A 559,250-nucleotide genomic window follows, 5' to 3' on the forward strand; every position below is an offset into this window, starting at 1 on the left:
CTCGTCTTATAACGACCCACACTCAGAGACAGACCCCCCAAGCAGTATGGTCCAACTAGCTCATACATAGACATTACCCTGAAGACGGCCGATGGACGCGCCATATATCGACAGTCGATGAAACACAGTTTTTAGGACTTCTGTTTGAAAACAAAGGGACAAGTGGTGAGACAATCCCCAAATTAGAAGCGAAGGTTCAGCAACAGATGCGACTCAGTTAAAAAAATAACTAGCAAACATCAGGGCACGAAGGAATGTAGTATTCCCCGTCTTATTCAGTCGTTCGTGCTCAGCCACATTACTTATGTCGCTGCCTACCACCGACGACTCACGGTGGAAAAAACGAAACTCAGAGGGCTCATCAGACGAGTTTATAAGCGAGTGATAGGGCTTTGGCAGAGTACCATAGTGGAACTTTTTCTTAAACTAGGGCTTCATAACACGCTTGAAGAAATAATTGAAACGCAACAGATCTCACAGCACGAGCGCTTGAGCAATACGAAAGCAGGTCGCCAAATTCTCAACAGGCTTGGCATTTCTTACCACGCACAGCATCGTATCAAACGCAAAATACAACGCGACATCCGCACTAAACTCATTATACCAACATTGCCAAAGAACTTGCATCCTGAGCACAACAAAAGTAGAAGAATTAGTAGAGCCAAAATTATGCTCCGAACGTTTGCACGCAACGAGTTAGCAATTTTTGTGAATGCAGCTCGCTATCAAAATTATCGCCCTTTTTTCGCTGCGGTTGTAGACAATACGCGCAACTGCATAGCCAGCGCTTCAATTAACACATATCACGTCGATAAGGCCGAGTAGGTTGCTATCGTGCTCGCCATAGCTCACATCAATGCCCTTCAGTCACTCACTAACAGCAGTCCGAAGTTTTGCAAATGGTAGGATCTCAACACTGGCATTGGAGGTCTTTATTAAAGGCAAAACCAGCTCTGTAGACCCGAATGCATGCATCCTCTGGTTTCCCACCCACACATGTTGTTGTTGTTGTTGTTGTTGTTGTTGTTGTTGTTGTTGTTGTTGTTGTTGTTGTTGTTGTTGTTGTTGTTGTTGTTGTTGTTGTTGTTGTTGTTGTTTTACTGGCAAGTATTACTGGCGTATAGTAGGCACTAAACGGCTATATTGAATGTGGACTACGTTGGTCAAAACTGTTAATTTGTGTGCTGTGGTGGAGCAGTGCTTATTTTGCTCAGCTGCTCATTCGAAGGTCGCAAGTTAGATCGCGGCAGCGGCAGCCACGTTTCGGTGGAGGTGAAATAGTATAAACCTATGCACTGTGCGCTGTCAGCGCGTGTTATAAAACAACAGAACGTGCAAGTTTTTCGGAGTCCTCCGCTATGCCGTTTCTCATGATCATACCTTGGTTGCGCAACGTAAAAACTCAGGTATTGTTATAAGGTTACCAAATACGTAGATGTGGCATAAATATTTGAGCAAACTGAATAAATAACGGACGACGTATCAGACAGGTGCAAGCCTGAAATGCTGTCAGGATCATCACTTAAAATCATGTTGATATATGTTCGAAGAGTCCTCGATGCAATCTATACTTATCTCAGCAGCGCCGCTACTTTGCTGGGAAAGTAATCAATCGTACGAATGCCCCCCTATTCGAGTCAATGCATGCGGTACCTTGTTACCACATGAAAATGCTTGTTTTTGTAGTTATCCGAAAAGAACTTTACGGCCAACTAATTTTGCTGTGCGCAATGCAGCATGACTATTCGTCTACTTAAAATGCTGCTTCGAAAACTCTAAGCTGCAGAGCAAGATAAGTGTTATTTAAAACAAGGAAGGGATAGGAATAAATATTACTGAAAACAAGCAATTTCAGGAACGCAGCCAAAGCCTCCCACGCGAGGCCACCGAGGTTTCACCTCTTCGTCGCCTCGCGGGCTCAATGTTGTGTACGGCGTAGCTTCGGGATTTCTTTTAGTGCAGCTATTATTTTGGCTGTTTATGAACGATCTTACCAGCAATATCAATGTAAGTATTAGGCTATATACAGACACTTGAGGAACGTATAAGGAGGCTCGACTATTACCAGTTTATTACTTAATAAAGATCAAAATTTTTAACCCACACTGTTCACATAGTTCGGTTCTTCTACAATGTACAATTGGCCTGTATATTAGGTTCTCAATGACCGTGCACTTACATACTAATCACGTTAAACCACAAATGGAAACAATTGCACATCTTGAGATTGTCGGGAATAAAAACAAACTTTCTTCATCATCTTTAAACATTGACTCTATAGCAGTGAGGATGAATATACTCGGCAACTTTCCTTGGATATTTATAAAGTTTCATTGATTATAGTTTCTCTTTTCGTCCTTTTATTGGTTTCGGCATCTTCTGACTTCTAAGAAACAGTTTTTTGAAATATAATGTTATGTGAAAAAAAAAATTATGTACAGGGCCGGGCAAAAGTTTGCAGGTCTTGGGGGCATTGGAATACGTGGCTTAGTTGACTGAGAACTTCACACGGCCTCTGTACGTTGCGCTTAAGCATTGTTACAGAGCCGGAGAGGGTTGTAGCTGAATGGCTAAAACACAATGGCTTGTCAGATGCTTGGTCTTCAAAGCTATGCCAATGTCGTTAAAAGCTGATGCAATGTCACCTTTTATCAACAGGTGTTCGCCATGTTCGCCATGATTTGCTTCGTGGTGTCATCCTATTTCTCGTACAAGTTCTTCCAAGAGAAACGGCTACCGGCCCTGCCACCGCCTGGTCTACACTCGGTTACCATCACGCAAAATCCACTAACCCGCGGACCACCTAGAACTTCAAAGGGATCTAGACGAAGTAACAGCTTGGTGCAAACTATGGCAAATGCCACTTAACACAGATAAGTGCAAGTTAATCACATTCCGCCGCAAAAAGAACAACTTCTCCTTCAGGGGGCACGACACCATGTCGACAATGGAGCGCTTACCATTCTTACGGTTCCAGGTTGCCCTTCTGGTTGGCTTCTCGCTACCTTCGTCGGCAACGGACCAGGTCTTCCACTGTCCTCTACAAAATACTGGCCAACCCATGGATAGGACGCATCAGCGGTACCAACGGGATCAACTGAGTGCAAACCAGTTCTTCGGCTGGCAACTGCGGTGATTCACCACCACCGATACCGCTATCAGCACCGACCATACGGAATATAAACTGCCGCCCATATACGCTCCTCTGGGGCACGACACCACGTCGACAATGGAGCGCTTGCCATTCGTACTGTTCCAGGTCAGTTACCTTGATTGTTGCACATGCCTAAAAAGCAAGAATCGCTGTCTTCTTTTGCTGCCGTGCCCCAGAGAGTGGTTATTTGTTATAGAAACATGTCAAGGAAGTATTCAACGTTACTTAAGAAGCCTGCTTCTAATGCTTTCTGAGGACGTGGAAATTAATCCCGAACCCCATTCGAACGATGTACTTAAAAAAGTGCTGAAAACCATAGAAATGACCGAATCAGGCCAAGACAGCATTCGAAGCGATTTGCTGGAGTTGAAGCAATGGCAACCATCTGTACACATTTAACTAAAGCAACTGTCTACTAGGATTCGTGCTGACGAAGTCGATGTTACCGACTTGAGAAGCTGCCACGCTTCATCGTCAACTGATTCTGCTGGTATGGATTCCAGCGGTTTCTTTGTTCCGCTCACAACAATTGCATCGCGTTTTAACGATACGGAAAACCGGCTGAGACGCTGTAAGTTAGTGTTTCTCGGCATTCATGATAATGTTTCTGAGACTTGGTCAAGTGCTGAAACAAATGTCATCGAATTCTGCAAAGATAAGTTAGACATTACTATTGATTCATCTAAAATTTAACGGGCACACGGGATCGGGAAATACGACTCCACAAAATGCAGGCCAGTGATAGCTAAATTCGCATTTTTTTAATTACAAACAACAGATCATAAAAAATGGTTCCAAGCTCAAAGAAACCGATTTTGCGATTCGCGAAGATTACTCATTCCAGACGAGAATAGCCAGGATGAAGCTGATAGAATTTGCAAAATCAAAAAATGTGCCGTGCAAGCTCAGTATTGATAAGCTAAGAATAAAAGACAAAGTTTACGTGTCTGACGCTACCAGGGACGTTGTAAAGCTATCTTCAACATGGAAGAGGTCTAACACTGCACCACGTGTTGTCAGAAATTATTTGATGCCTTGTCGTAAAAACACCGCACACACCGAGCTCTCTGTATGTTTCTCTAATATACGCAGCTTACTTTTTGAACACACCGAACTATGCTCGCACCTTGATAATCAGGAATCTGACATTTTAGTCTTGACCGAAACGTGGCTGCATGATAAGATTATAAATGATGAAGTACCGCCTGATCTCAATAATTACGCCATCTATTGAAACGATACGAAAGAAAGAAGAGGGGGAGGAGTACTGATCGCCGTGAAAAAGCAGATAACTTCCTTTCAGGTAGACATTCACAGTGATCTAGAGATTATGTGGATTTGTATCACTTCATCGTCTTCGAAGAATCTTTTTGGCGTCTGTTGCAGACCACCAGATAGTCCACAATCTTTCGTCTCCAGTTTGCATGACAGCCTAGCCAAAGTAAAAGCCAAGTTTTCAAAAACAAGCATCTGCCTACTCGGCGACTTCAACTATGCCGATATTGACTGGCATGAATTATGTTCAAAACGCGTGAAGGAGCTGTTTCCTTCAGTTGACCCTCGATTACTCCTTGGTACAACTAGTCCACCAGCCTACTCGAGAAAACAGCACGCTGGACCTCGTATTTGCATCAGACCCTGATTGCATTGGCGCTATTTCTTTTCGGAGGGCTTTAGCGACCATCGATAACTTAATTTTGAGATTATCGTTTCCTCATGCACGCGTGAAATAATAAATAAACGTATCTTTGATTATATCTGTGCAGACTACAACGCTATTAACCACGGCTTGCATGGTTTTTGTGACTCGTTCTTTCAGACTTTTTGTCAGCGTTCGGTGAGTGACAACTGGCTCCTGTTTAAAGATACTTTAAACAAACTAATGCAAACCCACATACCATTACGTTCATTGTGCATGAACCTATCTAAACCTTGGTTTAACAAGGCTTTGCACACACTAAAAACAAGAAAAAGCAACTTTTCGAAGTGGCAAAACGCCTTGCTACATCAGCTTCAATTCAGAAACACAAAAAATCTGATCAAATATATTGTAATGGCATCCGTAAAGCCAAGTAAAAGTATTATTGTCATGGTCTTCAATCGCTTATGACGCGCAACCCTAAAAAATTCTGGAAAGCTATGTCACCTGCTAACTCGCCGGCTTACATTTCCTTGTTAGATAACAGTGGTGTGGTACTCCAATAAAGAAAGAAGAATGCTCACTCATCTTTAATAACTTCTGTTCTTCAGTGTTCACACGAGAAGACCATTCTAATATTCCATCATTAGCAGATGTCGACTACCCATACATGAGCCCCATTATTGCCGCATGCATAAACAATCTTGAGAAATCAACATCTACCGGTGTAGATACTATAAATACGAAAATTCGAAAGAACACTGTTAGTCATTCAAGCACTATTTTTCATCACATTTTTCGTCAGTCACTCACAACAGGAAAAATTCTTGCAGAATGGAAAATTGGCAAAATCATCCTCATTTTCAAGAGAGAGACGCTCTAGGTGCCGACCAGTGCGGACGTGCGAAGATCGGCTCCTGCTTTCAAGAATGCTTTCCTGTGGTATTCACGAATTTGTCGCCGAGTTTTAAGTCCCATCGTGTGCCTAAGTTCTCAAGAACTCAGCAGATACCACCTTTGTGCTGGTGAGTGGACTTTTAAACCGTTTTGGGGGCATTTTTACACGGCAACGCCACCGGAGGATTTAAGCCTAACAACCAAGGAGGCGATTGTCGCTGATGCGCCGACCCGGCGCCAACGTGACGCAACGCTCTGCGCGTTCCAGAACCTGCAGCTGAGAATGGAATACTAAGTAGATGGAGAGGACATCTCTCCAGAGGATTGCAAGGAAGACATGGGTTGGAAGGAAGCCGAAACGAGACGTTCAAGGAATAAGCAAGCCACGGTTAGCGTTCCTGCTGCCAAGGGTTTGACCAAGGCTGGCGTTGCGGGAGACGCTCGAACCAGTCGTAGTAGGTATGATACCAAGCATACAATCGTGCGAGCTGGACGCATGCCACCACTACCCATGCACTTCAGCAAAATTGTGCTACGACTACGTGGAGGATTAAATATCTCGAGAATTGGCACTGGAGCCGTGGCAGACGCGATAGTACTGGCGGCCGGCATCAAAGAGGAGGAGGCCATGCAGGACATCATCTGTTCCAACTTGCAGCAGAACATTATGGTGGCGAGCACTCCGGACCAAGAGAGAGCTTCAAGATACCTCAAGGTCAAGCAAATTGACATTGGAGGCAAAGTTTTCGAGGTTAGCGCGTACGCCACGGCACCCCACGATACTTGTAAAGGAGTGATTTGCGGTATCCCCGTAAGCGATACTCAGGACATTTTGACCCGAAAGATTGTGAACGCGAACAACCCGCTCGCGCTGCAGGCCAAGAGAATCAAGGACACCGGGACAATCATCATAGCGTTCGAAGGACACAAGGTGCCCAGATTCATGAGATATGGACCTTCACTTTTGCCGTGCTCCCTTTACCGCAAGAACATCGATATTTGTTACATCTGTGGAAAGCTGGAACATCGGTATGACGTCTGTCCGAACCCAGCTGAAACCATCTGCAGAGGCTGCGAGATCAAGAACCCAGATAGCCTGCACCAGTGCAATCCAAGATGCAGGCTGTGTGATGGTCACCATCCCACGGCAGACAAAGAGTGCAAGAACAGGTTCTTAGTGCCATACGTCGTCAGACGCCGACGTTGGGAAAGATCGCGAGCAGCTGCAGAAGCCCGGGACGCATCAATCACATCGAGTCCAGACATCAACGACAAGCAGCTTATTCCAGCCTAAGGGACCCAGAGCATCCAGACTACTCAAGAACAGCAAAGGCGGCCCCACTCCAGGGGGAGGTCGCGTTCCAGAAGAGGTTCTAGACCCAGGGCCCGCTCCCAATCACGGGGGCGCTCGAGTTCTCAAGGTCACCATTAAGGTCGGGATCAGCCTGGGCGGCACCCGAATGGCCAGCTGCCTGGCGTTCAGTTCGAGATCACGGCTTCAGACCCGGGGAGGACGCGTACAGCTGCATCGAAAGACAGCTGGGCTGAGCGAGTGCGCAACGGCGCGGCAGAGGTGATGGCAGGTAAGCTGCCAGAGCATGATAGAATTGCACAGCTAGAGCAAGAAAACGCGAGACTTACAAAATTGAATGAGAGGCTATCAGCTGAGTTAAAGGAAATAAAAATTCTTCCCACTAAGCTAACCAGCGCGCAGTCTTCACAGCCAATGCCTCAGCCAGTCGATGTCCCTGTGGCTGGAAACGTGGGGGACTCGAAAACCACAAAAAAGAGGGCAGTCGTGGCAGAACACGTGGAAGCCAACCAAACGAGCATGTCAGATATGAAAGAGGTCCTTGACACGCTCAGCAAAGTAGTAGCCAATCTTAGCGAGCAGATGGGTAGGCTACAGTCAAGCGTGGCGGCACTGAAAGAGCATATGACTGCGAATTACAAAGGTCGAAGTATATCTGCACAATACAGCAAGGCCTCCTCACGCACCAAACTCACCCCTTCGGCCACTAATACTAGTGGTACCAAACCTGTCGACAGGTGCAGCATCAGGCTCTGGCCGCCCATGTAATAGCCATGATGGCAGCGCTACGTGAAGCATTTCGTATCTGGCAATGGAACTGTAGAGGTTACCTTAAAAAGAAGGCAGCCCTACAGCAGTATATCAGGAGCAGCCAAGAAAAGCCTCATATTATATTATTACAAGAAACCCTTTCACCGCAAGCAACGTTGCCTGGATTCCGGCCTGTAACAGGGGATACTGAAGGGAGGGGAGTCTGCACCTTCGTATGCAACAAACTAACGCACGTAATCCATGACCTCAAGATAGAAGCAGGCCGGTTGGAACACGTCATGGTAGAGATCGTGCCAGGTACCAGCAACCGTCAGAGCATTTTCATTCTTAATATATACAGCAGTCCAAAGGAACAAAAGCAAGGGTTCAAGACGGTTCTAAAGAAAGCTGTTAATATCGCCGGGGAATGTCCACTCGTCATAGCAGGTGATTTCAACGCCCCTCATCATACATGGGGTTACAAGTACAACACTGGGAAAGGAAATCGACTTTGGCAAAGTGCCAGTGAACTTGATCTCACCCTAATCACAGACCCCAGCCTACCAACAAGGCTTGGTACATCTTGCTGCAGGGATTCCACCCCGGACCTTACATTTGTAAGGAACATCAAGAAGGCCCAGTGGATGAACCTTGCTGTAGACCTAGGGTGTGACCACTGCATTCTTGCCACTACCTTCTCCGTGGAGCGTAAAAAGCAGAGAGAATTCCCCTTCACAGACTGGGATAAGTTCAGGAAGATAAGGATGGAAAGGGAACAAGATGGCCACAGACAAGGCTTGGAGCAGTGGGTCAAACAGATTAAAGATGACATCAAATCCGTCTCCTCCACCATTACCACAGATTTTTCCGTTGAAAGAATGGATAACCGGCTCGCTCATCTTCTTGAGGCAAAGCAAGCACTACTGAACTGTTGGAAGGGTCAGCGCCTGAACCGAAGACTGAGGAAGAAGATAGCAGAGGTAAACAGATCAGTCGAGGAACATTGTCGCGCACTATCCAGGCAACAATGGGACGAAATCTGCAACTCTGTCGATGGTCAGATGCGCAATGGCAAGACATGGAATATGTTAAAGCATCTCCTCAACGAAAACACCACCAAAACAAATCAAAAGCATGTTATCGCTCGAATTTTGCACAAAGAGATAGGGCGCACTACAGAACAGCAAGTTGTGCAGCGGCTCGTGCACAAGTACCTCCCAATCAAAAGAGGATTGGTACCACCAAGTAGGCAGTACCAGGGCAGGCCCAATCCAGGTCTTGAGGGCGACTTTAACATCGAGGATATCAGAAGAGCCTTGCATGATCTCAACGGCAGGTTGGCCCCTGGCCCGGACGGTATATCAAACAAGGCCCTTTGTAACCTTGATGATGATTCAATTGAAACCCTGAAGGATATGATCAATGCAGCATGGAAAGAAGGCAGGATGCCAGAGCAGTGGAAGCTGGCCAGGACGATCCTTGCTCCTAAGCCAGGAAAGCCCCCTAACTTGCACAACATGAGGTCAATATCCTTGACATCATGTATCGGCAAGATTGCAGAACATGCCATACTGCACAGGATAAACAAGTACTTGGAAGATAACGGCATATATACACAAAATATGGTTGGATTCAGGGCAGGGCTATCCACACAAGATGCATTGAAGCTTATCAAACACCAGGCCATCGACAACGAAACGAGAGACGTGAGAGCCATTCTTTGCTTAGATCTAGAAAATAGAAAAAGCGTTTGACAACATCCACCACTCATTCATACTCGAAGCAATTTCTAAGCTTGGTCTGGGGAAAGCCTTCTATGACTACGTATGGTCCTTTCTTACCGATCGGAAAGCCGTGATGAAGATTGCAGATATCGAGACCGCAGCAATCGAACTAGAAGCAAGGGGCACGCCGCAAGGGGCAGTGATTTCACCAATGCTGTTCAACATTGCCATGATTGGACTGTCAAAGAAATTATCGAGCATTGAAGGATTGAAGCACAGTATCTACGCAGATGACATTATCATCTGGTGCACAGGTGGAAGCGAGGGGCAGATTGAGAGCGCCCTGCAAGAGGCAATTGACACCGTAGAAGAGTACCTTCGTCCTTCTGGGCTCAAGTGCTCCTCGAGTAAGTCAGAACTTTTACTGTATAGGCCTGCACACCGGGGACCGAAACCCAGGGGATGGAAGCCGTTAAACCAGATAGACATCCACCTCCGTACAAATCAAGGGGATTCCAGCCAGAGGGTCGACTCCATCAAAGATCTGGGCATGCTGATAGAGTCTACCGGCGCCAACAGCAAATCTATAGCCAAGTTAACTTGGAAAACAGACAGTGCGGTGCACCTCATACGCAGAGTGGCCAACAAAAGAAATGGTATCAAGGAAGACAACCTCATCAGGTTGATGCATGCGTTTGTTCTAAGCCACTTCACGTACGAGGCAGCAATGCACAACTGGTCAAGAGCAGAGTCCGAGACACTGAATGTGCTCCTCAGGAAAGTTATCAAGAAGGTCCTGGGCCTACCCATACATACCAGCACCGAGCGTCTGCTTGAGCTTGGCATTCACAACACGCTCGAACAAATAGCAGAAGCCCAAGAGAGAGCACAGTTTGCAAGGTTATCTACAACAAGGTCGGGGAGAATGATCCTACAGGAGCTGGGCCAACACCCAATGGCAATCAGGCACAATTACAATGATATCCCCGACAACATCAGGGAAAATATCACGGTGTCTCCTATACCAAGAAACATGCACCCAGAACACAACGTCGGAAGAAGAGTAGCGAGGGCCAGGACTATACTTCGTCAAGTCTCAAACGAGGAGCGAGGGGTCGTATTTGTTAACGCGGCTTCCTACGCCAATGGGAAAGCGTTTGTGGCAGTGGCGGTCGATGGGGCTGGCCATGTTGTCAACTCAGCGACGGTCAAGACGAAAGACCCAATCATTGCGGAACAGGTGGCCATCGTCTTAGCACTCAAAATGGATAACATTGAAGTCGTCTACAGTGATTCCATGGCAGCACTACGGGCGTTCGCCAAGGGGACGGTCTCTGAACAAACGCTGAGAATACTGCAAGGCAAGAACATAACGCATCATCTTCTGAGTTGGTTCCCAGCTCACCTTGGGCAAATCAACAATTCCCCTCCCAATCTCAATGAAGCAGCACACGAGGCGGCGCGAGAACTCTCCAACCGCGCCTCCCCGGGGATGCGTTCTACCGGTGAAGGGGATAACCGGGAAATTCTTACAACATATAACGAGCTCACTAAACATTTCTACCTCTCTAGAAGGATTTTCCCTCCACCTCACAAAAATCTAACCCGGCCCCAAGCACTTACATTAAGGCTTTTGCAAACGCGGATGTACCCTACTTTGAAAATGTTACACATCATATACCCTGACCTATACCCAAGTAATCTTTGTCCACATTGTGGGGAAATAGCTTCATTAGAACACATGCTCTGGCAGTGCACCAAATTCGCTCATATATCGAACATCACCTCTGCCAGATGGGAGGCGGCAATCCGCAGCTCATCCTTGGCAGATCAGCTCTGGGCTGTCCACCAAGCCCGCGAGGCGGCTGAGGAGCTTAGCATCTCAGTCCCAACGTGGGAGCTGCCCGCAACACAGTGATCTGTGTTTTGGAGGACCAAATAAAAGTTTATCCAATCCAATCCTCATTTTCAAATCATGCGACAAAACTGACACACGCAATTATCGACCCATATTATTGAAATCAGTGCCATGCATGATCCTCGAACACAGAATCGCGTCAAACTTTGCACAGCATTTCGACAATCACAAGTTCTTTTTCAAAAACCAGCATGGTTTTAGGAAATGTTTCTCATGCAAAACACAATTACTGGAATTTACTAACGATCTGCTGCAGAATATGAACGAAAACATTTTGACAGATTGCGTGTTTGTAGACTTTTCAAAAGCATTTGACCACGTCGCTAATGCACGTTTAATAGCTAAAATCATTTCACTTAATCTAGATGCAATAACAACATCATGGTTAAGAAATTTTTGTCATGTCGCAAACAATTCACAGTTGCTCGTCTCCATTAAGCAATGTATTATCTGGCATACTACAAGGATGCGTCCTGGGCTCCTTGTTGTTCCTCATTTACATTATTGACCTGTCATCTAACATTTCATGAAACATTAGACTGTTTGCAGATGACTGCATCATCTACCCCAAAATCGGCTAACCCGCAGACGACCTAGAAATTCAAAGGAATGTAGTCGAATTAACCGCTTGGTGCAAACTATGGCAAATGTCACTTAACACAGATAAGTGCAAGTTAATCACAATCAGCCGCGAAAAGACCAACTCCTCCTTCAATTACTCTATGAATAACACTTCAGTATCCCCTGCCTATTCGTACAAATACCTCGGTGTTCATTTCTTCAACAATCTCTGCTGGTTCACTCAAATACAGACAGTAACAGCTAAAGCATCCCGCAGGTTAGGTTATCTTAAACGGAATCTCCATGGAACTCCCGCAACTACACGCTAACTCGCATATCAAACATTCCTTTGTCTACAGTTAGAGTGCGCATCACCTATTTGGTCACCCCGTCAGGCTTACTTAATTATTTCCCTTGAAGCTATTCGAAATCGCGCCGCACGTTTCACTTCCGGGAACTACAACCATCACTCCAGCGTAGCAAGCATTAAATCATCACTCTTTTTCTTGCTACCTTGCAATCACGCACACTAATTTCATTCCTTTGCTTATTTCATAAGATCGTCTATAATGCCCATCAGTCATCACTGTCTCTCGTAAAACCTTTCCGCACCTCACGTCGTGTGAATAACCACTTAAGTTACCAACGCAATTCAGGTAGAACCCTCGTATTTAATTCGTCCGCCTTGCCACAAGCAATTATTCATTGGAATGGTCTTCCGGAGCACGTCGATAACATTCGATATGCAACGTTTTTTAGGGCTGAGGTAACGGAAATATTTTCTAATTGATGTGTTATTTACCTATCTTGTAGGGACGTTTTCTGTTCTTATTTTTTTTCTTTATTTCAGTGTTCTGTACTACGTCATTAAGCATTCTATAAAGTTCACATGCTCCAGTTATTGTTACCCCTACTTATGTAATCCCCCCTCACACAATACTCCGATGTAGAAGAAGCCTGTGAGATGATTTCAAGGTGAGGTGATGATTGTGATAGATCAAGTGCACGCTTGTACATCTTCGTGAGAATCACCTCAACGGCATTCTCTTCGAACTTGCACAGGTGGAAATAAGGAGCCGAGTAAAGAACTCGGCTAATTACAAATTCATGCGCCATTCGCAAGGCGTTTCTGCAACGTAACCCCCCGCGCTTGTCGGGAACCCGGCCGACCATACGGCCCACATGGTCCCCAACCTTACGCAGTTTTGTCAATGTTGTGTGGACTCGGCGATGCTGGTGAATAAACAGACCCAGTACTCTGATCTCATCGTGTTCTGGCATGAGTCCGCTTTGCAAAGACAGTTCAATTTTGGTAGGGCACTTTGGTGAGGAGCGAATTTCCACAAATTCCAATTTGGTCGGGGAGCATCAAAGGCCGCAGCGGTGGGCGTAGGCGTCCATGATCTCCACCGCTTGCTGCAGGTTGGCTTCTATGTCTCCTACCGATCCGTGTTTAGCCCTTATGGTAATGTCGACGGAATATAGTGCGTATTGTATGCTTTTAACATTCTCCAACTGAGCCAGTATAGGTTCATCACAGTAGGGGTGACAGAACCGCGAATTGTGGGGTACCTCTCGTTTCTAATTAGTAGGGCCGTGTTCTTCATTTTGTATTTTGATATACATGACTGTCTGTCAGAGAGGAACTGTCTAATGTATCAAAACGTGTTGTGTCCACAGTTGGTTTGGGAAAGGTGCGTCAGAATGTAGTCATGTGTGACGTTGTCGAAAAGTCCCTTCAAGTCGAGGGTGAGTACTGCCTTGTCATGAAGCGGGTAGTCGATGGGATTTAGAATTTCGCGGTCTCACTGAAGCAAGGCATCACGTGTAGACTGGTGTGAACGGAACGCGAACATGGTGTCAGCAAATACATTTTTGGTTCTCCGAAAACTAGGATAGCCGATTTCCCACCATAGTCTCTATCAGCTTTTCTGCAAAAGACGTGAGAAAGATGGGGCGAAGGTTATCCGTGTTTATGGCTTTGCCGGTTTTTGGAATGAAAGTGATTAGGGCAGTCATCCATTTGATTAGAAGGGGTGTCCCTCCGAGCCAAACAGTGTTTATGTACGTGAGAAGTGCATTGTACGCCGGGTCGGGAAGGTTGACAAGTAATTTCAATGTTACTTTGTCTGTCCCCGGTGCCATTCCCCGCTTCATTTTAGTCATGACCACCTTCACGTCATGTAGCCGGAATGGTTGATCCAGCTCCGCGTTCTTGGAACCTACATACGAGTACGCTGGCCCTTGAATGTCACGTCGGACACAGAGGTTATGATCACGGTGTTTGCATGCTAATTTTGATAGATAGATAAGTGGGGTTTAACATCCCAAAACTACCCTATGCTTATCAAAGACGCCATAGTGGAGGGCTCAGGAAATTTCGCCCACCTGAGGTTCTTTAACGTGAACCCAAATCTGAGCACACAGACCTACAGCTTTTTAGCCTCTATCGAAAATTGCATGCTGATTTTGAAGTATCTCCATCGAAGGCATAACCCGTTGGAGACGTTTTTGTGTCTCTGCTCTGGATCGGGTCGAATCAATCACGGCACGAAAGATGCCAAGTGTTCCGGCTAGACATTTGTCGAGCAGCCGTGTTGCATCGTTCCATCCAATTCGAATAGGCGAGCTGGGCCGCGTACAAAGCCACTTGTTGGGTGAGCTCGGCAGTGCGAATTTTGAGCTTCGGACTGTGTTTTTGGCGGTGCTCTCTACGGACGAGGCTGTGCCGCGCCTCCCAGAGGTGAAGGAGGTAGTTGTCCACCCCTGGCGTAGCCTCTGAGACTTGAACTTGAGTTTCTGTCGAACGAAGATGAGCAACCAATTCTTGTGACCACGCGTGATAACCTGTTTCGTGAATCAGGGCCATATTAGAGTGGCTTTCCCGGAACCTCGTCCAGTCGGGTAGGCGGGCTTGGCCATGGCGTCTTGCCAAAGATGTGGTTCTGGCGGTTGAGTTGGGTATGCAGTGGCCACTGCTTACGGTTTCCTTGGTGTGTGCCCCGTCTGCGTGTCTGGTGTTTTTGTGAAGGTAAAGTCCGGACACGTGTCCCGAGTCACAGAGTTACCCACTCGCGTTGAATTTGCAGGGTCAGTATAAAGATTGAGGCCTGACGTGGACGCAAGTTCCGCTAGCTTGCACCCACGTTTCTCATCACGCACGTACTCACAGATAGTGCTGTGAGCATTGAAATCGCCCATGATCACAAAAGGGGCCACTGCCCACAGCCTTCAGGGCTCAACTGAAAAGTGTTGCGAATGAAACATTTTTAAGTTTTGGAGAGCAGTAGATGTTGAGTATGTGTAATCGTGTGTCTCGTTTCTTAGGCGGAAGGAGGGTGACCATGGCACACAAATATTCAGTCTTAGGTTCCAAATCTACTTGGTTTGCTGTATAATTTTTGTGCACGAATACACACGAAGAGGGGTCCTGCTGGAACGTAAAATAGTTTGGAAGGCTAGCGCCCCTCCCTGGCTCCTGGAGGGCAATCACTGCTGGAAGTGGTTCGACAGAAGAGGACGGGATTCAACAGGAAAAGCCAGTGGTGGGCTCTCTTTGCACGGGAACGGAGTCCCCGTCAGTTCCATGGAGTAATTTGAATGGGGGTGGCCGCATTGTAACATAAAAGCGTCTAACTTGAGGGTTGCCCACCGCGGTCATTGAAGTAAAAAAGAGGTCGTATGGACGCAGCTGCGGAGCCAGCACTCGCGGCTAGGATGGCGTCCCCAATTTATGTGAGCGTGATGCTGTCATCGTAATCTACATCATTTTCTATGGTGCTACGCGAGGCTTTAGGATAGTGGCCAGACACGTCTTTGATCAGACCGCCGGATCGTTGGGCGCTACGCGACGACTGTGCCAAGGGCTGGCCGATGAATGTGGGGATCGTTTAGGTCATTTGGCGATAGCAAAGGTAATTCCCGTAGAAATTATATTTTCTAAGTCATTAATACGGGCACCCATGCGGGCCTCTAGAAGAGCCTCAAGTGCAGCTTCCGTGCTTGGTGTTGCCGTCAGGGCTGTTGGCTCACTCTCCATAGCCTCAGTTGCGGGTGAAGAGGGATTGATTAACTCCTTCGATTTCAATTCTAGGAGCTCTAATTTTTGAGCAACATCTTAATTTCGTCCTCAAGAGCTGCTATCTTGGTTTGCTCGGCACTGCGTGCCACAGAAGGGGGGGAGGGGGGCCAGCCCTGCTTGTACCACTCACTTGCGTTCCGTGTTTTGCAATGTTGTCCCAGGTTCTGGCCTTGCCGCGTGGTGACGTCGTCGACAAGTTCCCACTGTCGCCTTGTGGTGGTGACTGCGCCGGCGGCCCGTTGCTGTCGTTGCCAGCAGATGATGCCGGCTTCAGAGTGTTGTCGTCTCAGCTCGGTGCCCCACCATGGAGGCCAAAATAGCGGCTCCACTTCTTGGCTGCCGACTTCTTTTTCGTCCCATCATGGCGATCACCTTGTGAGTACGGAATTTTGCTGTACACTCTCGCTAATTTGTTGCTTGTTCACCACCACATACAGAGCACGCGGAATACACCAGTGAGAGTCCCGCACCCCCTCCACAAGAGGAGCTTCTTGTCCGCAGAGCCTGCACGTGTTGGGCTGCATTTTCGGACATGCATCCGCTCGATGACCGACGGACCCACACAGGCTGCTGGCTGGAATAGTCCGGTAGCATTTTGCACCGGAATAAGCATATTCTCGTAATGCGCAAAACGCGCTTTCATCTTCCCGGTGTAGGTGACTCGAGCCTTGTTAGAGGATACAAATTTTATGACCTCGACGATGATGCCTGCTTTCCATTGCACCTGGCCTCAAAGCAATTCAGTGGTGTCTGAGGTGCCGACAACGATGACGCCGTGGCAAACATCGCCGCTGTCTTGTCGGAAGTATCCATGGAGCGGGATCACCCGTCGCTCAGTGTAGACCGAAAATTCCCCGAGAATCTCATCTGCTGCCTATGGGTTCGGGGTGTGGATCAACACGATGTTTTGCTCAGAAGGCGTCACAACCGTGATTGACTTTGCCAACTCGGGTCTAAGGTAGGCCATAAATGCGGCTCTGTAGCGGTTCTCCGAGAAAGCTTGATGCAGCGAGACATGTTCGCGTGGCTTAAGCATGACCACGAAGTCGGCCGGGTCCGGTTATGGAAATGGGTGAGGCCTCCAGTTTGTAATAGCCTAGCATTTGCCTCCTTCAGCGCGCGATACTGCAGGCTGCATTTTGCCGGCTGGTATTCTGGAGGCCGAAATGGCGTTAAACGCCGCTGTCCTTGCTTAAACTGACGAGCGACATGTGAGCACTCTGTTCAGGGATTGGTGCCAAAAACTCTAAACAGCGGAGTTGTCGTCTTGACAGAATGGAACCGCGGTCTAGCTAGCCACGCCTTCGGGATCGTAACACCGCATTTGAAACGCGGTGGCTGCCATGTTAGCTCGGGTAGTCGATGTGACGCCGTCAGCGTTCCCCGCCACCAGGTACCGGCGTTGCCGTTAGGCGTAGCGGCGTCACCCACGTGGCCAGGGGAACTTCAGCCGTAAAGGCTTGAAAAGAGAGCCCGCTGGGTCACACTTGATTATAACGGGATCCAGATGACTTGCTGCGTCGATGTACGTCGGGCTTGGTGGAGTTCAGATGATTGAGCTATGGCTCCAGCCTAAAATCTATGGAGCCGATACGCCGCACGTCATGCTTCCTCGGACGCTCGCAGTACCTCGACACGAGAGCGCGCGTTTATTCCTTACTTCGCGTCTTTCGTGCATTTTTTCTCTCGGAGTAAACAACCAGGCAGAGTTCAGCAAAAAATGAATCCTTGATTCTGAGGCTACTTTAGACGACGTTCAACAAATTACATAATTTTACTGATTGGACCAAGAATAAAAAGATTGCCCATTAAATCAATTAGCGCTCAGTTACGTAAAGCATATAGGTCGTATGCACGCTCAACCATTGGTTGGCGAACTGACTCATGATTCGACTCACTCTGACTCCCTCATACTCTAATAGAGGCATGAGTCTTTTAGTTCGAGTGAGTTTGGATTGGGAAAATTTTGGTGAATATACGTCCGAGTGAGTCCAAAGTTAAGGATATATTTTTTTGAGTGAGTCTGAGTGTGTTCCCTGTTATTTTACCCGACTATGACTCATATCTACTCATCTCCAGTATTACTATCAGCCTAACCTGGAATCAAAATTCTACTCACTTCTACTCAGGCATGTTCAAGAGCAGTGTCTTTCATACACCATTTCAATATTTATTGATCAGAGGCGCAAATTACGCAGGGGAGTGCCTTGATTCTCCACCATAGCCAACTTTTCCAAAAAAAGTTCTTGATAAATACATCTTATGTTATCATCTGTTTCAAAAAGCAAACTGACCTTACTGATTTACCAGCGCTCTTAACTCGTATTCGAAGGTACTACATCAAAATACGCCAAGAAGAGCACTGGTTACGTGAGATATTGGTGTTATAGAACACTAAAACGATGTTCCAAAAATATAATTCTAGGCTAACGAACTCATGAGTCGACTCACCCGAAGACACTCGAACTCGCATAAAGCCATGTGTCTGAGTCTGAGAGGGTCCGGTTGAGTAATGTTTTGGTGAGTCAGAAACGGATTGAGCTCGAAGCGCGAAATATTTTCATGAGTGAGTCTGAATGCGTTCCACAAGTTTTACCGACCTATGCACACAACTACCACTAGTATACAACAGGTGGGACTTTCCAAAATACCAGGTTTTATTTTGTTATTTTTTAATTTTGGTCCCACTTAATGTTGGGCATCCTGTATATGTATACACAACATGCGCACACACGCATATAACATACATCCACGCAGAAAAACAATTGTTTTGTTATGTTTCAAGGTATTTTGTCCCCTGCAACAACATTAAAACTCATCATTCTTTTTTGTTGAGCAGTTCCCTCTTACACCAAACTGCTTTGATTGATGTGTGGGGTTTAACGTCCTAAAACTACCATATGATAATGAGAGACGCCGTAGTGGAGGGATCCGGAGATTTTGACCACCTGGGGTTTTTTTGACGTGTGCCCACATCTGAGCACACGGGCCTACAGCATTTCCACCTCCATTGGAAATGCAGCCGCCACAGCCGGGATTCAATCCCGCGACCTGCGGGTCAGCAGGCGAGTACATTAGCCACTAGACCACTGCGACACCAAACTGTTTTGGCCGTGCCACCAAGCCAACACAACTCGGGCTTTTGTTGCAATCCAGGCAAGTATGGTGCAACGATGTGACACTGCGACAACTGCAGACGTCTTGTAATACATGTACACTTATACACTCGCTCTGCTTGAACCGTCCTTCAATCATTTATTATTACTCCGACGAGAGCGAGTGGACGACCTCGACACCTCTTCCTGTAAGTCCCCTTCGAAGCATGTGCATGTCGTTAATGCCAGTCCTGCACTCAATTATTGTAATCGAGGCTTAATTTATTGATCTTTAGGAATAGCAAAAAAAACACATACCCACAAAGGAAACAGGCATGCTCAGATATAAGTGACATATATGACATAAGCCTAACGTTGAATTTGAGTACATTGACGTCCAACTCAGTGCTTTCACCACGAGCAAGTACTCGCACTCATGTGGTCCGATAATAACATGTCTCTATCGACACGTATTCCTCGTGCCTGGTCACACTTCCTAGTTGTAGTTCATTATGATAACCTGAGGCTCAAAAATACTGCACAATGAAAGAGTGGGACACAAACAAGCTCAGGTATATTTTACAGATTCCCTTGTTTGTGTCCTGCTCTTTCTTTGTCCCGTTTTTCGCGCTGCATAGTTGTAAGTAAATCTATACCAAATAACCTGCCTATCAACTCTTCCCAGTTCTAATTTGCAAGAGTGACTGCCAAAAAACATCCATATTTGTGAGATGTAAAGCGAGTATAAATTTTTTTATGTTTATTTTTTTCCTACAAGGGTAACTGAATGAAAGAAGTGAGTGAAACGATTTTATTAGGTTCACAATAGACGTAAGTTAACTCAGCGTCACCTGGCTAGTCCCACTCGAAGACGTGCATGTTAAACCTGACCGTCCTTCCACGGGCCCCACAGGAAATCCTCGAAGTCCACGTAAACACCACACAATGCACAATCTGGGTTTGAGAACCATTCACGGTATATTGTGTGCATTGCTGCAGGGCTTGGGTAAGTTCTTATTTGGAGCAGTGTGAGATTAACGGCTTGGGCCCTGCACAATGAGGAGTGTGGCAGGGGTAGCACTCTTCCTAGAAAATAATTGTGCTTGCATATCTCGTTGTACATGCAGAGAGGCTCGGATCACCCAGGAGATGACGCGTCACCCGGCACCCAGTCACTCAAACCTCGTTCAGCTGCGTGTGCCTCCTCGTTCGCGAAAATTTAATTGCGTATGCGCCATCCTTTAAAACTTGGAATATATAGTATAGTGCATGGCTTGCATAACAAAGCGATTTAGAGCCCGAACCGTCTGTTTGCGAGGGATAGTGCTGAAGTTCAACAGATTTATTTGTGAATATCTATTTACTACCCAGTCCAGTATTTTATTAGAGTATTTTTCTCTTGTTCCTGTGGAGAACATCTCGCTTGCGCCGAGAACCCAACTCGCTTACACGAATGCTCGGTTGTGCATAAGATATAAACATTTGCAGCAACCCATGCGCATGATCGAGAAGGAAGCCGTTGCGGAGCGCTGTCGCAACAGTTGAAGGCAGCGTAGCACACGAGGTGAATTCTGCTGCACTCCGGATTTTGTGAAGCAGACGAGCCCACGTATGATTACATTGACAAGAAAACAAAACATGCAATTGATCTCATATGAACGCCAGTAAAGCTATACAGTCGTTTAATCAAGCTAGTGCGAATTAGAATGAACGGGAAGAATCTCGGTACAATTTAGCCTGAGAGCTTATAATTAATGACTGAGCACATTTACTGGAAATGTTACCCGCAGTGGCATAGCCAGAAGGTGGCATACCAGGCACGTGCCCCCCCCCCCCCCAAATGTTTTCCGCCATGGCATAGAGAGCGAGAAACAGCAATTTCAATGGGGTGACCCTCCCGAAATCAAGCCCCCCACTTTCCACGAAACATTTTCTGGCTACGCGTCTCGTAACCCGTTGTGCAGTCGGTAATTGAATATTAAAGGTACTTCAATTGGGCGGAGAAAGCAAACATCCTTGGAAAGTAAGAGGACAAAGCACGCAATATAAGTCACAGCGTGTCAGATATAATGTGACAGGAGCGTATTTAAGAGTAAATTAACTTGGTGGATACGCTGAAATACAAAAAAAATCTACGTTGGTAACATCTACAATGTAAGCTTGTGATGATTGGTGACTCACTATCGAAATGTGTATACAGCGCCCGTGCAGAGTACTCTCCCCTATATTTGTTCATTTCCATGGTTATCATATAGTTCACCGAATGTGCCTCTCACGAACTTCTTTATTTAACACCTTCACCCATCCCTGCACTGCTTTCAGCCTCTGGAACGCATACTTTCAGCCTCGGCACACACAATTAACCAGTTATAGTTCTTTCAGTTTTCTGTGTTGTTTCCACGGAGTTCTTTCTTGGCTTTTCTTTTTTCCCTTACTTTTGCATTGCTCTTTTTTGTCACATGGTTTTTGTCCCATGGTTTACTGTCTCCTTTATATGTTTTCGCGCTCTGTACAATAAACTTCGTTAGAACTTAGCGCTCGTCTTCTCCTTGTCCTTTTGTCGTCGTTCTGAGCTCGCGCTATAACACTCGTCATGTCATACCAACTAGCCCTAACCACCACGCTTATAAGCATACAGAAGGGCGACAAAAAAAAAAGACTGATAGATTGCGAGGCACTACTACAACACTGCACTCGGTGGTTTCGACTAACGAAAAACGAATTGCATTTTTCTATGTTTGACTCATCCACGACTTTGCGTGTTATTCCGTTGAACGTAACCAGACATTTCAAGAGCGGACCTGTATAAGCCAGCTTTACAGTTTACAGGTTCCCCTTACACCATCCTGCTCTGGCAGAGCCCGGAAGAAAGACAATGATGAAAAAAAAAACCCGCATGCATCATTTATTACATTCTATTTAAAGTTATGCGTGGAAAACACCGCAGTTTACGCAATGTTATCACCGGCTATCCTATCCGTGCACATGAACGTAGTAATAAGGAAAGAAACAAGAACAAGTGAAAATAAGAAGAATAATGAAATATGGAATAACGTAACAAAAAATATTGAGTACAAATATTAGCATATACGAAGTCCAACGTGTAAATATTTCCAAGAGCAAAAAGGCACTGTCCAATACATACAAAGTGTTCACATATTTGTCCACGTAAGCACTCGCTCTCGTTGTGGCTGCCTTTCATCCACGCTTCTTTACAAATTTGAGCGACTTCTCATTCGAAACAGAACAACGCCGGAGCTGCTCACAGAATAAACTGAAAACACTACCAACCGATTAGTAAACAGACATGCATGCTCGGATAACAGATCACAGTTGAACTTAACACATTTGAAAATTTCATTTAAGAATCTACACGAGTGCTTCTCATCTACTATGTTCGTCTTTTCTCCTCACATTGTGCAAAATCCGCACCCTACTACAACATAAGAGTCTTATCAAAAAAGAGAACATTCAATTGCTTACGGTAGCCGATAGCCATGTGACTTAGCTATTTGCAACGGTGGCATATATACCACTGAGTTTCCAGCCTTAAACGCATATTGTTTCTCTCAATATTTTGAGTACATGTGTCATCGCGGTTGTGGTCGAAGAAGTTGTGGTCTTTCGTGTTTTTTTAATTGGAGAGTGCTCTCTCGTTATTAGGCTTACTTGTTTCCTAATAAATTGCTAAAGCCAATCGTCTTTTCTCATTTATCCTGTCTACGTAAGCCCATCTTTTGTTGTTTTAAACTTGCTACCAGTTTTCCTCAATTTCATCATTCTCCGCATCTCCTTCCTCAATTGCCCTAATCAGCTGCCACTCTGTCTCTCATCTCTCCCCACCTTAATTTCCAGCTCTTCACAAAGTAGTAAGATGTCTGGTCTCTCTAGCTTTTTTACCAACTCCATGGTCTTCGCAAGTGAGGACTTTCTTACCCACCGTGACGTTATGTAGCAAAGCCTACACGCAGGGTAAAAATTACTGCCGGTTTTAGAATATGAAAGCTAAAATTTGCTGAATAGCTGTGACGTATGATAGCGGTACAACGAAGCCTATACGCCAAAAAGATTACGCATAGTTTTCGGAACTTCGAAAGCTAAACACCTGACAAACGCAAATAAAATTGAGCACTAACCCCAGCTGATGTCCGAGTCAAGCATGGGTCATCCCATCGCTTCCAACCAGCGCTGCTGCAAGCTGATGTAATCAGGGGTATGCCCATAGGACCAGAGCTAGCCGAAGTATCAGGAGATGTCGAGGAGAGTAGCCGGAGCTGTTAACAGGAAGTTTTAATTACAATATTTTTATTTTAATGGTAGCATAATTACATGGAAGCTCTCGAAGGAGGCTTGTTGGGAGATGGTCGGGAGCGTTTCGGCGCTCGCATTTTATGCACTGGTCTTCCCAGGATTCCCTTCAGGGAAAAACAGTGAAAGCCAGGACAGTTCAATAAAGATGCCGTTTTCACTTCCACCCAGAAATCGAAAAGGAGAACCACCGCCTCCTTCCCAACCCGGGAAAGAGGGAAGGGGCACGCCCAGTACGTCCCATAGCGAGGGAGAAAACACTACACGAAACAGCACTGGCAAACTCGTTGGGGCGTACGTGCAGAGCAACTGGTTGGTCCGTTGCAGTGATGAGTATGCGGCGCCGTCAGGCCATGGTTCGCGGAAAACGTTAGCATGAAGGCACCACAAAAAACGTGGAAAATGCACCCGAACACGGGTCCCGGACGCCTGGCATATTGTCCAGTGTCGCCCCTTTTGGCGCATCTCTGGGAGCGCTGACCCGGAATAAGTCAGGATACGCTGAGCTGCAACGTCTCATGCACCCAAGCGGCGCCAAGGCAGGCAGGCTGACCATAACAGTGCGCACACAGAATGAGATATATTTCATTTTTAGTTTCGCCATTAGGACTTCAACTTGTTCACTTATACGGTTAGCCCGTTTCCTGAAGAAGGTATTCAAGATCCGTAAATTATTACGTTCTGCGAACTCTACTATTAGCTCCCCTCTGGCATTTCTACATCCGATGCTATATTCCCCCACATCATGGTTTCCAGCCTGTTTCCAGCCTACTTTGGCATTAAAATCGCCCATCAGCAGAGTATACTGTGTCTTTACTTCATTGAGGGCTCTACGTCACCATAGCAGCATTCAACCAAATATTCATCATGGCTCGATGTAGGCGCGTAGGCCCGTACCACCTTCATTTTGTACCTTTTGTTAAACTTAATTGTGATTCTTGCCACTCTCTTACTGGTAGTATAGTATCCCTCTACGTTGCCAGTGATATTCTCGAGTATAAGCAACCCCACTCCTAGTTCTTTTTTTTTCAACTAATCGATGGTAGCAAAGGAAGTCTTCGTTCTTTAGCACTGCATAAGCCTGGGGTGTTCTCCTAAGTTCGCTGGGCCATATTATATCTCTTTTAACACCGTCTACTTCCTCGAATATCAGAGCTAGACAAGCCTCACTAGGTAATGTTCTTGCGTTAAACGTAGCCATGTTCAGATTCCAAGGGCGGACGTGTTCATTCTTCAGCACTGCATAAGCCTGGGGTGTTCTCCTAAGTTCGCTGGGCCATATTATATCTCTTTTAACACCGTCTACTTCCTCGAATATCAGAGCTAGACAAGCCTCACTAGGTAATGTTCTTGCGTTAAACGTAGCCATGTTCAGATTCCAAGGGCGGACGTGTTCATTCTTCAGCACTGCATAAGCCTGGGGTGTTCTTCTAATTTCGCTGGGCCGTATTATATCTCATTTAACACCCTCTACTTCCTCGAATATCAGAGCTAGACTAGCCTCACTAGGTAACGTTCTTGCGTTAAACATAGCCATGTTCAGATTCTAATGGCGGCTTGTCCAAACCGAGAGATTACCCTCCGCTGCGTCGCAGGCTTGATTGCCTTCTTAGACAGTTGCTTCGTTGCCGCTGTAGACTGAGGGCCAAAGGTTAAATAATACGTTCAAAAGGGCCAAATACTGCACCAGGGTGGCCAACCCTGCCCTGGTGAGTGCATTACGAGCAGGTGGTCGCCAGTGTGGCTGCACCTCAGACTTCTTTCTTTTTTTTACGATTTCTTCATCGCGCGGTTTAAGTAAATATAGGATTGGGAATGATCCGGCATCTGCATTTGAACCAAATTTCGTGCTTTTTCTGTATCTCTTTTGTATCTTCTCTTCTGTATCTGCAGCACAACGTTACCCACCGGTACTGTTGCATCGTGCATCAGTATTGACTGCAATCTGGGCTCTTCAAGGACTGTGCTGCTTTGCCGACCGGTGGGTTCTGCTGGTTTTTATAACAGAGCAGTGAAAGTAGCGCCCTCTATAACCAAATCGACTGCTCCTGCTCTCTCGTCGTGGTAGACGTCATGGATGGGCTATAAAGACAGTTCATCGAAAGAAAGCCGGTATTCGTTCGGAGCAGTCCACGCAGCCGCTGGTTCACGCAGAAACTAATCGTCTCTTCTGTCAGGTGCGTACAAGTTGCGTTTGTTCGTTCCTAGAACATAAGGATTCAATTATAGCTTGGGTTTTTCGTCCCAAAACCACCATATGATTATGAGAGACGCCGTAGTGAATGGCCCTGGAAGTTTTGACCACTTAATGTTCCTTAACGTCCACCCAGAACATAAGAAATAATGTGCCTGGACTGCTCCGCGAGTGCTTTGATTGTGCTGCGAGAGATATGAGTTGTAAAGCTCCCACGACCATCAAGAAACTTGACTTAGAATTAGCGGAGTTGAGCGCTCAACTTGATGCTAAAAATGACCACATGAAGAAAGATTTCGGGACAATAATTGAAGCAGAAATACAACCAATAAGGCAGTTGATTGAGCATCAGCATGCCGCACTAAAGAAGAGCTGCCAAAACTATTTGCAAAAGAACTCAAACCCCTCAAAGAAGCAATGAAGTTCATGAACAAGCATTTTGAGGAATTTAAATCAGGAATTGGCCACTTGAAAAATGAAATTCCAATTGTCAGAACGAAAAACAAGGTAATCAAGAACGATTTCAGCAGGCACGCAGCTGAGCTAAGCGAAACAAAAAAGAGCTAACAGAGCTACTACAGTACAGCTGCCGTAACAATGTGGAAATTAAAAGTGTCCCCGTGCAAGACAAAGAGAACCTTGCAGCAGTGATCAAGACCATATCAACCCATCTTAAAGTGGATATAAATTAATCTGATCTCGAGGTGGTACATTGTGTACCAACCAGGGAAAAGTCGAAATCAAACATCATCGCCAAGTTCACCTCACGCATCAGTAGAGATAAGTTCATAAACGCCACGAAGAAATATAGACTGACCACTTCAATCCTAGGCTTCAAAGTTTCTACCCTACTCTATATTAATGACCACCTATGTCCAGCTAATATAATGCTGCTCAGCAAGGCATTAATGGCGAAGCGCAGATATAATTGGAAGTTCACTTTGGTAACCGGCGGAAAAGTTCTCATTGGAAGAGGGAGAAGTAAACATTTATTTTGAAACGGTGTCCCGAGTAATGCCCGGTGTCACCCTGAGGTGGAAGGGCTCCTTAGCCCAGAAACCCTTTGGCTTCTACTGCCCTCTTGGACCTGGCGACGAGTTGTTGTTGGTCTTCCAGGTTCTCGGGGGCGAGCTTCGCCTCCCACATTTCTGTTAGGTCTTCGTTCGTCCATCCTACTTCATTATCAGTCGAGTGTTGTTGCAGATTACGTCTGGCAATACACTGGCATACAAGAAGCAAGTGTGCCAGGATGTGCGGCACGTTGCCGAGCACATAGAGCTATATCTCGTTGGGTAGAGACGGTGCCTTAGGGCCCCATTCGTGTATGTGCTGTTTTGCAGGCGTCCCTGTATCATGCTTTCCTCTTTTGTCAGTCTTGAGTGTGGTGGAGGTAATACTCGTCGCTCCAGCCTGTAATACTGGAGTAATGACGAGTCGGTGTTTTGAAGAACTTCCGTCTCTTCAACGACGGGTCGGATGTTCCGTGGGCAGGGGACAGCCCAGCTGACGTGCTCGTGGGCAGCGACGTGGGCCGCTTCATTTCCCTGCAGACCCTCGTGTCCTGGCACCCATCTCATGGGAAAGACAGAAAATCCCTGTGTATTGCACATAACGTGCGCAGAAGATCTATCAATTATCTGAGCAATGCTGTTTATTTTTCAAGAATTGACCAAGCTTGGCATGAGTACCATAACTTATCTGTTGTTCATTGCAACATTCGATGTGCGCAAAAAAACTTTAAACTAATTTTGCATTCATTCGTCGCGTCACTCATTTACGTACGACGTTATTGCTCTTATCAAAACGTAGTTGAAAGAATGAGCATCTGCACCTATTGAAGGATACACATCATTATCGCAACCTAGGAAGAGCACTTCACGTGGTGGTCGCATTGATTTGTTCGTTTGAGAAAAAATCATCGATTACCAGTGCATGCCCAATCACTGTACAAGCCAACCAGAATGTGAAGCGATGTTTGTTCATTTGCAATGTGGCGTAATACTCGGAGCTATTTATCCCCTACACAGCTCGTCTGTAGCAACCTTTATTTCAGCTATGGAAACTGTTTTAGACGCTTTGTTAGCCTACAACCTCCCACTGCTTATATGTAGGGACTTTAATATCATTCTTCTCAAAATGAACATCCTGATTACGTACTGCTGCTCCAGTCCTATAATCTAATAAATGTAATAAACGCCCCTACACGAAGAAGTGACAACTGTTCATCACTTTTAGATCATATATATTGTGGAACTGATATGAATGTTTTTGCCGGAGTGTATGACGTCACTATTGCTCACCACTGCCCCACTTTCTTGCCTATGCGTAATACTAATCTGGGACCTTCGTGTCATAATTACCCAGAACGAGTTTGGCGGGCAAACTACGCTTTAATACGCAAATTATTTGAGTGTACCAATTTCAAAGTCTTGTATCCTACCAATGTTCATATTGAGTGCGAAAAGTGTGTGTCATATAATGGATGTAATTAGCCAATCAACACGAGAATACACAGGCCGCAGACACAAGGAAGCAATATGTCTTTGGGTGACGCGGACATTCTCAAAGTTATAAAGAAAAAAATTGCATACTTCACTAGATGGAAATAAAACAATACACATGAATACTTTAAAACGCGTTTAAATATTTCAGAAACAAATCAGTCGGAATACTATCGAAAGCCAAAAAGCAATATTACAGTGCAAAATTAGTACAACAGAGTGGTGATGTCAGCAGGTCTGGAAGCTACTGCGTGAAGTCACGGGAATAGGCATGATAAAGCACATTGCTCCTGATAATGCTACAACAAGTACCACTGATAACTTCAATAATTTTTTACCAGTGTTGGTAAAATCTATTCATCTCAGTCTCAAGCAGCTTTTCTACCTTCTTGTGATAAGAAAGTATTTGGTGAATACTTCGAGCTCCATAGCGTAACCACTGAGGAAATTCAGTCAGAAATCCTCAATCTTCCTTGCAATAAACCCATTGAGCATGATGGCATCATTGCAAAGGTGCTGAGAGAAAACGGAGACCTTCTTTCGGAGCATCTTTTTCACATCATGAATAACTGCCTTCAAAATGGAACATGCCCAAATACCTAAAGATTGCGAGGGTATTACTTTTCTACGAATCCGGAATCGAGAAAATCTGAGCAGTTATCGTCCCATCTCGGAGCTCTGCATCGTAAACACGCTTTTTGAAAAAATAAGTAAGTCCCATCTCTGCCACCTTCGTTTGAATGAATGAATGAATGAATGAATGAATGAATGAATGAATGAATGAATGAATGAATGAATGAATGAATGAAACGATTGTATTTCTGGAAAGATACAGAAAACGAAGCGACGCTAAAGGTCATTTGGCCTCACCTGGCTTCGCTACCTGAAATGATAAAACGTTCAGCAAACAGTGCTACATTGAATATAACTATCGAAATACAAGAAGCAGCAAAATAACAGAACACAATGGCATAAATGCAAAACTAGGCTACATAGACATACAGAATCAGACTACGAAGCTCTTTTCGTTACATATTAATAAATCCCAAAGACACACACTTACAGTATTGCATTACATATTAATACATTCATATAGTGCACTCATATATTCATACATACTTCTGCACATACATATGTGTACATTACTCTGTATATACGCGCGTTTTGTACTTAAAGGTTACAGTATAACATATGTGGAACCTAGTGAGAAATTTATGGAAAACATGTTTACTTTACCTAATTAATGAGGAGATATTTTATGTGATATTTGAATTGCGTTATTGAGAGGTTCTAAGCTGCATTGATCTAATCTGCACGGAACAACATGGTTTCATCACAAATAGGTCAATGAACACAGCTGTTTTTACTCTAGCACATTTCGTCAACTCAGTACTTCATGATCATAAAATTGCCGTCAACATTTTCCCGGTTATCAAAAAATCATTCGCAACGGATTCCTATTCCATACTACTGAAAAAATTGGAATTTCATTATTGCTTTACCGACAAGACACTTCAGTTTTTTTCTAGTTAGGTAGAAAACAATGTCTTGTGTTTGATCACATATCCTCAGACTTTAGAAAAATAACATGTGAAATACTCCAGGGATCCGTGCTAGGCCCTTTGTTATTTTCGTTACACATAAATGACCTACCGTCTGTTCTTTCATAAAAAATCATAATGTACGCTGAAGACAACTCATTACTTTTTCGAGGTAACTCACTTCGTTCGCTAAATGAACAAGTAATGACAGAGTTATCACATATTTCCACATGGTTCGCCCGCAACAAGCTTGCAATAAATATAGCAAAAAATAAGTACGTTATATTTTATTCTAACAAAAAAATCTAGATTATAGTCATCTGCACTTGGAAGTTAACAACGCGCCCGTTGAGCGACTTTCCACGTTCAAATATTTGGTAATTCAAATGGACGAAAACATGAATGGGAAAGATGAAGTTAAATACATATTTAAAAAGCTCACGTTCGCATGCTTCAAGATTATTAAAGCCGCATGTTGCTTTCCATATAACGTGCTTCTATCATTAGACTTCTCTACAATTTATTACCTCTCAAATCAGTTATTGTATCGAGATATGGGGCTTTACTTATCCAACGCACATCGAACCGATCGTACGGTTACAAAAAGGTGCCCTACGAATCATTACGTCTTCTTGTACCGCAAGCTCGAATCTGTTTTCCTCTACTCAGATACTGCCTTTCACGTCCCAGCGAAATTATAAAACCGCGGTATTGATTAATTCAATCATTAACACCAACCATCCACTACATGTGGGTACGTCTTCTGCACCTACCCGCCACACAAGGTATGCAGGCAATGGCAACTTTAACCTTCTCAATTGTAGGAATGTATATGGGGGACGGTTAATTGAGTCCGCAGGTGCTAAAATCTGGAACACAATTCCAATTGAAGTTAAACTGCCCGCAAATTTAATTAGAATTGCAAGGATGTACTTCTATGCTCTTCTTGTTCCATCTTTTCAGCGCTGTTGTTGTTGAAAAACTGTTGTAGACTTTTGAGTGTTTTAAGAGTGATTGCCTCACCATTCGAAAACTATTCGAATAGTATGCCACTATTCGTGCTTGATTCGGTGTCATTACTAATCAATTCCGTTCCAGAATTCACTATTGGCACACGCCTTCTGGACGGGGAGGTTCAACCGCACACAGGGTGACATGATAAAATTGTGCATCGCATCAGATCAGAGTAACTGAGACGCTTTTTCACCTTTCGTCACTTATGCCTACAATATTGCCACGCAAGCCACCATTGGCTTTTTGACGCGTTTTTCCTGTTGTACGGACGAAAACACTCTTGTACCATGTACAAACTGCTTCCATACCGACCCGACGTTTGCGAATGCCCGCCACCGTCCGAAAGGCGCGAAATGCTCACTCGTTAACTTACAACTTCCACCGTCATAGTCGCGAAAAGCTGCGACATGACAATGACGCGTCTTCCCCAGACTTCCTGACTGGTTCTCTCGTTTGGGTGTAGATTCCGTTTCACAGCCACGAACAAGCTTTTGGAGCGCTATGATGGCGCCTATATCGCATCAAAAGACTCACGTTTTCTGTCCGACATGGCGGTCGTGCATGGATCATGGCGACAAAATTAAAGCGTGTCATGACCCTTTGATACCGCTTATGCCTTAAGATGCCACAATATCTCACCTCTCAAGGGGGAAATTCTTGTGAAGGGGAGAAAGCTGGCTCTATAGTTACTGAAACGGTAACGACGAAATAGGCAAGGGGACACTTTACAATAATTAGGGGGTGGGCTTTGCTGATTCGAACGAGGATGGGTTGTCATAGTATGCATAGTTATAAATCGAATATTAGTGAACAGGAGAGATGCACATGCGCGGAGGCAGGTAAGAAACGACGGAACATGCTTAATCAAATGAGAAGGCTTTATTCCGGGTGCGTGTTAGGGCACTAACCTTGGACATGTACACAGGTCGGTGATAGGAATGGGTGAAAGATGACTGGGGTATTTGTGGCGGAATGTCAGGCAAATAGAAAAAGGAAAGAACAGAGCCAAAGTAAGGTTTTTCTGCGCTAAGACTCCGAAGGCTCGGCGGCGAAATTCTTCTTTTCATGGGTGATATCTTTCATTCATAGAACAAGACTATGTCATAAAAACAACAAAAAAAATTTGAGCTTGGTGAAGTACAGGGTGCCATCGCGTCACAGAGGGAACACTTTTTATTCCATTCATTCACGGTCATCGAAAAAAACTAGTACGTCTCCCAATTCGCTCACCTGAGGTCGCTCGAAGGCGAACACTGTCTTCTTTTTCATCTTCTAATTGACTGCAGATATCGTCCCGCCCTAGAAAAACTGACGTATTATCTCTTCCGTCTGCCCTATGCTGCTCACATCTAAATTGAGATTGTTCCACTATTATTCAAAAAAATATTTACTTTTCCCATAATATAAGTAAGAATAACAGCCTCGGCGCGGTCGCGTCGATCGTACACATCCTTCACTTATCCAACAAGAGTGAAGACTGGAAGTTACCCTACACCGGAGAAGAAAATCGTATTACCGCCCTACTTCACCATCCCCAATCCCGAAATTTCAAAAGTACCCTACAAGTATAGTATTTTTCGTATGTTTAACAGCTTCAGCGTGGTTGTCTATTGGCTAAGGAACTTCGCTGCTGACCCCCATGTCGCGGGATCGAATCCCGGCTGCTTCAGCTGCATTCTCTATGGAGGTGAAAATGCTGCAGGCCGTGTACTCAGGTTTGGGTGCGCGTTAACGAACCCCGGGTGGTCGAAAGTTTCGGAGCCCTTTACAACAGCGTGTCTCAAAATAATATGCTGGTTCTGGGATGCTAAACCCAACATATCAACAAACCATACGGTTGAATATCCGTCTCCACGACAAGTTTTCAGGATAGAATAACTTGCCCCACCTCACCTCATCGTGCACTACAGTGTCAAGATTATTCCAGTAACTATAAATCTGTTCAAAAAACGTACGCGCCGTGTTGATGTCTGTGGCAATAGGTTATCGACCACGTTTCGTTCCAACTTTGCGCCCGATATGAAATGACCTTCGCACGTGTTTGAAACCATAACGATGACGATAAAGAAGCAACACCAGCGCGTGCGTGGAAAGCTTCATTTGCTGAATGCGATCGAGCGACGTCGTCCTACGAGAAGTTGCTTTCTGTCAAGGAAGAGGCGACCTGAGTATCTGCCAAGGCGTCATGGAGCCAGTACGTGGAATCGCGAGCCGTACGCCTCGGTTTTCACAGCGACACGCCCTTCAGCAGTGCGGCTACAGGCGAGATTCCAATCCGACTCGTGTTACTGAACGTTCCAGACAACTGAAGCCGAAAAAGCTCTACTGCATTTTCTACAAACTGCGCCGGCTGCAAGAGACTCCACAGTGCGGTTCACATCAAGGAAAGCTGCAGCAGCTGCTCTCCTCACCACGAACTCGAGGACGACGACCTTCGAGCGGCTGCGCCAACGTCTTACGCAAAGTACACCTGAACGAGCACAGCGACGGCGGCGACTCGGCTGGTGAAAGCGAATGCAGCCAGAGGAAAATCACGGCTTTCAAGTCACGCGACTTCCCAGTAAACTCTGTCGGCGTCGTCAGCGTGGTGAGTCAGGCCTGCCATTCCACCAGGGCTGGCTCCAACGTTCACTACCCCCGTTATATGTTGAGATACCGGAGCGGCTGCAATGCCCAGCAGCCTGCAGGACGATGATTCCGTGGCGATGCCTTCCCGTCAGCTCGCTCAAGTACCGGCGTGTGTGCAGGCGCAAGGAATCGGTGTGGTGGAAAAACAGGTGTTTTCGGGGTGTAGGTGCTCCTGGCCACCAGCCCCAGCGCAACACGCCTGAGTCATTTAACTTTCAACTAATTATTTGTTAATCCACTTTTAGTCATTTACGTACTGCTCAATTTCACTGATTGTATGAGATAAATACAGCGCTTAGTTGCGTCGAATGATTGTGTAATTCATTGTAAATCATTTGGTATGTTAAACTAAAGTTGCAGCAAGTATATGGCCCGGGCAACAGGCCGCACATTATGCAGGTTAGATCTTTCCTGAAAACCCACGAGCACTTCTAAACTGAAACATTCACAATATGATTGTTGCGCCACTGCGGTGGTCTGGTGGCTAAGGTACTCGGCGGCTGACCCCCAGGTCGCGGGATCGAATTTCGGCTGCGGCGGCTGCATTTCCGATAGAGGCGGGAATGTTGTAAGACCGTGTGGTAAGATTTGGGTGCACGTTAAAGAACCCCAGGTGGTCTAAATTTCTTGAGCCCTCCCCTACGGCATCTCTCATATTAATATGGTTGTTTTAGGACATTAAACCCCACATATCAATCAAATCAATCAATATGATTGTGAGGGGTTTTACATCCCGAAACGATGGTATAAGAGATTAACGCTGCTCTGGAGGGTTCCGGCAATGTCACTCACCTATGGGGTTACGTAACGTGCGTCTAATCTTGATTACCGGAATAAAATTTTATGTGGCTCTAGCTTTTCTTCTGTGTCGAATTTGGTCCACCGTGGGCGCGTTACCTTCCCGCATGAGGCTACCAACCGGACCGTACGTTCTGGACGGTTCCGTCTTTTATTACAGCGTCCCAAGTCTCGCGCTGTCCCTGTCGGGGGAGCCCCATGTCCCGGGTTTGTGACATACCACAAAGCATATTTATGTTAGAATGCGCATTCTCTACAAGGCGCGTCACGCTATACAAAACACGAGGTTTGCACAACTTGAACGCACGAAGCAATGCTACGGTGACTGCGAGGAGCCACTTTATAGCGTGTAAAGCGTTGCAATCCAAAGATATTCTTCTGAGAATAATTCGGCGTGTGGCGTGCAAGGCTTAATTTCTGGGTAGATCTCTAGCCGCACACTGATGGCGAGGTTTGCCAGTGTGCGCCAGGATATTTGCCCTTTGATGTTGGCTTTTCGTAAAGGTGTTGCGGCTCGGCAAGCATTCCTACGGCCTTTCGCCCGTGATCGTGCGCCTGTGGACGACGACATTGCCCTTCTACGCGAATTTCCGGCCGCATATATTACAAGTGGGGCATTTTACATCTGCGCGTGTATACGATTAAGTGTTCGCGCAAGCGCGAACTTGTTTTGAACCGTTTATTTTTTGGCCCAAACGACATTTCCATGTCAAATGTTGGCCGTCTTGTTTCTGGATTGGCGAGCTCGAAGTCCTTATGGCAACTATCATCATTATCATGCGCCTGCCTACGCCCACTGCAGGGCAGAGGCCTCTTCTATGATCCTCCAATCTACCCAGTCTTTAGCTTTCCGTTGCCATGTTATCCTTGCGATTTTTTTTATTTTCATCGGCCCACCAAAGTTTCTGTCTCTCCTTTATGCGTTTGTTTTCTCTGGAATTTCATTCGGTTACCTTTTGAGACTAGCGGTTATCTTGGCTACATGGTACTCATGCTCGGCCCATTTTTAATTCTCCTTCTTGATTTCAACTATCAGACGAGGTTTTGAATTCGCGAATTTATTGTGAATTCGGTATCCGTGACACCTAACAACAATTCTGCAGGATATTTGTTTTTCTTTTTTGCGAGGTTTGATTAAACAACGGTGCTATGAGTGAGCAAACTTTGACCGAGGAACCCCCTCCCCCCCCCCCCCGACACGCGCTCGTGCAGGGGCGGAGCACGGGAAAGAAACACACGTGGGCAAGTGACGTCACCGTCAGGGTCAAGCCGCCGCCCGGTAGGCAACATTGCGCCGTACCGCCTGCGTCGCGCACTTCAACTCAGCTTGTACTTCACGTTTGTGCCTTGTTTCTGCCGTGATCTGCTGCCTCGCAATTATCAGTTCTGCCAGTTCATAGAAATTTTTGCCATTTCACCGTTCCTTTCTTCCGATTAGGGATTTTCGCCATCTGAAAATCACTAGTTTTGTGCAAGGTTAAGTGGACTCGCGATGCCGAGTTACTGCACGACATATGGTTGCCGTAGCACTTGCGTTTGCCATGAAGTCCCTTTTCAAAATTTTTCTAGGGATCAGAAGACGACTGCAAAATGAACCACTGCACTAACAAAAAAAAATAGTCCAAACCTACGAGATGAAGCGCGCTGGGGTGGTCACGAATCTTCCGAATTTTGAGGCAGCAGCAGCACACTTCATCTTTTCCTATTTGCAGGCAGTGCGTTCATGAGCCCCTATGCCGTAAACCCATGAAAAAAAAAATATCAGTACGCATAAAGGAAAAGTCATAACAGTTTCACGCGCGCAGTTACGTAGAATATTTTTGGGTCATTAGGCAGACTCATTTTTCAGATGAGCACTCTCAGGCACTCTAGCTTCGATAATGAATACAAAAAGCCACTGTAAGGTTTATCTTAACGTCAAAAGAAGTGTCGGCTCAATACTGCTGTCGAGCCGTCGATGTGTGAATTTCTCGAGCCCGCGAACGTTCAGCGACATTCAACTGACACGGACAGAATGCATACAGCGTAACGACTTTTTTCCGCGTGTCTGTGTCGCATCAGACGATATTGGTGAAGCTGCCTCTAGAAATGGCTTGTTGAACTCGCATGAGAGTACTGTGCTTCGCTCTTCAAGTGACGTGTTCCAAGACTCGTATGAGAGTGTCGTGCTTGGGCCTATTGCATCAGACACAAAGAAACGACTGGTGTCTGTTTTTTTTTTTATTTTCAGATTGACCTTTCCTCATTATTGCTGTGTTGCTGCCTAGTTGCCATTTTTATGCATGATTGTAAGCCAGAGCTTCAATGTTTGCGCTGCCAAACAATATGAGTGCATGTTACATATTTACTCTGATGTGATATTTATATGGTAAAGTACAATAGAGGTTGTCCGTAAGTTTTTTTTTTTTCTCGTGGTAAAACGGCATAAACAAGAAGCTTGTCAGGGAAGACAAGAGGAATGGTTCGCACAGAAATACTTTGTGTGAATTGTCCACCGTGCACTCCCAGGTAACGGCTGGTCTGCACTTTTCAAACTGTTACTTGCACACTTGCTTAAAAAAGTAGCTAGTACTTGGGCTGAAATCATGCTCGTATTTATTTTAAAACTACGCCTGTGTGTATATTCGAATGTGTTAAAATACTTCCCTGTTCGAAGTCACAGTTATTTTTCGTTGTGCATCTGGTCATTATAGTAAAAATCTAAGCATCATCATGAAACTAGTAGGGTTGAGAGCTGGGCTAGTTGGTGAGACATCATTTAACCATATGGTGTAGTAGCGCAAATTGACTGGGACGAAGAGGACAATAAAACACGACACTCGCTACACTCGCAACTAATTTTTATTTCAGAAGCAGCACTTCATATATAACCCATAACCCTAGCGACACAGAAAAGAACTACAAACACTTATTTAGCAAAAATGGACAAGGCAATAGATTTAAACCTTAAAGGGCTTGCACTAAAAGTGTTTCGGTTTGTAGATAACTTTTTGGTTTTTATTAAATCAGATGGTCGGGATGATATGATCGCAGAAGTTTTGAAAGTAGAAAAAAAAAGAAAGAAAAGAAAAAAAGAAAGAAAAATAGTAGAGGGCTTGAATTTACTCATGAATTACCAGTCAATGACAAACTGCAGTTTTTTGGATATTGCGTTAGATGCCACAGCAGAACATGTATGCTGGTCATACAATCCGCGAACGGAAAAACCCTTACTTAGCTACCGATCGGCACATTCTAAAATTGTAAAGAGTGGCATAGCCTTTTCATGTTTGAGAGCAGCCTTAACAAAGTCATGTCCAGAAAAGATTAGCGAAAGCTTCAACCAACAAATTATCAGGCTACAAAATGCTGGGTACGAAAAACACGTGTTGTGTAGATAAGCTAACAAGCTTATTAGTCACGTACGCAACAACTTTCATAAAAAAATGACAAATAATGAAAACAGGAAGAAGGTAGTGTTAGTTCCATATGCGCACAAGATTGCCCATAACTTGAAAAACGTAGGTAATCGCTATGGCCTAGAATTAGTTTTTTCGGCACCCAACAAGCTTAGTAAAATATGTTCCAAACTAGACCGTAAAGTTTCCATAGCAGTAAACACTATTGCTGGTAGTTGTACGGTAAATCACACAACAAAGTTTGTTAAGTGTAGCCTATCAGTCGTATATTGCTTGCCGCTAACGTGTGGAAAGGTATACATCGGCCAGACGGGTCGTTGTTTGAACACCCGACTTTTAGAACACAGGCGATCATTAGGAACTGACATTCATTCTCACATAAAGAGACACTGTTCCCAGTGTGGCTGCTCACCACTGTACAGTGACACAACCGTAGTCTTCCATCATGGAAACCAACTAACCAGAGAAATTGTCGAAGCCTTTCACATTAAAAAAAGAAAAGAAGGATGCATTAGTCAGTCATCGGTTTCGTTAAGTAACCGATTAGCCAGCTACCTCGAAGGACTTAATTGAGATCAGTGTTTGCATATGTCATACTCTCCTTTTGGTCGTTTCAAAAATTTTGTTTCAAACACGTGTGAATTCCCGCAAAAAATTTTGTTAGTTTTTGGTTTTTTTGATTTGATGTTACCCAGGGCTGTTTTTAGTTATGTCATCTAAAAGTGTCTAACCTTAACTGCCATGTACTTTCGCTTGAGTCTGCGCAAAAGCTTCTGTTGGCAATGATTCAGTGTTTGTAGTTCTTTTCTGTGTCGCTAGGGTTATGGGTTATTGTCACACCTGTCCCGTTAATTAGGGAGGCGATCGCCGGGCTAATTCCAAGGGCCGAAGTATCGGCCCCCCGAACCGCACCACGAAAGCGTGGACAATTTAGAAGTGGTCCTTTTTGGCGCGCCAGCGGACGCCGGCTGTGGCCCAAAGAACAAGTCAGAGCCAAGAGTTGATAAACAAACAAATTACATTCTCAATAATGGCAGATCGAAAACAATACACAAAAATGCACACTCCACAATAGTTGCATACAATATGTCACCAATCAAACCAATCAATCAACGTACTACACAATACACTCAGCCACACTTGAAACAACGGACACGGACAACAATACGCACTACAATGCAGTCGCATGCATTGAACAACCAAGACACTTAAAGACTAAAGAGATAGAAAACCTATTCAGTCCAAAGTTCTTGGAACCAAAGTCTGAATGATACTCTTCCGAGAATCACTCACTCAAAGTCCAGCGTTGTTGTCATTCCGCGCCCTCGAAGTTTCTCTTCCAGGGAACCTCCCGTCTTCAATAGGCCACTCTTCCAACTTCAACTTCTTCGCCGGAACACGTCGGCTTCACACCCGCAGCTGTTGCCACGGGTCTTCGCTCGATAGCGGTAAACACACGCTCTTGCCTGTAGCTCGAGTCGTCACCCCTCAGGTGGAAATCCTCTTCACCTCCGGCCTCGTCCCTACGGACCAAAAACTTCGCCGACTACACGGCGGAATCCCTACGCGCTCTGGCGCTCACTTCCGTCTCCTCCTGATCTCTCATCTCGGCTGCTCGGTTAAATACCTTGCGCGCGACATTCCAGACGGTTCTCCTCATTTCGTCGGCGCGATACGCAGCGAAAGCTGGGGAGAGGTGCGAGACGGTTCGACTGCCCTCCCCGGAGGATGATTCAACTCGGTATGACCCCGCCCCGTTCGTTCTAGAAAAATCGCGGGCTTGCTGGGCCGCCGATGCGGGGTGAGGAGGTTCGTCTGCGACGCCACGCTTCCGCGGGGAGAGCGCTCGCCCGGGGAGCCTTGGACGTTTACTTTTTTTTTTTTTTTGACCTCGCGGCGTTTCTCCCGCCCGTTGTCGCAAGAATTTGGCGGCGCGCTCTTTTTTAGCGCTCGTTCTGTGACAGTTATATATGAAGTGCTGCTTCTGAAATAAAAATTAGTTGCAAGTGTAGCGAGTGTCGTGTTTTCTTGTCCTCTTCGTCCCAGTCAATTTGCGCTACTACACCATATGGTTAAATCATGAAACTAATGATCCCAAGATTCTTTAAGGTAGAAACAAATAACAATTTAGGACAATTGTGTACATTTTGTACACTTGCCTTTTCTTTTGTGCAGTTTATTTCACAACTGCTTTTTAGCATAGCACATGGAGTCCACTGCAACACCAGCTCCTAACAGCTCAAGTCCGGAGGCGTATTGGTGAAAAAACTGCATTTTTAGGGCTCCGGGCATAGTCAGATTCATCCTTGCTGTCACACATTAAAAAGAATTTTGTGCAATATACCTTTCTTCTGTTTTAATAACAAAACCTTTTTTGCAAAGCATTAAGTAATGACTGCATATGAGCATGTCTACCTGTTCAGTTACATGAAAGTAAATTACCAAATGTATCAATTGTGTGATTTATTACCATCTCAACAGAAGCTTTCATGTAGATCTCTGTGAGGGTTGGGGAGGTAGAAAAGTACATTGCTGAATTTTTCGCTCACCAGCATGACGAGTGACACAGAAAACAAATAACACTGGAGTATCTTCTTGAATAGTATTTCTTCAACTTTATGTGACAGTCATCAGGCTACTAACCCAAGATATTATAATGGTTTACTCGAAAACTTTCGGGCATAAAAAATTTTGACAGGAACACCGACGCACACCAATAAAACTGCAAAACAAGCCAATATAACATGTCGGAAAGGTGTTTTCTTGAGCTTGTTCGTTTTCTGTATACTCGTTAACTGTGGCGCGTCAAAGACGTAGACAGGAACAGCGAGAGGAGTTTCTGTGCTTTGGTCTGCATCTTTCACGTGCAACAGTTTACATGTTACTTCGCATTAACGAGTTCTTGTGTTCACCTTGTAATAACAGATGTTGGCAAACACGACTGCATTCAGCTTTATGAATAACAGTAGAAGCAAGTGTTGAGCTTCCATAATTTGCTCTGGCAAATATACAGCATGATGATGATGATGAAGAAGAAGAAGAAGAAGAAGAAGAAGAAGCCAACTGCCTCCTTTTTCATGTTCTAATAGACTGCAGAAGAAGAAGAAGAAGAAGAAGAAGCCAACTGCCTCCTTTTTCATGTTCTAATAGACTGCAGATATCGTCCCGCCATAGAAAGATTGGTCCCGCCATAGAAAGATTATCTCTTGCGTCTGCCCTATGCTGTTCACATCGGCATTGAGATTCTCCCACTCTTATTCAAAAAAATATTTACTTTTCCCATAATATAAGTAAGAATAACAGCCTCGGCGCTGTCCCGTCGATCGTACACATCCTTCGCTTATCGAACAAGAGTGAAGACTGGAAGTTACCCTACACCAGAGAAGAAAATCGTATTAACGCCCTACTATACCACCCGCCATCCCGAAATTTCAAAAGTACCCTACAAGTATAGTATTTTTCGTATGTTTAACAGCTTCACTGTGGTTGTCTAGTGGCAAATGTACTCGGCTGCTGACCCCCGTGTCGAGGGATTGAATCCCGGCTGCTTCAGCTGCATTTTCTTTGGAGGCAAAAATGCTGCAAGCCCGTGTGCTCAGATTTGGGTGCGCATCAATGAACCCCGGATGGTATGAAGAAGAATGGCGATTTGGGCTAGTTGGTTTGAATTCATAGTAATAAGGGCTGCAGCGCGAGCACGAATGTGCTAGAAGAAACAGACAAAGTCGAGGTACGGAAGGCAAAAGAGGACAACACGAGCGCTGACTACCAACTGAATTTTATTCGCAGCACACATGATAATATATACAACAGGAAACCTTTTTAACAGCACACGTGAGCAACGTGACATATTCTGGGGCATGTTCTGATAAAAAGAAGGTACTAAAACTAGCTAACCTTTATCTAAAAGTGCGAACTCTTTTTCATGCAAGGCCACTGAAGGTTGGCTTACGCATCCGTCACCATTTTTTCTAATAAAAAACGCTTCAGCTATTTCCCGAGTTAACTTGTCCATGTGGCGTGCCAGCACACTCACGCCCGGAAAACGAGGCTGGCACCCGCAGCTTTTGCAGTGCAAAACAAGGTTTGAACTGATACCTTTGCATATGTCATTCATATGTTCTCCTAACCTTTTATTAATGCACCGCCCAGTTTGGCCTATATAACAACGACCGCACGTTAAAGGAAGCATGTAAACAACACCAACGCATTCTTCAAATTTATTTATGTGTTTTACGGCGCATGTCCAACTTTTTTTAGTGATTCCACTAAGTCGCTCATCCGTCATTCTGCAGATCTGCAGTACTTTGCACGGAGCTGATAAAACTACATCCACACCATATCTCGAGCCTACCTTCTTCAAACCATGAGATATATTGTGGAAGTATGGGATGACTGCAACTCTTTTTTGCTCTTTATTTCCTCCTGCATTTTCTTGTTTTTGTTTGATTTTTTGCAACAAGGCTTCGCACACTGAAGAAATTACAGATTTTGGAAATCCTGCTGACACAAGTCTGGTAATTTGCATTGTTACACTATCAGTCATCTTGTGTGGGCATGACTTGGATAAGCCAGCACTTACAGCCGACGAAGCAGTAGCTCTCTTGACCAGTTTTGTGTGGCAGGAGGCATAGTTTAACAAGGGATCAACACTTCGCAGCTGGTATTCCCAGCTTCTTTTTATCAGAGCATGCCCCAGAATATGTCACGTTGCTCACGTGTGCTGTTCAAAAGGTTTCCTGTGGTATATATTATCATGTGTGCTGCGAATAAAATTCAGTTGGTAGTCAGCGCTCGTGTTGTCCTCTTTTGCCTTCCGCACCTCGACTTTGTCTGTTTCTTCTAGCACATTCGTGCTCGCGCTGCAGCCCTTATTACTATGGATGGTAGGAAGTTCCGGAGCTCCTCACAATAGCGTGTCTCAAAATATTCTGCTGCTTATGCGGTGGTAAAGCCCACATATCAATATATCAACAAACCATACGGTTGAATATCCGTCTCCACGACAAGTTTTCAGGATAGAATAACTTGCCCCACCTCACCTCATCGTGCACTATAGTGTCAAGATTATTCCAGTAACTATAAATCTGTTCAAAAAACGTACGCGCCGTGTTGATGTCTGTGGCAATAGGTTATCGACCACGTTTCGTTCCAACTTTGCGCCCGATATGAAATGACCTTCGCACGTGTTTGAAACCATAACGATGACGATAAAGAAGCAACACCAGCGCGTGCGTGGAAAGCTTCATTTGCTGAATGCGATCGAGCGACGTCGTCCTACGAGAAGTTGCTTTCTGTCAAGGAAGAGGCGACCTGAGTATCTGCCAAGGCGTCATGGAGCCAGTACGTGGAATCGCGAGCCGTACGCCTCGGTTTTCACAGCGACACGCCCTTCAGCATTGCCGCTACAGGCGAGATTCCAATCTGACTCGTGTTACTGAACGTTCCATACAACTGAAGCTGAAGAAGCGTTACTGCATTTTCTACAAACTTCGCCAGCTGCAAGGGACTCCACAGCGCGGTTCACATCGAGGAGAGCTGCAGCAGCTGCTCTCCTGCAGACTCGAGGACGACGACCTTCGAGCGGCTGCACCCACGTCTTCAGCAAAGTACACCTGCACGAGCACAACGGCGGCGGCGACTGGGCTGGTGAAAGCGAATGCAGCCAGAGGAAAATCACGGCTTTCAAGCCACGCGACTTCCCAGTAAACTCTGTCGGCGTCGTCAGCGCGGTGAGTCAGGCCTGCCATTCCACCAGGGTTGCCTCCAACGTTCACGGCCCGCGTTGATGTGTTCAGATGCCGAATTTGCTGCAATGCTCAGCAGCCTGCAGGACAAGGATTCCGGGGTGATGCCTTTATATCAGCTCGCTCAAGGACCGGAGTTTGTGCGGGCGCAAGGTCTTGGAAGGTGGGAAAAGAGGGGTTCTTGGGGTGTTGGTGCTGCCAGCCAGCAGCGCCAGCACAACTAGCCTCGAACGTTTATACTTAGAATGATGCATTTGTAATGCACTTTTCCTCTGTTATGTACTTCTCGATATGACTTGATGTCTGAGACAAATGCAATCCCTAATTGTGTCGAATGATTGTGTAATTTATTGAAAACCCTTTGGGGAGTTAAACTGAAGTTGCTGCAAGTATATGGTTCGAGCAATAGGCCACACACTATGCACGTTAGATTTTTCCTGAAAACCAACGAGCACATTTTAACTGATACATTCACATTATGATTGTAAGGGGTTTCACATCCCAAAACGATGGTATCAGGGATTTACGCTGCACTGGAGGGTCCGGCAATGTCAAGTCACCTATATGGTGTTACGTAACGTGCGTCTAAATTTGATTAACGGAACAAAATTTCATGGGCCTCTAGCTTTTCTCCTGCGTCGAAATTCGTCCACCGTGGGCAGGCTCCCTTCCCGCATGAGGTTATCAACCGGACCGTACGTTGCTGGACGGTCCCTTCTTTTAATACAGCGTCCAGAGTCCCACGCTGTCTCTCTCTCGGGGGAGCTCCATGTCCCGGGTTCGTGACATACCACACAATCATATTTATGTTAGCTTGCGCATTTTCTACGAGGCGCGTCACGCTATACGAAACACGATGCTCGCTCTAATCGAACGCACGAAGCAATGCCACGGTTACTGCGAGGAGCCACTTTAGCTTGGAAGGTATTGCAATCCAGACATATCATTCCAAGAATGAGTCCGCTTGTCGCGTGCAAGGCTTGATTTCTGGGTAGATTTCTCTCCGCACAATATTGGCGTCAATTGCCAGTCTGCACCAGGATATGTGCCTTTAAATGTTGACTCTTCGTGAAGGTGTTGGGGCCGGGCAAGCATTCGTACGGCCTTTCGCCCGTGATCGTGCGCCTGTGGACGACGACATTGCCTCTCTACTTTCTGCCGCATATATTACAAGTGGGACGTTTTACATCTGCGCGTGTATACGATCAAGTGTTCGCGCAGGCACAAACTTGTTTTTAACTGCTTTTTGACCCAAACGACACTACCATGTCAATGTCAAGTATTTGCCGTCTTTTTTCTGGATGGTTGAGCTCGACCTTGTCATGGCCATCATCACCATCATCATCATCATCATCATGTGCCTGTCTACGCCCACTGCAGGGCAAAGGCCTCTCCCATAATACGCCACTCAACCCGGTGTTCTGCTTTTCGTTGCCACGTTATCTCTGAGATATTTTTTAAATTTCTTCAGCCAACCTAACTTTCTGTCTCCCATTCATGCATTCGCCTTCTCAGGTAGTCAGTTCAGTTACTCTTAGGGACTACCGGTTATCTTGCCTACGTGCTAGGCTTGCCCGACCCATGTCCATTTCTTCTTCTTGATAAAGAGGTTTCAAAATCGCGAATTTATTGTTAATTCAGTATCCGCGTGCCCCGCCGCGGTCGTCTAGTGGCTAAGGTACTCGGCTGCTGACCCGCAGGGCGCGGGTTCGAATCCCGGCTGCGGCAGCTGCATTTCCGATGGAGGCGAAAATGTAAGCCCGTGTGCTCAGATTTGGGTGCACGTTAGAGAATCCCAGGTGGTTTAAATTTCCGGAGCCCTCCACTACGGCGTCTCTCATAATCATGTGGTGGTTTTGGGACGGTAAACCCCACATATCAATCGATCAATTCAGTATCCGCGACCTCTTGCAACATGTCAAGCCCCCCCCCCCCCCCCCCTCATCGTCACGCGCGCGCGCAGGGCCGGAGCACGGGAGAGATAGACACGTGACGAGGTTACATCACCGTTAGGGTCAAGCTGCCACCTGGCGGGAACTTTGCGCCGGGCCACCTGCGTCGCTCAGTCAGCTCAGCTTGTTTGTTTCATGGTTGTGCCTTGTTTCTGCTGCGTTCTTATGCCAGGCGAAGCATCAGTTTTGCCAGGTCGTAAAAATTTCTTGCCTTTGCACCATTCTCTTCCTCCGATTAGAGATTTTCGCCATCCGAAATTCACTATAGTTGTTTCGTGTAAGGTTGAAGTGGACTCGCGATGCCGAATTACCGCGCGACATATGGCTGCCACAGCACTTACGGTCGCCATGAGATGCTTTTCACAAGTCTCCTCGTGATCATAACATGACTGCAAAGTGAACCCAAGAAAATACTTCGAAGCTACGAGATGAAGGGTTCTGTGGCGGTCGCGAATCTGCCGAATTTAGAGGCAGCAGCAGCACTCTTTCTCATTCCTCATTTGCGAAAACACATGTACAATATATATCAGTACGCATATTCTAGATCAGATATTCTGCACAGTGGTCGCATGTTTCTAGTGCAGCTTATATACCGTTTGCATATTAACACATCGTCACTGTAGTACTGGGCAAAATTTAGAAGTTTCGGTATTAAAAATAAAATACACAACTGCAATATATGAGCCAAACTATATTTACGCAATTTGCAGCGCAGTTCACAGCAAATGTCACCACTGTGGCAAGAGCGGCACTCGTCTGTCTCTTGTTTTTTTTTGCGTGGTAGCAAACTGACTGATTGAATGCGCCTTGACTACTGTGAAGTACAATACTGACTGCATCAACAACGCTGCACTCTGACCTGTGAAACCCACGAACAGCTGATGTTTCTGCACGCTGCTCATGCCCATAGCGCGGACCGTGCCAATACGCGGCTAAAAGCGAGTGCCGATGTTCCTATTGCTTATCTAATTTGATATTCACTGACAAGCGTAACATTCGTAGTGAAATTAGGCACTGGTACACATATTATACGTGCCAGTCGATGTTTCCGACGCAGGTGAAGGTGGCTGGTTGGTACTCGCATTTCTGTGCCGCTTCAGTCGTTGCCCTAAAGTGGCGACTGGCTCGAACATGTACGGACGTACAGCTAATTAGGTCCGACTTTCCAGTTCGTCATACTTACAGCAACTACCCGATTTCCACAGATAAACACGGCATTGACTGCCGGCAAGCGCCGTCAGCTCTCCTCACCTTCCTGAGCGTGACGTCATGGAGCATCGACCAATCACAGCGACGGCGAGACTCACAATGGCGGCCGCGGCGCCTTTTGCTTGTTTTCGGCAAAATAAAGTTATTTGCGTTGGTTTATGCAAAATGTTGACTTGATTTTTTAGTTTGCCACATCAAATTCATGACGCAAAAATCATGACGCAAAAATCTCGTTTTTTTTTCAGTGTTTTGGTGTCCCTTTAACCCCAGTTGTCCCTGACTCACTCTTTCTTGCTTTGCGCCCTGCTTTGCGGAAACCCGAAAGAATTGTTGAGAGACGCTCGAGGTGAGTTTTGAAAGTTGGCGGGAAAACAATGACGTCATCAAGGTAGCATAAGCAGATTGACCCCTTGAAACCGTGAAGAAGAGCGTCCATCATTCGTTCGAATGTAGCCGGGGCACTGCATAACCCGAACGGCATTACTTTTAACTGATATAGCCCGTCGGGAGTTAGAAATGCTGTCTTTTCACGGTCCAGATCGTCAAGTGATATCTGCCAGTACCCGGAACGAAGGTCGATGGAAAAGAAATAATTTGCTCCACTAAGGCAGTCAAGAGCGTCATCTATCCGTGGCAGAGGATACACGTCTTTTTTTTTTTTGTAACTTTGTTAAGATTTCTGTAGTCGACACAGAAGCGCCAGCTGTTTTCCTTCTTTCTCGCGAGCACAACGGACGAAGCCCACTTGAAGAAGGTTCAATGATGTCTCGGGCAAGCATCTTGTCGACTTCTTGCTGGATCACATGGCGCTCGGTGGAGGAAATCCGATAGGGTCACCGTTGTACTGGATTTGCATCGCCGGTGTTGATCCGATGCTTTACGACGGTCGTTTGACCTAGGGGTTGGTCGTGGAGATCAAAGACATTTTAATACGACGCAAGAAGGCCACGAAGCGCAGGCACATGCTCGGCCGGGAGATCAGAGACAATCATTTTAGTTATGCAGTCTAGTGTACTGCCCGACTGAATACTGGCAGATGACGGTGTATCCACTGTTAAGGCGGATATGTGGTAGTCGCCGGCCGGGGCAAGGGTTGCAAGGGATATCCCTCGTGGTTAGAAAACCAAACGTTAACTGTGTCATCAAGGTAGAAAACAATGTTGGCCAACATGAGCGTTGGATCCCAATTGTACAGGGCGCTCACCCGTTCGTACAACTGAAGCCATTCCTCTACGTCAGTACCGTCACTGCCCGAAAAGGTGCCTGGGTAACGCAGTTGGGTCAGGACGACGGTACGGTTAGTAGCGGCTGAATGCGGTACTGTTGGTTACTGCGTAGTTGGACGAAGCACGGCTGGGGTAGTCTTAGAAGAATCCTCGTTCTGGTCTTGATCAGGCATCGCACAGGCAGCCAAGGAACGTCCGCTGCGTAGAATCGTCGTGGTTGTTGACTGAAGGAAGACCCGCAACCTCCACCAAAATGGTACGGGGAGAGGGCGTCTGAAAAATACCTTTATATTACGTAAACAGGCAGGCATACAATATGGAGCCCAGTCTCCACGAGCTCGCCCTAAACATCGTCTTCTTTCCTATAACGTTCATTTGTGGCACGGGGTGCACACGGGGTGCACACGCCAGCTATCTTTAAACTGAGTTTAGACACATGCCAACGCACTCAGTGACACCACGGACAAATGTATGTTGTGGACTATTGCCTGGAGTACACCAGATTTTTATGTATTAAGGGCAATTGTCTAATTAGGTCACTTTAATAAATGCACTTTCGAAACAATGAAGTTGGGTAAGAAGAACCTAGTGACAAGGCTGGAGATCGATTCGTAAAACGCCTGAATAAGTTGCTAATGTTCTATCTACTTCAGGTGCCAGCGTGCGATGCCCGTTACAGGTGCACTCGTGACGTACAGAACTATAGGTATTCACGTGGCATGCCCGCTACAGATGCTCTCGTGACGGGCAGGTGCTCGCTTGACGTTGCCCGCTACAGTTGCCCTCGTGACGTACAGGTACTACAGGTACCTGCATGACATGCCTGCTACAGGTTCCCTCGTGACGGGCAGGTACTACAGGTGCCCGTGTGACATGCCCGCTGAAGGTGCCCTCGTGACGTGCAGGTACTACCGGTACCCGCGTGACATACCCGCTACGGGTGCCTTCGTGACGTGCAGGTACTACAGGTACCCGTGTGACATGCCCTCTACAGGTGCCCTCGTGACGTGCAGATACTACAGGTGCCCGTGTGACATGTCCGTTACAGGTGCCCTCGTGACGTACAGGTACTACAGGTGCCCGCGTGACAAGCACACTTACACGTCAGTGCGTGCGATGATTCTAGTGCACTATAACGTTCCGCAAACAAACGACCACAGTATTGGCACGGTTCGGCTCATTCGACAGAGAAGCGACAATGGAGGTGGATGTGCGACTATAAAGTTCTCTAAAATTAACCGGAGAGAATAATGCCGCTGTGATCTTTCAGCGACCATGGGAATTGTGGGTAGTACATGGAATCGCCTAGTCTTCATGCTTGCGGGATTCGAACGCATTTGTTTCTTTGCTGTGTTTGGTTTTGTTCACAATAAAACATCAAAATTTTGCCAAAAGGTCGAAGCAATGAATTCGATAACTAAATATTCGAATGTTTTACGAAGGAAGGCTGGCAATTTCGGCGCAATAATATTTGTAGAAACATGCGCTTGCTAAGTAACCAAGTTTTCTGTGGCACGGCCACAGTACATGACTACAACAAGGCTCGTGCGTAGTGACGGCGTTGATGAGAAGCGTCTCCTCCTGGGGGCAGCGCATGCTGGTACTAAGGGCTATACGTAGTGTGTCGCCGCTGGTAAGGGTTCGTTAAGTGTAGAGCGAATTTATATGTGGACGACCGCTCCATTTAACATTTTGCACCGTGTTTTCGTGTTGAGACAACGCCACCCTAGACTATATTGTTGAGCGCGCAGCTCGTAGAAGTTCCTGCTTGCAGTGGTTGCAAGAGCCGTGCGCAGGTCGTTGCCGCGATTGGCTGCGAGATCGAACAGAGTAGTCACCTGGCGGATACTGCATGGCCAAAGAGGCAAAGTGTGAATTCCTCCATGCGTCGTCTTCTAGCCACGTCGTGTTTCCATGTGCGCGTACGTCATGCACGTTCTCAAAGTGTGGTTTGTTCGGTCATGTCAGTGCGAGTGTAAGTGTTTCTACGTACGCCTGAAACGACGGGCGAAAGCATTTGGTCTTGCTAGGCTGCTAATCATTGTAATAGGATCGGCGAGTGACACTTTCCAGAGGGCTGCTTATTTTCGCCGTATACCCTCCATTCACGAGAACAATTTCTGAGTGGGTGCCGCTTTCTTATTCAAGCACATAGCGAAATGCACTTGGCATCCCCCCAAACATGAGGACTAATAAATGACATTTGAATGCAGCGTTTTATAACGACTCAGTTGCAAAAAAAGAACTGGCTCTAGGTAATGCACTCTCGCGCTGTTGGTAGGTGTACAGCTACGGCACTGTAGTTTATTGATCATGTGAGGAGCTTTTCTTTTGTTTATCTTGCCGTGGTACCACTACACAGAAATATTACTTTCACATAAACAGGGACACATCGGTACTTAAACTGTACTTAAAGCAGAGTTACCATGCGCAACCGTGTTCTAAGATTTGAGAACGCTTTAAAGAGATTAGACATTGAAAATCAATTTATACGGCATGTTTTATATATAATGTCGTATAATTGCTCTGAAAATTTCATCATTTTTACGTTGTCTTCAGCGTTTGTGTGGCATTGTTAGTGACCAACGGATGGCAGTGGCCATTTTTGTCCGACAAAAAAAGCATGCTTCTCCCATTAACCAAGCTTTTGTAGCACCTTCATACATGTAATCCATCGACGAAAACCTTCTGCTTAACCCTTCGATAATATTTTATATTATACTGGTACAAGAACATGTGCACACACGTGGTAAACGCAGTGTAGCACAAGCGCCATCAGCCACTACGCTTTCCGTTTTCCTGACTAGAATTATCGACTGTCACACATTTCATGGTCAACAGAATGAGAGAGAAAAAATCTTAAGGGTATCAGGTGCGAACGGGTGTACTGAATTATCGCACAGACATGCAGGCTTTCTACGATCCTTCTTTCTCTCTTTTTTTATAATGCAGATGACAAACATGTAAATAAGCAGTTCAGTCACGCTGCAGCAGTGCGGAGAAGGCAAAACACAAGTCAACCACGTACCGCTTTTCATTCAATAAAGATATGATGTTCTGAGCGGACGAGCGAAGGCGATACTAATATGCATAATACTCGGACGAAACGAAACCTCGTCGTCCTAACTGCTTAGCGTGTACGTGCCTACGTATAATTATACGCACCTTGTGTGGTTGCTGCTCAGTGAAACGAAGAAAATTCTTGACTTCGAACGCACATGAAAACGTGCTGAATAACTCTCGCCGCGTACCTTTACTGTGCAAGTTCTCCATGTCTGATACCTTTTCGACCAGCGGACTTTCACAGAAAGATAACTATGGTAAAGCTGACATTCGGGCAATTTAGTGTGTACTCATGACTATGAAGTCGTCGTGACGGAACAGATGAAAACACTGCAGCTTCGCTTTTTTTTTTGTAGCCTTTCCGTCACACCGTTTTCATAAAAGCGCAAATATTATTAAAAATATTGGGCCAAATTTGAAGCTCGTCGAAGGTACTCAGGATGCCCATTAGCCACTAAAAAGAACTGCCAATCAAGCAATGCTGATTGCAAATATGTGAGTTTAGAAATTCACCACCTAGCTACCCGAAGGCGGGAAGTACAAAAGAAGGTGCTAATGACTTCCACTTGATAAGTACTGTTGACTGGGTGAGTTAGTGCATGATAAAATGACACTGCTTTAGCACAGTTCAGTTCGAGCCTGAGGATGCTATACGGTCAAGAAGGGGAAAGAACAGACGATAGTGTAAGCGCTAACTTCCAACGTTTGTTTACTGCGTTACTTTACAGCACATAGCTCACCCCATGCCAGACACATAAGAAAACCGTAAACGTGTGGTGCAGCACACGTTACCAAAAAAACCTAGTTGTCATCTGATCTCAAATTCCCAATCATATATCAACACTTCACAGAACACGTTCCAGCTCCGCCGCGGTGGTCTAGTGGCTAAGGTACTCGGCTGCTGACCCGCAGGTCGCGGGTTCGAATCCCGGCTGCGGCGGCTGCATTTCCGATGGAGGCGGAAATGTTGTAGGCCCGTGTGCTCAGATTTGGGTGCACGTTAAAGAACCCCAGGTGGTCAAAATTTCCGGAGCCCTCCACTACGGCGTCTCTCATAATCATATGGTGGTTTTGGGACGTTAAACCCTACAAATCAATCAGAACACGTTCCAGAAAATTGAGTTCTTTTTCAGATAAGGCCACAGATGGCGTATTCGCACACACATTTGCACACTTTGCGATAGCAATCACTTAAATAATTTCTCGCGTCAACTAGTTACGACTGCGGCTCGAGATGACGCACTGGTCAAAGAATTGAGCGCATGCACACGTCTTGCCACGCATAGCCAGGAAACCACCAAAATAAATCTTTTTTACAATGTAACAGTGCTCGTCAAATGGTCATTAACACACCTACCAGTTCGTCTTATGTAAACCGCGTCACACGACAGGGGCAACATCTAGTGACGCCAATTACACATGGGAAGCGCTTGTGCACAGTCACAACGCCCCGACGTCTACTTCTTCGTCCGCACCGTTTTTCCCAGTGTCGCCCCCCAGAGACTCACTGGTTCCCGATGGTCCCTTCAAGTTGACAACCTGGACTTGCAAACGAGACACTTTACGGATTGTGTTTTATGTCTTTTTCATGTACCTTAAAATCGCGCAAAGCGCTAAAGGGGGAGCCCTGTAGTGCTGTCACCCCCATTTTTTGACCACCGCGCCACGCTTCTTGCACAGCTGATCCTAGCTTAGCAGCGTGTGTGTGAGTGAATGTTTAGCGTTCTGTTTCAACCCGGCTGCTTGCGTCCATCAAAACAATGTCTGCGCAACTGGGTGGGCTTAGAATCGGCTCCAGCGTCGACATTCAACGCACGGACGTGTGCATACATTCAGCCAAACTGGAGAGCATGGACCAGGACAAACAGGTCATCATGGCGGAGTGGAGCGAGAAGGGGAAGACCAAGGGCAAGGAGCTCGACTTCAGCACAGTGGTCGCGCTGAGCCAGGGACTTCAGGACGTCAACCGTAATCAGTCAAAAAGCTTCCAAAGCGTACGCAAGTGCCCCTGTCGTCGGCGAAGTCCGTTACAAATTAAGACCACCGGAGCCTTGCTAGGCCGGCACTGCACAAGCAGAACGGTCACGACCGCGCCATGGGGCCCCCACCCGCACCACTTCCCACAACCAAGACTAGGAATATAATTTCCTCGCTGGCCGAGAAGGACATGCCAATGAACTCGGTCTCGACGCGGCAGTCCCAGCAGCAGAAAGCTTCTCGGGCCCTGGTTACGCCTGGCGGCCGCGCGTCGGACCAGAGTGCGGTCAGCAGGCGCCGCGCTAATGTGGTCAAGAAAGTGGAACGAATAAAGAAACAGTGAGAAGAGCGGAGGGCAAGACAGCTCAGCCAGATCGATGAGAAGCGCGAGCGTATGAACGTCAACCCAAGAAATCTCAACTGAGAGTTTTTTTCTTGATAAGAGAGTACAGGTTGACACTAGACTTCAAAGCCTCTATCATTGAGCGACCCATCTGGGGTGCACCAGGTTTGCATGGCTGTACGCAAGAGGGCACCTAATAAAAAAGAGGTAAATCGAAAGGAGGTGAATGTCTTCACTGTGCCTAACAGGGATCTGATAGTAGTCCACAAACCAAAGCTAAAGGCTGACCTGACAAAGTTCCTAGAAAATTCGACATTTTGATTCGATTACGCCTTCGACGAGACGGCGAACATTCAGCTCGTTTACAAGTACACCGCAAGGCCCCTCGTACAGACCATATTTGACGAAAGAATGGCAACATGCTTCGCCTACCTACAGACGAGCAGCGGCAAAACACATACAATGGGCGGAGGTTTCTGTGGGAAGACACAAGACTGTTCTAAAGGCACCTATGCGCTAGCAACCAAGGACAGGTTCAATCCGCTGAAGTCTCTGAAATACAAGAACGAAGATTTAGTTGTGCCCTCAAGCTTCTTTAAAATATACAGCCGGAAGGTGTTTCACCTGCTCAATGTCAAGGCGATACTTCGTGTACTGGAAGATTCCAGGCAGCAGGTACAGGTTATCGGCTTTGTGGAGAGGGAGGTGGACTCCGTTTACGAGGTCCTCAAGCTCATTTAGCATGGCAACAGTGTGAGAACATCCGGGCCGACATCGGCCAACCAGAACTCCTCGCAATCCCATGCAGTGTTCCAGATCATCTTGAGGCAATGGAAGTCTGGCCGGCTGTACGGCTAATTCTCCCTCATTTACCTGGCCCGGTAACGAATGGGGTGCGGACACGTCGAGCGCCAACTGGCAGACAACGGTGAAGGGAGCCGATATAAACAAGAGCCGGCTTGCCCTGAAGGAATGCAGCAAGGCATTGAGTCGTCGGGGTGCCCATCTTCCGTTTCGGGCCAACAAGCTATTACAGGTCCTCAGGTATTTCTTCATCGGAGAGAACTCTCGGACCTGCATGATCGCCACCCTCTCTCCCGGCTTGACTTCTTGTAAGCATTCTCTCACCACACTGCGCTATGAAGACAGGGTGAAGGATCTTGGCCTCGAGCACAGCCCAGCCCCGCCACGGTGGTCTAATGGCTAAGGTACTCGGCTGCTGACCCGCAAGTCGCAGGTTCGAATCCTGGCTGCAGCGGCTACATTTCTGATGGAGGCGGAAATGTTGTAGGCCCGTGTGCTCAGATTTGGGTGCACGTTAAAGAACCCCAGGAGGTAGAAATTTCCGGAGCCCTCCACTACGGCGTCTCTCATAATCATATGGTGGTTTTGGGACGTTAAACCCCACATATCCATCAATCGAGCACAGCCCAGAGCTGAAGCCTGCCTCAAACGAGGATGAGAAGCTGGCAGTGGAGAGTGAAGAAGACCACCTGGCTCTTATGAGGACGTCTAATGATGGGGAGATGTCCGCTGATATGTACACAGTCAACGAAACAGTCTCCCACATCCAAGATATGGAAGAAGATATCCTAGACCTACACAAAACGGTTGTTGAGGCCAGCCAGCAATGGGTGCACCAAGACTTGGATCTTCTTACTATGTATGACCAATGAAGTTGACTACGATCTTGACTTGTACGTGCAAAAGCTCAAGGATCTGCTTGCTGAGAAAATGGTGGCCCTGTCGAAGTTCAATGAAAAGATAACAAGTTTCCAACAGCAATTCGCTGAGGAAAAAAAGAACATGAACATCAAGCGTCCCATGAAATAAACCTCTCAGCCGCCTCGACTCTCCTGATTCTCTTTCTTTTTTTCTCGTTCATGAGCACGTATGTTGCATTAACATTGTGCACATTTTATTCGACCACTTATATAGAATATATATGTAATCAAGTTTTAACGTTTAAAAGCATGCGAACCCCCTTCCCCTTAAAAGCAAAATATAAAAGGCTCTAACGCTGGAGCCCCATAAAAAGGCGCTGAGCCTGAGTCCCGTGCTCCGGCCTCGAAGACGTCAGACACTGCCCACCCAGGTGGCTCTGCGGGGAAAAAAACGCCAGGTTTGCGCGGAAGGCACAGCACAACTAGTCACAGCGAAAGCTAGAAGAGCGGCCTTTCAGAGCCTTTTCAAAACACTCATTGGGTAACTACTCCACGCACGCTTGCTTGGTGTTCACTAGGGCATTAATAATAAACTTTTCGGTAGTAGGCTGGCACTCGCTATGATATTTTTCGTCATTCTTTGATAAGCGTGCTATCCGCTATACACTTGTCAAGAATTCCGGGCCGATTGTTCATGCAGTGGCTGAAGACGACGAGGAATTGTGGCTGAAGTGATTAATAAATAAATAATTATAAATATTTATTTATTATTTGATTTATATGTGGGGTATGCGCCACAGTTGATAGGGGAACAAGAACAAGCTTTTGTAATGGGTTGGAGCATTGGATGGCCCACTCGTTAAGGTATTCGCATTGTGCGACGACAGGTTGTTCTTTCGCTGTTTAAAACGCTTTATAAGTTGTATTAACGCGATTGCTTTCCCGACCTCAAGCCTGCCTACGGCAAGTTTGCAAATGAGCTACAAGCACCGGCATAGCTCAGTGGTAAAATACCGGGCTAGCACCCAGCGGACCCGTCTCGAGCCCTACTGTGTTTTTGGTGCTATGTTTGCCAACAAGTCACAAGAACCGGCGCAGCTCAGTGGTAGAATACTGTGGTAAAATACCCAGCAGACCCTGGTTTCAAGCCCAACACTGGCTGCGGCAGCGGCAGACAACTGCGCGTGACCCGAGTTGTGATCTCATAACCGCTTTCGCTGTAAATATTGGAGCTCACTTAGACTAACTGAAGAAATATATGCTCTGAGGACTCACTCAGACTAACTAAACTTTTTTTTTCCGCCGAACTCACCCAGACTCACACTAACGACTTGGTCTGAGTCTGAATGATAATGCACTCTAAGCCTAAGTCGGGAAAGGCGAAAAAGGTGCTGCGGCTCGTCCTTGTTGGGGGTAACGGCAATGCCACAAGCATTACTCCTCAAAGTATAACGATTCGTCTTTTTGGGAATGACTGTCAGGGGACGCACTGTTAGTCCTCAGTAGTTTTGAGGGACAAAATGTCAAGGAGTAAAAGTTACCTCTTTATGGGAGGAAGTGACTGCGTATAGAGACGAACTGTTACTTCTGATGGGACCAACAGTCGCGGCTTCTAGAAAAAAAATCAATTTCTTACGATTTTTGGTTGAATTAACGAGAATTTGTAGTTTGACGACTCATTTAAGTACATGTACGATTAATACGCAAGAAGTAAATTCGAAAGTGTACTACAGAAAATGCGAGACAGATACACGGGATTTGAACCTGTGACCATTGAATCAGGAGTCGCGTATGCTTACCGCTATACCACACCCCAGTTCTTTTTTTCTTTATTCACAGGTAAATACATTATGTGCACAAATTAATACAAACACTTTCGCAAAAAGTACACAAAAGCATTAAAAGCACTAAACACACTGTGTTCGGCGTAGTATGATTAAAAGCGTTTAAGTGTAACAAGTTCATTCAATACAGGCAGCCACTCTGGCTGCTTTTCGCCTGCATTGTATACATCTCTTATAATTGATGACTGATATGTGCGGTTTAACGTCCCAAAACCATCATAGATTATGAGAGACACCATAGTGGAGGGCTCCGGAAATTTCGACCACCTGGGGTTCTTCAACGTTCACCCAAATTTGAGCACACGGGCCTACAGCATTTCCGCCTCCATCGGATATACATCTCTTATATAGGCTATGCTTGGCTTTCAATAAAGTATTCTCTGGCAGAGCGTGCATTAACATCAAGATGCCGAAATGCCATGCATGCTTTCTAGATAGCGTGCATACTTAACAACATAAACATATCATAGCGTATGCCAGTGTCACTCTAAACAGGTAGAAAACAGATTCCATAAAGTGTTAAGGGAAGTTCTTTTTTTAATGTTCGTTGCAGAATGTCCCAATGAAATGTAGCGTCCAAACAATCTAAAAATAGGTGATCAATGCTCTCTGACTAGTGACATAAAAGACAATTAACAGACCATGGAACAAATCAACCCCTTTCTTGTGACAAGGGTTTTACCGGGAGTGTGCCGGTGTGTAGTTGAAAGAAAAAAAGTCTTTGCTGATGGTCGTACCCTCATTATTTTACCCTTTTTAGGACGTTTTTCCCTGGGCCCCGGGCGCATAGGCGTTCATGGTTATCTGCACGAAGTCGATCCTGCTTTCAATGTACGAAAAGTACGTTTTTCTTTACACTATCTAAGTGCGGTCACAAAAAGACAACTATATAAGGATCATCTAGACGTAATGCTACCTTTCCCGATGTACCGTACGATGTACTATACCACACCCCAGTACACAGCAGAGCGGAAATGACCGGAGCGTAAGTAGGCATCTTCTAGACGCTGCGCGTTCAGCCAACATCCCCTAGTTGGTCCAGCCATGTTGCTCAAGCTAGGATGATTCCTCATATTACACATTAACATTGAGGGCATGGCAAGCAACCATTCAGTTATGACGTTTGTGAAAATATAAAATATGTTCAAAATCGTAATCCTGTGCACGTGCTTCGAGCGCATTTGCGTACTTGATGAGTGTATGGATATATGAATGTCCCCTATATGCTGCCGTCGCTGTATCAAGGTTCCTCGCTTCTGCATTGTACAAACCACGGTTTATTATATCACTCACCAAGAATGTCTGTTTAATGACAAAGACAGAACGATTAAAGAAACGACCAAGTTTATTCAGAGACTCGTGCCAATTCTGCACCATCGTGCGCGCACATCAATTCAGCAACTTTTATGGGTACAAAAGACAAGATGGCTTCCCTGGACTCCAGGCGAGACAATAAAGATGCACTGTTTTATTGGGATGGGTGCTGTCCAGCCACCTTCCGGAAGTGCACCCGCGCCATCGACAGCTGCTGAAAGCGTGTTCGTATAGCTGCAAGATGTTGACTTTCCTCGGAAGGCGCAGCGCCCTTAGTCATCGATCTACTCAAAAAGCAATCGCAGAAGCATTTGTTATCCCCGACATAATTGTTCGTGCTATCGCGCTAGTTGGAAAGCCGCATGCATAAAAATTAGAGCCAAACTGATTTTTCACATAACCCATTCATAATGCAAATGAACATTGTGGACGTGTTATGAAGTTCAAGAATTAAGCCCGTTTTCGAGTTTAGCACTTGAAGGTTTCAGTGGAATAAGCTTGTGGACCCACATATTTATTGAAGAAGCTTGCACTTTATTGTAGAAATGTAAAATTATAACATACGTAGCATCGCTGCAAACGAGCCAACTCACCGGCGTGGTCACCGACTGCCTCTGTTGACGGTGCCAAGGTGAGCTAGACATGCAATGTTAACAAGCAAACTTTCTAAATTACTTGTTTACGTTGCAAAAAAATGACATTGTGCAGAGTATAAGTGAATTTTATTTTTAAAAGCCGCGAAAATTCATAATGAGTCATACTTATTTGTGCTCTATTGAAAAAAAAATGGACCCGTATCTTCATGTTTCACTGCAAATGTCGTCGAAAGACAATATTCTTGCATCTGAAGTCAAGGAACAAAACGCTTATTTGATTATCTGTGCGACAAAATCGGTCAATTGTATTCTGGAGGCGCTGCGTTAGAGTGTCTCGATCCGTGCAGCGAAGGCGAACGAGCGCATTGAGGCACGTTAGACACAAGCGCTATCTGCCAGTTGTCTTCGAAAACGAAGGAAGGCGTGCGCGCCTGTCTCGGAGGCGATAAGGTGTAGAACGCTAAGCGACGCGTAGGTGCCACCACCGTGTCGTCTTAGCAAAGCGTTCGAAACACTTGCCTTTTATTGCGATAGCAGTTATATGGACTCTCGGCTGTGTTTCGCCGCCTGCTTCGGGGTCATGCACCGTATATGTATACGTAACTATACATATAAAAATGCAAAAAAGAAAAAAAATTCCAGAAAAAAGGACTCCGGTGCCCAGAATCGAACGTGGTATTGCAGCATCATGAATGCGAGGTGTTAACCACCGAGCCACCGATTTTTTTTTTCTTTATTGCCTTCTTGACTACAGGTCAAGCTAATGTGACAATCACTATCACACGATGGGTACCATCTTCAACGTTCAAACGGCAAGCTGCAACGTACAGCTGTTGGCAGGCATCTCGGAAGAGGAGGGGGGGGAGGAGGGAAGAACTATTAGTAAGATGGCATCAGTAATATGGCGCGATAAGCGCATGTAGTAAGAATTATCAGTAAGATGGCGCGATGAGCGCGCGGAGCCTCTCATCTCTCACGCCTATTTTGGCCTTTGGAGAGAAGGGAAGTGGACAATCTCTCGCGCGCCCTTATCTCCCGCTGGGGAGAATCATATGTCTTGGCTGGCGTTGGGCTTGCACTGCAACGATTCTTTTGTAGTTACGGGGCGCACAAAGGTCACTGCAATCGTTGCACAGTCTACGTTTGCAAAAAAAAAAAGTGCGCTTTTCAGACACAGCGAAGTAACTGAAACGCTTATTCGCGTTCATCTTTACCTAGGAGTACGTTTCGTGCGTCATTTGTGCGTGAGAAACGCGGGGCACGTTTCGATCTGCTTGCCATTCTGTGCATGACCTTCCAATTTGTTGCTATCGCGTTCATTGCTTCGTCTTTGAGGCAAAGCTGTGACTTTTTTTAGCATAACATTGCACTGTGAGTACTGCGTGATAAATGTTACGGTCCTTAGAATTCCTTATGTATGCCTTCCCTAGTATAAAGACACACATACAGAATATTGACGTGTTACTGTGGTGCCTCAGATATGTGCTATAATTGTTTTTAATTGACAATCAGACAACTGTGAACGCTTGAATTTGAGCAATATTGGTGGGTGATGCTGCAGATGGGGTTTTCCGTTTGGGGTATCGTTCGGAGGCATTTGGGGTATTGTTACGGTGGACAAAAAGACAAATGCATAGACAGACAGACAGACAGACAGACAGACAGACAGACAGACAGACAGACAGACAGACAGACAGGCAGGCAGACAGACAGACAGACAGACAGACAGACAGACAGACAGACAGACAGACAGACAGACAGACAGACAGACAGACAGACAGACAGACAGACAGACAGACCAAAATTGTTGCGCCGAATTACCCCAAGAAAGACTGTCGTCTTTAAAAAAAAATATTTTTGAACAGCTAATGTTGAGCCCTCCTTGAGGCTGCCACGTTTCGATGGCCCAGCCATCAATCACGCTTGTAATTCTATAGTAGACGGGGCAGCACTCGCAACGCCATGTAGCGCGAGCTTATCAACCATGCGTATTTTGTTCGCGAAGAACGTGAGTGTTAAACAAGCGGTGATCGTTACGTATCAACATCATACAGGTAAAATCTCCAGGAGTGATGGCAGCCTTGTTTACACTCACTTCTCAGGGGATAAACCAGTCGGCGCGTAGCATATTGATAGCGTTGCACCTCATTCCAGTAGCGGATTAAGTTTACCACAGTGGAAAGATAATTCAGTGCGCAACCACGTAACAATGACACATCGACAACACACCGCTACACCAAAGAGCTTAGCTTGCCGAAAACACCACGCTGCGCATTGACACAGCTTAATTTGGCGCGAGCATTTCTTCTTGGAGGAGAAGGAGGGGGGGGGGGGCTTACACATTTGCTTATTTTTATGCTACATAAACAACATGACTTTGCTTCATACGTAGTTGCCGTAGATGTCACGACTATTTACACTAAATTCAACTGTTAGTAGCTGACTTCCCGAGAGAACTACATGCTCACGCACATACAGACCATTCCTTCGAGGTCGCCACTGCGCAGGAACACTCCATGGTAGTAAAAGTTGCTTCGTATGGTCTAACAGTTCCTCCCTCAGTTTGCACGTGGCACCCTCGTCTTGCAGTTAATCTCTCTGTGGACTAACTGTTGGTTGCAGGGACGAAATGCAGCACTTACTCCCATTTTGCTCCCACATATCCAGCTTTCAGGGACACCTATATAGAGTCACCGATTTTTTTTTTCTGTGGTGACTCTAGGGGCACCTAGAGTCCCTGGAAACTGAATATTAAGGGACTTTATATGCACCTAGAGTCGCCGGATATTTTTTAGGAAAGTACCGCCATTTTTTTAAGCAAGCCACCACGCCACGCACACTCTTCTCCCGCTTCTCGCCTCTCGGGCCACCACGTACATCGCGCTTGTTATCAGCGTGGCATAGCATTCTTGATTTGAAAGGGGCACGATCCGGGTTACGGGGCCGGCGCCCGCACGGTGGCCATTTCGGAGAAAATATGGTGGTGGTGGTAGTGGTTTGAAGAAGAGAAATGCACCTTATATGTGCAGCCTTGTCGGGAGCACGGCGCAGTGCCTGACAATATAAATAGGGTTGCTAAAATGAAAAGGTGTGGGGAGCGCCGCGGGTTTCCCTGGCCAGAGAGGGTCCCTCTGCGCGCCGATGCCACTAGGGGCGCTGCTGCACGGGGCGCTGTTAGAGGGCTAGGTGACGTGAGCCACCACCCGATCTAAAGGGCACAGCCAGATACATCCATCTATTCATCCATTCTGTATGGAACAGACACCGCCTTCGCTAATTACCCGAAGGAAGCCTAGCGCTCGACAGCGTGGCATCAACACCCCCCCCCCTTTTTTTTTTTCGGTGTTCACGTGGTTTTTATTGCATGTAGATGATACATTTTTAAGAGTGAGGAAGGAGAACGCCCCTGCTATAACGCCTTCGGGTGCTGCGCGGTATCTGATGAATAAAGAATAAATAAAAAATAAAACGGCGAAGATAGCTTAACGTTCTTGTTTCACTCCTGGCTGCGACTTTGGGTGATGGTAGGTGTTCTTAAAAGTTATAAAAGCTCGAATAACGAATCGAATGGAGTTCTGCTCAATTTATTTCTCGTGAATTGAATGACACATATTCGAAATGTCGAATATTTTTTTCGAATATCGAGCACCGGTGAAAAAATTCCTGAGGAGGTACGCATATAAGAACGAGACGGAAGTTATTTGTTTTAAATGGTTAATTATCAAGATACATGCATGCAGAGCAATCTTTTAAGGAACTATTCATTCCACGCTGATCACAAATGACGGTACTTATATTTAAAACTTGATGGTCGCCAAGCGATAATGTCAATCGGCCATGCATCAATTTCATTATGTTGATTCATCAAACATATTGTTGATTTTCATGCCTCACTATTATTTAAACAGTTGCGACAAAATACCCCCCTGAGCTCTAAATTAACTGCTGTATTTCAGCGAACACTTACAAATTTTTCATTGGCTGTCACTGCCTATATGCATTTTTTAATATACGCATAATAATTCCATTTTAATTGTTAAAATTAGTCGTAACGATTGTTTTGTTAATGCTGCTGACTGTTAATTGCACAACAAATTTTGTTGACGCAACTGTTCTGAAAATTGTTCTTTTACAATTTCAATAATATGCACCTCATATTCGATTCTTTGTCATTATGCTATTTCATTCGTATTTATTCTGGTTCCAAAATGTCCTATTCGCGAAGCCCTACAGGTACAGCACGTCGACAGAAAAGGCGTCTGCTGTGAGCACTGGCATATAATACCGAGAGTTGACACTGAACAAGTGGTGCCCACTTTGTCACGGTGTGCGCTATATGTGACAGCGGAGCGTTTTTTTTTTTTTTCATTAACTGGGAACTATGCAAACTGGTTTGTCTCAGCATCAAAGAAAATGACACCCCCATTCTGCCGGCGGGGGCCCAGTGGGTCTTCTCCTTTACCTTGCCACTTGAGTCCACTTATTTGCCACTTAATTCAGTCACTTGAGAAAAAGCTGACCCTTTTTAAATGCGAAGCATTGCTTAGTGGCACGATGTCGCGGATCCGGTGTCGGCGGCGCCGTCCACAACCCACTGTCCATGCTCGCGTATCGTGCCAGCCCAGGAAGACACCTGCAAAACTGTCGCTTCCTTCCACCACGACCGTTCACAGGCCACCCCGCATGTGTAGGCACTGTATCGTGCATACAGAATTCAGTCAAGGGCCTCTTGGCTTTCGCTTGACTTGACGCTTTGCTTGACTCGAGTAGATGCGATGGAAGCAACATTACCGTCAGCCAGTATTGGGGGACGATCCAACATCAGCGTCCCACCACTCGTTGAAGGCAGCGCTTCTCCTTCCTTCAATAAATAAGAATAGTAAAGGCGAAATTACAATTAGGCATTCCATACAATTACGCAACATTCACGCGATACCCCCACCACTCTGTGACGCATTTACTCGGAGTCCACCTCACCCCCCCCCCCTTGGGAAGGCCCGTGTGGATTTTTTTTTAACTGCTTGCGTACACGCAGCCTGTTGCACACATGTATAAATGTTGGGAAAATGTTACAGGTCGATTTCTTTGAGCATGTGATTAGGTTGACGCGATCCCTTGGACGCTTGTATTGCTTGACTCGCTGCATTGATTTATAAACGAGGCCAACCAAAAGGAGCAAAAAAAATAAAGCCACGTGGGCTAAGCCATGTGTTCTGTAGACTGATTCTTATTGCACATATCAAAGTAACTTGCTTCGCAAATGAATGCGTTTTCTTTTCCACTAATGCCGACAAAACGTGCCCGCAGCCAGAAAATGGGAGAAGGTTCAAAAGAGCAGACAAGTTTAGAAGAATGTGAGTAGGCGTTGAATATGAATTTATTAATTTTCAGTGATGCATAATTGGAATTAGAAAAATGGCAAGACAGAAGGAAAAAAAATAATAACCACGGTGCTTAAATTTGGCGACATGCCTGAAATGCCTCGAGCGATATTGCTAGCGCGCAGTGCTATACTCCGTATGCTGATGCATATGAACGCTATTTTTCAAAGAAGGACATTAACTCGATTTTTTAATAATGCACACGCTGAGAAAAAGTGAATAGCGTTAGAAATTGCGGTACACAAAAAAATAGTGTGAGCCCTGCTCCTCGAGCACAAGCAAAACTGCAGTGTACGTTGTCTGCTCAACGCCACGATGGATGGATGGATGGATATGGCTTTACCCTTTAGATCGGGCGGTGGCTAGCATCACGAAGCCGTAATACTTAATGAACCAAAAACTAGATTTAGTTTTTCCCCTTAAATAGTGAGGTTGAGGATTCGTACATTGCAGCGAAGGGTTCAATTTTCACGCGCCGCTGCGTACAGCGCCCCTAGTGGCATTGGTGCACTTCGGAAGCCGGTTTCCGTACACCCTAATATAGATAAGGTTTGGACACTTGGGAGAGGACATGGAGAAGTATGTCACTATACTTTCTCTATAATAAGGAACTTTTGTATGGATGGACTGAAATGGCTGTACCCTTTAGATCGGGTGGTGGCTAGCGCCACCAAGCCGTAATACTTAGTGTACCGAAAACTAGATTTATCTTTTGTATTCCTTTAAATAGTGAGGTTGAGGACGGGTACTTTGTAGAGTGAAGGGCTTAATTTTCACCCGTGCCTTGACTTTAGCCACCAATCAGATAACCTCCTTCTAGTTAATTCTACCCGCTCAAAGTCTACTTTGCCCTCCCTGTCCCTAAACCCCCGTGCTTTGAAAAACTCTGCGCCATCATCCCGAACTATAGGGTGAAGCCCTTTACAGAACATTATCAAGTGTTCGGCAGTTTCTTCTTCCTCTCCACACGCACTGCATACTGTGTCCACCCCTTCGTATTTGGCCCGATATGTCTTGGTTCGCATAACTCCCGTCCAAGCCTCAAACAGTAAAGAACTACCCCGAGTATTATCATTGATCCTTTCCTTGGCAATTTCCTGCTTAAAAGTTTGATAGATCTCTAGTGCGGACTTCTTAATCATGCCAATTCTCCACATGTCAGTCTCTGTTTCCTTCACTTTCTTCTTAACTGATAGTTCTTTTTGGTTTGGCCACCTGCTGTTTTCCAAGTATTTACCAGTCAATTTCTTGGTTCGCTTTCTTTATTTTGTATCGACATTCTTCACGTACAAGTAGCTGAAAACCTTCCTAGCCCAACGCTCCTCCCCCATTTCTCTCAATCACTTCTCAAATTTTATCTTGCTGCTAGCTTCCCTGCCCTCAAATGATGTCCATTCCATATCACCTTGTACTCCCTGATTTGGTGCGTTCCCGTGGGCTCCTAAAGCAAGCCTACCTATTCCACGTTGCTTAATTTCTAATCTTGCTTGAACTTCTGATCTCATGCACAAGACCGCATTGCTGAACGTCAGCCCAGGAACCATGACCACTTTGCATATTCCTCTCACGACATGATACCTATTGTAATTCCACAGTGCCCTATTTTTCATCACTGCTGCATTCCTGTTACCTTTAGTCGTCACGTATATTTCGTGTTCCCTTAAGTACTCGGTCCCATTGCTTATCCATACGCCCAGTTATTTGTATTTATCTGTTATCTATAGCGTGACCTCCTGTATTCTAAGCTCACAACCTTCGTTATCACTAAAAATCATGACTGCTGATTTTTCCTTACTGAATTTAAAATCTAACCTATTTCCCTCATTATCGCAGATGTCCATCAATCTCTGCAAATCTTCCTTGTTGTCGGCCATTAGCACTATATCATCTGCGTACCTTAATGCTGGTAGTGCCGGATCGATAGGTTTTCCTTGTTTGACTAAAGAGAGGTTGAAGCCAAGTTCACTTCCTTCTAATTTGGCCGCTTATCCTTGTAGATACATCATGAATAACAAGGGTGACAGTGGACACCCCTGCCTAAGTCCCCGTTTCACCTCTGTGGGCTTGGATGCCTGTTTTTTCCACTTTATAACTACCTTGTTACTTTTATAGATTTCCTTTAAAAGATTAGTGACTCCATCTTCGCCACCTAGTGTGTCCAGTATTCCCCACAAGTCCTCTTGAACCACGCTCTCGTACGCTCCCTTTATATCCAAAAATACCAGCCACAGGAGCCTGAGTTCCTTTACTGCTATTTCGATGCACTGCGTCAGTGAGAACAGATTGTCTTCCAACCTCCTGTGTTTCCGAAACCCATTCTGCAGTTCCCCCAGTACCCCCTCATCCTCTATCCATGCCTGCAGTCTTTCCTTTATAATCTTCATCTCCAGCCTGTAGACCACTGATGTTACTGTTATAGGACGGTAGTTGTTTATGTCAGCTTTGTCCCCCTTTCCTTTATAGATCATGCTTATCCTGCTAAGTTTCCATCCATCGGGAACTTCGCCATCGATTATTATTGTACTCACTGCCTCTCTCAAAGCCTGCTTAGACTTCGGACCTAATGTTTTTATCAGCCTAATTGGAATGCCATCTGGGCCTGTTGATGTACTACTAGGAACCCTTTTCTCAGCCCTTTCCCACTCTTGTTGTGAAAATGGAGCCATTGCACCACTTGATTCGTCTTTGTCTATTGTGGTGCATAAGGCATTTCTTTGTTGAAATTTTTCGGTCACCCTTGTTCTTATATATTTAACAGCTTCGTCCCCTTCTAGCCTAGCACCATGAGCTGTAGTTATAAACCTCTGCTCTAGGTTTGTTTCATTTCTTAGGGAGTTTAGATGGTTCCGAAATTTCGCAGCTGCCTTTCTGTCCTTTTTATGTACTTCTGCCAGCCACTGAGCACCCTTTCTGCTAATCTTTTCATTGATCAGGAGGGATGCTTCCCTTTTAGAGCTTAGAAAGATTTCCCATTTTCTTTCAACATCATCTGTCGGTTCACCCCGTTGCTTAGCATGTCTGTGTTCCCTAAAGGCTTCCTGACGTTTTGCAATGGCTCTCTTAACTTCCTCATCCCACCAACTCTTGGGCTTGTGTCTTATTTTCCGGGGTGACTTGTCACGTGCCTTAGCAAGCTCTAGCCCAAACAGTCTAGTTAGATTTGTGTATGTCCACGCAGTTTTATTATCCTCAGTGATTACTTTCTCAATTTCTTTAGTGTCTATTTCAATTTGCCTTTCTGAATAAAAATTTTCCTGTGGTTGCTCATCTTGCCTCCTTCCCACTTTCACTGCTCTTGTAAAACTTAGCTTGATACGTTTGTGATCGCTACCCAGACTTCTGGAGCCACCTTCATCGATGTGCATTCCCCTGAGCCTATCATACGTCGTATGTGACATCAGTGCGTAATCTATCGTTTACTGCAGCCTTCCTACCTCCCATGTTATTTGCCCTTCACACTTCTCGGTACTGTTGCCAATGATAAAATCATGCCTTTCACACATATCCAAGATCATTTTGCCTGTTGAGTCAGTATACCCATCTACATCTTCTATTTGCGCATTCATATCTCCTAGTATATTTATCTCATTTTGCCTGTTGAGTCAGTATACCCATCTATATCTTCTATTTGCAGATTCATATCTCCTATTATATTTATCTCGCACTCTCCTCCTAACTCCTGAATGTCATTTGATATACACTCTACCCAGGGCCACCGACTGATCAGTGCCCGTAGAGGCCACGGCTGGAACCTCTCACGTTTTCAATTGGAAGAGGTCATTTTTTGACAACAAAAAATCGTAGAGACGGACATTTCAAAACTTCTTCAAGGGCCAAGTTCTAGGAGCTGTACTGCACTTCACGAGTGCAGCATCGTTGATGTCGTGGCTTGCAATTCTGTTCCCACGAGCAATAAAGTTTACACAATGGGACCCTATGGAAGCTAACGAAATCACTGCGTGTTTTTCGGGACAAAAAATGGGAGCCTGAAAAATTGGCAGATATATAGTGGGAATCAATGATATGCGAAGCACGAACGAGGAAGGTTGCTATGTCACTTTCAGCAGAACGTTAAAAGGCGGAGGTAAATTATGCCGTGCATGACTTCCATGTCATGTTTATCATGTTTTTACGTGTCATTTACCTTTGTCGTCCATTCGCGTCACGTAATATACCAAATTTGGTACATCTGAAGCTAGCGAAACGGCCGTGGGCACACCGTCAGTGTGGTATGTTGTGATGTTCTTTTATTACATGCGTGTCATGGTTATCACGTTTACGCCAGTCTATACTTTATTCATTCGATAATTGACGCCACATAACACCAAAATTGGTATATGTGAAGCTAACGAAACGACCGCAAGCGCATTACGAGCGTAGCATATGTAGTCATGTTTTACCGACAAGCATGTCCATCATGATTATCATGCTTCGACGTTTCATTTAACTTCGTCGTCCGACGTTTGCGTCATGTAATACCGAATTCGGTACATTTGAAGCTTACAAAATGGCCGCGAGTGCATCATGAGTGTGGCATGTAATCATATTATTACATGACACGCATGTCATGATTATCATGTTTGGGTGTGTCATTCACCTTCGTCGTGCGTTCGCGTCACGTAATACCAAATTTGGTACATGTGAATCTAGCGAAATGGCCCCGAGCGCATCAGGAGCGTGGCACGTAGTCATAATGTTACATGACGCGCATCTCATGATTATCATATTTGCACTGGTCACATACCATCGTCATCCATTCACGTGACGCAATACCAAATTTGGTATATGTGAAGCTAGCGAAACAGCCGCGAGCGCATCATGAGTGTGGCATGTAGTCATGTTACATGACACGTATGTCATGACTATCATATTTGGACGTGTCATTTACCTTTGTCGTTCATTCGCGTGACGTAATACCAAGCATGATACATGTGAAGCTAGTGAAACGGCCGCAAGCGCATCATGAGCGTGGCATATAGTCATGTTGTTACATGACACGCGTCTCATGATTATCATGTTTGCAGCAGTCTCATACCTTGGTCATTCATTCACGTCTCGTAATACCAAGTTTGCTATATGCGAACTTTGCGAAACGGCCGTGAGCGCATCATGAGTGATTCATGTATGTCACGGTTTCCATGTTAGAGTTTGGCGCTTGTGTTTGCCATGCAGTCATGTCATACCATACAAGTTTTGCAACATGTCATGTGAACGAAACCGCCGCAAGAGCAGCAAGACCATGAAATGTGAGTCATGTTGCGACCGGGGTTTGCAGGTGCACCGGAGGTTCGGGATGAAGTTGCCGAGGCAGGAGGAAGAGAAGGCTTGAAGAGGGTTTATTTACATTATATACAAGGTGAGCTCTCGTACATTACGAGCTCTTTCTTACATGGCGAGCTTTCGAATCTGGTGTTCCTCTACATGGCCCTCTACGAATGAGCCGGCTGGCTCATTATAAAGGGTATGTTCTCCCCAGATCCCTAGATCAGAAAACACGTGCAGATGGTACTGTCCAATCACAGATCACACACAGCAGGCGAGGGGGACAAGCATGCACGGCCCACGTGAACGTCCAAATTTGAGTCGTGATCACTGCACTGCAAGGTGGCGCCAGCGGGGCTCTTCCTCGTCGTGTGTGTGCCGCTGATCGAGGGGTCCCAAGCTTATGACAGCATACATCAAATGGTCCTCCGATCTGTTCGCTCAATAGACCTCTCCCTGTTTGTAAACAGTATGATGTCACTGCAGGCACCCCGCCCCTCATACCCTCTCTCGGAGCAGCTGCTTGTTGGCAAGAAAGTTCCTCCAGCGGCATCTTTCTGCATAGCAGAGCTGCGTGTCTGCATTCCTTCGACAGAAATTTCTGCATTGCTATGTTCTAAAGTCACAGCTTCAAAAAGAAGGGGGCTGCCAAAGCGACACTACTGATAGTGTGGAAATTCGCTCGTCCTAGTTGGGTGGATGGACAAACTTTGTTTTGAGTACTGAGAGACGCGACTAGCACGCAGTGGGCTTCATCCGCGTAGGTGACAGCCGTAAAAAAAATCTTATCTTTTTCGAACGTGAACGTTTTGAATGTACGCGGTTACTGGCACTTTGAGAAATATTTGCATGGCATGGATGTAAACTTATTCAATTTCCATCGTGGCATGTGTATTGAAGTTTCAAACAAGTTACAGCATTGGCAGCAGCATGGTTGTGAGCTGCTGTGCACGACGTCAAGAATATAATTCTCACTCATTGCCTATAAGTCTGATCGGAAAGGAATAATAAAAAAAACACCTCTTGCCGTGCATAAGGCTGAGGTTCACATATCCTCGTGAAAATCAAAGTAACATTATGCCGCCGCATTTTTTAATAACCCAGTGAAAATTCATGTGGTGTAAAACCCGACATCTTAATAATATATATTATCATCTGGAACGCTTGCCTTGCTGCATTTAACACCTATAACGTGCTTTCGTAGATACGTATTGCTCCTTGAGGCCTGATACACACGTCTAATGTGCATTGTCGCTTCATAAGGATCGAGCCGTAAAAGTACAGAGTAGATAAGAAATGAAAATCTCAGCTGTTTTATTAACACGTATCAGGTATTCAATAATACGAGTTATAGCCGTGGTGACGCATATATGCAGATTCGGCAACGCTACAACATGCTTATAGCTCATGCGTAGTCGTATATATCACCCGGAGATCATGAACTTTTATCTTTCTGCACGCCGCGCATAAGCTGAGATGTACCCAATCGCAGATGATCGCGTCAACTGTATTTTCATCTTGACTACAATATCAGATCGTAAAGTTCCATCGTCAACCGGCTACCGAAACCGGCCCACAACGAATACCAGTGTTTTCGCAAACAGGACGCATCGCGTTATTCACACTGCCCACACCACGCACAACATTCCCAGTTTCAACGTCCGTGAAGGTGAACCAATATTATCGATGCCTTTCAACGCACACTACACGCCACAGTCAATACTACACATTTTCGAAGGCGATATCGCTGTTCCTCGCACAAGCCGCCACGTGTGTTCCCTTCTCCGAGATAAACAGCTAGCCAGCGTGGCGAATATTTCATCACGCATTTTATCACACACCATGATTTTCTCTGACGCATACCACAGCTAACGTTGCCACTGTGAGATGAAGATTAAGCTTTCAAAAAGAAAAAGAAAATTGCCCCAAGCACCGAGCGACTGCACCCCACTCAGCCACGGGCGGGAATGTTTTCCAACCACCGCCTTGCACGTGCACCGGCGACGTCACGCTGTGACGTAGGAAGATGCTCTATTTGGTTTCCTCTCTCGAACGGCTTACGGCGTCGTGGCGACACGACGCCTCACCCTCCGGCTAGCAGGGACAATACCTGGCAGGCATAGGCAGTTGGCCGGTCGGCTGCTTGTTTGAGGATTAAAAGAGCGCTGCTCCCTCGTCAGCTCTGGCGTCGGTCACAACAGTCATGACATTCATGACATAAGTTTTTCATGTTATGACTAGTCGCTTATGCTCGTCATACAGTCATGGTATGTCATACCAATTTGCTATCGATACCATTATCTAAGAGCTAGAAGCCGTAGGCGCATAGATAGATAGATAGATAGATAGATAGATAGATAGATAGATAGATAGATAGATAGATAGATAGATAGATAGATAGATAGATAGATAGATAGATAGATAGATAGATAGATAGATAGATAGATAGATAGATAGATAGATAGATAGATAGATAGATAGATAGATAGATAGATAGATAGATAGATAGATAGATAGATAGATAGATAGATAGATAGATAGATAGATAGATAGATAGATAGATAGATAGATAGATAGATAGATAGATAGATAGATAGATAGATAGATAGATAGATAGATAGATAGATACGATCAAAGTCACCGAAGTTCGCTAAGCAATGCTTCTCATTTAAAAAACCTAGACGGAAACCTGCCAATTTCTCGGAGATTTAGGTAGTACAAAGACTAAGCTTTGATTTGTGCCCGCAGTCATGTTTCTGCGAGACGAAAAAATGCGTTCCAAAACAATTTTCTACAACACAGTCGTGTCTTCGATTCGCGTCTTATACCAATCTTATTGTCGCGTGTCTGGCTGACCCGCAAGAATGTACTTCCGAGAGTACATGTCGGACTTTGTGGAACGTCAGAAAACACGGGACTCTGTTCCTGAGTGGTTGTCGAGTCTGGAACCGTTGTCGGCTCTCAAGGAGTTTTAAAATTGGTGACCACTCAGTAGGACTGGCACTACTTGTTGTCGGGATCTTTACGACATTGTTTATGTACATATTGTCTGGGAACAGGCAATAAAGCAGAAAAAAAGCATTATGGCCAATTTGGCTGAGCGACCGAGCTGGTAGCGCCGGCGCGGTGTGTTTGGCGCGGCGGGGGTTAGAATGCGAGGAAAAATTTTCTACCTATTTTTTTTCTTTTTTACTTAATTTTTGTCGGTCAGGGTCGTAGCCACGAGGTCGCACATCTAGCACGTGCACCCCCCCCCCTCTGAATTTCTTTCGCCATGGCCTAGACAGCGAAAAATGACCATTTTAAGGGGGTGCCCCTCCCGAAATCAAAGTGCCCCCCCCCCCCCCACCAAAAAAAACTTCTGCCTACGCGCCTGCTGTCGGTGGTAACGGTGCTCAGCTACCGATTCGAAGAAAGCGGTTTGGATTGCGACCGTGGCTCGAGCATTTCGACGTAGGCGAGAATCCTAGAGTACTTAAATTTAGATGCGTGCAGTGGCGTACCAAATCTTTCGTGAGGGGGGGGGGGTGCAAACCTACCTCACTCGTCTGCCGGGATATATATATATATATATATATATATATATATATATATATATATATATATATATATATATATATATATATATATATATATATATATATATATATATATATATGTGTGTGTGTGTGTGTGTGTGTGTGTGTGTGTGTGTGTGTGTGTGTGTGTGTGTGTGTGTGTGTGTGTGTGTGTGTGTGTGTATGTGTGTGTGTGTGTGTGTGTGTGTGTGCGCCGACTCGGGCAAATAATCCCTCGGAGACGGACGAATCGCCCGCCTCTAGTTCTTCATGGGAACACCGAACACCACCGTCGTCGTCACCCAATAGTCACGACACGACGTGGGAGGAAACTGGCGCCCCCAGCTTCCGCTTGTGTGTGTGTGTGTGTGTGTGTGTGTGTGTGTGTGTGTGTGTGTGTGTGTGTGTGTGTGTGTGTGTGTGTGTGTGTGTGTGTGTGTGTGTGTGTGTGTGTGTGACGAACCACACCAGAACGGTGTGGTGGAATGGTAGAGAAGGAGGAAGACGAAGAAAAATAAATGGTTCATCGTACAGCCATCACGTCTCCTGCGTCACACTAGTCGACAGGATCTACCGTGCCCTTCATCATGGCCACATCCACGAAAGTCATCAACATCGCGAAGTACTCGGGAGCATCTACGGACGTCCCCTTTGACAAGTGGCTCCGGCTCTTTGAGGTGAGGACTTCGGCCGCAGCATGGACGGAGCGAGACAAGCTGTGCTACTTCTCCGATTACCTTGAAGGTGAGGCTTTCCGATGGTTTCTCACCGAGGTTTTCGACACAGACGCGTCTTGGGAGAGCTTATGTGAACGCATGAAGGAACACTTTACGAGCGGCGTCGCGGATCCTTTTCGCCAATTCATTCATTGCCGGTTGCGAACAGGCCAGAGCTTGAAGGAGTACTATAATGAAAAAATGTCTCTCGCACGCCTCACCGACCTTAAGGACACGCACCTTATATCAGGGCTCATCGACGACCTTCCTGCGCATATGAAGATGGCACATGCTGGGCTTACCTCGTCTACACCAGAGGCATGGCTTACAGCTGCACTTCCTGTAGAGTCAACCATGCAGAGAGTGAAGTTACATCGCTTTCCACCAGCTCGGAATACACAGAATAACGTAACAAGTGACAGAACTAGTCAGCGTCCCTGGGGGGTCCCTCGCGAGTTTTTCTCCGGGACGGTCGCAAATTTTTCGCTCCTCCCGTAGGGTATGTTCGACGCCCGCTTCACGCCTTCGGGCGCACAGCCCTTCTGAGGGCTACCCCTAATCATGGGCCCGCCTGTACTTCGGTACCGGGCTCGGGCCAACCGGAACCTTAAGGCTGACTTCCACCCGAAACAGCAAAAGCTTCAGGGTGCGTCTACCACACCGACGCTTCGCGACCAACGACCATGGCCGTCGGCAGCAACACCGCAAAGCTCGCCCTCGGGCGCGCGCGAGGAAGAGCGCTCCATCGAAGCCGCGCCGACTCGGGCAAATCCCTCGGAGACGGACGAATCGTCCGCCTCTAGTTCTTCATGGGAACACCGAACACCACCGTCGTCGTCACCCAATAGTCACGACACGACGTGGGAGGAAACTTGCGCCCCCAGCTTCCGCTTCAGCACTCCGACTCGCCCCCCAGCTCAACTGGACACCGACCCAGCTTCTGAGCCCGTCACACAGCCCCCGGCCTTTCCTGCAGCAGTGGGAGCGCACGGCGGCACAATGCTTTACCGCCCAGTTGGCAAGAAGGTGTTACGACCGGCCCTAGGGATCCAAGCAGGGAGAGTTTGGGGGAGAACCGGTTCTTGACCTGACGGTGTCGTCCACCCCCACCTCCCCATTCGGGTTCCTCCTCGCCGGGAGAGCTACGGGGTCTGCTGTGCGTTCGTGACCATATTTGGTAACATTTTGGGGCGCCGGGACCATATATGGACCTCGTGTTGGGTTGTGCCACTCCTTGTGTTGTGAGAGGTGTTTTCCCCTCCCTCGTGGCCGAGGTGCCGGCGACACCGTATTGGCTGACGATGCGGACAAGGCGCCCAGTGTCAACGGCGCGGCGCTATAAAATGCCGAAGACGTTTTGTATCGCACGCACTCTTCTCTCTTTGGGTCAGTTGACCACTTCTCCACATGTAAATAAATCTCTGTTGTTCGTTCGGGCGCTTCTTCTCGCTGAATTGTTGGACGATGGATCCTGCGACGGGGCCAGCTACCGAAAACGAGACCGGCAGGACCCGGAGTCACAACAACTGGATGGCAGCGGCGGGATGCTGATAACCCCGAAAGCGACCACTGGACGGAGTGAGCCCGAAGTTCAACAACAGGACGACAGGAGAAGGATTACACGAGCTCATCGACTTCCAAAGGGAATCGAACGGCACTTCTGAGAGGCACGACGCCGGAGACATGACTGCGAACTGGGTGAGTGCCGGCTTTCTCTGTTAAATTTTACCAGGCATTTACTCTGTGTGTTAAGTAAAAGCTGGTAGAGAGGGGCTGTCTTGGTCATTGGGTTAACAGGTAACTTGCGTCAGGCAGAAATTGTGTGATAGCTTGGTTAAGCTCTTTCTGTCAGTGGCGTCAAGGTTAACAGTGGCAGGGCAGGATTCCGTATAAGAGCTTTTGAAGCTTTATTTGAAGACTAAGTTAACGGAAAACTTGAGGCAAGGCAGGTATCTAGAGCTGTCGTTGCCGTCAAGGTTAATTAGTTGCAGGACAGGAATCTTTGTGGAACAGAGACAGCGGTACTGGAGGCAGCCATGAATCTGAAATCCCTGCGAAAGTCCATGTTGTTGCTTCTTGCAAGGGAGTTGAATCTGGAGGTGTCGGACTCTCAAAGAAAGCCAGAGCTGATAGAGGCGATTCTCGCATTGGGGGCGGAGGATGACGAGCTGTCAGAATGTGTCGAGGAGATTCAGGAGAGGCAAGCGGCAGAGGCCGAAAGAAAAGCGGCCGCGGCCGAGGCCGAAAGAAAGGCGGCCGAGGCCGAAAGGAAAGCGGCAGAAGCCGAGGCAGATAAGATGCGAAAGCACGAGCTTGAAATGAAGCGCCTCGAGCTAGAGATTAGCCATAATAGTAGAACAGGAGGCAGCGAGGCATCCGGTACAGCAGAGCGGGTCAGGTTCAAAATGACGGACCTAATGATATCGTACAAGCTAGGGGAGGACATTGGGCTGTTCCTCGTCAACTTTGAGAGAACTTGTGAAAGGCAAGGTTTCAGCCAGGATACATGGTCTCAACGCTTGTTGTCCCTGCTTCCGGGGGAGGCTTCAGAAGTGATCGCGCGCCTCACGAAAGAGGAGGCTGACGAGTACAGTCAGGTAAAGTCGAGTCTTTTCAAGAAATACAGGTTGTCAGCGGAAGGTTTCAGACAAAAATTTCGCAACGCCGTAAAAGAGAACAATGATTCATACCCGGAGTTTGCTTACAAGTTAATGGCCAACATGGGGGAGTGGCTCAAAGAGGCAAAGGCGTATGGTAATCATGACAAGGTGCTCGAGTGTATCGGTCTGGAACAATTCTATCAAAGGTTACCAGAAAAGGTGAGGTTCTGGGTGCAGGATAGACCGGACGTGAACACAGTAACGAAAGCCGCAGAGCTCGCTGAAGAATTCGTTACGCGCCGCGCCCTCGGGGCAAACAGCGAGCCTAAAAGGGAAAAATTCCTACGGCCGAATAAGGCGCCGTTAAGAAAACAACCGACAAGTCTCGCACAAAAGGGTGAGGAAAACAATTCATCTAACCATGGGGCGTCGGCAGAGGCAAGCAAAAGGAAATTTGAGGCGAGAAAACCGGCTGCTTGTTTCAATTGCCACGAAACAGGGCACTTCGCGAAAGACTGCCCGAAAGAAAAGGTGGCCTTTTTATCTATAAATGAAGCCGACGAGAACATGAAGTTGTTAGAGCCCTATATGTACGACCTTACCGTGAACGGCAAGCAGTGTCGGGTTCTTAGAGACTCCGCAGCCACTATGGACGTAGTTCATCCGTCTTTTGTTCAGTCCGGACAGTATTCAGGAGACTGTGCCTGGATTAGACAAGCCGTAGAAGCAAACAGTCAGTGCCTTCCCGTAGCTAAAGTTGTCCTTAAAGGCGCATTTGGAACATTGGAAACAGAAGCCGCGGTATCGCCATATCTACCCCCTCAGTATCCCTACTTATTTTCAAATAAGTCAGATCAAATGCTGAAGGAGAAAGGTCTAACGTTGGGAGAAGGCATAGTGCAGGCACTGACTAGATCAAAGGCACGTGCGCTGGCTGCGAGAGCAACATTCACTGAGGCAAACAAGCCTCAAATCGACAACGGGCCTGGTTGCGAGTTGGACACCACGGAAACAAATCGACTTGTGCTAGAACAGGCTGCAGAAGCCGTAGTCGCGGAGGCAACCATTCCTAAAGGCGACGTTGAACCTCCTCCCGAATTGGAAGGGGTCAATTACGCCTCGTTGACCGAGCAAATAGAGAATGCCATTGCTCCCAAGCCGATTCCCGGTAGTACAGAGGATAGCACAGAGGGCGACACATTCCAGGTACTAGGAACTACAAAGGAGTTGTGTGTCATGCCAACTTCTGATAATTTCAGTCGGCTGCTGCAGGTTAGCCCCGCTTCATTAATAACCGAACAAAAGGGTGACCCAACGCTTAAGCAATTCCAGGACAGTTCGAAAGAGGGAATCGCCAAACGAAATGTGAGATTCCAAGAGAGGAGCGGCATACTCTATCGAAAATATCTAGATAGGCGAGGAGTAGAATTTGACCAGGTAGTCGTACCTCAGGCGTATCGTCAGGATTTGCTTAGTTTGGTGCATGGAGAATCATGGTCAGGCCACTTAGGCGTAAAGAAGACGAAAAATCGTCTCTTACAGGAATACTACTGGCCTGGATGCTTTAAAGATGTAGAGAGGCTTGTAAAATCTTGCGATGTGTGTCAGCGAGTGGGTAAGCCGGGAGATAAGGCGAAATTTCCAATGAAGCTGGTACCCGTAATCACAGAACCCTTTCGTCGGTTGGTAATTGACACAGTAGGTCCTTTGCCCAAAACAACTTCAGGCTACCGTCACATCCTGACCTTAATCTGCCCAGCTACTAAATTTCCAGAGGCGGTCCCGCTAAAAGAGCTAAGTTCCGTGGAAGTAGTGAACGCACTTCTGTCCGTGTTTGCCCGGGTAGGCTTTCCTGCCGAGATACAATCAGACCAGGGCACCATTTTCACGAGTGCCTTAACGACAACCTTTCTAGAGCGGTGTGGCGTGAAATTATTGCATAGTTCCGTCTACCATCCGCAGTCTAACTCGATAGAAAAGCTTCACTCCGTGATGGAGCGAGTGTTAAGAGCCAACCTGTGCTTAGTTCACCGGACTACTCGAGGCCTTTCATAGTCCAATGCGACGCTAGTGATAGAGGCATGGGGGCAGTTCTTAGTCAAAGGGATGAGGGGGATCAAGAGCATCCCGTCCTCTATGTTGGCCGGAAACTCACCCTTCGCGAGCAGGTTTACAGCGCTAGCGAAAAGGAATGTGCGTGCTTGGTTTGGGCAGTCCAGAAACTGGCTTGTTATATTGCCGGAAGCAAGTTCATTGTGGAAGTGGACCACTGTCCTCTCACCTGGCTACAGACCATGTCCTCTAAGAACGGCCGCCTGCTGCGTTGGAGCCTCGTTTTGCAACAATATACGTTTGAAATACGCTACAAAAAGGGTGTACTCCATGGCAACGCTGATGGCTTAAGTCGATGCCCCTGACGCGAGAGGATGTCTCGAGAACTCTGGCATTTTTTTTCCTGACCTAGACAAGAGCTAGTGATTGTTTTTTTTACTCTTTTAGGTGTACTTGTTTGAAAACGTTGAAGACACGGCTATCCAGGGTTTCGGGTTCGGTGTGCTTCCAGTGTTGTTGTTTTGTGTCACCTTAAAGTGTGAGTAACATTTTGAATAAATTGTGTATTTCCTTAATTATCTGTTAAAGGGGAAAATTGCCTGGTGGAGTTTGGCGGAATTGTCCGGCGCTCACCGGTTGAGTAGTTGTGTTTTCATGTGCGTATGTGACGTCTGTTGAGCCCTCAATGAAGCAGGTGTTGCCCTCTACTTCATCAAAGACGGTCGTCACCAAACCGACTGCCGGCGCTGATCTCTCCGGACAGTGGCTGCAAACCTCAGCCCATCGAGATCTTCATCCCCCCGCGCGAGAGACTGTTACGACCGGCCCTGGGGAGCCAAGCAGGGAGAGTTTGGGGGAGAACCGGTTCTTGACCTGACGGTGTCGTCCACCCCCACCTCCCCATTCGGGTTCCTCCTCGCCGGGAGAGCTACGGGGTCTGCTGTGCGTTCGTGACCATATTTGGTAACATTTTGGGGCGCCGGGACCATATATGGACCTCGTGTTGGGTTGTGCCACTCCTTGTGTTGTGAGAGGTGTTTTCCCCTCCCTCGTGGCCGAGGTGCCGGCGACACCGTATTGGCTGACTATGCGGACAAGGCGCCCAGTGTCAACGGCGCGGCGCTATAAAATGCCGAAGACGTTTTGTATCGCACGCACTCTTCTCTCTTTGGGTCAGTTGACCACTTCTCCACATGTAAATAAATCTCTGTTGTTCGTTCGGGCGCTTCTTCTCGCTGAATTGTTGGACGATGGATCCTGCGACGGGGCCAGCTACCGAAAACGAGACCGGCAGGACCCGGAGTCACAACAAAGGCCAACTACCTCGCCACGACCCGCGAAGCCATCGGAGCCTTCCTCTCCGGCTTCTCGGCCACTCGACGCGTCCGTGTCAATTTTCGGCGCAACGTCGTCTCTGTGGATATCCAGCCCTTCGCGGATCCCACACCCCTGCTCCAGGTGAGCCGGATCTGTGACACCCACGTCAGGGGGAAGCTACTCATGGTAAACAGCTGCGTTGGAACCGTCTATGGCGTCGATGCAACTCTTGACTTGGAGGAAATCGTGGCCAGCCTCGACTCAGCTGTCCCGGTCATCCTGCGTCCGACGAGGCAGGTGCCTCACGATCACCTTTGAAGGCACCACGGTCCCGCCGGTTGTGGCCCTTTTCAAGCTCCGCCGGCCTGTCCGCCCTCGACTGCCTCGGCCCCTCCAGTGCGCCCGCTGCGGCCGTTTCGGCCACGCCACCGCGACCTGTTCGCGGGACCAACGCTGCCTCCGCTGCGGGGGAAGCCACGCCAAAGCGCCCTGTCCTGCGGAGCGCCCTCGCTGCATTAACTGCAGTGGCACGCATGCGGCTAACGAACCGCGCTGCCCTTCCTGGCAAATTCAGCGCAAGGCCGCCGTCGTCATCGCCTCCTCGGATGGCCCCGTGACGCGCCGCCAAGCGCTGGAGAAAGCCAGAACCGCTGTCAACACCATCGACAAGCGAGGCAGCGCAGAAGTCGTTCATGGCCGCTCCTTTCGGGACGCTGTCGCTTCTGGTCTTCCATCGGTGTCAGTGCCCGCTCCTCGCCCTCCTACCAGTGCGCCTGCTGCAACCACAAGTGCCCCTTCACCCCCTCCTCTGGATTGCCCCGACTCCGGGGCGGACCCGAGGAACGCGGTGATCTCCGCACTTGTAGCAGCAATCCGCGCAGTGATGGTGCTCCTGCCCCCTGATTCTCCGGTTCGTGGCCTGTGCGTGGCGGCTATCGCTGCACACGAGGCAATCGTCCCGGTGAACTAGAGCGACGGGATTCACTTATCTAGTTCCTAGGAACTCTCACCTGTGTGTTCGGTTAAACATTATTCTTTTTTTTCTTCGGTTAAACATTATTCTTTTTTTCTTTCCCTCTTTTCTTTTGGCCGAACTGAACCTTTTTTTTTCCTTCTCTTTCGTGTGCGGGCTATCTGCCCTTGCAGTGTTCTGTGCCCCACTGGATTATTTCAGCAAGGTCAACAGCACACTAATCTGTAAGTTCAACAGTTTTATTTTTTTCTCCTTTCCTTATCGTTGAACTGGAACAATGTTTCTTTTTTTTGTTCCCCTCTTTCGTCCCTGTGCTGTGTGCCCACGCGCGTTCTCCCACGAGCGAGTTCAACTTTTTTTCTCTCTCTCCCTCGTTGAACTGAAAACACTCGGCTTTTTTCTTCTCTCTCGTGCTTCCACTTTGTGGTCACGCGAGTGTGTTCGATCATCATTTCATGCGCCTCTTAGGCTCATTCTATTCTTCGGTGAATTAATTCTCCGGCCTTCCCGGCGGCTTTTTCTGATGGTTGCGGATCATCGCAGCGATTTCGGACGCACGCTATGTGATGCGGTGCGAATGCTTTTCACCTCTCTACTGTTACCTCTTCTCTTCTGTCTCTTTCATTCCCATCTCCCCTTCCCTGCGCTTAACTGTGGAGGTGCCCTCGTTTAAGAGAGGCAGTAACGGGACAGCGCTTTTCTCTTCCTTTTCCTCTTTCAAAGCCACTTGGTTAGTCAGCGTCCACGTGATTCCCCGGTACGAACACCCGTGCGTGAGTGCAAACACTGCGCGATGGATGGCTTACCCCGACAGATGCACTGGCATAATGAATGCCCACGATGCGCAAGCATTTCCGCCCTCTCCACCAACCAGGGAAACGAGGAGGGCGACCCAGAGTTCATGTAATTCAGTTTGATGCCCTCATTAACGGGTACCCTGTCAGCGCTACTCTTGAACCGGAGCTACGATTACCTGTATCAGCGAAGCAGTGCTGAAGGCACTTCACCTGCAAATAATGAAGAATTCATGCATCTCAGTTCTGCAAGTCACATCATATACCAAAACTTTGGGTCGCGTTAATCTAAAGGTACAGATAGGAAAAGTGACAAGAGAAATTCAGGCTCATGTTCTACAAGGCATGAAGAGCAACTTACTTCCTGGCTTGGATAGTGCTTGCCTCTTTAACTTGTCGCTGGACCTTGACACCATGACTTTACGCCAAGAGAAAGACATCTTCCATTCTCGTACACAAAACCACACCACGGCTAACATGGGCGCGTCATTGCAAGGTGTTGAAGTTTGCGATGTACTACATCTAAATAAAACTCAACAGTTGGCATTGAAGCAGCTTATCCACAAGTACGATGACATTTTTTTCCAAGTCACAGACAGACATTGGTTGCATCAACGGCGAAACGCATTGCATTCATCTCACCAACAATGTTCCCATTCGTAGAGCTCCCTATCGATGCTCAGAAACTGACAGCGTTGAAATGGACAGACAGATCAACGAGCTTTTCAAGCGAGGTGTCATACGGCTATCTACCTCCCCATACGCTGCGCCAGCACTTCTGGCAAAGAAAAAAGGGGAAGGACGCACGCGCTTCTGCATCGACTACCGCAAGCTGAACGAATTTACGGTGCCTGATTATCAGCTCATCCTTCGCATCGATGACGTCCTCGATTTTCTGGGGAAATCTACGTACTTCTCGACATTAGACATAACGTCAGGTTACTGGCACGTGAAGATTCACCCTAATGACATTCCGAAAATGGCGTTTGTCACACGTACCGGTCACTACGAGTGGCTCGTCATGCCTTTTGGCCTACGGAATGCTCCGCCCACCTTCGAACGGGCTGTCAAATTCATATTAGCAAAACACCGTTTGCAGAACGTCACGAATTACTTCGATGACATTGTTGTCTACTCTGACACGTTTCCAGACCATCTGAGGCATCTGGAGGGCGTTTTGAAAGCTTTCGAAAGCGAAGGCGTCAAGCTGAAATTAAAGAAATGACAATTCGCTTGAAGCTGCATTGAGTACCTGGGACACAAGGTTTCACATGGCACCGTCACTCCCAAGCAAAGCAACGTGGACGCAATCCTACGGTTTCCGACACCATCACGCCCTAAAGAGTTGCAGCGTTTTCTCGGCACTGTCAATGTTTACCGGCGATACATCGACCACTTCAGTCAAATCGCTCACCCACTGGCGCACCTGCTCAGCAAAGACGCCACCTGGAACTGGGATGTGGAGTGTGAACTGGCTTTCACTCAGCTCAAGAAATACGTGACAGAAGAGCCAATCTTTAACATCTACGATGCCACTAAGCCTTGTGCGCTATACTGCGATGCATCCAACAGAGGTATCGGCGCCGTCTTGAAGCAGGCTGATGGTGAAGGTAGAGAACACCCAATTGCATACCATTCACGGAAGTTACTAAAACACGAAATTAATTACGCTATCACAGAACTCGAATGTTTGCCAATTATTGACGCCATCCATAAATGGCACTGCTATCTACACGGGAAACCTTTCACTGTGATCACAGATCACGCAGCGTTGCAATGGCTTAAAAGCATCAAGAATCCCCGAGGCCGACTTTTCCGGTGGTCCTTGAAACTCTCCATGTACGACGTGAACATCAAACACCAAAAGGGCATTGACAACATTGAAGCTGATGCACTACCTCGAAACCCGGTAGTTCAACTTCTATCTGCTGAGCAACTGCGAGAGCATCACAACGACAAATCACCCGGAAAGCATACCATTGAGAACGGACTGAGTATAGTGACACGCAGAGGAATACGAAAAATCTATGTGCCTTTTGCCCTCCGGTCTTCTCTTCTCCAAAAGATCATGACGCTTTCGGTCATGTCGGGGTAAAGAAGACGTTGCGACTTCTCTCTCCACAGTACTATTGGCCCGACATCATCACCGACGTGAGCGAGTACATACGCCACTGTGATACTTGCCAGCGCTGCACGAAACCAAAGAACAAACAATTTGGTTCCTTGGAGTCTTTGCCACCAGCGGAACAACCATTTGATCTTCTGGCCATGGACACTATCGGAGGTTTCGGCAACTACGGCTCATCTAAAAGATTCATTCACTTAGCCGTTGATCATGCCACCCGTTATGTCTGGGCTTTCGCACACAAGAATGAGACTTGTGACGCGTACATCTCTTGCCTGAAGGGTATCTTCGCTGCTGGAAAGCCGCGGAAGTTCCTTTCCGACCGCGGCACAGGATTCAGTGCCGGCAAATTTAAGCAGTTCCTCAAGCACAACAATATTCATCAGTTTTTAACAAGCTCACAACGCCCGCAGTGTAATGGCCTAAACGAGCGCACTAATCAGACGATCGTTACTCGCCTCCGATGCAAGATCAACGACGAACCCCGAAAACCGTGGCCGCGTCTCCTCTCGGACGTTGTCGTCGAGTACAATAGAACACCTCACGAAGTCACAGGCTACCCACCCTGCTTTCTTATGTATGGCACACCATCGTATCCCTATCTTCTTTCAGGCGTTACCGAAAATCTACTGGAAGCTCGCACAAACGCAGTCCGCAATTCAGTAGCATATCACGAGAAAAACAAGATCATATATGACAAGAAGTTCCTTCCATTAGAGCTTCAAGTGGGAGACTTTGTTCTATATGAAACACCCTGGCACCCGAACCGCGGCAAATTCAGCGCAATCATGGAAGGACCCTATACGATCATACGCAAGATTTCGGCAGTTCACTACGAGATCGACTGCAGCGTGGCTCCACTTGGTCGCCAGACTGACATCGTTCATGTCGGGAGACTTAAACGATATCATCCGCCCCTGCATCTACGTCTCTCTCGAGGGAGGGGGGAAGCGTGTGACGAACCACACGAGAACGGTGTGGTGGAATGGTAGAGAAGTAGGAAGACGAAGAAAAATAAATGGTTCATCGTACAGCCATCACATCTCCTGCGTCATTATATATATATATATATATATATATATATATATATATATATATATATATATATATATATATATATATATATATATATATATATATATATATATATATATATATATATATATATATATATATATATATATATATATATATATATATATATATATATATATATATATATATATATATATATATATATATATATATATATATATATATATATATATATATATATATATATATATATATATATATTTGATTCAATTTATCCAGCTAAAATCAAACTTGTTGCTCGTGAGTTATTTTCTGTGCTCTCAGAGCTTATTAACACCGCATTTCGTTCAGGCATTTTTCCTACAATCCTCAAACAAGAAAAAGTAATACCTGTATTCAAAAGGGGAGACCGAAAAGTTTTTTCTAATTATCGCCCTATAACAATCCTCCCATTCTTTTGTAAGGTAATTGAGAAGCTCATTGTGAATCACCTATTGGACTACCTAACAACATTTAGGCTTTTTTTACATAAGCAGCTTGGTTTTCATGCTAAGTTTTCTACCGAATTAGCACTGATTAAACTAACAGATAGCATAAAACAGTCCATCGATAAGGGGCTCTGGGCAGGGGCGTCATTTATAGATTTAACTAAAGCCTTCGACTCTATAAACCACTCTATTTTGTATGCTAAACTTAATTCCTTGGGAATCTGTGGGCCTACTTTAGCCCTTTTACAAAGCTACCTCGCTAACAGAACCCAGGTTGTCAATTATGGCGGTGTTTTATCCTCACCAATAATACCTAACCAAGGAGTCCCACAAGGCTCAATTCTGGGACCTCTCATGTTTCTTATCTTCATTAACGACTTACCATCATCACTTAACTCATCTGACTGCATCCTTTATGCTGACGATACCACGATATTTTCTAGTGACCAGGATCTTAACAATCTACTAGCAAAATTAAACACTGATGTCACAAAACTTGTTTCACGGTGCAAAAATAACTTATTGAAAATCAACCCTGTTAAAACAACTTTTATGTTATTTCACTCGTCCCAAAAAAGCGTTACGATTTCACCCAAAATATACACTGATAACTGCGTCATCACCCTATCAAAGTTCACTACTTTTCTAGGTGACACATTAGACCCTCAATTCAAATATAACATTCACGTGAATTCTGTCATGAAGAAGACTGCTTTTTGCATCCGCATACTCATTCGCACAAGGCATTGTTTTGAGCAACACATTCTAAGATCACTTTACTATGCTTTCATTAACAGTCACCAAACCTACTGCATTTCATCCTGGGTCAATACCTACGCCACACACCTAACATCTCTCATTCACCTTCAGAAAAGAGCAGTCCGAATTATCACACATAGTTCTTACACAGCATCAGCAGCACCCCTCTTTAGCACTCTCGAAATTCTACCGTTAATTTCCAGCTTTCAACTCAAACTTGGAATTTTATTATTCAGAAGTAGAGTCGGTGACATTCCCACTGACATACTTCCCCTCACACATCTCCACAATACTAATGACACATGGCTTTCTGAAAATATTAACCTTCTGCTTCCAAAAGTAAGCACTAACTACGGCAAAATGACAGCCTTGTTTTCTGCAATTTCTTTCTGGAACTCACTACCATCAATTATTAAATCAAGCCCCTCATTACATTGTTTTCGGCGGCATCTAAAACAGTTCTTATTAAACACATGCGACACCTGAATATATATGTATGTGTATATATGTGTGTGTTTAATTACGGCTATATGCATTTATGTGATCGTGTATAGGTTATGAAGTGACACTGTATTAGGTAGTGATATGTATGTGTTATGTTATAGTCATTAAATCCAATTAGTTATCTCCTGTTTTATCAAATACATGTAAATATTTTGAACTACCATAAGTTTTAATAATACTTTTCATTACGTTCATTTTGTTTTATTCGCTTGCTGTTTTTCCTTAGTTGCCAATCTTTGTTAAATATTTTTATAAATGAATTCACAGGAGGTCCCCCTGACAGTTTTTACTTTGGGACCTTCTTCTGTATTATATCAACTTTTTACTTGCACTGTATATATATATATATATATCCACTTTTCTTTCTTCTTATTTACATTCCATTAATGTTAATAACTTCCCCTGTACATTCCTTGGCATTACTGTCTGTTATATCTCATTATTATTGTGTTAAAAACACGGAAAAACGAGCCCTTAGGTATACACTTCTTTCCCTTATATATATATATATATATATATATATATATATATATATATATATATATATATATATATATATATATATATATATATATATATATATATATATATATATATATATATATATATATATATATTGTGAAGAAGAAGATGTGCCTACAGCAAGCAGCATCGACAACGCCCGGCTCTCTCGGCTCGTGCTGCGCAACAGGAACAGCTTGGGCAACCTCTTCCGAAATAGCAGTGCGAAGCGAGGCAGGTAGACGGGTGGTGGTCTCGTGAGTGAAGGGCACTAGGGAAAGTTGGCGGGTGACTTCCTCACGGACGAAGGCTCGAACTTGCTGAAGCAACGGTGAAGCAACGGTGAAGCAACGGTGAAGCAACGGTGAAGCAACGGCTGAAGCAACGGTGCTGAAGCAACGGTGAAGCAACGGTGCTGAAGCAACGGTGAAGGCAGGGTGTCGAAACTGGACAGTGACTCACCACCATGCTGAGGCTGCCGAGTCAGAGTGCGTTGCTTCTTCAACTCGTCGTAGCTCTGACACAAGCTGACGACTTCGGAAACTGTGCTCGAATTTCTTGCCAAGAGCATTTGAAATGCGCCGTCGTCGATGCCCTTCAGGATAGGTTTGACCTTGTCAGATTCGGGCATGGTGTCATTCGCACGTCGACAAAGGTCGACGACGTCCTCAATATAGCTGGTAAAGGTCTCGCCAGTCTGCTGAGAGCGGACGCGCAAGCGCTGTTCTGCCCGCTGCTTGCGGACAGCCGGCCGACCGAACACTTCAGCACATGACGTCTTGAAGACGCTTCATGTGGGGATGTTGTGTTTGTGGTTATTAAACCACAATTCGGCGACGCCAGTGAGATAAAATATCTCGTGGCCCAGCTTGTCGGCTTCATCCCACTTATTGTTGGCGCTCACCAGTTCGTAGTGCTCGAGCCAGTCTTCGACGTCGGTCCCATCCGCACCGCTGAAGACCTTCGGGTCCTGTAGCCTGGGATGGCCAGGGCAGTTGAACTGGGGTGAAGGCGTCGATGTAGTGGCGTTGTCAGTCATGACAGGCGGTAGCGTGCGGCTTCGCAGCTCCAGGGTGTAGCAACGGGGATTAACAGCACCTTCCACCAAATGTGAACCTTCCCTAACGTATGCAGCGCAGCCTGTGGCTCCTCCTGTCGCCTGTTCGCAAGTGATGCAGCCTGTAGCAGCGCCATTCACATATGCAGACGCTGTGCGTAGGCTTCCGCAACCACCCTACACCTCGCCCTCACAGCCCGCACACCCGGTTGCTTATTCTGCACCTTGGGCGGCACCACCAGCCGCCAATTCTTGGGGGACGCCCGATAACCGACCGATATGCTACGCCTGCTTTACTCCCGGACACGTTGCCCGCTACTGCCGCCGTCGAGCTCAGACGTTCGGTGACTATGTCCGATCGTCGCAACCCGGCAGCCAACCCTTCGCGCAATACGGGCTGGTCTCGTCACCTCGCTATGCCCCTCCCAACGACCCCGACTTCGTGACGCCGCGCGCGCCCTCTCCTCGTCGGCGATCACCCTCCCCCATGCGTCGCCGGCCCAGACCTTCTGACCAGGAAAACTAAGCACCGCAGTTCAAGAGGCAAGAACTGCGCCATTTTCGAACTGTCTGAGCCCTCGCCCCTCTCCTGCTAACGTGGTCGCAGTAACTGTTGAAGGTTATTCTACTTTCGCCCTTGTATACACCGGCGCCGCTGTATCTGTTATTGCCGCTAATGTCTGCCGTGTATTACGTAAAGTCACGACGCCGCTTTCGGGACTGTCACTCCACACCGCAAGTGCACAGCAAGTAACGCCTCTCGCAGCCTTCACTGCAAGAGTGTCCATCGAAGGCATTGTTTACATTGTGGAGTTTATTGTCCTCGCTGTCTGTTCGCATGATGTCATCCTCGAATGGGACTTCCTATCCCGCCATAATGCCGTCGTCGACTGCGCACGCGCTGAAGTTGAGTTTTCACCCTTTTGTGATGTCCCATTACTTGACGCTCTTCATCAGCCGCCGAAGTTGTTCGTGCATGAAGATACCGATATTCCACCTGAACATTTCGCACTTGTTCCAGTTTCATGCAACGCCTACACTGACGCTACAGTCTTCTTTATGCCTTCCGATATCTTCACGAGTCGTCGAGCTCTGCCGCTGCCTTTCGCAACGATTGACCTTGCCGCCAGAAGAAGCAATATGTTCATACTCAACCCACTTTCCACACCTGTCACTTTGCTTGCGGGGGAATGTCTCGGCCGCGTGCAGCATCTCGACCCTTCGTCTTTGGTTGATGTCCCGGATGACTACTGCGACCACCCAAAATCACTGTCGGCCCTCGAGGAGTCGTCCAAGGATACGTTTTCCAGCGCTATCGCCGATACCCCGCACCTCCGCCAAATGTGAGGAGGTTTATTAGCCGTTAAAGACGGCGACGAGACAGCGTGAAGAACCGTCCAGTGATCAGCACAGCAACGAACCGAAGCACGAGCCGAGAGAGCCGGGCGTTGTCGATGCTGCTTGCTGCCGGCACATCTCCTTCTTCACAATATATATATATTATATATATATATATATATATATATATATATATATATATATATATATATATATATATATATATATATATATATATATATATATATATATATATATATATATATAAACTCTGATGAAGGCCGTGCCACGGCCGAAACGTTAGTAAAGACAATTTCCTTTTCAAATGTGCTCTCTGCAAGTTCATTCAATATAGAAAATACCCGGACCTGTCGTGCCTTCCCTTCAATTTCTTATATATATATATATATATATATATATATATATATATATATATATATATATATATATATATATATATATATATATAGAGAGAGAGAGAGAGAGAGAGAGAGAGAGAGAGAGAGAAACTTCATTGATGCGCTTGCACTTTAATATGAATTACGAATTTGCATACACAGAGGTGACACGACTCGCTTTCTTAGGTACCACGAAGTTCAATCAAATTTTAACTGAGAAATGGCGTCCTTGGCCCGATTTCCACGTCCAAAACGATTCGTAACACTGATCGGCTCGCAACAGTTTCGACAGAGCAGCGGTGACGATATATCCTTTTCAAAAAAAATTATTTTCCGGAAGCAGCAAATGCTTTGACGGTCTTTAAAAAAGCTTGCTCGTTCCCATCCGTAACTTCATCAACAAGTCACAGCAGAATAAAAGCTTGAACAAGTGGAGTAATATCATAGGGCCCCTGTTCAGCGCTTGCCTGCTCTGCAATACTACAGCACAAGACGCAAAGGCGTCGCATAGGTGACGCGCACCTCAAAGAGCCCACAAGAAAAATTATCACAGAGGAAATGTTGGCGAAATTTCGCTATGTTGTAACATTGCCTCGTAAAATTTTCATTCTCCTGTAAGAACATAATTGAGTGATTACTGTTGTCACGGAAAACTTCACCTTACTTGTTAGGTTCCCCAGCGTGCAGCAAAAGTGACACCTATCAAAAAAAAAAAAAACAGAGGGGGGGGGGGGGGGCTCAGCCCTCTCAACTTTTCTCAGTGGGGGGCTAGCATCCCCTTGCCCCCCCCCCCGGCTGATACGCCTATGGATGCGTGTATACGTAGGTATAAATTCACGTGAAATAGCCCCACATGACTGAAATTTCAGGCTCCCTCCTCTGCCGCAGCAGAGAATGGGAGACGTCCGCTACGCGATAAGCGCGTGCTGTAGATAAGGCATAGTTTTTCCAGTCCAGTCCTCCTCCACGGCACGCCTCATTAACATATCGTAGTTTGGGTGCGTAATGCTCCAGAAATTATTATTATTACGTGTGCATAATTGCTGAATATTTCAAGGCTTGTTTTTTCAGACGCATACAAACATTTCATAACAAAAGTTTCACATCACTCTTCTGGTCTTCCTCCTTTTTGAGTTTCGTGTGCCCCATGTATGGAATAAAACCGTGGTTGTAAGTGAGCACTTTGTCCGTCTCTGTCACTGTCCTGTGTTACGCGCTGTTTTTTTTTTGTTCACTTCCCTGATCAGTGTACCAACCGGCCCAAATAAACACTTTACATGTTTTTGCCGAGACTGTTGCACATTACATTAGTTTTGTGCATATTAATTTTCAGACCTACTTTTCTGCTTTCAGTGTCCAGTTCAGTAATCTTGATGATGATGATGATGATGATGATGATGATATGTGGGGTTTAACGTCCCAAAACTACCATATGACTATGAGAGACGCCGTAGTGGAGGGCTCCGGAAATTTCGACCACCCGGGGTTCTTTAACGTGCACCCAAATCTGAGTACACGGGCCTACAACATTTCCGCCTCCATCGGAAATGCAGCCGCCGCAGCCGGGATTTGATCCCGCGACCTGCTGGTCAGCAGTTCAGTAATCATAAGCTGCAATTCATCCTCTGGGTTACTAATCAAGGCAATGTCATCAGTGAATTGCATGGTACTAAGGTACTCTCAATCAACTCCTATCCCAAACTCCTCCCACTTTAGGGTCCTTAAAACCTCCTGTATACACGCGTCTCCAGCTCCCTGCCTTACACTCTTCTTTATTTGGATTATGTCACTTTTTTATGGAGAACTTTCCGAAAGAGGCGCACCGGAAGTCTTCCTGATCAGAGAAAAATCTAGGAACTTCTGGCCACCTGTCGGCTGCTCGCCATTGAAGTGTGTCACGAAAGTCACGACCCGATCCGAAAGCTATCATTATCATCATGAACGAGTACGTGCCACAGAATTTGGGCAGATTCTTACCACCAAATAAAGAAAAAAAGAAACAGACAGACATTCTTGCCGAAAGACAATCTTCGCCGAGATCTTCTTGGCGGCAAAACAAAACAAATTCTTCCCGGGTTGTATAGCTGGGTGGGATTCGAACCTGCGCACGCCGCGCATCCTTTTATTGAGCGTTCAAATCGTAGCAGTTTTTTTAGTCAAAAATTGAAAAATTGTTATGACAATCAAAGATATACGTATACTAAAAGCGTCGAAAATTTGTCATATAAAAGTGCTTTTACTTTTTTTTTTTTTTTCGTGTCCATCTTTATTTTCACGGCTTCCGTTAAAATAGTTCGCTACCTTGATTGGCGTTGCGTTGTGAGCTTTGCGCCGTGAGCGGTGTGTAGCTGAAGTTTGGAGTGCGAAGCACTCGGTCCCTCGGTCCGGTACATGTGATTTTTGACAGCTGTGTTGTTTGTATCGCCTCGCTGTTCGAAAAACGGTCACTGGAGTCGTAAGTACACGGACGTAGTATGAGCTACTCCGATGATACGGCATCGGAGATCAAGTCGGCAACGTCAAGCCGACTGGACTCGAGTGCAGTGTCAACTTCGTCTCCTCACGACCGCCTGTCACATTTCATCGACGACTCTTGTCTAAAGACCATTGCTCTTGAAGATGATGCTAGCACAGCTGAGGAAACAAGAGCGCTTCGTAGCAATTCACCAGCAAATATGGACACTGCACAGGATGAAGCACTGCACAAAACTGTCGTGCTTCATTTTGACAAGTCGTATCCCTTCACCATCGTAGGCGCACTAAGGATCGCAATTCTGGTTAGACTTTTCATGAATTCTCTTTGACACATATATTGCTATGTTACCGCACCTGCTTTTGTCAGAGCCTTTGCGTGTATTTTGTTTTCTAGCTCGTACTCGTTGCAATAATGTTTTCAGTCAATCTGCTTACTTGCATGCATCGTTCGTTCAAAACATACTTTTCTTCATTGTCTACCGCGCGTCTGCGTGAGCGTTAAGCGACGTTGATTCTCTCCATATTCGCCTCCTTAGTTAGTCATAAATCAAGAAATATTTTGCTCAACTATGTTATTACGAACTGTGGGAGATGAGCAATCTCTGATGGAAATTTTTCCATGGGGTAACGTCATTCAAATGGGAAACAAATACCTATTTATTCATTTGTACACAAATTTGAATAATAGCATTCAATCAGGTGCAAGAACGATTTTCATTCTGAAGTGCAGTGAAAGTGAAAACTTAATTGATTGAAACAGTGCATCGAGAAAGAGACATGATGAAGACTACATGTAGTTCTGGCGAATGCAAATTTATAGCGAGGAACAAACATTTGGTTAGCCTTCATTATATTGTTTTCACCACTGCGTAGTGTGTTGCGCACTCCTTTTGACATCTTGCCATCATGCTGTTTCACTGAGCTAAGCTGCAATGATTGTTCTTTGATCATGTATTTTTCATGTGTTCTCTGTTGCCGCATCATTGTCACAGGTATGTGTGAACCAATGAGAAACATGCAAAGCTGCTTAATGTGCAGTTTCTGTCCCTGCTGAGCCTCATATGCATAGCAAGTGCGGGAACCAAGGATTATGACATCCTGCAGCTACCACGGTCGGAGCGTGTTCGCCTACACCTGTTTGTGTGTGTGCTGGCATTTCTTCTAACAGCTGCTCTGATGGTAGTGGACAATTCCTCCATTGTCCACATCCTGCCCCTAAATTGGGCCCTCATCGTGAGTTCTCTTTGACCACAAAGTGGCATTTCATAGAACTACTTAAGCTGCTATTCTCATAGTAAGAGTCCAGCAATACTTAAAAAAAGTAATCTGAGAATATATTCTAATGAATATATTTCTAAACTATTTTGTGTTTATAAGCTAAGAAAAAAACCACAATAAATGCATGAACACTTATGTACTTAAAACTATGTGCTTGTTAAAGTACTCTACTTAGACTGAATTAAAGGAGTACTGGGACAAAATTTTATAAACAAGATAACTGTGTGGAGATGCATGTCATCTACAAAATATTCAGGCAAATATGGCTAAACACATTTAAACTCAATATTGTATACTGTGCAACTGAGCACACAACTTTGCACTTTATTTTAATGTAAACAATCATCTATCACTTATGCTGCAAGTTTCTGTTGGCTGCCACTTGTGTGTGCTTTCTACCACTGTTGTCCACGTAGCATTCACGTGCACTTGTGGCAGTGCCTGTCTCTGATCCTGAAGTCACATGACTAGATGTGCTCACAAAAAACTTTCAATACCTTTTCTCTCTTGTTGTTGCCAAGCGTCTTTCCTCATATCTGTCCACTATACCTTTGACTCCTTTGGCATATGCTGTCATGTTCTGAATGTATTGCACTTTGTGAGCAATCCCCAATGCACTCAAACTAGGAATATTAGCATCTAAGATATTGAAAAGAGTATTGCCACTCCAGAAAAGCGCATCAGCTCTTGTGCTGCTTCGTCAAAAGCTCGAAAGTCCAGAACAGAAGGAATGAGGTAATGAACCATCTTGCGCCCACATAAAAAAGTTTTGACAATACTTCACAGGGAAGAAAAATGCAAGGACACCCTCGTTCTCTCTCTCTCTCTTTTTTTTCGGTTAGCTTGATGGACTTTGGATGGTCCAATCCTGACCAATCAGGCGCCAGATGCATATGCCAAGAGAGCAGGAGAAACGCTCGTAACCTCATTAATAGATCTTTTGCAACTGTGCATCACAAACAAAAAAGTGCACTCTCGTGCTTTCATGATAAGCAAGAGGTGTGAACAAAACAAAATGTTGTACAGAATGTATAAGAAAACCCACCACAGGGAGGGATACGATCAATAGGGTATGATAAGACATCTACTAATAAAAAAGAGAATACAAACAGGAAGTGTGCCAAATGCTACAATCGAAGTATATGCAAAAAAAAAAAGAATAAGCAGTGGTAATGAAAACATACTAATAAATTTGATAGAAAAGTTGGACTGATCTTAAGGCACTGAGAGAGCCAGAGTGCAAATCGTGAGCTTATACGTAACTGTACTAGGTTCCTTGCTGCTCTGGTTGCATTCAAAGATAATGGCTGCACTTTGGTATTCAAGCCAAAGACACCTCGTGAGAAAGCTTTTTGCTTGCTGGCCTTCTGCTTGGACTACTCTCGAGTCAAGCCTCTTCACTTTGACAACAGAACAAACTCTGCCGTTTGCTTTGTGCCGACAATTGCCTCAGGAACTATTTAGGCAGCTTACAAGACAAAGGGAGGCTTCTGTCCTTTACCTTAGCTGCACGAGTGGAAAACTTAAAAACAGGTGCACACTTTACTACCAAGGAGTAACTGCTTGTGATCATGACAAAGTGCAGCATATTAAATAAGCACAGACATGCCTTACGATGCCTTACTTAACGATACAGCCATGATGCGTCTGTAGAAGGCAGATGATGGAAAGCACGATGTTAATACGCTGCATCATTGGAATGGTAAAACTCACCTCACTTTTTTGGTAGAAATGGCACATAAAGCTGCCAGCTCAGGCTCGCTCGAGAGTGTTGCTGCATAGTGCAGCTCAGATTAGGCATACTAGTTCAAGGGCCACTGTTACAGGTAACACGGCATGCGTCACCACACTCCTAGAACCACCAAGCGGGCACCGCGGGAAGTATTGTAGCGCGAGTGCAATCAACACCAGATTCGAAGTTCGCTGCGAGTCATTTGGCATGGTTCTTTCCACTTCACCGCAAGCTCTGTGGCAAAGTGTGCGTGCAATGTAGGTTTCACCACCTGCGGCGGTGTGGGAGAAACCGTTGCAGGCTATGCGCCGCTAACTCCGCCTCGGACACTGATAGCACGTGGGCTGCAATACTTTGCGCAGCGCTGACTTGGTAGTCCATAGGGCGCGGCCAAACTCTCCGTGTTACCTCTAACAGTGGTCTGTATATAGCGTGCCAGCAGTCGGTTTTAGCTCTGCGGGGCAAAACTTTGAGGCAATTTCGAGCTCTGACATGGTGTGTCGGAAGCACGTGCAGCCTAGTTGTCAGGCTCATCAGAGCTAGAAATTGCCTCAAGGTGTTTCCCATGCTGAGCGAAAACCGGCTGGTCGCGCTCTCTACACAGATGTGGCCATGGCTGTACATCTTCCTTTGTCTTTTGTCCCTGTTGAGGCTTCTTTTATTCTTTTCTTTTTTCCCTGTGCACTTGATGATGCAGCTAAAAGGGCTTTTAAAGTACATCTGACATTTTAGACACATTCTATTTGGGTATGTGCATTGCACGAGTAACCCTCACTATTGGTAAGCATTGTAGTGCACTTGGTCATGAGGGGAAAAAACAATAAATAATAATAACCATGTGCCCTTCTTTGGGCTTTTCCTAGCCCTTCTTTACTTATTTGGTGTGTTCAGTGTTGTACATGTGGTACTATCAAAGTCAGAGCCGTTCATATAAATTATTTTTCTTTTTTTAAGCATGTCCTTATGCGTCTTATAATCTATTTACTAGCCTGTCGTTACCATAGTTTCAAACACTTTTTTTTGCCATCTCTGTTGCCTTTCATGTGTCCAGAATTGGCTCTGCCTCATGCAGCATGCTTCGCACAGCATGTGGAATGGTAACAGTGCATAGAGAGAAGCCAGAGTCATGGTGACTGGAATTAGATAGCATTTTTCAACAATTATAGAGCACCATTGGGATGGATGTTCTGACATTATCCCTGTGTTCCACAGATATGGGAGTTTGTTTAAGGCACACATTAAACCGCTTTCTTACCATTAAGCTTGTAGTAATTTGAAGGTGCTTTGTGAAATTCAGGATTTTATAGTTGTTACACCTGTGCCACAAGCCTGTGTGGATGACATTTTTTTCGGCCAAGCTGCCACAAGTCTAAATTTAATGAAATTTGACGTGATGTCAATATCAGTTACTTTTGAAGCGAGCAATATTAAGGTAATAATGAAATATAAGTGCACATTTGAACAACTGTACTTTGTATTCTCGAGTAGTGAAATATATAAATAAGCATATTATTGTGCAATTAGGTTTAGTTTTTTCCAGTTTTTTAGAACATCGCAACTGGCCGCATTAACTGTGGCCATTGCATGCTGAATCCGACATGGCGTTCGGAATTCAACAAAACGCCTGTCTTATCAAAGCCGTTGCAATTCAAAAGTAAATTTTGGTATAGTGGAACTGGGAAATAACATGCTGTGTTAAAACTCGTGCGTAAGATATTTTTTCACAATGGATTCCATTTCAAATGCGTTTTGTTTACTGCACTGAGCAAGCTTTGGTGTCTAGATGCATTTATCAGCTGTGTAGGTTTTTGTGAAGGCATCAGGGGACAAATGGCATTCATTCTTAAGGCATTAGAAAGTTAATGGCATTTTCGATGCCCGTGTGGCACAGGTGTAAATGACACACAGTCTATGTTTTTTCAACGCTGAAAAGGCAAAAAAACTTTAGACATAATTCAAGGAAATACGTAACTTGTATTATTTCCTAATGTGCATAACACTTGTACTTGTGCATTGTAGAGACTTGATGCTATCTATGCCTTTAGAAGTTTTTGTACACTGTTACAAGGGCCCTTCAACACTTTTTGAGCGTAGTCAGAAAGTGCTGTCATCAGTAATCAAGGCACCTAAGAACACGTGAGCCAAATATTATAGCGCAGCACATGGCCTGAAATTCACAATAAATTGTCAAAGTCAAATGGAAATTGTGTTCTCTTCTCTCAGAAAATGATGCTGCAAGCTCAAAAATTACTCGTCACAGGCATTGTATCAGTCAGTGGCTGATTTGAGTATGGCGTGCTCCTGTGACTTGTTTCTGCGTGTGCGCAACCGTACTGAAAAGACACATATTCAGGGGGGGTAGAGAGAGAAAAAGTGCTCAAGGTTACAAGACGTGTGTGACATATTTTCTTCCCCATTCCATCCCTCCCTGCTTAGCTTCTAGCGCTTTCATTGGGACGAGAGAATGCAGTTGCAGCATTTGACAAATCTTTGGTACTTCGCTCAAACTGTACGGATTCCAAAATTTTTTGCAGCAGTGAATTCGTGAGGCAATAAGCACTTATATTGAATCCATTCTATGACTACTTGAGAAGTGTTTCAGGGTCCCTTTAGGCTGAAAACAATGGTTGCCACTGATTTTCAAGTGAAATAATCAAAACAACGAGCGGAAAGTCGCCAAAAGTCGCCACATTGCATAAGTGTGGCGTGCCTTCAAATAAAGATTGCTAATTATGTATAGTCCCATTGAGTACAGTATCATTCATAGCCTTTAAATCATATTGACCTTTTTTGATGCCAGTCACATCACCCGCTTCACCATGGGACCACTGATAAAGGGTGTGCATGCAGCAGCAGCGTCCCTGAATGCTAGCGGCTCATCAGAAAAATTTGTGATGGTTTCAGTTTTAGTGAATACAAAGAAAACAGTCGCTTTAACGAGAGAGGGACTGCTTGCGTGGCCTTCCTTCAAATTTAGAGAACTTCATTGCAGTAGCATCATGTGTTTGAAAATCGAAAAACGTAATCACACAACGGTAATAAATTCGAAAGTACTGCATAACGGTCGCAATGCCTGCACCTCGTTTTTTGTCTGGTCATGCTTGCACTACGCAATCACCTCAGCGCAGTTTCTGAAGGCTGTCTGAAGAAGCTGGTTTCTTGGGCGGCCTGAAAAGAATGTTAACAAATTTAAACTCTACTTACCAAATTAGGGACCAATACAGCAGTGAAGAAGTCGACAAACTATTCAGGACAGTTGGAGCTGTGTTCAGAACACGCAGTGTAATCACCACCTTGCCACATCATAAGTCAAACTTTAAAGAAACCTAAAACTCTTAAGGCACCTAATAAACTTGGTACACACCACCACTTTGTGGCATGCGAAGAAGTCCGCTGACCTAAATTATATGCTGGTAGATTGCTGGTGGATTGCACTAGTGCGCCAGTGCCTCTAGGATGTTGGTGAACTGGGGAGATACACATGTGAGACAAGACAGACACACTGAATTGCAAGTAAAGTACGCCTCCTATGGGTTTGTCTAACTCTACAAAAATCTAAAAAATCTTGTCGCTCATTCGTTTTGAAGACGATGAGTTTAAAATGCATAGCTAAATTGAGACCTAAGCCAAAAATCACCCAAAATTCACCATGTCGCGATTGATAATTTTAGGTCGCCACGAGCCTCTTGGGGACTAATTGCAACTCATGATTACGGAGTTAGACAAGAAGAGCAGAAAGGTGGGTCTTAAAATTAATCTGCAAAAAACGAAAGTAATGTACAACAACCTCGGAAAGGAGCAGCGCTTCGAGATAAGTAATAGTGCACTTGAAGTTGTAAAAGACTATGTTTACTTAGGGCAGATAATAACCGCAGAGCCTAACCACGAGATTGAACTAACTAGAAGAATAAGAATGGGGTGGAGCACATTCGGCAAGCACTCTCAAATTATGACAGGTAGATTGCCACTATCCCTCAAGAGGAAGGTATATAACAGCTGTATCTTGCCGGTACTTAGCTACGGAGCAGAAACCTGGAGACTTACAAAGAGGGTTCAGCTTAAATTGAGGACGACGCAGCGAGCAATGGAAAGAAAAATGGTAAGTGTAACCTTAAGAGACAAGAAGAGAGCAGAGTGGATTAGGGGACAAACGGGGGTTAAGGATATCATAGTTGAAATAAAGAAGAGGAAATGGACATGGGCCGGGCATGTAGCGCGTAGACAGGATAACCGCTGGTCATTAAGGGTAACTAACTGGATTCCCAGAGAAGGGAAGCGTGTTAGGGGGAGACAGAAGGTTAGGTGGGCAGATGAGATTAAGAAGTTTGCGGGTATAAATTGGCAGCAGCAAGCACAGGACCGGGTTAACTGGCGGAACATGGGAGAGGCCTTTGTCCTGCAGTGGACGTAGTCAGGCTGATGATGATGATGATGAGCCTCTTGAATTCGCCATTTTGGCGAAAAGTAGCCACCGGTGGCAACTCTGCTGAAAACGAAAGTACGACTTAAATTATGCTTCCCATGCATACATGAACTGTCTCCTTTCATGCAAACTTATTTGTCAAACATTAAAAAAAAAATTTTTATAGTACCCATATTGTTTCCTGATTGTATCTGGGCTACGTGACAGTGCTCAATTTGGTACATTTTCTGGTGCTGTGGAATTTACATCTTGGTTTTTTTACAGGACACAGTGCTATGGGGAGTATTGGCCCTTCTGTTTCTGGTCTCATCCTCGCTACTGATACATAACAAGATGCTTTACCAACGGGCTTATTTTGCAATTGTTGACTGGACCTGCAGCCTTTTCCTTGTCTCTGGGGTTAGTACCATTGCATTATCTCCTGTTTAGATATATATAAATGTTGTATTACAATTAATCTTATGTAAATGAATTCATTTAGCCAGCAACATTAACCTATAAATTTAATTTCCATCATTCATGAGGACCATTATCATTACATCATCAGCAGCCTGTCTTATGTCTCCACTCCCAGTGATGTCTGACCAACATGTCTTGTGCAAGCTGATTTCAACTTATGTCTCCAAATTTCTTGATTTTGTAGCTTGAGTTAATCTTTAGATGTCCCCATCGATGCCCATCTCGGGGTATCCTTTTTGATGGTATACCTGGCCGCCTGTTGTCTGGCATTCTCATAACGTGGCCTGCCCAGGCCTATTTCTTCCTTTTAATATCTTCTGCGATATTGGCTATCTTTGTTTGTTCACTAAGGCACTTCGCTGTCTTCCCAACTCTTTCACACCTATCAGTTTTCGTTTCACAGCACACTGTGCGGTCTATAGTTTCTTTTTGAGTTTCTGGTTATTCTTCAGGCTTCTTCGCCTTATGGAAAGACTGGCAAAATGCATTGGTTGTATACTTTCTACTGCATTGTGTATTCTTGTAAGAAAAATGCAACTTTGCAAAACTTTAGTAGGAGTATGTCTCCATTTGATATGTTTGAATCCTGTTATGTTGTTCTGAACATAACCTCCATTGGTAAAAGAAAGTGCCACTTCTTATTTGACTCCTATGCTTTCTTTGATAATAAGTGACAATGTACTAGAATCGCTCTGTTCACAAAATCCCTCTATTTATCACGATTTATAGTGACAGTGCTATACGAGTGTGGAGCTTAAACCCGCATTATTTTAGCATTGTGGCATACAGGGTCTCCCCAATATTTCCCAAGATATTATTTGAAGTGGCCAAGCACTTTGGTGGCTACATGCTCCGCATTTTAGGCATTGTTTGCTGATGTACTGTGCTCGCTGCGATCAGTGAATAAATTTGAAATGTGTTTTTTCGGAAGGCTTACTATCTCACCTTTCCAATGACACTTGGTGTTGTTGCCTGGTCCTAAGGATTAAATAATAGCAATGAATATAGTGTGGGCAACAAAAAGCATTTCTCTTGTTCAACTCTTCGTTGTACTGCGAGTACGGCAACACTGTTCAACATAACAAAGCAAAAATAACTGCCTTTAAATGAAGTGCTATTCAAGGTTTCTATGAAGAGATATTGGTTATAAATAATTAGTCTTTTATTTATCTTTTAATAAAAATGGGCAACAAATGATTTTGTGTGTTTTTCTTTCTTTTCAATGCTGAACAATAATATTTAGTGGTTCTGTAGAGTACATTCAATTACTTTCGAGGTGAAGTTTCCTTGTCCTCTGACGAAAACTTGATGCCACTTCTTTGGGCCCCTATCAAAACGCCAGCCCCTACCAAAAGTGAGCGATGTCACTCGCGTGACATCGCTCACTTGCTAGTTCGTCCATCCGTAGGTCATTCTTCCGTCCATCCATCCGTGGTTCATTGTCTATTTATCCATTTGTGGTTCGTCCGTCTGTTTTTCCGTGGCTCACGCTACGTATATTCCGGCATAGAATAAGCAAAAGCACGCGAAACACACACACAAAAAAAAAAAGATGAGCTCGCGCAACGCTACTCAAGGCAGTGATACAACCGCTGCGTCAAAAAGAAGGTTAGCAGCCATGCCAATGCACTCAAACACATCAAAGCTTTTTTTTGATTGATGTTATGTTCAATCATTACTTCATAAAGATGAATGAGTGAGCGAAAAAGAGTGTGTGCGCATGCATTAACACTTGAGCAAAACAACACCGATTTCAGTCTGCCGACTGTCGCCGGGGCATCTTTCGTCGTACAGCTGGCCAATTGTAGGTAAAAGACGCCATCCGCATTTCTGCTCCTAGCCTTTCATTGGCCGATTTCAGTCGCCTCGCACCATATGCAAGAGACGCACAAGGCGACACTAACCGCACTTGCTCACACAATTTTCTCCCTTTTTACAAACATGTATGAGTGGCGTTAGCTGATGTCTGTTTGAGAACTATTGGCAAGATGGCAGTAGAAAAACCGCTACCTTAAAGGCACTTATTCAATATCAGTTTGCAGTCTTTTCAGAACTTTTTGAAGTATTCTCTTCCTGCTTCAATGCACCGTTGCCTTATACTTGAAAGCCTGGAAGCCGTTTGCAGGAACTTTCTTCAGGGTGATCGTCAAAGCTGCTTTTACTGTCTCCAGTTTTTGATGCGGGGGTCCCATTAGGGCTCTTTTGATCTGTGGGAGCAAAAAGAAGTCTAGTGTTGCCAGAGTGAAGCTGTGCAACCACTGTGGCAGTTTTACGCTATCCATTTTGGTCAGCAGTTTAGAGATAGTGAATGCGGTGTGGTTTGGCAGATCATTGTAAAAGTTTCAATTGTCACAACTTTCTTTTTGGATATGTAGAACCCTATTGTGCAACTGTTTAAGCACTTTGCACTAAAACTTCTTGTTGACGGTTTGTCCCTGTGGCACAAATTCACTGTGAACCACATCTTTTCTGTAAAAAAAAAACACAGTGAACATTGTCTGTATTCGTAATGTACTTATCTTGGCTGTTTCCAGGCAAGGATATTTTGCGGCATGCCAATTGCTGCTCGGACACTCTGATGCGGTATCATATTAAAAACGGTGTGGCTAGGGTTACAGACTAACTGTAAGCACCGCAATCGTTACGTCCAGCCATGACTATAGCCAACGTAGCGCTTCGTCTAGACATAACTATAGCCACAGCTTGCGTCACGTCCACGGTACCCATCATAGTACTACAGTGACAATTGCATCTGCTACGATAACGTTTGGCACTGCTGCTCGCGAAACTAAACGGTCAGACGTAACTTTAGCCAGCACTATTGTTACGTCCAGCCGTAACTAGAGCCAACGATAACGCTGCGTCTAAACATTACCATAGCCACTGCTTGTGTTACGTCCACGGTACCACAGTGACGTTCGTATCTGCCGGAGTTTCATGGAACTTCAACTAATTACAGAGGAATGCTTCTTTTTATTTTTTTGTGGCCGCTAAGCAAGAAGTGAATACTTGATTGTTTCAGTTGCCCAATACCATTTAGATATTGTGAAGGTTGAGGACGTTCGTCACTATGCTTGTCGATAGCGGACGAGAACGGATTAACATGAACAATTTATTTGATGGCACGGGTGGAACGGCTGACGGCGCACGGATACGCTACCGTGTGCAGCGCCGTTGAGTCGGACGTCGCAGCCAACGCAGCAGTCAGGGTCGCAACTCCGGAGGTCCAGGATCAGGCCACGGCTCACGAGGACCACACCCGGTAGGCCTCGCCCACGAACCTGCTCCCGGCCACTGCACCCATGCAGGAGCCGTTCTGCAGGCCCCGTCCTTGGACCTTGTACAGGCCGACGGACTCGACCTCGAACAGACACACCGGGGCTCGACCTGGCCGACACGTACGGGTCCCACGTCCGGCTCAGGAACGCTGCCAGGAACTCGTCCTCTCGAGCGGCGCACCGCTTCGTCTGCCTTCGTGGCCTCAACCCTCGAGCTCTTTTTCCCACGTTCCTTTTTCTTGGCCAGGGCACCGCCAGGTACCCTCGGGTGCACCCTGCAGCTCATGAGCTCGCGGCTCACATCCGAGTCTGGCGCGTCGCTCGGTACGGCTCGGCACCGCTCGGCGATCCTCGATTCAGCCAGAACTCCCCTGGCACCTGGATCCTCGGCCACCCTGAACCTCGCCCGGCTCCGTGGTCCTCCGTACACACGCCCGCGTCTCGCCCGGCAGAATGTCTTGCTCGTCCCTTGCCGATGTGCGACGCTCTGGTGACACCAGCGCTTGATGGCATGGGTGCGGCTACGGAGCAGTCAACCCGCATCGGAGACGCGATGCTCCATGGGTGTAAATGGCCAGCCCATCCAGCGAAGAGCTTGCGTCGAGACGCGATGCTCGGCGCAACCGTGACCATTAGCCAGGCCACGTACGTTGCTGTGCCCAACGGCTGACCGTGGAGACGCCTCGCCGAGATCCGCGATGCCCTCAGCAAGGAAGAGAACAGCAGGCCAGGCCGCGCCTTGAGATGCAGTACTCGTGCCGGCAATGCCGCCCCAGCTGGTGGTTGGACGGCAGCAGCGTGGACGGCCGCGTTCCCTGGCCGGGACCTGGATCGCCTGCGTCCGACGCTTAGGCCTTCCGTCTGCCGCTGCTTCGGCTCGTCTCCAGCCACAAAGCTTACTACCACGTAATGGTCACACATGGCCCAATCGTGGCACGCCACCTCTATGGGCCACCACAGGTCATCAGCTGATTCGCTGACACTCACGCGCACATTACACGCGCCTTGCCCCGCACTTCCGTCGTTGTCGTTTTCTTCACTCATCACAACATACAACGAAAACAAGCACAGATACAACAAAAATGATAGCGCACAGCGAGAAATATTTGTCACCGATGACCAGTACCTGTTTGATTGGCAGACGGCACTTCTCACTCGCGTAATAGGAACCTTAAGCCGGCTTCGTACATTAATGCCAATCAACGGGGTACTGGCCTTCGGTGATAGTAGTGTTTCTCACTGTGTGCGATCGTTTTTGTTGTACCTGTGCAATTTAGGTTGTATGTAAATGGTGTTGCATGACTGAAACAATCAAGTACCGTAATTACTCGAACCTAACGTGCACCTTTTTTCCGGTTAAGCGAGTTCATAAATCGCATGCGCGTTAGAATCGAGTGCGAAAAAAAAATGAATACGGTCATTCTATTGCCATCGGCATTTCCAAAATGGCTGCCCCCTACGTGCGTCGGCATGGCGCGTCGGCCATTTCTGCCTATGTGTTTCCCATGTGCAGCACTTTGTACGTGTGCTGAGGAGTTCGTCATCTTGTAGTGCATTAGCATCGACGGCATGGAAGGGCTGACTTCAAAAACTCGAGTGCACCACGATGCCGCTTTTAAAAGAAAAGTCATCGCGTGTGCAGAAACAGACGGAAATCGGGCCGCATCGCGGTCGTTCGGAGTTCCTGAAATGTGTGTGCGGGAATAGCGGAAACAAAAGCAAAAGACAGCAAAGCTTCACGCAAAGGTTTCAGTGGACCACAGCAGGGTCGGTTTCCGCAAATTGAAGAGCTGCTCGGCGAGTATGTGCTTGAGCAGCGAGCGGCACAGCGATTCGTGACGACAGAACTGCTCCAAATGCGGGCTATGCAATTAGCCTTAGAAAAGGTCTAATGCAAAGCCAGTTTAAAGTGAGCAGGTTCTGGCTAACTAATTTTATGAAGAGGAAAGGCTTTTCCCTCCAAAGGGGAACGGGGTTCAAATCCCGGCTGCGGCGGCTGCATTTCCGATGGAGGCGGAAATGTCGTAGGCCCGTGTGCTCAGATTTGGGTGCACGTTAAAGAACCCCAGGTGGTCAAAATTTCCGGAGTCCTCCACTACGGCGTCTCTCATAATCATATGGTGGTTTTGGGACGTTAAACCCCACAAATCAATCAATTGGCTTAATACAGCAGAGAACCACCCCAAGAATTATCGTTAATCTTGCTTGAACCTCTGATCTCATGCACAAGACTGCATAGCCAAGCATCAGACCAGGAACCATGACCCCTTTCCAAATCCCTCTCACAACATTGTACTTATAGTGATTCCACAGTGCCTATATTTCATTACAGCTGCGAACCAGAAATTTTCTACTGGTTAACCTCCCTGCCCTTCACTTGACCTTTCTCTCTCTCTCTCTCACACACACACACACACACATATATATATATATATATATATTTAATGCTCCCATGGGTACCCAGCCACATTGCTTATCTATTTACCAAAATATTTGTATTTATCCACTATGTCCAGCGAGACTCGTGTATTCTATGCCTTTCTTACGCTAAAATCATGACCACCAATTTTTCCTCATCGAACTTCAAATCTAACCTATTTCACGCTCATTACCACAGATGGCTATCGATCCCTGCAAATCTTCCTTGTTGTCCTTCATTAATACTAGATCATCTGCATGCATTAATACTGGTAATGACTCTTTAATGCATTTTCCTTACTTGAAAAAAAGAGACGCTGAAGCCAAGCTTACCCCCTCTAATTCGGCCTCTGTTTCATGTCCAGCCGTAAAGATGATCAGCTGGTAAAGTTACGTCCATCGTGTGGTTCGCAATATGCATTTGAGTTTGATGATCATTTGGCAGTCTCGAAGGTATGCTCGTGTGTCACTGGGATTTGTGGTGCGCTTTCGTCGCTAGCACTCACTATTTTGCTATAGCAAAACTGTACGGCGCTGTAGCAGTGCAATTTTGCGCATTTGCCGCGGCCACGAAGGCTATTTTCTTTAAGATAAAAATTATAAGCGGTGCCCTTGGAACAATAATGCTGCAATGTTTTTAAGAATACTTGTGCAAAAGAAAAGAAAAAGATTGCAGAGGGGCTCGAGCCAACAACCCCACCATCCTGTATGTGCTGCCTTAGCCTACTGCGCCACAACTGCCAATCGGTCTAGAGGGTCTAACTAGCCCGTTTTGTATAGTTGTCAGGCTGGACGTAACTTTAACGTTTCTTATTTTTACGTCTGGACGTAACTTGAACAGCTTCTATCAATACGTCTAGACGTAACGCTAGACACTCGTATTCAAAAATCAATGTCACATCTCCTGCTATCGCTGTGTCCAAAAATTATGGGTCAGTTTTGTAGTTCTCATGCAGTTCCTGGCACTTCACCAAACAATCTTCCTTTATCTCGCTTGTCAGAAATTTTGGTACCATTTTTGTGCAGGCTTTCCATGTTTGATCAACCTCCGTTAAAATTCGCTGATGTAGTGTTTTGGGTATTCTATACTCTGCAATCATCCAAAGGCCTAATTGCTGGTCTTTGTCCATACTGACCCCTGACCCAGAGCCTCCTGTGCCGCATAAAAGTTTGGCCTTGCTTCATGGCGTCATCACTTAAGGCTTTTTGAAAGATTTCAGTTATCTCAACTCTATTTTTACCCAATTTCACTCAAAAATAGATTGCATAACACTGCTCCAATAAGTGGTCCTTTTTTTTTTCTCTCCTTTAGGGTGTATTGGGTACCTCTGCGCAAACTGTGACCTGCCTCAACAACCACTCGCAGGCAACTAACACTACTCTCGTTTCTATATTTATATGCCCTACTTACTTTTTCAACCGAAGCCCTTCCCCACCAGGTGGCATTGCAGACTACACTAAAAATTTTATGATCTTTTGGGACAGACCCTATACTATATAACGATGGTTTGGCAATGATTGCATTTAGAAGCAGGTTTCAGGAAGGGGGTCTGTAGGATTAGATGTATGGTCACTCTTTTGAAAAGTTATTTTACTACAGACTACTATGTCACTTCAATATAGTTCAAGGTGCTTAGTTCTTTACTCCACCACTAAGGCACCACTTTTGTGAGACAGCCAGTCAGGGTAGCACTCCTGTAGTGGTGTTTGGATGCTTTGTTGCAGTGTAGCTTCACATTTGTGTTTTGAAAGCATGAAAGCTGTGCTCTGTAGCTTTAAGCATAAGTGAGATATCAATACTGCATGTAAACGAACCAAAGCATCCTGCAGGCTGGGGTTCATCCACTTACATGCCCACATAGACCTGAACTCTAAGCTCTCAATAGCTCTAAGCACTCAAGGTCATTCAATGGACGCTTTGGGGGCCTATTTTATGGGGCAGAACTGTATCACATCAACCATATTTTCGTACAGTAATTCATATTGCCCATCCACTAACACCAGATAGTTTCCCTATTTGTAACAAGTACCTGTGTAAAAATTCAGCAGTGACTTGTAAAAAGACCTTACTTGTTGCACTCGTTATGAACCTACAGATTTTCAACAAAAGGTTGAATACTGGCTCTATTTCGTAGTCTTGTTTATGGGCATTCATACTCAGCCACTTTCAGAACAGTCCCCTTGCACAACCTCATTATTTCACTATTTGTGCACCTCTGCTTTATGTACCTTCTTTTCTTCAAAGTCGGCTCACTCAAGCCCCATTATGAATTTCACTTAGGCATCTTAAATTGAGTATTTTGCTTCAGTATTTTTTATATTCATTCATGATTGGAGGTGTTTGAAAAAATGGAAGTTTCCTGTTACCATAACCTTTCGAGGCCAGCATCAATGTTTGTAGATATTCTCCCCTTTTGCCTTAGCTGGCATTCACAAGCTGCGTTTTTTTTTTCTTTTTTGCATTCTCTTATGTACCAGAGTCAAGGCATCGTGCCCAATTCATGTGATAAGGTGAAGGACCCCACCTCGTTTTTTTTTCCTGTATAATTTCCTGGTACATTTTCAGTAGAAGCATTGTGCATTCTACACTTGATGAATACTTAAGATGATGTGCCATGGTCAGAGGCATGTAGAGAGCGATGTATAACGCATTTGTACACCATGTGACCTTGGCGCTCGCTTGAAATGTGGCTTTCATAGCATGAAGCCATTTCACACTTGATCATCATTTCATGCTTGTCATCATGTGGTGTACACACTGCTCTTGTTGGTTTGCATTGTCCAAGCTTAATTAGGGATTCTTTAGTCATACCAGAGGCAGTATTCTTCAGCAATAGCTGTTAGGATATCATCACAATGAGATGGTTTTATGCCTCAGCGCCAGGCACATCAATACGCACTGGGGAATTCTCGACATTGTTGGCCATGTATTCTGGCCTGTCCAGTTCCAAGTCCACCAAGTTCTTTTGAAGGTGATCGTGCCCTCAAAAGCAATCACTGTGGGCACGCTTGTGCCCCCTATTAAGTCGTTTTCACCACACGGCGCATGCACTAACACAGTCATAGATTACCGATACATTAGTAATCTCAGTTCTAAAGGCACGCCACGATATCTTCTAAGGTTACATTTATCCAGTCATTGGCTTGCAGCCATCCTCCGTTATTTCCACCCTCAAAAGCGCGGGCGTGCGCCACTACATGCTGATGCTGTCGGCAGCGATGTAGTGATTTCTTGTCACGATTAAAATACCGAATCTTTTGATATTTAAATTCTTTTAGTAAAGGTTGGGTGTTCTTTTTTTTTTAAAGCTGAAGTTGGGCTTAATGGTGCTATTTTGTAAAGTCAGCAGCCTACTTAGATGAGACAGTATGAACTTCTGGAATATAATTCATAGCCTGCATATTGCTTCTTTTTTTTTTTTTTCAACAGATATTTGGTCTGGGCTGTGTATGTTCCTGCTTTGCTCTGGGAGTTCTACGTTTGTGTCGACACAAGGCCCCTCTTCGTCTGTCCTCAGGTGTTGCCAATCAGGACATTATGATGTCACCCATAACCATCAGTTGATGCCACAGCAAGGTCACATTCATTGTGCAGTTTTGCATTTTCTTTGTGGGTGTGGGTCGGCTCCATACTTGAGTTTACCCTTGCTGTTCATGTCTTTATGGGTTCCTTGTGAATGTAGTTATTTCAGTTAACTTTTACTTTTCCCATTGTAAAGAATGTGTGTTTAAAACAAAGTGCTATTAATAATAACTTTGACATCTTTGTATGAAATTTCATTTGGCTGCAGTGTCATTAACTAGTAAGCTTCAACAAAAAAATGAAAAAAGTAGCTTCCTGTCCTCCCACCACCAACAAAGAGGGAACTTGTGTTGGTGCATGCAAATATCTAAAACAAAGTTTTTATTTATTTTATAGTCATGTTGTAGTGTCTTTCCTTAAACCGTGATGTATGGAGTATCATGAATTACAGCATGCCAATGCAGCTGAGGTGCACTGCAACAAAGACCACCTTTCCTCCTTTGACAGTTATAGTATAAAACAAAGTATATTGTGTGTTTTAACTCCCTCCTTAGCTTTAGGTGTCTGTTATGTGAAAAAAAAAATTGAGGGGGTAGTGGTGGCTTATTATATGTTAATGTATCTTCAGTTGTTTTTAAGTGTCACTGGTGATTCTAGTTGACACCATGAGTGTGGGAATACTAGTCAGACCTATTTGCTACAAATTTTCCAAGTTTGTCTGGCTATTTCCCAGTAGCCTCCAGAGTACCATACTAACAATCTGTGCATTCTCTGTCTCATTTTCTCTAATATGTATTATTTCACAGTAGTTATAACTCAGATGAAACATATTGGTTGAGCATGCATGACTTCTTTTAGGGGTTGGTTCTCATTCCTACATTTGCCAAAGGAGTTGCATGTCTGCTCCTATTGACAGCGAGCTAATACTCCGTTGCATTTCGCTCCTTCATATCTAAAGAGCATCTTTAAAGTTCCTACATTGATCGTTGTGACCTAAGTTTAAAATATTTTTTGTTAGCTTGTTGAAGGAAAACTACAGAAAATTATCGAGTTGTGGTACATATTCAAAGATTTGGAACACTTGATGAGTGTCTTTGAAAGTGAACTTCTGTGAACCTTTCTGGCTCTTTATGGCTGCAGGTGCTGCTATCTCGCCAAATAGGCAACGCTTTGAAATAAACTGCACCTTGGTGGCCGATTGAGGACTCGAACTACTGTGCTCCAGCATAGCAGCCCAGTGCTGTGATGGAGGACAGAGGTTGCCCTCTACATGTACTTATTTTGTGCCAAACATTAGCTATTCGCTTTTCTGGGCTTTTTATTATAGTGATTTGGGTGTAGCACTACCTAGGAGAAGTGTAGTGAACTACTGTGTCACGAGTGCTAGCGATTACTAACCCTTAACGCTGCGGTAGTCAAGAAATCAAGTTTAAATTCACCACGGTCATACTGCATTGTGCACACAGAGCATTAGATGAAAGATGTAAATAAGAAACTTGTATATGTTGGTAAATTCTAACAGGGTGCATTGCATCTGCTCTGGTTCAGTCTTTTAAGAGGAGAACCTTAGCATGTCCGATAACAGCCTAAATTGATTATGTGCATGTTGAAAGCCAGCACCATGTTTAAATTTTCACTCCTGGACACTTAGTCATCCGTGTCTGTTTGCTGTACACAAAAGAAACTACATAAATGGGACTAGCCGGGTAGCTTGGGGTCTCCCCTCCGTATCCTCTGGACCAAAATAGTTTTCATCATCATCATAAATTTTAACTTTGTGCATCGAAAACTTCAGTGGTAAAAAATAGCATAAAACATGTAACATCGCACTGATTTATTAGCTATGTACCAATTTGGAAATGTTGATTTGGCTTATACTCCTCTTTTTTTCTTTCTTTTGAGGGGGAGGGGAGAGGGGTTAAGCTTTCCTCAAGGCACTGCATAACTTCAGAAATTTCACCCTAATATTGCTGGATACATGATGACTACATGTAATGAAAATCTAAATGTCAGGTCAAGTTGCAACCATTAACCTAGTCAAAGCCAAAACACGTGAAGCATTATATTTAGTCAAGATTTTGATGAAAGTTCATCAGGTCAAGTAACATGGGAAGGTATCAGTCATTAATCAATTCAGGGTAAAAAATATGCAGGGTATGATGTGTAGTGCAGAGTTAGATGATTTGCTCGGTCAGCTGACATGAGAAAAAAAGTAGAGGTCACTGACCAAGTAAACATGCGAAACATGCAGTATGCATGTTTTTTTGTAATGTTCATAATGTTTACTCATGTGTGACAGGGTGAATGTAAAGTTATTAACCCTTCACGATAGCCTCATCTCTTTTGATGTCATTCATCCCAGTGGCCCTATTCATTGTCTTGTGGATCAAAGCAAGGGCCCAAGCCAACATTCCTCAATGCTAGCATTGCAATCTCTCCTAGCAGAAGTTTGCTAGCTTATCAGAAGAATAAAATCCATGCAATATTGAGAGTAAAAAGAACACTGAAGGCTAATCTGTAAAATTTCTGCATTTTGAAAATTTTCAAAGAAGTTTTGATTAAGAGACATTTCTTTTGGGTTAATTCATAGTGGCAGTAATTGCTGGTTTGGGGTATGCTGAAAGTGTTTACTAACATATGAAGCATTGCACCTATAGCACAATCTGTGCTGCCTGCAGAAAGTTTATGGATTTGCATAATATGGTTTGCTGTAAACAATGTTATAACCTGGGATAAGAATGTATTTACTCGTGTCTAGGCGAACCCCAATTCTAAGCTGACCCCCAAAAGTCCGAAGCCCGTATAATAAAAGAATTACCTCGAATGTAGGCCAGACGAAAGAGTATAGACAGCGTTCACAAATAGGAAACATTTATTGAACATGAGGCGGAATGTGTAAGTAAGCGCAAACAGGCAAGGACCTAAAAAAGTACTGACACGTTCTTGTCTGTTTGCGCTTACTCACTCTTCATGGATGCAAACCAACTAGCCCACCAACATGTTTTAGCAATGAGGAGGAAACAAAGCTGTTTATTCATGATCCAAATAGCTTGAAAAATATACAGCCGCTAGTCCAGTTGTGCGAGCTTCTTTGCCGTCATTTTTCTCTTTTTTTGCGCTGCTTGAAACATAAAGATGCCTCACTTGCTGATGCCACGCTCATTTCGAGTCGTCATGGCTGATTCCCTCGTCGCTGTTTTCACACAGTGCACAATCCTCGGTGCCATCAAGTGTATTGGATGTGCCGCACTTCTTAAATGTACTATCAAAGTTCCTGGGATGTCATCCCACGCTGCAGCCTCCTCCGGTAACCCACTTTTTTTTTTTGCGCCCACTCTAAAGTTTCGCTCGCCTTGAACATTTAACAACGATTCCACGGCTAGGACACTTTTTTTTTATAAGGGGCACTATAATGACACCGCTTATTTGACGCCATTGAGCTACGTCACACACGGATCACTTATAGAGCGACTCAAAATGACAAACAGCTTGCTTCAACACTCGCTGTAAAGATCAAAATGGCGGCCTCGCGTGTGTGCTTAGGTCAGGTGTTGGCTCAGCTAAAAACAGCTACAACACCATATAGGTGGCGCTAGTTGTGCACCACTTTTCTCTATGAAAAAATGGCATGTTTTTCAAAATTCTCGGATCTAAATCCATCCAGGAGTTTGATACAAAGAAAATTGAAAAAAACTATCTGGCTAGATTATAATACGGTAAATAATGTGCAAAAGTGAACTTTAGCTTTCCTTCATAGCATTTGCATTTTTACTTCACTAGCAGTACTGTTTCTTTTTAATTTTCACACTGTGAAAAATATCAGTGTTTTATGTTTGAAAGAAGTTTTTATGAATGATGCCTGGCATGATGAAAGCTCAGAGAGAAAAGAAGATATAATTTTCCTGAATAAGCTGGACATTCAAAAAAATATACTTAATGTGAACATGTTAAAACAAGTGTTTTTTCTCCTCCCCTGCCTCTTTTTCTTTTCTGTGCATGCAAACGTTCAAATTATGGTTGATAAACATTTTAACTTTTGCTTGAAGATTTGATTTAAAAAACTGCTATCACTGCCAGTATTGTTCCAGCTGCCTCAGAAATGCACACCGAAGTTCTAATCAATGCACATGGTGATACTGGCTGCTGAAATACACAAAACCATTTGACCGTGAGTTTGCATCGACATAGGAAGAACATTTTGAATTTTATGCGGAACTTGCGAGTTGTCCAAATTTTATTCTAGCACCATCAATTTGCTACACAAAATGCCACTTTTGCTGAAAGAAAATGAACTTTGTCGAGCAGGCCGCTTAGGATGCTAGAGGGTGTAAATATTGCCTTGAAATTTTTTTTTCTTATCTATAATACGGTATTTCAAAAATGTCTGCTGATGCTGTCAGTGGCAAGCTTCCTTGTAATTATCTCTCATTACTCTGAGACATTCACAATGCTTGCTCATGTGCAGCATGCAACATTGTGTATATAAAGTCGCTAACCAGATTTATTAAACAGGAGGTTTATGTTGTACTATTTATTATTGGCTTAATAAGTATCCACATAATATATTTATTTATTATTTTTTATGTCACAATGTTCGCCTAAAAAAACTAAACTGCATCTAAATTTCTTGCTTTAATTAGACTCTAGTGTATGGTAAGGAGCAGATTGTGCGAGTCATTTTTCAGTGAAGCTTATAGGCGTCTGGTCGCTTTTATTAGTTAAAATATTTTAGATAAGTATTACAGATAAGTGCAAGTTTTGCACGGTTCTCGGTTTTTTTTTTTTTTTTTTTTTTTTGCACAGTTATTTCGTTGATGCCACTCGACAGAAGAAAGTTCAGATGCTTCTTGTGTTACAACCTCCACTTTCATTTAGATCAGCAATAGTGTGACTGTTAAATTCTTTATAGAATGTTTAAAAGCAGTACGTAGTAGACTGTGAGCAACAATGGAAGTGCACTATCAGATGATGTGTGCGTTGAACAAAAAATTGGTATATGCTGAATATTGCTTTGCTTGCATATCCTAGAGTATGATCTCTTATGGATGTGGGCTGTGAATATGGCAGGAGAGATGACTTCATTTGCGGCATAATAAAGGTGGGTGGATAGCAAATTTAGGTGTTTAGCTATTTATGTGTTTAGCTATGTACAAAAATTACTATTTGAAAGCAGCTGTGGTTGCACAGAAAATGCTCCGTTCTGATGAAAAGGGATACTTTTGAAAAAACTTTACTGAAAGATTTAGTTTCCAACGAAGTGGACGAAAACGAAGCTGCTGCATAATCATTGTAAAGATTCTCTTATGCCGGCCATTCGAACCCCTTTTTCTCGCACGCCTTGATTTTCCCTCTTTTTTTACTCTCAGTGGAGATCTCAAAGTTTGCCTTTCATATCCTGTTGTGGTCCATTTTGTTTAGCACAGCCTGGTAATGGTTCCCAATCAATTTGCGTTCATTGCACAAGTTTAGTGTAAACCGAGGCATTTTTACATTTGCAGTGCATTTGAATAACATTCCACAGCTAGAAGCCCTTTAAAAAAAGAAAGAGTTGCGGTACACCAAGCAGAATACGGTTACAAATGCAGGTATGTAACTGTGGTACAGAGGACTAAGTAGGGACTGGTCTAGAATTGACCACAAAACGCACACTTTTTGAATATTTATAAAAATATATTATTTATAGTGTATGGCATAGGTAATAAGAAAAATGTACAATTTCATTTAACGAGTTCATGACAATGATATCACAAAACAAAGAAAAAAAAAAGCAAGAAAGTTTGGCTTTTATCTTTATTACCACAGCATGTCTTATCCATAATGTACCTTTTCTTTTATCGGCACACTGTAGGGTGTATTGACACCTCCACACTGGGCTATCTGATAGGCTTCAGTAACTTTTCATGTTTGCTAATTCAAAGAAGGCAAAGCTAACAGGCACTTGTGGCTCCACCATTTGATGTTACCTACACTTCAGCATGGAAAGATATTATGTGGGCATTCTCTATGAAATCTCATTGTCATGTTGCCAGTGGCACAATATGGCTGGTGCTTCTGAAGCACAATATATCCATGACCCCTAAAGGGACTTCATTGGCCTCAGCTGTCGGTGTAAATGCCATGGCAGTTTTCAGACCGTACAGCTAAGAATGGAAACTTAAATATAGGATGTTAGATCAGGGTTCTTGTGCTTCAGAGTGTAAGTAAGAGCAATTAGAAAACTTAACAAACAGAAATCCATCTATGAGATTTTACTAAAATGTGCCTAAAAGCTGGTTGGAAGCCCATTGTTACTGTTTCAGGCACTTCAGGTGGGTAAGCTGGCTGATCTAAAAGCTTTGAATTTCCTTTCATATTGTGATTACTGTATTCATAGTGTGCTCTTCTGTAACTTTGTCAATTCCTCTCCCCTTCTTTCTGTCTAGTCATTTTTCAAATTTGTTGTCGAAATAATCCCAGTCATACAAAGAACTATAAAAAAGTTGTTTGTAATGTGTATGCATGTTTATATATGTTTTTTTCTTCTGTTGATAGACCCCCTTCAAGCTTTTGTCATGGTATTAGCCAAAGAGGAGCAAGCTGATGTGCTTAAACTTGGATATTCGATGTACAAACTACAAAGTATGATTTTAAAACTTACAAGCATTTTCATACCTTTTAAGTAATGCTAATGCTGTATTTCCTGATATATTTTCATTTTCAGCTGTAGCCTGATTTTATGTGCAAGCAAGGCACGTATTTAGCATTCCTGTGTTGTGTCTTGGGTCATGATTTCTTAAACTTTTCTACTGAAAACAGAAATAAGAACAATATTGTATGTTTGATCTAGTCCATGATGTATGGTCCACTATCATTTCACATGACTCTTCAAAACATGCACTGTAGGTGCACGTGATGTTTTACCTATTAACTGCTTCAGTTCCTTTTGAATGACTTACCTTTGTAGAAAATGCCAAGGAGTCTTTAAGGGGCCATGACATGGTCACCCAACAATTTCTAGTTTTCACTGAAAACTAGACGTAGAGGGCCTGTTGTACCTAGAAAGATATGGAAGGCTGGCTGTAAAAAAAATATTTTGGTGCAAAACAGCCCCTAGAAGTTTCCGGCTGAAAATCCCACCCACTGGCGGTGACCGCCATACTGCCATGGCTCCAGTGACATCACGTCAGCAAGGAGTGGTGCTGTCATCTTCTACCACAGTTTCAGTCTCTTCAAATTGTTCAGTTTCACTGCCAAACCAAAGAAAGTTTGAATATCTCGATTTCATGCACTGCTGACCATAGAACAATATCTTCAGCTGGAATGCAGACACTCTCACAGCCAGTTGCCTGTTACGTCACAGCTCGAAAATGCGGCAGTACTGCTTGACTCTCAGGCAGCTCGCATGCTTGTAAAAATATTCAATTATTTAATAAGTGCTCGACTAAATGCACTGAAATTTTGCCAGCTTATTTATGAATGCTCAAGGATTAACCCACATAACACAGATTATGATTGAAAATTGGTTGTCATGACGCCTATAAAAGAGATGCTGGTTAACATTTATGAGCTTCCTCATGTGTCATATTTGCATGAAAAAGAATTGAACTTATGCTGGATTATACCAAAGACATCCTCTCTATTTTCAAACGTACTCATAAAAAGCTTTAGGATCTCTTTTCAGCCCTCAAAATGTTCATGTTTGCTAGTCAAAATGGTTGTAGTTACTTGGTTTCTTCAGCCTTAGATTCTTTTGTATATTGTATATTTTGGTATAGTATATTTAGGCATATACATGGACATGTGTGACAGTTACACAAAAATATAATGTTTTTGTACTGTGCACATCTTTTTATTTTCTTATTTATAATGTTACAACCGAAAATTCATCTTTTTTCTAGAGCACATTAATCAAATTTCATTGTTTGGTATGTTTGTGGTTTTAGTCTCACTTGGACAGGATAGACCCACTACATGTCACTTATTTATGTTTTACTGCATATCAAGGCAATTCTTTTTACTCTAGAATTCTTGTTGTTCTGTCATTGCTATTACAGTTTTGCATTTTTTCATGCCTCAACATCCTTGAAGGTCCTGTGAATGTATTCTACAGTTTTCCACTAAACCACTGATGAGTGTATGCAGCAACTCTTGCCAAAATTGTTGACAGATTTCACATGAATGAAATTTTTAGCATAGACTCATTCCGTGTTTTCTGACTTCCAGTTAAATGTTCTGTGTTGGTAAAAAAAACTCATTCCCGTCAAATAAAATTGTTTCAAAAATGTTTTGTCTGTTTGACATGTGACATATTATCACAGAGGCACTTATAAAATTTCATTTTCATTCTGTCTATGGGACTTGCAACTGCTCTGTGCTGTTCAAATTTGTTGTGATTTTACTGAATTTCCTAAATCAATGGTCGGGCTTTATATAAGCTGTCAAGTTTCACTGTAAAATAGTGTGATCAGACATGAAGATGTCTGTGTCTGATATTGTTTCAGTATTGCCATGTCAGAAATACAAAAATAGCCAGCAAAGTAGAAAAACTAGCCAAAAGGTAGCCAACCTGAGTTTAGAGCATTAAAAGTAGCGTAAAGGTTAAAAGTAGCCCCGCATGTCATGAACAACTGCAATGATTTCAGTTAGGAGCACAGAGTAGGGCAGCTTGAAAAAGGAGTCACTTTTTGTTTTCCTTGTAATTTGAGAAGGGTGTCCCTTTGTGCATAATTCTTGCTTTTTTTAAACAGCATTTTTTGTGGCTCAAAGCTAGTTTTTTCGAAAGAAAGTAGTGAATGGAAACGCATCCTAGTGAAAGCCCCTGGTATGCACTGCATGCTTACGGCCTATTTTTCTAATAAAAAACTCGTACCTTGGCATACTCACTCATAAGTACACTCACTCACTCTCATTCATACTCATTTGAACGTGGTGAGTGTATGAGTGAGTACTGATGAGTAGGAATGAGTAGAACGTGAGTGAGTACTTACGAGTATAAGTAAGAGTGAGTATGTACGTGAATGAGTACTTTCAGTGTGATGAATATTTGTAACCAACGCAACGGTGTCTTCAATACGATGGAAATAACGGGCAGTATGGCATGCAAGCTTCCTGTACGTAAAAGCCTTCAGTTAGTTTGGAAACTGGGGCAGCCATCCTACATCAGGTGGGGGGGGGGGGGCGAGGTGATTGCGCAAAAATCGAGTTGAGTGTAGCCATTCATTTTATTGTAATTTGAATTTTCTAGGCTGAATAACTTTGAACTGCCTGTCTCTATAGCTACCGTTCGTGCTGCACTTACCTCTAGTGCCTTTAGTCTATGCAACCCGCTGATAATACATGTAAAACAACAAGGTCTTGAGAAGCCCTTTAACAAAAATCGCCGTGCAAGTCGGTTTAAAAAAAAGAAATGCACTGCACAAGTGACAAAAAAAAAACGCTGAAATGGCCCGGGAGAGAGAGCACATTGTGTGCGCTGCGTAGCGATTTTGCAGTTTCTATCTCTGCATTGTCCCTCAAGTGAAGGTTGCCTTGAACGAAAACTTAAATTGATCTCATGACCTCTCAAGCTGTGTGCAAACTTCGCCTTCTCAGTGCCCCGTCAAGAAAAAAAGGAAAGCTTGGAGGACAGTTGAGCTTCGCCGTCAATAGTATAGTATGCGATAGCGTAATCGGACCCTGTTCGCATCACCGTTTCAATCTCTACCCTCGTTACACTTTTCGGCAGACACTTTGCCGAAAGTAAATGAAATATAAGGTGCAAAGAAAATTATTGCGAGCTAGTTTGCCATTTTTTTCTGTTTTCCAATCATCCTTGACGTCTGTGCGAAGTATACGTAGACCTACTAAAAGAGTGCTGAATGTATCAGTCTTTCTTGATGTAGTTATGGTATTTTACTTCTAGCTTAGATTATGACATGAAATTGCATTGTTTTACTGCTTTTTGCTTTTCAATAACTTTGTCAAATGATTACTGCCATGCTCAAACTGAATTTTATGTGCATTTATCTATACAACTCCTGTACACTCATATACTTTATTTTGGTGTACACTGTGTATGATGCTGCCATAAAGGACTTTGTCGCACTCTCAAGGTGCTTCAACATCTTTTCGCCTGAAGCTCCCTAAAAAAAAAAAACAAATTGTAAAAAACTGTTATAAAAGAACGTGTATGAAGAGAGATAAATTTAAAAAACTAGGTGTCGCGATTGCCAAGTGATTACCCAATTGAAACGGATCGATACCTCGCCAATACTACAGATTTACAATGTTACCACGTGAACACTTCGCGCGTAGGGGCAATGCACTTGTGCCTATCGTCAAGCCAGTACTAGCGAACTGCCTGAAGGCAGAGCCTCCTTTTGAGGCTCTGCCCCGAGTCTCGATTTTGCGCGACTCGGTTCAAGATGCGCAAAGTTTCAGTCATGCATTGACTTGTCACTTAGTTCTTGAAATATTTGCTTGCTTTCAACTGCAATAAAACGTTTTGGGATGAGTCTGAAACTATTGCGAAAGAAGCAAACCTAACGGCGAGCCCAAATTCTACCGACTGCGAACTGGCACACACAGGTTGTCCCATGATGTTTTCTGGCTTTTATTTTTCGCAATTTGTTATTCATCTTGCGTCAGCAGAGACTCCCAGACTTCAACATCACCCTAGAGATTAGTTGTGGTTTTCAAGTTATCATAATTTACGATGTTTTAATCTCATCAGCCAAAAGCGCACAACATCGCAGTGTTCTGGCATTTGCTGTAGTCTTCACGCCCGAAAGTTGTTCAAATGTTGCTTTTCTAGTATACTATCGTATGCTTGGCGCACTACAGCTAGACTGAAATGTTAAGTGGTAATGAAACTAAATACACGCACAACCATTCTGGAAGAAAAGCCGTTTTCATTTATGTAAACGTGCGATATGCGTAGCCAGTAAAGAATCATTATGATCATCGATTAGAAGAACCCTTTTATCGTAGCTATGAACGTCGCTGCCAAGAAATCGTTGAAGGCTCTTTTAAAAACGAACACGCACCCAAGCGCGTATAGATTGGCGTATTCCAATTGATCATCTTCGGTGACATTTTCATTCACTCACTATGAATATATGAAAATAATTTATGAGCTGTTCTTCGGCGCACAGTTACATTGAATTGGATATACAGGTGTCAGAAATCATAAAACCACAAATGCATCAGAAATCACAAATAAAAATGTTTATTTTCTACGTCCTCTTCCACCGAGGAATTGTAAAGGGGTCGGAGGATAACAAATGCAGCAATAAAGTTAACAGAATGAAAGCAGCAGTCTTATGCAACACAATGTAGTGTACTAGAAATGAAAAAAACAAACAAGCTAAAACAAACAAATTCACACTATACAATGTTCGCAGCGAAGTTCGAAGTTAAAATAAATATTGCAAAGAAACAGAACGAACTATTGCGAGGCATGAGAAATAATGGTGACAACACACGCACTTTGAGAACATGAAAACACTATCGGAATTGCACACACTGGAGTCACGAGATTGACTAGAACATGTGTACAGCTATGCTTCTTATTTATTGAGAATAGCTGTGCTCATCGTCGTTTTATTTCAGTTAGGAACAAAATACTTTTTTTCATTTAATACAAAACTATCAACGTACGTTCAACCAACCGATGGTGCCACATTGATGTTCAGCGTTCATGTTACGATGTATGACGTTTATGTTCTGCCACTCTTTTAAAATAGAATATGCAGCACATCCGCGCTTCAGACTCGAGAGATTTGGACGGTTTTCAGAATTGAGAACATCAGTTACCTGCGCTGTTTTTTAACATGCTCAGATACAAGCACCAACCGTTCTACAGTGTGTGTGGATAGCGAAGCTCATCTAGCCCTTTGCAGTGCTCCTGCTGTTGAGAAGAGTCGTTCAACTGCGCCAGATGATGTGGGCACTCCTAAGTACTTTTTTTCATTTAATACAAAACTATCAACGTACGTTCAACCAACCGATGGTGCCACATTGATGTTCAGCGTTCATGTTACGATGTATGACGTTTATGTTCTGCCACTCTTTTAAAATAGAATATGCAGCACATCCGGGCTTCAGACTCGAGAGATTTGGACGGTTTTCAGAATTGAGAACATCAGTTACCTGCGCTGTTTTTTAACATGCTCAGATACAAGCACCAACCGTTCTACAGTGTGTGTGGATAGCGAAGCTCATCTAGCCCTTTGCAGTGCTCCTGCTGTTGAGAAGAGTCGTTCAACTGCGCCAGATGATGTGGGCACTCCTAAGCACACTACAGCGAGTTTTGGGAGGCGTGGGAAAATCTTCTCGTGCTTATGCCAGTAGGTCAACACATCGTCAGCGGTCGATGTGCTGCTGAAGTAGCTGTGGAGTTCAGATTGCTCTCGATCTGTTGGACAGACGAGGTCCAAGAGAGCGTAAGGGTCACTTGCGTGGCTAATCCCTTCGCTGATTCCTTCAGGCTCACGTCAGGCTGTGAAGGTCAAAACGATGCTTCCTTGTCCGGGTTAGTGGCCGGGCCCTGTTGAAGACGTGTAGTAAAAATATGACGTGTAGAACATGCTAAGGCTGCAAGACTTGCCATACGGTATTTTTATGCAAATCACCCGAAAACATGATTACATCCAATACTGCGAGTAAGTTCACATAAGCATATTTTACCAATACCTCAGCTACACTTTTATCGCTTTTTCACAGCTTTCAAACTATGTAAAAAAAAGGAACTTTCTGATCATACCGCTTAGCCATTATGGCGACGTGTTTTGTCCGTGATGCAAATTTCAGAAGCCCGATACTTTGAACCAATTATAGAACGCGAACGAGAAGACAAGCTTTCTAAGCTAACTGGGTCCTCAAAAGCTCAGCCGAAATACCAATAAAGTTGTTACCGACCAACCTCTTCCAAGGGCTTTCAGACGTTGCAGGTCTAATAAGCTGGACGAGCTGAGTGGTTGCGAAATATCATTGTATTGCTTTGTTGTTGTTTTTTTGCACCAGTGTGCTCTGCAGCATAAATTAAGTCAAAATGACTACAAATCTGTTTCCTAAATTAAGATGGTAAGCGGTTTATCAATTTTCGTGATGCATCTGAAAAACATTACCATCGAACAGCACAAACTGCAGGTTACAATATCAAATGAATATGTGAGAGCGTATTGTCACAGCAAGCAGTTAGGATGCTTGGCTGCTGACCTGAATGTCACGAGTTTGATCCCGGCATCGGTGGTCGCATTTCAATGAGAGCGAAATGGTGAAAGCCAGTGCGCGCTGTCAGTGTACGCTAAAAAAAAAGAAAAAGAAAAAGAGATCGAAACTTCCGAAGGATTTCTCGACGGCGTCTCCCATAATAATATTGTAGTTATGAGACGTTAATCCCCCGTAATATTATGTCGGCATTTAGTAATTACATGTAGATTCACACGGAGCATGCGCTGTCTTACCGAATTATACTGTTTTCCCGCTAGTCACTGGATGTCAGCGGCTCAGGCGAGTTCTGGTAACAGCGGGCCGCGGTAGTTGGAAGGCACTACATAATTACTGCATAACAGCTTTTCATACTAATGAGCACGGACGAACGTGAAGGGGAGGAGGCTCCTTTCTAAGAGGAGCGAAATTTGCCCCATACATTGAATAAGTTTCAGTTTATTGCAATTGAGCATACAATGATCGGCTCATGAGGATATGCAATCGAGGTTTCCAAAGTAAATCCCGGTAGCGTCGGGGGTCTGCGTCGAACTCCCCACACTCGGAGTTCTGTGCGCGCCTATGCTGCTTTCGATCAAGTGATTATGATTTCTGTATATAAATGGTGCACGAATTCCATAAGTTTTATGTTTAAAAACTTATTAGTTGGTAGTAGGGAAATCCTGCCGAAGCGTTTCGTATATCCCTCTAATAATTTCATGTGTTTCCGTAAGATTCTCAACAAAACATAGGGCACATATATAGAAAATATGTAGATTCATCGATTGAAAACAAGTTAATTACTGTATTGTCTTACGGAACGTTTCACAAGAGAGGAGAGTTCACAAATTCATAAATGTAACACGTGCATGCATTTAGCTTTGTAGATGCGCAAGTGTGCGAGAAAAATTAAATTTAGGCTCCAGTGTGCAAATGTTCGATTCTTTATTCTACACACGGCAAATATATCCAGGCACAGCGATTGCGCTCAGGAAATTCAAAGTTGGCAGACAATTTTTGGTCTGTTAAGTTTAATTAGACAATAAAAAGTCAGTGAAGTTATAACAAGGCATGAACGTAAGTACTCATGCCGGTTCGTTGCAACATTTACATATAACTTCGTGAGTCATTGAGGCAAATTAGCAATTTCTGACTCTCACGTACGCAAAGTATTAGATTAGCGGAAAGGCCGGCATACCTGTGCGTGGTTCTCAAGAAGCCTTTCAACAGCTGCCGTTGCTTTCTTTGCTGTGGACTTTGATACGCCAGGGGCAAAAGATGCATTAAAAACACGCAGTTTTTGCCATGGGTGCAGTACACTTGATGCGACAAAGAGGTCATCACGGAGCGCATCTGCAAAGCGCTCATTCAGTTCTTCGAGAATTTTCTCTTTTAGGCGTACAAATCTGAAAATTAACATGTGTAACGGCACAAGAGTATCGCCTGACATACAAGACACAAAATCAATTACTAAATATTATTAATATTATTATTATTATTAAAAATAAAACACGCGTAATGTTACTCGGTACTCCAATGACTGAGCTCATGTTTGTAGTGTTCAATGTTCTATCTATGGAATTGCAAACATGTGCCATCTCGCTTGATGACTACCATGGTATATTATTTTTACTATAGCATTATTTGATCGAATGTTAAAGCTATTACGATAATATTGTGTCTTAATGTGCCCTTACAGGAAGAATACGAAACGAGGATCGAATGTCAGCGAGTCGCCTTGCGCGGATTTAGGAAATTAGTCGCCGGCTACACGAATATCAAGGAAACCCGCTTTTCAAATCACAGTTTAAACCATTTTATCTTAAAAACTAGTGCTTTTTTCTTTTCTTTAACAGACCTCCAATTGTGTACTTACTCAGAAGTCCGGCAATTGCTGACTTGCGCGTAGCACGCACTGATCGTGACGTGTAAATCACATGAAGTCACGCTGTCAGATGGCAGTCTGTCAGTGGCGTCTCCAAGAGGTTTGAGCAACATCAGGAGCTGTTTAAAGCGAGCAGCATTCATTTCCAGCTGACCGACGCTGATGCGCTTTGGTGAGTGATTCTCATTGAACTCTTTTTGAACTCTTTCAGCACTGCCATTACGGAGCTGAACACGTCCGTCTGAAATGAAACCGAACTTTATTAGGCAGCAGTATTTACTTGGCCTCACGTGCGCTCATGAGCGAGCTGTCTGTTAGTTGGAGATCAGCTGAATAACGAGAAAGTAACGGGATTGCTTGCGTTTGAGAAGAAACAACATTATTCTGTGATTATACAAAACTAAATCACTGCTGATATACATATAAAAATTCCTATCAGATGCGAGCGAAACACTAACTAGAGACACTTGATATTGTAGTTTGTGGCCACGCCCAAAGTGAGACCAATAATTGCCAAAATAACCAAGAAAAACTTTTTAGGCTGTAGTTGCTCGTATTGAACTTGCCCCGAACAAAGGCTGCAGCGATCCCTGCCAAGCAGCTTTCGTCACGTCCGCAGTTAGCTTTTATGTGCATTACGTCCATAAGAAGCCCAGCTGGACTCACAAGCCTGACGTACTATCCCTTGGCTACACCCCTGGTGTTATGCAAATATTTCTACACTTTAAATAATGCCAACAGTCCGTTTTCTGCTATACTTTTCCATAGCACATGTTCGCCCAGGAGTGCGCCTCAATTGCTCGTAGGAGGCAATTAAATACTACCATCGTACTGGCAAAGCACGACCAACTTTGAAAGTGATAATCAAGTATATTTTAGCTGGAAACCGCCTAGATGGTTCGTAGAAGACGAATAAATGCTCTCATCGAACTGGCAAACCTTGCACAAATTTTCAAAGTGATAAAATCAAGTATATTTAGCTGGAATAAGTATCCCGAAATCCCCGCCAGAGTTTTGAAGCATTGATTGCTGCTGACCACTATTTTTACGAACAACGTTAGCAGTGGCTGTAGCACTGCACGTTTTCCCTATGGTGAATAAAAAAAAACCAAAGAGACAGACATATCGTGATTGATAAAGTTAAAATGTTACCTCTGCCAGGCGTTTGAGTGCCGCGACCAAGGAATTCCACCTTGTCCCTGCTGGGGGAATCAAGTCCTTTCCGCAAAGCGCCTTCACACGCTCAGTCCCGAAGGACGAGCGTCTGAAGACATTTACAGTGACATTAATTAGCTCCAAAACTTCCTTCGGACATCCGTCTTCGCGCAGTCCTGCGTTCACTGCGAGCTAAGCGTGCGAGCGGCACATCTCACTCTGTGAAACGAGGTCATTGTCATTTCCTCACTAGACCCTTCAAAAGGTTCTTCATATTGGGTGGCCTCATCACACTCGTCTTCATCAGCCGGCACCTCTTGCCAATCTTCATCGAAGTGGTCCTCCATATTAAAGGCCTTGGTCATGTTTGCGGCATTATCGCAGACTACGGTTCCCACCTGCGCTTCTCTAATACCGCGAGACCGCAATTCCGCCAAAAACGTCTCCCTTATGTTTTCACCAGTATGGCGGCCTTCAATGTGTCTGAACGACACCGTGTGCAGTTCCAGTTTCCATAGAAGTGTGGCAGCTTGGGCTAGTTGGTATGGCATGACGATAGTTATAGTGCGAGAACAAAACGATGACACAGAGACAAGAAGGACAGATGGTTTTCTAGCTCAGCACTGCACGGAGTGCAATTGTGCGCCCCTTTTCAAGGACACAGCGACGCTGTACAAGCACAGAGATGAGTGCACCCGAGTCATTGTCGAGGCCGCGCAGATGGCACGCGAACAGGTGCCTTGTATTAGCAAGCCCTCCGCGGCTCTGTCCGAGAAGGAACTCAGGTTCCTCGAAGGTTTCGGTGCGTGCAAATATATTATCTTTACTTTTCTGTTTCGTTTTCTTATAAATTTTTCTTTGCAGTTTTTCTGTGCATTTGTTTTTCTGCCTTTCTTTTTCTCTTACTCATGTTCTGCTCTTCGTGCCATGTGGTTTTTATCACATGGTTACTGTCTCCTCTATATATTTTCGTGCTCTGTGCAATAAACTCAGTTGGAGGTTAGCGCTCGTGTCTTTTGTGTCCTTCTTGTCTCTGTGTCGTCGTTTTGTTCTCGCGCTATAACTATCGTCCAGTTTCCAGTTCTGAATGAACTGTACTCTTATGCCAATAATGGACTCGGGAATGCGGCTAGTCCAGATGTCTACGATGAAGTGCAGGCTTTCATTAGGGGCTTTCGACAGCTTGTCACTCAGCTGCGGCAGCGCGAATTTTGTCGCAAGGGACTCGAGCGTTCGTGAGGCTGTCCTTGGCGATGGCAGGGTCAATTTGAGCTTCAAGAATTCGATGAGGCGTTTAAACCCGGCACCTTTCGTCAAGGAAAAGTGGAAGACCATCTATAGGGCTACCATTTCAGTGACACAGCGTGTAAAGGATTTCTGGATGTTGTGAAAAGCTGGTAGTTTCTTGCTGGTTGCGATGAATTTACCGACGGCAGCATCCAAAGTCATCTGGTGTTTCGTTAGAGCATCATGATATGCCTTCTTGTGGACCAACTTGAAAAATATCGTAAATTATGAACAATTGATGAGCACATAATATATCAAAAGAGTGAAAAAACAAGCACGGTGCACCATCACACTACAACCTGGTACTACACATTGTGCACATGGCTTGAGCAGCTAACTTCAATGTCACCCCAACTGACAGTTAACCAAAAAGACTAGTTTAGTACATCACTTGCTAATTATATGCATCGAATAAACACTGAGTTCAATGTGAATTTTCGAATACACATCTTAAGATTCCCAGGAAAATGCATTGTTATTACAGATAAATTTTATAACCGTCGTTTTTCGTACTGGGGCACAGAAAAACGCAAAACTCACGTATTTCTGGAGCGCACTTTGGAGAAGGATATCTCGAAAATGTGTCACGATAACATTGTTCAATTCATTTCAATTCAGACCGACCGACCGACCGACCGACCGACCGACCGGCCGACCGACCGACCGACCGACCGACCGACCGACCGACCGACCGACCGACCGACCGACCGACCGACCGACCGACCGACCGACCGACCAACCACGATAAAGCATTCTCTGCTGGCGTCGATTCTGGACATGATGTATAAGTTTTCCCCAAGTTACCAAATGTCTCGCAACACCAGGGCCGCGGCACATTACTTTTCCCTGGCCAACTATTAGGGGCATCGGCGTGGTGCTAAAACCTAAAAATCGAAAACTATAGCGAGGGTATATCTACAATATGAAGCAAACACAGCACGGGCGACGATATTGAGTCGATGTAGCATGGCCCACGTCTCGCATAATTTAAATTTCGACATGTGGCGTCTCATTCGTTTCACCGAACGCCGCGTGCGTTTGTATTCTGCCGTTAGTATCCTCGAGATCGCATTGCTAAGTCAGCGCGCTGCGGATTCCTCGCAGATTCCGATTCCTCGGTCATGTGCTTTGAAAAATGTTTTCCATGAACTATGCTTATTTTGACTTGTGTATATACATGCGTATACATATATAAGAACAGGACGGCGATGGATACGACAACGTTTAGAGTTTCCACAGTATTGCCACGGCCGCTGGATAAAAAAAAAGGAAGCCATGGTATTGCTATCGCGTGCTCTATGTGGCTCAAAAAAAAGGCTGCGCTAACTGTAGACGCGTAGCAATTATATTTAATTATTTTGAACATTTGACTAATTCTTAGCTGAAACACTCTGTATGAGGCAGTGTAACAACGTGAAACAGTTAATCGACGTTTGTCGATCAAGCTTCTGCAAACGTTCGTGAGTCGACAGAAGAAACATCCCAGCGTGAAATCAAGGAGGCCATGTCGCAACTATAACGCCGCAGGATTTTTAAAGATAGGCGCAGTGGTGCGCAAAGCAAACCTACTACATGTTTCCAGTTATCTCGTGTAGCAACTACGTTGAATATTTAACCAGGTAATTATGTTAATTATGCAATATTCACTCAATATCCCGACAAGCACGCTCGTCATTATCAAATTTTCAGAAGTATACGTAGGCATGATAAAATGACTTCTAACTGCGCCATTTTCAACAACGTACCTATTGCGTACTCATTTTTCCGGCTGAGTGCGCAAGTAACACGTTGCTGAAAACTGCGCGATTCTTAATTGCATACTGCTCATTTTTCTGACAGCTTTTTTTTCTGGATCTCTTCCCTCCTCCCAAGAAAGAGAAGGTAGGTGTTGTAGCAGTTGCTAGCTTGCTCTCTCCCTCTATTCTCGGAGTCCTGTGTATCTCTGTATGCAAGTAAGTAATAAATTTTCTGGTTGATGAAGACAGCCCGCGTAATATAAAAAATAACACGTAACTGTGCTCCCTCCCGTACAAGGAATGAAGGAGCTCCCTCTAATAAGTCTACTGCAAGCAACCGCTCCAACTCTTTTCCGTTGAAATAGAAAATGTTCCACACTTTGGCAACGGTGTATATAGAGGTTGGTCGCAAACAACATGCGTAGATATATTGCAAGTATACCTTCCGCTCGACTGTACGGCACCATCATTATACATATCTCACTGCCAACTATTCTCGTCCATAATGCGACTGGAGCACTTATGATTGAGATTTGACTCTTCGAGATCAAAGTGATGCGCGTTTCTTTCACTGGGCAGCGCGCGGAAAGGGTGATCCGAATTGCGAACAAAGACATATCGGGCCAAATACGAAGGGGTAGACACGATATGCAGTGCATGTGGAGAGGAAGACGAAACTGCCGAACACTTGATAATGTTCTGTAAAGGACTTTACCCTATAGTTCAGGTTGATGCCGCAGAGTTTTTCAAAGCGCTGGGGTTTAGGGACAGTGAGGGCAAAATAGACTTTAAGCGGGTAGAATTAACTAGAAGGAGGTTATCTGATTGGTGGCTAAAGTCAAGGCACGAGTGAAAATTGAATCCTTCGCTGCAAAGTACGAATCCTCAACCTCACTATTTAAGGAAAAAATAAATAAATCTAGTTTTTGGTTCATTGAGTATTGCGGCTTGGTGGCGATAGCCACTGCCCGATCTAAAGGGTATCCATATCCATATCCATCCATCCATCCATCCATCCATCCATCCATCCATCCATCCATCCATCCATCCATCCATCCATCCATTCATCCATCAATCCATCCATCCATCCATCCATCCATCCATCCATCCATCCATCCATCCATCCATCCATCCATCCATCCATCCATCCATCCACCCATCCATCCATCTATCTGTATTGTTTCTTTCTGCTTTTTTTTTCCTTCGTGCTGGCTATTGCACAGTGATCCTGTGTGAGGACACGCATCAGGAAGGGGCGCCCGATCTAAAGGGTACAGCTATATCCATCCATGTGGAAGTCCAGTTACGCGTCACTTTTCAATATTTCGCAAGGTTTTTATTAACAAGAATACAGAAAAATTGGCTAAGATTGCACTAATCCACGCGACGACGCTCCTGAAGCCTAATATGGGGGCTGTTAGGTTGTTTCTATGTTTTATCTAGCTTGTTTCTGCATCAATTCTCAGTGGAGAGAGGCTCAAGTTAAAGGGACACTAAAAAACGAAATGATTTTTTGCGTACTAAGTACAAATTCACAATCCCAAAACACCACAATAACAACTACACGACGCGGATCAACGCACAAAGAGGCGGCTGATATAAGAACTGGGCAACGACGCTCGCGTCGGCGACGAAAATCTAGGGGCCTTCCGGTGCGAAAGACGACCAAATTTCTTAGAGACAATGAACTTTGTGTCGTGCCGTCAGATAAGGAGTGTGGTTTTGCCGTTCTTCCTAATTGCTTGTACCTGGAAAAGGTGGTCACAGCTATCGACTCTGTTTTCAAATGTTGTACCGACATTCGTCTAGATAGAGTAAAAACGCAGGCCAAGGAAATGTGTCGTAAACTAGAGTTAAAACAGTTAGCGCTGCACATTAGCAAAAGTGACAAAAATGGGCTCAGCATGTTTTTTTTTCTGCCAAAACACATAAGGTTGACATGCCCTTCCGTGTCATTGTGACAGAAAGTGGTACGTGGCAAAAGCAACTCGGCTTGTTTATTCAGACCCATCTAAAGTGTCTAAAGATTAATGACCCATTTTTGATCAAAAACTCGCAGGCTCTGATAGAATTTTTCAAACAGTCAAATCAATCTAATCTTTTCGGTTTTTCAATAGACATAAAGGACCTATACTACTCTCTGCCCCACGATGATGTATTAGAATGTATAAGGGATAACATAGAAATTTTCGGGGAATTGAACTTCCAATTAAAGACTGGCATCAGTTCGCGAGATTTTTTTTACCTGGTTTTGCTGTACCTTACGTCTACTTTCGTTGAATGAAATGATTGCATTTATCTGCAGAAAAAGGGTGTTTCAACCGGCTCATGTATAGCACCTCTACTCAGTGATCTTCTATTGGCAAAAATGGGCAAAAAACTGCAGGAAAAGTTTGAAGGCTCACATGTCGTCAAAATATTCAGATACGTGGATGATTTCTTAGTTCTTCTAAATTCTAATTCTTCTATGTTCCACTCGTTTGCGACTCAAACGATAGGTGTGTTCGGAGATTGTTTAAAGCCTCTTGTCTTGACACATGAAATGCCCGAGAATGACAAGTTCCGCTTTTTGCATTTAAAACTGGTTTTTAGCTCACAGCTCATCTGCTGTTATGAACCACGTGCGCAGAAACCTCTACTTCCCTTTTCTTCCGCTCACAGCAAGTTAGTTAAGCGAGGCATAGCACGAACCTGTCTTGAGAATGCCTTAAATAGGTCGTGCGCCCACAATATCTCTGTGAGCTTCAAAGCTCAAGTTTCCCGGCTTAAGGCTTCGGGTTTCCTCGAGGCGTTTTATCGCTTCCGTTGCTGAGACTATCCTGCGGACTAATAAGGCAGAGCAGAGGCAGCGACAGAATCTGAGCAACACGGATACAGAACGTGAAAGGATAGCCATGATTTCATACAAACACCAGATATCACACAGGCTCAAGAAAATCAGAAAACGTGTTGGAGTTCGTGTCCTGTTCTCGGCACCGTTCAAATTAATCAGCCTCACCAAATCTACAAACCCCCTCAAAACGCAGTCATCAAAGGAATGCAGAGTTCAACATAGAAACAGGTATGCGGCCTGCTCCCGGGAAGTTGTCTATAGGACCCCCCTTTCATGCGGTGCTTGTTATGTCGAAACGACCGGAAGGTGTCTGAACGATCGGCTGAGAGAACACGCTAACAATGTTAGAAACGGGAAAGATGGTTTTCTTGCTCAGCACTGCACTGAGTGCAATTGTGTTCCCCTCTTCAAGGACACAGCGACGCTGTACAAGCACAGAGATGAGTGCACCCGAGTCATTGTCGAGGCCGCGCAGATGGCACGCGAACAGGTGCCTTGTATTAGCAAGCCCTCCGTGGCTCTGTCCGAGAAGGAACTCAGGTTCCTCGAAGGTTTCGGTGCGCGCAGGTAGTTATATTATCTCTACCTTTCTGTTTCGTTTTCTTATAGATTTTTCTTTGCCGTTTTTCTGTGCTTTTGTTTTTGCGTTTTTTGTCTTTGTTTTTCTCTTACTCCTGTTCTGCTCTTTGTGCCATATGATTTTTATCACATGGTTACTGTCTCCTCTATATATCTTCGTGCTCCGCGCAATAAACTGAGTTGGAAGTTAGCGCTCGTGTCTTTCGTGTCTTTCTTGTCTCTGTGTCGTCGTTTTGTTCTCGCGCTATAACTATCGTCATGCCATACCAACTAGCCCAAGCTGCCACACTTCTAAGTTAGCGTGAAATGAGCGCTCCTCAAGTGGCTTGAATAATGAACTTTTATTCACTGCAGTATGCGGCCAAGCTTATACAAAAATCCCCTTGGGGATTTTTGGTAGTGCTCCGAAATAATCTGCTGAAAACAATTTCTTTTCACGTAACTACGCACGCATGACAGTAATGATTAGAGCCAAGCACTCTGCTGCGACGCGGTTACGGCATGCGGCGTTTAGCCTGATAATGCGCACAGTATTATGCTCCCACACACTCAGATGGTGAAATTGCTTTCAGACTTAATGCCTAATTTAAAGAAATACTAATTCAACAAAGGTTACAAAATGTAAGCGTGTATCATTATGAACATGTCAAGCATGAATTGCATTAAACAACGCATAAAAAATAAATACTTACCTGTATATGTCTTCTGAAGTTGCTTGGGTTCGCTTTGCTGCTGGATTTGGTCATCTTACAGTGCTTGCACCTGTACACGTCCTTCCTTTCGTCTGGCGTGCTCCCAACATACTCGTAGTGTTCTTTCAAATCTTCAGGTACGCGACGGCGCGGAGAACAAACCAGATTGACAGTTTCCTCAGAGCTGCCTTCAGCCATACCATTCGCCTTTTGAACTGCTTGCCTTCAACGGCCTTACAAGGAACACGAGGTTATAGTTCCGTTTTCAGAGGGTCCACACAGACACAACTCAGCGGTCAACTTCGTCTGTGGCCGCCAAGAGCGTTGTGTCCGAGGGCACTCACCGGTCGACTCTTTTTGTAGCGATGATTGGCCCAACGGGGCTCACACAACTAAACGCAGCGCACACAGATGCTTTGGTATACATGACATCTTGCATCGACTTCCCGAATGGTGCCCGCACTGAGACACACACACACACACACACACACACACACACACACACACACACACACACACACACACACGCCAAAGCAGCATGCGCCCGGCGTTCTGCGCCATTCGTGTAGGCTGCATGTCCTGTCGCCACGGCGTGCCGTCGCCAGTCTCGGTTCAGCCATGGCATCTCCTCTCTGTTTCTGGTCAATCGGAGAGCGCAGCTTGTTTGCTAGTATTGCGTTCGAGAAAGAGTTTTAGTGGAGACACGTAATGCAAATACGGTACGGGACTGTAGTCTACCGCACCTCCTCATAATGTTCAGTATTTTAAGAACCCGTCATTACAGTTCCATTTCCTCGCCACGTTATTACGTCCCCTTCTTCAGATACTGTTTATCATAGCTGCTCACGGTGAACAAGTAAGGCAACATACCATGTCACAAGCCTGATGCCGCCAGCCATAACTACGTTATTATCTATCCATAATGATCAGAAATAAATATGGGAACTTGATGCCATTTTCTGCAGTGTCCTTTGCAGCGTATGACACAATACGCAATGCATTCGCACTAATTAGTTGGGTGGGTATGTATGTATGTATGTATGTATGTATGTATGTATGTATGTATGTATGTATGTATGTATGTATGTATGTATGTATGTATGTATGTATGTATGTATGTATGTATGTATGTATGTATGTATGTATGTATGTATGTATGTATGTATGTATGTATAAGCGAGGCCTGTTATAACTGCTTAATTCGAAATCACGGACAATCTTTTCACAGTTCCTATTTTACTGTGCCCAAATATCTCGCTAAGTTATGGGGACGAGTTGTATTAAAACAATGCTAAATTTCAATTCCATCCCTTTCTCTTTGCTGTGACTAGGCAGAGTGGCAAAGGTTATTGGAATTACTCAAAATAAATACTTCACTGCATTTAACAGTAGTCGCGCGAAACTAGAGCTGCAGCCAGTTGAAGAACTTGAAAGAGTTATAGAATCAATTGTCACCCCAGTGTGTGCCGTTTGATCCCTTCTGTTGCATTCTTCCAAGTGAAAGTACACCCCTAGTGTGCACAGACTCTCAGCCCCAATGAGAGCCTGTTTCTCGTATTGAAAGCGACGATAGATTTGCGTGCATATCTTGCGAGGCCGAAGAGCACTGACCATATCCCGCCATCATGGAATATCGTTAACACCGGAAACTGTCACCTCACTGGCTCTTGTGTACTTTCAAAGAAAGATAGAAATTCGATAATCATTGCTAGAGTTTACGGTTCCAAAACTACGATATCACTATGTGAGGCGCTGTAGGGGAGCGTTCCGGAAACTGCGACCACCTGGCGTTCTTTAACGTGCACTTACATGTAAGTACGTGGGCCTTGAGCATTTCCACCTCAACTGAAAATGTAGCCGCTGCGTCCGCGATTCGATCCCGCCGTCTGCGGGTCGACAGTCGAGTACTTTAACCCAACGTGGTGGGTGACAGAATATTTTGGGAAACTAAGCTGTCTGTAAAAAAAAAGCACTTAGAGACATGGTCACAACGGTAAGTTGAGAGGCGTTTGTCTTCATCTTTCTTGTTTCCGTTTCACACCTAAAATGAAGCTATCACTGGCTCGGACGCTAATATCGTTCTGATGTTCGGTCATGCACAGCCATACTCAATCCCCCCCCCCCCACTCACCCTCAATTCGCTCATGTCACATGCTGAATCATTCACTTGCACTCGCGCACATCGGTGTTTCTCGACGTTACACTTAAACTTCCGATCACTGGCGTCGTTTCACGGACGCTCGATAGCGTTCGTTTAAGTCCACCTACATCTGTACTCATATGCTTGCTAGTAGCCTAGCACTCATTTATCGGCGCTTGCGTTCATACATTTGCTCACACTCGGACATTCACTAGTTTTCATACTCAGCCACTCGTATACCAATTTTGCGTCTACTCATATTCAGAAGTATTCGCTCGCCCTTATTCTTATATACACTAATATTCACCGATGTTAGTATTGAGACAAACGCTGGACCTCACATTCGTACGTTCATACGCCTACACGAATGTTCGTACTCGCGCCATATGATGGAGAGCTTCATTCACGTGAACTCGGACTTCCCAGAACTCACTCACGTTGACAGGTCCGCTCACGCTCATAGACATTTATTTTCTCCTATGACCACATCTTCTTACACTTACTTGGGCACACTCACGTAGATGCATCTTTCTTAAGTCCAATCGAGGAAATGTTCGTTGACTTTCAAGCCGCCATGGCGATACAAGGGTTACTGTGTTCAGCTGCGTATGAGAGCTGGATTCTGGTCGGGCCGAGTGCATGTCAAAGAAGACTAAATGCTATGAGTGAATGTACTACATACATTCAGGTACACGTTAAAGGACCCAAGGCAGTCGAAAATTTCGAAGCCCTTCGCTACGATGTGTCTCATTCCTTGTAATCAAATGGTGCGTTTGGCGCATGAGAACCTCGAGAATTAGCTCATCTTTTCACACACATGTCTATATTACACAACGTCCCTACCGTGCAGTACCTCGTTAAAGAAGTGTGCTAGTAGCCGTGGGAGTTGCTGGTGTTATTTTACGCTGTGAACTCGTTCGTAATTTTTGTCAAGACGGCCTCATCAAGTGTGAGGCCCACAGCCCACAGGACGGCTTTATGCTCTTCTTTAGTAGAGTATCAAGTGCTCTAAGTCGTTGACCACTTTTTCTAACCCCCCCCCCCCCCCCAAAATACCTCAGTTCTGACTGGCGTCTGCTGAACAACATTTACCGGTAGCTAGACCATAATCGCTAACAATTACTCGCTTTTTGTATTCACGCTTTCTCTTCTCACTCTAAAGACCCGTACACCGTTGAATTCCGTCATTTATCTTAGGCATGAATTACGTCATATAGCTAACTAATACAGTCTCTACTTAAGTTGATTAATACGATAAATTATTGTGCATTGTCAGACATCACTGCCTGCGGGACACGGCTCTTAATTTCTTCTTCTATTCATGTTCTCATGAATAGTTCTTGAATATATACATTAGTTCATGAAATCTATTATGCTTTGCTCAAATTACTGCGCTTACCAGGAATTTCGGCAACAATAAAGAAGGAAACCCCTTGGTAGGACACTTGATTGATTGATTGATTGATTGAGCGATTGATTGATTGATTGATTGATTGATTGATTGATTGATTGATTGATTGATTGATTGATTGATATGTGGGGTGACGATAGTGATAGCGCGAGAACAGAACGACGCCAAAGGGACAAGGAGTCGCTTTGTCGTCGTTCTGTTCTCACGCTATAGCTATCGTCATGTCATACCCTAGCCCAAACCACCACACTTCTTTGATATGTGGGGTTTGACGTCCCAAAACCACCATATGATTATGAGAGACGCCGTAGTGGAGAGCTCCGGAAATTTCGACCACCTGGGGTTTTTTAACGTGTACCCACATCTGAGCACAAGTTGACAGACATGTTTAAGCGATGCTCTCATGGCGCTCATTTAGGTCACTGCAGCACTGGAGCGGATGGCGAGCAGTAATCACAGTATTAAGGCGAGTGAAAATTCAAGGAGGAAGGAAATTCCTTCCTCCGTGTGAGAATCCTCTGCTGTCCTAGGCGTGAGTATGAACGCGAGTGAGCAGTCATGAGTATAGTCGTGAGCAAGAACGTGAGTGCGTACTCGTCAGTGTGAGTGGACGTGATTGAGCACTCAGTATGAGTAGTCGTGTGTAAACGTGAGTGAGCCCACATGAGGGTAATCGACTGGGCGTGATTGTGGACGTGAGTGTGTACTCATAAGCGAGAGTCGGTATGCCGCACAGAAAACTCAGCGACACACACACAGTGAGTGGTCGTACTGAGGTAGTGAGAAGCCCGAATGGTGCTCACGATAACTAGCGGCCTGTCGTTGACAAGACAAGCGGTATGAGACAACAAAAAAAGGTTTATTTTGTTATTGTGTAAGCCCTAATAACGGAGGCTGGATGTTGGAAGAAAACATATAGAAGAACTAGCTATAAGATGACAAGATTTGACTTTTCTTCCAGAGATAACTGTCATTCGTGCAGCGCGTTGCGATCGGTGGGCGTGTCGCTGTTTGCGGTGTTGCCATTCTGGAAGTGGAATGATTCCGGAATTATTCTACGTTTTCGCACACCTGGAATGGAATGGGAATAGAATGGGGGACAACACTTGGAGGATTGCAATGAAAATTGAATTGAGCGCATTTTGAGCGGAATGGAATTGCGTCTTTATCCGAAAATAGAGTACGTTTTCATCCACGCACTGTTAATGAAATTTTATACATTAGTAAATTAGAGCCTCGAATTTAGCAATAAAGCAGCAGTTTTAAAATGGCTAGGCTGATTACAAGCCCGGTACATTTATAAGCCGGCCTCAGCCGCCGGCTCTCTCCCCGCCCTTCATTCTTTTTTTAAGTGTGAATACACTTTATAAGCGACCCCAAACCAACCACCGCCGTCGGCGGCGTCCGCAGTCTTCTCTCTATCTTCATAAGAAAGAGAACTTGGGGGGCCGCAGCGCAACGCTCTACCGAATGAGCCACGGACGCGACGCTGATATCGGTGATAGCGCCTTATATCCTTAACGCCGCTGCGCGCGTCCCCCTCCCCCTTCGCTCGCTCCTCTGCTCTCCTCGCTCGCTGCAGCTGCGCGCGCACCCCTCTCTCTCGCGCGCCCGCCTTCTCTCTCAGTCTCCCGTCGAGAGCGGGTTGTGCGATGGATGTCCCGGAGGCAACGCTACCATCAACAACGAATGCAGTACAACCGAATGCCAGCACTGCACCCATCGTTGGAGGTGACGGTACCGCGGTGGTTTCGCCGACGTTGGAAGACAAGGCGGCGCTGCGAAGGGCTCGTGAGACCGAACGTAAGCGGGCGAAGCGTGCAGCGGATGCCGAACTGCGTGCTCGCGAGGCCGAGTGCAAGCGGGCGAAGCGTGCAGCGGATGCCGAACAGCGCGCTCGCGAGGCTGAGGACAAGCGGGCGAAGCGTGCAGAGGATGCCGAACTTCGCGCTCGCGAGGCCGAAGACAAGCGGGCGAAGCGTGCAGAGGATGCCGAACTTCGCGCTCACGAGGCCGAGTGCAAGCGGGCGAAGCGTGCAGCGGATGCCGAACTGCGCGCTCGCGAGGCCGAGGACAAGCGGGCGAAGCGTGCAGAGGATGCCGAACTTCGCGCTCGCGAGGCCGAGGACAAGCGGGCGGAGCGTGCAGAGGATGCCGAACTTCGCGCTCGCGAGGCCGAGGACAAGCGGGCGAAGCGTGCAGCGGATGGTGAACTGCGCGCTCGCGAGGCCGAGATGAGGCGTCAGCATCGAGCCGCGAACGCGGCCCAAGAAGCGGAACGACAACGCAAGCGACAGGCGGAGAAGGGCGATGAAGGCCGGCGTCAAGACGACGGATTTTAACTTTACTCCCCCTCATAGCATCACCCCGTGCATTCGCACTCAACCATGTTCACCCTCGGGGAAATGCTTGGGAGTTTTTTTTTCTGCTTGCTTCTGTCTCCAGACGCGACTGGGACGAAAAAGCGCTTCTTTTTTTTTTGTTTATGCGTACTGGTACTACTGACTCAGTACTCGTGTTGACTGCAAGTTTTCGTATACCAGCTTGCGCCCCGTCTCCCCTCATACAACCCCCCCCCCACCCCCCTCACACACACCCTTTTACAGTGCTGTCATTCCTGTCTAGACACATAGACGCTTTTGCCCGAAACTCAGCCGGTGAAGGTCTGCAGGTCAGCTCAGCGCAGTCGTACACGATGAACCGTGTTGTCTATCCCTTCGTACGAGGAAGAGAGAATAAACTTTTCAAAGCATAAGTTCGGAGACGATGCAGGACAGCACACGTAACCACGCATGGACACGGCGGCGCCTCTGCGGAATCCCAACGCCACGATTCTCACCGAAGAAAACCCACGTTCGCTCGCTCTGTTTCTAGGGGGGGGGGGGGGGAGGCAGCCCGGGTGGCCCCGCTGGCTAGGGAAGCACTACCGTAACGCACAACCACACTGGCTCCTGCGCGCAGTTGTATGGCGCACGCAGTTTTCGTACGCGAACACTGGAAACAGTTTTTCGAAATTACACGCGTAGAAAACAAAGAAGCTGCACGCTCCAAACTTTGCTCCGAAACTATACCTGCTGTATTCAGAGTATCATCGATTCTGATTCGGCTCTAGAAAAGAAAGCACGAGCCACGAGAGAGAGGGCTGGGAAACCAGCCGAAAATGACGTCCACCTTCACCTCTGGCTCCGTGCCTGCTCTTGACGACGCCATGCTGAATATGATTTGCACGAACATGGAGCCTATTCGTGTCATCGAGAGGGAGGGATTCCTACAATTCGTAAACGTACGTTTGACAATTTTATAAGCCGCCTTTGAACAAAGTAACCGCTTTGAATTCTATCAAATACAGGTCGCCGCCCCTGGCTACAAGTTGCCATCGCGGGATGACCTCAGAGAAGTTGCTGCCCGAGTAAGTATAAGTGCTGAAGACCAAAATATCATCGTCCTTGGCATGAGCGGAGTACGTCTGTATCGCACTCTACGTGTGGACGTCGCGTTCTATGACGGGTTTCCTGGCTGTCGAAGCAACATTCGTGGACAGCGACTTTGCGGCTGACAGGTACCTTCTCATTTTCACTCGCCTGGTGGGAAGCAACGCAGGTGCTCGGATCCGCTACGAGTACGACGCAACTTTGCAGAAGTGGAACATCGCTGATCAGGTCAAATATGTGTTTTCGCACTTTTTCGACTGCATTAACTGTTCTTATTTCAATTTCTAGGTCATCTGCGTGGTGGCAGATAACGCCTAATTGATGTGAAAGGCTTTTGAATTTGCTGGGTGGGAAACTTAAAAGCACGATGAAGATGACAGTTTTGACGACTGATTTACATGTGGGGTTTAAGGTCCCAAAACAACCACAACATCATGAGAGACGCCGTAGTGGAGGTCTCCGGAAATTTCGACCACCTGGGGGTCTTTAACGTGCACTCAAATCTGAGCACACGGGCCTACAGAATTTTCGCCTCCATCAAAAATGCAGCCGCCGCAGCCGAGATTCAATCGCGCGACCTGTGGGTCAGAAGCCGTGTACATTAGCCACTAGACCACCACGGCGGGGCAGTTTTGACGACTGCCCGGAACGCTTTACCAATGAGTTTAAGCGAACTCCATCAATTGGAGCAAATTCGATTTGGCTGCGCCGCGCACAGCCTGCAGCTTAGTGTTAAAGACGCCGTTCGGCAGGTATGTGCTGATAAATAACATTATTGTTTCATCTTATATGCATCAATAGATACGTCGTCCATTCACTACTATTTTTATATAGCCAAGATTCGTTAAATAATTTGCCATGAATGCGTGGGTAAACAATATAGGAATATAATAATTGTAGTTTGAAAAGGGCGGACAACTGTACATATTACAGTTTCGATGCACGGAAGCTTTATTATGCAGCTATCCGCACCCGATGTCTATCTGAAATTTCGTGCGTGCTTCGCTACTTCATCTCAGGAATTCGTGGAGCACTTGCTGCCGTGATCGAGGTCACGAACTCTGCTTCCCATCAATTAATTGCCGCGGATCATTTTTCTGCCGCAGACCTTGGCAGCCAGTTCGAGTTCTTCTCTCACCACTTTAATAAACTGTTCTGAAGTGCGTATAAAGACAAACAAAAATGATCGAAACCGCACAGCACGCAAAGGACGCCCATGTTGTTCGGAAGCTATACACATTATAGATTTGGATTAGGTTGATTTCTTGTTTAAGCTATTTTTGCTTGTTTGTATTTTAGGCTCTCTGGTATTTTTCTCCTGTTATATCCTTCTATTGGAAATGTCGTATTTCTCTTTCTGGAACTCTGCTGCATTGACCGTTTGCGTTACCTGTACTTGCAATGTCGATGTTCACTAATGGTCATCCTCACTTTATTGTAGGACCCAAGTGCCGAGGAAGTCGTACAAAAATGTGGTGTCATCGTTGCATCTATACGCAACAGCACCGCCAACACGGAAGAAGTGTTTAATGGGGCCGGTCTGCATTTGGAATCTCACAACGCAACGAGGTGGAACTCGCAGCTTCGAATCATGAGAAAGCTTGTTACCACTATTTCCAGTCATCCAGGCCTGACAGAAACGCTGCACGCGTGCAAGAAGGTTAATGATTGATTTGTGGGGTTTAACGTCCCAAAACCACCATTTGATTATGAGAGACGCCGTAGTGGAGGGCTCCGGAAATTTTGACCACCTGGGGTTCTTTAACGTGCGCTTAAATCTGAGCACACGGGCCTACAACATTTCCGCCTTCATCGGAAATGCAGCCGCCACAGCCGGGATTTGATCCCGCGACCTGCGGGTCAGCAGCCGAGTGCCTTAGCCACTAGACCACCATGGCGGGTGCAAGAAGGTTAAACTGTATAAATATGAACTGAGGCTGGCGACACACTTGATTGAGCTTCTCTCCCCAGTAGAGGAAGCTACGGAGTTGCTGCAGAAAATGCATGAGACAGCCGGGTTCTTACTTCCCGCGTGGCGAAATATCGAAGTTTGCCTCGCGGAAACCTTAAGCAAAAGCACAGGCACACTTCTTAGCAAATGGTTAGCTAAAGGCCACCAACCTAGCCTGGAAAAGTGGTTCGCAAGCACGTGGGCTGACTGTTTTTTTTTTTGTTTTTTTTATGGGAGGCCTTCTACACCCACGATTCAAGTGTCCGTGGTGTGGTGGCGGTAGTGGTTAGAAGAGGAAAAAGGCACCTAATTTCTGAAGCCCGGTAGGGAGCATGGCACAGTGCCTGTTCGTGGTGTTCATCTGCAACAGCCGAGCAGATGCGTTCTGCTGTTCTGGGGAGGGGACACCTTTTTTTGGGGCAGGACAGCGCCAGCACCGTCGCGAATGCAGAAACTGAAGCAGAGCCAAGCAGGTTGATGTTTAAAAAAATATCAGGCAAAGTGATAGTGCCCACCAAGACAATATGCCTGGATCCATTTCAGGAAAAATTTCGCTTTATCTTGCAAAGGGAACTTGTGCAGACACGGTAAAGCCCCTGTGCTATTGAAAAGCGAACAAAAGCCGCTTTCTTCTGCTTTCCCGCATCGCAAGCGCAATTTTCAGCGTGACTGACGTGGAACACGATTTTTTTCTAAGGCATCCCTGATGATGACAGCGAAGCGAAACCGGCTGTCAAGCACTTCTTTCGAGCAGCTCATGTTTGTGAAGCGAAACTTACAGCCATAGGTATACGCAATATCATCGCAATTTTTTTCTCTTTCTTTAAAGACTTAGCAGCCATCATTCAGATTTCTGGTTTTAGAAAACTAAATGGTGAAACGCCCATTGAGCTCATAAAGTTTGCTTGTAAAAGTTCGGCGATTAAAACCAAAATAAAGCTTTTTTTTTTTTTCAACGTGCACTGCTTGTCATTGCAGCCTTTAAAAATCACGGGGACACCTAAGCACGTTTTACGACGTAGTGGTTACCAAAAAACTAGTGGCCAATTGCCTGACGTGTTAGTCAGGCAATTGGCCACTATTTTCGAGCCGATGAAAATGAATTAAATTGTCGGTGCCCCTTTTTAAACTCGGAAACCTGCGAGCGACTGATACTGCTCTTAGGCAGGATTGATGTTGGGAGAGAAATTGTTTTAATGAGCAATAAAGCGTTTTGGAACATAGAGCGAACAACCAGGCGTTACACAATGTGAATTGCGTAATGAGTGGGTCGTCCAATGCTCCAACAAATTAGAAAACTTGTTCTTGATCACCTATTACTGTGGCACATACCAAGTTCAGGCTTAATTCTTTATCATAAGCTACTGCTTAAAGACATTGCACAAAATCTTAGCAAGTGTGTAGCGGATACCACGCTTCTCCGAAGAACGACGGAGGATAGCATGTGAATACTGGCCTACAACCCGGCTGGTAAAACAATTCTATTTCACAGACGAGGTACCGTCCGTTTCATGGCCGACCCACCGTGGTGGGTTGCACCAGGACTCTGAGGAACAACCAACTAACCGACCACAAAAATTATAATTATTTATGGCATAGTGGGTACCCAGCAAGTGGCGGCATTTACCCAGAGAGTGTTTATAAAAGGCTTTCAAGGCTGCTCTCCCAGCTTTCGGTGTGACTGTGCTGCGCGTTCCACGCAGGCCTGGCGTTTTTTTTTCTTTAGGCTTTTCAAGTATTAAATATTCATAAACATAAAGAACGTACTTGAAAACAGAGAGTGCAATACTTGTTTTTACTATTCATATAGGACGGTATAGTCTCTATATTGAATATAAACTACAGTAATATAAGAAATTGAAAATTATCGTTATCCTTTTTCTTCGCATTTGCTCCTCACTTGGTTGGGCTCGGAGCATACTCATGTGCGCATCGCGAAGCAGGAATCATTGAAGAAGAACGTATAATTCTACTACGTAATATCATGCTAAACCTAGTCGTGTAGGCCTGCGTACATGTTTTAATGAAATCGAAGGTTAGCCTGCCACGGTGGTTTAGTGGCTAAGGCACTCGGCTGCTAACCCGCAGGTGATGGGATTGAATCCCGGCCGCATTTTCTCGATGGAGGTGAAAACGCTTGAGCTGTGTGCTTAGATTCAAATGCACGTTAAAGAACCTCAGGTGGTCGAAATTTCCAGAGTCCTCCACTACGCCGTCACCCATAGTCATGTGGTGGTTTTGGGACGTTAAACGTGAATAATTATTATTGAAGTCGAAGATCACTACGCATTCTCTTGCTGCGCTTTCAGTTAGCCAGAGCCAAGCCAAGGGTAGGCATGATGTAAAAGTATATATGAACGATCTGCGTATTTGTAAAACAGAAACCGAGGGGAAGTTAGTGTATAAACAAGTGCGGCAGACATTGAAGGGAGTAACAAGTTATCCATGCGCGTGCCTAAAGATACACCGACACCAAAGTGGCGAATACTCTCGGTACAGCCTGAATTTTATCCCATGAGCAGTTTAGTACCTGACAGGCGTTTGCGACAAACGAAGAGATTCCATACCTGCGCACAGGCGAACACAAGTTCTCACCCCATTCATGCTTGCGAGATGCGCTTGACAAGCGTGACTACTGCGGTCCAGTGTTGCATATAATCGATGCAACGGCACAAGGTGCCCGAACGGTGCCCTGTTCCAACTGATACAAGCAGATCGTGGGGGTCTTGCTCTGGTTTAGGCATATCTTAGTTTTCTCCATATTCACAACCACTCCACACATCTGGCAAAATTGCTTAGTCTTCTCACACACTAATGGTCGGCAGAAAAATACGCAATGTTTTCACTTTTGCAGTGACATATTCAAGCCTAAACGATATTAATGCATCACCATTCGTTTAAACATGCTGATCATGCAAATATTAGGGGTAGCGATAGAACTGCCCCTACGGTAATCAGCAGGGTGAGCTATTGCACGAGATTTGTCATCAAGCTACTAGCCCTAGACCTTGGTAACGTGTTTTGCGTGCTTATGCAAACTCTAACTATAGACCCGGGCGCGGATTCGCGATATCCTTCACCTTCCAAGGCGTATATATTTGTTCACACAAAATAAACGCCTGAAAACATATAGAGCGCTAACAAACAACGTAAGGCAGACGACAAAGCAATGCGCTCAATATGTTAGCTCTCAATGTGTTTTCGAGTTCCGTTTACCAACACGCCCAAAAAAAGGCAATGCTTAAGTTTTTTGCAGTTTTTATTTCATCGGTTGACGTCAGCTTTATGGGGCGTTCATTCTTAACTCAATAAAACTGTTAATATGCCTTTCGGACGTTAAGGAATTACAGGAATGGAATTGAACAGCCTGGCCATTCCCGGAGTGGGAAAGTGCAAAGTTTTTTTAGTTCCGAGGAATTTAAAGGAATGGAATTGCGGCAAGTTTTAATTCCCAGGAACGGAATGGGAGTGTAATGGAGGTACCCATTCCGCAACACTGGCGTATGGAATACGACAAAGATCACGCGGCTGGTGGCATGCTTTTGGTTCGTTGTTCGTAACGGTACGCTGTGCCAGTGTCCTGGTGCCACTGCACACGATTGCGTCGGCGCCTGTCTCGGCGCGACGGCGACGGCACCTCTTCTCTGGCTCTGAAGTGCGCTGCTTGTTTCGTAGTACTGCGTTCGAGAAATAGTCGTGGAAACTAGAAAGTTAGGAAGGTACGGAACGCAAATACGGTACGGGACTCCGTAGATTAGAGTCGGTACACCCCTCCTTTCCCGTTCGTTGTGCTTTCGGCGCTACTAACTCCAGTAAAAGCATCCAAACACCACTAAGGCTTTAAAAAAAACTACTATGCAAGGTGTCACGCCGTATTGTTGCCCGTCAGCCTGCGCATTGTTTACGATACAACTGCCGATCAGGATAGGTACTTTAGTGAAATAATACAAGAGCGCTCGTATAGTCATCTTCTCGCATATCTAGTTCTTTTGCCCTCAGACCTATTCCAGGACGCACTTGCACTTTAAGCAGAAAAAGCAGGAGAGGAGGAGCGCTACCACAGACCCGTGCCGTATTTACTTATCGTATTAGCGTAACGTGCAGTGGCGTAGCAAAGGTGTAGCAAACCGCCCCCCTCCCTTCGCAAAAATGTCCGCCTGCATGCCTGGTAACGTGATTTAACTCTTTGTTGTGAGCGTATTTATTGTACATGGAGACTCCGTGACACGGACAACGCGCGCCTAGAAATCATCTATACGTGCGCCTATTAATCCAATGGCAGCCTGCGCACGCATGGCTGTTGAGCTAAAACTGTCTATCGACGAGTTGAAACCGCTTTGGGCGTCCTTTTACAGTGCTGTCATAATATGAGTGATGCAATCATTCATTAAGGGTGTTTGTTTGCTGATTGCAGATTTCGTCTGCACTGCTGAAGGTACAATATGTCGCTTTGAAGTGCGGTTATTGTCAGCCTTAATAACATTTGCTGCGATATAATCAAGGCGCAGCGTGCGTCCTCTCACTCAAACGTTGAAAAAAATTCCGTAAGCGTGCACAACACCCCGACATTCTAAATAAATTTGCTCAATTTTTTTATAAAAACTAATTTGAGGCGCAGATATAGTACGGCGCTTAAGGGACGGCGCGTCACTTGTCAGTTCTCCTTTCATTGGCGCACAACGTGTGCCTATTACAAGACGGGGTTCCGGCCTTGTTCGTTAAAATGTATGTTCCGAGAGAAAGTATTGAGCGGGATTGCGAGGATAACATAGCTATTTTCGAAAAAAAAAATAACATGCACGATCGAATTTTAGTTGGTTTCGATTGCTCGTTCATTAAAGAAGACGCTCACCGAGCTTGGTTGTTGTCTGCGCAGCAGTAACTAATTCTTTCACGAGACGGTGGCGTGCATTCGTTGCTGAAAGCGTATCTAAAACTTATGTTGAAGAAGCTGCTCCTATATACGCGGGAAAGCAGGCCTAACGCGAAGTGTATGCCCGTGTTCGTTTTCGCCCCTTTTAGCAGCGGAACACTTTCTGTGCATACTGAACTATAGATGGCGAACAAAAATAATTTATGAAGGCATACTTCTAGCCTCAGAGGCCGAGGAATCGCTGGGAAATTGGAACCGAAGCTCGAATTGGTGGAAACTATTCTTGTAAGAAATCTATATACGCCACGTAATTATTGACCTGCTTTCGAACCAATTCTGAAGAGTGTACGAACCCTTATCTGAAAGGTCGTGTTACCACTGCTTATAGAGTCAAAATACTTGCCAGTAACTCTGCTGAGTGCGTCAAATGACTCACGCTAATTAGCAAGTGGTTCTACATCTTTTTCAAGCTATTCAACTAACTCATGCGCTAGCTTTGCGCGAGTACTGTTCAAAATATTGAAATATTCATTGTGAGCAAGTCCGATAACAATTTCCGTGCTGCCTATAGTTACTGCAAAAAGAGCGACATAGAGAGAAAGAGCTCAATTTTGGCATTATTTTAACAAAACACATTCAAATAACTCACCAAGCTATTCTACAGAGTCAAATGTGAAGTGCGAAAAGATTTTGTGCGATTTTAAATTAAGAAGTCAAGGTATGCCTCGCTTATATACACTTGTGTCAGCATAGCCAACTATAAAGTGCGATTGCGATGTGCGTGTCAAATGCTGCGAAAGACATGGCAGAAATCTGCATGAAGTTTTCATATTTATTTATCGTCATTATGGATAAATGATAACGTGGTGATCGCTGGAGGCGTTAGACTTGTGACTTGGCCTGTTGTCTTTCCTACTCACTGAAAGCAGCCATGAAGAATGGAGTGTGTAGAACAGGACGTAACAATTTGGCAAGGAAACGATACTGTAGCAATAGTTTTAAAAATATTTCGCTATAAGAACTTTACTTAGACACAATAAAAAAGACAAAACAGAACGACAAACAGACATTGCAAGCAACTATGTATTGTCATGAGGTATGACTTATATACCGGGTGACACACAACCTGAAAATTGTAGTTTTGGAACATGCCAACCGGTAACGAATTTGCAGGAAACGTTGATGTGGGCTTGTTTTGAATAACAAACGAGGCTTGTTGAGGCTCCTTACCAACCGTTTTTCTTCCTTCGCCGCGTTTTCCAACCAAGGAAAGTGTATACTGCCTGGTTGACAGGGCGAACGGCCCTTTGTGGCTTTCCCCGCGCGAGTTACCAGACGGCAGACCATGGCGTACACTACGCGGACTTATACTCCAACCTTAAAACAGCTCCCCTGTTGAAAGGGAATTTATCTGTTTTAGCAATATATGCCTTTCCTTCCGCCATTCTGCCACCCCCTCCCCCGTCACCCTTTAGAGCCCTTGGGATATTATGACTTTATGTACGCTATAGAATCACTGTACATACCATTCACAGATCCACGTTCACTCACTCCATTCCATTACTAAGCAGAAAGTCATCACAGATGTGAAAGAACCCCCAAAACATCAACCACAAACAAGGGTAAAAACGTGCATGGCGGCGGCCCCGGCACCACGCACCACCGTTATTGCATAATTGCATAATCAAAGTTCTTTACTTTCCCTGCTAGGCATGTTGATTTTATTCAATTTCCCACATACTTACTATGCCCTACTAAGTATTCACAAGGAGCTATATCACCTATAATAATAAAGTCATTATATTTATTTAGTACGTCGATGTGTTCTCCAGACAGTCAATATTTTTTCCATGTTTGCGCGAGTGGACGCACGCTGCACCATGATTATTGACGCAAAATTTATTAAAGGTTAGACGAAACCGCATCTAAAGGCGGCCTATTATGCCTTCAACAGTGCAGACACAATGTGCAATAAGCGCCCAATCACCCTTGATAATTTATTCTATCATTCACATAACGCGGGCTAGTACAAAACACACATAACGCAACTCGTTAATAACCGTTTCATTCGGCTGTCCGCGACAACCCTGCGTACGCACACTGCCAATGAACGTTAACCGCGTCCGCAGATCCATAAATAAGGCCCCCTGCAATCGTCAGTGCCGGCACGGAGCCAACGAAGTCTCCGCGTGAGCGCGACCCACAGAGGAAGGAAAACATCTCCAAAGATGCACACAATTTCTCGAATGCAAAACTGCCGTACGCAACGCACGCATTCCATCTGAAGGCGAGGCAGAGGGGAGGCGCCGTCCCGACGGTCGCGCCGGGCCACAGAACACTTACCAGTGGCCGGGCGGCCGGGGTGGCCACGGCGCAGACGTGGCGGCGAGGTCCCGGCGCCCGCCTGTCCCGCTAGTGCAGTCAGAAGGGGCTAGGGGCAGTGGAACGAACGAAGCGGCCGAGTCGGATGGCATGGAAACGTCTTGGGTTCTGGCGGGTAATCATAGCGGCGGCGGTGTAGTATACTGAAGCTGTCGAGAGCGTCTTTATTTCGCGCGCGTGCGTCGTAGCCTACGAAAGCGCGTTTTGAGTACTTGTGACACATTACTGAGATTCTAAACGATGTCTCAGCGTCTCCTACGCTTCATGGCACACAAATGAATGTGCAGGTGCGTCGTAATTGCACTGAGTCATTGCCTGTTTGTGGAGCCTTCCGACCCTTAAAGAAAGCGACAATTGTTCAGCTCGATTGTTTCTTGAGTAACCTGAGTACAAGTAACGCTACCTCAATGTTAATACTCATCATCGGCCTGACAACGTCCACTGCAGGACAAAGGCCTCTCCCATGATCCGCCACTCAACTCGGTCCTGTGCTTGCTGCTGCCATTATGTACCCGTGAACTTCCTAATCTCATCTGCCCACCTAACTTACTGTCTACCCCTAACCCGTTTGCTTTCTCTTGAAATCCGGTCAGTTATGTTTAATGACCAGCTGTTATCCTGCCTACGCGCTACATGCCCGGCCCATGTCCATTTCTTCTTCTTGATTTCAACTATGATATCCTTAAGCCCGGTTTGTTCCCTGATCCACCCTGCTCTCTTCTTGACTCTTAAGGTTACAACTACTATTTTCCTTTCCATCGCTCTCTGCGTCGTCCTCAATTGAAGCTGAAACCTCTTTGTAAGTCTCCAGGTTTCTGCTCAGTAGGTAAGTACCGGTAAGATGCAGCTGTTCTATACCTTCGTCTTGAGGTGATAGTGACAATCAACCGGCCATGAGCTTAGAATGCTTGCCGAATCTTCTCCACCCCACTCTTATTCTTCTAGTTACTTCAGTCTCGTGGCTAGTCTCCGCAGGTACTACGTGTACTAAGTTGACGTATATACCTTTTTCAACTTCAAGTGCACTTCCACCTATCTCGAAGCGCTGTTTTCTTTCAAGGTTGTTGTTCATTACTTTCGTTTTCTGCCGGTTATTTTGTAGATTCCAAGAGAAGGAAAGCGGGAAGAGGGGAGACAAAGTTTGGTGGGCAGATGAGATTAGGAAGTTTGCGGGTATGAAGTGGCAACAGCAAGCTAATGACCGAGTTGACTGGCGGAACAGGGGAGAGGCCTTTGTCCTGCTGTGATGATGATGAGTATGTGAATGTAAATGTACGTGAGTGTGTGCGCCTGAGTATGGGTAGGCGTAAGTATGAAGGTGAATTCTTATGTGAGTGCGGAGGTGAGTGAGGGCCTGTGATCTTGAGCAGGCGTGAGTATGAAGGTGAGTGAGTAACTATGAGTCTTAATTGAGGTGCATGAGAAATTGAAGTACAAAAAGGAGACACCTGGACACGGCGCGCTGTCTCGAGGTGTCTTCCTTTTGTACTTCAATTTTTCGTGCACCTCAGTTAAAATGAATTACCAACTCGCCCAGTAGTCCGTGTTTCTCTAAGAGTGTGAGTAGTCGTGAGTATGAACGTGAGCCATGAACAATGAGTGTGAGTAGGCGTGAGTATGAACATGAGTGAGTACTCATCAGTGTGAGTAGTCATGAGTATGAACGTGAGTGAGGGCCTATGAGTGCTAGCTGGTGTGAGTATGAACGTGAGTGAGTACTCACAAGTGTGAGTAGTCGTGAGTATGAAATGAGTGAGTACTCATCAGTGTGAGTAGTCGTGAGTATGAACGTGAGTGGGGGCCTAGAGTGCGAGTTGGCGTAAGTTTGAACGTGAGTGAGTACTCATGAGTGTGAGTAGGAGTGAGTATGAACGTGAGTGAGTACTCTGAGTGTGAGTATAAGTGAGTATGAACGTGAGTGAGTACTCATGAGCATGAGTAAGAGTGAGTATGAACGTGAATGAGTACTTTCAGTGTGAGTAGAAGTGAGTTTGAACGTGAGTGAGTACTCAGGAGTGTGAGTAGGAGTATGAGCGTGAGTACTCTGAGTGTGACAAGGAGTGAGTATGAACGTGAGTGAGTAGGAGTGAGTGTGAGTAGGCGTGAGTATGAACGTGAGTGAGGGCCTATGAGTGGGAGTAGACGTGAGTATGAACGTGAGTGAGGGTGAAGGCAGAAAAAATTGTGCTGAGTGAGTATGAGTGAGTAGTCTCTCAAAGTGCCGAGGGCCTATGAAAAAACTTAATGTAGGAAAGTCAAAATTCTGCTCTAAAGTCAGCTGTGTATGGAAAACTTCTAAGGCTGTCCGAACACCAAATGAACTTTATATTCACACTTCATCTTTGGAGAGCATCAGTTCGACCACTTTCAGCACCTAGCTTTATTACACTTGTTTGTCATGCTTGTCGGTGAGCTTAGATGCTGGGAGTAAACGTCTTCAGCAAGTGTAGATTTCATGGCGACCCCTACAGTTCCCTTGTTAATGTGAACAAATGCCAGTGACACACTGAGGCTGTAAACACTCAACCAGCAAGCTCTTGATTGTTGAACATCTCAGCCTTTTCAGCGTCTTTTGAGGCGAATCACGTGCATGGTGGCAACGGGTATGCTCTAATGCGTATGACTATTTGTGATGCCGTTATGCCGGATAGTTCTTGAGAACGGCCCAGTGCAATTGTTGAGTTGCAGAGTCTTTGCTGTCTTTGTTTAGCTTCAGAGTCTTGAGAATTGTGACATTGGGTATTGCTCTTACATTTTAGGATGGTATTATCACACGAGCCAAAATTCTTAAATAGTTGGGATTGAAGCTTGGCGAAATATAGTCATTTTGGTGGAAAATGTCAAGGCCGCTTGACAATATATTGCACATAGAGTTGCATGACATTTCCCGAAAAAAGCAAGACAAGCATTATTAGAGGCTCCAAAGTGAAAAATTTATTTTGTCAAAAATTGCCAAGCTTTGTAGCTACGAAATAAAATAGCTGAACAGTGTTCGTGACAAAGTGTGATCGCTTTTCAACCATTGTCTTGAACTCCATTATCTGAAAACCATGTTTTTTATCACTAGGCACCATTATTTCTTATGCATTCCTAGATAACCAGTTGATTATTTTTTCTTGTGTTCTGCATAAACGCATACAGCTATTAAAGCAGAATTGAAGTTACGCATTTTATAGTTTATATTGTATATATATATATATATATATGAACACTCAAGAAATAAAAAAATTGCCCCGTATCTGCATCTTAATCTGCAAATGTCGTCGAACGACGATAGTCTTGCGTGTGCACAGAGTGAAGAAAACATTTATTTGATGTTCTGCGCAAGAAAATTGGTGAATGGTATTCTGGAGGCGTTGTGTATAGAGTAGAGGCGAACGAGCGCATCAAGTCACGCAACACGTGAGACATGAGCGCCATTTGGCAGTTTTCTAGGAAAACGAAGCGCGTGGCTCGGAGACGGATGTGCGCGCCCGTCTCAGAGGTGATAAGGTGTAGAACGCAAAGCGACGGGTAGGTGCCACCACCCACCGTCTCGTCTCAGCAAAGCATTGGAAACACTCGCCTTTTCGTGCAAGCGTTGCATGGTCAGCGCAACGTGATAAGCGCTACGGTCCTTAAAATTACTTATCTGTGTCTTTTCTAGAAAAAGACGCACATGCAGAATATATACGTGTTATTATGGTGCCCCAGACATGCGCAATAATTGCTTTTTAATTAACAATTGCACAAGTACGAACGCTAAATCTTGAGCAACATTGGTAGGCGCCGCGGATGGGGTCGTCCGTTCCAAGTACCCGGTATCGTTAAGAGTGGACAAACAGAGAAATGTACCAACAGACAGACCAAAATTTTTGCGTGGGAGGTCCCCAAGAAAGATTATCATATTTAAAAAAGCCGCCCACGCTCAGTGCCCAGTTGGTCGCGATGCGCCGACGCGCACTTACCTCTCAAGCGTACTTTGCCCCGCGAATGGGGGGGGGGGGGGGTAGATGATTTTGCGCGCGCGCTTATCCTTTGTTGGGGAGAGTCGTGTGCCTTCTGCTTTCACTTGTACGATTGCGTTAGTTACCGGGCCCACAACGGTCACTTCGGTCTCTGCCCACGCCCCGTTTGCGAAAAGAGCGCGCTTTTCATACACAGCAAGGTAGGTATACACAGCAACTGGGACACTTCTTAGTTTGCACTCATCTGTACCTGTGGTTACGTTTCATGCCCCGTTTTTGTTTAAACAGTGTGTTTCGTGTCAAGCGATAAATGTTGTTAGTTCGCTCTCGTCCCGTGTATGTTGTTTTCGTGCGTCATTTGTGCGTGAGCAGCGCGCTACACGTTTTGATCTGCTTGCTGTTCTCAGCGTGACATTCCAAGTTGTTGCTGTCGCATTCATTGTTTCGCCGTTGCAGTGACACTATCACCTTTGTTGTTGCAAATTATCTTAGACGCTAATTAACTTTGGCAAAAAATTCACAAAAAATTTATTATTATCCAGGTTTTAATATATCTGCTTCAGTCAAAGGAACAGCAAATTCGGAAGAAAATGAGATTAGGCAAACATCCCTTGTAGTCGCTGAGAAAACGGTACTTCGAAATGACCGAAAGTGCATCCGGTGCCCCTTAATTAGCTAGATGTGAAAGTATCTTGATGAAAATGTAGGTAAGTACATCAAGACATTCAAGCAATTTTTTTTTACTTTAGCAATCATTTCACTGCAGAATAGCGACGAAGTTCCTTGAGCTGTTGCGCAGATGACTCTCTCCGCGCCTCTTTCAGGATTTGCTTAAAAGAACTAGTACAAGCAATAGCCTTGTAGTGACAGCAAAAATCGGTACTCTTGAATGCCCAAAGTTACAGTGGCTGGCATTGAAGCATGGACTATTGTCACTTCCAGAATGGTTTCTTACGTGATGTCAGATTGGATCAGTTAACATCCCCAAGTCACAGCCTGTGCTTAATGCAAAGAAATGACTCAAATCGTTGTTGGACATGTGATTCTTAAGTCGGTCTGTGTAAAGTGCTACTTAACTGAAGGGGCAGTAACATACTTTACTCGGAAGCCACGAGCATTTATAACTTTTATCATCGGTAAGACCACAAATTAAGTCTAGGTGAATAATTGGTATGGTAGATTACACATGACAGTTCTCATTCTCATGTGATTTTTTAAGCGAGAAGAAGAGAAAAGTGAGACCCGTAACTGTCTGCATCAACTTCTAAACAGTAGCTCACGAGGGATGGGGGTAAGAAGGGATTAAAAGGATATGATTAATGGTATAGAGATAGAGAGGGGGAAGGAGAGAGCGTGGCACAGGAACAGCGACACCCAGAAGGAAGGAGAAGATAGGAAAGATACACACGGTCGCAGGAGTCTGAGGACGGGGCACCACTGAGCGAGCCTGAGCTCTTGTCCGCAGCAGGAGAAGGCGTAGGGTGAGTCAGTCGGCCAGAGCGGCGCTGCCGTCGGAGATCGCGGGGGCACAACCGATCGGCACGAAATCCAGAGAACGAGACCTGGCAGTTCTCCCAACAACTGTGCAGTGTTTAGGTACGGCGCTTGGGCCGAAAACAGGAGCGAAATTCCGGGTGCAGCGAACGAGTCGCTGAGGGGCTCTTTGCCTGTGGAAAGTCGTTCCAGACCGGGCATTGTCAGCCCAAGCCACCAAGCAAGGTGCCCTGCAGTCCGGCGTCGCAATCGATTACAATCCACAATAGATTTTGGTCGCGATAGTTTTCCTCGAAAAGACAGCGGCGTCGCTGGATGGATGGATGGATATGGCTGTACCATTTAGATCGGGTGGTGGCTAGAGCCACCAAGCCGTAATGCTTAATGAAATGAAATGAAATGAACAGATTTCATTTCTGGAGAGAATACAGAAAAACGAAGTGAAGCTAAAGGCCATTCGGCCTGACGTGGCTTCTCTACGCGAAAAAAGTTCAGCAAACAGTGCTACATTGAACCAAATGAACCAAAAACTAGATTTTTTTTTCTTTTAAAAAGTGAGGTTGAGGATTCGTACTTTGCAGTGAGGGGTTTAATTTTCACTCGTGCCTTGACTTTAGCCACCAATCAGATAACCTTCTTCTAGTTAATTCTACCCGCTTAAAGTCTATTTTGCCCTCCCTGTCCCTAAACCCAAGTGCTTTGAAAAACTCTGCGCCATAATCCTGAACTATAGGGCGAAACCCTTTACAGAACATTATCAAGTGTTCGGCAGTTTCCTCTTCCTCTCCACACGCACTGCATACTGTGTCTACCCCTTCGTATTTGGCCCGATATGTCTTGGTTCGCAATACTCCCATCCTGGCCTCAAACAGTAGACAACTACACCGAGTATTATCATAGATCCTTTTCTTGGCAAGTTCCTGATTAAAAGTTCGATAGGTCTCTAATGCGAGCTTCTTAATCATGTCAATTTTCTACATATCGGTCTCAGCTTCCTTCACATTCTTCTTAACTGATAGTTCTTTTTGGTTTGCCCCCCTGCTGTTTTCTAAATATTTACCAGTCGATTTTCTGGTTCGCTTCCTCCATTTTGTATCCACATTCTTCATGTACAAGTAGCTGAATACCTTTTTAGCCCAACGATCCTCCCCCATTTCTCTCAATCGCTTCTCAAATTTTATCTTGCTGCTAGCTTCCTTGCCCTCAAATGATGTCCATCCCATATCACCTTGTACTCCCTGATTTGGTGTATTCCCGGGAGCTCCTAAGGCAAGCCTACCTATTATTCCACGTTGCTTAATTTCTAGCTTTGCTTGAACTTTTAATCTCATGCACAAGACCGCATTGCCGAACGTCAGACCAGGAATTATGACCCCTTTCCATATTCCTCTCACAACATCATAACTATTGTAATTCCACAGTGCCCTGTTTTTCATTACCGCTGCATTCCTGTTATCTTTAGTCGTCACGTATATTTCGTCTTCCCTAAGGTACTCGGCCCCTTATCCATACGCCCAGATATTTGTATTTATCTGTTATCTCTGGCGTTACCTCCTAAATTATAAGCTCACTACATTCGTTGTCATTAAAAATGATGACTGCTGATTTTTCCTTACTGAATCTGAAATCTAACCTATCTCTCTCATTACCGCAGATGTCCACCAATCTCTGCAAATCTTCCTTGTTGTCGGCCATTAGCACTATATCATCTGCGTACATCAAAGCTGGTAGTGCCTGTTCAATGAGTTTTCCTTGCTTGACGAAAGAAAGGTTGAAGCCCAGACCACTTCCCTCTAATTTGGCCTCTAATCCTTGTAGGCACATCATGAATAATAAGGGCGACAGGGGACACCCCTGCCTAAGCCCCCGTTTTACCTCTGCAGGCTTGGATACCTGTTTTTCCCACTTTATAACTACCTTGTTACCTTTATAGATATCCTTTAAAAGATTAGTAACTACATCTTCCACGCCTAGTGTGTCCAGTATTCCCCACAATTGCTCTTGAACCACGCTATCGTACGCTCCCTTGATATCCAAAAATGCTAGCCACAGGGGCCTGTCTTCCTTTTCAGCTATTTAGATGCACTGCGTCAGTGAGAACAGATTGTCTTCCAACCTCCTGTGTTTCCGAAACCCATTCTGCAGTTCCCCCAGCACCCCCTCATCCTCTATCTATGCCTGCAGTCTTTCCTTTATGATCTGCATCGCCAGCCTGTAGACCACTGATGTCACTGTTATAGGACGGTAGTTGTTTATGTCAGCTTTGTCCCCCTTTCCTTTATAGATCATGCTCATCCTGCTAAGTCTCCATCCATCGGGAACTTCACCATCGATTAATATTTTGCTCACTTCCTCTCTCAAAGCCTGCTTAGACTTCGGATCTAATGTCTTTGTCACAAACGACTCCAATTTTCGGATCATCCGCGGGCCGCATCTTCCAAGGAAGGGCGCTTTTGTGATGGGAGGACTACATCGGGCGACTAACGAACCAGCGTGGCGCCGGCTCGTCTTCCCTGCACCTGTACCGAAAGGGGCACGGGTGGTCTAAAAAAAAAAACAGGAAATTACCCCCAGATGGGACGGGAGCACGCGTACGGCCCTGAAAAAGTTTGGACTGCATCGGAATAGGGAGTTGATGTACAGCCAGCAAGAAGTGCGGTCGTCGGTGTCGCGAGTCTCGCGTAGGCAGCGAGCATGTAGTGACACGCGCAACGTATTGAGACGGCTGCAATTCCGGGCACCCTCGTCGTCTACCAAGCCGGCGAGATCTTCAGTGGCACCCGTCAACTCCCCTACGTGCACCAAGAGCTGGCCTGGTTCGTATGAAACTTTTTATTGTGACTTTTTTAACTTTTAATTTATTATAACCAGCCTTTTTAATTTTTGTAGTTGTGTGCGCTGCGTCGCACGTCAAAATTCAAAAGCGTGACCATAATCTTTTTCATAGAACTTCTCTTGTATTTCCTTTAAATCAGGTCATCAGTTTGTTAACATTCCACGTATTTGTCTTTTGTTTGTACCTCTTGTCGTGTTCTTTTAGAGCATAGTTTGTTTTATAGCCGTTCTTTTTCATCGCGTATCAGTTTTTTTCCTTTGTTATTTTTGTTAACTCCTGCCTTTGCCCTTGTTTTAATTAAATGCTTGTTTGTGTGTAATCAAATCTCGGTGTCTGCTCAATGAGTGCGTCGGTCAGGGCCACACATCACCACACGTGCAACCCCGCACGGGTCGACCGCCCTGCAAATAAATTTGAAATGTGCCACTTCGAGGTCTTTCAGGCGTCGCAGGCTGAAGCGTAAAGTGGAAGCCTGCGAGTCTGCCGCCCGTCGATGTTTTGCATTGGCGGGGCCTCACCCGAAGTGTGTGACAGTCTTTATCAGCATAATTGGAATGCCATCTGGGCCTATTGATGTACTATTAGGAACCCTTTTCTCAGCCCTTTTCCACTCTCGTTGTGAAAATGGAGCCATTGCGCCACTTGGTTCATCTTTGTCTATTGTTGTGCATAAAGCACCTCTTTGTTGAAATTTTTCTGTCACCCTTGTTCTTATATATTCGATAGCTTCGTCCCCTTGTAGCCTAGCACCTTCAGCTGTAGTTATAAACCTCTGCTCTAGGCTCGTCTCATTTCTTAGGGAGTTTAGATGGTTCCAAAATTTCGCAGCTGCCTTTCTATCTTTTTTATGTACTTCTGCCAGCCACTGATCTCCCTTTCTTCTAATCTTTTCATTGATCAGAAGGGATGCATCCCTTCTACAGCTTAGAAAGGTTTCCCAATTTCTTTCAACATCATCTGTTGGTTCACCCCGCTGCTTAGCATGTCTGTGTTCCCTAGAGGCTTCCTGACGTTTTGCTATGGCTCTCTTAACTTCCTCATCCCACCAACTTTTGGGTTTGTGTCTTCTTTTCGCTGCGGTCTCTTTTAGCGCTATCTGGCAGTTATCTTCGAAAACAAAGGCGTGCGCGCCCGCGCAGAAAGATGCGCGCCAGTCTCGAAGGTTATAAGCTGTAGAACGCAAAGCGACGGACAGGTACCACCACAATGTCGTCGTAGCAAAGCGTTGGAAACACCTACCTTTTTGAGCATCGCGTTGCACTGTCAGTGCAGCGCGATAAACTCTGCAGTCCTTAGAGTTACTTGTGTGTGCCTTTTCTATTTATAAAGGCAGACGTGCAAAATATAGACGTGTTGTTATGACGCCTCAGATATGCGCAATAATTGCTTTTTAATTAACAATCACACAACTAAGAACGCTAAATCTTGAGCAATATTGGTGGGCGCTGTGGATGGGGTTGGCCGTTTGGTGTCGTTTGAGATATTGTTAAGGGCGGACAAACAGACAAATGTGCAGACAGACAGACAGAAAGACCAAAGTTTTTCCGTCCCCAAGAAAGACTATCGTCTTCAACTATCGTCTTTAAAAACCGACCAATGACGACCGGTCTTAGGTGTGGACCGGCGACCGGCCCCTTGTCTAAAAAACCGGCCCGGCCGGTCCAAAACCGCACAGGTGGCAACCCTACTAAAGTGTGCTAAATTATGGGATCCCCATATTCTAGTAGACTATAACCTTACACACGGCACAAGAGAGTTTGTCCATGTGAAACCGTGGAATAAGTGTTCTTGACGAAAAGGGGGTTTATTAAAAAAAAACAAAGATAGATGAAGGATCGTCTACTAAAAAAAAAACTAATTTACCAGACGGCTTGCTGCTTAATATAGGTATGTATGTGCTCGTGGATAATACAAGCTGAAACTCAGTGAAAATGTGGAAGAATCGGTTAATATGAGAGGCATAATTCAGAAGGCTTAAGCACTGGCAATGATCAGAGAGATAGAAGAACAATGATGCACCTGTTCTGCAATCAGAGAGCACTAAGCACCTTTGGCCCTTGGTCTCGTTGGACAACGACGTCGCAATTAAGAGAGGTCGCTCACGGAATGACGAGCGCGCCTTCCAAGCGATTTTCTATTTTTATTTATTTTTCCAAATACATTTGGAGAGTTTTCAGGGCTAATCGCTGCTGACTGCAGCCTGACATCTCTTTTAAACACATACGTGTATTGTATATCTAATGGCTAAAAAACTGCGATTAAGGAGAAAGAGAGTAAAAAAGAGAGGGGTCCCTTGCTGCTGAATAACGTCTTCGGACAGCACGCGCAGAGTGTGATGGTGTGCATTGTCAAGGTGTTAACACCACCTGGAAATATTGATTCTGGAGATCCCAAGCCCTTTTGCATTCCTTTGTACTGCAAGCCACATCCATGAAGAATGCGAACGAAGTACGCAGCTGCTTACGCTCGCAAGCCACTTGTCCCAGAACTAAAACTGTAGTGCAAATGAGTTCTGCGCTATCTTTCTAGTTCATGGTACAGAATGTGTTAGAAATTGAAATGGGCAACATTACAACTTTTCGGCAAGTAAGCAGCTGCTTTTCTGAAACATGTGTATAAATTCTATTGTAGCTTATTGCTACAAGCAGGTTGTTTTGAATTGCCTTTTATCTCTAGTGTAGCTTGCTTTATTCTGAGATTCACCCACCACGGCTGCATTTCATTCGGTGCTTTGTCAGCGTTCAGTTTACAGTAACTTTTTTAGTCGAGAATGCAGTCGCACAACCTTCAGTACGCGCATTACGCACATGGATATATATATATAAGCTGCGTGAAGGTGTATTGCTGCGGTCCGTCACGGCCGCTCGATCACCGTGGTTCCGTTTGCATGTCCTGCTCGGGAAAAACACCCTGTGTTTCTTCTCACCAATTCCCAAACAATACTGAGCTGTGTGGCAAGTGACAAAAGAATATTGCGAGAGACAACCTCATCATCAACTACAAGTCTCCATCGACAGTCGTATGCAGCAGACACTTGGGCGATGAAAGCTATATTCCTGCGTTCCGCATCAAAAAAAACTTATTATTGACTGCGCGCGCGCCTACTCTTTTCGAAAACTATCTTTCGTACATGATTTCAAGTTCATAGAAGCCTCGCAAAGGTCCGGCTTCATGAGTTTGGCCCCTACGTCAAAAATCAAGGAAGCTAAAAGTGGTGACCAACGAAACAAATCTGGATGTTGCAACTTCACGAGACGCTTTCACTGAACAAGAAGCAGCAAGTTTTTGTACGCAAACAATAAACAGCGATCGACGCTCATCGGGTGGGCCGATTCCAGACTATGATGGGACGATTGCGCTCCTAAGTGTCGCACAATCGTTAAAAATTTGAGAAAGTGCAGTGATTGCTGAAAGAAAAAAAAATGAGTCCCAATAATATCGCGAAAGCAAGCACCACGCATGCGTTAAGAAAATCGCAGCAGATACACAGAAAGTAGAAAAAAGGGCCGTGTTTTTTCTTCTTCTTTTTCTTGGATCAAATGGAATGTGACGGAAGAATGCATTCAGCGTACTGATTTGTTCGGCGGTCTGTCCAGAGGACCGGAGCCAGCCAGAGTCTCGGGGAGATGTCGAGGAGAGGAGCCTGGAGCTGTTAACAGTAACTTTTAATTACATTATATACAGGTAGCGTGCTATTACATGATGGGGTTAGCATCATGGAAGCCCTCGAGCTGCTGCGAGCTTCTCGGAGCTTCTGAGAGCTTGTCGGGAGCGCCTCGGCACTCGCGTTTTATGTCCTGGCCTTCCCGTGATTTCCCTGCAGAAAAAAAAAAAACTATGGAGGCCAGGACAGTCCAATAAATTTTGCCATTTTCACCTCCGCCCCGAAAGGGGAAGGTGAAACGCTGACTCCTTCCCAGCCTACGAAAAGGGAAGAGGCACGCCCAGTTCAGCCCACAGTGAGAGAGAAAACACTGCCCACCGCGCACGACACAGCACAGCACGAAGACATTGAGTCCAACGTGGTAATCAACTCAGTAGACCGTTGCAGTGATAGGTATGCGGTGCCAGGCAGACCACGACTTGTGGAAACAGCGGTATTAGGTACCACGGAAAACGTGGGAAATGAATCCGCAGACGGTTCTCAGTCGCTTGGCTTATTGTCCGCGGCACTCCGACGAACAGAGACGTACAGAGATAACAACCCTCTTTAAGTCGTTTTGACTGTAAACAGCCCTTCATAAATCGCCAGTCGGTCGGGTAAGTTCAAAGGGTTCGACGAGGGGGGACGTCTGCGCTGCGAAATTCCAAGTACGGCTTGCGTGTCGTTGTCGTTTTCGGTTAACCTCTGGGAGCGCGGTCCCGCAACCGTCTCCCGTCCAAGCGGTGCCATGTCAGGGAGGCCTATCATAACAGCCCGTCCACCACTACAGGAGGTCTCGAAGGGGTTGCCGCACCAAAGCACTCCGCAGAGACCGTAGATCTGCTCCTTTGTTGACGTTGACGCAGACTGCACCAAACTCTGGACCTGAGCCATGGCCAGCAAACGCCAGAAACGGGGCTCGCAAGACCCAATGCACAACAAACAGAGAGCACTCAACTGACCTCGAGAAATGCCAGGTTACATTTTCTGATAAAGTCTCCCTCAAATTTTACAATTGGTGTGCTCGCTCGTGAAAATTGCGGATCAGCTAATGAAGCCAAGAAACTCAGACCTAATACGCGCGAAGTAAATCAACAGCCTGACGTTTTGTATCCTTTCCCAGAGTAATTCTCAGCGTTTAAGGCACGCAGGTGCTACAGGCGACACAAAAACTAAAGGGGGTAGTTACTGTATTACACCTCTCACTCAAAATCAAACTCGCGCGTATAACATAAAGAACATAGAAAGAAAAACCTATATACTCTACACTAATGCGCATACCAGCAAGTATTCTGCAAAAACAGAAGGTTTATACCGAGGATTTTAGTCAACCTTACTGCTAAAATCAACTTGCGCATAAAACAGACAGACAAGCAAAACCTACACTACACTGCAAAATATAGGGTTTAAACAGAGGCTTTCACCTCCAACCTACTTCTCTGTTAAAATCAGCGCAAAACTCCATACTCGGGTGCCAGGGTTTGCTAAATATAAGCAAACAAATATCTCAATGTCTGCTGTTAGGATGGGGAGGAAAATAAAACTCACTAAATCAACACACTCCTTGCTCATCGGCAGAACATTAGACAGCAAAACAATATTAAAACTGGATACAAGACATTTTCTCAATATCCTTCGTTACACTGTGCGTAACTTAATGCGGCATCCTCTCAGACGGGCTCTGGGGGGGGGGGGGGGGACGCGTATACCACAGTTGTCGATAGGCCAGATGGCGACGGAGGGACAAAAAGCCAACCTGTCCGAAGCACTCAGTGGCGGTGACCTTTGTTCCTCGGCTCCAAACTCCGACAAAGAAGCACCCGGACGCTTAAGCTTCCTCGTTGTGGGCCTTCCAGAACAGCAGTCACCCTCTCGCAAACGTGGGGGAGGACCGTTGTCGTTACAGTAGCGCACCTACCACATCGTTTTGCTCCACTGTTTAGCCTTCACCAAGGATGATGAAACCAGGCGACCACTTTGGCGTCTCAGTTCTTTCACGATACCTCTCGGGCCCTTGGGAGCTTTCGTAGTCAGCTGGGCATGGCACGTGGGGGCTTGTGAGTCCGTTGCGGGAAGCAGAACGAATGACCCTCGCTTCTCTTTTTTTTTCTCTTTTCCAATCTTTCCCTCCCTATACCTTTTATTCCCCATACCCCGTTCCTGTGCTGACCTATTGAGGTGTCCTTGTAAGGAGAGACAGTTACAGGTCGGCACTCTTCTTTTCTTCTGTTATAACCACTTATATATCGCCTTCTTGACACTCTTCATGCCATATCTCGCTTTCTGCCAGAACCTCAACTTTTGACTTCCAGCGCGCTTTCTCGGGATTTCCGGCCTCCACTCGAGGCTACGAAGACCCTTTGTGTTCCCTCTACGTTTTCGCCGGCGCCTTTTTCTTTCGGGGTGGCAGGAAACGCTCACCGAGTCGGCAATAAAACGGGGAAGTACCCTAATCGAAACTCCAGGCGGCTTAGCAGGTTTATCCTCACTGTTATTTCTAGCTGTCTGCACTTTTGAAAGAATGCGATAATCGACACTTGCTAAACCAGGCGGCTCGCCATCAGATGTATCTCCTTGATGAGAGTCATCACCTCGCGCTAATCTGAGCGCTGCATCACCTCGCGCTATGTTAAGTGCATCTCCCTCTCGTGATAAGCTAAGCGCCTCATCACCTGGACTTTTACAGTCTACTTCGTTAGCGCTTTCTGCTTCCGGAATCTCATGAGCAGACTCACAGGCCATCGGACGCGTCACAGCTGCCGCCGATTCATAACCAAAACAAAGGCCTTTCAAAAGCATATCCGCGTCATTCTGAGAGGGATAAGGCTCGGGAAGGTTTTGGGACACCAGAGTTACTGTGGCGAGCAGTCTGAGTGGTCCCTTTTTCTCAACGCGGGCTAACGGCAAACACACACTTTTATTTTCAACTATTTGCCGCGCAGACACGCGTTCACCTGTGGTAACCTCATTTTCCCAGGAGTAGGGATCTACTCTATCAAACGTTGCCGCTGACTCCCACGGCATGTCACACCACGCTTTCTCCATAATGAACTCCTGAACGTGTGGTTTCAATTGCTCCCGAGTACTGTCACTGCTGTCCACCAAAAAAAAGCGTACTCTTAGGGTTACGGCAGCCGATCGCTATGTGACCTGGCTCGTTGCAACGGGGACATACGACCGGCTTAGCCTTACACAACTTACGTTTCTCCCTTTCTGAGTGGCTCACTATAGCTATGGACTTGGCAGGACTGTCTTTCACTTTCATATCGAAGGATACTAAATTTATAACTGGGTTACTTGAGATCTGGTGAATTCCTACAGCCAATCGTCTTTGCTCATTTATCTTGCCTTCCTCAGCCCATCTTCGCTTTCTTTCCTCATCTTTTTTCTGTGTTTCCACTTCTTCCCAACATTCCTCAATTTCGTCATCCTCCGCACCGCACTCCTGAATTGCCCCAATCAGTTGTGACTCTCTCTCATCTCTCCCCACCCTAATTCCCAGCTCTTCACACAGTAGTAAAAGGTCTGGTCTTTCCAGCTTCTTTAGATGTTGCACCTCATTTCGGAAATTTGTCAGGAAGACATTCGTACACCCATCACGCAGCCGTACATTACCTTTTGCTGCACAGATCCCTTTCTCGAGTAATAGCCCAGTATCGCATTCTGCCATTCCTTCATAGTCGTTGTATACATTGCTTTTTACGGTGACAACGAGGATGGATCTTGGAGGTACTGTTACATCGTCACCTGCAATCTGGAGCGCATCGAATCGTTTTTCACTCTCGAATGTCGCGATGGCGTGTTTCGTCGAGAACGAGACGCACGTTTCCTGCAAGTTTATCACTGCGCCATTGGCCTGCAAAAAGTCCATTCCAATAATTACATCTCTTGAACACTCCGATAGGACAATGAAAGTGGCGACGCAGGTGAAGCCGCGTATTCAGACTCTATAGGTACACATGCCTGCCGGATTGATAAGGTGCCCCCCAGAGGTTCGCACTTGCGGTCCTATCCAAGGGTCAGCACATTTTTCAGCGTTCTGGCATGTCCCCTGCTAATGACAGAATAGTCTGCGCCTGTGTCGACCAAATCATTCATTTCGTAGCCGTCAATAAGTACCGACAAATCAGAAGCGACGTTACCCGTTTCCGCACGTAGTCTCGTGTCCATCATCACATTTTGAAATCGGCACTCGAGGTTGTTTTCTTGCGTCGGCAGTGGCCTTACCTCCACAGGTCACCGATCCTAGTTTCCCGAAGCGGGCTTTAAAGAAGTCGCCTTGGAGAGTTTGAAGATGGGCACGGACTTGGTGACTGATACCTGTGGCGCTGTCGATCGAGACTGATGCTGCTGCGAGGAGTGAGTACCTTGACGCGTTGACAAGTACTCCTCGATTTCAAAAGGTCTTTCCCCATTCCTTAGACAAGCAGCGTTTATGGGAAAACCCCGAAGTCCAGCTCGGCGATATTCACACATCCGGTAAAAATGGCCGGCTTCGCCGCAGTGATAACAAAGCGGAATTCGATCAGGAGTGCGCCATATATCGGTTTTTCGGATCCTCGTCTCGGCTGGAGACGGCGTGAATCGAGGTTTCAGCAGATGGGTGGTTGCTGCGGCGGAATAGGGGCGATGAAAGGGGGTACGGGGGCGCCTCTCAGCACCTCGGCGTACGAGCTAGACTGCGGGGTGCATCGGAAACGACGCTTGAATCAGCTGTTCTTGTGGCTGCTGCTCACGGACTGCCCGTCTCACTTCCTCCCGAACAACTTCTGCTAACGACGAGACCGTTGAGGGGTTGCCGTTGAGCTTCTGGAGCTCTTCTCGAACCACCGATCGAATGAGTAACACGTCGATGCCATTCCAGAAGACTGCTGACACCGCGTCTGCAGATACGACGTTCACATCTCGATTGTAGTGCCTCGATCCTTGTTGCAGTTTTTTCAACCACTGTCGCCTCGGTGCGAAATTCGGCGACGTTCCGCGGAGGGCATCGGAGCAAACCAGCAAAAATCTCCTGCTTCACCCCACGCATCAGGTGCCGAAGTTTCTTGTTCTCGCTCATATTTTGATCAAGCCGGCGAAATAATAACTGGCACATGACTTCCACATACATTGCGACGCTTTCATTGTTGCGCTGGTTTCTTGCTTGCAAGGCAGCTTCAGCTTTTTCCTTGCGGTCTGTGCTCGGGTATGTGGCGCTCAGTAGCTCCCGCGTCGGAAGTCATCCCACGACTGAATGGCACCTTCATAGTTTTCGAACCACGTTCGTACGCTGTCCTGCAACGCGAAATAAACGCGGTGGAGCTTTTGTTCTTCGGTTCATCCGTTGCAGTTGGCGACGCGCTCAAAATTCTCCAGCCAATCCTCGGCGTCTTCATGAGGATCGCTATGTAAAGGGTTGGGCGTCCATAGCTCATCGACAGCGGCATGCGTGGCAGCGACTCCATGGAGACGAAACAACGTGCGCTGCAGTGATTGGAGACGACACTTTGGTACTCTCACCGGAGACAGCTGGAGACACTATAGGCTCTGGTAACAGCGGAAATTCCGGCGGCTCACCACGCAGACGACGGCTGGCGCGCTGATGAACTCGCGTGAGCTCGGTTGGTTCGACTGGTCGTGGTTCCGGGCTGCTTCCTTGAAGTCCAACTGGGTTTGGGATCATTACCCGGCTCCTCTACCAAAATTGTTACGCACAATCCAGATGGTGTAAGAATAACTATTTATTGGGGCTAACTTGTGCCCGAAAAAAAAAAAGAAAAATGTAGCAGCGTTTCTCACAGGCGATCCGCAAAAGGAATCCCTTTGCTTTGCTTTGCAATCCTATAAATACATGGCACGTACCCACTTTGGGGGATTGGCCAAGAATGCAACGTAGAGACTGGTAAATGTTATTTTAGGTAAGCTATGAAATTTAAAACCAAAAATAAAGAAATTAAATGACAAATTTACGTAAAATATTCAATTTAACTACAAGTAATATGTTTTTGAGCCCGTATTCAAGACTGCCGTAATAACCTGACGGGAATAATTTTGAAAACGTAAGTTTTAACTTAACGAAAAAAAAGGTGTAAAAGAGAAAAGAAGGAAAGATGTAAAAGAGAAAAGATGGAATCCATCTCTGAGAAGACCTCGAGCGGTGCACCACTTCTTTCTCGTCAAAATCCCATGCTGAGGAGGCGCGCGCCGTCATGGCCTTTTCTTGTCTCATCATCGGGCCGCTGGTTTCTTGGGGGGCGCATGAACTAGCGCGCGTAGTTTGAATACTGCGTCTGTCTTTTTGCGTCAATATACTTGGCGGGCTTGGGAGAGACAACCTTTTTGTTCTTTGGTTTTAATTGGGATTTAGCCAATCGACGTCGAACACCGACGGCCCAGAATGAACCGCAATGAAGTGGGGGAGAGGATAGCGCTGACACAGCGTTGGGGGAGAAGACCGGCCCTGTCGCCTCCATGTGCGGCATCGCACAGCGCCTTTGGGTGAGTGTAAAAAAGGTGTAAAATAGAAAATATGGAAAGAGGAGAAAAAGAGGTCGTGGCAGTAGATCCCTTCGTCGATCTGCTTGTTTCACGTGTAGGTGAAAAAATTTCCTGAGATGTTGACAAATTTCCTTTTTCCCCCACACGCATCTGAAGTTCCTTTGATCTAGGGAAATTCCTTTAGAGTTGGCGGCACTGGCTACTGGGCATGGCACAGCGCTTTTAGGTGAGTGTAAAGGGGGTGTAAAAGAGAAAAGGTGGAATAAGGAACAATAAAGAGGTGTTGGGCTCTCTAAGTGGTTTTAAGTGAGAAAGGAAAAGAAAAGTGAGCCCCGTAACTGTCTGCTTCAGCGAGCGACACCTCAACACTAGCTCACAAGGGATGGGGGTGAGGAGAGATTAAAAGGGTAGGAATAAAGGTATAGAGAAAGAGGCGTGAAGTGGTAAGCGTGAGAGCGACGACATATCGAAGGGATAGGAGAGCTTAGAAAGATGTCCCATTTTCTTTCAACATCATCTGTCGGTTCACCCCGCTGCTTAGCATGTCTGTGTTCCCTAGAGGCTTCCTGACGTTTGCCTATGGCTGTCTTAACTTCCTCATCCCACCAACTCTTGTGCTTGAGTCTTCTTTTCCGGAGTGACTTGTCACGTGCCTTAGCAAGCTCTAGCCCAAACAGTCTAATTAGATTTGTGTGTGTCCACACTGTTTTATTATCCTCAATGATTACTTTCTCCATTTGTTTAGTAGCAATTTATATTTGCCTTTCTGAATGAAAATTTGCCTGTAGTTGCTCATCTTGTCTCTTTCCCAATTTCGTTGCTCTTCCAAAACTTGGCTTGATATGTTTGCGATCACTACCCAGACTTCTGGAGCCACCTTCATCTATGTGCATTCTCCTGAGCTTATACATCCTATGTGACATCAGTGCGTAATCTATCGTTGACTGCAGCCTTCCTACCTCCCATGTTATTTGCCCTTCACACTGTGAAGTCACACTGTACTGTGGGTGTGGGCCATCGACAACGTTGCAGTGACGTTGACCACGCGAACGGGGTAGGTGAAAGTTTTCAAGAAGTTCGGTCGTAGGAATGGCTAAGCCATCCATCCAGCCATCTAGAAGTGTTCCAATTGTGGTGCTATCATATACAAATTCCGAATCTGGACGGAGGTGGTCTGTTCCATTGAGTCGCTCGCGATTGGCCCATTTGAGCCGTGGCGAATGCTGTGAAGTTCCATGGGACGTTCGCCGAGGTGTCACGTGACTGTTTTTCTCCGGTTTTCAGATGAAGGTGAAGGAACAGACAGAGAGACCATCCGAAAGGAACCGGATGGATTGAAATGGCTGCTAGGTGGCATGCATTAGGTTGAATTGTAAGGGCTCGCGACTTTCCAGTATCGGGGCACTTGGACACATGGCGTTTCCCAATGCCACGGTTTTTCGTCTCGCCTGTGCGGCAGCTGCAGCCGAGCAGAGACGACGAACCGAGGTTAAAGATGCATTTGAAAAGTTCAGTGAAGAAGAGTTCCGGAAATGTTCTCGTCCGTCCGAACGAACAGTGCGTAGCTTGTGCGACGAACTTGTCCCTATCATCGGATGCCAGCGAGCCAGTGGCCTTTCCAGAGAGGAAAGTGTTGTGTGCGCTGCGATTTTTCGCCACCGGCTGCTTCTAGAGGAGCGTTAGTCGCGAGGAGCCCATCGGCAAGTCTGAGCCGGCCGTGAGCAACACTATCCACTAGATGACGCAGGCCACCGTCACCGTGGCTGCTAGGAAAAAGCTGGCGGACTTCCCACTGACAACCGCTGCAAAGGCTGAGGCAAAGGCGCAGTTTGTGCTACGCGGTTGCATCCCAGGCGTGCTGGCGTGTGTCGATGGCACGTTGGTCCCCATTCGCAAGCCAGAGGGATTCAGACTAGCCGACACGGTGAGCTTCATGTCAAGAAAGGGCTATTATGACCTGTATGTCATGATAGTAAGTACCGTTTGGATTCTTTCTTACTCGCCCATCGGAGCGATTGATCAGTTGTGACGCCAAAGCTGGAAAAAGTAATAATGCAACGAATAAAAAAGAACCCACAGGGAACTGGGTGCGAGCTAGTTGGTGGCACGCAAGGCCTCGGTAATAATAAGTGGCAAGTGTTTTGTGCGTGAGCCAGTTGCCGTTTTTGTACTGGCGTGCATGCGCAATTAAGTTGTGCATTTTGGAGGTAATCGGTAATATGGGCAGCAGACGTAGCAGAAATATATACACGACAGGGAAGTATTTCCAACACGAATTGCTTACAATCACAATTGCATGAGCTGACTTTGGCATTTACGAGTGCTCTTTCCCAAGAGCAACGCGTAGGCTTTCACTTATCGATCATTCAGTGGAAGTCTGAGCCATGTGTACAGCAGAAAAGGGGGCCAATGCCCCCCTTCCGCCCTCCTGAGTGTGGTACATCCTGTGTTTCCTTCTATGTGAAGCTTCTTGTACCAATTACTCTACAAGTACGCATTGTTTCCCGAGTATGCGTAGAAAAAAAGGGAATTATTTCGAGTATAAATGCAGTGCTATTTTATATCACTCCTCATCGCAGGTGTGCAACGCATGGCTGCGCATCCTTGTCATGAACCCATGATTCCCAGGCTCGTGCCACGAATCCTGGGCGTGGGAACACAACCCACTGCGTGCACGCCTAGCTGCACATCTGCAGCTTGGCGAATATCTACTTAGTAAGTATTATAGTGTACTAACTGGGGCCGAGCACTCAGCTTTTTTGTTTCCATTGCAGGAAACGCAGAGTGTCCCCTCGAGCCATGGCTCTTAATTCCAGTCCTTGGCAGTCAACCATGCAACACTTCCGAAGGCCGATACAACAAGGAGTACGCATTCATGCGTAATGTTGTGGAAAGATGTATGGCAGTGTTGAAGTGCAAGTTCCGCTGCCTGCAGCACTTTCGAACGATGCTCTACAACCCCGATCGGGCAGCTCAAATCATCTATGTTTGCTTTCCTCTCCTCAACATTGCGTTGCATGCGGGCGACTGGATCTTGCATGAGTACGTTGTGGACATGCCACCAGCTGAGGATAAGAAGCCAGAGGAGAACCATATGCCCACACCGCGCAACGTGCTGCTCAGAGGACAGCAGCAGCGCAGGGCTGTCGTGGGCCTTTTTTGAATTACACAGGAACAGTGAGTTTTCATGTTGTTATTGCTGTGTAGGGACTGGCTGGTCCCGACGAAGCAGAAGAAGAAGAAGACGGCCGACGGAGACGTACGCGGCCGGCGGGGACCCGACCAGCCCGAACACGCAGGTTGGCGCGCAGCGCCGAAAGAAAGCACAACAACCGCACTCTACGATTACCCAACACACACTGCCTTTATTTTACAGTCGCCTTGGAATGATGCCAGAGCGGCGCCCCCTGGCATCCTCACTTGTCAATCCGAAACCGAAAACCCAAAACACAACAATCATCCCCTCCTTGAAAAAAAAAACACACCTATACTCTGTTTATATTTATACATGCTCGACACCAACATATTTTACAATGTATGTACATTAGAACATATGAAAATTCAAAACACGGCACACCGAACTCACACACTACAAGTCCTGAAAATGCACTGAAAATATGTACATTGGAAGTCCTGAAAATGCACTAAAATTGTATACAACTCAGTAAAATATAGATTCGTAGTTCTACGTCACGTAGTCTTCGAACCGACGCGGCTTCTGCCGCTTCCGCTTAGGGCGGGCCCTTTTGGGTGTAGAATCGGGTGTCTCTGCACCTTGGTTACTTCTGCTCTGATGTGACACATCAAGAGCAGTGGAAGATTGGGAAGGCTCTGAATGAGCGTTAAAATTTGCGGTCTCATCAGAGCTTGCAGCATGAGCTTCAAAAGAATTTTGCGGACCGGAGTTCGGTTCAACGGTATCAGCCGTATTTGAAGGTTCGAAGTGAACCGTATGACTTGGTGTACTTGAACCAGCGACACCGCCTGGTGAATCCTCCCCCCTTGAAGAAGAAATGCCTGTACATGGAGGCCACATGTAACAGTCTGATGCGTAGTTGAAAGGCGTGGACGGAACGTGATGAGGAAGACTTTTAGGTGTTGAAGGCGAATCTGTATGAAAAATAACAAGGCGCGAAGCATTCCAGATGGCCAGAAATTTGTTTCACACATACGGTTACTTCCGAGGTCATCATTGAGTTTCTGTCTTCAGCCGGGAAGGCTTTCCTGATGCCATAGTTACGGACAATGGTCCACAGTTTCAATCCCATCCTCGTCGCCATTGCTGCGTAGGGGCTGGCTGGTCCCGACGAAGCAGAAGAAGAAGAAGACGGCCGACGGAGACGTACGCGGCCGGCGGGGACCCGACCAGCCCGAACACGCAGGTTGGCGCGCAGCGCCGAAAGAAAGCACAACAACCGCACTCTACGGTCACCCAACACACACTGCCTTTATTTTACAGTCGCCTTGGAATGATGCCAGAGCGGCGCCTCCTGGCATCCTCACATGTAAATCCGAAACCGAAAACCCAAAACACATCGGTTATATCACACACATATTTTATTTATACAGATTCCAGTGCATCTAGGTATGACAAGGCTGTGTTTGCCACATTTAAATAAACAAAGTACTTACTCATGCTTCATGCACGGTGAAAGTCCTGCATTTTCTATAAATGTTACACAAAATATGCAACAGAAACACCCTTTTCCATATCAGTGATCACAGTCACAACAGACTAGATTGGAGCAAGCATATATGAGCGCCACTCTGTGCTGGATGTTGCCATCGAAAAACTGTGCGTACAATGCAGCGACGTCACACAATTTATTTCACCAGAACGCATAAAAATTGCGATTTCATTAGTAACATGTTGCATGACGACATGATACATAAGTCCGTCTATTCTCATAGTGACTGGGTAGAAGCATTCGATTGAGCACGACAGGCTTGACAAGCAGTTGTGCTCGTCAAGCTGTGCTAGTTTTTTGTTCATTGTCCTAAACATTGTATGAATGTTGAAATAACATTTGATTTAAATTCTCGACTGCAGTCATGCTGCAATGCTAAAAAATACGTAAATCAAGATAGCAAACGACAGGACAGTTCTTTTGATAACATACAGCATGAATAATTGGCTCAGCAATCTCGCGGCTCCCAAAACATACCACCTTCAAAATTTATGTTCGCAACGAGTCGTTTCCAATCAAAACTAGATGAAATAAATCGCTGGCATGTTGCTGGGATGATTACAATTTCATTTGTGAAACTGTGCGACATGACCAATTACTTTCTTAGTGCCCTCAAAAAAGACTCAGAATGTAGTTTTTGTACCTTGGCCTCATTGTGCTGAAATGATTATATCAAAGTGAGTTGCAAAACAGTGTGTTGCAAAAAGGTATTCCATTACAACACTATGCAGAACTGCTGCATAAAACGCGCAGTGAGCTAGAAAACATAGTGGGGCAATGCAAATATCACAGAAATATTCACAGAAAATGGCAACTATACCTCTCCGTTTGAATGACTAGACACATTTGAAATGTGGGGAAAAACACTGCCACTGGAGCAGCTCGAACATACATTGAGAAGCGCATATATCAAACATAAAAAATGCTGTACTCCTTGAACAAAGTAAATGCTAACCTAAATCTAGTAATATGTACTAAATGCAAAAAAAAACGTATAAAATAGAGCATGAACAGCAACACGTAAACATATCAAAAACACTAAACGAATAATGAATGATAAAACGTTGAAAACATGGCGAAAGACATACTAAACTATGTATATGTCTCCTGAAGCGTATAAAATTTAACATGAACAGCAACATCTAAACACATGGAAACCGACAAATCTATAATGAATGATGACAAGAAAAAACATTGAACACTTGACGAAAAGTTAAACTAAAGTACGTATCCCTTTCTCGCAGAAAGCCCTCAGCCATGGCTCGTGCCAAGGAATGGACCATCTGCAGGACACCCTTTTGCGCCGCTGCCGCCTTCTCCTGTGCTGCTGCCATACGCCGTGCTGCAGAAGCGATGCGGGTGGCCTGATGACATTCTTTGAAAATGTGAAGCTTCGTGTGAAGTGATTCTAAGAGAGGTAAAAGAATAGAAAAGTGAGCCCCGTAACTGTCTGCATCACGGTGCGACACCCCAACAGTAGCTCACTGGGGATGGGGGTGAGGAGGGATTAGAAGGATAGGACTAAAGGTGTAGAGAAAGACAGATGCGCTAAGCCAGCGAGCGAGGACATATCGAGGGAATAGGAGAGATAGGAAAGATGAAAACACGGTCACAGGAGTCCGAGTAGGGAGCACCCCTTGCGAGAGCTCTTGTCGGCGTCAGTAGATGCCGTAGAGCAAGTCCAGTCGGTTAGAGCTACGCTGTCGTAGGCGTCAGGAGATTACGTAGGGGGAGCCCAGTCGGCCAGAGCTACGCTGATGCCGGAGATCGCGAGGGCACAACCGGTCGGCACGGAATCCAGCAAGCGAGTCCAGGTGTTGGGCGCGAGGTCCCTCTGTCGATATGCTGCTTGCTTCATGTGGAAGCGAAAAACTTCCCTAGATGTTGACAAATTTCTCTTTTCCCCTAAGTACAACCAAAATCCCCTAGATCTAAGGAAATTTCTCCAGAGTAAGCAGCACTGCTTTGCTGCGACTTAGTGTGGCAGCTTGGGCTAGTTAGGATGACATGATGACAGTTATAGCGCGAAAACAGAACGACGACGACGTGTCCTTTTTGTCTTTGTGTCGTCATTCTTTTCTCGCGCTATAACTATCGTCTTGCTGCGACGTAACGACGCACCATCAAAAATCCCTAGACCAAAAAATCCCCAGCAAGTAATTTCCTAGGTAAGATTCTGTACCCTTGGCCATAGCGGCTAAGGCCGTTTTTTTTTTCTTCTTTTCGCTCGTGATCTCGGGCCTGCGGCAGTTGCGTGGCTGTGGCGCGTGCCGTAGCGTAGAATGTAGGCTGGCGAAATGTCGTGCTATCGGTACATGCAAAGCCGGGCGCGTTCCAAGGGTCTCAGCGCTGCCTCCTACTTCACACTTCAGAGGGAAATATGCGAACAGAGCATGGTCATCTCCAGCAAGGTAACTAATTGGGAAAAAAGCTTGAGTCTAAGCCTAAGCATACTCCTATGATGGCTGTTCCGAAGTCAATGAAATTTCTGAATTCGACGGTGCGGTCAAATTTTAGAGCATAATCTGCCATCGCCTCTGACTAAATACACGGAGCCTTGTTTAGTATATGCAACTTTGCATTCTGTGAGCTTGAGTTAGCACCGCAGGCATGTAAACGCCCTCGTGACAACTTGCTGGAAAACGCCTTCCGATCAACCGGTTGGTGTTCCCGTACACACATTTGTTTCGTGCTGTACACTCCTTGAATTGATGTGCACACCGTCTCTCTTAAGCTCGTGGTTCATTGGCGCGACAACTTTGCTGCCTGGTTTGGTTGATTCTTTGCTGTCAGTAAAACAGAGGTTGAAATGCTTGTATGGGTTGCGGCGATAATGCACGGCTTTTAAATCTTCCGTTACTGCGTGAAAATGGTTGTTTTAGGGGCGAAGATCCTTAAGGCGTGGGTCTGTCCATCCCGTGTATGTATGTAGTAGTACGTAGCCACCGGTGGCACATACCCGCACTGGGGCGGCAGTAGAGCGGGTATGTGCCACAGGGGATGGGAGATGGCGGTACTCATTCGTAATGAACGGAGATAGCGTAATGAACGGAGTGTTCATTAGATGTACGCATGGACGGACAGACAGACTAACAGACGGATGGATAGACGCGCGGACGTACTGACGGATGGACGCACGAACAGACAGACATACAGATGAATGGACTGACCCCCGGACGGACGCATGAATAGACGCACGGATGGTCGCGTTGACGGACGGAAGCATGGACGGGCTGACTCTTCACCCCACTCATCATCATTCACTCCGTGAATATGCTGTGGTTTTTTTAGGGGCGAAGCTCCTTATAGCGGCACCCGTTCGTCCCTCGTAGCCATTGTAGTGTGTAAAGAAGTATAACATTTTGACCTCCAAGGTGGTGCCGGCGAGAGATTTCTTTTGTGCGTTGTTGAACAATAAAAAATAGTGCTCAATGTACATGCCAATGGCTGCTAATGGAGAATGAGAGACAGTATCATTCGGCTTTTAGTTTATGCGCATGCTGCAATCCCAATTAGCAGCCATTGGCATGTACATTGAGCACTATCAGACAAGAAAGGGTTGCTACGTTATACTCGCTGGGTGTAACCTCCTTAGTTTTAGAAAGGTTTAGTGAGCGCTGAGCCGCAGTGTCAAGAATACAATGAACCTGTATATCCCATGAACTTGAGGTAGTTAAAGATAGGAAGTAGATACGAAGCGCAAGTCGTAAGAAAGTAAAAGCCGAATTCTCCTGTTTCTCATTTCCCATTAGCAGCCATTGGCATGTACATTGAGCACTATCTGAGAGGTAAAGGTTACTACGTTATACTAACTCGCTGGGCATAACCTCCTTGGTTTTAGAAAGGTTTAGCGAGCGTTGGGCCGCAGTGCCATGAATACAGTGAACTAGTATATACCATGAACTCGAGATGGTTAAAGGTGGGAAGTAGACCTGAAGCGCAAGCCGTAAGAAAGTGTGCGTGGGCCACCTCTCGTTTAGTCCTTGGAATGTCCGCTGGATGGTGGTGCTTCTATATGGGGAATATATGATGAAAAGATGCGAGATGTTGGTACTTGGAGTGTTGAATAGATGGACGAACGGACACACAGACAGATGCATGGATGAATGCATGAAAGGACGCAGGGGCGGATGCATGGACGAACGCAGGGACGGACGCACGAACAGACGCACGCACGGACGGGTGGATGGACGCATGGACGGTTACACAGACGTACGCAGGAACGGACGGAAGCAAGAACGAATGGACGGACGAATGCTTCGCCCCACTCCCCATCATTCACTCCGTGGATATGCTGCCAATTTTTTTAATATGTCCCGGGAAGATCATTTTTGCCAGCTCGAAAAGTACTCCAGCACACATTGCAGCATACCAAACTTTGCACAATGAAATGCTCTTTTCTACAAATAATGTTGTAGAGCAACAAAAATATTTTAGAATGACTAAAAATGTGAAAAGTATGGAATTTTCTGTTGCCAGCTGGTAAACAGTACAATAATAAGTACCATGTATACAAAAATATTCAAAACAAAGGAAACTTGGAATATACATTTTGTAGATAAATGACCCAGGAACAGTGTCAAAAATAATGTTGTACAAAATGTTTCTCTTGATATAGACAAAGAAAATCGGAACCGAGGGGCTGCTTCGTTGCTCGTGCCATGCAGTGAAGCATTGTATCGTTTTTCGAGAGACACAAGTGTACTCGTACACTTTTCTCAGTAAATTTTTGTTGTCTTGCGATAAGAGCCTCCAGTTATTTTAATATAGATGGATACCCGTGATGTGAATAATCCCTCTATAAATGATATGTGCAATGAACTTCCCTATTTCATCTAGCGTCACCTCTTTTCGTGAGTCACCTCACTCCGCAAAGGTTGACATTACAATATATACATTCAAGCATATTGCTTTGCATTTTTGCGCATAATGCATAAAAAAAAAGGAACAATATCGCGGGCGGTTCGAAAACAATTCACACTTCATAGTCAGGGCTAAGATGAACGTGTCTGGGGACATTATTTCGTTAGCAGAAGCTCTGTAGCCAACACCAGCACACTGCATCCCAGCAAAGTGCGGACCGCATACATAACCTGAGTAGCTATAAGATTGGGCACAAAGGTGAGAAGCTATACGCGCTTGCAGCGGAGGATACAAGTTGAGGATGTGAACAAACATATGAACGGCTGTGGATGTCTCAGGCTGACGCAAAACATCGTCATCATACAACATGAAGCTGGGGTGCTGTCATCCTCAAACTCTAAGCCCATCTTCACTCAATTCAGGTGGGGTTGCAAGACAGTTTCGAGCAGCGCATGTGTTTTGTAGCGCTGGTGCACACCCATGCGTGTGTGACGACGACATCATAGGAGCGACTAGTGACACTAGATGTACCCTGTGTCTGATATAACGAAGCAAGCAAAACCGAAGCTGCTGAAAACTGTCGGAGAAGGCCATCTCAACACTCTAAACACATGGTGGACCTTTGTAAGGTATAATAGACAGGACAGTAAATAGACAGGAAGAGAGGACAAGCGCTTGTCCTCTCTTCCTGTCTATTTTTCGTGCGCTTTAACTGATAGTTATGCCATGCATATCCAACTAGCCCAGCTTTCGATTCTGTTGACCTTTGTAAATATTTTTTGTGGAACAAATTTTCCCCGACTTCCAGGAACAAATTTCTACTGAATAGCTGGCATAAATTTCTGGCAATTATTACTGCTCAATGTTGTTAATTTGCGAAGATGACTCTTCTATTCAATATTTGGCTTGCAGACATTCTTTTTGTTAAAGAACTTTGATGTTACTGTAGCATAATCATGAGGGGCACGCACTTCTGTCAAGTTCACTCGCCTAGTGCACTTCTCTTAGAAAATACGTACATCAGTTCATGCGAAGGTCTGTCGAAAATCACTATGTTGCCAAAACGGGCAAATTCAAATTGATTCTGAAAGTTTCTGCACTAACTACAATCAAGTGCTGGGTGCATGAGAAACAAAGTTAACGTAACAAAATCGACAATCCAAAAGCGTCATCACCGGTGATCAATTTGAATAGGCGTGGTAACGAAAGAGTTCAGAGGAATAAGAAAGTTCAAGCCACTAATAGAGCTGTCCGCATCTTTGGTTATTATATTTCAACATGAAGGAACTGTGCAGTTTCTGGAATTTAGGTTGTGATGTTAAGTGCACCAAAAATTAAGTTTTCTTTGTGCTAATTTAATAAGTATGTGATGTGTAGATTGTTATCTACTTGATAATTATTCAAGCTTGTTTGGTTTGAAATAAAGTATCTATGCTTGGTCACTTAGAATTATCATGTTTGAATAATTCAGTATGTGCATTAGAACAAGCTGACATGTATTATGACTTTTAATTATCAGTGCTTTGTGTGGGCTTGAACTTCTGCTCTTGATATTTGCTTTAACTTGAATTGCCCCTGACCATTTTGGTCTTGACCATTGACCATTCAGCATTTGATCATTCACCTAAACGAGTCCGTGGGTTTAACGTCCCAGAACCACTATATGATTATGAGAGACATCGTAGCGGAGGGGCTCCGGAAATTTCGACCACCTGGGGTTCGTTAACGTGCACCCAAATTTGAGCATGGTGGAGCACCTAAATCCTTCAGTGAACCATCCAACCATATGTTGCTTCTTCTTTAGCAATGCCACTTGAAATTAACATTTCATGCCATTAAAGAGTATTATAAGCTATTTTTTATTACTGACATGCATGTTCTTCTTAGCAGTGAATGGGGCATTGCTGCAATGTTTTGTTTTTACAGAAGTGTGCTGTTGTAGGTTCGATATTACGACTGGAAAAGTAATTTACTGAAATTGTGACCTCCGGAACCATGAACTTTTCAAGATCAGTTTTATCATTTCAAAATAATAGACGTAAAGACGGGGGCAGTCGTGCATACAGAGGTCTCGCAGTCAGTGACTGCTGTGGGATTAAAAGTTTTGTTATTGGTCGCATAAATATATAAAGTTAAAGGCAGTAAAAAAAGTCACAGCTTTGCCATAAAGACGAAGCAATGAAGGCGATTGCAACAAATTGGAAGGTCATGCACAGAATGGCAGGCAGATCGAAACGTGCCCCGCGTTTCTCATGAACAAATGATGCTCAAAATGTACTCACAGGTACAGATGAAGGCGAATAAGGGTCTCAGTTGTTAACTTAGCTGTGTCTGAAAACCGCACCCTTTTTGCAAACGGAGACTGTGCAACGATCGCAGCGACCATTGCGTGCCCGTTAACTACAACAGCATCGTTCCGGTGCAAGCCCAAAGCATACGATTGTACCCACTGCGAGATAAGCAAATGCATGCGTGAGCATCCACCCTGCCCCCTCTCCGCGGGGCGAAGTACGCATGGGAGATGAGAGCGCGCGCTGCCACATCATGACGATGTGGCGACGCGCGCTCATTGCACCATCTTGCTGGTAATGCTGAAAACATGATAGTTCCTCCAAGATGCCATCACCAGCGCTAAGTGGTAAATATAAATAGCTTGCTGTTTGAATGTTGATGGCAATTCTCCTTCGCGGCTCAGTGGCTAACGTCTCGCACTCACAATTCAGAGGTCCAATGTTTGGTTCCGTGCGCCGGACTCTTTTTCTGGATTATTTTTTTCTTGCGTTTTTTTATATATAGATACGTCTGCATATATGGTGAATGACTGCAATGTCGACCTTGTCGGCGAAATCCAGCTGAGATTGTCCATATAATAGCTATCCCAATAAAACAAATTAAATAAACTATATTGCAAATCATAGAATGTTTAAGCACAACATATCAACATAAAGAACAGATGCACCCGGCAAGGCAGCAATATAAGCTATTAGTTCTCGATACAGCGATAATGTAGCTCAGTTATTTAATATGAAGTATTCATTAGTGTTCATAACAGTAGCATATTCATGTTCATTACAGGAAGCTAAGAATATAATGTTGAAGTTTTTTCAAGAGTGACACCACAATGCCCTTGGGTGTTGCAGCAGTGGTGGTGGTGGGGGGGAATCACAACATATACTTAATTCCCCATTTTGTCAACATGCTTGTCGTCCAGAACACTTCTTCCATTCCTTTGCTCACTTAGGCAAAAATTGGGGGGGACCCTTAAAGGAGCCTTGCGACACTTTTGGGACAGCCTTATTTAGCACCGAAACACGTGTAGCGATGATTACTGAGATGAATACAACAAGAATGATGGAAATTGGTGCACGGAAAGGGAAGTTATGAGTCCTCAAAGTTCAAAACTTTAGCAGACAACAACGAGAAACATTCACTTTCGCATTTCACTCGCCTGCTGATGTCAAAGACCGCTTCCAATTACAGCGCAGGTATCACAAAGACATTCCTCATTGTGGCCTTCAAACAATACCTCGCTATCGCTCTTTTTGACGGCGTCATCAGCACGGTTACTATGAACCACGTGCGTCGGGTAGCAAACGCTTCCACGGTCACACTGTGTAAGATGCACACATACGCTTTGACTTCTCGGCTTGCATGCGAAATGCGTTCTATGGCAACGCCGGCGCCCACCGCCTGTTGCAGTTTTGGCTCGCTAAAAGCGCGGCATGCATTTCTATTTTTAGTTGCTGGCGGACCATAGCCTCGTTTGCAGGCTATGTGCTGTGTTCGTTCTTCTGGAAATACATCATTTTGAAACAGGAATGATTTCTTTCTGAGAAAGTATGAAAAAAGGTTTATGCTGTTTTGAGCGTTCTCTCGTACGGCCTAGCTACCACAATATGAATATTGCACGCTATTTCTTGCGTCAAGCCAATAAAAAACTAACGATGCTTGACGTCACATGACATGACGTCACTTCCTATGACAATAATAGCTGCTGTGTGTCGCCGTAGTCTGAAATCGAGGTAGTTTGTCTGCTCAATTAAAATTATAACATCGTCGGTTTTGGCGTTGCCATGTGGGCAACAATATCGGTGCATTCCACAGCATCAGAAGAACCGATGAAAAATACGTGCTCAAAAGTGTCGCAGGGCACCTTTAAGCTTTGCCTTTAAGAGTTATGTAATTATGCGATAGCGATGTCCTGTCTCTAACGCGTAATTCATACTTTTTATTATTTGATGTTACTTAAGATGAAATTGTGAATTACTATAAGGTAATCGATAAAGTTGAAAGTGGTTTGTGTCAGTGAAACTTTTGAATATGGCTGCATTCTGTATAATGGGTAGCATGCTTAACCGCAAGCAATTATGGTCATAAAATGTTTTTGAAGTTGCTATGCACCGGCCACGTGGTCTTAAAGGGGTAATGCCACCATATTTGTGGCTTGTGCATTCTTTACTACAAGCATTTCTTATAGCTCGAGGAAGCGCCAAGATTTAGTGTAGGTGGCTTGATCACTGGACCACGCAAGGCTGTGATGCATGTTGGGCTGATTATCATCAGCTCTCGCAGACATGTTACTCTTGTCACCTACGAGGGATGGATGCAAACTCTCCCACACATTGACATAATAGGGAGAGGGACACTGCAATGAACCTTCGTCAAACAAAATGATTTTTGACTCACAACCAACGGTATTGATGCTGGTATTTATGCAAAACGGGCTTTTAATGCTATCACGTTAAAAGTTCATTCCTGAACATGCAGATTACGATTCAGTATTCACACATTTTAGGGCTATGATGATTACACTTGAAAATATAAAACTGTTTCTTTAGGTAAGTTTCCTTAACTTGCAACCTTGTAGCATATTTATTTGGAAAAATGGAATCAGCCTTAATTTTCGTCGATGTGAAGAGTATGAATGGTTCCCCATAAAATTCATGCTTCATAATGGTAATGTTTTTCATTCTACAGTACCTGCCCAGAATATCAGAAAGTTAAGCCAGTGAAGATATTCGTCTGCATTGGCTCTACTTTCTGGGCTTTAAGTGAAAGTCATGCTTTTCATTACTGAAATGTGTCATGCCATTATATGAAATCTATGCAATGTTTGATCTGTACAAGGCAACTCAGCATCTTCTTTGGCACACTCAACTGTGCATGTCATATATGAGAAGTCCGGAATAAAGGCTATGTTACAAGTTGTTTCTGAGAATTGTCTGGATTATTTGATCATTGTTGTCATTAATTGGTATTTTTCACTTGAAAAAGTATGATCTCTAGCCCTTAGTTAGGTCAGTGGCATACATAAAAGTAAGATACAAACGAAATAGGTTATTGTACTTGCACTCATGTAGGTCTTGTCATTTTTATATAGCGGCGCATTTGATACGCTCTTGCCGTTTCGCTGTCAGGAAACGACTGCTTATAGAGTTGGCACAATAAGTTTTCCTACATGCGCATCGTCACAAATTTGGTTTCGGTGTAAAATATGACACCACTATATGAAAGAAAGTGCTGTCCTTAACTATTTACTCAGATTATGCACATCCCAGGCTATGCCTATTTTAGTAGTTATCAAGTATATGAACCACTCAGTAAACAGAAATTTGTTAAGTGTTCTTCTAAGGGCCGTAATATAGTTTTTTCTCCTTAATACTAATTGTACCTGGTGAAATGTGCATGAAGTTTTGTTCAAAACCTTTACATATTGCAGTATTCTTGTAAACTTTGCTGAAGGTCATGAAAATACTTTTTAATTGAATATTCATCACCGTCTGTACGTTGTGTTGCTTTGTCATACCTGGTGATTGTAGCAGTGAAAAATGGTAGGAACAGAGATCTTGCTGTAGTTAATGCTTTGTCAAAAAAACTTGTCTTTGTCAGGGGAGCAGGCTGGAACCAATGTTTTGACAAAGTGACAAGAGAACTTGTATTTGTCAGGGCAGCAGGGCCCTGACAAAGACAAGTTCTTTATTGTCAGAACATTGGTTCCAGCAACATTCCTTGTTAAACCATTGCTCACTGATTCAAGCCTTCGATTTCCCCTGCCATCATTGACCTTGTGTTATTAATCTCCATATGTCACCATCATCGATCCTCCCATGAATTTTTATTTGCCTGAATTGATGATTATAGGTTTTTAAATTGTTTTAATTATCTATATTTAGGATGTAATATAATGAAAACTTTTTGTGGTAGCATGTTTACTGTAGTGTCTAATGTATACATTCACACTGACCTTGATTATTGCTAATAATGTCACCAATAGTATGGCTACATGCGTGCCTGCTGACATCCTCTGTGACTATTGGCGTGTGTGCCAGACGAAGAGGACAAAGAGCTTTCTCTGCTCAGTCGCTGATTAATTGGTGCCGCAACTGCTGGTTACAATATATTTTATCTAGAGCCATGTCGATCCGGCATCTTTGCTGTGATGCAATATTTGGTGGGGGTAGACCGTTCCCTGTCCTCGCCACGAAAATTTGCAGTTGCCACACCGTTTAGCCTCTGGCCATGGCCTCCAATGACACCAACCCGACACCGTCTCCGCTGGGGGTTCCAGCCACTACATACCTTATGATGTCCCACCCGTGATCCCAGTACATTCTCTGCTCAACCTGGCTTTGACGTCGACTACTGGCTCCGCATGTATGAGTGTGTTAGCCAGACTAACTGATGCAACTCAACCATGATGCTCGCCAACGTAATCTGTTACTTAGACGGCATCCTGCAGGTATGATTCGGCACCCATGAGACCGAGCTCACCAGCTAGGACATATTCAATAAGCGGCTACGCGACATCGTTGGGGACCTGTTCGGTTGCCAAGTGCCCATGCGAAAAGAACTCTCCATCCAGGTGCAGCCGTCAACAGAGTCGTATGTATCATACATACAGGACGTGCTCGTGCTATGCCAGAAAGTGGACGAACGAATTACCGAGAGTGACAAGGTGGGCCACATACTAAAGGGTATCGCAGACGACGCTTTCAACTTGGTTGTCTATACCATTGTCACAACCGTCAATCTCGTCATTAAGGAATGCCACCGCTTCGAATTGGTGAAAAGCCGCTGCGTTCTGCCTCAAATTTCGTGGCTACCAAACACAGCTGTCGCATCCACCTGAACTGATCTCAGTGCCACACCACCCTTGCAGGAAAATGTGACACGTATCGTTCGACAGGAGCTTGAGGCAGCAAGTTCGGCGCCATTTCATTCTCGGCCACTCAATCACGACGCCGTCCAAATGAAAATTTTTGAATAACTGAGACCGCCATCATGAGTAGAGATGTGAAATATTTGAAAATTTGGAAATTTCGAGCAATCGGAAAAAAAAATTTTCTTTTTTTTGATATTTTAGAAAAAATGAAAACAGCAAGCTTTCTTTAGCACATGACAATAGTTTATTGTCATATGGTAATAGTTTATTGCAAGTATTAAAAGCAATAACTTAAGTTGTGTAAATAACAGAAATGAAATGCTTTCTCTCTTTTCACAAATGAATGCGGCATTTAACAGATCAAAGGTAGTCAGAAGCATCACCACAAACTCATTTAGCTCTCTTTGAATGGGTGCGACATCCTAAAATTGTTATGGCAGGTAAAACAAAGAAACTGGAAATCTTTTTCGTCCTGCCTTGGACTACAAAAACATTGATCAAGATGGTAAAAAGATGAAGTTCAAATTCATATTGAGAGTTAGTATCATTGGCTTCAACTGTAGCTTTTTTCATCATGTTAAGATGTCGCATTTGGAAAAGCGTAGCTGCTGTTGCAGTGCTTACAGACAGCGAGTCCCTGTTTCTCACCACCGGTCTCCTCGACCGTGAAGTGGATCCACATGTCATGAATTAGCCTAACCATCGCAGAATCTGCTTGCACACAGCTTTATAAGCGGACTTCTGCCGCAGGTCGCAGAAGTGTACGAGGGAAAGTCAAAACTGAACAATAACGGCTACTCAGAAACATCAGAAACTGGCTCAAACATGACCACAAAAGACCACACCCAAACGACGAAGCTATGCTATAGACTCAAGCCAAGCTGACGCTGGAGGAGCTGACTTCATGTGATGTCGATGGCTAGTGGTCAGCCGTCGTTTAGTGTTTCGGTGTCGTGTGATGTTTTGGTGTCTCGGGGGGGGGGGGGGGGGGGGGGTTCAATGCTGGTTGTTGCCTAAGCTTTATTTCTGTACGTTTTTAAAATTTCAGCACAATTTTCCAATTGTGCCGAAAAAAAGGAAGGAAAAGAATGTTTTCTTCTGGAGTTTTCTCATTTTTTCTCGCACTTCCCATCTTTAGTCATGAGGGGAGAAACCGCAAACTTCGGTTTTCCTGTCGCCTTGTCCATCTCCCGACCTGACTCCAGACTGATGCCAATGAATGACAGGGTGTCTACCAACCTGGAAAACCTACAAAAATCTAAGAATTGGAACCCTTCTGAAAAGTCAAGGAATTTCTGAAAAACCTGGCCAGGATGTAAAAACCGACAGTAGTTCTGTGTGACCATCACATAAATAAGCATTACCATTGATGAAAGCTTAAAAAGTCTTCAGCTGCAACTTCAGTGAGCTTCTAAAAGGCATGTGTAAAAAAAGCAGTGCGTAACTATTGCTTCTTAGTGTAAACGCGAAAGGCTACACCGACCCATAGAACACAGTTTACTGACATGTCAGCACACGATATGGGAGGGAGCCTTGTTCGCAATAAAAGCTGTAAGAAAGGCACAGCATAATTAAGTATGCCTAAATATGTGACTTAGCAGCAAAAGTACATTGTCAGGAGCGTTCCATCACTCCTGTTCATCTTATGTACAGTCGTCTCTATCTAGATTCCAGGTGCAGGCATGATGCAAGCTTCTTATAAATGCGGAGCATCTTATAGGGGCACTTACTTACAAATCTAGATTCGGCGGTGGTGTCTACACTCTTACTGCGCATACTTGAGTCTCGCGTCTCATGCCAACTCTCGCTACACCCCCTCTCTTGCCTCGCAAGGCTGATGCAGGCAGCGTCTGCTGGTAAAAACCGACTGCTTGCGCTGCACGACATTTCACTGGATCGGATGTTCGGAATTCAGTCAAGGGCGTTTTTACTTGGCTTTCGCTCGACTTGATTTGACGCTTTGCATGACTCGAGTAGATAAGATGAAAGCAACGATACTTTCAACCAGTAGTGGGGCAGAACACAACAGTGTCCCACCACTCATTAAAAGCAACTCTTTTTCTTCTTTCAATATACGAATAATGAAAATGGAATAAAAATTAAACATTCCCAAACCTTACCCAATTATGCAACACTCACATAATACCCCGTGATAAGTTTTCTCTTTGTCCAGAATACGCACGAGTTTTACAAGTCTATTTTGTTGTTTGCAGATTCCGCGTGTTCAGTGAGGGCAGTTGAGGCCGCGCATCATTTCATGGTGTCATATTTGTGTTTTTTAACTCTTTTCTTGAAATCACCAGTTTCTCTAGTGTACTGGTTGTCACAATTGTGACAGCCTATGGCATAAACAAGACCAAGGGAATTTCTGCTTGGCAACTTGTCCTTCACAATGGCTAAAGCATTCCTGAGCTTCCGTGTTGGTCTTTGATGTCGGTGGCTTCTACATATCACACGGCATATCTGACTTTTGATTCACAACTTTACTAACGTCTGTAAATTTATGCATGTTTGTTTACGCCACAATTTCGGCTTGGCTTGAAGGCCGTCTGGTTTTTCTAGGCTAGAACTGCCATCAGCAGAAGCTTGCCGGGTTACTTATAATAATAATAATAATAATAATAATAATAATAATAATAATAATAATAATAATAATAATAATAATAATAATAATATTATTATTATTATTATTATTATTATTATTATTATTATTATTATTATTATTATTATTATTATTATTATTATTATTATTATTATTATTATAAACATTCTCAGCTACACACGTATTGCTGGTAGCTCGTGTTTCAAGAGTAGCACTTGGGTAACTTCAGGTAAATTTTTTCATTTCAGTTTCATGAGATTGTGTAAATAAATCCACAATTATTTTCAGCATCACGTACACAGCAGAGTGCGTAAATCAAGGTAACCTGCCGACATTCATGATTTATCTGTGTAATCAAGGAAGCTGTTGCACCTTGACAGATTCATTCTTGCCACCACATATTCAAACAATGGCACTTTAAAGCTGTCCCCAGCTTTCGTTGCACTTCAAGTACCAGAGCACAGAGGCATAAAATACAAACATGCATGTGCTCGTCAGAAAAAGAAAAAAAAAGAAAATTTTGCAGTATGGCTTTCTTCTTCCAGCATTGTCACTACTCGTTGTCAAGGCAAAGTACCCAGAATATGCAAGTAGTAGTTATTCTTTTTTTTTTTGCCGAAAAGTATATTTTAGAGGTGCACAAATTAGGTGGCGATGCAAATCAATAGTAAATACAGCAATCCAGGTCGAATCAGATCAAACCAACGCACATCCAAGTCGGTAAATACAGCAGTTCAGGTCAATTTAATTCAATCCAATCGACATCCTAAGTGGTGTGGGCTAAAGCCGTTATAGTAAAATAGATTATACTTCAGTGGCAGAACCGACCAGGCTCCCATTCCCTCATTTTACATGGATGCCACGAGATGGCACCACTTTTACGCTTCTTAGCAGCTTCGACTGCGATGTCGGACTATAGCATGCTCCTTCGAACTTTCATCTGCGGTTACTTTTAGCTTTGCTTTCTGATTCTTCCGAACATCAAACAGCTGACTTGCTCACTGCCTGGCTGAGGGATTTTATTATAGCCAGATATACATGTTTTTTCACATTTACCGCACGCGCTCAGAACATTCTGAGTGCATCTGGTAAATATGTTTACTGATATGGAGCACCTGTTTTTTTGTTACTACTGGACGGTTTGTTTACAGTGCATATAGTTCTCCATGCTGATATGGCGGTTATGAAATTTGATTTTAATCATCATGGAAATCCTGGAAAAGTCAGGGAATTTAGAAATATCAAATTGGTAGACACCCTGAATGACCACGCTATGACTCATATCTTCTGCTGAGATGCCGCAATCTGACCGAATGGAGAACTGTAAACTACAAACTAATCTGCTTCTACCATCGAATTGGCCATGTCTCCCCCTACTGCTACAGAACTTGGACGCCCCATCATTGGAGCCAGTTTTCCTCTTCTTCTCGCCCATACTGGACCCCCTTCGATATTCGCCCAGTTGTGTGTATCCTTCTTTTGACGCAAACCCCAGGTGGTCTAAATTTCCGGAGCCCTCCACTACGGCGTCTCTCATAATCATATAGTGGTTTTGGGACGTTAAACCCCACATATCAATCAATCAATTCTTTTGACGCACCTAACAGTCGCTCCACCACTCGTTCACCGTTACCTCAATGCCGCTGTTCCCCATCGCCTTAATCATGCCGGCCATTTATGGATCCTCTCAGAAGGAAAACATCATGCAGCTCCTGGAGGTAGTACTGCATCAATCGCGACTGACCCAAATCCTCCGTTGACGCTGTCTACTAATAAGAACTTAATTGAAGTGTATGTGGACGTCTTTCTTTGGTGGCGTTATTCGATACTGGAGCTCAAGTGACCATAATGAGTGCTTATCTGTGTCACCTATTCAAGAATGTCCTCACGCCTGCTGCGACTAAAGCTCTTTGTGTCGCCGATGGCGAAACTGTGGCCGTCACTGGAATGTGTACCGCCCGTGTTAGCATTGCTGGCCGCCATGTTGCCATTTTATTTAATGTGCTCTAAAATTGCCTTTATGACCTCAACTTGGGATGCACTTCCTATCGACGCATTCTGCCCTGATTGACTGTTCCACCAGCACTCTCTGGTTAGAACTTCCTCTTTTTCCAGATTCTCGCCCCGAACTCCCTAACAGCCTCTGTACCACCAACTTCAAAAGCATACTACTTAAAGCTCTTACATTCATTGGATCGGCAATAACCTCTCCCATGGTTAACGGTGATTATATTGCGACGCCTATTCCTGATGATCTGCTGGCCAATGACGTCCCTGCGCCACGCCCCATCGTAACTATGGCCTCTAAACGGACATATCTACCTGTTGTTAATTTCGTTTTTACGAAGCAAGTGATTCCTCAGGGCATCTTGATCTTCATGCTGCGAGCCTTAATAGACAGCCTGTCACGCCGCAACTCCTGGTTACAATATATTTTTTTCTACAGCCTCGCCAATCCAGTGTCTATTCTCTCACGTAATAATAACACTCCTTGAAACTGTCACTCATGTCCTGAGTCATTTTATAATGTTAAACCTCCTTAACCAACCAACCACTCCTTAAACATCTTTGTAAGACATCTTTCATCTCATTCTGTGGCACAAAATGGACTTGATAGAATGGTGGTATACAGGACTTTGTACAGCAATATAAAGGTTGTGGAAAGGTCTAAAGCAATAAAGGGTGAGCTAGTAGGTCTGCATATCAAGGTATGCTCTGATTAGTTGCATACTTGCTGCAGGTTGTATCTTTGACTCTACGTGCTCTTTTTTTTTTTTTCATTGTTCAATATTCACCTCAGGTGTAGTGTTGCATTAAAATATTGCATTCTCCAACCAGGCTGGGGTGTGTTTTGTATACCTCGCCATCTGTGAATTATTTTTCATTTTTAGCATGTTTGTTGTTACAGTAAATTCACTTTTATGTACCTGTTTATAGCACTTTCAGTTAATTCTTAAAGGGGCCCTCAAATACTTTTGAAGCGCCTATTTTTTTTACAGCAAGAGCTGTTATGAGATGACAAGAAGGGCCAACTCCGGTGCCGCAATTGTCTGCCGTCGGTGTCCATAACCTCTGTCGTGCAAAAGAAAAATCTAACCAATAAAAAATACTGACTATACAACGGGGTTCGAAGCCAGGTCTTCTGCCTGGCAGCCCAGTATTCTACCACTGAGCTGTGCCGGGGCTTGAAACGCCATTGCGAACTGACCCTATACAGGCTTCATGTCGGGTAAGGAATCGCGTTAACGTTTGTAGTAATGCATTTTAGAACAGCAAAGTAACAACCAGGCTTCACACAATGTGAATTGTGTTACGAGTGGGTCTTTGAATTCTCCAACCCATTACAAAAGCATGAAGCATAATTTTAATTGTTGTCTGCCACAGCATTAGCAAATTGCACATAATTAATTACAAGTTTATAGCACATATCATATGCTTCTCTGAAGAAATACAAATGGCAAAGTGGATGCTTTTATACTACACAAAAATTAAACTATTTATAGTGAAGTGGGTATCATGTAAGTGTGCTTGCAGTAGTTCGCCCAAGAGTATTTAAAAAGGCTCTAGAAAGGCCGCTTTTCCAGCTTTTGCTGTGTGCTGTGACTGCTGAGCGTTCCGCACAGGCCTGGCTTTTGTGTGTGTGTGCTTTTTTGGCCCCCTGTATATGAAAATAACTAAAAAGAAAATGGGGGTGGCCCCCACCACCATGAGGTATAAAGGGCTCAAGCCAATCGAACTTAAATGAAGAAGGGAAATGTCCCAAAGTAATTCTCGGAAAAAAAAATGCAAAAAAAAAATAAATGGTGAAATTTAATGAGTTTGGCATGTGAGTGTAAGCAATAAACCGATTGCGTTCTCAGGAATGATATGTGGGGTTTAACGTCCCAAAACCACCACATGATTATGAGAGACATGGTAGTGGAGGGCTCCAGACATTTCGACCACCTGGGGTTCTTTAACGCACACCCAAATCTGAGCACACGGGCCTACAGCATTTTCGCCTCCATCGAAAATGCAGCCGCCGCGACCTGCGAGTCAGCAGCCGAGTACCTTAGCCACTGGACCACTGCAGCGGGCAGTTTTCAGGAACGAGCAGGTCGAAATGTACCAGCGGTGCATTTCCCCAAGTCCAGTGTTTGGGGTTCATGCGTGTGAGCATGTGTCTGTATGTTTATTTAAAATGCGTTGCTGTTGAATGCGGGAAAGTCCAAACATGACGGTGAGGTGTGATGCAAGCGGAGGACGAGGTAAACGTTTATGAGGATGGCAACAGTAGTCACCAGGAGCAGGGTAGCTGGGCATGTTGGGTTGTCATTCCAACCAGTGATGCAACAGGACAAAAGAATGTCTGGATCCGAGTGTGTGTGTGCATGTGCGTGCATGCATGTGTTGTGTAGATTGATGGTTGGAGATAATTTTAGCATAGGTCTAAGCATCGATATAAATTGACTTAGCATTTTAATCACGCAGTAAGGTCTCTAACATGCTGCTGACTGCATCAATGTGTAGTGGTGCTGAACAGCAGTATGTGGGCAGTGCGGTCCTTTGATTGAATAAATGTAATGCTGGAAGTGATTGTGGTGTGGTTCCAAAACTGTGATTACTTTTGGGTTTCCTTTTTCTGTGCTTTTTCATTCAACTTGAAAAGATGTTGCAGCAACATCAAAAAAAGATAACTAAAAGCATGACAGAGGCACTTGCTGCTATTTCGCTTCTATATTTCTTGCTTGTGCGAATTAATTTTTTTTGGTCGAATAATATCTGCTCACTAGGCTATTCTGTTCTCTAAAAACCTCCTTGCTATTAAAGATTTGATTATCTGCTTTGCAAATGCATGGGCTGTAGTGAATGTTGTTGTTGTTTCCAGCCGCCTGAGCAACTGATAGGAATTCTCCAGCCAGAGCTGGTGATGACCGAGTATGGACCTTTGTACCAACGATTGCAGACCCTTGATCATCTGTCAGTGGCCTACTATCCTGATGACCAGCTGTACGAAGAGTCACTGCACATCCTTCTGGTCAGTTGTAATGAAATCTCTATTTACCAAGTTCCATTGAGCCTGCTGCACTTTATCTGTGCAGTGTCATCAGACAGCCTGTGCAAGCTATTAATGCAAGCTTGCTGGCCTTTCACCACACATCAAAACATCACAATGCATGTTTAATCATCTCTCCTATTCTGCAATTGTGGTGGGAGTGTTAGAATACTAAGAAGTAGTGGGACAACCACCTCTATCTGTGGCACTTTAATGAACAAGCCTGTGTATGTTGTGGTCTGTGACTGCATCCACAACTGCTGCTTTTTTCAAATTATTGGGAGTGATGGCCTGCAACCCTGGGAAATTATTCAGTTCGTACTACTTAAAGCAGCTGTCACTTATTTTACAAAACCATTGAAGGGGTGCTTAAGAGCATTAATGACTTGGTTTAGACTGATAAACTGTACTATGAGAACTTAATGCCATAGGTGTTACTGTCATCAGTTCATTATTAGATGATAAAATCAAGATTGAAGTATCTTTTTTTTTTGCCCAGAAATTCTCATGCGTAATGTCACTAGTTTCAAAGTGTATTTTTCGTATTTTTGCAAGATTGCTTCGAAATTTTCTAAAACTTTGTATGCTAGGTCTGTGGCACCCACGGAGGACAATGTACTTCATTTTTATCGATTAGAAGCTACGTAGGACCCAGTAGACGTCTTTAAAACCTTTGCGACGTTCAGCGTGGAATGACCCATTGCAAAATTTGATGATTCAGGAGCACTGAGGCGTTATCTGTTATTTGACAGCGAAAGGTGTTAAACTGGCCACCACTCAACATCAGATTGTGACCGTATTCGGAAAAGACTGCGTCTCTGACAAGTCCTTCTGCAAATGGAGTGTCCGTTTTCCAGCTGCCCGTAAGAGCTTGGTGGATGACCCGTGGCCAACCAAACTTGGTCATCACATGCGATCTCATTAACAAGGTGGACGAATTAGTCAAAAGCAATCAGTGTGTCACATTGTGAATGTTAGTTGGAAAAAAAGTTTTGAAAAAAAAAAAAAGAAAGGAAAAGAACCCAGCAAAAACCATGCCGAAATGGTAGCGCTTCAAACCTTGCGACGAACTCAAGGACATTGTGAAGGAGTGGGAATTCTGGAAACAAATGATCGTTCGGCTCGTTCATTGATGGGATTGTAGTGCACAGGTGTATGCTGTGTACTTTGAATAAAGTCTTCATTTATACCCACACTGTTATTTCATTCTTTTTCACTTGAACACCCCTTGTATCATTTGAGTCAGGTGCATGCATGCTGATCAGTAATGTTTGAATTACCCGTGAGTGTCAATTTCAAGGTTGAAATAGCAAATCAGTTGAGATATATGCACTGTAGTGCTGTACTTCATTATGCTTTTGAAGAAATCATGCTTACTGCAATTACCTTGTTCATTGTTTAAGGGGAGGTGTTGCTCAAAATATGCGAATTTTATCCAACGTTAAATTTGTTTTGGTTCTTGCTTTCACGTGTTTAGTTTTTCTACTTTTAAGACGAAAAAAAATCAAAGTTGTAATGAAGCTCAAAGTAGGTTGAAATCGTTCTTAAAGAGTACAAGGTGGCTTGACTATTAAACAAGAATGAGTTGATTGTCTGGGGTCTCCCGGAAATTGTCACTTACTGCATGCTATTGCATTTCGCATGAGGAGTTCTGTTCACCAAAGCCAATTCGTCAAAGTAACCATGATTCCCAAGCTTTATCTTTGCCACACAGATGAGCTTTCGTTTCCGCATTTAAAATGAGTTTTTGCTAAGCTGAAATTGCGGGCTTCTTAAAGGGGAACTCCTGTGAATTTTCATTCATACTGAGATAATGCTGTTTTCTAATAGTATTGACAGTCCAGCAAAAGCTAGGGTGGTTGATTTTGCCCAGGCACTCGACAATAATTTTAATTAGGCAAAAAACGAGTCAAAACAGAAATCAAAGCAGGGAGCACCTCTGTCGTCCATGGTGGGTATCCGATGACGTCGCAAGAATACGTCGCCGATGACGCAAAGAGATTCTCTACACCCCGCCACGGCTGGCCAAGGTGTAAACATAGCTCACGTGCCTCGATCTTCTGATGTGCAAAAATTGGCGATGTCATCCGACGCAGAATCAAGCTTTGCCGCTCGTCTGAACTTTCCAGTGACAAGTTCAGGGATGATTGCAGCTACCATCTGAGCGCGGGAGCATTGATTTTGACCCTCCGGCGCCTGGAGCATCTGACATGCGAATTTCTCATTGCTCAATATTGTAAGATCCAACGTCAACGACTACTAACACGCTGTATGGAGCTGAGAAAACTTAACTGTGCTCGCGTTGTTGCCACCTCGTAGGAGAAAGCGTGCGCTGCATCCGTCTGCTGGGAAAGGCAGGGTTTTTGAAGAAAGAGTAGGCCCTGACGTCATATACACAGGGTGGCCCACGTTTAGAAGTGTGATTCCAGAATCAGCTACCAATTTTAAAATTTGTTTTCTAAAAAAACAAAGTGACTTATGGTTGTATAATTTGGCACATATCGCCACGGTACCAACGTCAACACATGTTGAAATTTTTATTGAAATCTGTGAATATAAAAAAAACGCCGGAGTTGCTCTTTAAGGTTAGACGACGTGTTCTTGGTACTTCTGATGACCACATTGGGATGAAATTTTGCCACATATTTCTTAACATAAGCAGGGAAATTATTCCCTTTAAAATCTCATGTCACCTATATAATTATTATGAACCTAAAGTGAGCAATTAGTATGGGCCAAGCATTTTAGGACTTCTCACATTACAATTGTTCTAGCTCATTAAAATGTCTTATGCCCACTTTCTTGTCAGTCTTATTAGTTACAGTGGAATCTCGATGATACGAATTCGTTGGGAGCACACCACATATTTGTACCATCTCGAATTCGTATAAACCAAAAGAAGTTAAAGCTGAACTTGAAGATGAATAAGAACATTATTGGGGTAAACTAGTTATTGCTGAAAATCCCATCATGTTTCTTGAACTTTTCTGTTTTTGCTGTCTCAAGAAAGGTGCCTGCAGGGGATAAAACTGTGCAACTGTTTCCTTACTCATGTTGCTGTTGCTTAAGGCGTGTCCACTGGTTGTGCCATTTTCACTCTCTTCGAGGCCAAGTGTGAAGAGGCAAAACTCACTTCTCTGCCTACGCAGCTGAAAAACTGCACCGCGAAGTCCGCACTAAAAAATCGGCCTCTCACAGCCAAGCTGCGTTGCACTGCGCGTGTGCAGCGGCCAATCGTGGGTTCGTATAATGTGCAATGACTGGGGAAACCCTTCGTGTAACACCGAATCGTGGCACATTCTATACAATATAGTCTGTCTGAAACAACCTTAAAATTTGTATCATCATGACATTCGGATCAACCGTAATGATATCATCGAGATTCTATTGTATTTGCATTCTACAGTTAATGTTGAGCAATATGAGTCGATAATGGCTCACAATCACACGTTTTGTAAAAAAAAAGTGCATCCAAAAAGAGTTCCATTTTCCACATTGTCATGGGAAAAGTTGATGCCAATTAGGGGGGAGGGGTCATTACGCTGGAGAAAAAAAGTGAAGGAAGTTATAACAGCAAAAACTTTGCATGACGACATTAAAAACTTCCTGTCTGACCACTGCACTGCCTTTCCAATTCAGTGGCAGGACTCAAGAGCTTCTTTTCAAGAACTTCAATCTCCACAATGGAAACTGCTGTTGTTTTGGCCCGTGAAATTTGCGACCAACCTGTTTGTGCTCGAAGCTGTACACAAGCTATCCGCACCGCATGTGCCAAGATGCCTACCGTACGCAAACGGAAAGTTAATGCGCTATTACAGGCAATGAGAACGAATTGATGCTGAAAGTGTTGTCTAGCCGCTCGGTTCCCATGTTCTAGCGCATCCTTGACCAACTTTTAAGTTTAAAACCGGCCGTGTTACTAGCGTACCGGCCGATTTTCAACAAAAACGCAGCGTCGCATAGGGGTGCATGCACGTTGCGGGTGCTAGCGAGTGCATCTCGTGCTGTCACAGTGGGCGTGGTTGCGGTTTGTTTTTTGCTTTGTTTTTGCACTGGTGTGCTTGCGTAGCGCTGTAAGCAGAAGGTTTCTTCTGTGTTTGATAGATGGCGCTCTGCTGCGAAAGGCGTGACTTTTGTATTTCGATCGTCGTTAACACTCGTGCTGCTCTCAACTGTTTAGCATGGTTGTTAATCTAAATTTATTGCATTTTTATTTTGTGATATAATGGCGTGATTTAACATTGTTTTGATTGTCAACTGCACTGGCAATCACACCAAAATAAAATGCAGATACATAAAAACATCTTTTTTTTTTTCTAGAACCAAGGAGTTGGGGGATGGGTTCATTATGCGAGTGGGTTCACTTTACATGTAAATATGGTATAAAACTGATTACATATTTGAAGTCAGCATAATAACCTATGTAACTTGAAGTACTAATCTATGGGCACGTTAGTGGTTCATTATACTGACAACAGTGCAGCAAGAGACCAAAGATAGGAAGAAACACCGACGAGTTGAACATACAACTGAAGTTTATTTTCAAAACAAAGCAGAATATAAAGAAAAATTACTTGTGAACAAAAGATTGCAAACGAATATTTGCAAAAAATTGAAATGAGGAATTGGCCTACGTAACTTTCGGCGGTCATGCGGGCGGGACAAATCTACGGGATACTCGGCACAGTTATAGTCAAGTCTCCAATTTGCTACTTCAATTATTGGCACGTTACAATGGGAACCAAATCGCCCTACCACTCAGCCCCTTTAAACACGGGTTTGCACTCGGGAGTGTCACACGTGCTGCAATGAAAGGCTATGTCATCATCATCATCATCGTCATCATCAGCCTGACTACATCCACTGCAGGACAAAGGCCTCTCCCATATTCCACCAGTTAACCCGGTCCTGTGCTTGCTGCTGCCAATTTATACCCACAAACCTCTTAATCTCATCTGCCCACCTAACCTTCTGTCTCCCCCTTACCCGCTTTCCTTCTCTGGGAATCTAGTTAGTTACCCTTAACGACCAGCGGTTATCCTGTCTACGCGCTACATGCCCAGCCCGTGTCCATTTCTTCTTCTTGATTTCAGCTATGATATCTTTAACCCCCGTTTGAAAGGCTAAGTACCCGCAGTTTATTTGGCTACCTATTACTGTGTTCACGCGCGATAATTGAGGCAGCAGGAATTGGGGGAAGACGAGCAAGTGTTGGCGTGGAGATGGGACAAGCAACTGTTGATGCCTCGAGTGGCAAAAAATGCGAAGATGCATATGATATAGATCATGTGACCTTTTACTGGTGTACACAGTAAATGGCATCAATATTAGGTTTGAAACACAGTGCACATTTTTATTATTATATTTTTTCTAACTTAAAATGTGCAGATTTACTTTTATTTGTATGAGCACAACAGTGGTGCCACCTTTGCTTGATGTATGACAGATACTCATGAGCGGCAGCATGAAAAGTATTTGCTCAGATTTGGGTGCACGTTAAAGAACCCCAGGTGGTCGAAATTTCCGGAGCCCTCCACTACGGCGTCTCTCATAATCATATGGTGGTTTTGGGACGTTAAACCCCACATATCAATCAAGCATGAAAAGTATTTGTTGAGGGACTAGTGGCACGGGCCGACCAGTTGTAGAAGCATCACAAGCACCTGGCTTTTTGAGGCATCAAAGGTATTTCATGCGAGAACAAGCATTCACACTTTTTATACGCTCAAACCTCATGATAACAAAGCTGCATCTTACACGAAAATAAGTTTGTTATATCCAAAAATTTGTTATAAAAGTATTTTCTTAACCCTATATTTATTGCTAAACTATTTTTCATATACTTTGTTATAACCGATATTTTGTTATATCCAGTCTTGTTATATCGAGGTTTGAGTGTATTAAAAGACTGATGGCAACAAACCAGAGTTGCACTCGCTCCTGTGAAAGTAGAACTCTAAGTGTAATGAGTTTCATTGAGGGCTATCGATGCCAGTGTCGCTTTTCAGCATTGCTGGATAACACTTTTAGGGGCTTCTCAGATCTAACCATTTTAATAACAAGTATGCACATGCTTTTTAATCAACCACTGCAGGTTTAAATACTACTAAAGAGGAGCTTTTTTTCGTCGTGCCATAAAAAGTGGGTAGAAAAAATCAGTTGCAAGTGCCTTTAATGAAAACAAACAAAACATTGATTCAAATTTCTTAAGTCTCTTAATCTCCTTACAAAGATTTGCTTCATAATTTATTGCTTCATGATGCGAAAGGTGGATGCATAATCTGAACTCTTCTCTCGCACAGGCTCTTCAGCAAAAACTCCAGTACCACGCTCATTTGAGCACATCCATGGATATTGTCGATGGCTCATATTCAAGTCGTCCTGCAGCCATTACGAGGCTGTTGGTGGAGCTTAATGGGATTGAGGTAAAAGGCTTAATTCAGTTTTTAAATAGCTGCAGACAACTTTAAAAAAAGAAGGTGTTTCTTTCTTATCTCGGCAAAAAAACACAATAAAGCCCTTGAAAACACATGCAAGCTCTTCTATTTCTCTCTCTATTCCCTTCCCCAGTTTGGCTCTTTTTTTCTTCAGGGTCATAGATTGTAATCTGACAATGGATTTTAGTGAGCAAGGGTAGCTTGCCTATTACTGGTTTTAACTTTAAAAGGCTATTGCACAGACTTATTTTTTTTTGTTCTCAGAAGTCTTGTATAAAATGCCAATATAGTAAAACTTGTTAAATTAGGCAGTACATTGGTTTATTCAAATGCCTTGATATGGTTTTCTGCTACATAAAAAGGTAAAATTATGGCTGTGACAGTGATATCAGTTCTAACTGTGCAGAAAAGCTAGGACACATCCTGCTTATGTGGGTCATTATAGTTTGTTTTATGCCTGCCATTGTAGAGGGCACATCAATGGCCACATGCCTTAAAGACTGTACGGTTGCTAGCCATGATCAAATTCATAGCTGCTTTGGATTTCTCTGCATTATTTGTGGCCATCAGAGCAAACTGTGGTTTTGTAATGATTTGGTGCATGTTGGCTGCATGCCTTCAGCTTTGTATAGTTGCTTACTATAATCACATCGGCAGCCACAGTTTTGTCCAACTCCAATAGCTGCATGTCTTTAGAACCATGTGGTTGCTATCTACGATACACAGTAAACTTCCTTTAAGACAAACTCTGTTAAGACGAGCGACACGGGAGTCTTTGTTTGGTTTCCCATAGACTGAATGAAAAAAAAATGTGCTTATGATGACCCCCGAACTATCACTGATACGAACTATCACAGCAACCAACAATAATGAGATTCTGCGCAACAAACATTATGAAGGCATTCAGGCGAACAAGAAAAAGCATAATGAAAAAAAAATCCTGGCACAAAGACTAAATGTAAATCAAAAGCGAATTGCTATGTGGAGGGACAAAGTGAGATATGTGAAAAAAAAAGGTCAGCGCATAAAGCTGGTATCTCCCTCACTCCTACCTTGTAAGTGGAGAAAGGGTCAGCTTTATCAGCAAAGAAAGCAACGAAAGGCATTTGTCCTTGCGTATTCTAATTGCATTCAGTTCCCCAACAGCAGTATAGTAGGGAACAGAAGAACACAAGAGCATACCTGCCAAGTCTCCCGGATTGTCCAGGGGACTCCCGGATTTGGACCGTTTCTTTCGTTTCTACGATTGTCGTGAAAGTTTCCTGGAAATCGAAATTTCTGTTCATGATATGGCCTCCATTGACAAAAATGCAGGTCAATCTGCTCCAGGCTTATTGTGAACCCACTGCATTTTATTACAAATGAATTTAGGAAGCATTTGTCTAAACGTACAGTAGAAAATAAGTGATGCGAAACCGCGGCAAATACGAATTCGTGAAATTTTCCAGCCAAATTTCACTGTGTCCATTGGGTCAAAACTCGAATATTTCAAACACTTTTCCTAATCATGGTGAGTAATATTAACTTTAGTACCGAAACAGTCGAATGAAAGCAGAAAGCAGTGTGCTTGAAGCTTCGGAAGTACGTGTACAACCAGCGCACACACTGTCTTCTACAGTGCATGTCGTTGTCATTGCCACAACCGCTGTGGATAAAACCACACTCATTCTTGACACAATCATGTATGGCGACGATGTAACTTACAGAATTCTGAAAGTGTGCACGCGTCCAACGCTCGACCAGTCAAAGTAATACTGCTTTCCGCAAACTCTGTGGACAAAGCCGCGGCAGATGCGATCATAGATAGCATAAAACGACTAAGTTTTGAAGGCGTAGCCAGTGCACGTGGATTAAAAACTGAACTACCGTTTGCTGCACCTGCCGCACACAAAACCAAGGTTGCAGTGACGCGATAGCAATCTACGAGCTCTGAGGGCACGTGGCTAACGCAGGGGTAGATTAAAGGCAGTAAAGACGTAAAAAAGGCTAGAAGCGTTTTGGTGTTCCTGTCCAAAGAATCTACCAGTGAGCAAAGCTTTTGACCTGCGCTTTTGCGCAGCCAGCTGTGCGGTCTATTTCGTTCACATGTGTCCCAAGAAGACATGGGAGTTGTTTTGACAGAAATAAATTTCGCTAGTTGTTTTGATGATGCAATGTTTCGGGAGTATTTGCATTCGCCCTTTGAGATTCACCTTCTTGGGAAACCCTACCTTCGTGTGTTTGGCCACTCCAAGCCATTATAACACCACAACACCGATGCTTGCGATTTAGACTCCTGCCCTGCTCTTGTTTTTCGCTATGTTTTGTTTCTTTTGGTGCCAAAAAAACACGGGGGAAAGTCATTTATTGCGACACCCCCCCCCCACCCCCCCCATTGCAGAAATCGCTTGTATTCAGAATCCTTAAACATGGCAGGTATGCAAGAGCTTTCTAGAGGTGAAAAATGCAAGAGAAGGGGGAAAAGCCAAATAAAAGTGAAAACGGGAACAAAGATTTGTCTGCACTTTATAATCACTTGAAAGGGAAACCACATATGCAGCACTAGCACTTCCATCAGAGAAGTCGGATGCATTGTCATAGCTGCCACACAATGGTGCCTGAGCACTTCTGGTCACTTTGCATTGTTTTGCATAGGGCCTGTGTATGTCGTGTCTGTTCCCAGTGAAATGCAGCAAATTGTAATGTGCCATTTTCATTATGAAAGTGCATGACAAAGAAAGGTCATTTTTCACACTAAATATAGCTGCTGCATTTTTTTTTGTGTGTGTGTGCCTGAGACTTGTGGTCGTGAGAAGCGTAAACGGAGATCTTCAGCTGCATGTCGTTCAGGAAAAGTTACTGCAGCATGAAAGTAAGATAAATTTCTGAACCTCAAAGAAAAGCTTGCAGACTCTCATAAGCAACTTAACATGAATTGGCTTTGTCAAGGTAGTGGTATGTAATGGAGCCATATCCAAAAGTGATAGAAAAGCCAGTAAAACAGCCTCTTGGAAGAACAGTCAGAAAAATAAATTTTCTATTCTTTAAAAAAAAAATGTTGCTTGTCTCTCTTTTTTATTTATTTCTGATTGTCAAAATAAGGTCGTGCTATAGTTTTATTGTTAAAACGCGGTTGCAGTTTTTATGAGCATATTTATTGTGAACTCGCAAAATCAAGCACTCGTTAGATTAGTCTAATTTAATACTCTACTCGAAAGTATAGTTTTTATCAAGCTGAACCAAATAACTGCTTTCTTTTGTTTCTATTCTTCCTATTATAAGTATACCTCATTCATTTTTTTCGAGCAACATATTTGGGTGTACTTGGCGTGTTAGCATATCGTTTTTGTGGGCACTTCCGATAAGACGAATAAGTGATCATGGTCCTTTCTAGTTCATCCTAAAGAGAGTCTACTGTATTGATAACAGTCACTTTTTTTGTTCCAACTGAGTACAACAAACACTCATTGTTTCAAATGTCACCATTGCTCTCATGTTGAAGGTGTAAAATAATTATACTACAGTAGATGCCTTTTAAATGAAACCTGAAAGGACCAGGAAAATGTGTTTCCTTTAAGAGAAGTTTCGTTTACTGAGAGATAGACAGGAGTATAATATTCAAGTACAAACCAAACACATTAGTGGCACCTGCTCTATTTACGCAGCAATTTCATTTAAGAGAATTTCGTTTAATAGGAGCCTACTGTACGTGGTTTCGTGGTCTGGCAAAGTTGCATGAAAAAAAAAAAAGTGTTTGCTCAGTATCCTTCCATCATTTCACTTCACCTCTCTGATCTTGTTAATAATACAAAGTGAGTGGGCATACTGGGCTGTTTGATGTACTGCGTTGCTTAGCTGAGTAGTTTTTGACTTCTACTGTTTTCATGTTGCAGATCTTGCTGCGTATCATTATGCAGTACAGCCTGCTTCCTAGAGAGAGTGCCATCAAGCATGGTATGGAACTTGAAACCTAATGTGCGATGTAGATAAACAACTTCACTTTCAGTGAACATGTAGTTGACATGACCAACTATATTCATTCTATCTTCGCAGTGAAGGATCCTCGTTACCTCATTATACAGAGCCATTGTGTTGAACTTCTACATAGGCTCTGTGTAGATGTAAGTATGCTCATGATTAAGAACTTCTTATGCTGCAGAGCTGTTCAGAGCTTTTTCACCGAGTCTAAACCCTTGTTTTCATGGTGCTTTACATTTGCAGGATGCAAATACAGCACGGGCATTATCTGAGAAAGAAGCACTTTTTCAAGGCCTCCTCTCCTTGCTGCAGTTCAGTGAAACTTGCTTAGTGGCATGCGACCTCATAGAATGTCTTTTGCTTTCACGGCGAGAAGTTCTGAATCTTACCGCCATATGTAAGTATATCTTTTGTCTGTCCACTATTCTCAATTGACGCACGGCCCAGTATTGGTGTAGCTTTAAAACTTAACGCTTTCAACCGCCACCTATAAAGAGCTGTCTGTAAATGCTAAATTGATACAAATTATTTGAAAGAATTCAGTAGTTTGCAATAAATATAATGTCATAATATATTAATAAATGTGTTTTATAGTCACTAATCCTAATGAGGTTAAAATTAAATTGCTTCATAAGTCATTGATGCTCTGTTATGGTGCAACTAGAATGAAATCTCCAGATAGAAATATTGTGCAAGTGCATTTTTTGGTTATGTCCATTTTTTAGCAGAGAAAAATACTTTCACATAGCTCACAGGAAGCGGCACATCAAACGAATAGTTGAACGTAGTAGAGCCTTCAGCAAAGTGATCGTATGAAGCAGTGCACTGCAAAATGAAGTTAAAAGAAGGCAAATTTATTATAGAGAAGGCTCAATTAATCGAAAGCTCAATTTATATCGCTCTTTCTTAGACCCTAGTTAATACAAATAGCAAAAAGCAAATGGTGCACACATTTGTGTGCAGCTGCAGTTATGTCTGTGTAGAACATGCGAGCAACTGGTTTTTTCTCTGCGGGGCGAAACCTTGAGGCAGTGTCGGGCTTTGACGTGGTCAGCCTGACAACTAGGTCACGCATGCTCCTAATGGACCACTTCAAAGCCAGAAACTGCCTCGAGGTTTCGCTCGCAGAGCAATAACCGGCTGCTTGTGCACTCTGCACAGATTTGGCCGTGGCTGAACATAGCAGGTCAAGGGTTAACCTTAGATACCTTCAAACAGCTGTAGTAGCTTAGCATGTAAGGTGTTCGGCTGCTAAGCTCAAGAGTGCGGGGTTCCATTCCTGGCCATAATGACTGCATTTCCGGAATTCGGCCATTTCACCCGCATCGAAATGCGGCTGCATTTTGATGGGGGTGAAGTGCAAAAAAACACTTGTGCTTACATTTGGGTCCACTTTAAAAGACACCAAATGGTAGAAATTTATCTGGAGTCCCCCGCTACGGGGTGCCTAAAGCTTGTGGTTTGGACACTTAAAACGCGAGTATTTGACTTTCTTCTGTTATCCATCAATTTGTATTGGTCTTACCTTACCTTAGGGCATAAAAAACACAGCATATTTGGTTATTGAAAACATACAGATTGGATGTATTTAATACACAAATGTGCCGGCCAAAAGGGCGTATAAACAAGGTCTGATATTTTTTTACACAGCCCAAACAATCTTGCCAATTCGTACAATAGACCGCAGTGATCACATTCTCCAAATATTACAGTGCTGCGCGCTATTCAGACTCTCTGTTTGGAAAACCATTCCCGTGCTTCTTTCCTTCTGACCGATCTCCCTTATACGCACAGTGACACAAGCTTGCCCGTTGACAACTTGATGTACTACTGAGCTCGTTGATGGGTTATTTGCCCCATAAAATGATGCTGTGGCCCTGCAGTGATATAGTTTCGGCTGTGCAGTCCACTTTCATTTTCTTGTGCTGCCCTGGTGCTGTATTGTAGAGCCCAAGACTTCTGGGGGAAGAAGTATTGCTAGAATGAAAGCCCCTGAGATAAAGAGACGTCTGGCTACTAACGCCAGGAGAAGGTGCTCCTTTCATCGCGCCTTCTTCCCATGCCGCTATGACACGTGCTCAAGTGGGGAAGCCCTGCTCAGCCGTTGGTTGCACGCTGCTGACGTCACGTTGCCAAAGTGGGGGCGAAGTTATGGCGATGGGCCATGCCTTCCCCCTCCTTATGGCGGAGAAGGGGGGGCAAAGCCACGCAAAAATTTTAAACAGGCTGAAACAAATGGTATAACTCCTGTAACTTTCTTATTATAACACATATTCGAAAAATTCTTGCAGCAGCATGTTCACATAGCAAAAGTGCACATATTTCTCTTCATTAGAATTTTTGGACCTCTGGGCTTTTTACTGGCCTTTTAATATAAAATGGCTAAACATGCAAATACAGCTGAAAATGTTAAACAGAAGCAAGTATGCCCATGCCAGCTTTAGGAGAAGCTTACAGTAAGAGCCACAGTCAAGCTCGCTCACATACATGAATACATTTTCATAAAGCGCACTGGCTGCAGTGTCACTAATAAAGGCGTATAAGTTTAGTTGTCCAGTGCAAAAATGCAATAATGCCACCAGGATTGTACTGGGCTTAAAAAAAGGGCTAAGGGAAAAGAAAAAGAAAAGATCAAGCTTTGAGATGAAAACATGGTGCACTCATTTAGCATTGATATGAGATGGAAGATCGCATGGCGATGTTAATTCTGCATGGATAGATGAAGTCAATGCTGCTGGTAATAAAGCTAGCCTCCTGGCAATGTCACTAGCACTATTACCTATATCTCCTCTATGTACCAATGTGAATAATATGTGGTGCAATGCTCTCTACACAGAACCGTACAACATCAAAGGTGTAACCAAAATTTCTAATGGGGCTTTGTAGGTGAAATGGTGTGATATGGGCAGGTGCATGTGCAACCTGGGTAGTGCTATGTATATATGTGACGTATGAAGTGATGGTCGGTAGAAGCTGAGAAGGAAGAAGTGAGAATGGAATAAACATGGCATATTAGCCAGGCCACGTCTCCCGCATCATAGCGTCACACGAGTCGACAGGATGAAGACCTGGCGGCCACTTCATCAACCAGCCACCATCTCCGAACGTCTCAGCAAGACGCAGTGACAGAACGTGGCCCACGAAAGTACATCCCAACACTACACCAAGACCAGCATTATGACAGCACCATCAGACGACCTTCCCATCCCCAAGTACACCGGAGCAGCGGACGATGGACCTGTACAGGACTGGTTCGACCTGTTCGAGCACCACGCAACCGCTGCATCATGGTCGGAACGGGAGATGGTTACGAACTTCTGTGACTACGTCACTGGTGAGGCATTTAAATTTTACCTTATTCACATATTCGAGAGTGATGAGTCATGGTAAAAAATCAAAGTGGAGATGATTACCCGTTTTAATGACTATAACCAAGACTTACTCATTGCCAACCATCTAGAGACAACTGCACACTATCGTCAATTTCCTAAGCAGTCCTCAAGCATTCGAAAGTCCAGCGCGAATCGACAAGTGCCTCAAGACGAAGTGGCACATGCGTTTACTTACAGAAGGCCATGCATACATTGGGAAAAACCCAACCGTCAAGGACGTCTCCCTTGTACACAAAAGTCGGCCCATGCATACATTGGGAAAAACCCAACCGTCAAGGACGTCTCTCTTGTACACGAAAGTCGGCATTTCCGAAGTCATCGCTTCAGCATATGACACGAGACGTTGCTGAACCACCTGATGCCCTGCACTCTTGGTCTCGCATACGTGGTCCACCACCTGGGTTTTCGTCACGCGGTTCTTCAAGCGCTCCTAACGCTCACCATTTACCTTACAAGAACGCCGTATTCATGGCAGATGACCTGGTGCATTGGAAAAATACTCTGCTAAGCCATTCTTCTTCCGTACGGTTTCATGTATCACCGTCCGGTGCACACACCCCCGAGAGTCCAAACAAAACAGAAGGCTCGAACGCATCGAACGTCGCACGCTACCAGGCGTAAGAACTACTCGCAGTGAACAGCGAAAAAGAAGCCCCTGAAGAGCTTCGTGTCATTTCTACGGCACCACAGACTTGCCAAAATCTGTAGTTCAAACCTAGTAATGCCATGTCACCTGCCATGTCGCCTCCGTCGGGACGTGAAACTGCGAATTTTGCCATTATTTTGTTTATTTTGTTTTTAATTTGTTGTTGTAACCGGTGCCAGCTTTCGGGGGGAGGGGGAATCGTGTGACGTATGAAGTGATGGTTGGTAGAAGCTGAGAAGGAATAAGTGAGAATGGAATAAACATGGCGTATGAGCCAGCCCACGTCTCCCGCATCATAGCGTCACATATATATGGCAGCTGCCCATTTTTTTATGCGCGACCATCGGCTGATGAAGCCCCTGTTCCGGGCCTCCTTGTGTCCTTGCGCCTGTTCCGGGTCTCCTTGATTCCTGGAACAGCCTAGCAGAAGACAGCTGCACAGGACTGTTCATTGCAGGCATGCACATATTCTCATTTAGGATGACTGCCAGTTGGGCATGTTGGTATAAGCTCATGATGAAACAAGTGCTTACTAGCAACTGAAAATAAAAATTTTCAGTTCGCTAGCAAGCGCTCGTCCTGTGCCCTTTCTGAGTGTTCATACTTTTTGTTGCTTCTTTTATCATGCACATATTGTCATTGATTTTGCTGCTGCTCTCTGTTAATTGATGCTTACAGACTGGGCAGTCGACGCTCGCTCATTTAGGTTTAAAAAATGGGTGGCTGTACTTTGAAATAACCAGCTGTAGTGGCTCAATGGCTACATTCTGCATCCAATCATGTCATTGTCATTACCAGCTTTGATAGTCATAGTATTCTGGTAGGGCTCAAATGCTGATAATCTCTGTTTACTATGTTCAGCTGCATGTTGAAGGATCCCAGCTGGTCAGAATTATTTCAGAGCCTTTAATTATCTATGTCGATCATTTCCTCAGTGTTGCTTTGTGTCAAATCTAAATGGTCACTGAGTCAGCCAGGTTATTCCTCGAACAGTGCTTACAGGGTGACTCCATGTAAGATCAAACAAGGCATGGCTGGTCGGCCTCTTAAATTACTGTCAAGATTTTATACATATTGTTGCCTCATCAGTGGAAAGAAATGTGCAGTTGGTTTTACCGTAAAAAATTTTTTCGAAGCACAGTAAATCAATAATGACAAAGAGGTGGAGTGCCACGCTTACCTGCTTTGGTGTTTTTTTTTTTCGAATTTGACGATGAATTACACAAAATATAATAATGCTATGTACCTCAAAATTCTTTAGTTAAATATAGACGTACTTGTGCTTAGGTTAAATTATAGTTAGAATCTATGCATAGTGTAGATTTTTAAATAAAAATCCTGAAGTTCAACCTAAAAACATTTTTTTTTGCTTAGTTTGCAGGCCTTTTTTTTTTTTTTTTTCAGAAAAGGCCCATGAAAGAGCGGTTAAAGTTTCGCATAACTTTATCAGCATGCTTATTTATAAAACTGCCAAAGTTTATATTGATAGCACTTTTCAATCAAAAGATATATTTGCGCTAACTTTAAGGAAAGAGCATGCATTCAAAACTTCTGATGACGATTAAAAAAACATTTTTGATATTTTTTTATATTTTCCTCACTTATTCTCCTGCAAATCATCTCTCACTACCAATGAAAACATGTTGCATTGTATGGTTTCACTTACAGTTACGGCCCGTCAAAAAAATGCCTTTGTGCAAGGATAGGCAATGGTAGATTGGACTTCCTGCCCGCTAAGTATGGAATGCAGGCCTATACTTCAGTTTCTTAAACGGCAAGCAGCACTGAAATAGCTGTTGACCACACTGAGCACGCCAATTTCGAAATTGGTTTGGTAACGGGAGCGGCCGTGAGTGCGGGATTAACGAGCAAGAAAACACGCACAGTCCGGCGTGTTCCGGGGCAAAGAGGGCTTGTATTCGTGTTCTCAGACGGATAGGTTGCGATACACATACCAGCCAAGTCTCCCGGATTGGCCGGGAGACTTTGGGATCAGGACTGTTTTTTTTCGTTTGTACGGTTGTCATGAAAATCTCCTTTGAAATCAAAATTTCTGTGCGTGATCTGGCCGCATTGACAAACAAGCAGCTCAGTCTGCTCCAGGCTTTTTGAACCTACCACATTTTATTATAAATTAATTTAATAGGTGTTCATGTAAACGTACAGTAGAATCTCAGTGATGCGAAACCGCTTTCCTAATTGTGGCAGGTGATACAAAATTTGGTACAAAGTTTAGTACGGAAACCGTCAAACGAAGGCCGAAAGCAGTGTACTCGAAGCTTCGGAAGTATGCATCAGATTTAACAAAAAGTGCTTTGTCTTCTACAGTGCGTGTGATTGTCGTTGCCACAGCTGCTGTGGACGAAACGGCGGTCCTTCTTGACAAGTATGTATGGCGACGACGTAACTCACAAAACCCCGAAAGTGTGCGTGCGTCCAACGCTCAACCAGTCAAAGCAACGCTGCTTTCCGCAAACTCTTTGGTCAAAAAACCGCAGCAGATGTGATCGTAAATGGCATAAACTGACTTAGTTTTGCAGCCAAGTGCACGGGGATTAAAAAGGGAACTCAGATCATCTGGACGGAAGCGCTTTCAGTGTCAAAAAAAATATTTGGATTATTGTACGCTAATCACAGTTCCGAAAGGCAATAAAGGCACTGTTGCATGTTCTCAAGCATACCGGACTGATCCTCTGTCTGTGATATCAAACGCATTTGCCACAACCGATAGCAATCTACTAGCTCTGAAAGCACGCGGCTAATTCAAGGCTAGATAAAAGGTAGTTAAATACATAAGAATAAAAAATCCAGACACGTTTGGCGTTCCTGTCAAAAGAATCTAGTAGTGAGCAAAGCTTTGACCAGCACTAGTGTGGCAGTCAGCTGCGCTGTCCCGTCCATTCACGTATGTCCCAGGAAGACATACGCCATTTGTTTTGCCAAAAATAGATTCTGCTAGTTGTGTTGATTTTTTGTGACTCATCTTAGTGGAAAACCCTACCCTCGTGTGTTTGGCCACTCCAAGGCACTATAAGTAGTGTGGCAGTCAGCTGCGCTGTCCCGTCCATTCACGTATGTCCCAGGAAGACATACGCCATTTGTTTTGCCAAAAATAGATTCTGCTAGTTGTGTTGATTTTTTGTGACTCATCTTAGTGGAAAACCCTACCCTCGTGTGTTTGGCCACTCCAAGGCACTATAAGACCACAACGCTGATGTTAGCACTTGCGATTGAGACCCACCCCCTCTTATTTTTGTGATGTTTTTATTTGTTTGTTTGTACTCGGATATTTTATTGGTGCCGAAAGAAATAGGGTCAAATAATAAAAAATAAAAATAACTCGCAGCTGCTAGCCCGCAGGTTGTGGGATCGAATCCCGGCTGCGGCGGCTGCATTTTCTATGGAGGCAAAAATGCTTTATGCTCTTGTGCTCAGATTTGGGCGCGTGTTAAAGAACCCCAGGTGGTCAAAATTTCTGGAGCCCTCTACTACGGCCTCTCTCATAGTTATATGGTGGTTTTGGGATGTTAAACTCCACATATCAATCATTATATATTGACACATGTGCAGTAAACCTTCAGAGAAAATCAATTTTAGTCAAAGGACTACTTTACTATAAATTTCCTCTAGTTTCAGCCCAAATGCGTGCATCTTGAGCAGCATTCCTTAGAGCATAATATAGCTTGCTCCGCTTATAGCAAACTAGGGTGGTGGCTCCAATGACAGAGGCTGTGAAGTGGGGTCAGGTATTTCCTTATAAAGTTTGCAGCCATTGCTAGCATATACGAAAGAGGATGAGGAGGGCAAAAGCCATAGCTGACACGACGGAGGGATCTAAGCTTTGATGGAAGAAACCTGAACCTGGTTCCCTCAATGCCAGCGTTTCCTTTTCGTCCTTGCTGTGGTCATGTTCGGAGCCAAGCGGCCCTGAATGCAGCCATATTTGTTTTTGCTGCTACAATCACTCTGCTTGTGATCCAACAAGTGTTGCTGCTGAATATTTTGTTTCACTTTTTTTTGTAGCCAACATAACCAGTCTGATCGCCAACTTGAGTGACATTCAACTGGCCAATTTCTGCAAAATTCTGGCTATAAGCTTGTCAGACCTGGATGTGTATGAGCACAAAACGTCACGTGAGTTGTTTTTTCATAATGCATATGTGATGTAATACTTGTGTTACATGGGCACTCTTCAGAGGCCATCCAGTCTTTGGCGATTGTAACGCCACAACCCTATCGTCATGATAGAATTGTTACACTGCAACACAGTAATTTTAAAAGGCCGTTAAGTGGTTACAAGTAGCAAAAATTACTTGAATAAATAACTTATATTGTACCTATATACTGCTTTTTTGAAGTATACTGGTTAAATTTTTTTTTACCAATGAGTATGAGCACAGTGGGAACAACAGGGCATGGTCAGTGCGTCTGCTTTCATTGCTCATTGGATCTCAAAGTTTTGATGAAGTTGTGGGGTACTCCATTGGCTCGACAGAGTATTGACTTCGTGGCCTTTGAAAAGTCTCGTGTAGCAGCCCATGCTTAACCACTGAGTCAAAGACTATGGTTGGCATGTGTGACGCAAAGAAAAGTCTTTTGTTAAATCTTGTGAGCAAATCACGGTGATGACCTATTATATCCCCTGACATCAAATCAATGTGCTGTTCACAACTATTTCTGTCACAGTGATGCTGTTCAGTGAAGCAGTAGCTTTTGTAGAAGGAAAATGATTTCTCTTTTCATATGAAATAATAGTGCTTTGAATGCATATCGCAATGCAAAGCTAGGTATTCAGTCGTTGTAGTAGACGGACTGACAGCAAGATCGAAGTACGATGCCACTATGAGAAATAAATTTCTTAGTTTGCTCTGTTTGACTGTTTTTAAGATGTGTAAATTTAGCCCAGCTGTGGTGGTCTAGTGGTTAAGATACTAGGCTGATGACCCACAAGTCGCGGTATTGAATCCCGGCTGTGGCGACTGCATTTTGGAGGTGAAAATGCTATAGGCCCATGTGCTCAGATTTGAGTGCACGTTAAAGAAATCCAGGTGGTCGAAATTTCCGAAGCCCTCCACTACGGTGTCTCTCATAATCATATGGTGTTTTTTTTTTCCAATTCAATTTGTTTATTTCAGACATATATACAAGAGAAATATGTCCACAAGGTAAGGCAAAAGGAGACTCGTATGTCTCCTGAGGAGGCCTTTACACGTTAAACCCCACAGATCAATCAGGATGTGTAAATTTAAGGGCTGTTTTTTTTTGTTAGACAGAATATTTTATTCTGGTAGTTCTCATTAATATTGTCTTTATGATAGCACTTTACTGATGTTTGCATACATGTAAAGAGACCCTAAAACATCCTGATGTCGAAATTTAGTTGTGGTGTTTCAGTTGTGCAAGAGTGCAATAAACATTCATCCGAAAAAATATTTTGAAATGGTGCTGTAATGATGGAGTCATGCAGGTTTGATGATTGAAATGTGGCCCTCGCCAAGTGCTCGTTTTAGTCATGCTATGAGCAACACAATGAAGGAAAGCAGAGAGGAGTGCACGTATCTGCTAGCAGGCTTATTCTTGTTCAATCAACTGATACCGTCTGCTGCTTGTGACATTGCAGATGCGCTATGGTAACGGCAGATGTTAATGAGGGTGACCAGAAAGGCCCAAAGAATTGCTTTTATATTTCATACATGCAGTGCATAGCATTCAGGCATTTGGAATTGTTCATAGTAACGGCATTCTGAATTTTATGTCATTTGTTTACTTGAAATGTTTAGAAAATATGGAAAGTGGTTTAGGGTCCCTTTTAAAAATATTTAATAACATTATTTTAATCTTTTTCTTGAAAGATGTCTGATTTGTCTTGTTTTGTGTATAGCATAATGCTTTGGAATTTGGGCTTGTCAACAATATTGTTATGCGATGAATTACACTCAATCCTCATCATAATGAAGTTGCACCTATTATGAAAATACTTTGGGTAGTGGGGAAGAGGGAGAGAGACAGTATCTAGTCGGAGCAGCTAGAAGACGACTACGACGAAGAGCTGAGCTCGTGACAGTGACTGACGCCCCTTAAACTAGGCAGTTTGTTGTAGTCAATAAACCTCCTTATAATTTGGTGAAAGTGCTGGGTTAGTCTTCGAAGCTGGAACTACGAAGTCGCACCTTACTTCCATTGCTAGCAATGCTAGAAGAACCCTCCACCCAAGGTACCTCCGAAGTTCCCGCCTCTACATGTCCTGGTGTGTGGCCACTGCGTCATCCACCGATATTCAGCGGCACTGATGGTCAAGACGTTGAAGAGTGGCTGGCTTCTTACCACAAGTTGAACGCAGCAGAACAAGTGGGACGATGCGGCTAAGCTGACTTATGTAAGCTTTTACTTGTCTGGTGTCGCTAGTCTCTGGTTGCGCAATCACGAAGCCGACATTGCCAGCTGGGATTCGTTCAAGACCTCCTTTTCGCAAGTCTTCGACCGCCCTGCTGTGCAAAAACTCCGTGCAGAATGACGACTTCGTGAGCGCACTCAACAGCCAAAAGAGACCTTTACCAGCTACATTGAAGACGTTGTTGACTTGTGCAAGCGGGTAAAAACCCAGCGATGCTCGAAGCCGACAAAATCAAACAAATCCTCAAGGGCATATGCGATGACATATTTCAAATGTTGTTAGCCAAGGATCCACAAACCATAGTCGATCTCGTCAGCTTATGCCAGAGTTTTGACGAATTTGGCAAGCAACGCGCCCAAACATGGCGCTCTCTGGAATAACGTGACTCGATCGCGGCCTCGACTCTCAGAGACCAGAATGACATGTTGGCTCGCATAAAGCAGTTCGTGCGTGAGGAGGTCGCTTGGCAGCTCTCCATTTTATCGAGCACGCCCGAACCAGCTTGAACGCATCCTCTGTCCCTGGCCATAAGGCATGTCATACAAGATGAGGTAGCTGACGCTTTGCCTTTCGCTCGTTCACCATCTCTGGAGGCTGCACCCTTGACGTATGCGTAAGTCGTTGCAGTCAGAGCACCTCGACAGCCCACTTATGCTACCTCACCGGTCCCTGTTTGGTCATCACCGGCTCCGTTCAGCCGGCCAATCGTGTTGTTTCCTAATCTGTGGCGCACCGCAGACAACTGCCCGATTTGCTATTCTTACGATTACGGCGGACATGTGGCTCGCTAGTGCCGCCGCCGCCCTCTCATTCACAGCAACACCATGCAAAGATCGTCGCACGACTCTGCGTTTTAACGACACAGCACGTCAACAAAGATCCTTTTCACCCGACCTTCCCCCCCCCCCCCCCCCCCCCCTCCGTCAGTCACCGATCTTTATCTCCCCGACGTCACTCCCTGTCACCTACGCGCCGTCGACCCTGCCCTTCAGACACGGGAAACTAGATGCCGCAGTTCCTGAGGCACGAACTGTGTTGTTGTTGATAGAATCAAGTACCCACATTTCTGCGACAAACCTCATCGACGTTTTTGTGGATGGTTACCGTACCCTTGCGCTTGTGGACACTGGTGCTGCCGTTTCAGTAATTGATTTAAAACTTTGCGGCCTGCTTCGAATGGTTACCACGACACCAAAGAGATTGTCTCTCCGTATTGCCAGTGCTCACCATATTCGACCATCAGCGGCCAGTACTGCGTTCTCATCCAAAATGTTTTCTATACCGTTGAATTTCTTGTGCTACAGGCGTGTTCTCATGATGTGATCCTCGACTGGGATTTTCTGTTTCCTAATCATGCGGTTATCGATTGTGCTCGTGCTGAAGTGGCCTTCTCTGCGTTGTGTGCCTCGTTTCCGGAACTTGCGTTGAACAAGCTGTTTGTCGCCGACGACATCGACATAACGACTAGCGCAGCCTTTGTTCCCGTGTCTTGTGCTGATGTGTCTTCCTGCAGGGCTGTTTACGCCTTCCCAAACATTCCAACGTCGCAAGAGCCTCGCGTTGCCGTTTGCTGTCCTAGATATTTCGGCGGGCGCTACCAATTTGTTTGTCACAAATCCCTTGCCGTCTCCCACAACCTTGCGTCACAGAGAATGTATTGGATCGTTTCAAGATTTAGCCGTTTCCTCCATCTTCGGCCTTGATGGTGAAAGTGATTTGCAGCTTAATGCACTGACACCATCTGCCTATTCACCTGTTCATGAAAACATTAATTTGTTTGGCTAACTTGAAGAACCACACCGCGAGAAGCTTCTAGAACTTCTTCACCAGTTTCGCGGCTTGTTCGATTGCCAGCAGATGTCCTTAGGCCGAACGCACACCGTTGTCCATCACATTAACACTGGCTTCCAAGCACCTCTGCGACAGCGTCCCTACAGTGTATCTCCTGTTGAACGTCGTGTGATCACCGAGCAAGTGGCCGACATGTTTCAACGTGGCGTCATTTGGCCGTCCAGCAGTCCCTGGTCTTCAGCTGTGGTACTTGTGAAAAAGAAAGACTGCTCGATTCGCTTCTGCGTCTATTACCGCCATTTAAACAAAGTTACGCTTAAAGACGTATACCCTTTGCGGCGCACCGATGATGCCCTGGAGTGCTTGCGAGGCACTAAATTCTTCGCATCACTAGACCTACGGTGCGGTTATTGGTAGGTCCCCATGGCACCATCCAATCGCCTAAAAACTGCTTTTGTGACACCCGATGGGCTGTATGAATTTAATGTAATGCCCTTCGGCCTTTGTAATGCACCAGAAACATCGAAAGGATGATGGATAGCGTCTTGCGTGGGCTAAAATGGAAGACATGCCTATGTTACTTGGTTGATGTCGTTTTCTCCCCTGATTTCGACAGCCACCTCCATCATCTCAGTGAAGTCTTGAGCTGCCTCACGAGCGCAGGCCTTCAACTAAACATCAAGAAGTGCCACTTTGGAGCTTGGAAGCTCACAATACTTGGCTACGTTGTCTCAAAACATGGCGTTCTTCCAGACCCACAGAAGCTTCGTGCTGTCGCTGAGTTCCCGAAGCCTATGACCATAAAAGCGCTTCGCAGCTTCGTGGAACTATGCTCATACTTTCGCCGCTTTATGAAGAACTTTGCTTCGATAATCGCACCACTGATGCAGCTGATCACTGGCTATGGACACCTCTCTGATTGGTCGCCAGCATGCGATGATGCTTTTGCAACATTATGCCATCTCCTTACTTCACCACCTATTTCACGCCACTACGACCCTACTGCTCCAACCGAGGTGCACACGGATGCCAGCGACATAGGACTTGGCGCTGTCCTTGCTCAACGCAAGCCTGGCTTCTCAGAGTATGTAGTTGCATATGCCAGTAGCACTCTAACCAAGGCAGAGCACAAATACTCGGTTTCCGAAAAGAAATGTTTGGCCACTGTTTGGGCATTACAAAAATTTCGTCCTTACTTATACGGACGCTCATTTGATGTCATTACAAATCATCATTCACTCTGTTGGCTCGTTTCATTGAAGGATCCTTCGGGCCGACTTGGACATTGGGCGCTGCGTTTACAGAAATTTGATATTCACGTCACCGCTCAGGCTGCAAGCATACTGATGCAGATGCTCTTTCTCGTTCGTCCCTTCCTTCAGCTGTTGCACTTGTTTCCTTTGCCGAAGCTACCATCGACAGCATCAATACTGCTGACATGCCTTCGGAACAATGCAAGGACCCTTGGATAGCCTTGCTCATCGACATTCTCTCCTCGTGTTCGGTGACACCATGCCAGTGTCTACACCGTGAACTACGTCGGCAAAATTCCGATTATGCGATACGGGATGCCATGTTCTACCGTTGCAACTATCAACCGGATGGTAGGAAATGGCTTCTTGGTATACCTCGCCATTTGCCCTGCAACATGTGCACGTACTTCCACGCAAACCCTCAAAACACCCACGCTGGTGTTTTGAAACATACGACCGGCTTCGCCAGCCATTTTTCTCGCATGAAATATACTCGTACGTTCGCAAGTACATATGCTTTTCTACTGAGTGTCAGCGACGGAAAACAACTTGTCATGCCTCTGGCGAATCACAACCATTACCGTGTCCAGCTCGGCCGCTTGATAGAATCGGCATCGACCTTTACGGCCCACTACCTTTTACTCCTGCTGGAAATCGCTGGATTATTGTGGCCGTTGACCATCTAACCCGTTATGCTGAAACCGCCACTTTGCCAGCCGCTGCTGCTCGTGATGTCGCCTTGTTCATCTTGCGTAGCTTTGTCCTTCACCATGGCACGCCACGTGAGCTGCTTAGCGACTGTGGTCATGCGTTTATATTGCAAGTCGTCCAGGAGCTTCTCAGTGATTGCAATATTATTCATCGCACCACTACAAGCTATCACCCACAGACAAACGGTTTGATAAAGCGCTTAAACCGCTTGCTCGGTGATATGCTCTCTATGTACATACCCTCCGACCATTCTAATTGGGACTTGGTGCTCCCTTTTGTGACGTATGCGTATAATACGGCCACGCAAGCAACTGCTGGGTTTTCACCTTTGTTTCTACTGTATAGATGTCAGCGCAATTCTACGCTTGACATGATGCTTACCGCCCAGATGCTTCAGAATACCGCCCAGATGCTTCAGAATACCGCCCAGCCTCCGAATTTGTTCAGTGTGCCGAAGATTGCCACCAATTAGCGCGCTCATTTACGTCCGTCGCACAAAGTCTCCAAAAAGAACGACTTGACCAAGAGAAGCCTGCTTATAGCTTCCCCGTAGGCTCATTTGTATGGCTTTCAGTTTTATTCCAGTCCGCCGGCCTCTCCCGAAAGTTTCCACCCAAGTACAATGGTCCGTACCACATCGTTCAATGCACATCACCGGTCAACTACGTCGTCGAACCAGTGACACCTGCCGATGACAGACGATGCCGTGGTCGTGAGACAGTCCACATCAGCCGCTTAAAACCTTACTATGATCCCCTTGTGCTTGCTTCGCCGTGAGTCATCAGGATGGCTTCTCTTCACCACCGGGGCAAATGTAGTGGGGAAGAGTGAGAGAGACAGCTAGAAGACGACTACGACAAAGAGCTGAGCTCGTGACAGTGACTGATGCCCTTTAAACCAGGCAGTTGGTTTTAGTCAGTAAACCCCCTTATATTTGTTATGCTGAAAAATTCTTTGTAAATGTATATTCTTAACACACTCGATGAGAAAACTATTCATTTACTTTGTTATAACCGATAATTAGTTATATCTATGTTTGTTATATAGAGGTTTTGAGTGTAGAATGAAAGGTATTCATTATAAAATGTGTACTGGAGGTTATTGTTGAAAGAGGTGGATACACACGCACGCACACACGCACGCGCACACAAAAACAGGCTTTTCAGAAGGCCATGTTACGAGATAGCAGGCCATAATACAGTTAAGCCTCAGTATGGTAAGCTTCAAAACTATGGGCCCAATAAAGCTAACCATATTTTTTTATAACTTCATGTTCATTGAATAACTTGTATATTTAGCCTCAGTGTAACGACGTGCGTTCATCCATTACTTCGGTATTGTCAAGTTTGACTGGTGCTGCTAAGGTAGATAAAGCAATAAAGAAACATGCTGATGCTAGTGGTATGATGTTCCAGTTGTACGCTGCTTTCGGGGAATGCCTTATTCAAATTTTCGTGTTGCAGTCTCGGCCCCGGCAGTCTCATTTGGATCGAGGTGAAATGCTAGAGCCCTGCATACTGTTCAATGTCGATACATGTTAAAAAACACCAGATGGTCTGAATTTCTGGAGTACTCCATTATAGTTTCCCTCATCATCATAACATGGTTTTGGCATGTAAGACCCCACAAATTATCAAATTTTATGCCAGAGAGCAGCCACTAAAGTTTGGAGCATTCTGAAGTTGAAAGATGCTATCCTGGACTCTGAAGGAAAGGATGAATTCCTAACAAGAGCATTTGAGACTAACAGTAGCTGATGCTGCAGATAAAAGTGTTTTCGGTGGGTGCAATGCTGTAGCATGTTCTTCAGTAGCCAGCCAGTGATTTTTTTAGCTACTTGGATTTATCTACCAGACTGCTACCAACTCCATAAAGTGCAAGACAATAATCCTATGCTAGGAGGAAAGTATGACTCAAGCTACAATATAGACTGCTTATATCATAAGTTAATAGCACCTCGATAAGTAAAACTGCACTATAACCGAATGACCGTTTTAAAAGGGTCAACATTAGAGGAATCTCCAGAGTCCTTCACTACGGCGTCTCTCATAATCATAACATGGTTTTGGGACATTAAACCCCACAAATCAATCAACATCACAGGAATCGTGTTGCTGACAAAGTGAACGTCGAAGATAAAAAAAAATAAATATAATAAGCTCTATTGAGGAAAATGTAGAGCCACGCTGAAACCTATTCAAAAGTTTCTCGGTCACTTAGAAAGCCGTCCTTTTTCTCAACTCCATGCAGCCACTCTTATTGATGGGATATCCTAGCAGCCACATTTTATCGGCCTTTCATCTAGGAAGAGCTGCACAATAAACAGAGTATGTGTATAATTGAAGTTCTGGAGCAGGTCAAACTGGAGTTATAAAATCTGCGATACGTCCAGCCCTGCACTATTAGTGATTGTTATAAGTGGTCTAAGCTGTATTGCTTATGCTTTATTGCAGCAACTAGATGTGTTTTCTCTTGTTATTACTTATTTCCATTGTCTATACATATGGTAATGGGATAGCATTCAAGAGCATGGGTAGCATGAAATCTGTAGGTGGCATTGTCAGTAAGTGAGGGCTCTTTATGGATACAAATGATTAAAAATGCAGTTCAAGCCGCTATCGAACTTATGCATTTTGTTTGGCAATAAAGTATTCTTACACAGAACTGTGACAGTGCCTTGAAACTGCTCTGGAAAAAAATTGGCCTTATATTTGCATGTTTCACGGCAAATGTCATCAAAAGGTGATAGCCTTTTGCTGGAGAGGGTGAATAAAAAACTTTCATTTGATGTTCTTCGCGAGAAAATCTATGAATGAAATTCTTGAGGCGCTGCTTGAGACATGGGCTTCATCTGGCACTAATCTTAGAAAACGAAAGCATGGCCTCCGATATAGTGAGCGCGCAGTGTGCATGCACTATCTCGGAGGCGATAATTTGTAGAATGCCAAGTGACAGGTAGGTGGCAGCACCATACCGTTTTAGCAAAGCGTCGGAAACACTGGCCTTTTCGTGCACAGGGTCGCATTGTCAACACAGCGTAATAACACCATGGTCTGTGGAATTGCTTATGTATGCCTTTTCTAGTATAAAGAAACACACCACAGAATATTGGAGTGTTCATATTGTGCCTCAGATATGCACAATATTTTTAATCAAAATGCGCACAAGTATGAATGCAGCAAACAGATCAAAATTGATGGGCGTTGAGGAAGTGGTTGAACTTCAGTCGTTTCGATTGACAGACAGACAAAGCAGACAGACACAGACAGACAAACAGACAGACCAAAATTTTTGCGTTGAAGTGTCCCAAGAAAGACTATCGTCTTTAAAACCCTATACAGTCATCATTAGAGGCTGTATTTTTAGGCACTGAAAGTTACGTTTCAGACATTGAAAATAGGCACGCAAAATGAAGTTTTAGGCCCATAAAATCGTAATATTAGGCACAATAAACTTTTACAGAAATTCAAATTTTTGAAGAAAGACATGCGTTACCAGTGGTTTAATACAGCCATGTAATTGTCCTTCTTCCCGCATGATTTGCAGAACACGGTCTTTTTTTATTGTCCAGCGTGGTGAATTGAATGTCCGCCTTCGAATAAACATGCTCTTGGTTATCGTTGTTTTCAGCATGGCTGAGCAGGGCAGCGCAGTAGCAAATAGACCGGTGAATGTCCAGAAGGATCTTTTAGCCTGGTTTAGGCTGGCTATAATCGCATAGCGACAATTTCTTCTGTGTCTGTGAACACCTTAAAGGGTAGCCGACAAGTGTAAGGCATGCACTTGGTGCTTACAATCACATCTGCCAAAATTTGCAAAGCTACGCATTCGGGAAAGTGGTGAAGTGGTGAAATTTTTGCATTGAAATGTCCAGAAGGATCTTTTAGCCTGGTTTAGGCTGGCTATAATAGCATAGCGACAATTTCTCCTGTGTCTGTGAACACCTTAAAGGGTAGCCGACAAGTGTAAGGCATGCACTGGGTGCTTACAATCACATCTGCCAAAATTTGCAAAGCTACGCATCCGGGAAAGTGGTGAAGTGGTGAAATTTTTGCATTGAAGTGTCTTGGGACACTTCAGCGCAAAAGTTTTTGTCTGTCTGTTTGTCTGTGTCTGTCTGCTTGTCTGTCTGTCAACCGAAACGACTGAAGTTCAACCACTTCCTCAACGCCCATCAATTTTGATCTGTTTGCTGCATTCATACTTGTGCGCATTTTGATTAAAAATATTGTGCATATCTGAGGCACAATATCAACACAGACTGAACGCCGCTTGCCCTTCAACTGATGGGCGCCTGCCCCAAAATGGAGGAGATGACGTAGAAGAAGGAATGGTCCTGCGTACGTCACAGTAGTACCCGACACTGCAAGAATTTTTCGAGACGTGTACTTCGTGCAACTTTTGTTGAATGGAAGAATAAAAGTTGATAGACATACTGAACATACAAATAGAGTCTGTACGCGTTTGTCTGTACTCCTGGTGACTGCAAAAACCAGTCGAGAATGTCCATATAATTGCTATCCTATTAAAAACAAAATGGCTCTTGCCTTTGAGTTGTCTTAGGCATATGCGTAAAGTACCTTGTGCGTTTTTTTTATGCAATATTTTGTAGAGGTCACGGTAGGGGGCTTTTGGAGTATACACAGAACGCCCTAGCCACATAAAATATTGTTGCAAAAGGAAAATAAAGTTTGTTAGATTGTGTTGTTTTAGCACATAGATGAGTCCCGAGGGAGGTTGGCTTTCTGAGACTAGCTAAATCACGTCATGGGACTCCCAGCAGTCTAATCGGTCGTGAAAAAAATGTTTTTTTATTCTTGAGGTCCCCTTAGGGAAATGCAGTTGGGACTATGCGAGCCTTTTGTGCGTCACAACGTGTTTGTCTACCATATCTGCTGGTTGCCAAATAGGTGTATTTATATTGTTATTTCATGAAGTACAATTTTATTCAACCAGTATTCTATTTATTTGCTACGAAAATAATCATTAAACAAGTTTTTTCAGAATGCTTAATAGCATGACACCATTACTCTTTCATCAACTGAAATAGGGAGTGCTTCAAAAATGACTAGGTCCATGAATGAATCTAAATATTTCTAGCTCTTCACTAGAGCCTCAGAATAATTTTTCATCTCCTTGAATGTAAATGCAACTTGCTTCTCCTCCAGGATTTGAAGCTAGCTGCTCCAGATTGCTCCAAAGAAAAATTTTGCTGCTCCGAAGTAGAAAATTTTGCTCTTTCAAGGTGCTCCAAAATGAAAAATATTGCTGCTCCAAAATTTGCTCCAAATCTGAAGACCTCTGTAGCATCACTGCATTTCACATTTGTTCGCCATCTTCCTGTGGCTGCACAGAGGCAACTCCTGTTCTCTGCTCCCTACCATGCCCAGGTCTTCAAGGAGGTTCTTCAATTTTTGGGAACACTGTAGTGAAAAACTGGCTATAAAAGCTGCCTTCTGTGTACTTTGCCAAGCACACTACTCTCCTCTTCTTCCCCTGTCTTCTTCTCCCCTTCATTTTCCTCTCTCTATTGCACTGTATACACTGGGACGGGCTCTCATTTAAGGTTGCAGAAATAGTCTTTTCCTCTCCTCTTCCTCTTACATCTGTTCGCGCCATGTCAGTGCTGTGGCATAAGATGGCCAGCGTGTCCCATCGCATGGCTGCTAGCGGCTGTTTTTTGAAAGTTCGTTGAACTAGAAAACTCAATTGCACCCTATAGAGTTCTAAAAGGTGAATTTCCCTAACATGAATAATGGTGCCAAACTGTACTGGAAAGCAAAATTTGAGGTCAAATAGTGGTCATATAGGCACTGATTTTGAAAATAGGCATTTCTAAGCACCTATAAGAATTTAGGCAGAGAGGCCAAAAATAGGCGCTTATAGGCACTATATAAGCACCAAAAAAGACTAAAACACAAAAAAATCGAATACAGAAGATCTTTAGCATCGGAAATTTCAAATGTTCTTAAATATTAACATCTATGAGGCCGATTTGGAACTCCAAGTTTATAGGGAGCAGACCCATGTCTGCCACATCATTGGACTTCCACAGAAATTGAAAAAGGAAAGGCTGAGAAAATACAGTAAAACTTGGATTTAACAAAACTGACAAATTCCCAGAAAAATTTGTTAAAAATAAGATTTCATTATATGCAAGTTTCATACGAAAGTTCGAAAAATAAATGGACAAATTAAACAAAAGGAGAACTGAAGGCAGAGCTCACCTAAAACACTTATTTAGCGGTAAAAAACAGCATTATTATTATGATAGTAGCAGGGGTGCAACAACTGTGCTAGTTGTGCCAATTTAATACAATTCTGGATTGTTGTGCCGAGCTGCCCCTAAACTGTAAAATTTGCTGAAATTTCCCCACGCTGTGCCAAAATTCCCAGCCAGCCTCAAAACTTTTTCAAGTGTGCTGATTTCGGCGAGAAATGCGGGCCATGTCGGCCGCTTGCAGTTTGCACCATTAGTAAAAGCGCGCAGACCGCAAGTATAGTGCCTAGAATATACTTAAATCGACCAGATAAAGTAAGAACGCTGCATGCCCGTCGGTCCGCTGACCGCAGTGGATACCTATTGGCGGGACGATGGAACTTCAAGATAAAAATTCGTTGCTGTAGCCACCAACGCTTTGTGTGAATGTAAATTTTATAGCCTGAAAACGCAGCTATGGCTTGTTAAAAACTGAAGCTGGAAGCGTATGCTGCATTTTTCTTGCGTGAACAAGCTCGATGTGCTGCGAATGCCGGCATTGCCAGGGACCACGTTGATTGCCTTAGCAGTGGCACATGATTTTTTTATTATTATTATTGAAGTTGTGTTGTCCCAACCATGGTCCTGGTGATAGATATCCGGTACTGTCGCCGAGCCAACAGGTGTGCGTCACTGTTACTTTACCTCGTTGAATGCACCTTGCAAGGGAGCAGAAATGGCACTTGTCTCCACGGTGAAAGAAAAAAAAAGGGGAGGGGGAGCGGGGACGGTATAGCGGTTTGAAAATTTCTTGGCTTTGGTTCTAACCCGTGCAAAGAATGCTTTTTAAGTCATCTTCGCCGCAGTACACAAATGCCCTGCGAAAAGCGTATTGAGAAGCGTATTGAGATATGAAAGGGGCTGTTAGTGCTAGTCACGGGACAAGGCACATTTTGTTGAGTCATTCATGCACCACATAATTCTGAATACCACTATAATTACTGATGTCTAACTAAGATATTGGCAATCATTTGGAATAGTGTATGACATTTGTGCTCCCCCCCCCAACCCCCAAAAAAACGAAATTGTGCACCAGTTTTTTTTTTGCCACCCCTACTTCTCAGTTAAAGTTTCAAGGTTGCGAGCTTGGTAGATCCGTATTTGAACTCGCAGAGTGTGTCAAATAATTTGATAGGCCCAACAAATGCTAATATAGACTTCATCATTGTTTGCTCAGTGGGGTGGTTCAATACACTACTTTCATTGAAATAGCAGTGCTCATGTTCACAATGCACGATTCAGGTTGTCTTGAGTGATTTATACATATATTTTCTTTTTTTTTTCTAAATGTAAGCTTTCTTTATTATACTGCTCCAAATTTGGTATTTTGTGAGAAAAAAAATGCATGATTTTTCTCCCAATAACCTGCTTCAAATCAGGATTTTAGTGTTCCAAAAGTAACATTTTGCTTTCCGAAAAATTGCTCCAAATTGCGTAGCGGCTGTTGCACCCCTGTAAAATGTAGAAAGCTCAATGAAGAACATTTTGTGCTAGTTATTGTACCTTTAAATTGTGGGGGTTTGACAAAGGTTTGCTTTAAATGAAAAGTTTGATTGCCCAACCTGTGTCTATTTTAAAAACCTTGGGTACCCTATTGAAACATAGTTGCTGTTGTTTTCACTAGTTCCCTTTTTTATGTTGCAATCTAACTATTCGTTCATTTCTCAATTCTCAATAACGTGTGAGAGGAATTTACATGACCTGACTTGGAAGCAAGTTTTGTTTTTGTTTCTCTCTTTTTCAAGGGGGGGGGGGGGTTAACTGTATGTATTGCTTCTGCACTATACTTCTTAAGGCTGCAAAGAGATGTGTATTGCACCGTTATGGTCATCTAATGGCTAAAGTACTCAGCTGCTGACCCGCAAATCGTGGAATTGAATCCCGGCTGCAGCACCTGCTTGAGGCGAAAATGCTGTAGGCCAGTGTGCTCAGATTTGGGTGCATGTTAAAGAATCCCAGGTTGTTGAAATTTCTTGAGCCCTCCACTACGGTGTTTCTCATAATCATATGACAGTTTCGGGATGTTGAACCAGACATATCAATCAGTTAAAGAGAGGTGTAATGAAGAAATAAGAGCCTTTATTTGATAAGTTTTTGCATTTGTAGAGTTGTAGAAGTGATTACAACTGATGTCTGTGTATCATCAAGAAAGGCTGTAACACAATACAAATATATATTACTTTCTGAAACTTATTCATCATGTGTGCTTTCTATGCAGTGTATGCCCAGTGCAAGGAGAAAAACCGCAATAACTTTTCCTGTGTTCGAGACATCAATCAAGGTACAAAGCCTCATGCTTGCTATTTAATTCTATGGTGTGTGGTACAGCCTGTTTAGTGTAGTATATGAATTTACAAAACATAGAATTGTCTGCTATAACTGCTTATATTTGGGCCAGTTTTAAAATCACCTAGCAAGAGGGCACATGCTGTTCAGGTGCTTGTTTATTCTTTATAACTCATGCCTAAAACCAAAGTCTTCCATGAATATAAGCTACGTTAATGCTCAAGAGTGCTAAGAGTGCTAACTTGGGCCAATGTGTCAACTTTTTAATGCCTGAATTATGAAACTGCTGCAGAACATAAAAATTGCTTTCATTTTCTAGCTTTAAGTATCGTATTTACTCGCATAATCCTCGCACTTTTTTTTTGTGGGAAAATTGATGCAATGTTGGGGGGTTCGAGAATTACGCGGGGAAAACTTTCCACGAAAACGTACAGAGCGAAAAAGAAAACAAAGAGGCCGAAAATCGGAATTCCCACACCAGCACCTAACATCAAGCTTTGAGAATTACTAATTAAAATTCACCTTAATAAAAGCACAGGTTCAACACAAGGCAAGATTTATTCAAGGCACAAAAAGTGCACGCAAATAGTCGAGAATTAGAATACCTTACGCACAGCTTGTGCGCGTTGCAGGCGTAGCAGTAGCATTTGTCACTCAACAGGAGCTTTCAAGAGATAAGAGTAGAATGTTAGTATTGGGCTGATGGCTATTTAACAGAATCGTCTGCAGTTTTCTTCTGAAGAAATAAAGTTTATCATCAATCCCAGTCTTATGGACACGGCAGCCCCAACGCCTCTTGGTGGCTTTCAGCTGCCGTCACCAGTAGCGAACACAAAACTCGTCGACTCCAAAGGGTCTACCGACGGCCCTGTTGCCGTTGTTTAGTGCATGATCTATCACTTTCAACTTGAAAGCAGCTATGTAGCTTTAGTGTCGCCCCATAACGTGACAAGATTACAGACACAACATACAAAACCCGCTGCAAAGCGCACTTGCCGCTCTGGCTTGGCTTGGATTAGATTGAATCTTCGTGCAATAATAGTACGCTTGATGCTTAAGAGATGGTGCGCGCTATCATCATCAATGGCTGGGACGAGCAGACGACATTATTGCGGCAATTTTCGGGGGTGTGATAATTACTCGAGGAAAAAAAAATCGTATTTTTGTTGGGCTATGTGGGGGGTGCGAGAAATATGCGAGTGTGAGGATTACGCGAGTAAATATGATAGCAACTTTTAAATTATTCTAAAGTTAAATTAGCTAAAATGTGCAACTTTTTAATGCATACATTTATCTATGTCGCAAATTCTCAATATGCCACAGAAGCGAGGACCTTGCAACAAAAAATGTAACATGGCAGGTGCCACAACTTGTTTGCATACACATCAAATTAGAAAAAATTATTGAAGATAGAACTTAGTCACCCAGGCGAGAAAGAACAAATAAGTGAGAGCTGTTGCACGTGTGTTGCGCTGTCCGCCAACAGGTACATAACAATTCATTCTAGCATATTACACGAAACAGAGCAAGATATTTCGTGCTGTAGGTTACGTTCACCATGAGTACTTGACAGCCAGCATTAAGAGCGGCACACATTTCATGATTTGCTTGCTCGGAAGTTTTTCAGTTTGTTGCGAATTTGCGAAACTCTGCAGTAGAAAGTTAAATGTCAGCATTCTGAAACATTGCATGCATAACGACTAGGATAAATAACATAAAGACAAATCATTGTCTGTGTAGTGTTTCCTTAGCACTGTTTAAAGTGTGTCATTTCGCTGAGTTTTGCAGGGGATAGAAGTTGATAAGGACAACACAAATGATTAAGAACTTGTAGCTGGGCTAGCGGTTGAATTCGTTTAAACATCTTCATTATAGCACTAAAAAGACAAACACATGAAAGACAACATGACAAGCACTTTTCCTGTTGTCTCTCAAGTGTTTGTCTCATTAGCACTACTAAAATCCTGTTGTCTCTCGTGTTTGTCTTGTCAGCACTAAACTGAAGTTGTCTTCAAACACGAATGATGTTCTGGCTTTCAAATATCATCTGTGTTGTCTTTAAGTTTTGTCCATCTCATAAACCTCAAATTAAAATCGATGAACGTAAACCAGCTAACCACTATTGTGACCTTGCTGAAGGTCAGAACAATGAGATTAACTCTTTTGTTACCACAAAAAAAAAAGGTCATTTTTCATAGGTTTTGTCAAGAAATTTTTTGCCGGTTTACTGAGTACTTCAGCACACATTGCAGAATGCCAAATTGTGCATAGTGAAATGATCTTTCCAAAAAATATATGTTGTAGTGCAAGAAAAATATTATGGAACATCGAAAAATGTGAAAGCTTGTCATTTTGCCCCATCAGCTGGTAAGCGCAGCAGTAAAAAAAATACGTTTACGAAAGCATTCAAAACATAGAAAACACAGAATACACATTTCGGAGATAAATGAACTACAAATAGTATGATAAATTACTAAATGCTCTAAACAGCGTTTCTTTTAACATGCACGCACGCGCACACACACAGACACACACATACGCACGCACGAAAAAAAATTCTAGAAAAAAGGTACTGCTTCATTTCTCATGCCATGTGGTGAAGCATTTACTGGTTTTTTTTGTGAGATACAGGTGCATTCATGCACTTTTCATGCAATATTTTTGTTTTCTTGAGAACGGTCTGCTGGTGTTTCAATGTAGATAGTAGGCCGGGATGTGGACCATGCCTAGATAAATCAGAAGTCCAATGAACTTCACCAGTTCGTCTGGTTTTGCGTCATTTTATGAGCGACCTCTCTCCACTAGGTTGGCATTTCAAAGTGTGCATCTAAGCATATTTATAAGTATTTTCGCAGATGGTATTGGTCATGTGGTCGTGAAAAAGAAAGAAAGAAGTCTGGCGCAGTCGTAAAATGGCTTGCACTGCTCAGTAGTGTAGGTCCGAGAAGTGCGGATGACGTTCTTGGCGGGAAAGAAAACTTTGCAGCCGGGGCCAGCACATCACAGCCGAGCGACATGTGTACCTTGCCTGTCACCTGCATATATCTTAGGTTGTGTACAAATGTCGGCAGCTATGCATAACATGATGGAGAAGACCACTTGAGGCCATAAACGAAATCAACCCCCTGAATGGCTATGAATTTCGCAGATTGACACAGCACATCATCCCTGTCAGAGCTTGAAACTATGGTACTGTCACCTTTGAACTCAAAGGCTGTTTCATTGGCACTCAGTTCAGGTGAGGTCGCTCGATAATTTCGAGCGGTGTGCGTTTTTTATGGCACAGGTGCACATTAATGCTTGCATGACGCCACCACCAAGGGAGCTACTAACGAAAGCAGATGTGCCCCTCTGTCAGATTTAACAACAGAAGTGAAACCGAAGCTGCTGGAAGCTAGCTGTAAAGGCCACGTGCACGCATTATACATTTGATGGAGCTTCTCAAATAAGTTTTGGCGAGATAAGTCCTCGCTGACTTGAAACAGCAGCTCTCTAGTGAGCAACTGCTATAAGTTTCTGTAACAATTACCGTTCAGCAGTGTGAGTTTGTGATATGGCACCATAATTTAATATTGGGCTTGCAGGAGTTTGTTTTATTACGAAACTTTGATGTTACTGAAGCATAACCACAAGTGGTGTGCATTTTTTACAAGTGCATCAGCCAAGCACACTTTCCCAACAACACATGCACATAAACCATGATGTTGCCAAAGTGGGCAAATTCAAACTGATTGTGAAAGTTCAGTAACTGGACTAGCCACTTGAAAGTGCTAGGTGCCCTATAAACAAATTCAATATGCCAAAGTTGATGAAGTAAACAGGTGATTGATTTGAATAGGTGTGGTAACGAAAGAGTTAAGTAAGCATCAGTACTTATAATTATGAAATTGTGATTTTTTTGTAGTGATTGTTTTTGTGTTAAAGGAATCGCAAATTGTATTTTGGAACAATAAATGGTTCATTGCGGGGGGAAGGGGGGGGTAGTGGGAGCTTTCGAGTGCTCCATTTTAGTGGGGCTCCAGTGTTCTCTTTTAATGACCAGTGCCACACTGAAAGCTTTTGTGTTTTCTTCCTCTTGTTCTTCAGAGGTCATCTTAAATGTACCTGGTATCCTCAAGCGTCTGGTCATGATAGCTTGTGCAAAACCCTGTGAGTTAATCTTTCATTTATTTTTGGTATCCCACTTGTTTGTCTTTCATTTATTTTTGGTATCCCACTTGTTGTTTCATTTATTGAAAGCTCGTTTTCAATAAATGAAACAACACTAAAAGAACAACACTCGAAGGACAACACTAAAAGAGACCAGGACCAAGAAAGACATGACACAGGCACTGTCTTTCTTGGTCTTAGTCCTTGTTAGTGCTGTTGGCCTTCTGTGATGAATTACTGCCAACTAACCTAGAAATACTTTTCTCTTGAGCTAGTTGGTTTCCGTTCCAATTTTTCTCTTCAATAATCAACTAGATATGCCTTTCGAGTTGTCTCGTGTTGTGAAGTGTAGTGATTATGTGAGGCAGTACTGTTTGCACATGTGTACAGTCAAAACCCGCAATAATGAAACCCCGCGAGTACGAAATTCCCGCGGCATCGAAATATTTCCGGATCCCTGGCGAACGTTCATAGAAGCCCATGCAATACGTATCTCCCGGCAACGAAATGTTTTTGGACAGCGGTCCCGCATTAACGAATTTCCTACCACGGTGCGGACCTTATTTTACCTTTCCGCCAAAGATTAACTGTCGAAAATATGCTCGTATGCTTGTTATGCGCACTCAAAATTTGTAAACATCTGCTTTTGCCGTGCCAGCATGGGCTCCAATACTCACACTAAAACAAAATAAACCCTTCCTTTTTTAGAAGAAAGCCAAATAATTTAAACACCTACAAGTTTAGAGTGAGCTTATAAAAAAACGTAGGCATACACTTCTACCGGCAACTTGAAAAAAAAAACTTTATTGTTCTGTGTGCACTTACCGCTGTTAGGTCACAAAAATTCATACATATAGGTGTATTTATGAAATGCTGAAGCGATGTCAGCATTTCTAATGGATATTTAAGGCAATGTGTTGGCTAGTATTATCTCATTATAGTGATGTAACCACGTGCCTATGTGAATGCTGGGATACAAAGGGCATTGGTCCTTTTTATCTCTTCAAATGGCCCTTGAAATGTGGGCCATTCCTGTGTTTTTACAGAATGGCCCTACCTCGCTATCTCCAGTCTTGCCAAGCAGACGAAGTTACAAAATATGAAGCAGGCTCTTTCTTGAGCGAGATGATGCCAACAACAGCCGCTCTAGAAACTCATTTGGTTTTCTAAGCTTTATTGTTTGAGGTAAAAAGTTATTGGAAAAAGCTGGTGTAGTGCTAAAAGTTCCAAGAGCAGGGCGTTGTATACCATGGGTGTCTTCTGTCACACATTTCCTCTGAAACAGTGGTGATTCGAAGAAGTGGCTTTGGGCTGATTGGCGTAACTACTCCTCCCCCAGCAGAAAGGCTTTGGTGTGTGTTCTCACTCCGGCAGAGTATTCTGTGACATCATTGTTAGTGTATAAAACCTGTTTCTTTCTCCGACGCATGCTGAAAACACACTAAGTTTAAATCGTGGCTGGCCATCTTGGCATCTCCTAGCCAAGCTAGATAAGGGTAGTGGAATTAGGGGAAAGCGAAAGCAAGCAGCGGCGACAAGGTGAAATGCGCGAAAATCTTAGTGTGTGGTGTAATGGCGCCACAGTGCTTTTATCCCGAAGCTTCAGCACAGTAATGTGCTGTCTGCCAACAGGCACTGACAATTGTAGTCGCTTGTGCGTGGTATTTTCGTCGGTGTGATTAAAGTAACGAGTTAGATGGGAAAACCTCAGTGAAAGAATGATTAATTTGCATCAGGTTATAAAACTGGGTAAAACAGAGTGAAACTGCTGCCCTCGACTGCTGCTACACTGAATGACTAGGGTGGTCATTTGTACCTGTCACAAGATTTGTAGTACAGGGCTGGCCAGTATCACGACGCAATAATACCTCAGAGATACTTCTGAGTTCCTGTATCGAGATACATTTGAAAAGTGTACTTATATCGCAGTAGTGAAGTACTTTTTCTATGTATCGAATGTATTGGAATACTGCACAACACGCAATCATCTCACTACTCTATTTGTCCGAACTAAGCCACTGTGTATCGAATAGCTAAAGAAAAGCTTGCGTGCACTTAGCTAGGCATAAGTGCTCCGTCATGCAGCGACACATGGAGACCAGCAAACGGTCCTTCACACACACAGAATGTTCTCTGTAGTTAACTGTTCAACGTGACTGACAAAATAATCGAGGAGGCAGTGCTTCAAGGCCGGTGAAGCACTGCCAATTTTTTTTTTGCGCAGAATTTCGGTATTTAGTTGTCATAACACGAAGTTGTGTTTATTTACAATGATAGCCTTTTCTATATCGCCAGTCTTGAATTGAAACTGAACCGGCACTGTCTGGATGACAGCCTGTTTTAGAAGCTGCTGTTACTTTAGTGTAATCAGCGTAAGCCTTCTCATAAAAACAGACCGATTATTTGTGTAAAATAAGGGCGTACTTTATTTCACATCAGTGGTGTTTGTGAGTCGAGCGATACGGCTGACTTGCATTTCAATTATCCGCCGCATTTTTGACAATGTTATGGTACAGTTAATCAATGTACAGGCTGTTTCATACTCGGATCTCGGAGCGCCTGGCATTGCGATGTGACTAGCGCTGCAGTCGCGTGCCGGCAGCAGCTCATGTATACAGATGCTTCAAGGATGAAGAGTTGCAACGGCAGGGCGCATGCCGCATTGTCTGACAGCGCACAGATATCGTTGTTAATGCGGGAACTGGGCTGATACCCTGCACTAATAATTTTTAGAAAAATCTGTGCCGCAAGATGGGATATGAAGAAACAATTAAGGAACGACAAAACTCGCGCGTGATTTCTTTCTTCGTGTCCCATCTTGTTGCGCAATTTTTTCGTATGTTCTCGTACCAACTTGCCCGACTTTGAGCGCTTGTCTGCACTAAACGTTGTACAATGACAATCTGTCAGCCTTGGTTTGTGATAATGGGGCACTCTAAACAGTGTTGGAATTTTTGCTCAATCGAAACATCGTGGTACTGTGTGCGTTCACAAATTTTTTTTCATTGTGTGTGCATTCTAGTAAGCTTGTATGAGGAAGAAGTGATAATGAGCATGCACCATGTGTGGTCTCGATGTGACTTTAATTAAAACAATGTACTCAGTGGTGACTGCTGGGCAGCTGAGCGGGTTTAACACAACAAAACAAATGGGAATGAATTCAGAAAGGATATAGGATAGAACAACCACCTGAACATGCTAATTTTTGATGATATTTGATTACAACAGAACGGACTCACTCCCAGTGCTTAAATGCACTCGTGACGTTTTCAAGTTCATGTCCCCAGTGGTAGCAATTATGCGCTCACTCTAGACGGTAGTGAATGCTTGGTGTCAGTGATGTGTTCCGCCGCAGCATGTTGATGATGGGGGCGTGGCATCACAAGATCCAGATTGAGCTGAAAACGGGCTCGTCTGCCATATGTCCCCCCCCCCCCCCCCCCTTTTTTTTTCTTGCCGGAAAAGAGCAGTGCTGTGTTTGCGAAGATTATTGAACTGTAGCAAACACAAGACTACACTACATTTAAGAGCCGGCTAGTGAGTCTCTTGGTAATGAAATGTCGTCGTAAAGAGACACGTTCAGGTTTTGTCCTCACCTAAAACATTCCTGAATTTCTTCCCATTTGTTTTACTGTGTCGAGCCACAGCAGTACGACTCTTACTGTTGAGGGCTTTTTTTATTCAAAGTCAAATCATGACAATGCACATTGCGTGCTAATTGTCCTGTCTTCCTCGTCCCAGCGTACTGCGTTACACATACAGTGAAAAGATATTCATGAACGCATACATCACCATGGCATTTTGAGAGAGCCAACAGGGTATGTTGTTGAATTCTGCTTGTAGCACCCCACTATCACAAATAAAGGTTGAGGTCGCACATTGTTTAAGGCAGATTATAGGCCCAGTTCTTGCACTAACGATGATATCCACACGCTGGTCAGCAATGCGACAAGCAAAAGCCGCCGTAGCAGACGACGCGGTTTAATACTACATTTCTGAATCATCTGCAGACGTGCAAGCTGCTGACGATACGTGGTTGCAGCGCTTGCAGCATCACTATGCCATGCGCTTCGAGATTTCCCTTCCCCTGAGTGTGAAACTATCTGCCTGTACATTCATAAACATTCATTAAGCTTAAAAATATGTTAGTGTCTGTATTCTTGTATCTGTATTTTTGTAATTGTATTTCAGTATACTTTTCTAGTCTTTCTGCAAAATTATCTTCTAAATATCCCGTTATGTAGTTTATAAAAGTATCTCAGAATCTGTGTTTTTAGGTTTCCAGCATGTGTATTTTGATATTTGTATTTTCAGAATATTTTTATGAGTATCTCTACCCAGCCCTGGTTTGTACGCATTCATAGATGCCCTTCAGATTATATATGCTGAATGCTTCATTATCTTAGAGCTACACATCTGCGACAGCATCTGCGACATAGAGGCCCTTGTGAAAAACAACTTCCTCGGATACAATGGTATTCTTTGTGACACTCACAAGGAAGAAACAAACACAAGAATTGTTTCGTCTGTGTCTTCACGCATCAGCGCATGGACAGAGAGCAAACCATGTTAAGCTTAGCCAATTGACCTAGAAGCTTGGGTTTGTGTTTGCACATATAGTTTTTGAAGAGTGTCGTTGTGTTGATTAAAATGGTTTGATGCATTCTCTCTGTTCTTTATCTGTCACTCTTTGTTTTTTGTGTGCATGGCATCGGCTAAGTAGGCCACATCTGTTCTGTCTGGCAAGCACTAAAAACTTTCTCACTGATAAATTTGTCCCCAAAATCTTGGAGCTTTGAAGACAAAACTACTCAATCTCTTTTTGTTGTCACTGTGTACAATTTAGGCAATCCGGAGTCAAGCAATAATAAACTTAATGCACTCGTCATTTGAAAGTGCGGCAAACAAGGGCACACTGCAGCTCGCGTCAGGAAAAAGGTGCTGTTTAGTGGTTTCCGTGCAAATGACCTCACCGGTGGCAGATCGCTTTTGAATATGCATTTCTTGGCAGACAACTTTTGGATATGCATTTACTTTCATGAGACATCGCTAATCATATGCTGCACATGTCTATGGGCCCATAAGAGTCTAGCACTTGCCAATCACTGTCATGACTGCAGTCTAGTCTGTGTGTGGTCTTGTATTTTGCCAGACAATCCGTCGTTTTGTCTATGCCCGCATAGACAACACAAACAGCAAGTGATTACGTCATTGACCCACAACCAACAACCAAGCATGGCTTTCTCCATGAGCTGCTCAAGTCAGCCCTTGCTGGCGGTGCAGTGAGGAAGCACGGGACAAAACACTGATGAGATAAACAAACAAATATGTGACTGGGGCGACAAGCGCACTGCCTAAACTGCATTGCTGTAAGACCAAGGCACAGTTTTGTCCAGAGAAAGACCACGCTGTGTAACCTTGCCCATGTGCAATTTTACATCACCTAGCAGGTGAAGAGACCCGCCATGGTGACCTAGTGGCTAAGGCGCTTGGCTGCTGACCTGCAGGTTGCGGGATCGAATGCCGGTCGCAGAGCTTGCATTTTTGATCGAGGCAAAAATGCTTGAGGCCCGTGTGGTTAGATTCAACTGCACATAAAAAACCCCACGCGGTCGAAATTTTCCGAGTCCTCCATTACGGCATCTCTCATAATCATACCGTGGTTTTGGTAAGTTAAACCCAAATAATTATTATTATTGGTAGGTGAAGAGACTGGAAGGGTGTGGGAATTGTTCTTTGAAATATGCGCAAGACACAGCACTGGGATATTTGCTGTACGTACTAACAGTGGCCTTCTGAACGAATGAGCAAGCTTGTTTAGGAGATATAAAAAAATGTTGGTGCCTGTTTACTGGCTCTTACAGTGCTTACATAATGGCTTCCAGGAAAGGGAACCAAGTATTCCTAAGCAGCAAGATTATGATTGCAAATCCGCAAGATGAAAAAAGTATGTGAGATCGCAAGACCGTCGAATCAGAAAGGCATTGTCACCATGCAATTGTTCAAGAAATTAATCCAATGTATTCCCAGCTCTGCGAGGCAGCATACTGTGGTGTTAAGATCGCACAGTTGGTATGGCTGCTTGACTTACGAGCTGAACCTTTAGAGATGATGTTGTCACTTTCAGCTACAAATGACTGGACTGATTCAAGGCGAGATGTATACGCTCTTTTATGAGTTCTGTGCAGCACAGCCAAGGCTAGACAGTCTTTGAACACAGAATCTCGAGAAGCGAGATGTGCTCGTCCTCGGGGCCTATACAAGTGGTCTTGTCGAAAGATATTTACTTGAAGGCTTCTCTGCGTTCAAGTGTCTGCCTAGTGATTCTGCCGCATTTTTCATATGAAACACTCTTTGTGGTTTTATGATACTGAAGAAAGATTTCTCGCTTGTTCATTTTAGAACATGCAAGTGGCGGAAGCATTGACTAAACTATATATATAGTCTGCACAGCCACAGCCTCCACATTGCTGCGAAGGAACCAGCATTGGGTCTGAAAAACATGGTTGCACTGCTGGAAGCAATTGTCACCTACCTCGAATCTATCAAGTGTCTGCCGTGTGCTCTGTAGCTAGTAAGCTTTGAACTGATGTTTCCATTTGCTTTAGATTCATGTCTTCAAGCTTTGACAACACAGTATTCATGCCAAATAGGCACTGTTTTTGTGAGCCACACTCAAATAATTCATTCCGTATGCTTAACACGTAACAATGAGTGTTTCACAAATATCTGAGAGAATGTATTACGTGTTTGTTAGTTTCTTCTAATTCTTATTTGCTGACATCATATGTCCAGACACCAGCTTGAGGACACATTTGGTTTTATGGTACGCTGTTTCAAATACAGTCGAGCCCACATATAACAGCACCACTTAAAACGAACTTTCGCTTAAAATATACATGTTAATATACATTAATGGCACAAAATTGCACTTACAACAAACATCTCTGAGCGTCGCCGATCGATTACAGGGAACAAGTCGGCGCTCCGGTAACTTTCCGGGACACCACTTGACCACTGATAAGCCACCGGCGAGGTGCCCATATATTCTTATTGTTAAATGCTGACCCTGCCTCCAAAACCCTAAAGTTTTCGCTCTCTTCGACCATTTTTCGTTATGCACCCCTTCTGTCCTTTGTCCCCCCACTACTCTGAGCACCCCACATTGCCCGACGAGGCCTGCGTTTTCTCAATGCCACCGATCTTTCAAAGACCGGTTGCCAACTAGTCTCCCTGCAGTTTTTGATCGTTGGTTTTGTTACACTATTGTTGTGGTGACCTGGAGTGACCAGACAATTTGCCAACATTGTCCACCATTGACTCTACCTGATCGTCTGCGTCTCGTCAGGATCGGTGTCGTATCGTTCCAGTGCACGCCCTTGCGCTACTCCACTGACTTTGATAATTAGCGATTCATCCTGTATTTAGGATCTGTTTTCAATCAATTTGCACTCGGCTCATCATGGTCTTCACATGTGTTCGGAAGGAATGAATCGTAAATTATTGAAGTTGGTGGAGCTGCACAAGTCCGCCGGCGCCACAATGAAATTCTTTGACCTCTGTACTCGCAGGCCACTCTCTAAAGTTTTCCTACGCGTGAGTTGCGCGTTTTCCGGACCCTACAAGCAACCGACCCAACCTGCCTTCTTCCTGTGCGTTTTGGTTTTCAAGGTCACCTTCCTACCGTATGCTCCAGTCTCTTCACTCTATCCCAACTCCTTCGCGCTACTCTCGCAAGTCTACTCTCCTGTCTTTGTTGCAACTTCTTCGCATGTCTCCACTGCTTTGCAACTCCAGCCACACTGGCTCAAATTCAGAAGTTTCGTTTTCTGACTAGAAACTGGCCCAGAGCAGTTCCACGCATGCTGGCTTCTACGACGCATCTGCGTGTCTTGCTCGCAGTTCATGTGTGTGTGTAGTCAGGATGGCAGACAGGAAGCCTTCAACGCTTTTTTCTGCCGCTCAACAAAATGTCAAAAGTGTGATCGCTTGGCTTTGGCGTAATCCACACGTTTAAGACTTGTAGGTGTCCCGTTGTGGAGTGCTTGCTCATATCTGTTAGTCACCCGACAGCCAACTTGAATGTTCAGGTGTCCCTGTATTCAGCTGTGTTGATTGTGAGGGCTTCGTAGGTGGTGATAACCGCTACATGTGTGCAAAACTATTTTCGCAAGGCTGACTTCATCGACATTAGACCCAATGCCCAGCCTGAAGCTTTCAAACAGGACCACTCATGCGGCGATTTTTGGCAGCGCGTCGTTGACTCTGATATGGGAGGGAATGTAAGACATCTGGTGCGATAATTTCATTACGGCCGATAATGATGCCTACACTGCTGTATCGTGCTCTGGTAAGGGCATTGTGGATGAAGTGCACGGCAAGAGCGATTTAGAAGAATGGGATGGCGAGGACGACAAAACTTAAGAACTAGTGCCCACAAGCATGCTTGTAGCAATTGGCTACATTAATAGTCCGGGCAGCTTGTATATGATACAGGCGTCAGCTAACTCGAGACCATCCTTATCACTTGTTCTCTTTGAAACACTTGGGCTTTTTTTGAAACACGCGGCCTTTTTTCATGGAAGAAAAAAAAATTGGGTTTTGACTCTCAACTTTTATTTGAAGCTGCGTTTTATTTACTATGCACTTCGAAATACTGTGAATGGATACCGCGTCTTGCTCAGGTTTGTTATAAGAGGACTCAACTGCATCGGGCAGACTAAGACGCTTTATTGACTGCTGGAATTATGCCTGGCAGTGACATGAATGACATCCGCACTTATAGCGTAATGAATGCAGAGGCAAGAAGCAAGCAGCTCGTAGCGTTCTGTAGCAGACGCAGTTGACGCAAAGAACCGAAAGCAGAAGATGCGGCTCGTGGATGCCCAAGACGCTGTTTTCCAGTGGCCAAGGCCGCGATCAAGAAAGTCTGCTGGATCGATGACTTTGACCTTTGTGCATTGCACGGAGTCATGCGCAATTCCTGTTAAATTAAGGAAATTCTGATGGTGCGTCAGCGCATCATTACCAGCACTCGCGGCTTGCAGACCATTAGCAGACGACAAGGCACGGAAGGATACATTTAGGTGTGCTCGCCTTTTTGATTGGTCGAGAAGGACTGCAGGTTCCATGATGCTGCACAGATCTCATAAAACGGAGTATTAGTGTGACATTCATACAAGTGTACAGAGAATGCGGCAGTGAATGCTGTGCAGACACCGTTTTTTAAAGGGCCACTCACCAGGTTTGACAATTTAGAGCTGACAAGCGCAATGAGTCGCAGTTGGACACCCCGTTGGACACCCCGTTCCAGCTCCACGACCTCAAGGCGGCCTTATGCAAGATGAAGCGTTGCACTGCACCTGGGCGTGACCAGGTTACGGTCAAACTGTTGGCCAATCTTCCCGACGCAGCCTACACCACGCTCCTCAAATACATCAATAGCATTTGGGACGCTTTACAACTTTACAGGAACGACAACACAGCTGGCACACACGCTCAGGGACCAATACCTGTGCACCACCAATGATCCCCGGACGGCCGCATACTCTTACGCAGGCAAAAAGAACACGCAGTTGGACACCCCGTTCCAGCTCCACGACCTCAAGGCGGCCTTATGCAAGATGAAGCGTGGCACTGCACCTGGGCGTGACCAGGTTACGGTCAAACTGTTGGCCAATCTTCTCGACGCAGCCCACACCACGCTCCTCAAATACATCAATAGCATTTGGGACGGCGAAACTCCTCTCCCTCTTGAATAGAAATCAGCTCTTGTGACCTTCATCCCGAAGGCAGGGAAACCTATTGACGTGGAGAACCTTCGCCCCATCTCCCTCACGTCTTGTGTCGGCAAGCTGATGGAAACGATGGTGCGCGACAGACTCTCCGAGTTTCTAGAAACACAGCACACTTTTGCGGACCCTATGTTTGGTTTCCGCTCTCAGAAGTCAGCCCAGGATATACTTCTACAGCTCCACTATGACATATTAGATCCTGTTGAATGCCCCCACAATGACAAGGTAGTCCTGGCCTTGGATCTTAAAGGGGCATTCGACAACATGAAGCATGAGGTAAGCCTTGACCACCTCAGCCAGACCAACTGTGGTTATAAAACATTTAATTATGTTAGACAGTTTCTTACCGACCGTCAAGCCTACATACGCATACAAGATGAGGAACATGGGCCTTACGTCATCGGCTCGAGGGGAACTCCTCAAGGCGCGGTCCTCTCTCTCCTCCTATTTAATATAGCCATGCTTCATCTTCCCCCCAAATTGACTTCTCTACCAGGGATACATCATGCTCTTTATGCGGATGATATCACGATCTGGGCCACGCAAGGTAACCTGGGTCACATAGAGTCGTGCCTGCAAGCAGCAGCGACTGTAGTCACGACTACGCAACCTACTGCGGATTCCAGTGTGCCCCGGCTAAGTCAGAATTTGTGCACGTACGTCCCTCCCCTCAGGACACAACTCAGCTCCATATCAGTCTTCCCTCGGGACCGATCTATGAGGCCAAGGAGATCCGCGTCCTTGGCTTCTTCATACAGCACCAACGCAAGGCCGACACCACAATAGCCAAACCTAGCACGGTGGGGGACCAGGTGGGCCGTATGGTCCGCCGGGTCTCCAACAAGCGGGGCGGATTGCGAAGCAGGGATGCAATGCAGCTTGCCCATGGTTTCATAACGAGTAGAATACTCTACTCGACTCCCTACTTGCACCTACGTAAACACGAGGATGATCAACTCGAGGTCATCCACCGTAAAGTTATCAAGCAGGCCCTCGACCTCCCTATCACCACGTCCAACCAGAGACTTCTGGCCCTAGGCGTGGTGAATACCTACTGGGAACTTCGAGAAGCCCACCTCGTTAATCAATACACGCGCCTTGCACAGACCCATTCCGGTCGTTGCCTCTTGGATCGAATACACATCAAACACGATTACTATATTGAGGAAAGGGTGAGAGTGCCAGAACCTTGAAGACGCGCCGTCCGGGTTCGACCCCTTCCCCCCAACATGTCCAAAGAAAACCACAGTGGTCGCCGCCGGGCGCGCGCGGAAGCGTTGCAGCGACACTTTGGTCAAGAGGAACACGTGTTCTATGTGGACGTTACCGGCCCGCACCATGGGGGTGGTATACGGCCGCAGTCATACTCAACACAAACACCGTAAATTGGCTCACTTTCAAAGCCTACAGTGCTACACATGCGGAGGAGATTGCCATCGCTCTGGCTCTCACCTATCCCTCTTCTAAACATATCATCACCGACTCATGAGGGGCCTGTCGGAACTCAGCGTATACTCAGCCGATTGCTCAGCGTATACTGGAACCTAGCTGCCGATACGTTAATCCAACTCCGCGAAATCTGGTTTGGGCACCCGGTCACCAAGGACTCAGGGGTAACGAAAAGGCCGATCAGGCCGCCCGCGCACTCTCTTCCCGGGCTATCTTCCTGTCTTTATAAGCCTACTCCCAATCAGACAACTCGGCCCTTTTATTCAAAGATATTACCAATTACTATAAGGAGGAGCACCGGCGCTATTCAGACCCTTGTAAGGGACTGCATCGCGCTGACGAGGGCCTCCTTTTAAAACTGTTTACCAATACCGTACTGTGCCCGGCGGTACTAAAACATTTCAATTCATCCTTTGATGGCACGTGCCAGTTCTGTGGTGAGGTGGCTGACACCTTTCACATCGTCTGGGCGTGCCAGTCTAATCCATCTATCCCCCCCAACCCCAACCCCATGAGAGAGGACTGGGAGGCGGCCCTGCTCGGCTGTCAAGACCTGAATGCCCAAAAAGCCCTGGTTCAACGGGCGCGGGCGGCGTTGCTTGCCAATGGAGCTCCGGAATAGGGGTTCCACCTAGTGCTGGGAGGGTAGGAGGCCAATAAGGCCCCAACCCAATCACCTCTCTGTAACCATTTCATGGTATTAAATGTTTCACCACCACCACCATGCAAGCAGTCGTTTACGAAAGACATTCCGATTAAGAGGCGTTTACTCAAGGACACACACAGCACCCACAATATTTTATCGGTTTTCTACCATGTTACTTATTTATTTAGAAAATACTGCAGGGTAAGAATAGCCCAGGCAGGAGTAGGGATGGTACAGTACGTGGATATGACCAAAAAAAGCAACAATACAGGAGGCAAAAACTAACAGGTAAATATACAACACATTATGGTACAAGATCTAAGTTACTTCAAAAAAATTTTCAATACACCTTAACACGTTTCCAGATTCAAAAATGTGTTGTGGTAGTTCGTTCCATTCTGTTAATGTGCGAGGAAAGAAAGAGTATTTGAAATTGTTAGTTCGAGCAAAGATAGGAGTGAATTTTTGTGAATGATATCGTCTAGTTGGACGCGAAGATAACAGAGAAAGAATATTTGATAGCTCAAGTACACTTTTTTTACTGGATACAAAGAAAAGAAGTGGTTAGAAAGAAAAGAAGAAGAAAACCATGGTGCTAACTTTCAGAACAGAACCAGTCAAAATGAAATTACGTATCAGTATAAAAAGTCCACGGGTCCATCTTCAACCATTGTAGGCATTGCTTTCTTCATGGAAGCTGTTTGGTCACTGTATGATGCCACAAAGACTTCTTGTGTTCGTTCGGGCAATGCGCTAAGCTTACCCATGCCATTTCCCAAACACGTTTGAAATGCTTACGAAAGTACAGAGGAAAATAAGCAGAAAAGGGTTCATCACACCTTCTACAAGATATAAAATTTGTTTTTATGGTGAACCTAGATGAGAGAAAAATAAACAAATGCTCATTTTTGAAATTGATTCACGAATGCTAGTGCCCACTGCTATCGGGGCTACTCTTTTACATACATTAAAGAAGTCGACAAACACTGTATCCAGGAAAGACCACTTCTGAAGAGGAAATCACTCTAGGTTGTGTGTCTGCATCCAAAATGCTTATTCGGAAGATATCTGCTTGCTCAAAAGACAAGTGCCTTTATGACTGAAGATAAAAGATAATCTTACACAAAACTTTTTCAAGCTAGTGCTTGTTTGTTCAGTGTGTCTTTGTCTTTGGTGTGAATTGTGTTTGTGCAAGTGTAGGTTGCAGGTGGCTGCACATTTCACGGGGGTTCTTCTGCTGAACTTGTGAAACATTTACATGCACATCTTTATTAATGACTTCTTTTTTTAAATGTGATTCTTGGCCACATTTCAGCAGTGGTCTTTAGTTTCTAACAGTGCTCGTAAACTATGGCTGGAAATGTGCCTTCTTGCCATGAATTGCAGCCACTAGTTTGAACATTATGAATTTCAGATGAAAGTGAGAGAGCAGTAAAATAACGATGTGTGCAGCACAATTATTTTGGAACAGTAATGTCACGCTAAATAGATTTTTGAGTGTATTATAGGACTAAATACACTAAACAAAATACTTAATGCGATATGTCTGGTCGTATAGTCCTTCTTTTGTTTGACAGCAGCTATTGAATTTGCCTACCTCTACACTCATATGTGGCTGTAGGTTGCTGTGGAAGTATCATGGTGTCTTTTACAGATACACCAAGGTTTCCAGCTATTGCTGGGGAAATGAACCACTGGATGCAATGGATTGAAAATCAAGTTAGCACTTCAGGCTCTGGCCCAGTGATGGACTTTATTGGTGGTGAGTGCCTGGGGTCATTTACTAATATTGTTGTTTTGCTGGCGCATATAGCATCTCAAAGGGAGGGTACAATCTGAGGTACTGCACATAGAATTGCAGCAGAAATGATAAAGAAAACAGGTATTGACTCTATGATGTGGTTATTAGAAGAGGGAAAAATAACGCAAATAATAAGTTGTGGACATAGCTTTTAGCTACATTAATATCCTGCCTGAAACTAATAAATAGAAAAAGTTTTGAGAAGGCAAAATCTGAAGAATGAAGACTGATGGCCTTGCATAAACTGCATTGAGCTTTCCTAAAGCTGCATTGGTTATATTTGCGAAAGCTTTTTATGCCTTGCCACTGAACATCCACAGCAACATTTTTATTGGCTCTGTACCAAGAAAATATGCTTATCATATTGCCAATCAATGCACTGTCGTGCTTTAGCAGGCATCCACAATACTCCCACGAGTTAGTAAAAGATGACGCAGATTCTTGAATGATGTTCTCAGAGTGTCAGTTTTGGAGCCACCTTCGCAAAGTTTTGTGAGACTAGTGTCGGGCATGTTTGGCTGTTTACAGGCCACAAAGTTCTGGCTCTGTGTCAACTGTGCCAAGACAGTAGGCCAGAAACCTTGATAGATGTGGATGCATCTGGGGCTAATTTCATAAAATATCGCAAAAGTAAAAGTATCATGTAAAGTGGTTGCTTGGGGATGGCACCCCTGTTTTTACATTTTGGTGATATTGTACGTGGGGCAACAGTACTAGGTGTAAACATCAAGGGTTTCCTTTCAGGTTGTTTCATCCAGATTTTGAGATAATGCAGTGTCCAGCTTGAATTCTCTTTCAAATAGGAGATGAAAAACGTATGGAGGTGACATCATGGTGGTACATATTATGTCTTGATCAAAAACTTTGTATTTAGATCTTTTTTAAAATGCTATCTACTCTTGCTGGTATACAGACGTTTGCAAACAAGCAGCTTGTTTTAGCACGGCTCACGAGTACACCAGTGTTGTCATACTTTTGGGCCGCTTGCGTGTTTATAAAAATGCTCGTTATAGTTAAGTTCTTGACCAAATGTGCTAAAGTTTCGCCAGCTTATTTTTCAACACCTAAGGGTTAACCCATACACCTCAGATTATGAGTGAAAAATGAAATGTCATGCTCCTCTATAGGCAATATTCGTTGATTGTAATTGTTCACAAGTGCCAGCCTCGGTGTTCAAGCTAAGGCTGGAGAGTTCAACCTGCAGTCTGGCTGGTTGTGATGACGTCAGGTACCAAAACTTTCAAGATGGCCACTTGTGCATCACCAACAGAGCCACAGTGCTAATCGGTCATGGAAATTTCTGTATATCTTGTGTGAGCATGTGAGCTCATTCAATGTTTTAACGAGGTACAGTAAAAACCGAAACTAGCTTTCAAAAACACACCGTAATTAGCTTCTTTCGAGTACTCACATGTTTAGCACTACGTTTTCTAAGCTCTCAAGGGTTCGGATTTTTGTTTGATGCAAAGAAACAACTGAAAATCGCTATGTCAGTACTCCTTTAACTATTTTTATTTTTCTGAAAGATCATGACTAGAGGCTGGATGTATAGGCACGAAAAATTGGGGTTTAAGGTACTGCGTTGAAAATAGGCAGGCAAAGCACAGTTGTAGGCCTCCAAAATAATATAGACATAATAAATTTTTATAAAAGTTCAAGTTTTCCAAGAAATATGTGTGTGTGACCTATGTCTACAACGGGAAGGCAAAAAAAAAGTTTTAGTTTATGATGGTACAAACTCACCAGTGAGTTAGCATAGCCATGCAATTTTTTTTTAATGCGGTTTTGTAGATCACTGTTTCTACTTTTATTGTCTGGTATGGTGAGTCAAGTTTCCACCATCAGATAAACACGCTCCTGGGTTTCTTTTTTTTTTTGCGACATGGCTGTAAAGGGCAGCACAGGAGCAAATAGCCAGACTGCTGGGAGGGTCATTTAGCCTCGTATTAACCTGGTCTAATCGTACAGAGTCAATTTTCTCTGGACAACTTAAAAGGTAAGGTTGTCACCAGGTTTAAGTGTTTCAAGCAGGCAAGAAAAATGCATGCACTGGGCACGCACGATATCGTCTGCCAAGATTCGCAATGCTATGTGCCCTAGAAAAAGGTAGAATGTCAGACTGAACGCTGCTTATCTTTCAATACACAGGTGCGTGCTCGAACATATTGCGGCGTAGTGCTTTACACACCTTTATTAGGCCTGGAAGACAGGACCACACCAGTCACATCTGAGGCACAAAACAGGCTCGAGCGATGTCCACACAAACGATGAAGATGAAGAAAATCATGTGCTGATGGTTAATTATAGGTATTGAAGAAGCGTCTTATAAATGCCCACACTAATTTCTCGCATGGCCATCCTGGCCGTAACTCAAAGGTGCGGAGAATGCCTTGCGAAAGGCTTCATATGCGAGACATTCATACTACCGTATTTACTCGCGTAATGAACGCATTAGCATAATAAACGCACCCTCAACTTCCGTCGTTGAAATTTGGATTTTATTACCAATTATATGGACAACCTCAGCTGGATTTTGCCACCGTCACTCACCGTATATGTATACGTATCTTAATGCATGAAAACGCAAGAAATAAAAATAATCCAGAAAAAGACTTCAGCATGCAGAAATGATTGTGGGACCTCTGAAAATCGTGAGTGCAAGGCGTTAGCCACTGAGCCACGAAGAACCCCCTCCTTCAGTGGCAAGCTATTCATACTTGCCACTTACCACAGGTAACGGGCATCTCGGGGGGAACTATCGTGTTTTCAGCATTACCAGCAAGATGGCGCAGTGAGCACGCGTCCCCACATCATCACGACGCGGCGGCGCGTGCTCTCATCTCCCATGCGTTCTTTGCCCTGCAACGAGGGGTAGGGTGGAAATTCGCGTAAGCGTGCACTTCAGACACAGCGAAGTAACAACTGAGTCGCTTATTCGTGTTCATTTGTACCTGTGAGTACATTTCGTGCGTCATTTGTGCGGGAGAAACGCGGGGCACGTTACGATCTGCTTGCCATTTTCCGCATGACCTTCCAATTCGTTGTTATCGCGTTCATTGCTTCGCCTTTGGGGTAAAGTTGTGACTTATTTTTTGCCGCATAATAAACGCACCCCCTATATTCATCCGCTGCAGTCTCGCTAACCGACGCATAGCGCCTCTTTCCCCGCTGGATCTCTTCCGTTTTATTATAATTAACCCTCTTCGGCCACCTCGGCTCGCTCCATCTCCACCTTCACCGGCTGCAACGTGCAGTATTGTTTTTCTTTTTATCTGTGTGCAGCACGTCCTCAGTATTTTTAAATTATCTATGTGCCACTGCAGGGTTCACGAACAGTGCGAGTGTAGAGACATCGCAGCTGATAAGCACATAGCGAGCGAAGGTCAGGAAAGTGCCCGTACCAACAGACGGTCGCTTCCTGCAAATACGAAACTTTACTCAGACACGCAATTTTTGAGCAACGATGACAGGATTTGCTATCACGATGGCTGTCGCGGAGGGCAATTTGTCGCCATTGCGTCGCAGGTTTCTGGAAAAGCAGAAGAAAGTCGCTTGTCGCCCAGAAAGGATTACGTCGAATTTCGTAGCATGGTAGCAGCCGTAATTCTCGCTTTGGTTTCGATTTGCTCTTTGTGCTTGTTATACGTATGTAATTTAAGAAATGCAAGACATACCTTTTCTACAGTAATTTCTCATGTAGATAGTGAGGCGGTGGCGGTATTCTGTTGTTATCGATGGTTCATTTTGATGCTTCGATGGTAGCTTGCTGCAATGTTGGTTAGTTGCTACAATGTCAACAGTGACTTCGTGGTCGTTATGCGAGGTTGCTGCGAAGTTGGCTAAGTGCGTCGTAGTGCACGCTTCTGGGTCCTCATCAAGATCACAGTAGATACCATTGTTACGGTTAACCGATTGCGAGAAAAGATAGCCACAAAATGCTTTTGTGGCATCCGCAGGTGGCGCGGGGACAGCTTGCGGAAGATAGGGCCATCAATCCCCGAAGTTGAGTGAAGTGCAACAAGGAAGCTGTTTCCAAACACTCTACACATATGTCAATTGCGAAAGATTAAGCAATTAAACTTTTTTTTTGCTTTACTGCATTTTCGCTCATCCCAAAAAAGTTTTCATAAAATTTGCCCCGCATAATAAATGCACTCCCAGCTTTTCTCCGACATTTTGAGAAAAAAAATGCGTTCATTACACGAGTAAGTATGGTATCTCCGTACCGCAACAGCGCCAGTCAGCTGGAGCACTCACAGGTTCAGTGCGATAATTAACGGAAGAGGTCTGCTCTAAGACTGTGTATGGGCCGAGAAACTGAAACGGGAATTCGTCGCACAAGCCAGGAGTGCGAATGGGTATTCGGAGTCGCATCTCGTCGCTGAGGCGGAAGAACGTAGCCATGTGGAATGTGTCATGCAGACTTTTGCGGTCTTGTTGTCTTGCCTCAGTGTTGAGCCTGGCAAGCTGGCGACAGTGGCGGAGGCAGGACACATATTGTTCACAGGAGGATGCAGAAGGAGTAACAGGGGCGGTCAAGAACGAGATGTCAAAAAGAGAATATGGCGATCGGTAGTGGACAAGATAGAATGAGGAGAACCCATTTGTGTGTTGTATGATGGTATTGTACGCAAATGTTACAGATGGCAAAATTGCATCCCAGTTTGTGTGGTATGGATCAATATGCATGGCTATCATGGGGGAGAGTGCACGATGAAACGCTCAGTCAGCCCATTGGTTTGGTAGTGAAAACTGGAGGTTGTCGTGTGGCTGGTACCGGAGGCTCTCAGCAATTTCTTCACAATTTGTGAAAGGAAAGTTTTTCCACGGTCACTCAGGATGGCATAAGCTCCAGCACGCAAGATCAAGGCTTTAAGCGTAAATGTAGCCACATCAGAAGCGGAGGCTGAAATCACGCAGAACATTTCAGCGTGACGTGTCAAATGATCGACAGCCGTCACTATCCATTGATGACCATTGGGAGTCATGGGAAAAGAACCATGCAGATCAATGCCAAATATTTAGAATGGTGTCAACGGACATAAAAGTGGTTGCAGCTATCTGCTTTGACGTAATGTCGAAAAGCTTTCGGCACTGACAAAGGTTGCAGGAGCCAACATACTTTTCTACGCTGGCGGACAGATCAGGCCAGAAGAAGTGGCCTTTAATGCGGTCGTATATTTTCTAAACACTGAAGGGACCAGCAGTCATGTCGTCGTGATAGGCCTGAGAATATTGGCTCGAAAAGAGTGAGGTAGCACGGGCACCCAACTTTGACCATCCGGATGATAGAGGTGACGTTAAAGAACGTGGTTATTGAGCTTTAACTGCCTCATCTGTTGGCAAAGGCGGTCATTAGGTGGTAGAGAATTTCACTGAAGGTGATTTATGATGCGTCCATTCTAAGTGGCAGTGAGTTGGTGTGTTATGATGGAGCTGTGGTTTTCAAGAGCGATCTTGTCAATGGTGGCTAAGGATCAAACAGATCTAGAAGGACCATCTGAGCGTTCATCCCTAAAGTTAGTAGCGGGACCAGTAGACGGCTCTGTAGGAAGTGGGCAGCGAGAAAGCGCATCTGCGTCGTGGTGATTCTTACTGCACTTGTAGATAATAGTGACGTCATATTCTTGAAGATGTATAATCCATTAACCAAGGCGTCCTGATGAATTCTCTAGTGTGGAAAGCCAACGTAAAGCACATTGGTCTGTAACAATGGTAAAATGACAGCTATGTAGGAAAGGTCGAAACTTCTGCACCGACCAAACAGTAGCTAAACACTCCTGTTCAGTGATGGTGTAATTCTTCTCGGCGTTGCTGAGGATACGACTTTTGCACGCAATGAACCTTTCACATGATGACTCATTGCGCTGCAGGGGAATACCATTAATGCTGTGACCACTACTCTCAGTATGCAGGAGTGTGGGTGCTATTTCGTCGAAATGGTGAAGTACAGGTTCTGATATCAGGGTGTTTTTCAGATGGCTAAACGCTGATTTGCAGTCGGAAGACCAGTCGAAGTGAACATCGGAACCGATTAATTTGTGCAAAGGTGCCGCTATCGAGGCAGTCTCGTATGAATCGGCGAAAGTATGAAGCCAGGCCAAGGAAACTGCGTTGGTCTTTGGGCATTTCAGGACAAGAAAAATGAAGAATGGCCGAAATCTTATCGGGATCAGGACAAATGCTTTCCTTATTTACAATGTGGCCTAAAACCTTAAAGGAGCACTGACATAAAATTTCAAAATCGAGATGTGCCCATCATCCGACCGATTGGTATGCATAGGCCTTCTTGGCCAAATTTGAACGTAATCCGTCGCGTGGAAGTTATTTTAATTCTATGTGAAACAGCGTAGAAAAGGTAAGGAGAAAAAACAGAAAATAGACTGCCCTGCGACATCGACACTAGTGCTACATGTTCGGTGCGATACATTCCACAAATATCATCCTGAGTGACGATGCCCTAGTAGTGTTGTCTAGTACAATCCGAGTGTTCTTATCGTGCCACCGACTGGTGCCAAAGAGCAGGAATGCACTTGCTCGTCGCGTCTTATTTTCATTGCACCGGTTTGAATGATTTCGTGAAATTATCAAGATAAAAAGTACCCTTAGAACGGCGAAAGAAAAGAGCATGATTAAATGTGTGTTTGTCGGTCAGCATGTCGGGGAATCGTTGTGAGTTGCAGGTGAGTTGCAGTCGTCTGAATCGAAGCACAAAAAAAGTGCAATGAGGGTGTCTTTTCATATCACGTATGTGTTACACATCAACACGACCACGAGCTATCAAAAGTGAAACAGCGTATAGTCAGATATCATCGCTAACAAGTAACACGCAGGTATTGTTGAATTTTAGTTCATCTGTAGACTTTGCGCCCACGTAACAGTGGTAATACCGTGTTAATCGCGAGATGCTGGATAGGTGGGGCCATCTGGAGGCGCAAAAAAGAACCTGGCATATTGCATGGCTATATTGCATTCACCCCTCTGCGTATACCTCAATGCTTTGCATGCCAAAGCACACCAATATAGCTAACTGAGACACAGGAGTGAACATGGCTGAAGCGTGCATCCTCGAGCACCTCTGCAGTGCTGCTTGGAACAGCTTTCATTTCTGAATCACTGTTCTACAAAAGGTCGATCGAAGCAAAAATAATTCGCGATGTCGCAAATCGCGGGGATTCCAAGCTCCAGTCTATCGTATTGAATCCGAGTCAACACTTTGTACAGCGATGACAGCAATGCAGGTGACAAGGCATGACTGAATGTGTCCGCCTAGCAGATGAAATGTTTACGGAGCAGCTGAGCCTGACGTCACTATTTTCTGTGGAGAAGTGGTCAGCTGTGGCGTGATATGGAAGTGACCGCGAGGTAGCGCCACTGCTGGTGCTCCCAGCGTTAAAAGTGGCGGGATTGCCGGCCGTTTTGAATAGTGCTAGATAGTAGTAATATAAATCAATAAAAGTGATAGTTATTCATCCCTCAGTTGCGTTTAACGTCACGAATCGATGCTACGGGCTCTATAGCTACTCGCTGACGCAAAAATCTTGGAATGAGTAAATTTGATGTTAGTGCTCCTTTAATTTTGCTGGCAAAGCAGCACTTTTTTTGTGTTGAGCTGAAGGCCAGCGTTAGCAAGGCAAGTGAGGACTTCATCTAAACGGTGTAGGTATTGAGAGAAGGTTGACGAGAAAACAACAATGTTGTCCTAATAGCACAGGCGAGTCTTTCCCTTCAGGCCGTGCAGAACAGTGGCAATAATGTGCTCGAATGTTGCAGGCGCATTGCAGAGGCTGAAGGGCATTACATTGAACTAGTGAAGTCCATCTGGTGTTGAAAACGCCGTTTTTTTCTTTGTCATCTTCATGCATCGGTATCTGATAAGTGTCCTTATCATAGATCTATAGTTCAGAAGTACTGGGCTCGCTGTAGCGAATCCAAGGTGTCGTTTATACGTGGCATAGGGTATATACATCCTTGTTCGTGATTTTGTTTAGCACCCGGTAATCTATGCAGAACCGCACGGAACTGCATGTTCTGTGAACTAGGATGACAGGTGATGACCAAGGACTAGCAGAGGGGCATATGATCTTCCACCTGAACATGTTGTCAATTTAGAAGTGTGGCAGCTTGGGCTAGTTGTATGACATGACGATAGTTATAGCGCAAGAACAAAACGACGATGTGTCCTTCTTGTCTTTTTGTCGTCGTTCTGTTTTCGAGCTATAACTATCGTCATGTCGTCAATGTTTTCTTTGATGACCTTCCGCTTGGCTACAAATACGCGATATGGTTGACGATGAACGATGGACTACTGTCAGTCTCGGTCCAATGCGTGGTGACACACATCTGTCCCAATACAGAAAAATGGATGTCAAATGAAGCTTCATGCTTGGTCAGCAAGGCAAGCAGCCATTGTGTCTGCAAAGGATCTGGTCAGAATTGATGATAGCTTTGAGGGCCTATATGGATGCTGAACGTTCAAGAGAGGAATCTTCAGGTGAAAAGAGAGCCTCCGACGTAGTGACGCAAGCCAATGTATCGTTATGTCCTTCAGAACCAGAATTTTTTCAGACATCGGGTTTTATGTGCAAACGATTGAGAAGCCAAGGAGAATACCCTCCACCACACAGAAAACAAAGCAAACCTCAGGCTCTGACACTCAAGCTTCTTCAGGTCAGGGCGTGCCCTAAAACCGCGCTATTGCACAAAATTTCTCCCGAAATACACCCAGCTAATTCATGTTCCTTCTGCAATGATATATCCAACTTGGAACACATGCTCCAGCAGTGCCCCGCGTTACACTGTGGTGAAGTTATCATGCCGCTCAAATGAAAGGGTGCTATTACCAGCTGCTTCGGGCTTGAAGAATAGTTATAGGCAGTCTAACGGGCCCGCAACACAGCAGAGAGACTTGGTCTTTCTGTTTTGATGTGGGTGAGGCCGGCAACATGCTACAGTGCATTCCAAAATATTTAATGAAGTTTATCTATCCATTCATCCACTTCACATGCATACACTGATACACAAGGACATAGAGAAAAGAGAGAAGACACACTGGAAACAACCGGTCGAGGGTTAGAAAATTCAGCTAAAGGAAAGTGAGAGATGAGAACAGAAAAGTAAATAAGACGCTCGCTCTTGGGTATGGCATCTTTTCTTCCTTTGTCCGTTAGATGGAGCAGAATATATTATAACCGGAGACTAGTGTGATCTTTTCTTTGAGGTCACCGTGCAAAATTGCACAGCAACATCAAAGAGACCATCGATACAGGCATATACGGGAAGTACACCGACTTGAGTTTTTGCCCCGGGTTAAAATTAACAGCAGTTGCGCCAGTGTACTTCACATTATTTAACTCGCCCTTGTATTAACTACGCGCTGTGTGCACATCTTCAATCGTGCATACAATCGCAACTGTAACAACAACAGCGACAACAACGACAGCAACAATAATAATAACATTGTTTTTCATCTCAAAACCATGATATGATTATGAGGAACGCTGTAGGGGAGGGTTCTGCAAATGTCGATGCCCTAAGGTTCTTGAATGTGCCCTTAAATTTAACCTAAAGGGACTAAGGCATTTTCAATTCCATTAAAAAAAAAAAACGGTCACCATAGCCAGGATTTCATCTCGGGACCTTCGTGTGTGATGTAGAGCACTGCAGCCACTATAGACCACTATGGAGCCCGAACTCTAAGAATTTGGGCTCCACTGTTAGGCATTAGAACATACTGTATTTCACAACTATCCCCCTTTGACGTCACAGCAGAAGACGGGGTCTTCTGAGCTGGCTGACGTAAGAGTGCTAGTGTTAGCTGAAAGTCACATTTTTACAGGGTTTATTAGACCATTTTCATAATCTGTGAGTGCGCTTCTTTGCGCTGCATATTCGCCCAACTAATGAAGGCGTTGTGCTCCATGTGGAGACGAGGTCCTAGTTGCAGGTGCTGGGGTTTATCTACATCAGGAGAGCTGTTGAGTCCAGGTTTTTCGCGTCAAGCAAGCAAACTGCGCTTGAACATGCTGTTAGCAGAAGTCAGTAACTCGTATGAATTGGGCATAATCCATCGCAGGAATGCAAGCTTACAATCATAAAAAGAATTTCTCATAAATATACATGTATATATATCTTCCTTATAACAGTGTAGCAGGCGGGGGCATACTAGCTCAGGCCAACCTCTGTGTCTTCTAGTATATGTATATTTTCTCTCATTCATTGGCAAACAATAATCTTTCGTTTGCTGAAAAATAAAATATAACTGCAAAAGGAACCAGTTCAAAAGTAAACAACACATATTACAGTGTACACTTCTTAGGCACTGTATAGTATCGTTCAACAAGAACGATAAGTAATACATGATACTAAATTATAATAATAATATGTGGACTTTTATGTCGCAAAATGATATGATTATGAGGGACACTAAAGTGGAGGCATCTGGTAATTTTGACAATCTTGTGCTATTGAACAAGTACTGACATCACATAGTACGCAGGCCTCTAGCATTTCGCCTCCATCGAAACGAGACTGCCGCTCCCGGTTTCAAACAACGCAACCAAGAGCGTAGCCAAGAGGGCACGTTTGAAGGGTTCAACACCCACCCACCCCAACCCCCTTTCCGCCAATTTTTAAAATTCTGCTTGCTAACATATTCACGCACACATACAAATGCATGCACAAACATACATGAGTAAGGTTGAACCCCCCTCATCATTGGGTCAGCAGCTAAGCGCTGCAACTACTGATCCGCTAGGGTTACTGTATATGCTTACCCTGCCGCACTGGTTTAGTGGCTAAGGTGCTCGGCTGCAGACCCGCAGGTCGCAGGATCGAATCCCGGCTGCAGCAGCTGCATTTTTCGATGGAGGCAGAAAGATTGTAGGTCCGTGTGCTCAGATTTGGGTGCACGTTAAAGAATCCCAGGTGGTCGAAATTTCTGGAGCCCTCCACTACGGCATCTCTCATAATCATATGGTGGTTTTGGGATCTTGAACCTCACATATCAATCAATACTGTATATGCTTCCTTTAGGTAGCATATACAGTGACTCATATACAGTGGCAGTATGATACACCATGATGGACCTGAGAGTTAAATAAATACCTGAAAAGCCACCATAAACGCAGCAGGCAAAGAAAATCGCTAGTTTGTCAAAGGCAAGGAGAGCTGAGTTTGTGCAATAAAACACGATGAAACAGTGCAAACTCAAAAACAAGCACAAACAAAATAAGCAACTAGACGATGTGTTAGCGCATCTAAAATGTGCTGAAAACAAGTAACGTCTCTGTTGACCGATGAAACATCGCATTGCTGCTTTCATTCAATGAAGTGATTGCACTGAAAATTCTGGGACAAAGGATGGGGTCCTGCGAAGGGAACCAGGCTAGGAAGTGGACACCATGGGAGACTAGTGATGAATAGGTGGCACACCAAAAAAAAGCACCTGGTGGAGAGTCCTGACACAACTCAGTCGCTCATGCCCAAACAGCCGGTCGCAGTGCACCATGGAGAGAGCACGCGCGTGCGCTGCTGCTGTGCTTTATTGTGGAACGAACAGCTGGAAAAGTCATTGTGCGAGTAATACTGCACTGCGGTTTAGAAAAACAATTTTGTCCAAAGGCTACTCTCACATAAAAAGCAATAAAAAAAAACAGAGAAGCCCTGCAAAGTGGTATCGAAGGGACAGTGCTGTGCCATCATGGTGATTTCCTCGTACTCATTTTCTGGCTGCCTGTTAGGTTTTGTGTTAAGCTAGTGCAAGCTGACGTGCCCCCATTGATAAGTCTTGGCTGCGACGATACCACGCAGCCCACATCTGTATTAAAACAAAGCAAGCAAAAACAGAGCAAGTGGTAGCTGCATCAATTTTTTTTCTGGCATTGTATGTATGTCCTGTTCGCGATATGTATGCACGAGACATTGATCGAGCAAACCCTGTGGTTGCATAGCATGTGTGGTGTCGCGCCGCTATGCTTGAAGATGCAGCTTAGATTCCCGACCAGGCAGCCACACTTCGATGGGAGTGAAATAAAAAGAACACCCATGAACCAAGATACAGTCGAACATGGATATATCGAACCCACATATATAGAATTTTCGGATGTATCGAACTCGTAAATTTGAAATTCCTTTGTAAAAGTAGAGAAATTCACACGCTCATATCGAACGGTACTTTTACCCGCCTTCGGATATATCGAACGCCGTGCAGTCTCCGTGGCAACGCAGCTCTGCACGTGAGTTGGAAGGTGTGCTCTTCGCGGTGCTTGGTGGCCTCTGCGCAGCACCACGCCTCCGCCAAAACTCGAAACAGACGAAAAAAATGTAAGAGTGAGAGGGCTCGCACTGCACAATCTCTAACTTGCGAAAGTTTTTTTTTTTTTCGTTTCTCTTTCTCTCACGCTTTCTCCGCATACCTGTTGGCTCGGAGAGCAGGAACGAAGGAGCTGAGAGCCGACGTCTTCCTCCTTTCGCCTTTTCTTCTATTTTTTGATGCTGTTTTGCCAGTTTTGATCAGCCGACCACAGCTTGCAGCTTCTGCTATTGCCCTCACACACGTGGCCATCACCTCACGAGCGCTTTGTTGCTTTCGTTGTCGCGTCGCCTATGTGCCACTGCGTCTGCAGCATTTCTCTTTTGCATGCATGATGGACAAAGCCACTGCGGACTCCTTGAATTGTCGACTTCTCGTGTAGCTATGGCCAGCGTCAAGAAGTGCAAGACTCTTGACTTTGCCACGAACTTGAAGGCTATTCAGCGTGTTGAGGCAGGCGAGATATGTTAAATTGTCGTGGATGACTTTGGGATACCACAGAACACTCTGAGTACCTTGTTTAAAAACAAATCAGATATCAAGGCAAAGGCGGCGGAGCAGCGAACGTGGGGAGCATGTCATGTGCGCACTCCTGCTTACGGTAATGTAGAAAAGGCACTCTATGCCTGGGTTTTGGAAGTGCGCGCGAAGAACATTCTGGATAATGGCCCGATGCTGATTGCCAAGGCCAAATGGTTAGCCGCTGCACTCGATGAAACGACTTCGCCGATAACACCGGGTGGATTCACAGATTTAAACAACGCTATAACATCATTGGCAAAATCATTTTTGCCGAAAGCAAAGCTGTCAGCAGCCAAAACATCCAGTAGTGGATGACGGAGTGAAAATCTTGGCAAACTTTTCTCCCACGGAGATCTTCAATGCCTGGCTAGACGTGAAGACTGACACGATGGTAAACTGCTTCCGCAAGGCAGGCCTCCAGACGACGGAGCTTGCAGAAACCGGTGAAGGCGACGATGACGAGCGCATATGCGATGCGTTTCGCAAGTTGTCGTCCCGCTTTTTGGCAGCAGTTCTACACGAAGTGTCTGCGGACGATTTCATGGAAGCGGACTGTGATGTGCTCGCTGACGAGGACATAGTAGCTGCCGTCCCAGGGACCCAGGATGCCCAGGCCAACAGCTCATGTGACGAGGAGGATCTTCCGAACGAAGCACTCGCTACACGTGCGTACTCCACCGCTGAAGTGGCGGCAGCATTCAGTGTGATTCGCCGTTGTATCGGCCACATGGAGGGAACCGGGCAGTCGCACCTGGACACCCTAGCAAAAATTCTGATAGAAAAACTTATAGGCTATCAGGTTATTGACAGTTGTATAAGTCTATAGGTGTATCAGTCTATAGGTGTATATATGAGTGTATCAGTCTATGAGTGTATCAGTCTATGAGTGTATCAGTCTATGAGTGTATCAGTCTATGAGTGTATCAGTCTATGAGTGTATTAGTCTATCAGTGTTCCAGTACTGGTGTACCAGCCTATAAATGTAGCATTCTACTCTGATAGGCCCACAAGCGAATCGGTGCTTAGCCAACTGGCAGGTGCACCGCTACATCAGAGCAAGCAGGACACAAATATAAACACAGAAATCAAACAAAATATTTTATTTGATGTGCCATTCCTTGGTTAATCTTTTGATTTCATAAAGTCATTAATTTTGTTTGCCAAAGCTTTATTGAGGAGCTTCTTCATTTGCTCAACCTCTCCAATCAGAACGGTGTGCTTAAAAAAAATGGTTGAAGAAATCTGCATGATCAAAAACAAAGCAAGTTACGAGCACTTATTAAGCGACAATTATGTGCACTATAAATAGAGGAGTCAATATGCCAAGGAAATAAGTAGGAGTGCTACCAGTCTGCCTCTCTAATATTGTTTAATATTAGTTTGTGGATTCTTGCATAAAAGTATCCAGCTCCAGTAGGCAAAAGCTACACTTGAAGCTTTTGTAAGTAATTATAACACAAGTTGGCAGTAAAACCTCGGCTGATTACGTGCAAAAATGGAGCCACCAACTTCCATGAATTTTGGTCAGATTGCAAAATTTTACCTACCTGAAAACACAGCATATGTTTCTTTCTCCAAGGGAGATTTCGCCTCCCCTTTAGACCGATTGGAGGCTGCGCCAGTAACACTTATACCGACTAGGCCTGCTGTATAAAAATTGGCAACGGCCGCCTCACGAACAAAACGGGTCTGTCTTTTCAAGCCCATGAGGTGATTGTACAACCTCTTGGGAACGGCAATTCCTTTGCTCCGAAACACCTATAAAACAAGTCAAAGATGATGTGCACACATCAGTTTGTCAATGCACATTTTCTCATTAAAGCAAAGCAATATATCTTCAAGACAAAGCATTCTAGAGTTTTATGATACCTCTCTGTCAGTGGGCACATAATCGATAAGCGGTGCAGCCTCCCTCACACTTGAGTGTTCTACTTCAGGGCTGTCCGTGGTCGCTGTGGTGGTTCCAGCGTGGGAGCACATAGTGGTGGCAAAGGTGCAAGTCGTTTCTGTTTTTGATGCTTGCGGCTGCAACACCCACAAAGGACAAGGTTCTTTGCTGCAATGAAAAACTAGAGTGTGCAGAAATAAAGTATATTGCACCCTTAATTCTCACGGTAGCATCATAGGTGTGCATGGTCAAATAATATATATGATAAACATAGCATGCAGTTGAGATATGCAATTAAAGTGTAATGATACGTTGCATGTCACATCTAAAACCATTGTGTGATAATAAAGGATGCCGTAGTGGAGGGCTCAAGAAATTTTGACCAAGTGGTGTTCTTTTTAATATCCACCACAATGTGCGTAGTGGTTCTTGAGAAAGAGAAAGGAAGAGAAAAGTGAGCACCGTTATTGTCTGCTTCAGTGAGCGACACCGCCACAGGGCTCACAAGGGATGGGGGTGAGGAGGGATATAAAAGTTAGGAGTAAAGGTATAGAAAAGAGGAAGAAGAAGCAACAACAAACTGAGGGGATAGGAGGGACAGGAAAAATGGAAGCACGGTCACTGGAGTCCGAGGACGGGGTACACTTGCGAGAGATGTTGTCGGCGTCTGTAGATGGCGTAGAACAGGTCCAGTAAGTCAGAGCTTCACTGTCGTCGAAGGTCGTCGGCGGCAGGAGATGACGTAGGGCGAGCCCAGTCGGCCAGAGCTACGGTGACGCCGAAGGTCGCGAGCGTGTGGAGCGCGCGGGCGCACAACCGGTCGGCACGGAATTCAGCGAGCGACTCAATGTGAAAGTTGTAAAAGCACATTTACAAGTGATTAGAAAAACATGCATGCATCCCTGCCACCCATGAGCTTACATTACATTCTGTTTTTCAGCAAAATTGCACGCTATAAGAATAGGGCAACTTGCTGCTGCATACAACCCTAGCAGCAGTGCGTTACAACAGCTTATAAAGAAATGATATACCTGTTCGGAAACTTTTGCTGCGAAGGGCATTTTACGGTAGGCTTATTCTTTCTAATACTTTTCTATTTTCAGCCCTCAGCATATATATTCACTTCTTTCAGAAGCTCTTTCTCTGTACTTTTTTTCAGTATCAGCAAACAGCAGGCCTCCCTGCTGCTTCTTAAAACGGTTGCTGACGTGCTTTGTCTTCTGCTTAACAGCAGCTTGACATCGTGTTTCTTACAACTGCAGACAACCCAACACACAAATTTCACTGCTACTTCGCAAGCACAAACAGGGCGTATATCCACACAAGCAAAAATAATTTTAAACCAGTCAATTGTACAAAAATATGTGACTAAGCTGCGCTCATACCACGATAGAATAAAATAAAAATAGCTCTTCAGCATACTGCAACTTTACCACCACCTTCAATACGACGTTCCGGTGCCCGCGCAGTAGTAGAGCAGCAATGCTCTGATATATTCGTTAAGGGGGCGGGGAGTATATCAGAGCATTGGTGCTTCATGTGTGACACGGCACCACGTGCAGAGCAAAATTGGCTGTCGATTATAATTGCGCTGCAGTAGCACATCAGCCGCAATGTCAACGATAGCCAAACTTGGCTGTCGGTAATAATTACGCTGCAAGTACCATATCAGCTGCAGTGTGACCAATTGCAACTTATTTTAAACGACTCATTGTCCACTTCATTTGAACTGTAGCTATTGGAGGAGTCGCAATCGGGTCTGCGGAATGGATGGTCGTTTTTCTGTTGCATTCCTTGCATCAGCCTCGGTGCCTAAGAAAATATGACCAGTAAATCACTTCAGAATGACTGCTTCCTCCTCTTTGTTTTTGTATTGGGAATACAAGAGGCACGGACTTACCGTAAAGCTTAATCACTTGAGCGTGATAGTGGCCGCATGCGTTATCCTTCCAGAACACCCGGTACCACTTGTGAGGATCAAAATTGCCCGTATCCTTCGGATTGATGTACTTACATGCACTTACCGGGACTATTAATTTTTAATTATCATCGCGAAACCAAACATCTTGGAGAATTGCGAGTGTACAGGCGCGATACTGAGCAATTAAGAGACCTAACGATGTTCACATGCGCTACACATGTACCAAGGCCGCCACGAACTTGCTATTGATGACGATGGCAGTGACATTTGTGGATCTCCAAACTGGTAGGTGTTCTGTGGATCTCCCGAATAGTTTATGCAACTACGAGTCCACGACTTTTTCCTCAACACAATGCAATTTAGTTTTTCAAAACAAAAATATTTATTTGCAAAAACATTTACTTCATGTTTTTACAACTTTATAGGGTAGTTTTTTCAGAGCTCACAGCAAATAATATATAGACAATGAATGCAGTTACTGTAAAATGGTGACGCTGTGCATTGCCTCAGAGATGGCAAATGCGCAATGACGGGTGCGCAGCGGCAATTTCAGAGGTCATGCGCTGTGTCGCCATATTCGCGTTGGTTAGGCTAGGTGGCGTTAGCCGCCGCCCAATTTAAAGGGTACAGCCATATCAATCCATTCATCCATCTATCACATCATTATGGCTACAATCATCTAGCCATAATGGCAGTCAACGACCACCATGGCGGCGACCACCTTCCTCCGTGGCGACCACAGTACAATACACCTTAAGCACGCGAGGTGTTCTGTAAGATCACTACCTTGCGCCGTGATCTCGTGGCACATGTTAGAGTTTTCGGCAAAATCCGTGCCGCGTGCTTAACATTCAAGGCACAGCAAGCAGTTTGTGGATGTGAAGCCTTGGTCGATGTGATCGATCTTTACCCGTTCACTTATTATCAGTCCCGCAACCTCATTTTGTGTGGACACCATCAAGCGCGCTATTTGAAGTTTGTGTCAAGTTCGACGAGAGATGGATTCAACTTAACCCCAGCCTCGATCAAAAAGAAAAAAAAAACGCTATTTGGAGCCTGGATCGCAATATGTAGTACCTCGGACAAGGAGCGGTGGAGGCGCAGTCGGCCAACCAGCTACACTCAGCAAGAGCATTCCTCAATCTTTAGCTGGTAATGGATGTTCTGGAGTAGTGGCGTTCGACGCGTGAAGTCTGAGTAATGCGCATGACGACAGCGATGAAAATCCGGATCCCGGCGACACTTGCGGCTTCGAGGAAACCTTGCTCAGCGATTCCGACCAGACTGCAGATGCGGCTCGCGACAATGTTGGCATGAGCGACACTTTTTAAAGCAACAATGGTATGTATTGTATACTGGTGCATGTCAATAAACTGCCAGGCTCTGTGTGTGTGCTCATGTGTGTGATGCTTACATCAAAACTATTCAAAAACATATCTCACATTGGTATTTGCTCAGAAACAGAGGAAAAAAAGTTGTGCTTCTGCCGAAGGGTGTGTCCAGTGTGTTTGCCCGAGAAAGTTGGATGTGTTTGCTATGTTGCTAATATACCAAACTTGTTTAAAACTTGGGACATATATAGCCAGTCTAATATGAGTTTAGTTTAGCAAGGTAGGACAACTAAATGTTGGCTTGATCCTTTCTATTGTTGTTCTCTTCACAACTGAACTTTTCTCTTGGTAGGCAGTTGCGCGCGCGCAGCGTGCGTGCGTGTGTGTGTGTGTGCGTGCGCGCGTGCGTGCGTGTGCGTGTGCGTGTGTGTGTGTGTGTGCGCGTGTGTTTTGTAGTCAAATGCTTTAGCCTTAATTAGTACATGGTTTTTGATTTATCAATCTTGTGAGGATTACAGGCAAGTAATATAACAGGTCTGTGCCACCGCTTGGGCTTTGTGAAAAGACACACCTGTGAATAACAGATGCTGCTATCAACATATCAGCCAAATCTTGCAGCTGCAAGTGACTTTTTTCATATAGATGACTGTGCTCACTTCGAATTTTCGAATGCCTGTATGTGGTGTAGAACAAATGAAAGCATGCTATTGGCCTATAGCCAAAATAAATCAAGAGCAGCGTTTTAATCGAATGTGCTTCTTGCCGCAGTGTGCTGCCACATGCTGGCACTGCTGTCCAAAATCTTCTAACATTGCATAGTCACACTCGCACATGGGAATGGCAACACGAAAAAGCTACTGTGTTTTATCAAGCATGCTCTAGCTCATAATGTGTGCTGACATATCGCACTTCTTTACTGCCATTCCTTCCTGTAGTTTTCGGCGCAGCTTGTTGGGACCGCCGAGAAAAAAAGAAAGCGGTTGAAGTGCGCAATAAACCCCTCAACTTGCTTTGAAATATTTCTGGCAGTGGATTTGCGAGGCAGTAAGTTTTGATGATGAGGTCAATTAATGATTACTCAAAGAAGCATTTCATTGTTTCTTTAAAGTATCTCATCTAGTATGGATTATGACACTAATGTAGTGGCTCGTCATTAAAGGCAAAGCACAATGTGGGAGAGACAGCTGGGGTTGGCTTGTGTTGTGAAAGGGAGAAACTGCAGCATCACCCAAGGCTTTCAAATCTACGCCGTTTCGAAAAATTATTGTATCAGCATGCTCATTTCACAGTAGTGGACTGATTATTAAGTTATCTCCCTTGGAATGTTTACTGGCCCTATAATTTAAAATTTAGAAATTATGTTAATATAGCTCTTTGATGAGTTTTGTTTGTATTGTTTCAAGTTATGTTTACACTGTCATCTGATAAGCTTTGGATACTAGTATCTTGAAATTTCTAGATGTCATCTATCATTTTCAGCATTAACTGTGTTGCTATCTGGCACCTGCAATCCCATTTGTACACAGAATAAAGCGTTCATCTAGGCTAAAAGCTGCTTTGCATATTTAAAGCTCAGTTTGTCAATTATGCACCACCATGAAACATTATACATTTTATTCTACGCATCCAAAAGCATCCAGTTGCACTCTTTGAGTTATCATAATATTTCACACAATGGTCGTCAAGTGTCGTCAATAGTCGTCAATAGAAAACACTGATACACTAATATACATGCAGAAGTGACCAATCACATATATGTGGGCAGTGTGTTCAAAAAAAGAACTACTGTTAAAATGACAGTAATGCATCTTATGAAGATCCGATAAATGAACAAAAGACTAAAAACCTATAGACTAATACATGCCATATAAATGACCAATCAAACTTATTGAAAAGCTGGTAGCACTGGTAAGACTGTGTGTCAGTCTGATATGAGACTGGTAGCACTGGTAAGAAAATGTATCAGACTGATATAGATGTCTATAAGAACTGGTAAGACTTTCTATCAGTCTGGTACTAGACTGGTACAACTTATAGGAAACTGTATCAGACTGATTCAGACCTCTATCAGAATTTTTGCTAGGGCAGCCTTGATGAGATCGAGACTAGCGTCTTTAACATTTCAAAAACGAAGAAGCAGGCCAAGATAACCTATTTTTTGATGCAAATAAATAATTCTGTTGCGGCGTGTGTGCAGAATTGTCATTCTTGAATGCACCTATTGTAAGTGATGATCTGCTACATGTAAGCTTTCGAGGCTTATGTTTTTTATATATCGAATTTTTCATATATCGAACTAATTCGCGATCCCCTTCGAATTCAATATATCCGTGTTCGACTGTGTACATGTGCGCATTGGAGAACTTCAAGAGGTCACAATTGATCCTGATAACCACACTACAGCGTGCCTCAGAATGATATTTTGTTTGGAACATGAAAGCCTACGTATAATTGCTGTTGAACAGACACATTTATTTTAAGCCGGCACAGGCAAGCAGAAAAACTAAAACTGTGCAATAGGGGAACTAAACGACGAGTAAAAATGGAAGACATTCTATACTTCTCTTGCAAGGCATAAATTCTAATGTTACTTAGCCATGGCAGCCACTCAAAAAGAAGTTTACCGCCTCGGCTGGCTCCATAGAGCTAAGCTTCAAGTAGTCCGCTGCTTTGTTCTTAACAAGAACCCTGTCTTTAGCACAAACGAAGTTAAACAGAGGCATCTCAGCATCAAGTACTCACCGTGAGAGTATCTTTTATAACAGTTCAGAGGCTAGGCAAACGTGTTCCGCGAAAATTTTGTGGATGAGGCAGCTTTACTTTATACGTAACTGTTTACAAATAATGTAGACTACCTGCTGTATTATTCACTTCATGCAGTGGCATCAGATGGAGTTTGGTGATGGTGGTCAGATGAACGGATGTATGAGAAATTTTGTTAGTCCTGAGATGCTCGACTCAACGCTCAGCGGGCAATAAAAAAAAAAATTACGCCGTATGCTACATTAATATTCTCCTTTTATTTCCAGCAAAACACTGTTTAAATTTGACTTTTTAGCTCTGGTTTTCACTGATGGTTGTCTTCACAATCGAATAAATATAACAGACATGCGCCATTCGGTTTAAAAACCAGCCCGACACAACTAGACAGGAGAGCGAGAGCAGAACATACTTTGCTCGCCTGGCCACTTGAATACAATGCCTCCTCCTTTCTTATTGTTGCGATTAAGAAGGAAAAACGTACAGGGATACGTCTTCTCTCTTTCTATGTATTGTTTCACTTGAATTCGCAGCAGTATCGCCAGGGCCTTTGGTTTTGTTATAGCAAAGCGCGCCCGCACCGCCTCTACCAGCCGCCACTCTCGTCTGAGGGAGCAGCTGAGAAGTGCGCGCTTTGACCGCCAGGGCGGCCGTGGAAACTTCAGAGCTGGTTCCCTATAGGTGACGAAGATCAGGGCGAGTTCATTTCTGCCTCTATCAGGTTGGGCTGCAGATTGCTTAAGGCTCATTCTACTAGAGTACAAATAAATGTGTGCTTCAGTGAAAAACATTAGGTTTGTGCGACTTATGCGTCTAGGCATCACTCAACTGGCGCTCATGTGTATCAGCGAAGGAGCAGCGTTTCGGGTGGGGATGGCGGTTGCCGCAATCGGTTAATTGATAGGCAAAATACAATTAGGAATAATTGACTAACCATGCACCTTCAACTTATTAATTGTTCATTTTACCTTCCCTAGACCGTACCGCGTCTGAAAAATTGTGTCAGTTTTAGTTAAGTAGCACATCGCTTATGTCCGTTTAGTGCATCCCGGACTCCGCAGTAGTTTCGAAATGCTCTTTGGTGTTGCCACCACGTGCCATTAGAAGATGGCCTTGCGAAAACGCCAACCATTTCTGAACATTGGCAAGAAGAAAAAAATGGCTTCAGATTGGGCACGTTGGGTAATATTTGCTGTGACACTGTATTTATTTGTTCCTTAGTGGTGAGTGCACATGAAGAAATGCAGATTGGTACTTGGTCATAGGCGTGTGCACAGGGGGAGAGAAGGCGAGCGGGGGGTGCAAAGCCAGCCCCATACATTGACATGATAGGGAGAGGGGGCACTGCTACAAACCTTCGCCCCCCCATGAAGGAGAACCCTGCGCATGCTTGTATACTTGGTGGTTAATGCATACTATATTTAGTGCAGAGAGTTAGCTGTATTCCCAGCAGGTTTTTGGCATGTATGTACAGCCACAGTTACGTCTATGCAGAGCACGCAAGCAACCGATTTTTGCTCTGTGGGGCGAAACCTTGAGCCAGTATCGGGCTCTGATATGGTCAGCCTCACAACTAGGACATGAATGCTCCTGATACACCACTTCAGAGTTCGAAACTGTGTCAAGGTTTTGCACGGCGAGCCAAAGCTGACTGCTCGCGTGCTGTACACAGACGTGGTTGCAGCTGTACATATCAACGAGATTTTACTTTAATGAGCTTTGAATGCTTGTGTGTGTGTTTGCCTGCATGCACGTGCGCACTGCTATGAACTTCGTACTGCAGCTACCTTGGTGCAATATCCTTCACTATGGACAAAATTTACACAGCGCCGACCAAGGTAAAAAATATATTTAAAAATTCTTCACTATCTACTGTCCGCTTCTGTACATAATCCTACTTTTCATGGGCGGAGTAGCCCCCCCCCCCCCCCCCCCTACTCCTGTTGGTGCCCGACTTGCTCTTCCACATTCTCTCTCATCGATAGAGACTTATTACGAGTATTAAGAAGACAATAAACAATTGTCTATTATATATTATAAAATGGTCATTTTCTTGATGCATATATCATACTTATTTCTCACAAGATCCGTGCAAGTGCCACAATTTTTATCCTGCGACTTCGTTCTCAATGCGGCCACAGCGCCAGACTCCAGCTTGTCACTGACCCATGATCGGAATTTTAAAATTGTAAAAGCCTGAAAGGAATTGGAGTGGGCATAAACAGTCCCTTTTGAAATAGCTGCAAGACAGAATGGCCAACAGCCCATTGGCAATGGATGAGAACCTAAGCCAAGCTCTTAAAAAAATATCCCGGGCCAGCGCCAGGAAAGCTCTGCCTCCCCCCCCCCCCCCCCCCCTGTAAAACATTCCGGAGGGGGCCAGAGCTTCCTTGTACTCTCTGTCTATGCTACTTTTGTTTATTTTTCGGGTGTATATTGTGGGCTTTCTGCTTCTGTATAAATGATTGTGTAAACTGAGGGAACATTAAATCGAAGCTAAATTTTCTTTCTCTTTGTGTGTCATGGAAAGCCCGTGCGTGCTTCAAACACAAAGATAGCTGCTCTAAAACCAGATGTCTGCTCCAGTGGCTGCTCCAAAATGCTGGAAGGCATTCCCACCGCTGTTATGTATTAAAACAATTGTTTCTTTGATGACATTTGGACTCCACAAGCCATGCCCCCTTTTAAGGAGTACTGACACAACATTTTAAAGGCATGATAACTTGTGAGGCATTTGTGTGGACACATGCTCATTATCTACAGAATACCAAAATGAAATTTCTGGAGCCCTTCACTACGGCATCTCTCTAAATCATATGGTGGTTTTGGAACATTAAACTGGTTTTTTAATGTTAAACACCAATAATTATTATTTGTTACGTAATACCAATAGATCATAGAGCCTAGAACATGCTAATTGCGTACCGTGCAACTGCATATGGAACGGAGCATTTCAAGGCACCAACATCAACTGGATTTGGATGTAAACAACTACCAACATTTGAAGTTGCGTGTGCTCTTTCCTGTATCTCTCGCAGTGCTCACATGCACTAATACTGCGCAATGTATAAGTGCATTACTCTCGTGCGTGTTCACATGGCCGTGTTTACAAACTGGATCCTGGCTTTCTCGGCCTTTTCTGACACCAAAATGCCTTTCTCGGCCCTTTATGACACCAAAACTGCATCTGGCCACTATAAAAACATCTGATCATTCTACGCTCGAGTGAATGAGGTTTACAACCACGGAAGGTGGGTCGTTAGCTACTAATAGCAACCGATAATGCAAGCTGTAACATTTTTCTGTGGGTACTCTTAATTAGAGCTGTGCAAGTAGCAAAATTTTGGGTGTTAGCCGGGTGACAGACCTGATGTCAAGACCATGAAGTCCGAGCTTCTCTGTCTTCGTCTTTTGCGGACGCGAAGAACACTGTCAACTGCATGCCCCCACCCCCCACCCCCCACCCCCTAGTGATGAAGGCATTGCCGAGGAGTGGTTTATCTGCTGTAGATGGGGTTACTAGCGTCCATGTGAGCTGGCTTCAAATGGTCTGTAGAAATTGTCTCTTCGTATCCATTAACCAGGAGAGTGAAGTGCTTAATATCCCACTTGAGGCCTTCGGTAAGGCACTTGTAATGGAGTACGGGTAGCATCTTGGTGGATGAAGACATGGCTGGTATGAAGTAATGATGGGCTCACATAAACAGTCTTTAATCAATCATGACGAATCAGTGGTGGTACAACTGTAGACATGGTAGTTCGCAGGCAATCGGCATAAGAGTGTACTTCAGCTGATGTCTGTTCGAAGGCAAAGAACTGACCGGGTAGGCAAAGTGTTCTGCTGAAAACTAGCATTGCGGACGAGCACTGCATCTTCTTTCATGGCTCTGTCCATAAAATTGTTGAGCCTTGCGCCCGCAGTGATGCTTTTAGTTGACAGTGGAAGCATTCCATCATGCCGTTAGAACTTTGGTGGTATGCTTTGGTTTGTATGTGGGTTATGCCTAGAAGGTGAGAGAGAGCTTGAAATAGGGATTCACATGATTCAAATTGTCTTCCGCAGTCTGTTGTTATGGCATGTTGTTATGATCTGTTGTTATGTTGTTGTGCCAACTTTTCCGATTTACCCGTAAAATGCACGAATTTCGACCGCGCTTACAATTTTACGAATCTTGCTTGAAATTTTACGACAAATATTTCATTTCCGATAAAAAAAAATAAAATTAGTAAAATAGCGTGGCCTCCGCGATTGGCTATGGCACATTGCCGTAGCTAGTCGCGGAGTCCACAAAAGCGGCGTTGTGTTATATTCCTCCACCAGAAGAGAACAATATGTATTGGTGTTATCATCATCACATACCTGCTAAGTTTCCCGCACTGTCCATGAAACTTCCGGATTTCGATTGTTCCTTCCGTTTCTACAGTTGCCATGAAAATCTCCCGAAATCGAAATTTTTGTGCGAGATCTGGCCGCATGACAAAATGCAGGTCGGTCTGTTCCGGGCTTTTTGCTAGCCCACCACATTTTATTTTAAACGAATTTGAGAGGCATTCATCTAAACGTACAGTAAAGTCTCAGTGATGCGAAACTGCGGCAGATACGAATTCATAGAATTCCTTAGGCAAATTCATGCGTTTGTTGGGCCGAAATTCGAATGTTCCGAATACTTTTCTTAATCGAGGCATGTGATCTGAACTTTAATACCGAAACCGTCAAACGAAGGCCGACCGAGAGCAGCATGCTCGAAGCTTCAGAAGTATGCGTGCGACCAGCGCATGCACTGCCTTCTCCAGTGCATGTGGTTGTCGTCACGATCATGTATGGCGTCGATGTTACTGACAGAACTCCAAAAGGGGGCGTGGCCAACGCTCAACCAGTCAAAGCAACGCTGCTTTCCGCAAAGTCTGTGGACAAAACGATGGTAGTTGCGATCATGGATAGCATATAATGACTTAGTTTTGAAGGCACGTGGATTGAAAACAAAACTACTGTTTTCCGCAACCGCCGCGCGCAAAACCACGATCGCAGCGATGCGATAGCGATCTACGAGCTCCGAGGGCATGTGGCTGTGCAACGGTAGATTAAAGGCGGTAAAGACGTGAAAAAGGCTAGAAGCATATTTGCGTTCCAGTCCAATTAATCTAGTAGCGACCAAAGCCAAAGCTTTGACCCGTGCTTTCGCAGCAGCCAGCTGCGCCGTCCCGTTCGTTCATGTGTGAAGACATACGTGAGTTGCTTTGGCAGGAATTGATTTTTCTGGTAATTGTTTCAATGACACGAAATTTCGGGAGCATTTGTGCTCCTTCTTTGAGACTCTCACCATAGTGGGAAACCCCACCCTCGTGTGTTCGGCCACTCCAAGCCATGATGAGACCGCAACGCCGATGTTTGCGATTGCACTTGGGACCGCCCCCCCCCCCCCCTTTTTTTTTGTGACATTTTTTGGTGCCAGAAACGAGGGGGAAAAAAGTAAGTGCGTCAATTTTACTTATGGCTGCAAAACATGATTATGTTTGTTGCTAAAAGCAAGTTCATCTCAGCGACATATTAAAGGAAAAAGAAAAGTCGGTAGCTCCCCACTCGGGTTTTTTACAAATTTCTTTGTTGCCAGGTTGGCATGTATGGTTATGGTGTGTGGCACGCCAAATGGGCGATTTAGGTGTGCACCAGAGCCTGTGCAACAGATTCAGCTACGATGTTGCTTAGCAACATGGCTTCCGGACAGTGGGCAAATCGATTGATACAAGTGAGTAACGTTGGTTCGCGGACAGCTGGTTCGCGGACAGCGGTAGCGGACCCACAATGTCGACATGAACATGGCCAGAACAAACATCTGGCGGCAGAAAATGACCCTGTGCGCTCATGATGTAGTCGTACTGGGCTGTTTGCGTTGAGATGTGGTGACGGGAGAAATGCGCCTCGACGTGGATAAACCATAGCGCAAAATCTGTGGGCCAGAACTCTGGAAGCTTAAGTGCGGCGACGAAAGGTGCTACATTTTCTTGGGATTTTTGAAGTTTGGTCCCATGGCAATGAAGAAAAGCAGACACGTCTTTTGCAGAAGTGCACTGTCCACTACAGGATCAAATATTTTTTGAACATTTCTCGAATATTTCTGCAATATTTTTTAATACTTCGACGCAAAATTGCAAAAAGAAAAGTTGGAGAGGGTTCCTAAGCATATTTTTATGAGATAGCAACGTGATAATGTTACATTTGGCTAGGTTGATGAAGTGCTGGAGAGGTGGTGTTGCTTATCGAGAAGGAGGCAATGCAGAGGCTGAATTGTATTTATGTACGTGATTTGGAGCAAACAAAGTACTGCCAACACTTCACAAGTGAAAGACAAAGATGCTATATCCTCAGCCTCTTCTCCTCTTTCAACTTCTGTTGAAGCCCAACTGATGAGGTGGACAAGGCTGTATTCCCTTCAAGTCCGGAGCTTAAAATTTGCCTTGTAGATAATATATAAGAACATCTGAAATTTTTAATGCTATTAAATCAAATCAAATCACTTTGAATCCAATCAAATAGCACATACTATTCGATAGATATTCGAGATTTCGAAGATAAATTTGTAAAATGTGCCATTAGACAGTTTAGGGCTTTTTGTCTATTAAGTGTTACTGTTTTTCTGCTTCCCACAGATGCCTGCAAAATACAAAAAAATACCTTGTGACATGCCCACTTTGCACGCCTTTGCATGCTGTGATTGCAGTGCTTGATAACATTATGCATGAAAACAACCATAGCATTTGGCAGGGTGTGCTGCCATTAAAAAAAAAAAGCAAGAGGGCAGGGATGGTAGTGGTAGCTGTGTGATGATGCACCTGTTACTGTCAGCAGCACAAGTGATAACCGCTGTATCTGCTTATCACTTTCATGAACCATCCTAAGTGAAGGATATTGTTTGCACATGGAATTCTTATTTGCAATTTTTCAGTTTCAGTTTGTTTAGCAATCTTTTTCAGCAATCATGTTAAAGTACAGTGATTCAATGTTTTCATACAATGGCAATGGTCAACACAAAACAAAATGTAAATCAGATTAAAAAGTGAAAAAGATGCAAGGACAGGAATTAAAAGCTGCTAAAAAGCAGCTTGACGGGATTCCTGACTCTGAGAAGATTGGCCGCAGACACGTGGTGATGTAAAAAAAAAGAAATAAAATACAAGCAAGTAAAACAGAAAAAGTACAAGAACACATAACGCAAGCAAGTAAAATATCAACAAATTTAGCAGCAAACTTCAACTGCAGACATAATGTAAAATCGCAAACACTGAAAGATTGTGGCATAATATGGGAGAACAAAGTGAGAAGGAATACAAAAGAACATAATTTATATATATATAAGAAACACTACCTTGAAACAGTATGCATAACAAAAACACAAATACTTGAAACAGATCATGTTTGTACATGTGCATATGAAAAGGCAAAAATGCACTTCTATTCAAACGAATTATCATATTGCATATGATACTATAAAATAATACATAGTGAAAATGAACTTGAGATAAATTGATCACATTCTCAGACTCTCTGGGGTTGCTAATTAAATATTCTTTCCACTGCTTGTTTGTCAGCGTATCAGGCGTAATGCCTTTGTTGTTTAGGTGATTCAAAAAGTTTGGCATAATATGCTTAAGACTTTTAAGGCCGTAATTCGTTTGCGAAAATGGTATTTGCCATGTGTCTCTTTTCCTTATGTTGTAAGGTGTTGCGGGTGACTCTTTGAGTTGACACAGTGTCAGAAAATTGGTTTTACTTTTCAAACCATGTTTGTATTTAGCAAAGAGATTGAAATTGTATAGTTCTACTTGGAGCATGTTATATGTTATAAATAATGTTGATGTATGAGCATCGTATGGAACACCTGCGATAGGTCGTATTGCCTTCTTCTGTAGCCTGATCAATTTTAATTTGTTCTTTTGAATGGTGTTTCCTGAGACGAGGGTACAGTAATTGATGTGCGAGTGAAATAAAGCATTATAAATGAGGTGTTTAACTTTTGGAGAAACTACATCTCAGAATTTTGAAAGCACTCCACATGCCTTGGCAAGCTTTTTGGCAACATCATACACATGCGAATCCCACTTTAAGTCTTCAATGAAAGTGACCCCCAATATTTTAATGTCTTGTACAATCCCAATCTCTTTGTCACCGAGGTGTAAGTCTAAGCTAGAATATATTTTTTTATTAGTTGGTTTGAATAGAACAGCCTCTGTTTTAGCAGCAATGATAACAAGAGAATTCACTTCACTCCATTTTTGTAGCTTTTCTAGCACGTCGTGAGCTAGTATACTAAGATAAAATACGTCATCGGATTGGAGGAACAAGCTTGTGTCATCGGCGTAAACTGAAAATTAGACGTTCTCGCTAACTCTTACTATTTCGTTTACGTAGATGTTAAATAACACGGGGCCTAACACACTTCTCTGCAAAACACCGGTGTTTATGTCTAATAGCAAAGAACTTTTATCTTTAATGCTTACACGTTGCTTTCTATTCCCTAAATAAGATTTGACGAGATTTAGGGCTACACCCTGGAAACCATAAAGTTCTAGTTTAGTAAACAGAGTTTGGTGGTGTATTCTGTCAAATGCCTTAGAAAAATCAATATAAGTACCCAGTGTTCGCTTCTTTTCCTCAAATCCCTTTAAGATGATTTCTTTTTGTGCTAGCAAAGCGTGTTCACTTGGTAAACCTTGACGAATGTTGTCTTTATAAATGCATGTTAGGGAGCATTGCAAGCATTGTGTGCAAGCGGGCAGGTTACATAATATATTTTTGTATTTTATAAGCATCTGTATAAACCGAAAAAACATCCATGTATATATAATTGGATGTTTTGCATGAAATATACAATCTGCTAATCAATTTCGCCTAAGTTGGCAATTAAACAGAACGCACAAAATAGTTCGGCAAAATAGTTTGAAGCAGTCTGCAACATGCATTTGACTAGTTGTCATAGACATATTTTAAAATGGTGGTAAACACAAATAGACAAGAAGCGTTCTGGCGTTCCTGTCATTGCTGTATGATAAGTGCTGATGATGATATGGTCTCTCGCTGTTGCGTCATTTGGTAGTCTGTTTCATGCGAATACATTCTAGATGTCTGCGATCATTCATGGCTTTTCCTACAATAACCTGTAATTTGAATAACCTGTAATTTAATGTTAACAGTATCAGTACGTGAAGCTTTCAGGCAAGTTTACTTGTGCTGCATACCATTGATACATGAGAAATTGCACCATATGGTCTTTTTTTTTTTTCTTTCTTCGAGGTCAGTGGTAGAGCACACCAGGTTTTTTTTGCGAAAGCTGTTTGTGTGACGGATGGTCTTGTTTTCTTCACGGCGTCCTTGGAGCACACAAGACGTTGTAAGAGAAGGATACTTTAATAAACTCTTAAGAAATGCACAAGCCACACAGGCTACAAATGTCACGCAGGCAAAATAGCACGGTCTCTGCTTCCACGTCGTCGTTTTCCTTCAGTGTTCACAATAAAGCACGGGCATATCGTGGACGTGCTACCAATTTTCCAACAGCTCAATACTAAAACTTACAAAGACAAACTGTTCTCATCAAGTGGCAAAAACTGTGATTTTGTGTTATACATTGCGACACAATTCTAGCACGTGCAGTCTTCTCTTTCTCCCAAAGACGACCAAAAATGGTCTTGGTGCAGGCTTGGGGCAAATTTTGCAGCTTTACAGGTTTCAGCAACCATATCACTACATGCTTATTGCACTTGCTTGACCATTTCAACTGAGAGATATGCTGAAGTGTTGCCAATTGTGGGATGTATCTTGGAGCTGTGGAAAAGCAAAATTTTGTGTGCAAAGCAAAATCGAAAACTGAAGTGTGAGTGCGAACTGAATAGAATATTTTTGGAATATTTCAAAGTGAACTTGTAGAAAGAAAAAAGAAAAATCGGGAGAGGTTTCCTGAGCATACTTCTGTGAGATAGCTACATGAAATTATATCTTTTTGCTAGGTTGATGAAGCAGGGGCAGGTTAGTGTTTCGTAGTTTTCTTACCAAGAACGAGGCAACGCAGAGGCTAAATTTAATTTAATGTACATGATTTGGTGCAGTCAAAGTGTTCTACACGTGAAAGGCAAAAATTTCGTTTTCTCAGCCTCTTCTCCTCATTCATTTTCTGTGGAGCCAAACTGATGTGGCAGGTAAAGATGTGCTCTCTTCAAGACCAGAGTTTAAATCTGCCTCGTAGATGTCAATTGTAAGAATACCTGAAATTGCTAAAAATGTTTGGTGTCCCCCCCTTTTTTCCCCCCGGGCTTTCTACTGAATTTCATGTTCAAAACAGCATTAATTGAGCCCCTACCTTTGCTACATCTTTCATCTGCACGTTGGAACCAGTGGGTCTTTTTTTTAGTCATCGTAGTTGACACAGTATGAGAATGTGATGAGTTGAAGCTTTTAAAAAAAATCTGAAGGGGCCGCCTTTAATCAGACGATGTCTATTTTTGTCCAACAAGTTCAATCATAGCAGAGGCTGAAAGGCAGCTTGGCTGCAATGCCATAATGTAATGGGGTGAAGCGTATAGAAAATTCAAAGGGGTCATTTTCAATTTGATGTTGTCTTTATATGTCTTTGGGAAGTTCAAATAGTTCGAATGACCAAAATTCTAGTGAAAATCGAATAGCAAACACTATTTGAAAAAAACCTTTGAAATTTCGAATACTTGTACATGCCGAATGTAAATGCATAATAAACATGCATGCCTCCATGTGTGCAGCAGCAGACTATCAATGCTGATGCAGCCAACCAGTTCAAAAAATTAACATGCACATACAAAGCAGCAATGCTGCATTGTCGTCTATGAAGAAATTTAGGTTCCTTTCCCGGAGCTGTCTGTCAAGGACATTATAAAAGTCTGAGAATGGGTATTGTGGTTAGCAAGTCATTCCATTCATTGCTTAGTGGGGTAAGTGACCACCAGTCCAAGAGCTGGCTGCAGTGGAGCATATTTAAAATTATCAGTGGTTGATTCAATTTGCATGCATAAGCTTTCTAATATTTTGAGTTATGTGAAGCTTGGCTGGACTACCACCTTGTTTGAATTATCAAAAAAGTTGAATTAATCAGGTGTGAATTAACAAGCATTTACTATATATAGCTAAATTTATTCATAATTGAATTGATTTGCATGTGCAATAATGCTCCATTTAATGATATACCTAAATTGTTGGCAGATTTTTCAGACTCCAAAAATTCGGACTTTTTGGATATTGTAAATTTCATGAATATGCTGTCAAGGTTCCCACAGCACTCTGGAATTTTCAAAACTGATATTTAAGCGAACTTATGCCTTAAAGTTCTTTTTTTACTGAATCCCTCATTCTCAGCCATGCCTTCAGAGGAAGGAAAGAACTTCTTCCATGGCGGCTGCATTTCCGATGGAGGCGGAAATGTTGTTGGCCCGTGTGCTCAGATTTGGGTGCACGTTAAAGAACCCCAGGTGGTCTAAATTTCCGGAGCCCTCCACTGCGGCGTCTCTCATAATCATGTAGTGGTTTTGGGACGTTAAACCCCACATATCTATCAATAAATCAACTTCTTCCATGGCCATGTCACTTAATTTTAAAAGCTGTCATGCTGAATTTTCCACTGGCTTAGTCAAGTTTGTCTTCTAGTGATCAGTTGTCTTGCCTTCAAGATTGGGAGCATGCAGAATCTTTCAGTTTTGGAGGCCATGTTCGATCATCATTGACTGGCAGAATGGTCTAGGGGATGCTGCTTTTCTGTTTCAGTTATCCTTATGGTCGTCATTAATAAGCTGATAGACACCCCCCTCCCTTGGTTGTCATTGTGCTTATAGTCGTGTAGGTAGTGTCAGATTTTTTTAGCCATCCTGGGCATTGCATGACGATTATGGTACTCTGCTACTGACCTCAAAAGTGCGGGTTAAATTGTGCACACGGCGGTAACGTGCCAGTGGAGGCAAAATGCTAGAGGCTCGCATTCTGTGAAATGGCAGTTTAGTCAGTTTAGAATAGCCTCTTCAATGACAGTGCAGGTTAAAGAACCCCAAACCGTGTCTGTAAATCCCATGAAATGAAGAATATGTTGCGTGCACCTTTCGAATGGCGTCGCGTTTTGTCTGTATGGTGCCATCAAGTCATCAACTGTGCAGCTCGCAACGGTCGGTGGCAGCGATTGCCAATGCACTGACAATGTTACCGGAGCCCAAATAAAACCAAATCTACTTGTCCCTGACTGAACGTAGCATGAAGCAGTGCATTATTATGGTTTTTTTAGGCTGCTCTAAAAGCAAATAAAATTTATTTTTATGTATTTACAGCATTTTGTGGACTATTCGATTTTTCGGGCTATTTTTCTATCCCCGCTACGTCCGAAAGTTTAGTCGGCGACTGGAGTGTGACTAGTGTACTGTGTTTACAGTGTCTACGTTTTTAAATTGTTTCACATTTTTCTGTTAATGCCAGTAGCTAGTAGTTAACACTTCTTTCATTTCTTTTTATATGCATTCGTTCATGCATTCGTGACATTCGTTCATGCATTCGTGACAGTTTATCTGGCTTTATAGCTACTGCTAGTCAAATTTTGTACTCTTGTTTCACTGAAAAAGAGAGATAAGCAAAGAAAACAAAGGGGTTAGCCAGGGGCACATCTTACTTGGTGCTGCAAGGGGGGAAGTGGGTCTTTTTTTGTATCTTGCGATTTCCTTTACCAAATTTAATGAGATTGCACAGTCTTGTTCAGTTTTTCTTGCCAATTCCAAATATCCACTTAGTTTTTAAACATATCAAGTAGTTGCACTGTTAATTTAATAATTAACATAGTTTTCAGGAACAATGAATAAAAAACTACTCATCAATATTTTGGTTTAGACACACTGCTGAATGGATACCTGGAAGCTTAAGCTTCACAAGTGTAGAAATACTTTTTTGATATGACTACTATTAGCAATTATACAGTTCATAAAATCTTCCTGCTCAAAATTTTGCTAATTAATTATTTAAATAAATAAACAATAAAAACACTGATGCAGAAATGCAAAAATGTGCTTCTACCGTTCTGGAAGCCATTCATGTGGCTCTGCACTACAACATGAATGAGAATTCTAGGTGTTCTGGTTACTGAGAAATCTCTCTGAATGTTTGCAAAGTGTCAAGAATTAGGATTTGAGAAAATTCACAAAAAACAAGGCTCATATTTATTCACATACCTGCCAAGTCTCCTGGATGACAGCCGTTTCTTACGCTTGTACATAAAAACCTGGATCAGATTAGGTCAGATTTTCGGCAATGTGGCTAGATTACGCACAGAAATATCGATTTCTGGAAGGTGGTTACCTGCCAAGTCTCCCGGATGACGACCATTTCTTATGCTTGTATGTAAAAACCTGGATCGGATTAGGTCAGATTTTCGTCAATGCGGCCAGATTACACACAGAAGTTTTGATTTTTGGAAAGTTTCCTAGCGAACCACCTTTCATAAATCTAAATTTCTGTGTGTAATCTGGCTGCGTTGCTAAAAATCTGACCCAATTCGATCCAGGTTTTTTGCAAAACTATCTAATTATGGCATTTTAATTAGAATGAATTAAGAGGAGTTGATTCAAACCTACAGGAGAATCTCCGGTATATGACTTTGAGAAATTCCCCAGCCAAATTTTATTGTGTCCAATGGGCCAAAATTCTGATGTACTGAACACTTTGGCATGTTGTGTCGGGTGATACTTTGATTGGAAGCTTTAAAAGGATGCGCGTGGCCAACAAAATTGCGGTTGCTCTAAACATAATCATGTACGACGACTACACAACTGACTGATCTCCAAGAGGGCATGCACCTCCAACGCTTGTGCAATCAGAGCGGCGCTTCTTTCCGCAAACACTGCGGACGAAACTGCAACAGATGCTATAATAACAGATAGCAACAAGCGGCTTAGTTTTTAAGGCATGTGTGTGGACAGCGCATGCGTGCGGAACTACCAGAACTACTGTTTTCCGCAACCGCTATGAACGAAACAGTAGTCACTGTAGCGCGATCATTGTTACTGACTATGAGCTCCGAAGGTATGCGGCTAACGCTGCGGTAGATTGAAGCCGACAAAGACAAAGAGAGAGGCGTGAGACGTTTCAATGTTCATGTCACTCTTCACTTATGACTATGGGGGGGGGGGGGGGACTTTAGCTATTAGTTTTAGTCGACCTCAAGCGCAGCTTTGACGCGCACTTCCGTGGCAGCCAGCTGCACCTTACCTTATTGGTCCGTTCACAAGTGCCCCAAAGGAATAAACGCGAATTCCTTTGATGGAAAGAAATGTTTTATGCATATATTGTGATTTGGAAACATATCTGGCTAGTTTTTATTTTTTGTTTTTGCCATGTATTGAGCAATAAGAATATTTTCCATCTTGCTTGAAATACGTAGTTATCCCCGAGAGGGACACCCCACCTACGCTGTTTATCAGCTGTTGTAAGACTGCAACATCAATGTTCACGCCTTCAGGGCTGTTCGAGAACACATTCCCCACCTTTCCTTGTGGAAATCTCCTGGATTCAGAATCCTTGAACTTGGTAGGTATGTATTCAGATGTAACAAGAAATATTCAGACGTAAGAATAAATATCGGCATATTCACCTAGCTAAGTGATCAGCAGCCACCAGGGATATAATCTCTCTGCAGAGAGCTATCAGAGTGGCACTTTTTGAAAGTTCGTTGCATATTTTCTGCAGATGCATGCTTGTGTGCTGATGCTGCTGCACGCCGACTGTTTTTCTCAGCCATTCTCTGGCTGTTTGGTAGCCCCGAACTTAAATGAAGCTCTTGTAATATGACAGATGAAATTCTCTCGTTCTCTGAATTAAATTTGATCACTGCCTCAGCCACAGCAGCAAGGTCAGCAAAAAGCAAGACATGCTTTTCCTTCGCAGCCAATGCCCAAATCGTTGAATGCAAGCATTCGTTATTGTTCTTGGTCTTGCTGCGCTGGCACCTTTCAAGCAGTCTTTCTTCTGAAAGGCGCTCATGCACTGGTCGAAGGGCTTCGCAAATATGCGAAGGCAAATTATATTGGTGCTTTGAAATGGGCTCATTTTTTTGCCTGAGCAGCATTCTGACTTCACCAAGAGCTGGGACCTGAAGGGCAAAGACTATGGTCAGAAACCTTGTCATTGGGCGTTATGTGACAATATGTTGCCATGACAGCTTTCTGCATGTCCTTGACATTCCAATTGTTTGACTTCAGTGCCCATCGGTAGTACGCACTAAGTTTGGTAGTCAACTTACTGGTCAATTTGCCTTTTCCTTCTAAAGCTTCTGAAGCCGAGACCTTGTGTTTTGCAGTCAGTGTACGCAGGATTCTTTTTTGCACATGATGAATGCAATCGCCTTTTTCAATCGGCACAAAAGCCATACACTTGTGCCTGCTGGAGTGCCAGAAATGATCAATCATCACCGTTCGACAGGATTGTGGTGCACCTGAAGTAACCTCTGAAAAAGTATTAGCACTGCTTCAACTTCAATCTGTCTGGCTTTTTTTTTGTCTGTATTTTTATGGCATAGATGGTTGGCCCTTCAATTTTTATAATCCGGGTCGCCAGGCTTCGGGCCACGCACGCAACCTGCACAGAAATTGCTCAACACAACATAGTCGAGCACAAATCCTGAAAACAGTTAGATGACTGTGCTGACTACTACGTGCAACGAATGGTTGAGTGTCATCCACGTGTCATCGTAGGATATTGCTATATTGCCGGAATTCGCGATATTCAGGTTGCTGTGTAGTGATTTCACAGATGCCGTGCACTTGTCCAAAAGTTTTTGGACCACTGTTGAAGCCACCGGCACCAGCTTTTGCTTCAGATAATTCTGCCATGTTTTACTGTGAAGGCCCTGGTGCAATATATTCATTGCGGTGAAAATATCATTCATTGCCATCTGCATATTCCCAGTGCTCACCATTGCACGAGTGCACAGAAGGTTCACAATGAAGGAACTCACCATTGTGCCATCTTTTGCGTGCAGGGAGCACTGCTTGCAAAAAACATCGCCGTAATTCTCGCGAAAGTCGTGGAGTCGCCCCACAGAGGGCATGTTATGCGCGAGAAAAGAGCGCTCATCGCTTCTTTACTGACAGCAAAGAAGCATGACGTCGTCTTCGTAGCCGATCTTTGTGCAAGCAGTTAGAGTTTATCATCTGCTTGTTTTTGCCGTTGAAGCGATTCTGCTTGCGGAACCATCCTTGTCTTGTGACGAACAGTGCTTCTCCGATCACCATTGGCAGGCGATGCCATTAGGCTTGGCTCCCTGCTCTCCACCTCAAAGCCGCCGTGGCCTTCGCCTGAGGCTACCGGCTAGTACTCGTCACTAGATTCTTCAGCAGAATCGGGGCACTTTTTGAAGTTGTAACGCACTCACTTTCTTTTCTTGCCAAACTTATCTCGCTGGGCAAACTTAATGATATTTGGGGATCGTTGCACGCAAGCAATTTCGAAAATGCATGGTGTCGTGCTCTGCTTGTCGAGCACACCGCAGCAGACATCTTTAACTGGCTACATCAATCGCAGGGCTCTATGTAGTCACGTGCACAGAATGAGTCAATGAAGTCAGGCACTGGGGTGCTGTTCGACGTGGTATTACTACACAGAAAACAGGTGTACGAATGAATTTGGGCAAGAACTTCAAGGGAAAAAAAGTTCTTTTCAACGTGACTGATATGGCTGCGATGTGTGGTTCAGCGGCAACCCGGCTTGAAAAAAGCCCCATTTTTGTGCTTCTTTCACTCAAAATATAGCTCACGGTGCTTAAATTGGTATTGTGGCCTAAATATTCATCCATGACGCGAGAAACTTTGTCAGAACATGTAGCTGTGTTTGTATTTTATGAAAATGCCATGTTCAAAAAACTGATTTTTTTTCATCTCAAAGACCTGTGTCCTCTCTTAAAAGCATACTTGAAGTCCCACTTCTGTGATACCAAAGGAGAGTCAGCTTTTACTTATGGAAGCAATTTTTTATGCTGTCGTTATCAGGAACAATAACCCCCATATTCAGAAACGCTGCTTGACTTGATCTTGATTTGTTACCGACTTCAATGCAGCACAAACTCGTTTCGAACGCTCTGTCTGGCAGCACAAACACACAGACGCATTGCGAACGCGCTGAGCAGTGTTTCTGAATACGGAGTTTAACGTAGTATCTGTTGTGTTCTGGTTTTACATCAAGTAGTTTTGAACGTGATATTTTCTAATCATTTGCTTATGTTTTTTTTCTTGCAGGGATCTCTCAGTGGAATAGAGAAAGCGGCCGTTTCCAACATGAAGCAGCCCTAAAGATCTCAGCAGAAATGACATTCCGTGCAGAGGCTGTCTACATACTAGGCTTACTACTTGTTGGAAAACGCAGAAAGGAGGTATGGTAACAATTTCTAACTATGCGTGTACTTCAAAGCAATATACAAGTCGAAACAATTCATGCTAGTTTGGTGATATTAAACAAGTTTTGTGAGAGCGCTTCTTATTTTAGCATTTTACATTGGTTTATCGATCTTAATCCAAAAGTAATGAAGTGATGGGAAAGGGGGGATACGATAAACTCTCGTCCATATGTTCTCATTTTGTGCCATTTCCTGCTACCATTGTTCGACATTGAAAATAGAAAATGTGGCCTTATATAGTTGTATTTTTTACCAGCACATCTATTCTCAAAAAGCGTAGTGTATTGGCCATGCACATTACCAAACTGCAATTGTAGGATACATATTCCAGACTCTGTACCTCATGGTGTATGGCAGGTGTAGAATTCTTGCTCCATTTGAGTTCTTCTGTGCTATCCTGCTCAATCGCCCACCATTTGTGCCAAATGTAAAGCTCTGTGCCTCACTGCACCGTGCAGGAAATTTTGTGACAAATAAGGATCCTTGGGCTAGCTTCAGTTTCAGTTAGTAGGCAAGTTCGTATTTTGTATGGCTTGCTTGCTTTAGTATGCTTGTGATCTGGACAGCTTTTTCATACCATGATGGCAGCGATTCTATCATTGTGCATCGAGAAACTCTGACTAATAAATGGCTATAAGTTCTGTTCTTGTATTTTGCATAACCGCAACGATGCGTGCAGTCATGAAAAGTAAGGGCTATGTTATGTACAGAGGCTTCCTCCAAAATGCCTTGGTCGTGCATTTTGTAGAAGAGGAGGAAGACATAACTTTTTTTAAAAACCAAGGAAAATGGTTTTCTCAATTGCGAGAGGTGTCACGACGGTTAGTTGGCCAAGAGCTCTTGCTCCTTGGTGGCTGCTTCCGCCCGCCCCGTGACCTAGAATTTCTTTAGTGTCGGATCTGAGCGGTGTGGCCTCCTGCACAAATTTACTACAGCGCAGGGGTGTTACAGGGCCGCCCAAAAAACCCTTGTTGAAAAGGTACATAGGCCTTTAGCCTCTTCTCTGGCTATACTTGCACATTTTCATTACTTAGCTTGTTGCGATTGCACATTACCATAGCAAGGTATGCCGTAGGAGGTCAACCTGACTTACTGTTTGAATTTCGAAATACTTACTATGGTTACAGTAAGTAGTTACAACTTGCAGATAGGCAGCGCTGACAACTAGCCAAACTGGCAGCATGGTGTGGATGCCATGCTAAAGCTCTTGTGCCTATGCATGATTATCGTTAGTGCGTGATTGCTATGATCGCTGCATCTGCGTGAGTAGCATATGTACATATCTGCAGGGAAGCTGACATTTGCATAAAATGTTGCAAGGTAAAAATCATTTTGCAACAACTATACTCCAGCACATTGTATGCTTGTGGGCATTGTGACAGACAACAGAAAAATTTGTGAAATTTGTGATTGTATCACCGACATTCTACTGTAAACAAGTAGCATAGGATGCACAATAGGGTTGCTATGGGGAAGAAGACATGACAAGATAACTAGAATTTCAAACTACGGTTCTAAAGCGTTTATAATGCTTGTTAATTGAGTGCATGGTACATACTTTTTTTTTTTTGTCTTTATCCATAACCAATCTGGCAAAGTTTGAAATTCCTTTCCACATTGCCTTTTTTTTCTCCAAGATAACTTTATATGAATGAATGCTTAGTTCCGAGTGTAAAAGCTGCCAGTACACCACCAACAAAAGTAATGATTTATCATGATGATTTGGTACAATTTTTGTTCACTGGATAAACAGGTGCAGAGGGCGCTGGCATCGCTGCGGCTAATCCCACAGCTGTCGGATCTGTTTGATCACTTCGTATGGAAATACAATACGTAAGTAAAGCCTGCATGCACACATTTGACTTTGTGAGTGGGTAGGGGGGGAGAGAGAGAGAGCGGAGAAGACACACATGAGCCCTCACTGCTCCTTTGCTTGTAGTTGTCAACCAGATGGATTGTTAAAATGCCTGACAGTTTTTGTTTTCTGTATCTCTTCCTCTCTTTTTTTTTTTTTTTTGAATCGGCTCCCAGCTAATGAGCTCCTCCAATTTTGCTTGGAGCTAAATGAGCAGAATTCTTTCTAGATAGAAAGTATCATTGGCTAGCATTGTTGCGCTAATAGCCTGTCGCGTCACCTGGGTGGTAGAAACTTCAATTATCCGACGTGCCCTGTCCAGTGACCGTAATTTAGTGAACGCGGTCAGCAATTTTCTTGTTAGTATTGAAATATTGTTTGCTTCTTTATAGTAAAAGATATTACTGCATAAAAATGTACTTATAGGCCTGCATTAGTAGTGCACAATAAAGTGGTGCTGCCTTCACATGATGTAATGGTGCATCTTGAGCAACTTTTCTGTATGCTCATGAAACCATTCACGCAGTTTCAAGGCTGCTAAGATCTTGAAGTGATGTGGTATTTTGCCTACACTTTGTCTCAGAAATGACACGCAGTGACATTTTGGGTGACTTGGCTTGGCTCGTGTGTCGAGAGAGTAACGATGACGGGACAAGCAATCTACGGCGCAGGCACATCAACCTTGAGCACAGGCACATGCAACGTGGTACAAGTATGCGGAAGATGTGTGAAGCCACATAGTTTAATTATATTGGGTTGTTACTTTAAAAAACAGCTTTTCAAAATTGTTGTAAATCTCGGAATAAACATGTTTAGGCATAGTTACAGGAACTCCTGCGAAAGCAGAACAATGACAGCATGCACAAGTCACTAGAAGGGCTACCGGCATCACTATCAATTCTCAGCATTCTAGACAAAAAGACACATTGGTGTTCAGAGCCCTTCAAATTGAAAAATAAGCAGACGGGCTTTTGGGAGTAAATAATGCAGCTGGGAACACTGCAAAGGGTAAGCTTTGGTCGTGTTGGAAGAAACTGGGTCGAAAAAAACAGTTGTTGGTCCCTTTAAGTGTGATTTTCAGCCATTGAAATAATGTATATTTTCATGGTCACACTGGTATGCTTCATTTTAATTGAAAGTTCAAGTGCGGCTGTTGTATGCAGGCTTGACTGTATAACTATCGCTCTTGCCGCAGATGAGACTTGGGCATTTAAAAAAATTTATTCTCTGACTTGACAAAAATATTAACAAAAATTACATAGATGCATTGCCACCTATGTGTTTGCCATCCTCAGTATATGCTTACACTATATGAGCAGAGGTCACCCAGTCCTCTGCTAGTCACATATGTCCCTGTAAATTGTTGCAAGCTGTTTTGTCAAGGTGGATGAACCACAATTTCAGGACTTCTCTTTTTCTCCACCTTTTTTCCTGAGCCAGTGTTGTCGCATTGTTGAAGTCAGATATGCCCTGTTGTCCAGCAGTGTTCAATTACCTCTGTCTTTGAACGCACAGCATGGGTGGCTTTAGCAACGTCTGCTTTGTGTTCTTTGAGCCTTGTTGGTGCAGATGCTTTTCAAGCTAGGATCATTGCCATGTCATAACCTGGCTTTGCTACCATCGATTATAAACGATGAAATTGTACAAGTGGCGACATTCCTTACTGTTAAACCAAAGACATTCACAAACCCAGCCTTCAAGCAGAGATGATTATGGCAGTGCCATTTTGGGATGACAAAGGCTTCATCTTGACGGACGACATGTCACGAGGAACGGCTATCCTTAGTGAACAAAATTCTGAACTCCGAAACTGATATTTTTGGCCGGCAATCTATTGGAAATGTTGTGGATTGCTGTTACAAGTGTTCTCTTGCAAAATGACAAGTAGAGCCTCGCACAGCAGCAGCTGAAACTGTAAGAGACCTGAAGTTAGCGTGCCTGCTACATTTACCAATCCCCCGCAGGGGCGCCTGCGCAAGTAGGCGTTTGGTGTGTAGCGACACCACGGACCCGAGCTAATGGGGGAGTTTCGACTCCCTCCCACGCCTAGCCGTGCGTGGCTTTGCCGTGTCCAGGGAAAAGGAGATCCTGGGGGTTGAGCTGACGCTGGGTGATTGGACCTTTAAGGCCCCCCGGCAGAGGCAACACACCCCTTTGGCGCCGGCTTCACGTAGACGACACCCCTGGGCTGACCCACCCAGGGGAAATCGGCAGTCGCCTCTTCCTGTCTCCTTCTCTCTCTTCATCTTCGTCTTTTCTACTACTTTTGATCTTTTCTGTCCTCTCCTCACTTCTTTTTACTTCCACAATTCTCGGCGGCAAGGGTTAACCTGGTGTAGATATCCAACTTTGGGTAGATATACAGTAAAAGCTCGTTAATTCGACACCCGTTAATTCGGATAATTCGGACGGCTCTATTGGTCCCGGCCAAAGTGCATGTTAATCTATGGGACCAAATCTTCGTTATTTCGTCGGAATTCGGCTCCGCACCGCCTAATTCGGACAAATACTGACGGCTGCTGCTACACAAAAGTGTGATAAAGCAGTGCTGGCACCACTGGAGTGAAACCGAAACCTGAGTGGCATCGCCATCATCATCAACTAGTGGGGGCGATCGCAGTGTCACCGAACGTCGGCGTCTTCTTTCTTCTCCACTCAGCGCCTCCGACGCCATTTTTCCTTGTGTTGTCGTGTTGGAATCATCTCTTCTTGCGGAGTTATCTTTTTCTTCCATTGTGACCGTATTTGCATGCCACCACCATCGTGCGCTACAGTGATGGCAACGCCGAAAAAGCGGCAGAGTCCACCGACCGAGTCCACCGACGATGACTGCCCGACTTTCGATGCTGTCCTTCCCACAGATGTGACCTTTCAGGACTACATCGCAATTGATCATGGTGTCGCCACGAGTGGTCTTCTGACCGATCAAGAGATTATTAATGATGTCACGGGCGCCCATGAAGACCACGATTCCGGCGAAGAATCATGCGAGGAGATACAGCCGCGACCTCATCACACCTCACGGGAAGTCTCGAAGGCACTGTTAATATTAGAGGACGCTTGCCTGAACACTCCCGACAGCTTGCGTGCTGTTAGCCATTTGGAACAGTTAAGAAAAATTGTGACGTCAGCCGGAATCTGCGCGAAAATGCAGACGACAATTACAAAATACTTCAACAAATGAAGGTATGCTTCTGCAGGTTGATTTTAAATGTTGTTTTCTCTGTTCATTCGTTAATTCGGACAGTTTTTCCGGTCCCGTGAAATCCGAATTAACTAGCTTTTACTGTATTAGGTTATAGCGGCCATGTATGGCTGGCGCTTGCGTCTCCTTCGCGTCTCGCAGCGTTCCCTTGTTGGGCTCGGTGGTGGGTGGCTGGCATGGCCGCCGAATCAGCTACCAAATTCATGGGAACTCCTAGGCCTCTCACAACTAATTGCCCCTCCAAGAGGTGGCGCACCGACGCAATTTTCGAATTTCTTCCAAACAAGAAAGATAACTACCCGAAATACCACATCATCTACTGTGAAAATACAGAAAAGAAAGCTAGAAGCATTTCACCTTTCCTTGTGTCCAGATGCCTTATAGAAACGCTAGGCGCAGGCTACAAAGCCACAAAGACCGCCAGTGGTGACCTGCTACTCGAAATAAAAGACCACGCACAGTACCCGAGACTGCATAAACTTACATCATTTGGGGATCAGCCTATCACAATCACACTGCATCGAACCATGAACACTGTGAAGGGTGTTGTCAGATGGAGACCTGATGGACCTCTCTGATGATGAACTTCTAACAGGCTGGAAAGAAGAAAATGTCATTCAGGTGCAGTGTATCAAAATAAGAAGAGAAAATGAAGAAACCCCAACGAAACACATCATACTCACTTTCGCATCTAGCACTCTCCCCACTGAAATAGCAACAGGATATCTTAAACTGCCAGTCAGACCATATATACCCAACCCGCGGCGCCACTTTAAGTGTCAGAGGTTCGGGCACGACTCCCAGAGCTGCCGAGGACAGCTTACCTGCGCGAAATGCGGCACCAAAGGTCATACCGCTGACGATAACTGTCAGCTACAAGTCCACTGCGCAAACTGTGAGGGTGACCATCCTGCATATTCCAGGTCGTGGGTGGCCTGGAAAAGGGAAAAAGAAATTATAATTAAAAAGTTTAAGTTGAACATAAGCTTCCGTGAAACGCGGCAGCGCGTTTCCCCGCATTCTGCTGGGAACACATCGTATGCCGAAGTGGTGCGAGGGGGGTCACCACCACTTCTGTTTTCGACAATGCCTTGGACCACGCCCAGCTTGCCGAGGCAAACGCCACAAGCCCCCACGGGGGAGCAGCCTCGGCTGCCCCACCCTCCTTGAATACAGCCCCACGGAAGGCCCCTGTGAACCCTGGCAGCAGCTAGGGCACCACACAAACTAAAGAGGTCCCCTCGACCTCGAGCCCAGTGGGGCCGAAGGCTCCGTCTGTCACGACGAAGCCTACAACGAAAACATTGTCTGTCGTCTCTCCTGAGGCGATGGACACATCAACTGCACCGGCGCAGACTGCTCCAAAGGAGCGACGGGGTTCCCTCGACCGCTCTAAAAAAGACAAAACGGTAATTACAGGGCCTTCTAAAGGTTCTGTAAGATAAGTCACTTTTCTTTTTAGACACCAACCACACTCATTTCGTACACACAGCACTTCTTTACTCCCATAATGGAGACACAAATTATACAATGGAACGTCAGAGGACTACTTCGAAACCTCGACGATGTCCAAGAACTTCTACACAAACATTCTCCAAAAGTGCTGTGTGTACAGGAAACACACCTAAAATCCAAGAATACACATTTTTTGCATCAATATGTTATCTTCCAAAAGGACAGAGATGATGCTGTGGCGTCATCTGGTGTTGTAGCCATTATTGTTAATCGAGGAGTAGCATGTAGTCATGTACCACTACTAACATCCCTAGAGGCAGTGGCTGTTCGAGCAGTTCTATTGAATAAGCTTATCACCATCTGCTGTCTATACATACCGCCGCAACACCGCCTGGGAAAACATGATTTCCAGTTTTTAATAGATGAGTTACCAGAACCTTATCTGGCTCTAGGGGACCTGAATGCGCACAGTGGTCTATAGGGTGACTGTCGATGTGATGCACGAGGTCGTCTCATCGAACAGTTTCTCTTTTCATCAGATGCTTGTCTGTTGAATAGGAAAGAGGCAACATATTATAACCTTGCAAACAAAACTTACTCCTCCATAGACCTAAGTATTGCATCTCCTTCACTTCTACCCGTACTCCAATGGAAAATTATAAAAAATCCCTACGGAAATGACCATTTTCCTGTCATTCTGAGTACACCAACATCATACCGATGTCCTTCACAAGTTCCCAAATGGCTGACATACAAAGCCGACTGGGAACAGTTTTATAACACTATTCATTTAAGTTGGACAGACATATGTGGGTTAAGCATAGATGAAGCTGTGGAGTACTTCACAGCTTTCCTTATTGACACAGCAGCCAAGTGCATCCCGCAAACATCTGGACTGCCTGGCAACGCATCCTATGGTGGAACACCGAGTGTCGTAATGCGCGAAAGGAGCAGAACAAGGCATGGAAGTTGTTTCGGAATTCACCGACAGCCATAAATCTTGAAAGCTTTAAGAAAATAAAATCTCAAGGCAGGAGAATACGCAGGGAGGCCAGAAGAGAAAGCTGGCACAAGTTCTTATCAGGGATCAATTCATATTCACAAGAGGCTAAAGTCTGGAACATGGTTCGTAGGGTAGCAGGAAGACAAGTACATACACTCCCACTCGTTAACACACAGGGTGACAGCCTGGAAGATCTGGCGAACTTCCTCGGTGCCCACTACGAGCAGGTGTCTAGCTCATCACACTATACTCAAGCTTTTCAAAGATATAATGCAAGGATAGAAAAGCAGAAACTAGAACACAAGTGTACAAACTACGAGGCATACAACCAGCCTGTCAACTTAGCTGAGCTACAAACGTCACTAAACTCCTGCAGTAATTCTGCCCCAGGCTACGATCGTGTCGTGTATGAATTGTTGAAAAACCTGCCGCTCGAAACGTGAAAAATATTACTCTCCCTATACAATGCTATCTGGTTTTCTGGTGTCATCCCTGCTTCCTGGAAAGAGGCTATAATTATTCCCATTTTAAGAGGGGGCAAGGACCCTTCCTCAGTTTCAAGTTATAGGCCCATTGCACTTACAAGCTGCCTTTGTAAACTTTTTGAAAAGATCATAAACCGCCGACTTTTACATCTCCTTGAAACACAGTCTGCTCAACCGATTCTAGTGTGGATTTCGAGAGGGTAGATCCACCACCGACCATGTGGTACGTATCGAGGCACAGATCCTAGATGCTTTCGCCCACAAACAATGCTTCCTCTCTGTGTTCCTCGATATCGAGAAGGCTTACGACATAACATGGCGTTTTGGCATATTAAGGGGTGACGCGGGTCTTAGAAAAGTAAAAAATGGCCGAAAAATCGATTTTGAGAAAAACGCATTTTTCGAATCTTTGAACCTATAAGCACCTCTCCTCAAATTATTAACGCTAAATTCGATAAAAAAATAGGTTAAAATCTATTTTCAAACCATCACGGGAGTCTCAAAACAACCCGCAAAACAGAAAATTTGTTCGAACTTCCCGCGCGCGCCGCCAGCGAAGCAGCCGGCGGATCGGCGCCATCTTGGGCTTGTTTTGAAGCTGGTTCCTTTGTGCGCGTTTTGCGGGCCTTGCCCCGCCGAGAACGCCGGAAATGGCCGAGGCAGCGCATTCTGACGACAACGGGCTGTCGGAAATGCCTGTTATTGCCGAGGCAGCACATTCAGACGACGATTCGCTGGCGCGAATGTCTGCCGAAGCGGTGCACTCTATTCGGCCCAGCTGCAGCACTTCGTCGTATCATCACGTCAGCGGATCGTCATCCGGCACTACTGGAACCATTCAAGGTCGTGTCGACACAACGTTTTACTCTGCGGACGAGTTCGCCGAGTGCTCCATACGTGCGGCGAATTTAAAAGAGTCCCTGGCATCGCAGTGCGCGACAGCACGAAAGTTTGAGCTGCTGGACGTTCAGCTGGAGGGCGACGACAAAGAAAACGGCACGCAATTTGCCATTGTTGATGTAGAAGCGATAGACTCGCTATTTGGACTTCTGTCCCGAGTGCGGCTCAAAAAGTATGACTTTCTCCAAGGGAAAAAGAGACTATGGGCTGTGCTCAAAACTCGTGCAGCAGTTGCGACTTTCGCGAAGAACGGTTTTCTTCACCGAGAGTTGCCGAAAATAGCCAGGCCAAAGTAAGGCCTTTTGAAGTGAATTTGCGTGCCATGAAAGCGATGAATACTATCGGCAAAGGGGCAACAGCTCTGACGGACTTTTTTGCAGCGATGAATATTTCGCATCGAGGGCTTCACCAGAAAACATATCAAAGCCACATGAAAATCATGCGGGAAGCCTGCGGTGCGACTGCTGCCGAATGCGAATCCACTAGCGTTGCCCGCGTCAAAGAACTCTATGCGGAGTTTGGCAATCCACTGGGTAACGTCGACGTCATTTATGATGGCACGTGGCTTACCCGTGGACACAGCTCCCATATCTGTGTTGGTTGTATAATTGAAATGTACACTGGTTTAGTTATTGATCACGTTGTACTTTCAAACTTTTGCCTGGGCTGCGCCACTGGACCAAAGGAAGATGAGGAGGGACACGCTGCTTGGCTCGTCCAGCACGCCCCTGTGTGCCAGAAAAATGTTGACTGCAAGGCTGGCCAGATGGAAGTAGAAGCAGCCCTACGCCTCTTCCGATGCTCCTTAGAAAAGCATAAGCTTCGGTACACAACAATGCTTTCAGATGGTGATAGCCGAACCTTTCATGCCCTCACTGAAGATGAAGTTTACGGATACATAAAAGTTGGAAAAAAAGACTGCATCAACCATGTGCACAAACGAATGGGGGTTGCCTTACGAACGCTCATCGAAAAAAAAAAAGCTCAAGGTGGGTCACTTGGTGGAAAGGGTAGGCTCACTCAAGACAAAATAAAGAAAATTACCTGTTACTATGGCTATGCCTTGAGGAGCCACAAGAGTGATGTGCCAGGCATAAAAAAGGCTGTGCTGGCCACACTAAGGCACATGTCATCAACAGACGAGGCACCCAAACATGACCTCTGCCCTGAGGGAACAGATTCATGGTGCAAGTTCAACAGGGCCATAGCCAATAGTGAGGTGCCTCCACCGCACAAGAACAGCCTGCCCGATTTCGTCTGTGAGGCACTAGAGCCTGTGTTTATGAGGCTTAGCGACAAAGCATTGTTGGAAAGGTGCAGTGATGGGATCACCCAGAATCCTAGTGAGAGCTTACACGCTACAATTTGGCAACAAGTCCCCAAGACCACCCATGCCTCACTGCACAGCGTAGAAAGAGCAGTGGCTGAAGCTATCAGCCGCTTTAATCAGGGGGCCACGAAGAGCAATGAAGCAATTGCTGAGAAGCTAGGCTACAGTGCAGGAAATCTCTTCATGCATCGTAGCCTTGAAAAGGATAAAACCAGGCTTCACAAATCGCGGAGGGAGCACCTGCAGAGCAGTTCAACAAAGGCAACACTTGCAAAGCGACATAAGCCTGCAAGAGACACTGCATACAGCCGTGGCATGCTGTAGAATTGTAAGGTTGTCTGGGACAAAAATGTGTGTTTTACTTGAAATAGTGTTTTATGTATAAAAGGGCGATGTTTTTATATATAATATGTGTCTTCTTTGGTTTTCAGTGCACTAGAACAGCCACAAAGTTGTAGACTGGGTTCCTTATACTGATTCAAGGGCCAGTACACAGTTTTTAAATGAGCTGTGGCAAATATTTTGGGAAGGTGCATTGACACATTTGGTACAGCCATACTCACATAATGTAGAGCTATACAACGGTGCCATTTTTATTGCTCTAGCTTCACTTTAGCAAAAGTTACAGTTATTAGAAAATTTAAATGCGTTTTTCTCATTTCGATGTTTTTGTGCACCACACTAAACCTTAGGGGTTTTTCTTATATGTTACTGTTGATTGAGAATGACAAACTTGGTATCATTTTATTTGTAATAACATTACCTATGGGGTGATGCTATTTTGATTACTCTAGAAGCATACTGTTAATTACAATTATGGATAGTAATGAGCGAAAATTGAACAGAATATCCATTGTAAGTGCTGGTCTGTTTTCTTATCTATATAATGCCTAAAAATTAATAAAATTAGCATCACCCCATACAGAAAGCCCTCAGCATTGGGGCTATGCATTTATTTTTTGGATCTGGCTTGATTAAGTTGCCAAAAAGCCCCCAATGAAGTGCATAATAATTAAAAACATATGTTCATATCTTTTTATCCACTGAAGCTATTTCAGAAACAATTACATATTTGAAATCAGCATGAAAAACTGTCCAAGATGGTGAGGTTTGGTCAAGATTGAGCCAAAAACAGAAAAAAATTTTTAAAGACCCATGTCCCCCCTTAAGAGACTTGTCTCACCTGGCTGGGCGCGGTGGAATGTTTTCCATAATCGAGAGTTACTTGTCCAATCGAACATTCCTTGTCTGTGTAGGCAGTGTTCTTTCCCAAACATTTGTCCAGGCGACGGGAGTACCGCAAGGTGGTGTACTTAGTTGCACACTTTTTATTATCAAAATGAATTCCTTGCACCTGTCCATCCCCCGCAATACACTTTTTATTATCAAAATGAATTCCTTGCACTTGTCTATCCCCCGAAATATGTTCCATTGTACATATGTCGACGACGTTCAGCTTGGCTGCAAGTCATGCAATTTGGCAATATGTGAGCAGCAGGTTCAGCTGGGTTTAAACAAGGTCTCCAAATGGGCAGATGAAAACGGATTTCGACTTAACCCACAAAAAAGCACGTGTGTCTTGTTCTCTCGAAAAAGAGGCATGCACTCGGAACCTGACATTCGACTGAATGGGCAACGTCTGTCTGTCAAAGCCGAGCATAAATTCTTGGGCTTAATCTTGGACAACAAGTTGAACTTCGTACCACACATTAAGTATTTAAAAACAAAATGTTTAAAAATCATGAATGTTATAAAAGTGTAGTCACGTACTACATGGGGTAGTGATAGGCAATGTCTCATGAACCTGTATAGAAGCCTCATTCACACCTGCTTAGATTAAGGGGCCGTTGTTTATCAGTCTGCGACTCAAAGTGCTTTGAAGATGCTGGATCCCGTGCACCATTTGGGCATCCGCCTTTCTACGGGGGCTTTTCGCACCAGCCCTGTAGAAAGCCTTTACGTGTATTCAAATGAATGGTCGCTTCATCTACCAAGAACTTAGATGTTCTTTGTATATTTTCTTAAGGTGAAATCAGACAAGAAGCACCCCTCATACTCTAATATAATTAATTTGTCGAGCTCCATTCTGTTTCAAAACAGGCCTTCGATGAGGCAGCCCTTCTCAGTTTGCCTGAAGGGTCTAGCTGAGGAAACTGGAGTGTCACTTGAACACACTTTAATGGCTCCTGTAGCATACCCGCCACCGTGGCAGTGGCAGATAATAGACTGCGATGTGTCTTTCCTAGAAGTTACAAAACATGCACCTATTGCCCATATCCGAACATACTTCCTGGAACTTCAACACAAATACACACGTCCTGAGTTCTTTACAGATGCCTCCAAGTCCAATTCCTCTGTGTCCTACGCTGCTGTTGGCTCATCCTTTTTGGATGCTGGCCCTCTACATCTAGGCACAAGTATCATCACAGCGGAAGCTTGTGCGATACTTGTGGTGGCTAAACACATCAAACAATCACAAATACAAAAAGCACTAATTTGTACGGACTCCCTTAGTGTGGTAATGGCTCTGCACAATCTTAAAAAACAAAAAAAAACCCTGTCCTCGTCTCACTTTACTCTATTTTATGCACACTCTACACACTCAAACAACATGTTGTAGTGTGCTGGGTGCCAGGACACCGTGAGATCCAAGGCAACGTGATGGCGGATCAGCTTGCTGCATCCGTCCACAAAAGCACTGCCACTACACCCATATCAATCTTGGCCCCTGATCTTAAGGTGTCTCTCAAACGAAAGCTCAGGGACTACTGGCAGAGCATGTGGGATAGACACACACAAAACAAACTACACATTATTAAGCCACACCTTGGCCATTGGCCACCAGTATCAAAATCACGTCATACAGAGGTAATACTAACGAGGCTCAGGATAGGACACACATACACGACACTTTGTCCGGTGGCGATCCACCATTGTGTGACAGATGTTGTGAAGTACTAACAGTTCTCCACATTGTAATTCATTGCAAACAGTTAGAAACTCTAAGAAAACAACACTTTCCATTACCCTACCGACAACATATACCTTTACACCCTGCAATGTTCGTCGCTAGGGAACCACTTTTTAGTCATAAATCATTGTTAGCGTTTTTAAAAGAAATTCGTAGTTTTCATATCATATACCCAGGCATTCCGTAGCATGACCTCTCCAGAGAGGTTTTCGCTGCGGTGGCTACACAACAAAGCACTTGCCTCTAGGCCCTTGGACGCAAGGGTATGAATGAGTGAGGCACTTGTGCTAATGCCATACATGTCTACCATCATTTTTCATTATCACCAACTTTTGTCATCTATTCACACCACACACACCTTTCACGGCATGGTCATGATTTTATTACTTGTATGTTTTTACCCGCCTCACCGCAAGGAATTTTATGGCCCTTATACAGCCGCTTATCACAATCATTTTCCATATCTTAATAAGATGAACTGGTGCTCTGTGGCCGTGAAATTACCCTTGCGCCATAAAACATCAAACATCATCATACATTTACCATTGTCAGCAGATATTCTCTGATGCGACTTCAATATTTTCAAAAAATCGAGAAACCTAGCCTTCAAAGAAACGTACACAAGAAGAGAAGTATGAACAACCTCACATGCTGGAACCACGCTCGCTTTCCCAGCTTGTGTAGTCATCAATACTTCTCTTCTTCCCACTCTGGCGATTGTTCCGGCGAGGCCAACTCTGGCGATTTTTGAGGTCAGTGGATCTCAATGAAATTTACCGGGTACGTTCATTTGCACGTTTGCGCCATTCATGCTAAATTGCAGGCTTGAGAGTTTCGCAGATTCTTTTCAAAATAAATTTTATAGCTTGCCTCGAAACGGTCACCTCACTTGCAAGAATTAATGGCAACATTGTGTGTGTGACGTTGAGTTTTGCCAGGCGAAAGTGACGAACTGATGTGCCACTGCAGCATCTGCTTGTCTGCTATGGATTGTGTAGGTTTGGCCAGCGCTTCCTTGGTTAAATGTGCGATTTCCTTTTTCGTGCTGGTGGGTGTGCGATAGGTGCCAAGTAATATTGCATTGTGAGCCACACAAGATTCGCCATATAATAACCATAACAGTGTAAGCGTTTTAGCCAATCAACATGGACAGCGTGGGCAGGTAGTGCCATCCGGCGGGCATTGTGCGCAATCAGGCAGGTTCGGACAAATGATTATGTCACACATAGGAGCACACTCAGTGGGGTTTCGATGTTGGTATTGGGGTTTCTCAATAATTAAGAATTATTTTCAAATTTGTTGAGCATTTCAGCTATCGGGCACGTGACAAGATTGTCTCGGGAACATAAAAGCACCATTATCCTGACATGGTAAAAAAAAATCGCCGGAGGTGGCTTTTAAAGGTTAGGTTGCTCGATTTTCTAAGCTACGTACCAACAGGCCTAACACAACAGTCTTCTATGACTTCCGTATGTTTGGACCACTGAAAAACACTCTGGGCTGCTAGAAGTTTTGTTCAAAGAAGAGGTACGCTGTGCAGAGCTTGAGTAGTTGTGTGCATTCCCAAATGCACTCTTTTTCTGTTGAAATACAGACCTTTTGTATGTGCCGGCAAATAAGTGCAAAGAAAAATGTGACAAAGAGTAATGCAGCTTTGTGCTGTTCTGATGGGATTCTTGGGAATAAGGAGAAAAAAAAGATAATGTTGTGTTGGTGAGAGCAACTTTCCTAAGAAATCTGCGAGGCTGCTTGCTGTTTTTAACTTCATGTAGAAACTCATAAACATGGGCATACAAAAAAGGATAGAAGTTCAGTTCTAGTAGAAACAGCCTCAGTGGAGAGTACAACTGGCTGATGTGGGATATTTGTTTAGAAAGAGTGTTAAAAATTTATTGTGCTGGTGGGAAAAAAATGTTTTTAAATACTGTACATTTATTCAAATATTGTTTTGTATTTACGGTATACATACCTGAAAAAGTGGTCTTATCTCAATGTCCAATAAACCATTAACTTCATGATAAGCGTAAATGGTTTTAACTGGGAAGCTAAAAGCACTAAGACAATACGAACAATGAAATACATGTATGGCAATACGCTGCACTACTCGTGTGCTATATCCTTGTCCTTTCGACTTTCTTCCATATCTCTTAGAGATATGTGCAAGTTCAATAAACTTCACTTTTTTTATTTTCTTCCAGAATGCGAGGCCAAGACAGGGGTCGCCTGCCAGGTCACAACGTTAACTGCGAGTGTAGTCCTGTAAGTTACAGTGAATGCAGCTTTACTTGAATGCTCAGAAGTTGCTACCGTTTGCCTTACCTCTTTTTGTGAATGGAACATTAGCGTAGTGAAAAAAAAAAGGCAGGCTTCATTATGCATCCGCAGTCAGATGCAAAAATAAAGACAATTTTTTGCATTATGGTTTTTCAAAGGATTAACGTAAATCTTAATGTAGCACTGGAACTGTGGCATGTATTGGCTTTTTTTTTTTTTCCACAAAAATGTATGGGTAATTGTGGGTTGTTTGCAATGTTCCTATGTCAAAGCATTGGAAAACCACAGCATGTATGGTATGACTGCCAGCTGATAATTAGGGCTTAAAGGGGGCCACCAAAAAGTCTAATTTCAAATTCCAAGAAGATGCTTGACATTCTTCTACAAGTATAACATTGAAAAGAATTAGGTCACCCCATTTTTCGGAATAATGTAAATTTCGAGCAACTATTGCAAGGTGTATGGCGGTTTATGAGCAAAGATTTTTCAGCATAGTACCAAGCATGTTGCTTTATCCCATTATGCTATAAGTGGTGTTGCCCATCAGTGTATCCAGTGCTAGTTACGAAAAAGAAAATATTTTAAACGGGAAAGTACCTTTGACAGTGTTCGTGCAGTAACTTAGCTCAAGTTCGTCATGGCCTGAACCCTTTCACAACCGTTGACGAGTGTACGCTCAAACATTGATATAACCTACCCCTGAATATAAGGAAATATTGGTTATAAAGAAGTAAATGAAAAACAGTCTTGTAATAAATATAGTGTTTAGAATATACCGTTATAAGCAAAAGTTTCGATATAACGAACTTCTTTTCGTGCAAGATGCAACTTTGACCTATGAGACTGTGTTCATCATCAAGAAAAATTGGTCCAACGCAAAACTACTGATGGCTATATTCACTGCAGTTGTGTTTTTCACTGCGAGATAGTGCCACTTGTTCATGTTTTTTTTTTTTTTCCATTAAGAGTTCGTTCTTCCTCTTTCTCCTGTGTCTTGCCTTTCATTACATTGCCACCTCTTTACTGCACATATGGTATCTTTGTACGCAATTCAGTCATTTTGGCTTTTTTTTTTCTTTGGTTTGTCTGTGGCCCCTTATTTTTAGTCTGTGGCCACTGTGGCCACTTATCTGTCTGTGGCCACTGTGGCCACTTATCTGTGTGACTACTGTGGCCACTTATAACAGTCTGTGGCCACTTATTTTTAGCTAAGCTTTTTTGTCTACACTATTTTTTTTCGTACATTCATCACCGTGTCAGTTGTCAGAGCCACACAGGCAATGCTCAATCTGGATTATCAACAAAATCAGTCAGCTTAAAATGGTGGATGTGGCGAGTGGCACCGAGTTAAGCAGAAGGCTACAAATTAAGTAGTCAGTAATATGCAGCGTAATTTTATCCCTGGCACCTTGGTATTATTGCCAGATGAAGGCACACTTTTTCACAATGGTCGCCATCTGCCACTTCCCTCTCTACCCTCATGTATTCTGTTGGTGTAAAAGCAGTATCACTTTTGAAATTTCATTGTATGTGTTTACATTATAGAGTGCAGCTAATACTGCGACCTAACTTATTTTCTTGTTTATAACCTAAACACCCTTAACAATGATTCGCGGGAACAATCTCCTAAAAGTTATCTCCACTTATTGCCACGAAGCTAATGTCATTTTGTAGCTGTGAAGTATTACTGTGAAGTAACCTTTGTAGATCCCCCGCCGAGGTGGTCTAGTGGCTAAGGTGCTCGGCTGCTGACACGCAGATCGTAGGATTGAATCCCGGCTGTGGCGGCTGCATTTTTGATGGAGGTGAAAATGCTGTTGGCTCACGTGCTCAGCTTTGGGTGCAGGGTAAAGAACCCCAAGGTGGTTGAAATTTCTGGAGCTCTCCACTACGGCGTCTCTCATAATCATATGATCATTTTGGGACGTTGAACCCCACATATCAATCAGTCAATTAATCAACCTTTGCAGACCATAATTTGCATATTTAGTTGAACTTTACCACCAAGTTTGTTTTTTTTTTTCATTTTTGTGCAGGTTATGCACAGGAAAGTACCATGAAAACATTAGTTTATACAATACAAAGATTAGTTAATGCAGATTACTATTCTCAGTTATTCCATTCACCTAATGAAAAATCATTCCTTTCACTTTATACAGGAAGTTGCCCTCAAGATTCAAGTGCTAAGATTGGTGCACAGCTTTTGTGAACATGCAGAGTGAGTTTACTTTGCAATTAATTCATGCCTGTTTAGTTTTTTAACTGCGGTGTGACATCAGAATTGGGCTATGCGATGTCTGTGCAACTTATAAAAGAGAAGGTCCTGTTCTGAGTAGTTGTATCTCTGTGTGGCCACATGGTTTTGAAAAACAGTTAGAAATGTGGGGAAAATTTATTCGCCTTCCATTGTCTTGTGAACATGTTTAAAACACTTGGGCATATTTAAATATCAGTTATTTGAGGAATTTATTTATGCAGCTACATGGCAAAGGTATTTGGGAAATAAAATGATGATGAATGATGGAGGAAATTTTCAAATGGCTTAACAGCATGTCCCCGATGCTTGGCATGCAATTGCCTTCCAACAAATTCAAACGTAATGGAACTGATTCTTCTTATCCACTGATGTATGTGCTGAAACTCTTCACGTGATTTGTATAAAGAATTGTCAAGTTTATGAACTCCTTTCTAGTTGCATATTCAAAGGCGATCTTTTGCTCCTAATACCATTTTTTCTATTTTTGCAAAAATGCAAGCATCTCCTTTGTTTCTTTATGCACCGATGTTTACCTGCATCTAAGAACATTTTGTACAGAATAGAGTGCTGCAGTCAAATCTTGATTTAACAGAGTGTGTGTAACAAGCTACTTCTTTCCCAGTCCTGACTTTAAAAACCAATAATGTGCATATCATTCCTTCACGTGTTGTAATTCTGAAATGTAATTGTGCACTGAAGTTTCAAGATATAGTCAAGCCCTTTTGTAAAAAACCCTGATGTAAGAGACAAATGGGTATAAAAGACAACAGTGTGCATACGTTGAAACCGGTGTTGATAAGGAAATGCATACCTGGTATCCTGGTTATAAGAGACACCTATAGCACGTAGAAAACATTGTGAAATGCCTGCTTGTAAGCATCACTGTTTGTGTCCTATTTGTCGCACATGCTATATTTATTCGATTGTAACGCCATGGATGACTCTTCATTGCATCCATGAAGAAAAATATAAAACAAAAATAAAATAACTCTGTGCATCGTTGCAGTTTTTAGACAAATACAGTTGAACCCTGCTACAACGAAACTGACAGGACGCGTAAAAAGTTTCGTTAAAGCGAAAATTTCCTTGCAGTGAAACCGAGAAAATATAGCTGATCTGAGCTAGCAAAACAAAGGAAGGTTTATTCTCTAAATTTAAATAATGTCCGCTGCTTCCTATTCTTTCCCAGCAGCGTCACAATGTCATTCTCACCCATGCATAGCGAGGCCATTGTTAAAAGCACTCTGAAACAACCCCTAAAACCGCCTTCGTGAACGAATCATAGTTGCACTAACACTCTAAAGCCAGCACCTGTCTGCCGTCAAAAGTATCCGACAACGCCGAGATGGAAGTAGGGTATCGTGGAGCGGCAACTTTTGCATTATTCTATGCCATTCTTATCATCTATCCCTCGCGGCTAGCTGATTTTGTTGATAATGCAGACGAACAGCTGCTATGATTGATTATCACACTGGCCAAGTGCGAACATAATGATAAGCATCCGAATCGGAAAAAGCATCGTTCCACGGTTTCACCCAGCAGCTGCGTGAAGAAAATCACTAACTGAGCGATTGAGCTTCAGCTTCGGATCATCCGCGGCTCAAAAGCAAGCCAGCAGCAAAAGCAGGGCCAGGGTAGTCTCATTGCCATCGCTACCCAGCAATGGCGGCACCCAAGCTTGCTGAAACAACATTTATATATACTCGTTGTGCTGAACAGCGGCGGTTTATGGTGGTGGGAACACCTGTTTTAGACCTCGTTGACGCATTTTCAGGCTCTGAAAGTGCATCGAAGTTTTAAAGATTGGGTTTACTGCATAACAAGTATCTGAGCCGGGAATTGCATCGTAAAATTTCGTTAAAGTGGGACAATCAAAGAAAAAGTGTTCGGTGTGGAGACAAATCTATGCATTGACTCCTATGGACTGCTGACGGGGAATCGTGAATTTTTCATTGTAGCGGAAATTTCGTTGAAGTGGCGCTCGTTGTAGGGGAGTTCGAATGTAGATTTTTTGGTATTCGATTGTAACTTGAGGGTGGGGAAAATTGCAAAAAAATAACTTTCTGTACATTCAAGTAAATTGGTATCAGAACTTAAGTTATTTGAATAATTGCCTTGTCACTGTGAACCAGCAAAAGCAACGCCACTCACCACAATGAATCTCTGCTTGCAACCACACTACCACTGTGTCAAGTCGTGGCAATCAGTTAATGATCTAAGAACCACTCAAGAGGGCAACTTGTTATGCAGAGTTCCAGTCCACTCCGCTGGTTTCTGCAGACCAGCTTTGGCTGCTCCATGGCATGGTTGTCCTTGAAACGCGCTCTTGATTTCACATTCAAACTACAACTCTTGCCCTTACTTTGTCATTACACTTGCTCCCCCCCCCCCCCCCCCCCCCCCAAAAAAAAAGCTTAAAAAATTGCACTGACTCTACCATCAAAATGCATTCAGTGTGCACTGTTTTCTGAATGCCCAATGGCTTGCTGACCTGAAGGTCGTGCGATCATATTTAAGCGGCAGCAGCTTCATTAAATATAGTCATATACATGTGAAAGGGGTACTGACACAAAATTTCGCGTCTTAAATAGCTTGCGGGATCTATTCCTGTGATCATGTGTATATTATCTGCAAAATATCAACAGGGAATGTAGCCTGGAATGTATTTTAAATCTATTTTGAACTTTGCGTGAGGGATCAACTCCCTAGCGCTATCGACACCCTCAAAGGTGACCCTCTGTGAACCGTGCAGTTCCCTTAACTCTTTCGTTACCGCGCGAGAATGATTGTTTTTTATGTCTCGGGAAGATCATTTTTGCCAGTTTGAAAAGTACAATAGCACACATTGTAGCATACCAAACTTTGCAGCATGAAGTGCTCTTTCCAAAAAATATATGTTGTAGAGGAACAAAAATATGTTAGAATAAATAAAAATGTGAAAAGTGTAAAATTTTTTGTCATGAGCTGGTAAACAGTGGAATAATAAGCACTATGCAAAAATATTCAAAACAAAGAAAATTCAGAATATACATTTTGTACACAAATGACCCAGGAACAGTATAAAAATTACAAATGTTGTACAAAATTTTTCTCTTCACATAGACAAAGAAAATCAGAACCGAGGTGCTGCTTCATTGCTCATGCCATGCGGTGAAGCGTTGCATGGCTCTTCATGAGACACAAGTGTACTCGTACACTCTTCTCAGTAAACGAAGAAAGTGCTTAACAGCGCAAACGACAGGAGGGGATAGAAGAGACGAGAACAGAGCGCTGATCAGTGCTCTGTTTTCGTGTCTTCTATACCCTCCTGTCGTTTGTGCTTATCAGCGCTCTGTTCTCGTCTCCTCTATCCCCTCCTGTCGTTTGCGCTGTTGAGCACTTTTTTCGTCTATTATGCAGCACGAACCAGCCCAATCAAGCACCTTGTTAAAGTTCATCTTCTCAGTAAATTTTTGTTGCCTTGCATTAAGAGTCTCCAGGTATCTCCAGGTACAACATACAATCATACCCCACTACAACGAAACTGACGGGATGTGGAAAAAGTTTCGTTAAAGCGAAAATTTTGTTGCAGTGAAATCGAAAAATTATATCTGATCTAAGCTAGCAAAAGAAAAGAACGTTGATTCTCAAAATTCAAAAAATGTCCGCTGCTTCCCATTATTTTCCAGCAATGTCACAACGTGATTCTCACCCATGCATAGTGAGGCCGTGGTGAAAAGCACACTAAAACAACTCCTGACACCATTTTCGTGAACGAACCAAACAGTTGCATTAACACCAGCAGCTGTCCGCCGTAAAAAGTATCCGACGACGCCGAGATGGAGGCAGGGTATCGTGGAGCGACGAATTTTGCATTATTCTATGCCATTCTTATCATTCATCACTCGCGGCTAGCTGATTTTGTTGATAATGTGGACGAACAGTCACTCTGATTAGTAACCATACTGGCCAAGCGCAAACATAATGATATACACCGAAATCGAAAAAGGCATCGTGCCACGGTTGCACCCAGCAGCTGCGAGAAAGAAACTATGAATTGAGCGACCGAGCTTCAGCTTCGGATCATCTGCGGCTCAAAAACAAGCCAGTGGCAAAAAAAAAAAAAACAAAAAAACAGGGCAGTCTCATTGCCATCGCTATTGAGCAGTAGCGGGCCCATGCTTGCTGAACAGCGGCGGTATAACGGCAATTTCTGGTGATGCAAACACGTGTTTTAGATTCAATGACACATTTTAAGGCTCTCAAAATGCATAAAAATCTTTTAAAGATTGGGTTTAGTGCATAGCAATAAGTATCTGAGCCTGGAATCGCATCGTAAAAATTTTGTTGAAGCCGGACGATTGAAGAAAAAGTGTTCGTTGTGGCAACAATATTTATGCATTGACTCCTATAGACTGTTAACGGGGAATCATGAATTTTTCGTTTTTAGGGGAAATTTCGTTGAAGCGGCGTTCGTTGTAGTGGAGTTTGACTGTATTTCTCTTTTTGTATATGTTTCGAGTCTGGCCCGCTTAAGAGCACAATAGGAAACTCGTTCGAAGTGCTATGTATTCTAAGCTATTTGATTGAGGGCTGAAAATCATAGCTTTATTTATTTGCTACACACTTTTTTTTCGCTTCTCAGTTTTCATGGGGTTACTGTATAACAGGTATTGAGGCTGTGTGCAACATGTCAAATAGCTAATTATAGAAACACTGAATACTCAACGAGCAACATTGTTGTGCCCTGGACTGCACATCGAGCAATATAAAACAAAAGAAAGAACTGAAATAGATGCAGTGGTTGCTGAGAAATGAGCAAAACAAGCAAAGCAGGCATCAAAAAAGTTGTTTTAAGAAGACAGCTTTTTTAAGTTGTACCAACTATATTCCATCATCAAAAGGCACAAGAGTCATAATCTTTCGGGTCCTTTGCAATGTACAGTTTTTTGAATGCATGTCTTGAATGCTTGAATGTTTGTGGTGCCTGGCTTCCCCAAAACATAAAAATAATATGAGCTGTGGCGTGTTTTATGATGTTGAACCTCCTGCACATGTGGTCGTTCATCTGTTGTGCTTTCGTTCCCTTTCTTTTTTCATAAACTCCTTTTCTGACTGCAAAGGACATGTTGCATGGATTTTAAACTAAGTTTTTTGTACAAATTGGCGCAATAGACGGGCCAGAAGGTAAGATATTATAATCTGAATAGGCCATATACTGTTACAATCTGAAAGCTTTGTTGTAATGATGTTAACACTAACATAATTAGCACTCTTGACTGCATTTGATCATTAAACCATATTTATTTGATACTAAGAAAAAGTGGCCTCATCATGACAGCCTATCCCTTCCTCCTGAATCACAGGCCCTTCTGGCCATGACATTAATATATGAACTCCAGCTGTTTATTCAAACACAAAGTGGGCAGATATATGTTCATCTTCCTACTTCACTAAAGATCATTTGTAAACCTTGCTTGTGTTAAATTATTGTTACGGAAGAGATGCGTCGTAGCGACGAGGCTGTGGATGAAATATATTTCAAACCAGCAGCAGCAGCGGCGTGACCGGTAGACCAGACACCGAGCGGAGACCACTCTTCGTCTTCCTCGTCAGGCACACACGCACGTCGCCCCCTAGAATCTCAATTTGCATGCATGTAGCATAATCCCCGGCGGCAGATCGCGCCGTCTCGGTGCATCTACATGTCAACGTCACTAGGAAAGTGGTAGGGCTTCAAGCGCGCAACATGTACAATATCGGTAGCCTGTTGGGCACATGAAGGCAATGGGGCGACAGGACCAATTTCATATGTCATAGGAGTAACCACACGGACTCCGTATGGACCTGTGTAGCGAGTAAGCAGTTTTTCTGACAAGCTAACTTGACAGGTCGGAGACCAGAGCGGGACCGAAGAATCGGGCGGAAAGTGTACGTCGCGGTGTCGTTGGTCGTACAAACGCTGTTGCTTCTCTTGAGAGGTCAGAAGGCGAGTACGGGTGATTTCGCGTGCGTGAGCGGCCCGAGTGATAGCATCTATGGCATATTCACTGGTCAGTCCCGCAGGGGATGGTATGATGGTGTCTAGAGGCAATGTTGGTTCTCGGCCAAACAGCAGAAACAATGGAGAGTACCCGACAGTGTCATGGCGCGAAGAATTATAGGCAAATGTGATGTACGGCAACGCAACATTCCAGTCAGTGTGGTTAGTAGAAACATACTTAGCGAGCATGTCTGTAAGAGTTTGATTTAGACGCTCCGTGAGTCCATTGGTTTGCGGATGGTATGACGTAGCCAGCTTGTGTCTCGTTTGACAGGACTGCAAGATCTCGGCTATCACCTTCGACAAAAAGGTGCGGCCACGGTCTGTAAGCAGCTGCCGTGGGGCTCCGTGTTGCAAAATCACGTCCTTGAGGAGGAAGTCGGCAATGTCTGTGGCGCAGCTTGTCGGAAGCTCGTGTGAAGGCATAACGCGTGGCGTAGTCTGTGGCCACAGCTATCCACTTTTTACCCGAGGAACGCAAGGGGAAAGGGCCAAGTAGGTCCAAGCCAACGCGGAAGAACGGTTCTGACGGAATGTCAAGTGGTTGAAGGCGTCCGGCGGGAAGTGTCGATGGCGTTTTACGGCGCTGACATTTCTCACAAGCCGCAACGTATCTTCTGACTGAGCGTGCAAGCCCTGGCCAGAAGAAGCGTCGGCTTATTCGGTCGTAAGTGCGTAAGATACCAAGGTGACCGGCAGTCGGAAGGTCATGAAGTTCATTTAGAACTTCCGAGCGAAGGTGTTTCGGAATGAGAAGCAGTAGGGCCGGTCGATCCGGCTCAAAACATTGGCGGTATAACACACCATCGTGGAGCACGAATGAGCGATGGGACTGACTGGAAGATGGTGATTCAAGGCGCTCAATCATAGCACGCAAGGACGCATCATGGCGCTGCTCGTCACCGATGCATGTCATTTGCGAAAGGGAAAAGACTCAAGACTCGGTGTCGGTGTCAGGCATAGTGCTTGACTCAGCGACCGGGTAGCGGGACAGGCAGTCTGCGTTCTGATGTAGGCGTCCGGACTTGTATGTCACCGTGTATAGGTATACTCTTGGAGTCGCAGAGCCCAGCGCCCGAGCCGGCCAGTAGGATCCTTCAGTGACGTAAGCCAACATAGCGCATGATGGTCAGTTATTTCAGAGAAATTTGTGCCATATAAATAATGACGGAACTTTGAGACTTCCCAAATAATAGCGAGACACTCGCGCTCTGTAATGGAATAGCTGCGCTTAGCAGCTGTGAGGAGGCGGCTAGCGTAGGCGACAACTCGGTCGTGTCCCCGTTTTCGTTGGGCTAGGACGGCTCCAATCCCGTGACCACTAGCATCGGTTCGGACTTCTATCGGAGCGGATGGGTCAAAGTGAGCCAATATAGGTGGAGTCGTCAGATGCGTGATTAGATTAGAAAAGGCAGCAGCTTGGTCGGTACCCCATGTAAACGTGACGTCTTTCTTCAGGAGCTCAGTGAGAGGTCGAGCGATGGTTGCGAAACCTTTCACAAACCTTTAAAGTATTAACAAAGTCCTACAAAACTCCGGACGTCTTTAACTGACCGAGGTACAGGAAAACTGTTGACTGCACGAATTTTCTCCGGGTCCGGCTGCACACCAAATGCGTGCACAAGGTGACCCAACACTGTAATTTGCCGGCGTCCGAAGTGGCATTTCGAGGAGTTTAATTGAAGGCCTGCAGTGCGGAATATGTCGAGAATAGCTGACAAACGCTGAAGGTGGGTCTCAAATGTTGGGGAATATACAACAGCATCGTCAAGATAACAGAGACATGTTGACCATTTGAACCCTTGTAGCAGAGTCCATCATGCTCTCGAACGTGGCTGGGGCGTTGCATAGCCCAAACGGCATAACCTTGAACTGATATAGGCCGTTTGGAGTTACAAATGCAGTCTTCTTTTGGTGTTTTTCGTCGACAGCAATCTGCCAGTAGCTGGAACATAGGTCTATTGTAGAAAAGTATCGGGCGCCGTGGAGACAATCGAGAGCGTCATCAATGCAGGGTAAAGGGTAAACGTCCTTTTTCGTGATTCTACTCAGATGACGGCAATCCACGCAGAAGTGTCACGTGCCATCTTTCTTTTTAACGAGCACAACAGGGGACGCCCAAGGGCTCGAAGAGGCTTCCATAATTTCTTTGACTAACATCTTGGTGACTTTTTGTTGAATTACTTTACGCTCGGTGGCAGACACCCGGTATGGTCGCCGATGAATGGGATGAGAATCACCTGTGTTAACGCGGTGCTTGACGAGTGAAGTCTGGCCGAGTGGACGGCTGTCGATGTCGAATATGTCGCGGTATGAAGCCAGAAGGCGGCATAGCGTGGTTGACTTCTCAGGTTTGAGGTTCAGGGGCGATCATGGAGCATAAGGTCGCATCGAAGCACGTGTCATCCTGCGAGTGATTTGGGTGCTCGGGACATACGTCTGCCGTAAAACAGGCGACGCGGTCGTCAATTAAGAGCCTTAGCATGGCGACAAATATTACTTGAGGTAGCACTTGTTTTATAAAACCGAAATTGATAACAGGTAAATATGTTCGGTTAGAGGCCATGGTTACGACGGAGTGTGGGACAGCAATGTCACGCGCCAGGAGAACATCAGGAATAGGCGTCGTGATATAATCAGCGTCGGGCACAGGAGAGGGTGTTGCCAATTCAACGAATATGAGAGCTTTAGGTGGTATCCGGAAAAAGTCAGTGGTGCACAGGCTGTTCGGGAGTTCAGGGTGAGAATTCAGAAGAGGAAGTTCTAAACAGAGAGTGCCGGCGGAACAATCAATCAGGGCAGAATGCGTCGATAAGAAGTCGATCACGAAGATGACGTCATGAAGGTAACTGTCGAGCACGGTAAATAAAACAGGAACATGGCGGCCGGCAAGGCTAATACGAGCGGTACACATTCCAATGACGGCTACGATTCCATCATCGGCGACACGGACAGCTTGTGTTGCGGCAGGGGTGAGTACTTTTTTGAGGCGGCGACACAGACGAGCACTCATTTTAGACACCTGAGCTCCAGTGTCAACTAAAGCCGTCAAAGAAAGACCGTTCACATGCACTTCCACCAAGTTATTAGTAGGTAGCGTCAACGGAGGATTTGGGTCAGTCGCACTTCATGCAGCACTACCTCCAGGAGCTGCATAATCTAGTTTTCCATCCAGGAAGATCAATAGTTAGTCGGCGATGGGTAGCGGCGAGGTTCGGGCGTGAAGAACGGTGGCGTTGCGGTGACGGTGAACACGCGGTAGAGCGGCTGTTAGGTGCGTCGGAAACAGGATACTCACGGCTGGGCGAATACCGATGGGGGTCCGTGTATGACCGAGGAGAAGAAGAAAATTGGCTCCAACGGGGGGCGTCCGAGGGCTGCGGCAGTAGCGGGAGAGATGGCCAACTCAGTGACATCGGAAGCAGATTGGCTTGTCGTCTGCTGTTCTCCACTCCGTCGGATTGCAGGATCTCGGCAGAGTGTATGGGTCGTGACGTGGTGCATTTATTGGCATTGGTCTGTAGTCCAGTCAGGAGATGGAGCAGGCAACAGGAAAACCAAGGTTAGCAATTTCTTGCCGCACGACTGCCTGAATAACTAAGAACGCCGGAGGTGTTTGCACAGTGCCCTAGTCGAGTGGAAGTTCATGAAACGGCGCCGGACAGGCAGCCTCAAGCTCGCGCCGAACGATGCGTGTGACATTCTCGTGCAAGGGTGGTGCGGCATCGAGATCGGTACAGGTTGACATGACAGCCGTGTTAGGGTGCCGTGAAAATTGAGGCCGAACTCGACGGTTTTTTGCCATTTCGAAGCGGCGGCATTCCTTAATTATGATATGGACTGTTGTGACGTTGTTGTACACGAGCAAGTTGAAAGCGTCTTCTGCGATGCCCTTGAGTATGTGGCCCACCTCGTCGCTCTCGGTCATTTGCTCGTCCACTTTGTGGCACAACGCGGGCACGTCCTGTATGTACGAGACATATGACTCGATTGGTGACTGTACTTGGGTAGCGAGTTCTTGTCGTGCAGCCGTTTGACGACCGGACTGGTCCCCTAAGATGTCGCGTAGTCGGTCCTTGAAGATCTCCCAGCTGATTAGCTCGGCCTCATGAGCGTCGAACCATACACGCGGGGTGCCTTCCAAGTAAAAGATTACATTGGCGAGCATCATGATTAGGTCCCATCGGTGAGACAGGCTAACGCGCTCGTACATGCGGAGCCAGTTGTCGACGTCAAAGTCAGGCTGGGCGGAGAACGTACTGGGATCACGGGGGTGGGACATCGCAAGGTACGTAGTAGCTGGCGTTCCAGGTGATGGCTGTGAGGGGGGGTTGTCATTAGAAGCCATGGTTGGGGGCTGGACGGTGTGGCCACTGCGAAGCTTCTTGGTGAGGACGGGGAACGTTCCACCTCCACCAAATATGTTACGGAAGAGATACAGCGTATCGACGAGGCTGTGGGTGAAATATATTTTAAACCAGCAGCAGCAGCGGCGTGACCGGTAGACCAGACACCGAGCGGAGACCACTCCTCGTCTTCCTCGTCAGGCACACACGCGCGTCGCCCCCTAGAATCTCGATTTGCATGCATGTAGCAATATTTTTAAATGTTCATGGCTTTATAATGCAATACATGGATTGTAGACTGCCTTTTGATGTATTGCACTCATGATAATTACTTATGCCTTATGCTTTCTAGAAAGCGATCTTGGTTTAACATTTTGTTTGATTTTTGTCATATCCACCATTGGCTTTCAGGTTTCACAAGGAAAAAAATCCTGATGTTTAGTATGGCAAACCTAACGAACTTGATGCAGTGTTGAAATGGAAAGGAATTGGAGGACCTTTAAGCTTCGCCTTTAAAGAGTTGAATGCGATAGCAATATATCTGTATACATGCACGCTTGCCCACTGACTCACTCACTATCCCCTTCCTGATCACTAGTCTGCCTTCATTTCTCGGTGGAGGCCAAGACTGTGCTGCAAGGAAGACCAAAGTGCAAATTCCCTCCCGCTCTAATCTTTAATTTCATCTACCTAAAATGTTTTTGCCGCAGCCGCCGCCGCAATTTTCGCAAAACAAGCTCTTTAATGCTATCGTGTCAAAATTATGTTGTGTGTCATATCGCACCAGGGGCATGAAAAGAATGGGGGGGGAGGGAATTGGGGGAACACCACCTTGGCCTGGAGGGGGGCCAGGCAAGCAGATATGGTCGAGCATCATTTTGTACTCTGTAAGCCAGGAGGGAGGAAGGGAGAAAGGGAAGAAGGCAGGGTGACAGCGGCGTGCCGTACCACCTCCTAGCTGTGACATTTATCACGCATTTCGTGGCTGTATGAAGCATGTCCTTTCATTAGTGCTGATTTCTTCATTAAATGAGCACATGTTTGTATATGATTTCTTTTTGCGTATATAATGGCAAAAAAAAGCATGTGCGTTTGTGGTTCACTTTCAACTAGAAAGGCAAATTTCTGCAAATTTCACTTTCATGTTGAAGGTGAACAACAACTCTCTGGTAAATTACTCATGTGGTTCACTTTGCTGGAACTAACATTATAAAAAGCCTTCGGCAGTCCTGAAACGATCTCTGGCCAGCTATGTGGTTTTCACATACGATACATCAGTAGAAAAAAAGATGCCAGGCCTGCATGGTAGGCGCAGCACAGTCGCAGCGAAAGCTAGAAAAGAGGCCTTTCAGAGCCTTTTCAAAATACTCATTGGGTATCTACTGCAAGCACACTTGCTTGGTACCCACTAGGGCATTAATAATAAATTTTTGGGTAGTAGCCTGGCATTCGCTGTGCTATTTTTTGTCATTCTTCTCAGAGGCCTGGTATCTACTAAACACTTGCAAGGAATTTTGTGCCAATTGTCCATGCAGTGGCCGACGACGATGAGGAATTATGGCTGAAATGGGTATGCGCCACAATTAATAGGGGAACAAGACCAAGCTTTTGTGATAATTTGGAGCATTGGACAGCCCACTCATTACGCTATTCGCATTGTGCGACAACTGGTTGATCTTTCGCAGTTGTAAAACGCTTTATAAGTCGTATTAACAAGATTGTTTTCCTGACATCAAGCCTGCCTTAGGTAAGTTTGACAAGTCACAAGCACCAGTGTAGCTCAGTCGTAGAATACTGGGCTGGCACCGAGCGGACCTGGGTTTGAGCACCGCTGTGCTATTGGTGCTAGGTCATGCCTGCCTAAGGCAAGTTTGACAACAAGTTACAAGCACCGGTGTAACTCAGTAGTAGAATATTGGGCTGGCACCCAGTAGACCTGAGTTCAAGCCCCACTTTGCCATTGGTGCAAGGTTTTTTTTTTTCTGATTTCACCCGATGTGGTTACGGACACCGGCGGCAGTAGCGGTGGCAGCGGCAGCGGACAACATGCAACTGCGCATGACCCAAAAAGTGATCTCATAACAGCTTTCGCTGTAAAAAAAGCTTGTGGTGCTGTAGCACGCCATACCGGTTTCTACGCAGTAGCACCTCACAGTAGCCACTGCAGTGCCACCAGCAGCATCGGCTTTTTTACCTTACAAGAAGAGCCTCGTTCTTGCCACTACCGAAGTATTCTATTCTAGTTCATTATACAGCGGCCACGTAAAGCACTATGGGAAAAGTGTGTAAGAGCGAGCTGGCTGTTTCGTCACCTGTTGTTTATTAGTGCCGCGAGAGCAGGAAATGATAACGCATCACGGCTTGAAGACTAATTGCATTAAACATGACAGATCGTACCTTCATGCATCCCTACAAATGAAATATGAAAAAAATAAGGCAGTCAGTGTGGGTAGTACCAAGAGGATGTATATTGGATGTAGCAGTTAAGCGGTATGCAAGTTTTAGCATGCAAATGCATGTAGTCGAATAGCACTATCGTGAGCAATGTAGGTTGGAACACTGAAGTCATATTTATTTAATGATTACTTGTTACAAGCCATTGAGGCATTTGATGCCATAGTGGCTAGTGATCGGGCTATTAACACCAAACTGCTGAGAGGTGTTATAGTACACTCAAACCTCGTTATAATGTAATGGGATATAACAAAATAATAGATATAATAATGTAAATGTGATTCCCCTTGAAAGCTCCATTGAGAACCATGCATTTTAAACTTCATTGTAACAAAGTAAAATTGAATAGTAAATGGATATAATGAACTAGTCTGTCAAATAGTCTATCAAAAAAAACGGCCATTGTGTGTTAAGTATATCATTTTCTGCTGAGTTTGACATCGTTCGGCAAGGCTCTTTCAAAACTACCGCGCGGACCTTACAGACACGCGCAGCCGATAGAGCCGTCTGGCATTGCTTGGTGTTTCTGGCATTGCTGTTCAGACTTGTGAGGGAGCGGGCAAGCTGACGACACTCTTCCGCGTATTTAGCAGCTTGTGTCACCGTTGTCGACTCGGCAACATACGGGCGGTAAGGAAGGATGGTGTCTAGCATGCAAGACGGCTCGCGACCATAAAGGAGGAAGTATGGAGAGAAACCAGTGGTTGTCTGGACAGCAGTATTATGCACGTATGTTACAAAAGTGAGAACACTGTCGCAATGGAGTGATCGGTTGCGACGTACATCGACAGCAGATCTCCTAATGTATGGTTGAATCGTTCTGTAGTGCCATTACTTTGAGGGTGATACGCGGTGGTGGTGCAATGAATGACTTGGCATTCCTTAAGAAGCGATTCGATGGCGTCCGACAAAAACACAAGCCCTCAGTCACTCACGAGTTCACGTGGTGCACCGTGACATAAAGTGATCCGATGCAATATAAAACAACAGACGTCACTTGCTGACGCAGAAGAGAGCGGTGAAGTTTCTGCGTAGCACGTAAGGTGATCGATGGCGACAATTACCCAGCGATATCCAGCAGGTGTAATGGGAAGAGGTCCATACAGATCGATACCAACGCGGTCAAACGGTCGGGCAGGACAAGGTAAGGGTTGTAGTGGAGCTAGAGAATGTGGAGTGCGATTCTTCCGGCGCTGGCAAGCGAGACAGGAACGTACGTAGCGGCAACCGAAGCGATACTTTCCACGCCAGTATTAACGGTGGGACAGGCGGGTGTAGGTTTTTAACGCCTAAGCATGGGCACATTGTGGGTTAGCGTGAAAGGAGGCACCTATGTCTGAGCGGAGAAGTCTGGAAATAACTAGGAGCCATTGGCGTCCTTCAGAGAGATAATTCTGTCTGTATAGCAAACTGTCTCTGATAACGAAGTGCTGTATTTGACGGCGCGTACCGCTAGGGATGTTTTGTGAGGGAGTTCGACTCAACAAGTTGATAAGTGAAGTGATCCAAGGATTTTTTCTTTGCTCCTGTAGCATGTCGCTGACACTAAGTGCAGATACGTCAGGGGCAGGCAAAGACAGTGACTTGTCGTTACATCGTAGAGGTGATGGGAACCAACGTCTGTCTCAGAATGTTTTCGTCCAGAATGGTAAACAACGTGAATGTCGTACTCTTGTAGCCGAAGCGTCCAAATGGGCGAGCCGGCCGGTGGCATCTTTTAACGAGGAGAGCCAACACAATGCATGATGATCTGTAACCATGCTGAATGGGCGGCCGTAAAAATAGGATCGAAACTTGTCTATGGCCCATATGATGGCTCGACAATTTTTCTCGGTGACTGAATAGTTGGCTTCTGCTTTTGTGAGGGTACAACTGGCGTAAGAGATGACATACTCATCAAATCCAGGTTTACACAGGGCGAGCACAGCACCGAGACCAACTCCACTAGCATTCGTGTGTATTTTTGTCGGGGCAAGAGGATCAAAATGTCGCAGTATTGGAGGTGACATAAGAAGGTGGCGGAGTGTGGCGAATACATCATCACAAGCTGGTGACCAGCTAGAAAGGTCGCTGTTGCCGGCAAAAAGGTCAGTCAAGGGCGATATGATGGAGGCGAAGTTGCGAATAAAACGACGAAAATATGAACATAAGCCGAGGAAGCTGCGAACTTCTTTTAAGGTCTCTGGCTTAGGAAATTCGGCAGCGTCATGGAGTTTCTTCAGATCCAGAAGAATGCCATCGCTAGATAGAACATGGCCCAAAATTAGGAGTTTTCGAGCGCTGAAGCAGCACTTCTTCAAGTTGAGCTGTAGACCGGCAGAGGTGAGGCAAGTTAGCACTGTCTTAAGATGCTGAAGATGCGTTGAAAAGCCGCTTGAAAATATTACCACATCGTCTAAATAACACAGACATGTCTGCCATTTCAGGCCACGGAGGATGTTGTCGATCATCCGCTCGAAAGTGGCAGGCGCATTGCAGAGCCCGAATGGCATGACATTAAATTCGTATAATCCATCGAAGGTAACGAAAGCTGTCTTGGGGCGATCAGCCTCAGCCATGGGAACCTGCCAATAACCTGAGCACAGATCTAGTGATGAGAAGAACTCCGCACCTTGTAAGCAATCAAGGGCATCGTCTATGCGAGGTAGCGGGTAAACATCTTTACGCGTGATCTTATTCAACCGGCGGTAGTCTACGCAAAATCTTATTGAGCCGTCCTTTTTCTTGATTAGAACAACTGGGGAGGCCCACGGGCTGTTAGAGGGCTCCATAACACCGCGATTCAACATGCCGTCAACTTGTTCCGCGGTTATACGATGCTCAGATGCCGATACCCGATACGGATGCTGCCTTAAAGGAGCGTGAAGGCCAGTGTCGCTTTTGTGAGATACTGTGGCCCAAAGTCAGTTGTGAGCCCAAAGTCAGTTGTGAGCCCAAAGTCAGTTGTGAGCCCAAAGTCAGTTGCTGCTGGTGGTCGAAGCCGGCGCACAAGCGCTCGAGGAGGACAATGATGTCTGCGCGCTGCTGCGCCGTAAGGTTGGTGTCGATGCAGCGAAAAATTGCGTCGGTGAATGATGGGGAAGAGGGTGACACGGAGCAATCAACGGCGTCAATAGGTAGCATAGTCGAGTGGTCGGGAACTACACGTGCACTCGAGGGATCAATGTCATCGACAAAGCCCAGGCACTCTCGGCACAGTAACTTGGAAGGCGAGGGAAACGGATTTGAAATATAAATTGCACTTGATCCATCGGGAATGTTTAGAACGCCGAAAGGGATCAGGAAGCACTTGCAGCAGACAGCTGCTTTAGAAGGCGTAAAAAGAACAGTTGAGCCATTATAGACGTCACAGGAAAGCGGTACTAGGGCTGATAAGAACGGGGGTATTGAAGTGTCAGCGGCAACGAAAACTTTTACAGGTGAAAGGGCCGAGTCGAGTAAAGCACCGTCGCATAACGAGAGCTCCACTTCGGCGCGAGCACAGTCGATGATGCCATGATGAGTGCAGAGAAAGTTCCAAGCTAATATGTCATGGGAACACTGCGGGAGCACTACAAACTCGACAGCATATATAACGTCAGCAATAACGACACGTGCTGTGCATGCAGCAAAAGTGAATTCATTGATCGCTCGCAGTGCTCAAAATGAAGTCGTGAAGAGGCATTGTAACTTTTTTTTATTCGACGGCAAAGTTTCTCAGTCATTACAGATACTGCGGCGCCAGTATTTACCAATGCAAAAACAGGCACTACCTTCAACAGAGAGAGCTACGACGTTGGATGGTGAAAAACAGTCTTGTGGAGTTCGAAAGATCTGCAGTTCTTGCCTCCAGAACTGCGGCTCCTAGTTTTCCACAGGGACAGGGCAAGGTCGACGTAGCATAGGGGAAAGGGAACGGCGCTGAGGTGAAGGCGACCGGTGGCAGGCTCGCCAGATACAGCAGGCTCAGGTCTTGGTGGGAAATCATAAGTATTGGGCCGGACCTCGTCCATGTAGGGCGGTTGTCTTGAGCATGTAGGGCGGTTGTCTTGAGTGCGTCAGGGGTTCTGAAAGCATGGTGGTGGTGGTCGGGAGAAAGCACGGGCAGCCTGGTACTTAGGCTCATTCGGTACGACAAGGGGCGCGTGGACGTAAGCGTTCGCGACAAAGAAACGTGGGCGTTCGCGACGGGCGGACGTCGGGTTCCGTTCAGTGCTACGGCATAGGTCAGTGGAGCAGCCACAGGTGGTGCGTGAGCTGTTGGTAGTGCCTCGGACACTTGTTCCTGGACGACTCGCTGTATTGATGGCCCTAAAGTTCATGGGGCACCTTCGGAGGTATAAGGCACGAGGGACAACTGGCGTGCGACCTCCTCTCGTACCAATTGCTTGATCTCGAGAAGCAAAGTGGTGTGGTCTACAGCAATGCCAGCCGACGTCAAAAAAAACCGGAGATTGTTGCACATGGCGCGCTGGCACGAGGAGTGGTGTCACGCTGTTTCCAGAGCTCGTCATAGCTCTGAAAAAGTTGGATCACTTCCGCTACCATTTGCGAGCTCTTGGCAACAAGCATTTGAAATGTGTTGTCATTCATGCCTTTCAAGATGTGTTTGATCTTGTCAGCTTCTGTCATGGCCGAGTTGACACGCCGGCAAAGGTCGACCACATCTTCGTTATAACTGTTGTCATTTTTGCCATTCTGCTGAGCCTTAGTATGCAAGCGCTGTTCGGCCCTGAGTTTGCGAAGTGCTGGACGGCCAAACAAGTCCGCAAACGCCGTTCGGAAGGCCGACCAGGTGGGAAGGTCTCTCTTGTGATTACGATACCACAGACTGGCGACGTTGGTCAAATAAAATAGGACGACGGTAAGCTTGTGCGCATCGTCGCACTTGTTGTGCTTGCTCGCCTGGTCGTATTCGTCGTGCCAGTCTTCTACGTCCTTGTCATCGGTTCCACTGAAGGTAGGTGGATCGCGTTGCCGAAAGGAACTGAGACAGACAGGAGCTACAGTAGTTGGAGCCGAGACGTCCGGCTGCTGATTATCGTCCGTCGTCTGTGGACATAGTAGCAACTGGAGGCAACATACGGTTTTGTGATTCCAGGATTATGCGTTACCCAGCACCTCTGCCAATTAAAGTGAGCCGTTTTAGAGCGGCATTCTTTTATATAACAGGAGAGCAGTCACGACAGGTCAAGTGGTAATGGCGGAACCAGCCTGTGCACCGAGCCAAGCAGACGTCGTGTTCTTAACAGACTGAGTGATACCCTCTGCCTTTCTGAGTAGCACTCATCTTCACTGCAGTTATAATGAAATAATTGTGGCTCCCTTTCAACTTCATTATAACGAGGTTTGAGTGTATTCAGGTATACTTATGTAGATTATTATCCGAGTAAATTGACGTGTCTACGGCACTACAAAGTGAAGACATGTTTAAAGAAGAATGGTTGAGACTAGAATTCACTTGTGAGGCCTTGTCCTCATAAGTTGGAGTTTATTGGTACATGTCAAGTTTCACTGCGAAGCATGTTGGTGGCATTTTAGTTTGCAATTAGTGAAACCGGTGTTCAATACTTTCTCGTCGGCCCATTTGAATATTGTTAAATGAAGACTTTTGGTGTAACGCGTACGCATGGTATTGAAAAAAAAAAAGAAAACTTTCGCAACTAAGTTGAGTGGTGGGTTTCAGCTGCAAATTGATTGCCCCAAGGAGGCGGGGCAATTTGAGTATCATGGCATCAGTTGGCAAAAAGCTCATGTGCACAGCCATTTCAAAGAAACACAAATGCAGATGTCCTGCACACGCATATAATGAAGAAACTAGAAACATTGCAGTTATTCCTTACATGCATGAGAAGTTGCATGGCCTGAAAAATGTAGGAAACGATATGGGGTGAGTGTTATGTTGTCAACACTAAAAAAAGTTTAGTCGCGTTGGTTCTGTGGTGCACGAATGGTCGAAAGGGTCGTGCGAACTTGAGCTTGTTGGTACACATTCATAGTAAAAAACAGCGTGAAAACAACACGGAAGAGACTTACAGTTCTGTTTTTTCTGTCTCTTCTTTGTTGTTTTTGCGCTGTTTTAGTCACAAGGGTCTCCTGCTGGCAAGGAATAATGTGTTCAGAGACAAGCCAATTGTTTTGTCCATTTGTGCAGCATTTGTTCACCAAGTTCCTCTTTCATGTGTTTGCAAGTACATCAGCTAGACTGGTGGATGTATGAACACACGTCTCAATTTATTGACTGGAGCCATATTATCTCAAGTTGCATTGTCAGTCGCACAATTGTAATTCCACCTTCGACAGCACCACAATATTGTAACGTCATCCTAATCAGACCACACGAGGAATCTTGGGAGGCATATCGTATCATAAAGAATGTTGCATTTTGTGTAATTTAAGCTTCTGTATGATTACTAAACAAGGAGTTCCACTTTAATTATTGAGTGTAAACACATGACCTGGTTGTTTAAATATCTGTGCCTCTTTGACCTGCACGATGCACCTAATTTTCGAATGTTTAATCCAACCTCTAGTTATTCCATCTTATAGTCAACGAAGGTTGGTGGGTACTTATATTATTTATTGTGCAAGCAATATGCATGCTGCCTAGTGAATTTATCTTATTTTAATAAATGCCGACCATTCTTTCTAGCGTACTCGTTAACTATCAGAACCTCACATCGTATTGCCAGCAGTGTTGATAGACACTGATTGGTAATTATCCACGAATTATAGACTGCTTGAGCACTTCTTGGGCAACAAAGTTGTATTATTTTTCTATGCTGTAAGGCGCAAAAAACAAAACAAAACAAAAAAGTGACGGTTTTGAGCCATTCAGCAGTTGAACAACTGGAAGCCATAGAAAGGCAGTCACAGCTGTACACTGAAGTTCGTAATTGAGTTACACAGCAATATGTTGCACTTAGCCAAATTTACATTATCTAAGATGTGCTGGCAACGATGCAAGTGAAATGCTCAATGTGGGGCCCCCGCTGTCCCCCGCACTCGTTGGGGCGGCTCCTGCGGCGTACATACTTTTCACATAAATGCTTGCGCACCTGTTCGCAGCACTGGTGTGCTTGAAAAAGGTCTATTGACACTGGTCAGTAAAGAGCCTGTAATAAATTGTCCACCACATGCTGCAGCAAATGATGTGCCGTGTTGTGACTAACAGGCCTCCAGGAGCACAATTCAGCAAAAAAACGCATGGCCAAAATTTTTGTCGGTACTCCTTTAATGGCAGAGCTCACATTACCCCAAATTTTGCAGATATGATAAAGATAGAGGTAAGGTGATGCATTTCGCTAACCCTTGTTTGCACTGTTCCTTATATGTGCCAGTTCAACTACCAAGCAAATGTTCACTGCAATATATGCAGCCACTAAAGTTATGGTCCTTGCTATCTAATACATTAATACTATTGCTGTCAGTGCTTTGCCTTTTGACAAATATTAGCTTTTCTCTTATTTTACTAACTTGTCCTTTCTTACTCAGGTACAAACATGTCATGCTTTCATGGAGTGAATACAGTGAACTCCAAAGAAATGGTAAGAAAAGACTTCAGTCCTTAATTTTTGTGTGTGTGCGCAGAGTTTAGCATCTTATGACCTTAGCCACTAAACAACCTCTGAGGTTAAAAAATTGTAATGAAAGGAAATATGTGCACTTTTGCTGTGTGAACATGCTGCTGCCAAAATTTGGCGAATTCGTGCTATAGTAAGGAAGTTAGAGGGGTTAAAACATCCGTTTAAGCTGGTTTCAAATTTTTTGTGGCCTCGCTGCCCTTCTCCACCTACTCCAGCAACGCAACACAACATCAGCAATACATGATTGGCGTACCTAATGACTAGCCCGGCTGGCCCCACTTAAGCACACGACATAGTCGTGCGGGGGAGAAACTGCGGTGCAAGGAGCTTCCTACCCCTAGTCGTAAAGTAGCGGGGCGCCTCTTTATCTCAAAGGCTTTTGTTCTGGCAATACCACTTCTACCGGTAGTGTCGGGCTGTTCAAAATGGTAGAGGGCACAGGAAAATGCAAATGCAAACAGCGCAGCTGAAACTGCATTACTGCAGGGTCAAAGTGCCGCTTCGTAGGGCAAAAGAACGGTTGACGAGCTCAGTGGTTTATCAAATTACCCATGGGCAAGTCTTCGTCACTGTGCATACGAGGGAGATTGGCCAGGCGCAAGAACAGTTTTTCGAAATGGAGTATCTGCGCAATGCCAGCACTGTATTGTTTGGAAAGTGTGATCGCTTATACAAATTAACAAGATTAGAGGGGAGGGGGGGGCTACAAAAAAAGTCAGCTAGTTTACTGGCCCCTTAGTTTTTATTGTGAGAAGGAAAACAATTTTTCCTAGAATGTGTGAGGCCAAAGGAACTTTAAAAATCATTGTATTTTCAGACCTTTTGTTTTTTGTGGGTGGCTTTAAGAGGCTTAGCTAAACAAAGGCTCGGGTACAGGAAGCAGCATTTTTCCTTGATTCTCTTTATTGTTAAGTTTTTAAACTGAAAGTTCTTGTGTATTGTGGGTGTTTGAAATGTAAGTATTGTTTAGGAGTTTGCGAATAGTAATACTTTGGTTCAAAGTGGAGGTTCCTCATGAGCGAATAATTTTGATGTAAATATATTGAACACAGTAGACTTTCATTAAATGAAACCTGAAGTGGTCTGAAAAATTTGTTCTGTTTAAGAGAAGTTCTATTTACTGGGAGATGAACTGGATTGAGGCATGCGGTACAATACCAATCGTAATAAAAGCAGTTGTTCCATTTAAGCAGCAATTTTTTAAGAGGTTCTCGTTTACTGAAAGCCTTCTGTAGGTATGAGGTGTCCAAAGAACAAAGCTTAACAGTTCTAGCATGTTCCTTATATATATTGTAGTGAAGGGCAGAAGGGGGCTCTGGGACGAGCAGAGGAAGAGGACGAAGTGGGGCAGAATAGAACAGCTTGCCCCCGAAAAACGGGAGTTGTCTCTTTCTCATTCACTACAATGACACAGCCATAGAAGGAACCTCTGCGCGACGACCCACGTTTAGAAACTGCACTAAGGAGCGGAATCACTTTACAGCGTCCCGTGGCTACGGCATCCGACCTGACTACCGCAGGTGCCACAGCCAGCGCACTGTCTGCAGGCGTTATTGCTGTTCAAGCCCGTGAGTCAAATGAGTTGACTTCACAAACCCTTTCAGCACCGAGGGACACTGTACATGCTTCCTCGACCTTTGACTATGGTGCCGCAACTCAAGCAACATTGGTCTCCTTGCCAGAAGCCAGGTGATATTGCTTGCTTGCAGGCTCTGGCGACCTTGCAGCGGTCATGCGGGGCATCGCTACACTGTGCAAGCACCTTGAAAACGTCACTGCCTTTTTTCACAGCAGCCTTGGCAAACGCTACATTGCCTTCGGCATATGTCGCTGAAAATTTTGAATTTCAGGGCGAGGAACAAGGAGCAGCTGTTTTGCTGCAGACGATCAATTCACAGGCCCATCACCGCTCTTGGCCTGACGACGTAATATTATCGATTGCCGAAAGCCAGCTGTGCGATTCGACCAAGGCATACGATTCCTGGCACCAAATACGATTCCTGGACCGAATGGAGTACAGCCTTTGTCACTGCCTTCAGCGTACGACCACCACTTCGTGCTCATGCGGCCACGTCGGCAGGCATCCTCTGAGGACATTCGTTAATACGTCTACCACAAACTCAAGCTCCTTGAAGACTGTGGCATTAAGTGGATCTCTCCAGCTGCCCACGAGTATGTTGTTGATGGGTTAGTTGACTTTACCTATGCTTCCATCCTATCCTCACAGTTGCCTGAAACATCACCACAGGTTTTCGCTCGTAAGGCAGCTGCACTGCAGCAGAATACTCGTCGTCGCATGCGCTTCGACACCGTACTAACTGAACAAATCATCACCGCCAGGCCACAACACTGAGGAGTGCCTTCAATCTTTCCCGAGATAAATGCGTTACCAGGCTTGTCTGATTCATTGGTTATCAGTTCATGCGATGGAATTGGGGACTTGTCAGCGCTGATAGATACCGGTGCAGAACATACGGCACTACACTGATGTCACGCTCCAGGCACTATTCGTCTGTGGATGCAACCTTAGCTCCTCGGACATGGAGGAAGTGCTATGCTAGTGGGCATGCTCGACATTTCCGTTCGGACATCAGCGGGACTAAAGTATTGCCAGCTGTTTCGTTCTCAGAAGACCTTTTTGCCAACATGATTCTGGGAGTGGATTTCGTGCTGTCCGACATCCAGCTCACCATAGATCATGGCCATGTGGAGCTCCAGCCTTCATCAACTGGATCGACTGTCCCGAGCCACCGACAGGTGAGCTGTCTAGTTGGCCCACTCTATCTTCTAGATTAGTTAATCATCAAGCAGTCTTCGCTGACAGTACTGCAGAACAGCACCAATTTATTTCAACATCATATCTTGACAGGTGGCCACCCCCAAATATTTGTACCACTGCAAAGATACGCTTAGTGAGAGCGTGCAGTGCTTGTGGAACAATTAGCTGGAATGCTTGTCATGGGCATTATTAGGCCTTCATCTAGCCTATGGGCGGCACCTGTCGTTCTCATTAATAAGAAAAACAGGTCGTTGTGTTTTTGCGTGAATTACCGACAGCTGAACGCATGCACAACGCCTGACTTATACCCCTTACCCTGCATTGACAATGCTGTTGATACAGTACACAACTACAAGTTTTTTCATCTCTTGATTTACACGCAGGCTACTGGCAAATCAACGTCGCCGAGGACCATGAAATGAAGAAAGCTTTTACCACTCCTTTGGGGTTGTACAAGCTCAACTGCATGCTGTTTGGACTTCGAACTGCTCCTAGTACATTTCAGCGGGTGATCAACTCGGTGCTATTTTTCTTGGACGACATTCTGGTCGTTAGCAAGACAGAGGATGAACATCTTCGAAATTTGAATAAAGTACTGCAGGCTGTATGAGGCGGCGTTCTGTTTAAACCCTGAGAAGTGCCGATTCGTCCTGTCTAAGATATCATACCTTGGGCATAATATATCACATATCGGCATCCAGCCACTTCCGGAGCGCATCGCTGCTGTGGAAGTGGAAGAGTATCCAACACCAACTTGTTTGAAACAGGTGCATTCATTTATGGGCATGGCTTCGTATTCTGTACTTTGCCTGGATCGTAGCTACCTTGAGTGACCTCCTTAAAAAGAACACGGTTTGAATGGGGTGCCTTGCAAGAAAATTTTTTTCAAACGATAGAGTAAAAGCTCACTTTCTACCCTATACTAAGTCATTTCAGTGATGACTGGAGCACTGAAGTGCACACCGACGCCAGCCAAGTTGGTTTAGGGGCAGTTTTAGTGCAGCGTGACCAGGATGGCATAGAACATGTTGTCGCTTATACCAGCAGGAGACTTTCAGACACCGAGCGCCACTACCACTCCTATGAGCTGGAATGTCTTGTGGTGGTACGGAGCGTCGATGATGGATTCCGGCATTATCTTTTCAGGTGCAAGCTTACGGTGGTGACAGATAATGCTGCAATAGCATGGATCTTTCTGTGCGTCAAGAGACGTAATAAAATGCTGCTTGTCTGTTTCTGTTTGATTTATAGAAAGAACCTCCTGGCATTAGTATGGGAAATAGCACGAGTGGCTCAAAACTTAAGTTCTTGGCTGGTTAGGCTGGATAGGGGGTGCGATCTAGCAGGTCGCAGTTGAACCAAGCAAGCAGAATCATGGCCTTCGAGATCGCAGAAAATTGTTCAATGGCTCTTGTTGCTACTTTGGCTCCCGCTATTTTCGCTGTGCTGTTACTGGTGTCGGCAGCTGCATAGTAAAGGCAGGCAACATTAAGCATGGTAACAGTGCCCAATGACCGCTTTCCAAGCACGGGTGATTTGAAGTGTACTAACAGGATGCAGATCATTAAACTGTGATTTTATTTATGTTTTAAAATAAGCACTTTCTTCGCACAAAACTAGCACCATGAGGTTTCTGGACCGCTATTTCAACAATAAAACGCCCACTTAACATTTGCCTTTAGTGTGATCAAAGCATCGGGTGGAAAATGGAGGCGAAATACTGTACCAGGGAGAACATTTCTTTTCTGATGAGCGGGCTGAGTTGTACTGAGGTAGCAGAAGTTCATCCTGTCAGGTTCCATTGACTGCCTCGCTTTAAACCCTTGAAATTTCTGGAGCCCTCCACTACGGCCTTTCTCATATTCATATGGTGGTTTTGGAGCGCTAAAGTGGTACTGACAAAAAAAAAAAAACCTTGGCCTCGTGTTTTTCTGCTGCAATGCGTTGCTGGGGGTTTGTTAGTCATGACACGACACATCGTTTGCTACAGTATGCAATAGATAATTAATTACAGGGCCCTCATTATGAATAGGTTTCAGTTTGAGAGAGTTCCAGAACTGAGTGCAACTGTCGCCACCTAGCGTGTGCAGCTTTTGACCACGTCAGCACACAAAACTGTGACGGACTTCCGCGTGGTCCGCATAAAGAAATATTTTCGAATAGGAAACAGGACTGGAATGTTGCCAAATACATAACTTTCTAAGCGTGCATCACGCACTCGCAACCAGCCGCTGAGGAATAAAGACTGCGGGAACTAACATGGCAAAAGAAAAATGGCAGCAATGACGTCATCAAAACTTGTTTTGTTGACCGTAGCGTGGTGACGTGAGAGAAGTAGGGGGTCACCTCTGGGCCCCCCTGATGGTGTCTATAGTGCTATGGAGTCGATCGCTAACGCAAACTTCAAGATAAATTTAAAATACCTTCCAAGCTATATTCGCTGTTGATATCTTGCAGATGATATATAAATGTTCACGAGAATCGACCCCGCAGGCTATCTCAGCTCTGAAATCTTGTGTCAGTACCCCTTTAAACCAATCGCTTTAAAACCTTTGTACAGTTAGATTAGGCACTTGAAATACTGAAAAACATGTTTCCCAAAAATAGATTTCTTATAGTGATTTTTGTTGTTTGATCTGCATGCTCATGCTGTTGCCTAAATGCGGGCAGCATGAGCAATGAAATCGTTGAGTGGCTTTATGCAAATTATACACGGATTATTGAGGATGTCAGACAGAAAAGTCTAAATATGGTTTATAAGCTTTTTGGTCAAAAGGTCTAGCCTAATAAAGTTCGGGTTCATTTTTATGTACTAGATAGCTTGTTTTAGGTTGTATGCATTCAAGATAATATGAATGTTTTGTATGCTCTCAAAAGAATTATCATAGACATTCTGCAATACTACAAAGATTTAGTTTTTTCTTGTTAACACCTAGTTAATTTATTTTGGTATACTACGATCACTACATCGTAAGTTTAGATGCCTGATAATACTGGAAAAATTAATGCATACGTTTACTGAAGGAGTTTTGATATAGTATAGTGTGCCATGCAGTTTTCATATTTGAACAGCAGTCGTATACTATTTAGCTTCAGTTTTGACTGTGATGTATCCCCATTTTTCGTTAAAACGTAAAAGCACTAGTGGTTGCTTGCCTTATATACGTCTGTGTGTGGGCGTGTTTTGATCTCTCCCCACCCTCTTTTTGTTTCAGAACAAGCACGAAGTGTAGAAAGTCCAAGGTTAGTAAACCACTGCAATTAAGTCTTTTCCCCCTTTGTTGGAGGGCAGAAACTAAGCCAAGGGCTTGTTGTACTTGCCAATCCAATCAAAGTTTCTGTAAGCTTCATGAACTTCTTTGTGCTTTGCAATTTTGTTAATATTGATTTATTTGATTTATACAAAAAAATTTATTTGTTCTCATGAAATTCTCGTTAGTCTTCTAATGTCTCATTGGTGGACTTTGCTGATGAAGAGACAAGGATGAGTTTATTTTGAGCTAATGCATACAGACAAGTTCACAAGGAGGTAAAATAGAAAATAGGCATATATATATATATATATATATATATATATATATATATATATATATATATATATATATATATAATGAAAGTGCTGCTCCAAACAGTAATTTTTAATAGTAATTGCTTTAAACCTGTTCCGAAATGGTATTGGAACCATCCAGTGAGCCTTAAAAGAAAACCAAAAGCAAGCTACTCAGCAGCATCAATCCAGAAACATCGCAAGGGGTCACACAAATGAGACTAAGGTGGCTAATTTGTTTTTTTTTTTTTAATGTGGGTTATATCTTTATTTGTATAAGCATTAAGTCATGCTTTGAAATAAAATAAAAAAAAAACGAGCATGGGGTCTGAGCTTGAGCAATGGCATTGTTATATTCAGTCTCATGTTGTTGTTTTTTCACCTTTTTGCGATTTGCATAGTTGACACAGCTGAGGAGCATTTATTACAGATATGCAGTGAAAGATAAACAGCCATCTATCAAGTTGATCGCGCTATACTTAACAGATAACTCAGTAATATAATGTGCTAAATCTCGAGAGAGACACTTGCATCCTTCCTGCTCAGCCTGAACACTGCTAAGCAAAGTCCGAACTTGCCTGAACCCCCCCCTCCCATGATGTACACGAATGCTGTTACTATACTGCTTATATACTTGCTGCATACTAGCGTACTGCATGTTTAATAGTGAATATAAATATTTATGAGATGCTTAAATGATGTTATAGACTTCAGGAGTTGTTGGGAACATGCATATGCCCTGAAAACACCAATAGCAGCCCTAAACTAGCATTTTTTCCTGCTCCAAAGACACCTAAGGCTGCTCCAAAGCACCATTTCGCAAAATTTTGCTTTCATCCTTTAATATATTTATACACACACACACACACACACACACACACACACACACACACACACACACACACACACACGTATATATATATATATATATATATATCGTATTTACTTGCGGAACCAATGCACTCGCATAATGAACGCATCCTCAACTTCAGTCATCAAAATTTAGATTTTTTCCCCCTGCGTAATAAACGCGCCCTCTACGTTGATCCGCTGCAGTCCTGCTAACCGACATCTGGCACCGCCTCACCCGTTGGATCTCTTCCATTTTTTATTATTATGCCCACCCCCCTCGGCTCGCACCCTCCCGTTCTTCACCTGTTGCCGTTTTGTTTTTATTTCTATCTGTGCGCGGCACGTCTCCGGTTTTATTTGTGCGCCACAATGGGGTTCACGAACGGTGTGAGTGTAGAGACATCCCAGCTAATAAGCACACAGCGAGCGAAGGACATGAAACTGCCGCGCCAACCGGTCGCATCCTGCGAATATGAAAAAAAGCCCAACCACGTGCACGCAATTTTCGAGCGACAACGACGATATACTGTTGCGAAGGGTCGTTCGTCACTATCACGTCGCAGGTTTTTTGAAAACCAGAAAAAATCACTTTTTTTGAAAAGATTGCGATATTTTCCACAACATAGTGGCACCCCTGATTCTCGCTTTGCTTGTTACTCGCACGTAGAGGAACTTTTCATGTAGCAGTAAAGTGGCAGCTGTATTTTGTCGTTACTCTTTTTATCGACGCTTTGTTTTGATGCTTCGGGGGTAGTTTGCTGCAATGTTGGTTACTTCCTACAATCTTAACAGCGTCGTCTCGATCGTCGTGCGAGGTTGCCGCGAAGTTGGCAAAGTGTGTCGTAGCGCACGCTATTGGGAGCCCCTCGAGATCACAGCAAATATAACTGTTGCGGTTAAACAATTGTGAGAAAAGAGCCTCAAAACGCTTTTATGGCGAGTGCAGACGGCCCAGGGACAGCTTGCAAAAGATAGCGTTATCAACCACCGAAGACGAGTAAAGTACAAAAATGAAGCCGTTTTGAAACAGTATATGCATATGTCAATCGAGTAAGGTTAAGCGACCTAACTTTTTTTTACATTACCGCATTTTTTGCTCCTCTCAAAAACGTTTACACCACGTAAAAAATGCACCCCCCAACTTTGCTCCAATTTTTTGAGAAAAAAGGTGCGTTCATTACATGAGTAAGTACAATATATACACACACACACGCACATATCGAATTTACTCGCATAATCCTCGCTCTTTTTTTGCTAGAAAGCCGATGCAAAGTGGGGGGGTGCGAGAATTACGCGGAGAAAACTTTCCACGAAAACGCAGAGATCGAAAAAGAAAATGAAGTGGCCGCAAATCGGGATTCTCACACCAGCAACTAACAGCAAGTTTTAAGAAGTACTAATTAGAACTTACCTCAACAATAAAAGCAGAGGTTCAACACAAGGCAAGATTTATTTGAGACACAAAAAGTGGAAGCAAATAGTCGAGAACTAGAATACCATACGCAAAGCTTGTGAACGTTGCGGGCATAGCGGTAGCGTTCGTCGCTCAACAGGAGTTTTCAAAAGGTAAGCGTAGGACGTCAGTATTGGGCTGATGGCTATTGAACAGAATCGTCCGCAGTTTTCTTCCGAAGAAATGAAGTTTACCATCAATTCCTGTTTTAGACACACGGCAGGCCCAACGGGTCTTGGTGGCTTGCAGCTGCGGTCACCAGTAGCGAACACAAAACTCGTAGGCTCCGAAGGGCCTACCTGCGGCCCTGTTGCCATTGTTTAGCGCATGATCTATCACTTGCAACTTGACGCAGCTGTGTGGCTTCAGTATCGCCCCATAACGTGCCAAGATTACCGACACAACACACAAAACACGCCACAACGCGCACTGGCCACTTCGGCTTGGCTTAGATTGGATTGAATGTCCGTGCAATAGTACACTTGATGCTTAAGAGATGGCGCCAAATGGTGCGTGCTATCATCATCAATGGCTCATCAATGGTGCGTGCTATCATCATCATTGCGGCAGTTTTCGGGGGTGCGATAATTACTTGAGGAAAAAAAAATCGTATTTTTTCTTGGGCGATGTGGGAGGTGCGAGAATTATGCGAGTGCAAGTATTACACGAGTAAATACGGTACACAGTGAATTCCAGATATGTTGAACTGTAAGGTGATCGCAAAATATTTCGATATATGTCGAGAATTCGAAGTACAAAATATGTCTATTTAGGGCCTAAGTTAAAGCATTTAAGGCCTCAGAAATCAATACAAGCAGTAACATAAATTCGCTCACAGTGAGGTGTGAAGTGCAAGTTACTGCACTTTATTTCGCAAGAAAATAGTTGCTAAACTTTTCTTGCTTCCTGAGCATTGTTAAGTTCCAGTCATCCTCAATATCATTAAAACTTCTCAAATAAGCGAATTCAGCTCCTTCGACCACAACAGCGTTGATTGATGCAGAACACCAATGCAAGCTTTGTAGTGCAGCAAAAGGTTGGTTAGCGGTGGCGGCGAAGACGTTTGCATATTCATAGCCGCACGGCCACACTTCCGCGGCAGCAGCAATGGCAGCCATCATCTTGGCATCAATGCAGTCAGAAACAGCTACGTAGTCATCTGTACCGATGAAGTCGCTCATTGTCCGGAATGGTGCCCGGAAACGCTGATAAGTCAGAATTCAATGAGGCACCGTACGCCATTGTCAGCGGCAATCATGCACCTGAAGTCATCACCTGACCCACAAGGGAAGTTTACGGCAGTGCATTACTAGACGCCGCTCTAAGCGCCAGTCATGACTTAAATCACTATGTGCGGATCAAGGTTCAGTTCAACTCCTCAATAAGGATTTATCTGGAACGAGGCAAGAAGTACATACGTCCACAAGGCACAAAAGACACAACGCCGAGCCGGCTTTCCACCATCGACATGTTGGCGATATCGATGTCACTCGGTGGCTTTGTAGCTGGCAGCCGTTGCGTTCAACGGCTTTGATGCGCAAAAGGTAATCTTCGAGACACATAGAATATACTTTTACAGCGCAAACATAAAACGATCCACAAAGAAAGCGACGACACACACCAGCGCTGACTAACAACTGACTTTATTTCGGGATATGTCAATGCATAAATACCTCCTGGGCAACCTCACCGCACATGCGCCACACATCTCGACAGATAACAGACACTCAGAGGAACAATCAGAGTTGACAAAAGAAATGAAACCTTGTATTACATACGTGATGAAATGAACTGAAACTCAGATGGGAGCAGCGTCAGAGACGTGTCGCTTATACAAAGCTGAGCCCTTTTTCTGATATGATAGGCTTCCAAAGCCAGCAGCGCATGTTCATTGTTACTCCTACCAAGGATCGACGTCCCTTCAAAACGTGGCTCACAATTGCAGCAAGAATTAATATGAGCCACAAGATGGGCTCCTTTATCTTCGTTCTTGTTAACTTTTTGAGCGTGTTCCCTGAGCCGCTCGTTGATACATCTTCCAGTTTTTCCGACGTAGAACTTGCCACACGAGAGCGGGATGGCATAAACCACGCCGACGGCACACGGGACATAAGTCACACCGTGTCGGATTTTGCAACCTCCTCTGTTCATACCGCAAGTGCGGGAGCACAGCTTGGAAAGCTTGTTCGGGGCAGACAGCGCCATAGCGACCCCATGTCTGCCTGCCACTTTCTTAAGCTGATGGGATATCCCATGCATATACGGGACCACCACAGGCCTCGCTTTGTCCTGTACGGCGTCCGCCCGCTTGGCAGTTTTCTTTTTCTGGAAGAGCGTTTCCGCCACTGCAATCAAAAGCGACCTTGGGAACCCCGCAGCCAAAAGTCGGCTGATCTGATTTGCGAAACTATCGTGCATCTTGTGAGTGCATGATTTTCTAAGCGCCGCTTCCATGGCCCCCATCGCAATACCTCTTTTCACAATTTTCGAATGCGCCGACTTAAAAGGTAACAAGTCCTTAGTTGCGCGTAGATGATAGGACCAACACACATGACGTTCACAAAACTCGAGCCTTAATTCTAAAAACTGTAAAACACCATTCTGTGGGAGCTCAAAAGTAAACACCAGACCTCGTCCTTCTCTGCTAAAATCACCTAAAATCTTAGTCACCGAGTCCTGGTAGGAGGAGTCTATAGATAATAAAACCAAAAAATCATCGACGTACCTAAAAACCTTTACAATCTTTCTCGCGCTAAAACCTATGCTTAAAGAGCAATCCACATTTGCTAAAAAAATATCTACAAGCAGAGGCGCCAGACAGGAACCAATACATATGCCATTACGCTGCAAATATGGCTGGTCATTAAAAACGATAAAAGTGACCTTAAGATAAAACTCTAAAAGGCTCAAGAAATTGCTCAAAGAAACACCGGCAAAATTCTGAAAAGGCACAGCCCCATAGGCCTCAATGCACGCTTGCACAGAAGACATAAGCTCATGCTGGGGTACAGAATAAAACAAATCTTCTATGTCAACTGAGAATCCATAACCCACATTGCATTGAGGCCTATGGGGCTGTGCCTTTTCAGAATTTTGCCGGTGTTTCTTTGAGCAATTTCTTGAGCCTTTTAGAGTTTTATCTTAAGGTCACTTTTATCGTTTTTAATGACCAGCCATATTTGCAGCGTAATGGCATATGTATTGGTTCCTGTCTGGCGCCTCTGGCTGTAGATATTTTTTTAGCAAATGTGGATTGCTCTTTAAGCATAGGTTTTAGCGCGAGAAAGATTGTAAAGGTTTTTAGGTACGTCGATGATTTTTTGGTTTTATTATCTATAGACTCCTCCTACCAGGACTCGGTGACTAAGATTTTAGGTGATTTTAGCAGAGAAGGACGAGGTCTGGTGTTTACTTTTGAGCTCCCACAGAATGGTGTTTTACAGTTTTTAGAATTAAGGCTCGAGTTTTGTGAACGTCATGTGTGTTGGTCCTATCATCCACGCGCAACTAAGGACTTGTTACCTTTTAAGTCGGCGCATTCGAAAATTGTGAAAAGAGGTATTGCGATGGGGGCCATGGAAGCGGCGCTTAGAAAATCATGCACTCACAAGATGCACGATAGTTTCGCAAATCAGATCAGCCGACTTTTGGCTGCGGGGTTCCCAAGGTCGCTTTTGATTGCAGTGGCGGAAACGCTCTTCCAGAAAAAGAAAACTGCCAAGCGGGCGGACGCCGTACAGGACAAAGCGAGGCCTGTGGTGGTCCCGTATATGCATGGGATATCCCATCAGCTTAAGAAAGTGGCAGGCAGACATGGGGTCGCTATGGCGCTGTCTGCCCCGAACAAGCTTTCCAAGCTGTGCTCCCGCACTTGCGGTATGAACAGAGGAGGTTGCAAAATCCGACACGGTGTGACTTATGTCCCGTGTGCCGTCGGCGTGGTTTATGCCATCCCGCTCTCGTGTGGCAAGTTCTACGTCGGAAAAACTGGAAGATGTATCAACGAGCGGCTCAGGGAACACGCTCAAAAAGTTAACAAGAACGAAGATAAAGGAGCCCATCTTGTGGCTCATATTAATTCTTGCTGCAATTGTGAGCCACGTTTTGAAGGGACGTCGATCCTTGGTAGGAGTAACAATGAACATGCGCTGCTGGCTTTGGAAGCCTATCATATCAGAAAAAGGGCTCAGCTTTGTATAAGCGACACGTCTCTGACGCTGCTCCCATCTGAGTTTCAGTTCATTTCATCACGTATGTAATACAAGGTTTCATTTCTTTTGTCAACTCTGATTGTTCCTCTGAGTGTCTGTTATCTGTCGAGATGTGTGGCGCATGTGCGGTGAGGTTGCCCAGGAGGTATTTATGCATTGACATATCCCGAAATAAAGTCAGTTGTTAGTCAGCGCTGGTGTGTGTCGTCGCTTTCTTTGTGGATCGTTTTATGTTTGCGCTGTAAAAGTATATTCTATGGCTATGAACCAACTAGGCCCAAAAGAAGTTTTACTTTCGAGACACATGTTTAAAAACCGAAAACACTAAATATGCGTCACAAGGTTGCACATCTCGAAGGCCATGCAATAAAAAGCATTTGTAAAGGCGAATGAAGCTTCACTTTAAAATGTGTGTTATTCCCACTTTCTCCTGCTCCTACTTCACTGTGACATATTTGCACAATTTTAATGTTCACAAATTGGCAAGTACCATATTTACTCGAATGTGAAGTGAGGAGAAATTTTTTCATCTGTTCATTAGGCAAGAAATAAAAGTGAGAAAATATTGTGAGGCCCTGCAACAGAAAAATTGTACAGTAAGGAAGATTGGCATGGAGTACTGGCGCTAAGCTTATCGCTGCCATCTATGACTGAAATAAGCCCTCTTAAACAATTCATTGAATATGAGGCACTGGCGTACTGGCGCTAAGCTTATCACTGCCATCTATATCTGAAATAAGCCCTGTTAAACAATTTATCGAATACGAGGCACAATCGCAACTTTGTACCTGTACCTGGACACAAGTGAAAAGCCTGTTATGTGAACAAAAAACCAGCCACAAGGTGGTGCTTACCATGGTCTACCCAGCAAAGTGCATCAGTGAGGTCTTCCTGTGTTCAGTACCATGAAAGACTGTGTTCTTGAGAATTAGGTCACTTAATTACGAGCAGGCACAGTCCCTGGGGCAACACTATGAGGCTAAATAATCTGGTGTTTTATATGACTAGCGTGACGAGCTGGTGGTTTCGTAGTGACGTGTATGTATGTAGGAGTCCTGATGACAAACTTCATGGAGGTAGTACTAGCATGCCCCACAGTTCATAGGCTTCACAGTGAGCACGGCAAAGGAGCGAGATACAGTCGAGCCCGCCTATAACGAACCTGAGCCTGACGCGGCATCCGTTCGATGTATCTCGAAGTTCGTAGTAAATGAAACACAACTTTTAAAAAGTTGGGAGTGAAAACACAAACTTTTTTGCCCAAAAAAGTCCGTGATGCACGTGTTTCGAAGAGCAGAAGCAATAAGTGCGGTCTCTAGTTTATTTCAAACAGCAGCGTGCTTGTTCGCCAAAGCCCGTGGCATAAGCTGCATGAGGGACTGGCTCCAAAAGTTTCGTCCTTCTCGCAATTCAATTCCTCTGGATCGATCTTGCCATGTACACGTACTTCGTTCACAATGCCCTAATCTGTGCACGGTTCCGCGGTGTCGGCATCATCATCGGCCGTAATGAAACTATCGCAACAAATATTCAACCCGCTCTCCCATGTCGAAGTTGACGGCACGCTGCCACGAATCGCTGCCGAAGTGATCCTGTTAGGAAGCTTCAGGCGCGGCATCGGGCCTGACGTCGACGAAGTCGGCCTCGCGAAAACAGTTTCGCGTGCATGTAGCCGTCACTACCATCAACGTCACTACCGCCCACGTCCAGGTATTCGGTTGTCGAGCCCACCAGCTCGACAACCGAATACCGGGACGCCCGAAGCGGCAAGCCAGGTGGTCAACAGCAATGAGCAAGCGCTCCGCAATGCGGCACCTAACGCGCGGATTACGCCCAAGCCAAGTGGTCACGCTTTCAACCTTTTGTTCAGCAGCAGGAAAAAGCGCGCAAGACCTCCTGTCTGCCATCCTGATCACACACGCACACCAAGAGCGAGCAAGACGCCCACACGCGACACACATGCCAGAACGCGCGGAACAGATCTGGGCCCGTTTCTAGTCAGAAAACGAAACTAACTCGAGTCAGCGTAGCTGGTGTTGCGTAGCGGTGGAGACGGGCGAAGGGGTTGTGATTAGGAGAGGGGTGAAGAGAGGGAGGAGAGGGCGGGAGGGCGACCTTGAAAAGCAAAACACGCGGGAAGGACGTAGGTTGGGTAGCTTGCTTGAAAGGTCCCATGAAGGAAGGAATGAAAGGTTCGCAAAACGCGCGCGTAAAAAAACGTGAAAGAGTGCCTCCACGCACATAAGTCAAAGCACAACTGCCTGGATTGGCGCACGCGGCGATGTTCTAAGAATTGGCAGTCGTGGTCAAAAAATCGTTTTGTTGGGCCGGCGGATTTGCGTGGCCTCACCGACTTCGATATTTCGTGATTCGTTCCGCGCAAATTAACAGCCGTTTTCACACTTCCACACGCGTGTGGAGGGCATGCTGAGCCGAGTATGAAGTGAGCGAGAACAGGTCCTAAACACAAAACGAATCGCGAATTATCAGAGTCGGTGGGGTAGCGTACGCGCGTGCACTAAACGCAGACTATCGGATACAGTTGGTGGCCGACGATGTTGGCAAATGGTCTGGTCACTCCAGGCCGGTGACGCCAACGACAGTACCAGCGATTAGAAACAGTGGAAATGGCCGTCCGGTCTTTGAAAGATCTGTGGCAGTGTGAAAACACGGGCCTCGCCTGGCAATGCGGGGTGCTCAGAGTGGCGGGGGGGGGACACAAAGCATGGACGAGTGCGTAACAAAAAACGGTCGGGGAGAGTGGCAACTAGAGGCAATACTTTTTTGCAGACTAGTTGGTTCATACTTGAAAAATTTATTTGCTGCACAAACTTGAAGCAAAACAACGGAAAATGTGCCCTTTCCTGTCTCCCTTGTTTTCCTTCAAGTTTCTGCAGCAGATAAATTTTTAAGGCAACTAGAGGGGCGCGGTGGCAGGGTCGGCGTTTCACAATAAGAGTGTATGGGCACCTCGCCGGTCGAAAGTCGGCTGAGCGCCGATCCTGTTCGCTGCAACCGATCGGTGGCGCTCGGAGACGTTCGTTGTAAGTGTGATTTTATGTATATTTTCACAGTCACGCAGATATTGTTTGTTCTAAGCGAAAGTTCGTTTTAAGTTGGGCTGTTATATGTGGGCTTGACTGTATTTCCAATTTCAGTGGTAGAAAATCTGCGCCAATTACGCCAACCTGCCGCAATTTCAAATTACTATGCCATATTGCTCCAAAGAGGTCTTTTTTGTCTAATTTGTGCCATTGTTGTACCACAAAGTGGTTTTAGAATGGAAATTAATGTTGACAGCATGCATCATGAGCGAATTTTTTGTGATGGTTGCCATCTTGTACTACTTGCGCTGCTGTAAAAGCATGGAAGCGGCTGATCAATTATTCTGACTGCCGCGCCATTGCTGCGGTGTTTTTTTTGTAACCATTGGCAAAGAACGAAAGCAATGTGGCGACTATCGTAAAGCGTGCCAATATGACTTATCGCCAACAAAAGGCCTACATGTGTGGCTTAGTGCTGCTTTGAGCCTACTGCACATCTTTAATAGCCGGTGAATACCTGAGAGCGCTGATCGCTGCCGCCTCAACCGTTGTGTGGGACTGTGTTCAGCGTGCACCATTTTGCAGAAAGCAAAGCCACTCGCTGCTGTAGAGTTGAGCGTTGTGGACTGTGAGGGCCTAGACAGCAAGTGTAGCACACGCTTTCATGAAGCAACAGCCCAAACGGGCTTCCGTCCGCTGCCAAGGCCGCTAGAGCTTTCCTTGCAGAAAGCTCACATCGTCATGTTAATGCGACAGGCTTCTCGCTGCATCTATGCATGGTCTGAAGCGCAGTGCAGGTTGTGTATGGTCTCTGTGCGGTATCTGTGCACGGTCCGAAGTGGCTAGGCACATTGTGTACGGCGAGTAGGCGAAGTGCTGCATGCAACTAGACAGTAGACGATCAGCTCCCTGTAACAGTATCGCACCTTAAAAAAGTCAGTTTTCGCTAAGTAGCAGATTGCAGTACATATTAATCGCAAACAGCTGATTATGTCCGTTTCATCGCCATGTCAGTCGCTGCGTTGGCTGCGTATCCCGGACTCCGCACTAGTATCTAAATGCTCTTTGGTGTCGTCACCGCGTGTCATTGGACGAGAATGCCATTCATTTCTGAACATTGGCAAAACGAAAGTGATAGCTTCGTGTGAAAAAATAGGGAAGGGGGTCGCAAAGTCAGCCCCATACGTTGACTTGATAGGGAGGGGGGCGGTGCTGCGACGAACCTCTGCCCTCCCCCCCTCTTGAAGGGGAACCCTGCTCACGCTTATGTACTTAGTGGTTAATTCATTGTACATTTAGTGCATAGTTAGCCGCGTTCCCAGGTGGCTCTCGCCATGTATGTATGTAATAACGAAGTTTTACTGCAGTGAGCTTTGAATGTGTCTGTGTGTGCATGTGTTTGTATGTGCACTGCTATGAGCTTTATGCTGCAGCGAGCTTGTTTGTGCAATATCCTTCACTATCTTATGTCATTGCTTCTGTACATAATCCTGCTTTTGTTTATTTGTGTGATTGCTGCTTTGTATAAATGATTATATAAACTGAGGGAAGAATAAACTAAATTGAATCTAAATTTTCTTGCTTTTTGTGTACCCCGAAAACCCTGTGTCTGCTCCACAAGAAGATTTTGCCTGCTCCAATGGCTGCTCCAAAATGCTGGGAGGCATTCTCACCAGTGCAATTTGTGTAGAAACTGTCGTTGACCTGTACTGTAGTAATGTTACAGTGGGGATGAGGGTTCCAAGTGTGGTCTAACTCGTGGTGCCTATCTTTTTGTGTTAAATATCCAACACTGCCTTTTCTTGCTAGGAGTGATCGCTCGTCACCAGTATAGGGAGTTATTGATAATGATGATACTCGTGTGGTTTTGATAGTGCAAGGGCCAGGTGTGACCAAAAAACTCCAAGGCAAATTTTGTATTACTATTCAATTTTAAGCAGTGAAAATCTTGAAGAAGCTGAATTTACGCTGGAAAAATTGTAGTATTCTGATGTACAAAGGCCTATTCGGGCATACTTGGAGCATCTTTCTATCAAACGTTTATGAACGCCACGTAGCTTTATTCTAAAAAACTTGCTTCTATTCTTTGAAGAATTCTGTCACATGACATGTGGCATGTGATGGTGACCATTCTGTGTTGTGCATTGTGTGTCAGGCATGCCATTTGCAGCCTACAAATTCTTTGCATAAAGCAATAACACATGGAAAACTATGTGAAATGTCTATTATTATTGTGTGATAGAAAGACGCCCCAAATGCACTCTAAGGTCAAAAGTCTAAAGTGCCTCTTCCGATGCTGGCCTTGAAAAATGCCGTATGTTGTATGGTACAAAATTCAAATGGATACATTTTCACAACCATAAAAACTCACATGACATTCACTGGATGTCGGTCAAGTATCGTACCCCAGAGCCGCGCCAGTGCTTCAAACTGCTTCTGAAAAAGACTATACGGCTACATTACCAGATGTAATATTGCACTGTAGAAGCATGTAATTGCACAAGGTGTTGCACTATGTCAATCGTGTCATGAGAGGGTGGTGGCAACTGTTGAAGCATTGCAAAGAGCTTTGATGTACTTCATCATTATTAGTAGTTGCCACAGCATCAACAAAAGATGATGGCCTTAAATATGCAGCGTGCCATACAAATAATATTGTGATCTCTCAAAGCTCTGATGATAATCATGATAGCCTTCGACTTTGAGTAAAAGGACCTACGACTTTTTTTTAAAGGAAGCAGTTGGAATAGTTTAGTTACCTTGTGGCTGTTAAGTTGCTTTTGTATTGTGATGTAATGGCAGACAGAGGAAAACCACACTTTATTATTCTATGCCTTGGCCTGTGTTATCACAAGTGCTAATTGACAAACATCTTTTGCAGCCTTGATCGCAACTTGATGTGCACTGGGAGCAAAGGCCTTCTCACCAAAATAGTTGAAGTACTCAAGAAAGAAGCGGGTAGCTCCACGTTCAGGTTGGCATTGTTGCTGGATTGTTTTTTTTTTCTATCTCTTATTCGCTGCTTGTACATGTGTAATTGCAGGCAACCTGCTTCATTATACTGGAATTGCTTCTTGTTATCTGTTCTTGTTGATGTTTGCACTGTGAGCTAAACAGCTGAAGCTCATTTCTGCGTGGTTTTCTTTTCTTGATTTTTTCTCATTTCTGCGTGGTTTTCTTTTCTTGATTTTTTCCCCCTTGTGGAGTTATTTTTTAACTTGGTGTCATTGACTGGTAGGTTCGAGAATATGGGATGCATTCGTTAAATAATTGGTGTCATTGACTGGTAGGTTCGAGAATATGGGATGTATTCGTTAAATAATTTATTTTAGACCTGCATTCAATCGAGCACAGTGGGAAGTGTAACATTGCTGGTTTCCCCCACCTATGCTTGCGAGGTGGTGTTGCTGTGTTGAAAAAAAATGAAACTAAATGATGACAAGCTAAGTATGTTTTGGTTACCAATGTGTGTGAACAGGCTTTTGAATGTTAATTTTCATATCTTCATACAGTGTTTCTATAGTACAGATAAAGGTTAGCCTAAACAGAGAGAACCTTTTATATTAACAAAAGCTGTATCTCATTGTGTTTACTGATAGCAAAGCTCTGTCTAAACTTGACCAAATGGTTTTCTATAAGTAAAGGTCAAGCACCATGATACTATGCACAACTTATAATTACCATAATTAGATGTTGAAATTAATTTTCTTTACAATGATACCCTGTTAGTTTAACTTGTTAACCCTTTTTCTACTCTTTTTGTGTCCAAATATATTGTTAAAAATACTGAATTTTTCATTTGTATAATTCTTTTCACTGCATTCCAACTCTCATTATCACGCATATTCGAGGGAAGATCACTGGTGTGATTGACACTTTGGATAGTTGATTTTGGCTGGTTAAATTTGTTTCTCGTAAATCCCGCATTTTCTAGTAATTAGTCCAACCGCTGAACATTTAGAATCAACTTGAATTTGCCCGTTTGGGCAACATAATGATATTTGACAGACCTTTCGCGAACCAATGTACATGTATTGTTGGAAAAGTGCGCTAGGCTGGCGAACTTGACAAAAGTGCGTGCCTCTCGTGATTATGCTACAGTAATTCATCGAGACTGAAATGAAAAGAACTTTTGCAAGCCAAATACAGTCGAATCTTATTAATTCGAACATGCTTAATTCGAACTTCGGGTTAATTCGAACTCGCGATGAGGTCCCGTCAAAGCTATGTGTATTCCAATGGGCGAAAACTCCCGGTAATTCAAACGCGCAAGAACTTGCGACGGTAAATTCGAACATACCGTGCTCCGAAAATGCTCTCGGCACCCTGCCCAATCCCGCTGCGGCACCTGCGACACTTCAACGCTGCGCACGAAGAAAAGGAAAAAAAAGGCTGTGGTGGAATGTTTGCTCTTTCTCAAATGCCGATCTGCGACGCGCCTGTGTCACGCTTCTCCCTTTTCCGCCACATGCCGTTGTCAGATAAAGACCCTTCTCCTTCCGACGTCGCGCTCGGAGAAAGGAAAATAAAAACGCTGTCGCGGGGTTGGTTGTGTGGTTGAAGGAAAGGAAAAAGGCACTAGAAAGTTTTAGTGCTGGATACGCAAGCTCTTGGGGCGTTGCGAGCTTAGGGGCGTGCGGCGTTGCGTACCCAACCCATACCCAACTGGAATGCCTTATAGAGGCGCGCACGCAAACGCAAGCCGCATGAAGGTCACACGCGCTCGAAGCGTCATAGCATCCTAATTGTCACGTAAGTATTATTTAATTATGTTTACGATTTAAAATGTTAAATTAAGCTTACATAGTGACATGAAGTAAACTAATTTTAATAAATCATTTTTAAATAATATGACAGTTATCAACACAAAACAAAAACAAAAAAAGCTTTTTCATGTGTGCCACACTTGCGACTGAAGCTGGCACCGTCGATGCCAAGCAATCCAGACGGCCGGTCTTAGTCCCACTAGTGCGACGACAGAGCAACAGTGTAACGTTTAACTCTGTAACTTTTAGCTTGTATGTATACTTTTTTACGTTAACGTGTTAGCGGATACCAGTTTGCGTTTACCGTCCTACCAGAATATGCCTCTTCTAACGTTTTGAGCTCATCATACGTAAACATGTATGCCTTTACGTTTTCGCAAACCATAAATGATGATGCTTACTGCATTTAACTTACATAGGAATGAATCACCGTTCCGGCAAAATTGCGAGACTTTTTTTATCGCAAAAAAAATGAAAAATACAATGTTGCTGTAACGATAGTGTCGACATCTTGTGACACTTCGTGCAACCACAATCATGAACATGTTGGCTTAAGCGTAATGTTTTTGAGTTGAAAATGATAAAAAGGTTACTCATTTGTAATAAAGCCGCTGCGCGGTTTTTGCACCCGACGTACAATGCACAACGTTTCTGCAATAACAATGTTGTGATTGTCTGGTTCACTATGGCCACGCTAGATGGCGCTACCTATCCAGCTGGTCGGGGGGCTGGCATATTTTTAGTTTCTATGTTCCAGGCCATTCTAGCTTTGGTAATCTGGCTGAAACAATGTAGTTGCTACTGGTGCTCGCACTTTGGTTTTTTTTAACTCGACCGCTAGAGTATCAGCAGTGCGTATACCGAAAGTTCCTGCAAAAGTGGACCTTACAAGGCGGCTGATTCATGCTGTCCGAGATTTGGTTGGCGCCTTTGTGCCATGATATCCGTATAGTGGCTAGCCAGTATAATAATTGTGCTTTATAGTTAGAAATCAAAGTGGTGGCTCTGGCCAGTCTCGGCTTTGCTCGCCGTGAAGGTGGGTGAAGTCACGGGCAACATGATGTGCCAGCATGTGCACCTGGGCAGCTTATCTCTGCTAGGAGGCCAGTGGTGGCAGCGTTGTTTATGACCGCGCGGACGCATGGCCCCATTGCCCCAGCGATCTTACAACGCATCTGTTTGGGTTTCGCGCATGCGCAATACTGCCGCTCCAACGTCCTGGGTACGCAAGCCGCTTGGGTACCTAGCACTAAAACTCCCTATTATCTTCTGCAGCCCTTGCGCCTTGCGGGAGCACGGCTCTGCGCCTTTGGGGGAGGGGGATCTCTCACGCTCCGGTGCCACGCTTTCCCCTTTTCCCGTCCCTGCCCCGTAACCCCCTCTCCTTTCAAAGACGCGCGCGAAGAGAGCAAAAAAGAAAAAAAACCAGCTGCCGTGGAGTGTTGGTTTTTTCTCAAATCACCTTCCTCCATGTCTCAAATGCCGATCTGCTTCTCGTCACGTGCTGGCCATGCCTGGGCTCCGCTGGTACACAGTCGTCGTTGTCGTCGTCTTTAAAGAGTGTCAGCGCTGGACATTTCCGCGTGCAACTTCTCTTGCCAGGAGAATGCTGAAGCCGAAGTAGAATTGCTTTGCAAGCTGCGTGCGAAATTTATTGACTCGCTGCGAGACAAACGTGTGCAGACGCGCATCACCGATTGCCTCAATCAATGATGGATGTCCTGTGATTTGTGAATAAATGTAAGTCTCCTGAAACTTCTTCCTCGTGTGTTAGCTCAATGCACATGCGCTACTGCATGGAGAGCCCTCTGTTTATTTATCTTTCATTAATTCGAACAAATTTTCGGGCCCCTTCGAGTTCGAATTATCGAGATTCGACTGAATTGAATTAAATTATCAACCTTACAATTTGCCAGTATTTAGCCATAATAATTGCCAGAAATTTATGCCAGCCATTCAATAGACAGCTGTTGCTAGGAGTTAAAAAAAATTTATTCTACAAAAAATATTTTCTATGGTCTGCCGCATGTTTAATGTGTTGAGATGACCTTCTCAGCCAGTTTCCAGTAGCTGTGGTTTTGCTTGTGTTGTTATACCAGAGTCGCGTATAGTGTCACTAGTCGGACTTAGGGCAAAGTCGTCACGCACGCATGGGTGCGCACAAGCGCTACAAAACACATGCGCTGCTCGAAACTGTCTTGCAACCCCACCTGAATGAAGTGAGGACGAGCTTGTAATTCGAGAATCACAGCAGCTGAGCTTCAAGTTTTATGGCCACGATGTTTTGCGTCAGCCTGCAACATTCACAGTCATTCATGGGTTTGCTTTCTTTACGGCCTCAAGTTGTCTCCTCCACCGCAAGTGCATAGCTGCTGACCTCTGTGCACTATCTTATAGCTACTCTGGTTACGTGCGAGGTCCACACTTCGCTGGGTTGCAGTGTGCTGGCGTCGGCTGCATAGCTTCTCCTAACGACAAGAAAGCCCCGAAACACATCTTGGCTCTGACTATGGAGAAGCTAGAAACAATTGTAGAACTGCATGCGATATTGTTCTTTTTGCATTACGATGTGAAAAATGCTAAGAAATATGTTTGAATGCATATATAAGAATGCCAACCTAAGAGGAGTGAGGTGGATCATGGAAAGAGGTGATGTTAGATGAAATAGCTACGCTTATTAGACATCTGATTTATAGAGAGATTATTCACATCACCGGCATCCTTTTATTGAAACACCTGAAGGATCTTATCGCAAGAAGACAAAAGTTTGGTGAGAAATGTGTACGAGTTCACTTGTGTCTCATGAAAAACCAGGCAAAAACGCCCCGCCGCGGTGGTCTAGTGGCTAAGGTACTCGGCTGCTGACCCGCAGGGCGCGGGTTCGAATCCCGGCTGCGGCGGCTGCATTTCCGATGGAGGCGGAAATGTTGTAGGCCCGTGTGCTCAGATTTGGGTGCACGTTAAAGAACCCCAGGTGGTCTAAATTTCCGGAGCCCTCCACTACGGCGTCTCTCATAATCATATAGCGGTTTTGGGACGTTAAACCCCACATATCAATCAATCAAAAACCAGGCAATGCTTCACCGCATGGATCAAGCAACAAAGCAGCACCTTCGTTCTGATTTTCTTTGTCTTTGTGAATAGATACATTTTATACAACATTTATTATTTTTATACTGTTCCTGGGTCATTTTTCTTCAAAATGTATATTCTAAATTTTCTTTGTGAATTTTCTTGCACATACAGTAGACACACAATAATTCAAACTCTAATAATTCATACTTTCGGTTAGCTCAAACAAAATTCAATTTTTTAGTTAACCCTCTATTCTTTCAATGTATTTAAAAGCCTTTTAATTCAAGCTCCATCATTTGGTTAATTCATACTTCAGGTCCATACCAGAAAATATCAGTTGCTTTCCCACCACTTTTTAAAAATTTGTGTGCTTATATAATCCTTAACAGTCTAAAAATGAAAAAAAAAACTCCTGAGGCCTTTAAAAAAGAAAGCTTTGCAAGTAAAGAAGTGTTTGAAACGAAGTGCACTCATGGTAAACTGTGATGCTTCTCTACTGGTAGAGAGAGCTTTGCGCTAAAGGCACATACCTATAGCAATGAAGGAGTTGGCAATTCAAGATTTTTTTTAAAAGGTTTGATCAGCAATAAATGGCCAATAAACCTGTAGACCTTACACCTCTGCTTTCTGTTCACTGCATACATTTTTTAAATGTGATGATAAAATCAATGCTCAATGATAATGTGGGGTGTCACCTCCCCCAGAGTCATCTGAGAACTTTTGATAATTCAAAGTTCTCTATAATTCAAATCAAATTGAGAGGTCCCTTCGAGTTAGAATTAACGAGAGTCCACTGTATAGTGTTTTTATTACATTGTTTACCAGCTGGCAACCAAAAATTATATGCTTTTCACATTTTTATTCATCCTAAAATGTTTTTGTTGCTCTACATTTCATTACACAAAATTTGGTATGCTGCAATGTGCACTAGAGTACTTTTTGAAGTGACATAAACTATTTATCTGAGACATATACAAAATAACCATTTTCGCGTGATAACGAAAGAGTCAATGATTTTGCATGCGTCAGTACTCTTGCCTGCAGAAAATTGCTTTGTAGAGAATCAAATAAATATTGCCACCTTTCATGGCTTGTTTGATATGATGCACTACTGTCGTTAAAACAACTTTTGAGGCTAAAAGGGAAGGTGTTGATTCATATCCCTGTGCACTCCTGACATAGCGAGAGATCGGCATTTGGTGATCACGCTGAAGACTGCTGCTATACGCTTGAAGCAGAGCTGCGCTTTGTCACTGTCTAATCAGACTAAGCTTTTTTTTTTTTTTTTTATACAGTCAATGATGGCTCACATAGTGGACACCATACTTAAATGCCAGTTGCAAGCATCACAGCTATTTTTGGCCGAAACTGACTTTCTGAGTGTATTATACTTGTCTTCTTGCTTTCTAGTAATGCCATAAAAAAATCACTGGAGAAGGATCATGGTAGTTTCACTGCAACAAATCAGGTGCAGTTGTTTCGGTGTAGACAATCCCAGCTTGAATTGAGAAATGGTTAATTCATAAGTTTAGATCAATCATACAAATAAAAAATACCGATGAACATGTGGAAGTATGTGCAGTACTCATTAACCTAACATAATATTGAAGCACATTGAATAATCTAATATAAGGGTACACATCATGCATGCTACGTGTAGAGTGTGTAAGAGCCCAGAAGTAATTGAAATTAAAAAACTCAAATCTACACTATGTAACATTGTGCCTTATCAAAATAACGCGGTCACTTCTCAAAGAGACCGACAACCAAATTTTCTGGTACCAGTTTTTTTAGCATAACGAAAAACTTATCGGTCGTAATGTCTAATCGCAAAACGGTAAGTTAAAGAACTTTGTGGAACATTAATAATTCAATTTATTGCACACCGGCCACTTTGAAGTCCTATATGTACACACAACACATACTGTAGACAGTGGTAGATGAGCTCGAGAACAGTTCGTGCTTGTGCCCGGCATTTTGCTGCTCATTGCCTGCACTATGCATACATTTGGCACAGCCTGGTTGCCACAAAGGCAGCACCGCTTCTCAACGTGAACCTTTTTTTTTACCTCGTCAGCAATATGGATATTAATAATACAGCTTCAAGGCTTTTCCACGAGGCTGTATGGCATGCCAGTTCTTGCGACTTTTAGACGTGATTAAACCCTTTGACATGCTGTGTATACAATTATGTACGCCACTCGTATTTGTTGTTTGTATGCACTAGGAGCTAAGAAAGAGCAAGGTACATTGAACTTCGTATGCATGTAATTTTCTGCATACTAAATCTGTATTGATTTAACTTCACTATGTAGCATTTTGTTGTATATGATCACATTATTGAAGGCACTGCCACATTCTATGTGTCGTGCAATGCGCCACTTCTCGCAACCCACATGGAAGTATAATTTTTCTTTGCTCAGCATTGATATAACTGAAAAAGGATTTTGCACTGTATATTTAAAGTGAAATTGCATTTGATTTATGTGAAAACTGAGTATAAATGGCTTCAGAATAATGTACATCACTTTCCAATCATGCTGAAGTGCCACTATCTTGGACTGATAACAAGTTTATATCCATCTCAAATGAACAAACAGGTCTACGGTGAACTCGCACGCACGATAACACTTAGGCCGATACATTCAACGTCCTATCACGATAATTTCATATTACATAGAAATGGGGAAAACAATTGCTTATCAGTGCAAGATGTCAGTGTCTATGAATCACAAATAAAATCATGTAGTATATTTAATTACAAATGAATCAAGAATGGGTGTGGTAACACAAATAAATGTACTATGTCTTTGTGTTGTTTTGCAATATAATTCTGAGTGTCCTAAAATAACTTTGTATTGATTTGAGGTATTTACAAACAGCTCTTCATAGATGGCATCTGAAAGGGTTAAAAAGATAAATGCTATTCGGACTATGAAAAAGATGCTTGAATTCGTTACTATAATTCAGGGTCTTTTCATTTCTACCAGGATGTAGTCACACATTCTGGCCAGTAGTCGGTTCCTTTGAAAGCAATTTTTGCTATGGTGTTTCACATTTACTAGCAGCATGCCAAAAGCCACTTTTCATGGATTCGGTTGAAGTTAATCAATAATTTTGCTACAGTGGTGTCACTCATACATTGTTACACAGATACACATCTTCCCAGCACACACATAGTGTTTCATTTGAAAATTAATGCTAAGATTATTGTGTTAAAATTTGTGAAATTAGTAAACTGTAACAACTCCTGTTTAGGTGTAGCATTGTAAAATATGCTAAAGTACATGCAAGATGTCAGTTACACATCATCAGGATCTTGTTCATTAGTACACATGAAGAAACTTGTGTATTTTTTACTTTATGGACACAATTGGTCAGTGTGTCATGGTGTTTTTGTTTTACAAAAAGTGTGTTTATTACATTGAATGTTACTTTATTTGCATTAGATCGCAACAAATGGTTTGGGCCACGCTTCACGTCTACTCAAGCTTGCTAGCATACCAAGTTGCCATGTGAATCATTTCTGCTTGTGCTTGCTGTCTCTTTTATCTTCCACGTAGGAATGAAAGGCATGCCGAAGGTGTAGTAGGCTTTAAGTAAGGATTATTTTTTTACCTTATGTTCTCTATTCGAAGTTAGCAATGTAGTGTCCAGCCTGGCTTCTGATAACTTTGCCAGCTTTCTGTGCCTTCATGCATGCAGATTCTGGCTGTCACGTGCTATCGAAAGTTATCTGCGTGGGTGCACCAGTAGTGCTGATCAAGACTTCCTCCTTTCCAGAGGCCTTCTGCAGGTATGTGCTGTACCTATTAGCCCTTGGGGCATTTGGCATCCTCCCTTTGACAGTATATGATATAATGAGGGTGTCTATTAATCAGGAATACTGGTATTTAAGTGTGAGAAATGGAAGTTTTCTAAACTCGAGAAATTGGTGCTTCACTGTGTGGTGTCTCTGAAGAGCTGCGCTTGAAGGAAATGGACACGGTACACACTTTTGTACAACAAACATGGGTACATTTATTAGCAGCTTTTATGCAATGACAAGCTTGTGTGTCTAATCTTACAACTAATCTCAGTAACATAAAAATAACCCAATTAATTTCAATCTTAAACACTGAAAAAATCTTACCAACAATGTACCATGAAGGCAGCCTCACTGACATTCGACTTGCCATGGAAGTCAGCAAGATAAGCCGCGGCATTGTCCCCCCGAACCTCCCGTGAGCAACAATCGTCAAATCACGTGCCAGGTCTATATAGAGAGTGTTCTCTGTGCACTCACCTAATCTCTTTGACGGAGAGATGAGTACACTAACTATGATGACCCACCAGACGCACGTGCACCGCGAGGCAAAAATGGCTTTACTGGGGGTGATAATTCCACAACCCATAAATTGGCTACCCTTTGCAATACTCTTGATTCAATCTCTTTTGTTTCTTTCTCCATGCTTGAATAGCAGTCATGCCACTGGTTAGACTATCAAAAGAGAAAGTGCTTCATATTCAGCTTGTATAGAAGACTTTCAATTACCTCCAGTATCTCCTTGTTTCATTCTACTATTCTGGCAAAGTGGCAGAAAGTGTTGCAGTGCTTATAACATATAATGCAGAGTATGCACTTCTTGAAGGGCTTGTAAACAGGCCCCTACTTTTTTCTTACTCCTTCTCATTGAACTTGCTCATATGTTGAGAAGGCTGCAGCGCTCACATTTATTGAATATCCACGCATCTTCACCAAGTGAAATCCATGAATCTCTACGAAGTGAATGATGACTTATGAGCAAAGCACTGGGCAGTTAAATGACCTGCCCACTTGGCATGTAAATGAGTGACAACGTGTTTCTCCAGTATATGCAATGTTTTATTGGTCGTAACTCGTATGCTGTGCTGAGTTCTGCATCTTGTTGTGCCTTGATTATTACTGTTTTGTGGTTTGTAAAATGTAGTCAATGATTCTTCAATGGGATCTAGCCCTAAAATGGCAAAAACAAGGCCTATGCACGTTTTCTTTGTATTTAGGTATTTTGAGAGGTGTGTTTTCTAGGTACTTCAACCACAGGTGAATGTTGAGTTTCTTGACCAGGCTGCACTTGTACAAGGGCTTGCTTATCAGCTTTTTCTTTATGCGCACGTCGATGGCTGTGTCGTCGGGTATGTTTCTAGGTAGGCATTGCACCATTTTCTGAATGTCTATCGGAACATTGAACTCTTGACCTTTGATTCGGTACTGCCCGTAGCCTGCATTAAACGCCAAATGCAACAAAATTTTGCACACCCCAAATGGGCGGTTTAGCTTGGGATAAAGCTACCTGCCAAATTTCACCTTCAAAATGCGAGTGGCTTCCTGAGAAAAAAAAAAAACTCATCAACAAAAGAATTTTAGATACTGAAACTAGAAAAAAACGACACCATTACAACTGACTGGCTGTGACGAAGACTGCAGCTTGACAGACCGACTGATGAAGACAAATTGCCTGCTCTGTGCTCCGAACTATATGCTTCAGTGCCCTAAAGTTTACTTTTCAGATCGTAGCACAGAAACAAACCATGTAAACAATCATCGCTAAAGAAACACGAATACAAGCTTATAAAGGTTCATTAAAGTATGAACGGCTGGCTGCTTCTTACCTATCGTCTCATCCTGCTGTCTTGGAGAACTCGCTGGTTTACAATACATGATGCTACTAGTTTATGTATTAGGCATTCTCACTTCGTTAATAAGCTTCGTACGGTGAGACAGTGCTGTTTTTAATGTCGATGCTCAGTTTGGTATGCTCCCATATCTATCAAAAGTGTCCGTACAAATGCTTCTCTGACTGCACCTAAAGCATTTACATTATACCAGAGTCCTTCAATGCTTTACTGGTCACGAAACTTCGGGGCTAGTTTCATATAGGGTCCGCGGGCGCCACTACTGGCGCCACCGTCGCACTGAGGGGATCCAGCTGACGCGCGTGAGGCATATTTGCCAGCTTTTGGCATGAAAACGCTCGCTGCTTCTGGTCTCTGCGCGCTGGGTTTCTTTTTTTCTTTTCGTAGTTGTTAACGATGAATCGCCCAATTATTGTGTATACCACCTGCCTCCAATGGGGTTTTATTTTTTCGAATAAATCGCCGCAGATCTCGGCCACGAACGGCAACTGCTTTCGCGTCTTTGGGCGCAAGCGCTGCGCCGTGTTTACCGATTTTAAAATATCTTTTGTTTGTTTCCTTCAAGAAAACTTTGTAACCACAATACATACGGTAGCTCCGTAGCTGCGGACTGCTGCGGGCCTATCAATAATGCAACGAAAAAAAAAAAACTGAAAAGAAGCAGGTACGCGTCCTTCAGAGTAGTTAATGAATCTGTTGAGTGCTCTGGAATGCGCTGAGCACCCAGATACCCCAGTAATATTCTCTTTGCGATGAGGTGATACAGTAACATTTAAAAGCGCTGCATAAAGGGAAAGGATCAAAACACGAAATGATGTATGTTGCACTGTGTGTCTTTCCGCGAACCCGCTTTTCAATCCTTGCAAAAAAGGAAGCACAAACTTTTATCACATGCTACAAAAATAAATTTCAATATTATGAAGGGAGACAAAAGAGCGTGGTGCAGCGTACAAAAATTTATTGTTTGCGCTTTGATGTGTAGCACACGGACGAAACAGAATATTGCCACGCAACAAAGACAAACGTAAAGTTCTTCTGAATGAAGTTTATTAAAGCGAACTCATGCTCTGCAAAAGACTAGAAAGAAACGCAAACGTCAAAGAAGCAGTCCGCAGCGTGGTCTGCACAGAAGACATCGATAAAGTGAGTCACGCGGCATTTGCTATGCATGAATTGCTCTCGGGACGTCATTAATTTTCGATCCATGAAAATAGGGTCGAGAATATTTTCGAGCAAACAAGAAATCAAGTTAGTGACAAGGTGAAAACCTTTCCATATCAACAATATTGGCCAACGCGACGTACAAAAAAAAGAGCAAACGGGCGCTTCAGTTGAAACACCAGATAAAAAACCGGAAGCGTCCACGCATAGTTACAAAACAAAAAATGAATCCTGAGCGATAGTTCGTGGAAATATTAAAAGTGAAAGCACAAAGACACCAGAAAGGTTTTTTTGCATGCGAGCCTGACCACAAGGTTATAAAGTTTGCAAACAAGTAAGGAAACACAGCTACTATTTTACTGATCAAACAAAAATCCGCCTATAAGTGAGCTATACAATTATAGGTCCAGGAGGCTGGCAAAGGGCTGCTTTGCTTTTACACTACTCCTTCAGTTTGGCTTTCTCCCTCCACCAGCTGGGCATGTTGCTCGCTTTGTCACACCTGACTGCTTATTTTTCTCGCGTGCGTGTGAAAAAATGCAGGCGGCACCGAAGAAAAAAATGTAGAACTTCAGCAGTCGTCCCAACAAAGTGGGTGGGGCAGCCGACAGCAGCTGAAGCTGTACGATTGTCCAGCAAAACCTGCTCAACAATGCCCATGTACACACCAGCACACGCAGTTTGCTTCACCGTAAATTCTTCTACATGCTCTTCAGCAATTTGGAGGAGGTTTAGCAGTTTGGTGGAGGGGACCTGAAGGTAACCTCTCGACTTCACAAGAATGAGGTCACTTGGTGATTGTTGCAAGCCTTTTAAAGACTCCACGCAGTCGGTGCAGCACATCTCAGAAAATTTTTGGGCAACATAGCCGGCAAGGTAGTCTAAAATGCACTCCTTTGGAGACAAGTCCGCGAGGGCCTCTTCCTCACTCTCAGTCGGCTCCAAAAGAACGTCATCCAGGAGAATGGCCAGGGAGTCAACCTGAAACGAGAATTTTTTTTGTTTACATGCATGTTCATGGAAAAATATCATGCAGAGGTAAATGATGAACTCTGTGCATATTCTGAGTGAACGTCTGTTTAGCAGCTCTTCACCGGAAAATATATTCCAGATGGAGAAACTATCAATAGCTCTTTTGTTTTCAATATGGCATCGTACATGATTGACAGGAGCAGCTTCCTTGTTGAAGAGGTCCTGCAGCTTGAACAGCAACTGCGGCCCGTCACCATCAACTGATGCCCGCTTGGGTGGGCGGACAAGGTTGTTGACCGAAAGCATTCGGTATATGAACAGGAACTGTTGAATCGTTGGTTGCCCTCCGTCACCAGCAACGTGTCTCGCAATGCCAAAAAACCTCTGAAAGTGAGACAACAGATTAGTCAATGCAGAAATAAAAAAGCTTACATGTTTACCTCAAGAAGATCCTGTCCGAAATTTCCAACCAGCACATATCGAAAACCTGAGGCCAGAAGGTTCTCCGCAAGTGTGATAGTACTGAGTAGGGTTACTCGCAGCGCTTCAGACGTGGGCTTGGTGAGGAAGCAGGCTTGCCTTTGCTTCGACAAACTCTCAATGTAATTCCAACAGTTGTTCAGCCATGTCACGTTCTCTTTTAATGTCTGAAAAATATTCATGTTACATCTGTAACAATAAATAAAAGCGGGATACCCATAATAACATATAAAGTCTCGAGTGGTATTTCTCACTGCAATGTGCTCCGCTTCGTTATACTGCACGTGCTCTGGCCTCCGAGAATTCAAGCAGTCAAACGGGCCGTTCATTCGTCTGGTGAATGCCGCGGTCGCCTTTGAATCATGCAGCTCCTTGCACACATCTTGCCTGCTGTAAAACTCCAGTGCAGCAGCTGTAAATTCACTGAACAACTGAAGATAAAAAATCAGTAAGGTGTGGCTGAAGGAGTAGTTTCCCAAACATGCTACCTGCTGCACAAGAAAAAGTCATAATATTACTTGCCTGAACAGCAAGTCTCACACTCATTTTCTGGAAGGCATTGGGCATTATGTGGGCTTTTGTCAGTTAAGGCACAGCTCGGAGTCCAGCCTGTTCTTCCTCATACCCCAAAAGGGACTTGAAATGATCGTGGTAAACGTCACCCTCTGGCAGCTTGAAACAAAATTTCAATTATTGTTGTAAACAATTTGTACAGCAAAGTATAGCATAACCACGCCTCGTTTTTCTTACCAGAAACTTCCCAACCTTTTGAAGGTTGTTTCTTATGCACTTGAAAATGGGCGGTGGGTCGATGACAGTGTAAATCTCTCTTGACAGGTCACAGGGGTGTTGAAAGGATGTTTGTGGGTTTTTTTCTGTCCCCATGTATACCTGAAAAGAAGAAATTTCAGCTGTATAACCATATATTACAGCAGTACTCTAGGATTGTTGCAGGAAAAAGTTGTTACCCAACGACCTCAAAGCTCGGCTGCTGACCCGCAGGGCGCGGGTTCGAATCCCGGCTGCGGCGGCTGCATTTCCGATGGAGGCGGAAATGTTGTAGGCCCGTGTGCTCAGATTTGGGTGCACGTTAAAGAACCCCAGGTGGTCTAAATTTCCGGAGCCCTCCACTACGGCGTCTCTCATAATCATATAGTGGTTTTGGGACGTTAAACCCCACATATCAATCAATCAACGACCTCAAAGCTGACCGGTTGCTTGTAGAATTGTCGCATGTCACAGCCTGGACAACAGCGCCAGAATTTTCCAAGTGCACAATGCACTGCAGCAGCAATTTGGCCACAATAGAACCAGGAGCAGCGCTGGAAGTGCAGAATGTTCCCACAGTTTGCGACCAGCCCCCAAGAAAGGGCCGAAACAGGAACACCAACACATGATCAGCGTCTTTCTCGTTATCCCCTGGCCTGGTGTGTTCAGCAAAGTTGACTTTTCCAAGCAGGGCCATATCAGATTCTCTGACATGCAGGCTTTTGCGAACACTCATCTCATCAAACATGAGTACTCCTGCAAAATAGAAATGGCCAAATGGCTTAGGAACAATGTCAAAAGTCACGGGCACTGCTTTTGATTTTAAATATAGATATTTCTCCAAACCTCGTCGTTCTCTCTCTGGGACTGCTGCAAGCTTTTCGTTCAGAACAACAAATGAGTTTGCATCAAACCCAAAGTCAGCTTTCAGGTTCTTCATGTAAGTGTACATAGTGCGGGGGTTAGGGAGAGGTAGAAATTCGTTCTCATGAAGGAATGTGTACACAGACGTCAACTTAACCTTCAGAAGGAGACAGTCATAAAGCCATTCTTTCCTGTACCTAAAGAGAAAAGTAGGGAACTGTTCTCACATTTCGAAACATGCTACATAGTGGGCCTTCAGGATAAAAAAACATTCGTGCAGTGCATTTGGAATTACATGCATGTACATGACACAGACAAGATGCTTTATATGTATGCATAATGTGTGTGCACTAGACACCAAAAATAGGAGAGGGGGCTCATCATACTGAAACACATGCACTAAATAGTAAAGTTGTTTTATAATGGATTTCACATGCATTTGCAGTAGCGAAACTGCTAAAAGGATATAAGCACATTATACCAGGTTCATGCGTAGGTGCTTCAAGAATACCCCATTCCATGACATGCTGTATGCTGCTTTCGAGCTGCATGTGCTGAAAGCCCAATGAACAGTAGGCACAGAGGAACCATGTTCAGGATAAATACATGCGATCTGGCGTTTCTCTGGCATATCGTATGTTATGCAACCATAGCATTTGACACGTTGCAAACATATGCAGCGCATTCTCCAACCTTGTAGTATGGGCAATACGAAAATGTATAAAACTTCATCCGTCTGTAATTGTATTCATCCTCAATAAGCAACAGACACTGCAAAGTGAGACTGTTGGCACGTTAAGGATAAAAGGAATGCTGTGGAAAGCAAACACAACTTTTATTTGAAACTGCTGGAGTAATAAAAAATAGGGGGTGCTGAAACAAAATCGATGTGGTGACACGCATATGGCCTGTTGAATCAATATTCTCAACATGCCCGAGGAATGTTAACATTAAAGTGTATTTTCAGCGAAGAAGCATGGTGGGGTAATCTAAAGAATCAAATTTGACACCGAAATACACCAACACTGCTCCCAAACATCCTGCACGCGCTGGCCTGTTTTCTAAACTTACCTGGCAGCTTTCGCAGACTTGGCATTCGCCTTCATCACGCACTGATCAAAAATCAACTTCGTGCGGGTTGACATTTCTTCAAGGCTTTCTTCAAGTTTTCCGTGCTTGCTCGCTTGCACTCTCATCTTGGTCAATTTCATCTGACACAAGGTCAGCTGTTGTTTCGTTGCCCGAAGTTGGCACTTCAGCAGTTTAACCTTGGCGAGAGGGCTGGTAAATTCATCTGTCTGGCACGCCGAGTCCGAAGTGCGCGTTGGTCCTTCGCCGACAAGATCTGTGGGTAGTGCAAGATCTGCAAAACAATTTCAAAAATCGTTTCAAATAGCGCATTTTCAGCTCACACACTCCTTCGAAATTTCACCGATATAATCACTGCACGGGCAAGAAAGTTAAAACAACATTGGACGTAAACTCACCTTCATCACACGACGCGGCACCTGATGTGCCTGGTTTGGTGCGAACTTCTGTTTTACGGGCACATGAGGACGACTCACGACGTCGCTTCGCTGGGGACCTTCTTGTCAGGGTCCGTGACCGCTGCTTCGGCTTGGTCAAATACGCTGGCAAGCCGTCAAACTTCCTTGGAATGGCACAAGGCTTCAGAAGGGGCTTGTCGCGCGGAAGTGACACTTTTTCGCCATTCACCACAAATTCATCTGCGCGGACGATGTCACTGTCATCGAAATGCTTCTCGCACACTCTCACATACTTAGAGTCGAAGCAAAAGTCACCCGTTTCTTGCCTTGGAATTAAGCGCTTCCATTTCTCGCGCAGCACGCCTTCGCTGGGTAAACAGAACAAGGAAACTTTTTCTGTTCTGCCCTTGTACCCGGAACGACATCCCGGGACACAACACGTGTTCGGCATCGTCGCTGCACTAACGCCGCATCACAACAGCACGATATGCACGTTTCCCACACAAAGCAAACAACTCGCAGCGTCGTTCGAGCCAGCGCAACGCCGCCCGACCAGCTCGACGAATCCCCTCAGTGAGATGGTGGCGCCACCGTGCGGCAACCCAACACATCATATGAAGCTCTCCCATTGAGTTACGGAGCAGTTTCGTGACCAGTAAAATTGAAGGACTCTGATTATACTCAATGTAGCACTAGGGTATTTCTCTTCTAAAAATACATTCACATGCTTGAATTACTTTGAACTGAGCTTGACTACATTTATGTCGCACTTTGCTGCTTTGAGTACTCGTAACTAGAAAGGAGCTGATCAGCTTTCGGAGCTTTGACTACCGTAAGAACCCGCATATAGGTAGGACCTGCAAATGGTTCGATGTGCATTTCGGGCATAGCCAATGCGAGGAGAAAAAGTTTTCACCCGAATATAGACCAAGGGAAGCAGAAGAATATATTTATTTACACTATTATACCCCTGTCACATGGCACGTGTAATGTCAATCGCTGCGAATGACATTAAGTGGTAATGGAATTTTGTGGCTGCTACACGGACACAATAAATGACATTCACACCTATTGAAAATTTCCCCGTTGAATGTGTTCACCGAACTCGTGGAAATGCGACATGTGTAATCTAGTCAACAGGCGCTTGACAGGAGATTACAAAATCGGTAGCTTAAAGCAAGTGTAAGTGATGTTCAAATGTTTATTAAAGGGTGTTGTTAACTTTTCGGTAACTTTTTAGCGTACAAAGGGATAGTGGAAGCAATTTGTGCTGCTATATACTCTTTTCCAGACTCCGACTTGATGCTATGGCGCCTCCTGTCGGCCATATTTAAAAATGCTCACTGTTGTTTTGGTGCAGCTCTGCCACGTTAGACTTGCTAGTAGCATAATACACACGGAAATGTGGAACACCAGTTTAAAAAGTGTTTTCAAACCAATTATTATTTCTTGAGAAGCACGACAGTTCTTTGTTAATCACCAACGAAGTTGAAGCCTAACGTAAACGAATCGGAGTGTAGGCGCAGCTCCAAATCCCTTGTCGTCGGTGACGTTTTTTCAATGGCAAGCTTGAGGCGCTTCAGACGGTTCTGATACTTCATTCGCAACAGCTGGAGAGCAATTAACGTTCATTTCCACTGATCATCATTCATCGCAAGCACGAATTTATGAATGCTGTCACGGTTCCAAATAATGCCGACTGCAAGTTGTGAGTGGCTTTAAGCTGGTTTTACTTTGGATGTGTACGAGGATTTTTATTTCTACTGATGCTATTTTATCGCATCGCATATATTTTGAACCAGTGGGACAACGTTATGAAAATAAAAGTGCCAACTTCTTGGTATCACAGCAGTCTGCTGATAAACATTGACATCAATTGCGAATGACATTTTACATGGCCGTGTAGACCCAGAACGCAATATCGCAGTGACATTCGTTATGAACATCATTTGCTGCGAATGACATTACACATGCCGTGTGACACTGGTATTACTCATCGTCATCTGACAAGCTCTCAACCGGAGCTCCCTTGTCGGACATGTTCTCCCACAGCATCTCGTCTTCAGTGCCATCGAGGGCGTTTGAGATAGAGCACTTTTTGAAGGAACGACAAACGAGCTCCTCAGGAATGGAGGTCCAGGCCTCGGCGATCCACGAGCACAGCATTGCCAGCGAGGCCCCCTTCAGTCATTGGGCAGGGGTCACTTCCGGCTCTGTGAGCCTCATCCACTCTATGTACAGGTGCTTAATGTAGTCCTTAAATGGCTTATTGAGGCACGCGTCAACCGGCTGCAGCTAGAATGTCATCTCTTCTGGGATAACGACGAGCTCTGTGCAGGAGTCGCACAGCAATCGCTTTACGGAGTCCGCCAGATGACACCGAAATGCATCAAGCACAAGCATCAATGGAAGCCCTAGCAGTGCTCCAAGCTGTCAACACCACATGGACCTGGTACAGTCATGTACGAGCTATTAGTCCATCCACCCGTTGTCCTGAGAGGGGACAACCACATTTCTTGGGAACTTCTCCCCCTTTGGCAGCGTCTTTCGTTTAACACGACGTAGGGTGGTAGCTTCCGCCCATCTGCCGTACTGATCAGCATTACAGTTACCTGCTTTTTCTCATTCTCAGTTGATCGCACAGTAACTTGCCTGGAGCCTTTTTTATGAACTATCAGATCCAAGGCCGTATCAAGGTACACAGGCATTTTTTGATCAGCGTTTCCGATCTGACCCAACGAAAAGAAGACTGCCTTTCGCAAGGAAATCATGGGCTTCTGAAAGCTCACAAGCAACTCTTGTAGTTTTTTGGCAGCGTCTGTGATATCGACATACGGCAATGTAAAGAGAATCCAGCGCGGCGCATGAAGCGGGACACCCAGTGCTTGCTCGCCTTGAAGACCGCTTGCTCAATGCCTTGATCTCGCGTGATCTCCCTTGCCATTTTTTGCAGCAGCTCGATGTTGACAGCGAGCTGTGCGGCCCATCACTCCTGAACTCATTGGGCAAGGACACTCGCGAAACACAATTAACCAGATAAACTAACGTCGCCACCCATCGATCTGCTGACCGCAGCGGATATCTATCGGTGGGACGGCGCAACTTGAAGGCAAAATGCGTTACGAAAGCCAGCAACACTTCGCGAAAAATGTGAATTTTCTAGTCAGCCAGTAAGAACTAAAGCTGGAAGCGTATGCCACTGCTATTTTGCACGAGCAAACATGGAAGTACTGCCAACGCCGACGTTGCAGCCAACCATGTTGGTTGCCATAGCAAAGGCACATGCGATAGATATAGATAACATGCCTTGCCGTTGTGCCTTAAGCTTAAACTTATTGTGGGGAAAAGGCAAAAATATATTGGCCTTGTTCTAACTTGCGAAGAACGTCCCTTAAGGTAGGTCACCACCTCCGAAAATGCATTCTTTTATATATTTTATATATATTTTGGTGGTATTTCATATTTTCGAGTTTCTTGTCTATTAAAGAATACTTAGAGAAAAAATTATGTACCTTTCTTGAGTCGCTTAAAAGTTATCACCATTTTTTCAACCCCTGATAGATGCATCTGAAACCAACACTGAATGTTCCCGTTTCTACAACACCTACCATCTCGTCACAAACATTTTTCATATACATATTACGTAATGCTAAGTTATCTAAGTGCATTCTAAAGCTTGTGGAACATCACATCCTCATTTTATTTCGAATTTACACTTCTTGGTTGTAGCACTCCACCAGTCAAATTGCGTGCAAATTCGTTTAGCAGTCAGTGTTGTTCTCTAAGCCATTTTGAGTTCTTGGACTTAGTTCTGGCTTTTTTAACCCATATGTGCCCAAACTTAGGAAAATTGACAAAACTAAGTTATTTCCCCAAAATGATTGCTTCTATGACCTCAGAAAACAGGATAAGGCTTTTATTAAAAAAAAAAATTCTCTTTCAAACATTGATTTTGGAGCCGTCCTGTATGTAGAACACCTATGTTTGACACACTGGGAACAAAAAACATTAGTGCCTATCACTGTCATACGAAAGTTACTGCACAACCAATAACTGATAAACAATCGACAAAAATATCAGCAGCATAGTGAACAATTTGACTCTATATTACTTCTTTTTTGCGGTATGGCGCTCAGCTACATGCACGTGAAATAGCCATTTTGTGACTGCAAGCACCTGGCTATTTGTAGCCCAGCGATCACCTAGACTTGCATGTGACGAGGACAGAGCATCAGAAATGCAATTTAGGTGGCGCTTCCTTTTTTATAGAAAAATCATTCCAGTTACACTGAAAGGTTCACCGTCCTACATGTAGGACTCTGTACATGTAGAACAAGAAAGTTCTGATATTCATGAAACATGGCAGAGTATAGGGCGAAAAAGAAGCTTAAACACGAGTTACACATTCAATATGCCAAGCATAGACCCAGAGTCGCCTATAGACACAAAACGAGCCAGGAAAAAATACTTCTTTCGTCTTGCTCAAAAAAGCTTGTACCACTTTAAAAGAGGTCCCAAGCCTGGTGAATGTCAGGTGTATTAAATGTTTCTTTGTTACATGAACATTCACTTCAAATCTTTAAAGCCATTTTTCTCAAAATGGGATTTTTTTCATCCTAGTGTTACGCAAACAATGATAGCTCTGCTTCTAACCAATATTTCCCCATAAAATTTTGTGTGCTATTTCTTCATAGGTTGAGCTGTGCATTCAAGCAGAAGTATTGATCACCAGCGGTAACTTTTTGTAATATGGCCAACCGTGTACAAAACAAGCTTGCCAAATATAAACTTTTTCACTCTTTTTATGATAACGTGCCTAGGTTTCATGATATGATGGTCATGGAGGCTAGATGCACAGGGTGTTGTGCTCACTATATAGCTGTCAAGTCACGTTTCAGTCGCACCAAAAGTTTTTTAGTTATAATTGTTGGTGCAACATGCATATTTTGTCATGTTTAATTTTTATAAATTCAACTTTTAACATGTTCAGCTATTTCAACATATTAATCATGAAATTTTCCAAATCCCTACAAGCCCAAACCATTATTGTAACTTTTGGACTAAAACTGTAAATTTTTTTTCTCGAAGGTGTTGACTTACCATAAGCCACCTTCACCGCAGTACACCGATACCCTACGAGAAAGCGTTATAAAATTTGGAAGGAGTTGTTAGTTACAGGACCGAGCACAGTTTGTTCAGTTACGCATGCATTCGTACGCCGCATAATTGAGAGTACTATTATGGTCGCTGACATCTAAAACAATTGCTGACAATCATTTGTAGCACTATGTCATTTCTGCAGCCCTAAAAGATCAAACAAAACTGGGTGCCAGTTTTTTTGTTTTGTTTTTTTGCCACACCTACTCTTCAGTTTTATGAATCTCAAGGTGGCCAGCTTGGCAGATCTACATTTGAATCCTGAGACTCTGTCAAAGGATTTTGCAGGTGTGGCAAATACTAATGTGGACTTATCATTGTTTACTGAGTGAAGCAGTTCAAAATACTACTCGATTGAAATAGCAGTGCTCATACTCACTGCAGGGTTTAGGTGGTGTTCAATGGTTTGTAAGTATATACTGTATTTACTTGCCTAATCCTCGCACTCACATAATTCTCGCACGCCCCACATCGCCCAACAAAAATACCATGTCTTTTTTTCCTCGAGTAATTATCGCACCCCCGAATAATGTCGTCTGCTCGTTCCAGCCACTGATGATGATAGCATGCGCCATCTCTTAACCATTAAGCGTACTATTGCATGGAAATTCAATCCAATCCAAGCCTAGCCGAAGTAGCCAGTTTGCGTTGTGGCGTGTTTTGTATGTTGTGTCGGTAATCTTGTCACATTATGAGGCGATACTGAAGCTACACGGCTGCTTTCAAGTTGAAAGTGATAGATCATGCACTAAACAACAGCGACAGGGCCGTCGGAAGGCCCTTCAGTGCCTACGAGTTTTGCGTTCGCTACTGGTGACCGCAGCTGCAAGCCACCAAGACGCGTTGGGCCTGCCGTGTGTCTAAAACTGGAATTGATGGTAAACTTCATTTCTTCGGAAGAAAACTGCGGACGATTCTGTTCAATAGCCATCAGCCCAATACTGACGTCCTACGCTTACCTTTTGAGAACTCCTGTTGAGCGACGAATGCTACCGCTACGCCCGCAACGTTCACAAGCTTTGCGTATGGTATTCTAGTTCTCGACTATTTGCTTCCACTTTTTGTGTCTCAAATAAATCTTGCCTTGTGTTGAACCTCTGCTTTTATTGTTGAGGTAAGTTCTAGTTAGTACTTCTTAAAGCTTGCTGTTAGTTGCTGGTGTGAGAATCCCGATTTGCGGCCACTTCGTTCTCTTTTTCACTCTGTACGTTTTCGTAGAAAGCTTTCCTCGTGTAATTCTTGCACCCCCCCATCTTTGCATCGGTTTTCCGGCAAAAAAAGTGCGAGGATTATGCGAGTAAATACGGTATATTTTTTTTTAATGTGATTTTTTTTAATGTGAGCCTTCTTTTTCATTCTACTCCAAACTTAATCTTCCATGATAAAAAAAATGAATGTTTTTTTTCTCTAATCTGCTTCAAATTTAGATTGTAGTGCTCCGAAACTGACATTTCGCTGCTCCGAAATTGCTCCAAATTTCATTGCGGCTGTTGCAGTGTCCATGTTTTGGCACCCGAAAACTTTTTTGCTGGCCGCTGCATACAAAGGGGTTTCTTTCTGCTTCCTCCAGCCGCAAAAGCACCGCTCGTCCATGCCGAACGGTCGCCCCATAGCACAGTTAATGATAGTTTTAGCAGCTAAGATAGCCTTTCTTTTAAAGGCAGCCGAATACTACCTTCGCGGAGCTAACATGACGTAAAGTCGGAGGCGTAAAATCCCGGAGTAGCTGCCATGCATCACAGCTCCCATAGACACTAGCGCCAGAGTTTTCTCAAGTGTATACAGTCGAACCCCACTACAACGAATGCCGTATCAATGAAATTTCCGCTACAGCGAAAACTTCACGGTTTCTCGTCAGCAGTTTATAGGAGTCTATGCATATTGTCGCCACAGCGAACACTTTTTCTGCTGTCCCGCTTCAACAAAATTTTACAATGCAATTCCAGGCTCAGATATACAGGAAACCCAATCTTTAACATTTTGATGCATTTTCGAAACCTGAAAAATATGTTGACGAAGTCTAAAACATGCATTGGCACCACCAGAAAACACTGCTGTTCAGCAAGCATGGGCGCCGCCATTGCTCGATAGCGATGGCAATGAGACTGCCATGCCAGGCCCTGCTTTGCCACACACATGCATGACTGTGAATTGCGTCGTGACCCTGCTGGGAAAGAATAGGAACCAGCAGACACTTTTTTTTTTAACTTTGAACTTTATTTATTTCAACATTCGGGATGCTGAGGGCCGTGGTCAAAAAGCCTGTAATGGGCTTGACTGGGACCACGACCCCTTACAAATGGGCAGCATAGGCAACACTTTTATTGCAGTGACAATGTACAAAAATTTGAGCAAGCATAAAGCATAAAGTATAATAAGCATAAGCATAATAAAGCATAAGCATAATAGAGCATGAAGATTGAAAAGTAATAAACTCAAAAAATGACCGTAATTATTTTCTTACACAAACGATATCAATAAAAGAGTGTAACGATGCAAGAAAAGAAGATTGCAAGATTAGCACCAAAGTAAAAAAAATAAAAATAAAAATAAAAAAATATGGGGCTTGTGCCCATACGCTTACTACACTTACAATCAGAACAGTCACTCAAATGGAAGACGATATGGCATTCAAGTGAAACGGCAGGAGGAAGCGCAGCATTTCTTTGCCGTTTTAATTTTAAGAATAAACATTCCTTTGTTTTGCTAGCTCAGATCAGCTATATCTTTTCGATTTCACTACAATGAAATTCTCGCTTCAATAAAATGTTTTCCGTGCCCCGTGAGTTTCGTTTCAACTGTATTTAGAAAACTGTATTGTTGCGATGGCCCCTGTTGCAGGCCTGTAGGATTAGCGTCACTTTAACGTCATTAACCCTACAACGCTACCTACCGCAGAAGCGTGCAGACACCTGATGATGATGTTAGCACCTTGTATTCCTGAAACCAAAACTACGAATTTGGGCCGTAAATTCTTGGCTTTCGCATACAGTCCAGGGCAGAAATTTTACCTAATAAAATCTAGAAAAAACGTGTGACTATACACACGTTTACAGTACTCACGTGTATATGGCACAGCTAGTTTAATGCTTTACGCGACGTCATTTTACTGGTTTTACGCTCTACCCAATGTCTTTCGAGTAGCGTTGCACTGTATTTTAGTGTGCAAAGCACCCTCACGCTAAAATTTTATGCTGTACTAAAGCTGCCTAATGCGAATAAAATGCTAGTCGGCTGTGTTTTCAGTAGCTTATTATTGAAGGCAATGTGTCAGGATTCAACGTCCGTTTCAGTTTCAACAGTATGTGGTCAAGACACTGGTCGTACATGGGTCATCTGTGAAGTGCGGCGTGATATACAGTGTGCTTCGATGCCTCCTATTTCTTTGGATCACTGCAATAACCTGCAGTTTCTTGGGGCTTCAAGTTTTTCGGAAAAATGTTAAAAAGTTGGTCTAGGTCGTAACGCACGTGTTCCAGCTGTTCACAGCCCCTCATTTTACAGTACAAAAGAGTAGAACAAATTGAATCAGCCTCTGGTAAGGAGCGTCAGACAAAAAAGGGTGCGGCTGCGGGGAGTTCAGCTTGTTCTGCTCACAAGCAGCAGTGAGCTGCATTGGCGTTATTTCTGGTTGTGGTTTATCTGCCCGGGTGTACTACTAGGGCTCTGCGTCATTTGCTAGCTGACAATTAAGGCATGGATTATAAGCGAAATACGCAAGTTCAAGGCTTTTCACTTTCATTGTCACTACTTTCCTACATACACTACACATTTCAAGCCAACTCTGCTCAAGTCAAATTTTGTTGCTGTTGGCCTTTAAACGCCTGTTGCTCATGAATTAAGGCTACACAGCGATTAATTGCTGCTTCCCGAGCTCTCGCCTCGATCGATAGCTTGCTGTCTGCGTAGTGTTAAGGGTCGGAAGGAGGAAGTTGCTGATGGCATCCCACCGCTGCCACCAGTTGTAAGGGATGGGGGACTACCCGGTCTCTTGTGGTAGCGTGGTGTAACCGGGTGGAGGAAATGAACGCTGACAAGAAGAGGATACGAAAACAAACAGGTTTATGGCACTATTTACACATATTTACAGCAAAGAAAGATTAGGGGTTTCACAAACCACGAGCGTGGTGGTTGAACCGTTACATGGTTCAGAGCGACGTCCAGCACTCTGCGGCGTTGTTTTAAGCCCTGTCGGGCTCCTCCTCTCCGAGTGGAACACCAATCACACACACACAACAGGTGAGGAGGACGAGCATGCACAGTGCACGTGCACGTCCAATATTGTGTCGTGATCACTGCACTGCAAGGTGGCGCCAGCAGAGCTCTTCCTCGTCGTGTGTGTGCCGCTAGTCGAGAGGTCCCACGATCCTGACAGCATACATCAAAGGGTCCGCCGATTTGTTCGCTTAATTAGCGGGGCGATTTGCGGCGGCCGCCACGGTCTCTTCCAAGGAAGATGCTGTCTTTGTTGTCCTCTCTGGAACTGTTTACGATGTCGTGGCGACACGACGTCTCATCCTCCGGCTAGCAGGGACAATGCCTGGCGGGCATAGGCAGCCGGCCAGTCGGCTACTTGATTGAGGATTAAAAGAGCGCCACTCCCCCGTCAGCTCTGGCACCGGTCAGTCACAACAGCTTCCCCGTCGCCAGATGAGTCGCCGAGGTCATCAGGCACCGCTGCTGTTCGAAGGGACGGCGAAAGGGTCCGCATTTGAAAGTCAGGAACTCGCCTTTGCTTGCCACATTGTCTGGGTAATTGCCGAAATCTTCGACAGCATCTGGCAGACTGGGCGCCAATGGAGCTGAGAGACTCCCCAGTAGACTGGCTTACGCACAATGGCGTCTGTCGACGAATCGCCGGGCCAAACGTAACAGTAGACGTTGAGCTCTCGCCTCGGGAATAGCAGCTTGTCGGCTTTGCTGCTGATTTTCGTACTCTCGCCTCCAGGCTTGCATGTTTTCTGTATCACCGTTTCCTTTCGCAGGCGAGAGCGCCTTCACGTTCATTTTCATCTACGACAGAAATAGAATGTGTTGTCTGGAACACGCTTATTCTTCGTAGTCATCATCCACCGCACAAAATGGCCATAATTCTTTACAGATGTGTAGCATCTCGCTTATCAACAGAATGACGAATTCAGTGATTCCACTCCTGCACCAAAGTGCACTAAATCAGATTTCCTGCACCATCTTGATATCAACAGAAATTGCTCCAAACTGCGCCAAAGTCACATTTGGGAGAGTCAATCACCGGCAATAGCCACGCGCGCATGAAAAACATGTGCACCTTATTCTCGGGGGCCACCAAAGTCACAATTACATACCTAGAATTATTCCATTGAATAAACAGCAGTTGCGGGTGCATCCTAAGTAATCCACGATGCTTGGTTTGCTGCCGAAGCAACATCTGTTGTGGTGGTGGTAGTGAAAAACATTTATTGATACAGTTGAACCCCTTTAGAGATACTGACGTAACAGACAAATGGGTATAAGAGACACCAGTGTGGCTTCATTGAAACAAGGGTTGATAAGAAAATGCATATTTGGTACCCTGCTTATCGTATTTACTCGTATAATCCTCGCACTTTTTTTGCCAGAAAGCCGATGCAAAGTTGGGGGGTGCGAGAATTACGCGGAGAAAACTTTCCACGAAAACGCAGAGATCGAAAAAGAAAATGAAGTGGCCGCAAATCGCGATTCTCACACCAGCAACTTGCAGCAAGCTTTAAGAAGTACTAATTAGAACTTACCTCGACAATAAAAGCAGAGGTTCAACACAAGGCAAGATTTATTTGAGACGCAAAAAGTGGAAGCAAATAGTCGAGAATTAGAATACCATACGCGAAGCTTGTGGGCGTTGCGAGCGTAGCGGTAGCGGTCAGCGCTCGACAGGAGGTTATCAGCCTGTATGCTGTAGTCGCAAATGCAATTCTTGTTGGAAATTTCACTCCATGTAATATGTGCACCCCGAACTTGGAACTGGATTTTCTGGAAAAAGAACTTTTGCCTATTATCCAAGTAGATATAGTATAATGCTCTAGACAAGTTCCCTTCAGCACTGTGGAGGCTACAGGAGCCTTTGGCCAAGAGGAAGGGCCATGAGCCCCTTCACATGTATTCACCCACGTCGCGTTGTCTTCTAAGCGTCCCCGTGGGGTCGGCGCACAAACGTTTGAGGAAGAAAAGGCAGCGGCGAAAAAAATAGAACATGGCTGCACCCATCGCTGCTGGTGACCTCTGCCTCAAGTTTATCACGCTGTCATCGTGTGCTCTATGGTCCGTAAGTTCCAAACTGATGCTCATACTTGCTTTTGATTTATGTCTTGGTGCTTCGGCAGCAATGTATTCCATCAACCGCTATGAAATTTTTTGTGTGTTAGGCTTAGCATACGTAGTTAAAGAACCAGCTTATTTCGTCATTAACGACAAAGCCTACCTGGTGCTTTGTCTTAATGATAAGATGGCACAAAGCGATAGCTGATTACACCATGAATTTGTTGCTGTGAGTGCTTTAGGCTGGCGTCAAGGGCAAGTTGGGATTGAAGTGGACGATCACATCTGCATGAGCGCTGCCAATGTTGATTTTTAACCACAGTTACCAGCAGATACTGATACAACAATTATTAGAAATACGACGTAATTAAGATGAAGAATAAGCATATTACTTATTGATGTACAGCAGCAAATGCTAAATAGGGCAGATATTTCGACCTTGTTAATTGCAAGGCAATTATAACTGGAACTATGTTTTCCTGCCCGAGCACGTGGCATGCTTACACTTCACAGCTTTGGCAGCGCTGAATGGTAGTAGTGAGACGAAGCATATTTGAATTCGAACCTAACCTAAACGTGCATTTTTTTCTTTCCTACACCTCGCATCAAACTAACACCATCTTGACTGCACCATTCTGACATTGAGGCGGAGCCTTGTTTCCAGCTTGATCATAACTTCTGGTTGCAGGCACTGATGGCATGTAGTTTTTCTCAGCTCATTGTGCCATTAAAAACTTGTTTGAATTGGTTTCAGATTAGGCTTCATGTTTAGCCATTAACTTCATCCTTTGTCAAGTTATCAGCTCAGAACTGAGTTTTGTGTGGATCATGGCAGTGCGCTTTCATGGTGTCTCTGTGAAAACAAACATTGGCTCCAAATGCCCCTCAAGAGTATTATTTGTGCTTGCGCATGGTGTGTCTTCAAAAACTTGACAGCATACCAAGTACCAATAACTACACTCGCGGGGTCAGTCCTCTCAACAAGCGGGACTACCATAGTGCGGATTCATTAAGAACACATTCAACATGCTTCAGAGGTGTAACCAGTGTTTGTTTGCGCTAGTCTGGGCACAGCATCTCAAGCCTATGCCCCGCCGCGGTGGTCTAGTGGCTAAGGTACTCAGCTGCTGACCCGCAGGTCGCAGGATCGAATCCCGGCTGCGGCGGCTGCATTTTCGATGGAGGCGAAAATAGGCCCATGTGCTCAAATTGGGGTGCACGTTTGATAACCTCAGGTAGTCGAAATTTCCGGTGCCCTCCACTACAGCGTCTCTCATAATCATATGGTGGTTTGGGGACGTTAGATTCCTATTACCGGCAGTTCATCTCGGCAGACGTCATTGTGCGTAAGCCGGTCTGCTAGAATGCTTTCAACCCCATCGGCGCTCCAGAAGCGAAAAGCACGATGCTGTTCTGCAGCTGGGCCAGACAGTTTGCTGTGGCCGGGTTACGAGGAACTCGACAGAAGCTTTGTGAACAACCCTTCGTTGAGTGCGGTCAAAAAGCGTGAAACGGGGCCACCGTTGGACTTCTCGTGAAGTCAGCGTCTCGACTCGGCTATTGTCGCCCACACGAGGTTGCCGCAACAGCACCGACAGTTCGCCAGCATGGGAAGGCATCGCTGTGGCCGTTTTCAGGAAACGAGCACCTGGACGGCCATGTTCGAGAAAGTTTCGGAACACTGTAGCAGAACGCAGCCTTGGACCACTGCTGACGTTCGTGTCAGCGGCCATCTCCCCGGAGGAGCTCAACTTTCCCCCTCCACCGGACTCTACCTCCTTGCCCTGCGATGTCTTGAAGGCGTGGGCCAGGTGCGTCTTTGTAAGGTGCGCTCGTGCTGCGCATTGGACATTTTCACCCGTGTTTCTCATCAGCCAAGTGGTTCACCCTTCTGGTGGGTGGACCACTGAAACTTCTCATCACCTGATTCGTAGCAACAGTGGTCACTGCCTTCTTTGAACTGACGTGTATAAGAGACGGTGTGCTATAAAAGCCGAAGACATTTGTAAATAAGAGCTGAATCTCTGCTGAATTTCTGCGGAATCACTGTACAGTTCCATCTCATTACATCATGTAAATAAACCTTTGTTCTCTCTTTAAGAACGGGTCTCCTCACTGGCGAGCATCAGCTATGCGGACGACGGCGAGGAGCCAGCTACCGTAAAGAAACCCGCCGTACCATGCCATCGACCTCAGACCCCTTACACCCCACATATCAATCAATCATCTCAAGCCTGTCGTATCGAACACTGGCAATGATCATAGCAGGAACATTTTTCCCCCCTTTCTGTGATGTTTCAGTTTACAGTTGCCAAAGTGATTCTCAGTTGAGTACTGTATTTACTCTCGTAATTAATGCACTCGCATAATAAACGCACCCCCAAGTTCAGTCACCAAAATTTAGATTTTTTTTCCCTGCGTAATAAACTCACTCTCTACATTCATCCTCTGCAGTCCCTCTAACCGACACCTGGCACCTCCTTACCCATTAGATCTCTTCCGTTTTTTATTATTATGCCGACCCCCATTGGCCACCTCGGCTTGCTTCCTCCCCTCCCCTTCGCCTGTTGCCGCATGCCGTATTGTTTCTCTTTCTGTCTGTGCACGGCACGTCCCCCGTCCTGTGCGCGACAGCTGGGCTCACGAATAGGGGGGTTCACGAGTGTAGAGATGTCACAGCTGATAAGCACACAGCGAGCAAAGGTCATGAAACCGCCCGTGCCAACTGATGGTCGCTTCCTGCAAATACGAAACTTTAAAGGCCTAACGAGATGCACGCAATTTTCGAGCGATAACGACAGGATTTGCTGTCACGAAGGGTCATTCATTGCTATCACGTTGCAGGTTTCTGGAAAACTAGAAAAAATAGCTTGTCGCACAAAAAATATTGTAACGATTTCCGCCACATGGTAGCACCCCCAATGCTCGCTTCACTTGTTATCTGCACGTACACGAACTTATCATGTGGAAGCGAGGCAGCAGCCATAACTTGTCATTAGCCTTGTTATCGACGGTTTGTTTTGATGCCTTGGGGGTAGCTTGCTACAATGTCAACGGCGGCAGTGCGGTCGTCGTGCGAGGTTGTCGCGAAGTTGGCATAGTGCGTCATAGCGCACGCTTATTCTGGGTGCCTCTCGACATCACAGCAGATGCCACTGTTGCAGTTAAACAATTGCGAGAAAACATAGCCGCCAAATGCTTTTATGCCATGCGCGGGTGACGTGGGGACAGTTTGCAGAAGATAGCGCCATTAACCACGGAAGTAAAGTGCAACGAAGAAGCTGCTTCCAAACAGTGTACGCATAGTCAATCGCGAAAGGCTAAGCGACCTAACTTTTTTTTTTTTTGCATCACCACATTTTTGTGCATCTCGAAAAAGTTTTTATGAAATTTGCCCTGCATAATAAATGCACACTCAACTTCTCTGCAATTTTTTTTAGAAAAAAAGTGTGATCGTTATGCGAGTGAATACGGTATTTTTTTTTTCTTTTATGTTCCTGGAGCCATTCATAACAACAAAGCAATCACAGTCCGGAGCAGTAGCACACATGGCTGATAAAAAAAGCACTTGTAAAAGAAATTAGGGGACCCATAAGCTTTGCTTTTAAAGTTGAACGCGATAGAGGAAATTAGGGGGAAGCTTTCACATGTGGCTGCATTTTGTTTAATGGGTGCCATGCTTTAAAGTACAGGAAAACCTCATCAATTCGAACTTTGTTATTACGAAATCCCGCTTAATTAAAAATATTTCTGTGGTCCTGTATTCTGTATTTTGCAATGTAATTCTAAGCAGATAATTTGAAGCAGTGGTCAGCACAGGTCCGGTTAATTAAAAACTTTGGATGCCATGTGCCAATTGTCAATTCCGATTTCGCCATAAATTCATTAAAGTGACGGCCCTTAAGAGTCACATGGCAGTGCAACGTAGCAATGCTAATGAGTGGCAGCTGAAGCACCCCAACCTCGCTACTTCCAGTGCAAAAAAGGAAGATGAAAAAAACGGTCTCGTTGACAATTGAAATGCGCGCCTGCGGAAAAAAGGCGTGCTTTACAAAATAGCGGTGATGCGCAGTGATGCGTGGGAAGCATGTCATATGCTTCTCGCAACATCAGCACAACTTGATTTACCCATTAGTTCTGGGAATATTAAAGAAATCAATGAAAGACAGTCTGGCGGAATTTCACAATGCATACGAACCTCGGATTGGCGGTTGCTACAGCAATTTGTGCACTTGTATTACTGGCAGTGTTCTTGCCTGCAATGCCTACTTCAAAGACTAAGTTAAAGAGCTTCAATAATCATGTTTTCTAGCCACAATTTATCGCAAATTTTGTCGCACTGGCCATTATTAAATGCTTCAATGGACGGAAAGAATGGGCAAATGGTCGCCTCACGACATGCTGACGCAGTGAGGAGCAGGTAGCATGCTGCCTGTGGGTCACTACTGTGTTGCAGTGACATCTTTGTTTTTGCACAGGAGTACATTTTAGTTAATTACAACAGTTTTTTTTCCTTCTTTTTTTTTTCTATGGCAACAGTGAGGCCCGCTGTTCCTTCGTGTTTACGGCTAAATTGGGACCAGGTATTGCTGAAAACATACCTTTTAGAACCACAATTTAGCCAGCATAGCAAACGACCAGCCCTAATTGCTTCGAATAATTCCAAGTTCTTTGCGAACCACTTTTTGTATGTTCCATCAATTCAAAAACCTCATTAATTCAAAGATTTTTCACGGGCCCAGCGACTTCGAATTAACGAGGTTTTACTGTACAAGCAATCATGCGTGTGAAATGTTTTCGAACTTGCTTTACCCCCACTGTGTGGTCTTAGAAAACACGCGCATTAACATTAGGGCCTTTTGTAATGAGTGGCCAGCTTTAAACCACGAAGCCGTTATGATAATCCCATGTTCTGATGTCTAACGGCAATGTACGCTTGTACCACGTAATATTACTCTGATATTACCTGTTGTATTGTAAAGTATGTACATAGGATGCATGTGTTTGTGAAACATCAAAGTTATTTTCACTGCATTTCGAACCAGAAAAAATTATTTTCACTGTACTTCTAAGCAGAATCATGGCTGTGTGGTAACACCTGCTTGCCACGCAAATGACCTGGGTTCGATTCTCACTCGGACCCGGAATTTTTACTTGGTATTTTATTTGCATCTTTCTACATTTTTTGGGGGTCACAGACACAATGATGATGATTCGGTTACAATCAACAACTCCAGTATTTCTATGAAACAAGCTCTTTAACGCTATTGCGTTGGAGCGGGGTGAACAGATGGCATACCCATATACAGTTAAACTTGAATATTCAACAAAATTGAAAGAAATTCTAAAAAAATTTGTCAAACAAGTTTTCATTATGTGCAGCTTCAACATGAAAATGCAAAAACGAAAGGCACAAATTGAATAAAAGCAAAACTTATCTTCAAGCTTACCCAAAATATTTATTCAGCAAAAAAAAGTGCGTTATTTTTGCGATAGCAACTATATATGCGCCCTCGACAAGTTTTGGCCGTCGTGTTCCATATAAAGTCCAAATTGGTAGCATCTCCCCGTGCATCACAAGTTCTGCCCGCGCTTAAAAGAGCGCGAGCAAGAGCGACGCTGCTGCTGAAGCAGCATTCAAACGAGCTGGCCCATCTTCGTCGCTTGGAGGGCGCATACGATTGGCCACGTTAATGAGCATGAAAGAATGAGGGGGGGAGACACAAGCAACAACTATAAAACTTGATTTTAAAGAAGCGGTTACGATCACTGGCATATGCTATCTCGGCGAGCATCAGTGCATGGCTCGTATACCTTTCTAGGTGTTGCGGAAAGAGCATATCTCACTGAAGTGAGAGATATAATCTCTATGTGAGAGCCGTATTCTCTTCCACTAGCATTTTATAGAGTTATACGATATTGGATCTAAAAGAATCAGCTGCCAGCCTTACTTCATATAAAAGTTCAATTAGTTGTTATCGCATTCAATACTGCGCTCATGCGATAAAGGTTTTTTTATTTTTTTTTACCTCTCTCGCCTTCCTTATCTCTATTGAACATTTGTAGAACAACACAGCTCTGCTCCATCATCGTCTAGCTGTGCTCTCCTAGTGGCTAAGGTACTCGGCTGCTGACCCGCAGGGCGCGGGTTCGAATCCCGGCTGCGGCGGCTGCATTTCCGATGGAGGCGGAAATGTTGTAGGCCCGTGTGCTCAGATTTGGGTGCACGTTAAAGAACCCCAGGTGGTCTAAATTTCCGGAGCCCTCCACTACGGCGTCTCTCATAATCATATAGTGGTTTTGGGACGTTAAACCCCACATATCAATCAATCAATTAGCTGTGCTCTCCTAGAGTACACGGTGTAGTGAACCCATGGTGGGGCGCAATACTGCGAAGCATATGACGAGTGGCGCAACTGAAGAGTGGTGCTGTCAATGCGAAAGTCATTTAGGTTTTTTTGTGTGTCTGTTTGTTCTCGGTTTGAAACAAGTGCTCGCTGTCGCCTTGCAGACGCCGGGGCTTTAAACATGGCGTGCACAACGCCACCGCTTCGCTTTTCGGCGGCGGCGGGGCAACCGCGGGAGATGCATGGTCGAGCCAAAATTTCTAAATTCAGGGCAAAATTTTGGGTTGTTGGCAGCGAAAATTGGTTATTTTAAGGATGTCTTCGGCTGCCACATATAGTGGTCGCAAATAGTAGTGATTCTATGTAGTAATGATGGAGAATAGAAAAACTTCGTTATTGAGAAATTCATTCTAATGAGGTTCATTACAGGCAGTTTTAACTAATGCGGAGGCTCAAAAAGCTCTTGGATAAGCGGTAGTTGAGACAAGACACCAAGTTAGATGCTTTCGCTTAACGAAAAGTTCTCACGAGGTTTTCTTGAGAAGTGCAATTGTTTTATAACATCAAGTTTTATTGTATCAAACAACCAACTCTGCAAGCGATAGTGTTGCTGAAATTCTGCATTCATGCCTCGACGTTTAGTCAAGTTGGTGCAAATATTCGAATGTTTAGAATATCGGACGAGTATTACAGCATTCGAATGAGCTTCGCAGGGGTGCAACAGCGGTGCCGATTGCGCCAATTTGATACAAATTCTCATTTCTGCACCGAGCTGTGCCAAAATGCCCGAATAGCCTCAAACTTTCTTTAGTTGCGTGAATTTCAGCGAGACATAGAGGCCACGTTGGTCACCTGCAGTTTGCATGATCAATCAATCCAAGTGCGCAAGTCCTAACCCTCAACCGCGGTGTCTGATATTCCCATAGGTCAGGGCACTCGCGAGACGCTATCGACCAGCTAAAGTAACAAAGCCGCACTCCCATCAGTCGGCTGGCCGCAGCCAATACCTATCAGCGGGACGACGCAGCTTCTAGACAAAAATGCGTTGCCATAGCCATCAGCGCTTCGCTGGAAATATGAACTTCCTAGTCGGCAAACGCGGCTATGGCTTGTTAGCAATTAGAGCTGGAAGCGCATACAGCGTTTTTCGCACGCGAGCAGAGTGGACGTGCTGCGAAGGCTGCCATTGCCGGCAACTGCATTTGTCGCCTTAGCTGTGGCGCGCAAAACTTTTTTCTGTCTTTGAGTTAGGTTGGTTGCATCGCTCTGCGATAAATATCCAGTGCTGTCGCCGTATCGACGGACGCGTGTCGTTGTTGCTTTATCTGGTAAAATGCGTCTTACAAGTGAGCTGAAATGTTGGAAAGAAAAGATCGTGGGAAAGAAAAAAAGAGGGGAGGGGACGTAGCAGTGTTAGAAAATTTCGTGGCCTTGCTCCAACTCGTGCAGAACGCTTCTTAAGTCACCTTCGCCACAGCACGCCAATATCTTGCAGAAAAGCGCATTGTGATTTCGAAGGGGCTCTTAGTTCTAGTCACGAGACGCAACTCATTTTGTTCATTTACTCATGCATGTATACGTCACACAACTGTGAGTACTAGTATGATTGCTGACTTCTGAAATTGTCATGGGCAACCATTTGGAGCAGTGTATGACATTGCTGGTGCCTTTAAAAAAATGTGCATTTCTTTTTTCTCTTTCGTTTTTCTCCCACACCCAACTACTCAGTTTCACTAATCTCCTGATTTTCAAGGTGACCAGCTTGGTAGATCCACATTTAAATTCACTGAATGTATCAAAGTATTTGAATTATGTGGAGAATGCTACTCTAGATTTATCACTTTGTGCTCAGTGGGATGGTTAAAAATACTACTTTATTGAAACATCACTGCTTATGATTACTCTGCACGATTCAGGTGATCTTGAATAGTTTTTACGTGCTCGTGTTTTTGTTGTTTTTTTTCCTAAATGTAAGCCTTGTCTTTTTATACTGCTCCAAAATTAGTCTTTCGTGATAAAAAAAAATTGATGTTTTTTTCCAAAATTTGCTCTAAATTTGCATTTTAGTGCTTTAAAAGTAAACTTTCGCTTCTCCAAAAATTGCTTCAAATTTATTTTGGCTGTTGCACTCCTGAAAAGCATTTGAATTTAAATGATTAAAAATTTTGAAGTATTCGAAATTTTGAAGTATTCGCAGTATTCACATGTGACTTCTTGTAGAGGTGATTTCGCTGCAGTAGACAGGTGCTTGGCCATGAAATCTAGGTGCATATTAGGTGTAGTCTCCTTACTTCCTTTCTGTTTATTCGTGCGCATGAACGACAGTTATACCATGCATATCCAACTAGCCCAACTTTTGATTCTGCTGTATATTAGTTTGCATGCAACTTCTTCCCCTCTTTGTAAAGGTGGTTTCACTGTAGCAAAAAAGTGCTAAGCCATGAAAACACCTATTCAAGAAAATCTACATTGTTGCGAAGTTCCATTTTAGGATTAAATGAGCATATTACCCTCACATCGATTCATCTTTTTTTTTCCTGTAGTTTAAAAGCTTAGTATACCGGCTTTATACTCTAAGTCTAGTTAACATTAAAACTTGAAATATTATTCAGGTTATCACTTGCGTTCTACTGAAATTTACATCCTGCTGCTATTCAAAGCTGTTTCCACTTCCTTTAAACCAAAAGAAAATTGCATTTGCACAGGCCTCAGTGCACAGGCCTTGTTGTTATGATTAAGAAATATTTATATATATATTCTGCAAGTTACTTAGGTCCTGACAAGTATGCCCGTTTTTTCTTTACTATGTGTGATATATGCTGTTTAAATTCGATTCAAAATTATTTGACCAAAATTTCTGTTCGCTTCAAACCCAATATTCACTATTCGCACTAGCCTATATTTAGTACATTTGTTTTGGATGACGCCCAATGCACTATATGATATGCTTGAACTACAAAATGGCACCCACATTGAAATGATATTGGCAAAAAGGTGATGCGGTGATTATACTAAGCACCACATCGACCGGTGACGTCACTTATTAGGGTATATGAGCCTTGTTAAGGGAAATGCCTGCATATATCATGTAGGCATACGTATAAGCATTTGATACTGTACTAACACAATGGAACAAGCTGTCTCTGAGAATGTGTTTGATGTTTGCACGCATGCAAACACAGTGCTAGCAGACGATAAGGGGAGCCATACGCGCCACAGGGGTATCATTCGCTTGCCCATAGGTGTCGTCTCTGTCTGATCTCGAAACCAATATTGACATTGCAGATAAATATGTTTAATTGTATGGAAATTAAAAATTTATTATGTTTATTGGTTATGAAGTTAGTCAGATACTTCATTATGCTAAAAATATTGTTGTATTGAGGTTTAGCTGTAGTTTGTACATGGCATACATTTAACTTCATAGAAGGAAGTTCTCAATGTAACAATATATTTTACTTTTATAAAGTTACGTGCACAGAGCATGTACATACCTGCCAAGTCTACTGGATCGTTCAGTAGACTCCAGGATTTCGACCGTTTCTTCCGCTTGTACAGTTAAATCTCCCGGAAATCGAAATTTCTGTATGTCATCTGGCCACATTGACAATATTACAGGTCAATCCACTCCAGGCTTTTTGCAAACCCACCGCATTTTATTATCAAGTTTAGAAGGTATTCATCTAAACGTACTGTAGAATCTAAGTGATGCAAAACTGTGGCTGATACAAATTCGGGAAATTTCCCAGCCAAATTGCATGGTGTCTATTGGGCCAAAATTCAAATGTTCTGAACACTTTTTCTCATCCTAGTGGTTGATACGAACTTTAGTACTGAAACCATCGAACAAAGGCCGAGTGCACCGTGTTCGCAGCCCTGGAAGTACGCTGTCTTTTACAGTGCGTGTCGTTGTCATTGCCATAACCGCTGTGGATGAAACCATGGTCATTCTTGACACAATCATGATCATGTGGCGAAGACGCCACTGACAGAACTTCGAAAGTGTGCGCACTTCTTACACTCGACCAGTCACAGCAACACTGCTTTCCGGAAAATCCGTGGACAAAATTGTGGCAAATGCAGTAATAGATAGCATAAAATGATACATTTTTAAAGACACATGCGCAGCCAGCACACGCAGATTGAAAATGGAACTACCCTTGCTGCAACTGCCGCAACGAAACTGTGGTTGCGGCGACGAGGGCACGCGGCTAATGTAGTGAAAGATTGAAGGCGGTAAAGACAAAAAAAAAATGGCAGCATATCCACGGAGTGAATGACGGAGAGTGGGGCGAAGCATCCGTCCGTCCATTCGTTCTTGCTTCTGTCCGTCCATGCGTGCGTCTGTGTGGCCGCCCGTGCCTCCATTCGCCCGTCCGTGCATGCGTCTGTTTGTGCGTCCGCACGTCCATCTGTGCGTCCGTCCCTGCGTTCGTCCATGCATCCGCTCCTGCGTCCGTCCATCCGTCCGTGGAGTCATCCGTGCATCCGGCTATGCATCTGTATGTGTGACCGTTCGTCCATCTATTCAACACTCCAAGTACTACCATCTCGCATCTTTTCATTATATATATTCCTCATATAGAAGCACCGTCATCCAGCGGACATTCCAAGGACTGAACGAGAGAAGGCACACGCACACTTTCTTACGGCTTGCGCTTCGTGTCTACTTCCCACCTTTAACCACCTCGAGTTCATGGTATATACTAGTTCACTGTATTCATGGCACTGCGACCCAACGCTCGCTAAACCTTTCTAAAACCAAGGAGGTTACACCCAGCGAGTATAACGTAGCAACCCTTTCTTGTCAGATAGTGCTCAATGTACATGCCAAAGGCTGCTAAAGGGTAATGAGAGACAGGAGAATTAGGCTTTTAGTTAACGCGCACGCTGCAATATTTTTTATTGTTCAACAACCCACAGAAGAAATCTCCCTCCGGCACCACCTTTGAGGTCAAAATCTAAGACTGGTTACACACTACGACTACTACTACTACCACGAGAGACGATAGGGTGCCGCTTTAAGGAGCTTCGCCCCTAAAAATAAAAAAAAAAGGCTAGAAGCAATATGGCGGTCCTGTCCAAAAAATCTATTAGTGAGCAAAGCTTTGACCCGCGCTTTCGCAACAGACAGCTGTGCCGTCCCGTCCATTTACATGTGTCCAAGGAAGACATATGCGAGTTGTCTTGACAAAAATAGATTTTGCTAGTTGTTTTGATGACATGAAATTTCTAGAGTATTTTCGCTCACACCTTTGAGATTTCCACCTTAGTGGGAAACCCTACCCTCTTGTGTTTGGCCTCTCCTAGTCATTATAAGACTGCAACGCTGATGTTTGTGCTTGCGATTGGGACCTGCCCTTTTTATTTCCGCAATTTTTTTTTCTTTCAGTGCAAATTTAAAAAAACGCGAATAATTCAGTACAACTACCCCCCACCTCCACCCCCTCATTGCAGAAATTTTCCGGGTTCAGTATCCTTGAACTTGGGAGGTATGACATGTATTGTTAACTTCAACATAATAATGTTCACTGTCTCAGCAGAACACAACAAAGACAATAAATTGATACTACGTGAACCGCTGGTCATACCCTTTTCCATCACAAATTTTTCATCGCAGAGGAAAAATTTCTACTTTATTTTGTAGTTCATAGCCTTTCGAAGAGCACGAAAAAAAACAATGAGGACAGTATGTATGGTGATTTTCCTGGCAAAACCATGTCCATTGTATTGGACACTAGGATTTGTTAGTTGCACATATAGGTACACATATCCTAATTTGTTTCTCCTGAGAATGTTGCTTTTGGTTCTCTTAAAAGGCTACTTATCTGAGAAAACAAAACACTGGTTTGTTTTGACCCTAGAGAATGAAAAAAATCTTTGCGTTGATCACTGAACATGCCACGTTGTCTTTGAAATCACATTTATTTTCGTGGGAACTATCAACATTACGTAGTTCTTGCTGTGGATGTTCAAAAATCATCGTCAAAGTATTCTTTAAAGTATGTCAAAGCATTTAGGGCTCTTGACAAGGCCTTTCACTTGATGGGCTGCCGTCTTGAAAGGGCCCCGCATTTGATATTTTCTCGATGTCAATTGGAGCTGAAAATGGCTTTTCCATCTACGACTGTGTTTTTTGTTTCAGTGTACTGGACATAAGTATGTTTTTGTTCTGCAAGCGAAATTTGCATTTAAAATGCAACTTTTTCACATCATTTCAAGGCGGCGTTAGGCAACTCCCATGATTTAAATTATTTTAATTGTGCAACGATAAATTTTTTTAATTCACCTACTTGAGCACCTTGAGTGCGTCTTTCCTCTGAGAGGAACTACACTAAAAAAGATATTGACTCCTATAGAAGTTGCACAAGTGATTTCGGTTCCAATTTTTGCCTTGCTTGCTTTTCTGCACTGCTTTTTTTTTTATGTTTAGCACACTGGCTGCTGGTATAGAAAGGGATATCGTTGACTTGCACATAGTTTTTGTGAATGCATTTTTGAAATTGCACTCGTGTCGTGCGTGCTTTCTGATATCAAATATTTGATAGAGGCACAATGCCACACCACTGTGTATTGTGATGTGTAAATACACGTTAAAGAACCCTGGATTGTCAAAATTAGCCGGAGCCCCCAACACTCTTTGTCTCATAATTATACAATAGTTTTGACAGTGTGAAACCCCTGAAATTAGAAACTAATTATCTAAAATATTCAAGGAAGTTTTCATACACTCGGACATTGCTCGCTCTGGGCAATGACATGTCTGAGAGTTTTAAGTGGAAAACTCAATCATGCTGGAGAAAAAAAAAATATCAATACGTTAGTCGGTGTATACATGGGTTGCATGTACGCCACATCCGGGAACGAGAGGAACATCGCTCGAACTGCCTGTCATAGACGCGTAAGCTGAACGTAATGAACTATCAGCAGTAGATCCTGTCGAAGCCCAAGCGTCTTGAGAAAGACGAGGTTTCACTTCAACCGTAATGTCAGAGAGCGTCGTAACTAACCTCACTTAGAACAACGGCACGCTGTGATGGAAGCTGCTTTGCTGTAGAAGTAGTGGCTGTCCAGCGACTTATAGGCTTTCATTTGTTACAACGTGATATGACTTGTTGAAAGCACCAAATAGTTCATGATGTCACCGTGTGTCACAGAAGGCAGCAGATCAATGTTCGGTGTCACCCTTGCCAATGCGCAGTACGTACGGGTCAATGCCATCGCACATTTAAATTATTGTTCGGTAACATACATTAGTCAGTCATAAAAGCTCTTCGAACTATGACGGACAAAGCATGTGCATATTTTCTTTCGCTATGTCACTCAAACGTTCGACACCGACAAGCTCTGACGCAGCGGTAAGCTGCAAGCGCCGCTTGACTCAATGTTGACAAACATGGCGGTCACTCACTTTGCTAGTCAGAATTGATGTTACGTGCAACCCATGTATATATAGACTAGACGTGTCTCAAATTTTAGTTGACACTTTGGTGCTATTTATATTTTGCAGTTGGTTGCTGGCAACCTAGTCAACTGTAATGTTCGCCAGAAAGAAGTGCTTCAAAGCAGTTTTGACCTCCTGGGCGAGTTGGTGAAGTTCAATCTAAGGGCATTCCGGCAGCTTGACAAAATCCTGAGCACCGAGGCAAAGGTGAGTGTGAAATACATGAAAATAAATTTGTTGACATTCATGTAAATGTGCTTGTTTTCATTAATGTTAAAACATACTGTGAAATTCCAAGCAAGTGCCTTTTCTTATTTCACTGCTAAATTCAAATTTCCACGCTTTTCTGAGAAAGTGCCCCTCCTCCGCCGCTCCACACCTCTGTCACGCACTGCATCAATACAACACTGGCCAGCTTGAGTCCCATCCGACCCTGCTGAACAGTCCAGTATCCTAGTGCAAGGCAGGGGCGGATCTAGCCATTCCTTTTAGGGGGGAGGGTCGCCTTAAGTAATACCAGAGAAAGGGGCATGGTCACAACTTTTTGTTTTTACTAAGAGAAAAACTTCTCATAGCATAAATATTGTTATTGTGTGCCCACAGTGATTTCACTCATTTGTCCTATTTGGTGATAGGAGGTAAACTACAAGCACTAAAGTGATGGGGACTCAAGCACTAAAGTGATGGGACTACAAGCAATATGGCAACCACTCAAGTGATTGTCATTCGATATGTTGCCATTCAAAAGAATGTGTTTTCGATATGGCAGTTTTTGAAGGGGTCTGATGGTATATTAATTTCGATTTCCATAATGATTATGAATGCCGATTGGTTCTGTTTTTGTTCTACATTGATGTTTTTTAACTCGCAGTCACCGCAAGGGATGTCTCACGAAGAAAAAAAAAATGCTTGAGACCGGTCTTTTCTTGCCTTAATTGAATTCGTGAAAAAATAGCGTGAATACTATTTGGCAAAGCCACAAGACTGTTTCAGCATGACGCCGGGGGCCACATGTTTGCGACCCCTTTCCTAGTGCTTGTGCTTGAAATTGGTCTTCATATCTTGATTTATTTTTGCCACGTAATGATAGCACCCCAAACTTGGCACCAAACACCACTAAGGTTTTTTGAGTCTCGCGAGCACAAGCATAGCCTTCAAGATCTGTATTCCAGGATGGTACCTATGAAGTCAGCGAAAAGTGAGGCTTCTGATGTTTGTGTGTTGTGATGTGTGCTTAAAGGGACAACACTTTTTGAACTTGGTCAAAAAACACTGCTAATCGTTAGTCGAGGCTTTTGAGAACAGCTAAGCCAAACATTATAGAGCTGCACAAGAGCTGGAATTCACAAATACTTTTCTGTCAGCTAAAACTTGTTTCCTCTCCTCTCTGCAAATGATGCTACATACTGTACTTAAATTACTGTGCCATATACCCAAAGTCACCACTGTTGGCTGATTTGAGCAACATAAGTTGTGTAGTTATCGTGGCAGTTGAGAGATTTTACTGCGTGCCTCCGCTCACATGCGTAATCACACTTTGAAAATAAGGTGCGCATTAGAAGAAAAAAAAAATTGCTCAAGGTCATGAAGCACGCTGATGAAAAGCTACATCCTCTTGCCCCCTTGTCACCCCTCTCCCTGCATAGCTTTCAGCATGCGAAGAATCCTTGTCCACTCTGACTTGACAAATTGTAAAAATGTTAGCAGAATGTGATCTGTGATGCATAATATGCTATTGGTGAGGCTATTCCATATTAACTCAGAAAAGTGTTGCAGGGCCCCTTTTGATGCATTTGCTCATCATCTGAGGTGCTTCTATGCCTCACCTCCAGTGGTCTGATTGCATTGTCGTGTTTCTGAGCGATCGAAGTAATGCACTGTGCCACGAACGAGAGCGCAAACTTCTGTGGAAGTCCATGTACACACCATTAGCTTCTAGAAGTGAAAACTTTGCCGCTGTCATATATAATTTTGGTGTCGTTATGCGACCCCCTCCACATTGCTCATAATTCTGACTTAATGAGGGTGGGGATCTTGATCGGGATTTCATGAAAGTTACATTATAACAATCATGAATTCAGCTAGTAGCATTTGTTGGAAATATTGCATAAATTCGGTCACAAATAAAGGAGATTTACCCAAAGGGAGACTTACCCTAGTGGTTAAGGTTCCCTATGCATATTTGTCAAGTCCCCTAGATTTTTCTGGAGACTCCCGAAAAACTTTCCAGGCAAATCTCCCGGAAATCTAAAATTCTATGCGCGGTCTGGCCACATTGACAAACCAAGGTATTTTGTGAATACGTCTCGTAACTCATAGATGCGAACCAATTTAAGAAGCCTTGCTGTAAAAGTACTGCAGAATCTCAATTTATGTAAATGTACGTACAATATATTAGTGATACGAAGTCGACTGAGATGAATTCATGGAATTTCACAGGCAAATTTCACTGTGTGCAATGGACCAAAATTCAGATGTTCCAAACACTTTTACGCATCGTGGTGGGTGATACAGACTTGAAACTGTCGAGCGACGGCTGGGAGTAGCTTTCTGAAAGTTTAAGATGTACAGGCATGGCCAGCATGCACTGTCAGAACGGTGGTTATTGTTTGCCCTAACCACTGTGGACGAAACCTTGGTCGTTCTTGACATGATCACATATGGCAATGATGGAACTCTGAAAGTGCATGCGTGTGCAACGCTAACCCAGTAAAAGCAACCGATGCTGCTTTTTGCAAGTGTTACAAACAAAACGGCCGCTGATGCAATTATGAAACAAACGTAGTTTTCGAGGCATGCGTGCAGCCAATGCAAATTGAAAACGGAAGTACCAGAGGTTTGCCGCAACCGCCACACATGAAACCACTGTCTCTGCAACACGATCGTTGATAGTAGTGGCTACGAGGCATTTTTGCGTTACTGTTGATTCTTGGTGAAGCAGACTTTAGCCTCTAAGTTTTTGGTTGGCCTCAAGTGAAGCTTTGATGTGGTTTCGCGGCAGCCAACTGCACCGTCTCCTATTGGTCCAGTCACATGTGGCCCAGAAAGATATACGAGAGTTAATTGGACAAAAATAGCAGTTTAAAAACTGATTTTGCTAGTTTTCTTTTTTCCTATGAAATTTCTGACACAAATATTTTTGCTCCCCCTTGAGATTCATATTACCAAGATTCTAGTGTAGTTTGGAAATCTTACCAGTGTTGTTTGTTTGGCCACTCTAAGGCATTACAAGACCTTAATGCTGACGTTTGCACTTAAGGGCTCTCCCCTCCCTTTCATATTCAATATGTTTTTTGTGATAAAAGAACGGAGAGGGGGCACGGTAAATTGGTGTGCCACTCCTACCCCCTCTTTCGAAAATCCCCAGTATTCAGATTTCTTGAACATGGCAGGTATGTCTATAGAATAAAAATAAAAGTTGAAACATCAGATGGTGAAAAAGCAGGTGTGGCTTTATGTAGGCACAGCACACTTCAGTCAAGCCACACATTAAGACAAAAGTATGCATGTAAATCTTTTTCAACACTGAGCTCAGGTTGAAGGTTGTAGCAAAAAGAGGCTTGATGTATGTTAAGGTTTCAAAGCCGTTTGCCTTTGTGAATGCTGCCTAGATGAGTACTCAGGGTGACAGAAATGACACGTGGCTTCGTTGATTTGGGGGTAGCAACACAGTGATGTTGACGATTCATTAATCTCTGGATCAATCTCTGGAGTTATGATTAGCTGAACAGCGACTATGGTTGATTCTTGCAATTAGGTTGTCAGAAGGATTTTATTAAGTTTGAGTTTGTTCAAACACGAGACAAGCACATCACAACGCACTGTATACTACATGGTTTGGTGCAAAGGAAAAAAAGCTGCATGTCACAGCTTGACTGGCCCCTTTGCCTAGAAAAAAACATCTAAATTGTAAAATTACAAAAAAATTCTGGCAGTGGAAAGCGACAATACAAACAGAATATGCATGTGGCCCAGGACACCCAATAATTAAATAGCAACTCTAAAATAAATACAAAAATATTCATGACAAGGAAGGTATGTAAGAATTAAATTAAACAATGCATCAATCATCCAACATTCATGATCAACACCATCTGCACATCCAATTTAACATGGCAGTTTTAGACATTATACCTTTCATTCCCATATTTTTTGTAGGCTAGGTAACAATTTTTTATGTCCATTTCCAGCTAAGAGGCCTTTGAAAAGCATGTAAAAAATTTCGGAGACCCTAAGTACAATGGTGTTCACAGTTGAACCATGTCCATTATACTGGACACTAGGATTCCTTTGTTGCACCTATGGGTATACATGCTCTGCTATCTTGCTTGAAAGAGTTTTGCTTTTGGCTTTTTCAGAAGGTTAATCATCTTTAAAAACACAAAAACGGTTTGTTTTCATATGAGAAAAACAACAACAAAAAATTATTACGTAGTTAACAGTCGCGCATAGCGTCATTATGGTAAAAAACTTAGGACGGAGCGTGCTTAGCGTCCACAAGTCAACTTCCTCTGATGTCGCTTCCTCCTTGTGCACCATGCTCTTGGTGGAATTCCCAGTATGCTCCTCCATTTCATTTTTGATGGCTGGGCTTCAAGTTTGTCGCGTGACGCTTGCTCCTAGTTTTCATTTTTTTTCTGTATGTTTGGAACGTTGTGATTCAATTGTATCCTGGTGTACAGTGTACTGGACATGAAAACATTTTCACATTGCGAGCAAACTACTTACAAAAGCTACCTTTTTGCATCATTGTTTCTACAAGAGATCACTCGGCTTGCATGATTTAATTTATTTGAACTGCACAAAGAGAGCTTCTAAAATAATTTTGTATGCTTACCACATCATGTGCACACTTTTTTTTCTGTGCATGTCGCCCATATTCTAAGGCGCCCACATAAAGTGGGGCAGAGGGAGGAAAAACATTGAAAACTATATTGCTCGCCTCTTACAGCAGCTGTAAAAATGCTTTCGGCTTCGATTGAGGCTCTGCTTGCGTTTCTGCACCAACTTTTTTTGGTATGTCCAGTACACTGGTCGCTAAGGCGGAAAGGGATATACACAGATTATAATTGTTAATTTCTATTTGTTGATCGCACTTGGAAGATGGTAGCGTAGTGTTTCAAATTCATAGTTAGCACGATGACATATGGTACATGCGAAGTCTTCGTATGCCAAGTAACACAAATGGCAGGATGAGGTTGCAAGTCAGCCAAAGGGGGTAAAAGAATATTTCCTCTGCGTATTTCCGATTGGAAGGTTGAGAAAAGCTAGTATTTGTAGTAACTAGTAATTCTTAAAATTTCATATTTAGAAAATATTCAAGTGTGCGTTATACAATACACCTTCAATACATCGCAAGGCATTTTTCGTAGCACGACCAAGTCATTTAATGATGCTTTAGAGCCTGTAGACCAGATAAGATTGCAGTAATGTAAATGAGAAGAAACGCATTAAATACTACTATTTTTGTTTTTACAGGTTGCATATTCTGGCATCGAAGCAACTCTTCTAAAATACAAAGTTTCTGACTAATGTGCTCGGTATGGCGATTCCATGCAATGTGCTTGTGAGAATGGACGCCGAGAGTTTTAACTGTTTGAAAAAGTTTACTTTCGGCAATATTCAATATTAGTTGATTAGATGCTTAAAAATATTCAGATTTCACACAAAACAGTGCAGCCTTGCTTTTAGAACAATTAAAGTGTCGAAAATTTGCCACAGTCCAGGCATATATTTTATTTATGACAAATGTAGCCCCTGTTGCTAAATCATTATTAATTTTGAGTAGGCTTGTGTAGATATTTAAATGCTTTAAATATTTGAATGCGGATTACATTATTCGAATCGACTTCAAAAGGAATTTAAAATATTGAAAATTTCAACGTATTCGAAATGAACAAATAAATGTATAATAGTCCATATGTAACCCCCTGTAAATGTAATTTCACTTCACTGAAGGGGTGCTCAGTCGTGAAAACACCAACCAGGGCAAATCCACTCTGTCACGAAGCTTCATTTTAAGGTTAACTGAACATGTTACTCAAGTATCGATTCGTCATTTTTCAAGTTTAAAGGGGTACTGACACAAGATTTCGGGGCCGAGATAGCCTGCGGGGTCGATTCTTGTGAACATTTGTATATCATCTGCAAGATATCAACAGCGAATAAAGCTTGGAAGGGATTTTAAATTCAGTTTGAAGTTTGCATGAGCCACCGACTCCATAGTGCTATAGACACCATCGGAGGTGACCCCGACGTGACCCCCTACTTCCCTCACGTCACTACGCTACCGTCAACAAAACAAGTTAGAATGACGACATAGCCACCATTTTTCTTTTGCCGCGTTAGGCTGGTTGTGAGTGCATGGCCGTAGCACACGTTTAGAAAGTTATGTTTTTGGCGACATTCCAGTCCCATTTACTATTCGAAAGTAATTCTTTATGTGGACCGTGCGGAAGTGCGCCACAGTTTCATGTACTGATGTGGTCAAGAGCTGCACACGCTAGGTGGCGACAGTTGTGCCCAGTTTTTAGAACTCTCTCAAACCGAAACTGAAACTTATTGATAATGAGGGGCCTGTAATTAATTATCTGTCATGGACTACAGCAAAGGATGTGTCGTGTCATGACTAACAGGCCCCCAGCAACACATTGCAGCAGAAAAACGTGAGGCTAATGTTTTTGTGTCAGTACCCCTTTAAGGGGAGACACGATTTGGAAAAAAAGTTTCGTCAATCTGCAGGCTAGGGATGGATGGAAAGTCCTTTATTGAAAAAATAAAAAGGGGAGGCACAGGACCTCTGTGGGGATAAGCAGGGCTTTTTAACTACACTACTACTTCACGGTGTCTTCGGCTTTGCCTCATTGTATTCACTATCACTAGTATTGAGGCGGTATAGGGTCAGTCAGCTCTGTGGTTTGTCGGACCCCCTAAACCACTCTGATCAGGCAGTGGAATTTTTTTGTATATATTAACTTTGATGCTGATTTCAAATATGCAATTAGTTTTGTAGCAAGTTGCACAGTTTTCATTTTGTGCCATGACAATGTGTAAAATATAGTTCATTTTGGACAAACATTCTATGCCAATAACCTTTTATGTATCATGGCCATCAATAGCTCATATTGCTCCTCATTAACTGTAAAATGCAAACAATGGTCAAGAAATTGTGTATAAGACATTTTAATGGACAAAAAAATTATAGTGTGAGAGTTCTTAGAATTCTCAGCCCATACTAATTGTTTGCTTTAGCTTCATAATAATTATACAGGCCATATCAATTTTTAAAGAAACTACTTGCACCCTCCATATGTTGAGGAACATCTGGGCAAACTTTCATTCTGATCTGGTGATCAGAAGTACCAAAGCATGTTTATTCTCAAGAAGTTGCCCAAAAATGGATCTTGAGAAAAACTTATTTAAAAAATACAGTGGAAACTGTAACCACTTAAACAATAGTTTTGTTTTAAAAGTAGTAACGTCAAATCCCCATTTCCGCGGTCATTGAACATAATGCATCTTGTATGCGCATAAACTGTACCATTATCGTGTATGTATCGGTTAATACATGGTTATTGCGATTTTTGTTGTGCACTCGCCGTGGCATGTCGTCCCCCACTGGGCGTCTTGACAGAACATCAAGCCCTAGAGATCAGAACACACTTTGCTTCTTTGAGTTGATGATGATGGTGGCTGTGTTGATGAGCCCCATCTCCTGGATTTTTTTTCGCAAGACGAAATACATATCCACCAAAATATGAAGTTCAGCAATTGCCTGGCTTGGCTTCTGATGGTGGTGCTTTGCACAAACTCGGTGTGCACTTGCTTCGCTTTCTTTCTTCTTAGTTCCTTTGCCACCGTGCCTCACTGTTCTCCGACTGTGCCGTGCTGTACGTGAGAGGTGTGGAGTCTGAGGGAGTGTCGTTTTTCACGTGTTGTGTATGTGTGCCTGTGTTTCTTCGTACTTGCGTCATGTCGAAGCTGGGACAAAAGCACCGAGTGCTGAAAATAGATGAAAAAAACGGCCATGATTCATGCTATTCAACGTAGCACGAAGAAAATTGGGGGATGTTTTTTCGATGTAGATATGAATATGGATGTTATTTATTTATTCGCAGGAAAGTGCAAATTTCTTATGGGTAAGCCAGTACTGCTTAGCACGTAGTTCCTTCGCGTCCCTGTCAGATAAGGTTTGATGAGGTTCCACTGTATAAGTCAAAGCTCATTTGTGTGGCAAAGATCTGCTTTTTAAGATGATTTCTTCTGTAATGAGAGATTGGCAATCATTGTTATTTTGAACATGTGGCTTTAGTGAACTCCTCATGCGAGATGCAATGGCAAGCAGCCAGGTAACAATTTTCTGGGGACTCTAGACAATGAACTCCTTTTTAGTTTTTGGTAGCCATCTTGTGCTCTTTAAAAGCGAGTTTAGCCTGCTTCAAGTTTAATTAGTCTTCACTTTTTTTGTTGTGAAAGTAGAAAACCCAAACTTGTGAAAACTAATAAAAATTAAAAATATGTAGTTTAGGAAGAAACTGGCGTTTTTGGACTTGCATCTCCCCTTAAAAACTTCTTATACTGCTTATACTGGCTTACATGCTTTAAGTGTAGTAAATTTTAAACTGGTACATATTTTACAGGTTGTCATTTGCATTCTGTTGAAAGCCAAATCATACTACTATTCAAAGTTGTTTCCGCTTCCTCTAAACCAAGAAGAATGGCATTTGCACAGACCTGGTTTTGATTTCTTAAAAATAAAAAATATGGCCATTTTCTTTAGAATATGTGATATATTCTATTTGAATTTGCTGCAAATTATACTACTATTCAAAGTTGTTTCCTCTTCCTCTAAACCAAGAAGAATGGCATTTGCACAGACTTTGTTTCGATTTCTTAAAAATAACAAATATGGCCATTTTGTTTAGAATATGTGATATATTCTATTCGAATTTGCTGCAAAAGTGTTCAACCGAATCACTATTCCTTTTCTACCTCGATTTCACTATTTGCACCAGCCTAATTTTTATATCCGCATGTGTTATGTGAAGTACTGTGACTCTTGAGAAACAGGCAGCAGTACCAGAAACAAAAAATAATTTGTGAGCAAAAAGTGAAATTAGAGTTGTTTATATTTCTTGATTCCTTTACTTCACATCTCTGTATAGCAACGAAAGCTACTCCAGCTGGTGAACGGCTACTTGGTGGACTCCAACATGTTTGTCCGTAGCCTGGTTCTTTCTCAGGAGCACCTCTCTGTGTCAGATGACTATGAGGCTAAAGGTGAGCTCCTTTCCTACTGTGCAATATACCTACTCTCTGTGTGTTAGGATTTCGGGGACCTGCACATTTTTTCAAGGTAGTAAGTTTACTACGTACATATGCTGGAAGTCAGCTGTGGGGACATTTTCTAGCTAAATTGGTTATGTTTAAAAGATCAGTACAACATAGACCACTTGAGGTTTATGTCGTTAGAGTCACAAATATCTGCACTATAAGTGGTACCGCATTATAATGAAAACATCCTTTTTCAAGGGCTGCAAATGTGCAAAACGTATAAAGAACTGAGACATGCAGCAGTGCTGTCTACATTCGTTTGTGTTTCTGAATGTTCAGAAAGCGATGTCCAAGGACATAGTTTGCTTGCCAAATGAGTGCAGAAGAAACAATTGATGGGTATTACTCTTGTAACACAAGAAGGTGAAAGCCTGGCTGCAATTATGCAATAAATATGAGCCTAAATGAGCAAGTACATATGTTCGGCATTAAATATATTCCCTGAATGCCTCATGCCAGCACTTTTGTCTTTGGTTGTCTCTTTCCAAGGTGTGCAGACTTTCTTTGCCTTTAAGTGTTTCTCAGACTCTGCAACTGCAGCTCTAAATTGTATGCTTCTTTTAAAGGAATACTGAACGAAACTTTTGCCGCCAAAATTTTCTGCCAAATCTAAAGATCGAATGCTGAAATTGAGAGACACAACCTTCATTTCAGGCAGACACAAACTTTAACATATTTTACAAACTGCACGCAGTAGTGGGAAACCTGTTCCAATTGTGCCAATCTGCACCAACTGAAAATTACTGCGCCATGCTGCTCCTAAAGGGTCTTTTTTGTATAATTTGCACCATTGCTGCACTACAAGGTGGTTTTGGAACAGAGAATAATGTTGACAGCGCATGCACCATTATTCTATTGACTATGTTTACTCTTCGAGGTGGGGCAGTTCCTCACTGTTAGCGCTGCCCCTGTAACATGATAGCATCATTGCAGCGAATTTTATAAGTGCATGACCCACAACACTCAACTCTGCAACAGCGAGCTGCTATATTTTACTTCTACAAAGTGGTGCATGCTTGACTGTGAGGCAGCATGCGATTGGTGGCTAGAGGCATGCAGTAGGCTTAAAATAACGCTATGTGACACGTGTGTTCAAGCGCGCAGCTCAAGATACTTATTGGTTGTTGTCTGCAATGAGTCATACTGGCACATTTGTCGGTGGCCGTCACCTCGCCTTCGTTCTTTCTCTAGGCTTACCTGCACATTGCTGTAATTACATGGAAGCCGGAATCATTTATCGACTGATTTCTGCACTTCTCAAAAGTTTTGGAAAAATTGTGGTGTCAAAAAGTTGAGAATTCGTCTAGTATGTTTAACATGTGGACATACCGCAGTCAAAACTCGTTAATACGTACCCACTTTAAGCTACAGTGAAGTAGTGAGGTAGAGAGGTGGTCGAGTTGGATTTGATGCATTTTGTAAAAATCTGCGCGAATCAGCGCTGCTTCCTATTCTCAGGCTCCGTCCCATTCACGCTAGTTTTTACAAGATCCACTTTAGCTTACTAATAGTTAAAATATAGTTGCGATCATTTCATGACCGATTCTTATAGACTAATGCATTTGCTGACCATTAAGCCATAATGGCTCATGTTATGCCTACCGTTAGTGGGTACCAGCTGTGTACCGCGATAACTTTTTGTGCCGTAGAAGTTGTCTGTGTCGCTGAATTGGCCTACCTGACAATGTCCCACGAACGGTATTCCACCATTTTGAAAAGCTTGTAGTTGACAGATCAATTATTTCGACTTCAGCACGATTGCGGGAATGCCTTTGCTTTCATTAGGAAAGAAAGAAGGCAATCTGGGAAAGACCGATAAGTGCGTCAGTATGACTTATCGCCAACCAAAAGCCTTATCACAAAGCTATCTGCTCAGGCATGTCTGCGTCTTGCCCGAGCATTAAGCCTACTGTGCGCTTTAAGCCTACTGCACGCTTTCATTAGACAGCGACTACCTGACCGTGCTGGTCCGCCTGACCTTACCGTCTTATTATCAATGTGCACCGTTCAGTGTGTAAAAGCAGCTCGCTGTTACGAATGAGTGTTGTGGGTTGCGAGCACCGAGGCACCTCAATGCATTGATGTTATTGTGCTAACCACAAGTGTACGGTACATCTTGTATAGTGCTACATGTTGTTACCATACTGCGCGCTTTCATTAGACGAAAGTACAAACGCGCCTCCATCTGCTGCAAGGACCGCTAGAGCATCACTTGCAAAAAGCTCGTCATTATTGCATTGTGTTAATACAAAAGGCTTTCCGCCACATCTGTGCACATTCTGTGGCAGAGTGGGGGCAAGCAGCTCAGTACGGCATGTACGCCGAGTAGGTGAAGCGCTGCACGCAACTAGCCAGTAGCCTATCAGCTCCCTGCAACCGTACCACATTTTAAAAAAACTGTCAGCGTTGCTAAGTAGCTGATTGTGGTACACATTTATGGTGGATTATGTCTGTTTTGTCGCTATGTCAGCCACTGCGTCAGCTGCGTCTCCCGGACTCTGCAGTAGTTTATAAATGATGCTTGGTGGTGCCACCACCTGCCATTGAACGGTGTGCAGGAGTACCAATAATTTCTGAAGATTTGGGTGCACGTTAAAGAACCCCAGGTGGTCTAAATTTCCGGAGCCCTCCACTACGGCGTCTCTCATAATCATATAGTGGTTTTGGGATGTTAAACCCCACATATCAATCAATCAACCAATAATTTCTGAACCTTGGCAAAAAGAAAAGTGGCTTTGTGGTGAGCACATTAGGCATATTATATGTCAATGTATTTATTCCTTTTTAGCGGTGATAGCGCACGTAAAGAGATGCAAATTTGTACTTCGTGGTTAATGCATACTACATTAAGTGCGTAGTTATGCTGCATTCTCAACAGGTTCTCGGCATGTTGCTATGAACTTCATGCTGCAGTGCTTCGTTCGTCTTTTTCACTTTCCTATGTCTCGTGCCATTTTTTGCTTTGTTGATTCTTCACTATTTTGTGTCACCTCATCTGTACGTAATAGTACTTTTGTTTATTTTTTAGTGTTTGTTTTGGGAGCGTGCTGCCTCTGTAAAAGTGATAATGTAAACTGGGGGAACATTAAACTAAATTAAAGCTGAAGTTCTATCGAGAATAGTTCATGCGTACTCCAAACACAGGGGTAGCTGCTCCGAAAGCACATTTTGCCTGCTTCAGTGGCTGCTCCAAAATGCTGGAAGGCATTCCCACTACAGTGCCCTGTCTAGTGGCTTCACCGTGGACTAGAGGAGGTAATCTTTAGTGACTGTACAAGGCCGGAAATGTGCATGCCAACAATGTCAGTCGTTGCCCGGGTCTCTCAATCCGCTCTGCGTCTTCTACAGTTTCCATAACCACCACAAACAACACCGGTAGCAAACAATTCTCCCGAGGTAAAGCATCAGCGCTTTTGTGGGAGGAGGAGAGTGGGTTGAAAAGAGAGGTGGAGAAGAAAATGGGAAGGTTGGGAACACATGCACCCTGCATGCATCGCGGCGATTGTGATGTCATGGCTGCCCCGCCGTGGTGGTCTAGTGGCTAAGGTACTCGGCTGCTGACCCGCAGGTCGCGGGTTCGAATCCCGGCTGCGGCGGCTGCATTTCCGATGGAGGCGGAAATGTTGTAGGCCCGTGTGCTCAGATTTGGGTGCACGTTAAAGAAGCCCAGGTGGTCAAAATTTCCGGAGTCCTCCACTACGGCGTCTCTCATAATCATATGGTGGTTTTGGGACGTTAAACCCCACATATCAATCAATGTGATGTCATGGCTTGCGCTCGTGTGTAGCCACCGCGCTCTGACAGTCAACCAGAAGGATAGCGAACCGTTTAAAAATATGTGAAATAAACTTCTTTTATCGGAACAGTCTCAATTTCCTAGGAATATTTTTGTCAGGTTTTCCAATTTTTGTTCAGTATCCCTTTAATGTGTCCTTTTGCCCGACACAACTATTTCTGAAGCATTTTCAAGGGCTGACAGGGCTCTGCGGTAGAACACTTAGCCGCCATGCAGATTGTATGGGTTTAATTATAGTTCGAACCCCGATTTTTTTCTTTGCATCTGTCGACATGACTACTGGATAGTCATTTTTCGAAGTAGTTTAAAGCACTGATGTAACCCGATGGTAGAATCTTTGACTGTCTCGCAGAATACGTGGGTTTGATTCCAACTCAAAGCCTCACTTTTTTTTGCATTCATTGTGTGTTCATTTTTTTTCTTACCCCCACCCATCCACCCACTCACCCTCCGTTAACATCACCACTTCTTAAAGTGGTACTCCAACCCTTTGAGAGGCTTAGCACATGATGGTGTACACCACTTTTTTATGCTAGATGTCAGGAGGCTAAAAAAGAGTAAGATATCATAAGTGTCGAATGAATTGAACCTCCTTCTTAATAAATAGGCCTTCATTTCGCCTGATTTTGCAGTGTGCTGTTGCATATGATCATCATTTTCCCGAGGGCACTATTATGTTGATCAAATCGTTCGAAGTACTGTTTTCAGATAGCCACGCCAAAAGTACGATTTTCTTTGCTGAAAATGAACACAGCCGAAAACAAAACTCGCAATAAATTTCTAGGCTGAGATTTTATTGTCAGTCGAACCCATTTATAACGAACTCGAAAGTGCCACAATAAGTGGTTGTTATATCAGTAGTTCATTGTATATAGACTCACTGATAATAATGTCCACTTAGCAGCCCCTCCGGTAGGCCTTTTCATGTTATGCGATGCCCACTTGCTCACAAGTGAATTAAACCACGTTCGCAATGAACTCATGTTGTTGTGCTGAAGCGCAGTACTGCCACTTGGAAACAATCGTCCGTGGCTGGTTGCGTGCAGCATGTAATTTTTTTCATTTTTTATTTATTCATTCAAAGTACCTTAAGGGCTAACAGGGCACTGTGTAAGGGGAGCATAAAAAGATCATGTACCTGGTTTTACATTACGTAAATACAAACAATGAAATGGGATAATTTTTTTTTTGCAATTATACAATGTGTAATAGTTAACTATATAAAATGCAATGTGAACTAAATACAGAGAACATGCTAGTGACTATGAAACAACGGGCTACCAAGAGTAAACACACGACAAGGACATGTAGCACTTCCAACTCTTAAAGTGATTTTTGATGAAGGCGAAAATGCTGTAGGCCCATGTGCTCAGTATTGGGTGCACGTTAAAGAACCCCAGGTGGTTGAAATTTTCGGAGCCCTCCATTACATTATTTCTCATAATCATGTGGTGGTTTTGGGATGTTAAACCTCACATATCAATCAATCAAATCAATTACACATAGAATACGAAGTGCAGACAAGTCCACTAATAAACAATTCCGTGCCGGCCATGTCTGAATATTATTGGTCTCTTGCAAAGACACAGGGGCTTAGGTTCGCACAAGAGAACTGGTGGTTCTCTGTCGTGGCTCAGTTCGTCAGAATAGTGCCATGCATGAACAATTCTTCTACATCGACTCACCGTTACTGGGCCAGCAATATGAAGGGTGCTCACTCAAGTGTTCCCTTTAACAGTGGACCATACTATACTTGTTAGTATTCAACACAATAAAAATAATAGAAATGAAACACAAAAGTACTGATAAACACATGAATATCAAATTAGGCATGAATGAAGGAAACAATCAATTCTGAAAATGTGCACTGAAGTGCTTTCAAATTTATCCCGTTCAGCTGCTATATCATCTGGAAGGTCGTTTCTCATGTAGATAGCGCTTGGATGGCAGATGGATTGAAGATGTCAGTTTTACCACAAGTGCAAAGGCTATGAAGTCTTCTTTTAGGTGTATTTAGAAATTTGCTATGCTATTGGTAAAGACCTCGACCCATGCACATATTTACAAAATCATGATAGTAGGGTAAAGTCATTGTAACTGTTGCAAGGATAAAGTGATAAGGTTTTCAAATTTGCATTGTGCTTGTGCTATAGTCGTAATTTTAAAAGATGAATCTGGTGGCTCTATTCTGGATTGATTCTAGCATACTATATACGTGTAATGGGGGGACCAAATTAAAGAAGTGAATTCAAACTGAGGGCAAAGAAACGTGGAGGCTACAAGCACATATATTTGTCGGTCTCTTTCACGGGTTACGGTGTAAGTACCCTAATGACCCCAAGGCATTGCTGCAGATGTCGGTGATGTGGGTAGTCCAGAAAAGGTTAGCAGTTAAGGTTGCACTTAAAGGGGCCTTGAAACACTTCTTCATGTAACCATGGAATTCATTCACGGGAAAAGCTTATTGCCTCAAATTCAACGCCGCGAAAATTCTAAGAATTCGTTCAGTGCGAGTGGAGTTACAAAGATTTGTCGCATGCTGCAATTGCATTCTCTCTTCTCTTGTCCTGACGAAAGCGCTGGAAGTAAGCAGGGAGAGACGGCAGGCCTATAGAAAAACGTCAGGCGCGCCTCGTTACCTTGAGCACTTTTTTTTTCTTCTTCGAATGCACGGCTTTTTCAGTGTAGTCGCGCACGCACCCGTGGACCAGTCGCAGCCTTCCATGGTGATCTCTGTAACGCCTGAGCGCACCATGCTCAAATCAGTCAATGGCTGATAGATGGGCTTTTTACAAGTGATATTTGAGCGTCTTCCGTGATTTGTTGAGAGAAGAGAAATCAATTTTTAGCTGACTTTGATCATTTATTGTGAATTCCAGGCCGCGCGCTGCGCTATAACATTTCGCTCGAGTGTTGTCGAAAGCCTCTACTACCGATTCTGACCATGAAAAGTGTCATAGGGCCCCTTTAAGTATTTGAAAGAGTTAATGCTAGATACAAGTTCGCCATTAGTATGGGGCAAAAAGTCTGAGAGTGTTTGTGAGAGGACATTGTTTTGCATTTATTTTGAAAGAGACATTAACTAACAGTCGCACCAGTTGGTACGAAGTTCAAGGTCATTTTGCATAATTACGTGGGCATTACTATTAGTAATTACTTGGTAGATTATACAGTCTTCAAAAATCTGCTCTTGTAGTGATATGTTGTTCGGTAGGTCGTTAATATAAACTGGATAAAGTAGCGTGTCGAGCACACTACCCAGCTGCACCCTAAAAGACATAAGGAAGCTGGGAGGAAAAATTATTAACAATGATGAACTGCTGCCAATTAGTAAAAAAGCTTTATATTCGTGACAGTGTTAAAGAATCTAAGTGCTACAAAGATAGTTTAGAGATGAGGTGACAGTGAGCAACTCAAACGTTTTTGGGGAAAAAAAGGCAGTCATTTTGAAAGTTTTAATTTAAATTCTGATGTAGGTCAGTTGTGACCTCGAACGATTGTGTTTCGCATGATAGGGCTTTTTGAAATCCATGTTGGTTGGAGAAAAAGAAGTTATTTTGCTCTAAGGTATCTTTAACGTGGGAGGCAGGAAATGATATGCTCGAGCATTTTACAGTAGGTATATGTTGGTGAAATGGGCCTGTAATTCCAAGGTGAATTTCTACAGACGGTTTTGGTGTTTGTAAACAAGCTGGCTTGATTCGAACGACCTGCCCAAGAAGACTTCTAGTGCGGCACTTCTGGTAATGCTTCTTCAGCGGCCCCGGCTATGTTTGCTTGGTGTGTTTGAGTTGATTGCTTTATTATTTTTGATGCATTCCTTCAGATGTGTTTAAAGTGATGTATAGCAACTACCTGTTGTACAGAAGAAGTACTACAGTCGAATTTCATTAATTCGCTTAATTCGAACTCACAATGAGGTTCCGTCAAAGCTATGTGTATTCCAATAGGCGAAAATGCCCGGTAATTCGAACGTGCAAGCACTTACAACAGTTGATTCGCCCTGCCGCGGTGGTCTAGTGGCTAAGGCACTCGGCTGCTGACCCGCAGGTCGCGGGTTCGATTCCCGGCTGCGGCGGCTGCATTTACGATGGAGGCGGAAATGTTGTAGGCTCGTGTGCTCAGATTTGGGTGCACGTTAAAGAACCCCAGGTGGTCAAAATTTCCGGAGCCCTCCACTACGGCGTCTCTCATAATCCAGTAGTGGTTTTGGGACGTTAAATCCCACTAATCAATCAAAATCTTACAACAGTTGATTCGAACATGTGCTCCGAAAATGCTCTCAGCACCCCGCCCAATCCCGCAGCGGCACCTCCGACACCTCAACGCTGTGCGCTAAGGAAAGAAAATGCTGCAGTGGAATGTTTGCTCTCTCTCAAATGCCGATCTGCGACGCGCCTGTGCCACGCTTCTCCCTTTTTTGTCCCTGCCACTTAAAAACCCTTCTTCCACCACCGTGCGCGAAAAGTGAGCGAAAAGGAAAAAGAGACAGCTGTCGCAGATTTCAATGAATGTGTGCCTGAAGGATAGGAAAAAGGCACTATCTTCTGCAGCCCTTGCGGGAGCACAGCTAGGCGCCTTGAGGGAGGGGGTCTCTCACGCGCCGGTACCACACTTCCCTCTTTCCCGTCTCTGCCCCTTAACCCTTCTCCTTTCAACGCAGCGCACGAAGAGAAAAAAAAAAAATCTGCCATGGAGTGTTGGTTTTCTCTCAAATGGCGATCTGCTTTTCTCCGCATGGAGACGCTCCTCCTGTCTCGTTCCGTGCTGGCCACGCTGCAGCTGCGTAGCGCAGAGGCAGTCGTTGTAGTTGTCTTTAGAGATTGTTGGCGCTGGACATTGCCACGTGCAACTTCTCTTTCCAGGAGAATGCTGAAGCCGAAGTAGAAATGCTTTACAAGCTGCATGCGAAATCGATTGACTCGCTGCAAGGCAAAGGTGGGCAGACGTGCATCACACTAATTACTTCAATTTAGGACGGATGTCCTGTGATTTGTGAATAAATGTAAGTCTTCTGAAACTTCCCCCTCGTGTGTTAGCTCAATGCACATGCGCCACTGCACGGAGAGCCCTCTGTTTATATAGCTTTCATTAATATGAACTTTTTTTAATTCGAACAAATTTTGGGGCCCCTTCGAGTTCGAATCATCGAGATTCAACTGTATCAGAAAATGCATAACCTGCTGGAAAAGAGTTGCTTAATCCACAGGACAGGGAAGTGTGCAATTCAGCTTTTCGACCGGAGCTGAAAACCTGCCTCCTGTCAAAGTCATGAACATATTTGTGTTTTCGTCGAAGCTCACAATCTCACGATAAAATGCTAATTTTTGGGCCTGTGTCATACGTGGCATTTTTAGAGAGATTGGTGCCGATCAAAATTGCTTGCAATCAGAAGCGTTTGAAGTGTTGCCTTGTCGTTCTTGACCCTATGGGTCGATCTTATTTGCTTATCATTCGGGATCAAAGTTTAGAATCAGTCTGGTTGCGTCTTTGTCGGGGTTCTCGACAAATGTTGCCCTCCCTTCCACTGCTGACGTCGTCTAATGTCATCGTTGATGTGGCGACGGCCTCAGCCGTTAGGCCTAGTGGCATTCAGTGCGGCCCAATGCTAAGAGCTGACGTGACCTACAGGAGACAATCTTCGCCGACTTGCTTCAGACGGGATTGTGCCAGGAACTTCAGCAATTGCGATGCGTGGTTGCTGCGTCCCAAGGCCGCACTCGAACTGGGTCTAGGTTTCTGGCCACCTCTTGGGACACCCGTGTCAAAGTCTTCCAAGCTGAAGTTCTGCCGTTCTTGTCGCCAGTGTGCTTTCTGGCAAGACGACCTTCTACTTGCAAGCCCACGTCAACAATGCCAAATCATCGTTGTGCATGTCCCTATTAAAGCTCAAATCATGCCTCGTGCTTCTAAGTTACGATGCGCGCTCTCGCACCATTCAAAACTGGATTTCGTCGTTGTCCTTCTCCTTCTTCTAGAGGTCTCTTGCTCATGACAGTTTTTAACATGAAAGCACGTTTTTCTTATGATAATATTTTTGAAAATTTTTCATACTTGATGTACCTTTCATGGAAAACTATCACACCGATCATACTGAAATTTTCTCAGATTATACCTTAATGCCTTCCAAATTGTTGGAACTTAAAGCTTTCAAGACCTTTCTGTTTCGATTAGGAAAAAAAATTGGCCCTGTATCTGCATGTTGCACTGCAAATGTCGTCGAAAGATGATAGTCTTGCGTTTGAAGAGAGTGAACGAAACGTTTATTTGATGTTCTGCGCAAGAAAATCGGTGAATGGTATTCTGAAGGCACTACGTTAGAGTGCCTCGAGCGTGCAGCGGAGGCGAACGAGCACTTCAAGTCACGTCACACGTGAGACATGAGCGCTATCTGGTAGTTATCTTGGAAAACGAAGCGCGCGCGCCCTGCGCGCCTGTCTAGGAGGTGATAAGGTGTAGAACGCAAGGAGACGGGTAAATACCACCACCACGTCGTCTTAGCAAAGCCTTGGAAACAGTTGCCTTTTCGTGCAAGCGTTGCATGGTCAGCGCAACGTGATAAATGCTATGGTCCTTAGAATTACTTATGTATGCCTTTTCTAGTAAGAGACACAGATACAGAATACGTATTGATGTGTTGTTATGGTGCCTCAGATATGTGTAATAATTGCTTTTTAATTGACAATCGCACAAATATGAACACTGAATCTTGAGCAATAATGGTGGGCGCTGTGGATGGGGTTGGCCGTTTAGAGTATCATTTGGCCACGTTAATGCCGTTTAAAATACCGTTAAGGGCAGACAAACAGACAAATGTACAGACAGACAGACCAAAATTTTTGCGTCAAAAGTCCCCACGAAAGACTATTTTCTTTAAAAAGTACTTCTCGCAGCATGTGGTTAGTGAGGACAATACGCCACATTCCTTCCTCAGTATTGTTATTGCCCCATTAGACTAAGTGCTGCCTTGCGCATTCCGCAATGATTGACCAAAAATCATCGAGATAATATTGGAACTTTTCATATTAAAGTTGGTTCTAGAACTTACGTGGCTGCTATAGTAACGCTGGAATATTTCACGGCACATGTATGAATGTCGATGCGCTTCGTTGCTTGTCAGTTGATCGATGACCAACGTACTGTGCGCCGATAACAGTGTACAGCGTGCATTGCTTGTAACCTGACTTTCAGTTTCATGACCACAAGTTCGGCAAAATAACGTGTTTTACCTAGAAGTCCACTGCTGTCTTCAGACGCGTCACGACCACGCGACTATATATATATATATATATATATATATATATATCTTGTGAGTAAACGTAGGAGCTAATCCTTATTAGTAGGAATTAATACCAAGACCTTATAGAATAAATGTGTAAGTTTCACGTCATACCACGTTTTGTCTCTGAGTAAATGCACATTTAATTTTAAATCTAAAGTTTGGTACTTCACCAGAAAAATAAAAGTCATAGGGTAAAGTTAGAAATAAGGCCACAAGCTTTCTTATTAAGATCACAAAATAACCACGTGTGTGTTAAAAAGGTGGACATTGGGCATGCTGCTGGACAATCAAGGCCGCGAAGATGAGCGCGAAAGAAGTATTTGCTTTTCGAATGGAATGCAAACAGTTCCTTATAGGTACAACAAAAGAAATTCTTGAGAAGAGCCCACTGGCAAATCAGCTGGTTAGGAGCCTGTCTTCGCTCAACCCCCGTCAAATGGCCTCAAAGCCTGATGAGTGTCTTACAAGCTTTAGGAAAGTCCTAGACGCACTCATAGCAGTTGGTCGTCGGTTAGATGAGCGTGATGCGGTGCTTGGTGAATATGCTGAACTTCTGCAGGAGAAAAAGCCAAACCTGCGGCAGTTTGACAAGCACTCTACTAGTCTGAATGAATTTTATCTTGAGCTGCTAAAGACTGATAATAGTTCATCGTATATGCACCTGTGGAAGGTTATACGACTTCTTGTAGTCTGTTAAAAGAGGTTTTAGTGTCAACCAACTGGTATTTGTTGAAAACCTGAAGGAGATCTCACATGTGTCACAGCGAATCATCTGTGATGCAGTAACCAAGGCTGGGGGTGTCATGAACATTGCAATAACAAAGGAATAGCGTAAATCTGTCTCAGCTGCACACAGCCGCTATCGGGCCTACTTGGAGGAGATGAAAAAACAAGTGAACAAGCAGGCAAAGGTATCAAGGAGAAGCCACATTTAGGAAGAAATTCACAGTATCGAAGTGATGAGGTGCAAGCTTGAAGGAACAATCGCTGACTTAACAGCTTGCGCTGACAGCTACGCTGAACGAGCACAAGTGACATCTCTTTTATCGTAAAGTCCAACAGTCTGAGAAAAACAGCAAAATAAAAGACTTAACAACTTGCAAAAGTGGATGAGAAGTTGAAAGGAAGGCTTCATGAACTTAATCTCTATTCCACTGCCAAAAAAGGGCCTTTTGATTATGTTTGTGTCTGTCTATGTGCAATAAGTCTTAAATTGGTGGTGCAATATGTGTTATTTTATCAAGCAAACCATAAAAATGGTTCTTGAAGCCTGTGATAAGCAGAAAAGATCTAGCTGACAAGTAATGTTAAATTTTTGTTACAGTCGACTCTCGTTAATACGAAGTTCACGGGAACCGCGAAAAACTTCGAATTAAGCGGAATTCCAATTAGCCACAATGAACGAAAAATACATTTATTTCAAAGCAGTTTATGAGAAAAAATCTGTGATTGCCGTTTGCTTCCGTTTGCTGAATCTTGCAGCAAAAAGCAAGTCCTGCAGGCTGTATATGTGCCCGAGTGCTTCCTCGGCGTTGCTCTCAGCAGTGAAAAACCGCTGCGCGAGGGCAAGGCCTGCGGCTACATCAGCAGCCCGCGGTAGTGGCTACTTGCGGCGTCGTCGTAATCAACCTCAGTTTCGTGACTAGGCTCGCTGGGCCGAACCATCTCCACGATCTCAGTGTCCGACAGTGCACCGCACGTTTCTACCGAACTGTCAGTGGCAATCTACTCCTCGAAAGGGGTGTCGCCGAGAGCTGGCAGGAGACCATCAACGTCAAGCTCACTTGTGTCTTCTTCCCCCACTGTACAAGACGCGTCATCATCTGCACCACTTGGAATGAAGCCGCACGCCCTAAAGGAGTTCGCAATGGTTTCATCCTTTACGCGACCCCACGCTCGCGCTGGCATATGAATAGCACTGAGAAGGCTCACCTCATACTGACTTGCATTGTCCATACACAACAGCATCCGCTCAAGAAGATGCTTCCTGTACAGTACTTTCACGTTTTTGATGATCCCCTGGTCGAGTGGTTGTAACACCGATGTAGTGTTCGCTGGCAGGTCGGTGACACGTATTGCACTCAAGGGCGGCACATTCATGTGTGCACTGCATTGGTCCACAAGAAGCAATACATTGCGTTTAGATAACGCAAACTTGCGATCCAATTTTATCAGCCAATCCTTCAATAGGTCTGCGGTCATCTACGCTTTCCTGTTAGTCGCATAGTCCGCAGGCAGCGTTTTCACGCCTTTGAAACATCTAGGCTTAGCAGCTTTGCCTATCACGAGCAGGCGACATTGCTCAGTGCCCGTCATGTTCGCCGCTATCAGCACCGACACTCTTTTTTTGCTATGCTTCCCTCCAGCACAGTCATCGTCCTTAAAGGTCAGCGTCTTCTCGGGCAACATTCTGTAAAAAAGTGCTGTCTCGTCGGCATTGAAGATATCCTCCGGCCTATATACTTCCAAGTATTTGCGAAGCTGATTTTTCCTCCACGTATTACATGTTTCAGCATTGACGGCAGCCTTTTCCCCGTTAACGCTTTTAAACACCATATCGTGGCGCTGCTTGAACCGTGTGAGCCACTCATCGGACGAAGCAAAGTTCTCGATGCCTAGCATAATCGCAAGCGATGACGCTTTCGCTGCAACGATATCGCCGCTGAGAGGAAGTCTGTTGCTTCGAGCCTCCCGAATCCAGATGAGCAGCGCTTGCTCTAACTCCGGGTGGGCACCGGTGCGCATTCTCTTGCGAGACATCTTGAACTGGTTATTTTCTAATGCGTCCAGTACCGAACGCTTGTTCTTCAGGATGTTAGACAGGGTATTTGGCTTGATGCCATATTTCTGCGCAATATCTTGCTTGGCGGTGCCTCCTTGTTCAACTTCTTTCAAAATTTTGACTTTCGTCGCCAAGTCAAGCGTCTGATAAGGCCCGCGAGTTGCCATAGTAAATGCACGTGGAACTTCGTCGCACGTGGAAACGCTGAGTCCGCACACGACCGTAACGAGATCAACAATGAGGCCCGGAACCGGAACCGCCGGAGCAGCCGCTTCGTGATCTGGGGCGCGGCATGCAACTGCGATGCCATCAGCTGACTCTTTGAGCTGCGGCGCTGTGGTCAACTGCGATGCCCTTGGGTGCCGGTCAGACACGCATTGTTGTTTAGCACTTTGAAAATAGGAAATTTAACAAACATTACGATTTCCTCCGGGAATTCGATTGAAAATAAGTTCGAATTAACCGAAATTTCAGACCTCTAGCTTCCAATTATCGAGAATTTCTTTCTGTTGAACTGCATGCAAAACTGACGAGACCCCCACTCCACTTCCAATTAACCGATAATTCCAATTAAGCGACTTCGAATTATCGGAAGTGGACTGTAACTAGAAAATGATTGTTCACATGTACTTGGTTTTGCGTCTGTGAAATAAAGTACAAATATAAATACAAGTACATCACTTGTTACACATGCGCAAAGTTACGGAGAGCCAGTGTGGCGATTTCTTTGCTTTTTTTGTCACTCCTCTACTGGCTACATTGCGAATGATCAGACTGAAAATGTGTCTGCACGCCTATTGCTGCAGCTGCTGAAAGCCCCACAGAAGATATGTCCCCAGATGGATGACGACAAAAACAAAATCGCAGCCATCGGCGAGATTCGTGAAATGGATCAAACTTCTCTTAATAATTTTTACACTGCGCCCAGCTCTCTTCATCGCCGCACTAGATAGGGAATAATTGGTGATTAAGGAAATAAGCACACGCAGTGCTCAACATAGTAGATAAAACAGCAGCGCTGACAACGTCGCAGAAGCTGGCCAGTGATGTCATTGGCTCTTGTACTCATATGATAGTATTTGTAATTGTTGGCAAGTAGGCATACTACGTCATGGGGACCCGAGTGCTCTTCAAAATAGAAACTGCCTCCGGTTGTATGATGGATCATTCGTTTCGCACTGGGGAAAATGAGTTTTGTTGCCGCTACTTATGAGTCTGTAGCTTTTCACTGTGAGCAAAAATGAGAGGTTCACAAATTTTTGTGTCGCCATTCCTTTGAGCCACTGATTTGAGTGTAATTTGACCAAAAAAGTATTCAGCTTCCGCTCCTTTGTCGGACAGGAAGCCAGTACGCTGATCCTCCTCTGCTGTTGTTTTTTTTTTTGTTGTTGTTGTTGCAGAGTATGCTGAGAGGACCAGCTATGTGCTGAGCCATATCGGGGACCAACGAAACCGGATTCGTTATCTCAAAAAGCTGGTTTCTCTTGTCACCATTTCCAACCTCACGCAGGTATACGATTTTTTCATATCTCTCGAGATGCACTTGAGCTTTGTTATAGCAAAGCAGAATCTAAGATAGTTCATCAAGTTTCCTTTGATGACTCCAGGAAGATGCTTAACAAAGTAAACTTTCCGTGAATGGACATAACATACGAAAATGCAGAAAGCACTCAATAAATATAAATGGAATGGAACTCTGCTGAACTGGAACAACTGCCGGGAATATAATTGGTTTTGTACCTGCATTCTGCTACCCTGTTCATCTCTCAAGGTCTCTTCGATTCACCTGCACCAATAGGAACCGGTTCACGGCTGTGTACGCAAAGTTCAGGAATTGTGCAGCGCGAGTTTAGTGGTGCAGCCACAGTGCAACAGCTGAAACAAATGACGATATGCCAACAAGGTGCGGGCCTTATTTCTGTTCGCTTAATTTACACCATTCTACAATGCTGACCGATGGCAAACCGCACAGGCATACAGTTTATGAGGCACAAACATCTTGGCAAAACACATCACGTCAGTAGAGGCGGGCAGGACGCCTAAGCCAAAGCACTGCGTCATCTGCTCAGCTGCACGCACGGTTGCACCAAGCTGGCATTGTCAGCATAGAAGGTGCAGAAAATCGTGAATCAGTTCTGCATCTTTCGAAACGAATGGCAGGGTTCAGAGGTCGTGAATGCTGCAACGCTGAAACAAATGGCAAGGTGCAGTACGTGAACTGGTTTGTGTGGTGTAGGCTAATCGAACGAACTTTCAGTAAATGGGACTCTAAACTAAACACATTTTCCTGGTCTCATCAGGTTTTCTTTAACGAGTCTATTCTAGTCTCCAAAACAACAATGAAAAAACCTACACATTCACAGTGGCTATGTATTGCTCTCTGCAATGTTTTGTAGCTGTTCAACAGGGATGTTCAAAACTACTGCATCCCAACAATACTGCCTCTGTTGTTTGTAGCCACGTACAAGTACACTATTTACTCACAGTACTGTCTTCTTTCAAACTAGAAAAAGTGGTTGTACATTGTTCATAAATTTAATTCCTGGCTGTAAGCAAGCGGCAATTCTGTAGTTATTTGTTGATAAAATTGGAGGCTTTATAATGCCAATGTTGTGGAAATCAACTACCATAAGATCCTACAATAATGAGGCAAGATTTTGTTTCATTGCAGTTATGCTGTATCTTTGTGTATTCGGTTCGTCTCTCTTCTTTTTGAATTCTATGTAAATATTTTTGTTTATTTCTGAATTATTTGTTACAAGCAATTAAAATTGTTAATCACAAAGACATTCTGAAGAATTCTTCCTCGAATAGATAATGGCTACTTTATTTGGGTAGTGTGACTGCTGTGAAATGTAGTACAAGCAGTTTTATGTATATCACACCACACCTATTTAAAGGTGTTACTAATAAATAATGCTCCAAAGCACCCTTGAAGATACCCCATGCCTTTGAGAAGAGTAATACCGTTTCTCTTTCAAGTGTCCAGTACCTCGGGGGCCTGGCTTGTTGCCCACCCATAGATCTCATGGCATGATTAGGCTCAATATTTAGTGGTCAATACAGGCCTCAAACTAGGCTAATATTGCTAAAAACCAGGTAAAATAAACAATCATGGCCTAAAATAGTATAATTAACAGAGATTACCAAGAAGTAATTGCAGTAATTAACTTAAAATGGCTAAAAAACTTGGAAACTTGCGGTCGACTCGTACCACCCAAGAGAATGTGCCACCGCTTTGACAAGTCTACGATGCTACTCTCATTGGCACTGCTCCAATAGTACCTTTGAAGGGGAAAAACCCTGACATAACTTGCTGCAGATGACATGTATCTCAACTACAGTAAAAAATAAGAAGTTGATAAAGCACAACTAAAAATAGTAAGTGCATGCCTGCCAAGTCTCTCGGATTTTCCGGGAGACTCCCAGATTTCAACCAGTTTTTACGTTTGTACGGTTGCCAGGAAATTCTCCTAAAATCGCGATTTCTGTGCATGATCTGGCGGCATTGACAAAAATGCAGCCCAATTCGATCCAGGCTTTTTCTGAACAAATTTAGAATTCATTTAAATGTACTTGAATCCTAATGATGCGAAACGGCCAGATATGAATGCGTGAAATTTCCCAGTGAAATTCCGCTATCTCCATTGGGCCGAAATTCGGATGTTCCGAACACTTTTCCTCATTGTGGAGTCATATGAACTTTGATACCAAAACCGTTGAATGAAAGCCAAGAGCAGCGTGCTAGAAACTTTAGAAGTACGTGCGCGGCCAGCGTATGCTCCGTCTTCCACAATGCGTGTGGTTGTCATTTGCCACAACCTCTGTGTATGAAACCGCGTTCACTTTTGACACAATTGTGTATGGTGACTACATAACTGACAGAACTCCGAAAGTGCACACGCGTCCAACGTTCCACCAGTCAAAGTGACGTTGCTTTCCACAAATGCTATGAACTAAACTATGGCAGATGCGATCATGGATAGCGACAAACAACTTGATTTAAAGGCCACATGCACCGCCAGCGCACGCAGATTGAAAACGGAACTACAGTTTTCTGCAGCCGCCGCTCGCGAAACCGCAGTCACAGCGATAGGAGGCGATGCGATCATCAATAGCGACTACTAGCTGAAGGCACGTGGCTAACGCAGCGATAGATCAAAGGAAATAAAGATGTAAGAAAGGCTAGAAGCGTTTTGGTGTTCCTGTCCAAAGAATCTAGTAATTTTGTATTTGTCGATCTGTGTACTATGGCATTCAGTTTTCAGTTAGAAACTTCGACTTGCACTTTTCCCAGCCAGCTTCACCGTCCCTTCCATTCACGTGTAACCCAGGAAGATATGTGCGAGTTCTTTTGACAGAAATAGATCTTGCTACTTGTTTCAATAATGTGAAGTTTTGGGAAATATGAATATTTTTGCACCCCTTTGAGATTCGCACCTTGTACTGTAGTTTGGAAACCCTGCCGCCATGTGTTCACCCACTAAGACTGCATTCTTTTGGAGCAAAAGAGGGGAGGGGAGAATAAATTGGGGCGACACTCCTGCCTGTTGCGGAAATTTAGCTGGTTGCTAAATTTAGGGAGGGAATTTTAGCATAGGGATTGAATTGCATGCCAAATACTCGTGTATTATCAGTGTAAAGTACCTGTATTTACTCGTGTAATCCTCGCACTCGCATAATTCTCGCACCCCCCACATCGCCCAACAAAAATACGATTTTTTTTCTCCTCGAGTAATTATCGCACCCTGTAAAACTACCGCAATAATGTCGTCTGCTCATTCCAGCCACCGATGATGATAGCGCGCGCCATCTGGCGTCATCTCTTAAGCATTAAGCGTACTATTATTGCACGGAGATTCAACTTAATCCAAGCCAAGCCAAAGTGGCAAGTGCGCTTTGCAACGTGTTTTGTATGTTGTGTCGGTAATCTTGTCACGTTATGGAGCGATACTGAAGCTACACAGCTCCGTTCAAGTTGAAAGTGATAGATCATGATCTAAACAATGGCTACAGGGCCGCCGGTAGGCCTTTCGGAGCATACGAGTTTTGTGTTCGCTACTAGTGACGGCATCTGAAAGCCACCAAGACCCGTTGGGCCTGCCGTTTGCCTAAAACTGGGATTGATGGTAAACTTTATTTCCTAGGAAGGAAACTGCTTACGATTCTATTAAATAGTTATCAGCCCAATACTGACGTCCTACGCTTACCTTTTGAGGGCTCCTGTTGAGCAACGAACGCTACTGCCACGCCCGCAACGCCCACAAGCTTTGCGTATGGTATTCTAATTCTCGACTATTTGCTTGCAGTTTTTGTGTCTCAAATAAATCTTGCCTTGTGTTGAACCTGTGCTTTTATTGTTTAGGTAAGATTTAATTTGTACTTCTCAAAGCTTGCTGTTAGTTGCTGGTTTGAGAATCCCGGTTTGCGGCCACTTCATTGTCTTTTTCGCTCTGTGTGTTTTCTGGAAAGTTATCCCCGCGTAATTCTCGCACACCCCAACTTTGCATCGGTTTTCCGCCAAAAAAAAGTACGAGGATTATGCCAGTAAATAAGGTACAGTTTTGTCTCTAAAACCAATATTCTTGCAGGACTAAAGTACCAAAGTGCATAGTGTATAACCATTTTTGCATTTCATGTGACGATGCAACAGCATGATGTCAATACTCAAGTGGGCACCAGAATAATGCCGTGCCGTTCTCTGCCTTTCTGCAGGAGAATGTGAGCTGTGTCAACACAGCCTTAGTGCTGCTGATCTTTGCACAACAGCACGGTCAACTGGTGAGTTACCTGCATGCTCTGCGGGGCCCACCTCCACCAGGTGCAGCTAGCAAAGCGGCCTGCAATGCCAATGCACCTACTAGTGTCCCTGCTGGCTCCACAGCAGCCACAGCCACAGCTTCGTCAGGAAGCTTATTGCAAAACCTGCTTGAGCTCCTGCACTTTTGGCAAGAGCACTACCTTCATAAAGACAAAGATTGCTCTGCCCTCGAAAAGGTCAGCACCCGGCCTTCAGTGATGGACACCTTTCTTCTGCTCTAATGTACTAACATTCCGAATATGACTTGTGTTTCCACCTTGTGTTGCTAAATTTCTTTCTATGCTATTCCAGAGCTCACGAATCGCGTTTCACCGGTGGAAGGCCATGGTGAACACACTGGTCTCGGAGGACATTACCAGTCCGGTGTCCCTGGTCTACCATGTTCACCCTGGGCCCAGCACCCGAGACAGTTGATGGACTGAATGCTCTGCATCAGAGCGGTGCAACCCAGCCTCTGAGCATGTGCATGTAATACTGTGAGTTAGGTTCATAGATGAAATGGGCCCTGTGTGCTGCGCAGAATTTTTTTTTTTGAAAAGCAGTTATTGCTATCATAATGAAGTTGGCATTGTCCTCTATAGCATGCTCAGTCATTCATTCCAATGATGTTTGCTAAAGAACATAACAAATGGCTAAATAATGCAGCCGGTTTCAGTCACCATTCATTTTGGCCACACGTGATAGCATCCTTGGCCTCTTCGGCTGCTTAGTATTGATGTTGAGATTTCTACAGTCAGTGAATCTCTTTGCCGTCAAGAGCCCTATTTTAACTAAGCAATAGAGGACTCATGGGAACTAGTTTCTTTTGATGGTGAAGTCACTAGATAACAAACTGCCATTCTGTACATGGTGCAGAGCTGAATCCCACATCTTGTGATCATCATTGTTGTCCTCTGTGTGCTAAAAATACCAGTTATGGAGGTAATGATGGATGGCCATGTGTTTTTTGCTGACCAGGTCGACTTGTGATTATTATTGTGCGACTGTCAATATGTTCACAGCTAGGTTTATTGAACTTTCTGAAGAATGTGATCTTACAGCATTGAATTGAATGCATTCTTTTTTTTCTTCTGCTGTTATTCAGCCAGGGACAAGTATACTCTATCATAAGTTCTTCGTGCAGAGACGTGAAGAATGCTCCACAATGTTTTCACTCAGCTTGGATTATGGGAGATGGTTAGTGGTTCTTGAAAGGGTAGGAAGGAGGCAGGTTTAAGACTTTCTGAAGCTTTAGATGCATAAATGATCTCCCACCTTCATCTGAGTGCCATGTTGTTTTGTTTATAAATAGTGAATTTAGTGTGATTGTTGTCTGAATACAGCCACATTATGCGACTTGTATACTGCTTGTGTTTTTAATCTACTTAGCATGAACGAGACCAACTCCTCAGAGTGGTTTGTAAATTTAGGTCAGCTATTGGCCCCAAAATTTTTCTCAGCTTGTAACTTGCAGTGCAGGGTATGTTTTGATTCCAATTTTGTATTTCAGCTACTAGTGGTGCAGTGTATGTCATTTAGTGGTGCAGGCACAGTGCAACACCTGAAACAAATGACGATGTGCCGACAAGGTGCATGCCTTATTTCTGTTTGCTTAATTTAGACCATTCTACAACGCTGACCGATGGCAAACCGCACATGCGTACAGTTTATTAGGCGCAAACATCGTGGCAAAACACATCACGTCAGTAGGGGCGGGTACGGCGCCTAAGCCAAAGTACTGCATCGTCTGCTCAGCTGCACGCACGGTTGCACCAAGCCGGCACTGTCAGCGTAGAAGGTGCAGGAAAATAGTGAATCAGTTCTGCACCTTTCGAAACGAATGGCAGGGTTCAGAGGTCGTGAATGCTTCACCGCTGAAACGAATGGCAAGGTGCAGTACTTCGTGAACTGGTTTGTGTGGTGCAGGCTAATCGAACGAACTTTCAGTAAATGGGACTCTTGTTAAACTGTGTTTGAGGAAATGTCATTGATTCCATTTAGTTTAGTCCACAAAAAGAAAAGTGGCTTTCTTAACATATTTCGATTCTATATGTGCTGAAAAAAAAATGTAGAAAGAGGGATATATATATATATATATATATATATATATATATATATATATATATATATATATAGCAGCTGCCTACATGTATTTTGTGCACAATGCTGTTTCAGGCAGAAAACTCGACTTGTTTTTTACTTATATATTGACTTTCTTCTAATCTACAGCAGTACTTCTCAGTGTTATCAAACAGGATTTTAGAATATAGTTTATGCTTTGCTTTTAACATTTATAATGGCAGTCTATAAGGTTGTGATAAAGTTTAGGTGTGGCTTATTTTACTGAACAAGGAATGAAAACTTATACTTCATTTGCTCTGTTTTTTTTTTTTGTTTTTTTTTTGTCCAACTTAGTGGGATCATTTTTTCTGTCACTCTAAATGCACTAAACTCTCTCGGCAAAAGGGTAATTTGGAAATGTGCCTTTCTATTAGAAGTAAATTCATATTGCTCAGTAAAGGGTGAAAATTCATATATTTTGTATAAATGAATTTGAATGTCCACAGTAAACTTTAGAGATGAGATCAAATATATAACATCATGATCTAAATATATTATAAGAAAGAGAAGTTGTCTCTATAAACTGTATGCATCAATGCCAGCAATTCCTTATGTATGCTGCTTGGGGCAGCATATAATAAAGTGAAGGCGGTAAAAAAAAAATGTCGAGTATACACAGGTCCAGGCTAAAATTTCTCAGTGCCTGCATGTTTGCATTCAATACATATTTGTTAATTAGGCACAATGAGCCCATTCTTAATAGTTTTTTTCACGTTTGGTATTTCGCTCTTTTTTTCTTTTGATGTTTTTTAAAGACGTGACTGTCAATTTACTTCTGTAACAGGTAACTTGGAGTGGATACTTTCTTATTAACACACTCTGCATGTGCTCATATGGTATTTCAAAATTTAATTGGAGCTTAAGGTGATACTGTGCAATGCTTCAGAAAGTACAAAGACAAAATATGGCATGAAGATTACACACGCAGCTCTTTGCTTAGGCCACTTCTATGATAAAGTTAATTTTATTTCATGGCTGAATTTACATGTTTGTACAAGAAGTCATGAAGAGTCAAAGGGTGTTGTGTTGATGTTGCATTGCTTCTGCTTACAATTACTGTAATTGCAGTACTAGTTGATATAGTTTCTGGTATGGCATCATTTTTTTTTTGAAAAAAGAAATGTGTAATAAAGTATAACAGGGAACGGCAAGCAGCAAAACAAAGTTTTTTCTCAAGAGTGGGGAGGGGGTCCTTAATAATTTGATTTTCAGCATTGTTACAGTTTTGAAGGAGCAGTCTCTTCAAGTTTTTATTTTATTGCTGCCAAGCATTTGATATTATGTGTAGCTCTTGTGCTTGTGTAGTATATGCTTTGAATATGAAGTAAAACACATCTGAGAGCCTTGTGCAATGGTAGGAAACATATTTTTCGTAGTCAAATACTGTTTTTATTGCTGTTGCTTGAATTTCTGCACCAATGCATTAAAGATATTAGAGAGCCAATTGTGACATGCTCTCGTTAGTTGTAACGAACTTTTTTAAAATTATGTATACATGGTGTATATGAGTTGAACACTGTAACTCCGACATTTTGTGTTAATGTGAAATTTTGTGTGTTTGGAAGTTGTGAAAGTTCACCTAATGATAGTGTGGGACATTAAATATGTGGTACTGCTTGAGGTGGTCAAACAAATGTTGCTTGTTTTGCTTTTGTCATGTTTTTGTATTGTATGCTGTGTGAATGCATGATGATTTTGTAAATACCAACCTATTAAAAGCAAAAAAAAGGAAACGTGAAAGTCTGCATAATAGAGCAATGTGTTGAGTGAACACTGCAGTTTTCCCTATTGTCACTACAGTGGAGGTGGCCTGTTTGTTTTAATTTCAATAAACACTTTCTTTTAAACACATAAAAGCATTCTGTGGTTTCTGTGCTTACAGTATTGTTTGCCCTAATTGCTTAATTTGCTATTTTGTTGGAGTTAGCATAGATTTCTTTCCTTCAAGCAATTCTCACAAAACTATAGTTTAATACTTACTTAAATTAACAGCGGACGAAAACTCGGCCACGAACTTCCTGTGCATGGCCGTACCTTTTTCACGCTGTTAACCTTGAGTATGCACTACCAACTAGCTTAGTCAGCTATCCCTCATTGGACACGAGCAACACCAGCGGACATATAGATAAGTAATAAAATTTGGATGCGTTTGACCGTTTGTCAACCCCCGCAACAGCTACACCGATAAGGAAGAATACTTGAAAACAAGTGCTTTCTGTACATTCTGGTACAACTCCATAATTTTCCTCTTGGTGAGATGATATGCAGCTGTAATTGCAGCTAAGTGGTGAGTGGCTACTGGGCTCGCCATCTTGTGCTTAGTCAAGGAATACAACTACAGCACATGCAGTGAGCAGGAGAAAGATGCTGCATTGTGTACTATAATCAAGGAGAATTCTGGAGTCTAGAGCATAAGGCATAAATTGGATTAAAGAGTTCGTGGCAAATAGTGGGGTCTGCATAGTATAAAGCAGATTTGTGGTACAGACAACCAGACGAGACACGCTGCGATTGAGTTATGTCATGCCTTAATTCTCTATGCAGAAAGGCACTGCTTGCAACTTAGTCAATGATAATGCATGACTTTGGTTATTCATGATGGTGTGCAATGGTGCCACTAGAAATGGGCCTTGTGGTCCTTCCACGTGAGTACGATATGGTCCCTCTGCTCTGATATAGGGGAAATGCAGGGAAAGAATGTTGCTTGTGGATGGTGACCAAGGGAATAGGGTTGAGTACCTACCTGTTAGGCAATGACTCCTAGTCACATGACCAGAGTGGTGGTCGTGCACTAATGGTAGGGCATCCGCCTCCAGTGTGTGATGGAATGAGTTTGACAGCCAGTGTTGCTGGGTAGCCACCAGTTTTTCGAAAGGGGAGAAAGGTGTCCATACCTGGTCCTCTGTAATTTGTGTACTCTTCTTGTGATGGTCCTTTCTCTCAGTTCTTTTACTTTTCCTCAAGATGCTGTGCTGTTTTCCCCTTATGGATTGCAGAAATTAGTGTGTTTCCTAGCCTCGAATCACTGTAGCTCTTGCATGATAATGGAACAGTTTCGTTTCTTGTTGCTCCTCTAACTTTTGACAGATTTAAAAAATTTCACTCCTCCTCTAACCATACTTTGTAAGTGGTGCTGATGTCCCCCACCCCTTTTCCAAGTATATTGCTGAATACATTTTACAAAAAAAAAATTGGTTAAATATCTTTAGTAAAGGCATAGCACCTATGATAAAGAGCAGTGCTCGGATGCTTTGTTTGCAAATTCTTTTAAAAAATGGGCATGTTTTTGTCGAAGCCATTGCTAGTCTGTATCATTGAAGTGCAGCTGCTTGTGCTTTCTCTAGAACTAGCAAGTGCAGCATTTTCAGTACTAGGCTGACTACTAAAACTTTTAAAGATGACCCTTTCTGAAACTGCATTTTTTTTCCTTCTCAGGTGGCCACTATAAAAAGGGTGTATATTGTTACGGAAAAGAAAAGACGCCGTAATGACGAGGCTGGGTATTAGGTATATTCAAAACCAGCGATAATGGCGTAACCGGTTCACCAGGGATCGAGTGGAGACAACTCTTCGTCTTCCTCGTCAGGCGCACACACGCGTCGCCCCCTAGAATATCAATATACATGCATGTAGCATTACCCCCGGCGGCACAAGCGTCGTCTCGGCGCATATAAATGTCAACGTCACTAGGAGAGTTGTAGGGCATCAAGCGCGCAACATGTACAATATCGGTAGCCTGTTGGGCACATGAAGGCGGCGGAGAGACGACCAATTTCATATGTTACAGGATAACCACACGAAGGACTCGGTATGGGCCTGTGTAGCGAGTAAGCAGTTTTTCTGACAAGCTAACTTGACGGGTCGGAGACCAGAGCAGGACCAAAGAACCGGGCGGAAAGTGTACGTCGTGGTGTCGTTGGTCATACAAGCGCCGCTGCTTCTCTTGAGAGGTCAGAAGGCGAGTACGGGTGATTTCGCGTGCATGAGCGGCCCAAGTGATAGTGTCCATGGCATATTCACTGGTCAGTACTCCAGGGGACGTTATGACGGTGTCTAGAGGCAATGTTCGTTCTCTGCCAAACAGCAGAAAAAAATGGAGAGTAACCGACAGTGTCATGGGGCAAAGAATTGTAGGCAAATGTGACGTACGGCAATGCGAGATCCTAGTCGGTGTGGTTGATAAAAACATACTTAGGGAGCATGTCTGTAAGAGTTCGATTTAGACGCTCCGTGAGTCCATTGGTTTGCGGGTGGTATGACGTAGTCAGTTTGTGTCTCGTTTTACAGGACTGCAAGATGTCAGCTATGACCTTCGACAAAAAAGTGCGGCCACGGTCTGTAAGTAGCTGCCGTGGGGCTCTGTGTTGCAAAATCACGTCCTTGAGGAGGAAGTCGGCGACATCTGTGGCGCAGCTTGTTGGGAGAGCTCGTGTGATGGCATAACGCTTGGCGTAATCGGTGGCCACGGCTATCCACTTGTTACCTGAGGAAGAGAAGGGGAAAGGGCCAGGTAGGTCTAAACCAATGTGGAAGAAGGTACTGACGGAATATCAAGTGGTTGAAGGCGTCCGGCGGGAAGTGTCGATGGTGTTTTGCGGCGCTGACATTTCTCACAAGTGGCAATGTATCTTCTGACTGAGCGTGCAAGCCCTGGCCAAAAGAAGCGTCGGCGTATTCGGTCATAAGTGGGTGACACACCAAGGTGACCAGCAGTCTGAAGGTCATGAAGTTCATGTAGAACTTCCGAGCGAAGGTGTTTCGTAATGACAAGCAGCAGAGCCGGTCCATCAGGCTCAAAATTTTGGCGGTATAATACACTATCGTGGAGCACGAATGAGCGATGAGACTGACTGGAAGATGGTGATTCGAGGCTTCTCAATGATAGCACGCAAGGACGCATCATGGCGCTGCTCGTCACCGATGCATATCATTTGCGAAAGGGAAAAGACGCAAGCCTCGGTGTCGGTGTCAGGCATAGTGCTCAACTCAGCGACCGGGTAGTGGGACAGGCAGTCTGCGTCCTGATGTAGGCGTCCGGACTTGTGCGTCACCGTGTAGGCATACTCTTGGAGTCGCAGAGCCAAGCGCCCGAGCCAGCCAGTAGGATCCTTCAGTGACGTAAGCCAACATAGCGCATGATGGTCAGTTATCACAGAAAAATTAGTGCCATATAAATATGGGCGGAACTTTGAGACTGCCCAAACAAGAGCAAGACATTCACGCTCCGTAATAGAATAGTTGCGCTCAGCAGCTGTGAGGAGGCGGCTAGCATAGGCAACAACTCGGTCGTGTCCTTGGTGCAGGAGACTGAGGCGCGAAAAACATATTGTGAAGCAGGAAGAGCAGAAGAGAAGAAAGGACAGCGCCAACTACCAACTGTTTAATGACCGTCTAGGAAACGCACAGAAAAGAAGACAAAACCGCACATGCGTACACAGCCAACACACATCGCACAGTGTAATGATCAAGGCACTAAGTTATCTAAAAACTGCATTTCTATTGAGTACAACACAATAGATGTATCACTGATACAATCGGGCCCCTTCTTTTTGATAAAATAGGCTTTCAAGAGCTCTCTAGCTATTTGTTTTTTGCTTTTACCAAGAATCACTGTTTTTTCAAACAATGGCACACATCCGTAGGCTTTACAGTACACTGGAAGATGCGCATGATCACTTTTGCCTAAACTATTGGCATGCTCCCTCAGTCTGTCATTAATGCAACGCCCCGTTTGACCGATATAGAACTTGCCACAGCCTAGGGGAGTCCCATATACCATTCCTTGTGCGCAGCTCCTAAAAAGTCTTGTGTGCTGCTTCTGGCAGCTCCTTTGCTGATCGCATGTGATACGCGGGCACAATTGAGCAAGTTTGTTGGGAGCTGAAAAAACAACTGGAACGCCGTAACGGGAAGCCACCTTCTTGAGGTTATGGCTCACACGGTGTATATACGGGACCACCTCACGCTTAACCCGCTCTCTCTCCTTCGGGCGCGCATTTGCAAAAGCTACTCTGCCTTTCACCCGCTGCAGCAGGGATTCCACCATGGAACTAACTACGGACTGAGGGTAGCCGGCCTTGGAAAGTCTTTGAAGTTGACGCATAAAGCTAGTTTGCATAACATGCTCACACGATCTGCGTAGTGCCAACTCTAAGCAAAGTAGAGTGATTCCGCGTTTCACAGTCATTGAATGCGCTGAATCGTAAAGTAACAACTACTTCTTACTCCGAAGGAAGTACGCACAGCATACGTGACCAGCCGAAATTGTCAGGTTAAGGTCCAAAAACTGCAAGGAGCTATCTTCCGGAAGTTCATTAGTGAACGTGAGCCCTTAGCATTTACTCTAAAAACATCTAAAACTTGCTCAACCATCACAGGGAAAGGCATGTTTTTACAGAGGAAGGGCATTTGCATTAGGTTAGGGGTACCACCTATTAATTTAAGTGACGTCTTTTTATCATCCTTTGACCACGCACTACAAAGTGTTTTTACTTCATCTCATTCAAATGTTCTTAAGGTATTTAGATATGTAGATGATTTTTTAGTTGTTATTGACAATAGATGCCCTTTACCTTTCCCTGTGAAGGTTGAGCAGGTTTTAGATGTTTTTTGAGCAAATGCTAAGAGGCTGGCGTTCACTAATGAACTTCCAGAAGATAGCGCCTTGCAGTTTTTGGACCTTAACCTGACAATTTCGGCTGGTCACGTATGCTGTGCGTACCTCCCTCGGAGTAAAAAGTAGTTGTTACATTACGATTCAGCGCGTTCAATGACTGTGAAACGCGGAATCACTCTACTTTGCTTAGAGTTGGCACTACGCAGATCATGTGAGCATGTTATGCAAACTAGCTTTATGCGTCAACTTCAAAGACTTTCCAAGGCCGGCTACCCTCAGTCCGTAGTTAGTTCCATGGTGGAATCCCTGCTGCAGCGGGTGAAAAACAGAGTAGCTTTTGCAAATGCGCGCCCGAAGTAGAGAGAGCGGGTTAAGCCTGAGGTGGTCCCGTATATACACCGTGTGAGCCATAACCTCAAGAAGGTGGCTTCCCGGCGTTCCGATCGTTTTTTCAGCTCCCAACAAACTTGCTCAATTGTGCCCGGGTATCACATGCGATGAGCAAAGGAGCTGCCAGAAGCAGCACACAAGACTTTTTAGGAGCTGCGCACAAGGAATGGTATATGGGACTCCCCTAGGCTGTGGCAAGTTCTATATCGGTCAAACGGGGCGTTGAATTAATGACAGACTGAGGGAGCATGCCAATAGTTTAGGCAAAAGTGATCATGCGGATGTGTGCCATTGTTTGAGAACATGGTGATTCTTGGTAGGAGCAAAAAACAAACAGCTAGAGAGCTCTTCGAAACCTACTTTATCAAAAAGAAAGGGCCCGATTATATCAGTGATACATCTATTGTACCTGTTGTACTCAACAGAAATGCAGTTTTTGGATAACTTAGTGCCTTGATCATGACGCTGTGCGATGTGTGTTGGCTGTGCACGCATGTGCGGTTTTGTCTTCTTTCCTGTGCGTTTCCTAGACGGTAATTAAACAGTTGGTATTTGGCGCTGTTCTTTCTTCTTTTCTGCTCTTCCTGCTTCACGATATGTTTTTTGCGCCTCAAACTTCTGCACCAAGTATGCACCAACTAGCCCAAAAACAAGCCCTTTAAGTCGTGTCCCCGTTGACGTTAGTTAACACGGCTCCGATTCTGTGACCACTAGCATCGGTTCGAACTTCCGTCGGAGCGAATGGGTCAAAGTGAGCCAATATGGGTGGTGTCGTCAGGAGCGTGATTAGGTGAGAAAAAGCAGCAGCTTGGTCGGTACCCCACGTAAATGTGACGTCTTTCTTCAGAAGCTCTGTGAGGGGTGAGGGGTCGAGCGATGGTTGCGAAATCTTTCACAAACCTTCTAAAATAGGAGCAAAGTCCTACAAAACTCCAGACGTCTTTGTCTGACTGGGGTACAGGAAAGCTGGTGACTGCACGAATTTTCTCGTGGTCCGGCTGCACACCAGTGGCGTCGACTAGGTGGCCCAACACTAATTTGCCGGCGTCCGAAGCGGCACTTCGATGAGTTCAATTGAAGGCCTGCAGTGTGGAATATGTTGAGAATAGCTGACAAACGCTGAAGGTGCTCTCAAATGTTGGGGAATATACACAACGACATGGTCAAGATAACAAAGACATGTTGACCATTTCAACCCTTGTAGCAGAGAGTCCATCATGCGCTAGAACGTGGCTGGGGCGTTGCATAGCCCAAACGGCATAACCTTGAACTGATATAGGCCGTCTGGAGTTACAAATGCAGTCTTCTCTTCGTATTTTTCGTCGACAGCAATCTGCCAGTAGCCGGAACGTAGGTCTATTGTAGAAAAGTATCGGGTGCCGTGGAGACAATCGAGAGCGTCATCGATGCGGGGTAAAGGGCAAACGTCTTTTTTCGTGATTCTATTCAGATGACGGTAATCCACGCAGAAGTGCCACGGGCCATCTTTCTTTTTAATGAGCACGATGGGGGACGCCCAAGGGCTCGAAGAGGGTTCAATAATTCCTTTGGCTAGCATCTTGGTGACTTCTTGTTGAATTAATTTACGCTCGGTAACAGACACCTGGTATGGTCGTCGATAATTGGGATGAGAATCACCTGTGTTAATGCGGTGCGGTGCTTGACGAGTGAAGTCTGGCCGAGTGGACGGCTGTCGATGTCGAATATGTCGCGGTATGAAGCCAAAAGGTGGCATAGCGTGGTTGACTTCTCAGGTTTGATGTCCGGGGCGATCATGGAGCATAAGGTTGCATCGAAGCACGTGTCATCCTGCGAGTGATTTCGGTGCTCGGGACATACGTCTGCCGTAAAGCAGGTGACGCGGTCGTCAATTAAGGGCCTTAGAGTTGCGACCAAAATACCTTGGGGTAGCACTTGTTTTATGAAACCGAAATTGATAACAGGTGAATATGTTTGGTTAGAGGCCATGCTTACGACGGAGTGTGGGACAGTAATGTCACGCGCCAGGTGAATATCAGTAATTGGTGTCACGATATAATCAATGTCGAGCACGGGAGAGGGTGTTGCCAATGCAACAAATGTGAGAGCTTTAGGTGGTATCCGGAAGAAGTCAGTGGTGCACGGCTGTTCGGGAGCTCAGAGTGAGAATCCGGGAGAAGATGAAGTTCTAGGCAGAGAGTACTTGCCGCACAATCGATCAGGGCAGAATGCGTCAATAGGAAGTCCATGCCGAAGATTAGGTTGTGAGGGCAATTTTCAAGCACCGTAAATAAAATGGGGACATGGCGTCCGGCAATGCTAACACAAGCGATACGCATTCCAGTGATGGCCACAGTTCCGCCATCAGCTAGGAGAGCTTTAGTCGCTGCAGGCGTGAGGACTTTTTTGAGTAGGCGACACAGGTGAGCACTCATTATGGACACTTGAGCTCCGGTGTCAACTAACGCCGTCAAAGAAATACCGTTCACATACACCTCAATCAAGTTCGTTTTAGTGGGGAGCGTCAACGGAGGATTTGGATCAGTCGCAATTGATGCAGCACTACCTCCCGGAGCTGCATGGTCTAGTTTTCCGTCCGAGAGGATCCATATTTGACCGCCGACGGATAGCGGCGTGGTTGGGGCAATGGGGAACGGCGGTGTTGAGGTGACGGCGAACGATCGGTGGAGCGTCTGTTAGTCGGAAGAAGGGTACACACGACTGGGCGAATACCGACGTTAGCTCTCGTGTGGGCGAGAAGAGGAAAATGGGCCCCAGTTTGAGGGCGTCCAAGTGCTGCGGCAATAGCGGGAGATATGGCCAACTCGGTGGCAGTGGAAGCAGATCGGCTTGTCGTCTGCAGTTCTCCATTCCGCCGGATTGCGGGATCGCGGTATAAAATGTAAGCTATGGCGTGGTGCATTTGTTGTCATTGGTCTGGAGACGGGTCGGGAGACAGAGCAGGCCACAGGAAAACCGAGCTTTGCAATTACCTGCCTCACGACGGCTTGAATAATGGAGACCGCCGGAGGCGTTTGTGCGCTGGGCCGCGGTGCATTGTGGGGGGCTCTATCCGCCCGCCTTTGTAAACTCACGGCCGGGTTAGGCCAAACCACTTTGGCAAATGTTTCGGCGGGCGAAAGAGCTTCACTTTCCGGCGTCCTCTCCACCGCAGATAAACGAGCCGAAAGAGTGTTCACTCGATGTGCGCTCGAATGTTTCGAGCGGTAGAGAGGGAGAAGCAAAAGAGGTGACACCCGGGGAGCGCGCTGCAAACGAGAGAGAGTGACGCCACCGCACACTGCAAGCAAAAGCGCGGCCTACTTGACACCGCCCCAACACCTGCAGCGGGGGGAGCGCGGTGCACGGAGACACGGACGGACAGCGTTACACAGGCTAGTCAAAAAGAACCTTTGTATTGAAAAAATTATCGTACTTAAATAGCACGCCGATAAGGTGTGCGCCACGACGTTGGGCCACCGCCGCCGATTTGTTCTCTTGGCGCGCCATTTATGTATGATTTTTTTTTTCAGTATGAGCTGTCTTTGTATGACACCTTATTTTGTCACCAGTAAACAGCCGGTCCTTTTTTTTGTAATCGGTTCACCTGTGATTGGTTCGCCTGTAACGCATTGTAAATGGTTCGCCTGGTGGTTCAAGTTCGCAGTTGCAGCGGCCTCTGGTCGTTTTCATCGTCGGTAAACAAAATAAAAAAACATTTTTTTTTCACGTATACAAAGCAAAACAATAACGTATAAATGATCTTTTCATGAAGAATTAGATAGCCACTTTCAATGTATTAACCGCCTATTTTTTTGATAAGGAAGCAAGCTCTGACTTGATAGTAGCCGCTCAAAAGCCAGCAAGGTTCCGTTCCAGGTCCATTGCAAGCATTCACTAGTACATTCACTGTGTGTTGTTTGCGCTTTTTAGGCGTGTGTAGTGGCGGCGTTTTTATTTTTCACCGTTGAAACTGTGTTTTCGCGGCTTGCACTGGGCAGGTGACGGCGAAGCTAGGGTGGCTAGAATGCCCTAGCGAATATGCAGCACTCGCGGAAAGCGTGCCGTCTCCGGAGGAAGCCATCTTGAAATGAGCAAAGTTGCTGCACGCACGAGAGAGGGCGCGCGGGTTGTCGCCCTTCCGCTTGCAAAAACGGCAGCGACGCACCGCGCTCCGCTTAGGCTGCTCGTAAGCGGACCGTATTCCCCGCTCCGGTAACCCGCTTAAGGCCTTAGCGGAGCGCGCATGCGCACTCGCGTTCCCGCTCCGCTTAGCTGCTAAGCGGAGCGTAAAAACGTCGAACTAAAAACCTCTACTAAAAGAGGAAAATCGGCCGCCGCTCCGCTGCAGCTTCGCGGGTGCTTCCGGAGCGGAGCGGACCACAAAAACGTCAAACTAAAAACCTCTAATAACGTAGAAAGGTAGTGTCGGCATACCTTTCTACGTTATTACCACTCATATACCACTCATATACTATATAATGAGTGGCCACTCGAGCCTACCGTTGCCAGAAAGAAAGGGGAGTTGGCACCCGAAAGTGTCGTGTTCCAGAGCATGTAACACTCAATGACCCCTCATCATCCACTTACGTTCACCCCGGTAGGGGTCACACCGCGGGTCGGAGGGCGGGTCCTTTTCGTTTTGGGTGAACGGCCCTACCCGGACGAGGGTGTCGCATCCAGGCGGCATGGAGGCGACAAATCTCGCGGCCGCACGCCAACGAGATGGACGATGCCTTACCCAAGCAAGGGGGTCGTCATTTAGCACAGCTGACGAGGTCAGTGCGCACGGAGATGTGACCTTTCCATACCGACCCGTGGTCGAAGACTTCCGTGGTCCCTGCTACGCCCTCGCGGCGCGGTGATCCAGGCGGCCGCGCTGAGTGCTGCCAGCACGGAGGAAGGAAAAAGGTTTTTCTTACCTTTTTCCTTCCTCCGTGGCTGCCAGTGACCACGCTGAGGGCGGGGCTAGCGAAAAAAAAAAACATGAAAGAAACGAGTTTGGCTCGGAGGGTGGGCTTTAAGTACAGTGGCTATAATAGGGAAGCGTGATGAGCGGCAAGCGGCGCCTACGGAGCGCACTGAAGCCTCTGAGGAGAAGCCGCGTGGGGGCGCGCGCAGTCGTTTATGATGATATAGTGCTAATGGCCGACAACAAAAAAGATTTGCAGAGATACGATGGACATCTGCGGTAATGAGAGAGATAGGTTAGATTTCAGATTCAGTAAGGAAAAATCAGCAGTCATGATTTTTAATGCTAATGAAGGTAGTGAGCTTAGAATACAGGAGGTCACTCTAGAGATAACAGATAAATACAAATAGCTGGGTGTATGGATAAGCACAGGGGTCTCATCGACGTTGCCAATCTGCCCCATCATGTAGTCGTTCTGCTCCCGAAGCTGGTTTACGAAGTGCTGAAAGTTTATGAGCTTATCCTCGAACTCCTCCGGCAACTTTTGACAGATGGATTTGGGCCGCTAGAGAGAAAATCCTTTGCTTCACATGAATCGACGCACCCAAGAGTTCGGTGCACGAAACGCTTCTCTCGTGAGCCCAGCTTCCCGAGGGAGTTCCACGGCGTTTTGCGAATGGTATCCATGGTCACTGGCAGCGAGCACGCACGAACTTCCCGCACGAAGTCCGCTAGCTTATCCTCCAGCTGCGGATGAACGGCACTTCGTTCACGAAACGACATTTTTCGAGGATTGCATTAGGAGGCCTGGGGTGCGGCCTCACCGGCAAACACCGCCAAGAACGCACTCCCTCACCAGAGAGGGATTGGCCACCCTGGTGCAGTATCTGGCCACTACCTCCCACATGCTAGTAGTGCAGCGATGGCGTAGTGGTTAGAGCATCCGCCTCGCATGCAAGAGGTCCGTGGTTCAAATCCCGGTACCGCGCAGTTCCCAACCGGATTTAAAAAAAATCCGCGTGTTGATGGAACTGCATTAGGAGGCCTGGGGTGCGGCCTCACCGGCAAACACCGCCGAGAACGCACTCCCTCACCAGAGAAGGATTGGCCACCCTGGTGCAGTATCTGGCCTTTACCTCCCACATGCTTACGTCAAATAACTCACGGCCCTCAGTCCCCAGCAGCTGCGAAGCAACTGACCACGGCGGCGGTCAGATCTGCAACGCAGCAGAGGGTGCTAAGAATCTCTGGATCCGGACAGGCCGCCATTGGAACCTGAACTTGGCAACGTTTAACGCTAGAACCTTATCTAGTGAGGGAAGTCTAGCTGTACTATTCGAGGAGCTAGAGGGTGTTAAATGGGATATAATAGGGCTCAGTGAGGTTAGGAGGACAGATGAGGCCTATACGGTGCTACAGAATGGGCACGTCCTTTGCTACAGGGGCTTGGCAGACAGAAGAGAACTGGGAGTGGGGCTCCTAATTCACAGAAACATAGCTGGCAACATAGAGGAATACTATAGCATTAATGAAAGGGTGGCAGGTATCGTAATTAAACTGAATAAAAGATACAAAATGAAGGTAGTACAAGCTTACGCACCTACATCCAGCCATGATGACGCTTCAGTTGAAAGCTTCTATGAAGACGTGGAATCGGCAATGAGTAAGGTAAAAAACACAGTATACTATAGTGATGGGCGACTTTAATGCAAAGGTAGGGAAGAAGCAGGCTGGAGACCAGGCAGTAGGAGATTATGGCATCGGTACTAGAAACGCCAGAGGAGAGCTACTAGTAGAATTCGCAGAACGCAATAATTTACGGATTTTGAATACCTTCTACCAAAAACGAGAAAACCGCAAGTGGACATGGAGGAGCCCTAATGGCGAAAATAAGAACGAAATAGACTTTATAATGAGTGCACACCCTGGAATCGTTAAGAATGTGGAAGTGATTGGCAAGGTACGATGCAGTGACCATAGAATGGTACGGTCTCGAATTCGCTTAGACTTGAAGAAGGAACGACAGAAACTGATACGCAAGAAGCCAATCAATCAGCTAGCACTGAGAGGGAAAGTACAGGAATTCAGAGTGTCGCTGCAGAACAGGTACTCGGCTCTTAGTGAGGAAACCAACCTTAGCGTAGATACAATGAATGATAATCTGACGAGTATCATTACGGAGTGTGCCGTGGAAGTTGGAGGCCGGGTAGTTAGACAGGACACTGGCAAGCTTTCCCAAGAAACGAAGAACCTAATTAAGAAGCGTCAAATCATGAAAGTGTCAAGTACAACAGACAAAATAGAACTGGCAGAGCTTTCGAAGTTGATTAATAGACGTAAGGTATGCGATGTAAGAAGGTATAACATGGAGAGAATTGAACACGCTCTGAAAAACGGAGGAAATGTCAAAGCATTGAAGAGGAAACTTGGGATAGGCAAAAGTCGGATGTATGCACTAAGGGACAAAGAAGGCAAAATAACTACCAATATGGATAGGATAGTTAAAATAGCGGAGGAGTTTTACAGAGATCTGTACAGTAGCCGAGACAACCACGACCTTAATACTATAAGAACTAGCAGTAACCCAGATCACACCCCACCAGTAATGATAGAAGAAGTCAGAAAAGCTTTGGAGGGCATGCAAAGGGGCAAAGCTGCTGGTGAGGATCAGGTAACATCAGATTTGCTGAAAGATGGAGGACAGATTGTGTTAGAAAAACTAGCCACCCTGTTTACGAGGTGTCTCCTGACGGGAAGAGTACCAGACTCTTGGAAGAACGCTAACATCATCTTAATACATAAGAAAGGAGATGACAAGGACTTGAAGAATTACAGGCCGATCAGCTTGCTCTCTGTAGTATACAAGCTATTTACAAAGGTAATTGCTAACAGAGTAAAGAAAACATTAGAATTCAATCAACCAAAGGAACAAGCAGGATTTCGAACAGGCTACTCAACAATTGACCACATTCATACTATCAATCAGGTAATAGAGAAATGCTCAGAGTATAACCAACCACTATACATAGCCTTCATAGATTACGAGAAGGCGTTTGATTCAGTAGAAATATCAGCCGTCATGCAAACACTGCGGAATCAGGGCGTAGATGAAGTATATATAAACATTCTGGAAGAAATCTACAGGGGATCAACTGCTACCATAGTGCTTCATAAAGAAAGCAACAGAATACCAATCAAGAAGGGTGTAAGGCAGGGGGACACAATTTCCCCAATGCTATTTACCGCGTGCTTACAGGAGGTTTTCAGAAGCCTAGAATGGGAGCAGTTAGGGATAAGAGTCATGGAGAATACCTTAGTAACCTGCGCTTCGCCGATGACATTGCATTGCTGAGTAACTCGGGGGACGAATTGCAACTCATGATTACGGAGTTAGACAAGGAGAGCAGAAAGGTGGGTCTTAAAATTATTCTACAGAAAACGAAAGTAATGTACAACAACCTCGGCAAGGAGCAGCGCTTCGAGATAGGTAATAGTGCACTTGAAGTTGTAAAAGACTATGTCTACTTAGGGCAGGTAATAACCGCAGAGCCGAACCACGAGATTGAAGTAACTAGAAGAATAAGAATGGGGTGGAGCACATTCGGCAAGCACTCTCAAATTATGACAGGTAGATTGCCACTATCCCTCAAGAGGAAGGTATATAACAGCTGTATCTTGCCGGTACTTAGCTACGGAGCAGAAACCTGGAGACTTACAAAGAGGGTTCAGCTTAAATTGAGGACGACGCAGCGAGCAATGGAAAGAAAAATGGTAGGTGTAACCTTAAGAGACAAGAAGAGAGCAGAGTGGATTAGGGAACAAACGGGGGTTAAGGATATCATAGCTGAAATCAAGATGAAGAAATGGACATGGGCAGGGCATGTAGCGCGTAGACAGGATAACCGCTGGTCATTAAGGGTAACTGACTGGATTCCCAGAGAAGGGAAGCGGGTTAGGGGGAGACAGAAGGTTAGGTGGGCAGATGAGATTAAGAAGTTTGCGGGTATAAATTGGCAGCAGCAAGCACAGGACCGGGTTAACTGGCGGAACATGGGAGAGGCCTTTGTCCTGCAGTGGACGTAGTCAGGCTGATGATGATGATGATGATGATGATGATGATGATGGATAAGCAATGGGGCCGAGTACCTAAGCGAACACGAAATATACGTGAGGACTAAAGGTAACAAGAATACAACGGTTATGAAAAACAGGGCACTGTGGAATTACAATAGATATGAGGTTGTGAGAGGAATATGGAAAGGGGTCATGGTTCCTGGTCTGACGTTCGGCAATGCGGTCTTGTGCATGAGATCAGAAGTTCAAGCAAGACTAAAAATTAAGCAACGTGGAATAGGTATGCTTGCCTTAGGAGCTCACGGGAATACACCAAATCAGGGAGTAGTATAAGGTGATATGGGATGGACATCATTTGAGGGCAGGGAAACTAGCAGCAAGATATAATTTGAGAAGCGATTGAGAGAAATGGGGAAGGAGCGTTGGGCTAGGAAGGTATTCAGCTACTTGTACATGAGGAGTGTCGATACAAAATGGAGGAAGTGATCCAGAAAATTGACTGGTAAATACCTAGAAACCAGCCGGGGGCCAAACCGAAAATAATTCTTGGTTAAGAAGGTGAAGGAAGCTGAGACCGATATGTGGAGAATCGGCATGATTAAGAAGTCCGCACTAGAGATCTATCGAACTTGTAAGCAGGAATTTGCCAAGGAAAGGATCTATCATAATACTCGGGGTAGTTCTCTACTGTTTGATGCCAGGACGGGAGTATTGCGAACCAAGACATATCGCGCCAAATACGAAGGGGTAGACATGTATGGTACGCAGTGCGTGTGGAGAGGAAGAGGAAACTGCCGAACACTTGATAATGTTCTGTAAAGGGCTTCACTATAGTTCAGGATGATGGCGCAGAATTTTTCAAAGCACTGGGGTTTAGAGACAGGGAGGGCAAAATAGACTTGAAGCGGGTAGAATTAACTAGAAGGAGGTTATCTGATTGGTGGCTAAAGTCAAGGCACGCGTGAAAATTAAACCCTTCACTTCAAAGTACGAGTCCTCAACCTCATTATTTAAAGGAAAAAAACATATATATAGTTTTTGGTTCACTAAGTATTACGTGTGGCAGCTTGGGCTAGTTGGTATGGCATGACGATAGTTATAGCGCGAGAACAAAACGACGACACAGAGACAAGAAGGACAAGAAGGAGCGCTCGTGTCTTTCGTGTCCTTCTTGTCTCTGTGTCGTCGTTTTGTTCTCGCGCTATAACTATCGTTAAGTATTACGGCTTGGTGGCGTTGGCCACCACCCGATCTAAATGGTACAGCCATATCAATCCATCCACGTTGTTTGAACTTTTCTGACAGTTTTTTCGTCGGGCGCGTTCGTCCTCGTTTTTTTTTTTTTTTTATTCCGGTGGCACTTTTACACCAATGCTTCTGTATGCACTCTCATGGCGAGAAAACGAAGTCATTGCTTCGTCCCGGGGTACACTACAGGCTTCATGTCAGGATGTTCGGCGTTACAAAGGACGAAGTTCTGCGCAGTGGAGGAAAGCGATCGCGTGCGCTGACAAGCTGCTTCAAGAAAACTTGGCTGTGTGCAAGCTGCACTGCCACGAGAGGCACATCTCCCGGCACTTCGAGCTCACTGTGAACGGTGAAATGGTCCGCATTGAAAGGGGAGACACATAGGTGTGCTTGCCGTTCACGGAGGGGGGGGGGGGGGGTTCGTTGCAGTACGCCTCTTTTTTATTTTTTCAGTGTATGAGGCAAATATTGCGCCCTCCCCCCCCCCCTTTTTTTTTTGATGACTTAAAGCGTGCCCCGCCGCCTAGTCAATGTATAGAGCAGATTTAGCGCCCTCCTCAAAGGGGGGAAATCTGCTCTATCTGCACTGCTGTAGCGTGACTGAACTACTTATCTACATCTTTGTCATCTGCATACTACAAAAAGAGAGAGAGAGAGAAAGAAAGATCGTAGAAAGCCCGCATAGGTATCTGTGCGATTCGTTCAGTACCACCGTTCGCACCTTATACGCATATGATTTTTTTCTTTTATTCTGTTCGCCATGAAATTTGGGACAGTAGATAAGTCTAGTCAGGAAAGCATGTCTGACGGCGCTTTGCGCTACACTGCGTTTACCACGTGTAAGCACATGTTCTTGCACCAGTAAAAGTCTTATTTAATATTCTGTAGAAAGCTTTCATCGATGGATTACGTGCATGACAGTGCTACAACAAAGGCCTGGTTAAGGCGACAAGCATTTTTTGTTAGACAAAAAAAAAATACTACTGCCTTCCGTCGGCCACCAGCATGCCACACAAGTGCTGTTAATAATGTAAAAAAGATGAAATTTTCAGTGAAACATTACGACATTATATATAAGGCATGCCGTCTGAATTCGTTTTAAACGTTCGGGCTCTTTAAAGCGTTCTTAAATCTAAGCACATGGTTGCGCCCGGTAACTCTGTTTCTAAGTACAGTGTAAGTACCGATATCTCACGGTTTATGTGATAGCAATATTTTCATGTAGTGGCACCACGGCAAGATGAATACAAACAAGGCTCCTCGCGTGATCGGTAAACTACAGCATCGTGTTGTACACCTACCAACAGTGCGCTAATGCATGGCCTAGGACCTATTTGTTGTTGTTGTTGTTGTTGTTGTTGTTGTTGTTGTTGTTGTTGTTGTTGTTGTTGTTGTTGTTGTTGTTGTTTACAACTGAGTCACTATAAAACGCTGCATGCATTTATTTATTTATTTATTTATTTATTTATTTATTCATGATACCTTACAGGGCCCGATAGGGCATTGAGTAAGGGGAGCAAGTACGAAACAAAAAATATCAGAGATAAATGCATTAATAAATACAGGGAAACAAAATTGAAAAAAAGAAAAAAAGAGTACAGTGTAGTTAAGGAACCTTTTTTTTTTCTTCCTCCCTTTCCCTTTTCTTCCCTTTTCCTCCTTTTTTTTACACATGGCAAAAAACAGCAATTAACAGCAAAGGAGAAAAAAAAAGAAAAAAAACAAATATATATACATATATATGTATATATATATACACACACATACATATGTACAGTGCAAAGCATTTTCAAACAGAGGAACAGCATTTCTTATTCCATGAAACAATTTTTCGCCAATCACACACACTCGCAAAGGAAAGAATGGAGGAAGAATTCGCGAAAAAAAAAAAGTAATGGTGACGACATGATACTATTTCAAGAAATGCTTACGCAATTGGTCAAGAAATGCTTGATGGTTACTGATAGATGCAATATTGTCGGGAAGATCATTCCATAGAACAATGGCTCGGGGAAGTGCTGATGAATTGAAAGTGTTAGTTCGTCCACTGATGCGTTTAATGCTATATTGATTATGCAAGCGGCGTGATATGCGTGAAGGCGCTTCCAGTGGTAAGGGAGATGGCCTGATGCTATAGCGATATTTATGGAATAAAGATAAAAGAGAAATGGAACGACGTACATTTAATGGCACAAGCGGTATGTCATGTTTGATCTGCGTTATGCTGGAATGTGGGCTGTAGTTGGAAGTAATGAAACGAGCGGCTCTGTTTTGTACAGACTCAAGCTTGTTAGTCAGGTAGATTTGATGAGGAGACCACACTGGTGAAGCATATTCTAATTGCGGACGAACGATGGTTTCATAGGTGAGTTGTCTTAGACTGCTTGGTGAGTTCCACAAGTTCCGGCGCAGGTATCCAAGTGACCTGGATGCCTTGGCAGTAATGGTGTTAATATGCATGTCCCATGAAAGATTGTGCTTGAGATGGACGCCTAAATATTTATACGATGATGCCTGGGCTACTAATGTGCTATCTATGAGGTATGAAAAATCGGAATTGATGCGCTTGCGGCTGAAAGTGATAACCTTGCATTTAGTAGAGTTAAGATTCATCTGCCATTTGTCACACCACTTTGCAATTAATAAGAGATCATTTTGAAGTACGAGGTGATCTTCGGTGGATTTAATTGAGCGGTAAATGATGCAGTCGTCAGCGAAAAGACGCAGGTTAGAAGATATGCCTGTGGGTAAATCGTTAATGTATATTAGGAACAGTAAATGACCAAGGACACTGCCCTGGGGCACACCTGATGTTACGGTTACACAGCATTTAATAATCTTCATGTTTGGGAGGATGCCAAAAGCATTTTGCGATGTGCTTGAAACAGTAAGCGGTACCCACTCTGAAATTATTCTGGTCAATGCAATGTACGACGACAATAAACAACGCTCTGGAAAGTTGCACTAACCGATCTTATTAGACTGCATTAGCAGCCGAGCAAGATGCTTTCGTGCGTCGTTTGAGGCATACGTAGAAACAGTAACACTCGCGCTGACATGGCCGGACAAACAACACTTTGAGAATGTGCATGGCGTACGCGGACATAGAAACGCGACGTGACAACCAGACGACGCAAGGAGCAATGCACACTTCACCGTTTCGGCCAGTTGCCGCCAGGTGGCGACTCTGCTTGATCTCGCGGCCACAGTCAACGAGTGTCGCGCGGCTGCATACAAAGTTTGTTGTGTCAAAACGTACGTGTGGTGATGATTCTGATGATCCTTTCATATTGCTGACACTCGCCCACAGAGGGAAATTGGCCCAGAATCAGGCGGCAGTTTGTGGGTTATGTATCTAAAAGCATCCAATGGAATTTAAGTAAAAACAAGAACAAGTCGTAAATAACGTATGAAAATCCTACACCAGCAAGCGGTCAGGAAATCAGATAGTCTTGGAGCCAAAATTAATAATAAGAATATACTAACAATGTAATCTTTTTGTTTCTGGTAACACAGCAGAGCAAACCTACATGTAATTACTCCAAAGGATAAAACCACTTCAATATTTATTTCTAAACCTAGCTTTTCTATTCGATCGGCAATCTATCTTTTGCTTTGATAAGAATATCGGTGACAGAATAAAAAATGGTCCATTATTTCTATTTTCTTGCAAAAGAGACATAACGGCGATGCTGTGAGTCTAGCCTTATGTAAGTATTAATTCAGATACAAAACTCTACAGTGTAATCTGGTGATTGTTATTTATAATTAACTGCCGAGATACACTGGCACCACTGTTTGTTCTCCTCCTATTGATGCATGGAGTCTTTGACTTTATCTAATGATAATTTGTCTACTTCCTTGTGCAAACAAGCATTTTTGTTTCTATATCTTAGTGCTGTTACGTGAGCGGAATCCGGTAAAATGGAGAAGAGGGGCCCGCTTAAAGATGCTTAGGCTAATGTGTCTGCCATCTCATGCAGATAAATCCCGCACTGGCGAGGTACCCATAGCAAGTGGAATGTTGTCAGGCTTGCTGGTATTAAGGAGAGGGCAGTGCACACTGAGAGAGAATCAGTACGGGTGGTACTCAAATAACATGAAATAAATACTTAGTAATCGCATCTGGAGTAAATTTTCTATTCTCTAATCTTTATTTTTGAAGCTACATTAGCAATTGGAGTTGCTCGCAGCAGAAAACTACCTTCCCAGTGACGACAGCCGCCTTCAATTAGCATCTTCTTGGACTATAGTCGGTAAGTATGTGATGTGAAAGACACACACCAAGTTCCATGACCTTTCTCTATGTCTTTGTGTTGTATGCCTTCCACAAAAGTGTAATAACAGTTCCACAAAAGTGTAAAATTTATTCACTTAACTATGCTTGACTGCATCAGATGCTTCAGTATGATTTTCGAGTGTGAAACATTTTTGAGTCTGAAAAAGCGTATGGACATGTGAAGAGCAACTTCACGTTTGTCACACTTCTATATGCTCTAGAATTTTTCGCCCTGTGCCTTACATACTATAAGTAAAGTCTTGATGAATTCTGCCGTGAGCCTATTCAACGGCTTGTAGGCGCATTGGTGAGGCCATGATAGGTGGGTTTCTTCCGCGACGTTATGTTTCGAAAAGGCCTCGATAATGCAGCCTTCAGCACTAAAACAAAAGAAAACAGCCAGAAATCTGGACTACTATGTCCATTCAGCTTTAAAAAATCCAGGTGGTCGAAATTTGCGGAGCCCTCCACTATCGTCCCTTATAGTCATGTCGCGGTTTTGGGACGTTAAACCTCACATATCAATCAATTATTAGGTCCATTCAGTGGATAATACACCGAGTACAAGGCGAACGCTAAATCCTGTGCTGCCATATATATGAAACAATATCAACAATGTCTGTTCCATTCCGCCGTCATGTAGTAAGGCTTGTGTGGGGCAAACAGGGCGCGGCCTCAGCATCCATTTGCGCCAGCACGATTTGAAGAGCGTGCTGTTCTCCCGTTTGTCCACCCACTGTGCCACCTGTGATTGCACCCAAGAATTTCGCCACGCGACCTCCGTTTTCAGACACACTGAAACATGCATAAAAGAAATAGCAGAAGTCTTTGCTATCTGCAAAAATGGTGATGCGTGTATTAGCACGCCGTCAATCGCATTGTTTCATTGTGAGTATTTTGTCACCACGTGCATATATATATATATATATATATATATATATATATATATATATATATATATATATATATATATATATATATATATATATATATATATATATATATATATTGCCACCTGCTTCTAGTAGTGGGTCGTATGCCAAGGTGAAGGCACACACCACGAAGAAGAAAGAAGTGCGCGTGAACCCCCGCTCTAGAAGACAAGCCCAACCGACGCGCTTGGTTAGAGCCCTGTTGCTCGGACATCAATAGACCTTGTCGACATCCCCTGGAGCGACGTGACAATTGGTGGAGGTGCTGGGTAGCCCCTCACGGATGTTTCAGACCCCTCCTGGAAGCAGCACCACAAGCCCAGTGCGAGTCCACACTCCCGTTCATCGGACAAGCCGCAGGATCAGGGGATTGCCACCCGAAGCTGACCCCACAGTTCACACCAGTATGATGAGCACGTCCGTTCAAACCACTTTAACAGGAACGGGAAACCCCCCGGTGACTCGGTACACCCTCGAAAGTCCACAGGTTCCGACACCGTTTCATGGCACCGAGCTCGAAGACGTCGAGGACTGGTTGGTCGACTTCGAACGCGTGGCTGCTTTGAACGACTGGAACGACGCGGCGAAACTACGGCGTGTGTACTTCTATTTGGAGGATGGAGCACGTACCTGGTACATGAATCACGAGGAACAGATGACATCGTGGCCCGAATTCCGCCGCCGGCTGTTGGACACTTACAGAAGTGCTGATCGCCACGAACGAGCGGAGCGAGCGATACAGGCCCGCATCCAGATGCCCAACGAAACTGTCATGACATATGTGGAAGATATGACGCGCCTGTTCCGACGGGCTAGTCCAGGTATGACAGAGGAAAAGAAGTTGCGTCACCTGATGCGAGGAGTTAAGGAGCAGCTTTTCGCTGGCCTTGTACGGAGCCCTCCGAGCACGGTCGCCGAGTTTTTGTCTGAAGCCGTCACGATGGAAAAGATGCTTCAGCATCGATCCACCCTGTATGACCGGCAAGTGAGCACGTCCACTGCTCAAGTTCCCACGACTTTTGGGAACAACACCGAGTGTCTGCGCGACCTCATCCGCTCTATAGTACGCGAGGAGCTGCAAAAGGCTGCCACACCACCACTACCTACGGTGAGTTCTATTGCAAGTATCGTCAAGGACGAGCTGCATCATGCCCTGCGTGACCCTGTGAGTCTGTGAGTCTGGATAACGCCGCACCGGCCCCGGCTGACTACCACCGTGCGACTTATGCGGAAGCCTTTAAGCGCCCAGCTTCCTCTTCCCCGCTGTTTGTTCAGGCACCTCCTACAGTTTCACTTCAGTCGGCGCAGCCTCTACGGTACTACGAGAACACACGCGCGCCCCCACCCCTCGTTTACGCCAACCCTGTGCATCTTGCGGAACAACCAGCGCACTACCTTGACGACAGACGTGCTTCGCCTCGGAAATCTGATGTTTGGCGCACTCCTGATCGCCGGCCTTTGTGCTTCCACTGCGGTGAAGCGGACCATTTGTACCGCCAGTGTCCATACCGGCGCCTCGGGCTGCGCGGCTTTTCAGTATATTCAGCGCCTCCTCGGTATGGCCAGCGACCCCGGGACATTGAGGACTACCTGGCTCAACAGCGCATGCCACCGCCTTCAGGACGGCAGCCGCGCTCACCGTCGCCGAGGCGCTTTTCATCTTCGCCACAGCGCCATGCTGGCGCACGGTCCCCCAGTCCCCGCCGGGAAAACTAACGCAAGCGACCCTTGGAGGCGAGGTCGCTGGCAGTCGACGTGCTGAAGACCTCCGATCGACGCTAACAGTAAAGGGTGTGGATTCGACTGAGCGATATGTGCGGCTTTCTCTGGATATACCGGTGCTGATAGACGGCTATGCAGTAGGTGCTTTAGTTGATACCGGGGCTGACTATTCTATACTAAGCGGGAAAATGACCAGACTACTAAAGAAGGTAATCACGCCCTAGCATGGCTCTGTGATTCGAACGGCTGGTGGCCACACCGTCTCTCCGCTTGGAACCTGCACGAGCAGAGTTCGGGTCTGCGGTTATACTTTTGTAGCAAGTTTCCTTGTGCTCCGTGAATGTTCACGCGACGTTATTCTTGGTGTTGACTTCCTGCAGGAGTATGGAGCTGTCATTGACCTTCAAGAGAATCGCATCACCTTCTCAGCCGACCGAGCAATCGACAAGCAGGACGACCAACAACGTGCCGACATTCTTCGTGTTTCTGCTGAAAGTATAACGCTTCCTCCAAGAGCCAGTGTTATTGTCGACGTCACATGCTGTGGATTGCGAAATGGTGAAGCGATTGCAGAAAGTAATTTTGAACACTTGCTGTCTCAAGGTGTTTGTGTGGCTAGGAGTATCATACAGCTACGTGATGGCCGATCTCAACTGCTCGTTACAAATTTCAGCAACGAACACCGACACCTTTTTCGTGGCACTTCGTTAGCGTTTGCAGATGAATTAAGTACCGTTCCCATCTGCTTCTCGTCGGACGCAGTGGAGGCCGCCGATACGTCTCTAAACAATATCGACATTAATTCTAACCTCACACCAGAGAACCAGAAAGCACTGCGAAAACTCTTGCTTGAATTCAAGTCATGCTTCGCTGCTTCCTCTAAGGTGCGCCAGACTTCGATCACTAGGCACAGAATCATCACTTACGACGACGCTCGCCCAGTACACCAACAGCCTTACCGTGTGTCAGCGAAGGAACGAGAAGCCATTCGTACGCAAGTTCGAGAAATGCTTGACGATGGCATCATCGAGCCTTCCAACAGTGCGTGGTCCTCTCCGGTCGTCCTAGTCAAGAAGAAAGACGGAACGCTACGTTTTTGCGTCGATTACCGGAAGCTGAACAGCGTGACTAAAAAGGACGTGTACCCGCTGCCACGCATCGACGACTCGTTAGACAGATTACGCCGCGCCCACTATTTTTCCTCTTTGGATTTAAAAAGCGGGTACTGGCAGATCGAGGTTGACGAGCGAGATCGCGAGAAAACGGCCTTTGTTACCCCTGATGGCCTGTATGAATTTCGAGTCCTTCCTTTTGGTTTGTGCTCAGCGCCCGCAACCTTCCAGCGAATGATGGATACTGTGCTTACTGGTCTGAAGTGGCAAACTTGTCTCGTATACCTTGATGATGTTGTCGTTTTTTCTGAAACCTTCCAGCAACATCTTCATCGCCTCAGGAGTGTGCTACAGGCTATTCAATCAGCAGATCTTACACTCAAACCGCAGAAGTGTCACTTTGGTTATGAAGAGCTCAAATTCCTTGGCCATGTAGTCAACGCGAAAGGAGTTCGACCCGACCCCGACAAACTTGCCGCTGTAGCCGCGTTTCCGCATCCTACAGACAAAAAGGCTGTTCGACGCTTTCTGGGCTTGTGCGCCTACTATCGACGATTTATTAGAGGGTTTTCGAAGATAGCGGAACCCTTGACTCGCCTTACACGCGACGACACACCGTTTGTATGGGCTACCGAACAACAGGCTGCTTTTGCCGAGCTACGACAGCGGATGCAGTCAGCCCCTGTTCTTGCGCATTTTGACGATGATGCTGACACAGAGGTGCACACTGACGCCAGTAACATCGGCCTCGGCGCAGTGCTCGTCCAGCATCAACACGGCAAAGAACGAGTCATTGCCTATGCCAGCCGCTCACTGTCCCGTACCGAGGTGAATTACACGACCACAGAAAAAGAGTGTCTCGCAGTAGTGTGGGCGATCACCAAGTTTCGCCCGTACCTCTATGGTCGTCCATTTAAAGTGGTGACGGACCACCATGCCCTCTGCTGGTTGGTAAACATTCGTGATCCCTCTGGACGACTGGCCCGATGGAGCTTGCGTCTACAGGAATTTGATGTTACCATCGTATATAAGTCTGGACGGAAGCATGAAGACGCTGATACGCTGTCGCGTGCACCCATACCTTTAGTCAATCAAGAAGAAGACGACGATGACGGTTTCCTGGGCGCCCTTAGCTCATCTGACTTGAGCAGACGCCAGCGAGAGGATGAAGAGATTCGACCGCTCATCGACTATCTGGAGGGTCATAGCGCCGTTATACCTCGCCATCTATTTCGTGTCATGACGTCTTTCTGCCTCCGAGGTAATGTCCTGTATAAAAAAAACGCCCGTTCTACGAGCCGCGCTTACCTCCTCGTCGTTCCGAAGGACATGCGGGACGAAGTCCTCTCCGTGTGCCATGATGAACCCACATCTGGTCATCTAGGTTACTCGCGAACGCTCGCCAGAGTAAGTGAGGCGTACTACTGGCCCGGACTTTCAGCAAGCGTGAAGCAGTACGTTAAAAGCTGTCGTGAATGCCAGCGTCGAAAGTCGCCACCAAGCAAGCCGGCTGGATTACTTCAGCCAATTGATCCACCCCACAAGCCATTTGACCAAGTCGGCATGGACATTCTCGGCCCATTTCCTTTATCGTCCGACGGCAACAAATGGGTCATTGTTGCAACTGACTATTTGACCCGCTATGCTGAGACACAGGCGATACCACGAGCCACGGCTTCTGAGGTAGCACAGTTTTTCATGTGCCACATTGTTCTGCGCCACGGTGCTCCATCTACAGTGATAACCGACAGAGGAACAGCGTTCACTGCACAACTTATTGATGAAGTTTTTCGGCTAAGTAACACTAGGCATCGAACGACGACTGCTTACCATCCGCAGAGCAACGGCTTAACCGAGCGACTAAATAAGACAGTCACAAACCTGATCTCCATGTACATCGACGTCCAACACAAAACATGGGATTGCATTTTGCCTTATGTGACGTTCGCTTATAACACCGCCGTTCAAGAAACAACCCGATTTACACCGTTTCGCCTTCTCTACGGCCGCGAAGTTCAGACGATGCTGGATGCGATGCTTCCTTATGAAGGCGCTGATCGATTAACAACTGACGCAGAAGAATTTGCAGAGCGTGCCGAGGAAACTCGCCAGCTCGCCCGGCTACACATTGGTCAGCAGCAACAGGTCGATGCACGACGTTACAATAAGCGTCACAATGACGTATCTTACAGTCCGGGAGACCAAGTTTGGGTTTGGACCCCTGTTCGACGCCGTGGCCTCTCCGAAAAGTTGCTCAGCAGATACTTCGGTCCGTATAATGTAATACGCCGCGTGAGCGACGTAAACTACGAAGTGGTTCCGGACGCTACGTCGTCACGATGGGCACAACGAAAACAACCGACCTCTGACATAGTTCACGTGGTGCGCATGAAGCCCTATTTTGCGCGTTCCTAAAAGACCACTTTTCCTGTGTTTTTTTTTTATTTGTGCTCCGACAATTGCCTCATCATTGGTGAACTTATCGCGTCTAACATTTAACTATTGGTGCCCTTTTTCATTGTTTAACCTACTTTGTTTTGTTTTTTTTTTTTCAATAACTTTACAGCATCGGGACGATGCTCTTTCTTTTTTTTTTTTGTTGAGGAGGAATATTGCCACCTGCTTCTAGTAGTGGGTCGTATGCCAAGGTGAAGGCACACACCACGAAGAAGAAAGAAGTGCGCGTGAACCCCCGCTCTAGAAGACAAGCCCAACCGACGCGCTTGGTTAGAGCCCTGTTGCTCGGACATCAATAGACCTTGTCGACATCCCCTGGAGCGACGTGACAATATATATATATATATATATATATATATATATATATATATATATATATATATATATATATATATATATATATATATATATATATATATGTTGCGCGCGCATGTTGTCACTTGAGTAAAGCAACCAGCTGTGACCCAGCGCTCGCGCTGTTGAGTCTTCTTTTGTGATTCGTCTCTGCGCTGTGCCATTATATATGTCAAGAATAAACATTTTCTAGGCAGCCGGTGATTCGCCGGCTAAAGAACTTTTGGCCTCGCCGACCCGGCCGGCGGGTTGCTGCATGTGAAGCCAATGGGTTAATAAGAAATGAGTGAAAGAGTGTCGGTTTCTTTCTGAAAAACTGGGACAGTGAGAAAATATTCTTTTCATTGAATTGACGCGATGCGTTTGTTTTTCATTATGATGTTACAAAAACAAATACTTGAAGGCACCGGTGCAACAAGCGCACTACGTAGGCGCACATCTTCGCGCAATTGCAGCTTGTGTACAATAAGCGAATAAGGACTATAGCATTTTGTGCTATCCAAAATGAACGAGTTAAACAGGCATATACGCAGCATGCAAATTCATTTCATTTATTTATTCTCAAGGCACTGGGCATTACAGAGAGGAGTGGGACAATAAATGTCAAAAAGAAGTAAAACAAAACAGCAGGATTAGAATAAATTATAATGCACTTTCAGAAATGATTGATTTGAACGCGTTGGCGTCTGTGAGTGAAGCGATCGATGCGGGAAGGTGGTTCCAGTCAGTACATGTTCTAGGGATGAAAGAGTTGAAGTGCTGGTTCGCATGGCAGAAGGGAACCCCAACCTTATATTGATGGTCATTGCGTGCTGATATGTAGGCTGGTGGAAAAAAACAGTGAATCAGAGAGGGTTCTGTTAGTGTGATAGATCTTATGACAGAGACAGAGACGTGAATTTTTGCGTCGCATTGAGAGGTTATACAAATTTATTTGAGCCTTCATTAATGTGACACTTGCAGTTCGAGAGTAATTGGACAATATGAAACGTGCTGAGCGATTCTGAATGGATTCAATGTTGTCTATCAGCATGTGAATATGCGGATCCCAGATAGACGACGCATATTCGAGTTTTGGCCGCACTAATGATTTATACAGGAAAAGCTTTAGGTTAATTGGAGCAAGAGAAAAATTTCGACGTAAATAGCCTAGAGTTCAATTAGCGTTGCTTGTTATGTAGTCAACGTGAGCCTGCCATGACAGGTTGTTAGAAATGTTGACACCGAGGTACTTGTAAGAAGAAACGTTGTTTAGGGGAGTGTAATTAAGTAGGTACGAGGGGGACGCAACTTTTGAAGGGTTACGAGCTATCCTCATTGATTTGGATTTATTTGTGTTAAGTTTCATTAGCCAATTATTACACCACGAAGAAATAATATCCAGGTCAGATTGCAGGGTGTCAGTGTCGTTAGAGGTCAAAATTTCACGGTAAATAACACAGCCGTCAGCAAATAACCTAATGGTGGAGGAAATGTTATGAGGTAAATCATTAATATTGTAGTGAAGAGGAATGCCCACTACTGCAGCGACATCGACACGTTGGCGCGAGGCACGAGCTAAGACTGCCTGGTTGCTGCTGCGACGCTGCCCGTACATCCGGCTAGCTGTTACTGCTTCTGTACCGACGCTGATACCGCTTTTGACCTTGCATTTACATTATATTTTGGTGGAGAGTGCTGCGGTCTTCCCCAGTCCTGGAACTGCGCAGCCAAAAGCTGCCGTCCATCATGCCTGACGACGCTGTCTTCAAACCCCCACCGGCTTCGCCACGCAGGAGCTGTCCCGGTGCCCAGCTCTTGCGAGAACCCGACATCTTCAGCGGCACCGACGAGGAAGCCGTTGAGGATTGGCTGGAATCTTATGAACGAGCCAGCGCTACTAACAAATGGGACAATCCCACTGTTACGTCTGTACAGCCGCTTGTGACTGTAGACGATTTATTAAAGGACAGGAAACGTGAACAAGTTCAAAAGCGTAGCCCAGGCGTTGGAGTCACTCCTGGCCAGCGTTCGACGCCAGGCTCGCGCTCGAGCCACAGCGCCAGTGCCCCGCGCGCACTTCGTTAATGTCGTCTTCTAAGGCGACATGTCACTCTTCCTCCCTTAGACGAAGTCTCCATAGCGGTCTGGAGGTCGCCTAACCTCTGGTGGTCGCAGTTGCCGAGTGGCCACTGCCTGTGACGTCGACGGTTGCGAGGGAGTGTGCTCTTGCATCTCGGGCGATTCAGGCGGTTGAGCAGCTGAGCTCGATGGCGTCTCTTCTGGCGTTGCGTCCAAGAGATCGTCAGCTGCGCTCCAATCTGTCCGCGATTGGGTTGTTTGTCTGGTCTGACTCGTTTTCCTCATGTGATTGAGGTGACGCCGAACCTTTCCTTGGTCGCTTTTTACAAGCCAGGATCGTGGTCCGACGCGGCGCAGTATTTCGCCTTCAATCCAATCTGGCTTTTTCAAAAACTGCCGGATAAGCACTCTATCCCCTATAGCGAAGCGGCGTGATTTTTGCAATGCCTCCTGGCTCTCAGGACTTCGCTTATCCGTCTCCCGCTTAAGAAGATCGAGAGGGCAGAGCAATTCTCGTCCGAACATCGCTCTCGCCGGTGTCATACCTGTGGTAGTGTGTATTGTCGTGTGCTGCCGATACAGAAATCTTGCAAGTCGGCACTGTATGGACTTGTCTGCATCTTTCAACAGCGCTCTTTTCAGCTCCGCCACATAGCGTTCTGCCTGGCCGTTTGTTGCCGGATGATATGCTGGTGAGGTTGCAGCCTGTATGCCGTTCGACGCATAGAACTGCTTGATCTCGTTGGAGATGAATGCTTTTCCGTTGTCGGAGATGACCTTTCGGGGAATGCCGAACGTTGCAAAGAGGCTTCGGAGCACGTCGATTACAGCCGCGGATGTTGCTTGTGTCACGTGCCGGACTTCCACCCACTTTGTGTATGCGTCCACAACAACTAAGTAGGTGCGTCCGAGTAGTGGCCCCGCGAAGTCAACGTGCACCGTGTTCCATGCTGTCTGGGGACGGTCCCACGTAGGAATAGGAGCTTTGGGTGGGCTCTTTTGCGTTGCTTGGCATTCACGGCACTGTCGCACCGTTTCCTCGATCACCTTGTCCATTCCGGGCCACCATACGTAGCTCCTTGCGCACTTCTTCATGGCTACCATGCCTCTGTGACCCGCATGCAGAAGTGCCAGAACACGGGATCGTGCTGAGCTCGGTATGATCACTCGGGATCCAAGTGTGATGCACTCGCGCTGTAGTGCTAGTGCGGTCGCTCGTCGTCGGTAAGGAGCAAACTCATCTCCAGTGAGTTTCTCCACTGTACCATCCTGCACTGCCTTGTACAACCTCTGCATGATGCTGTCTTGTTGTGTCAGGCGTGCTATCTCGGCAGCAGTCAACGGAGGTCTCGATAACGCTTCGAACAATAGTACGTCACCTGGAGGCCAGGGTTCATCGAGACGTTCTTGTAATGGCAAACGGCTCAACGCATCCGCGTTTTGATGGTTCTTGCCACGCCTGTAGATTATGCTGTAGTCATACGCCGATAACTTGATGCACCATCTGGTCATCCGTGGAGAAAGGACTTGAGCCGTTGGCTTTTGTGGACCCAGTATGCCGAGCAGTGGTTGGTGGTCAGTGACGAAAGTCACCTTTCTTCCCGCAATATACTTGTGGAACTTGTGGGCTGCAAACACCACAGCAAGGCCTTCTCTGTCCAATTGAGCATATTTGCGTTCTGCCGGCCCTAGCGTCCGAGATGCAAAAGCGATTGGCGCCTCTCTATTCTGGTCATCACGTTGAGACAGAACAGCTCCTATGCCATATGGTGAAGCATCACAAGAGACAAGAAGCTCCTTCTGTTCGTCGTAGTGTGCCAGTACGGTCTGACTGAGCAGCAATGCCTTAAGCTTGTCAAAGGCTTCTTGATGCTTTGTCTCCCATCTCCACGTGGCGTCCTTCTGAAGAAGCTGGTATAGGCAGCTGGCAACTGTTGCCCTGTTCTTCAAGAATCTGTCGTAGAAAGCCAGCATTCCGAGAAATGATTGAAGCGCTTGTTTGCAGTTTGGTGCTGGAGCGTCCGTTATGGCTCGAACTTTCTCTTCGTTTGTGTGGACGCCTGTCTCGTCGATTCGGTGTCCCAGAAAGAAAACTTGTCGCACCGCAAAGCAGCACTTGTTTTTTCCGAGGCGCAGATTGTAGTTTCGTAGCCTCTTCAGCACTTCTTCCAGTCTCTCGGCGTGTTCCGTGGCGTCTTTCCCACTGATGATCACGTCATCTAGGTATGCGCACACGCCTGTGATGCCTGACAGCATTGTCTCCATAAAACGTTGAAAAATGGCTGGGGCTGCAGAAATTCCGAAAGGCAATCTCTTGACCCTGTATAGTCCCTTCAGCGTGTTCAGGGTCAATATCTCTGCTGTCTCTGGCGTCACGTGAAGTTGCTGGTACGCTTGTGCTAAATCCAGGGTGCTGAAGACCTTGCCTCCCCTCAAGTGGCTGAGCACTTCATCAGTTGAGGGAAGTGGGTAGTCTGCCTTCTTTGATACCTGGTTCACTGTGCAACGGTAGTCGCCGCATATTCGCAACGAGCCATTCTTCTTTCGAACCAGTACGAGAGGCGTTGCCCAATCCGAATGCTGTGCTGGCTCGATTATGCCTTGACTTTGCAGTCGATCCAATTCTGCTTCTACAGCTGACCGGAGCGCGAAAGGAACCGGCCGTGCTTTTAGGAACTTTGGTTTCGCTCCTTCCACGAGGTCTAGTTGTACCGCTGGACCGATGTGTCCTGATATGTCCTCGTCGAATACAGATTGGTACTTGTCGAGAAGCTTCGAAACAAGTTCATCGCCGGATACATCATTGATGCCCGTGATCTGTATACCCAGGTGAGGAAACCAGTTTCGTCCAAGGAGGTTACAACCTGCTCCCTTGATGACAACAAGTGGTAGTGTCATGGTTTTGTTTCCGTGCGTAACAATCACCGTTGCACATCCGAGAACTCGAAGAGACTGTCCTGACCATGTGCGTAGGAGCATGTTGTCGGTCTGAAGCCGTGGTCGATCATCTGTCCACGTAGCTTTGAACGTGACCTCACTGATGAGTGTGCAGGCTGCACCCGAGTCGACTTCAAAATCCAAGAACTTGCCATGTACGCGTAGCCGAGTCATGACCTTCTGTGTGCTGAACGCGTTGGTTACGGTGTTGAGCTCGTAAAGGGCCACGTCTGATGAGTCCTGCTGAGTCGACACTGGTGCTGAGGCAGCTGTCGAAGTTCCTTGTTGGGGATATTCGATGCTGTTGCTCGTTTTTGCTTCTTTCCGCTTTTTCAGACAGGCTTTTTCAATGTGTCCGCGTTTCTTGCAGTAGTTGCAGGAGACTGTCTGGAACTTGCAAGTGTCCGGATTATGTAGCGCGTTACAACGCCAACAGCGTTGTTTCTTCTTTTGGGCAGAGGCACTAGAGTGACCTTGGTTGTCTATCTTGCATGTGCTTATGCAGGATTCGTGAAACTCTTTAAATTCGGTTTTCACGCGTTTCTGGTCTTCGATGGCGTTTTCAGCTCGCAGTGCAAGGTCGAAAGCTTTCTTGAACGTCAAGTCCTTTTCTGCGAAGAGCCGTTGCTGGACCTGCTCGTTCCGAAGACCGCAAACGAAACGATCACGCAGCATGACGTCCATAGGCAGCATTGTCGGATTCGCTGCAGTGTCTGCGCTTGTCCCGAAATTGCAATCTGCTGCTAGCTTCTTGAGCGCCGTGACGTAATCACTGACCGTTTCGTCGTGTTTTTGGTCACGTCGCTGGAATCGTGCCCTGCAGAAGACCTCAGACGGTTGTGGATCGAAGTGAGCCTTGAGCATCTTGACTATGTCCTCGTAGCTCACTTGGTTGGGCTGCTTGGGTTGAACGAGGGCGCAGACGATGTCATAAGTCTGTTCCCCGCACAGCGTTAGCAGATGAGCACGTTTCTTCGATGCGTCCGTAATCTCGTTAGCCTCGAAGAAGAACTGTAGCCTCCCATACCAGGATCTCCAGGAGCTGGGGCTGCCGCTGAATTCGGGTAGCCGACCGAAGTCGGGCGTCGCCATGTTATTTCCTTGACGTCGGTGGAGTGCCGATGAGTCGATCCAGTCTTCCTCGTCGCCAACTGTTACGTCTGTACAGCCGCTTGTGACTGTAGACGATTTATTAAAGGACAGGAAACGTGAACAAGTTCAAAAGCGTAGCCCAGGCGTTGGAGTCACTCCTGGCCAGCGTTCGACGCCAGGCTCGCGCTCGAGCCACAGCGCCAGTGCCCCGCGCGCACTTCGTTAATGTCGTCTTCTAAGGCGACATGTCACTCCCACAAAGCTTGGTACCGTGATGTTTTATTTAACGGATGTTGCCAAGCTGTGGTACAGAAACCATGAGGCGGATATCCCCACTTGGACTACCTTCAAAGCCTGCATCGTAGATCTTTTTGGACGCTTTGGTGTGCGCAAACTTCGCGCAGAACAACGCCTACGAGGCCGGTCCCAACAAACTGGTGAGACATTCACCAGCTACATAGAAGACACCCTCGACCTCTGCCGACGTGTCGACCCGTCGATGGCAGAAACTGACAAGGTGCGACATATCATGAAAGGCATTTCCGACGACGCCTTTCAAATGCTGTTCTCCAAGAACCCTGTCACTGTCTCTGAGGTCATCGAGTTGTGTCAGAGTTTCGATGAGCTGCGACGACAGCGTCTTCTCACGCGACGCCCTGACGACCCGGATGACACCCTCTCAAGCCTGACCACCACATCTGACCTTCAGTCGCTGCCATCGCAGATCAAGGAGTTTGTTCGTGCTGAGGTCACTCGTCAGCTATCGCTGCTATCAACAGCCGGCCAACCACCGTCACCTCTGCCAGCAAACATTCGCCAGGTCATCCAGGAGCAAGTTTGCGCGGCTCTGCCATCTGCCCGTGACACTTCACCATTGCCGAGCCCTGTTACCTGTGCCGAGGTAAATGCACCTCTAAGCTATACTGAAGTAGCGGCTCGACCACCTCTTCAGACTTTTACGTCACTTCCCTCAGCCGTGCCGCTCCGACCCACTCCTCGGTTCGCTCAGCCAAGGTCCGTCCAGAGTAGTGGACAATGGCGTACACTCGACAATCACCCAATATACTTTGCCTGTGGGCTACCTGGCCACATAGCGCGATACTGCCGTCGGCGCGTCCCTGTCTACTGCCAGAGCTACGGCCAGACCTTCGAACCTGCCCTTCATGCGCCACCGCACCCTTCGTTCACAGGCTCTCAGCCCCCCGACCAGACATCATCGTACCCCGACCACCACCCTCCTGTTAACCGCCGCTCGTCATCACCTCGACGCCGCTCGCCATCGCCGATGCGTCGTCGTCCTTCATCGCCGGAGCGGGAAAACTAATTGCCGCAGTTCCAGAGGCAGGAACTGCGTCGTCAGCGAAAATACCAAGGTCTCTCACTTCACCAACGAATGTTCTGGACGTACATGTGAACGGCGTCGCTGCACTCACTCTTGTCGACACTGGTGCCGCAGTTTCAGTGATCAGTGCTAGACTCTGCCGCTTGCTCAAAAAGTTATGACGCCACTAGCAAGTATATCACTTCGTACAGCCAGCGCAGATCACGTCACACCGGCCGCTGCCTGTACTGCTCGCATCGCGATTGATGGCCTCATTTATGTCGTTGAATTGCTAGTGTTGGGTTGATGCTCCCATGACCTCATTTTGGGCTGGGATTTTCTCTCCGCTAATCAGGCCGTCATCGACTGCTCCCGCGCTGAGGTGGCATTTGAAGTGTTTGACGACGCTCCATTATATGATGCTTATGAAACCGAGGACAAACTATTTGTTGCTGAACACGTCATCATACCGCCGCTCTCTCTAACCTGTTGTCATGTCCTGTAACACTACTTCGGTGTGAGTGCGTCGGGCGTATTTACAGTCTCGACCCTTCTGCAATTATCGACATGCCGGCTGGTCCTTCCGCCGAACACGAAGTCGCCGGAGTGACCTGTGCCTCTTCGCCACAGACTACTAGGCCGGACGTACTGAGCAGCTCCATCGCCGACACGTTAACAGTTTCGCAACGTGCTCAGCTTCTACGACTGCTGAACAAATTCCGTTATTCCTTCGACTGCCAGCACACTCCCCTCAGCCGCGCGTCAGCCGTGTGTCACCGCATCAACACGGGTACCCAATGCGCCATTGCGTCAAAGACCCTATCGCGTGTCCGCAGCCGAGCGCCAGGTTATCGATGACCAAGTAGCTGACATGCTCAAGTGTGGCGTCATCCAGCCTTCGAACAGCCCCTGGGCATCTCCAGTCGTTCTCGTTAAGAAGGACGGGTCAATTCGCTTCTGTGTTGACTACCGTCGTCCTAACAAAATAACTCAAAAAGACGTTCACCCGTTACCGAGAATCGACGATGCCCTTGACTGCCTCCAAGGTTCGGAGTTCTTCTCTTCTATTTACTTACAGAGTGGCTACTGGCAAGTCCCTCTGGCACCTGAAGATCAGCCTAAGACGGTCTTTGTCACACCTGATGGCCTTTATGAATTCTGTGTCATGCCTTTTGGTCTTTGCAATGCACCCGCAACATTCGAGCGGATGATGGACAATATTTTGCGTGGCCTGAAGTGGAAAACATGCCTGTGCTACTTAGATGACGTGATTATATTTTCACCAGATTTTCCAACGCATCTCCGCAGGCTAGATGAAGTGCTGCAGTGCCTAACTGACGCCGGCCTTCAGCTCAACCTGAAGAAATGCCGCTTCAGCGCAAGTCTGCTCACCATCTTCGGTCATGTTGTATCTAAAGAGGGTATTCTTCCTGACACCGCCAAACTTCGGGCAGTTGCAGAGTTCCCTAAACCTTCGTCTCTGAAGGATCTGCGCAACTTTTTTGGCCTCTGCTCGTATTTCCGCCGCTTTATTCGGAATTTCGCTATGATCACCACCCCCTTCACTGAACTTCTACGTAGTGACTCGAAAATTTACACTTGGTCAACCACCTGTGACGGTGCTTTCGAAAAGTTGCGCCGCCTGTTAACATCGCCGCCAATCTTACGTCATTTCGACCCGACTGCTCCGACGGAGGTACACACCGATGCCAGCGGTGTTGGACTCGGCGTCGTGCTCGCGCAGCGCAAATCGGGATTCCAGGAGTACGTAGTCGCATACGCAAGCCGTACCCTCACCAAAGCGGAGAAGAACTATTCTGTGACAGAGAAGGAGTGTCCGGCAATTATATGGGCTCTAGGTAAATTTAGACCGTACCTATATGGTCACCTTTTCGACGTAAACACCGATCACCATGCGCTTTGTTGGTTATCCACGTTGAAGGACCCCTCCGGTCGTTTAGGTCGCTGGGCTTTGCGGTTGCAAGAGTTCGACATGCGTGTTGTCTACAGGTCTGTCCGATATCACACTGATGCCGACGCTCCATCACGCTCACCTATGTCCTCCGAAAGCTCTGCATGTTTATCTGCCGTGGACGAAATGGTTGCGTTCCCAGAAAACTGTGACATGGCGTCTGAGCAACGCAAGGATGACTGAATCAGCTCTCTTCTGCGATTCCTTTCAGATCCGTCGACTTCTCCATCTTCTCGAACGTTGCGCCGTCAAGCGGCTCACTTTTAGGTCCGCGATGGCCTCCTTTATCGAAGGAATTACAAGTCTGACGGCCGAAAGTGGTTACTGGTCATACCTCGCCATCTTCGTGCTGCAATATGTTCAGCTTTCCACGCTGACCCTCAGTGCGCACATGCGGGCATCTTCAAAACATACGCTCGGCTTTCCTCCAGGTTTCATTGGCGAGGCATGTACACCTTTTTGCGCAAATACATTCAGTCATGCCCGCAGTGCCAACGACGGAAAGCTCAGTCTCATACATCTGGTCCGATTCAGCCAATCCCTTGCCCAGACAGGCCTTTTGACCACATTGGGATCGATCTGTACGGACCTCTTCCATTCACGCCTTCCGAAAACCGTTGGATTGTTGTCGCTGTCGACTATTTGACGCGATACGCAGAAACAGCCGCTTTGCCTGCTGCCACAGCACGCGACGTATCTTCTTTTCTCCTGCGGCACTTCATTCTCCGTCACGGCGCACCGCGTGAACTTCTCAGCGACAGAGGACGTGTATTCCTCTCTGAAGTCGTCAACGCACTCCTTGCCGAATGCCGTATCATTCACCGGACTACCACCGCCTACCATCCGCAGACGAATGGATTGACGGAAAGATTCAACCGTACCCTAGGGGATATGATATTGTCACGGTTATTAGCCGAGTACCGAGTATTATACCGAGTAGCTCCGCGGAAACGTGAGGCCATAGAAAGTCAGGTGCGAAAGATGCTTCAGGATGACGTTATTCAGCCGTCAAAAAGTCCTTGGGCATCACCGGTAGTTTTGGTGAAGAAAAAAGATGGCACCTTACGTTTCTGCATTGATTACCGCAAGCTCTATCAAGTTACAAAAAAGGACGTTTACCCGCTGCCTCGTATAGACGACTCTCTCGATCGACTACGCCATGCACGGTATTTTTCGTCGATGGATTTACGGAGCGGATATTGGCAAATAGAAGTTGACGAAAGATATCGAAAAAAACAGCATTTGTGACACCCGATGGTCTTTAATTTTATTATGAGTTTAAAGTTCTCCTGTTCGGCTTGTGCTCAGTACCGTCAACGTTTCAGCGGCTCATGGACACAGTCCTGTCAGGCCTAAAGTGGCAAATGTGCCAAGTGTATTTGGACGATGTAATTGTATTTTCAGCGACATTTGACGAGCACTTGAAGCGACTACACACGGTATTTCAAGCGATACGATCGGCCGGACTAACACTCAAGCCAGAAAAATGTCGCTTTGGCTTCGAAGATCTTCTTTTCTTGGGACACCTTGTCAGCAGTGAAGGTGTACGGCCTGACCCAGACAAAATAGCCGCTGTTGCAAGTTTTCCTACGCCATCAGACAAGAAGGCAGTGCGGCGATTTTTAGACCTGTGCGCCTATTACCGACGCTTCATTGAGAATTTTTCGCGTATCGCATCACCTTTAACACAACTCACCCGAGAAGGCGTCACGTTTGTGTGGGGTGAAGAGCAGCAGGAAGCGTTCAACGAGCTGCGACAACGTCTTCAAAGCCCGCCAGTTCTCGGACACTTCGACGATGACGCTCCGACAGCGGTTCACACCGACGCCAGCAATGTCGGCTTAGGAGCTGTGCTCGTTCAGTGACAAGATGGCGCCGAACGAGCAATTGCTTATGCAAGTCGGACTCTCTCCCGTGCAGAGGAGAATTACTCTACTACTGAAAAAGAGTGTCTTGCGGTGGTGTGGGCAGTCATGAAGTTTCGTCCATATTTATACGGCTGCCCGTTTAAAGCCATCAGTGATCACCACTCGCTTTGCTGGTTGACGAACATGAAGGACCCGTCCGGACGATTGGCGCGCTGGAGCCTCAAGCACCAAGAATTCAATATGGCTATAGTTTACAAATCCGGAAAGCGACATACAGACGCCGATTGACTTTCTCGCGCCCCATTAGAAGACGTAAATGCTGAAGATGATGACTATGCGGCGTTTGTCGGTGTAGTCCACACGTCTACAATCGCACAGCAGCAACGCGACGATCCCGAGTTGCAACTCCTTATTGATTTCTTAGAGGGACGCACTACTGCTATGCCAAAGCTCTTCGCAAGAGGGGTAGCATCGTTTTGTTTGCGTAATGAGGTCCTTTATAAGGTGAACTTTTCTCCGAGCGGCAACACTTACTTACTTGTCGTCCCAACACCACTCCGGAAAGAAGTACTAGAGGCGTGCCATGACGAACCGACATCCGGTCATTTAGGCCACACACGAACGCTATGCCGAGTGAGACAGAAGTATTACTGGCCGAAACTGGCGGCAACCGTTCAACAGCACGTTCGGACTTGTCTTGAGTGCCAACGTAGGAAAGTGCCAGCCGTCAAACCAGCAGGGCTCCTCCATCCAATTGATGTGCCGGAAACTCCATTCGCTGAAGTCAGAATGGATCTTCTAGGACCATTTCCAACTTCAGCTGCTGGTCGAAAATGGATAATTGTAGCCACAGACTACCTTACTCGCTACGCCGAAGCCAAGGCTTTGGAGCGGGGCACAGCAAGTGAAGCAGCACAGTTTTTCATTGAGAATATAGTCCTGAGGCATGGCGCTCCATCTGTAGTAATAACTGACAGGAAAAGCGTTCACAGCCGAGCTATTACGCACAGTTTTAAGTCTAAGTGGGACATCTCACCGGCGCACAACGGCATACCATCCACAAACAAATGGTCTGACGGAACGGCTGAACAAAACACTTGCAGATATGCTTTGCATGTACGTCGATGTGGAACATAAAAACTGGGACGAGATACTGCCTTACGTCACTTTCGCTTACAATACGGCACAGCAAGAGACAACACGCATGACACCATTCCGCCTTCTCTATGGCCGTGACGTCACAACCATGCTCGACGCTATGTTGCCGCATGAAAGAGATGGCGTTGACACAAGTGCAGACTACATAACTCAGCCTGCTGAAGAAGCCCGCCAACTTGCCCGCGTACGTATTCGTCGCCACCAGGACTATGATACAAGGCGCTATAATCTTCGTCACCGACCTGTCTCCTATGAAACAGGACAGAAAGTTTGGATCTGGACACCAGTTCGCCATCGTGGCCTCTCGGAGAAGCTCTTGAGACGGTACTTTGGGCCGTATAAAGTCCTCCGTCGTCTCAGTGATGTTAACTATGAGGTGATTCCCGACAGTCCACATTGTTCAAGACGTCAAAGACATGCACCAGAAGCTGTGCACGTGGTTCGAATGAAACCTTATTTGTCCGAATGAACCCGTGGGCTGCCAGTGACTACAAAACCTTCCGCCATGATGACGAAGCATCGGCACGATGCCTTCTGGAGAGGGAGGCTAATGTCACGGTTATTAGCCGTAAGCTCAAAAGGAGGAAGAAGCCAGCATCACGTGTGGTGGTCTCTGGCGTTCTCGAGGAAGACGATGTTGCGCGTCTGCTCTTGCGCTTTGTTTTTGTGTACCAATAGAGCCTTGCTGTTAACGTCGAAAGGAAGCCTTGTGTCCTGTTCTTTGCACGTTGCGACAATATCAAAGTATGTTGCCTCTGACCACTCCGACTGGGACCTCATTCTGCCTTTTGGTGACATACGCCTACAATACAGCTCTACAGGCGACTACGGGCTTTTCACCATTTTTCCTGTTACATGGCCGAGACCCTTCCACCACACTAGATACCATTCTGCCCTACCACCCCGATTCCTCTGAGTCCACGAGGAATGCCGTAAGCTCGCCCAGTCGTTCACAAGCATCGACCAATGGAGACAAAAATTTCGGCGTGACGATAACCACCCGTACCCTAACTTTGTTCCGGACACTCTTGTGTGGCCTTGGGTTCCCGCTGTGCCTACAGACCTTTCCTCAAAGTTTTTTTCAAAATACCAGGGACCCTACCGCATTGTCTCGCAGACTTCACCAGTTAACTACATCGTCGAACCCGTTACGCCATCCACAGACCAGCGCTTTCGGGGACGTGAAACTGTTCACGTACAGCGGCTGAAACCTTATTACGACCCGCTCGTACTCTGTTCACCGTGAGTCGCCAGGATGGCTCCTTTTCCGACGGGGGACGAAGTGTAGTGAAGAGGAATGCCCACTACAGCAGCGACATCGACACGTTGGCGCGAGGCACGAGCTAAGACTGCCTGGTTGCTGCTGCGACGCTGCCCGTACATCCGGCTAGCTCTTGCTGCTTCTGTACCGACGCTGATACCGCTTTTGACCTTGCATTTACATTATAATATATATTAAAAAAGTAAGGGACCCAAAACAGAGCCTTGAGGCACACCTGAGGTTACGGCAGTAGGAGGAGAGTTACATTCATTAGCAGTCACAAATTGCTCGCGGTTATGTAAGAAGCACTCGATCCATTTTAAGTGTGGGTCAAGATTTAGTTTACTTAACTTTAAAAGTAGTAAGTCGTGACAAACTGTGTCAAATGCTTTAGAAAAGTCGATAAATACACAATCAATAAAAGTACCACGATCATAGCAGAGAACAAATCATTAGTAAAACTTAAGAGCTGAGTTTCACACGAGTAACTTTTTCTAAAACCATGTAGAAAGTTAGTAAAAAAAAGAATTATTCTTAAGAAAGTTGACTAAGTTGGAGTAAATGACATGTTCTAATTGCTTACGTGGCACACTAGTTAGTGAGATGGGTCTATAATTGTGGGGATCGTTGGTGTTACCTGACTTGTGAAGAGCAACCACTTTCCCCACTTTCCAGTCGTTTGGCAGGGTACCCGATTCCAAAGACTCTGAAAAAATTCTGGACAGTATTAAGGACGAAAACAATGCGGTATTTTTAAAAAACTTGGCGTTCATTCCATCATCTCCGGGGGAAAAAGAAGGCTTGAAATTTTCAATTAATTTCCTTATGCCCTCCCAATCAAGGTGTACTGGCTCCATTAGATCGTAGTTGTGAGTAGACAAGTTAGGAACAACGGTATGCGCCACGTTTACAAATGATGATGCGAATGCACTGTTAAGAGCTAGGCAACAATTTTCTCTTGGAATAAATGATTCGCTCCCTGAAGCTAGGTCGATTTGTTTTTTGGTTATTTCCACCGATTACCTGCCAAAATCTACGAAGATTACTTACTAACAAAGAAGGCAACGTTTGTTCAAAATATGAGTGCTTGGCAAGTGAGAGCGCGCGTGCGTACTCGTCGGCTACACTACGATAATCATCCCATCTTTTGATGTTGCCCGAGAGCTTTGCACTTCGAAAGATGCGCTTCTTTTTATTAAGTAGCCGCCTAAAATTGGCGTGAACCAGGCAGACCGATTGTTATCGGTTATTTTACGGCGCGGTATGAAGCGGTCGGTAAGTTCTTCGATTTAAGCTCTAAAACTTAGCCAGTTTTTGTTTACCGAGTGTTCAGAAAAGCAAGAAAAAAATTCGTGTGAAAAAGTCTCCAGTTCAGCATTAATTAACGTGTAGTCAGCTCTCCCGTAATCTCTGATTATTTTTGTAGTTTTACTAATTTTTGACGGCGTGTTCAGTACGAGAAAGTGAATGGCAGAGTGATCGCTGAGACCTGGCACGACTGACAGAAACTGGATGAGATCAGGGTTATTTGTGAACACCAAGTCTAATATGGTAGAACTAGTAGACGTGATACGGGTTGGGGAGTTAAGCAACTGGCTAAGGTTAAACTCTAAGCATGTATTAATAAAAGAGGTGGATTCGGAATTACTGGAGCCAGTTAAGGTACAAGTTCCAATGGATGTCGGGAAAATTAAAATCGCCTGAAAAAATAATATGCGAGGCGGGAAACCGAACATGAAGCTTGTTAAGGGCATCGTACAAATCTGAAGAAAAACCAGCAGCTATACATTAGGAGGCCGATAGCACGCACAAACGAGAGCGTCTTTATTGTGTAAGCGAACACTAACGCACACTAATTCTAGAGGGCAAACGAGAGCTACGTGCGATGAAACCAGATCGTCTGCAACAGCTATGAGGACACCGCCTCGTAGCTGTTGTCGATACGATCCATCGATAAAACTTGTATTTTTTTTCGCAATTTAGAATTTCGGAGCTGTCTACTTTCGCGGAAAGCCACGTCTCTGTCAATACGACGACGTCTGCAAGACAGGTGTCAATCAGAGATGACAGGGCGTCTCGCTTGCCCATTACACTTCTCACATTACTAAGCAGACAGGAACAATTGTGTTTGACTGTACCACGTCGTGGATTTGTTCTTTGCTACGAAGACGCTTGGACCGACGAGCTAGGAGGACTTAGGTTAGTGTCGTTTTCGTTGTTATCGTCAACTGGAACAACAGACAAGACACGATCAGTGACTGGGCAGTACACGTAACTTTTCTTGTTAATAAAAACCTTGTTGTATTTTACTGAATACTTTTGACCGCTGGCTTTACCGAAATCAGTTAGTTTTTTTCCTGGCTGTCCGTGTGGCTTTACAGAAATCTTCGTTAATGTTCGTGTTCGTACCGCGCAACTTTGCTTTTTTGGGAAAATATGTTATCTTTTAACTTTGAATGACGCAAACCGTACGACAACAGGGCGGCACTTGTTTGCTACGAATGCTCCTAGTTTGTGGGCTCGAGATATCGCGTCATCTGAAAGCTGCATCTCAAAATAACTTGAAAGAATTGCCCTAACCTTTTCTTCTGTATCTGACCATGTTTCGGCTGCAGCATCAGTAGTTCCGTGGAAGATTAAGTTGTCTCATCGCGATCGGTCTTCGTAGTCGTCAAGTCGTGCGCGGTGAGCAGCATTCTCACTACGAACCATTCACGCAATCCAAACTGAACAATCCAAACGCGATCCCTCGGATACGTTTTCAAAAGCGTTCACCTTTTCTTCAAGGTTTGCTAAACGTGTTGTAAGGTCGGTCACTTTGTTATCAAGAACATTTTGGTTATTTTTGACCACTTCAATGGATGCTAGAAGATAGAAATGAACGTGCATTTTACTTGGTGCAATGGTGATTGCGATTGAGCCCGATCGGGATCGAATTTCTAAACAGGGATTAGCGTCCTTCTGCAGCTGGCGTACGACATGCAGTTAATGGCATGAGACTCGATCGTGATCAAAAGTGCCTATGTGGTAGCACAAGCTATAACTATCGAAAGGCTGAAATGGCTTAACTTACGCTGCACAAACACGACTGATTCATGGGCTAGCTAGCTGCCACTTGTCGCGCTTGATCTTTACCAGCCACAAGAGTCGCCTTTTCGGATCTTTCGGAAATCCGAACATCCTATATAGCCATTTAGCGAGTGGTTTGTGCACTGTGGCATGCAACATCTGGACACTTTGCCCAATAATTGATTGATTGAGTGATTCTATAAAGGAAGGAAGATGGCAGTTAATTTCTGTCTGCCTCTTGAGGGACACGGCGCAGTGCCTTGTAGGGGAAGGTGGAAGGGTAGTGAAAGAGGAGAGGGGTGATATATGTGTGTATATTGTAGCAATGCTGAGGCAGATAGGCTATTAAAACAAGCGTATTTATTAGGATGAACTTGTGCCCACGAGTCTAATGACTATGGTCGTCGAAGTCCGAGCCGTCGAATTTCACAGATCCAACTGTCTTCCTCTTCGTCGTAGCCCGAGCGCACGAGCGCGTGGCGCATGCTAGCCGGGTCTGGCCTGGTGCTCGTGCCACGATGGTCGCGGCAGGCTACTTGAACGTGGCCAACCTGTCGCGGCATTATCTCCCTCCTCAGACGCATCGTCCCGATGCTTGAGACAGTAAAAAGATACATGCGCACTCTCATTCGTTTTCCGACGATCTGTCATGATAGGTCTTCATGCGGACTACGTGTACCACTTCCGTGGGATTGCGGTGTCTTGAGCTCTCATGTCCAGCGGATCTGACTTCATAAGTGACGTCGCTGATGATATGATGAAGTACTTCATAAGGGCCGAAGTATCCACAAAGAAGCGTTTCGGAGAGTCCGCGGCGGCGTACTGGGATCCATATCCCCACTTTGTCACCAGGCTGATAAAGTGCGTCACTGCGTCGCTTGTTGTACTGACTAGAATCGACGCGCTGTTGGCGGCGTATTTGGTATCTTGCCATTTGTCGTGCTTCTTCGGCTCTTTGCAAGAAGTCATCTAAGTCAGGTGGATAGCTGCTTTCGTCCCGTAGTGGTAACGTGGCGTCCAGTGGGGTGGTTACTCTAGGGGCAACGCGGATTGTTTCTTGAACGGCTGTATTATATGCGAACGTTGCGTAGGGTAATATTTCATACCAATGTTTATGTTCAACATTGACATACATTGATAGCCTGTCGGTCAGAGTTCTGTTGAGGCGTTCGGTTAAGCCATTTGACTGAGGGAGATACGCCGTTGTTCTTCTGTGATTGGTATTTGTCATGCGCATCAGCCTTTGCATTAGGTCTAGCAGTGAATGCGGTGCCCCGATCCGTAATAACGATGATGGGCGCACCATGTCTGAGGACTATGTTATTCACAAAAAACTTGGCGACTTCGGCAGCTGTTGCAATGTACAGAGAGTCAGTCTCAGCATAACGGGTCAGATAGTTTGTGGCTACGACTATCCCCTTCTTGCCTGCACACGATGTCGGGAAAGGTTTTAGGAAGTCCATGCCGACTTGTTGGAATGTAGCATCCAGAGAGTCTATTGGCTGGAGAAGACCGGCTGGTTTTACGGGTGGAGTTTTGCGCCGTTGACATTGACGACAAGTTTTCACGTAGCGCTGCACTGATGCAAGCAACTTAGGCCAATAGTACTTCAGGCGAATTCTGGCGAATGTTCGGCTCACACCCATGTGTCCAGATGTTGGCTCGTCGTGACATGCATGCAGAATTTCCTCTCGCATGGCTGTGGGTGCGACTAGTAAAAACGTTTTGCCGTTAGATTTGAAGTTCCTCCTGTAAAGGACACTTCCTCGAAGACGGAACGTGGAGAGCCCTCTGAAGAATATGCGAAGGACTTGAATGTCGAGAACCCGTGTGTAAGCGCCAGAAAATCCGGGTCATCTCGTTTTTGAGCGATTTCGGATGCGTCAACAATACCTAGAAACGAGAACTCTTCCTCTTCAGATACACTTGCATGGATCGACGGGGGAGCGTGACAGGCAGTCGGCATCGCTGTGTTTTCTTACAGATTTGTATACGACAGTAATGTCATACTCCTGCAGCCTAAGGCTCCATCTTGCTAGTCGACCTGACGGATACTTGAGATTTGCTAGCCAGCATAGAGCATGGTGGTCACTGACAGCTCTGAACGGTCTACCATAAAGGTAGGGTTGAAACTTGTTTATTGCCCAGATGACTGTGAGGCACTCTTTTTCACTTGCAGAGTTGTTTGTCTCTGCTTTTGAGAGTCTGCGGCTAGCATAGGCCAACACTTTCTTTTGACCATTTTGCCACTGGACCAGGATGGCGCCGAGGCCGACATTGCTGGAATCGATACGGACTTCAGTGTCGGCTGTCTCATCAAAATGGGCAAGTATTGGCGAACCCTGTAACCGTTTTCTTAATTCGTCAAAAGCTTCGTAATGTTCGCTTTCCCATGTGAAGGGCACGTCGTCTTTTGTTAGTTTTGTAAGAGATTCCGCAATCTTTGAGAAGTTTTCCACAAATTGCCTATAGTATAGCCACATAAACCCAAAAATCGACGCACTGACTTTCTGTCTCTGGGTATGGGGAACCTCTGAACAGCGGCTGTCTTTTCGGGATCCGGACGAACGCCGTCAGAACTAATGAGTCTGGCATGTCCAAGAAATCACAGCTCTTTGAAGCCGAAGTGGCATTTTTCGGGTTTAATTGTCAAGTTTGCTGACTGTATGGCTTCCAATACTGTGTGTAGTCGCTCTAGATGTTGGTCAAACGTTGCAGAGAACACCACCAGATCATCCAAGTACACTAGGCATGACTGCCATTTCAATCCGGCAAGGACAGTGTCCATCATTCGCTGGAACGTCGCTGGTGCGGAACAGAGGCCGAATGGAAGCGCTTTGAATTCGTAGAGGCCATCTGGTGCTACGAATGCCGTTTTTTCATGGTCCCGCTCGTCGACCTCTATTTGCCAATATCCGCTTTTCAGATCTAAGGAGGAGAAAAACTTTGCGGATCGCAACCGATATAGTGCATCGTCGATACGTGGCAAGGGGTAGACATCTCGTTTAGTTACACTGTTCAGTTTTCTGTAGTCGACACAGAATCTAAGTGTGTTGTCTTTCTTCTTAACGAGCACTACGGGGGACGCCCATGGACTATTCAAAGGCTGGATGACATCATCCGAAAGCATCTCCTCCACTTGCTTCTTGATAATTTCCCGTTCTTTTTGTGACACCCGATATGGATGCTGGCATATAGGCCTCGTGGTGTCTTGCGTTATAACTCTGTGTTTCGTAATTGACGTGCGCTGGACCTTCGAGGCAGTTGAGAAGCAATCACAGAATTCTTTTACTAAGGCATAAATCTGTTTCTTTTGACTCTCCGGAAGGCTCTGGTTGACGGTCCCGTATATGTCGATGTTGAAGACCACTGGTCGAGTGGTTGACGTCGTTTATAGCTGCATAGTTCGGTCGCCTTACAGAAGCCGTGTAAATATGCAATAGTTGTGCCTTGGGCGATGTGTTGTAGTTCATTGGAGAAATTTGTGTTAGGATATCTGCACGGCCATTCGTCAAGTGAACAAGACCCCGAGCCACGCAGACACCTTTGTTCAAAAACAGCCCTACATTTGTATCCGCTATACCTTCGCGGTTGTACAATGCGTCATTCTCTACGAGCACCATTACAATGCAGCGTGGCGGCACAGATACGTGATCATGAGCAACGCGTAGAGCAGTTAGGCGTCGTTCCTCCACAGGCATAGCTTGTTCCGTCGAAAGCGACACGCTGGACCTACGCAGGTTAACTACGACGCCATTAGCTTGCAAAAAAATCCATTCCTATAATGAGTTCCCTTGAACATTCTGGTAGCACAATGAAATAGGCAACGTGAATAAAGCCCCGTATTTCATGTCTTGCAGTGCATCTGCCAAGGGGCGTAATAAGGTGACCGCCTGTTGTGCGTATCTGCGATCCACTCCACTGTGTCACAACGTTTTTTAGCTTCTTCACCATCTTGTGACTTATCCCTGAATAATCAGCTCCGGTGTCAACTAGGCATTCAGCTCCTATCCTTCCATTCTCAACCGCAAATCTGAAGTAATGCTATCGTTGCTGCACATATATTTACTGGAAATGCACCGTCGTCGCCTTCAAACCACATTGGAGGATCTTCGTAGCTGAGGTTATCAGCGGCCTCACCTCCACAGGTCGCTTGCTTCAGTTTTCCGGGAGTGGATTTGGAGAACGATGACCAGGCTGCCTTGAAGGTGCACGTGGGCTGGGTGACCGGTCGCGCATCGGCGATGGTGACCATGGCCGATGTTCGCGTCGAGGTGGTGAGCTCTGGCGCGTGGACAAGTAATCCTCAATCTCTGCATGTCTTGTTTTAAAATGAGAGCACACTACTTAGACGCGGACAGAAAGACAGGGACAAGCGCTCTGCATGTCGTTCGCCGTTTCGGGGGCACGGTGCATACGATGGAAAGCCTCTTAAACCAGCCTGTCGGTAAAGGCAGAATCTGTACAGATGACCCGCTTTGCCTCAATGAAAACACAGAGGCCTGCGCTCGTGATCACGCCAGACGTCACTTTTTCTTGGTATATGATCCACATAGCGAGGTATGCTACGTGCTCCTGGGAGCAGATAGGTAACCGTTGGTTCCCGTGGACGAAGTGCGCTGCGTGCTGCAGGTGGGAGAGGAGTCGCCGCCATCGCAACTGCTGCATTTCTGTGTACCGTGGGTTGTCTGAGAACTTCAGAGTATGTTCGGATAGGTCAAATCGGCTGCAGCTCACGAACAGCCCTTGCTTCACCCCGCGCATTAGATGGCACACCTTCTTATCCTCAGCCATGTTGCAATCCGCACTCTTGAACAGGCGCACCATGTCCTCGATGTACATAGCAGCACTCTCGTTTGTGAGCTGGTTCCTCGATTGAAGAGCAGCCTCCGCCTCTTCTTTCCGGTCTGTGTTCACGTACGTAGCCACCACTTGCCGTCTAAGTACCTCCAAGGTAGACAACGAGGTTTCATGGTTCTAAAATTATGTCTTTGCGAAGTCTTCCAGAGTGAAGTATACGCGATGGAGCTTCTCTCTGTCGTCCCTCCCATTCAAGCTCGCCACTCTCTCGAACAGGTCCAACCCTCTTCCACATCTTCGTACGGGTCACCGTGGAAAACTGGCGGCTGGTGCGGTTGGCTGATAAGCACTTGTGCTGGTGTTACCTGGCTAGTCATAGTGGTGGCGTCCATCGTCTGAGTTCCCCTTGGTGTGAAGTGAAGAGGACTGAACTCAGGTGAGTCGCCTCGAAGACGGCGACTTGCCCTCTGGTGTACAGAAGTCACTTCCACGGGGTTGACTCGCTGGTGGTCGGGGCTACGCTGTGTTGAGCTCGTGGGGCTTCGATTAATACCCAGCACCTCCACCAGAATTGTAGCGATGTTGAGGCAGACAGGCTAATAAAACAAGAGTATTTATTAGGGTGAACTTGTGCCCACGAGTCTAATGAATATGGTTGTCGAAGTCCGAGCCGTCGAATTCCACAGATTCAGCTGTCTTCCTCTTTGTCGTAGTCCGAGCGCACGAGCGCGTGGCACATGCCAGCCGGGTCTGGCCTGGAGCTCGTGTCACGATGGTCACGGCGAGCTACTTGAACGTGGCCAACCTGTCGCGGCAATATGTTTATAAAGTCGAGGCGTGTTCGTCATGGTCGGAGCAGCAAACAGGCGGCCACAGGAGCAAGGGCAGGATGTCCGATCTCAACGAATGGTAGCAATTCCCGTTTTGTCCACGAACTGGACCAGACTCCGGAGTGCTGGCAGGTGAGGACAGGGCGGGAACATCAGATGTTTCAGACGAGAGGCAGGCCGGCCCCGTCTCCGGTAGGCCGTGGTGACTCAGGAGCGTTCCTGTGCCAAGCCAGGGCAGGTACATAGGAGGTACTCGAGGGTGTTGGGGTCCCTGCAGCAACTGCAGGGAGGGGAGGCACAGTGCATCTTTGGTGTGGCGGCGGGCAGCAGTCCATACGCAGCCGGTCCGCAGGTGCAGCAGGGCGGCACGGTCCCTTCTGGTAAGGTCGGTCTCAGGCAACGACTTGGCTCCTCGTTCGTTGGCCACCCGGGAGTCTGGGTGGACCATGACGAGGAGCCGCTTGATGCGTGCCTGCATGTAGTCCCTGGCCGCGATGACCCGATTGACGGAGGTGCTAGGCTAATGTGTGGCCTTGGCTAGCGTGTTCGTCTCCTAGTTGCGGGCTATGCCCACGTGGGACGGCAGCCAGTGGAAGGAGACGGACGCCCCAGAAGCATCATGAACTTATTTACAGCGCAACACCAGAAAACACAGGACAGGGAAGGAGCAAAAAGAAAGAAAAGAGGGCGCCATCTTTTCTTTCTCTTTTGCTCCTTCTCTGTCCTGTGTTTTCTGGTGTTGCGCTGTAAATAAGTTCACGATGGATCCTAACCAACTGGCCCAACTCACCATCTTGCCCCAAAAGCAGCAAGGGCATGGTACTCGGCTGCCAGTAGGCTCCCGGTCAGTCCGGCACATCGGGGGTTGGCCAAGATCTGCAGCGCAGCCTTGCTGTCACAAAGGACGGCAACAGGCTGCGTAGGGACGTCCTTCGCCAGCTGGAGCCCGGCCAGCTCGGCCGCCATCGAACTCGCTGGGAAGGGCAGTTTACACTGTCTGCTGCTTCTCCGTGCAGGGATGACGCAAGCCGCCGCCGCAGTTCCGTCTGGCATCACGGATCCGTCCGTGTACACCTGCAAGCGGCCCTCCAGTTGCTCCTGGAGTTTGCAGGTTCTTCACCTTGATGCCCCATCCAGGTGGAAGTGCACCTCTGGTGGCCGGTGGTGGGGCAGCAGGGGCGGGTGTATGCGGGGCCATCTCGGGGTAGAGCGGGATGAGGCCTCCCATCCGGGACCTTGGCAGGTTGCGCAGGCGCGCCAAAGAGTTGCACCGTCTGCTGCACGGTGAAGGCAGTCGATGTGCCCCACCCGATATAATGCCGCGCACGTGTCTCACTCAACCAGGCGCGACGAGACGTGGGAAGCCGAATGGTGGCCGCTGATTGGAAATTCAGGCGTCACTCACCCCTTTAAAGAGCGACTACACCCTGCAAGGGGGCTTGCGCATCGAGTAACCCTAGGGCTTTATTATAATAAGATCGATTTTATCGAAGTAGATGGCATGAGGACAACTATAAAAGAAAGTTTCCTTTTTTTTTCTTGCGAGCCTGGTGGCACACAAGGGACGCTCGTAGCATCCATCCATCCATCCGTGGCGTTAAACACACGACGTACAACGCAGCTATAGTGCCTAGAACATTCTAGGCTCTATAGCGCAGCTTTGCTTGTTCTCGAAGAACAAGGCTCGTTCTATTTCTTGCTTGCAACACTTTCGAACGCTAATCATTTTTTTTCTCAGCGTGTACAAGGGTTTCACTTGATCCCCTTTTTTGAAAAGTAACGTTCCCAAGCAGTATCATGCCGCAGCCTTCATACTGAGTAACACTGCGCACTAGTAATATCGTTCGAGGCATGTTAGGTATGCCGCTTAATTTTTGCACCAGGTTTTTTTCTTCTGTATTGCCATTTTGCTAATTGCAATTACACATGACTGCAGCTTATTGAAGTGACATTCTATGCTTATTGAACCGTTACTATCTCCCTGCTTGCTGGTGAAAGCGTCGTGTGTACGTCTTGTTGTCAATATATATATATATATATATATATATATATATATATATATATATATATATATATATATATATATATATATATTGTAATGAATTAATGAATCTGAATAACGGACGCTCTGCTGGCAATGAAGAAGACGATGACTATCGATGGCTGTGGTAGTAGCTCGCGCACGCCGCTCGCCATTAGCCAGACCTGCCTGATAAAGCACATTTTGCCAAGCTGCGTCTGAACCTTTTTCGACGTACAACACCTCTATTTTGAGTGGTGGAGGAGCCGGGGTTCCCATCAACCTGGAGCTTCGCAATCGGACGCTACCCTCACCGTTCACCATGACTGCTCCTGGCCCTTCTCAAGCTGCATTACCAACGACAGTCTACTGTACTAGCGTGCCTCGGCAACGCGACCCACCAATTTTTCGCGGCAACGACGAACAAGACGTCGAGGACTGGCTCGTCGAGTACGAAATCGTAAGCGCTTCCAACAAGTGGAACGCCTGCGACCAGCTCACAAACGTGCGCTTTTACCTCGCTGATGTGGCCAGCCTCTGGTTCAAGAACCACGAAGGCGAAATCACCAACTGGTCCGCCTTCAAGACCACCATCGCCGCGGTCTTCGGTCGTCCCGCCGTGCGCCGGCTTCGCGCGGAACAGCGTCTCCGTAGTCGAGTCCAGCGCAGGGACGAGACCTTTACAAGTTACATTGAAGAGGTCTTGTCTCTTTGCAAGCGCGTCGATGAATCTCTAACCGAACGCGACAAAATCAAGCACATCATCAAAGAAGTTGACGACGATACCTTCCAGATGCTCGTCGCTAGGAATCCACAGACCGTCACCGATGTTGTTTAGCTCTGTCAGGAATACGACAAGTTGCGTAAGCAGCGTGTCTCGACGCGCAGGGCCGCTGAAGATACGGCTGAAGTTTCCGCCCTCGTGCACGACGTCGCTGCTGATCACACCGTCTTACTGCCCCACATCAAACAATTCATTCGTTAAGAAGTTGCGCGTCAGCTTTCTCTTGCGGCCGAAGCATCCGCACCAGTGACCTCGTTAGACCCACGTTTACGCCAGGTCATAGAGACACAGGTCACGCAGGCACTGCCTCCATCGCCACCCGTCCCTGCGCCGTTGACCTACGCTGCCGTCGTTGCTAGACCCCCAGCCCCACCGGTCTCTGGCGCATACCGGGACACCAGGTCCTCCTACCCTACGACGCTGCCTACATACACGGCACCCCATCCCGTTTCACCCCCTGCACCTTCTGTCGTTAACCCATGGCGCACCTTGGATAATCGACCCATCTGTTTCGCATGCGGTTTCGTGGGACATATAGCACGCTACTGTCGCCGTCGCAACTTCCAGCCTCCAGACCATGGGAATTCTGCAAATTACCAGGCTGCCCAGAATCCCCAGCGACCATCTTCTCCTATCACCGACTCATTGTCCCCACGACGCCCTGTCGATTCTCGCTGGTCATTACCACCCCGTCGCCGATCTGTCTCCCCGATGCTTCGGCGCAGGAGCCCCGCTCGAGAGGAAAACTGACAGCCGCAGTTCCGGAGGCAAGAACTGCGTCGTCGTCAAACTTTCTAAGACCTCCTCTTTGTCCGACCAACGAAATTGATGTGCTAGTAGAAGGTGTTGCTGTACGTGCACTTGTCGACACAGGCGCCGTCGTTTCTGTAATTGGTGAAAAACTATGTCGCGATTTGAGAAAAGTTACAACGCCGCTCACGAATCTTGCTCTGCGTACAGCCACCTCCCATTTCATCGCGCCGACAGCTCAGTGCACAGCACGCGTTCTTATTCAAGATATTTGGTACGCCGTCAACTTTGTTGTTCTCCAACGTTCATCTTACGACGTCATACTAGGATGGGATTTCCTTTCTACCCATCAGGCCCTCGTCGACTGCGCTCGTGCTGAACTCACGTTGACGAATCCGTGCCTTGATATCGACCACCACAGTCCCTCGAAAGCGTTTGTCGCAGCTGACGTCCGCATCGCGCCGTTGTCCGCCGTCCTAGTGCCTGTGTTTTCCCCTGCTGCCACTAACTCGACGATCCTGTTCCAACCAACTGTAGCTAGTGTGCAACACCGAACCATCGTCCTCCCGTTTGCCGTCATCAACTTTTCCAATGGTTCGGCGGTACTTTATGCGTGCAACGTTTCTGCTTGCCCATACATCCTGCTACGCGGCGAGTGTCTGGGAAGCCTCGAGACCTTAAATTGTATTTTCGAAGACCCGATCTATCCAGACAAGCCATTTTTACCGACTTGTGCCATTACACCCGCAACTGACGCTAATGAACCTATGGATGTATTCCGCAAGTCCATTGATTGCAACCTCACGCCTGGGCAGCAGGAACAGCTGATCAAGCTCCTACAGCGTTTTCGAGCCTCGTTTGACCACAATCAGCCTTCTTTAGGTTGAGCGTCATCTGTTGTTCACCGTATAGATACCGGTCAAGAGACGCCATAACGGCAGCGTCCATATCGTGTGTCAACTACCAAACGCCGTGCCATCAATGAACAGGTTGACGACATGCTGACACGTGGCATAATCGAACCGTCAAGCAGTCCCTGGGCCTCTCCAGTTGTGTTGGTGAAGAAGAAGGACGGATCCATCAGGTTTTGCATGGACTACCAACGTCTCAACCGAATCACGCGCAAGGATGTCTATCCGCTGCCACGCATTGACGATGCCTTGGACTGCCTACAGGGAGCCGAATTTTTCTCTTCTTTAGATTTGCGCTCTGGATACTGGCAGGTACCCATGGCAGAGGCCGATCGTGAGAAAACAGCTTTCATCACGCCCGACGGGCTTTACGAATTCAAAGTCATGCCCTTCGGCCTCTGCAACGCGCCAGCTACTTTCGAGCGAATGATGAACTCTATCCTTCGAGGCCTCAAATGGAACGTTTGCCTTTGTTATTTAGATGACATTGTCGTCTTTTCAACTGATTTCGCAACCCATTTAACCCGCCTCGAGAAAGTCCTCGCGTGTATTTCTGCCATGGGGCTGCAACTGAATCTGAAGAAGTGCCATTTCGCCGCTCGAAAGCTTACGATCCTTGGCCACGTGGTTTCAAAAGACGGCATTCTTCCTGACCCTGCCAAACTTACAGCCGTTTCAGCGTTTCCCAAACCAACCACCATGAAAGAGCTCCGAAGCTTCATAGGCCTGTGCTCTTACTTCCGGCGCTTCGTCCGCAATTTCGCGACGATCATCGCTCCTTTGACCAAGCTCCTCGCCGGCTCTAGAGACCTTTCAGCCTGGTCTGCCACCTGTGACGATTCTTTCAATGAACTGCGCCGCCTCCTCACGTCGCCGCCTATTCGGCGACACTACGACCCATCGGCACCCACAGAGATCCACACCGACGCTAGTGGTGTCGGGCTAGGCGCTATTCTTGCACAGAAGAAAGACGGCTTCCAAGATCACGTGGTTGCCTACGCAAGCCGAACTCTTAGAAAAGCCGAAATCAACTATTCCGTCACTGAAAAGGAAAGCCTGGCCATCATTTGGGCGATAGAGAAATTTCGACCTTACGTGTACGGGCGCCCTTTTGACGTCGTGACTGACCATCACGCCCTCTGCTGGTTGTCGTCACTGAAGAATCCAAGCGGTCGCCTCGCCCGATGGGCATTACGCCTCCAAGAATATAATATTCGCGTGGTCTATCGCTCCGGCCGGAAACATTCGGACGCAGATGCCCTATCCCGTTCGCCCCTGCCCCCTGACCCGGACTGCTGCGAAAGTCTAACCTGTGATGCCACTGCCGTCACCATCGCCGGCATGCCTTCTGAGCAACGCAAGGACCCTTGGGTTGCTTCGATTCTAGACATCCTGGCTGGGCGGACGGCTTCCCCCCCTTCTCGCACGTTGCGTCGGCAAGTCGAGCACTTCGCCACTCGCGACGACGTGCTGTACCGACGCAACTACGCACCCGGTGGACGTCAGTGGCTACTCGTGATTCCACGTCATCTGCGATCCGAAATTTGTTCCACGTTTCATGACGACCCCCAATGTGGCCACGCAGGTTTCCTGAAGACTTATTCTCGCACGCGTCTCCGATATTACTGGCGTGGCATGTACCGTTTTATACGACAATACGTTCGGGCCTGCTCGACGTGCCAGAGACGAAAAACTTCCCCTTATCACGCCAGCGGTACCTTGTTACCCTTACCATGCCCATCCCGACCATTCGACCGCATCGGCATCGATATCTATGGTCCCCTTCCCAACACTGCTGACGGTAACCGCTGGATCATAGTTGCCGTCGACCATCTCACGTGGTATGCCGAAACTTCATCCCTTCCCTCGTCTACAGCAAAAGACGTTGCGACTTTCGTTCTTCACAACATCGTATTACTTCATGGAGCACCTCGGTAGTTACTGAGCGATCGTGGTCGCGTATTCTTGTCAGACGTCATCACAGCATTGCTGCGTGAGTGCCACGTCGTTCACCGCACTACAAGTGCCTATCATCCCCAGACCAATGGAATGACAGAGCGCTTCAACCGCACCCTTGGTGACATGCTGTCTATGTATATCTCGTCAGACCACTCCAATTGGGACCGAGTGCTCCCGTTTATCACGTTCGCCTATAATACCGCCATTCAAAGCACTACTGGGTTCTCTCCTTTTTTCCTCCTTTACGGACGCGAACCTTCTTGCACTATGGACACCATTCTTTCGTACAAACCTGACTCCTCAGAGTCCACGACTTTGTCTCAAGCCACTACATACGCTGAAGAATGCCGCCAACTGGCAAGATCATTCACAACCCAAGACCAAGGACGCCAAAAGCACCACCATGACGCATCAAATAACCCTACTTCCTACGATTCAGGTTCACTCGTCTGGCTGCATGTCCCTTCTGCTACACCTGGCCTTTCTACCAAGTTGGTCCCCAAGTCTCACGGCCCATATCGTGTGCTACAAAAAACGTCACCAGTGAATTACCTCATTCAGCCACTGGAACCATCTTCTGACCAACGTAGTCGTGGCCAGGAAATTGTCCACCTCTCGAGACTTAAGCCCTGCAACGACCCTCCCGTGTTTACTTGTCCATAGGTCGCCAGGATGGCTCCTTATTTTGCGGGGAGTAATTGTAATGAATTAATGAATCTGAATAACGGTCGCTCTGCTGGCAATGAAGAAGACGATGACGATCGGTGGCTGTGGTAGTAGCTCGCGCACGCCATTAGCCAGACCTGCCTGATAAAGCACATTTTGCCAAGCTGCGTCTGAACCTTTTTCGACGTACAACACCTCTATTTTAATATATATATATATATATATATATATATATATATATATATATATATATATATATATATATATATATATATATATATATATATATATATATATATATATATATATATATATATATATATATATATATATATATTAGAAGAGAAGAAAATACATTCGTAAGCGAAGCAAGTTTTTTTGTGATAAAAAAAGTCTATAGAACACAGGAATTAGCCTGCGTGGCTTTCGTTTGTTGTTCCTTTTGGTTGCCTGTATATATAAATGAATGCAGCAAGTTAAACAGCAAAAGTGTTAAACAACAACACTCTAACAGCAATCGACCTGTGACACTTGGCCAGTTTTTTGCTACATGTCTAAAGCAGACAGCATGGACGCAAGCCGCCTAAAAAAAGATAAATGGCCAGCTTGTTCTCGGCCCACTGCATTAAGTGGAACACCCCTCGTGACAGGTAACGGAGACCACTGTGGTCCTACTGCCCTTGCCGGCAGAATCGAGGTGCCATTTTCTTTTATGTTGAGGCAAGCTGCGGCCCATAGTCCACAGATGATGCAAAGAATATGCTGCGTTGTCACATATAGCGCACAATGTAACAAACAAGGTGCGCATGTAACTTATCCAGCATCAACTCTCGGTATCACTCGAGCCCACGTCTCAAACAGGTATTTGCACACCAGTGCTCGAAACATATGTTTTTTCTGTGGATGCGAACCGGATCGAATACGAACGAAATAGTATAAATGACAACGAATCGAATAAAAATTTAACATATTTGAATAATAAGGTAATTTTCTGAACAGATATATACTTCAACAATTTTAATTTGAAAATAATAGTCAGAAACAATAACAAAAGCAACGTTACGATTAGTTTAAACCGGCAAAAATGCCATTGCTATGTTAACTGATGTAAAATTGAAAAAGCAGTGACAACAGAAGAAAAATTTTTTCAACTGTTCGCTGGAACACAGCAGCCAATTCAGAATTGCATAACAAATTGACAATGACTATTGCTTGGCCACCCTTAAGTTTCAAAACTAAGCACCTTCATTTGTGATCAGCGCGGGATCCATAGTTCCTTAGAAGGTTGCTCTGCATGCATGCATCAGGGTAATCCCCCATTTAAAAAATAAGTGATGTGTCGTCTTTCTAAGATGTGTTGCTCCTCTGTGGTATTTCCGCCAGTGCTAAATATTCGGGAAATGCTCGGAATTTCGAATATGCGCTATACGATTCTATTCGATTTGTTATTCGTGCTTTTAGAACATCATTACAGACACCTACCTGCACCCAAAGTTGCAGTCAGAAATGAAGCAAAAACGTCAAGATTTCTTCATTGTTTTATAGGGCATGGTCCTCACTACTGAAAAATGTCTGATTCAAGTAGAATAAAAACCATGTGAACGCCGAAAAAGAAGCGGGGAAAACTACACCACACTGTCGAGCGCTAAGCTTCCTTTAGGTAATTTGCGATGGCGGCGGCTGTCCCATGCAGCGCCCTAGGGAGCCTTCGTGTGCGCGCGTCTTCGTGTTTTAGGGTGGTGTCAGCCTTGTACCCACCACTTGCCGCGGCCCCACGGAGGAAGGAAAAAGGTAAGGAGAGGGCATGCCCAGCCGGCGCAGGGCGTAAAAAGTGTGGCGGAAATGACATCATGGCGGCCATATTCAGACGGCACAATGGCGGCGTTGTTATGGTTACGTGTTGAGCAGTGGAGCTGGTCTAGCAGTGAGCGGCCGCGGCTGGCGGCGGAATGTGTGCCTCCCCAGGTCTCGTTCTGAGCTGTGGCGGACAATATCTGTGCTCTGCGCCGCGTTATTGGTTATGCAGTGTTCTCTTGGCTGTTACATTACTCTTAGCAACGTTTACAAATCCCTTTGTCCATCACGGGGTTTCAACAGTGCGTAGAACAAGTGCATATCCATGTGTCGTGCGGCGGATGACGCGGATGAAGCAGTTAGTGTTCAGCGAAATTGCGTTGGGCACCATGACGAAGCTGAATGACGACGAACGCCTTGCAGGTCAGTGACGGTTGAGCAGTGCTCCTGCTTGTGACAACGGACGACGCTGTTGAGCCCAGCAAGACGCCGTGAGGACCATGTGCACATACGTAGTTTCGTGTTGTGTGTGTACAGTAACAACTTGCATGTGCGTATTAAAACACCTTTTCTGTTCCGCTTGGTACACTCTCCACCAGCACTGCATGTAATCTCAACGTAAGAGCAACCACGTTCAACTGTCACTAGCACCGTGCTCAGTCACCACGGTTGCAGAATGCTGACGCCGGTGATTTTCACGCGGAACACGGACACAGTGGCAGGACGCTGCGTCGGCCGCGCGGCGGAATGCAACCGTAGAAGGCGCACGACCGATCGTGTTGTCTGTACAGTTGCTGAATTAATGACGTGAAAGCACTCGCCGTTGTCAGTGCATCTAGCGCGCGTTCTCTCGTAGTTGCTTCGTTGTCGGCGAGCTGTTATTCCCTGTTATTACTCGGACGAAGCGATTTCGTTGAAGCTGTCCCGCTGGCTCTGAGTGATGAGCTCAGTTCCATTAGTTTCGGATCGTCACGACACACGCGCTGCGCAGCCCACGTGCTTTCCGAGCCGGAGAGGGAGTCGCGCCTTCTGCTTCGCATTCATATGTAAACAAGAGAGGAGAATTTGCCTACTCAATATGGCCGACTTCCGGCTTCATCGCGGCTTCACAACGAGTGACGTCAGGGCCTCTCCTTACCTTTTCCTTCCTCCGTGCGCCGCCCGCTAAAACACAATGTTGCCATTCCTGTTTCCATGGCAACAAGTGCCATGTTGGTTCTCGAGGTGAGGTGTTCCTGCGCCACCACACTGCACCAGCTGTATGTTGGCGCGGGTGTGCAAGTTGCGATATCAGCTGCACTCTAAAAAAAGAGCGAGTAAGAAGGGTGTGTTTTTGTCCCACGACAATGATCGTCATCTATATTGCGTTCCATCCTTGCGCTATCGCCCCGCGCCCGGTACATTCCGGTCACGATCGACATGCCCATTATCAGGGTTACATTGCATTCTCGATAGTAAAATGGCGAGCGCCGAGTTTTCAAGAAAGGAAGCGCACGCAAGCCTGATGACGGTTATTGATGTGGGACGAAAAGACACCCTTTTTACTCGATATTTTTTAGAGTGTGCGTTAGACTACGCCGTAGACCTAGAGTTACTGTACAGTATCTCTACGTCGACCTAGAGTTACTATATATGCTGCCTACGGGAGCAGAGTTGCGCATAGGTCGGCCATTATGTTCTGCGGCTGTGCAGTGAAGCCAGTCGTCGCGCACACAGGTGAAAAATGCGGTGCGATGGTCTGGCGTGAGCGGCGTGCCACAGACTTATTCGCGCGCGCTGAACAAGATTGCACGGTTGCAGTGAGGTGGTATGCTGCTATAAGTAGCGAAAATGCTTGAGGCCCGTGTGCTTAGATTTAGGTGCATGTTAATGAACCCCAGGTGGTCGAAATTTCCGGAGCCCTCCACTACGGCGTCTTTCGTTAAAATATGCTGGTTTCGGGAAGTTAAACTCAACAAATGACTGAGTGGGGTGAAAATAATAAAAGAAAACGTTGCTCGTTCGTGATAACGCCACAGCGCGGTTTTTACACCAGATGTACAATGCACAATGTTTCTGTAAGACAATTTTGTGATCGCCTGTTTTTTTTTTTTTTTTAACCGCTAGATGGTGCCACCTATCCAGTCTGCCGGGGGCTGACACGTTTGAGGCTTCCATGTTCTAGCCATTTTAGCTTTGGTAATCCGGCTGAAACAATGCAATCGCTATTGGCGCTCGCACTTCGGCTTATTTTCACACGATGCCTGGAACCTTCTCCGCAATGCGGATATCGCGAGTTTCTACGAATGAAGGTTGATTTGCGAAACAGCGCCGTAAACGTAAAGCCTACCCCACGGGTAATTTACGTTACGTAAAGGTTTACGTTCTGTAAAGACCCACGCATGCGCAGATTTTATCCGGTAACATGGTAACGCAGATCGTGCACGTACAAGGTAAAACCCCATAATGGCAGTCACGATGAGGCTGAAGTCTGTGCGGGCGACGTGCCATTGTGCCCGTAAAGTTGGCTTTGCCGCGTGAATTTGAACATTTGACGTCACTTTGCACCCCGTGACAGCACTCGCCGAATAGCGGCGCAAGGAAAAGGTATGCGCAACTCTGCTACTATATATATTTTAGGCACTATACTGCTACCTAAAGGTAGCATATACAGTAACTGCACCGTGCTCCCGACCGGGTTGCAGAAATTAGGTGCCTTTTCTCATCTTCTAACCACTACCACCACCACATAGACCTAGCTTCCGCTACGACACCATCGACGTGCTAAGCGCACCTACAAGAACTTTGGAGTGCAAATGCCTCGGTGCTGTGTGCCGCAATGTAAAACCATCTGGAGACTGTCCCACTTCTCGACTTGCTCTAGCCAACGGAAACGTTGGATTACACAAGGGAAGCGAGATTGCTTGGAGCCGACTATTTTTCTCCGTGTTTGTGAGGTGAGTACCCGTTGTATTGCGAGTGGGTTGAGTATAACGCTGCATATTTCGTGAAATGGCAAACTTGGTCATGCGACGAAAAGCAGTTTGAGCAAAGTAAACACGACAACTTGCACAGTAAAAAAAATGGATCAAGCTTCGTTCGGCTACGCCAGGTTACGCGAGCGAAAGCCAGTAAACTTTAGTATGCTTGTTTATCCTCGTAGTCGAAGCGCAGTTCACCAATCGAATATTACTAGTCGAATGTGTGGTCCGGCATGCACTCACTATCTGTGTTTTATCTTTTTCCGAAGCCGTCGCCGCATTCGTCGTGGGAAACGCTAGGCCCGTAAACAACCAAGAGACGCTCGCGTTCGTGTCTTCCTTTGCCAGCAGATGTTCGCGTTCCTGCACTGTCACCTTGGTCGCTAAGGAAAGGCATTTGTAGAGGTAGCCAGACGAGCTGACGAACGCGTTCCCTGTAGGCTCTTGTAGTCTTGCACAGTTGCAACACAACTAAATTTTGTGCGGCTTGCCATGGGGCATTCGTTCTTCCCTTCAATGACACGCGTAACCGCACCGAAACTCGCTCAACAATGGCAAAAAGGATTTCGCTTTAGTAATATAGAATGCGACAGATTTACCGTTCGTGTCCTTCTGTTTGTCAGTTGTGAACGGTGCAGTATATGTGCACCAAGCAAGTCACTGGTTGGCTCATAACTCAAATATATGCCCTATGGGATATTTTTGTCGTCCTTTGCTTCATACCCACCCAGAAAGATGATTTGACATCGTGAACTCAGTTTTTATGCAGTGTTTTTAGAGAAAATGTGTATGGACTCCGTATAAGTGATCGGTGCCGGGTCTGACTTTTCGCCTTATTACTTTATTGTAGACCCACTGCGAGGGCACATGCTTCCAGCAAAGGAGGCAGAAAGGGTTGAAGAAATTAAGACCAGATGCTGTTTGGATGCTGTTTGCAATAAAATCTGACCTGGAAAAACATGGTTTGTCCCTTGTTGCCTCTTTTTGATTTCTTTCTAGCCGAATATACAGGCTTGTGGAGGGAGGGTTGGTGTAATATGATTGAGTTCCCTACTATTTTCTGGCAATACTTACAGCTTGTAAGGTTTTTAAGCAGTCCATTGTACAGGTTAGTTCGCAGAAACTATAAACTTGCTGCAGTAAATTGTACTACGGACAAAGGCCATATTTAGCGTATAAGAAACAGGCTAGCGGAGTTATGCGGTTTACAGAGAACATCGCGAGCTACCCCGTTGTTTGATCTGCCTTCCCTGCCGTTATGGGTACCGTCATATCATACAGCACAGTCTCGAGCCTTGTACTAGAAGGCCTTTGAGGTCTCTGCCATGATAAGGTGAATTTGCTTCAGGAATCCCGCGCAGACATTGGAGTCCGTTCACAGTGACATCGAGGTTCTCCCCCTCGCAAATGTAAGCTCCCTGAATGTCCTCATTCTACCGATGCGGTGGGTCTACCAGGTGGGACAAACGAACTGATTTAAAACTATTAATACAAACTTGAGTCACAAATACGTTTTTCTGTTCTAAAAAACCACAACCAACTTCAGAAAACAACCCTTCAGCTTTTAGAACTTGCTATATATATAAAAAAAACACCCCCTTCTCTGTGAAACCCACGCTGCCTTCAATTTAAATGAGCTACCGCTGAGAACCAACATGGCGGCTCATCAAGTATGGCGGCCGTTTTAGCCAGTTGTAAGCAACCATGGTCGAAGTTGTCACCACCATAAAACCAATGGAGGAAGGCAAAAATTAAGGAGAGGCCATGACGTCATATTCGTGAAGCCGCCGCTTGAAAAACATTCGCACTGCCTCCTAGCAGAGAAGCAGATAAACACTTCGCGATTTCCGGCGAGTAGCCGCCGCAGCAGCCTAGGGAGCGGCACCGGCGGAACGGTAGGTGCCTTCTGCCGGCGGCGAGTGCTGATTCTTTTGCGCGTTTTTCAGGAAAGTTGTGTGATGCCCAGTGTATACTCGGTGTGTATCGCGTGCACCACCGGATGTGCCCGGTGGCACTTTTCACGTATGTTCGCTTCACTGTTGATCAATAATGCATGATATTTGCATGCGGAGCTCTCAGCTGTACGCTCCGTTGGTTCTTACTCGTTGCGTCAACTGAGAACACACGCGAGCTTTTGTTTTTAGTGTTGTATGTATCGTGTCGCGTTTGTAGAAGCTGTGTCCTTCATACGGAAGGACAATAAACTTTTCTAGTTCTCGGACTAAATGTGTAGGTGTTGTGCGCTGTGCGCTCGGTGCGTGTTGTATGCGCACTGAAATTACACACTTAACGTGCACTATCGCGAATACAATACAGTGGTGCCTTCTTACCGACGTGAAGTACGTCATGCACTAGGCTGGCGTTGCACGGAATAGCTACAAAGCAAGCTCTCAAAATCGTGCATTGCCACACTGACACTATATACGACCAAAGAACTGTTTATCGGCCCGTAGATCGGGAAAAAAAGTCCTTATGGCGAGCAGAACCAACGCCACCTAGACTATTGTAGTCCAAGTGGCGTTGGCAGAACGCGTAAGTCACAGCTGGGTGAGTTCGAATACGATGATGTAGGGGCTGAATGATTTTGGCTACGATACGCACCAGTGCTCTGTGCGGTTGCACAAAATCACTCCATGAAGTATTTCAGCACGCCGCGCTCGGGCCTGCCACGCATGAACAGTCTCGGAAATGTGTGCTAGCAAGATTTTACTGCATGCGAACCATACAATACGCGTTAAGTTTACGCCGGGGCTATAAGTCCACGCAGAAGCGAACCAGTGCGCAGAGCACACCGCAGAGCGTCTGCTGTTTTGTTTGCCCCATACAAGTTTGTTTGCCCAATAAATTTGACGTCACTTCCGCCAAACTTTTCGCAATGCATGGGGATATCATAGGGCCTCTCCTCAGTTTTTCCTTCCTCCATAGCCTCTCTTCAGTTTTTTTCAGCCATGATAAAACACGGAGACACGCGCACATAAAGGTTCCCTAGCACAGATAGATGGATTGATTGATATGGCTGTACCCCTGAGGTCGGGCGGCGGCAAACCCCACCTAGCCGTAATACTGATTGAACCAACAATTAGATTTATCTTTTTTTTCCCCTTAAACAGTAGTGAAGTTGAGGACTGGTACTTTGCAGTGAAGGATTTATTTCCACTCGTGCCTTGATTTTAGCCACCAATCAGATAACCTCCTTCTAGTTATTTGCCCTCGCTGTCGCTCTGCGCCATGATTCCGAACTATAGAGTGAAGCCCTTTACAGAACATTATCAGGTGTTCGGCAGTTTCCTTCTCCGCTCCACACGCACTGCATACCGCGTCTACCCCTTCGTATTTGGCCCGATAAGTCAGGTCACTCCCGTCCTAGCCTCAAACAGTAGATAACTACCCCGAGTATTATCATAGATCCTTTCCCTGGCAATTTCCTGCTTAAAAATTTGATAGATCTCCAGCGCGGACTTTTTAATCATTCCAATTATCCACAGGTCGGCCTCCACCATCTTCTTAACCGATAGTTCTTTTTGGTTTGGTCCCTTGATTTTTTATATCTATTTACCCGTCAATTTTCTGGTTCGCTTCCTCCATTTTGTATCGACATTCCTCATGTACAAGTAGCTGAAAACCTTCCTAGCCCAACGCTCCTCCTCAATTTCTCTCAATCGCTTCTCAAATAATATCTTACTGCTAGCTTCCCTGCCCTCAAATGATGTCCGTCCCATATCACTGTGTACTCCCTGATTCGGTGTATTCCCGTGAGCGCCTAAAGCAAGCCTACCTATTCCACGCGGCTTAGTTTCTAATCTTGCTTGAACCTCTGATTTCATACACAAGACCGCATTGCTGAAAGTCAGACCAGGAACCATGACCCCTTTCCATATTTCTCTCAGAACAGCACACCTAATGTAATTCCACAATGCCCTATTTTTCATCACCGCTGCGTTCCTGTTACCTTTAGCCGTTACGTGTATTTCGTGTTCCCTTATAGGTACTCGGTCCCATTGCTTATCCAAACACCCAGATATTTGTATTTCTCTGTTATCTCTAGCGTGATTTCATGTATCCTAAGCTCGATCACTACCTTCATAATCATTAAAAATCATTACTGCTGATTTTCGCTTACTGAATCTGAAACCTAACCCATCTCCCTCATTACTGTAGATGTCCATCAATCTCTGCAAGTCTTCCTTGTTGTCGGCAATTAGCACTATATCATCTGCGTACATCAATGCTGGTAGTGCCTTGTTACTTTTATAGATATCCTTTAAAAGACTCCATCTTGCACACCTAGTGTGTCCAGTATTCCCCACAAGTCCTGATCTTGAACCACGCTATCGTACGCTCCCTTGATATCCAAATATGCTAGCCACATGGGCCTGTGTTCCTTTTCTGCTATTTCGGTGCACTGCATTAGTGAGAACAGATTGTCTTCCAACCACCCGTGTTTCTGAAACCCATTCTGAAGTACCCCCAGCACCCTCTCATCCTCTATCCGTGCCTGCAGTCTTTCCTTTATAATGTGCATCGCCAGCTTGTAGACCACTGATGTTACTGTTATAGGACGGTAGTTGTTTATGTCAGTTTTGTCCCCCTTGCCTTTATAGATCATGCTCATCCTGCTAAGTTTCCATCCCTCAGGGACTTCACCATCGATTATTATTTTGCTCACTGCTTCTCTCAAAGCTTGCTTAGACTTCGGACCTAATGTCTTTATCAGCATAATTGGAATGCCATCTGGGCCTGTTGATGTACTACTAGGAGCCCTTTTCTCAGCCCTTTCCCACTCTCGTTGTGAAAATGGAGCCATTGCACCACTTGACTCGTCCTTGTCTATTGTGGTGCATAAAGTACTTCTTTGTTGAAATTTTTCTGTCACCCTTAAATTGTTCTTATATATTCAATAGCTTCGTCCCCTTCTAGCCTAGCACCTTGAGCTGTAGTTATAAACCTCTGCTCTAGGCTCGTCTCATTTCTTTGGGAGTTTAGATGGTTCCAAACTTTCACAGCTGCCTTTTTATCTTTTTTATGTACTTCTGCCAGCCACTGAGCTCCCTTTCTTCTAATCTTTTCATTGATCAGAAGGGATGCATCCCTTCTATAGCTTAGAAAGATTTACCATTTCCTTTCAACATCATCTGTCGGTTCATCCCGCTGCTTAGCACGTCTGTGTTCTCTAGAGGCTTCCTGACGTTTTGCTATGGCTCTCTTTCCTCATCCCACCAACTTTTGAGTCTTCTTTTCCGGGGTGACTTGTCACGTGCCTTAGCAAGCTCTAGCTCAAACAGTCTAATTAGATTCGCGTATGTCCACACCGTTTTATTATCCTCAGTGATTACTTTCTCAATTTGTTTAGTGGCTATTTCAATTCGCCTTTCTAAATAAATGTTTTTTCTGTAGTTGCTCATCTTGTCTCCTTCCCACTTTCACTTCTGTTCCAAAACTTACCTTGATACGTTTGTGATCACTACCCAGACTTCTGGAGCCACCTTCATCTATGTGCATTCCCCTGAGCTTATCATACATCCTATGTGACATCAGTGCATAATCTATCGTCGACTGCAGCCTTCCTACCTCCCATGTTATTTGCCCTTCACACTTCTCGGTACTGTTGCAAATGATCAAATCAAGCCTTTCACACATATCCATGATCATTTTGCCTGTCGGGTCAGTATACCCATCTATATCTTCTATGTGTGCATTCATGCCTCCTAGTATAATTATCTCGCACTCTCTTCCTAACTCCTGAATGTCCTTTGATATGCACTCTACCATTGCCTGGTTTTCCTCTCTGGCGTTTGCTCCCGTCCACAAGTACACGAAACTAAGGAGTGCCATTTGACCTGTCACTTTCCCTTTTAGCCATAAATGTTCCTTGCACTCCTGCTTGACCCTTTGCCAGTCTGTACTTTTATGAATGAATGCCCCAATACCACCCCCCTTTCTGCTGCCTTCTGTTCTATTACAATATTCCCACGCGTAGTCCAGATTGTTCGGAGGTTGTTCCATGTCCCTGAGATGTGTTTCTACAAAACCGTATACCATCGGCCTCTCTTCCCTTAGCTGTTCTTCTATCTCTTCACACTTCAGCCTGTTCCTACCACCCTGCATGTTAATCTACCCTATGTCTGAATTGGCTCGGCGCTCGTGGCTACGTCTATTTATGCCCCGGACTCTACCTATCTTAGATATTGGTGCCACTTTGGAATCGTATCTGTCCATACCACATGTCGAAGAGTCTCCCTGGTTGTTTTCCTCGTTACTAGCTATCCTGCACCTCGAAGGGCTCGCTTGCCCCCCAAAAAAGCTACTGCGCATCCTGCAAGTCACCAACCCACCTCATGACCTAGCCGCCCATCGAAGTGAATTCTGTCTCGTTGAAAACCACCCCACCTATGCACCTCTCTGTTTATTTCCACCACCTCAAAGCCTTTCTCTCGACTCATCGGCCATATCTATTGTTTTGCGTTGACAACCACTCTTTGCAGGTTGCTATCACGCATCGGTACATCCGGTATTGTGCATATATCACTACCTGTACCTGAGGAGAAGTGGCGCGCATGTCATCGACCCCTTTCGCAAGTGTGGTCGCTAGTCCTGCCGTATATTCCTTTAAGACATCATTTAAACCGCCTGAAATTATCACGAGGTTTCGTCTATCAGCTGTAGTTTTGAGTTTTGCACTCGCTTGCATCATGACTGCTTCAAGCTTGCGTCCTGGGAACGCCCCTACTGCAACCCTCTTGTCACCTCTTACCCTCTCTTTGATGGCTTCTGTGCATCGATTTAAATTCGAGTCCCCGGCGATTATCACATGCTGTGACTTTTCAGCTGGAGCGTCCTGCACCTGGGGGCTACTTGCACCTGTGACGCCAGCTGCTTTGTCCCCTCCCAGCCCCACCACTACCTCGCTGAAGCTGGGCCTTGCGACAGTTGAACCGCCTAAACCTGCTTTTTCCAAACCTGCTTGCTCTTCCTTCTCCACTGCTCTAGTCCGGTTCCCTACTGTTCTCTCCGTAGGCTGCTTCTTTGTTCAGCTTCGCTAGTGCTTCCTCGACGGACTTCAGTCTTTCTCCCATTGCCCTCGTTTTCTCTTGCTCTGTCGCCAACGCAGTCTCGAGCTCGGCGATTCTCATCAGCAGTTCACTCTCTGCAACCATCATTTTCTCCATTTTTTTCCTCGACCTCACATTGCCTACACTTCGCGTCAGCCTCTTCTCCATCCGCTTCTACGCTTGGGTCCACTTTCAAACCCACTCCACATCCTGAACAGTTTACAGTCTTTTTAACCATGTCTTTCTCCTATTCTCGATAATTACTAAACTCGCGCCCTACACTACGAAAAAAAAAGAAACTCTAAGCTCTACTACAAAAATTTGCGTGTTCAATGTACGCGCACCTCCCCCACGGGGTGGCAAAAACAAAAAAAAAACAAAAAATTTAAACACACACACCCGCACTAATAAATACCTAGTGACTGGCCCCCGAAAAAGCCGTACCATAAAATAAGTGCTACGAAGATTTCAACCGCTGCCTTATAATTATAAAGACAAGCTCAAAACATGCAAAAACACTTATCTGCGCAGTCGACCCGGAGCGCTCAAACAACACGTCCATCCACCGTGACAGCCCGAACTGAACGTATAGACGATTGCGCGCGCCCTCACGCGGCTCCTCCTCGGAGGCTCCAGTGCGCTCCGTAGGCGCCGCTTGCCGCTCATCACACTTTCCTATTCCAGCCACTGTAGCCATATAGAGTCCCGCGTTCCTCGATAGGCAAAGCGGCTATGCATGTCCACTCGGACTGATGATATAGTTAGCGCATGTGGCTGCCGATGGTGTCGCATTGTCGTTGTAAAGCGACCGTTTCACGACCCCTTTAAGTCTATGGACCTTAGAGTAAACTTTATGGCGTAGACATCTGAACGTGTTCCGTCTCTCGGACGACGTAGACTAGATGCTGTCTTTTAAGCTGTCAGCGTCTCAGCGTAGTCTGTCTTCGATGCAATCCAGAATTGGAAAACAGCCCTAAATGGCACGCCGATCAATTGGCGTTGGTGGTGGCCATGGAGGATTTAAAAAAAAACTGCTGGAGTGGAAATGGTTGCGCAGAAGTGAAGCTGTTCCTCTGGCAAGATGGCGGCTGTGGCGGCCATCTTACTAGGGGCATAATAAAACATCACTGTTTAGCGATTAAAAACGGGGCGTTACCCTTGCACACCAAACGAGTTTAATGTGGGAACTTTTTCGGGTCACATAGTGCTCCAAGTGCGCCTTACAGTTACTAGTTTTTCTTAGTGAGCCTCTGATGGGAGGCAAAGTTCTTTGAAGATGCAGTTATCCATACTCGTTTTTGTATGTTATTTCGTCGTCAACAACTTCCTTTTATTATAAAACTAACGCAGCAGTTACATAACATATTAAAGCCACTTGATCTTCAAGTGGGCACTATCAGAAAAGAGCATGTTTCCGCCATCTTGGCAGTGTCAAAAGCTGGCTTCACATCTGCTGGCAAGGCAATGCACGAGCTTCCACTCCAGCAATTTTTCTTTAATCCTCCTTGATGGTGGCGCAGCGAAAACCATCAGCGGCGGCCCACCAATGCATCGGCGAACACATCTACGAAAAAAAAATGCAACGAATAAAAAATATTCTCTATTATTTGGGCACGTTAAAATGGTTAAATTACTTTAAAACAACAACAAAAAAATAGGTAGAGGGCGGAGAGCCTGTGGCGGAGTGACCACTGCGCGTCACGCTATTTCCATTCGTACGGCATGTTCCGTTTGAACGCAATGGTGGCGTCAGAGTAGTGCGTTTGGGAAAACAAAGCTGCTTGTAAGTACTAGTTTGATTTATCTGTGCTCTTTAACCCCATTTATGCGAAAGTCACCGTCAAGTCTTGTGGTATAGAGGAATTTCACGAAGTGCGTAGTTTTAACTGCTTTGCGCTGCACGTGAGATAGAAGTACGAGAGCGAGTTGATAGTGATCCCCGCCAAATGCTTGACAGGTTCAACGCATGTTGTGGCGAATTGTAAGATCTATGCTACTACATTTGAACGATGTGAACAGAAGTGTTGAATAATATAAGTACTTACGTTAAACACGGTGAGCTGCACGTACAGTGTTACTGTTGACTCTAAAGAATTATCAGATAAATTTTCCGTTACCGGTGTTAGGCTTAGGGGTAGTTCTCACGAGTGTAGCTTAATTTGGTAAGTGGTCTAACAATTCAATAATTTTCTGTAGCCAGATCCCACGCCGAAAAAAAGAAGTGTAAGCGCGCAGCTTGGAGCGAGCAAACATGGATTCTAAGCTGCCGCAGAAGAACATGTCCATGAAGGATCTGAAGGCTCTGGCTACAAAGCGGCTCGGAGTCTTCGCCGTGAAGCATCTTCCGAAGGACACAAGCTACGTTGTTGGACTAAGGTAAGAAATATTATCGATACAAGGTCGTGTTGTGATGTTTATTAGTACGAACTAAATCACTTAATTCCTGCCTTCAGTAGTGTTAGCAGTTCTCGCGAAGCGTGTGGTACGAGTGGCAAACAGAAGCCACCCGAATTTCGTGCTCCACTGCAACTTTGATGTCATTAATTATTGCATTGGCAAACGGCGAATGCAATACCGTACGCTGTTTTTATTTCTTGTTCAGTTATTCGCCCGTAACTTTCTGAACTTCTGCATCCCAAGCCGTCACGCATTGAGGTGCTGTTTGCCTGAAAGCACGGTGCGAAAATTTTTTTCCAATCAATGGTTCATCGGTGCACTGCTGGGAAGCTATTATGACAAGTGCCTGAAAACTGCTGTCACAATAATGAAAATGATCTAATCACACGCCCCCTCCCCTTTTTGTGAACTCAGCCACTGTGCTGGGGCAGCACAGTGGCTTCTCAAAGTAGTTCGTGGACCAGGAGTGAGTGTTTGTCTAACCTAATGTTTTATATGTGCAGCTAGGGCAAATAAATAGGCCATTGCTGTTTACACTGATTTATAGGAAGTATGCAGTGAAACAGAGCCACAATATTGTGCTGCGGTGCATCGCACCAGACACTATTTGTGAGGTTTTCTCTCAGCAGATGACCCATGCTTGCCACTGTGTTTGCTGTCTTTATTCGATGGAAGTTGTGTGGTGTTCCCGGGCTTTCCCTGTCCTCGTGTCCCTTTACACCACTGCAGCGTGTGAAGTGTCCTTAACTACTGTGTGCTGTATGGACTTGTAAAGGTGCCCAATCAACTACACCTTGTTCCTCGTTGAGTTGCATCAAATCAACAACTTTGAACAGTGTGGTTTACGGTTGCTCCAACTGCACAAACAAGCTCAATGACAAAAATCTTGAATGGGTAGCCTTCTGTGTGGCACCGAAAGTCAACAGTGTGAAAACAACTCGTGAAGGTGCAGAGCTTTATATATGGCTGAGCGGAATTTGTTGTAAAGACTCGGACAAATTTGCATCGTATTACTAGGTGTTCTCTGGTATCACGGAGTGCGCTCACAAAACTTCTCCGTCAGCTTTATTCAGTTGCCACTTCAGCTGGAGCTTTTTATTAAATCTGAGTGGCTGACCTGCACAGCAACGATAAGATAAATCAGTTACTTTAAAGGGACTTTTAAAGTCGAATAACCGTTTACGTGAGAGTGAAAGCTGAATGTATGATGCCTTAAATGACAATATTATCAACAACAGTGCCCTAAAATTTGCATCGATTAGAATTTAAATTGTTGAAATTTTCGAAGTATCTGTAAAGAACAAACATGTTATAACTCCGCATGTAACCCCCTGTAAGGCTGGTTTGACAGCAGTGGAGGATCGCTAAGCCGTCAAAGCACCTTTTTAAGTCAATATTAATGCCTTCATGGGTATTCGAATGCAGGGGTCAAAGTCCACTGCTTAGGCGGTAAGTTCGATTTCGTTGGCGAGAGGGACAGTGGCATGCCTGAGGGCTTCGCACCACGCTCTGTATGCACATGGGTCTGGGAAGTCGAAACCGCACAGTTGGCGCTCGGAGGGGGGGGGGGGGGGGGGGGGGAGGCGTAAATCCACCTTGCAGATGTATGGTGAGCTGAAGGCAGCAGCATGCATGGAAACGTCCTACGACAACATCGGATGCAATGCGCTGCTGTTTGAAGCATGTGCTGAAGTGCTATGTATGCTCGTGTACTGTCGCCGTTTCGCCGAAACTTATGAAGATCAAGGAGCCATCTTTCGCTGTCGTGGAAAAACGAGCGAGATGGCTGAACACATAGTACTGGATTGTGCCTGTCTCTCTCCACGCCTAGCTGAGAACAGCACTCTACAAAAGGCGCTAGGAAAGACTATGATGCCACTGCCGTGTCAACCACTGAAGCTCTTCTGCAAATGTGGTGGAGGGTAACGGTGTGTGCTTTGCTTCCCATCCAATAATTTCCTTGTGCTGCTTTTTATTTTCTCTCTCTCTCTCTTTGACCCAGCTAGGCCACAGTATTTGTGGCCACCCGCTATAACGGGGTCATGACACCCAATTTTCAACCTTAATCTGTGTTATGTGGGTTGATTCTTGTATGTTCACAGGCAACGTGGCGAAATTTCAGTGAATTTCGTCGAGCCGTTAATTTATAATCGAATATTTTTATAAGCGAGTGAGCGGCCTTAAAGTCGGGCAACACTGTTGCGCTCGCTAGCCGTGACGTCATGAAGCGCTTGCTGGGCGGGCTGCTGCACGGTCTGCCTTCTGGATGACCATTGTGTTCTATGGTCAGTCTCGCTTGCAGTTTAACTTTTACTGCGTTGTTCAAATTTCCACTGGAACTAAATGACTTCCAGGGGTTGAAACAATGTCACCGCGTCACCCATGTAGCGCTGGTACCTGCAGCAAGCAATTTCGGAGATAAAAAAGTGTCCTGTGAATGTGCATTGCATATGCCGTTCGCCACTGCGGAAAAACTGTTAACCGAAACTCCTCGCAGTCAGTTCCATGGTTCGGTGTAACTCTTTGCTATTTTATTTACTGGAACCGAATGCAGTCAACAGAGTTCAAGCAAAGGCTCGGCCAAAATATATATTGTGAGTAACCCTAGCGCACATGCTGTTCGCTTCGGCGTATGTTCACTTATACCACACACAACCGATGGAAAAACAGCAGTCCCAACGCGCAGCATTGCTACGACTACTTATTTATTATGTTTAGCACCGAAAGTTGTCTATGCACGTATTCTAGCCAAAAAAAATTTGCACGCTTTGCCAATTCCACGGCGCTAAGTAACACTTGCTCGCCAATGCATTGCGGCGGACCCCTATAACCCAAGCTCTCTTTGCAATATGACACGCTTAAAATAAAGCTACTTATCATTGCGGAAAGCCGTCTGCCACAAGGGCGAGGTTGTTGGCATCTTGGTTCACTCTGTCTTCGATGCTTTCTTTGTCTCTTGAGCTGGTGGCGATGGAGTCGAAGTGAAAATGCGCAGTGTACACGACGAAGTCCCCGCATATGGTGATCGTACCGGTAACACACCGCAACACTTCCAACCCACTGACACGTGCGGACCACATGGCAAGCAACACTCACAACACTGACCGCGTGCGAAAGGTGCTGCTTGGTAGCAGACGATGACGGAGTCTACAGCCAATGACTTCTACCACTTCTACGGCTTATTTTGGACTGAAATTATCTCTTACAGTCCAGTTTTCACACGTGTACAAGCATCTTTGACCCTCTACCTTTCCGTGTGCTCAGATTTGGGTGCACGTTAAAGAACCCCAGGTGGTCCAAATTTCCGGAGCCCTCCACTACGGCGTCTCTCATAATCATATGGTAATTTTGGGACGTTAAACCCCACATATCAATCAAAACCCTCTACCTTTGTTTTTCGCCAAAAACTGTTGGTTGTTGGGTAACCATATCATGACCCCTTTAAAGGGAATGCCACCCATCATCGCCATCATTAGTCTGTATGCAACCTTCTGTGAAGAGGTGCTAAGCCGTTATAACAGCTATCCAGGGGAAATCCACACTACTGCAAAGCCTCACTTCAAATTTAAATGGTTGTATTTTTGGACCGGCTTATATGTATTGGGCATAGTAAATTCTAAAACTTGGCATAAGTTACGTGTTATCACTTTCATTTTACCCAAAGTCAAATCCAGCTACTATTCAAAATTGTTTACACTTCCTTTGAGGGAACATCTTCAGGAAAGGCTTTCATGTGCAGTGGCGAAAGGCAAAAGAGTGTATCTCTCTTGGCAGTGTTCCCATTCTGGAAAGTAGACCCCAGAAACAATTCTTGCTTGTAAAGTGTGTGGTCACCAGCTCTTGCACACAGCAAGCACAACTCTGCAATGTAGCCTTTCAATGAAGGCTCTGTGGGTGCCACCTAAATTTTTCTATGATGTAAAGATGTCTAAAGATGCCGCACAAAGTCACTAGCACTGCCATGTTGCATTCTGACAGTGTTTGTTGCTTTGTAAATAGTGTGGTGCATTGCAGTCTGTACAGCAGGTGCTATCAACAAAAGTCTCAGCTACAACAGTGTGGTTTATAAAATGTTTTCTACCCAGCTAATTTAATAAGCAACCCCCCCCCCCCCCCCCCCCCCCCGGTGTTTTACTTTCTTGTGGTTCACATTTGAGAAACTGCGGCTGATATTGGAGGCAACAAACTACTTAGAACTTAGTCCAGTGCTGTGTGTTATCGGCACAACTTTCAGAGCCACAAGATGAGCTTACTGTGAAGTGCTGTGCGTTTTGTGTGTGTGAGGGTTAAAACATAAAAGGATCTCTGTTGAATACACTTCTTTGTTGTACATACTTGGGCAAGAGGGACTACAACCCCGTTTTTGGGCTCTACATTAGTATGACATGAACCTTTCAGTTCTTAGACGTTTATGCGGCAGTGTGCACTGTACTTAAAGGACAAAATTTCAAAGTTAAGATAATAAATGAGATAGATTTATGTGGAAACTTACATATCTACAAAATTCCAAGAGGAAATATAGTCTAGGGCATATTAAATATCAATTTAAAAGTATGTGCCATGCTACTGAGCGAGATGCAAAGCCTCTCGTGACACCGACATCGTGGCGGCAATGTAGACAAACCTACGTCACGAGTGTCAGTGCCACTTGCATGCGGTTCCCACGTCAGTCTTGTGTGGCCATTAGCTGTGTTTTTTACCTTGCTACTGAAGCTGCACCTTTTTAGCTTGGTGCTTCTTGAAACCGAAACTACGACTGGGTGCTCTAAAAATGTCTCTAAATAAGTAACCGTTATGCTATTGTGCAAACAAGGTTTCCAGCTGTGATGATTGGGTCACAAGTTATCTATTGCAAAAAAAAGAAAAAAAAGCCCGAAAATGTTTTGTCTGTATTTCTTTATTACCATCTCTGTAGCTCACTCCCGAGCTTCCGGCTAGTCAACAATAGTTACTTATGTGCGGTAGCTCGACTGAGCTTGGTAGAGCAGAGTTTTTTAATCAATATGTCGCTGTGTCGCAAAATGGCAATCCTGTGTTTTCTGGGTTTGCCCTAAGCAAGATGTTCAAATTTATTCGACGGTCTTGAGCAGCATCTCGAACGTAGCAAGGACAACCAGCAAAATAAGCAATGTTTGCACCTAAGTGTCTTTTGAACTGTGGAAAAAAATTCTAGAAAAAAATCTAGATGATTTTCATCGCAGGTGCGTGTTTAGGTCAGCCGTTCATTTCGGTAAAAATTGTGGGGGGACAGGGGTGGGGGAGTAGCTTGGCTTTGACTCTGATAACAGCGTAAATGTGTTCAAATGCACTGTCCTTCCTCTTGCAAGAATTCGTTCACTAGTACAAACCAATATAGGATTGATCCAGAATATGAACTCTCTTTATTAGCATTGTGCAGATTTTAATCAGTTTTTTTAATTTGCAGTCAATCCATTACAAACAACAAAATAGCTGCAGCATCGTCTGACAACAGCATATACCTGTACGATGAGTACCTCATGCAGAAGGGCATTTTACAAGGTGGGTATTTTGTTTGCGTCCATATTGCTGCACTTTCTGTGACATAGAAACACTGCAGTATTTGTAAGTGGATCTAGTGAGTTGTGTTGACAAGTGATCCCAGTTCTTTACTGTCAAGTTTTTCTCGACATACTTAGGACATTAGACTGATTTCTAGCTTGAGTTTGAGGTAGCTTTTCTCAATTATGGCTGAAACAGGAATGGGCTTGGCAGAAATCGAGGCATATCTGCGGTTTCATCAAAATCATTTAACATGTGTACATGTGGCTTTGTGTTTATTTGGGTTCCTGCTCTTGATAATTGCACTCCTGTCAGGTTCTTTTTAATATTATTGCTATTATTATTCCTGCTTTTAAGCTGTCAAGGTGTACGCATGACAATAAAGAAAAAAGAAAAAAAAAGTGTGTAAAGATTGACTACCGACCAGCTTTATGAAAAGAGGGAGGTCATCGCATGCTTGTTCCCGTACCTTGGCTTTTGACAGCCTACAATTTTTTTTCTAAAATTGGAAGTTATTCATTATCTCACAAAAGTATTTTGTGTATGTGTGTGTTTCTCTTAAAAAAAAGAAAATTTCATCAATGTGAGCACAGCACTAGATTTATTATGTACCATAAAGCGCTGAAAAATTGGGTCACTAATATTCAAGGCTAAAATAAATTTAATCAGAATAAATTGAACGCTTGCAGTAGAAATTAGTTTGATTGTTATTCACTTCGAGATCAGTTTTCGGCCGTTACCAAATTCCAGAAGGGTCTAGCATGACCTTTTCCTAATTGTTTTTCACAAAGGTTAAAATCTCCCATCAACCATGGCTTGAAACATGAACATTGCACAAAGAAATCTTGACCGAATGTGTATATGCTGCATCGCAAGTGGATGACAGTGAACATTCATGAAACTTTGGTGCATGTTTGTTTACCATCTGCATATTTAATGTAGAAAAGCATTTGTAGTAAAACTATTGCGTGTACAATTTCTGATGGAGCATTCCATTTGTAATGAACTGAGTTTTCTCAGTGATTTTTGTTGTTAGCAAAAAACAAAAATTGAAGTGGTTTTTTAGGACTGTAGAAATATTTAGTATGGTTTGTCTACTGCTCAAAGCCTCTTTGTTTCACAGACGGAGAGCATGTTTCACAGACGGAGAGCATGGATATGAGTTATTGTTTAAAGAGGAAAACATAGGTTGACAGTTCACTTTATGTGTAGCTGTGAGCCACTTTAGTTGAGGACATTTACCCATGTTGGTAACGTTAGTCTGTCTGGCTTCATCACTCGACACTGGGAAGCGTATTTACACCCATTGTGTTTGTTGTCTGATGGCCAAATGAGGTTATAATTTAAATTATGACATACCATATTTCATCCATGGCATATCAAGTTTTGCAGTTTTAAAATAAAAACAGCAACTGGATATTTCATTGTGAGATAAAAATTTACAATTACAAGAAAACAAGCATGATTTGCCTTTATAGAACTGAAAATTTACCTTTTTTGCAACTCCTTTTATTACTAGTTTTGCTGGTTTTAAGTTTGCTTAGTATACACTTCAGTCTCGTGCAAATAAAAAGGCCATTTTCTTGACAAGTTCTTTCTACAGGAAGTCTACGAGTCAGTGTTCGTGGTCAGAATATTTTTTTTCTTTTTGACCCATAGAAACTTTTCTTTGTGAACAAGCAGCTAAGGATCTCCCTTCGCGCTACTTACACTTGCAGGCCTTGGACACTCAAAAAAGGTGTGATATAGGTATCTTTAGTGTGCAAGATGGATTTTCTTTGACACGACACAGGCGTGTTCAAAATAAATTGGCACAAACTCTTAGCAAATTGTAACCCTTTGCTATTCTCTTATGCCAATGACATTGCATTTTACACCTCTGATGGGAAGATTTTTCCAATGGTGCAAGTGTGGTTTCGATTTCCCATTTGATTTCAATGCGCAGGAAATTTTGGGACTCGTTTAGCAGAAAAAAGGTGCCCGTTAGATCAAGCAAATAAGGCATAAAGATGTATATTTGTGTTCAGTACAGGTACGTATATTATAGGTGTATCTTTATGTTAAATGTGTGGATAAAGTTACACCATATGTTGGGCTTTCGAAAGTTAGTCCTTCAGTGTGTCTGTGGTTGCATAATATAAGAAGTATGGGGCAACTGTAAGGGGAGGGGAGCAGTCAACTGTGGCAGTAGTGCCGTGAATGGACATGCTGGCTACCTTAGTGCATCAGATGCCTTAGCATGTGTGTTTCTGGGTCAATCTATCAAGGTCACAACAGCCACGGGATGAGCCAACTTTCACCATATGGACATTGAAGAGTTGTTAAGGGATTCAAAACAATAACGGGTGTAAATTGGGCCATCTTTTTCATGTGCAAGAGAGATGTGAGGATCAGCCAAAAACTGCGTGAAGGGAATGTGCCTGCATTTTACGAATGCGACTAGAAGTGCTTGCAGTCGTTTCCTTAGTGCATTTTTTTTCCTGTGTACGCGAGCTTGGATTAGTATCTGTTTGTCGGTGTCGTTTGGATTCATGATCCCATGATCAACTTATTTCCTTATGCAGATGTTCAGACGGCTGTCATATCGCGCGGCAGTCTTACTGCCCATATGAATGTTCCTGTATATTTTATGTTAAGTTTATTATGCAGGAATACTTGAGAATGCAAGAAAAAGAATGTGTACATGTATGTTGACTGAATTGTTTGCATGCATGTCTCGTGTTCTTGGAAACTTGACTTGACGAGGTGTCGCCCCTTGCCTGCTACGGGCACGCCATTCTTGGTTAGTGATGTCATGGTTATAGACTGTGAAGTTGCTAAACATTTCAGAACTGCTCTTGTGTCATGCTGTTATCCTGTATTAGAGCTCAAAATGACCAAAAAAATCTTAATTTTGGTATAGGATACAATGTTTGAAGTGGTCTTCCTATGCACGGCTGGTGCTAATGTTCCAGCTGCCCACAGTAGTACATTGCACGATTAACTTCCCCTTCCCATAGCTTAGAGTCATCGTAGCTACGTCGGGTTCGAGCGAATAAGGTAACAGGCTAGGTCAACAAAACAACTTTATTGCTACGTTAGCAATAATGCGTGAATGTTGCGTAGAGGGACTGTCCGCTCTATGAAGATAACAGAGGGTAGGCTTACACCTTTCGTTGATCGCCTTGGCTCGCAGGGATTCCGGAGTTCAGTCGTCCCTGTCCGGTCACTGGTGCAAGAGAGAGCGTCTCGCTGTCAGCACGCTTGCTTTGTCCAACCTCCCGGTCTCCCCTCCCCAATGAAGGTTGCTTTCCTCGCCGAGGGAGAGTAACCCGTTCCGCGAGCCGGGATAGGGGGATAGCATGTGCCGGCTGTGGGGTTAACGGCCCTTCTATAAAGAGGCTTCATTTCAGTGGTGGGAAACGTGCGAAAATTGTGCCAACTAGAAATTACTGCGCCATACTGCTCCGAAAGGGTCTTTTTTGTCTGATTTGCGCCAATGCTTTGCCACAAGGTGGTTTGCGAACCGAAAAATGTTGACAGCACGCATATGAGCGGATATTACATGACGATCGCCATCTTGTGCACTTGTGCTGCTGAATTAGCGTATAAAGTTTCGAAGCTGTTAGTGCACCGAGTCGGCCAATCAATTATTCCCACTTTTGCGCGATTGTGGCGGTGCCATTTCTCAACCACTGGCCAAGAAAGCGATGTGGCGACCACCGAAAAACACGCCAGTATGACATTGAAGTAAAAATCATTTGTGGCGTAGCACCGCTTTAAGCTTAATGCACAGTTTTACTAGCTGGCAACTAACTGAGCGCTGAGGGACGCTGATAGCTACCATATGGGACCATGTTCAGCATGCACCGCTTTGCAGTAGCGAAAGGAGCCGGCTGTTGCAGAGATGAGTGTTGTGGATTGCGGGCACTGAGACGGCAAGCGTAGCATTGTTTTAACTACACCGCATGTTTTCATCAGGTGGCAACCTAAATGTGCCTCAGTCCAATGCCAGAACCGCTAGAGCATCACTTGCTGAAAGCTTGCATCATTACGTTAACGTAACAATAGTTTTCTCGCTGCATCTGTGCGCGGTCTGAAGCAAAGTGCGCGCAAGCGCAGCACGAAACTAGCCAGTAGACCATCACCTCTCTGCAATTGTACTGTCTCTAAAAAAAGCTGTGTGTGTTTTCGCTAAGTAGCAGATTGCGGTACCCATTTATCGCAGACAGCCGCTAATGTCCATTTGATTGCTATACCAGTATCCTGCAGACCGCAGTAGTTTCGAAATGCTCCTTGATGTGGAGATCACGTATCGTTGGACGGCTGTGCGAGAGTGCCAACCATTTCTGAAATTTGGCAAATAAATGGCTTTGTGGTGGGCACTTTGGCAATGTTTGCTGTGGCACTGTATTTATTCCTACTTTAGCGATGATGGCGCATGTAAAGCTCGTGGGCCTTTACACGTGGGCCATCGAAGATTCCTTCATTATTGCAGGTGGCCGCGCAAATTCCAGAATAATCTCGAATGTTCACGTGTGCATAATTGTATCGGAAGGTTCTTAAGTAATCTGGAAGGCACTCAGTTGTTTTGGTACAGCTTGCACGAGTTAGTATCTACACAGTATCACGAGGAAGTATCACACACACACACAAAAGGTTACAGATGATATTAGAGGTTATTTGAGATTTATTTAGGAATGTCTTACCCCCAGAAATTATAGTAACAGCAATGTTTAAGTATCATTCATGGAGGTAGTTGGAGAAATTTGCTAGAGGATTGAAAGCCGAGCTAGTTGATGTCAGTACATGAGCATTTTTTGTGTTGAACTATCTTCTGTTTTGAATGATTATTCGCGAAATTCATTTCCTCATAAAGTTGTAATATTTTAAAGCTTTCTAGATGTGATCGTGTCCACCGTGCTAATGGCTTTTAATATATTTTTCTTGTGGCTGGTGCTAAGCACATGAAGTTATGATTGGCAATTAGCTTTGATTATTAAGTTTGTTTTTTGTGCATGCATCCACGGTGGCTTAGTGGTTTTTATTTATAGAGTTCTAATTTAAGTTGGTCATGCAGAATGCGATACAAGCGAAGGTGCGTTGGACCGAGGCAGTGACTTCAAAGTGGTTTGAAACTTTGTGGGTTTGTACTGAAGTAGTTTTGGAAAAAATTCTGAGCACACTGGTGAATTTTGCTGAAATTTGGTCTGCTGACTTGCTTTTTTTTTTTTTTTAAGGTAAGGGTGCATGTTTGTGTATTGTTTCTATCTTTTCTGTTATTACTTGCTTCTTGGGAAAGGCAAGCTTGGCATTTTTTTGTGCATGAAGCTCCGTATCACAGTTTCCCAGACTAATTTAAAGGGAACCCTGGCTGCGGTGGCTGCATTTTCGATGGAGGCAAAAATATTGCAGGCCGGTGTGCTCAGATTTGGGTACACGTTAAAGAATCCCAGGTGGTCGTAATTTTCATACTCCTCTACCGCAGTGTCTCATAATCATATGGTGGTTTTGGGGTGTTAAAGCCCACATATCAATTACTTTAAAGGGATGTATAGCTTTATTAGTTGAATCTTAAAGATTGGTTTGTGGACCTGGTGTCCATGCATTCATTCTAAGCAATTTCTGTTAGCTACCCTGTGGTTGGTCCAGTCCGGATAAGAGCATGCCGACATTAATTTGGAAACATGTTTTTGAGCATTTCTTTTTGTGAGAATTTGTTGCGAGGCTAATTTTTTTTTACTTCCGGTTTCTGTTGTCATGAGGGATGAAAGGTGCTTATAGAATGTGGACTTGGTAAGCCACTCTGGGTAGCTGCGGTGACGTTACAGGCTTGCTATCTTGTCAAATAAAAAAACGAGCATATTTTCAATGGTGTTACTGTGCAAGGTTTTTGCACCTTGCAAAGGCATGTGTCTGCACTTGTCTCTCTGGCCTATAAGCCAAATATACCGGTCTTGTAACATTATGTTAATGGTTCAGTTTAAAATGAGAGCAAATGAAAAATATGCTTGTGTGTTCTGCAATTGTTACTGAGAGGGGCAATTTTGTGGATGTTAAAGTTCACAGGTTGTATACTTAATTTTAAGTGCAAATCAAATAACACCAGGCTATAAAAGAGTCTGAGTCCCATGCTTCAAGGCCATGTAGTTGTTACAGCTCATATAAATAAAAAAAAATTAATACCAACTGGCCCAGTATTTGCATTCTCAAGATTTAGGTTCCATTTGTGTTATTTTTACCGGCATACTTATGCCACAGGTGTAGTTGGCCATGAAAAATATGTGCGACATAGCAAGAAATTACCAGTTGCTAGTGCATTTTGACACCAGCCTTGATACATAACCATTTGCACATTGAGGATAAGCTGGGCTTGTTTGCGTGATTAGAAAGTGTACTAAGAATGCTGTGTGTCCAAGAATGTATGCATGAGGATCTGCTGTTTCTGCATAGTTTTGACAGCAGTTGGGTCTTCCACCTCCACTTAGAGCAACTCTAGATGGCTAGTGTAAAGATGCAAAGCTTACTGACTTTTATCTTTGTGTCAGTGGGAGTGTGAAGCAGTGTAATGAATATTTTAATTTAAGGAGTTCTTTAAGTGTATAGAATTCATGAAACTTGATGGGATAAATGTGGATTAATTTTATGAAGACACATATGTAAAGCAGGAATTTTCACTGTTGCTTTAATTTAGTACAAACAGTGGTACAAGGGTTGGAATATATATGCAGGCGGTTAAAATAAGCTCCCAAGCTGACAATAGTCTGCATCAAAGCACTACTTAACACTAGTTATGTGGGGAAACTAATGTTGCAGCTTTTGCAAATAAATGCTTCGTGTAAACTACTATAGGCATTTAAGGTAATTCTGGTATTGTTGATTTGATTAAAAATTTACTGGCTCTTTCCTGCAAATGGCACCTCTACAAACACGCACCTAATCAGGCCTGATACAGAACAAACTGCATTTCTCGACTGTGATTAGCTCCTCTTTTGGGACAATTATGACAGAAAATTTTTATTCAGATTGGGCTTGACTGGGGTGGGAAAGTAAGTGGTGACACCCATCTAATAAATGCACATCACCAGTCTCAACAGTGGGAAATATGGCTGTGGTCAATGCAACATGATTACATTTAGCAGCTTAAATTTTTGGACATAATAGCAGCTTGTTTTTGACGAAAAATTTATTTTTATTGGAAGGCCTATTGTCCTTTGACGCACTTTTCTCCACATAGCTTAGAATGTGCTATTTTCTCTTTTATTTTGGGATGCCTTTATGTGTTGATTGCAGTTAGTTTTCTAACCATTGCCTTGTGCAAATGCACTAAAGTACTAACTTTGATGTTGCATAAGTGGTGTGCAGCTCATAATTACTGGAATCAATGCCTCAAGTCCTTGGTCATCATCTGTCAGGTTTGTTTGGTTCTTTGCTTTGGTTTGGGTGGAAGATATGTGTGTGAGAAATATATCTATATATACACCATAGGGGTATTGTGTTTGCTATTGTTTGTGGGATTTGTGAGTGCTTTCAAATAAAAGCAAGTGCCCCATTTTGCTATGATAGTAGAGTGCTGTAGGAGTCTCCAGACCGCGAGTTTGCACTGAAGGTAGGTTTGTGTAGAATGGCTGGAGGCTCAATCGAGCGCACGTGACAGTGCCTTATCTAGTACACGTGACTAGAGTGGTTGCAAGGCATGTCATCTGTGGCTACCTGGAGCACTCACCCATTCATCCATGGGGTACTGATCCACAGATAAGATGAAGGAGGTGACAGGGGTGCGCTTTAGCATCTCCAACCCGAACCTGGTGTACAACTCGTGCAGGGATGGCAGCGTCCGCGTCTGGGACCTCCGAAACATCAGACACCCAGTCTCCAAGTTTGTTGGTGAGAGATTGATTGCAACATGTACAACGTTTATGTTTGTGATAAGGTAACACTGCAGGATTTGACCTCCTCCTGTGGTGTTTCCTGCTGTTGAGGCTTTAAAACAGTATATTATTCTGACAGGGCGATTATTTGGTATATTCTTCAGCACAAGCTGAACATAAGTCTGGTGTTCAGTATCGCTTACTGTGGAACAGGCATTTACTGAGGCAAAACAACTATGAGTGAATGATGCAGAGGTGGAACTGAATCATTATCAACAAGATCTGGTGAGAATGTACGTGTGCTGACTGACTCAAGACTGGCTGTATCACCTGTTGAGCATTCTTTGAGACTAGAGGGTACTGACACCCTTTTTTTTTGTTTTTTTAGAGGAGAGTTTACTCGGCCGTACAAATCCATACCTGCCAAGTCTTCCGAATTAGCTGGGAGACTTCTGGATTTCGGCCGTTTCTTCCGTTTATACGGTTGTCGTGAAAATCTCCAGGAAATCAAAATTGCTGTGCGTGATCTGGTCGCATTGACAAAAACGCAGCTCAATCCGCTCCAGGCTTTTTGAACCTACCCCATTTTATTATAAATGAATCTAAACGTACAGTAGAATCTTAGTGATGCGAAACTGCAGCAAATACAAATTCGAGAAATTTCCCAGCCAAATTCTATGTCCATTGGGCCTAAATTCAAATGTTTCGAACGCATTTCCTAATTGTGACGAGTGATACGAACTTTAGTATGAAGACCGTCAACTTGCTCGAAGCTTCGGAAGTATGTGTGCAACCGGCACACGCACAGTCTTCTACAGTGCATGTGATTGTCGTTGCCACAACTGCTGTGGACGAAACTGCGGTTTTTTACACGACCATGTATGGCGATAACGTAACTGCCAGAACCCCGAAAATGTGCTTGGTGAAACACTCGACTAGTCATAACAATGCTGCTTTCTACCAACTCTGGGGACAAAACCGTGGCAGACGCGATCGTAGATGGCATAAAATGACTTAGCTTTGAAGGTGCATGCACAGCCAAATGCACGGGGAGTGAAATAAGAACTACCATTTGCCACAACCGCTGCAGACAAAACCGCGGTCGCGGCGACGCGATAGCGATCTGCTAGCTCCGAGGGCACTTGGCTAATGCAGCGGTCGATTGAGGGCAGTAAATACGTCAAAAAAAAGTTTCATCCATTTTGGTGTTCCTGTCAAAATAATCTAGCAGTGAGCAAAGCTTTGGCCCGCGTTTCTAAGGCAGCTAGCTGTGCCGTCCCGTCTGTTCACGTATGTCCCAGGAAGACATACGCGAGTTGTTTTGATTGCTTGAGACTCTCACATTAGTGAAAAACCCTACTGTTGTGTGTTTGGCCACTCTAAGCTACTATAAAACCACAACGCTGATGTTGGCACTTGCGATGTTTTTTGTTTGTATATCCTTGGGCTTTTTAAAGTTTTTTGGTGCCAAAAAAAAATGGGGGCAAATAATTCATTGCAACCCCCCATCCACGTTGCAGAAATCTCCCGGATTCGGAATACTTGAACTTGGAAGGTATGCGAATCTCCTGTACACAGAGATGGCTCTGAACAAGTGTGATGCTCACCAAATGCTGATATTTTCATACTAAAGTCAAATATCTCGCAGTGCACCTATCGACAGACACAAACTTGAGTCAGGTTACAGTGCTAAACCTGGTGACTTCACGCAACAGTCTGGCAAGTTGTGATGATGTCAAGCACCAAAACACTAAAAAAATATTGCACTTGCATATTGTCCTCTCGATCGTTTGCTCGTGCCGTGCGGTCACTGTCATCCTGCGTACCTGTGAAGCGAGCTAACGGAGTGTGGAATAGTGTACGTGTACACGAATGCAGTATATATGCTTATCAGAGGGCAATAGAATTGTTTTTATCGATTTCGTCGTCATGACGCTAATATTTTGCCCTGTAATTTAGCTTGCACCAGTGGAACAGGGGACAACAGGTGCAAGTTTCACAGATTTTGGTGCGATCCGGTACAGTCAAACGTGGGTCGACCTCGTGACTCGCTGCCGAAGCGGAGACTAGACGCCAACCAAGCAGAGTTTACTCTGTTTATTTCTGATGCGTACATGCACAACATGCAGTTGCTGACTGACTTAGGATGGTTGACGAAGAACCTGCACCTTAAAAGGGATACCATCCCAACGTTGTGCGTTCTTACGTGACAGTTGCCTCACGTGCAGAGCGCAGCAGACGAAGCAGACAATCTAAGCGACGCGCGGACGAGGATATGTCATGAAAATTTGTGCGTACACATACTCCTGCCTGGTGGCACTGTTCATACCATGTCGTGACGTCAGAGTACAGTAGGAACCGAAACTGGCTTTTAAAAGCATGCTGTAAATAATACTTCAGGGCACGCTCATGCTTATTGGTACATTTCTTGCGCTCTTGGGGGGCATGTCTGCCTCTCTAAAACATGTATCCACGCATATTTGTTAGTGTAGTCACAGTTCATGCTGGTCAGCGGTGCAGTGAAAAACAGCTGGACGAAATCCACGGTTCGGAAGAAGTGCCGTCAGTTACTCTGTTGTGCACCTCCGACTTCGACTCCCCGGTTTTGTCTCGAAAGACACTGTACACGCTTGACAGATACTGGCCAGGAATCATATCCATAGAACGTTGAGACCCTCAAAATGAGTGAAATTGCTGTGGGTACACACTCAGCCGCCCGTAACTCCTAATTGGACAACAAAATGTCTGTCACTCGTACAGCCTGCAGTCACTCTCTGAATTTTGCGGCTTGACTTGACGCATCCTCGTCATTGGGGCTGAAATTTGATGCGTCAACATCTTCTCCAGACTCACTGCTGCCGATTCCATCCTCAAAATCTGCTGATGTGCTTCATTCGCGAGAAACTCGTTGTTTTTAGGACCATCCGCATGGAAGAACGACGGCATAAGCTGCGCCCACACGCAGCTACCTGAAACTTCTTGAAGCGAGGGAAAAAAGCTTCCCTAAAGCAATGAACCAACAAAGCATCACGAATCTCCTTGTGCGTTTCTGGCTTTCTTACATAGATGGCGTTAGGTGCCTGCATACTCTGAGAGCGCGTGAGTATTTCAACTTGAAAATGCATCATTTAAATTGAATGATTTGAATAGGCGCAGTAGCGAAAGAGTTAAAGGGGCCCTGCGACACTTTTTAAGCATTGTCAGAAAATGCTGCTGATCGGTAGTAGGGGCTCCCGATAACTCGCGACCCAAATATGCGCAGCACACGGCCTGGAATTCTCAAATCAATTATCGAAGTCGGCTAAGAATTGCTTTCTCTCTTCTCTCGACAAATGACTGGGGAAACTCAAAAATCATTCGTAGAAAGCCTTTTATCAGCCATTGGCAGATTTGAACAGTTACAGTGATCACCGTGGGAGGTCTCGACTTGTCCACGCGTGCACGTGATTACACTGAGAAAGCTGCATATTCGAAGAAAAAAGAGTAAGAGCTCAATGTCGGGTGGTATTTTCTCTACCCCTACCACACCCCCCTGCTTAGCTTCCAGCGCTTTCATCAGGATAAAAGAAGAGAGAATGGGATTGCAGCGTGCAAGAAAACTTTGTAGCTCCACTTGTACAGGATATAGTCTACAAATGAATTCATGAGACAATAAGCTCTTACAGTGAACCCATACCATGGTTACTTGAAAAAATGTTTAAGGGACCCTTCAAGGTCTTTACATAAATTAGTTTGCTACAAGCCTTGTGAAACTTTGCAGCTTCCGTCAATTTCTCATGAAACTAAGTTAAGGCGTAAAACAATGTAGAGTTTCTGGGGGAGTAATCTAAGTTGATTCATCTTTTTTTACCTCTTTCGTATTGCATTCATTAGCGTGGCATAATGCAGAATACGAGCTTGAAGCCATTGGTGTAAAAATTAAACTTTCACTTGAGTCAGTTTTGTTGATCTATTATTACTTTGTTGTATTTCTCTTGAAGACTGCAAACTTGATGGCTGTCAATACTTGGGGAAAGGAAAATGTTTGTTAGAAACATTGATTGAGAGCATTACAAGCAGGAGTGATCAGATGCTGCAATTATCGGAAGAAGATGGGTTGTGGAATATTCTTGAGATAAATAGCAGCAATGGCCTAGGAATTTCATTTGATCACTGAATTTTGTAGAAACGAAAATTTCCTTGTACAGCTTAGTTGTGAGACCTTTGCTCTAGTGCCTACATATGACGAGCTGTTGACAAGTTCATTGTATTTCATTGCTGCATGGTCTTTTTGTGGCATTTATCAGGACTCTGCTAGTGATGCCAATCATTAAGAAGTAAAACCTCTGTCACAGGATCACTTTTCAAAGTTATTTGAAGCAAAGATCATTCAAAGGAGAATGCATGCTTTCATACAGGTATGCTAAAAAAAACCCTGACAAAAGTTTTTTTTCTGTATGTTTGTTTGTCGGGGGAGTAAATGCATTTGTAGTTTTCAAACAGCCTTAGTTATTAAAAAGGAAGTTTCAAAGCTTGTCTGCGTGACCTGCGTGCTTGCTATGCTGTTTAACAGAGCTGAACAGTAAGAGCTTAGGGACAACTGTAGCCCACCAGAAGCTGCCTCCGGAACCATAAGCGACGTAGAGCTATATTTAAGCACTGGACACATGGTATCATTTAGCATCTGATCTAACATGTGGCACTGAAGGCTCTGGCATGCAGCGTACAATGGCTGAAAACGCATGGGACAAGCTAGCAAGCAGTGCATAAGCTTTGCGCATGCTCAGTGCCTCAGCATAGGCATGCTCTGAAGACATTGCGTCTTCATGAGAAAGTAGAAAGCAAACATTAAACAACCCTGTTGTGTGTGTGTGTATATATATATATAGATATATATATATATATATATATATAAACATAAACCTTAAAACTATGGGTTACTGAGCGACAAGGAACAGCCTGGTGACATTAAAGCTCACTAGCGGTAAGCTTATCTTGGCAGACATCACTGGTTCATGATCAAAAGCGATCTTGTCATACACCGTTAAGACCCCTGACAGCGAAAATTTTGTTTGCAACTTTTTTGCTGTAATTTGCAGCTTTGCATCTGGAAATGCTGAAATTGAATCGTGATTGCTATATCGCTTTGTATAATTAATGCTAGCTTTCTAAATTCAGAACAATATTGCCTGCGTTCAGAATGCCAACCTAAATACTATAAGAAACCGGTGTCACACAGCGGGGCAACACCGTATACCTATACGTGCACTTATGCTTTGATGACGCTTAATGTGTTTTTCAAATAGGGAGAACTGCGGGTGCTGGGTGTGCTTTGATCGTGTCCCCCTCATAAAAAATAACATTCTTGGCATAAGCAGCCAAAACCACCTTGAGAGCAGCTAACAGAGCAAGAGGAGAGACTAACAATACCCATGAGCGGGGCGAAGGTGCCATCTTGAGAATCTCTTACCAAACACCTTGACGTAGAAGATTTGAAGACTTTAAAGGAATCTACTGGGTTCTATATAGCTTGTAATAGATAAAAAAAAAATTCATTGCCATCTGTGTGTCCCAGAGACCTAGCATATGAAGTTTCAGAAAACACCTAGCCTCAAATACAAACAATACATTTTGAAGTTGGTGAAGTCACACTTCAAGATTTTCAACCTTGATATTCTATGCTAATAATTAATACATGAACTTATGATGGTGAAACATGTGGCATTAGAGTTCTTGAGAGTATAGTTTATTAATCTAAACGAAGTCATTGTTGCTCTTTAGTGTCCCTTTAACAGCATTGCGTTTCATTTCTGTTTGTGCGGGCATTTTCGAGGGCAAGTAGATAAGAGCTGGTTTCTGTAGGAAGTGTGTCATTCTGATTGAAATTAGCAGTTACTTCAACCTGATTTGATAAGTTCATCAATATTGTAGGGCTTTCTTGTGTCTCGCTGAAGGATGAAAGCCACTCTCAATATTCTCCCATTTTTCCTGTTCTGTGTTAGCTGATACCATTTAATGCCTGCAAATTTCCTATTTCGGCGCACCACCTAACCATCTGCCATCTTGGGTTACATTTTCGATCCCTTGCTATCCCTTTCATGGCCCTAACTGACCATCTTGTTATCTATGCTTCACATGACATGAGCTGCTTTTTCTATTGTTGTGATTGATGAATGGTTCAGGGCCTATTTAAGAGACTATAAAGAAAAATGATGAGTTGATGTTTTTAACTGGTTAACATAAAATAAACAAGCACCAGTTTGTGCTCCGAACCCCTGCTACTTATGCTCTAAAGGTGCTCCAAGGCAAAAGCCACTCAAGTTGGTGTCAGTGTTTAGCTTGTTTTTGGCATTTAGTAGATGATGTGTGTCCATGCAAATTGATTTCAAAAGTCATCTCACATTCGAATTTTCATCAGTCTTTCAATACAATGTGTGGTTTATGGGAAAGGGCACATTTAAGCTAATGGTTCTCCAGTTTTCATGCAGGGAATCAGACATTTGACGAGAAAGGTTGGAGAATACTAACAAGAAGAATTTGGTTTCTTCTCCTGTGAGGCCAATCGGGCATTCTTTTTTTTTTTTTTAAGACTAGCTAGAGGCATTTTTCTCACATCAAAAGATTGCTTCCTGAATATACTGTTAATGGAAAGCATGTACAAGTTTGAAGTCTGTTGGGTGTTGAAAATACCCTAGTTAATGGCAGTTGAGGATTCACATAGCCTACCTACACTGCGCTGATAATGTTGGAATTGACAATGCTTATTAACAGGTGGCAATGAATGATATCTACCTGGCAGAATTCTGGATTAGGAGATACTGTGGGGGGTTAAAGAGGTTGCATAAGAATTTAACCTGTTACCTAGCTACACTTCATTATGGTGCTCTTTAGATGAGTTTAATTAAATATACTTCTAGCATGCTTTGGCTGCCTCATGCTCTTCGTTCTCTTGAAAAAAAATGCACCTCTAGAATGCTGGTTTGTTGATGGGAACATGTGCAGCCAACACAGATGGAAAGGTGAAGCCGTTGTCATGCTTTGACTTCAACTGCAACGAGCAGTTTTTGTGTGCTGGCACAGACCTCTACGATGACAACGCATACCTACTTTTCTGGTGAGTCCTTCATGGTGCCATTTTTTACAGCTTTGCATTGCTTCATTATCTGTCTTGCCATCTTGCAAGTCGGAGCTGCTCTCGTGTATCCATTTTCATAATCTTCCTCTCAAAAATTGGGTGCTCGACATGACAGTTGCTGTCGATGACTGAACAAGTAGATGCTGGCAATACAACAGAATGGCATGAATCGTTAACATGACACTAGATTATTGTATTCCATTTGCTATAATAATCTTGCCTCATTACCATTGTTCACTTACCAAATAATGTGTACTATTGTAAGATTGGCTGAGCACTTGCTCAGCCTAATTATTTTCTGTTTCATTGCACCGAGTGCTTCTGTTAATAGACTTGTCTTGGCCACTGCTAATCAATTTCTTGAATCCTCATTTTCCAATCCTCCCAGTTATATAGGCATGGTTATAAACTTTATTTTAAAGGGTGCTAGTACCACCTTTACTACCTTGAAAAGAAAATTAAATACATGTTTTATAATTTTCTGATTATTTGCAGAATGATTAAGTCACTTTAGCAACAGTGCATTGAGAAAAGCATACTGGAGTTGAGAAGGGGCTACAAGCTGTTATGAGATGCAGCAGATTTGGTCCCTTAATTGTGGATGCATGCATGCAATGTAGAACTATGAATACAAGTATGATTGCTGACATCTACAAGCTTTACTGGAAATCAATTGTTTATGATGTCGCTTTACCCCTCAATAGCAGTAAATGATTGTGTGCACCAGCTTTTTCCTATCATGTTTCCCTCTACTCCTTTCCCGCTTTACGACCGAATTTTAGGTCACCAGGTTTCAAATATGTCAATAGCTTAAGCTAAAAAGGAGTATTTAATTTTCTTCTAATTTAGATTAAAGATAAAATCAGTTATTTCCCCACCAAGATAACACATTACCCTGTCTCAAATTGCGAAATCATTGCACTGTAAGCTTCAGTCATGCCAGTCTTGGAATGACAGCATGGGTTTTCTCTATGATACACAGGCTTATTTCTGATGAACTCAGGGTTGTGAGGTGAAAGCGAGGACTATTCACTGCCATAACGGAAAATAAACCATCCAAAGCTCTTTATCTAAGACGCAGTCTGTCAGAGGCTCTGTAGCCCTATGTGTGTGTGTCAGTGATGCACAGTGTAAAGTTTTAAAATGCTTGCCTAGTACTGATTTAAAAAAGTTACAGATTGCAAATTTATTGCAGGTCTTCATGCTGAATTGTTATTATGCAGTTTTTGTATAATTGTTTGCAAGAGCCCTTTGCATAATTTGTGGAATGCTGCTTGCTAGTAAAAGTATATTTTTGCTGTTATGAAATCACTGGATGGGATGAATTTCCTTTATGGCATTGAGGTGGCATTTTAAAAATGAATGCATCAATGCAAACTGTACAGTGAACCTTTTACCCTGATGTTGCAAAATGTCAGTTTTTGGTCGCATTTTTCACCCCTTATTTTGAAAAGATTTTGTGCTAGACTCCACATGTCTCATGATCTCAATAACAGAGTCATTACCCAATGCTCTGCAGCAAAATATTAAAAAAAGAAAGAGGAAATAGAATTTTGTGGACACATATGTACCCTGCAAAACTTGCACTGCAAGCAGCAAGCAGCATGAAAAGTGGGGAACCAATGTTGCCAAGCGAGAGACTGCAGAGTTGGATTTTTCTTATCCTTTTATCTGTCACAGCTCAGGGCTGCTAGCTTGGTGGCTCTCAGCCATTTCGTTGTTGCCCCGCTCATATGGTACGCTTTAGTTTGTGAAAGATAATCTGGCACTTTATCAGGTCAAATAAGTCCTCTTCTTTTATAAGAACAGCATCCAAGCCCAGAGCATTTCAGTAAGATTGCTTCTTAATAACAGCACTTGCTTTATGCTCTGCCTCAAGCGAGATGCAAGCGGTATGCTACTAAGTGGCATTTTCATAAGGCATCACAGTGTGCTCTTTGGCAAAGTGCCAGTAATGCTTTTGCCTGTGAATGGTGAGGCAGCTGGTACTGAAGCACCCTAAACTAAACAGTTCTATTACTGACAGAACTTTGGGGCTCTGTAGGGTCTAGGCAAGGCCATCAGGCTCCAGTTTTGTGGTTTCACTATCATCAAAAATCTGCTTGCCTTGAAAAATTTTCTGAATTGAGTGAATAGCTTATGTCTTGTGAGATTTGTTTGCCATGAAGCAGTACAGTTAAACTTGGATATGACGACATTTGCAAATTCCTGGAAAAATTCGTTATGAAGAGGATTTCGTTATATGCAGGCTTGGTAAAAAAAATTCGAAAAATAAATGCACAAATAAAACAAAAGGGGAACTGAAGGCAGAGCTAACCCAAAAATCTTATTTAGCGGTAAAAAACTGCGTTATTATTGCGATAGCAATTGCATGCGACACACTCAGCTGGTTTTTGCCGACGCCGTCATGTTCTGTAACAAGTACAAATTGATAACATGCCTCGTGCATCGTAACTTTTAGAAGCGAGTAAAGGCGCGCGAGTGCTGCTGAAGTGGAGATCAAATGAGCTGGCCCATCTTTATCGCCTGAAGGGCGCATAAAATAGCATTCCCCCCCCCCCACCCCGCGTGTTAAAACTGCCGTCTAATGCTCAAACAAAAAGGAAACCACCAGTCTTGAACGAGCAGGGGGGGGGGGGGGGGGGGTCACTAGTAGCAACGGTGAATTTTGATTTTGAGAGTGGCGTTGCTGGCGTGCATGCTATCTCAACAAGCATCAGTCGGCTTTCAATGTGAATAGACTGTGAAAAGAGCACATCTCCCTGGGGCGGCCATATCTGCTTACACCAGCGTTTTGTAGCAGTTCTGCAATATCAGATTCAGAAGAGTTGGCTACCAGCCTTACTTTGTATAACATTACAATTTGTTGCTATAGCGCGCCGTCATGTTGTTGCCAGAGCAAATCGGCTCATTTCGGAGGCTATGGTTCCGCGAACTTGTGACGCTAATGCAAACGTGCGACGAGTCGACTTCCGAAGATCCGTTGTGGACCCTTTATATCCAGTGCGCCCCCACATATGTGACGCTAACTAAAAGCTACGACATCGCCAGCGGAAAACAATATCTTTTCTTTCATTTGGAGCGGGAGGGCACATCCCCAAATGCTGCTGGGGGTTAAGAACGGTGGTAACGTCGGCTCATGGAGCGCAAGCCCGCCTCGCGGAATAACAAGTGCTCGCTCTCACCTGGGAGTCACCGGGTCCATGAGTGCGCCACGTTGCTTCGCGCTTTGTTGGTGGCGGGCCAACCGCAGAAGATGCATGCTCGTGCCAAAATGTCTAAATCCGGGGCTGAATTTCTACATTGTCCGTGGCGAAAATTCGTTATATCAAGGTTGTCTCCCGCTCCGTTGTTACTTTGTTGCATAGAGGTCGCAAATACATAAGCTTCTATGGAGTAACGGCAGTGAATAGAAAATATTTGTTATTTCAAAGAATTCGTTATATGCAAGTTTATTATATAGAGGTTTAATTGTAGTACTTTTTACTGATTTCACTACCCATTAAAGTTTTACTTTTTACAATGGGAAGTCAGTATCACTAATTGACCGATCTCCACCGTTGCCAAAAGGTGAAAAACCTTTTGCGGCACTTAGCGCCGCAGTCAACTTCTTTGCGATAAAATGTTATCGCTTCGTGAATTTATGGCTTCTTGCACTCGAAGGTGTTGTTCGTTAATCGTCGGCAGTCGTAGATGCCAAGGATGGTGTCAAAAAAGTTCGCTGGGTGAAAGCTGACTGCAGTCTTCGGGCTGCCTGCTATTTGTTTGTTTTTTCTCACTTCCGTTTTTTTGGTTAAAAAACACCTGGAAAGTGAGCGGCCTTACTCGCAGTGTCTGAAATCTGCGTGTGGTGCTCGACGTGGTCTACAATATCTTCGTCGCAAGTAAACTGCTGCGAGGGACCGCCCGAGTGCGCGCCCGTCACATACTTTGATGTGTTCGTTTTTTTTTCCCCCGCTTCATATGAGCAATATTTTTACCGCGAATGTGTCGGAAGTGTTCGTTGTAAAAGTAGGCCTTGAAAAATGTTCGCTGTATGTGGACTTAGTTTCAAAGGGTTGCATAGGAAAATCACAAGTGCACCGAAATATGGTCGTTATAACCGATAAGTCGTTATATCTGGGGTGGGCTTGACTGTAACTGCTGCAATTGAGTTTCCTACTGTATTTACTGCAGGGAAGTCTGGCACAAGCTACTGTGGATATGATAGGTAGTAGATTAAGGGGAGATGCTACTCGAAGACACTTTTTCTTTAATATTCACTCTAGAGCAATGAAACTTCAGCTGTTTATAGAACTTTATATGCTGATTTCAAATATATAATTAGTTGTCTTGCAAGTTAACACTTTTAGCTCTGCAACATGACAAAGTGAAAACCTTAACCCTTTTGCCCCCCCCCCCCCCTTTTTTTCGTCCCTAAAATTCTGTAATTTTTTACCATCCATAGTTCATAATGCTTCAAATAAAGTGTAGAGTGCAAATAACTAATTAGGAAGCACATACAAAATATGTAATGCGCGTGAAAAATAATAGACATAAAAAGTCTATATTTCACCTACCCTAGTAAAGGTATACATACAATTTTTTTATACAATAAAATGTTGAAATTTAAACTAGATAATTGCATTTGTCATACTTTGAAAAAAAATTGGGCAACATTTCATGCAGATCCAAGCACTAGAAGTGCCCAAAAAAGGAGGGGCACATTGGAAAAAATGGCAAAACTTGTGTTTTGAGAAAAACGAGTTTTAAAGTTAAAATTGAGTTTTTATTTATGGAAGATATTACTAAATCAGATGAAATTTGCACACCAAAAAAGAACAATCCATCTTGTGGTGGCCACTGCGACTAAAATACGCCAGCACCATGAGTTTGTCCGTCTCGGCGTTTTCAAGCCGAGCCGACTCTTCACAGGCCATGAAACGCTTGCTAAACTTCCGCTCCATCTGGCAGAGCCTTGTGCCAATTGCAAGCTAGAAAGAAGTTCGACAGGACTGCGAAATCCAAACTAAGTCCAGTGTCATGCCATTTGGCAGCCATGTTTGTGCCACATACTGTCGTACATAATGGCAATGTCGTCCCTGCTAAGTTCTCTCACTGCGAGCTCTTTGGACCTCTTAAGATTGGCGCTGACGTCATCCATTGCCGCATCACGAACTTTCCAGCTGACGGGTGTGAATGACTTTGATGCATTGGCTTTTGCAAGCCAACAACTTCCGCAAATCGGACCAGCTGCTCGTAGCCTATTCCTACTGAACGCGCCGCACAACGGCTTTCACTTGCGAGAAATGCCTTTTTTCATTCATAACGCAGATAATTTCACGAGAAAAGCATTGTTCAGCTGTGCTGCTCGACACAACATGGACCCCGCAAATATGTTTGACAGCGCATACAGGCGTGCAGTGGCCAATGGCGGTCCCCGATTCGTACCATGTGATAAGCCAGTCACGGCGCTCGAAAAAGGCGCAGAAGAGTGATTCTTTTTATTTCTTGTGCTGCATCAGCGAGAGAAACTGTTGTTATTTGAAGAGTGAGGCTCGACTCATGCATTAACAATGGCTAGCGGCGGCGCATTATCGGTGGCAAGGGGCTCGAAGACTGCACACTTTCGACCTTTTAACAGGCACCTTGTGCTCTTTAGATGAAATTTTACAGCATCTTCAGTTATGAATCGACCTGTATTATTTTTTTCATAACAGTAGAGGTACTTATCAAAACAGGCGAAAATGAAAAATCGGTAATTTTGAAAAAAAAAAACTCGCGTTTTTCGATCCGCATCTTCCCTTAACTTGCCTAGCCTTCAGACTTGCCCCTTCGAACACACTTGTGACCTTGTTTATTGTTTAGACTTTTGTTTCGGATAAAATAATTGCTCATTGTCAATCTCAGCTGTGTTCTGTGGCAGTGCTTTTGTATCAGAAAGACTGAGTGAGGCTGGTCTACCTAATAGTAACATTTTGACCTTGCAAAGTAGGGCACATAAAAACATGCATATTTGTATTTTATGTTATGCTTTATGTTACTAGCCTGGTATTGACAAACATGTTAAAAGAAATTGTTTTACTTCATAAATTGATAATCTAACAAGCGTAACTTTCTTTCTCCATGACTCTTTTTGTTTCACTTGTCTATGGTGGTTTGTTGCCCAGCCATTGACGTATTCTGGCATCTTTTTCAGGGATTTCAGGAGCAACAAAATCCTTGGTGGCTATTGGGACTCCCATAGTGATGACATCACACAGGTAGGAGGCTATACAATTTATTTTGTAGACCAAATTTATTTATTTTAGTATTGTCGACTGTAAAGTAAGCTTTGTGATTGGAAAGCTGGGAGGACAACAGATTTATGCATACTAGGAGGAGTACATTTGTTTGGCTGAGAATGGTAGGAAAATTTCACAGGTGATTAACTTCTGAAAATTAGACTAATACTTGAGGTTTCGAAACCCCAGTTTGAGCTTGAAATCTGGCTTAAAATCTAATTATCTGCTTATTCTGGTGCAGTGCTTGATGTTCAAAGTCCAGCCACAGCAGCTGTATCATGATGAAGCTGAAATGCAAAAATGCCTCTGTACTTGTAGCTTCTAGGCACTTGGTTAAGAAAACCAGATAGTGAAAACCAGTTTACAGTCAGCTAGTGGGCCTGCAGTCACAAAATTAAGCACCACAAAGGTCTGGACAGAAAAAAAAGTGGGTGGGGGGTTTTAACATTATCTCAGTTATTGTTGCTGCTCACTTGAAAGGCCTTTTTCATATCTCGTATATGGCTCATTTCTTAAGGATTCAATGTTAGGATTAAAAGTAAAATGCTCTACTAGAGTATTTCACTTCACTATACAGAGGCTAGTCTAGTCTAGTACCATCTCTAGCTTACCCGGCAAAAGCGTTATTAGTTGTTGCATGGGACAAAATAATGTAAGTACCATCTGGCAATGTCGTGGTACATTGTTTGTGTAAAGTTCAGCTGCTAGCATAAGGTCTTCATGCTGTGTAACAACTCTTGTAACGTTGGTAATGCGACATTAGTCTGGTAAACATCCTAGTACCAATCAGTTTACTGAACGGCTGCTACACAAGGAATTTGTCATATGTTCAATGCAATGTGCTCGTAGTTTTGAGCCACAAAATGGTGTGTAGGCTAGCCAGATGAAATGCAGTGCTTTCTTGGCATGCATTTGTTGGCATGTTAGGACCCAGGCCCTCTTGGGTGAAAAGTATGGATATCTAGGCATTCATGGGCACCTGCAGCATAGCAGCAGTAGGGCCCATTCAGAAAAAAAGCCGTGTGCAGGTTAGCAAACAACAGCTCATCTTTCCTGTGGGCGTCAGATCAAGTTCCATCCGTCGAAGCCCAACTGCATGGCCTCGTCCAGCATGGATGGCCTGGTGAACCTGTTTGACATCAGCCAGACAGACGAGGATGATGCATTACAGACCACTGTGAACTGCGACTGCTCGATTGTAAGTTCACTCTACCTGTAACATGTGAAATATTACGGTTCAGAAAAAGCTCTCAAATATACTCAAATTTGTTATGTATTAGCATACCTGTCCGGGAGACACCCGGATTCCGACCGTTTCTTTCTTTTCTATGGTTGTCATGAAATTCTTCCGGAAATCGATGTTTCTTTGCATGATCTAGCCCCATTGACAAAAATGCAGGTCAATCCGCTTCAGGCTTTTTGCGAACCGCGGCAGATACAAATTTGTGAACTTTCCCAGCCAAACTCCACTGTCGATTGGGCTAAAATTCGAATGCATGTTCCAAACACTTATCCTAATCACGGCGGATGATATGAACTTTAGTATCGAAACCGTCGAACGTGCGGAAATCTCCCGGATTTAGAATCCTTATACTTAGCAGGTATGTATTAGTACTGGGGAGTGTTAAATATTACATACTTAACATACTTAAACAACTTGGAGAGCTTAAAGAGCCTTTGTCTGTACCAATATCTTATTGTACTTGCATAATGATAGCAAGTTTTTGCTAGGGGCCAAGATTACTTTCATGGTAAAATTTTTGTGAGAAAAAAAAGTTGCTAGCTGACATTCTGATTATGGCTACTGTTACCATAACCAATGAATATTGTGCTGAAGAACTTTTTGTGTTGCATGCGTTGTAAACTGCTTTCGTTGCAAGGCAAGATGCTACCTCACTGTTTCGTGTGGTGGCCACTTGAAAACAGTTTGAGCATTTTCAGGGCCGGTGCCACGTTGCTATGGCGCCATGGTGAGGTCAGGGTGTGATTGTTGCGCGATAAAAAAAAAAGGAATACAATCAAATTTTTTGCTAGAAAATTCAGGTGTCAAGAGTACATTAATTTAATTACGGTACTTCCATGACATTTTGCAAGCACCGGCTACTGGCTCATTTTGCTCTTTAAAGCTGACTCTATATGCAAAAATGCACACCATTGTTGCTAGAAAGAAATCTGTCTCAGTGTGTGAGAACTCCCATGTAAAAGGGCCAGTAAACAACTTCGCATTCTAGTATTTGTAATGGAGAGGTAACTGCGTACTTGTATGATGTGAACACGCTGCCTCAAGAATTTGGAGTTCAGAGCTCGTCATAACTACGAGCACTTCTACAGCATAACTCAATGTCGGTAATTATGTCAATTGGTGCAAAGCGAACAGTTGAGCTAGGCTTCTTCAACGTGTTGTTTGTGTTATAGCGGCATGATTAGAAAGTGGGGTGCGAGGATCTGAGGAGGTAAATGTGCCACAGCTGATGAGCCCTTCCCTAAGCGGTGAAGTTTGCTAGATGCCTCTGCCTCCATTCTGGGGATACTGTATGTCCCACTAGTTCTAGCTCTACCATGATGACAGGTGCACAGGAAATGAAAGTGCGAAATGAAAACGATCGAGCCACCCCGTGCTTGCTTCGAAGCCCGTGATGTCTAGAGCAAAAGCCAGTTGCCAGGCTTTTTTCCTGCAGCATGGGTCCCGACAGCGGACATTTTGAGAACATGAGTGTTGGAACCACGTGAGCACTGCAGAATCCACGTCCTGAAAGTTCCCTAGTCGGAGCCGTTTTCTTGATTGTGCGAGTTGGGACCCTCGGTGCATGATGATCTTTTGTCAATCCTTCAGGATGGGCGTGATAGTTGATGGTCCAACCCCCCTCTCATTCGCAATGTGGATTTGCTTTTTACCAGCGTCTATTTGTGAATTGATGTCCACTTTTTTTTGCAAAGAGAACTGCGTCCGCTTCTTTCTTATGCTGTTCCCTGTGCTCATGGCGAACGGCAAATGTAGAAACGAATGTCTAACTAGGTGTTGCTAACACTGATTGTTAAATGACAATTGAACGACGTTCACAGTCGCCTGAACAAAGGTTGCCAAGCTAGGCCAGTGGGCAAGGTTCAATGTGGTTAAATCGCTGAACGGAGTGGAAAAACGACAGGAGGTGCTGCGATAGCATAGTGCAAATTATGGAGAAATGATCGGAAAGCTTTGATGATAATAATAGTGCCACATAGTATGGAGCTGGGCATTCGCTGTATTTACTCCCGTAATCCTCGCACTCGCATAATTCTTGCACTATTCCTCCACAAATTGGCCAACAAAAATATGATTTTATTTTTCTGCAAGTACTCATTAGCGCATTCGCGACGATTGCAGCAGTAATGTCTACTTCTTTCAACCACTGATGATAACGCACAGCCTAGCGCCATCTTTTAAAAACTATCAATACTACCAACGCACGGTGCTCTAATCCAATCCAAGCCATAATGGCAAGCGTCCGTTGCGGTGTGTTAATAAAGTCTGTACAGCGTGTGGTAACAAGATGTGTTGATACGAAGGGTACATGGCTGCTTTTAAGTTGAAAGTGATTGACCGTGCTTAAAATGACGACGATAGGGTTGCCGGCAGGCACTTTGGAGTCGGCGAGTTCTGTGTTCGCTACTGATGAGGGCAGCACGAGAAGTTAGAGGCTGCCAACATGCATCAGATGTTTGGTGGGCCTAAGAGTGCAAAATACCTCCAGCTTGATGCAGAACTTCTTTGTTTTGTCAAGGGTCTCCATACGAAGGCCTTTGAAACAGTGGACAGTGGCTTTAGTGTCTGCAAATAAATCGCTTTGTGTTGAACCTGTGGTTTTATTGTTAAAGTAAGTCTTGATCAGTACTTAGTTATAGTTCCTGGTGTGAGAATCCAGATTTGCGACAACTTCAGTTTCTTTTTCACTCTGTACGTTTTTGTGGAAAATTTTCCTCGCGTAATTATCACACCCCTCCAACTTTTCATCAGATTTGCGCGAAGGAAGGGCTAAGATTATGCGAGTAAATACGGTTGATCGCTGCAAGTAATTTGTTATTTTGAAGTGCTATTAAGATTGCCACGCGATCAAATTTTATTCGTTATTCTGAAACATTCATTGCTGTGACATTTGTAGTAATGAAATACTTTTACATTGAATCAATGGACATTGAGAGGGGGATTTTCAAAATACTCTTTAATCTGAAAACATTGATCTGAGGTTCGTTATAATGGTATTTCACTGTAACAAGAATGACATTTTTATGAAAAAAATTGTACTGTGAGAAGTGTCAAAATGCTCAATCCATACTAATTGCTCGCTTTTAGTTCATGATACTAATAATAGTAAATCAGGTCATGAAAAAGATAATTGTATTCTTCACATGTCAAGGAATATGAAGGGAAAATTTCATCCGTATCTGGCCATCAGAAGTACCAAAAACGTAATTGTTTAGGCTGAAGAAGTGCCCAAAATTTTGTCTCTAAAACTTGTTTGAAATGGTGAAATGAAACAGCTAATCCGAATACCGGCTGCGGCGGCTGTATTTCCCATGAGGCGGAAACGTTGTAGGACCGTGTGCTCAGATTTGGGTGCACGTTAAAGAACCCCAGGTGGTCGAAATTTCCGGAGCCTTCCACTACGGCGTCTCATGATCATATCGTGGTTCTGGGACAATAAACCCCATATATCAATCAATCAAATAGCTAAGCCAAGTGGCAAAGATGTGCTTTTTAATACGATTTCTTCCATTACGAGAGCTTGGGAATTATTATTTCAAGCATGTGGCTTTGGTGAACTCCTCATGTGAAATGGAATGGCGTCCACTGCGGTGGTGTAGCAAGCGGTTGAGGTACTTGGCTGCTGACTCGAAGGTTTGATCCCGGCCACAGCGGTCGCGAGGAGAAACGCTAAAGGCTCATGTGGTGTGGGATGTCAGCGCACGTTGAAGAACACCAGCTAGGGACATAACCTCACATATTTATTAATATTATTATTGTTATTATTGAATAGAAGGCAAGCATCCTGGTGACAACTTCCATGGTACTTAGACGTGAGCTTTTTTTAATTTTTAATAGCCACCTTGTTTTTTTTTAAGTGATTATAACCTACTTGGAGTCTAATTATTGTCTTGATTTTTTGTCATGAGAGTAGACCAAACTTGTCAAGTAAAACAAAAAGTATGTTATTATCACCCCTTAAAAGCAAAGACTGCCTGAGACAGGTCCATGACGCACCGCAATAGATCCAAGTACGTCAAGTACTCAAACAGCTTCTCAGAGTGCAGACGATGCAACAAAAACATGCTTGTGGTAAGATGAGCTGTCATTGGTAGAACATGATACAATGGCTTTTTATTGTATCATTAACAACTCTCTTGGCTTTTTATTACCATTCAGGCTACAGCTGCTTGAAAGTAAAAATGCGAACCAGTAAAGATTGGGGATGCCACACTGTTCACGCATTCGCATCTCACTGTACATTGATATTGCATTTAATACGAACTTTTTCATGCAGGTTGTTATTCTTCTTGTCGCAAAGTGGTTAGCATGACAACTTTTTGTATGGTATGTCTAAAATGTCCGATTGTTCTGAATTCTTCATTTTCCCAAGACTTCTACCTACCTTTTTCAATGTTATTACTTCCAGTTCCCTCTGGCAGCCTCTGCAGTATTTCTAGTTAAGGTGACAGGTTCTAATGAAGCAAAATAGACAAGTGGGTGAGTTGGTATAGGGTAAATTTGTTCAGAATGAAATTGCAGACGACCAGGAGAAATCCAAGTGCTTAATTCTCTGAACTAAAAGTGCTTTCCTGGTAACAGCAGCTTATGGTACTGTTGATGGTGTTGATGGTTTGGCTCCTATCGATGGCATCTACAGGTTTTTTTGTGCCGTTTTTGCAGACTGTGGCAATAGATGAGTCCTCCCGTCTGTGCCATGAATTTGTCCTTCTGAGTGGTTGTCCTAAAACATGGTGCTGCAGAGTTTTGCACTTCGCCATCCCTGAAGTTATATGTTTTGGCTTGCCAAATGCCAGAACTTATTGAAGAAATTTGATATCATTGTCTTTATTTAAAAAGCATGGTAGTTTGCATTTATAATGACAGCAACAGAAATATAAAAAATCTTGGCCTGTGATAGCCAGAATACAAGTGATTATCTGTTGCTATGTAAGACTTGGAGTGCTTTTCCACTTAATTTTAAAATGGTCTTTACTGTGGGGCCTCTGATTATGCAATGACATGCATTCTATCACAAATTTGTTTGGTCCTGGTGAAAACTCGTGTGCTCTCTCTCATATTGACTGCTAGAAAATCGAGATGCTACTGTCGACTGCCGATTTTTTAACCCTCAAGAGCTTGTAAAAATATCTGAAAAAGCAAATGTGCCTTAAAAAATCTGTTTATCGCGTACCATTGAGAAAGACAGCTGAACAAGTGACGATTCCTGATCTGAACTATGCTTTGCTTCTTTGCAAGCCAGTCCAACTGAATTTTGGCAAAAGTTTTCATGTTGCCATAAGCCTATGATGGAATTGCGGCCACTTGCATCAGCTCTGCTTGCGTCGATTGTGCTGTTGTCATGAGTTGTTGCTGTTGGACCAGTGCGCAGTTTCAACTTGCTGTCCATTACTGCACACTCAGAAAATGAGACATTCGAGGGAATCTTGACACTTGCAGTGCAGAGGTTGTTGATGAGCTGCTGACTTCCGTACACAGGATGAGTGACGCCACTCTTGTCTAAGGTGGCCAGCTTGCCATTCAATGCAAAATTATGCATGATGGGAACAGTTGTGCAGAACTGTTGATGTCATCCACTTTCGTGCATCGGCGAGCATGCGAAGTGCTAAATGCGTGTTAATCGGCGCGCAATATTCGTCACCTGCTCAACTACCTACCAACATGAGAACGCAAAAAATGTGCTTCGTCGCCATCGCTCTGTATCCGATCTTTTTGAAGGGAGGTTGTGTCCAACATAGTTTTGCTGTCTTTCTCACAGTCAAGTTTTTATTGTAGACAATTTTTGGACTCTCTTTATTGGAATAAAGGCCTATTAAGTTAAACTTTTTGTTTAAATGGGAGAATCTGTTTGCCCACGACTCCTGTAATGAAATACTTAGCTGTTTATGTTTTAAAATAATTTAGTATGCAGTTCAAACCCGCAATAACGAAACCCCGCAAGTACGAAATTCCCTCGGCAATGAAATATTTCCGGATCCCCGGCGAACGTTCATAGAAGCCCATGTATTACGTATCTCGCGGCAATGAAATGTTTTTGGACAGCGATCCCGCATTAACGAATTTTCTACCACGGTGCAGGCCTTATTTTACTCTCCCGAAAAAGGTTCTGTTGAAAATATGCTCGTATGCATGTTATGCGCACTCAAAATTTGTAAACGTGGGTATCGCCATTTTCGTTTACTTAAATCGGCGATGGGGTCTGTGTCAAGCAACATGCCTGGCCACACTGCAGCAGGCGATGGCAAATGATCAGGCGATGGGAAATGATTATGCGGGCTTCACCACCACCGTGCAATCATCGCGCACGGATTGAGCTTCAGCCTCGCCAGACGAAGATTTCGACGAAGGCGCACTTGACGGCGAGAGTGGTGGCAGTGCAGTGCTTCTATCCCTGACCAACGCCTGGGGGGAATTGCGAGCCATCGACATCCCACTTGAACTCACCGTTGATGCGTTCATTCGCGTCAGTGACGATGTAGTTGTGTACGAGAAAGTGACCAACGAGGCCATTATCGAAAGTGTGTGCAAAGCTGACAACACCGAGGACCAAGAAAAGACGCACGTGGAGAAACCCAACCCGCGGGTTGTTTTGGATGCGCTGGACAACCTTCGCTCCTTTTTCGGCGCACATGACGACGACGTAGCAATGGACCACTTTTTCAGTGTGAAGGAAGAGCTTTGAAATGGTTGCATGGCAAGGGTCGGCAAAGTAAGTTGACCGACTTCTGGCAATAAATTTTCGTTCTACTGGCCGTATCGCTGTTTTTACGTCTCGCACTCGCGGCAACGAAATTCTCGCGAAAACGAAATTTTTCGTTTTCCCCGGCGTTTTCGTTATTGCGGGTTTCGACTGTATGTGGAGCAGTAAAGGTTCGTGCTACGAGCTTGTTCACGACGTCATTACGTTTTTTTATAGCAGGCGTGAGCGTTAACGCTTGTACTTGTGGTTGTTCGCTGCGGTGGTGTAACAGTTGCGGTGCTTGGCTGCTGACCTAAAGTTTGCGGGTTTGATTGCGGCTGCAGCGGTCTCATTTCGACGGAGGCGAGATGCTAGAGGCCTTTGTACTGTGCGATGTAAGCGCACCATAAAAACACCAGAGGGTCAAACTTCCTGGTGCTCTCCACTATGGAGTCTTTCATATTCATATCGTGGTTTCGGGACGTAAAACCCCAGTTATTATGCTTGCGTTATTAGGTTTTTTTATTATTGTATGGCACCCGGATTGTAAGCCTTTTTTGTGTGGTCCCGTCAAAGTGAATATTAAGGTTTTGTTTTTATAGATATGATGGTACTGTTTAATTTTCTGTTTGCAGATACTGTACCACCAAGTGCTACTTGCCTTGTTTAATCTGTTGTATTTTCATATGTGGCACTGAAGTCAAGTTGAGTGAGACTTGTTAATTTCGCACCCCTTCTTAGCAGTAGCACATTCGCACACTTTGCCAAAGTGCCATGTTTGCCACTGACAGCAGCAAAAATGGGGATACTTGGTTTTGTTGCCAAAGATGTGGCACACTCATCCTTATTCTTTGAAAGAAAGATGTATGTTCCATCTTTCACAGTATATTTATAGTTTCAAAACACTGTAATATTTGAAGCTTGTGTAACAGAAACGCGCATTTTGTTCGAGGTAATTCAGTTGAGTGATATTTTGCCTTTAAGGGGTTGGACTTGCTTTATTATAATGAAAAATGTCTAATAAAGTGAAATTAGTGACATGTCAGCGTGTTGATAATAATCAATTCCAAATTTTTTGTGTGCACATTTGATTTTTTAACTTTTTTTCAATGATATTTCCCACATACAAACGCATGCACACTCAAAGAAAGGTATAATGAAAACTGCACGGTAAGAGTAGTCGTATAAGAAGAGTTCAACTATTTTTGTGTACGATCCGACCACTTCTGAACTCCACAGAATTGCAGTCATTTTTAATGATTCATTTTTAATTAACTTTCTGTTGATCATGCGTTTTTTATCGTGGGGTGGGAGGATGTATCCCAAAAATGTGTTTGTGTATTGCTAAAATGAGTTCTCCAGATAAGCAATTCATCAAATTTTTTTGGATGACCATCAAGTAACAAAGAAAAATTTGTGTTGCTTCATACACAAATATTACAAAAAGTGGCAAAAAAGTACTCAATTTTTTCTCGTTTTGCAGCAACGCAGAGCTAGGAACATGTCCTGAAGGAGGGGCAACAATATAAAAACAGATAAGGCATAGTCACATTTGATACACTCAGCATTGTCTTGCCACGCACATTTTTTTTAGATGTCTGTCCTTAATTATCATCAGAGTTTGAACTTGTTAGTAAATCCTGATAAACTGACATCCAGTCAGATTCTGATCTGGCAGTTAGGCAGTAGTCCACATTAGAAGAATTACCGCTCAACTTGCTAGCAGCAAAGCAAGGGGCACGCACTTACATAGCGTAAGTAGACGGCGTGAGTGAATGCACGGTAAAAAACTATGTGGTTGTGCGCCTGTCCGAAAAGCAAAATGAGTGAAAAAAAAAACTATAGTAATCGATCGTCCAATCTCCCCCAGAACGGGAAACGCAACAGCGACGGGATTGTTTGTGTAATTTAGCACCATACAGAAACAGATATAATCATGCCCTGCAAAGCGATCAACGAGAGAAAAACAAATGGTCACCCTTGAGAATTTAGAAACCAGACAGCTATTTGCTTTGAGGGTGCTAGAAGCGATTATACCCGAAGGACCAAACAAAATACGGCCTGACTGTACATGCACACTCGGAAAGGGGAGGGGGATAGAAAAGAATGGAGAGACATTGGCGTATGAAAAAAAAAAAAGTTTCATATATTCTTGATGCTAAGCAAGAGAAATGATGAAAAAGGCCCACCTTTTAAACATACTTGCAATTATGTACACTGTCGTTCTTTATGAAATTGAACACGTGATCGAGTGACCTGTTCTGTGCAATGGCTGCCTACAGTATCTTGCAGCGCTTGTCCAGCTGCCATAACTCGTTTTGTTTGCCAATAGATTATATCAAAAGCCATCTTTTATTTTGTTGTCTGTTGACGATGGTCCTGTAGGCAGTTGTGGCAGGCCTGCACTCACATGTTTCCTTTCATAAAGGACGACAGTGTACATTGTGGGAATAGAGGCTAGCCCGCCGCCTTTTCTGCCGTTCTCATGTCCCGACATGTCTCTCCTCCTCCGCTGTCTGCCGCGCTGGGAGAGCGGAGTGACGTTTAACCCCCTCACCCGGTAGCGGATGTTGACTGTGGCGCCGCGCGCGGAGTCTTCAGAGAGGTTTTGCGCGCTTGCGTTGGGAGCAGGCAGATACTCTCCGGGACAGCTGACGGTGAGCCACGCAATCTTTTTCCATTCGTCGCTCGGGGCTCATCGGACTTCGCTGACGCTGACGGCGCCTCGAGCCCGAGGCGAACGCTCACTTTTTGTTGCCCCTATGCGTACGCTCGGCCGAAGGGTGGTACTATGTCCTAGTGCCTGGCCAGGCTACGCCGACTCGTTTCCCTCCAAAGCCAACGCGAGCGCCTTTGCCCTCGCTCGAGCAACCGGGCCTTGGTCCCGGTGTCCCCGTGAATCGCCTTTACTGCGGAGACGTGTTTGTGGCACCCTGTGTAGTACTTTTATGCCCGTGGTGTGGATAAGCCCATTTGCTTTCCCGCCGCACCTTTGAAACGGGCTGTACTGCGGTTGGTGTTGCCACAGACAATAAAGTGTTGTGATTTTGAGCAGTATCGTGTTCTCGCCACGGCGACGGTTAACGCGTGCCCTGTGGCTCGCTGAGACCGTATCCAAGCTAGTGGCCGCACTCCTTCGGGATGCGTGTACACTACATGTACGTCTGACCATCTTGTGCCTGTTTGGAATGATGTACATGTAACTCTTTGACCACCATAGGGTTAATGGTACTACAGTGGTGCAGCCATATCTAATACAGAGTCAAGTGGCAGAAAGAATGTGTAAAATGAAACATGACTGCAAGTTAGAAGGGCATATCTGTCAACATTGCAATTATTGGAGCTTTAAGATGGCCATATTGATACTGATAGTTCACCATTAAAAATTTGCAAAGCAGTTAGGGCAAAAGTGTCTCTGTGGATCTCGTAAGCTCAAACAGGAGCTGGTACACAGTAGTGTAGCCAAAGAAAATGGTATTTATTGCACCTGCCATTTATTAAATCTCTCTACAGCGATCTACGTCATTTGAAGTGTGTTGTACAATCGATAAAGTTCGATTCACCACATTAGCGTTTAGAGCAAGTAATGTTTAGCCACATTTAGCATCATTTGTCAAATTTTAGTACTTTGTAACTTAAAGTGCGGGTACTTCTGTGTATTCAAGTCAGTGCCACAAATATTTGCATGCTATCATTATGACCGTTCTGACAGTTGTTGCATTAATGAGGGAACATTGCACATTGGCTTGACTACTTGACCTTGGCTGTCTGATATGGCCTCCAACAAGTGCTCTAGCTCCCAGTTATGTCAGAGCTACCCAGTGCAAATAGGCCAATGCTTAGGTGAAAATGTGGCCAAAGTTACATGCTAATGGCTAATCAAATTGAGAAGATAAAATGTGGTAACGGCATTAAAAAAAAGATTTTTATGTACATTACCAAACTTTTTGTTCTGGTTTACCTATTACTCTGTGTGCAATCTGTGAAGCATAGTCAAAATTATCATTCAGTTTATTAATTATTTAGAAAACATTTTGTTTATAGACCAGCACCAATCCTTTGCATGCATGTTTAATTTGTGTCTGTGTTCGGTTCATTTGTCAGAGCAAGATGCAGTGGGTGAGGCACCAGACTGGTGAGGAGTTGATCTCTGTCATCACTACAGATGAAGTGGTTCAGATTTGGAGTCCCGACGAGGTAGGTTAGGGGCACAAATACATTTTGTTGATTCCAAATGTTCAGTGCTTTGCCCTCAAGTGCAAAAATGGTAATGTGCCCATCCAATAAAAACTTATCTAGGGGCATTGTTGGGATCTTGCATTAGTCAGTCATGGAAACTTTCTCATGTTCTGTTTTTTTCTGGCTGTATGCGCTCACTGTGAAAACTTTTTTTTTCATGTCTGGTTCGCAAAGGGGAAAAAAATTGTCAATTACCAAAAAGTTTATTTGCTGACAAATTCATCCTTATCTGGGATTTGAGCTACAAACCAGGACGCACCACAAACGGTTTTAGGACAATCTTCCCTGATCTGACGTTTCTTACACCTTGTGGGCTTCTACTGAAAGTGGCTTGCTATGAGCAGAATTTTTTTTCCCTGAAAATTTACAGAAGTTTGTTATTGTAAAGCCTCACTGATCCAGGTTTGATAGGACTGGTTCGTGTGTTTAGATTTAGGTGCACGTTAAAGAACTTAGATTTTTGGAGTTCTCCACCACGGCATCTCTCATAATCATATGGTGGTTTTGGGATGTTAAACCCAAACAGTTATTATTAGCTTTATTTATTCAATATATTCAATACAGTAATAGATACAATGGAAAAAATGCGAATAATACAGAAGGAGGTCCGAAAGTGAAAACTGTCAGGGAAACCTCCTGTTAGAACAAGTAAAAATAACGTAAACAATGATTGACAACTAAGAAACTGTAAAGGTACGAACAAACTGGCGGGAAGCATGTCGTGGCGGTGTTCCGCCCGTCGGTGGCTCCGCTCGGCCACATTGGCGGCGTCGCGGGAAAAGCGTGACAAAAATGAACATGTCATGACACGCGCACCCACCTGCTAGCTGCTGGCTCGCGGTTTGTTTTCTCCGCAACTGACGGAAAGAGAAAAAGGCATAGGTGAGGAGGTGCGGCCAGTGTGAGGAGGAAGGGAGAAAAGGCAGGCGTTCATTGGTGGTTTGCTTGCGCGGGAGCCAGCGGCAACGGCAAAAATAGTCCGAGTGATTTGGTCGGCAGCAGAAATTCCACGACGCTCGACGGGAGAAAGAGAGAAAAGCAACGTCTCGCGAGCGGCGTGCGGAAGAGCGCGGGGCCGCCAGTGTGTTCGTACCTTGAGAAACTATTTGAATATAACAAACTAGCACTTATTAAAGATTTATCGAAGGATATACATTCATAGTGAGATAAGGGAAAGAAGTGTATACCTAAGGGCTCGTTTTTCCGTGTTTTTAACACAATAATAATGAGATATAACAGACAGTAATGCCAAGGAATGTACAGGGGAAGTTATTAACATTAATGGAATGTAAATAAGAAGAAAGAAAAGTGGATGAAAAAATTACCAACTGTAAGCAGGAATCGAACCTACGACCTTCGAATATATACATATACATAAATACAAATATATATATAGCAATACGTGAATTAACAAAAGAATCTGGTAATGCATTTGTTTTATGCAATTAGTGAAATAAAGGAATCATATTGAAATGAAGTAATGGCGCTTTTCATTTATGAGAAAAAAACAGAAAAGGTCTACAAATTTGAAAAAAATTTCAGTAAACTTGGTACAATTTTTTTTGGAAACTGTAGTGGAAGGTTTAAGCTGTGAGGCATCTGGTATATAGCACCATCTTAGTAAATATATGCATTTGTACTGGTCGTATCCCTTCTGTGTGAACGAAGCAATGACCTGAATCTCTGCATCTTCACGGCCACTACATTTTCCTGTTTTGTGGTACCGCACACTCAATGCAGGACAAAGCTTAGGTTGCAGAAAATGGCAGTGCCCGTATAATTTTTCAAAAACGACTTTGCAGAGTGTACAGTAACTCAGATGGCCAATTTTGGTTTTGCAGGTTCATCCAAGAAAAGTCATTACGAGATCAGACTTGACTTCGATGTTCACTGTAAGTAAGATTTGTTTTCCAGCTGATAACAATGCACACATGTTACGTTTCAGATGCCAGCAATATGAAATTACTGAATAAATTTCTAATTCTGTCAGTCAGTAGTTTATCCAGTACATCCACAATGACAAATGAGGTATGATAAATGTGAACTCCTGTACTATTAGTGAACTCCTGTACTATTACGAAATTTTCTATGGCACATTTGTGTGCATTCGCTGGGAGAGCAGAGGTAATGTTTATAATACTCACGTGCTTCTTCTAAATTCTAGGCTTACTTGTGCATAGCATTAAAATATATTTTAATGCTGCAGGGGCGCAACAGCTGCACTAATTAAGTACGATTTCCCATTTTTGTGCCGAGCTGCACCAAAACCATGAAATTTGCCAAAATTGTGCCACGCTGCGCCAAAATGCCCGACCAACCTAAAAATTTTTTCAGCTGCACTAATTTCAGCGATAAATGGAGGCCACGTTGGCCTCTTGTAGTTAATGTCAGTGTCAATCGAGTCGGGGATCCATGCGTGCAGACGCCAATTTTGAAATACGTTTTAAGATACTCGTAAGGCCAGGACACTCCCGAAATGCGATAGACCACATGAAGTAACACCGCTCACCCGTCCGAACTGACCTCAGCGGATATTTTTCAGTGGGACGACGCAACTTCAAGACGAAAAATCGCAGCATACCCACGAAGTGAGTGGTGGCGAGTAGGCGAAGCTTTGGGGATCATTAAACCTCATACATTGCCTACTTGATATGGCGAATCGCGCCATATCCACGAGGTGAAGGATGAAGGAGCTTACTCTGTTCGTCCGCGTAAGCTCAACTAGGACTACACTAAAGCACGCGTCTCCTACAGATCAGAGTGGAGCTAGTGCCGCAGCGCTATCTAGTGAGTACTAGGTGTGGGTACAACGCCGACGGACGCGGGACAAGCCTACACCCTTAGGCAGGAGTGGAAGTGCTGCACTATTCTGCGTCAATCGTGCTGTGCCTAAATGGCAATTTGCGTGTGCAACGTCAAATTTGGTGTTTTATCATCGACCGAGCGATAAGCGTGGACTACACAAAGGACACAACTGCATCCATATCCAATCAGTTCAGTCGCGTATTTCCGTTCATGCATGAATATTGTTAAGGTGGCATTTGTGTGCATACTTTATTATGCGACTCTATATATGTTTTAACAGCAAATCTGATAGCCGAACCATATAAACTAAAAAAAAAATAATTTATTTCACAGGCGAAGCGATGACTGCAATAGCAAGAATTTATAATGTTGTAAGAGTAATGCCTCACGCGCTCCTTTCCTTCTATTTTTGCTACTGCAACATTGCAACATTACAAGTGTAACCCTGCCTTGCGCAAACCGCGCCCAAATGACTGGGAACAATCTAGATAATCTTCGAACCTTCAAATGAGATTAGTGCAAAAAGCTTACATTGTGGTTTTGGAACTAGCGCAGCCGCTAGCGATAACGCTGGAATCTTCAATGGCACATTATAAATGCTGACGCACTCTGCTGCTTGGCAGATTATTGGCTGCAGACGCTCTGGTTTGCTGCTATCGGTCCACAGCGTTTATTGCTTGTAGAGTGATGTTTCGTTTTCTTATGCAAGTTTCTGCAAGTTTCGTTTTCTGTATGCACCCTTCGCCCAAGCGTACGTAGAGGGGCAACAAAAGAGGAGCGAGGCACCGTCAGCTAAGTCCGACGAGCCCCGAGCGACGGGAGTCGATAAACGGAAAAGATTGCGTGGCTCACCGTCAGCTGTCCCGGAGAGTCTCCGACCCGCTCCTGACGCACGCGCGCAAGACCTCTCGGGAGACTCCGCACACCGCGCCACAGTCAACATCTGCTACCGGGTGAGAGGGGTTAAACGTCATTCCTCGCTCTCCCAGCGCAGCAGACTCCGGAGGAGGAGAGTCATGTCTGGATGTGAGAACAGCAGAAAAGGCGGCAAAGCTCGCGCAAAGGCAGTGGGCTAGCCTCAATTCCCACACTATCTATATGGAAACACCTGCAGACTTACCACAAGACAACAAAAATTTACTGAGAAAAGTGTGCGAGTACACTTGTGTCTCACGAAAACCCATGCAATGCTTTACCGAATTTCTTTGTCTGTTTGAAGGGAAACATTTTGTGCAACATTATTTTTTATACTGTTCACTCAGGTCATTTACCCACAAAATATATATTCTGAATTTTTTTGTTACGAATATTATTGCATATGTCGTTTTTATTCACCGTTTACCAGCTGACAACCAAATATTTTACTTTTCACATATTTATTTATTCTAAAATTTTTGTTGCTCTACAACATATATTTTTTGGAAAGAGCATTTCATTGTGCAAAGTTAGGTATGCTAGAATGTGTGCTGGAGTACTTTACAAACTGGCAGAAACTATCCTCCTGAGATATATGAGAAACAACCATTTTCGTGCTGTAACAAAAGAGTTGAAACAAGGCCAAGACATTTTTGAACCGCTACACACATGCTCACGCACGCGCACACACACCCTTTGCTTTCATGATGGGGTTAGGATTTACCAGATAAAATAACAATGGCGCGCACCCATTGGCCTGTCGATGGCACCGGTTATCTATCACGGGGGCAATTGAACTTCAGGACAGAAAAATGTTTTAATGTGCCGTTTCTTTGGCAACCAACATGGTCACTGCCAGCGCCGGCGTCCGCAGCACGTAGTTTTTCTGCCCGTAAAAAATGCGGCAAACACTTCCAGCTTTAGTTACTAAAATGCCATAACAGTGTTTGCTGACTAGGCTGGAATTCATGTTCCTCGCAAAGTGTTGTTGGCTACGGCATTGCATTTTTGGCTTTAAAGGGGCCCTGCAACACTTTTTGAGCATGATCAGAGAATATTGCCGATCGGTAGTAGAGGCTCCCGAAAACACGGGAGTCAAATACTATATCGCAATTCACAATAACTTATCAAATCAGGGAATTAAGCCCAGTAAGCCCATCTATCAGTCGTTGGCTGATTTGAACATGGCGCTCGGTTGTTGTAGAGATCGCCGCGAGAGGCCGTTACTTGTCCACGCTAAGGTCCCTAGATGAAACAAGTTTTCAAGGTACCGACACCTTTTTTTTTTTCCTCGCCTACATTTCTGGAGCGCCCCCTAGAAGGTTCAAAACTTCCATCAAAAAGCAAATGTTTCAGTTCAGTTGCTACGGTGAAGAGATGTAAATGAAACAAAATAGAACCAAATGAGTCGTAGAATAAACGGTTACCTTTGTGAACCTAAACCGTACAACACAAGGACAAGCGGGGTGTGCGTTACTCAACAGGCAACGTTGTGCAGTGCTAATTTTACACTACTAGCCATAGCGTATCTTGTCGTACATCGTGTTCGTCCAGTTATAACTAGTCCAGTTCCCCGAATGTGTTTTCGTGCTGTGACACAGCGAATAGCCTTCTTACTGGATCCTGTCAGTGACAACCGGGCGTGACGTTGTGACGAGTGATTTCAGCTGGCTTGTGCACACGCGAGGAAAACCATGGTCAGGCTAGTACGAGCGCTTGACTATAGCAGCATTGTGATGACGTTTTTTTTTTTTTTAATGCGCCATTTTTGACAATTGTGATGCCATGTGATTCTGGTGTAGTGTGCGGATCTTCCATAAAAGTGAGTTCTGCTGGTGAGGTGTCCCGAAGCAGCACATTTCGGCTGCTTTATGCCGCGTTCTCGTCAACTGGTCAAGTGTGAAATGTTCCTAAAGGTGTGTTGATTACACGCTCCAACTGCTCTGTATACATGCGTACGCACAAGTATTTGTAACTGGCATGCCTTAGACGCGCATTGGACGCCCTTCTGGCATTTCAATAAAAAGTGACAAATAAACTCGCTTCGCAGATACGCGTCGACATACTTCGACGAAGTTGCACTAAAGCATTCGCATGAAATGTTTCATAGCTACACTTCATGGTGTGCTTCATGTCGGATAGCACGAGGCAAGTTGAAGAGAGCGAAACCGTTTTATGTTTTACGGCAACGCAGCATTGTTTAAAAACTCTGATATTGCGTTGAAGGAGCACAGCGAAACAATCTTGGTCGACTTGGCGCACACTCAAACGCTCCTCCTCTACAGTTTGTCTTGGCTACGATTTTGTCTTTGGTCACGGCGAGAATCCATCTGGAGCCATGTGTGCATGCGTACTCGTTTTGAACATTTTGCATAATAATAAATAACACCACGAACCACTTGAAAGATGACGTGCTAGGAATGGACCAATTACAGATGCGAATGGCAGAGAAAAGGAGGGCTTAGCAAGAGAGTGAGGAGGATGGCTCTAGAAGAATGAGTGACACTACCTTGGAAACTTGTTTCATCTAGGGACCTTAGTCCACGCATGTGTGTGCGATCGCACTGAAATAGCCGCATATTCAAAGAAAAAAAGAAAAAGCTCAAGGTCACAAGGCGCGAGTGACGTTTTTTTTTTTTGTTTGTTTGTTTGCCCCTCCCATCCATCCCTGCACAGCTTTCAGCGATTTTGTCGGACGAGAGAAGAGAATATGATTGCAGCGTTTGACAAATCTTTGTAACCCCGCTCGTACTGGACGGATTCTTAAAATTTTTGTGGCGTTCAATTTGGGAAGTTATATGCTTTTCCAGTGAATTAATTCCATGGTTACTCAAAAAAGTGTTTCAGGGCCCCTTTAAGTAGCGTCGTCCCACTGATCAATATCAGCTGCAGTCAGCGAACCGACAGGCATGTGGCGGCGTGACTTTATTAGGCCAATCGCATCTCGCAAGTGCCCTGACCTAATGAGTGCATATAGTACACCATGGTTTAGGGTTAGGGTCTGTACACTGATTGGTAACAGACTGCGGGTCTCTTGCGCAAGGTAGAGCAACTAAGAAAATCCTGAGGCAGGACAGTCATTTTAGTGCAGTGTGGTACAATTTGAGCAAATTTCATGGTTTCGGCACAGCTTGGCACAAAAATAGGGAATTGTATCAAATTGGTGCAATTGGCACAACTGATGCACCCCTGCATGCATCACTATGCCATGTTTAAATAAAACACTGACACGAAGGCTGCAGAGAAGGACCCAAATAGATCGCTAACACTCTTAACACTAGCAGCCATCTGCCCTTAGAAGGTTACTGACAACGCCGCAATACAGGTGCGGTATCCTGGAGCAGCCACCTATGCCTCGCTCTATCCTATTCTTATCATCAAAAGTAGCAGCTGGCTTATTTTGTTGATAACATGAAAGAAATATGTCACTCTGACCAGTGACCACACTAACCAAGCGAGAAAAGAATTAAAAGCATTGGTGTCGGAAAAGGCATCGCTCTGCAATTGCACTCAGCAGTAACGTGGACAACTGAGGCAACGGAGCTTTGACTTCAGATTATCTACGGCTAGGAAGTAGGCCAGTGGCAAAAGTTAGGCAGTCTCATTGCCATCATCATCATTAAAAAAGAAATGTGCGTCAGATTTTTTTTTTTTCTTCGTGCTACTTATACTCCTCATTTTTATGAATACGAATCTCCTGAATTTCAAGGTTGCCAGCTTGGCACGACCACATTTGAATTTGCAAAGTCGAACATTTAGACAGGTGCAACAAATGTTAATGTGTATTTCATCATTGCTCATACAGTGGGGTGGTTCAAAAATATACTACTTTTATTGAAATAGCAGTGCTCACGTTCACTCTGAACAATTTAGTGGATGTTGAAAGGTTTGTACATATTTTCTGTTTCTAACTGGCCCGCCATGGTGGTCTAGTGGCTCAAGCACTCGGCTGCTGACCCACAGGTCCTGGGAATCCCAGCCGCGGTGCCGTCATTTTCAATGGAGACGAAAATCGATTATACTTAAGAGCACGTTAAAGAACCCCAGGTAGTTGAAAATTCCGGAGTCCTCCACTATGACATCTCTCATAATCATTTATTATTAGTAGTATATTATTAACTGCTCTAAATTTGATATCTGAGGTTTCCCAAAATCGCCATGTGATTATGGAAGACTTTGTGGTGGAGGGCTTTGCAAATTTATGTCTCCAGCATTGCTGCCACCATCGAATGCCTATGTCATGCTTTCAGTTGACTAAAAGTAGTGTCACCTCTACTGCAAGCATTTTGCGTGTGATCATTCACTCACTTAATGGGTTTATGACGATCAAATTGCTGTAAAGCCCTTGTAACAAATAGTTGTGCATTTCTATCCCCTTTTTTGCTGGTTAGTGATTTTGCTGGCATTTTTTATAGGATTTCTTTGAGCGGGGGCTGACATGATCTGCTTATTTCCTTCTGTCTACAGGAGCCAGTTCGAGTTGATCACATTGTGGATAATGTGATGTTTGAGGACAAGATGTATATCACGGCTGGTTCTGCCAAGTAAGTTATTGAGGGTTTTTTTTTTTTTTTTTTTATCTGCATAAAGATTCCCGGTCTCCCTCTTTAAACCTTTGGGGGATCTGTTTCTTGTTTTATGTGTAGAAAGGTCTGTTACTCCAAGGTAGTAGCTTTTGTGGAGGATTTAATTTTTCTGGGGAAAGTATCTTGAGAAGGTGCAACTCTTTCTTAAGGTTGGTTTGGAGTACTGACATGAAATTTTGCAGTGACTTTGTTGAATGCAAATTGCAGTAGAAGGCTTTTTGTGCAGATATATAAATTAAGTGCTTATGGGGGTAAAACAGGCTTTGGTCCTATTCATTATGATGGCTCGCTGAAGCTAAATATTGTTACGGAAGAAAAGAGACGCTGTATCGACGAGGGTGTGGATGAAATATATTTCAAACCAGCAGCAGCGGCGTGACTGGTTGACCAGACACCGAGCGGAGACCACTCTTTGTTACGTTCGTCAGGCACACACGCGCATCTTCCCACAAAATGTCAACATGCATGTAACATATCCCCGGCGGCAGAAGCGCTGTCTAGGTGTCAACATCAGCGGGAGAGTGGTAAGGCTTCAAGAATGCCACATGTAAGATATCGGTGGTCTATGGGGCAGTTGAAGGTGATGAGGCAGCAGGGGCGATTTCGTGTGTCTCAGGAGTAACCTCAGGAAGGACTCAATATGGACCTGTGTAGTGGGAAAGAAGTTTTTCCGACAAGCTGACTTGACGGGTTGGGGACCACAGCAGGACCAATGAATTGGGTAAGAAGTGCACGTCGCGGTGCTGTTGATAGTACAAACGCCGCTGGTTCTGTTGATAGTCCAGAAAGCAAGTGCTGGCGATTTCACATGCGTGGGCGACCCGAGTGATAGCGTCAAGGGCATATTCGCTGGTCGGTGTCGCGGTACAGAAAAAATGGAGAGTAAGCAAGCATGTCTGCAAGTGTTCGACTTGAACGCTTTGTGAGTCCATTTGTCTGCGGGTGGACGACGTAGTGAGCTTGTGCCTCGTTTCACATGACTGAAGGATATCGGCTATGACCTTTGATGATAAAAAGGTGTGGCCACGGTCTGTAAGCAGCTGCCATAGAGCTCCATGTTGCAAGATCACGTCATGTTGGAGGAAGTCGGCGACATGTGGCACAGCTTGTTGTAGGTGCTCGTGTGATGGCGTAGCGCGTGGCATAGTCTGTGGCCAAAGCTATCCAACTTTTGCCAAAAGTAGACAAGGAAAAATAGCCCAGGAGGTCTAAGCCAACGCGGAAGAGTTGTTGTTGAAATGTCAAATGGTTGAAGGTGCCTGGCGAGAAGCGTCGATGGTGTTTTGCGGCGCTGACATTTATCACAAGCCGCAACGTATCATCTGACTGTGCGTGAAAGCCCTGGCCAAAAAAAGCGTCGGCAAATCCAGTCGTAAGTGCGGGACACACCAAGGGGACCGGCAATTGGAAGGTCATGGAGTTCGTGGAGAACTGCCGAGTGGAGGTGTTTTGGAATGGCGAGCAGCTGGGCTGGTCCATCTGGGTAGAAGTTCTGGTGGTATAGCACACCATCGTGAAACATGAATGAGCGATGGAACCTGTCGGAAAATGGTGATTCGAGATGTTTGATTATAGCACGCAAGGATGCATCACGGCGTTGCTCGTCATGGATGCGGGTCAGTTGCGAAACTGAGAAGACACAAGTGTTGGTGTCAGAGATGGTGCTTAATTCATCGACCGGGTAGCGGGAGAGGCAGTCTGTGTCCTGATGTAGGCGTCATGACTTGTACATGACTGTATAGGTATATTCTTGCAGTCGCAGAGCCCAGTGCCCAAGCCGGCCAGTAGGATCCTTCTGTGACGAAAGCCAACATAGCGCATGGTGGTCTGTTATTGCAGAAAAATTTATGCCATATAAATATGGGCGGAACTCTTCTCTGGTCCCGCCGACAATGAACAGAGCGAGGCCTGGGAGCGTACGATTCCTCGTGCTGACAAACCACTGGAAAAGAACTGCGTTGTGTGCGAAGCTCATTTCGATGACAGATTCATCGTCCTTAGCTACAAGCATGTTATCAACGGGTTCTTAGCAACTTGGGAAACAACTATACCTAAGGAGGGTGGGTTCCCGAGTGTATCAACTGCCGAAGGACTCCACGTCACTCTAACCAGCACCCTTTCCATCCGGTACTATGTCATGAAAACCTTGGGCTATACACACTTGATGACATCTTGCCACTGCCAAGACGCACTTAAAATACTTTTGGAATTCTCAAGCAAATGTCTGAATCGAACGATCACCCTTCGCTGACACAGGTTTTTATCTCTGTGACTTGCCTCAGTTTTTACAGTTTGGCACTGTCACCCACATTGGAAACATACCTTCTGGAGTTCCGAGCAGCCTTATATGTCCGGGCATCCACAATGATTCAATAAAATTGCAGAATAAGCTGGATGAGCTGCTAGACGTGGGGCGCCTCAATAAGGTTCATGAAATTATTGTTGCTTGTGAAGGCCTCCCTGACTACACTGATCTCATTGGACGCAAAATTGACTCCCGGATCACTTATTACGTCAGTGGCTATGTGGCTCGGAAGATGGTGAAAAAGACGAAGTGCAACAAATGTAGCAGGTTGGTGCTTCACTCAGAATTACAGCTTGCTTCCGGCAGAATCATGCTTTCTGTACCCGTCCGAGTCCTTAGCAGACCTGGTGAAAGCTATGGGAGAGGCACTTATCTATTGCTTCAGTTTTAACAAGTTGAAAATTGACAGCATGACAGACCTAATCTCTTGCCTGTCTGTGAAGAGGTTAAATATGGTCGGCTGTGAACAACATAAACTGGAAGTGACAAATCAGATTATTAGATTCATTACACTGACCAGAATGTATTTTCTCTTGCTGGAGGAAATGCGTCCAATCAAAAAAAAAGAGAAAAAATGTTCTTGAAGTTGAGACATCTGACTTACCTGTCACAGTATTAACTCAGCGAAGAAGGTTTTATTTTATGTTATTGTGCATTATTCACACTCTCTAGTTTCTTGGGATTTTACTGTCTTGTTCACATTGTTATAAATACCCATTAACAACTGTGATATCACTGTCTGCCTGTGTTCGCATATGTAGAAATCAAATTTTAGTGAACTGGTTTCTGACTGTATCTATGTTGGCCAATGAAATCTCAATGTAATGTGTGTATGTATGTCCACTTTATCATCGTATATTTACTGTTTTCTTTAGTAGCCTTATTCACTTGCTTTAGCTGAGTTTCATATAGCTTGCAGTTTTCTTCACCCTAATGCATATGTTGTGTTTATTTTCATGTTGTTTTTCGCTTTCGAGAAAATAAATGTCTTGCTGGTAAAGTTAGACCTTGATTGCGCAAGTCTTAAAAATAATGGTTGCCTATACTTTTACGTGCATTGACTTCACAGAGAACACTGCGGCATCAAATTTGAAAACTGCACGAACTTCGTTTTAGTGTCAAGCTCACAGCAAGTCACTTGATTCTCTATCTTCTAAGCTTTGTAGCTGATACACTACGAAGTGAATTGAAAACACTAGTTTTCAGTGCCAATACACGCTTTGCAGCGCGCTGCCAGAATTGTGACAGACACTTTGTTACATTGTGACAGGCAGACTTTGTTACAATCCGCAGGGTAGCGTGAAATATTTGCAACGAAAAACTACTGATACGTGCGAGGAAGGGCATCTCGAAAAATGACCTCAGCGCCGCCGCATCCGGATGAATTCTCGCGCGCTCTCCGGCGCGCCGATGCTGACGCCTCTCCTTCTAGCCACCACACCACCACTGACACTGACTGGTAGCCAATGGCGATGTGGTTGACCGTGCCGCGCGTTTCAAACCACATGGTAAAAAGGCCTTTTTTTTATATTATTTTGCTCGCATACGAAACTGGCAGTCGTCCGATCTGTAAGAAGGCCAAACGCAACTTTCCCAACTGGTCGCTACGCCGGGCAGCGCTGCAATGGGGAGCAGCACGCATTCAAAGGTGGCTAATATTAGCGGGAATTCGCGAAATTTAGAGCCACGGCGCCTCGTTTATACACATTATTTTCCATTTTCCTGTTCGAATTTTGTTTTGAAAGTTTCACAGATGATAGAAGGGTTGAGGATTACTATTTAATAAAAACCAGAAATATGAGAATTTTCGCTAAAAAAACGCTTTTTCGACTCTCATCTCCCCCGATGCCAACAGCGCGTGCAGCCACCACCGCCTTCACATTTACGGCGAAACTATCTCGGGAACTCCCCTTGTCGTACCGTTAGCTCGCCTGGCTTCTGCCGTCCGCCGTAACACGTGGCGACGTATAACAATATTCCCATTGCAATTCAGCCAATGCATTGTTTAGCTAGCCCTGAAAAGAGCAGTTTATATAAAGAAATTCGACGTGGCCGGTGCTATCTCATAGGTTAGCACTTGGGCGCAAAGAAGTCGCCTATTTTCTTTTGCACTGGGTTCTGCTTGCCCGCCATCATATCTGCCTCAATTTCAGTCAGCGTCATGTTGCCACTGTACACCGATGACAGTGTCGTCAGTGCTCGCTCTTGGATGTGTAGGAGTTGGCTCTTCGTTCCTGATCTCGAAGTCGTCGGAATCCTCCATATCTTGACGAATGATTTTGTCATCGGTCAAGTCCGCACATAGCTCGAGGTCTTTGTCAGCGTCGGCGAAGCCCTCAAAGGTTATCCCGGCTAGAATCGACACGCCGGCAGTGCACAGATCGTTGAAGGCAACATCCGCGGATGGCAGTTCGTCACACATGCTGGCCACTTAATTCGAGACGGCCATCTCATCGTCGAGTGTGAGGCCCGCGTGGCAAAAACAGTTCCGCAGTCTCTTGCGTAACCGCCTTACACGATTCTGCTAGCATGCCGATTGCAGACCTGAGGTCAACAGCGTAGCTTTTGCCATTGTGAGCCTACGAGGGGGCTTTGTGCGCTTCGAAGGCGTGGACGAAGACGAAGGAGCAGTCGGTGCCATCGCTGTAAACAGCGAATCCGCTCAACAATAAGCTCAGCACAAAACAGCTAGGAAGTTTGTGGATGCTAAAGGTAGGGAAACATGATCACTGAAGATAGCGCGCAACAGCAAACGATCAACCGCAGACATGACTGCAGAGCTGACAAAACAACATATGAACGAACACAGTGAGGTTTGGCTTAGCTAAACTGCTAAGCTACGGCTGGCAACGGTTTGACATGTGGGGTTTCGAGGTTATGGCAACCACGGCGCAGTGCGGCGGTTAGCGGCGCGAGGATATGAAAACAACCAAAATAGCGGCGTCGGTGGGGACTTTGGGTCGTTTGTTAGCAGTAAGAAGTCTGGCAAATCGGATGCCAAAGGCTATAAGCGCCCGGAATTTCGGACTTTTTAATACATTGACTTTACGGGGAACTTGAAGGTGCTACATATGAGTCCAGGAAATCGGGCATGTCCAGAATTTCGGGTGTCCGGAAAATCGGACGCCGAGTGTATGTAGTTGACTCGCTCCTCCTTTTGGATATTTATGTATCCATACACATCAGCCTCCTTCAGGCTGAAAAACTTCCTGCTCTCATCGTCTGACAAAACAGTTTTGTCTTAGTCGGTGCCTCTCACATGATGTGGCCTTCCACTCTTCATTGGGGGGGGGGTCATCTAGCTTAGGTGCACGTTCGCAACCAAGGTCTAAGACGAGCCGGAAGAATAGTTAAACAACAGTGCCAGCAACAATGTGGGGCGAATATCCGCGGGTGATCCGTAACCTGTTGAAGGACACGGCAATATTGCCGGTATTGTCTACGTCAAGCTCGCTGTACAATTTCTGGACTGCCTCCGTGCTCTTTTTCTTGCGTATCAACTGCGGACATCACAGCTGCCTTCAACTTTCTCTTTTGGTAGGCCGACCATGTTTTCATGTGAAGTCTGCGGTGAGAAATATTCATAGCGTCGAAGATGTCGTTTGGGGCCACTTGTTGCCAGTAGTTTGCATCGCACACCGGGCCAGAATGTTTATGACTAACGGATTCACTTTTTGTCCCCGTCCACATGCGGCGAACTCCACACCATCGTTTTATCACCGTATTTGGTGCAAAAGAGCACTAGTTTCCTGGCAAGGGCATATTCCTGTTTGTCTTGGTAGATTTTGCAGTCTCCATTGCATACCTTGCAATTCGTGTGCTCGAGAAACATGTTCAACAAATTCAAACACCACAGTAAAGCTGGTCTCATCAAGTGGGCAAGCACCGGAGTTGCTTGCAGCCAGCAGGTCTGCCTTTCGTTGCATTGTAGGGGTTGACGCAAGCTCTTTCACTTTATCCTCGGCACTCGTTGTTGGGCACGTTAGGCCTACTCCTGCAGTGTGCTCCTCGGTCGGCTCGGCAGCTCCGTCGTTTGATGCCTGCAGTCGCTCATCGTCCACGGCCACATCACCCTCAATGTTTGTCGATCGTTCGGCAACTTTTCTAATGTTTAATATATGCGCCTTTTTCTCTTCTTCCTGTACTTATGGTGGAGCGCAAACTTTCACGCTGGCATCATTGTTGCTCCTTTGACGGCAGGAGAAAATGGCAGCCGCGTCAACAAGGCACTCGCGCTTGCAGACGATGCTTTCAGCCAGTGGTGTAGCTAGTTTTATCATGTGCCTGGAACAAGGAATAGGTGCAGCGGTTGTACAGTTTTTTCATGCTGTTTTGCTGCCTGCACAAGCGAATAGAGGGAGGTGCTAGCGTGCGAAAATTGAAGACGAAGGGCTGCTTTTTCAAATGAAATCAAAGTAGTGGCAGAACGAGAACATGCATCAATGAAATTACTGTTTTCAGTTCTACATCTATACGAATTGATGCAACAAAGTCGTGTTGCACTTCAAATAGACGCATTTTAGATAGAAAACTTTGGGAATAAGGAGAATAGTGCATGTAGATTGAAAATAGCATTTTTGAAATTTACCTTTTTTTTTTTTTTTCAAAACTTTTCGGTGCCAAAAAGACCCGTGTTCCCCCTTATTAAACAATACTGTGAGGTCCCGGAGCACCCTGATTAATTTTTTAGTATTTCCACAGCCAGTTAAAAGTTCACTAGTGATTCACGCAAATCGATTTACAGTTAAATTTGGGTACAAGGAACTTGATGAGTTACCAAAAAAATTTGTTATAAAAGGGATTTCGTTATATGCAGGTTCGATAAAAAAATCCGGGGAAATAAACTCGCAAATTAAACAAAAGGGGAACGGAAGACAGAGCTCACCCAAAACATCTATTTAGCGGTAAGAACTGCATTATTATTGTGATAGCAACTATATAGACACTCACGACAGGTCCTTGCTGTTGCTGCTGTGTTCCGTAAAAAGTCCTAATTGATGACATGCCCACACATTGTAAGTTTACGAGTGGGTAAAAGCACGCAAGCGCTTCTGAATCGGAGATCAAATGAGTCGGCCCATCTCTATCGCCTGGAGGGCACATACAATAATATCCCTTCGCGTAATGGAACCTCGATACAACAAATCTCAAAAGACCTCTAAAAATCATTTGTTATTTTGAAAATTTCAAAGTTAGTAAACAAATTTTAAGGCAAACGTGACTTGCCAACCTGTGCTGTAAATACATTTGCGACCACATTATGCTGTAATGAGCGTGAAAAAACAAGCAACACGAAATATAACAGAATCAGTGCATGTTTATTTGAGGAAGAGCATGATCTATCCTAATGTGGGCGGCTCGACTGCAGAAAGACACAATTTTAAGCATGCACATCCTTCTTATGCACTGTGAAGCATTGGAATTGAATACAGATGCTTCACATTAGTTCGCCTGCGCTGTTTTAACATCGTCTTCGCTCTCATTGCCCTTTTCTTATCACAACAAATATTATCGGTCTTATCAGGTGTCAGCTAAGCTGAAGTGCATGCTTCATCGTCGCACTGTGTGCAGTGTTCGAGCGTCAGTGAAGCATGCATGGGTAATCATCGGCGACTTCATCCCTGAAGTCACTCGCGTCCCATTTTTCGCTCTATCGTAGCATTCCTTTTGGGTTGCTTTCGGAGCTCATCATGAACGTTCAACCTCCAACCACAAGGTTAGAAAACAGCTGTGTAACAGGCGTAAAGCTGGCCGATGAAAACAAAGGTAACGGGGCGAAGCACGACGTGCAAGGTAACGGGGCGAAGCACGACGTGCAAGGCAACGGGGCGAAGCCCGACATCGATGATGACAGCTATAAGGCTTTCACACATTTGAATAGAGCGGATGAAAAAATGTACGGGTGTCTTGATGATGACGATTGTGTCCGGTACGGAGATGGGCATTATTTTCACAGTCGCGAGTAACTTTTTAAAATTGTTACTCGTTATTTTGAAATTTTCTGGAGATATAACGGCCTAAAATTCGTTACGTTGTTTTGAAACATTTACTTCGAAATTCGTAGCAGTGAAATATTTGTACATTAAACCAATTGACATTTAGAGGGGGATTTTTGAAAAAGTCGTCGTTAATCTGCATTGCAATCTTGTACATGTTCTGAATTCGGGCGCAGGCGTTCCATTCCATCGAGTCGCACGTGATTGGCCCATTTGAGCCGCGACATTCTATGTCACGTGAGCCGAGGTGTCTTGTGTGCGTGTTTAGGACGGAGGCAAAGGAACGGTCGGAGAGACTGTCTGAAATGATACGAATGGATTGAAATGGCTGCGAGGCACCATAGATTAGATTGAAATGTAAGCGCTTCGGGCCTTTTCAGTATCCGGGCACTTTGAGACCATGACATTTCCTTTCTCTGCCACAGTTTTTTGTCTCGCCTGTGCTGCTTCTGCGGTCGAGCGGAGAAGACGAAGCGAGGGATGCCTTTGGATAGTTGATTGAAAAAGAGTTCCGACAATGTTTTCGTCTGTTGAATCGAACAGTGCATATCTTGTGGGACACGCCACGAACTTGACCCTATCACTAGATGCCAGCGAGCCAGTGGCCTGGAAATATACACCAATGTCAAAGAATAAATCGCTCGGACCATTCGACGTTCACTGACATAAGTGCGTATTATATAGCGGCAGCGTTGCAGCGGGCCCCTGCACTTACGCTGCGGCTCAGTCCCTTCTTCGTTGTCATAGCCACCCTGTCTTCTGTTTGTCCGTATCTTGTCGTAGACAGATGGATAGACGGAGGGGTCACGGTTCACTGATAAAACCCTTTCAAGCTTCGCCCCACTCATCATTTACTCCGTGGATATGCTGTGATTTTTTTTTTTTTTTTTTTTCCCCGGGCAGGCTTTTCATGGTTAAGAGCGTCACTTAGCTCCTGCCACAGCCACCGCCGGCCGGCGACAGTGTAGCCATGCCCTAGCTCGAGGGCTTTCACTGCGCACTGGGAATGCTCCTCCATGAAGGCGAGCACCATCACACGCTGAACCTCGAAAACATGGCGGAGATGCTCTTTTTGGCTACTGGTTGAGGTGCCCTCTGCCATGATTTCACTCGACTGAGCCAATGGCTGCGAAAGTCACGTTGTTAAGATTTAAATAGTGGAGAGATGAGTAGAGCAATTGCTTGAAACGGGGTTGTACCAAGCACCACTAAACGTCCCGCTAAATGACGGCGGCGCTTAGCGTCATTTCAAAACAATAACCATAAGCCCCCCGTTCCCTGGCGAGATAAGCGCGCGCAGACTACCCCGGCCAGTAAGGCGATGTTCACTCCGCAGAAAAAGGAGGCTAGCACATCCTTCCTGTATATATATATACCGTATTTACTCGCATAATAGGCGCACTTTTTTTTTTTTCAGAAAATCCGGCTCGAAGTTTGGGGTGCGCCAATTACGCGGGGTAAAATTTTCGAAAATTTTTTCAACTCTGTTCTCGCGCTTTAAATCTGCACACTTGTCAAGTAAAAGGCGACTTTATCGTTTACCAATTAATTCAGCATAAAACAAACATACCTACGTACCTTTTAATGAACAAGCGAGAGCCGTCAACTGCACACACACACGTGAAATTTACACAAAAGTCGTAGCTGTTCCTCCTTTTCCATATTCGGAGTCAAACTCCGAATAGGGAAACAAAACAAAACTGTGGAAGTCCGCCACTTTGTCCTCATATGCTGCGGGCAAGCATTGGCACAAGGTGGTCCGCCTTCGCAGTGCGAGGCCATGGCGCCGCATGAAACGAGTTGTCCATCCGGAGCTGGCTTTGAACTCTTTTGCTTCGATGCCCTGCGCTCGGGCTATTCTGCGAGCCTCAGTCTGCACAATATCAAACGACACAGCACAGCCGTCTTGTCGTAGCTCCCGTATATGCCGGACCAGTTGCTCTTCGACGTTCGGATACCTGCCGGTCTTGGCACCACGGAAAGCCCGTCGTGTCTTCTTCGTCGCCTTAAGTTTTTCTTCTTGGTCCCTCCAGTACCGAATACTGGTTTCTCCAACGCCGAAATGCCTGCTTGCAGCCCGGTTGCCGTGCTCCAGCGCGTACTGCACTGCCTTCAGTTTAAACCCAGCCGTGTAGCTCGTGTACTTCCCCATGGTGGAACCAAAGTTCAATACACGACCACAACATACGCACACCGCTTGCAAAATGGCGTTTCTTTCTTTTTCTCTGATGGTGGTGATGGCGATCAAGCCCCCGGCGTTGTACACGTGACCTCCAAAAAGCGCGGCGATTTGGGGGGGTATCAGTAATTGATGGAACAGCCATTTTTTTTTTTTTTTTCAAGTTTTATTTCGACAAACACGTTGGTTAGGTCGTTGCACTTCGAATTTTTTTTATTTGCTCGTCGATTTGCCTTCTTTTTTTTTTTTTTTTTTTTTTCAGGGTACGGGGACCGCGTTCCAACTGTACCGCTGGGGGGTAGAATCGTTTCTGATCACGGCCAAGTTCGGGGTGCGCCTATTACGCGCGGAATTTTAAAAAAATCGAATTTTTCGCGGCCAAACTAGGAGTGCACCTATTATGCGAGTGCGCCGATTATGCGAGTAAATACGGTATATATATACATACATATATATACATACATATACATACACGCAAAATGGAATGACCTTTCAAGCGACGATGACAGCAGTTGACAACGGGCATGGACATGGTTTTCCAGCCGCTCTAGGGTTTTGCTCTAATTCTCCAGAACTGATTATTTTTGTGTGGACTTCGCGACGAGGTTTTCCAACCGTTTATGCGCCGAAGCGAGTAAAGTTCAAATGAGTTTTGCTGCTTTCGCTGGCTTTGATGTAAAGTGTGAACGTGCTGCGCCAGCGGCATAAGTAAATAAACCCACTTTATTGAGAGATCGTGAAGGCAGGAAAGTTCAAAAGAACATCATGGACATTTTCAGCTAGAAGTAGTTGCCAATAAAGTTCTTGTTTATTTATCTTCAATATCAGCTTTGACTTGTTTTTGGTTCATACCAATTTGGGATCATACAAATATTTTGAGTGCTCCCTTCGAATTCGTATCAAGGTTCCACTGTATTATGCATACTTGTTCCGTGCTGCATAGCTGATATTGGTGCTGTCTCTTGATTGTGTTAGCTGTTTCTGTTAATGTCAGGTTTAAGTAAGTTGCTCTGTGTGTCACAATTATTTTTTATAGGGGTCTCGGCCTTTTATGGAATGTAACAGAAGAGCCCGAGCTCATCTCTGTTCTTTGGCGTGGCCACAGGGATTTGCCAAGAGTTTCCGCATTGACCAAGGTATGCTCTTAATTAGCCATTTTTTTACCTCACTTATTTGGCGTGTCTCTCCACATGATCCACAAACCTGCAGTAAGGGGGTGTAGTAAAGTTTATTCAAAAAGTGAAGTTTCTAATTCAATCAAACATTACAGTCTATAACATATTCTTATTCTATAATAACATATTCTATAACATATTCTATAACAAATTAATTAGAAAAAAATCAAGTATAGTAAAACCTCACTAAATCGAACTTACACCAAACTATTTTTTAACGTGACAATGTATCAATGCATAAGAAAATTTACTGGGGCATCGCACAAAAGAAATAGCTAGAACATGTGATATAACACTCATTGGGCATGCCCCCAAAAGTTTGTTTTTCCACACAATAATTTTAATTTTCCTTATTGAAAGCGATTAATTCCGTGTGAATTTGGGAGAGTTAAAATTTTTTAATAGCAGGACGCCATGAAAAGTGAGCAGAAACTGTCGCTTGCTATTGCATGCTTCTTTCCATGATTTCTTATTGCGGCAGTCGCGCAAAGTTGCTCTTCGCTTCCTGTTTTTTGGTTACGCAGTGGCTGCTGTGAAAAAATGAAAAAAAAAAAAACTAGAAAAGCAAACATTTTCAAAAGCAGTGTTCCCTCTTATCGCATCATTCCGACATTATGCACATTTGTAGCCACAATTTATATTTGCTAATGAACTCTTATTGGCATATGGATAGTTTGTCCTAATTATTAAATTATCAAATGCAGATATTTAGAATCGAGCTATATGAAACCTATTTGCAACTTTCACTGATGGTAGTGCCGTCATGTCGCAGCCATAGTGAGTGTTGTTTGGGGGATGTCTATGCAGCACGCCCATGTTGTTGGTCAGTCGGCAGTTCACTGTTACTTTTTTTTTTGCCAGTGGCAATTTTTATGATGGCTTTCCTGATTTATGTAGTAGCCTAGAAGTTGGACAGGTACTGCAAGTCTTAGTAGAAATTATTTGCTTTATTGTTTCCTGACTAAAAGCTTAGACAGGCACAAGAATCACAAAACGTGTTGGACGCTACTGTGTACATGCTGTGCTGTCAAAAACGAGGTTCATTGCTTTGCAGGAGGGGTAACCCTGCAAAATATAGGTAGAGAAAGAAAATTAAGGTCAAGTGATATATGGAGCAGTCATTGGGCCTCTTCAGGTCGCTAGTGAGGGCTGCTGATTGTGTGCATGTCTGAGTAAAAGTGAAAGGACAAATGTGTGTTTCATCAAGATGTCTCTTTTGTAGGCTGTTGTGTTTTATTTTTATTCTGCACTGATCACATATGATCATTCTCTTATTGGCTTTTTTTTTTTTTTTATGCACACATACCAATCATTATGTAGAATTGTGGATTTGTAAAAGCGGATCAGCAGCCTATTGGCGGATCATGCTTCAGCAGTCGTATACAACCAAGTGCCTTTTGTTTACAAGTGCATGAAAACAGGGCAGTTTCTACTGTGAAAAGTGATTATAGGGTTCAACACTGACATTTCTGCTTTCTTTGTAGTCCTGCATTAAAGCGAAAAGACATAGGACTAGAAGCAGAAGCATCATGTTGCTCTACACTTGTGCTGCTCTTGCTTCTGTGCAAAGTGTCTCGCACTGACCCTCTGCAGAGCACAGCCATCTGCTCGCATGAACTAGCTAACAGCGAACGACCCTGCGCAAATACCTCATGCCGCATGCATCCGCAGCAAGTGTTTGGTTGTACCGTTTGGGCCTGGTGAGCTACAGGTGTTTCTGTACTATCAGCAGGTAAAAAAAAAATAAAAATAAAAGAACTACACTTCTATAAGTGCGGTCGCAAGCGCACAGTCTGAGAATACCCCATCGAGGAAAGTCATCCTTTTTTCGCACCTGAATATGAACCACGGTTCATGTATTTCGACAGTTAGGAAGTCTTCAGGCACAATACTTAGATTGTGTTCACTAAAGCTGCACATTCCTTCACATGCAGCAAATGATGTGTCCATCGTTCAATACTTCTTAACCTTCAATAATACATCGAGCACGCTTTCTCAACACTCACTGTGGGATATACCGTATTGACTCGAATCTAGGCAGACTCCGATTTTAAGCCGACTCCCAAAAGTTCGAAGCCCGGTAAAAAAATAAAAAACTTATCTCAAATGAAGGCCAAAAGAAACAGCGAAAACAGTGTTCACACAAAAAAAAACATTTATTGATCATGAAGATGAACCAAAGCAGTTGGTTCAAGATTTGTCGCGCACAGCAATAACTCTCTCTTCTCGTCTTGACGAAAGTGCTGGAAGTGGTGGCAGGGGCAAAGAAACTGTCACCTGCGCCTCGTGACCTTCAGCACTTTTTTTTTCCTTTTTCTTCAAATGCGCAGCTTTTTCAGTGTGATTGTGCGCGGCATTTCAAATCAGCCCATGGCTCATAGATGGGCTTTTTATGAGTGATTTTTGAGCGTCTCCCGTGATTTGTCGAAAAAAAGAAAAGCGATTTTAGCTGACTTTGATAATTTATTGTGAATTTCAGGTCGGGTGCTGTACTTTAATATTAGGCTCGTGTGTTGTCGAGAGCCTCTGCTACCGATCGGCAGCATTTGACCGTGCTCATAATTCTGTCCCATTCCTCATTGCGAGCTCGCTCAGGCAGGTTATGGTTTTATGTTTGCTAACTCCACTATCAGCTAACAGATGCACATGCATCAATGACATTCAAACACGTGTTAAGTCAGCTTGAATATAACTTTGCATATGCAGATTAGGTTTTGTACATGGTCTTTTGCTGCAATAGATAATTCTCAAGGAACCTCAGAAACTACTGCAGGCACGTGAAGCATTATAGGAAAAGTGTCAACATTGAGTGCGCTGGCTGTGCCATCGCCTGCTCCTCACTGGCTCCATGGTAGTATTCAACGAAATAAATGCATCGCCACTTTTGACTATAACTAAATCCGAAATACTGCACATGTCTGAACGCAGTTGCATGTATCTGTAAGCATGAAATGCAAAATGCAACTGTGTATATATTGTTACACACGAAGAATTACCAAGCGGATGTGTACGGCATGTAACAGTTAAGTGGTATGTGAGTTATTGCGTGCGGATACATAGTCGAAACGTGCTATCTTGAGTAATGCGAGCTGGAACACCGAAATTTCTATTTGTAGTTTTTGCTCCACAAGGAAACACAACTCGGAGTGAATTTTCGCAGCTAATTATAGACACGGCAATTTTATGATTGCACCTTCGTGCATTAAAAAAAAAGATATGTCTGCGACAACAAAAGTGTGATTTTCAAGCACACTCAAAAAAACAGCACCAAATTTATGAGAATGGTTCAAACGCCATAAAACCATTTGGCCTTACCAGTTCGCTCAAGGTTCGATTAAAGGTGGAACAAGTGCGGGCACCAACTCGAAGTCAAAACTACCCACATAACTTGTAATAGTCTAATTAGTAATTCTGTTACTAGTAATATGCATGCCGATCGTCCCTTAAGTGTCAGACGTAATAAAGGTAAGGTGATATGAAACAGGCACGAAGTTTGCAATATAAGTGCGCTGTATACATGAGAGGCATTTGTTGGCTGCCACTTGTCACGCCTTAGTCTCACTCGCCATAAGTCTTCCTTTATGATCACTTGGGAAAGAAAATGTCTCCCATCCAATCCTAGAATGGTTCATTCGCTATTGCATGCAATATACAGTCATATTGAAGGACTTAGGATAAGGGGGCTGGCACCGCATACACGTTTAAACAAAGCGCTGCGTGGGCCGAAACATGGCGGACACGCGAGGCGAGGTAACATCAACCCTTTCAAAGCATGGCGACACTCTAAGCGGGGGCGCGCTCGTGGAATCTCTATATTTAACTTATGCTAGTGCCCTCTGTTGGTGGTGAAAGTGCTAAATAGTATGTATTCTTATCTGTCATTTTCAACAGTTTAGAATCTAGTGCAAAAAAAGAGGAGAATTCGTCTGTGGTTTATTGTTCATGCTCTATGCATTAAGTTCGCATTTACTGAGGGAATGACCTCGGGTTTCATTATGTTCAGGGTTCTAAACTTGTATTTTATTCATGTTTCCAGTACTTCGTGGTTACTGGTGCGGAGGATGGCAATGTGTGCATCTGGAGGCCAGAGACTGAGTGTCCTCCACAGCCAGATGAAGAAGAGTCTGAAGACGAAGTAACTGAGAACAGCTCTCGTGCCAGTGCTGATAGAGATGACAAATCTGATCATTCTCGTGATTGGTCGCGGTCAAGAAGCAGGTCGCGGTCTCGTAGCCGTTCTCGAGGAAGGTCACGGGATCGATCAAGGTCTAGGTCAAGAGGCCGCTCTAGGGGGCGATCTAGGGATAGAGGGAGGTCACGCGACCGATCCCGTGAGAGATCTCGCAGCCGCTCACGTAGGCGTTCAAGGGGGCGATCAAGAGATCGAGGAAGGTCACGAGGTCGTTCGAGGGGAAGATCAAGGGATCGCTCCAGGGGTAGGTCAAGAGGTAGATCGCGAGACCGCTCGAAGGCAAGGTCGCGAGATCGTTCCAGGGGTAGGTCTAAAGACCGCTCCAGGAAAAGATCAAGAGACCGCTCTAGGAAAAGGTCGCGAGACAGGTCTAGAGGACACTCGAGGGGGAGGTCGAGGGACCGCTCTAAGGAAAAGCCAAAAAACAGATCAAAAGATATTAGGGAACGATCTAGAGACCGTTCCAAGGGGAGGTCAAGGGATCATTCACGTGACAAGCACAGGTCAGATAGGGATCGTTCTAAGGAAAAGTCTAGCCGTTCTGACAAAGACAAATCTGATCGCAGCCGTTCAGACAAAAGCAAATCCGACCGCGAGAAATCTGATCGCGATCGATCAAACAGAGACAGGTCAGAGAAGGATAAAACAGACAATGATAAGTCGGACAGAAGCAGAATGGACAGGGACAAATCTGAAAAAGACAAAAGTGACAGGAGTCGATCAGATAAGGGTAAGTATGACAAGGACAAAACTGAAAGGGATAGCAAGTCTGACAGGGATGGCAAATCTGATCGGGACAAAGAACGTTCTGAAAAAGCTGAGAAAGGAAAGGCAGAGCGTGACCGTTCTAAAGATAGGTCTGATATCAAGGAAAACAACAGTTCCGAACGAAACAAAGCATCAGACCGTGACAAGTCCGACAAAATGGATGGTGAAAAGCTAGACAGAGAAAATTCCCACCAGGATAGGTCTGATGGTGAGAGCAAGTCTGATGGAGACAAATCTTCAAGCAAGCCCGACAGAGTAGACAAGTCATCTCACAAGGTGAATTTTATTTCTCTTATCATGCAATGCAATTTCGCTATGCTTGAGAACCTAATCCTGCGCTGTGAATTCTTGCCGTCTGTTGTGCTTTGTTTTTCAATACTTCCTGCCTGGCTCAAGAATTGTCAGTGAACAAGCCTAGTGCATTGATAGTTCATGTGGCTGTTGTGTCTGCTAAGCAGGAAACTGTGGTGCAACGCGAAAGTGGCTAGAGGGACCGACAACTGTCCAGAATGTGGGAATAGGTGTGAGTAGAAAGGAAGTAGTTTACTAGTTAGCAAAGCATATAGTGCGCGTGACTCAACCACACCTGACGTCATTACATGATGAGTACATTTTGCACTACAGCTGCATTTCCGATGGAGGCGGAAATATTGTAGGCCCGTGTGCTCAGATTTAGGTGCACGTTAAAGAACCCCAGGTGGTTGAAATTTCCGGAGCCCTCCACTACAGCGTTTCTCATAATCATATGGTGGTTTTGGGACGTAAAACCCCACATATCAATCAACATTTTACACTATATCAGTCACATTGAATACTGTGGATCGTGAGCGATTTCGAACGGCGTCAACCTCTAAATCAAAAGTGCCCTGTGTACGTTGAACGCACCTATTAATAAGCATTTTATCATGAAGTTGTGTACCAAGACAAATTTACGTATTTCAGTATGTTGGACAATCAGCGGTTGTGACAGGAGGCAGGTTTTTAGCTCCAGTCGAAAAGCTGGATTGCACAACTTCCTTATCCAGCGGCTGACTTGTTTATCGCCACTGCAGTTTCTGCTTTTTCTTTTCCTGTGTGACATCAAGTCCTTTCACCTAGTTGCTAGACATCGCTGTAAACACACTTGAATGAATGCACCAGAAATGATATAGCAACAAACTCAAAGATGCCAGGAAAACACCCCTGGGACCACTGAAAAATTATTATTGGAAATGACGCTCCAAAAATTTTCAAGGGCACACCATCTGACACACGCCTGTTTGTTTACAAACAGCAAAATTGTCTATATTCCGGTTTTTATGGTAGTACCACTGACTGAAGTGGCTCACTGCTGACCTTTCCTTCACCATAAATAAATCACTATACACTGTGAATGATAATGTCGTATTCCTGAACTCTGAACACTGCCCTTGGTCAGCTGTGCCTGTTTAGGTTTGTTGGTATGACATTAAAAGTTTGTTCTCTGTCCTGTTTGCTTCATGCGTATGCTATTCAGATACCTTTTTGTCAGTCGTTTTTGGAGGTTATTTTTCTTTCAAGTCTGAATGAATGCAGTTGATCCCGGATATATCAAACTTGAAGGGGATCGCAAAATAATTCGGCATAATGATAATTTGAAATACAAAATATACATATTTAAGGCTTCTTTAACGCTCAACTTGAAGCATCTCGGGCCTCGAAACAGTTTTACAAACCCGTAACAAGTGCTTACATAATCATTCGCTCACAGTATGATAAAGTACAAGGTGCGAACATCTTCTTTTGCTAGTTCTGCACTCTATTTAGCTTGAAAATTGTCCGTAAACTTATCTAGCTTTTTGCGCCCCATCAAATTTCTTCAATATCATTGAAGCTCTTTAAATGGGCGAATTCAGCTCACTCGGTCGGTCACAGCACTGTTGATTAACGCTGATTGCCAATGTGAGCTCCGTAGAATGTTGAAGGGTTGGTTAGTGGTGGTACCAAAACGCTTTCCGCAGCACTGGCAACGCCCCGCCACGGTGGTCTAGTGGCTAAGGTACTCGGCTGCTGACCCGCAGGTCGCGGGATCAAATCCCGGCTGTGGCGGCTGCATTTCCGATGGAGGCGGAAATGTTGTAGGCCCGTGTACTCAGATTTGGGTGCACGTTAAAGAACCCCAGGTGGTCAAAATTTTCGGAGCCCTCCACTACGGCGTCTCTCATAATCAAATAGTGGTTTTGGGACGTGAAACCCCACAAATTAATCAATCGGCAGCACTGGCAACGTCTGCCATGGTCTCGGCATCAATGGTGTCGGAAACAGTGATGTTGCCATCTGCGCCAAATGCACCACTCGCTGTTCGAGAGTGCCCGGAAATGCTAACAAGTCATAAAATTTATTCAGGCATCGTATGCTGTTGTCGGCAGTCACGACGCACCCTAAGTTGTCACCTGGCACCAAAGCTGGCAAGAAAACAGTTTTCAACGGAGCTTTACTTGACGTCACTCCTAGCACCAATCATAATTTTTATCACTACGAGCGGATCAATGTTTAGTTTAGACACCAAAATGATATATCAGGAACGAGGCAAGAAGTGCGCAAGTGCAAAAAGACTATGCTGCCCACAAACAATAAACGAGCAAGCTATTACCGTGATAGCGATGTCACTTGTGGCTTGTTGTTTTGTAGCAGGCACCTGCTGCTTTGGCGCGTAAAACTAGAACACAGCATAGCCTCCAAGGTAGGCATACTAAAACTAAAAGGCTCGAATATGTCACAAGGTTGCACATCTCAAAGGCCGCACTTCTCAATCCCACATGCCATCATGCATAAGGGAATTCGAACATGGCAATGAGATAGCTGAATCACGTTTTGGTGCCCTCGGCAATCGGTCTTTTTGAAAAACACAATATCCATGCCTTAAAACCTGCAGATTGGGCATCAAGCATACTGGTGCACTCGTAAGCGCTGCGCAATGAACTAGATCAATGCAATAGAGTTTCGTCTTTTCGCTTTTCAACACAGCTTTTTCATCACCTGCGGGCCAATAGATCGGAATTTGTTTGGATGCGGCCAAAAAAATTATCACTATTTGTTAGGAAAAAAAGCTGTTTTTGGGCTTTGGCCGCGACTCGGCATTCGATAAAGCGAATGTTCTGCTATGCGGTAGTTCGATATACGTGTGCACCAGTCCATACTCTTCCATGGGAAATTCAAGGGAATAGCTCAACTGTTCGTTGTAGCCAATAATTCAATATATCAGTGTTTCGCACCGTAACAATATATTCAGGATCGACTGTATTTTCAAATCGCAAAGTGAACAGTTCGTGTGAATGTTTGGGAATGAATTGTAATGCCATGATTGTTTTTGTTGTGTAGTTTCTTAAATGCAATAATATACTTGTTAGCACATTCACTGCGGTATCCTTATGTTGGTCTGGAATTAGGTCCAGAGAGACCCATCAGTGGGCCCTTGGGTATATATATCCCTTAAGGGCATAGTGACCTCCATTGGTCGGACATGAGGCTATACCTTTATCTTTTCCGCCAGCTAAATGGAGCTACCACCTTTTGCAGCGGTTGTTTGACGCGTTTGCTTGAAAGAAGCAGAGTTGTTTTTTGAGTAAATTTATGTTTAAATACAAAGTGCTTGTCACAAGAAAAATTATGATGTTTCTGTGATGTAAATATTTATAAGGTTGATAAAAGTTAAAATTTAGTGGGAATATCAACCAACGCGACAGCACCGCCACCTTTACAGTGGGCATTTGGCTCATTTATTTCAGAGATAAAAAGTGCTTGCTCTGAAAACACATTAACTCAATTTCTATGATCAGTTAGTTTCTTTCCTCAATGCTGCGCTTTGTTTTGCGTACGAGGCGCGAGTCCCCATTTGCAAACTTTTGCAGTAGCTGGGAGAACTATGCTTGTCCAATAGCACGCATTTCAAAAACTGCAACTCAACAAAGAAATATATCGCCGCTAGGTCCCTTAGAAACAATAGCCCTACCTCTCGTCCAGTACAATAGACAACATATAATAGTTGTAGTTTTGAACGTCCAATAGCACGTATTTCAAAAACTGCAACTCAACAAAGAAATATATCGCCGCTAGGTCCCTTAGAAACAATAGCCCTACCTCTCGTCCAGTACAATAGACAACATATAATAGTTGTAGTTTTGAACGGAAGGCAGCACAAGGTTGACAGCTCTTCTGCATGGGTCACTGGTGGTTCACACCGCACATAGCATTGGCACTTTTTTATTGAATGCACCGTGGGTCACTGGTAGGTCATAGCCTTAACATCAGACAAGTGTTCTCGTGGCATGTGTATCCTCCTGCAACAAAAATCATATATCTCTTTGTTCAAGTGTCACAAAGTTATCCCAACAGCAAACAGATAAATTCATGCAAATTCTCAACCACGTACAGGGAGGACAAGCTGTGACCCACGACACTGTGAATGTGTTAACCATTAAGAGACAACTAAAAAAACATATGATTTGTTTTTGTGGTGTAGTATAATCAAATCATATACTTGTTTACTGAAAAAGATAGTTAAAAAATTGAAAACTTTAATATTTCTGAAAGGAGCATTTCTTCATTATATTAATATTGAATTTCATATTATAACTTAGCCAAAGGTAATCACCAGGGCACACATAGTAGTGTTAGTGTACACAGCTATAAATTTAGTTGCTTTCCTGCAATCATTGATGAATCATAAGTTTTGCTTATTGTTAAGAATATATGCCCTACTATACTTTTCCAAGTAGAATTTATAATTCCGACTTTGAGGATATGTTAAAGGGGCCATAACACCCCATTTTTGATCATAATCTGTGGTGTGTGGATTTTTCCTGTAGCATTCACAAATAAGCTGCTGAAATTTTAGCACTTTAGGTTAAGCACTTGAATTATTATTTTTACAAACCCTTGAGCAGCCTGAAAATCTGGAGACACTGGCGCACTCGCGAGCCGTGGCGTAAGTAGCGGCTGTCTGTGCAAGTGCCTGCATTCCAGTGAACTATATTGTTCTATCCTCAGCTGAGTGCGAAATCGATATATTTGAGCATTCTCCTTAACACACAAATTGAACTATTTTTAGCAGATGAAATTATGGTAAATATGATGGCTTCACTCCTTGCTGCAAGTGACGTCACTGGCGGGCAAAATGACAGTCGCCGACAGTGGGTGGGATTTGCAGCTGGTGACTTCTAGGACATGTCCTGCCGGGAAATATTCTTTCACGGCCCGCTTTTCATAACTGTATAGGTAGAATAGACCCTCTACTTCTAGTTATCACTGAAAACCAAGAATTGTTTGGTGACCCTGACATGGCCCCTTCATGTGGCAAGGATTTAAAAATTGTACATTCTGAGAGGCTTGCAACCACAGATGCATCTTGATGCCAGTATCGTAGTGAACTACAGAAAACATTGTCAGTGAATTGAACTAATTGCAACCCCCTCCCCCGTCCTGGTTGCAGTGTAGTGGTTATGGTGCTCGACTGCAGGCACGAAGGTTGCGGGTCAAATTGCAGGGAGGGTGACCTCATTTTGATGGAGGCGAAAATGCTAGAGTTTCGTGTAAATTAATTTAGGCGCATGTTAAATAATCGTCCATATTTTTGAAGCCCTCCAGTATGGTGTTTCTCGTAATGATGTTGTGGTTTTAGGACTAGAAACTATGACAATTGCAATGTCTTCAAATTGCTAATTCTTAATTATTTAAGTATTTGCTCTGTATTAATGCACTAGGACTGACCGAGTGACTTTCTTTCTTTTCAGATGCCTTCATCAGTGAAAGAGAAGTTGAGCTCATCACATAATAGCAAGCCGTACTCAAGATAGCCACGAAGTGGTCGGCATTCGCATGCCATGCTTGTTTCATTCACAAATCACATTGTGTGCTTGTTGTTTTTTTCCTCTTTTTTTTAAAAAACAATTCACGTGGTCATGACTCTGTCCATTTCTTTGGAGTCTCTTCATCCCCCCCCCCCCCTATTTCTCCCTGGTTATCTCAAGTGATGTGATTCTGCATTTTGAATAATATAAGGCCTTCATACTTGCTGTACATTTTGTTCTTTAGTGTTCAAGCTAATCATATCTGTTGTGAAATTATACCGACCAAAGCTTTCTTTGTTAACCTTAGTAAAAATTTAAAAATATGCAGCAGCACTCCAGTGAGATGCTTTGGGTGGTATTGTATGGAGCAAGTTCTTAGTATTGCCACTTGTTGCCATAATCAGTAGCGCTTATTAATCAATTTTACAAGTTGGTTTCTAGAGCAAGAGTTTGTGAAGTTGTAAGTCCCTTTAGTATGGATTTAAATTCAGACCTCCTAGCCTTTTTTTTTTACATTAAAAAAATGGTGAAGGTATGACGAACACGCTTAGCTCTGGTCACTATCTGATCTGCTTAGTGTGTCCAAATTTTTCAGATGGGCGTTATCTGTAAATTAAAAGAATAACCTTGATGCACGATTACCATCAACTTTGGCTGCTTACCTGCAGAATAAATGATCATGCGCACAGAGGGGTGGAAAGACTAGCTCTGCAGTGGTTAACAGTGGAAACGCTGCACAACGTGAATAGTTATAGAGGGATGAGATGTGCCACTTTGTGCACAACTTTGTTGTGCAGGTAAGCTGTTTTATAGGTTTATACGTATCTGTATAGTTTCTGGATTTATTTCTACAGTGTTCCTTCATCAGAGCCCTTTGGATGTCTGAAATAGAATCGAAACGCTGTCCACCCAGCGGCTGATTGTCTCTTTGCGGCAAGATTGGACGCATGAAAAAGTGGTTCATCTCCAAGTATAACTTTCTTACATCATATGGGTCATATTTAGTTGACCGGACCGTCTTCAGACACATTGCTTAATATCTTGATCTGTACTCAGGCTGAGTGATAGAAATCTAGATAAAATATTTCTCCTTTTTAATGTTGTTCCGTGAACTATTGAACAGAATCGCCAGTCATGTTCAAGCCCTATGTAATTATCCTAATGGAATGACCACGATTTCCAGCCAACTCCTGCACTATCAACATTTTCCTTATTTTGGATGGTTACCAGGGGGCCAGGTAAATGCAATGAGTGCCATAGAGTTGGCTAAAGTTAACTAGAGGGGATTCGGGCGCTGTAGTCGTTCAGCGACCACTGGAATGATGGGCTGTACGCAAATTTGCCTAGTCTTCATGCTTGCGAACTTCGAAAGCACTTGTGGCTTCTTTTATTGCTGGTTTCGGTTTTGTTTCGAAGAACAGAACTAATCCTTTTGAACTTCGTGAACCGATTTGAAATGGTAAGCCTAAATGATTAAGGTGGTGAAGCGCAACTGCTGAACTGAACGAATCCGTGTACTACCCATCATTCCCATGCTCGCTGAAGCGCTGTGCGTTGCAGCTGCCATAGACGCCACAGTTAAAGGTTACCGGGCTTAGCAGGATAGTGGTCTTAGCGAGATCGAAGTCTGCATGACCGTACACAATCTATTTTTTAGATTTAATGTTACCGTGTCAGCGTGGTTTACGTGGCGTACGTAAAATGTAGCGGTGGTTGCTGACGCCCGCTTCCAAGCGATTTTTGGTTGAAAGTTTCACTTCGCAGCAAACGACTGTTATAAGTGATATCACTTGCCTTCAGTTACTTTTGTTGACCGCGTATTATGGATAAGTCTAATTCAGAGTTATTTTTGAGCTAGTTTCTCATTTTGAACGTCTCTAGGCCTAACTAAAAGATGTAAACTAATCGGCAACATAATTTCGCATTTGGTGCATGGTTCGTAATTAGTTACTTCTATTACTGAAAAAAAAAAGAACTTGTAACATTGCTTCATATGGTCACATAGGCAAACATTTTCGTTTTATTTTCATTTACACTGTTCTTATTCACCGCTGTCCCAGCTGGGGCACGTGAACGCAATCCCGCGTAACTATAAGGCGCTGTCCGCAATGAACGTTTCCGGCACGGTAACGCTATTCCCTTAACCCCCGCTATCACGCTAACGGTAAACTATAACTGTCTGCTTGAACCATAGTTCCCTCTTGTGTACTTATAGAAAAATGTATGGCGAGTTCTCATGACCCTCGCAAAAACAACGCTGCCATACAAATGCGTTAACTCGAGAAGGTGTTGTTTTGGGATGTTCGAGTCGTGTCATTGTCTCCGTAGCTGTTTCGACAATTTTCACAACTTGATGTCTGCTGTCTGCTCCATATTACTATCCACGACGGACACGAAATTCGAAACATTTAAATTCTTGGTTCTCAATACTAGACGGTACCCACAGTAACCGCGAGTTTAGAAATAGTTAAGGGTGACACCCACTCAATCCGGTGTTGCAGGCACACTTGAGAGCGTTATCAGTGAACGCGTGTGACTTGTGTTCATATTGTGTCGAGGGTGCAATCCTGGCCTTGTTATTGCGCAAGGGGGGGGGGGGGGGTCGCTCGTCATGTAACGTTAGCATGGTAGGCTCCTGCCTCTGGCACACGAGAACGCCAAAGGGTTGTGCCATTTGTGAATGTTATCCCCAATAATGGTGGAAGATGTTTATGGCAGGGAAGCATTCGTCAGGCTGGAATTTTCTTCCACTTGCGCGTGTTTGAGAACGCAGTGATCGCCAATATTTTTTAGGCGTGTACCGCAAGGGTGGTGGGCCAGGAACCTAGCTTGAAGAGGTCGTAAGAGACTAAACAATACCATTAAAATACGGAGAATTAAGATGTACAGTGGTGGAAATGCTGTGCCAATTGTCACGCTGTTGCAAACGGCACCTGCTGCACCATCCTGCTCCAAAACTCATCATCGCGCCGAAACTGCTCCCACGTTGTTTTAGTGCCGTCATCCGTGATGTGGCAAGCTGCTATCGTCACTCGACGCGCCCTTCATGACGTTGGTGATGGCGCGAAACAAGCAGTCTCGCCTCAAGGGCGAAGCACCGAATGCTGTAGCAACTAATGGGAGTGCTATATGAAGTAAGGTTAACTCTTGGTGACAATCTTGCTTGACTTATCAAAACGCCTGGGAGAGTACGGCGGCTCCATGGAGTGAAGTGGTTTTCGTACTTTGTAACCTCAGCTTGAAGCAAGCTGGCCGTATGCTGATGTGTGCTGCTGCTGATGATGAAAACATCTAATATTCAAATGCAACGAAAACTGAGAGGGTCCCTATTCCAAGACACTTATGACAACTTCTGCGGCAGCCCGGACCCGCAGAACGAGCGCCCGACAGACCTCGGGGGCGCCGTCGTGAAGGGCGTCTTCGCACAGCTCTTAAATACGGGTAAACTGAAAGATTGGTGGAAAGGGAGGAAAGTAGTCAGCGGTGCACTCAAAGGTGACGTGAGCGGTTGTGGGGATAGCCAGCACCTCCTAAATTCCTAAGGCCTTTCCGATGGTTGCGAAAAGGCTCCCCGGAACCACTCCGGGAACGATGGCGCCCACACTGCTCAGCTCCAATTTAGAAGTCCAAACCTGGGCTATCCAGCAGGCCAGGGAGGCTGTTCGGAGTTGTCTTCTATTTGTAAGTCCAGGCCAGACCGTTCAGATGGAGAATAGATCTCGCAATAAAATTGTTTCATTTCGTTGGTTGCGTGACGTCACTCCATGTGTCCGCGCGGGCGCTGCGTTCCGGTATTCCGGAGGGTCACGCCCGCTTCTGCTTGTGTTGTGAGAGTCTGTGATAGGTGCGAAAATACTGTCATGTCATTGACCTCCGTATTCTAGAACGCCCCTTCACTAAACGCTCCACCTTCACTTGAGAAATCCGATGGGTGCGCCATCTCTAGGCAGGGAAAGTCACTGGATATCAGTGATAATTTTCTGTTATTCTTGAGTAGCGCAACTCTGTCAAGTGAAGGTTGAAAGTAGAGTCGAGGCGCGTTTGTAAATACGGGGGTGAGTAGCTTTCTAGGGCACAAGTGAAGCGTTAGAATGCTTCATTTGTGCCCGAGAAAGCTCAAAAATCTGTCCCATCATCATCTGCCTGACTGCGCCCACTGCAGGATAAAGGCCTCTCCCATGTTCCGCCAGTCAACTTGGTCCTGTGCTTGTTGCTGCCACTTTGTACCCGCAAACTTCCTAAACTCATCCGCCCGCCTAACCGTATGTCGCCTTCACCCGTTTGCCTTCTCTTGGAATCCAGTCTGTGAATGACCAGCGGTTATTTTGCCTGCGCGCTACGTGCCCTGCCCACAACCATTTCTTGATTTCGACAATGGAGTCCTTCACATCCGTTTGTTTCCCTGATAGACTCTGCTGTCTTCTTGTCCCTTGGGGTTATACCTATAAGTTATATAGGGCTATAGGGGCCAGTGTAGGGGCTAGTTGGTTGTGCTTTGTCATGCCGAAACTAGTAGGCGTCTGAAGTCATGTTTATGCGAGCATGATTACAACTATATAAGCACATTAGTCACCCTGGTAACGTAGTTGTCCGTTGCAGACAAACAGAAAAACTATATTAGAGCAAGTGTGTTTGGACCCCCCGGGATCCATGAACCACCACGTGGTCCCTCACGACGCCTACATGGCCATGCCTCTCGCCGCGAAGACATCAGCTGCCCTAGTAACCGCAGCAAGCATTTGCAGAAGGTACCATTGTCGGTCAGATTTCGAGAACACCGGTGTATCGATGTCTAAAGATATGAAGGAAAGAGAAATCAAAGCTTTCACAGCGCGCAGGCTTGGCGAAGACAGGTGTGTTAGCGCGCCATCTATGCATTTGTCGATATCTAAAGATATGGAGGAAAGAGAGATCAAAGCTTTCACAATGCGCAGGCTTGGCGAAGACAGGTGTGTTAGCGCGCCAGCTATGCATTTGTCCGACAAATTTTCTCTTTCACATAGAAATTTTAGATGATTGACAAGGCCCGAATTGACTGTCACGCGGATGGTTGCTTTCTTGCAGTAGACAGTGCGCAGGTTTACGCTTTCTTTTCCCTTTCACCGTATACATATTTGTCATGCTTCCATAGAAAAAAAAAACAGTTCGCGCTCGTGTGTGTCCTACCCGTGCGTCCATGTATCTTTTTTTGTGTGCAATTCAGCGTGTTGCGAGGGTCAAGCGTTACACCTATCATTTTCCTTTCAGTTGTTCGCTGCATTGTCTTCAATTTAAGCTGAACCGTCTTTGTAATCCTCCAGGCTCCGTACCTAAGTACCGGCGAGACGCACATGTTATGTACCTTCCTCTTGAAGGATAGTGGTAGATTAAGTATTACCATTAATGATTTGACAATGCTTGCCGAATACGCTCCACCTCATTTTTTTTTTCAGGTACTTCAATCTCGTGGTTCAGCTCCGTGGTTATTACCCGTCCTAAGTCGACGTATTTTTTACAGCTTAAAAAAGTGTGATGTTGAATTGCATTAAAGATGCCTGGGGTGCGCCCTGACCGGTTACGCGCTCCCTCACCAGAGGATTAGTGACCCTGGTGCAGAATCTCGCCACTATCTCTAACATGCATACGCCAAGTAAACCTCGGCCCTCAGTCCCCGCGGCTGAGAAGCAACTGACCACGGCGGCGGTCCGATCAGCGACGCATCATAGGGTGCTAAGAATCTGTGGGTTCGGACAGGCTGCCATTGGAACCATAGATTGACCTAATAGAAACGAGGGTGCTGCAATCCCCCCCCCCCCCCCCCTGAACGGGAACCTTGCGCACGCCTATGCGTGAAACCACCTTCGGAGGCGGGTTTCTGCATCTGCAATGAAAGGAAATTACATTTTTGTTTTAGACTACGTTTGCTTTATTTGTTGCATAGTACCGCGAGTGTGGCGCCTCTACGACTACATTACTCCAGTCGTGAGACACCAGGGAGAGAACCGCTGCCGGTGATTAAAACTGAACAAATTCACTTATAAACACAAAAAAGTAGGGACCGTCCATGCAGCTCGAGTGTTCGCTGGCGACTGACTCTTCCGCCGTCAGCAGGGATTTTCTCCTTGCACCGAAAAAAAATATACACACACAAAGCAACCACCTGCACTGGTGCACGTGTTCTTTCCTCGGAGAGTAGAACCGCACACGTTTTCAGTCGGGCGCTTTTCACGGTTGTAAGTCACTCGCTTGCTGGATTCTGTGCCGACCGGTTGTGCCCTCGCGATCTCCGGCGTCAGCGTAGCTCTGGCCGACTGGGCTCGCCCTACGTCACCTCCTGACGCCGACGACCTTCGACGACAGTGTAGCTCTGACCGACTGGACTTGCTCTATGCCATCTACTGACGCCGACAAGAGCTCTCGCAAGTGGTGCCCCGCGCTCGGACTCCTGTGACCGTGTTTCCATTTTTTCTCTCTCCTATCCTCTCAGTTTGTTGTCGCTCCTTCTGGCTTACCACCACACGCCTCTTCCTATTTTCTACACCTTTACTCCCACCCCTTTTATCCCTCCTCACCCCCATCCCTTGTGAGCTACTGTTGAGGTGTCGCTCACTGAAGCAGACAGTTACGGGGTTCACTTTTCTCTTCCTTTCTCTCTTAATCGCCCTCGGTTGTAAGCGGTGGTGGTGGTGGTAGTGGTTAGAAGAGGAGAAAGGCACCTAATTTCTGCAGCCCGGTCGAGAGCACGGCGCAGTGCCTATCATAAGTGCCGCGGAGTGGCTATGAAAAAGAGAAAAGCGAGCCCCGTTATTGTCTGCTTCAAAGAGCGACACCGCCACAGTAGCTCACGAGGGATGGGGTGAGGAGGGATAAAAAGGATAGGAGTAAAGATGTGGGAAAGCCGAAGAAGGAGAAGAGAAGAAGAGACGTGTGGTAAGCCACAGCGAGCGAGGACAAATCGAGGGGATAGAAGAGATAGGAAAGATGGAGCACGGTCACTGGAGTCCGAGGACGGGGCGCACCTGCGAGAGCTCCTTTCGGCGTCGGTGGATGGCGTAGAACAAGTCCAGTAAATCAGAGCTGCACTGTCGTCGGAGGTGGAAGGTCGTCGGCGGCAGGAGATGACGTAGGGCGAGTCCAGTCGGCCAGAGCCACGATGACGCGGGAGATCGCAAGCGCGCGGAGCGCGCGAGCGCACGACCGATCGGCCCGAAATCCAGCAAGCGAGTCATAAGTGCCGCGGGCGCGTATGTGGAATTGCTGGGCCTGCATCGCACGAAAGAGGGAAAAGAAAGAGTGCGAGGAGGACGCCAGCGTCAGGATTGCTCGCGCGCTATTGGTTCCTCTCTGTAGGGGACGTGCACGCCTGTTGGTGACGTGCAGGTAGGGTGGCTAGAATCCTAGTGCAGGTGACGCACGTAGCGCCCGCGATGGAATGTGCGGAGTTTTTCCGGCTGTTGCATCATACGGAAGCACCCACAACCTGCCGCCACACTATGGTGGCTAGAATTGGGAGGTGACGCCAACAGGAGCTCGGAGCCGCGCCTCCGTTTCGAGCAGTGCGGCGGTGGCGCTGTCGGCGGAATGGTGATGCTAGTTACGCGCGCTGCGCCTTGAGCGCGCGGACCTTTTAAAGATGCACGAGTCAGATAAATTGGCGATTCAAATAACTCACTGTGACGATGGCTGATAGAACGCCATTTCAAGCATTAAAAGAAATTGGCTGCCGCTGCGAGACTTCTGTGACGTTGAATCTGCGTAACTAAAAGCTTTAGTTCGCATATCCCTGCAGTGTTTTGGAGTGCAAGGCGTCGGCTTTCTTAAAAAAATATTACCTAAGTTCTGGGGGAGGAAAATAAAACGAATATTTTTTGCACATCATATTATTAGTACATCTATTGCACATAATAGAATACAGGGTAAAATAATGAAAAAAATACGCAAATATACATACGCTCGGGAGTAGTTAAAAACATTGAAACATTGCTCCAGACAGCGCATCGCTTGGCACTAAGTAATGAGAGATATACAATCA

The 559,250-nt window shown here is 44.7% G+C and overlaps 4 protein-coding genes and 1 pseudogene across 9 annotated transcripts; 4 read left to right on the forward strand and 1 right to left on the reverse strand.

Moving 5' to 3' along the window:
• The first annotated feature begins 52,470 nt into the window (after positions 1-52,470).
• Positions 52,471-54,237, forward strand: LOC119176959 (kinesin-like protein KIF2A pseudogene; annotated as a pseudogene).
• Positions 54,238-91,635: 37,398 nt separating this feature from the next.
• LOC119177221 (uncharacterized) lies at positions 91,636-117,157 on the forward strand. Its single transcript, XM_037428638.2, has 4 exons — positions 91,636-92,082; positions 92,819-93,013; positions 99,478-99,612; positions 108,799-117,157. The coding sequence occupies exons 1-4, from the start codon at positions 91,780-91,782 to the stop codon at positions 108,931-108,933; spliced, it is 768 nt and encodes a 255-aa protein (XP_037284535.2). The 5' UTR covers positions 91,636-91,779; the 3' UTR covers positions 108,934-117,157.
• Positions 117,158-173,711: 56,554 nt separating this feature from the next.
• LOC119177222 (short transient receptor potential channel 4-associated protein) lies at positions 173,712-411,725 on the forward strand. 2 transcript variants are annotated; one of them, XM_075878275.1, is made up of 24 exons: positions 173,712-173,912; positions 190,996-191,145; positions 197,466-197,588; positions 201,473-201,533; positions 201,633-201,700; positions 201,801-201,954; positions 209,619-209,729; positions 224,222-224,284; positions 228,376-228,438; positions 241,982-242,089; positions 280,141-280,274; positions 282,052-282,131; positions 295,701-295,761; positions 297,936-297,994; positions 318,329-318,381; positions 324,415-324,442; positions 337,188-337,280; positions 345,711-345,746; positions 345,853-345,943; positions 378,822-378,962; positions 387,920-388,034; positions 403,349-403,458; positions 407,664-407,945; positions 408,061-411,725. In XM_075878275.1, the coding sequence occupies exons 1-24, from the start codon at positions 173,799-173,801 to the stop codon at positions 408,181-408,183; spliced, it is 2,421 nt and encodes an 806-aa protein (XP_075734390.1). In that variant the 5' UTR covers positions 173,712-173,798; the 3' UTR covers positions 408,184-411,725. The 2 variants fall into 2 exon arrangements, with proteins under 2 accessions (XP_075734390.1, XP_037284537.2); XM_037428640.2 differs by lacking the exon at positions 345,711-345,746 and having other exon boundaries at positions 173,713-173,912.
• Positions 348,439-353,364, reverse strand: LOC142775880 (uncharacterized). The gene is made up of 3 exons (XM_075878276.1): positions 353,119-353,364; positions 350,122-351,939; positions 348,439-349,944 (listed from the first exon to the last, which is right to left on the reverse strand). The coding sequence occupies exons 2-3, from the start codon at positions 350,239-350,241 to the stop codon at positions 349,474-349,476; spliced, it is 591 nt and encodes a 196-aa protein (XP_075734391.1). The 5' UTR covers positions 350,242-351,939; positions 353,119-353,364; the 3' UTR covers positions 348,439-349,473.
• Positions 411,726-480,869: 69,144 nt separating the features above from the next.
• LOC119177223 (uncharacterized) lies at positions 480,870-551,468 on the forward strand. 5 transcript variants are annotated; one of them, XM_037428641.2, is made up of 13 exons: positions 480,870-480,989; positions 481,403-481,582; positions 487,029-487,123; positions 494,858-494,989; positions 501,955-502,066; positions 508,266-508,329; positions 509,417-509,548; positions 520,377-520,469; positions 522,353-522,403; positions 528,699-528,775; positions 540,334-540,433; positions 544,509-545,708; positions 551,183-551,468. In XM_037428641.2, the coding sequence occupies exons 2-13, from the start codon at positions 481,458-481,460 to the stop codon at positions 551,243-551,245; spliced, it is 2,244 nt and encodes a 747-aa protein (XP_037284538.2). In that variant the 5' UTR covers positions 480,870-480,989; positions 481,403-481,457; the 3' UTR covers positions 551,246-551,468. The 5 variants fall into 5 exon arrangements, with proteins under 5 accessions (XP_037284538.2, XP_037284539.2, XP_075734392.1 ...); XM_037428642.2 differs by lacking the exon at positions 494,858-494,989; XM_075878277.1 differs by lacking the exons at positions 480,870-480,989; positions 481,403-481,582 and having other exon boundaries at positions 487,096-487,123; positions 494,928-494,989.
• Positions 551,469-559,250: the final 7,782 nt, after the last annotated feature.

This window comes from Rhipicephalus microplus, chromosome X, assembly GCF_043290135.1.
Source record: "Rhipicephalus microplus isolate Deutch F79 chromosome X, USDA_Rmic, whole genome shotgun sequence".
NCBI classification, from domain to species: domain Eukaryota; kingdom Metazoa; phylum Arthropoda; class Arachnida; order Ixodida; family Ixodidae; genus Rhipicephalus; species Rhipicephalus microplus.

Excerpts from the sequence above, each read along its gene's own strand:
- LOC119177222 (XM_075878275.1), top strand. The coding sequence starts at position 173,799 with ATGTCGTGCTATCGGTACATGCAAAGCCGGGCGCGTTCCAAGGGTCTC. Across the intron at positions 282,132-295,700 it reads TTCGTATGGAAATACAATAC|AATGCGAGGCCAAGACAGGG; the intron begins GTAAGTAAAGCC and ends ATTTTCTTCCAG. Across the intron at positions 318,382-324,414 it reads CAGTGAACTCCAAAGAAATG|AACAAGCACGAAGTGTAGAA; the intron begins GTAAGAAAAGAC and ends TTTTTGTTTCAG.
- LOC142775880 (XM_075878276.1), bottom strand. The coding sequence starts at position 350,241 with ATGCTTTCGGTCAACAACCTTGTCCGCCCACCCAAGCGGGCATCAGTT. Across the intron at positions 349,945-350,121 it reads AAGCTGCTCCTGTCAATCAT|GTTGACTCCCTGGCCATTCT; the intron begins GTACGATGCCAT and ends TTCTCGTTTCAG.
- LOC119177221 (XM_037428638.2), top strand. The coding sequence starts at position 91,780 with ATGAGCTACTCCGATGATACGGCATCGGAGATCAAGTCGGCAACGTCA. Across the intron at positions 92,083-92,818 it reads CACTAAGGATCGCAATTCTG|TTTCTGTCCCTGCTGAGCCT; the intron begins GTTAGACTTTTC and ends CTTAATGTGCAG. Across the intron at positions 93,014-99,477 it reads CCCTAAATTGGGCCCTCATC|GACACAGTGCTATGGGGAGT; the intron begins GTGAGTTCTCTT and ends GTTTTTTTACAG.
- LOC119177223 (XM_037428641.2), top strand. The coding sequence starts at position 481,458 with ATGGATTCTAAGCTGCCGCAGAAGAACATGTCCATGAAGGATCTGAAG. Across the intron at positions 487,124-494,857 it reads GCAGAAGGGCATTTTACAAG|ATAAGATGAAGGAGGTGACA; the intron begins GTGGGTATTTTG and ends ACTGATCCACAG. Across the intron at positions 520,470-522,352 it reads AGATTTGGAGTCCCGACGAG|GTTCATCCAAGAAAAGTCAT; the intron begins GTAGGTTAGGGG and ends TTGGTTTTGCAG.